The 576716-nt window shown below is 38.1% G+C and overlaps 4 protein-coding genes across 10 annotated transcripts; 2 read left to right on the top strand and 2 right to left on the bottom strand.

Moving 5' to 3' along the window:
- Nucleotides 1-59413: 59413 nt before the first annotated feature.
- Nucleotides 59414-62485, top strand: LOC135327741 (T-cell activation Rho GTPase-activating protein-like). The gene is made up of 5 exons (XM_064508095.1): nucleotides 59414-59625; nucleotides 60559-60982; nucleotides 61185-61346; nucleotides 61842-61951; nucleotides 62250-62485. The coding sequence occupies exons 1-5, from the start codon at nucleotides 59414-59416 to the stop codon at nucleotides 62452-62454; spliced, it is 1113 nt and encodes a 370-aa protein (XP_064364165.1). The 3' UTR covers nucleotides 62455-62485.
- A 204399-nt stretch (nucleotides 62486-266884) lies between these two features.
- Nucleotides 266885-330757, top strand: IMPG1 (interphotoreceptor matrix proteoglycan 1). The gene is made up of 17 exons (XM_026102290.1): nucleotides 266885-266951; nucleotides 279969-280202; nucleotides 284905-285071; nucleotides 285284-285312; nucleotides 287956-288023; nucleotides 289095-289186; nucleotides 291825-291971; nucleotides 295847-295905; nucleotides 297700-297720; nucleotides 299108-299361; nucleotides 300893-300969; nucleotides 301473-302007; nucleotides 316925-317499; nucleotides 318461-318680; nucleotides 322682-322892; nucleotides 325671-325754; nucleotides 328930-330757. Exons 1-16 carry the CDS (start codon nucleotides 266885-266887, stop codon nucleotides 325708-325710), a joined length of 2796 nt encoding a protein of 931 aa, XP_025958075.1. The 3' UTR covers nucleotides 325711-325754; nucleotides 328930-330757.
- A 658-nt stretch (nucleotides 330758-331415) lies between these two features.
- On the bottom strand, nucleotides 331416-447936 carry MYO6 (myosin VI). 6 transcript variants are annotated; one of them, XM_064508685.1, is made up of 35 exons: nucleotides 447851-447936; nucleotides 416564-416702; nucleotides 409204-409273; nucleotides 403931-404004; nucleotides 401674-401803; nucleotides 400542-400647; nucleotides 398576-398631; nucleotides 396249-396346; nucleotides 394325-394489; nucleotides 388549-388629; nucleotides 385707-385887; nucleotides 382646-382790; nucleotides 376721-376878; nucleotides 375525-375616; nucleotides 374918-374990; nucleotides 372824-372951; nucleotides 371654-371749; nucleotides 369330-369503; nucleotides 365574-365612; nucleotides 363877-363970; nucleotides 361671-361801; nucleotides 361469-361546; nucleotides 360379-360508; nucleotides 359521-359611; nucleotides 358494-358644; nucleotides 356868-357076; nucleotides 356388-356466; nucleotides 350650-350810; nucleotides 346834-346863; nucleotides 346315-346353; nucleotides 342762-342865; nucleotides 341151-341282; nucleotides 338585-338611; nucleotides 336284-336502; nucleotides 331416-334859 (listed from the first exon to the last, which is right to left on the bottom strand). In XM_064508685.1, exons 2-35 carry the CDS (start codon nucleotides 416678-416680, stop codon nucleotides 334660-334662), a joined length of 3858 nt encoding a protein of 1285 aa, XP_064364755.1. In that variant the 5' UTR covers nucleotides 416681-416702; nucleotides 447851-447936; the 3' UTR covers nucleotides 331416-334659. The 6 variants fall into 6 exon arrangements, with proteins under 6 accessions (XP_064364755.1, XP_064364758.1, XP_064364756.1 ...); XM_064508688.1 differs by lacking the exon at nucleotides 447851-447936 and adding an exon at nucleotides 447319-447476; XM_064508686.1 differs by lacking the exons at nucleotides 338585-338611; nucleotides 447851-447936 and adding an exon at nucleotides 447319-447451.
- Nucleotides 447937-461349: 13413 nt separating this feature from the next.
- On the bottom strand, nucleotides 461350-543210 carry SENP6 (SUMO specific peptidase 6). Of its 2 annotated transcripts, XM_026102273.2 has the most exons (24): nucleotides 542551-543210; nucleotides 525350-525443; nucleotides 520586-520649; nucleotides 519178-519320; nucleotides 513407-513508; nucleotides 508241-508261; nucleotides 502070-502140; nucleotides 500267-500412; nucleotides 495545-495947; nucleotides 494374-494606; nucleotides 491669-491839; nucleotides 490685-490727; nucleotides 486423-486602; nucleotides 482960-483186; nucleotides 482253-482359; nucleotides 482050-482166; nucleotides 481073-481195; nucleotides 480731-480823; nucleotides 475382-475815; nucleotides 472179-472282; nucleotides 469926-470014; nucleotides 465853-465921; nucleotides 465621-465771; nucleotides 461350-462534 (listed from the first exon to the last, which is right to left on the bottom strand). In XM_026102273.2, the coding sequence occupies exons 1-24, from the start codon at nucleotides 542600-542602 to the stop codon at nucleotides 462325-462327; spliced, it is 3447 nt and encodes a 1148-aa protein (XP_025958058.1). In that variant the 5' UTR covers nucleotides 542603-543210; the 3' UTR covers nucleotides 461350-462324. The 2 variants fall into 2 exon arrangements, with proteins under 2 accessions (XP_025958058.1, XP_025958059.1); XM_026102274.2 differs by lacking the exon at nucleotides 508241-508261.
- Between the last annotated feature and the right edge of the window lie 33506 nt (nucleotides 543211-576716).

Here is a 576716-nt window from a genome sequence, read left to right as displayed (position 1 = left end):
CTAAGTGTTCGGTCATTATTCAATTAACATTCACATTGGCTTTGTTAATCAGAAAATAAATAAGAAACATAATTGAGGATTATCTTAACCTCAGAAGATCTTATATACAAAAAATATCTAAAGGAATAAACCTATCACATCAAGGCAACTGATTAACTTGATCCTATTATTTTGGAGCAGATTGCTGACTGACAGTTTATTGAGATGTGACTGATGTATATCTATGAGTTGGGAGATAAATAACTGTGTAACTATGAAATGTTCTATTATTAAATGGTCAATCACTATAACTGTTGCTGTTAAAATAATAATCTCCCTTGAAGAGATTTGTTTTTTATAATAAGACAAATTCACAAGTATATAATATGCACAAATCTCCATCTCTTCCCTTCTCCCCAGAATATAACAAGCCAAAAATCACATTGAAACAACATGTGAACAAAACTTCTAGGAGGGTTTTGAAGAAGCTTCAGAAGTCCATTAAAGGCTTTTAGTCTGGAATCATTAATAATAAACCCTATCCTAAATATAAAGGGTATTACAAAAAGATGAAGGCAAAAACTAAAATGTGAAGAAAAGGCTATTACTGCAGTATAAAGAAACAGGAGGAGATGCATAGTGGTTGGTTATGCAAAGGGTGTTCTGAATGCAGACAAGAAAAACCTGCATTTTATTCAAGGTGAGAAAGACACACTGGCAAGGCACAGAGAACTGTAACTGGAACAGTGGGAGAAGAGGAATAACTGCTGTGAGATAAACCAAAAGCTCAAATTGTGTGGAGGTGTCACTTTTGTCAGTGTGATCAAGCTACATGATCATTTTCATGACCTGTATCAATGCACATTGTACTGTTTCCCCCCTATCTCCCCTCAAAATCCTATCACTAGCCATATTAATTAGTATTTATGTGGTAATTTTAGGCTGCTCTTTTCTCCAAGCTCCATTCACATAATGTTCTTTCTCTCTAATAACAAATAATTTGAATCAGAAATTAATGGAACATGCTATGGATTTGCTTTACCTCAGAAAACTTTTGCATAGTCCTTTAGAGTTATCAGCAAATCAACCGTCAACAGATCAAGTCATAGTCATATAGAACCAGCCCAATGGCTCGTGTGAAACGGGCAGTAGTTTCTCCTTTCACTGTAGCTTTTGACATAAATAAGTAGCTTAAACAGGCATAATAAAAACCCATTAAAGCTTACAAAGGAGTCTCCTTTCACTAATGTAAGTGTCTCAGAGAAGCCTAGGAATGTCTAGACAAGGATACCCTCAACTGCCTTCCATGGGAAGATTTAGAGATATTGTTCAGAGAAGTTCTGATCATGTTGAGGTCCAAGAGCAAATGACTATGAAAACCAGATTTTTTTTGAAAATCCAAGACTTGCCCAAGTCACCACAATGACAAATATTTAGAGCATTACCTTTTAAATCACAAAATCACAGAATAATCAGGTCATAAAGGACCACTGGAGGTCACCTGGTCTACCACCCCACTCAAAGCAGGACTATCCTAAAATTAGATCCAACCTTGAAGTTAGATCCAGTTGCTCAGGGCTAGAATCTGGTCTGCACAAACACTTTTTAAGAGAAAGAAATTTATGACAAGAAGAAATTCCACGTTGTTGGCAAATGCCTTCTCTCATAAATGCCTTTAGCTGCTAGGAGAACATGCTGTAAGTTTGAAACAGTCAAAAACAGGTGCGCTCCATGTTTCTGAAGTGTAAGATGCACTAGGGATGGTGGTGATGTGACACTTCTGCATATTACTATGCTTTAAACAAATGCATCTAGAATCTCAGTGACATGTCCAGAAAGTCCATCCTCCAGCTACCAAAGAGGAACTCCCTATTTCCTCTTAATTGTTTTTTTATGTGACATTTTTACAAGTTTCATATGCACAATTGGAGATACAACTTCTCCCATTACACAAGGGTAGACTGCACTCATGAACACAGATGTGAGTCCTTGCAGTATGCACAGTGTACAAGTTTTGTGTTGACTTAGCCCAGATCTAGGAGGTACCTTTGAGTGAAAAGAAAAAAGATTCTTAGCGAGCAGTAGAAACTAAAGTGGACATGAATGTGTCCACAATTCTCTCCCTTCTAACCTAGATTCACTGCCTGGATGCCACTTTGCTTCTGAGACATATCCTTTTAAACACAGTATCAGTATAAAAAAAGGATAGATATCCTCTAAGCACGAAATATTTTATGATGAAAAAATAACATCTGCAAATTGCTATAAACCTCTTGTGATACAATAGAAAAGCTTGATTTGAGATCCTTTCGAGTTCCCCTTATCGCTTTTTTGTCAGCTGTATAATTACCAGATTCTTAATGCATGCAATCAGTTTGTGTTGCTTTCAGTAAATTATGCCTCACATCTTTGTACTGATCATGTTATTGCTGCCTCTGTTTTGTTCATGTTGACCAGGCTTCACAGGAAAACAGCATTATTTCAGAAAGTGGCCCAACCTGTTGCTGATTTAAGTGGAGGGAGGGAAGTCGAAGTTTAGATATTGTTATTCATTTTCAGTGACAAGTTGTCTGATGCATAACTTTAATAAAGGGCAGTCAATATACAATTCAATATAGCAGACAACAGTTTCCATACAATAGACATTTTATATTTTCACAGATGAGGCACATACCAAAAATCATCTGTTTTGCCTTCTAAATCAAAGGTCTGCATCCCCAGCTACTATTAATGCACATAATTTCATTGAGTTTTAAAGGATAATCAAATTAAAATAAATCCAGTTCGGAACTGAACTGCTGAAACAATTTACATGAGAATGACACACTTAAATATTACTGAAATGTTCCAAAGATATTTCAGCAGCATGTTACAAACTTCAAATGAATTTAAGTTTCAGCATGTCAAAAGGCTGAACTCAGAAGACAAAAGACTTTTTCCTTACACTGGTTTAATAACTCTTTAACAGTTTAATTAAGCACCAGGGAAACTCCAAGAAGCAACCAGGACTTCCAAATCCTATATTCTCTCCTATGAGGGCAGCCAAAGAATTACAGAGCATGCAAGGATGAAGTTCTTGACACTATGGCATGTCAAGCAGTAGAATAGCTTGATGCACAGCAAGCCAAATACATATAGGATTTCATCCTGGTTACTTAAAAAGCAAATGCAGCATAATTCTCTTTTCTTTCTGTCAGCTGGTGTTTGCATACCTTTTTAACTGTATGTTTTGGATTTTCATCTACCTTAACCAGGCATGAGTTATGGATGCTTTAAAGATGAGTGGCTAATCTCAAAGTATTCCACACCCAAAGCTGTGGTGGTCTTGAATATTGAAGCATTTAGGCCACTCTGGAAGAGATCTACAGCAATAATATATTGAACTTGGTTACTAAGAGACTATCTTAATTCAAGGGCTGGTTTGGAAGCTGCTAAGTGTTTTCCACTGGCCAGTTTAGCTGTGTGAACAGAATTAATATTATATTAATATTATATTAATATATTCCACAGAATTACATAAAATAGCTATAATAGGTCTGACAAAATGTCAGCCTAGCCCAGTATCCTGACTCCTAAAGTAATCAGTATCTGATGTGGAGAAAAGACTGTAAGACTAATGCAAGCATATAAAGAGTCCTTCCTTGTACACTTCAAGTCAGAAAGCAGTTCCTCTTGGCTTCTTCTTCCATAACCTTGTCTAATCAGTTTTTGAATCCATGCAAACTCTTTGCATTTGCAATATGCTGAAGCAACAAGTCCCATGGTTTAACAGTGTATGGTATAAAGCAGTACCTCCCTTTGTTCATTAAAACCTTTCATCTGCTAATTCATTCATACCTCCTACTAATAATGAATAGTCTTTCCCAGTTTAGCTTCCCTAATTTACTGGCAAGCTTCAAGCTGGATTAGCCAGAAAGTCAGAGGGGACCTACATTTAGAAAGACTGAAGATCTGAGCCAGTGGCTGGATAAGGGGCCCAAGGTCAGGCATGGATATTAGGTGGACTTAGGGCCCATGCTGATATTTGAGGGATCCGTGAGAGTGGGGTGCTTGTGAGATGACAGTGTGTGAGTGCGTGCACCTATTTCAATAGCGCACATCAAGCTGGTCTACTAGCAAGTAGGAGACCTGCACACCTGGTAAGGGGGCCCAGGGTCCAAGCATGGGTATTAGACAGACTGAGGCATCAGACAGACAGGCCATGCTGATGTCAGAAGAATCCATGAATGTGGGTGTGCCTGTGAATCAAAGAGGGAGGGTGTGCGTGTTGTCACTAGCGAACTTCAGTCCTGATTAGCTGGAGAAGAGGAACAGGACCGGGCTATCTGTACTTCTGCTTATGTGAGCACTGGTATGTTATGTGTGGGTGCCGCTAAAGGCACTGCTCTGCATGGGGCAGCCTGTGTGGTTGGGTGTATTAATTTCCTGTGTGTGTGTGTGTGTGTGTGTGTGTGTGTGTGTGTGTGTGTGTGCGCGCCCCTCAGGGATCCACAGTCAGTCTCACTACTGGCCAGACCTGCACATGGGAACAGCAGCAGCTGCATCCATGGGACTGGGATGGAGAGATCTCCTGTGTCTGAGGGGGCACCTGGCTGGGCTTCAGCAGCTGGGAAGGAGAAGTCCCCAGGTCCTGAGTGGGCTGGATTTGGCAGCTACCTTAACATCCTTAATAAGAACAGTCTATCATAGTTCCAAGGTATCTTTCCTGAATGGTAACAGATAGAGAAGATCTCACCATTACATATGTAAAAGGTAGATTTTTTTTCTCCATATCTTGCATTTATCTATGCTGAATTCCACCAGCCATTTTATTTCTGTCAATCAGTACTGCAAGGCTCTTGTGCAATTCTTTGCAATACACTTTCATTTTTCATATCCCAGGTAACTTTGGGCACCTGTACATTTTGGTCCACTGTGAAAGCTGACCATCAATTCTAGTCCTCAATTTTCTGTCTTTTAAGGAGTTACTTATCCATGTAATGATCCTCCCTATCATCCTGTAGCATTCTAGCTTCGTTAAGAAACCTTTTTGAGACATTATTCAGAGAAGCAGATATTAACCAGATTCTGCTTGTTCACATTCCAGACATTGCTCCAAAGAACTGACATATTTGTGAGATGCTTTGTAAGAGCCATACTGACTCTTCCCTTACATATTTATCTATGTTTCCTTATTACAGTCTTCATAATTCCTCCTTTCCTCCCTCCCTTTTTGTTTTCTTTTGCTTTCTTCCTTCCTTCCTTCCTTTCTCTCCCCTCCGTCCTCTCTGCTCTCTCCACTCTCTGATTATTTCTAATATCTTACTTTATTCATCAGGAGCCGTCTTCTACAATCATTTCCTTTGCCTGAGGATTCCTAGTAGTGTAAGAATATTCAAGTTGAGGAAATGTCAGACCTTTCCCACATTCAAATTCTGAGCCTCTGTAGATTTTTCTCAAATTTTGCCTTTTAAAGAAATTTGGACAGACCTACTCCAATTTGTCTTTCCACTGAAATAAAACAATCCAATTGTGCTCAGTTGATCCAAATTTATTTTCCTATAATTAGAGTATTATAGATAAATTAGTTATCTACAGCAAGTCTAAGAATGTCACCTGTTCTGAGTTCATGGCTCAGTTCATGAAAAACTGAATATTCTTGTTACATCCAAAAGAATTACATGGTAATATTAGCAGTAAGGTGTAGTCTACAACTGGTGCTTTGGAAGTTAACTTTTCTCATAAGGAAAAAACTTCTAATAGCTTTTCTCTCTGCAGAAATATTAGCTTGTTATCTATAGCCAGATTTGGCGGCAGTGTTCTACAGCAGGCTCTCACTGCTACCACAAGAGAATCTTTCTTTTTTCTTTCCCCAGCTATTCTCGTTCAAGTAGATTTCATTTTAACCATGTAAACTTTTCTCACTTTGTACAGCCAGTTAAAGACAGCAAAAGATAATACTTAACCCACCATTTCATTCTTTCATGAGCAATATCTATCTTTCTATAATTCATTTTCAGTCATTATTATTCAGTCATATTTCTGTTAGCCTGCCCTGTTTTGAGTTTTATCTCATGTATCTCTCCTTTTAGTTCTTCCATTTTGTTGATTGCAATCTTGCCGTTAGTTTGAAAAATACTTTATTCACTGGTTGGTTTAACTGACCACTGGCTGTCCTGTCTTTGATTAGGCCCTAATTGCATTGCATTGATAACAGTTATTGCTCTTATCAACATTAGCTCTTTCTCATTGGTATTTCATTTTCCGCTTGATAATATTACTTCATCCACAGTCACATTTAAATTACTCTTTGTTTTGGTGGAAGTTTTATGTCCCTTTTAAACTAAACTCCATGATCAGCCACTGTACAGTCTGGCTCTACCACGCTTCATTCTCCCCTAGTACTCCTATGGCTGTAATCAGGGGCAGCTGATGGAAAGAAGTTTAATATAGATTTTAATGAACTAAGAAACTGGAATGAGATACTATTGAGATCCAGATATTGACTAAGCTAAACACACTGCAAAAAGATGACAAAGTGGCTTATAAAAGCAAAGAGCCAATTTTAGCAATTATTTAAAATCGTGATGTTGTTTGGCTGTTCTCAGGTTAAAAAGAGACTACTCCAGAAGCAGAATCCTAAGGTTTTGTTGACTTGTTCTTTATTGCACAGGATGGGAAAGCTGCGTAATGAGGATTAACATGGGACATACTGTTCCATGATAGCGACGCCAATGACATTCTGCAATTAGGAGGTACTTGAGTTAGGCCTAGGCCAATCACCAACCAAGTTAATAGAAATGGTTACACTGATTTTAAAAAATATTTAAATTGGTCTCTAGTAGCCAGACTGTAGAGTTTGATGCTGCTTTCATTAAAGTTAATGAGGTTATGAATACTGATTAAGGGGAATAGAAGTCAGCTTAAAACACACCTCAGCTCATTTTGTGCACAGCTTAGTGTTCTATTGTCTCATATGCGTGTCTGAATAGAGTAATGCACAATAAGGAAGGATAATTGTCTTTCTCGTTATAGTTTCTTTAAAAAATGTGGTCCTCAACAGGTTTTGGCAATTCAGAAATTTATGACTTCAACAGTAGAGGTTCAAATCTGAATTCTCCATTTGAATGTTTTTCTTGATCTCTGGAAAAAAACAGTCTAAAAGAGTTTTCTGCTTTTCTGAGGGATCAGACTGAAGAGAAATCTTTGATATGAATTACGAGAGTCCTAGAGAGAAAGAGGAAAGAAAAATACTTGAGAAATTATCTCTCTTTAGAGATACCCAAAGAATACTACTCTGAAGTTATGAGATTTGTTCTCCAAGCTTATTCAGCAATTCTGCCAGAAGTCCAGTTTTCAGTTCTCATACTTGCCTTTTTTCTTTCTTATGCATACCACATGATGCTGTGAAGTGTCCTTCTCTCATAGAAAGTGACTCACTTAGTAAAGAAACTTTTTTCATGTTTAAAGTTTTTAGTCATATTTCAGTATGAGTTGAACGCATGAGAGAGAACGGAAAATTTGCTTTGAATTGCAAGTAAAATAAGGTCATTGTAAGTTTCTGTCAGAAACTCAGGAGATACCTATTAATAACCTAACATAACTTTTTGGGCTAACCCTTTACTGAAAGCCTTTAATAAGAAGCTGTGAGAATTACAACCAGTAAAAGGCATAGTTAATTATTTTAAACATATTTTAACCTACTGAGTTATAATCTTCATTAATTAGTTCTGAAAGGTTATTTTCCTTTCACATGTTTTAGCTATGAAGGGAAATTATGGCCTGTAAAATAAGCCTGACAGAACATAAAAGATATTTTTAAAAAGGTAAAAAATAAGAGAGCAAGAAACTTGATTTTTGGCTTTGATAAATTATATTTTGGCCCTAAAAGATAGTTTCTGAAGATGACAGCACAAGGCAAATGATATTTTTGTACCATAAAATAGCATTAAAGCTGGGAAAGCTGTTTTAAAAAGAAAAGGCATTTCAATGATGTTGCATGCCAAGTGGACACTGAAACTTTATCTTATGCCTTTAAGCTATACATATAAATTCTGATGCTCCTTTCAGAACACAAAGCTGCAGAATATAATGAAAAGACTGCTTATCGTGATCATGATAATTATATTGCAGAGAGGGTTGCTATATTTAGGGCTTGAATCCTGACTGTTGACAGGAATAACTTATTCTCACAGTATGAGCCAGAAACTAAACTAAAGAAAAAGGGTTTCCTCCAAGAAATGTCCTATGACCCTGTAATCCCTTCCTACCTATCCCAGTTCAGGTAACTCCATCATTTACCCTTGTGATTCCTGCCTCTTGGCAGTAGCCATGTCCTAACCACTCTTTCTCTTCATTGTCCTTTAAATTGCTTGCACAGCTCCTAATTACCAGATCATGAAGAGGGACATAATGTGCCTGGTTCTGAACTTCTCATAGACTGACCGACACGATGGCACTGGCACATCAAATAAAACATGTACAGCAGCTATTCCTCCACTGCATGAGGGAAGGGGAGAGAGGAACAAGCTGAGCAGAGGCATCTCTCCTCCCTCTGTCTTCTATATGAAACTAGAAGAACATCAAAGTTTTGTGATCTCTACAGTACTCTCAAATATGGTTGGAATTGTTCAGTACCTTCACAAGTTCTTTGGGAAGTGAGGGGAGAAAGAGAGGAGAGCCACAGACAAACAGTATGATTTAATAAATCTCATTTTCACAGGAAACAAGGTTAAAAAGTCAATATTTGTGTTTTCTACGATGATGCTGCTAACTAAATGCCAAGTAGTACAGCCAGCTAATGTTTTTAGCAGACTTTGCAGTATCTGGATAGTAAAACAAGCATCCAAAAATAAATGCCTAACTGTTCTCAATTATGACATCTTTTGAGGCTTACTTTATTATTGCAGCACAGATATTACCCTAAAGGTGCACATTTAATGCAGAACTGAGAGAAATCTTGGACACCAGTGGGCTCTTTTGTCTAGTAGAGAAAGGTGTAACAAGAACTGATGGCTGGAGTTTACAGTTAGACATATTCAAATTGGTAATGAGTCAAATTTTTTAATTGCAGTGGGGACTAACTACCAGAACCATCAAGGAAAGTGATGATATTTCTCTCATTCCTGAAATTCTCAAATCAAGACTGATGGCCTTTCTGGAACGTGAACTTGAGCCCATTAGAAGTTATTAGGCTTACTACAGAGCATAACTAGGTGAAATTGTACTACTGGTGTGTTACATTTAGCTCAGACTAAGTGATCTAATGATCCCTGTTGGCCTTCAAATGTATGAACTGATGAAACGAAGCTGACATGAAAAGTTGGAATTTGAAAACAGCCATGGCTGAGGGAATAGAGTATGTTTCAGGTTGGCGGTAGAACTGCTGAGAGAGGAATAGCTTGCACTTAATTTAAAACTAGCTTTGTGCAGAACTGGGGGGGGTGCTATAGCAGGATGGGAAAGAAAGAATAGATTAATCCAAAAAGATTTCATCAGGAACCTTTTATTTTAAGATTTCTTATTTTCTTTTAATTTTCTTTTAAGATTTTTTTTCATTGTGGACAACTGTGAACTGGAAAGAATAAAATTTTGTTTAAAGTCATTAAAATGAAATATTTTGTGTTAAAAAATTCCCCACAACAAAAATTATCTTATGAATTTCCTCCAGAATTGCAAATAATTTCAGATTTCCATTTCTTGATAAATTTATAGTTTTTCAGAGAAAATGAATTTACACAGTCAAGCAAGCAATGCAAAGTATGTTGCTAAGGAAGTTCCAAAGCAAAGCAAATACACACTCTAATAGCATGCCCTGGTTAAGAAAGCAAAGGGTGAATTGTCAGTTAGAGACTATTTTAGGGAAAGCTATAAAAATGATTGATATGACTGCTAAGAAAAGCTGCCTACAGCAGCTGAAAACTGAAGTTAGTTTTAAATATAATCTAGAAAATATTCCCTCAGATTTTCCATGCATACAAAATTAAAGAAGACAGAGGTGCAGGTTGGAGTAATTGAGACTTGTGTCAGACAAGGGTTACAGTTAATTCATATTAACATATTTATACAAATGAATCCAAGGCAGCGCTTGGATAAGTGGCTAATCATTATTTATACAACTGATTAAAATAATACTCATAAGATGCTTAATGAGCATTCATGTGGCTCTAATCTATAACATGCTACTAATTTATGTTCAATAACTCTACACAAGAGTGGGCAGATTTCCCTGGCAATGAAAAAGGTTTTTTTGACACTACCATGGCAAGTGGCTTTCTTTAACTGCCCCTCTTCCAGTGCCTCATCTGTGGCTATGCTACAATACAAAGAGCAAAGAGCTTTATTTCTTAAGAATATCAAAGACTACAAGGATATACACAAAATTTCCCATTTAGATACTCCACATATGAAAGTCACTCAAGAAATTAGCCATGAGCTAGCAAATGTGCAGATGTGCCAGCTCACACAGCTACCTTGAACCTTTTACACTGTGCTGGTTCAGAAATATCCTTCCCTGGTAACTGTACTTCCAAAAGTATCTTCAGTTCTACCCAAAACCAGCAAGAATTGGTCTCATTTTTTTATTCACAAGTCAATTCTACACAAAAAACACTCCACATCAGAACACAGATTTGAATGCTATGATGATAGGAGGAATATGGTTATATCAGTCATAGGTTTTGTTTTTGATGGTCTGCTTGTTATACAAAGTGAGTAACACTTTAAATTCCTAATAGCTTCCAGGTCATCAGTGAAAGCAATTGTACATTAAAACATGGTAAAATGACAAGTAGAAGAATTATAGAGCAGAAATGACAGAGGAGGTATATAAGGCAAAACAGAACACGAGAACACCAAAACAAAAGATGTTCTTAGCAGTGTAGAATATTCATCCCATAAATATCCTTTTCATCCCATAAATATCAAGGATGTGATGATGTAATTTAAATTATACCTAATGCTTAGGCTGAGAGGTTGCACTCTAGATTGCTATCATCTTTTCTCAGATTTTTCTAATGAGCTATGCATGTACAGACATACATACACAGACACACAGAAACACACACACACACACACAAAGTGAGCAGTAGGATTTTGTCTTCCCTTAAAATAGATCTGTTCTGTAAATTTGTATTTACAAGGGATAAACAATGCTATTCTTTTTTTCACAGAAACAACAAAGAAAAAAAAAAGGAGGACTAAAAATACCTACAATTATAGCATTTGTTGTCTTCCAGGGGTTACCCTCAAATCTTCACAAACAGAACAGTCCTGAAAACTTAAGATCAGTTTAACTTGGCTTGGACAAGATTTCACCTTTAAGCTTTACCTTTCTGGTTCCAGGTAAACACTGATACTAACTTTCTTCTGACTATTTACCTGAGAAGCTGTTATCGCAGGTCCTTTGAGATTATCCTTTCACTCTTCAGGTCATCTTCATAAGCAATTTCATGCTAAAAAAAATACATTTATATCTTTTCTCCAGTCCACAGAAAAAAAATCAGGCAATCGTGACCTTGCAATAAACGTAACCTTGAGTAGAAGTTCTCTTGTAAACACTCAGAGAAAGCTTTCATTTATTATTGGAGCCAACTGTTGATAACATTTTTTGTCATAGATCTACCAAACCACACTTGAAATTTTGTCTAAAGGGGTGCACTTAAGAGACTACAGCGCTGAGACTTTTGAGAAGAAAAATGCAGTCTTCTGTGAAAGTATTCAAGAAGAGACTGCACTGGGAAAATCTTCAGATAATTCTCACCAGTTGGTTTAATCTAATGCATTGCAGAAATGAATCAAATTATTCTTCAGAAGATTGGAACCTAATAAATAAAGATTTGAGATGCATGCAAATATTCTGCTTTTGGAAGACAGTATTTACTATTGCAGAGGCACAGTTCTGCCCATAATGAACCACAGCTTCAAAGGTACTGTGAGTCTAAGCAGAGGCCAATCTTAAGCCACTTTTTAAAAACAGGCTTACCTTAGAAAATGCACCACCAAACCTAAAAAGCAGGTGATCTGATTAAGAGAAGAACACCATTTCTGCTTTCTCTAATGCAAAGCATAAGCATAAACTCAAGTTTATACTTATTTAAAAACAATGTCATCTGCAGCAGGACTGACTTGTTTTGGACCACTTACTGTGGGAGATACTGAAAGTACACTTTTGACTGAGCTTTCTCCAGCGTACATCCTGATGTCAGCAGCTCTGCGTTGCTGAGCACACATGCACAGTGAGGAAGCCATAGCTTTCTTCTGTTTTTTCCTTCATATCTCCTAAATAAGTATATTGCCTATTTTATTGAATGGTGATGGATGCAAAACAGGGACAGAATCTCTACTCTTATCTTCTTTCATCCTCTTGAGCACTATAAAGATCACCCAGCAATACTTGGAAAAGGCTAGTCTGCATGTGCATATTCACTCTTCCTCCATAGCCCCATGTAGATCTATTTCATTCTCAGCCAGCACAAATGCAACTTTGCACAGCTCCAAACTGAAGACAAACTGGCATTTATATGCTTACGCCCCTTTCAGTCTTTGCAGAATAAAATATGGTGCCAGGCCATGCTGCCCTCATGCACCTTGGCTTTCTCTCTAGACCAGGAAGAGAGGAACCACCCTCCATTCTATGGCCAAGAAACAGAGCAAACTATTTAGCATCTCTCCACTTTGCAGGATCCCCCCCTTCACACATCGAGGGGAGCAAAGCCAAGGAGACTTGCTGAGCACTTCCCATCCAGGAGCTCTGTTTGTGAAGGTCAGGCAGGAAGCAGCGCTGCTGCTGAAAGATCAGCAGCTGGACTGGAAGGAGGGCTCCACCGCTGCCCTCCCCACAGGCTGCTCCTGTGGTGTTGGCTGTCTGCATACAAACCCTTAGGGCTTTTCCTCAGGGCAGCACCTCAGCTGTTTTTTGACAGAGTATAATCGTTCCACATACTCTGCTATGTCTACATGACCCAGAGCAGTCACTGGGACAGGCTAGAATCAAACTGCAAGAGAAAAATTCCTTGTGTCATAACTTTGTGGCAGACACAGTCTTTGCAGGGTGCTCTGCATGTCAGCAAACATATGCATCTGTTAAAAAGTGGATAAAAAGTGTGTTTGGTGGGAAACCTCAAAAAAGCAGTTAGGCCAAAAGTCTCTCTACAGACTGATTCTGTCAATGATAGCTCTAAGCTTCTCTGGAGGCTGGAGTGTGGTTTGGTACAAAGAACGTATCGGGAGCTGGACATACCTCTGACTCATATGCCCTCTTTTGATAAAACACGCATGGCTTGCACTCAGGCTGCACAACGCCTACCATGCTATGCTCCATCCTTCTCCTTCGCTTGTGTGTGCATATGTTTATTTAGTAATTTTTGTAACCACTTGCAAAAGTCAAAAGATTCTTGCAAAAGTCATCTTTATGTGATTCCTCTGGGCAATGTACAGACTCAATAGGAAATACTGTTTCTACCCAATCTGATGGTATCATCAATGTGACAACCTCACCAGAACGTGGATTAATAAGTAATTTCACTCAGTTGGGGAAAAAAATCAGAATTTAGGTATCTAATTTAAAATCAGACCATCAAAACCACAACTGAACTTGCTTCATGGTCACTTTATTTGGGTGGTCAGTCTCATTAAGAAATATGTTTCATGTGGACTTCTAGCACAAATATATTTGATGGCTCTTTAGTGCCTCATTTCAACTGCTGAACTGTCCTTCTCATAAGGTCAAAATAATTACATGCTGCTTGAAATGTGGGTCCATTTGTGCACTGTAAACCACACGAATTACTGTTTAAATTTCGTACTTCATCTTGAATTTGTATAATACCAAATGTATCTGATTACTTGACCAGGGTATGGTTTTAAACTGTTTTCCACAGCCATTCTCAGCTTTCCTAGTCTGTCATTCAGAGTTTATTTATGCAACATGCAGTTTAAATGATAATACCACTCTGGAAGCTTTTTTGCATTATTTTTAAATTTGAATTTCCTTTTATCTGATTATGGTTCATTTTATTTTTCTTGTCTCTAAGCTTAGAAGAAATGATATTACATACTATAAGTACTGAATATAAGTTCAGCAACTGAATTCTGTTCTTCAAGATCTTATTCCCACTCTGCCACCCTCAGTGAGCCTCAGCCTATATGTGTCAGTATTGTTTATTTTACTATTTTAATAACAGAGTAGCCTGTAATCAATATAGATGATACTTTTATGACAGTCATGGATCATTTTTCACAAACATGCAGCTCCTTAGCTTTCTGAAAACACTCTCTTATGAATACTTGATGCATGGTAACAAATGGAATGAAGTAATTCAACATACCTCAAAATACTGTAAAACTGGAAGATGGGCAGTAGCAATATTTAAGGGTGGAAGAGTAGAAGGAGCACAATTTTTGCAAAAGGGAGACTACAGCCATTTTTGCTAGACAATATTTTTTCACTAGCAGATTCAGGAGCTGTTTGAACAGGCAAATGCAATATAGATATGTCTGCATACAAAAGCAACAGGATGTCTTTTAATGAAGGTAAATAGTGATGGCATACTTTCCCCTAAGTACCTGGGGTTTTCCAATTTACAGATGCATGATTGCAGACACCAAACACAACATTTCTGTTGAGTGAAAACACATTTCTTTGAAAGGTTCTTGTCCTCCACTTACAATAGTTATTTTACCTGCATTCGCAAAAAGAATAAACAGGAAGAGAGGAAAAGTATTGATTAAGGAGGAAAGTCGGAGAGAAGGTCAACACGAAAGCTTCAAAATGTGCTGTAACAACCGTTACTCTGAAGACCCATACATCCAGTCACCTGCTTCTGAGTGTGGCCAGTAGCAGACAGACAGAGAGAAATATAAGAAGTAGAGCTGTCCTCCCCACGGTAAGTGCTTCCAGTAGCTTAGGGATTTCCTGAACCAGAGGGTGTGTTCAGATACTCCTTTTTAATAGACGCCAGTGACTGTATTATCAGAAATTTGCTTAACACTTTTTAAATCAGAATTCCTTCATATTTTTGCTATCTGCAGCATCCTGTGATAATGCAATTACCTGTGTGTCAAAATACTTTATTTTGTTAGTTTATAAACCTGTTGCCAGAGTTTCATTAGGCACATTCTTACTCTTATACTGGGAGAAATGCGGTAGTTTCCTCTTTTCTGTGACATCCATGTCAGAAAGACCTCATTTATCTTCTCTAAAGTGAACTTAAAACACAGAAGCCAGGGCAAAAGCACACATTCTGGAAAGACAAACTAAAGAGCAAGTTACAAGAGATTTGGATAGGTTGGGATTCCCTTCTTCTCCATTTTCAACACAAAATCTCTGTATTCCAGCTGACAAGATTTTGAACACTCGGGATTAGCATTACTGCATTTTCCAAGAGTAGGCACAGTAGACAATACTCTCAAAATAAACAGCCGTTTTGAAGAGGTTCTGAGATAGATAACAACAGAAGAGAATGTACCTATCAGAAAAACAAACAGGTGTCCTCCATCCTACTTGCATGGGAAAGAAGAGGATTGAATAATTCACAGGAGCTATACAGACACCTTGTATGTTAAGCATAAGACTACAGTGTATTAAGTATAGTAAGCTTACAGGAACATTGTGTACTAACAAGTGCTATTACCATTGTCAATGCAAGGATGCTGCATGAGAACAACAATGATGAAAGAAGATGATATGTTATTATTTTGGAAAAAAATATTAAAGTGGTTTGGTTTGATTTCTCCTCCTTTGCTAAATCCTTTCAGTGGAGAACTAGTGACTGAATAAAATCCTTGCCTAGAGCAGTGACAGGAAAAAATAAAGCATGAATTGTCTTGGAGAAAGAGAGAAAGAGTCTATGATCAGAAGAGATAAAATTAGCAAATGTTATAGACATTTTAAAAAAGTAAGCAATACCATCAGGAAGAATGTGAATGAGGAAAAGCAATATCTGAGCAAATGATAAAACAAAGTAAAAAAAAGAGGTGACAAGAATTTAACATATTACAGGTAAGAAAAACCTGCATATACCCCAAAACAGCTCCACACACAGTGCTAAGAGAAATTAATGAGGGAGAATTGGGGGATGGGAAGAGAAGAGGAGAGGGAAATTACAAATCTTAATAATAGAACCTGTCTAGAGAGGGATGAAAATCAAGGTACAATACTTCTGACTTCATGCTCACTGGAAGGGCTTGCATGTAATTCATCACCTTCCTCCTAAACTTGGCTAGATGCTTGTCAAGAAGCCACAAGAAATCCTGTAGTAAACTGCTGCTTGATTTTTTTCCCTGTGCTCCATAAATTTAGTGGCTATTTTATTCTCTGAACATGAATTTATAGTCCTGAGCCATTCTCACTGATTTAACTTGAAGATCAAACATCACATTCCTAATAAAAAATAATAATAATCTTAGTCCAGTCTAATGGGAGTATGGATGTTCTCTCTGTCCACATAAATGCCTCATCATTTTTGATACCTAGTAAATTCTTGGCATCAGTGGTATTTTGTGACAGAGAGTTTCATGGATTAAAAAGTCCTGAAAGGAAACTGTTTTTGAAAACACATAATTTAGCTTGAAGCTGTATTTACTGAATGGTAGTTGTCAAGCAAATACTTTGCCTCGTCAGTCAGTATGATTAGTTGTCCAATGCTGTAGTGCATCTCCAATAAGCTATTACTTAGCAAAAAAAAAAAAAAAAAAAAAAAAAAAAAAAAAAAGCCTTCAATGCTTGGGAAAAAATCATTAGCTAGTTTGTTCTAAACCTTTGACAACATGTAATCTGGATCTGCTGAGTTTTGGATGTTCACTTTCTGAAGCCTTTTGTCAATAGCTATTTTGACAAGGATTTATTATTTTCAAAATATTCACATCTTCTTTTCAAATCCAAATCAATAATGAACATTGAAGAAGTGAGAGAAAAACAGCATTACACAATCTACCCTGCATTTCCCTTTAGAACAGAAACACATTTTATATTGGATGGTGTCAATTAGGAGGATCTTATAACAAACACCTGCTTTCAGATTTATTGGCAACCTCTTCATTGCCAAGTACTCTGGATGGGTGACTAGTAAGAGATGTCTGTTTTTGTTCAGAACGTGGCTAGTCTGGGAACAGTCTGCAGCATGACACAGATGGCTTGAGGACTACGGCCTTAAAAAAAAAACCCTTAAAATGAATGCACTTCTGATCTCTCAAGAAGCAAATTATCTGTTTAGTAAGTAACTAATAGAAAATATATTTTACCACTGGTGTGTTTTTAAGTTGCTGTAACAACACAATGGAAAAATACTTGTTATTTTCCTGCTTGCAGGGTTTGTTTTTTCCCTTTTCTGTACAAGCACTCAGTGTTGGTAAGAATGCATGTTGTATTTTCCTATACTGATACTGAACATAAGTCTCAGACTGCCACATAACACAACTAGTAACTTTTCTTTTTTTTTAACCTATATAAATCTTATAGACCAGGTCCTCACGCTTTGTGATGGATGGCATGTGCTTGGTTCATTTGTTCATCATTTGCTATTCCTATACTCTTCTTTCGCAAGGGAGCAGCTGGACAGCAGGAGGAAGCTTTGTCTTGGCAGCTGTGCTTTGAATCAAGTTGATCCTTCTGGACAGAGTGCAAGAGTTTGCCTATCTTGAAAACAACAGAGCATGCCAAGAGCAAGCAGCTTCCCAGGGACAGAGACAGGCATGCTGAAGAGAGAAAGATGCCAAGCAAACAGGGAGCCCTAGGCTGCTGGCAGGGCAGGGAGAAAACCCACAGCCAGTCTTCCAGACGGGATGGAAAGAAAGACTCATCCCAGGGACCCGCAGGGAACTGTGCAGGGTTCAGTGCACATGGGAAGTCACTGGAAGTTGTTAAGAGCAATTCTCAAGAGAAAGAATCCATCCCAAAGAACTGATTTACAAACTCTTATCTTTGCTTTACTCATCACTCTGAGCTCTCTATTTCAATCAGTTCTTCATTGGTCTAGTTTGTATTCTAATAAAACCTAGCTTCTAAGATTCAAAGTCGGTTTTCTACTTTTGTGTTATTTCTTCCAGGTAAAAACATAGAAAAACTTACTTGGCTCAACAAAACGTCCCTAGATTCCTTAACTATTTTCAATTGACTCATTAGCCATTTTCCAAAAACAGTTTTAGCAATAAGAGAATGTGTATAGTAATTAGACACACAATCAACTTTCCTAGCTACTGTCTGAGGCAAAGCAGATTTATCATACAGATAAAACAGCTTGATTTCATCAATTTAGAGCACTCAAAATGTAGAAAATAAAAAAAGAAATCCCAGGAGGGCAAATAATTACTTTTAATATAGCATTCCTATGAGAACTACAGAGCAGTAGAGTATCAATTATGTTGCTCTAGTCACGACACTTTTAGGATAGAATTGTATTTAAAAAATATTGTGGATCTTTGAAATACATCCATTTTTTTGATTTAGGTGCCCTCTAGTCTCATGAAAGCAGAATGCTAGATTTGCAACTTGCGCTTCATTTTTTCCTTCAGCAGCCATCTCCAGTCTTGTGAGCCACTTCTAAAGACAAGCTAAGCAGCTGGCAAAGCAAGTTTTGCTGAGACAACACAACAGCTTGGAACAATCTTCCAGATATGCCGTAGACAGGTTTTTAATTGCACTTTACAGGTGTGTTGGACTGACTTATAACCCGTCTCAAGCTGTCTTGAAAAATAAGCATTCTGTGGCTTTCCCCTTCCCTTTTAGGTGGGACATCACACTGGAGTTCTGGGTGCCACAAGCCCGTGATGAGATCTCTGCAAGGGCAGATGACATACACTCAATGGGTGGGAACATCTTGTTTCATCCCATCACCACACTCAGCTGGCAAACGAGACTACATGTGTTGGGAGGAGAGGGTAAGCACTCACAGCATGTGAAGAGCCATAGAAATCTGTTTCAGATAGCTGACTGATGATCCATATCTAGCCCTGAAACCTTAAAGCAGGCTTCCCACCTGCAATAGCTGGCCTGTCAGTGTTGCCACAGGAAGTGTGGAGGAAACACAAGATTCGGCCTCAGTAGACACTGGGAACTGATGAAGACAGAGTTGATGGAAGCAGAAAGAAGCAATAAGAGCAGACAGGCCTAAAGTATCAAACATATGGCAAAGGTCTACTGCCCAGCACCTTTGAAAGTTATATATAATGAGTTCCACAGAATTAGACTTCCACTTCTAAATTTTCATGATACTGTGAGTTTACAAAAATGATTTAATAAGACATACATCATATGTAGGCAGAAAGAGAGACTATCCTAGCGGAATGGGAAAAAAAATCTTTTAGTACCTGATCATATAGCTGAGAAAGTCCCCCTTCTTGCTATTACCTCCCTAAGCAGGGGACTCAGATAATAAATACCCTGAAAAAAAAGAAAAAGAAGAAAAGGCTGTACCCTCCCACTTTCTGAACCTTCAAGGAACAGTTGTCACTCCCAAAAATTCTAAAGGGTACAGCCAAATGAAAATTCATTTTAATGCCCTAAATGTCTAAGAAGCCCAGACTCTCCTGTCATTTCATGAGCTGCGTGGGAAATACTAGATTTGCCGTGTAGAAAAAGGGAAGTTTTGAATCTCAGCAGAGCATTAGAGTCTTTTTTTGTTGTTTTCAAGAGTACAAAGTGAATCAGAGAAATTACAGTCCCCTTTTCAAGAGAAAACCAGAGAGATGCTCTAAATTCCAGGAGGAATTTGTGTATATTTCCTTTTTTTCAGCAATTTTCCCACTGTGAGTCCACAGGAATTGCAGAATCCTTGCTAGAGTCAACAGTGGTTTGCAAGTGACAATGTAAGTAACACTAATAAATAAGCATGAGTTTTGGATGATATCTCTCTTAAGGTGAGAAACTGTAAAGTTGAAGTTATCCCACTGCATATTTCAGCTAAGTAGACAATGATCTCATTAAGGTCTTTACTTTAAACGATCTCCTGTGACTACAACCCTTTATCAAAACAATATACAAAAAACAAATTGTCCTTATATGTCTTAGTCGGGCAATAGCTTTTGAACTAGAACTGCCTGATGACGAGTACTGCCAGCGGGCATGTGCCGCAAGCATCACTCTGCTGAAACTGATGACCTTGTAGCTGGTGTCAAACTTGTAATGAATTCTGCCAGGAAATGCAAGTCAGCTATCACAGTGAGATGTTAATATGCAACCATTTTCTGCTAAAATGCCATAAATGCCTTACAGAAAGAGGTTGGAAAGATGGCAAGATGATCAAAATACTGAAGGACTAACCCTTGCTGGAAAACACCCAAAATAGAAAGTAATCAAGAAAATACTCCTCTTTAAGGACTGCAAGATCTTGGACTAATCTGGCAAAGTTCCTTCAAGAGAGGTGAGTTGTCTGAGAAAGGGAATTATAGACCCCACAAGGAACAGGACAAGGCATCTCCTACAGAGCAGCAGTCCCCACTTCTCTCACGCTTGAGATCACACTTAACATCTGTGACTCCCCACTTCCCACTCTCAGCTCAGGAATCACTGCAATAAAGGGCCTCCAGAAAGCTGTCTTTTCAGGAGGATTTTCCCTATCCAAATGGAAATCTACAGAAGCGTTCCATCCTTTGAAATTCAGAAGGATGTGTCTTCCAGTTCACTTTTCAGCAATATAAGAAATCTGGCAAAGGAATCAGAATTAATCTTCAGGTGCATCAACTGACCACTGTAAACTGAGGAGAGCTATGGAGAGCATAAAATTTCAGGAAGGAATTAATGTCTATAATATGATGTAGGGAGGGGATATAGTTTCACTGAACCTGTGCTGCACCTTTTTATATCTAGTGTAGAGAATTTAGCTCTCAATAGAGTCTTTTATTAATTCAGAGCTAGTTCCTTCACATGGCTTCTTCCTAGTGAAAAAAAAAAAGTTCAATAAGGAAAAGTAAGGAACGGAATTAAAGTTTGGTAGCTGAAGGCACTCAAGACTCAAGGTTTCATGGCCATGGATGGCAGAGAAGCCCTCCCAGCAGCTGAAAGGAAATGTCAAGAACTGATTCACTGATAATTTTTGGTGGTCTTACCGTGAGATTTGATCTCTGCTTGTTTTAAGAGACTAGGATAGGGCTTGCCAAGGCAAACAGTAGTGCAGAGATTCACACTCAAGTGGAGTTGGCAGCATCTGTCCCTAGAAACAAACATTCTAATGAACACTTCAAAACCATTCCTATGCTTGAAGCTCTGTAAAAGGCACAGTTAGCTGTGTGTCGCAAGTCTGACAATAAAATGCAGCCAAATGAAAACAGAGTCAACTATCAGTTCTGTAAACAGTGAAACAAATAGACTATTTTTAGTTCTTTTTCTGAACCACAGAACAGGGTGGAGATTCAGTTGATAAAAAGCACTAATTAGCCTGACTCAGGGAATCCAAGGATACCTCAGGAAATGCACGTGATGAAAAAGGCAGTCTGCCCATATGCATTCTGGCACAGTCTCATGGTTTTGGCTGACTTGACAGAAGGAATCAACATAATTATAACTCTTGGATGAAGTTAGGTAATGTCAGGGATAATGTCTCATTCTTCAAACAGATAAAGAACTAGATTGCACAGTAAAGATAAAACAGCAAGCACATGAGGATGCTGAGAAATAAGATTGCAGGGCAACCTGAAATTATTTAAACTCCAGGAAGCAAACTCTGAGATTTCTGCTATCTTGGATTCAAAAAGGATTTATAAATAAAACAGAAAAGCTTGCCTGCTGCAGGCTCCTGGGATATCAGAATGCGAGAACTCTGCCACTCTCGCAGAGAGAGGACATAACCATTCTATAGAGGCACAATACCTTTGATTCCTTTCAGACACATTTAGCTATTATCCATACTGAAGTTCCAACCTTTCTCACCTTTCTGCTTCCTTGCGAAGCATGGCAGGAGGCTAGCAAAACGAATGTCTTTAATGATACCAGAGCTCTGCTGCAAAACTCAAAGACTTTAGCGATTACAGCAGTCATAACTAGTTCCACACAATGTGTCCCAAAGGAGTGCGGAAAGTGGGGACAATAAAGGAGGAATGCAACACAAACAGCATGCAGGAAATATTACAATAAAAAGATGGGAGGTCGAAGAGAGAAAAATTTTCCTTCAGAGCAAGAGATGACCTGATTACCTTCAGCACCTTCTTCAGAGTGCAGTATGTAGCCATAGTTCATGTCAGCCCCCCCAAAAATAACCACAATGAATCACTTTGAGCTTTATATCAATACCTGAGGTCAGATTATCTATTAGCTCTGTTTTACATCCCGACCATCTGCCAAATATAACATCCCAGAAACAATACTGCCCACTTCACAGGATATAGAGACTATGAAGTCCTTCACACTTACACCATACAGTAGCAACCCACTAACTGCAACTGCCATGATAGATCCAAGTCAAACCCAGGCCATTGTCCTTTCTCTGAAAACAATTAGTATCATTCTCTGAAACACCTGTTATAATGGACTCTGGAGGAGACTGTTATAGAGTAAGCTACTCACAGCGGCATGTTCTTCCTAATTCATCAATAACAGGATTGGCTATGCCCCAAAGAAGGCAGCATGCTGCATTTTGCAACTGGAGTTCACAGGGAAAGGTTCACATCTGCAAGGCACAGCTCTCCCTAAATCAGAAAATGCCCCCCTCAGATGGCAACAGAAAGATTATCTCACAAAGCTCCTTTCTGAAGTATTTAAGATTATTGCCCTGTAATACCTGAGTCATGTCCATGCTTTTTTACTGTAACCGTTAAAAGGTGCTATTCGTCACAAAACGATACTCGCTGAAGTGTAAAATCACCTAGCAGAAAACAAAAAAGTGTGCAAACTATCCACCTCATGTTTCTAAAAAATTGCAGCCTCTGGTTTTGGTTCCTTCTCTCTGTCAGAGGTCATTCGCACTCAGACTGTTTCACAATACAAGCCATAACTTTCTACAGATGCTGTGTGAGTCGACCTTATGCTTCTAATCACCATTCTAAGCAGTGGACTATTTTTGATTGTTATACATCTGCAGCACTTACCATGCTAACCCTCACTGCTGGCATTTTCTGAAGACATTCAATGCCAAATGTCTTTGTCTTCCTAATAGTACACACAGTGTTACACTGCCTGATATTCAAAAGTCAAGCACTTGACACCAAGCTCCTTCGGCGCTGCTGGGTGTGGAATGTCATACTAATTCCAGAGACAGCCAAGGGAGGCAGATTTTTTTTTCTCCATCATCCTTTCAGTCTGATCTAAATGAACCAAAGGTGAGGGGGAAGAGGGGGCATAACAATATGGTACTGGGGAGTTTGTGGTTCCAGTTACAGTACTGTGATGCTTCATTACACTTTCTGATAATTTCCAGAGGCAAATTCTGGAAACACACAGACACATACACACACAGTTGCACGCACAGAGGAAAACCTTACAAGTTTAAAGGTATTTTTTAAAGGAACTTGTTGTTCACTATGAGGTTTATTCACAGGGTCTTATGTGCTTTTCTGAAGACACTGTTCTGAAAAGTAGAGTTGTCACAAAGGAATCATTAACTCCTACATGCCCATGGTGATCCCCTAGTTCTTGAGAAGGAACAAGTCTGCACTCCTCGCACCTTCTTGTCCTTGGCCCACCCCACTACATCTCCTATGTGTAGTGCGCCTCTCTGTCATCCATACCCACTCTTAGATCCTCTCCCTTCCGCCAAAAGCCAAATACCAGGCCGCATAAAAAGGCAGAACGACCAGTTACTGGTGGGTCTGACTGTCACTACCTCTGCTTCCTCCACATCCAGCCTTCTCTGTTGAACAGTCCCTAACAAGGACACACATACCTGTATTAAGCCTTTTTTCAAAACAGTATAACTTATTCTTATCCTGCCTACAGATAAACCACAAACCATTTTCTCTCAGTGTTAATGTACTCACAGCTGAATGGCTGTACCGCTTCAGTGCAGCACAACTTTGGGACATAGCACAGGCATGTTATTAAGCAAGTTCTCTATGAAGATGCCATAAGTCTACTGCGGACCAAGCACAGGATTACATCTACAGAGATGTAATCTGCAGCCTGCTTCTGCACAGTCTTATGGGCTTCGTTTCTGTAGCTGTTGTCTGCAGCAGTCCTGGGGCTGCTCCTTGCCTTCCTCGCTAGCCCCAGAGTCAGGAGTCTCACTCAACTGAGTCCGAATGCTGCAGTGTCTTGTCTTTCTCTGAACATGGGCACCTCCACACTTCCCTCCACAGGTTTCTCACTTCCCCTGTTATACTGAAAGAAATATCAGCTACCCAGTGGTCCTGCCTCCAAAATCTGCTACTGAATTTTGGGCTTGAGTGGGAAGATCACACAACTGACTGTTCCCCATCCCTACTTTCCTTTGATGCCCACACCCCCAGATTTGCATTTCCAATGCCTACCAGAGCCTTTCTCCCCAACACCTGTTAGAAATAGAGCCCTTAAGACCAGAAAAAACAACTAGCTGTCCAATCAGCAAATACTTATCTTTACCCCAACACACACGTTTTCCTTCTCAGTTCAAACAAAAAAACCTCAAGAAGCTATTTTGGACACAAAAAGAATTTATAAATAAAATAGACAGCTTGCCTGTTGCAGGCTTCTGGTAGATCAGAATGCGAGACACAGGTAAACTTCTCAGGACTGGATTAAGCCACCTCTCAAACTGAAGTCAGCCCTTGGGTTATCACTCGACCACCTCAGGTATCTCTTTTACATGAGTCTCTGATGGATGGGGTTTCAGTTCTCTCAATGCTCCTTTCTTCCTAGTTTAAACCCAGAGAAGGTCAAGAACCAAGCTCTGAATTTGCCATAAAAATTGTACTACTTAATGTTTGCTTTGCAGTCATGCTTGCAATTCCCAGCTGATATCTGTGTCTTACTGTAACAGATGATGCACAAAAACACAGTAGAACACCAGCCTTACCACTAATATCTGAAGATCTGAATAAATGATAGGAAAAAATGCCAAAAATCAAAAAAGCGTGTACTACTTACTTACACTACAGCTGGATAATTAAGACAACAAGACAGGCAGTGAAGTGAAGGTGGCTACAGAAGATGACTGTGGCATAAAACTTTAGACTAGCCCATCTACTGTCAACCCTGCATCCACATGCCATGTCAGCAGCTACTGAGAATCAGAAAGAAAGTCTAAGGCTGCAGTTCTCCAGCCAACTGTTTTTAGATCAAGTTCTCGTGTATTTGTTAAAGTACTAGCCACAGTTCTCAAAATTCAGTGTTCAACATCAGCTATCCAATCCAGGTCCCTTGTGACTTTCAACAGAAATCTAGATCAAGTTCAGAGTCTTGCAATTCTGAAGATCTGCTGGACCATTTATTTAAGACCTTAAACATTGACTTAGAGTTGAGCAAATGCTGAGTTCATGAGTAAAGCAATGACAGCTGCTAAAATGCAGGCTTTTATTACAACTTGTCATACAGAATGTAATATGGTAATATGGCTGTTCCCTCTAACACTGCTTCTTCTGATACTACTAAAAATGTATTCATACTAATCAAAGGAACTGACCCTATGATGGTCAGAGTGTGGGGTTTAACACAAATAACTATAAATTTCAGTCTTGGATTAAAAAATGTGACTTCACTTGTGATTAATGTAACTGGGTTAAAATTATTTTGAAAGGAGCATGAAGGAATATCAGATCTTGCATTTTTCTCAAAATTCTGAATGTGTCCAACCAACGTTTTTTTCCACACACCCACACAGGCTTCTTTAAATGCAAAAAAAAATAAAATAAAATAAAATAAAAAAGGAAGAAACTGTTGTTTGTTTTAATGAAAGCCCCACAAGTGGAGTTAAAAACCCTGAGCTCTCCAGAGAAAACTATGGCTGGCTATAACGCGATTTATAGTAGAAGCAACATTGCTTCATCCCATATTCCTGCTGCCTCAGGGTTTTTCATCCATGGCCGTGAAATGTATGGTGCTTTCCAGGGACTGCATCATTCATTAGTATTTCTGCAGCTGTTGTAAGACAATGACTCTTATAACTGAGTTGTACAAAATAAGAAAAACTGCTACAAACCTGCTGCTGAAATACCACTGTAATATCACACAACAACGGTCATTCAGTTTAAAAGGAGACACTCCTTAAAGCTGTCTAAAAAGCTGTGCCTTTGTTTCAGCTTAAAAAAAATGTATTTTGTGCCAAGCACAACAAATTTAGTCTATTCATATATTTTTATATATATATACACACACACACACAAATATTTAAAGGTTGAATAAAAAGCTATTTCTTCCTTTTTTTTTAACTTTCAAATGCTGTTTCATCACTAAATTTGGCTAAAATTAATCTTAATAACCCCTGCTGAAAAGGACAAAATCTACCGTCCATTTCAGGTAAAATTCTGATAATTTTCTTAAGAAAATGGAAGCCAAAACAAAAATTCATTCCCCCCAACTCCTAAAGCTCAAGAAAAGCCTTGTTTCACTGTGCTAAACATTCAGCCTTTCTTAGGATGCACTTACATAATCCATCCAACTCAGGTGGTCAGTTGTAATTTAATAAGCCACAGTGACTTGATTGCTTGCAAGCAACCATATTTACCGTATCTTATTTGTAAAATAGTATGTTCAGTGATATGGTCAGTCTAGAAGCTCTTTTTAGAATCTGTCTTAAGTTGAGTCATCTTCCTTCAATATGGTACTGCAAAATTGCACAAGTTTTCCAAATGGAGTCCTACGTAGTGCTGTGATAGAAAGCAAAGTAGATTAGCTCACCTGTTTTGATATATACAATTCTGATAACTCTGGTAAACTCTTATCTCTTTAATCTGGACAGTACACACCTTCAAACTGAATTTGCCCTCAGCTACCCAATGAATTTCATCACTGCTCATACATCTTGATATTTGCTTTTTCATGCCCACATTACATCAGTGGCTTGTCATCATCATCCTCTGACTTGTACATCCAGAGCTTCTCCTTTGTCATTTTCACTTAACAAAAATGTGTGCTATAAAATAAAGGTTCACTATTCATAATTGGGTAAGCTTACAATTAATGCTATTACATTTCAGCCCACTGCCCTTGCTTCATTCTTCAAAGTCATTTGATTCTACTTGCATAAAATCCCAGGCTCCTCAGAACAGACAGTATTTCCCAACTGTGCATCATTGGCACATGTTTTTAGCACATGTAATTAGCACAGTTTTCTGTGTAGAGGTCATGAATGAAAGCAGTAAATATGACTTGAAGCAAGTCACCAACTACTTCTCCCTAATATGACATGACATTCTATCTTTATGTCTCATTTTGCTATTTTCTTGTCTACAACTAGTCCCCATTTTCACCAGTTTAAATATAAATTTCAAGGATAACACCACAAGAGCATGAGATTCACTTCCTGGCACATCCAGTATCCCCCACTGTAAGTACTGTGCAATGGCACAAATGAGTTCTTGAAGTCAGTTGATTTATAATAGCCATTCCATCTTTCAAAACAGATTAAGAAAAAAATAGAGAAAGAAAAACCCTAGAAAACTTGAAGTGCATTATTATTTGCAGATTTTTTTTCTTCTGTACTGGAGTGCTTGGGATAGGATGAGGGTGATAGGATGAGGAATAAAAAGATCTTTTGGCACATTAGTAATATGTTGCTTATATTTCTCATTAAAACAAAAAAGCTCATGCTAATTGTGGTAGGGTGTTCCAAGCTCACAGCAGATGCTGATAGAAAGTGGTAACAAACACATTGCAGAATAATTCATCTATCATATTTTATCTCTATCCAAAAATAATCACAACTGTAAAACAAAGAGCCACTGCCAATCACAACAAACAGCTTGTGTGTTTGTTAAAAAGAAAAATCATGGCTCCCAGAAAAAAAGAAAAAAAGCTAAGGAAACTGAAAAAATGTTTTTTTCACGGGGCAAAAATAGAAATTAAAAGAGAGAGCAAAGAGGAAATGGGGGTGTTCTTCTACAGGTACAAATGCAATTGAAACTAATTTTTCAGTAGAAATATTGAGTATAAGCACGCCAAAATATTTTATGTCAACTGCTGAATTTCAGTATAAGAAGTCAGTTTTAAGTATTTAATTTGCTGAAGGGCACTTTCTCAGCCAAGAGAAAGGTCACAATTTACAGCTTCTCTGGAAATCAGCAAGAGAGTCATGTAGCCTTCCATCCATACTAAACTATACTCAGGGCACTGGCATATACTTCTTTGCAATCAGCAACGGTTACAAACAAAATATACTAAATGGTAGATATAAACATTAAAATGTCAATAAATGCTGATTTAACATGGCAAGTATTTTACACTTCCCCACTTTGCAATTAGTCATTCACACTTTTGCTTAAAAAGAAACATCTCTACATATTTTCAGTTGTGAAAAATTTACAGAAATAGAGAAATAATTATCAGAAGCCAATTTTTAGACAAGTGCCAGAGATTTTTCTTGCTGTACTGAATAGTGGGGTTTTGGTCATAAAAGACAGACTATATCGATTTTCATATATATCATTCTTGTTCTGGCAGACTGTATTTATGCTGAAAGATTAAAAAAAAAATTGGGTCAGTCACATATGCTCATTAGCTAATATATCAAGCCTGAGATGATCCAAAATAAAGTTTTCATTTCAAAGCATTCAAAATGCTTCTGAAAGGGATGCTTCAGAACCTTCACCTCCATAGAAGAGCCCAAACTCCTCCTTGAGGTAAGTTTTGTTCTAGAAATACAAAAAATTCTAGAGAGAGAAATCTGTTTTTACCCATTCATGGATGAAAAAGTAGTAACAGCCAAGGGGCCATATTTAGCTCTGGAATAAGACAGAGAATTTCACTGCATCTATTTATAGTTGCCACTGTCTCCATCAGGAGTGAGAACACTTCTGTAGATTTATGCCTTTCCTACCTATTTCTTACAGTACTGATTATAATGCACAATTATGTTCTCAAAGTTCTTTTATACAGCTGAAGCTTGAAGCACCATTCGCCAGGCTTTTTTCCTCTCCAGGTAGCTAGCTAAGGGTTTATAAACCTTGGTGTGCCTCTCTGCTTTTATAACCTGTGGATTAGACTACTGGAACAGATGCAACCTGACACTCCCCAGAGCCTCGGAGCAGCCCCAGCAACTGTTCGGCAGTGCACTTGATGAGGTGGCTTTTGTCATGTGCAACTGTGTGTGACACAGCAAAACTTTAATCTGCTTCTAAATGAAGTTTGAAGTACACTGGCCCTATTTTAGAAAATCTCGTGGCTGGGATCTAGCTACCTCAGAAACTTGCTCTCTGTGGCCACTAACATGACAGCAGAGATCAACCAAGGCATTTCCATGGATTGTCTGTGGTCACCAGGGATGACCAAGACTAATTCCCATTGAAATCAAAGTGAGTTAGGAGCTTAAAAGTAAGCATGTCTTAGAGACTGAAGGTCTCCGTTTCAGAGGAGCATATTATACATGCCCCTTTATGGCATCCAAGAATCTGAGCTTGCTGGCTCATACCGGACGGGGCAGAAACCAACATGTGCTGAAGTTCCTGTGCTCAACTAATCACAGTACTCATCACTTACTGCGTGCAGTAAGAGAAAGTATTTAACTGATAAGCGCACAGTGATGGGGTTGCTCTGACAAAAGCTAAAAAGGATGTTAGGCTCAAACTGTCAACACTGTTCACTATGAATACACACAAATTATCTCTATACTAGAAGCACTAGAAAGCAGTCTCCAAAATTTCCCCAAGACCAGAACAACTCTGTTTACCCTTAAAATAAAGGCAGACACAATTTTGGAAACATAGGCTGCTGTCTATTATGTGCTGATGATGTCTACGGCATGTGGGTAAAATATGCATGCATGTCTAAGTCAGGTGGGTACAGGTCAGCTTGGGATAAGCAAGGCATATTAGGTTAAATTAAATTAGCTTAAACTCAATACCCGGTGAACGTGATTATTCTGCTTCCAGACCTGTCTTGTAAAGTTAAATCCAAGCTAAAAAGACAGCACCACCTGGGTATTTTCCTTTAGCTGGAATATTCCAGCTTCTCATTTTCCTAGGTGACAGAAAGTTAAGAGTACAAAACTTCATAATTTCTACTAAAGAGTGCAAAGGGATCTTCCCATAAGCACTTCACTCTTGTCCACAGTAGAGCCACACAAACGCTTAGAAATTATTTTTTTAAATGGTACAACACAGGCTAAGGCCTTACAAATTCTTTTACAAAGCAGTAGTGCATAAAACCATGCAGGAGTTGACAGTGGGTAAGGAAAAAGCTATCATCAGGTCATGGTCATAGTACCCTTCCTTTCTTTACAGTTCTTTTTACTATCTAAGCAACCTGCAACAATGGACAAAATGAAAAAACAGTGCATGAGAAATGCAGTTTTTCACCAGCTGCTCTTTCTTAGCTCAGACAACTGCTTAAATGTTAACAATTGCTGCTCAGCCAGCATAAGCTATCAGCCTCACGTTATTGTTTCATTGGTGCTATAAGTTATAGGTTTTGTGGTTTAGTATCCACCTTTCAGAATAATTTTTGATTTACTGCAATTTATCCAGCATGACATACTTTTTAAATGGGTAGCTGATCAGAAGCCATTTAATGAAATAATTAATTAGACGATTTATTCAACATTCAGAATCAGATTTAGACTTAAGTGGTTTGGGGAAAAATTTCTTTAATTACGGCATACAACAGGCAGAATACAATTCAAGTACTCTTTAAATGCCCATCTTGTTATCTAGCTCTGGATACATTTTTAATTTGAAAGTACTAAAAATCAGAATTGTTTTTCCCCCACAACTAGCAATTTTTATGTTCTATTATGGTCATACACATCCTCCCCTTTGTCAGTACCAGTGGAGTTACTAAGAATTAAGTGCTGACAGGAACAACTTCTCAATAAATATCAGGATTAGTTCTGCAAGCTTCCGTGAATCTACTGACAGCGAGCAATATAGTCAATATAAGAAGTTCTAAGATGAGGCCCTAAGATTCACTCAAATTTTATTCCTTGAGTTGACAAGTCTGCTTGTGAGTGGCTTAAGATTAGCAAAACTGCTGAGTGATACTTAATTTCAAGGCCACAAAATTTTAGTAGTCCCTAATGTAACTCTGGTAACTCTAATGCATGATGAGAAGTTTAGCATGTCTTCCAGAAGTAAAACACAGTAGTGAAGATCCTTTTGTTTTATGTCTCTGGACTGTCAGGTGAAGCTTGTATATCTCAGAGTGGTTATCAAGGGGCAGGCTTCTGCAAAATAAAGCTGAAAATCAATTAAGTGAGTTTTAAAATTAAATGAGTGAGATTCCAGAGTCACTGTCAATATACTGATTAAAATCAAAACAACTGTAAGTTGTTTTGTTAATATGAGAATTCCCATATCAGGGCTGGGAGTGTCAGTAGATCATAACGAGTAACAATTTTTTGCTAATTAAAGGATGAAGAGCTCGTCTCTCTATCTGGTAAGATCTTATACTACATGTAACCTGGAATTTTCCCTAGCACAGGGTCACCAGAGCCAGCTGAGTAGTTTGGCAAGAACCTTGATTTAAATCTGTGCTTCTGCACCAAAGTGAATTTTTCCCATATTAAACTGATCATGAGTGTCTAGATTCCACTCCCACTAATATCCCAGTCTAAACATAAGGAAGGATGAGGAACGTTGTATTTATAAACTCACAAGTACATATTTTGTAATCTTTAACAACGGCATTGGTACACATGTATGTAAGGTAGAGTGGCATCACTTGTGACACCTCCAGCTGAGGTTCTCTGGCACTTGCCTGTCAAACCTTGTTTTCTATTATTTCTTATCTTTTTACAAACTTGAAACAACTGAGTTTAAATTTTCTGCAGGTGTCTGCTCCAAGCAGGTTTCAATCAAGAAGGTTAAAAAGACTTCTCGAGGATCAGGGGAGAAAACATCATCCACTTCATAAAAAGAAGGATTGGTTTTGAATTGAGAAATAATAGTGTACTCTTCTACAAAAAGGCCACTCAGTGTTTGAAGACTAAAGCATTACTCACAGCATGGTTTTTGTGTATTCTTCTCTAACATAAGCCCAGTGCTTCACAGACCTTAATGATTTGAATTTGACAGCATCCTCAATTACCTGGTGTTATCTTCGCTTTACCCTCTAGGAACTAAAGCCCAAAGAGGTGAAAGCCAAAATTGTCAAAAGCATTCACTAATTTGAGGCACCTAATTTAAGAGCACTAGGCCTTCATCTTCCTGAACACTTAGCATTTCATAGGACATTATATGTTCAAAGCACAATTTCAAGTGATTTCAGCTGCAGCTCTATGCTCAAGGCTTCTACAGATCTTCTCCTGGATATCTCATGCTGAGCACACAGAGAGACAAAACTAATTCATAGTTAGTGCTCAGCTGTGAAAGAGCTGGGGGTTTGCTTCTGGTTCTGTTTGAACTTGCTTTTAAAAAGTACTAGACCGGAGCATCTTGCACAATACAAACCTCATTTATTTCTAAAGCACTGTTAATCCTGTCAGCTAACTATTAGCATGAGCCCAAGGGAAAAAATAATTTACAATTATGTAGTTAAATAGAGTCACCTGTAGTCAGTCCAGAGATTTTCATAAATGTCATTAAGGTAGGTCCTTATTGCCTAAGAACAAGAGCAAAATCTGTCCTCTTCCATGACACTTGTCACAGGAGTGGCAGAGAGCAGGAGAGAGTGGAAGAAAGGACTGGTGGAGATCAGTGGAAGTTAGATGGTATAAAGCAATTTCAGGGTATGAAAGGGAAGCCAAGGAGGATTACTGAAGTTCAGATTTGTTTGTCTGTTTGTTCTGGAGGGAGAAAGCACTTTATGCAAAAGCAAAGGGCTGGAAGCTGGCAGTTGAATTTGAGCAGTGAGGTGAAAGAAAAAGTATGAAAATGAGTGTGAGGAAAGTTTGGGTGGTCTGTGAATGAGGGAATTTGTTTCTCTCTTTAATGCCTCTCACTGAACTTCAGTCTCCCATTCCAGCTGATCTAGTCTTTGATGGTCCTCTGTCCCCACAGATGGACTTACCTCACTGCACGCCCTAGGCTACTCCTGCAGCGGAAATGAATGCCTCAAAGCATTGGCCCCACGGCAGGGAGCCAGGACAGACACTCTCAGAGAAGGTGAAACGTCATGGCAGGAGGACATGGGATGGCAATTGCCACTGATGGAACAATCTCCCCTCTCCCAGAAATACACAGCACTGCTTCACAGCCTGGTCCCGTGTAAGGCTATGCTGGCAAGACGCAGAGACTAGACGCTCAGCAAGCAAGTACTGCTCTGGCAACTGCTCCCAGCTTTATTTCAGAAGAGACAGAAACTACATTGGCAACAAAGCTAAAGACCCTTCATGGAGTCCCAATATAGCCCTTCCTAGGTCTATTTTATTGCAGTTTTGCACTGCAGGCAACCATGTACTTTGCCTGTGCCCAATGCTGGCCTTGTCTCCAAATGCACTTGGACAGGGGAGTGGAAAAGATTTAGGTTGCACAGAAAACATTCATTCAGGTACATCCTCATTCCCAGCTCCTTGATTCTGCAGCTAAATACAGTTTTTTAAGATAAGTTGTTTTGGACACCAAACACATCTAGCAAATGTTTGCAATTTCAAAAAGCCTTGAAAAATGCCATATCCCAAAGCCTACAAAAAAGTTCAACTGTCAGTCAATCTGCTTGGCAGGATCTTTCCATCCATCTCTGTCTAAAAATCACCAGTATCTAAAATGTCCTTCACTCTGGATTCAAACTTGTAACACTTGCATACTAAAGACTCTCATTAAAGTTAACAGATGCTTTGAACACACAAAGTGCACAAGAAATGAGCTTCACAGAGAAAGGATTTTTGTGCCTTTCTTGTGTACTTTGTAGTGAAGGTAACACAATGCGTCACAAATGCTCAATAATCCTGATGGGTCATGCCCTCTGCCTGCAAAGAAACATGCAAGAAGACATTTTTATAAGCCTTGGATTTATTTACAAACATTGATTCAGTTATGTTTTCACATTGATGCTTTGAGAAAAGCAGGATTGTCCAGAAGGGGAACAGACCGTTCAGGAAATGGTACTTCATGAGTCCAGTTCTGAATTTCTTAGTTAGGATTTTGCAGTGTCTGTACAGCTGTTTTTCTTATGTCTCCCTTTAAAGTTATCTACCGTGTTGTGTTTTGTTATTTTCATATGCGGAAGAGATCGGTCACATTGTTGTTACTGTGCACCGTCAGAAGACATTTGGGTCTAGAAGACACTATGAAGCTTAAAGCTGCTAAACTGCCTGTGACACAAATGAGAGTTGCTTGCAAAGATGACACGCAGAGGATGACCTCGATGAATACAAAATAAAACAGCTTTAAAAGATGGTTTGCCTGTGAGAAAGTACATCATTAACTGGCTGTGTTTCACTTGAAATTGTCTACGGGGACATATATATGTATATATGGGAAGAGAAGGATGTTTAACTCATCCTAGCCTTGAAATGTCAGCAAAATTTCTTTACTCACTTTTTAAGTAAGCAAATTAAAGAGGAAATGCTTGAACTATAATTTTTTATTTATTCCCTTTGAGGAAATTCTAGATATTTTTCAATAGAGCAGAAACATTATGTATTATAAAAACAAGCCTCCCTGCACACACCATCTACTCGTGACAAATTGCAATAACAAGTTTATGGGGAATATGTTCTCAGTTCAACAAACGACCTTCTTTTCTCCATTCCACTTTCACTGCATGCTCTTATAGACCGATTTACATGTGTTTGTATTGTCTGTGTTTTCTCTTTATATGTGTTAGCTCACCCCTCCTCTCTTCTGAATAATCAAGAGTTGGTTGCCTAAATGTATAGGATATGATCACATACCTCTTCATAAAGGCTGAATAAAATGCTAGTTTTAGTTGCACAGTTCTACCAATTAGGAACAATTGTTCATTTTCTCCCATCGGGCTATTTAATCCAATATGTCTTTGATTTACAGATTGAACAGAGAACATTTTATAGAGCATTGCAGTCACTTCATATCTCTCAATTCTTATTCTTACTCTCTCTCTAATTATCTGTATTTTGCTAGTGATTATAAGCCCTTGAATCACAGCCCCTTCCTGCTTAATATTGTATACTTAATAGATTGCTTTTTCTGACAAACTTTAGAAAATAATGTAGCAGGATTTCATAGCAGTGGTATTCAGTTTGCCCCTTACTTCCAAGACCATATTTTCATCTGCTTAAAATCTAGACAAGCATAACTGGGATGAAATTTCACCTGCCATTTCTAGGCAGTTTAGGATGATTTTTAATGCCTCAGTAGATTGCCCAAGTTATAAATTCACAGTTCACTTCTCCCATTTCCCTCTCATCTGTGCCAGCTGTCAGTGAAGGTTCTAGGTGAATTGGGCATATGGCAAACTACGGCTCCTTGAGACCTTTTCTATAATTGCAGCTCTGGGCTACCACAGGCTTTGCTGGAACAGAAGTCCAGGCACATGAATGTTTGAAGAAAGGTCACTTGTTTCCCAGTATCTCAAGCCTAGTCTGAACCTACCGCACCTTCTTTCTTAAGCTTCTTTAGAAGATGCTGCCACCTAATTGGAAAACCAAGAGGGAGAAAAAGTGAAAGGAGGAGGAAAGGAAATTTGTACAGCAAGCTTAGGAAGACAAAGTAAGACTGAAAATTGAGATGGTAGCGGAACCAGGAAGGAAAAGGCATTTGCACTGCATGCAGGGAGGAGGTAATGAAAGCTGACCTGGTGAGGTGAGAGAGCAAGAACTCTTAGTAAGAAATGAGACTGAATGAAACAGAGAAATCAGCAGAGATGAGAGACCGTATCATAGAAGAACAAATGAGATGAGGCAAGTGGGAATCCAGGAATGACTAGGTGAAGAAACTGGGATTGGAAGCCTGGAGAAATAAGAACAGAAATTGCTTAGCAAAAACACTGGGAAAGGGATGAGATGCTGTTGAATATGAGAGAGAAAAACAGGATGAGGAAAGGGGATGAGCTCTGGGAATGCATGCCCATTAGAAAACAATGCCTGAAGACCTTGGGATACAATACAAGAGTTCACACAGTTACCAGTCCTCTGGCATTGGAAGCAGTCCAGGGATACGGTATCCCATCCCCCTCGAGCACAGGTCTGCACAGTGATGATAGTTTGTCACATCCTATTTGCTATTTTGTTAATTCAAGTGGGAAAGGTCTCTGCAGTGCACTAGAAAGTTTTTGGCCCTGATGGTGACAGCAGTAGGTATAGGTATAATACCATATGTTCTCATTAGTTGAGTGTTCATCTTTTAAGAGCCCTACATAGCTTATACAAGAATAAACTAAGTCTTTTTTAAAGACCACAGAAGTAAGTACTTGCAGATTAGAATCTCATCAACCATTGGTACAGCCAATGTCTTCATTCAACCTCCTCCAGCACTGGAGCCATACATTTATTTTTTTTGTAGGGTCCTGCCTCACTCACTGTCCTGGAGGACTAATATTCTGGGAACAGGTGACATTTATGTCCTAAAGAAGACCTGTATATGAACACCTGCCTCATTTGTAGAATGGTAAAAAAGCAGTAGGAACATTTAAAGCCCTTCTCCTACGAAACTGTCCCTGCCACAGAGTAGATGTCCCACACTGCCTATCATATACCATTATGTTACAGAATGACAACATAATATCTTCTGATATCTTTTGGTCAATGTCTATCAAAAGAAAGTCATACTATGCTCAGTATTTTGTTGGTTCAAAATTACTGGTGTACATATGAAAAAAAACCTGTTAGAAAACCTATAGAGTAGTCAGGAAGCAAAGACTGTAAATTAATACATTAACTAATACTAGAAGTTTTCAAAAATGACTCAGTTTAATTAGGATTCACCTTTTCCAGTGATATAAAATCAAAGCAACCCAGTTTTATTTTGACTTTATAGCCTAACATTTTATATAGATACATTTAAAGCACCTCATAGGGCACCTGCAAGCCTTTCTCTAAGTTCAAAATAATATACATGGGAGTGAATACATAATTTGGGCACAAATCCAGATTTTATATTAACTGTAACATTTTTAGAGACCTCTGCATTATTACAGTCAATGGAAAGAGGATCTCTGCTCAGTGTGCAGCAAACAATGAGCAGCTGACATCAAAAGAATACAAATGCTTTCTGTTAAGGCACAGGCTAAACCTACATACACACATCTTTCATAAATTTAATTTATTTATATAGAAAATCTATAGATTTTCTTCTTTTTGGTCCACTTTGTGGAAATGCTATATCTCAAGTGTTTCAGTCTTCCTTCTTTGATTAAAGACCTCACAGAGTCTCAGTGTCAAAGGCAAGATGTATGGAAGATATCTTCTCTAACCTAATGCCGCAGTTTGGAAGTCATTTAACAAATACCTATGTATTCCAGTCTCAATATTAAAGTTCATTTTCTAAGAGCTATGTTCTACTGCAATTTGACTGCTTTGTTACTTTCCCTCATTCTCTTTTAATTGGAAACCTAAAGGTCTGACCCAGGCCAGAGCTACCTTCATAGAAGAATGTCCAATGTCCTATTTCATCCCCCAGGTCTATCTAACAAAATGGGCCAAAGGAATCTAATCTTTAGTTTCTGCTTAGTCCTACTTTGTTCATCTTAATGCCATTTCAGCTTGTAGAAATTGAGGTCAGCTTTAGACAGTCCACTGAGGCAAGCTGAAAATAAATTGCCAATATAAGTATTTCTGTCATGGCACCAAGAATTCTTTAAAATATCTCCCAAAAGTACTGGGCCAGACCTAGTTCTGCCTTGCAGGTTTGTGCAGAACAGTGCAGTAGTGATGTTTTCACCACTGATTATTAATAACATTTAGGAACGCTTTTTGTGATTAAACAAACAGTTCTAAGCTCCAAAACCACATTGTGATTGATCAGGCAGTTCTGCAAAGTTAAGTTTCTATCAGAGAAGCCAGATGGAATTTCATCTGCAAATAAAGCAATTAAAGAGGGCTGCAGTGAACAGTGCTACTAAAGCACATGTTTTCAGCTGGTTTAGCACAAGCATTTCTCTGGTAGGAATATGTTGCACAGAGGATGATGAGACATGCTTACATGCATAAATATTTACTTATGGGGTTCATATTTGATGGTCTACATCGACTGCAATGGAATGAGTTACTTTCAGGAAAAAAGCAAAAAACAAACAAACAAACAAAGAGGACAGAGAGAAAAAGAAAGAAAATGAGCAAAGAAGACTGCTCAGTGGGCAGCTAGGAAGAGAAGCAATGGGAGTCTCCACAGAGTAGCATCTTCTTCTGAGTATATTCTCTAGTACAACAGGTGTTCCCCTCACAAACGTTTTCAAAAGTAACCATATAGTTTCATCAAGAAATACTCAATCTCTCTATTGGTTGCTCTTATGCATTATGCTAACAGTGGTTATTGGAGCATACTTAGACCAAGAGATGTAGCCTACTTGGCTCTTGATCTTTGTGTTGTATGCATTATCAGAAAATGCTTATTGGCTACCTGAAAGGATACTGTCTACTAATGTTATTTACTAAGCTCTATTTATTCCCTAGTATGAGCTTAGAAACTAAAATTATAAAGTTAAGGTGGAAAAGCAGGGAGAGAAAAGACAGACAATTTACACAACAGTGGCAGTCATTTCCTGCAAAACCCAACACAACAGACATAACGTTTTCAGAGCCTGCAGCACAAGGCTATGAGCACTTTAGCACACCTACCTCAGGGTATGTAGCTGGAAGGCTACAAAATGAAAGGCAGACTGCAGGGATGCAACTGAAAGGCTGCAGAGCTGCAAACGGAAGGCCCTTAGCACAGACTGAGGCACTGTGTAACAATTAGGTATATCATTTTGCATTTCATTAGAGTCTTGCCATTTTCCTCCCTCTCAACACTGCAAACGTCTATCACTAATGTTCTTTCAGAGAATATTAACTGCAGATTGTACCATAAATCCCTCTCAAATCTGCTTCAAGAGGTCTTCCCCAATACCAAAAACAGCAAATACAGTCTGAAAGTCATCTTTGTACTTAGTCAAGTATAGTCTGGTCTGAAAAATTTTACAACTAAAGCAATGTTAGCTTCTGAATGGAAGAAGCATTGAAATCCCTTAAGCCAAGATAAGAAAGCAGATTTCTCTTACAAAGCTACATGCAAGAAAAGCCTCAAATAACCATTGTTAGTGCATCTAGGAAATATTAAAGATGCTGGGCAACTGCCATTTGTTGCAAGAAGTGGTGGAAGAAGCATAGCACTAGTGCCAATAAAAAGTTTAACCACTTATTTTTACAAGCATCATTTTCTTCCTTTTAAAGTCACATTTTAAATGGTCTCTTTGTGGCAGCTTGAACACTAGTATTTTGTTTTTTTATTTCACCGAGTCATCTTTCAGGGAAAACATCATAAGGTCGCACAACTAATATCCTAACTACTTACGCAGAAAGCACAGCCTTAGTAGGTGGTCTGGATAGCAGCAAATGAAGAAAGAGAACAACCCACATTTTGTATGTGAACTGCAGTGGGAAATAAATGGTTTTATGTTTCACAGTGTAAACCTGAGGTATCTCTTTCACCCTGCCACTCTGATAAAGCGTGCAAATAGAACAGCAATGCATAAGTTATTAAATTCCAAGCATATGTGATAGCACTTAGCATATAAGAAGAGGCCCTCCATCTCACATAGACTTCCTTTCTCCCTCTGTCTGTCTTCCTTCCCCTTCATCATACAATAGCACAGGGAGAACAGAGGACAAGGGCCTGTCAGCAAGTTTTGGGAGTTAGCTGCAGAATGGTAATGGGCTGGCCTTTCTTCATATATTCCTGGGGGAAAAGAAGGAGGAGGGGGTAATGAGTTCTTACATATAATGTCATAGAAAAAAAGAAGAGAGAAACAACAAACTGTGCAGATCTGTGGACAAGTGTCACACACATGTCCACAGAGTTCCCCATCCGAAGAGAAAGCCCTAGGCTGTTTCCTAAAAAGGTGGGAAAAAGCCCACAGAATGAGGGACTGTCAACACAGCCCAAGCAAGTACCTGTTGATATCCTGGTAAAATGAGAGATTTCTAGGAGCAGAGATCTACAGACTGTATCTCTTCAGGGCTAAATGTGTAGAGACTTAGAGAAGAAATATTAGAATTGGTATAGGTGAAGTCTGAAAGGAAATGGTTGTACAAAAACACCATATTAAAAGAACAGCTAGTACTGATAACAAGGGGCATGACTGATTGCAATAAAAGAGTTTCACACTGAGTAGTGTGTTGCTTACATCTTGTGCTCTGATAACAAGAGAATGACAGCAGGGTTACAGCACACCATGAGTGCTATTTCTCCTCCTGTTATCTGGCATGAAGACAGGCTGTATCCATATAGACAACCAAAACAACAACAACAAAGACTGTGGGCAGCAGCCTTGCTGAGTAAAAGATCACCCCATTACACAGAATTGCTGAGGGTGGAAGGGACCTCAGTATTGTCTAGTCCACCCTTTTCCTTAACACAGAATCAACTAGAGCAGGTTGCACAGGGCTGTGTCCAGTCAGGTGCTGAGTATCTCCAAGGATGGAGACTCCACAACCTCTCAGGGCAACCTGCTCCAGAGCTCAGTCACCCTCAGAGTGAAGAAAAGCTTTCTTATATTCAGATTCTGTGTTTCACTTTGTGTCCTTTGCCTCTTGCTGCCACTGGGCACTGCTGAGAAGAGTCTGGCCTTGTCCTCTTTACACCCTCCCTTCAGGTGTTTATACACATTAATCAGATGTCCACCCCCCTGCCCCAAGCCTTCTCCTTGCCAGGCTAAACAATCCCAGCTCTCCTGGCCTCTCCTCATATGACAGATGCTTCAAACCTTTATCACCTTTGTGGCCCTTCGCTGGACTCTCTCCAGTATGTCCAAGTCTCCTCTATACTGGGAAGCCCAGCACTGCACCCTGCACTCTGATGTGGCTTTGTCAGTGCAGAGTAGAGGGGAAGGATCACCTCCCACGACCTGCTGGCAACTCTTTGCCCAGTGCAGCTCAGGATGCTGTTGGCTTGCTTTGCCACAAGGGCACATTGCTGACTCAGGTTCAACTTGTCGTCCACCAGAACCCAAAGGGCTCTCTCTGCCAAGCTGCCTTCCAGCCTGGAACTGTCCAGGTGCATGGGGTTATTTCTCCTCAGGTGCAGGATTTTGCACTTTCCTTTGCTGAACTTCAGGAGGTTCCTTTTTGCCCTCTTCTCCAGCTTGTCGAGGCCCTCTGATTGGCAGCGTAACCCTCTGGTGTATCAGCTACTTCTCCTAGTTTTGCATTTTCTACACGCTTGTTGAGGGTGCTCTGTGTCCTATCAATCAGGTCATTAAGGAAGATATTCATTATCTAACCCTATTGTCCTCAGTATTGACCCCTGGGGTAAACATGACCAGCCTCCAGCTCGATTTCATGCTGCTGATCACAACTCTGAGCACTGTAACTGCTGACTTTTAACGGGTACAAAAGACTTGCCCCAAAACAGTTTCTTGTCATCAGCTGAGAGGTACACTAAGGACTGGCTAGCCATCATCCCTTGTCTTGGGTCTTACAAGCAGTCATGGACGAACTGCTTGGACGCACATGTCCTGCTGTCTGTGAGCACATGGGTGTAAGAGACAGAGCGAAACCCATGAGAGAATGAGCATGAATGACAGAAATCAGTTTTATTTAAATTTTACTTCCACTTTCATAAGGTTTTATACTGAGCTTTGCTACATTATTTCCTCTGTGTTCCTCTAAATAACTTTTAGAAACTTCTTTAGTCAAAGAAATTTGAGTAGAGAAGAATATGACAGAAGTGTACCAAACACTGAACAGCATAAAGAGAAAACATACATGAACAATGTGATGTATTTAAGTAAAATCACAATTGATTAGTCATTGCTAAAGTGGAAAATGGATAGAGGTGTTAAAGTACTGATATATAACTTCTGGTATTTGTGTAGGCAGCTACAGACAGACACAAATAACTTCAGGTATACACATTCTTTTCAAAGCTTTTTATTATTATTTTTTATTTTGGCTTTCATATTCAAAAAATACAAAGGACTAATGCTTTAAAGTAGGATAGAAGCTGCTGCAAGAAATCCAGACTTGTGGTTATATTCAAAGGGATAATTTGTGCATTTCAGCAAAAATGTACATTTTAGACTTCACTATATACCTATACCATTCTTTCCTTTCCATGTGAGCCAAGGGCTACTGTATACTACCACCTTGCTACAGCAAGGATTTACTACTATGTACATAAGTGACATTTAGAGTCTAAAATAGATTTACACAGATAGGAAATTATAACTCAAAGTAAACATATCACTATTGAATCTAAAAGCAGTTCATTTCTGTAATTAGCTATCCACAAAAGAGAGGGAAAAATTCTGTAGGTTTTTTTCCGTACATCCCATTACAACAAGTAGTCCTGAATTAAAGCAAGAATAAGAGAGTTAGGGCAGTACAGTTTAGAGAGTCCATTTTCAAGTGGTATAACAAAAAGGTCAAATAATCTAATGTACTGTCACCTGTGCCTCATTTTGGGGGGATGCTCCCAGCTTCCCCCCCCCCCCACCCCCGCATCTGGTGCCAGTTACAAGCAGCCTGCATTCCTATACCTCAGACTCCAACAGGGAGGATGTCAAGACTAAGATAAGGCCTGTGCAGGGTGTCAGCAGGATGTCAAAACTTTGAATAAGGCCTGTGCAGGGCACCAGGCCCCCGAGAAACAAAGCCTCCTCTCACTGCTGGGGCAGTGTTAATTATGGTGGTCTCTAGACTATCTCCTCCTCATCAGGACCTTAAGAGATAACACCTGCTTTCACTGCTGGGGCAGCCTTAATCATTGTGGACTGGAATTAACTCCTTCTTACCCTGGCTATGGGATCTCTCCTTGGGGTGACCACTGCAAGAGTAAAGCAGTCATTCGCAGTCACTCAAACTCCTTTCATCAGTGCTGAAGAGCACTCAAGGCAGCTAGCCTGCTGTTGGGGGTGTTCGGCCACTGCCACCCCACCCCATGACTGTGGGTGCAATCATCATAACAACGATGGAGGAGAGTTGAACCCTGCAGCAGCCAAGAGCTAGGGACTGCAACTGCACGAAGAGCACTGCAACTGGCCTAGCAACTCCACCTCCACCTTGCCCTGCCGGGTATAAATAGGCTGGCCCTGGTGGCTGTCTTTGGCTCTTTGTGGGTGACAGTGTCTGCCAACTTGTGGATCCCCTTGGAATGGGGATATCCTCCTGCAGTTACTGCCCTGGGATTGAGTGTACGTTGGCTGCTCAGGCAGCACGTGCGTAAGATCAATTAGAACTGGAAAAAAAGTATTCTAGTTGAACTAAGTTTCTGTTGATAAGAATTGTTGCTTTGTACCATTGTAACTTGTGTAGTAAATTTAGGTCTTTAAAATAAGTTGTGGAGTCATGCAGTAAATCTCCTTCTCCCCTCCCTTGCGCCACACAAATCTCCCACGATCTGGGACTGTAAAGATAGTTGGTCGTCCTGTGACACTCACATTATCTGAGGCATAATCATGTGATTATCTAGACAGTTATGCAGCTGACTGGGTCACTATGACCTTCTAATACCATTGAAGTCATTTACAGTATAGTACATGTACTTTTTTCAAACACAGCCCAATGTAGCATTATTGAAGCTACAACCTTAAACTGAAACAAATGGGAAACTAAGATTTTGGCATCAGGTTACCTGATGTATAATACCATAGTTAAACAAAAGCATGACATATAAAGATACTACATACATGCGGTAAAGCTGAATTAGTGTTATTACTACCATCTTCCTTTTTCAAATTGCTGATTTTGATGATTCACCCTGTAAAACCTTGAAGCCATGTGAAAACAAGGTTTTGCATGTAATTACCTACCGATATTTCTTTTGGAAAAAAATATTAACAGCATCAAATGCTTAAATAGTTTCAAACAATGAAAAGATAATAAATGTTCTTACACAGTCTTACCCAAATTACTGGTTAGTAAAAACTCAGCAGGCTTTGCAGTGGGTCATGGTCTCAAGGCCTGAGTCTTCATGCCATCATAAATAACCCATGCACATCAAATCTTAACCTTTTAAAGAAAGTGAAATACTTCCAAATATGGTACTTGTGACATGGTCAGCCTTCTAGCGTCACGAGGTCTTACTCTGAGATACATGAAGGAATTGTAGCCATTTTAGGTCATCTCATAAGGCCAGATGATACATGTTCATTAGTATACATTATAAATAAACTGTACACATACAGCATATACAATGGTTCATTTCTATCTATTCACTTTGTTTTGAAAAAAAATTAGTTTCTAAAATTTTATTCACTTAGATTGCCATTACTGAAACATATATATATATGTCCACATACTGCCTTTGTCATGGATTAACTTCAGCTCTTAAAATTGTTTTATTGAAAAAAAATCTAGAAATTAAAAATTATACGGCAGTGCCACTCCTAGTGGAGAATATTCTACCTTCCTTCTTCAGAATTTACATAAGCCTAAAATATTGTTTAATAGTGGCTTTTGAGTTCCTTGACCAAATGGAGATTCTGCCTCAGAAGTGATTTTTGGCATTTCTCTTCAGCTAATGAAGTAACTGTTATGGAAAGGGGAGGGGCACAAAGGCCTAAATTATAAAAATACATCATTTCTCCAGTTCTACCCACAACCTCTTACTAGCTGCACTACTTTGTATCATCTAATAACAAATTGTCCTACCCTGTCAAGTGCTTGTTTGCTCATATCTCTCAGAAACATCCTGAGAGACTCAGAATGCTAGACCTGAGGGATTAATGCTAGGAGCAGAAACTAAAGCAAGGAAACGCGGCAAGCCAACAACGAGACACAAACAGAAGGCAGGGGGACTGATTTGCACTTCTGATCCCATCCCCACATAGAAGCAAAATTGAGGCTCCTGAATAATCAGAACAGGGTCCTACAGAAAAGAAATACTGTGAAAGTATAGGCAGGAAAGCACTGGACCAACTTCTTCATGCCTTTCATCAGTCCCCTCCCCACTAGAAACCATAGGAGTGGAGAACATCCAGACACCTGCAGAAGAGCCAGAGCCACAGTAAAGACTAAACTCCTTCCCATCTACCCTTACTATCTTAGTAACTACCTGCTAGATCTAACACAAGTGGACAAGAGAGGAGAGAGTCTCTGAGGAAAGCAATTTCTTTACTTTAGCCCAGAAGCCTTCCTCCTGGAACTAAGTGACCTCTTTGTAACTGTGGGACCTTTTGCTTTCCTGTGAAAGCACCTGAGAAGGGCAGACACTGAAGGAAAAGAACTTACTGCAGAAAGACCCTCTGTCTTCACACCGCAAGAGCCTGGAGCAAGAGGCAACTCATGTCAAGAACTGCAAGGCATTGCTCCCTGGGTCAGCAAGAGCCCAGCTAAGAATGCTGTGTAGTGCTGAAACCTCACCAGTTTAAGAGCCTATGTCAACAGGAAAGCTACAATAGCGCACGTAACAACAGAAAAATTGCAGAAGTCTTTAGTTCAGAGAACTTAATCAATAGAAAGACCAATCCTTTTATTATATTCTCTTGGGTATATTCTAGGGTTTATTGATTTCCTTACTCTGTGGTGTCATTAAAGAGAACTAGAGTACTGCAAGTGACATCATCTCTCTTCTCATATGGCTCCAAAACTCAAGTGATATGACCAAGTGGTTCAAATACTTGAAATCCAATTACCACACTATGGACTGAGTCCAATTCTGTGGTCACTTCTATTAATTCATCTTCTTGTCTGGGTGCAAATCATGTGTAACACAAAGGATGAGGCAAATTTTGCAAGTCTCTAAATTGGAATTGCATGCAAAGAGTGGGATTAATCTAAAACACAGAGCAAGCTAAACTAGTTGATTATGTTTTCTATAGAATATGTTGAAAGACAGGTACTCTGAAAAGGCAGTTCAAAACATCTGAAAATAGATACCAGTTTGGGATAGGATGAACTCTTTTCTGGGCTTGTTTCTCCCCTATTCATCCTTGATAACTACACCTTTGGTCGTCATTGGTCAAGTTAAATTTAGATAAGGTAAGTCTGGTTACTAAGTGTATCCAAAATGCAGTTTCAAAAGACAGACAGACAAATAGAATCATGTAAACTAAGTGTTCCTTTATTCTCATACCGTCACTTCATTTTATTTCTTCCATTTCAAGGTATAGTGTAGATTTAAAAAAAAAAGAAAAGAAAAGAAAGAAAGAAAAAGAAAGAAAAAAGCACAAAGCCAAACAATTCTTCCAGTGAAAGTCTGTGCTGAAGGATCTTTGTCTTTTTCCACCATGTAATGAGGGACCAAAAAAAAATCTGCATAATTTAATAATTTTACTACATCAGAGTTGTTCCCACTACAAATGTTTTAGCTCCCTACCTTCCCTCTGGTGTGATAATGCAGTCAGGGACTACATGCAAAATCGCATCCAGTCTTCCAATTTAAATACAGCCATAAGAATAATTGTGAAATTTGCTTAGGATTGATTAGTTACCATTAATCCCAAGTAACTTTTTTTTCCCTATCCTTCTATTAGTGAGACCAGAGAGAAATATATTTGGCTTTCAGATCACTGTGAATGGAGGATAAAGAGGAAATAAAGGATTAAAATGGCAAACTTAGGGGAGATTCTGGTAAAAATCATTGGTTACCACATCCACCCTACCTATTGTAGAAAAAAATTATCATGACTCAAGGAGAGCCCTAAGTCTATTGGAGTAATAAAGCAGTAAGTGTATCTCAACCTTACTGTTGGCAATGTTTTTCTTACTGTAAAACATTTTCACATTTAAGTTGCATTCCAGTTAAATTTTTAACCCAAACCACTGTGTCCTAACCAGAAGCCTGTGTGAACACTCTAAGCCTCCATAAAATACTGAATTGTTTTATATTTTACTACACTTATGTACACATACATTTTATATTGTAAGGAGACTGAGGAGAACTGTTTCAATTGGAAAGATTAAAGCAGACCCACCTAAGAATAAGGCTCATCTACGCCCTTTGCAAGTCTGAGGTAGAGAAGATGCAGGTTTAGACAGCAGAGGGACTTGAAGGTGACCTCTCTATATCTCATGTAACTGCCTTTTCTCCAAGTGTCTCTGAGAAAAGGAAAAGACAACACCATCACCAACATTTAGTAAAACCAGCCTGACACAGGCTTTCAATTTCCTACACAATTTATGAAATTCCACTGAAGAATTGTTTTTCTATCATTAAAGTATCAAAAGGAGAATAAGAGAGGGGAAAAAAAGGAAGACAAGCACTTACCACCCAGCAAGTGTTTTGTGCCTTTGTAGGCAGACTCCATTATTGCCCTAGTCATCACATCAAGTGATTAACCTTTCAGTATACTTCCTAAACAGTAGTGATCTAGTGGTTCTGATGACCTAGGGACAACTCTTTTTTGTCCATAGTAAGCAAAACTACTTGTTTCAACAAACAAAAATTAAAAGTCCGTTCTAGGGAACGGACTTTCCTGGGTGAGACTGGACTTTTAAAGCTTACCATGTGCTTTCTGAGAAGAACCTGGAAGACTCATGGCTGTGGAAACGCATTGTCAAAGCCTCAGACACTTAACCTTTATAAAAGGATATCGAAAAGATATATATATATGTGTGTATAAAAAATACGTATTTTTTACTGAAATTCAGTGCTATGTTATTTCTGCTGGGTAGAAATTTAATTCAGAGTCAAACTTGTCTCCTTTAAGGTTCCATTCACCTGGCTACTATCAATGGAGAAATGCAAGGGGAAAGAAAATGAATACAGAATTCAAGCAATTTATTTCCTGGAAAGGGTAATGTCTTTTGGCCTACATTTTTAAGGAAATGGGATTTTTGGGCTGCAGCAGAGCTGACAGCACAGTGGTGGCCGCACCGGCCCCAAAGGTCATTTACCAACTGCAGTAACTCTAAAATGTCACCTTACTAATGATGGATGTAAGTGTCCCATTTAACTTTGGTATCATGATTCTGAACTCCATAAATTGCAACCTGGTTATAAAAATCGAGGAAATTCTACATCACAAAGGGCATAAAGGGACTTACTGAAAAAATACAAATACCAGATTTTGCCTGAGTTAACTGCTGATGTGGGTTAACAAACTGCTACAAGCTAAAATCAAGTGCCTTTTGTTTCTTAACATAGGAAAGCCTGGAGTGAAAGGGAGACATTGTTCCAGCTTGATTTAGAAAACAAAAATATCTGTAAGAATGGACCAGAACATTTGTATACATCCTGCGAGTTGTCTCTGCATGGGGGAAGAAGGATGTGTTTAGAGGGTCCGTACTAAAAGCTACCTGTTTTCAGCTAGCTGTTATCTGATAAATAAAGTCAGGCACAAGTTTAAAAACAGGTTTTGTAATGCATATATTCAGACACATGGAAAATTCCCATAGATAAACAAATCAAAAATCAAATACTCTTTCCTTTCAGTAAAGAGTCCTATAGAACAGAGTGGCAATTAAATAAGTGGAGTTCTATAGAAGGGATATGGGTTGCTGAACACATCACAGGCAAATCTACAGCATTTAGAGAACAATTCAAGGCATTTGGAATCCTTACATTTATACAGGAGCTCTCAGTTCATTGGGCTTTTAAAGAAAAGTCTCTTGCTGCTTTTAGTTTTAGTTACTGTATCTTAATGTGAAACAACCCATGCTCAACACCAATAAATTAGTTTTTTTCTCAGGTTACAGTTATTATAAATCCATTCTACTGTGTAGACAAGGAAAAAGTACAATTAGCTGAGTCCCAGGGGGGTCTAAGAACTAGCATATAAATCTCTGCACGTTCTTAAACTGACAGTATTTTGGCAATCACTACTCAGAGAGCTCTAAGGAAAGCCAGAGTCTACAAATCACTGTGCTGTAGGAGCACTGAAAGGAAGCTGAGCCTGTTTGCTCTGCCTGAATTGCGCTGCCCATGAACTATGCACAGAAATATAGCCTGCATCCGTTGTTATAATCTGGTTTCATAAGGAAGTTGATTTGAAGAAGTGTTGTTTTGTTAAGGAAAAAGAAGTGTGGAAGACACTGAAAACCTAACTTGTATTTCTCTAGAACATTTTTCTGCAAGTACTTTGCCATAAATGTCCTCATATGCAGTGAAATATTACTTTTCAACTAGGCTTCACCATCAGGATCCTGCCCATTTCATTGCTTTAGATAGAGCACTCCATCCTGTGCCTTGGAAACAACTGTCAGGCAAAAACTTCTGAAAGAAGTTCAGGAAAAGAAATTGAGACTCATAGTTGTAACCTGAGCCAAAAAAGAAAAAAGACACAATATTATGTCTTTTCACAGTAGGATATTATGCTGTCAATCTCTGACGGTGTCCTTATACTAGGAAAGCATGTCCTCTCAATCAGTTTTCACATTCTTTGAGACAGTGCAATTAAGCAGTTCCATTAATCTGAGTGAAAACATAGGACTATCAATTAGATTCACAGCTACTGCAACTTCTTTTTCCCTGATTTCTAGTTGTTCAGTATTAGTTTGAGAGTCTGATCTAGATTCAAAGCCATAGAAAATCAAGGGGCAAACAGGCTAAACCATCCCATGGCTGAGGTTTCCTCCTCTTCTACATCTTTCACATGTTTATTATAATATGGAGGGTTTAAGATTCCAATTTATTGATACCAAGGGTAATAAAGGACCAGACCATGAGATAAATGCAGAAAGTCAACCTAAACGGTTTAAAGAAAAAGAAAAAACTAGCAACAGCAATAGAAAATGGAGCTGGAACTATATCTCTGCATACATCTTCAGAAATGGAGGCAGTGAAACTTAAACAGAAGTCTGAGACTGCCTTATGCATCGTCCAAGTTACCCCAAATAGAAAGCCTTTGTACAGAGCAGCCATTTACATTATCAGATCCTTGATTAGATGATAGGCTTTCCACGTTTCATAACTGGTAAAAGATTTACGATTCAATCTTTTTATTCAATTGGCCCATAATTTCAATTGCATTTATTTTATCTCCTTTGCCTCTTATGGAAAGCGTTCCGTCCTGTTCATCCCCTACAACTCACTAATCTCATTTTTCGTAATATCCTGCTTCTTTCTAACTTTCCTTTATCTCCCTTTCCCCCTTCTCAGCTTCCTTCTTTCCTTTCCTTATCCACTCTTCTTTCCTACATTTCAGCTCTACTAGAACACGCACAACTCTATTTAAAAGTAGAATTAATTTAAGATCAGCTCTTATGCCATAACTCATTAATGAATCTGCAGTTATGCCAGAAGGTGGGTTTTTATCTCTGTCTTAGTTCTTTTGGGAATTTTATCTCAGGATTATTCCAGGCTGCAATAATTATTATGACTTGTATTTTGAAGTCCCAGCTGCAGACATTTACTCACATGAGCATCTTCTGCCTCTAAGTAAACCTCCCAAATTCTGTAGGACTACTAAGAAGCATCAAGTTAAATCCTGAATAAATGTTTGCAGGCTCAAGGTCTAAAACATCTCTATCTGCAGTAATTCAACTCACATTCGTAACACAAACTTTTTTCATATTTCATTCGCACTAGCAGAGACGCCTTGAAAGTATTCAACCATCCAACAAGCCAACTGCCCTAAATATCACTAAGCCATATTCCAAATGGGACAGAAAAACAGATTATTTTAGTATCCATATTTTCCTCTTAAGGTTCCCCTCCTCCCCAAATAACCTGTATAATTTACCTGGTAATACTATAATACTTGCAATATCTGCTCCCATGTCATCATCTTAACCTTCTAGTGAAAAATCACCCAAATTTGTAACAAAACACAGTAAGGGTTGCCTATTGAATGACCTGAATCACCAACCTGAAAGTCCCTTGCATAAAAGGATGTTCTTCACAATCATACCTAATATTTAGGCTTCAGAAACAGAGCTCATAAGCCTAGATGAAAACCTCAAGCTACCTGCACTGCAAATGGGGAAAATTAGGGTTTTTTTGGACTTACTTAACCTAAAACTATTCTGTATTTCAAGAGTGTACCTGTAGCTCTATGCTTATCATACTACTTGTGTGGATACTACTTGCCATTATTGTTGAGGCTGAACACCACATAAGCAGGAATGCAAAATTTAGAGGGACAGGAAAGCAACTAAACTATAGAGTTTTTGACTCCATCAGACATGACAGTCCTGGATTCTGGTCTTTTCTCCTGCTGTTTAGCATTTTGATTAGATAATATCGAAAAAAACTTCATAAAACAGTACTGGAAGCAGTGGTTGGAGCTACACTCACTTCAGTTTCCTGTATGACAGGACCATATTACTTCTTATTGATTTCCCCTCCTGCCCTTCAAATCCCATATTTCTTTTCTTAAAATAGGGCCAGTATGCCAAAATAAATAAAAGGCATCCACCCAGACGAGGTCCTTATAAAATTTTGTTACAGGTAAGTCTGTCTGTCAGTCTTACCTGCAACACTTAACATTTTAACAACGCAGACAATTTCAGTGTACACACCTATTTCTGAAAAGCACAGCATGTGGCCATAGCACCCTGAATTGAAAATAGCACAGTTTTAGCAGTATAGGATTTCCTACATGATTCAGCAGCACATTTTATTTCTGACCTGTAAGTTCCTGCATTGAAAGAAGTTGCCCAGAAAAGCTGTGCAGGTTATGTGTGAAAACCTCCATCCTTGGAGGTTTTCAAGATCTGACTGGATAAAGCCCTGAGCAACCTGATCTGATCCCATAGTTGCCCCTGCTTTGAGAAGGAGGTTGGACTAGAGACCACCTGAGATCCCTTCCAACCTGAATTTTCCATGCATGAAATTTCTATGAATTTTCTATGATTCCATGCAACATTGCCCATTTTATCTGACTTTTGCAGCAATTTTTGCTGGTGCTTTTGCAAAAGCCATAAATAGATGGTAAAATTTGACTGTGTTCTAATAGATGTCTTCAGCAAGACATCTGATTGTTAGTATCATATTTTTCTCATAATACATCTCTGCTAATATTGTCCCTTACTTATGTTTCCAATTGATTGTTTTTTGACCAGCTTAGGTGGAATAAATTCAAGGAAAATTTTGCAATGGATATTTTGTCTAAGCAAACATACACAAACAGTGTCATATGAGCATTCAGTAGCTGCTTCAAACCATCATTTGCATTTTGAGTTGTGCAAATGATCATCTGGATTGCATGGAACTGCTTCTGGTTCCCTCATTAGAGAGCAGAGACCTGAAAAAGAAAGGCTGATACTTTTGCATAAGGACCTGGAGCAATAAACAGGGAATTACAACATAAACAAAATTCCCTTATCTGCCTTTCTGTTTGGCTGCGTATATTAACCTGACTGAAATATGCTATAGAGTGGAGCTCTTCCAATGCAGAACATGGAGCCTCTGTCATGTGTCATCTTAGATCCATTTCGAAAGCCCTTCTCATGTCTTGCAAGAACAAGCCATCTGTTGGGACTGCTACTGAGAAGGAAATTATTCTAATAAAAATTATATCTTTAAAGCACAGTTCAACATAAAACCCTAACCTGCAACCATGCTGATGATATGCCCCTTGCTAGAGTATTATGATCTTCTTCTGATACTAAGTATCCAGGATGGAGAGGAGGGACAATCACCTTCCAGGCGAGAAAGCAGTGAGGATGCATGGAGCTCGGCGTTGGGATAGCTGATGATTGATTTGTAGCCTTGATAATCTAAGACATATCAAGACATGCTGTGCAGACAGAAGCAAGAACTCTTATTACATCACACTACCCAACACATTAAAAGAATGTAGGACATGCCTAAATCAAACTAGGAGAGGAAAAGAAAAAGAAGAAAAAAAAGAAGAAACAGAAATGCCAATAATGAGACTACCTTAGCAAACTGTTTTTTCCAGTTTAATAAAAGATTATTTCTAAAAGTTTCCCTGTTACCCTTACCATCTTTTTAACTCTTTTATCAGCATTAGTCATTAGACCTGTCAGCCATTTTAATCACACAGTAAATACAATATCACCAATCTCATTGTGGGTGGGCACAGATCTTGATATAAAAGAGATGGCTGAAGATTAAGTTTTGTTATTCCCATTTTACAGCTAGGGAACAAAGAAAGAGATCCTAGTTACTACTAATTTTAAAGTGCTATGTTTAAAATACCGAGGTACTTCGCTATGAAAAATATTTTTGTAATGTAATTTGCATATTCAAAGTACATTTCCAAGCAAATCTGTCTGCATCTTTGATTACTCAGCAGTTCTTAAAAAGAGGCATCAGGTATCACAAGTTGGGTCCCTAGATAACATGCTTTCTACTCCCAGTTCTGAACATTTTTGCCGAAGTAATTTGCTTTACCTCATATACCAACTCTGTGACAGAAGCAGGGACAGAATCCAATTTCCCAAGCTTACATTTATCTTCCTTAACCTGAAGAGTCCTCTCTCTCTCTGCCATCTCCCTTATTCTCTTCATAACATTCAACTTCCTTACCAAATGAGGCAAGGGCCTGGGAGCCTCTGCTACATAACTTTAATTCATCCCTGCACACTGGACAGATGTGCCCTGTGCAGTAAAAGACACATGCTGTCTTTTGGAAAAAGAAATGTGACTATCGAATAAAAAGATCATCAAGAAGTGTACAATCAGAGAGCTAAATTATACTTCTGCTAACAGCCTTGCTTAGACATTCCTTCTAGCACTGTGCATATGTACACAGAGATCGTTAGCACCTTTTAAAACCCAGCTTGAAAAGGAAGAATAATATAGTAACAGAGTTCAGCTTCCCTTAAATCAGCAAGGTCCTCATTTCAGGTGCTCTAATTCTGCCTTTCAATCTAACAATACAGCTGTAGCTGTAACAGACTCTTCTAATATGGAGATGGGGAAGAGCTGCATGTTTTGCTACCAGATTTCAGTTCTTTGTTGACAGCGGAGAAATGGCAAGGCACAGCCTCCCGGGCAGCATTGCAGTGGTTGCTATAGACTGTTCTTCTCATGGCCTCAGCCCTGCTTATATTTTTATGTTCTTCTCCTCTCCTCATTCATTCTTTTGGTTAGTGTTCTTAGGCCTGAGTGAATTTTTAGTGCAGTTTAATCTTTGCTGTTGGGATCTTTAAAACTATCTTGATTTCAATTAAGTTCCATGGAAATTTTGACATGGAGTTTAGTTTGGTCAGAATTTTACCCAAATACTTAACAATATATTTATTTCTTTTTCCCTATTCATACTGATCACATTACGTATGTTTACACTAGCACTCCTCTCAAACTGGCCAAAAAGGAGGGATTTTTTTTTCTAGGATATCAGCTAAGTACTCAATAGTGAAAGGGTAAAAGACAGACAGACAGACAGACAGACACACACACACACACACACACACACACACACACACACACACACACACACACAGTGGGGGCTATGCTAACTCCCATGATGTCTCTCTGTAAGTTCAGCTTACCCTGCAAGAAGGATTGCAAGCATACCAGAACAACAAACCCACTTGAGAAGAGGTCCCCAACAGTCAAATTCCATATATATTTCTAGGAACAGTTTATGATAGATTCCCCAAGGGTTTTTTTTTTTGGGGGGGGGGGAGGGGGAGAAGCAGAGGGCGGAACATGGAAAAAAGGACTCTATGCAAACAGAATGTAAGCAAAAAGAACTGCAATACTCAGTCGTTCAGTTCTCCTTGCTGTACAGGAGCAGAATTCATTTTAACACCAGTTGACTTTCCAGACTGAAAATATCATTATTGTTGCATGAGTGGCTCAGCCACTATTTACGGTTTCCATTAAGAAGTGTTCCTTTGACTTCACCAGTGAATTATCTATTTTTAACAATGTTGTCAAAATCTTCACTCTAGTTATCAACCAATATCAAAAAAAAAAGTTTTTCTCATTAAATTTTATTGCCAGCATTTGCCTGTTCTTTCAATGACTTTGTGGGCCAGAATCACATCTGTGTTATGAAGCTCTATATTAATTTATTTAGTTTTTAAATAAAATGACTCAGAGCCATTTATAAAGATTGTAGAAGGTTGGTGGGCACAAGTTTCTGACAGAGTTGAACTTGTACAAATCAAGCAAGTCCTTGCTAACAAGACTAGTAGCAATTGAAAAGGACTGTTTTGAGAGCACCGAAGCAGAGTTCCTAATTGCTGTCAGCAGGAATAAAACTTGAATAGGTTTCTGCTGATAAGGAAGAATAGGAACCTTCAATAACCAAATAATTTTAGGTAGAAGCAGAAAAAACACTCGATAATATTTACGCCCAAGCTCTGTGTTACAATTTACATTTTAAAGTGTGGTAAATGGTCTCCTATTGCTACTTTTGAGCTCACTCCCAGTGACATCTGGGAATACATTCCAGTTTCTTTGCAGTAAGAGCATGTTCCAACCAGCCATAATGTAACTCCAGCTTGAACTAATTGCTAGTAAAGAACACACCATCAGCCAAAAATCTCACTGTCACCTAACCAATCTTGAGCATTTTTATTCTTTTGCAGAGGTCATTCTCCTTCACTCACTTTTGCTTCAAGGCCCTCATTTTTCTCTGCTGAAGACCTTTCATAAGGGAAAAACAAAAAAGCCACAGAACCTTTGGGATTTTTCAGGAATCAGTGTAGCTTTTCCTTCAGGATCCAGAAGTTTTAGGTCTGCTGCTAGAAAGTAGCCGCTCTATCGAAGCTGTAAGGACACAATACGGCCTGGCTTCCAAATTCTGTGTTGAGGAATAAAAGAACAATATTTCTACCTCCTACACCTTCTACAATTCAGAAAAACATTTGTGGCTTCCCTCCTTAGTCCTTATTTTGATTCATTTAATTCATCAGTCTTCCATGAAGTATGGCTAAGCAGATGGAATATGGTGAGTTTCTCAAAAGTGTCAATTTCTTGGTTTTCCATAATAATAAAAAAAAAAGTGTTGTGCGTATGAGATAGCAAGGGTGATCCTAAATGCCAGGAAAGAAAAGTTTCACACAAAAACCTCTACCAGGCAAATATTTCATGAAATCACAGGCACATCACTCTCTTGGGCTAGTTATGAGCATGTAACTGGAATAAAAGCTACCACAAATGCGGTGATATAATATTGGTAGCCATCCTCACATACTAAAGTACTTACGCTAAATATACAGTTAGATCTTCCCTTTAAAATACACTCAGTTGTATGTGGAGAAGATATAGAGGAGAGTAACTGATTATTGTTCAGGTAAAGATTATTCAAGAGTTTTTAAATGACTCAGAAGTCACAACTCTCACTGAAAATACATAAGGGCTTTTGAAATTGTCCACCTACTGCTTCTTTCTTTATACATCTTCCCTATTAGAAATAGAGGCATTTCTGTTGTTGGCTGTATAGGTCCAAGATTATTAATGAGCGGTTCAATGTTTTGTGGAGATGAAGGACTCATTTGTTGAAACATAAAGAAAGTGAAGTTATCCCAAGCCAATGTAAACAAAAATTATTTCATTTCAGAAAATGGGTAAAATTTTCCTACTGAATAAGCTCTAATTTTGCCTAGACAATTGAGTATATTCAATACTATTGAGAAAAAACAGCTGAAATGAATAGTTCACTGTTCTTTCAACTGTATGAAATAAAACAAATTATTCAGAGTTGTCTGTAAAAATAAAACAAATATTATCTTTAGTACTCCTGTTAATTTGCAGCTCTTATACTAACATTCATCCCACATAACTAGCCACAATTGCCACCTAGAAGTCCATATCTCAAGTTTGAATGCATCACCTGACTAGTCAAAATAAATTTCAAGAATATAAAAAGTTACTTATGTTATTATTTTGTCTTATAAATGTTTATAACTTCACCACAGAGAGAAGCAGCAACAGTAGCTCTTGAGTGACCATTTCAAGCATGTTTGTGTCACACAGTAGTTTTTTCAAGCAATTATTTATAAGTAGTAATATTCTTTCAGTGTTCCTTGTTTGACACCTTAGAACAAATCGATCACCTAAATTCCATGGATTATAAAAAATAATTATATAGGACCTGTAAGAGAAAAAAGGTTTCACTTTTGCCTCTGGTAACAAAAGTTGCGTCGTCACGTTCTGCGCTGGAACCCCCCATCACTGCAATCCTCATGGAAGACACATAAAACAGGACTTCTGGAATGAATATTTGAGAGCAGCAGACATATCAGCACTGTGGGACCGCTTATATTTCATAGCAATAGGGATACATTTATCAATTACTTCTAATCCTAAAAGTTGAAATAGGTGGTGGAAAGTATTGACACAAATATTTTTACGGGAAAATGTTATTTCTTTCTGTTATACAAGATGGAAAGAGAATAACCCATCTATTTAAACAATATTAATTTTGAATAATTTTTCAGTTTTGTTTAGGCAGGATTTTTTGTTGTTTTTTTAAGTTTTATGTTAATTGTGCTATTTGTAGTCTGAATCCCATTTGGTCATATTTAACTTCATGCAAATCTCAGTAAATCCAGTTTCATATCTTAGTTCCTATGATTTATTTTTCTTCAAACTATCAATTAAGCTATATTAGTCAAGTGTATCAGTTACTTCTGGGATTGATTTTAGAGGATCTGATGTTTATACTAAATCTCCATCTGCATAAAAGGGGATCCGTCTTTAGTCTTAATTCCCATTTCCACATATTTATTCTTCCCTTACCTCCCTCTTTCTTTCCATTTTCTCTAATACTTGTGGTTACTAGCTTCATTTCAATGGAAAAACAAGGAAAGAAAAAAGGAAAGAAAAAAGGAAACAAAAAAAGGAAAGAAAAAAGGAAAGAAAGAAAGGAAAGAAAGGAGGAGAGCAAAATGGAAAAGGGAGGAAGGGCAAAAAAGGAAGGAAAAAGGTAAGAAAAACAAGGAGAAAAAACAAGGAAGGAGAGAAAAAGCCTGTGGCAGCACCCTTATCACCTTGTCACAATGGCAAAACCTGCAAGGGAACACTGTGGAGTCCCGTTTGAAAGAGCTACAGCTGCTGCTCCTGGATTAAAAAGGGGAAAGAAAAGAAAGGAATGAAAAAAAGAGAGGAATGAAAAAAAAAAGAAAAAAAGGAGCAAAGGAAAGGAAGGAGAAAAGGAAAGGAGCAGAGAGGAAGAGTACGGAGTAAAACAAGAAAAGGAAAGGAAAACACAAGGGAAGGAAAACCCCAGGAAAGAAAGACGAGGGAGAAAAAGGGGAAAGCAAGCAAGCAAAGAAATGAAGAAAACAAGTGAAGCAAAAAGGAAACAAACGGAGACATAAGAAGGAAAGGAGAAAGGAGAGAAAATAGAAAGAAAGAGGAAAGACAAGTAAGGAAAGAAAAGGGCCAGAAGGTGAGGGAGAGAAAAACAGGACAAAGAAGAAGTGGGCTACCATGGCTTTGGTCCATGGGAATCAGGGCAGCTTGCTTGCTTTACACTCCAGGGTCTGATTCAGAAGCCCTGGCACCTTGGGCGAGTGCAGAGGAAGCATGAAAGTTGGGCATCTGGGGCACCATCGGGACCCTGGTTCTCCAGTGGGCACAGGCCGCCTCCAAAGCTGCAGTGCTGCTGTCCCAGCAACCGCAGGGCACGTTGCAGCCGTGGCAGGAAGGCTGCCCCGCGCGCCCGCAGCCCCCGGCCCCCACCCCTGGAGCAGCGCTGCGCTGTGGCCCAGACAGCGCATCACAGTGTGCGGCGGTGGCAGCCGGGTGGCCACGGCCACCAACGCCCGCCCGTGCCCCAGTGCGGCGCTGTGCCAGCGCGGGGCAGCGGGGAGACGCAGGCTCCCAGCCCAGCAGCACTGCCAGCACAGGGACACCGCTCCCAGCCTCGCTCGGGCCCGGCCGGCGCCCGGCGCTGCTCGGCCTGGGGCACGGCCACACCGCAGCCGCCTGCCCGGCCGCAGCGCCATGGGACAGGCCAACTGCTGCGGTGCCCGGGGCGCCGTCAGCCCCGCTGATGGCTCACAGGCACGGCCCGGGGCCCCCGGCCGCGTGGCTCCTGGCGCCGGCCTCGGGCTCGTGGCCAGGGGAGCCTCCCGGCGCCCAGCACCCCTCGGCGCCTCCGTGTCGCGCAGGAGCCCCCGGCTCCTGCTCAGTGACCGTGCACAGGTGACGCGGCACCAGCGCACGCGGGACAGGCACCTCCTGCTTTTTCCCAACGCCGTCGCTATCGCCAGCTTCAAGTGAGCAGAACCACCGCAGCCGTCCGGCTGCGAGGAGGGACACGCTTGCCCTTGAATGCAGGGCGCTCTAAGAGGAAAGGGGCCGCCTCCTGCTCTTGCCGTCCTCATCCACAGCCCCTGAGCACACTTCTGCTGCCCGAGGCTCAGGCTGGCTGCCCCAGGGCTCTGCCCCTGGGCAATGGCTCTGCCCTGCAGCACTGCTGGGGCTGCCCCCACCGCACAGCCTCCAAGGCGCTCCCTGCTCTTCCTCCCGGCAGGTGCGGCTCCACCTTCCTGCTGAAGCACCGGGTGCCTCTCAGCGAGCTGTGGGTGCTGTGCAGCAAGGATGAGGCAGCGCGCGGGCGGGAAGACCAGGAGGAGGAGGAGGTTTTTGGCCTGAAATGCGCCAACAGCCTCATCCTCGTGTGGCCCAGCGACCTCTGCGTGGTCACTTTCCGGTGAGTCCGGGGGCCTGCGCCTCTGCACAGCAGGAGCAGGAGCAGGAGCAGGAGCAGGAGCAGGAGCAGGAGGAGGAGTGGGCTCGGAGGCTTGTTGCTCCTCTTGGCTGCAGGTCGCAGGAGGTGAAGGAGCTGTGGCTCAGCGCCATGCTCAGGTGAGCCCTGCCGCGCAACTCAGGCCGCCGGCGGTGGGCGTCCAGGCTGCAGGGGGTGGAGCGCTGCCAGGGCAGCTGCCGCCAGCAGTGCAGCAGTGGAGGGGGGGGAGCAGGACACCCCCTGCGCAGGGCAGCTCCGGGCAGAGCTGTCTCCTCCCACTCCCGACCAGCTGCCGCGGGCAAATCGCCCCAGGGGCGCTGCTGAGCGGTGCTGCCCATGAGCGCACGCGCGCGGCGGGAAGGTCTGCTGTGCCAGGGTGGCGTGGGGGCGCGGGCTGGGGCAGGGGAGCGAGCAGCGAGGGCTGGCTGTGACCCAGCTCTGCCTTTGTGCCTGCCCCGTGCCCAGGCAGAGCCCAGGAGCCTGGAGACCCGCGTCACCCGCCTGGCTCCCTCCGGCTCCTGGTGAAGGCCGTTGGCTTCTCCGGCCCCGTAAGTGTCCCTGGGCTTGCCGCACCGCCCCCAGCGCCGGGGGCTTTGGGGAAGAGTCCCTGCGACCGGCCGCTCATGGTGGCTCTTTGCTCTCTTGCCTAGTCGGCGTCGCCGAGTGCCCAGATGGTGGAGGCGTTGATTTCGGCAGAGGTGAGCGGGGGCTCCTGCTGCCCCGGCCCTTGCCGGGTGCTGGTGGCAGGTACCTGAGGTTCAGGAGGGCGGGTGGCCGGGGCCGACGGCCTCGAGACATCGGCCGCTGCCCGCCGTGGCGCTCTGGGAGGAGCTGCCCGGAGCCGGGGGCAGCGCGGGAGGGCAGCCTGTGCCCTGGGGCCACATTTGGGCGCCCTGTGCGGGGCTGCCCAACCTGCTTGGCTTCCACCAGCCCCCCAAAACTGCCAGGGGGCTGTGGCCTGCAGTGCCGGGTCGGCGTGGCCGGCTGCAGCCACTCACTGGCAGCCCTTGCTGCTGCGGGGCGCCTCTGCAACCTGAACCCGTTTCTTGCAGGCTGGCACCACACAAGGCCCTGGCTTGGTGCCCTCAGCTCCTGAGGAGGGACTTTGCCACTCGCCTGGTGAGCTGCAAAGAGCAGCTGAGCAGCCGCCTTCTCACCCAGCGCTCGAGAGCCGCTCAAAAGCAGCAGCCCCTGCTGCCTCCCCGGGCAGCACCTTGGCCATGCCAAAAGCCAACTCGGCCGTTTTGCAGCCAGCTCACCTCCTGCTCTTGGAAGCTGACTTTTGCTTTCCTCTTGCTTGCAGCTCACGGGCCTACGAAAAGGAAGCGCTTGATCCCGTGGCCGTTTGCTCGCAGGCGCACCTCGGTCAACGGGGACCGCCCAGGGCAGCCGGAGCCTGTCCTCAAGAGCCCTCTCTTTGGGCAGCCTCTGGCAAGGCTTTGCGGCAAAGACGAGAGCCTGCTCCAGCCAGTCCAGGTCAGCCAGTCTGGCCATGCGCATACCCAGCTTCTCACGCCAGGCAGCCATGCCCAGCGCTTGGGCTGTGGCTCTCAGGAGACAGGCCCCTGGCGGCTTGGCCTCCACACGCACTGCTCCCTGGCAAGGCCGGAAGGCCGGGTCCCACCACCAACAGGCCTTTCTGCACCCGAACAACTCTTCTCTTTGCTTTTCCCTGCAGGATCTCCTGGCCATATTGTACAGGGAAGGACCTGCCACCGAGGGCATCTTCCGCAAAGCTGCCAGCGAGAAAGCTCGCAGGGAGCTGAAGGAGGCCCTCAACACAGGAGGCACCGTGGAGCTGGAAAGCCAGCCAGTGCACCTCTTGGCTGTCATCCTGAAGGTGAAGTCTTCTGCCTTGCAGCTGTGAGAGGACATTGCGGTCCTGCAGGGGCCCACTCGAGTGCCTAGCTGAGCCCAGGGGCACGCAGAGCTGAAAGCCTTGGGAAAGCAGACGTGTTTTCAGGCTGGGGAAAGCTGGGCACCTGTCTTTTCCATCTGCTTGTCAGTTCCCCTTGTTGTGCCACCAATTTCCTGCCTGCCCATGGGAAACTCACTTCTTTCTGCTCCACCTCCTCCTCCTCCTTGTCCTCAGCAACCTCCTCAAGAAGGAAGGCTGAGATTTTGGGGTGGACTCTAGGCTGACAGGCACTAGGGCCAAGCGTGTGCCAGCACGGCAGGGAGTTGCGCAGCCCACTGCTCGGCCAGTGGCCATGAGCACCTTGGAAAGCAGGTAGCTCAAAGCAAGCTGCCTCCTGGGGAGCCCAAGTGCCGCAGATGTTCGCTCTGGGCTCAGGGCTGATGTGCAAAGCCTCAGGTCCATGTGCTGGCCTTGCAGGACTTCCTGCGCAACATCCCCTCCACGCTCCTGTCGTCAGCCCTGTATGAGAAGCGGATGCTGGCTCTGGAGAAGCCAAGCAAGGAGCAACAGACTGAAGAACAGAAAGAGTGTTGTAGGCAGTGCCAGCGTGCTGGAGTGTCTGGGAGAGGCCGGGGCCTCCTCTGGCAGTGGGGAGGCGCCTGCAAAGACCTGTGCTTTCTGTCAGCTTCCTAGTGCTTAAGCAGCTGCTCAGCTGCTGTTGGGGGTTTCTGGGGAGGACTTGTGTAAAGCAGGGACAGAAAGCAGGGGCCTTGCTCTCTGTGGAGGAGGCACCACTGGTGGGAGTTTACTGGAGACTTGCTTGCAGCAAGAAGCAGCGGCCGCTGCCGCCTGAAGTCATGGCGCGTTCTGTTTGTGTTCCCCTAGGGTGGCCGACCAGCTGCCGCGGGCAAATCGCCTCTTGCTCCAGGCCGTCCTTGCTGTGCTCCACCGCATCAGCCAGAACGCGGAGACCAGCAGGATGGGCTTCCGCAACCTGGCCATCTGCGTTGGGCCCAACATGCTGAGCCCAGGCAACGTCAGCACGCTGCTGCTGCAAGTGCTGAAGGAGGTGAACAACACAGTTTGCTGAACTCGCCAGCTAGCTGCCTGCTCAGGGCACAGCCGAGCCATGCCCACACATCCCATGGCCAATGCAAAAGCTAACTGCAGCAGCAGCAACTGGGAGCATGGGGGGTGCCCCTCAGCTGGGCTCTCTGCAACCTGACAGGCAAATCTCTTCCTGCAGCTGCAGCCCCAGAGCTACAGCTTTTGGGGCAGAAACGGCAGTCGGGAGCAGCAAAGACCATTGATCCCATTTTCAACCATGGGCATCAGGGCAAGGGGCTTTGTGTGTGCAGGTGACGGTGCTGGTGGAACTCCTTACCGACAACTGCACAGCAATGTTTGGAGAGGACATGGCCTTTACTGGCAGCTCCTCTGCCCAGGACTCCTCCGAGCACACCAGCAGGTAGGAGGCTGCCCGGAGGCTTGGCACTGCCCAGGGCTGCTGCTTCCAGGTCTGGAGCCGGCTATGGGCAGGTGTCTTCCCACATGCAGAGAGGTGCAGAGGGGTCCATAGCTCATGGGGGTGCCTTTGTGCTGCAGCACTTGCCACAAGTTGCAAATGACAATGCTCCCTGCACACAAGGCGGCCCAGGGGTTAAACCTCTGTTGAGCTCTCTTCACAGCATTGCTCACTATGGACTAGAGCTGCACTCTCCCTGTGCAGGATATTGCCCCCGGGGGTCCTTGTGTCTCCTGAACTGCTCCTCACCTCCAGAGGGGCGAGGCTTGCAGCTTGCCGTCTGCCAGGGCTGCGTGGTCCCGCGGGGAAAGCCCCTTTTCCCTGCAAAGGGCCACTCAGAAGGTGCTAACAGGCTCTTTCCGCCCACAGGACACCCAGCTGCTGCACTGGAAGATGCTGCTGAGCACCGCAGCCCACAGCCTGAAGCTGCAGGCCACCCCCCAACCTCTCAGACGCAGCAGCCGTCCAGCGGCAGAAGCCCCAGCGGCAGCAGGGCATATGCAACATGCGCCTCTGCCCCTCCGCTGCTGCCTCCTGGGAGAAACAATCACAGCACAATGGACAGGAGCTGCTCAGAGCCAGCCCTGTCCTTGCAGGACTGCTCGGAAGGCAGCAGAAGGCGCCAGAAGCAGAGCAGAAGCATGGACAATGTTGCTGTTGGGCAGCAAGAGCTGCGCTTGGAGCACGAGGCCCTGCAGAAGCAGCCTGCCGTGTTGCCTGCCCAATTCTCCCGGGGTGCTCCAGCCCAAACGTCCTCCAGGCACTCCCTGGACAGCGCCTTGCCTGCTTCCCATGGCCCCTCCAGCACGCGCCTGGCACCTGCTGCCATTGCCTCTCGCTGCTGGTGGGCCACGAGAACCATCTGAGCAGTCACCAGCACTTCTCTTGCGTGCCGGCCCCGGCTTGGGAGCCACCAGAGCCCGCCAAGGGCGCCGTGGGCATGGATGCAGCAAGCTGTGGCTGTTGGGAGGTGCTTTTAGTCTGCACAGCTGGGCAGGCGGAGGTGAAAGGAGGAGCAGCTTCAGGCATGCTCCTGCAGGAGCCAAGACAACACCACACGGGCAAGCTTGTGGCTTGCTGTTGGAAAGAGCTCAGTGTGGGCCTCCTTTGGGCCACACCAGAAAGAAGCAGGAATGAAGCAAAAAGGAGAGGAAAGAGGACAGGAAAGAGGAGAGCAAAGAAACAAAGCAGAGGGAAATGTGAAGAAGAAGAAGAAGAAGGAGAGAAGAAGAAGGGAAGGAGGAAGGGAAATCAACCAGGAGAGTAAAAAAAAGAGAGACAAGCCCAGCAAGAGAGAAAGAAAGGAGAGAAAAGGAGGAAGAAAAAAGAGAATCAAGAAGAAGCTAGGCAAGAAAATGAAGGGAAGGAAATGCAAAGAAAACCAGAAAAACAAGAAAGAAACAAGAAAGGAAATAAAAAAAGGGGGGGGGGAGCAAGAAGCAATGAAAAAAGGGAAGAAAGGTGGGGAAAAAGGGTAAGGAGAAAAAATTAAAGGAAAAGGAAACAGTAAAGAAAATTTTGTACAGCAAAAAGGAGAATGACAAATGAAAGAAAAAAGGAAAGAAGGAGAGACAAAGAAGGAAGACCCAAAAGGTGACAGGAAGAAGGAAAACCAAAAGAGGCAAGAAAAAGCAGGAAGGAAAGAAAAACCCCTTGGCAGCATCCTGATCACCTTGTCACAGTGGGCAAAGCTGCAAGGAACCCTGGTGGGTCCCTGTCTGAAAGAGCTACACCTGCCACTCCTTTGGGACAGAAGGCCAAAGAAGAGAAAGGCGTGAAAGAAGAGAGGAAACAAAGAAAAAAGGAGGGAACAGAGGGGAAAGAAAAGGAAAGCCAAAAGGAAAGGAAATGAGGGAGAGAAAACAGAGTAAGACAAAGAAAAGGAAAGGAAAGCAGAAGTCAAGCAAGACCAGGGAGAAAAAGGACAAAGAGCCAGAGAAATGAAAAGGAAGTGAAAGAAAGGAAGCAAATGAATGAAAAAGGGCAAGAGAAAAAAGGGAAGAGAAGAAAGGAAAGCCAAAGGGGAAAGCAAAAAAGGGAAAGCAAAAGAGGAGAGCAAGAAGGGAAAGAAAAAGAAGGGAAGGAAAACAAGGAGAAAGAAAGGAACAAAAGAGAGCAAGGTAGAAAAGAAGAAAGACATCAGGAGAGAAAAAAGGGAAGAAAGAAGCAAAGAAGAAAGGAAAGAAAAGGAAAAAGAAAAAAAGAAGAAAAAGAGAAAGGAAAAAGAAACAAAAAAGAAGAAAGAAAAAGAAGAAACTTGGTGAAGGGAAAAAAGATGAACGAAGACCGAAAAAAGGAAAGAAAAGGGAAGGGAAAAGGATGAAGAAAGGGAAGAGGAAAGGAAAGAAAAAAGGAAAGAAAAGACAAGAAAGAAGGAGAGCAAAATGGAAAAGGGAGGAAGGGCAAAAAAGGAAGGAAAAGAAGTAAGAAAAACAAGGAGAAAAAACAAGGAAGGAGAGAAAAAGCCTGTGGCAGCATCCTTATCACCTTGTCACAATGGCAAAACCTGCAAGGGAACACTGTGGAGTCCCATTTGAAAGAGCTACAGCTGCTGCTCCTGGGTTAAGACAGACACCAGGAAAGAAAGACAGACACCAGGAAAGAAAGACAGACACCAGGAAAGAAAGACAGACACCAGGAAAGAAAGATGAGGGAGAAAAAGGGGAAAGCAAGCAAGCAAAGAAATGAATAAAACAAGCAAAGCAAAAAGGAAAGAAATGGAGACAAAAGAAGGAAAGGAGAAAGGAGAGAAAAATAGAAAGAAAGAGGAAAGACAAGTAAGGAAAGAAAAGAGCCAGAAGGTGAGGGAGAGAAAAACAGGACAAGGAAGAAGGCAAGACTAAGGGAAAGTGAAAAGGAAAGAAAAGCAGGGGAAGCTAAAAGGAAAGAAAGCGAAAGGAAACCCAGAAAGCAAAAGAAGAGAGAAAGAAAGGCCAGGTAAAAGGGAAGAGGGAAAGAAAAAGGAAGGGAAGAAAGAGAGAGCAAGGAAAGAAAAGGAAAACCAGAAAGAAAGGGAAGAAAGAGGAAGGAAAGGGAAGAAAAAAGGAAAGGAAAAAGAAAAAAATCAGGAAAGCAAAGCAAGCCAAGAGAACAGCAGGAGAACAAGGAAGAAGCAGAAGAAAGAAAAAAGGACAAACGCAAACAGGGGAAGGACAAAAATGGAAGGAAAAAGGCCAGAAGAAGGGGAAAGGGCAATAGGAATGGCACAAAGACTACCAAGGGAAGAAAAGCAAGGGGAGAGAAAGCAAGGACACAGAGACAACAAGGCAAGGAAGCAAACAGCCTTGGCAGCAGCCTCCTCACCTTGTCACAGCGGGGACCCTGCCGGGCCGGGACGGGACGGGCAGTGTGTTTTGACCCGCCGGCAGCTGTCTTTGGTCAGCGCCCAGCTCCCCGTTTGGGGCTCGGGGGAGCCTTGGAGCAGGAGCAGGGGCACTTGGCCTGGGCTGCCCTGTAACTTGATGACAATAAAGCACTTTTCTGCAGCCCTATTTGACGGCTCCTTGTCTCCCTTTCCAAGCCGCCGGCACTGCACGTCTCACAGCTCCTTCTCTACCCTTGGGCAGGGACGGCGGCTCTGCCTGAACGCCCTGGCAGAGCTACGGAGCCGGAAGGGAAGGCACTGGGCAGCAGCATCGCTGCTCTTGCTGCTGCCAGAAAGGACAAGCGAGATTTGGGGCAGAAATGCCTCTGTGTTGGGGAATGCGGGGCCGCCCCCAGACAGCGGCAGGTAGCAGTCAGGTGGGAGAGGAGCTGCCAAGAAGTGCTGCTGCTGCTGCAGCAGCAGAAGCAGCTTACAGGAAAAGGAGCCCCCAGGCACGCAGCTGGCTCAGTGCACAGACTCGGGGGCCACAGAACCTATCACAAGGGCTTCACACTGTCTTGAAGCAAAACCCCACGGAGTCCTTTGGTGGCTGACGCGCGGTCGATGGCTGGGACAAGACGAGGCATCCCAGGAAGAGGAGCTGCCTGCTTCCTGGCCTGCAAGCACACCGCAAAAGCCAGGCAGAACGAGCCCAGAGACTTCACGAGAGCGCCAAGGGATGTCTCTTCGGCCCAAGCAGGGCTCTGTCCTAGGGCAGGCATGCTCAGCCACCTTAGTTGGCCTGCAAATACTGGGCACATATGGGAAAAAAGGGGGAGGAGAAAGAAAGGAAGGAAAGGGAGAAAGAAAAAATTAAAGGAAAAAGGAAACAGGAAAGAAAATTTTGTACAGCAAAAGGAAAATGACAAACGAAAGAAAAAAGGAAAGAAGGAGAGGCAAAGAAGGTTCAATATTTTACGAGACTGTGCTGGTCAGCAGTCAAACGGTCCCACAGATGAAATTGCACAGCCTTAAAAAAGCCCAGGGTGCGCTCACTGCTGGGCCAGAGTAACCCAGAGCAGTGGGCACCAGCTCACAGGACCCCTCTGACACCCTCAGGAGCAAGTCCGATTCCCAAGAGGTGGAGAACCCCCCAGCTGCAGGGCTCTGGGCTGGCCCTGCCACCGCCCCCAGTCCAGCCCTGCCACCGAGGCCCCTCAGTCACCCTCAGCCCCCCAACAGCCTCTCTCATACACTGCCTTACCTCAGAGAGCTCACCTCATTACTGAAGTAAAGACACCATCACCTCACCTTGTGGCGGACCGATGAATGAATCTTTGCCTTAAACATTTCTTGGTGCATGGGGTGCAGGCAGGCCATAACCCCGAACAAGCCATCTGTCCCTGGCAGAAACAGGACTGGGCTGCTGCGACCCCCCGAGATGGTCTCCCTGCGACCACCCGGGACACACCGAGCCTGCACTGAACGAGACCACAATCGGGCAGAGACTTTGGGATCTGGACTGCAAATTATTGTCCGTTTTTAGCGCAACTTCTATAGAACTTGCTTGGCATGAGTGGCTAAATTTGCTGAAGCCTTAAGCCGCACTCCCTAGTTCGGTGAGAAAAGGGCCCCAGAGCTGGTGCAGGCGGGAACGATAAGGGAGTTACCAGCAATTTGCATCTGAAACAGTGCTAATTGCTGGAGTTACCACCTCTTTGTCAGGACCTGGAGAGACAATAGCAGAACCCGAGGAATGGGGACACACCCGTGGAAGAAACTGCAGTAGAAAACAGCCTATCTAGGAACGACGATGAGATCCAATAAGGAGCAGGAGACCCCAGACCCAGAAAATTACTATTGGTCCAAACTACCGCATGAGGGGTGGGGAGCTTAGACTGGAAGGTATAATTGTCCAGGGATTTCTTTGTTCGGGGTCCCTCTTCGGAGGTACCCAACTCGAGCCATGTGAAGAGGACCCACCTACCACCAGACGGGAGCCCCCCCCTCCACCGCTGAGACTCCCAAAGGAAGAGGACCAACGGGACAACGCTGGATCCACGGGTGGTGATATCTTTTCTCTCTCTCTCTCTCTCTCTCTCTCTCTCCCCCCTCCCTTTTCCCCTCTCCTTTGTTGAATCTGTTTGAAACGTGTGGCACGGGACTTGTCTAGCTAGCTGATTCTATTTGACCACATGCCTTATCTTTGTGTTAATAAATCTTAAAACTGGTTGGCTGGTGTCATTTCACCTTAATTCAAGTCCAAGGGCATCACGAACTTGGTCGTTTGGTCCCAAGGGGAGGGAGGTCGTCCTGAACGCCTCCCTTCGGGCCACAACACACCTTGCCCCAAAATCTGGGGGAATCCTTGCAGCTACTATTTGTGGTTTTCACCCCGCCCCCAAATGTCATTTCTTTTGATAAAAATTTAACTGAAAATGGCAACTGTTTGATATTTCCAGGAAAAGGCAGCAGAGTTTGAGGTAATTGGAAAAATGACCCAAGCTACAGTATTTTCGTGCATCATTCACCAGTGAACAGTTAAACACTGATACATCACAGAGTAGCTGGCACCTCACAAAGCCAGAACTAAAACTCCCTTCCCTCTCAACTGCATCCAATTTCCCTTTAAACTGCTTGCAACAGCACAGAGGTCTATGAACCATCGTTACCCATGATCTACGCCATCCCCAAAGGTAGCAACAGACCCAAAGAGTCTATCACATCTGCTAAAAATAGCACATGGATCCCAAGAGCCAGAAGTGGTAAGACTTCTGCTATGTTAAATGCATTACAGTAACCGTAAGAAAATAAAAATGTCAATGAAGAATTTACTCTTCTGCTCAAAATACACAACAGAAATATTTTCTTCCAATGCCACAAGTACTGTTTTTGAGTTTAACAGTAATTACTACACATCCATTAAGACAGTGTATTAAAGTTCACGATAGACTCTGTGACTGCTTTAGCGGAAAGACATACTGAGCCAAGAACTGGACGGCATGAGAGGTCATGCAGGAGCAACGACGAGAATAAGTTTGGGAGCTGCTGTAGGGAAATCTTTCTTCTGTGTCCTCTACGCTTGCTCAGAAGTAGAAATTTCAGAAGCTTTCTATCCTGAAATCCAATCTACATTCACAGAGAACAACAGATACGCCATCAGCAGTTTAAGTGATTATACAGTAGCTGCCATGAAGAGGTTTTATAAAAGAAACTTAAAAACATATCTAAGTTTCCTTGCATGGAATGAACAAATCCAGAAGTCTATGGAAGTGCAGGACATATCATATAATGATACCTGAAAAATCCCACCTCCCTAAAACTCTAGGCACTTTAATGTAAACAGAACCTTAAATGCTACCAGTCGTCACAACCACCACCAAGACAGTGCTGGGGAAAAGAGGAGACAGCAAGGGAAGCAGGGGTAATCACCACATAAGCCTGCTCAAAATAAGCCTAATGAGACATTAAAAGATTCTTGTAGCTCTGTAGAAAGGATGTCAGAGAATTTGAGTGGGACCCGGGTGCTGCAGGTAGCTTTTCAGAGAGCAGAGTGGCAGAGGGAGATTGGTGCTTGCTTGGATCTGGGAGCAGAATGGCTGCTTTAGTGATACTCCAGCCAAACTACTGCACGTTGCATCTCTGCAGAGCTGCTTTGCCCAGGGAGAGTGCCGTACTGGTGCTTCCATTTCCCCGTGTATCCCTGAGTAAGCTATCTTGGATCCCTTTCACCACTCTGAATTTTGTGTTATCACATCCTCAGTTTCACAGTAACTCAAAAGCAGAACCAGCAGTAGCAAGGCTGCCTGGCGTTCCATGTTCTGGCTGTTCACAGGGAGATGTCAGACATTTAAAATTCTGCATTTATTTCTGAACATCTTACTTAAATAGTATAAAAGAGAGTCATGATCAGATGTGGTATGAAGAGGTGAGACAGAGGAATATATGGAAAAACTATGAAGTATGTAATTGTGTGGGCAAAAACAGAATGTTATACAGAATCTGACCTTTGCATTTCTGGTTAAGATCCACACCAGTTTTACACTCAGTCAATTCTAAAAAAATCTTGCCATCTACCTGACTTGTGTGCTAAGCATTTTAAGGAAATTTACTCACAGTTGTATCTGAAGCACTCTCAATATGCCTCGACGCTTCAAACAAAACCACTAGAGAAATCACAGTTGTATGTGGAATGAGTAAGTTATTTTATTTCCAATGTAAGAGGACAATTAAAAAAAAAGTCCTCTCTTCTGTAAGCTTTCGCTACCAGATCTTCCATGAGTCATTTCTAAGTAATAGTCTTCAAAACCTGGTGGAGTGTCAAACCTGAAAAGACAGTCACCTTCTTGCTCTAACAGATCGAGATCTTTCTGGTGACTCCCTTACCACTGCTCAGTCAACCTTTGTTTGTTGTTCTTTGGGCCTTGCATTCCCCCGCAGCCCCCCCCCCCCCTCCCCCCCAAGATAATGTATTTTCTTAAAAAGCAAAAATATGGCCAATAACTGGCAGTCACAGAATCCACACTGCAACACAATGTTGGTGTGTAGTTTGTGCAGACGAGCTCAAATAGCATTAAAATGACTTGGGGTTTTTTTGCCCATAACAGAATAGCTTTGGAGTTCAGGGCAAGCTGAATTTCAGCTAAGATTGTACACAGAGGCAGTTTTATAGGGCAGTCATCCAGTGTGCAAGGGTAAGGTCCCAGTACCTTAAATTCTCTCTCCCGAGCCTAATGTTGTCTCTGAGCCCACGTAAATATTCAGGTGGCTGGATCTAGGATGCCACAGGTACACCTCTATCAGCACCAGCCATAGCTGGTTCAAAGTCAGTCCGCATACACATACAGCTTTAGATGTCAACTAAATCAGCAGAATACTCCTGGATTAATGTTGAATTTCAAGTAGAAACCTTCTTTTTGTACCAATGAACTATTACCATGTTCTATGCATTCAAAATGAGGAAAATTAACACAGAAGGAAAAAAAAAAAAAAAAAAAAAAAAAGAGGTATTTGCTGCCATACATGGATGGTCGCTGTGAACTACAGCAAACTGCCTGAATTAGTATAATTACTGAAAGGGCTTTCTGCTTTACCTTTCATCCCACACATCTAAATCCTTTTTCCTACAGTTCTTGTGTTACTACTAGCACAAGAGAGAACACACTGAGAAGCAACTGTTTTTATATAAAAATTAGTCTAAAGAAAATGGAAAACAATGTAAGTGGACCGAAAATTACAGAAATCAAAATACTTGCATATATACATACTCTAACTGGCGATTTGGAAGACACAAATGCAGTACAAATGACTTCAAAACATCCAAGTTTTATGCTTGTTGTACAGACTCGGTACTCTACAGAGAAGCAGTAGAAAAGGAGCAGGTAGCACAAAAGCATCCAGTGAACATACACGCTCACCCCAGCACAGCCTAACGACAAATATAAAGTCAATAGTAAAGCTCAACAGCAACAACCATGAGGACAGCACAAAAGATGAAGGCATTGGCAGTGCCCTGCATGCCTGCAATAGTTGGGAGTTTGACAGATACCATTTCCATGGGCTCTTAGAAAACAGACCATACTCTAATCTAGTGTAGACAATTACAACAACAAAACAAACACCCTCCCACCCCCACAAGGCGTCTCTGCTAATCTTACCAAGAAAAAATTTCTTCTTGAGTTGAATCCAGTCATCAGTTTAACTCTGGAACATCTGTGAAAGACATACCAAGCCAGCTGCCAGCAGCATTAATGCCTCTGGATTCCCAAGGTATCCAACCAACAGCTCATCTCCAGCTGAAGCCTTTCTTTAACATCTGTACTTTCCATCGCTCCAGAAACAAAACCAGTGACGTTAGTTAAACCTATCAGTGGATCAAAGGACAAGTAGTCACATAAGTGGATACTGCTTCATCTATATGCCCTGTATAACAGACATCAGATGCATCTGAGCAGAGCGCTCTGCTTCTCTACAGGATTGCAGTATTGTTCAGTACCGGGTGGTGCCACACAGACTCTCTGAAGTAAAGAGGAAAGCAGAGGCCTTCCAGCACGGCTAGCCTCCAGGAGCATTTGCTCTGGAATTGTGCTGCTAACCACTGTAGCTGTATTGCCCGCACATAGTTCTTTCACACTAATGAAATAAGCTCGTTAAAACCAGTACTAGCTCTTTCCACACATTTGTGCAACACTCAAAGCCTGTTCACACAACCTAAAACCTGAAATTCATACTTGTCTCCTTGTGATCCTCATGATCAATGAGGAGCGCTAATCCATGCTAGAAGTACCACGGCCTGGATTTAAGACCTTCACCAGGTCAGCAAATGCTGAAACCGGGCACAGACCTGCTATCCAAATTGTTGAGCAAACTGCATTGAAGAAATGCCACCTGCACGAACTTTAAAGCAAGGACTTTCTTGCTGCATCATAGCAAGAAACTACTAGTACTACCAAAAGTTTGGAATTAGCTTCTGTATTAAAATTCTAAGGATAAACAGCTGTGCTTTCAAACAGCAACCCTCTGCTGGTGTTCGCAGTCAACGCAGCGATGCTGGCCTGTCACTGCTCATTTCCACAAGGGGAAAGGGAAACATGGCTTTGAAATAAACAGCTGAAACCTGCCTCAGACTATGTTGTGGTCTTACCCCAGACTTTCTCCATAAAACATAATAAAACACATACCTAGAATACCATTTATTGAATGACGTACCGTGCACAAGTGGGGTTGTTTCCTTTGGCCAGGTCTCACTGACCTAACACCCCAAAAACCTAACTTCTCATGCTCTCTTCCTCCCAAGATTACTAGCTCTTAAAAAAAATAAATAAATAATTCCTCCTGTCATCCGAATTCCTTTTAGACCCACTGCAGCTCATACCAACTTAAATAGTAAAATACCCTATGGCTTGTGTAAAATCTGTAAAGTGGGTTATTATTTCTCTATAACTCACAACAGCAGTACAAAGATTTCTCAGCCTTAACAGTGCTTCAGAGAGAGAGGAGAGTGCTAAGTTTTATTAGTATTGGCTTAATTTCTACTCCCTTTCTTCACACAAATATATACCACAGAGCCCATGGGAACCATTAAAAACAACAGGCTTATTTCTTGTGCCTAATACCGGCTTTAATTAAATACTGCTTTTTCCTTACTTAGCTAGGTGGCATGGGATGCAGGAATTATTTAAAAGGACTTGGGAGTGGACTCAAAGGATGGTGCAGTGGGATGAATCATTTCCCTGCAAAGGGAAGGATTAATTTGCTGCCAGCTCATTTTTAACTAGCCTCTTTGCCTTGCTCCTGCAATGTGGCACCCAGGATCCCAGTCAGGTAAAAACAGCATAACTGCACAACTGCTCAAAAGCTCACTCAAGGCCCCTCTGCAGCACACACACACTTTGCAAAAACACTTATGCTAATCTCACAATGCTTTTTCACATGGAAGGAAAAGGCGCTTCAGAGATTTGAGATGCTCAATGCTTCTGTCAAGCAGAAATACTGAGACCCTTCACTTTTTACCTTTATTAAGCTATTGCTGTTCCAGGAATACTAGTCTGAAATTGGTCATCCCAAGAAAAAGGGTAAATACAGTTAGCTTGCTGCTGCAAGAACGGACTTGCATTAACACTTGCTTCCCTTCTTACATTTCAGTCCACGTAACTAAAGTAACTTCAACTATGGAAAACAAAATTCATAAGTTTTTTTTTTTTTAATCTTTTTAAACCTAATAACTGAGCAAATCCCTAACTGTATGTTTTTGGGAGTTTGCCTGTAAAGAATCAAAGCTAATGGCTAGGCACATAGGGTTGCTTTTTATTTAGCAAAACCTATTGGGAAGGAGCAATATATAAAAGTGAAAAACCTCGCTTCCTGAAGCAATGTGGAACAAAGATGATAATAATCCATTTCCATTTAAAAAACCCCAAAACTTAAAAATAAAATTCCTTTCAGAATAAACGCCATAGGCTCTGGGTGCCTGAAATTCCGATGATTTATAACAGCGCTTTAATCCAAAGATTGTGTTTATAAAGCACAATGAGGGCAATGCCTATACATTCCAGCGATAGTCCGGGTGTGGGGTTTTGTTTCCCCCCCCCCTTCCCTCCTTATTTTATACTCCCAGTCTTTATACTAATCCTGTAAACAGGAATGGATGTAAAAAAGACATTCAGACTTCAGACAACAACATTGGGTGAGCTGGATGCCAGAAGACTGGTTTAGGCTTAGTAAACAATTGAAAAACAAGCCCCAGCAGTTTGGCCAGCAGTTTCTGTGATTCACAGTGGTGTATGGACATGTCATTATTGGAAAAATACATCTAATAATTTATTCTCTAATTCCTGGCATGATATCCAATGTTTGGCCTCTGCTAATTTTAATGATTGGCTTCCAGCAGCTACCACAACCTGTTGTTGCTTTTACCACCATCTCTGCCCAATTCTGTGTTGCTACTTTCTTCACTGAAATATATTCCTTTTGCAAGTGCACTTGACATGGGTTTTCTCTTCTTGCAAGTTATTTTATGGTACAAATACTGTCATGACTGTAGCTGTGACAAAGGTTGTTTTTGGTATTGGAGGGCTGGCAATGCCACATGGACCATCAGGCATTTGCCACAGGGTTGGGCAGTTTGGACTAAGCTGTGCGTTTGCAGGATACCGGTGAATTCCTAGGGCGACTGGGTCGCAGAACTACAGTGTTAGAAAGCATCTCCAGAAGTTATCTCTATCAGTCTAAAAGCTGCTTTACCAACTTGTTCTTGAAGCCCTCCAGCAACAGAGATTCTATAAATGCCTGAATAATATTTCCAAATGCTTTGCCGACCTTGGAGGCAATTTTTCCCTCCCCCCTCAATCTCCACCCGTGTCTTTTTTCTTTACTGCAGCTCAAACTCCTTTTTATCTTTTCCACCGTGGAAAGGGAAAGATCATTCATCCTTTGCAGTAGCTCTTAGCACAACTGAAAATTTACCTTCCTTCTTAAAATTCCTTTCTTGAGGCTAAACAATCCCAATTCATTTGGTACTTATCCACAACCCGAGTTTTCTACGCCTCAGAGAATTCTCATTGCTCTCACCAGGTTTCGGTTCAGGTGAATCCCTGATATTTAAATCAGAGAAGACTTACCCCTCTTGAAGCACAGTTCCTTCAACTGACCTCATGAACGGAGGAGGCCTTACCAATGTTACGAAGTAATCCCTCTGCCATGCTTGTGTCCTGCAAGCTATATTCCTCTCCAAGAACTACTGGCCTCCAGTTTGGTCTCTTACTACAATTCTGTCTTTCCTCTGCAATGGCTAATTTGCATTAATGCAAATTAGTTATTGTTTCTTTAAGAAATTGTTATTTTTCTGTTCTTTTTTTCTTAAACCAGTGTCCCAGGGAGTTTTATTTACTTGTTTTGAGATGACTGAGTCCACTTTCCTGAAATCAAAAATTTTTGTTCATGTTAAATTCTGCAGCAGAATTATTATTTTTATTCTGGTGCTGTTGCTCCTGAAGATCATGATCTCACCGATTTCACCATCACTTTCTCTCACCCAAGTCATCTTTCACCCCAACATGCTCAATGAACTTTAGACTGAATCTAATCTCCGAGAGCTTCCTCTAACTTCTGTATCAAAAACCATCCCAAACATATTCCAGAATTTGCTGACTAAATGCTACCAAAAAATTATAGTTCAGTAAAATATACTGTTTATTATTCAGTAATATGAATTGTTTAGTAGTAAAATAACAAAATTGTACTAAAACAATAGAAATTCTGTATCAGCAGTTACATTTTGAATCAATAACCAAAAGTTTTGCCTACAAAAAGTGACAGGAGGTGATGATGCAGCAGAAATGCTTCAGAAGCACTATAACAGGAGATATAATCCATGGCATTATGACTTCATTTGCACGTTAAAGTCCAACAAAGAAAAAAAAAACAGCTGTCTACAGTCCACATTAGTAACAATATAGACAACATTTGCCTTCTTTTAAATGTTATTTGTAAATTCAAAGCTTTTCCATTTTCTTCTTTCATTTTGTTACAAAAACTATAAATTGTGGTCAAAAGGTTAGCACAGTACAAAATACAAGTTGATATAACTTTATAAAGCTCAGTTCATCCCTCAATTTCTTTTTCTCTCATCCAGTGACATAAGATACCATCAGTAGGTGTGTTCCCTTATACTCTCCCACTTTATACCCAGAATCTTCTGTGTTTTTGCAAACTGTAAACTGAACACTAACAACTTTGCAAATGGAATAACTCTACAGGATTATGGGTTTCTGCCACCAACTGAACTTACTGACAAATCATCTCCCCCCAATAACACCTTTGCCAGAAGAAGGAAACACCAGCTAGTCATTACTTTGTTGTACAGAAAGAAAATTAGCATGAAAAACCTCCTTGAAGGACCTTCCCCATCCATTTATCCACTTTTGTTTCAAAGCATAAGAAGTCTAAACTTTCCAAAGCTTAGAATTACATACAAACTTCATGCCTTCTGCTAACAGAACCTACAAGCTAATACGCATTGCCACTGACAGAACAGATTATTGCATGTTTAGATGCCCATTTGTTTATTCCAGTGTTCCCAAATATAAACTGTTGAAATTGAGAGCAGGGATAAGTGAAATGCCTCTTGAGTAGTGGAACTGTAAATACAGATATACAAGGCTTCTGGGGACACCTCAGACCACCCGTGTTCCCTCTTGCTCATTAATATCTGTAAAGTATCAAGCTATAGAGCCTGCACTGGTCAATCAGAAAATTTATAACCCACATATGAAACCCTATATAGTCTAAAATCAGGGGGGAAAGTCTTCTGGAATCAGCATGGTCACAATGATAACATTCCAGTTAAATCAGAACCAGAGTTTTCACATTTCCAGGTAAGATCCTTCCATGCAGGAAATTTTTACCTGCTGCCATATACTGGAGGTTTTTTCTGCCAGGTGTTTTTGCAGTTTTATTCTGCAAATCCATTGCTAAATAATTTGCTATAAATAATGCCTTTATATCAGCTCCAAGTATTATGAGTACTTACTGTTTCTATGGGCCAAAGCATATCTTACCTTGACAATATTTGGTTTCCACTGAAATTTCCATTCACATAAATGTCTGCAGGCCAATTTGTGAATAATTAAATAAAGAGCAAGGGTTTTGCAGGATTTTTAAAAATTCAAACCATATTCAGAAGCCATAGATAAAACTGTCTCATTGTTAAAGGTCACTACAATGTATATGATCTGAATATATGAATTAGAGACCCCAACAATGAAATTATCAGAGTAAAATTACCTTTACTCTCTTCAAAATGCAGGAGTTAATAAATACACAAAAAATTAACTAATCAAGTCTATCATATTTCTTTGTTCACTTTGTGATTTGTTATCTTCATCCTGAGGAAAAGTACAAGCCATATTTTGCCGTGTAGCTTCTGAATGCAAATGGTAAAAGGAAAACTAGCTACAGAATAACATGATATAACATAAAATAACAGGATGTCTAAAATTTACCACTGAGCAAGGTACATAACTATCTTTTTTGTTGGGTTTTTCCTTTTGCTTTATTAAAAACAAATGAAAAAGTCTGATTGGTGCACACACATAAATCAAAGCTGTCATATAAACTGCAGTAGATATTTTACTTGTCTCATTAGTTTCTTCTTCAAGCATTTCTTAGGATTGTCTCTTAAATCTGGAGAAATTAATTAAATGCAATTTGATTGAGGCAGTTTAAGGACCTGTCAATACAGACTGGAGAGCATGTCAGAAAGCCAGGGACATCTGCTGCAGCTTTGGTCAGTAGTAAAAGACAGCTCTGAACATTTGTGCTTCCCAGAACATTCTTTTGATAATTAGAAAGAATGGATGCGTTTCCTTAATAAGAAACATTGTTCTTCAATAACCAAGAATAGTTCGTACTTTGAAAGCATCAGTGTCGTTTATTACTGCATGATATACGCTCAGTCCCATCAGAGTTCATTGCGAAAGTCAAGGCATACATTTCTACCCAAAGTTCTGTTCACAATGAAGTATTTTTAATTCCCTTGAAAAATATCAAATTGAAAAAAAATGCTTTGTTATTTCTTTTGTAGAAGCAAAGCTGGTGATACTGAATATTTGTCCAGAAAGGGCTACATGGGAGACTGGCCATACTGTAAGCAGATGTAATTTACTTGTTTAGTCACTGCCTGTACAAGAAATAGAAATATATATATATATTCTATATATAGAAATGTATATCGAAATACCAGTCCCCATTGGGGAAGGGTATTTCTCTACCGTTCTATATCTCAAGAAAAGAGAGAGAGAGAGAGAGAGAGAGAGAGAGAGAGAGAGAGAGAGAGAGAGAGAGAGAGAGAGAGAGAGAGAGAGAAATGCAACAGTTAGAAGAAAAAATAGATTCTCTAAGTGACAACAAGATTTGCTAATGCCTGTGATATAATGCTCAGAAGTTTTTCAGTTATTTATTTTTCTCTGTGAAATTAGGAAAGTACCTAGTGAACAGCAGAACAGATGGAGGAGGTACACCCTGAAGGTATAGTTATATCTTACAGGTGATGTTTTGGAGGAAGTGTTTTGGGAAAAAAGAAACTGTACCCCAAAGAGATACTGTCCTGCTTGGATCTCCAACTATGACTTGACGCATCTTTGGAAGGACACGCCATACCTGAATGCGTGCTCAGATGGCAATAGGACCTAGTACCATGTAAAATTGTAAAGCTCTTCCCTCCTTCCATGTTAGGTTTTTAATGTTCAGAAATCAGTGGTTCAGCACTGTTTGGTGACACACCCATTAGTTCCTGGAGATAATCAACTGCAGGGCATCGTGTTATGAAATAACAGTTATGCTGAATTTCAGCCGAGAACCTACGTAGCAATTTCTAAATCGGTGGATTGTACAGCCAATTTTATTCTGTACATGAAAAGATTACAATAATAACAAATATTCTGAGCTATATAGGCATACAAGTTTGACATCTCTCAGTGGCAGTATAGAAGCCAATATACTAGAATATTTTGCCATACTAAGAAATCTGTGACTTCTCTGAAATATAATTTTACTTGCATGCTGTTTCAGAGACAAGGGAATGCTTTGCCACTTAAATAATAAAGTAGGACCTTATGTGAAAGAGTATAGCAAATAGGACAACTAAAGCAATACAAATAAATAAATACTCTAGACAGCTCTTTAGATCGGTCCAATTAAGCTCCTTTACCAATATTAACATAAGCAGTTCCAGTGTCATCATTATGTAACATTTTGTATTTGAGCTCATTCTACTCACTACGCTTTACTCACTATAGTTTCCAAATTACATACAAGAGAGGTTAGTCACATCAAAGTGCATATCCAGTGCAAGCTGTTACATGCCAGAGAGAGAGAGGAGAAGAAAAATAAATAAATAAATAAATAAAGACCAGCTCTGGGAAAAGTGTGTTTTAGATTTAAGAGTTTCCTGTGTTAGTCATTTTTCTGATCTAGAATTTTAGTAAGCTTAATTAATATGGGCTTCAGTTAGGGATGGCACAAAGGCATTTCTTGCAAAGGGAGGGATGGAAAGGATTGTGATTTCATAGGTCTGTGTTTCCTGCACACTCTTGTGTCCCCAACCTGTTAAATTGTATAGTCCTCCTGCTGAAGGATAGGAAATACTACATGAAAGGCCCTTAAGGAAGATGCTTCTTATATGGACAAATACAAGACCAAAGAATGAATTCTGGATGTATTTAACATCTCCTCATTTATCTTACTGTAGGCGATAAAAGCAAAAGCCCAGCTATATGGAGTATGCTAGTCATAGATGTTAAAGTAAGCAACCTTATTTCTAAACATGGCAAGAATTAAGCAAGTGATGGTGGAATGACATTAGGGATAACACATACATTAACACCTAAAAACCACTAAACTTTCAAGAAGATGTTAGTAACACAGTATCTTCCTCAAGAACTATGCAACCTGTCTCCTCCCTCTTGGGAACAGGAATACCAGAATAGCACAGAGGAGTTACATATACTAGAACTTCGGATGCTTGCACAAGATATTTTACATCACTTGACTTAAATGAATTTTAAAACTGCTGAACTACACAAGTTGCTGCAAGCTATTCCTGTAGATAGCTGTAAAAGACAAGCTCACTCAGCAATATGAGCACAACAGACTTCAGCAAGATTCTTCCAAGTTTTCTCATGTTACTGCCCAGTATCATCTGTGCTCAAGACCAGTATTCAGTCAAGACACCTACACTGACTTTAAGTCCACTGATATTCCCACTAAACACGTCTGGATATTGGTAGCTAGAAATGAAAAGACAGAAAAAGTTTTTGCTCTGGTTCCAAACTTGGCTGCAACTTTTCTATAAAATGGCTGAAAGGTATCTATCCAGCTGTTTCTTAGTCAGAAGTCTGCCTGGAAGAAGGTTAGCTAACAATGAAACTTGTTCAAATGACTCATTTTAGAAGAATTTTGCTTAAATTCCTACAACTTTCACTCAGGGTTCAGTGCTTCATTGACTATGAGTTCTTGAGTCCTCCAGTCAATAGTAGATTTCCTCCAAAGGGAACAAAGATTTTTTTTTTTTCTTCAGAAAGATATACGCTAACTGAAGAGACTGTCAGCAACTATCTTGTACTTTTTACAAATTATATTACTAAGGGTCACCCTTCAGATCTTTTTTAATAGCAATAACTTTTCTGGTTTTTTAAATTGATATATATATGTAAAGTAGTAGAACATGTATACTTCATAATCATCACGATTACTTCATATAAGCTATGCAAAGAGAATATTAGTATTTTGACTATGCTTAAAAACTTTGTCACATTGTAGCAAATCATACCTACAATTAACAGGAAAACCTGCATCTGTACAGAGATATTTTAGCTAATCTGATCATTCAATATAGATCACTTAAATATCATACTTGTAGTTTAACATCCTCAAGAATATGGCATTCTTAAAATACTAAGATATGACATGTACCAGCAGGACTTTATAAGCAGACAGACAGACACAATTGCTAAGCGGATAGAAAATTGAAATGTATGCTCAAACAAATGCTTAGGATTTGCTTGTCCTTCATTCTGGCCTACAGTGAGACCCAGCATATGCCAAGACAACCCAGAATCTATGTTTGATCCCAAATTTGTATTATTTTTCAACAATAAAAGCTCCCTGTCTTTACTGTCACCGAAAGCACATCAAATACTGTATTGTTTTTTCATATATTTTTGTTACAGAAAAATGAAGTGCATTTCCAAGGATCTGGATATCCATTTGTTTTCCATTTTGCCCCAATTACTCAAGCATTGTTTCCGAGATCTCATCACAAAATATGTAAAAGGAAAAACATGCATCTATAAGGCAAAATTTATTTTTCTAAGTCATGGAACTTTTCTGTTTTATCTTTTAAAGCTAAAGCCATTTGAAGCCATTATAAATGTGTGAAACTAAAACTGTAGTGAGAAAACCATTCACTTTGGTGCTGAAAAAAGGTGGATTTATGCTCATTTAAAAAGTGTTTAAAGCAGAGGAGAAGCAGGCCCTGTGAAACTCCGCAGCATGTTGCATTAGTCCTGCTAATGGCTCATACAACATATTCTTGTAATCCCACCTTTTAGAACAGTATAGAGACTTCTGTGTTATTTTCAGCTTCTGACCAATAAGTGAGGCCGAAAACACAACAGAATAATCTACAGAACTGAGTCAAAGAGAAAAGAAAGGCATAAATATAGACTCTGGTCTTCTGTCAGCTGCAGAACAGTTTGAAATACGCATGCCTACTGTATAGTATTATATGTTGAAAACCCCATGCATAAAAAAATAACCTTTGGTTTTATATACTCTGAGGACATTTATATTTTATCAGAATTTTTTATGCTGCTTGCTGCTGTAATATCTGATAAAGGAAGAAGGAAATGCAGAAAAGAGGAACATCAATACCACTGCAGGCTATCAGATCTAATGGATCTTTCTTCTATTTTACCTACGGCAAGGCCGCAGATAAACTGCATATCATGCAAATTCCTTTAGAGATGTGCTAACACATATATAATGTAGTACCTCATATATATTGTAACAGTTATTTTACATTTCATTCCTCAGCTAGACTTGAGTACAGAATTTTGGTAATAGGGCAACAGGAAAAATCCTCACTATAACTAGGAAGATTAATCAATCTAATCACCTCCTGTCTCAGAGTGTATGACAGCTAGATAGAAAGTATTAAACACTCAGTCCTCAAGATGTGCTCAGTCCTGGAATCTGCCAAAGTAGTTTGATTTCTGGCCAATAAAAATACTTTGAAACAACCTTTGCATTTGTTGTACAACTGAAAACTCTTGCCTTGGGGTACTAAAGAAGGAAGCCAGTATAAAAACTTATCACCGCAACACAACAAGGCTGGGGTGATGGATTTGTTCACTCTACTTGAGTACCATCTGCCAATCAACAGTAAGCGCAACATGGTGACTTGAATTGGGTTGAACACATTTTGTTTTCTAGAAACATTTGTCTGTCTCCTCTCCCCTTTTTTTGGCTTATTAGTACTTTGAGCTCATGTTTTCAGGTTGCTAATTCAAGGGTAGTCAAAAGATCTATATAAGATATAAGGATGTAGTACAGGACAAAAGACAGCATGTAGTTATTTACAAAGTCCCTGCAGCTAAATAGGTTCATTAACAAAGAAATTATTTTGACCAGTACTTTGGGTATCCACAAAAATTTAATGTACATCATTGCCTTACAGCGTTAGGTTTTGTAAGGGGAAGAAAGCAAAGCCACACAGAAAGCCACGTGCAAACAGAAGCCACACATAAAGACACAGTTCCAGCACTGAAAGCTCACATTTACTTGATACCATAGATTTAACAGCAACAAGGAAGGCAGACAGAGGATAAATAAGATGACTACTGATTCAAGCTCGAGATGGGGTCACAGGAGATCTGAGTTCAATAACTAGCTTCCAATCTTGATGCTGAGCAAATCATTTGAAATCTCTGGCCTTTCAGTTCCCCAAGGGTTATTTAACCTTTTCCCTGGATTATTTAAATCTCATCTGTTTCAATTTTAAGTGGTTCAGATAAGTAACGATACAGTGCCCACTGAAAGAGTGCTCTGATCTTAGTGCTCTGTACAATAAAGAAACCCAAACTCTAATTATGATGACTGCACATTAGCACAGACTGGTTATTTTATGGTTGGATGCTTTCAAACTACCCAAAAGATAAAACACCTTGATCAACTTCTTTGGGTATCATGAAGAAACATGAACTGAAGAAGATAAAACTAAAGAGAGTAACTTTCTGCTTCAGTGCAGACATCTAACTGGATACTGAGAAGGCCAGAAAGAGCTTTTTCAGTATCCAGTTAGATGGAGGAGCATTAGAAAGAGCTCTCTTTGTCAACATATGTAGAAAACAAAGTGTATTTGCCTTAGACATTCTTGAATCGTTTAGACTAGCTTCCTGACTTCTTTCATCATTTCTTTAAGTGCATTGTTTGCTTTGCAGAAATATATAGATAAGTCTATCCACTGTTCTCTTTGTAAAAATAACATCTGCAATGGCTTTTGCTCATCACATTCTCTTACATGAAATGCCAACAGCATCCTTAACTCTCCCCAGTAACCACAGCTGCTAGAATCCTTTATTGCTCTTCTGGCTCAAAGTATCATTTTTACTGGTAAAAACAGAAACAATATTCCCATTGATCAGATGACAAGTAGCGTACGAGATCAAACAAAAAAAAATATACCTGGCTTTGAGGGAAATGCTACAGCTGAAGGAGAGGCACTCATTGGATGTGAACTATTTTTCAATGGTCACTTGCAGTGTTGATTGATAATGAAGACAGATTCCCAGCTTTAGTGTTTCCCTCTGAAGTTAAATGCAACTGTAGCACCTTGTAGTGTGATTTGGTTGGTTTGTTTTATATGAACCACCACCAACCAAACAATTTTCTAGTTTAAAATATTTTGTCAATAGTTCAGCTGTTGTTTTTAAATTTTGTCAGAGTTCCTAACTATATATAACTTCTTGCTCACTACAGTCCAGTTACAGAACCTCTTAACTTACATGCTTGCCTCTGCTCAGTGATCTAGTTTCCCACTACTTCCTGTGAGACTCTTCAGGTGAGTAAAGGTGCATATATATGCACGTACAGTCAGCATCAAAGCTTCATCTACCACTTTGCCCCAGCATCGCCTCTTCTGATATCGCACTCTTCAAGAATATCTCTTTACTGCACCTGAAGTGTCTCATTTTATTTAAAAAAAAAAAAAAGAAAGAAAGAAAAAGCCTCATAAAAAGTACTAACAATTCTTTTCATCTCAACTCTTAAGGGATTCTTTGTTTCATTTACTTTTTGTAATGTTAGTTCCCGTCTTTTATTGAATGATTTCCTTACCTCCACCAAAGTTGTTTACTATAGTTTAATAGCTCCACAGAAGAGCAAAATTAAGGCAATTTGCCTGAGGTATTTGCTTCTACAGCTCAAATCTTCAAAGGAGCTGTGGAAGATAACAGAGACACTCAAGTGAAATTGAAAGAAATCAGTAGTACAATACTGTAGTTCACTGATCCTCAGCATTTAAATGTCATACACCCTCCTGTTTTCTTTACAAAATGGTTATGTCTGGAAAGGATACCAAGAATTACAATTTCCAACTCGTGCCTCTCAGCATCTTCTAATGAAATAAATCTGGAAGACTTTAATGATATACTGGTAGTGAAATGTATATTTAAGTATAGTGGATATGCTACTTCTTGTTAAAGTATCTTGCCTTCCTATAGCAACATTTGCTGTGAAGAATCATTCGTTTTCCAGACGATATCAATGAAAAGGAGGGATTCTTTCCTTCACCTTTTTACCATGACTATAAATAGAATTTATTTTTGAATCTGCTGTTTTATATATCTTTCATAAATAATTACTCTCCAATTACCCAAATTTAGGAAAAAAACATGTTTTTCCAAATTTTTTCCTTCCCCAAACATACATAGGCCTTGGTAAGATGTCTTATCCCTAAAAGCAAACTAAGTACTACTCAGGAGGTCTTCAATCTCCAGAACACTTCATCTGTGGGCTTTTTTTCTAAGAAAGACCTACTCTGAGTATGCCAGAAATAACAAGAATAACAGTGAAGAAAACCAGCAAATCTTACCAAGGTTCCAAGCACCAGCAAGAAAGAGAGGACAGTGAAAGCCTCTGCTTCAGGCACGTCTAAATCTTCATCAGTATAGAGGATGCAGTATGAAAGTGCATGCCTATTTCATGGATGCTGATGAGGCCAAGGCAAACACACTGCTCTGCTAGAGCAGCATCAGAGGAAGAGGCAACAAGAATCACTGTTCTTTTCTTCCCAAGAGGGGTTAAGAGAGGGGACACATAGCTGTGCATATAAAGGGCTGATGGAGGACTAACCTCTTCACCTCAAGAAGAAACCAGGACCAAAGCAGCAGTAATACGTCAGATGCAGACCAAATTATCAAGATTAGCGACAGCTGAGTATAATTGTTTCCTCAGCCCCTTTATCCTCTCATCAATTGTACAGGGAAAACGGGAGACCTTTCAGAAATGTGGAGAAGGATTATCCCATAGCTGCTCAGAACATGGTAAAGAAAATGCAAAGTAAACTTTGTGTAACCTTTCCATAACTCTTCCTCCCCTCCTTCCTTTCACCTGAACTGCCCTGTTCACCCTCAGCTGCAGCTGAGGATCAATCCTGCAGAATACACATGCACTTATGTACTTCATGGTTTACTAGAAATTGTATTGAACTGATAGGAACATATATCTTCCTCCCCTCTGCTAATGTCTTTGCTGCCTTCTCAAAGGACTCTGTTTTAAAATGCTACAAACATTTGTAATAAAAATTACAAGATAGTCGTTTTTCTGCTTTGAAAATTATTTCAGCATTAACATTCACTCCTCAGAAACATAAGGCAACCTAATTTGAATTATTTTTTCCCAGATAGAAGACAGTGTTCCAGCTCTAGCAGTCTAGCTTCTCCATGTAATTTCATGAGAGAGCAGAATACCTTTTTAGATATTAAAACATTTAGAAACCTGGCAGCAGAAATACATCCTGAAAGCATCAGCTTCTTTACACAGTCCTACAAGCAGTTTGTGACAACCTAGCTACAAACTTGTCCTTTTTCTCTTGAAGCTTTAAATAAAATGAAATACAGATGAAGGTCACTGTTTATTATATTGTCCCTTCATTGTGAGTGGGTTTATTTCTTTCTGCTTTTACTGCTAAGAAACTGCCAGTCTCAGCAGCAGAGATAGTAAAACATTTGTACTTTCCCCACTATACTGTAAGATCTTTAACAGATGGGAAGAATGGCATGAGAGCTCTTGATTAATACCTAGGATAGGCATAGGAAGTGATAGCAAAACATGACCCTCACTTATCCACTGATGTATCCTTGAGGATGCACACCAAGGGGAAGCAACCAAGAACTGAGAGACAAGAGTGGTTACAAAGAAGAAATGTTCACTCCCTGGGGAAAGGGGCCTTCTAGCTGATTTTGCTTCAGTACCATCCACACTTCCCTAGCAAGCTGTGACTGCAAATCAGTTGTACCCGCATGTTCTTTTAGCAAGAATAAAAGCAACCAGAAATACTTCCAGCACTTCTGCCTTCCAGCACAGTAAGTGGTGGATGTTTAGCATAGTTGTTTGTTATTTGGGGAGGTGTTTCTCCAGTGAAGTTTTACTTCCTCTTTCATGTGTTCCTGGAGGGCTATTCTCCATGCACATGTACAGGAATGCCAAGAAGCTATTCTCTGTATTCACGTCTCTGAAGGGTAAGCTAGAATCTATTAAAGATCCATTTTTTTAATCCTACTTTGTTTTTGTTCTTGGTGGCATCATGTGAAAATTTCTTTCTTGAAAACACATTAAATAACATGAAAATAAAAAGAAGAAGAAGAAGAAAACTCTTTCAGCATTCTGGATGATTAAATCACAGTTTTCTTCTACTAAGTACAGAAGAGAATTGGAAAAGATCAATATTTATAGCTAAAGCTGTAACAAGGAGAAGGCCTACCTGTGAGCACAGTCAAATAGGGACAAAAACGGCTGCCTTCCTCTCTGAAGTACAGTCCTGAAGTGGTAGCAGCCACATAGAGTAGTAAAGGGCTAAAAAAGGCATTCTGCATATATTTGTATGCACATGCTTCCAGAGCCCCAAATGACAGTTGTTACAGGAGTTGTTAAACTGCATCTACATTTTATTATGCATAATATAAGAGTTATTATAAATATTTAAAATAACAATTGATTGAATTCCTTTTCAACCTTTGAACTGCTTAATACATTAGAATGAATATCACTAGGATGACTGCCAGAGATCTCTCCAATGAGGAAAATTACTCTGATTTTATACATCTGTCCTTTAGAAAGCCAGCTAAAATGTATGGAATGGATAGCGAGTACATGGAGCAGCACAGAGAGCTCCTGTTGTGGGTCTGTTAATGATTTCTGATGCTGAAGAGTGCAGCAACGCTCTGAGATAAAGAGAACCTGGAAGAGTTAGTTTTAACAAAAAGTGACTGCAAATATCTAATAAGTATGCTTTCCATTTCCATAGCAACTTTCATCAGAGGAACGGAAAGCACTTTAAAACATCAATCAATTTACCCTCAACACTAGTGTGTGGCAGGCAAAATACATATTAGAAGAAATAAAGTTGCTTCCTGGTGATTGCTGGGCTCTATTTTAAGAGTCCTTTTTGCTACCTCTGCACTAACTTTCTCATTAACATTCCATCTTCCAATTCTCTTTCATATTCTCTCACATGGACTGTGGCATGAGAAGAGCGATCAGAGAAATGTGAATAAAGCATGAAGATCTTAGGAAATAATGAATTTAGCTATTACTGAACACCAAATCAAGGTATTACAGTTTGGGCAGTGTTTCTAACCTACTGTAAGTCACTTTTGCTGCAAAAACTCTTTACAGGGGGAAAAGATGTCAAAACACCAGTGGCTTTCAAGAATGGTTTCCTTCATTAAGCATTTTGCCAGCGAATATATGTGAAAGACCATATTTTGGCCACCTATACTAGGCAGGTGCAACATGCATGTTGCAATGCCTAATGAATAGGCACCCCGACCAAGTTAGGTGATTTGTGTCTAAAAATTATGAGTGTAGGTTCCTAACATTCAATGGCCAAAGCTAATTGTCTGGGAATGGCGGCGAATAACTCAAACGGCTAAATAATACACTTTCTGCCCTCCACTGAGTGTATAGGCAGTGCTAGTTGCATAGCATTTCAATGCTCCTCAGTGCTAACTATGTGCATAATACAAAGCACAGAGAGGTATCTAAACAATCACGTAACCTCAGAGCTGCATAGCAAGTTCCTTTTACTCCTGAGATATTCTGAATGCTGAAGTCTTTAGAGACTACGCCCAGTGCTCAACATGCTACCCTCCTGCTTACACACTGTGGAAATCGGTTTTAAAATCTCTAGATGGAAAGTAAGTTCTAAGGGGTCTAGTCATAAACAATGGACTGATCTTCAAACATATGCAAGTCTTTTACAGTCTGCAGTTACTGCTGCCATTCACTGAAAAAAGTGCTTTCACCACCCTATGATGGAAGAGTCTGAGGCACTCACCATCCCATATTAGAAGGGTATAGAAAAAAAGATTCATGCAGCCAGCAAATGAAATCAAGAAAGAAGGGTCTGATTCTCCCCTATTCCCTGTGGAAAAGAGAAGGCCTCTGAGGGTTTTGGAGTCTGTTCCTGGTTCTGCTTATACTTTCTAAAAGACAAATGCATAGGCATGTCCTGGAGCAGGGTCCAGAACATATTCCTTCAAGGAAATCTCCATCTTGCCTGAATACGAACACAGGCTAGAGTTAAAATTAGCAGAGGTCAGAGAGAAAGGATAAATGCTAAGTTGAGAAATGTGCAGATGTGATGAGCAAATGCAATTCCAGGACTTGCATAGCTCTGCACTTGCCTGAGGTTCTGAGACAAGGATGTGGGAAGGGACTGGACTGGGAGAAGGTGATAAGCTGGGTAACAGTGCTGATGAGTTCTCTGGAAAAAGTTTCCATACATAGTTGAGAATTACTGAGCGTACAGTCAATGCTGACATTTTGGAGCAGGTGGGAGGAGTCACTGGCCTACTGTTACCTAGGAATAGGGCTGGAGTTAAGGTCAGGAAGAAAACTTAGTGGAAGGAGTTCCAAAACCACCACCAGACTTAAAGATGGCTGGTACAGGTTTGGGTCCTTAAGTGATAGTGCCACCACGTTTTGGCAGCAAGTGACCATGTTTTGGTCAAGTCCAAATTGGACTGCTCTATAATTAAGGCTAGAAATGGTATCAGCTGGTAACTGAGACAGTGACTATTATTACGATTAGGGATAAGATTTCAGAACCATGTGAGAGAAATGGCTATTTTAGCATAGAAACTAATTTGAGGGCTGGCATCAATATGAGCTCCAAGCTCTGTTTACATCTGGACATGTCTGAAGACAGTGGACTACAGCAAAACCTAAAATTAAGAGTGAAGTTACCTTAGAAGTCACACTGGGAGACTCAGCTCAAATAAAAAAAGAAATGCAGGCATAGATGATCGCTCATTACAGTTTGAATAAACTAATTTCTTTGAGGCCTCTGTCTTTTCTAGTGGGGTCCAGGTCATGGGCCCCTTACAGGATGAGCCTGTGAGTACTGAGGGAGCTGGCCAATATCACTGAGAGGACACTTCCAATTATCTCTGAAAGGTCATGGCAATCTGGAGGGGTTCCTGAGGACTGGAAGAGAGCAAATGTCTCTCCTGTCTTCAAGAAGGGCAAAGGAGGAGAATCCAGGAAACTACAGGCCAGTCGGCCTCACCTTGATCCCTGGGAAGGTGACAGAGCAACTAATCCTGGATACTATTTCCAGAAACGTGAAGGACAGGAAGGTGATTGTGAGTAGTCAGCACGGATTTAGGAAGATGAAATCATACTTAACCAACCTGATAGCCTTCTATGATGAGATGACTGGCTTGATGGAGGTGGGAGAGCAGGGGACATGTATAAACGAGTATAAATACCTGATAGGAAGGTATAAAGAGGATGGGGCCAGACTCTTCTCGGGGTGCCCAGTGACAGGACAAGAGGCAACAGGCACAAACTGAAACACCAGAAGTTCTGTCTGAATCTAAGGAAAACCTTTTTTACTGTGAGGGTGGTTGAACACCAGAATAGGTTGCCCAGAGAGGCTGTGGAGTCTCCTTCCTTGGAGATATTCAAAAGCTGTCTGGACAGGGTCCTGGCCACCAGGCAATGACTAGGCTAGGAGTTAGGATCAGGCTTCAGAACAGCAGAAGTCTGTTCTGAAGAGAGTATATGCTGCAGGCTAAAGGGAGTCCCCAGCCTACAATGAGGGATGTGGCAGATGGGCACCCTGGGCCATACCAGCATTGTGTTTGTGACCTTTGGGCCAGGTGGCACAGACCTGCCTGTCCCCCTGCTGCCTCAGCTCTCAAGCACTCTCACCACCAATTCTCAATGCAAGATGTGGCACAAAATGCACTCAATGCTCTTTGCAGCTGCTAACTCATTCATCTCCCTAATACAAATTTCTCACCATACTTGACGTATCTGTGCTCCATACAAGATGTATGGGGAGATGTACAGGATGTACCTATGAACTGAGTGACAGTCACCTGTGCAGGACCAGTACTGGGGAGCCTCACCCCAGAGAGGCAGGCATCTGGCCTTTGGGGAGTACAGTAAAGAGGGGCTGCAAACAGGACCTTGACCATTGACCAAGCAAGGCACAAACCAGTATTTGGCTCACTACCTGGGCTGCTGCTCACTGTTGGTGCTGGCAGTTTGTACAGGCATTTCTGGCTCTGCTTCCAGAGCTTCTGGGAGCTTCTTCTGGCATCTTTGGATGTAGGCTGCTGCTGAGTAAGGCTGACTATGGGTGGGGGGACGATGATGACCAGGTTCACAGAGCAGAACAAACAGGAACATAGCAGGTTTTCCACAGCAGTTAGTACAGCAAAGGGGCTCAGCTCTGCTCCAGACTGTGCCACCATGGTCTCAACCCACTGCAGGACACACTCTTTGGCAGCAACTGGGGCTAAAGCCTTTGGCACACTGGAGACCTTGACCCAAACAGAGCTCAGCAGGAGGATGGTGCTTGCCAGATCTTGGGCTGCACAGAGTGCCTGGTGATACTGCCTAGGACTGGGGGCTGTGGGGGCCTCTGCTCTGGGACGTGTGCTCTGGTCAAGGCTTTGAGTCACCAGGTGAAGGAGCTGCAGGATAAGGTGAGCAGTTGTGCTCCCTTTAGGAAAATGAAGAGGAGACAGACAGGGTCTTTATGGAAAATCAGCAGAGACTAGAGTGAACAGAACGTAAAAATAGCACATATAGTCTCATAAAGGGAGAAGCTAACCTGAACAAGATCCTTAATGAAGTGTGGTCTACACTATAGAAGATTTGAGAACTCTGCCCTAGAGGAGTACATGTGAACACAGTAAAAGATGAAATCAATTATATTCAAGTTATTTAATTTGACCTGATTGGTCAGTGTTTAATCAACTGAATACAGAGGCTTAGATCCAGACCCCTGAGTGATCTTCACTGAAGATAACATTTTAGTTGGGCCTGGCAAAGAGAAGGCTTGGTGGGGGATCTTATCAACATGTATAAGTATCTGATAGAAAGGTATATGGGGCCAGACTCTTCTTGGGGTGCCAGGACGAGGACAGCGACAGGACAAGAGGCAATAGGCACAAACTGAAACACCAGAAGTTCTGTCTGAATCTAAGGAGAAACTTTTTTACTGTGAGGGTGGTTGAACACTGGAACGGGTTGCCCAGACTTTGCCAGACCTCCAAGTTGCTCTAAAGAAGTTCAGTTATAAGCAATCTAGCAACCTTTCTAAATGATGATTCAGAATGACCACATTTTTTCTTTTTTTTTTTTAACAAGAAAATCTGTGTCACTAGCAGAGAGGACACAGCCTGTTTAGAAACAAGCAGGACAATGTGCTACACAAGAGAAATACACAGACATAATTAAATATTAAAAAAAGGATATCAGGAAAAGACGTTTTGGAGAAGAAGAGTCAGCAGAGCTTATTTCCTAATCTTAGTGATTGGAATTGAGTCAGGGACATGCTAGGGCGAAAGAACAAGCTTCTGTCAAAATTACAGCTTTTGTTTCAAAAATAAAGTAAACCAAGAACGAAAAGCCTGCATAGTTCTCACCAGACTCAATCACATTTCTACAGTCTTCAGATGACTGATTTCTGCATTCTCTAAACAAACTGTTGTATTTTTGGAAGTGCACCACAGATAATAATGAAGATCTGTGCTGTGCTTGTAAGTGAAATGAGTGTGCACAAAGCATGCTATGCTTTTATCTTCGTAATTCATCACATCAAAGCTAATTGTGACAGGTTTAATTATGTAAGAACCATAAATAAATAAATAAATAGCTCTCAGACTTTTCTTGGTTCTCCAGCTGAACTAAGCATCAATATATCTGTGAGCTGGGGTTCAGCATGAAATCCTTCTTTCAGCCAGCAGAAGACATTGAGAAAAAAGTGCCAGTTAGGAAAGCTGCTAAGATTCTCTTACCAAAGAAAGAATGAAAGAGAGGAATGTACATAACATTACAGAGTCAGCAGTTCCTCCGTGCGTAATCATTTTTGACAGAATAAGCTGTACTTCAGTAGTATATTCCAAAATCAATTTTGTTCTTGGCAATTTGAGTCAACTCCATTCCAGCTGCAAACACTGCGACACTAGAAAGTTATTTTCCAAACTGAGGCTAACTATTCCTTGTTACAGCAACAAATGGAGCAAAGTCTTCCAAACATCTCATTTAAATCCATGTCTATTTAGTACTGGTTTATGTACTTTATTTACACTGTGGACAAAATTAAACAGCATACCTTTGTAGAACTGTTGAAAGACCTAGAATAGCAGCTGCTCTGAGGAAAGTATGGAAAGGTCTGTGGTCCGATTCCTGCTGCTGGAGTAAGCACCTTCTCATGCAGAAGAAAGAGGGCAAGGGCAATGTTTCTGGAAGGGATTCCTTTGAAAGGAGGAGGAATATAGAATGTTTTCCCTAAAAAAGACAAGGAGCACTGTAGGGGATTTGTTGGTGCTTTCCACCAGAGCTGGGCTTTCCTCTTGTCATATTGAAAAGAGATTTTGCCAGAAGGGCTGTGGCATTTGATACTTCGTAGGCTCGTCTCAAGTACTGCAAGCCAGAAACAAACCAGTAAATGATAACTGATGACACACCACAGTTCACATTATACTTACACAACTGGAAATAAGTTGGAATTCTTCATGTAGCCATCCTCAGGCAAAGTTCAGTCTATGATTAAACTGGTTTTACATTGACGATAATACTCTCTCACTTTTTTTCTTCTGCTGTTAGTCAACCATGATACCTACGGTCTGACAGGATTAATTAGGGTGTAAGTGAATATCATGTTAGATTATAGAGCCAATTAAGAACTGTGGTTTGATTATAGAGCCAATTAAGAACTGTGGTTTGATTCCCCATTATAAAGGACACACACAAAGGCTGACTTAAGCCAGGGAATGTAAGGAGCTAGACTCCTCTTTAGTCAATGGAGAGAAAGGCAACACCTACAGCAGGTTTCTGCTTTGAACTGCCTTCCTTGTGGAATTGCACCGTCAGCACTTACACATGCAAAAGGCAGACGACACACTGCCTCCCTTGGCACTCTGTTGCTCTAGTGTATTTGCCTCCAGTGGAAAGGAAACAATATCCCCTAAGTGTTGACTCAGGTTCACAACTTAAATTTTTTTTGGTGAAGGAGAATGATTGCAGTATCCACCTAAGATGGAAAATGATACATTTAAAATTAAATTTCTTTTTCTTTTGGTTTAATGGAGCTATGGGTTTTTTTAAAAAAAAGACCAAAAAAAAAAAAAAACCTACCGGGGTGTTTCAAAAGGAAGACACTGGAGAGCCTGAATGTTTTTTTCTTTTAAATTGCCTTTCTGTAACCATGAAGTACTTCCTTAGGGCATGTGCAACAGAATGCACAAGATTCTCTGCAAGCAGGGATTCTGTAAACAGAGATATTTCATTGCTCATTCAAATTGTACTGTATACAGAGAACAAGCTCCTGTTTCCCATCTGCTGGCTTTGCTAGAGCTCACTGAACTTGCAAAGATACAAAAAGTGAGCAAGCTGAAACATGAAGTTATACGCTGTAAATTGTCTATAGGAATAGAAGAGAGATTCATGGTACATCTATTGATCACAGTCTTCCTAAAGTAAAAAAGATACATGAGTTTAGGGAGCTACTCTAGCAGCAGGGTTACTGAGCAAGAATGTTCCATCGTATATCGGATAAAACCAACAGCGTCTTGTCAGGTCTGCATCAGAACTTCTTGAACATATGCATGTAAAATCATTTTAAACACTGCTGTCATCACAATAAAAGTCACAAGAAGAGAACACCTGTCCTCTGACTCCTTTTATAAGAGTTCAGGAGTGGGGTCTAATTCCTGAAATAGGTTATGTTTTGCGATCCAAGGTTAGCTGCATGCAAAAGGTCAATGTTTTGTTACTTTCTCATCCTTGTGAGACTCCCTGCCCCTAAGTAAAATGTTACAGGAAGAAATTGTATTATCTAAAGAAAGTCTAGAAGATATAATATCTCTGAAAATACAGCACTTACTGTATTTTGAAGGTAATATTTAAAGTGTCAATATTTAGTTTTAACACGAGGACATTCATATTTAAAGATCCAAGGGCCTGAAACATGTAAATAGAACAGAAAGAGCTTTAGGATCTTTGAATAACCATACACACAGACAGATAATTTTCCTAACGTATAAGCTTCTGCAGATTCTTGGCATAAAGATAGAAATTCTATGGCAATAGTCATTATTGACCCTAGAGGCTGATCATAACTATAAAATGAACATACATCCCAAAATCACAGTTACAGAACTCTATATGATACCAAAACACCCTTTAACTGATCTCCCCAAACTTCACAAAAAATATTAAGAAAACCATCTAAAATACTAAATATCCCTAGGCAGGGATTTTCAAAGTTCAAGACTCTTTTAGGTTTCTCACATGTAGCCATTATCACCTACCACTGCAACTAGGAAATTAGTATTTTTAATAGAAAAAAGATTCAAAATAATTTTTCAGTCAGATATGTGGATAGGAATACTTTAGCTACTGTCCTTTCAACATGCTTGTTACATTTCCTGTCATTGATACTACCTACAAATCTATTTTGGTTTTTCATTGTGGAATATGTATTATTATGGTTCTTCTGCGGGGAAAAGATCAAAATCAAATCCAAGCTTTCATAAGTCTTAAAGAAACCCAAGTATCCTCTTGCATCTCTCTTTGTCACAGCCAGCATTAATTACCATGAAACCTGAAGTTGGGTTGTGGTTTTCTAATGAATGACTAATACGTGCTAGATAACTAGCTATTTTATAAGAACAGCAGATTTCACATGGAGGTATAGATAATTGGAAAGTGTTCTAAATTCAAACTTTGATAACTCAATTGCTTGATTTGAATGTTAAGTTCATAAAGGTAGTGCTGATTCCTTGCTTTTGAACTTAACATTTCATTTCATACTGCTGATCATGATTGTGAACATTGCACATTGGGGACCCGTTTAAAGTTGTGCCTGAATACCTGTAGAAGAAGGAATGTAGGAGATAGACGCATGACTTATGCTAATTACACAATTTTAGCATTGATCCATGGTATGTAAATTGCAGCATTAGCTATTCATCTGCACTAACCATTATGTCTGAGGTTCTCTGAACTGAAATCAATCTGCAGTATGTTGTGACATAGCAGTGTTTTTTGTCAGCTTATTTCAGAAGAAAACTATCAAGACACACGTCTAACTGAATTAAGTAACCAAATAGTTCTGTCTATGTTGTAATCCTCATTTTTCTTGTTTTCACTCATCTCTACTGGTACTATTACATTACTAACTAATTACTGTTGCATTGCTGAATGATGACTAAACTAGGACAATAAAGGCTAGATTTTTATGAATTTTCTGGTGCAGTATATATTCATAGGTAAGATCCCAAGCCCTTTGTGGCAGAAAGATACCTTGCTTGTCTTTAGTGATGCTCACAGCATATTTTTTAGATTTTTATTTGATTTGATGACTGTATATAATTGTCCTTATGACTACCTTGCTTATGTTCATTTTCAGAGATGTTCATACTGGAGTTTCTAGTCTCACTAGGCTCACATTTATAAATATTGACATAAAAGATTTGTCCCTAAGTTTACAAAAACACATTTGCTACTTATCTGGTCATCATTAAAGGCCCTGGACCAAACTTTCAAAATATGGCCTATTCGTGCATGATTAACTTTCTATAGGAACTGCTGCATAGTAAAATATCCTCTATATAAATTAATCCCTAATATAGATTAGTATGTCAGGCAACCATTTATGCTTACAAATCGTCCATAAAGAACTTCTTTGAGCACTAGAATCATTTAAGAAGAAAAATAATAACCATATGAGATTGCATTTCTCTCTTTGGGTTCTTCAAATAAATTCCATGAAAGACGCTTACGTTTGCCACTGTTTGCTTTAGCCAGTTATTAATATTGAATATTCTACAGCCCTTGGTTTGCATCAGATGTCTGATGGAAAACTGTAAGGCTGAACACCACGCCAGTGATTTCATGATCTAAGCAGACAGCAGCACGATATCAGACAAAGGAGGAAGAAATTCATCTTTAAATAGAAACAATGTCAACAAAAACTCTGAGATAATACACCTCAAGGCCATGTTAATACCTACTATTTGATGGCTCTGCAATATTCTTTATGATGCCACAACCCATTTATTTTTTATTTACTAGTACCCACACAGGAGATTCTGTTCATTCACAGCTCCGTCCTCACCTGCTGAGGCCAAGATAAGATTCAGAAAGTAGTAAATGTATGCCCCTGCCGTGCTTATTGTTTCTCTGAGGTCTACTTAGGGAGAGAGAAGGCTTTTTAAGCAGGACTCCTGGCCGCTCCCTGAAAAGTGAGGGAAATCTTGGAAGAGTCCCAGCTGGTCCATAATTCATGCAATTTGGCATGCTTGCTCTCTGCCCCAGTTGCTACTGCTCCACATTTCACCTAAGGCAACTTCTCAAGGAGCACCAAAGCTCCTGACCCCTGCTTCCTTCCTGGCAGGGGAAGAGGCTCCCTGTGGACCTGGCTGCCTTTATTCTAACGCTTGCTCTTTAAACTGAAATACAGGGAGAGATTGTCTTCAGAATGCTCTACTCTTTGTTCTTTCTGCCCTTGTCCTCTCAGTTGTATGTTACTGATGATGATTAACACACTGAAATGTGTTAAACATGAAACATTCCCATAGAGCGGTGTTAAATCAAAACCTCAAACATGTCTGCTACGGTACATACAACCAGCTCAGAAAAAAATGAGCGTACACAGACTTGTATAAAATTGCCACAAGATAAGAATAATCACAATTATGCTTAGGTTCCTTCACTGTTTAAAAAGTATGCTGAATGGAATGAATTACTCAGGACATCACAAATTTTAAGATGCAAGTGCTTAGCATCCTGTCACACACTGCTCTGATTGGCCAACAGAAAGAGCATGAACTGTCTGGGAGCAGTGCCATAAAGAAAGCTCAGAAATATGATTCCTGGAAAATTTGGGCCAGACCTTCAGACTCCCCAGAGGATCTCCCCTAGAGTCTCTCCAGGCTCTGTCTTCTACGCATGGCATCAGTGGGCTGCCACTGGCATTTGCCCAGTGTCTATGTCCATGACTCAGATGGCAAAGTACATAAGCCTAATTAATGCTACTTAAGGGAATAATAACTAATCAGATTTAGGGGAGAGATGATATTGCTTTTTATAACTGAACACATGCTTCCCCCTGCTCCCTAATCGGATCCTCCTTTTTTTTGATGAACACAGGAACACTTCACTAGAAACTGAATGGAGCTCAAAATAAAATGGAATGAGAGCTGGATTTAAAACTCCTGTATCATCAGGCTGTGTGAATGAGATGAAGGGTCTGTTCAGTCTCCTCCCCTCACCTTGCCCAGTGGGTACTGACACACAAGCAGAATTTATCTCATGGTTGCTACACCACAATTGCCATTTGTAGTTGTCCTTTTTTAAGTTATAACATCAAGAAATAGTATTTCAGGGACAGATATGCTATGTAATCACTCTTCTCCATTCAGTCTTCTGAAAGTCGACCTTAGGAAGACAGGTTGATAAGTAAAGAATTAACATAAGACCCTGACATAGATTTTGAGGGAACTGATGTTTTATTACCTGTCCTTCTCTGCTGTTATTTTCTCATCATTTGATGCTTCAGAAAGCATAAGTTCAGGAAAATTTGATTTAAGAGCATTCATGCTACTGACTAACATTCTGAACTTGTTTTATGAAATCCATCTCAGAAGCTAATCTACAGCAACCCTTTCAATATATACAGCAAGAGGAAGCTGTGCAGTATTTGACTTTGGTGGTCAACCAGAGAGGACAGTCCATCCTAGAGTCACTATATATTGAGAGCTGTCTGAAGTTCTGGAAAGTGAGAATGTGACTTACCACTGCTCACTGGCCCATTTCAAATACAGTTTCATTTGTTTTAAGTGTTGGAAGGATAGGATGAGTAGGTGTGCATAATGCTCAGCTGTTTGAAATTACATTAAACACTAGCCAGAGCTTAGTCTGCCTGTTACACGATGATTTTTTTTTCATATATGAAACCTCACGATTCTGTTATCCTTTATGAAGGAGGAATTATTTCTTCCGTTCTTTGCAGTAGAGCTTTTTTAAATAAACTAAAGAAGCTGTTGTCAAGTGAATCGAAGACATTAATTGCTATTCCACATGCTCCTAAATCCCCTCCTTGTGAACACTCCTTACACCAAAAAACACACTGCTATCAAAGATTTCCTAATTTTTGTGATTTCAGCTCATGACAGAAAGAATTAAGGAAGTCTGGATGATTTTTGACACTTCAAAAAGAAAAGGAAGGAAACATTCAATTTTTTAAAAAAAACAAAGAAAGGAAAAAAAAGGTATCTTTTCTTGAACACTACATAGAGAAAAAAAACTATTCTGTGAGCTGCTCTGTGAAGTATTATAATGGGACAAAACATCCAGTATACTTCCATAGGAGAAAAATGGGGTGTTTTCTTCTTATCTTCTTGTCAGGTAGGCTTTTCAATCACCTAAAGATGATCTGAGACAATATAAGCTTCTGAGAGTTAAGGACTTGATAAACAACCCAGAGCATGCAGTGGCATCAGCACTGTTCTTACTGCACAGTCACTGCAGCAAGGAGGTATCATGTTGAAGGTTAGTCTGACATTTGTGTAAACACAGTAGGCAAGTGGAAGCGAAAGATGCTGCACCAAGAGAAGCATATGAAGGATTCCATAAAGAAAACACCAGAAAAAAAACCCCAACTTTCTCATTAGTAATATCACAACAAAGGAGCAAACTTAACAAAAAGGTCCATGGTTGCCATAGTGTAGGGCTCTGATTCAGAAAAATCTACTCCGATTCAGTTCAGAAATTTCTGATCCAAATTGAGTTAGCTCCTGAAGCACGGCAGAGAGATCCGCCCTCTCCCAAAACAGACTGGGGAGTCCTGATCCTTTTGCTCTTACTCTTTATCTTGAGTTGCTGAGTCCCGGAATGAGGGAAGGGGACAAAGGATTTCGTTGACTGCAACTGCACAATTCTGTTTTCAGGCTAGATGAAGAGGTCAGGTCATTGCTTTAAAAGACAGAACTTTTTTTTTTTTTTTCTCTGATGCATTATATCATTTCTAGGACCTGATCACCATGCTACATCATGAAATATGTCTGAGCAGAGGACAAAGACCAGAAACTCGAGTATATATTAAGAATATGTGATTCCAGCAGCATCAAAGCCATGCGAACCCATAGCACCTCACTCTTGAGAATGCCATTTCCGTTTAGGAACCATCACTCATAACTCACTCCTGCCACTTCTCCTCAGCTCTTTCTGAAAAGGATAATAACAAATGTATTGCTGTCATTGTGAGCTCTCTCTGAATAAAGATTAAGATCATGCTTTCATTCCCTCTTCATTAATGACTTTTTCAGCAGAATAAAACAAATATATGCTACTACAGAACAATGCACATAAAGCAATAAACCCCACCTTGGTTACTAAAGGAGCAGAGATAGTTAAACATGTGTTTAGGAGAAAGCCATAGGCAGAAACTGAAGGCAGGCAGCCCAAGCGAGCACAGGAGCCTGCTGCCACACTCCGGAAGGACGAGGAGTGGGAGAGCATCTTAAGCATGCAGTGTTGCAGTGTCCACCTGAAGCAGCATATGGCAAGAAAAAATCCTTGGTCATATTCCAGAGCAAGTCTTTGAAATTCCTGAAAAGAAATTAAACAAAAACGTAGAAGAGAAAAATGGAGCTGAATGGCAGAACAATGCAGGAGGAAAAGAAGTGGGTGAACAAGAAGAAAAAATGGAGCAGAGGCCAAAAAAACCCTCAAAACACGCAAATCCTCCTCCACTAATTCTATCCACTCAGAACTCAAATACAGATTTTTGTTGCTTATTTCAGTGAAGTCAGAATTTCACCCCTCTGCTTGAACAGACATTAAAAGATTGATAAATTAGAGATCATGATTTTTCAGCACATAAATGATGATAGTTATCATATGATTTTAATCTCCATAAATGAAGTGAGTGGACATGATATTAAGGCTAAACATTAATACAAAGATTTCAGCTTTTAAAATTACATGGAAAAATATCCAGGTGTATGTGTGAACACAATTACTGTGCTTGTAAAAATTCTTTTGTTCAACCAAACCTAAAGGCCCACCCTCTTTTTTATGTGAGAAGTTAACTGTGAAAAAATAGCAATGAACAGCATATTAATTCACTGATGCTTTTATTTGGAGTTTATATCACTGCTTTCTAGCATTTGCCTAGTATCCTCAGACTGCAGATAGAAGACATGGATAGCAAAATAGAAACTAATGACAATTTTCTCTTCATGTCTAAGTATTTTACAAGAAGAGAGGCAAAAGGAAATTAGGCAATGTCTGGACAAGTGTTCCCTGCCACTGTATTATGTAAAGACTGTCACACATTATGGGTTAAAAAAAAAAATGAGAGAGAGTTTCATCTTTGGTCTGTGAAATGCATATTAGAAATTCACAGTCCTCTGTGACACGGCCATCATATTGACTGATACTTCATCTAATGAAGAAAATTTCAAGATGCAAATGGCATTTATTGCTCTTAAGCTCAGAAGTTTGAAGTGGCAGGGCTGTGATGAGCAGAGACACCATTACATGGAAAGCAGTTGCAGAGGCTTGGTCAGGACACCGCGAGATGCAGCCTGCCACTAGCTCCGCAGTGCAAAACCGAAACAAGGAACAGCAGGATGGGGAGTACAAGCAGCGCTGACTGTGCTCGTCCAGCCAGCCAGACCCAATGCTGCATATGCTTATTGCCCAAAGTGCTTCTTCAAATGAAGTGATATGCTGCCACGGCCAAAATCTGAAAAGCTGCAGAAGCAGTTGACATCTATCAGGCCCCCCTGCATAATCCCCAGGCATTGACGGGCCGTCACCATCTTCTCACGCAAAATCCCCAGAGAGGGATCTTGGGACTGCGCCTGCACCATCTCCCACTGCTCTGCTTGTCGGTTTACTTCCTCCTCCAGGTAAAAATAGTAAGCAAGGAAAAACAGCTATTGCTTTTCAAGCCCAGAAACACTTGTGCTGTATCCAGCTCCTGAAATAAAAAAAACAAATCTTCTACCCAACAAAGGCATAAAGTATGAAAGGATACTGCTAAAGACATTAATATCAAAGCATCTTTTTCCATATCACTTCCCTGTAGAGGCTGGCCTGTGGACAGTCACACCAATACCAAATATTCTAAAGGCTTGCCTAGATTAAACATTTGTCCTTTTTCCAGAGGCAGTGAATATTTAATGTTCCTCTGCTGCTGCTATCTTGGATGTAGACTTACAGAGCTGTTACATGCACCTATAATGTGAATCCTTGTCTAAAAAGGCAATGTAAGCCTCTCCAGTGTTAACAGTAATTTTACCTATCTATGCTTGGGATCAAACAAAGCCTATAAGCAGGGAAAGGTCTGCTTAGGAGCACCAGACCAGAAGAGACCTCCTCAAGCCTCAGATTTGTTATGAGCTATTGTGGGTAATATATCAACTGCTTTCATAAACAAATCAGGTTTCATCTTTAAGCTAGTTAGATTTTTCTGTATGAAACCCTATTTTGTACTAGTGAATACTTTGCCATTTGAATTCCTTCACTTCTCAAGGTCATCCATTTATTCCTGAATGCTATCCCAATTTTCTCTTGAAGTGACAACACTTCTGAAGTTTGTGGTATCAATAATTGGCATGAGCTGATCCAATATTCTGTGTGAAATCCTGAGTCTGCAATTATTCCACTAATTGCCACCTTCTCTTTCTTTTCTAATAATTTTCCTTGTAGCAATCAGAGCAAGTGTTTTATTGAGGCTGAAGCAAATCAAATTTGACTCATTTTCTTTTCCAAAAAAAATCAAATTTTCTCTAATGTCTTAACTACTGACCAAAACAAGTCTAAAGGAGCATCACTTCTTGTTGGATCAAGGTCTGTTTTGCTCAGTAGATCTGTCACCTGTCACATCAAGGCAAAACTAGGTCTTATCTTTATTTTAATTTGTTCTCAAGTATGTACCTGCAAGGTTAAAGTGTCTCGTAACGACACAATTGCCAATAGTATTTCTCTTCCTTTAATAATATTCCATCACTCTCACTCAAGTATATCAGCTATTTGATGATTTATCTGGGGTTTTTAAAGTTATGTTAATGAAGTTCATCCCGTGTTCTTCATACTCTAAATAAATAAATAAATATTTCTCCTCCACTCCACTGCAAACTTCAGTGATTCACTGATTGAAAATGGGGGGCTCACCAGCTGCAAAGCAGCTTGGCAGAAAAGAACCTAGGAGCCCTGGTGGACAAGTCAGCCAGCAGCCAGCAATGAGCCCTTGTGGCAAAGAAGGCCAACAGTATCCCAGGCTGCGTTGGGAAGAGTTTTGCCAGCAGGTCGAGGGAGGTGATCCTTCCCCTCTACTCATCTCCGGTGTGACCACATCTGTAGCCTTCTGTCCAGTTCAGGGCTCCCCAGTACAAGAGAGACATGGGCATGCTGGAGCAAGTTCAGCAAAGAGCCACAAAGATTATCAAGGGACTGGAGTACCTGATAAATGAGGAGAGACGGAGAGAGCCAGGACTACTTAGTCTAGACAAAAGAAAACTCAGGAGGGATCTGATCAATGTGCATAAATATCTGATGGGAGGCTGTAAGGAAGATGGAGCTAAACTCTTTTTATTGGTGCCCAAGGAAAGGACTAGAGGCAATGGTCACAAATCGAAATACAGGAAATCCCATTTAAACATAAGAAGTAACCTTTTTACTGCGAGGGTGGTTGAACGGTGGAACAGGTTGCCGAGAGAGGTTGTGGAGTCTCCATCCTCGGAGATATTCAAAACCCGACTGAACCCAGCACTGAGCAACCTGCTCTGTGTGACCCTGCTTTGAGGTGGCAAGTGGGACTAAACTATATCTAGAGATAGTCTAGGATAGACCAGATAGATAGGAGAGCCTTTGAACTTCAGCCATTCTGCAATTCTGTGTTTCTATGAATGTTAAGATCTTCCAGTTATTTCCTATTTCAGTTAGTTCGGTTATTTGCATGTAAGTGCATCTCCACTCATATCTGTCTACATCTTTGAGCTACCTATGACTTCTGTACTGTAATCACAGTTCTGTCAAGTTTGCAGAGTAATTCTTTTCACAGCATTCTTCAACATATCAAAGAACACAAACTGCTATTTTCTTCAACCATGTTAAGGACATACTACTTTGTCACCAAGAACTCACTCTTCTGTGTCACTGCATCCTTGTATCACATAATTTTGCCCAATAAGAAAGTCATTGGATTATTGGAAAGAGTTGGAGTGTAAGCACAGTTGTAATGGGATCAGAAATGAACATCTAGTGAAGATGCATCTTCATTTCCTTAGTTTCTGCAGTGCTGTCATTACAAAATGTCCTTGAATTATCCATAAATTTGTTAAAGACACCAGACAATCTGCTGCCATGTTTATTGCTGCAAAAGAATGGTCCCTCAAGCCACCAACCAGTATCCCTTATCCTCTTTCTTTCCAAACCTAATTCTTCAAATTATAAGATGCACATAGATAAACATAAACATAGATAAACATCTCACACCCACTAGTTTAATGAAGAAGTCTTAAAGACACATTAGCTCAATCTTCATCTGTCCCTTTTGCTCTTCTCAGCACTCATTCAAATTCCTGGAAGGGATGCTGGTTTTTTTGGTTCTATCCATTCTTTGAGATCCAAGGAGATCTAGAATTACTATGGAAATATGAAGCATATGGGAAATTTTTCATTTTGTGTAAATATCAGCTGTTCCTATGTCCCTCTGATCACTATCACTCATCTGCTAGCATAAAAACATTCTTCTTTTGAGAGGAGATAGAGATGTTTACAATGGCATCAAGGCTCACAATAGCTATAGATAGATCAAAAATACAAAATGTTCCCATTTCGTCCCAGTTTGGACCACAGCCCACTGATCTGGTAATGACTCTGATCTGTTGTAAGAAGCATGGAGAGTCAGAGAAAGAGAGTGTTAACCACACAAGGCAGGAAGCTTAAAGATGTGAAGATGTGATGTTGAATGAAAAACTCTGGGTGAGGTTCTTTTTGACATCAGGACACCTGAAATTAGCTCTCTATACGTGCACTAGGTGTCTAAGCATCTATTACAGTGAATGGAGAGCTACTCAGTGCAGTCAATGGAGACCGGAAAGTGTTTAGCACACTCCAAAGTAGATGTTTGTTACACAAACGTGAATCATTGGAGTCATTTGAATCTCATCCTCTCTCTTGCAAATAAGGACAGACTAGGACCAAATGGCAAGCCTGTATGGGTGTATAACAAGTGCAGAGAACTCCAAAGTGCATGAGGGCACTAACTCCCACAAGTCCCTCAGGTAAGAACAGCTGAAGAAATGACTTTGTGTAAAAGGCTAATTATTTTCCATGGTTTTATACAGTATCAAAGTTAGAAACCTGTAAAGACTGTTAGTTCTGTTAGGCAGCAGATGCAGCCAGGCACAGGCAGCCTAAAAGTGCAGCCTCACAAGAAAAAAGGGAGGTCCTACTCAGCCACGTCTTAGGCTGTAGGAGAGGGGAGCAAAGAGACTGGCGTCCAGAAAAAAGAGCTGCTTGTCCACGGCAGAGGCAGTGGCTGGAAGGAGTACCTAGGGAGCCATGGCAGAGGACACTGTGAGCTGCAAGGCTGCAAGAGGTAAATATATCTAGGATGCCGAAGTGTGACATTGTTTCCTGGTACCAGCCGAATACTGTATTGCTTCTTCTTTACTTCTTTTTCAATAGCAAAAGCTTATCATGTGAGTGTTTGGAAAAGAAAGGTCAATGCGGCCAAAGGCTGTGGGATTAAATACACTTGATATTTAAACTGTAGTATTTCTGGCACAATGAGCAAGTACGGGGAAAGTGGAAGGAGGGAAAGAAGACAAGTCAGACTGTCATGTTCAACATGATTGCCCTTAGTCAGTACTTAAGTCTTTAAGGACCAAAGCACATAATGTAGACATGAAGAGATGTCTTCTGTAGCCTTCTGTAGCAATTTCAGGTTAGATTTCTGCTTGATTTGTAAGGCTATTTTTGTTCCTGGGCTTCTGACAGAGCACTGAGTGTGGAGTGATTTTAGTTGTTGTTGGCAGCTCCTCTTGGTTACTTGCAAGTTAGATACTGAGTGAATTTGTCTCGACATTGACTGATAGAGCTTGGATTTTCAATAATCTGTATTCATTTTGAGCTATAGTTAGCTTGAAAAATTTACCTGAAATATTTTTCCACTGTGAAACATAATTGTATCAAAATGATGAAATCACATGAACTGTGCTGAAATTTAATTTTGGAGAGAAAAGAGGGAAATGTTTAGATACTGTCAAAATATTTTGTCTTTTTCTAATTTGTTTTATTTTGTATGGAAGACTATAACATAAACTTTTAAATTGTCCAAAATCAAAGCATTTTTGTCAAAACAAACTATTCCAGTCAACTCCGGATGATTTTTTTGAAGTTTTGAAATCTGCAGAATTGTTTCAAACTGTGTTTTCAATCCGAAGATGTGCCAGACTGCATGGTCAGCCTATGTTCAGCAGTGCTGAACACATGCTTCTCCTCATAGGACATGAAGGTCAAGGAAGCAGCAAGCAGCGACAGTTTGAAGATGCATGTGACTCCTAATATGTGAACCTGCCATCAGTTATAGTTGTGAGGAGTTGCACCTGACTGCATACAAGCCTTCTGAGATAACAATCTGTCAAATGATGCCAGAGCAACAAGGAGTGCAAAGATTAACAGAGAGGCTGATACAGGTAAAAAGTAATGCAAAAGTAATTATTCATATAGAGAGATTTATTTTGACACTGTGATACATCTGTGGGAATTTATGCCACTCTAATTCATGCCAGAAGAGGTATGTAGCTTCCAGAACAGAACAATTAAAGCAAGATAAGACTTCGGGGGGAGGGGGGGAGGAAGGGGGAAGGTGGAGGAGTGTAGGAAAACACCCAGAACAAAACAAAAAAAAAGTGTAGTGATAGAAGGAAGATTATGCCAAAAAAAATGATTATATCCATTTGAAAATTAATGCCAAAGAAAGACAGAGCTTTGTATTTATCCAGCTATATATCATTTCTCTAAAGCTCTAGCTGAAACATGCTGTGCTACGCTTAGATGCAGCAGTATGACATTGTAATATAACTACCCTGAGAAGAGGAAATAGAGATACACAAATGCTCATTAATTTTATATAGAATAGAAGTAAGGATTCTGCATCTGCAATCAGCAAATACAGCCCTTGAAGAATGCATGCAGAAATGTTACTGGCATCATGATTATTTATCAGCTTAAAGACACATACACACATATCTGTCAGATGTTTTTAGAGGCATTTTTAAATTACAGTTGTCTGTCTTACTGGCATGAGCAGCCTTGCCTGCTAGCATTTCCCTACTGAACAGTAATAAGGATATCCTGCACCCATCACTGAGGCCCACAGGCTACTGCCAGAAGACAGATGGCCACGTTCTCAGCAATCCTTCAAGATTAAGCTTCATTCATTACAGTATACTTCATTTTAGTAAGACAAAAATAATTTTATAGTGATTTTCCTAAAAATTAAATGAAATATAAAATACACATTTTATGTAGTAAGTCAAATAAGTAGTTTGGGCCAGGATTCATCCCACCTAACTTCTGGCATTTGAATGGGGTGTCTAAGCTAGGCACCCAGTCGCTCTGTGCTCCCTTTGTACTTGGAGGACTGGAAAATGCAGGAATAGAAAATAGCAGGCCCTCTCTCTCTCTGCACTGACTGTAATGCAAACCTAGAGCATGAATGCAGGCCTCAGTGGCAGTTCTTGCACTCTGATAGCAAGCTGAATTTCTCCGAAATCTTTAAGCTGTTTTAGCTGACTTCAACCAACCACCACCTCCACTAACGCTCGTTGACTACTGAAAGTTAAGCACAAACCTGGCTGCTTTGGATAAGGAGCAGGCTGCTCCATAAATAGCCCGACTAGGCTACTGGTGATCACAACCGCTGGTTGTTTGGTTCTGTCCATTGCTACCTGCCCCATTCATCATGCTAGAGTGTCAGTTTAATTATTCATTACTGCAGAACTCTCAGTCTCTCCTGATAACTCTCCTAATGACATTGCAAACATTTTGCTTCTGTTTTTCTTCTAGAGTACTTCCAAGCAAGTTGAGGGACAGCAACAAAGCCCCTACCCTGTGTAAAAGCCAGGATACACAGAGCAGTTTAGCTCCCCAACCCATGGATCCTTACACTGAGCCCCTTCTAATGCTCTTCAGATTTCGCCTTGGCAGCACAATGCTTGGGCTGCTTTCTAGAGAGCCACTAAATCTGAAAAGGGAGGCTCATTAGTATGTGACATCTTTCACGTCTCCTTTCTCAGGCACAGATTCTAAATTGCTTTCTCTTTCAGTAACAAAAATGGAGAATAATAATTTCAAAAGATTCAGAACGCTACATATAAATTTTCTATGTGCTAATGGGTAGAAAATAAAAAGGTCTTTCAAGAGGTAATGAATATTTAATGTTATTTAATCAAAGGCAATGTATTTTCTTAACCAACATAGTTATGTAGATTTTTAAAGCCAAAAATAAGTGTAAAACAAGGAGAAAATGAAATGTGAATTCCAAAATGCTTGTAATTGTTTTGTAAACAGAAACACAAAAGAGCTTGACAAGAACACAGCAGTATATTGCACGCATTGAATCAAAACTATTTCCACTGATTCGGTGGTCCACAGTAGACATCACCTTAAAAATACCCTAGAGTGGAATAAATATTTTGAATGTTCACCAAAATCTGTTATGCCCAAAAGTAACTCTTTTCTGCCCTTGTGTGGATTTTTAAAACAAGGAGTACACACCTCCTGTAGCATTTTTTACTGGATTTTCACCAGACTCAGTAGATATGCATCACTGTATTGCTGCTTATGTTTGTTTCAAATTTCAACAAAAGGGAAAAATCTTCTCTATGCCATGTCTGAATGTTTTCTGTCTTGCAACAACTGAGTTATAGGGAGTTCTGTATGTTTCTGTCATACACTACCTTAACTCCCTGGAATCAGAGGTTTTTGCCTCAGTTTCCAACTGATGCCAGATAATAAAGTATTAATAAAGCATTTTTCTTTTTCAGCTGACCTGTATAGATATATAAAGCCATATAGAATTACCTTGAAAATTCTGAATATTCAGAGCGTGCTGCAGTTTTTCTACTGGTACAGTGGAGAAAAATAGGAAGCCATCATCCATCTCTGCATGCGTCTGGCCTGAATCCTCAGTACAAAAACTCCCTCTGTTACTTTATTGTTATGAAAGATGTAACATTAATGTTCCAGGAAAAGAGCTTCTGATGCAAAACCAGTGACCTAACACAATTCTTAATAAAAAGTCCACTTTAATGATTCAAGAGCAACGAGTATCCTTCACAAGTAATTTAAAAGGAAGCCTATAATGTTGTTAAAACCCAAATGAGATTTTCAGTCATGAGACCTTCATTCTGAGGGGGATTGAGAAGAGATACTGTCCTCAAAAACATACTAAACATCTAGGTTGGATGAAATTTGTTGCCTGCTGTAATATGACACAAGACAAAATACCCACTAGATTTCTGAATGGCTTGAGTTTCCAGATGTAGTAGTTTCCATAAATTAATATAGATGTTGGATACCTATTTGGGTATGAACAGTGACACCCCAAAGTTCTAGGGGTTTGGGGTTTTTCAATTTCTTTTTTCTCAGTTAAAAATACCTGTATTCTCTCTTCTACCTTTTCATACCCTCATTTCTAAAGAAACCATTGAAAAGAGTACTGAGCACTAAAATCTGAGAGAGCATTGTATCAAAGGTGATACAGAAAGACTGAGGACAATTACAGTAAAGAAGAAATGGCAAGACTTAGCTAGAAGGTCACTGCAGAATTTAGAAAAAGACTGTTTCAAGTAAATGAATTGTGTGAAATCCAAGCTGAAAAGAACGAGCTGCTAGAGATTAATTTGAGGGCTGAAAAATAAACTTTTGCCTTCAGTTTAGTAAGCAAGAAGAGGGGAGAGATGAGGGCTGAGGAAATTTTCCACAGTAGCATGGTAGAGATATATGTGGAAGTGGTTACGTCTATTCTGTAAGCTTAACCTAGGCCTGATCTTGGGTCTCTGCCTTATCTGATCCCTGTTAACACAGCTAACATTAAGACACCTGCACTCTCAGCAAGTTCGCAATCAATATTGAATTTAGTGAAGTGGTCAATAAGTAGGAGGCTAGGGCTGCTACTCAAGGGGAACTCCACAGGTCGGAAAAATGGTCTGACAAGAAGTTCATGAAAGTCAAAAAAGGCAAATGCAAGGTCCTGCACCTGGGATGGAATAAGTGCATGTGGCAGTGCAGGCTGGGGGCTGATTGATTAAAAAGCAGTTTTTCAGAAAAAGACTCGGGTGTCCTGGTGGACAACAAGTTGAACATGAGCCATCAATGTGCCCTTGCAACAAAGGTCAACCATGTCCTAGGCTGCATTAGCAAGAGTGTAGCCTGCAGGGCAAGGGAGGTGATTCTTTCCTCTATTCAGTGCTTGTGTGACCCCATGTGGAATACTGTGTCCAGTTTTGGGCTTCCCAGTACAAGAAAGACAGGGACCCACTGGAGCTACTCAAATGGCTGGAGATTGGAGCACAGGACGTGTGAGGAGAGGCTGAGAGAGCTGGGTTTGTTCAGCCTTATGAAAGGAAGGTTCAGGGAGATCTTACTGATGTCTACAGCTACCTAATAGGGAAGGACAGAGCCAAAGTCTTCTCAGAAGTGGAAGGACGAGAGGGAACAGACAGAAGTAGGAACACAGGAAATTTCCAGCTCAATATACAGAAACAAAATTTCACCATGAAGACACTCAAATACTGGTTCCAGTTGCTCAGAGAGGTTGTGGAGTCTCCATACCGGGAGGTGTTCACAGCTCACCTTGACATGGCCCTGAGCACCTGATCTAACTAGACTTGCTTTTGACAGTGGTTTGGACAAGATGACCCACAATGGTCCCTTCCAAACTATATGATTCTAAAGCCCTTAAGTCTGGGTTACAGTGTCCCTACCCGTTTCTCTAAATCCCTGTGGCCCTTCAGGTAAGGGTAAGACTAGTGTGGGAGGTCAAGATGGACATTAGATGAGATCAAGCACCACATACGACAGTGTCTGTCACCTTAGAGAGACCAGTGCCTTTCTCCAAAAGCACTTTCTTCTATTCCAGCTGAAAGTCAGTCAGGTTCATTTAAAGCCTTTATACATTCTAATTTTAAACTGGAACAAAGAGGAAGAGACATTTTATAAAAGACTGATATCAGCTAGGATGCTGGAAAGAGAAAATTTTAGGATTCCATATTGGTCTGTACTCCTCACCCAGATAACACATATTCTTCTATTTACTTTGAACCCTAATTTCCTATAGGAAACTAGGAATCAGTGATTCTGGAGCTGAGTATTTTCTAATGAGATAAAAGTACTTTATATTTGTTTGCAGCAGGAACCCCTTAAAAATGGTGACACTTGGAAGAACTGCCAGTTTCAAAGATATCTTTCTCTTAAAGATATGAAAAGTGTCTAACATAGAAAGAAACTTCTAGATTATCCAACCTACAATATGTAGGTTAAGTGACATACTTCTCTAAATCTATTATCAGTGTTATATTTATCATTTAGACAAATATCCATCCCAAAGATAATGCTAAAAGTAATCTGAATCAAAGATAACCATGCTTTCTTCTGCACTCTAAATTAAAGCTATTAATTTCGTTCCTAGTTCTGACAACAGCTACCTACACATGGTGATTGCAGCAATCTAGCTGAAGAAAATACTGCAAATACCTATTATAGACAGTATTCTGAAGAGCTATTTAGCCTTGAAGTGTGGTCATCATACACTCGTGGTAATGACACTACTTGAAATATCTGATTCTGATCGAATGATTTTCATTGCATCTCTATGCATATTCACACAATTGGAACACAACAGATGTTTATAGGTTTGGAAACAGAAGGAAAAAAGTAAAGTAATCTTTATCTTATTTAGTTGGCCAATTACATAGAAGTGGGGGTTTAACAGTGCTAGACACATTCTAACTCGGTCCAGGCTGATCTACCCAACATTTCTAATCACCGCAACAAATGTCCCTCAGGCTGTGTCAGTAACACTCCCACATCATCTTACCAAACTCAGCTCTTGCGTGTGCAACTGCTAGCTTTGTCAGCTTAATATGAATTAGGTGTTTGTGATGAAACTAACTTCCATGATATGTGGCAGCACAGATCTGAACCTACTTTTGCACCTATTACTGTAAGCACTATGTTATTTATCAGACCTTCCAGAACAGGTTTTGGAAGCTTGCAGCCATATACCTCCACAAACATGAGACCCTTTGCTAAATGTGCCCAGTGTAGATTTGTATCCTTTACTAATTTTGGTTATATATTTGAAGGCATGCTTTGTTCCCTCAGTAGTGTTTCCCACGGCCAAAGGAAGATTGTCCATGTAGCCTACTGGATGAGGGCACATCACAGTGCAGAGAAGGAATGTACTTTCAGGAGGAAAAATCTTCCTTGGAGATATTCAGAAGCTGTCTGGACACAATCCTGAGCAATGTGCTATAGGTGACCCTGCTTGAGCTGGGGGGTTGGACTAGATGATCTCTAGAGGTCCCTCCCAACCTCCACCATTCTGTGATTCTGTAAGGAACATCTCTCCACTTCAGTGAGACTGTTCTCAAGCTTTTCAGTGGGAAGAGCATGACCTTTTATAGTTCTCTGTAGGAAATCAAGATGACTTAATTGCTTATCTGTCTTGCAGAGAATAGTGACCTTAAGAGAACAATAACTTAATAAAACTAAATGCTTCTATCGTACATTAATTGTCTGTTTGGACTGATTTATGGATTTGTTATGATTTTTATTGCAATTCTTCTCTATGGGACACATGAGAAAATATAATAGCCTATATCCTAAGAAAAATTATTTTTAATCCTCAGAATATTCACATATACATCACATATAGATAAGCCGATACAATCATAGATAATTCATGCATCAATTGTTTGTTAAAAGCATATATTATATTTACAGTATGAAAATTCTTTGCAAACCTAGAGTTAAATATATTGATAATAGATATGTGAACTATAACGTCATGCAACTACAGAATGCCAATCTGCCAAGGAAAGGAATAGTTTACCATCTTGTATCTTATTTCCTGAATGTAATTTGGGTTGTGATTTGTATTATTGCATTATTAATCAAATGCATATCCAGCATGTGATTTTCAGAAGGTGAAGGTTGCTGTAAATATTCCTGATTTTGTAATTTCATGAGGTAAACATTTCTATTTCTAGCACAAAATCTTGAATTATAAGAAGGAGCATTTCAAAGAGTTTCTAAAGAGTATTCTTGTCCCATTTATTTTTTCATTTCATAACAAAAATATGATTAAGCTGTAGAAGATGATCTCTAAAAATAAAAAATCACTAATAATTCAGAATGGTTTATTTAGAGAGATAAAATCTCTATGACACCAAGAATGCAGAAGAGAATTACACAGATCTGACCGTATTTTAGTCAAATAATAATTACTGTTCTCCTATTGCCATAAGAATAATGATTAAATAGATATTAAATTGTAGGCATCAGCCTTGGAAGCCTAATGAAAGTCTGTTGCATCAATATTAAAATCGTTATGTAGGTTGAGAATATAGCCTTCCTTACTTTTCATTTGAAGACCAAGAATTGTCAAATAACATAAAAAGATATTGGTGTTTAATTAGCCTAAGAAAACTAAATATTATGCAGAAAACTAACTAGAAAAAACATGGATTAAGTAGAAGCAATCAGACTTACAATATTAGGTTTCAAGATCTCTTTACAAAAATATTCAATATAATACTACATTCCACCTTTTATTATACATTTATTATTACATATACTGTTATTTTTATTCATCTCTTTCTAATGAAGCTGTGTCACTGTGCCAAAAGGAGCTCTGGATGCAGAGGAGCAGTGGGACAGCAAGACAGCATGTGATTCTCTACCTAGCAATCAGGGCACTCCCTGGAGCACAAGGAAGTCTTAGGTTCTTGGCTTTCTTCAGATGCATTTTATGTTCAACAATAAAAGAATAAAATACAGGGGAATTAAAAATGAAAGCCCAAGACTATGCAAGATGTTAAGGAAAACACTGAAAACATTGGATAAGCATGTACCATGATCAGCCCTTGAAGAATGCCAAGTAATAAGTTCTTTCCTATCCAATAACTTCCTTGTTCAATAAGACATGTTGTTGCTGTTCTCATTTCCAATATAGAAAAATTCCTTAACAGCTTAACAATCTTTACCTATTTCAGATAAAAAATTTCTGTGTTCCTTCACTGAGGTCCCAAGAAATTAGACCTACTGCATTTTCTTTGCCTAGAAATTAGCTTTTCAAAGGATGTTTAAAAAATGCATAGTGAAGGCAGAATTTTACTGGCAGGTAAATAAGCCAGAAGAAGACACAAGATACAACCTTCTACAGCAAATTGCTCTAGCAGCTGCTCCTGACTGCAGCAACAGCACAGTGGGGACATAAAGGCTGACATGGTTTTATATGGTTCAGCACTATCAAAACTGACCTCTTTTTAGCTTTTAGCTTGAAGGAAGTCTTCATGTATTGCTGCATGGATCTACTAGAATTCAGCTGTAAAGAGGACTCCTTGCTATCAGAACAATTATACCACACAGAACAGAATTTCACCTTATACCCCATTAAATGAAATATTTCGAAATAAAAAGATGAAGAAAAGGAAAAAGGACAAAAATATCTTAGTAAGCCACAGCTGCTTCTTCAAATGGCTTATTTCTGTTTCTGTGCAAATTGTAATAATACTTCATAGCAATTTAGATTGAGAAGGGGAGTCCATCTTCATTATAATCATTGTCATCTTTATTACAATCATGTTAAATCATAAAAAGACTTGTTTGGAAGCTATCCAGGTTGATCTCAAAAGTTTTTTTGGTCATCGAGGAAGGTAATAATACATAGCACGCCAGCACTTTTCATAAGTATATCTCAAAGCACTTTGCAAAGCAGATCAGAAGCTCATTGCCATTTTATGGTTTGGGAAATGTGGGCGCAGAGCAGACATGACTTAGCATATGCCAGCAGCAGCGCCAGAGTAAAGACTGAAAGACAAGGCTGCAAGTCTTTCCTCCCTCCACTCCCTTCAAATCTACCCACACACAGACACATAACAGTATTTTCACTTTCAGTTAACCACTGTGGGCATTCATTCACTGCATTTAAAAGCCTCCTAGTCTGAATCATGTGACTTACTGGATATTAGAAATCCAATTTTAGCTGAAAGCTATAGGAGTCTGGTTGTAGAACTCACAGAAAGGCAGTAACAAGCTTCTCCCTTTTTAGTAACAGAAATGGTTAAAACTGACAGTTACTAGAACTGAAAGCTGGGTGCACTTATGACTGTTTTCTTTACTACTTTCACCTCAGTTGGTTGAAGGTCTCAGCAAGGAGATCAGGAATTGAATTTTCTTGGATGTCACTACATAAGTTAATATTCAGCACTTTTACAAGACAGCCCTTTCAGCTGCATATTACTATAACCATCATCACTGTCACCACAAAGCTCATTTTGGAGGCAACTAAATGTCCAACAATGAAACTGGGGGTTCAGGCCATTTTGAGTTCAGTGGTCTACATTAAGGTTAGGTGCCAAAGAGCAATCTCCAGCACTGACAGTGACACTGTACAATGATCCCTGGAGCAATGTAATTCACTGGTGTAGATGTAGCTTGCCACTGCTCCCCCCACATTTGGCTGCTCCTCAGCTTTCCAAACCATAGGCACAGAAGCCAGGACTTTGGCTGTGAAGACCAAAGTAGAAAAGGCTGTGAATACTTCAACCATATCATCCATCATTATGTTGCCTCCCCCATTCAACAGACCCACATTTTCTCTGAAACTCATTTTGCTACTAGGAAACTTGAAGAATTCTTTCTTGATACCCCTTACACCTACATATAGCTAGTTCTGGTTGCAGCTGGGCTTCAGCCTTCCTCCCTTATCCCTAAGTGCTCAGATGTTTTTATACTCTTCCTTTGTTGTCTGTCCTTTTTTTCACTTCTTTTGTGTCCTCCTTCTGCATTTTAGTCCTTGTCTGGTATGATCTGTTTGATATTGATGCAAGATAGTATTTTTATTTGATTGTATACTGAACGCATCAATGGAAGTGACCAGAAGAATGTCGATCTATTTAAATAGGCAATAAAAAATGTCATACTTGGCCAAAACTCATTTTAATCAGACTAATGTTCATCTGATTATTTCTATCAACTCTTTAAACATTAGAATAAACCAAAATGCCAAAGTGATAAATGTCTACCTCAGTCATTGTCTGTTAAACATGAGATGAGGGTTGGAATTAAAATGAGTCAGTACACCTGAAGACGTTTATTTGATGCATTTTGAAATTACAGCAAAAAGTACATCAATTCAGCTGAATCTACCTACAGAATTTTTCTTCAACAAAGACTGAAACAGAACCAAAAAAACCCCGATGCCTGCACATTCATTTCCAAACATTCAGATAGTTACAGTGTCTAATGCAGCATCCAACTACATTTGTAAGTTCAATCATAAGGTTCAAAATTGTAGTAGCCATAGAATTCAGCAGTATTCACCGTCATGACTGAAAACAGTCTTTCAAATTTTTGTTTTTAGTGTTGCATTCAGGTAACAAGTTAAGAGTGTATCAACAATGTCCAAGTCACATCCTGATAATTCAGGTAATGTTTCATTAGCTTGCTCCCATTCTGAGTAGAAAAAATGTATTTAGTGGGGCGTATATGCTCCTGATTAGGTGAAAAACAATGAAAATTCCCAGAAGTCAAGTCTTGATCTTCTGTGCTAGAATGGTCTAAAGAGGATATTCACAGCAAGTGATGTCCACAAAAGTCACAGTTACAATAGACTGCTTCTGAATATGTCAGTTCAATGATACAAATATTAGCTCTGTTGTAGAAAATGGCCACTGGCAAATAGCATCTGGTGGAAAAGTTTTTGAAAATTCCCAGTGTGACAGTCTTTTTTGAAGAGAATATTGAATAATGTTAGGGCATTAGAGTATTCAGAGAGAGCTGAAAGTACCATCTTCGCACAAAAAAAAGAGAACTGAAACTTTGACCTGAATAGATGCCACCGTACCTTTGATAAAGATGAGGAAGTGTTATACTCCAAAAGAAATTCAAATTTATGTAATTTTAATTTGCCTGAATTATGCCTTTGATCAAGCTGAAAACTACATTTCCCTTTTTTTATGGGCAGGGACAGGCAGGGCTGGGAGGGCCCTTGGGGCTGAACAGTCAAAGTGCTGCTTGCATGCCAGACCCCTAGATCCAGAAACAAATTTACGTACCATGACCTCACATAACTTGTAGCTCAGGTGCTTAAGCCCCCGTGGGCTCCTGAGCGAGATGCCTGTTTTCGTGTCATGCAGGGAGCACACTGGAAGCGACTCTGAACCAGCCAGCGGACAGAGCAGGGAGCCAGCTCCACTACCCAGGGCATGAAAAGCTCCTGGGTCCAGAATATGTTACAAATTTGCAGTGTCCATCCATAGCCTGGATCCCTTGGATCTGAGTTTACAAGTCAGCTATAGAATACTGTGAATTTATGTTCACTGAACTAGATAAGGGGTCCACCATGAGGGGAAGAAAAAAGGCTGTATTGCTAGCAATCTTTCTGTTGCTTCCATGCGCATGTCAGTTGATTGTTCACTTTTATATCTTTCAGACTTGCTTTGTATTCCCTTTCCTCCCATTCCCCTACCTGTACCACTGGCATGACATTAAGACAGGCCAGCTACAGAGGACAGCTGTTCTCCGCACCTGCCTAGAGCACTGGGTCTTTGGATGAGATGGGTGGAGGAAAAACCTATTATCTTTATACAGGCATTACATTTGCAGCTTGGTGGAACAGGCCGAATGCAAGCACAGAAGCACCATTCAGGTGCACACAAGCTCTAATTTATACATCTAATTCTTTTCCTGGGTTGGCCAGAGTTCCGATGGGTCCTTTTGGATGCAAAAAAATATAAGTTGTTTTTCTTAATATAGTATCTACCATGTAGGGTGCAAACTTCACATACCAGCAGCTTCGCAAAAGCAGCAGCAAATTCTTCATTTCGAGAGTCCTATACGCCACAAGGTGAGACATTTGACGTGTCTTTAACTCTTCTTTAAACAACTTTTTTATTTTTAAACATAAAATTTAGTTTAATTTTAGTTTTAAAGGAATCTGACCTTTCATGAAAGGCATCTATAAAAGCTTAGATATTAGTTCTAAAACCACACATAGAACTGTAACACACCCACAGTCCTTGCCAATGTCAACTGGTGTCATGCTGAGCAATTGTAATATGTGCAATTACTTACAACTTTGAATATAGATCAGAATTGACATTAACCTTATGTGTAAGAGTCACATAATGATGACTGAACAATGTGTCTTCAAATGTTTTTAACTAGGATCTTTCATGTGACTCAGCAGGCCTTCCAAAATGCAAAAAAAAGGGGTAGCAGGTGGATGTGAGTGAAGAGGATAGCACGTCAAACCTTTGGAGACTGAGCAGGTTGTCAGTCAGCTTTCACTCCAGGCTACAGCAGCAGTGTCTACTTAATCACACTCAGGTTGTGGCTTCCTTTTAGAAAACTAAGCACAAATTTCATTGATGGCGGTACTGGGCATCTGCACAGTAGTATGAAAAGGGCAAAAATAGCAACCTGAAGTGATTTCAGCTCATGCTGGCACAGCGTATTAAATATTTGGGAAAACTAGTCTGGACATCAGACAAGTAACTAAGACAGAAACGCCGTATCAACATGCCTAGAAGCTGATGTTCACAGCACCTGCAGTATGGTTCCTGCAGTGTGGTTCCTGCCCATTATTTTTGGTGTTGATTATCATCACGTCATTGCCATTGTTCCAAGACTTTAGTGAAGCCCCTTTACTTCTACACTTCTACTTGAGTAGACTATAGTCTACTCAAATGGTACAATATATGTTGATTTTAAAAGAACATGAGAAAAACTCCAGGTGTTATTGAAGGGACAGTGACAGTTCATCTTATTACCCTGCTAATTGCCTGCATAAATCCATTCATCACCCACCCCTCTACTCTTCAGTATGAAATAAAGGTGTTCTTTTGTTACCTTTGTTGTACTACATCAATCAACAACCCATCAGAATACAATCAGAAGTCCTCACCACCCCAAGGAACAACCAGGCATCACTTAATGAACTGGCCTCATCTTGGGCTACACATTTGTTAGAAGTGTTTACCAATCATTTTGATTAAAAAAACTACAAGATATGAGCCCTTCAATAGCTGTAGCTGAAGTAATTAGGGAAAAGACAATAGCAAAGGGGATAAATCTAAGTCAGCTTTTTGTCTACCTTCTATCACAACTTCTGCTGTTGGGGAGGAAGTCAAGCATGCTTTATGCTTCGTATCATTTATTTGCTCCCTTTGAGCCATATCAGCTTTGTCCCTAAAAACCTTCAAATGGGAAGAAACCTCTGTTAGCATCTGCCAGTTCTCTCTGCTTGATGAAATGCACTCTCCTCTCAGCAACACTGAACTAGAAAGGGTAGGATTTTGGTCTTAAAGGGTACCTATATCCTAGATCACTCTTCATTCAAAAATCAATGTCACCAGATGAGGTCAAATCATGTAAACTATATAATCTTTTACTAAAAAAAGATCAGTCCCTGGTAGCAGCAAACATTTTACCTTAAGGGTTTTCCCCCCACACCAGTTCCACTACCCTTAGCTGATGACTTCCTCCACTCATTTCAGTTCCACACAAATGATTTTCTGGCAGCTCCTTGGCTGGACAGAAACATGCAGCTTGCTGTAGCTTTCCCTGTAGTGCAAGCCCTTGACTGCCTCTCCACAGTTCTGATGCAGTGCTGCAGAACTGCTAAAGTCTGTGTCTGCTCTTTCTCTAATTGAAGGGTACTCTTCATAGTAGAATGTGTTATATGGCCATCCCAGAGCTCTTTCATGCGGTCAGTGTAGAATTTTTGACATTTGACTGCTATAGTATCTTTGCATCACTCACTTTTGATTTTCAAAACAGGCAGCTACCCAAAAGAAAGCTTCGCCATCCCAGTTGTTAACAGGATCTAGGTCCTTTCTGATAAGGTCCAGCTTTTCTTTCCGGATATCCAAGACATGGTGACAAGCAATTTCACTCGAAAGTCTGCTTAGGCAGACTTCTTTTCTAGACAAAGACTTGCTCCCTTTCCGGTCAATCACCAACCAAGCTGGATTCCCTCTTCTTTTGAAGACCCACCTTTTAGACCTGACATGACTTCCGTGGGTAGGATTGCATGAATGTGAACTAGATTTCCATGCTTTCTGGGATATGTATTTTCATAGTAGTCTCAGAGGGGCTTCTCCCAGCACTACTATTTATGTAGGTCAGTACAATCTTTGCAAAAGATTCTCTTACTTATTTTACAGAGTCATAGTTCTGTTACATTTTTATGGAGTTTATTAGTTTATTAGAAATGAATCACAATGAATACCCTACAGTTTTAAAGAACACATGGCCTAGAGGAGTATGAAAGCAAAACAATTCTGAGGCCAGGGAAATGCTTAGTAGTTTTATTTGAAATCCTATTTTTATCAAACTTGCAAAACAACAGAGGATGATATTAAAAAGGAGAAAGAAAAAAAAAAAGAAAAAAACAAGAGTTGGCTAGGCTTAAGCTGAAACATTTCCCTACTGCAGCCAAGCAGAGAATATGTAGGCAAGGTCAATTAGTCTTATTAAAAAAAGTTATGAGAACTAATCAGAAAATTCTCCTGGAGAAGAGACTAGGAATTGTATTCATACAGAGACTGGAGACTAGGAATTGTATTCATAAAAAAAGCCAGAAGATCAAAAAGCATACTCACTTCTTAGTGAATTCAATCAAAATGAGCATCAGTGAGGAAGCAAAGTCATATCCCCAAAATGTTCCTAACAAGGATCTTGTGAAGTCACAAGGGAAAGGTGATGTTAGCTTACTATTTTTAAGCTGTTTTTCCTAGATCCCTTTACAAACAGAGGCTGAGATCATGCTACAGAGGATCATATTTATCAGTATAGAAGACATTACAGTTGCCCAGTGTTGAGGTGTATTCATCAGTCATATCTAGTTTAGTTCCATCATTTCCACAAAATTCCCCCTTTTTCCTTTTTCCTTATTATATTGGCTCTAAATTAGATTCTAAAATTCTTGAAGAAAGGATTTTAATTATGTGTATTAATCTCTTAAGACAGCATATGAGAGAATGAACCTCCTCTCATTGGCTTCACTAACTTTTGCCTCATTCATTACAAAAAGAATATCAAGGCAAGATAAACAAGAACAGCAAAAAGCCCTCCTGAGGAAGCACAGCAATTCTAACTTCCATTATCAAGCCCCTTTTATCTTTTCTGGAATCATTTTCTAGTCTGGAATCATCTGTCCTCTCTTCCTCTTCCTTCATTTTTTCACAAATGCATATATACTTCCTCATTCCCCAGTCCTTTCGAAATCCTGAGTCTTATCCTTCAGCTTCACATGAGTATAATATCCATATCGTCTATTTTATATTCCTTCTTTCCCCTATAATCCTGTATTTCAGACTCCAACAAATCCTGCATATTTATGACCTTCTCGTGTTTCTAGTGAATAGGAAACATTAGCTAAGGGAATTATGTAAGATTTAGGCAACATGAGTATGGTTCTTTGAGTCAACATGAGAGGAACAGAAGGTGTCATATATGGATGTTCCCCGCACTGAGGAAAAAAACAAAGTGCTGTTAAGGTCTGTCCATTCCGTCTTTCCCTTTTCTGTCAGTTTTATTCAGTTTGCCTGATGATACCTGATGATGAAAAGCACAATCTTTTTCTGTCTCTATTATTCAGAGGCTTCTCCGAAATAAACACTTTTGGAAATGTTTGCACATTGAATCTCTTTATTCATATCTTGTAAAAAGATTTAGATATGCAGTGATAAGGTCTATATGTACACTTATTTTTAAATGTGCACTTATATTCCCTTTGAAACAACTCATTTATTACAATATCTATTTATATAAATCACAGTTCAATGATATATAAAGCTATTCATCTGTTTGTTAGGTTTTTTCCTTGCCTGACCTATTTTTGTACTGATTAATAGCTCTGGTGTATTAGTAAAAATGGAGGGAGGGAACTAAAACAAAACCAACTATGTGTTGCCAACTCCACAGAAGCACTAAGCCCTTGGAAATATTTACTATTCTGAAAGACCTTGACAGGTGCCCCACAGAAGAGGCTAATAGGAAGGTTAAGTAGTTTTGAGGTAAAAGGCAAAGTATTTCATCAGTCAGTGACTAGTCAGGATTGGTAATGAAAGCAGAGGATTCAACAGCCAAACTGCATCATTAAAACTTTATGATGATGTATCATTATCTTCTCTACCAAGTTCAGTATTCTTTAATATATGTGTAAATGATCTAGAAGTGTGGCAATAGGGAATACTGAGGCAGCTGACATAAAATAGTTCAGTGACCATCGGAAAACAATGTGAAAAGATTTCAAAAGACCCAAACAAGTAGAGTGAGTCATAATGAAGAATGAATGTCTGTGCCAATGAAAGAAAATGAAAATATGTTAGAGGAGGACAGTAGAATATTTTAATCACCTTTAGGTTTTAACATTGCAGATTAGAAAGCAGACGTGAACCTCATTGCACACTAGTCAATGAATACTTCTACCTATCATGCAGCAGTAATTAGATGTAAAATGAAATATTTAAGAAGAATACTGAAGAAAGGGAAGGGAAATAATAACAAAACTGTTATAATACAATAATAGCAAACAATGGCTTACCCTCATTGGATTACCATCACCTAGTCAAAGTAAATAGAGCAGAAGAAAGTTGTTCAGAAATGCACAATGCAAACGATACGAGACACATGGCTGAATATTTAAATAAAAACTGTAACTCTTTTTGTTAACAAGAGCTGAAGAGATTATGATAAAATATGCACAATTATGAATTCTACAGAGAAGGCAGATCTGAAATTTCTATTTGTCCTGTTTTACAGTGCAAGAGCTATGGATAGTCATAGAAATGGAAAGGTGGTTAGCAAACATAAAATCGATATGAAAATCATTTTCCATGCAATGTACAATCACACTGTGAAATTCACTGTCAGCTGATATTACAGAAAACATAAATTTAGAACGACTAAAAGTATTGGAAAGACATATGAATAACACCAAAATCAGATGTGTAGCAGTAAATCTATTTTTTAAGAATTTTAGAGGAAGTATAAGCTATATATCTTCATGATCTAAGGCATGAAAAATTGTTTCCTACTAGGAAACATTAACTGGTGGTGGGTTCTCTCAGAACCCCTTATTTATCCTGAAAAAGTTCTTGAAAACAGGGCACTGGACTAGAAAGAGCTATGCTCTAAGCAATTTGTACGTACACTTATCCCTAGTATACTTCACAGGCACTCCTGAAGCTAGGTGCACATTTATGGTCATATCATCTAATTCTTTCTCTTTTTCTGGCAAATAAACAAACTCTATAAAGTGAATTTTATCATACTTAGCCCTTCTAGGTGTTTACTTCTGGTAGACTGAAAATGGCAAACAGCCTGTACAGTGAGTTAGGCTAGTCTCCTGCAATGGCAGGACATCTGCATTTGAGGGGCCTGTCCTGCCCAGTAGCAGAGTGAGGATAAAAAGATAACCAGCACCTCCCATACTTCCTCTTCTACATGGGGTCAGTGATCTATCTAGTATTCTTGAGGGAGCACATGCATCCGAAGAACCTCAGAATCCAGGAGCCTTGGGTTTGTGAAGCAGGGGTATTAGCCCTTGCACTGTTTTCTGTTGCCTACTACCATCTTGTGTCATCCTGCTGCCTCATGATGCAAAAGCATAATCAGGGTCACTTCTATTTGCAAACCTCCCATGGTGCTACAAACTGCAGTTCTTGATGGGGGGGGAAATCACCAATCTTAGAGCAAACATGCTTCTACTGTAAATCTCAAATTATGACTTTCACCAATCTAGCAAACTAAAGAACAACTAAAAATAAGCTTAGCCACCTCACCAATTTTATTTTATGCATTGCACAATGAGCAAGGGCAACTCATGGCAAATCGTTGAGTTTTGAGAATCCAGTTCTTGTGGGCTGTCCTGGAGGTGAGATAAAGTGTCTGGTAAGACTCTCTGACCATCAGGACTGCTCAAAAACCCACTCTGGAGTGCCACCAAGGCAGATACATTCCCTCATCTGTACTTTCTGGCAGAAGAAACACTTTGTTAGAAAAAGTTGAGAGAAGCTAGCATCTAGAGTTAATACATAATGATTGATATTTAGAAAGTGAAGAGGCATACGTGCAAGTCAACATTATAGCTTTGTGGTTTTTTAAGGTCTTATAAGAGGTGCTATTCTGCCAAAATTAGTATTTCTATTGAAGGGAAACTTCCTTGTTGACTAAAAAGTGTCAGAGAACACATAATTTCAGTGCCTTTAAATTTAAGCACATGCCATTTCTAAATACTGTATGTGTGCCTATGTGTTTTTTAAACTACAAAATATGATGTAGTTACTTTAGAAAGTAATGTTTGTCCTATAAAATTAATTTCTCTCTGATCTATTTTATATTTTCATATGCATGTTTATCTTCCCCCTTACCCAACGGATAGCCTTTGAGATCCTGTGCTGTTGCTTCTGCCATTAATCGTTTCTTTCTTTTCCCCATCTACAGCTGCAACTTTCTTGTTCTTGTTCCATTGTAAATAATATACAGCTCAAAGTTCCAGCTCAGGAGGAGTAACAAGCTATCTTCTTGTTAGTTGTCATGTAGGATTCACAGATCTAGAAGAAAAATACGCTTTACTGTCAGTCTGCCATTCCTTGCTTGCTTCATGAGGAAAAAAGTGCAACAAGTTTTTGTTTGTTTCAAACACAGACTAAATTCTAAATATGATTTCCTTGTATCCTTGCATTCCCTGGCAAACAAGATGCTACAAAGAAAATAATCCAGGAAAGCAAATAAGAATAAAAATAGTACTGTCAACTCCTGTGGTTTTAGTTCTGTAGTACATACTTTCTTTCTTTATGCTTAGCTGATGAAACAAGCCATTTCAGGAAAAACTCAGCTTTTAATTTTTTTTTTTAAGTACCTCTCTCTCCCTTTGGGCTGTAGAGAGATATTTGAAATGTTCGAAATGCAAGGTAAGCCTGGAAGACTAAATAAATCAAAAAGTACATAAACAAATACACTCCTCAAATGGACTACTACTTTTAAAAATCACATCCTGAAAGCTAATCTACTATTTTTTCAACCAATTCCATGGTTTTTGCATGCTCAAGGGAGGCACACTTTGAAAAAGTTGGTAGTTCTTACTTTCAAAGGACAAGTACATAGTTCAGAGGAACAAAAGTCTCATCTTTCCACACATTTCATGGAACAAAAAAATAGTAGCTTTAACTTCTGGAATACGAGCTTTTCCTTTCCTGCTGCTCTCCACTGCACCAGCACCATAGTTTCATATCACTCCCTTACTCCTACTTTCAGAGAGCAATGCTGAATTGCAGATACTACTTGGCTTTCTCTCTAAAGTTATTATAAAGCCATGGCCTATGCCTAAGATGCAAATCTCAAATGCCCAGTCTGCAAATCTCCATGGCAAGACTTTAAAATGAAAAGCAAAACAAGAGCTTGCAAGAATGAACAGGTTATCTCAGGGTATGGCACTGCTGCAAGAAGTGCCATCTGCTGTCCTGAGGATACATACTCTCTGATTACTGCTCCTTGATTCCCTACAGCAGTCAGTGCAGCACTTAGAGCTCTATCCTACTACAGCACACACACCATGGATACTCTCAGCATCAACAGCACAGTTGTTTTCCAAGGTAATATTGATAATGCTTAGTCAAAAGAGCTTCTAATGCCCAATCACCTCTGCAAGAAAAGCTAATTAAATACCTGTCAGGCTTTTATTTAAACTTAGAAGTTTGTGAGCAACTCATCTGAGTGAACTGAATTCTGTAAACTGGCTAAACATTAATCTTCTCTCAAGCTGATCAAGTCAGATAGAAGTTTATGCTTCACACAGTAAAGAATGCAATCATACAGATAAAATTGAGCATGACTGTAAAAGACCTTATACGTGGGAGCAAAATCTTTAAATCCATTATGTCTTTATAGTAATGCAATAGAGTTAGTTTGTCAGTGAAATAATCTGAGCAGGAAACCTCATAAAGAAAAGCAAGCAGTTTTGTACTTGTAATGAATGTAGGCAAGCAGCAAGAATTTAAGCTTATGTGTATCAGTTTGCCCTGCCTATCCACCACATAAACTCAGGAATGTGGAGGCTTCCTGAAGAATAATTCAGTAACAGGTTCATGCTATGCTCTGTTGTTCTGAATATGTAATGTATCTCTTTTGATCAAATAACTCCATCAAACTCATCAAACAACATGAAAGTAAGGCAAGAACTAATAGCTGTCTTCATTAATTGCCATATTGTACTACCGCAAATAAAAAGGAAGAGAAACTATTAAAGGGGTAATAATTTATTCAACATTGCATTATGTTCAAAATATGGTTCCTGTACATAAAAGTTCTCAGATTTTTTCCATGGTGCATTATACATGCAGTTTGTAGACATATCCTTTCCTACTCCTAACGGAATAGATGACTTCCTGGCCTCACTTTAAATCATAGAGAGACTGTGGCCTCTTTGTCACAGCCACTGCGGTTACTTACACTATTAGGGTAGCATTTTACAGCATCTTCAGATGCAATTTAGCTGGCAGAAACAGAGAAGGGCTGCTTGTTTTACATAAGCATTTTGCAAGGATCACCAGCTCCACAGCATGATCAGTGCAGACCACTGGCCACTACAGCACTGCTTGAAAACTGCAGAACAGTCAAATTTAATTACTTATGACTATTAAATGCTTTAGGACAATTCTTAGAAAAAGAAACTTGTTTTCTAATATGAGGATATATTCACCCAGAAGCGTTACACAGATAAACTAACTCCGTAATTCAGTTCTCAGCACTCTCCTAGAATTACTTTTCCTAAATATATTAATTCCTAGCTATACTTTTAGAAATCAACACTTTAGGTTTTGTTTCTCAGTAAGCTGATAATTGTCACTTGAAGGGCTAAACTTCACCATCTACCACAGATCTGTATTTTTGCATCTTAATTAGTTGTAACCTTCCACAAGGTCAATAAAACTTCCCATGAATAAAGATAGTAGAATTAGAATTGGACTAAAAACTAAGTTTAGCAAATTCCTACATGAAGTTTACATCTGGTTGCTTTAGTTTGCCATAAACACTAAAATCCTGAAGAATTCATGCCAAATTAGAATATCTAATGGATGATTGGTGCTATTAAAGGAAACAAAAGTATTGCCATTGGTTCAGAATTTGAACAAGTCATACAAGTTACTAGAAAATAGGAAGTTGTCTGCATTGGCCTCTGTACATTTATAACAATATTTTTTTAGGTAACTGAGATTAATATCAGCTGACCTTTTCACACTAATCTATTTGCTTTAGCAGTTACCGCATATTTAGAGAGAGAGAATACAATCTGAAATACCCACACCAAAAAAACAACAATAAAAACATTGTATTAGCTTAAGTACTTTGATTCTAGGAAATTACTATTATTAAAATTATATTGATTCTGTTCTTTACTTTCCACTCAGCTGTTTTCTAAGGAAATTTTTCAGAAGCATATATGTGCACAATAACAGCAGTAACTAAGACTGTGGAGAAAAATTTCTCAACAGACTTTTCACAAAAAACTCTGTTGAATAATGTCCAGCTAGCTTATCTCTTATTCTATGTAATTTGACATTTCCAAAAACAGCTCTTTAAAAAGAAAGGCATAGCTGATTCCTAGAAAAATTACACAGCAAAAAACAAGTTGCACACATAATATGCATAATGTTCTCAATATTCCTAATATACACAATGTTGCTTTTCATTCCATGATATTCAGAACTCACTGCGGTGATAGGCTGTCATATTTTTAAAAGGTTGTCCTAAAAAAATCCCTGACTTCTGACATCCATCTGCAACATTCCTTTTATGCCATCCTTTCTCCCACAGAACTACATTGGTTTGCTCTGACTAGGTCGCAAATGGTGTCAGGGCAGCCAGCCCACACAGCGCCACAACAAATAGATCCCACACGCAAGTGATCTGGAAAGTTGGCTAGATGCACACACATCCTTTCATTTGTTGAGGTGCACCTCTCTCAACTAGTTGCTGAGAGTTTTTCCCCAGCAGACAGATGGTGGCAGGATGACTGGATGTGATACTGCTGAGGGAGTCATACTGGCACTGACGGACATGAATTGCAGGTACCAAGGCAGAGCTGTAGGGGCATATGCTTAATCTGACTGGCTGGATGAGCTGGTTTTGACAAATGGCAGATGCTACACTCATTGCAGGGAGTGGGAGAAAAGGGTGGGTCAGAGTTGCAAGGCTCAGAGCAACAAAAGGGTGATAATCGCAAAGTCTAACCTCAGCCTAGGGAAGTTACACACTGAAGCTAGACTTCTCTAAAGTGGACTCAGAGTCAGGCTTTGTTTTGAATCTCTCACTCCGCTCTGCTCTGGGAGACAATTCCCCACAGGCTCCAGTGGTCTTTGTGACTATTCTCCCAAGGGTTAGTATGCAGCCTTGGCAAGTTCTTCTTTTCTTTTTTAATCAAACTCCACTAAATCATACTCTGTCTATGTTATTTGCAAGGAACAGGAAACTTTGATTGTATGCCTATAAACCCTTTTCTTTCTTTTAAAAACTGAGCTACTTTTCTGTGTTCTCTCTTAAGTTTTACCTCAGAATGGAGTCTAATGGTGGCAGGCGGCAAAATGGAAAATAGACCCTGACTACTGAAAATTATTTCAGTGCAAGTAATGTGGTTTTTTTCCCTAAAATATTCTTTAGTGTATTTTGTGCTATTCCAGACAAAGAATTGTGGTGGATGGTAAACTTTAAACATAATACAATGTCAGCAGGTCTGGGACCCTTGAGAGTCAGAGGCCTCAGTGATATGTATCACTGCACTCCACAGAGGATTGGTTCTGAGGCCCATTCCTGCAACTGAGAATGATTTTTCTTATGAGTCATTTCATTGTCTTCTATGGCAATCAGATCACCCTAGCAACTTTGATAGGAATCTGGAAATGACAGGAATCTGGAAACCGGGTAAGCTTAATTTCTCATGTCAGCAGCTGGATTTTGAGAACTTGCATTACAACACAAGTATAGGCTATGATGATGGTATATCTCACCGTATTTACACTCTACATCCCTTCAGTAGTATCAGCCTATTGTAGCAATGAGATTTTCAGACCAGGTATAGGTGGGACCTCTTAACATTGCTGACACTGCAGTTCTTATGATACAACTGTTTATGTTATGACAACTTCAGAAATGTGATAGAGTGCAAGAGTAAAGTGATAAATTATTTGTTGTCCTCTATTGGATGTAATCATTTCTGAAAGTTACTGTCTATGACTGCTATTTGATTTAAAAATTCTCCCACGAAGAAGGAACCAAAGCCAAATGATTTCCAAACATATTTCGAATGATCATTCTCTGAATTTTATCCTAATTTAAATCATCATATAAATGGGCTCTAAAACATCATAACCCATTCTTCAACAAAGCAGACACAGGTCTTCAAAACACCACAGCACAGTCTCATGTGGCTACATATAATCTGTCAAATAAGACCAATCACAAGGAATGACACTTCATATTCATCTTTGGGGATATATCCTGAGTTTTGCAACAAAACTCATTTCAGGGAGAACCAAGAACACCTGGAACAACCACCCCCTTTAAAATTCTTTATGACAGCTTAAAGGCACGAGAATAACCCATCTTGAGACACCTAGGGTATCTAAACACGGAAGCACCATGCAGCCCAGGATGCTGTTGGCCGCCTTTGCCTCAAAGACACATTGCTGGCTCAGGTCCAACTTGTTGTCCACCAGAACTCCCAAAGCTCCTTCTCTGCAAAGCTGCTCTCCAGCTGATCAGTCCCCAGGGTGTACTGGTGCATAGGATTATTCCTCTCCTGTGGCAGGACTCTGCACTTCTCTTTGTTCAGCTTCATGAGATTCCTTTGTGCCCTCTTCTCCAGCCTGTTGAGGTCCCTCTGAATGGCAGCACAACCATCTGGTGTATCAGCCACTACTCCTCTCAGTTTTGTATCATCTGTGAAATTGCTGAAGGTGCACTCTGTCCCATCATCCAGGTTATTAATGAAGATATTAAACAGGATTTGTCCCAGTCTTGACCTTTGGGGAATCCCACTAGTGACTGGCCTGCAGCTGGATTCTGTGACACAAACGTTTGCTCCTGGCTGTTCAGCCCATTTTCGATCCATCTCAATACCCATTATCTAGTCCTTATTTCATATTTCCACATCTTTCTTTTACAGAGGGGCCTGGGACTTGAGACAGCCGTCTGGATGTACTACCTGAACACTTTTGCTTCCTACAATAGTTTGTTTCTCTAACTTTTGGTTTCTACTTACTAAAAACACTCAATTCTTTTATTCTACGTACCCATCTACAGTTACTGAGAGCTTTTTCTCTGCATTATAATAGTGTCTTGTCTACATAAATTACTCTAACATTAGTAAGTTAAATATACCTTTTTTCCAGGAAACAAATAATCAGAGCTTTATGTTGTCATTTCAGTCAGTGTTGGAGTGAATGTTTTTATTTTCTGTTAAAATCTATGCTTCTATGACTGTCACTCCCAGATGTGTAAATGCTAAAAGGGAAGCTACTTGCCCAAGATTTTTATTATTTTCTTTGCTAGTGTCCAAATTTTTTTTCTCATCACTATCCCATCTTATTTTTCAGCTATCACAATGGATTTTCTGTCATCTACTCAAAGCATTTATAACTTCGAGGATCCTCTTTAATACCAAGTACTAATTTTCTTCTCACTTGCTCTACTAACACATGAACATAACTTCATCCATTTGAATGAATAAATTCATGGACTGTGCTGTTGTAAGAGAACAACTGATTCCTTTTAAATGGATTCAGACCTAATGCCCAATACTTAATTTACTCTATATTTACTGCTTATTAGAGACAACATGTTAAATGACCTCTGTTCAGACTATGTCTCATAAATATTCATTAGAATATTACCAATCATGTGCATTTTCAGAAACTTATTTTAAATAATAGCCTTCATTCTGGAGAGCTGGGTTTTAAATTCAAAGAGGTTTATGAATTATTGACTGCATGATGGAACCTGAATTTTCCAATATAGATTCTGTACTAGCAATGTTTAAGGCAGTGCTCTATATGCTGCATGGGGAACACCTGTTACAAAAAGTATAAAAAAATTCTACTACAGGCACAGATTATTAACAGATTTTTTTTCCTGAAAAAAACTGTTGAGAAAACCTAATACTGTGAGTTTTCACAAAAATATTTCAATGTCTTTAGGCACAAATAGAATTTCCTCTTTCAGAGTTATCAAAGTGGTCTTGAACTAACTTTTTTTCTCTCAGTCACAAAGAATGCAAGTTTCCATCCCATTGCCAAGCTGTGGTGGTTTTCTGGATAATATCCAGGCTCTAAAAGCAGTTATATTACAGTGGAAGTATACACTACAGCAGGAATATACACTGCTGAACTCTAAATTACATAATCTCTTCATGAGATTCTCTATGAGAGTTTCACTGCCAGAACACAGCATGAAATATATAAAGGAAAAAATGTATAAATATATAAGCCAAGCGTTTTCATTACGCTTAGGTGGCCACAGCCTCTAGGACTTCTTTCAAATAAAGATCAACTTTTTTTTCTTTTCCCTTAAAAATTGCCACAGTCCTGAAAACCTTCTTTTTCATGTTTTATGCTTCAGCATAGAACTAAATTGTGTCATTGTTACACACCAAACAATTTTTACACTAAACAACACTTTAAATAAAACACTTGAAAGAAGTCACCAGAAATCAGCTCTGTTTCTGTAAATGCTTTTTCTCTGGAGAATGTCACAGAGATGGGGAGATGTATGTGACAGAGAGGAGAGGGAACAAGGTGTGGGTGTGCGTAACAGGGAGTTTCATAGGGTTTCTTCTGTTTTTTCAACAGTGGCTTTCAGTTCATGCTTCACAGTACCTGTTGCAGGTAAACTTGCTTATCCCTGCAATGAGGCAAAGATGACACGGTTTTCGTCTTCCACTTCAGTGGGTCTCAAGCTTCAGGAGAGGTGGGCAGGAGAGAGTAGGGTCACAGGTCTACAGCTAAGCAGTCAAGCTGCACTTTTTTCTATCACTTAGCAACACCTTTCCAGATTTTAGCCCAGCCCACTTCTTGTAAGTGCAGCTTGCAAATTTGTCATATGGAAGAATTTTTTTCCACTTAGGTTGGCTGGGATAGCCAACTTCTGATTCATCTTTGTAACAAGACAGATTTTCTTTTTCCTGATCTTCTGTGTTAGCCTCTTAAAAAATCTCCTTTGCACAGATTCAGAGAATCCTGCACACTGGCTTGGAATGCCATGATTTCTTTTAGATGTCTCCATAATATCAACATTTCTGGTGGTTTGGCACAAAGCAAAAAAAACAAACAAAAGCAAATGAAAGGGATTTTATTAGAATCATGCTGCCTCAACAATATTCTAAATCAAGTATTTTTGTTTTCTGAACATTATAAAACAAAAGATAGAAAAACACATTACAAACTTCCTTTATGTGATGAGTTGTTTCTTTGCTAATTTTTCTTTACATCCCTAACATGCTCAGGTTCACAAATAAGAAAGGGCAGAATACTGCAAACAGTGCTCTGTCATGTATAAGAAGTGTGGGAGAAACACACTTTAAAAACAAGTAAGATCTTGAAGAACAGACTCTATGCCCTAATACTTGAGTACACAGACAATGCTGCAGGGAGGAAGAAGAAAACAAGTCACAGACAATACCATCGCCAATATAAGACGACAGAGAGTACCAAGCAAGCAGTACTGAAAACTAATGAAGCACCGTGTTCAGAATGACTCTGAACTCCCAAAGTTCACAGAAGAACTCTAATCTCTGGACACATCTCCTGTGCTGTACGCAGTACAAGCACAAATACACATGATGTTAACAATGCGATTATTTCTGCGGGTCTTTAATTAGGCACAAGAAACTCAGCTGGGTCTGTCTTCCATCCCCTGCAGCATACTGCTATAGCCTGCAGACCCTAAGGAACTGATTGTGCCCATAGCTCAGAGAATCTTAGACAGACAAACAATCCCTGCACAGTTCTTCCCTGTGCAGATGAAAGGAAAGATGGGGTAAGAATAAAAGCAAGAAGAGTTTTCTCAGGCAGCTGGTGCCTCTACCACTAAAGCTGCCCGAACTTCAATTTTACTTTGTATTACGCTTTGTATTGCACCTTATTTGATAGAATAAAAGCCCCTTTCTTTCTTATTCACAATCAGCAGAACTAATAGCGGTGTTCTGAAATTTTTTGTACATATTTGTAAGCATAAAAAGCCCTGCATTTGTGTTTCAGTGCTTGCTGTGGTCCATTCAATTGTGAGAAATGTGAAGCTGTAGCAATGCCGAAGTGTTTTATCAAGTAGCTAAGCAATCTACACCAACCAATTAAAAGGCTCACCTCAGGTCCTCAAACTAGCAAACACAGAGACTTACATTTAAATTGATATTTTATTTGGCAAAGAAATGAGCCTTTATCCAATGCAGTCCATAAAATTAGTCAAGCTCAGTATGTACTGGCTAGCAGTCCCCTCAACTCAGTACAACAAACGCATTAAGTCTCAATGAGTAAGTGCAACATGTCCCCTGTGAAGTATTTCATTATCCATAGAATAGCACTGTTATATGGACTTATCGCATTGATCTACTTTTTGCTCCAGAAGCTCTTTTTGTGTGTGAGATAAAGCCACAACTACCACATTGCACCCTTTGCCTACATCCATTGCACCCAGTACCTGAGTGGATATGGATCTTTAATCTTTAATGACTGGAGCACCTTCTGGCAGCTCTCAGAACAGCTGCAAACATCGTAAATAGTAGGGTTACATTAAAGAGGCACTCTTCCAAAAAAAAAAAAAAAAAGAAAGAAAAATCACAATTTTACTTGAGGGTTGTGCAATAATGCAAAGGCAGAGCTGCAGGAGACAATGGCAGCTGCTGGAACCATAAGGAGAAGATCAGTCACCTAACAGTGCCTGGACTGGAATCCCTCTGCACCACCTAGAAAACCCATGCAAATGCTAGTTCAACATATGAATAACCAGTATGTCCAGAGTAAATGAAATAGGCACAGCCTGGCACACATTAAGTAATAGTGTATGTAATATGATAAACAGGAAGTGGTGCATTCAGACTGAAGTAATGGTTTTGGCGTATAGGTTCCTCACAGCAAAATCATAGCCTTAGTCTCCCTGCTCTGAATTCATCTTACCAGTTCATGCTGTTGAGCTGCTGGGTGGCTGTTCTAAACTAAGCATTTAGGATAAGATTCAATTCAATATTAAGATGCCTACATTTAAACATCCACATGAGGATGTCTACACATGCACTAGGTGTTTAAGCCTACCTCGTGTAGACTTGTGTTTCTACCTTGCGTTTGATTCAGTTACTTCAAACCTGACATTTAAACTGAAGTCCAATACCCTGGCTGGCCTCTAACTGCCACTCCAGAAGGGTGTGATTCCCCATAGGACCTGCGCTATGTTTGCCAGCCTCATGTGCATGTCCCAAGTAACCTAGTTAACCCTTTTCCTACCTGTCTCTTCAGCTGCTTGTGACCTGAGGTTTACTTTTAATACAGCACCACTGCATAACCTGAGCTCCAACTTCTGAGAATATTGCTAAATTATGAGGAAGACCTGTGAGAAAGTCTGTAGACTAGATAAGGTAAAAGTTGCAGACAGATCTGGGATTGCTGAGACAGCGATAGGTAGCAGATCAAGAATTGAAAAGAAAAAAAACACCAACCTGAAAACATATTCAAGCCTTAGAGAAAAACAAGGAGTCTGAACATGGCAACTCAGAAACTAGGATCAGCCCATTCAGGGAGCAGCTGAGGGCTGCCCTTTCCTTCCTGGCTGATGACTGCTGGTCAGCAAAGGCTCATCTGCTGGCTAACTGAAGGTGGAGAGCATACTAACGCTTAGCCTAGGAACCATTAGTCCCAGCTATCTATTGTGCATATTAGCCAACAAATAACTGCTTCACACTTTTAAGAGGTGTATACCCTGTTTGCAGTCTCTTTGCACGTATTGAAACTTATTTGAACTAACTAACCCACAGGAGGGTTGCACAGAGCATCCAAAGCAACCCTAAACATCCCATGTTCAGGCTATTGCATACCACAGTCCATACAGTGAAATCTCAGTATAGCCATTGAGGCCTAGCCAGGTATTCTGCTGAATGACGACTGGATCTGCCTTGACTATAGGAGGAGTTTAGACCCTTAGTACCCATGTAGTTGCTTAATTTAGGTGTCTTGATCTCACTTGGCTGTGATGCCATAGGCAGATTTACAGCGGCAGGGAGAGATGGGGCTTTTGCGTGCCACTCTTCTTTCAACCCCAGCGTCAACTCTCTAGTTACAATCCTGGCACCTGTGGGGTGAAGCAATGGCAGTGCAAGTGTGGCAAGACAAAGAAGGAGATGAGTCCTAATGAAGGGGCTAAAGTTACAGCCTGTAGCTACAGTAAGGTGGGGCAGCTCCACTGTCCTCAGATCTACTGGTCCACGCTGGGAGGCCATCCAACCCTGCTGTATGGCTTCAACCTGCTGTAGCCATGGTTAGCATGTCTTCTTTAGGCCTGGGCTTGACCTCATCCTGAGATCTATCCAGAAGACGACCTGTCTTCTCATATGTATCATCATTATATCTGCTTTCAGATTTAGCAAGGAAAAATATGATAAAACCACTAAACATTTGGCTATTTGACAGAAATTAGAGACAAAGAATCATATTTAGCCTCATGGATGACAGTAACACATTTGGGCTTTTTCTCTATGCAGTAGGATTTTAAATAAGTCTTTATGCAAGGTCTTTCTTATCTGTTATCTGGCCAGTATTTAATTCTTATGTCAGAAAATCTGATAATTTTCCTAAAAGACCATTTTATTCCCTGCAGACAATAAAAATAGTGACTTTTAAAAAAGTGTTTTCTATATGTTATTGTCATTTTCTTAGAGAAAAATTTTCTCTTATCTGCTACCTCATCCGAACACACTGGCAATTATCTTACTTTATTACTACTTTCTATAATTTAATTTTCAATTTCATTTTTGGACCAAAGCCATTCTTAATATCTGAGAAATTCATTTTTTATATGATCAGTGCTACTGATCTCTTTAACAGCCTCTATCTGCAAACCATTTTCTGGTCAACTAAAGCACATGCTGAGAAAGAAAAGCAAATATCCAAATAATCAACCTCTTTTTCTCTGCATTAACTTTTCTCTAAACTTTCTCCACTGTGTCTGTCAGAAATTTTCCATTTTCTTCAGAGGTCTAATATCATAGCTTTGTTTTTCTTTTCCCTCTTCTCTCCCTCCCACTGGTAGCCTGTAATTTGATCTGTGATAGCTTCACAAAAAAAAAAAAAAAAAAAAAAAATCTGATTTTAGTAGCTTTCTGTCATCAAGGGTTTCATTAAGTAGCTCAGCAGAGCTGAGATCCAAATACTCCCAAAACTTGGGAAAAATCAGATTCAAATTCAAATATTTCTGCATTTTGCCATAGAGAAATCCTCCAGAAATCCACTGGAATACACAGTACAAATTCAACACACTTTCATAAAGAACTCCCTTCTTTCCAAAGGGGAAAAACATTTAGTTAGCTACTAATAGCAGCTAAGAAGGGGGAACGTAGAAGAAGAATTAGTATGTTCCTGGGCAGAGAAATACCTATCAGAAACAAAGCCAGCTGTCATACTCAGTTAAATCTACAGCTGAGGCCAATATTTGTATCTCGTTTGCAAACAGCATCAGTGCTGGCTATCAGAACCAAGTCACCTCATCAGTGCCAGCTGTGTATCCAGCCTACGATGCTACCTTGGCGTGGCATAGAAAACTTCTCTCTGAAGGTGTTTTCACCTTTTGTAAATGAGATGACCCCAGCCTTTGTGTGCAGTCTGTTTTGGTCTGTGCTACCTTCTTCCTCGGTATCATTTCCTGATACTTGAGTTGTTAGCTGCTACTTCTTTGCTAGTTCTCCAATGACACTTTTGTTTTTAAAGCTGTCTTGGCACAGTACATCCCCTGGCAAGGATCAGATCAGACTTACTGAGATTGTATTGGTGAACCCATGAATGTTCAGAGTTACAGGCAGCTCATCATTTGCCAAAAACAAGGAAGCTAATATATTTGTTTCAAGACTTAGACCATGAGGAGAGCAGGTGACCTATAATGTACTGGATGCAGCCCTCCTCAGGTCAAAACAGACTGCAGCTCAGACTACCAGTGAGCAGAATAAGGCCACAGCAAGGCAGTCAGCATTAAAAATTAGATGGTACTGAGTTTCCCCCAAAATCACTTCGTAGCATAGAATTGACAGCAGAACTGTACAATTTTTGTTAAAGTTCAAATAATGTAATAAAGTAAACAAGTATCAATAGGAAAGCTAGTCTCTGAACAGAAATATAGTAAATATCAAGAGCTCCTGGGTTCCGTTTTCCTGTGCCAGGCACTGAGATGGAGCTGAAGGATGATGTGAAAAGACTGTCTTTGTGCTGTGCAATGAGAGAAGCCTGAGGGCATGAACTGTACAAGACACATTGCTGTTGTAAAGGACATACATCCATGGGCTCCATGCCAACACATACTCAAAGAACTTCTATATGTCTCTTCCATACATGAATTCCAAACTCTTCAAAAACAGAGCACTCAGCAACCATAGCCTTCACAATCCATCATATGGCTTTTTATCTGACACGTCATTTACATGCTCTTTGCCAAGAAGTCAATTTGTTGGGAACCTGTTCTGTGCTCTTATCAACTGCTATTCCTACTTGACACCATGCAGAGACTGATTTTTTAAATGCAATTATTACATATGTAAGAGAATTGTAACTGCACTTTCCGTTACACTACACACTCAGGTTAATTCAGTCGTCAGATGTATAAGAACAACCGTATGGAGATACAGAACAACTCCCCATGAAAAAGCTTTCACATTTCTTGTGTAGCATCCCTGATTTGGCTAAGAAAACTGTATTAAAGTAAATAAGCCTTGAAGTTTCCATATAGTTAGAAGCTGAAGGGAGAAAAGAACAAGGAAAGAACCTATTTTGATAGTTTTTCTCCAGTGTTAATACTTGAGTCTTGCCCTTATTTCCTATCTCCCTTTTCCCCTTCAAATTTTAAATGACTTCTTTTTGCCTCCCCAAGCCAAAATACTGTGATCCTTTAATTCTCTGAATTATTTTTCTGTGTTCCTTGTTTCTCTGCCAATCTTTAATCTACCTGGTTGTGAATAGACTTTTAAAAAATTAATATTTTGCTCAGCATGGCAATGATGTATTATTATATGTTTAGCTTTCACATCCAAGAGGCTGAAGACTTTCTGATTCATTACATGTGCCGACGAGTAAGTTTTTCTAATGCTTCACAAAAAGAGTAATCTTTATGTGTCTGTTGTCATTGTTTCCCTTTTGACTAATCAGGTTCTCTCGGGTAACACTGTCAAACTGACTTCTGTCAGAGCTAATTAATTCCTTTGTGACTGTATCTTTAAACAGAAACACCAACTTTCACGAATCTCTGTCTCTGCTCCTTAAACTTGAGTCGTTGGGAATGCCGTACGTCCCGGATACTCCCTGGCAGGGTTGTGCAGCTCTGCAAGAGCTATTTAACTCAGTCTTCTGTCACAGTCAGCAATTCCACCTCTTTACTTCTATTGCTTCTCTAGCGCTTCTTTCTAACACCTTTCTTCTGAGGCTCTCACTGACCTACAGTTCCTTTCTTTCTCAATACGGACATTCCCGAATCTCCACACTCCTCTCTAACTCCTTTCTCAAACGCTGGTTCTGTTCCAGCTGCTCCCCCATTATCTCTAAAATCACGTAATTCATCGTCTATTGCAAGTGCACCAGTTTCCTCTTGTGCAGCTGGCTAGCTTCCAGCCTGGCTTCCAACATTTCTGCTCTACTGAAACTACTCTCATTACAGTCTCTAGGTCCCTTCTTAAGGCCAGACCTGAGGACCTCTGCTTTGTTATTATCCTCTTTACCTCCTCTTTTGTTTTAGATGGGATCCAACATTTTTTCCTTTACCCCAATATTTTATTCCTATGCACATCATGAAATGAAGTCCTCCCCTTCGTCTCGCCATGTCTCCTTCAGCAGTCCCCAAGGATTTGATAATACAATATAATATAATTTGATGATACAATATAAATGATTAGATATAGAGAATCTGGGAATACAGTAAGGAAATTGCTGTATTTTTTCCCAACTTGCTATTAAAGAAATAATTTCAGAAATGATCCTACAGACACAATAGTAGATTATCTAATAAAAGCTGTTCATTAAAAATGGTTTTCTACAGCCAAGTGCCTCTCTAACCTCTCTGTATGTGAATGTTTGTGCAGTCATGGCTCTGCCCTTCCTGTACAGATAATAAGAGACATCTTGATGGGGAAAGGAAGGTGGAAGTTTCTAGTTGAACAGTAGGTATTATTTTAAATTACTGTTTCAATATTTATGATGTGGCCTGAAATAAGAACAAGGGATGCTGGGTCACTATCCCCTTTAATTCAAAAAAAAGAATGCCTGCCAAAAAGACACATAGTCTTTCAAGGTATTTATCAAAACCTGAACAGCTCGAAATTTTCTTTTTCAATAGTCCTTTTTTTCTGATAGTGCTAATTACAAAAGTGTACTTACACAGAAAAATCCTGAGCCAGATACCAGCATCTGGTAGTGAACTGTAAATCTGAAGTAATCTGATTGTTCTTGAGAATATAACTCCAGATTCACACTGATATACCTAGCATTAATCTGATCTCAAGCTTTAATAACTAGTGACACCCTTCTGGCAATTTCTTTCCCCACTGCTATTATATTCTGGTGTACGAAATTCGAAAATATGAACGTTATTTTGATGTTCCAGATGATGACTTTGTTACTGAGTCCATCAAAAAAAGACACTTATCATACAAAGAAAACCAAAACTTCTCTTAAGTCAAAGATTGTTACACTTGTCATTTCTGCAAAATGAAGTCTCCAAGAAGAACAGAAGAAGAGCTAGTAAAAAACTCAGGGTATTTTTTCTTAAGGTTAACATTTATCACCTTCTTTTACAAAGAGGATTTTGTTTGCTTGGTATTTTAAACCAAAACATTGATTCCAAAATGACTGTCTGAATACTGGAAATTCTATACACCAGTGAGGTAGGAATCTGATTGTGAGCTCTGTTCCTTCACAGGTGCATCCTGAATGTGCAGTCAGCACCTGAATGTGCAGTCAGCATCTAGCTTGTTGTGCCTGCCACCAGAATACAAATAACAAATAAACATGGCAGAAAGTGCATAGGGAGCGATTCTTTAACATACTAAGTGATTCCTTTACAACTCATTATTTTAATATCAAACACAGCCCATCCATGACAGCCACAAGACTGAATTTTTATGCAAATAAATTCATCAATTTTGGAACCATTCTAGCCCTAAAAATCAAATTAACAATATCCATCAGGATACATAATACATGTGCACACACTAAAAAGGAAGGAGGTGCTTTTTCTTTAGTATTTGAGAAGGTTAAAAATATAGTTTATGGTTGACAGTGTCCCTCCATGAGCAAGAACAATACCATAGCAACAGTTGCTATTGTTTGGGTATAATGTTCTAGTTTGAGTACAAAAAGTACTGGGTGAATGTGGAAAACAATACATTGAATAATTTAAGAAATAGCAATATTATACATAAACATGCTGTTCATCATCGATTAAGTTCTAAAAACATGCGGACAGAGACACTGAGACATTAATGTTCCTAAAGATACAACGGCTGGAAAAATGATGATTCCTAATAGAAGCATCGTAGTGAATCATTAATTACACAAAGTTATAAAGTAATTTGGACTCTTTTATAGGTTTCACTGCAGGACCTACCTGTTATCATGAGAAAGTCTGAATGACTCCACCACAGTGAATAGGGATGTGAAAAACAAACTTGCTATTCGGCAGCTCATCCCAGCGGCTTACAGTGTGTATTTTCACATTTTTAGTAAGAGATACTCAGGCAGAACAGTGCCATTTTAACAAATATAATCTGAAATGTATCTAGGAAAGGATAGTAAGGTCTACACTGTTAGTCTGACCTGAGCTTTATACATACTTAGTTGCCATAGAAAAAAGGGGATGTGCTACCTTCTTTGGAGACCTTCACAGAAGGATTTACCAAGGAAATACGTAATTATGCCACTGCCTCTCATTCCCTCGCTATGCAATTCTACCAGCATCAACTCTGACGTGCCCATTCTTGGCATCCATTTGTTTCTCAACAAAAAGGGTGGGTTTTTTTCTCTCTTCCCTTCCTGTTTCATGATGGGCTGAAGCCTGTCCAAGATGCCTTTGGCATCTGCCAAAAGGCTTCAGGAATTATGCAGCCATGAAGTGGGTCAGACCGGCAACCCAGCCCAGAGAAAAAAATGTTGATTTTCTGTCAGACCAGTGGGTCAATCACATTCAAACTACTTCTGCAGGATCTTTGGTGTCAGAGGAAGAGACAGGGTGGGAACAACATGGCAGGGCTGGAGCAGAATGGGACTGCTCCTTCAGCCTCAGTGTAGCCTTATGTCAGCTTAGACTGACCATGGAGCCTCATGAAGTGTCTCATCCTTACAGACCCTTTAGGAAAAATGAGCTCAACTGCTATTTCCAAGTATTACAAAAATCATCTTTCAGTGGTTAATCTAATACCTCACAAACTGACATTTTCCTTTAGGAGTCACAACAGCCATCCCACTGCTTCATTCTTGTCCTTCAGATGGATTAAGGCAAAACTTGCCTTCCTTTGCAGTGGCAAGATAATGCACATTGCATTTTTCTGTGAGATCCAAGCAGCCCCTTTGGTTACAGAGCTTCAATTTTACTTAGCAGATTATTTATCTGCCAAAAAACCCACCCCCAAATAAATAATTTTTAGAATAATTGAACTAATTGCAAATTTCAGTTGAACTTCCTAGTAGACGTATTGGATATGTCCAGACAATTCATTTTAAAATTTTCCGAGTCAGTTGTTTCACTATTTTCCAGATGTTTTATTTGTTTTTTACTTTTTAAAAAAGCTCTACGGAAACAAAGCATAAAACCACTCAAATTATAGGAGACAGGTGCAAATTTTCTGAGAGGAACTGAAGCCATGTCTCCTCAAAAATGACCTAGCTACACCACTGCAAGGTATTCTAGAGAGGTTTGTGCACAGTCTCTCCTACTGATGCTGTTCCATTTTGCATGGACTACTTAAATATTCATCAAGCCAGTGAAAAGGAAAACGACTGAGTATTAAGGCACTTTCCTGGAAGGTGACAGATCTTGGCTCAAATCCACGTTGTTTTGATTCACAGCAGAAATTTGAATCAAGGTCTCTCTTTTCTCAGAAGTGTATCCTAACCAACAAGTTGTATTCACTCTTCTTTGTTGTTGTTATTATTGTCTTAGTGAACATTCAGCCTGTACAAAGTGGAAGGGAATCTGCAAAAGAACTTGCACACAAAATAAATGACAACAGGGTAGTTAAGTCATCCTGGGAGGTGCAGATTCAGATCTCCCCAGGGAAGGGCTGCTGTTGAACATGAGTCTTCCATAGGTGAAATGGACAAATTTATCAGCTAGAGGGCATACAACTCACAGTAAAACTGGTGTTTCATCTACCACATTCACAGTTTTGCAATTATACATCCATATGCAGGTTTGATATTTATTTTAGAGTTCAGCCCTAAAGCAGAAAACATAAAGTATTCTTCTGATGGAAGGCAGGAAAAGATAATTACTTAATCTCTCAGAAAGGATGAATTGCTACTCCATAGCTTGATTCTCTAGTGCCACAAGATATCTTACACTTAAATTTTATCTCACAGTATTAGGATTCCTGAAGAAATGCCCAGCTGAGTGCTAGAAGCAGTCTGCAGAAAGAAGAGGAAAGGCCACCTTTTACTTCAAGCCTGTTAAGTGGTAAAAATCTTAATGCTAATACACTAGCACTGTTAAAAACTGATTATGCCCGCCATCAACAACTGTGATGGCAGAACCAAGACACCACTTTGAGACACATATGTTAGTGTGAGGCTGTTGAAAGATTAAAGAGAGATTACTTACCATGGCTACAGCATCCCTGAAAACTATAGGAACACTTCAGAAAAAAACATACCAGTATTTCAGCTCACATAGGAAATAAGATCTTCTGTTCTTTTTCCTTAAGTACATAGGGGAAAGATAAAACGAAAAGTGTATCTTGAACAGCAACACATTATTTTGGACTTGTATATTCTGAAACATTATTTCATTAATTTGAGATGTAATTTGTACTGTTAGGTGAATACTGTAAATGTCTCAGATAATCCGAACTGAAAATTAATTCAAGATGCCTTAGAAACTTTTTTAAAAAGCCCTAGTCTTAGAAAGAGTATCTGTTTATCCGGAGGAACAGTAAGTCACACTCACGGCATTCCACCTCAGTCACCAAGTTAGAGCAGAAAGCACGAAGCCTCAGCACACAAACTTTCAAGAAGTTGCCAAAAGGCAAACTGCAGGCCCGGGCTGTCTGCAGAGAACAAGGCAAGTGAGGTCAGTCGTACAGGAAACAGCAAACACAACTGGATCTGCGCCATCCCAAGGGGACTTTGACCATGTGAAGTCGCTACCCAAACTAGACGAGGCAGCAATCATCAGCTAACTCAGAGGCACTCTGCACAGCCAGGTAGCACAATATCCTCCACAACATGCCATTCCCAGTGGTATCTCAACCTCCGTCCTCTAGCAATGGCACAGTTTCTGACCCCTTAAAAATCTAGTAGGAGATCCTTCACCTCTGCTTCAGGCTTCTGCTTAAAATTATGTACTGATTGTTCCAGGGTCTTTATAATGAGAAAAACAGTAGGAAGGAAGGCTGCATAGCAGTTAAAATGACTTCTGAATCTGTGTATAGATAAAAGGAAATCTTTGCCTCTCATTAGTGTAGAGAGCTTTCCTTTCCTTGCTAAATTTTTTATGCTTACTCTTTGTAACCCAGAGGTAGTTGTAAGACTTTTTGGTTGTCTTTTCAAGAAAACCAAAGGAAGGATTCTTGTTTCATACATTTTAACATCTTTTTTGCTATGTTCAAGAATAACAAGTCTGTAATGTGAGACCTGAGTTCTTCCTCTCACATATTTCCTTTGAAGAAAAAATGTATGCTCAGACCTGTCTGTAAACTAACACTGTATTTACCATATTAAAGACACATGATGAAAAGATCTATTATGAAAAAAAACTGCTCATTGCCAACACGAGGGAGTTCACAAACAGAAGATCTGATGCAATCTGCCTTCTATCTATTGCACGTGAGCAATTACAAATGCACTTGCACAGATTAATTCTATATTGCCTGTGCAATGAGTCCAAAACCCCCAGACTTGCACAACAGAGGTGCTATTCCTACACGCAGTGTAAAAGGTATGCCTTAAATGGCTGTGCTTGCCCTCATGGGTCGCTTTTATTCTTTTTCTAAGTTTAAAAAAATCATTTGGCCATCAGCAGACACAGCCTACAGAAGAAGAGTATTACAGCTGTTTTGGACTCTGGCTTTCTAGTACTGACATGAATTCTCAATTGAAACCTTCTGAACTCTATTAATGAGTTGGAAAGGGATGCATTGTGCTTCTACTGCTCTAATGTAATGTCACTTTCCTGCTGAGGGTTCAATAGACTCTAGCTGCCAGCTGGAACCCTACTAAATGCACATCACCAGAGCAAACTTACACAAAAGTTGCCCAGACTATGAGCATGTTGCAGCGAGCTCCAAACGTAAGTTAAATTCAAAGCAATTTTAAATGATTTATTTAAATAACATAAATTTTTAGAAACCCTCATGTTCTTTAAGAAAAAAGATTCAGGAGAAAACTAAACATGAATTTAAAATTTCACCAGCAGGAATCGATATCAATGAATTACACTCCGAGTATCCTTCTGTCACTAAACAGCACAAGCTTTAACTTTAGGCATTGTGTGCATAAACTAGGTTGAATCTTCACGGATTAATCTAGGCGGAATATTAGCTTAGGCAAAACCTGATTCTGAAATAATACCTACATAACAGAGAAGAGCCCTGACAACCACACATGTAGTGACAAGTCACATACATAGTGACAAGCTGTGAAAATCTATCTATTCTAATCTATCTATCTAATCTATCTATATCAGACTATCATTTCTGAATGATATCGAAGTCACTCCAGAAGTTAGTCTCCAGACACAGAGGTCACTAAAAATATTAATTTTGGCAAACAGCAGTGAAACATAAGCTTATTTTAATCTCTTGTCTATGCAGTTAATAGTTCTAAAGATCTACATTAGCTACAGTTTTTTGAAGATCTAGTCCATTATCTACACAAAATAGTCTATTTTAACTATTTTGACACTTTTCTCACCATTTTTAAGTCCAAATGTAAAACATAATAGCACAGACTAATCTGGGTGTATCCATACAATTCAAAGTAAAGATCTGCAATTTAGTTTTGACAAAACCAGTAATTCACTAGATAACGAAGTGGCATGGGGATAGGCAGAGTGAATGGGATGGGCTCATTTCTGTTTTCATTTCTATTTTTATGCCTTCAGAATATCATTGTTTCTGATAAATATGTTAATAGATGCCACCAGTAGGGGAGAAAGTTAACACACAGTGTTCAGGTAGTACTTTGATACTTTTCTTCTGCCCTCCATCTGTGCTTTTTTTTTTTGGTAGCAACTGAAGCATGCAACCATTTTTTTAAAAAATCTCTCAAGAATTGACCTCTCCAAATTACTTTCTGTTGGGGTAGCACAGAGAAAAGAGGTGGTCTTGGCCAGCTGCGTAAGTCAGTGAGGGCACCACAGTTTGTTCTCTGGCTAGTCTTATGAGCCCAGGAAGAAGAAGTAGCCAGAACAGCACCAGTTTCAAAATGTGGTGGCCATGGAGCACAAGCACAGCTAGGGCAGTTCTGAATTGGGTGCTTGGGATGGAGATGGAGATGGTTTGGGTAGTATCTGAAGATAAGGCAGGAGCTGATAAAGAGGGGGATCTGCTAACAGATTCTTGGTTTATCCTTCAAAAATCAAAAGCACTGTCAATAAAACAATGAAAGCTCCAAGGACCAACAGAACGGCTTCTGTCTCGATGTTTATTTCATATTAATCACTAATGTACTTAATATATAAACACTTCTCCACCACATTTGGAGCCTAATCTTTTTTACTACCAGTAAAACTGAGATAGTCAACCTTAGCTTACCTGGCAGCTACCTGGCAGCAGTAGTGATGGTAGCAGCGCACTTCAATTTAGGAAGTGAGACCAGGTCACAGTTAAGATACCAAGTGGAACAGTGTGAAAATGCTTGAATTATTAACGCTTAGGACTCATCTGCTCTATGAAGAGAAAAAATGTGTATCAGACTTCATTTTCAAATAATCAAAACCAAACAACAGATATTGAACTGAGTCTAAAGCCTAAACTTGTTTCTGAAATGGCAATTCCATGGTTGCATTTTTTTTTATATCTAGCTACTAATACCTATATCATTAAATAGCTTCTGATACTGCAAAAATGAAAGGCATGTCAGAAAATCAAATCCACTTTTACCCTGGCTTCAGCTTCATAAAAAGTTATAGTCTTCAAATTTTAAGTCTACACATACAGGCTTAGAACATGAGCTGGCATTATACTGGAGCATATGAAATAAATATAGTGTGCAAAACACTTGAAATAATCCTCTCTCTCTATCATTAATAAGGATTCGGCTGTCTCCAGTTCAGGCACTGTGCTTCAAGAAAGCTGTGAAGCAGCTGAGCAAAATCCTCAGGAGAGCAATGGAAATGATTAGAAGTCGGGAAGTTGTGACCTATTAAAAAAAGGTTGAAGGAGCAGGGTCATTTAAATCAAAGCATACTGAAGAGGCATGTAACAGTGCAACTTCATAAAAGGCTGCTGAAAGGAGAAATTAAAAAATTGACTATGTCTGTGGTGGATAGGACAAAAAGTAATTGGTTTGAATTAGAATGAAGATTTAGATGGATACTAGAAAATTTTTTCTGATGATAAGTGTAGTGAAGCACTGCAATAGCTCACCCAGGGAGGCTGTTGAGGTCTGGCACTGGGACTCCTCAGGAATCGCTTAGACATTTGCCAAGAGTGATCAGGGTACAGCCACCCTCGCCACGGAGCAGAAGAACTGACTGAGGCTGTCTTGAGGTCCTTTCTGGTCTCGTGCTCTGATGCCCACAAAGATTAGTGTTTTTCTCTGCACAACAAGTTTGGGAGGAACGCAGTTAATCTCAGCTGTCACATTTAAATTCAGTTGTGATTATTATATGTAATTTATGGGTTACTGCCTCTGCTCAAAGACATGGCTTGAAAACAAATGTGCATCCTTTCTGAATTGATCAAATCCTATGCTCATGATCAACAGGAAAGGAACGTTATATTTCACTTGCTAATCTATTTTATATTTTAGAGTTGGGATTCACGTCACCTCACTTCTGACATCCAAAAGTTAAATGTCTGGACTAAGGCTGTACAAGGCATCTCTTCAGGGCTGTTCACCCCACTCTTACTGCCAAAATTTAATAACATGGTTGGTTTACTATGTGTCCCTCTCTTTCTAGGCAACACAGGAAGCCTACTCAACTGGGCAACTGTTTTTGTGGATTGACAAAATAAACCTTAAAGTAACTGAAATGATTTTGGAAAAAACAAATAGAAATCCTAGTGTGGAAATGTCAATCTGTATTTCAATTCATATTTCACTATTGATTAAATAGCATCAGTGTAAATGGGCAGATCTATTCTAGGGGTCTCACTGAGGGTACACTGCTTGTTTTATATGCGCAGGTATATTCAATACTTTCTATCACAATTTGATAGTGATTGTTTGCAGTACGTTATGACTGAACTATTTAAAGTGCAGCCAGCTGCAGTACACAACGAGAAGTTTCCAGAAGACAGACATGCAAATTAATTTCTCCCTAAGCTGGATGTATGATTGCTTCTTCAGCTTTGGGGTTGGATTCAAAAGGCCCATCCCTCCTGCCATGCCATTCCACTGTGCTCCATGGGATGTGATATTTTGGTCTGTGCCTTCTGTTAAAGGAAAAGTCAGCATAGGATCTTAACAAGGTTTTCAAAGCCCTTTTAAACTGCTGTCAAGATTTCCCAATAAAATTAAACTAATGTGTATTTTTATCTATGATCTGTTTACACAAAAGAATAACTCCACATGGTAGCACTGATGAATTATCTGGGACAACCTGGAACTGATGCCACTAAGTAGGTTTCTAATTAATGAATAAGAAAGGCCTGTCCTTGTATTTGTTTATTTTATTACAGTTCTGTAAAATTAGTAACCTTACTTTGAAGCAGTAAGCATAATTTAAAAAAATAAGTTGGTCACAAGTTATGGTTTGTGGTAGGTTTATTACATAAATCAATTTTCATTGTGTGCGTGCATGTGTACACAAATCATTTTTTCTCAAGTTGTAACTGATATTTTATACAATATGCAATTAGCATAATTACTTTCTCTGTTGAATGGATAAATAAGATATATTTCTTAATTTTCCATACAGCTCTAGAAAGTAATCATAAATGCTGTTAAATAAAACTTAGTTTTGATTTGGATGCTCAAACATCTTTCATGATGTGAACTCCAAATGAGTTCTGAAAACAAAACAGAACGCAGCAGGGAGCTGCAGCTGATGGGCAAAGATTGCTTTGTGCCTGATAAATTAATTAACAGCATTTTAAATGCAACCCTGTTGGATACAATGTTAAATGAAGGTCCTGCCCAACATAAAATTAGTTTGGAAGGCAACAGCTAATACCTCTGTGTCAAAAGGGGCAATGGGAACAATTCTCATTGTTTTTAACTCAGATGGCATTCCAGCAATTTATATATCCTTCAAGAAAATGTTTCTTTTCTGCGTGAAGACTGAAACTTCTCCAGCCCATCAAGTTATATACTTTCAGAAAGAAACAGACAGGTGGATGAAGAAAATACAGACAATAGCTGCAGTGCGTGAACCTCTCCTTTTCCTGGAAAGTTCTCTTTCCTTTGAAACAAGTTCATTTTTTTGTTGGAAATTCAGCAGTATCAAGCTGAAATCCCATCTTTGCAGATAGACTAGTAGTCCCAGATGAGAAAAAATTATGAAAAAAAACCCCAAAGGATTAGAGACAATGCTGCATACTTATACTAAACAGAATACACGTATCTCAGCAAAATGAGTGTAGGATTCTCTTTCAACTTTATTATGTGAAAATCTGACATCTATTATAAGCTAGGCATTCAAAACTCCCCTGTGAAACATGCTGGATTAAGGCATCTTTAGAGGGCAGTATCTTTACCAATTTGAAAAGGAACTTAGTCTGGAAATGTAATTTTTAGATGGCAAAGGTTATGCTAAAGGAACCTTATTAAAAATAGGAGAGACATATTCAGAGAACAGTAATATTAAGTTAATGCTAGGAGAGTGATGTTAATTGGAAAGAAGTTGGTCAAACATATCTTACAATATGTTTTTAAGTATATAAATCACAACATAGACTTATCACCTGTCTTTATAATAATTTAGATGTGAGTAGTCCTAGATTAACAGGTATTTTTGAGATCAGGTCAGGTCCCTGCTTTGAGAAATGCATAGTGATACTTCCTCAAAGCAATATTTCTACAGTGTTGAATACATATGTTCACCATTGTGTTTGCATGCCTCTGTTTCTATTCAGGTTTGTTTAAGGAACAGTATAGCCTATATGCTCTCAGGCAGGGTGGAGCAGAGCAGGCAGATGAGCCTGTCCTAGTCAATGGGAAGACTTTGGAGCACCTCAGCAGAATTTCCTTTGAGAGGATCTCCCCAGCACATGCCACTGGGGCAGCTTATAACATTTCTCAAGACACAGCACAGTGTATCCTTCCTTCTGCGTTCAGTCAGCTCTTCTGAACAAACCCAGACAGCCCTGTAAAATGCATCATACTTCCTATCTCTTCATTCTCTCTTCTAGCTTATCTTTAAAATGAACACAGCTTTTCTCCCTGTCCTTGTCATTCTTTTCAACTGGCATGTCCTTCCACTGTTGTTAGCCTGCAGAATATTACCCTCGAGTCAGAAATAAATCTATTAAACTTGAAGACCTTCTCTGAGGAGAGACAGCAACTCTACAAGGTCTGAATCACTGTCCAGAACTGTGGGAAATGGGGAAGAATGTATGTGCATTTGGATGTGATGGTTCAACAAATTAGGATCATGTTAGCAAATAGAAAGTAAGTAGAAATATTAAACATGTGCAAGCTCTCTCCATCATTTCTGTGTGTTATTGGTGGTAAGTGTATCTGGCACAAAAGGCTCATATGCCATGCCTACGGAGAAGAGTATTGATAGAGAGGTGTATAACACTCATGTCCATGGTGCACAGAAACCCTGGACAAGCACAAAAGACTCTGAATCAGCCTCCAGTTTTAAAGATTACAAGATTTCAGAGCCTTCATAAGGGCTACCTTTCTCCTAAATAAGGCCTGAGATGTTAGGCTAAAGAGAAGTTTTAAGCATACCAGTCAGAGGCAGTTATTTGGATCTCCAGTGACTAGCTCTTTTTTCCTTGATTGTTCCACTGATTTTAATGAGACTACTCAAGGATAGTTCTATGTATCAAGAGTAAAACTTGATTCTGCTACACCACAGTGACTAGCAATTATAGAACACAACACAATCATGGACAAACAACTGAACAGCAAAATAAAGTTTTATCTGGATGAAAAAATACAACATTCAGGTAACTCCCCAGGGAGGTCTTTAGATCATAGCTAAAATGGGAACAGTCAGCTTAACCATTTGTTTCCTAATGCTCTGCAGTAGCAGAGCAGCAGGAACTGAAATCAAAGACTTCAATTCCCGTTAGAAACCAATCCTAAACACAGTTATTTTGCTGGCATCAAGCAGCTACTGGGCTTCAAAATGTCAGCTGCAACAGCTGGGCAGGAATTGAAGCAAAAGAAGATAAAGGCTTGATGGTGATGCAGGGCAGTTTGCTACCATCCGCCACTGTAAGAGATACAACCTTTTTTTTGAGTGAAGTCATCAAAACTGACTGAACAGTATCTCCCTAAGACCCAAAGCCTTTTGTGCAGCCAAAGAATCTAGCTGCATGCCCAGTTGGGCACCTAATACACTATAAGTGAATTTCATGCACAATAAGTTTTGATTAGGATTTCAGCGAATGTGCACCATGTAGTACCATTCAGAATGCATGCAGTAAAGGAGAAAAAGGAACAAGGATCGCTTAGAAAGGACAAAGCAGGCATTGATTTTTCTCCTGGGTCTTCTATGCAGCTTTGTGCACACCTTCACTTAAATAGGGCTTCGCTCAGGGAGGCTGTGAACTCACAGTATTTCCACAACAATGGATTCTTTCAACAGTGGGAGAGAAAGTAGGGAAGGAGGGACACACTCAAACCAGAATTGTACTGCGGATTCCTTCATTCACAATGGCACAGTGAAAATTGTTGCAGGGACATAATGATGAGGACAGAAAATTGGAAGTCATTCAGTGTAGGATTTCCGAGCTCATGAATCCCCTACTTCAGTTCTACTTCATTGCTAAAGTGAAATGAATAACCACGGCAAAAACAGAATTAAACCTTATGAGAGTATTCCCCTGCCATACACAGTGCATCAACATGTATTACATAGACTTATGACGCTCCTTCCCTTGACAGGCAATGGGTGCATAGTACTGACTGGCTCACAGAATGAGGCAGTTTGCCACTGCCAGCAAATTCACCACTAACACTGCAGCACAAGTTGGCTCACCAAAGGTTTGATCTATTCCTCATCGCTGCATGAAAACGTATTTAACTATTCATGCCACTAAAAACTTCCACTCATTACTTCTAGCTCAGAATTTCCATTTTCTCAGAAATGACCATGACCTCATTTGGAGTGAAATCTTTATTTTAATTTCTTACCAAATGAGAGTACAAAACCAGTGCAATTTGGAAAATGTTTTCAAGTGGAAAATGTCATTAAAACAAACATGTTGGTGAAAAACCCTTATTTTGGCAAATAAAACTGCTCAAAATAAAACATTCCAGATAGTTCTCATTCTAATTTTACTGCTTTTCCAAAGGTCTGTATATTTTCCTGTCCTGGGATGTTGTTCTGAACTCTCCCATGATTGCTGGACTGCACAGTATTGACATCTAGAGTTTCTAGTAGAACAGCCTTTTTAAAAATTAATGTACATAATGTTTTTGCAAATAAGCAAAACAAATACAGTAACGAGCTCCAGTTCTAGGTTATATGCTCAAAATACAACAAGTCCCACACACAAATTTTCCATCCTGTATTTTCTTTATATAAACATTCAACTTACGTGCACAGAATTCACAATTACCTAATTGCCCATAACAAAATTTAAGTGTATATATTGCAATTAGTCCTATGCAGTAAGAATGTAATTAAGGAAATGGTTGTTAATGATTTGAAGCTTTGAGTCGGGGAAAATTTGATGGCATAGTGTTCATATTGCAATTTAATTTCATTTTAGAATGAAACACTATGAAGTGTTATTTCTAAGTAATAGGGGACATATTTAAGATACCATTGAGTATAAGTTTTATGCGTTTACCATTGGCCACTGCTCTTTGTAAAACTTCTGTGTTTTAAGAATGGTTATTTTGATTTTTTTCTCAAGTAACAAAATTGGTAGTGTTCTGTACCATCTTGTGGCGGACAGATGAGTGAACTTTTGCCTTAAACATTTCTTGGTACATAAGGTGCAAGCAAACCAAAACCCCGAACAAGCCATCTGTTCCCAGCGGAAACAGGACTGAGCTGCTGCGACCCCTGAAATGGTCTCCCTGCGACCACCCAGGACACACCGAGCCTGCGCTGAACCGGACCACGATCGGACAGAGACTTTGGGACCTGGACTGCAAATTACTGCCACTTAACACAACTTTTATAAAACTTGCTTAGCCGCACTCCCTAGTTCAGTGAGAAAGGGCCCCAGAGCTGGTGCAGACTGGAAAGATAAGGGAGTTACAAGCAGTTTGCATTCCTATGCGTCACACTTCAGGAGGGAGGATGTCAAGGCTTTGAAGTGAGGCCTGCTTGGGTGCCAGGACCCTGGGAAACAAAGCCTCCCCTCACTGCTGAAACAGTGTTAATTAGGGGGGGGTCTGGATTATATCCTGCTCGTCAGGACCTTGGAAGATAACACCTACTGTCACTGCTGGGGCAGTGCTAATTGCTGGAACAACACCTGTTTGTCAGGGCCCTGAGAAAGAAGGGCAGAACCCGAGGAATCAACACATCTGTCAGCAGAAACCGCAACAGTAAAGATAAGGGAGAAAAGCAGCCTGCCTGGGAACAACGATGAGACCCAATAGGGAGCAGGAGACCCCAGACCCCAAAATTACTACTGGTCTGAACTACCGCGTGAGGGGTGGGAAACTTAATTTGAAAAAGCTATAATTGCCCAGGGATTTCTTTGTTCAGGGTCCCTCTTTGGAGGCACCCAACTCGAGCTGTAACTACTGCACGCGTGTCATTCCAAACTTTTCAGCGGGAACCTAGGGTCGGACCCTGCTCGAGTTGTAATTACTGCACGCGCATCGCTAAAATTTACACCCAGGGTGAAGAGGACCAACGGGACACCGCTGGATCCACGGGTGGTGATATCTCTTTCTCTCTCCCCCTTTTCTCTCTCTCTCTTTCTCTCTCTCCTCCCCTTCACCTTTCCCCACCTTTTCTCCCCACTCCGTGGAAAATAAAGTTAAAAGGTTGTACGATATTTGACCGGTTTTAGCGTCTTAATCTCGTCCTTGGGATCGTAACGAACCCCCCCCCCCCCCCCCCCGATATTGGATCGGGACACATCTCGAGTTAAATACTTTAACAGCCTTACTTTTTAAATTAATAAAGTCTTATAAATAGAATGTCATTCACTCTCCATTGGCATAAACTGCCTGTGTATTCCGTTTTGGTCACTGATTATTCATCAGCGTTGCCAAAATACCTAAGAATTTAAGGGATTTGGAGTGTTTAGTGGTTTAGTGACTAGACACTTTCTAAATAGACTTGATTTTTAACAATTCTGAAACTCACTCATCTAAAGCATGCTCCAAGTTAGGAATACAAAGTCCCAAGTCACTTAGCAAAGACCCAATTTAGTGAACATACAGATTAGAAAGAGGGAGTTTTGGAATACAAAGGATTAGACTTCCAGGTTATGACAAAAAGTTTAGGTGTGTCAGTAGGATTTCAGCTTGGTGTCCCTCAGGAATTTTGTGTTTTACCCTATGCATGGAACAACAGTTTGGCTTCAGATGGGAAGGACTGTCACCATAATTCAAGTTTTGAGTCAGAATGAAGCCCAAGTCTCAAAAGTGAATCTCAGAACAGGCAGGTTTCACCTGCTTTAGCACAGGAATCCTTAGTGGCCTTCTGGTTTGCATGCTTCTCATGCAAAATCCGCATTGTCTGCTTTTTCCAAGTGGAGATCAGCCTATATGGGAATGGTTACAAAACTCTTGCTAACTCCATGAAAACTAAGCCTCAAGCTTTAGGTTTGAGACTGAAATGCAATACAAGACCAAAGCCATTTCATATGGTTTTGAGCCTAATTGCAAATGCTATCTGATATCAGACAAAATTGCTGGTATTAAAATTATCTTGCACCCAGGCTGGGGGGAGACAGGGAGAAGGCACAGGTCTTTCATAACATTTGTAACTCAGAGCCAAAATTAAAAGCATGGCAGGATGAGCAACTTTACTGGGTACGGCACAATTTGATCAAATTAAGTTTAATTTTGATTCTCCTGTGCTCATAACCCTAATATTCTTTTCAAAGAATTTTTAGGTAGCTGAGCTTTACTATTATGAATATTTCTCAGAAAATAATGCAATAATATTTCATTCACAGTTATAAGGATAGACATACTAGTCTGTTAGTTATGAAAAGAGAAACAATTCTACCTTTTTTTTGTAAAATACAAATTTCAAAGTAGTCTTAACAACATAAAAACATCACATTGCAAGTGAGAAAAGGATACCTAACAAGCTGGTAAGTACTTTTGAGCAGTAAATATTTTTAGTGTTAAAATCTATTCAAAATCTATTTGCAAGTATTAATCAGCAAAACACAAATATGTTTTTCAATAGAAGTTCTTTCCTAGTCCTCTCAGTAAACATATTAACACACAAAAAGCAATCATACTTTTAATATCATTCTTTCTCATAAAGTATGCAGTTAATATTAGTTCTATCCTGCCGAGCATCATAAGCAGGAGGTCATAACACTCTTTTCACGTATTCTGTGAATGGAACCTTACCTGTTTTTCTTAACTGGGATGATGCCTAAACATTTTGACAAAAAGGAAACGATTCCGCCTCTCCTGCTTTTCCAAATAATACCTTCCTTTCAATGCGATCCTAGGAACATCAGTGGGACTATTCACAAATTAAGGCAATGTTCAACATGGTTAAAGACACTACAACCTACTCCCAAATTCAAACTATATTAAAAAAATTATAGGGCAAGTTATGTTTTAACAGGTTCTCTTGAGTTAATTTTAATTACAGTGATGAAGGGGATTTAGACATGCACCTACATTCAATATTATCCAGTAATAAGAAGATAATAGTGACACTGGGGAATGTGTTAAATACATCACTAAGGAATTTGGAGATGTAGTTTGGATGAATGCTGAAAAAGTGGGGTTTCATTCAAACACATTTCACCCTCTTAGTCAAAACACGAGTTTGGATATCTCACAAGAACAATATTTTCTTTTTGTGTGATTTTTGCTTTTTGTTTTGACTGCCCCACCACAGCAAAGAAATAACCAAAAAAGGTAAAAGTTACTAAACTTAAAACCTGAAAATTACTTAATTTTATTAAACATGAAGAGGAAATCATATTTAGCTAAGGATTTGGAAAGTTCACTGGTTATACCTCACCAGAACAAGCTTTCCTCTCATCCGAAAAATTTCTAAAATACCTACAATTAACATATGCACACTGAGTGCTCATCTGGTCTTTAATTAATGTTAATATCTGCAGTGTTCATATCAGAAAAATACCGGAAAGATTCTGAGATGTTACATTTAATGAAAGAAAGGTTAGAAATCTTTTTCTTCTGTTTTTAGATTTAAGTTTCTCAATATACAAATAAAACCAAATTATTTTACTGATAGTTGTTAGATTTTATGTATGTCAGGAAATGTTCATTAAACACCTTTAAAATGCTGTGAAACACATTTGGGTAGAGGGTTGGGTAAATAATTACGCGCTTTGAACACAAACTGTGAACACAATGGTAATTACCCGCCTTCATAGGCTTTCCAGTGAGTGATGGTGAGAGTATACATTTACCTGATAATGGTATGTTATCTGGAGTTTTCATTTGCTAATACAAGGCATGAATTCACTAGGTACTTTGCTGAGAGGTTTTTTGGCCCCACCTCTTACTCAAAGGTTCTTAATAAAAATCCTGTGGCACCTCTTTCAAAAAGATGCATGCGCTTTTTATTGTGTGTGGTTTCTCTGCTACAGCAGAGGTTTTCAGTGACAAAGGGTTCTCTCTCTCCGGCATTTATGCTAAAAATGAGATTCATAGTTTCTTCTAATTATACAGTTTATCAGAAGCTCTAGTTCCAGTTGTTAAAACCTGGCCCCATTTTCACACTGTCCCTCATCTCTGTTGCTGAATACAGCTTTCTTCCTTCATAAATGTGAATTCCAAATTAGGGTGTACTTTCTTATCTGCACATGGGAAATTAGCACTCAATGCAGTTTTCCACTTTTTTGGAAGCTAGCAAGGTCCTTACTGAGTTGTGTGGGCTAAAGCAGTATATTTAGCCAATCAAAGGGAAATATAAAAGGCTGAACACACCAACGCACTCTGATTCTTTCTGGCACAAGCGATTAATACTATATGCAAGACTTATTTGTGAATGCCCAAAGCCTAATGAGAAGAAAAACATTTTTTTCCTCGTGTATTTTAAAAACTGAGTTGACTTCTATGTCATTAAAAGCATACCAAGACTGAATTTGTCCAATGAGTTTTCTGAGAACACAGCAGGTTCATGCATGGTGGCGGGGGTGAAGGGACATGGTTTAGCTATATCATCTAGTGACATTTTATTTAGGATATCAGTAGGCTTTCAAGACATCCAAGAAAGCAGATACAACTGAAAGACTTCGGGATATGTGCGCCTGCTGGAACACCAGCTACAAAAGTCCATGGACAGCTACAGTCAGGCAGTGGATTACAGCTCAAGGTGTCCCAGGAGCTTAAAATACGGTGTATGTAGAGATCGGTTCCGAAGCAAAGAGCAGACAGACCTTCATGGAACAAAAGCCATGTTAAATATCCTAGACCACTTATTTATTGTAATACTAGCCTGGGTCCAAGTTCACAATGTCCTGGTTCTCATTCAGGATTGCCACTGGCTCAAACCAACAGATTCCTCAGGAATCTGCCTTTCCTCCCAGCGTTTTGGAGACGTCCCATTTGTTCATGCTTCAAGTTGTTGTTCATTCCAAGATGATCCTCCTTGGGAGTATGGGCTACAACTAGTAAATTGGATGTTTCCTAAAACCAGGTGGCCCAGAATGGCCTGTGACCATACGATTAAATCCTATCACCCTCCAAAAGTGTGACTGGATGCAAACTACCAAATGGCAATGACCCTTGACCCATGCTAACTCCCAGACTATGCCAGGAATTATTTGGGAGAGTCCCTAGATGGCAAGGCAAAAACCATGCCAGGGACTGTTTTACCATTTTGGAGCCTGTGCAATCACATTGCAGTGCCCAGGAAATTCTGGCCCACATTCTGTTTGATTTACTGGTACACATGGAGCCACAGTTCCTGAAGGAGTGAGATCAGATTTATAATCCAGCTACAAAATGGCAGTTCTGCTGGATCTGGCCAAGCATACTAGGCATTTCTTGACTGTAGGAATGAATTAAATGGGCAGCTTTTTCGTTCTGGTCTCTTCTTCCCAATATATCAGAGGGAGAATACTGTCTCCAAATCCTACCTTGCAAAACCTCAGCTAGCAGACAACTAGCAATAGAGGACATTTGCCTAGTTTTACTTGGGCAGGGAAAACTTTTACTACAAGATGAAGGTCCTGGCAAAATGAGGATATGGTAAGCATGTAGAAGTCAGACAGCTGAGCAAAGCAGCACTAGACTTGCTGGTGCTACACTTTCCAAGGAAAAGGAACTGGGAAACCCAAGCCTTTGAGTCAAACATACTAGCAGAACTCTTTGGGAGTCTGCCCCTACTCCCAGATGCCTGAACACTTCCCTCTACCTTCTGTTCAGAAGGCCTCAGAAAAACATGTTCTGATGTGCATACAGGAAAGTGGGACACAGGGAGCGACATAGTCTTTGCACAAGTCAAAGGCTGAAGTTTGTAGTCAGAGGTTGCTGTTTAGGTCTAAAAGATTTGCACCCACAGCTGGCTATTGCGTGCCTGTAGGACACACTGCTGATGTCTTTTCCCCAGAACTGTGACTGATTTGAAAAGACAAGAGTTGAAAGGGTTGCAAGGACACAGAAAGTAAGTATAGCTGGGCCACAGCCATGACCCCATCTATCATGGTTTAAGAAGAAATGCAGCCAATTTCAGGGCTGAAATGAGAGCTGTTATCCACTAGTGCCAGAATAGCACTGAAGCCAAAAAACTGTTTTCCTCCCTCTTCCATGTTGCATGGGCTTCCACAGAAATGAAAGATGGCCCCAGACCTGCCCTCCCACTTCTGGCCACAATCCCCCTGCATCCTGCAGTAGCAGGCAGCTCTGGGTTAAGCGTGGGAGCTGAGGCATGAGAGCACCTGCTGGCAAGTCATACGGTACCAGCTGCACAGGTAAGCTGGGAGCAGTGCGGATGGCTGGATAGCTGGTGAGCCTGAGTTTACTCCAGAAAAAGTCCTGCGTGGATGTAATTAACTCAAGCCTCAGGCATATATAAAAAGTAGTATACAGATGCAGCCGTGAGATCACAGCGAAAGTGACAACTTTTAGCTCCAGTGACATATTGATTTATGACTGAAGCTAGTATGACAGTAGGGCCAAGGAGAGTTAATTATCAATATAGCAAAAGGCTATGATTTCCAAAGCAGCTAGATTTGGTAAGAACTGATTAGTAGCTTGAAAAAAGTGGCTATGTGACATACCAGAAAAACAACTGAACTGAGACTCCAGAAGTGCAGAAGTGCTGGTATGGCTGAAAAGGTGTAGAATAGCTCAGAAGAGTTAAAAGTGTTTTAAAAAAGTAAGACAGACTGAAAAAATCCAGACATCAGGCAGCACGCCAGCAGCAACTTAACAGCTGAGATCTTATGTCAGGGAGTTATTAGAAGTACTGTCTTCACCAGGCACACGTTAAAAGTAGATATGACCAGCCCAGAAAAGCTACTGTGTATGCACCGCTCTGCAAGTGCCCCTCCCACTGTACCCCACCACTAGTTATTCTGTAGTTTGGCAAATAAGATGACCAAGTAAAGACTTTAATGGCATGATTTAAGAGCAGTTAAATCACTTGTATACCTTTAGATTAATAAAGTAGTATGAGTTTATAAGCAATTTAGTTCAAGAGGTTAGTATGAAGGAGGCACACTATCCACACAGATTAGGACTATTATGTGAAACAGGAAAAGAAGCACCTTTTGGATGCTTGAATAACAGGGTCTAAAACAAGATACAGATTGATCTTGGATAGAATATTCAAAATTGAATCTCAGCTTTCCCTGAGTAAGTTTTTGGAGATGTGATTAAAAGTTGATTTAAAACACTGATATTTAGTTAGCAGATGGGGTTTTTGCATTCTCAGATTAATTTGCAGCACTAAATACTTTTAGAGGAAAAACTTCCAGCACTCCACGTTTTGGTTTTTCTTTTCTTTTCCCAGTCAGGTCAAAGTCACAGTACTATATCACATTGAAGAGATTTAACAGTAATTGATTAAAATTTCAGTTTTCACTGCAAAGAATATTTACGAAAGAAAAAAAAAGGAAAAAAAAAAGCAGGCCAGAAAGACTCTTTTTAAATGTTTATATACAGTTTGCAAAAATGTCTCTCTTAAATAATAAAATGTTTCATAATCTAAGCTTCATTGCCTATATAATTAAGACTTATGAAATCTTCCTATAAACATGAGATTTACACCTCTGTGGGTAGAGGAGTACTAAAAGACAAGTTAAAAACAGTTAAGGTAAATTATATTATTCTCGGATTAAAAGCTGAATGATATTCTTGACTCTTAAATCATGTATTAAACCTGGAAGCATTGGGGTGCCTACTCAAGAGTTGTGTTCCAATTTCTTTACGAAACATTTTTAGTCAATTTTAGATAAACAACTCAATATACATGTTAAAAGAGTAACATCAGCATCTTCACACAGGTTTACAGAAAAATAAGATAGGACAATAGAGATGAGAAAATCATAAGAACAGAAAGTATTTAATGGAACCAATTGCTGACTGAATTCACAAGTCCAGATTCACTGACATGATTAAGTCCAGTATTTCTTAATAAGCAGGTCAGACGAAAAGAAATCCTGATGATTTCAGAACCCACCACTACAATATTTTTAAATAAATATTCAACCACAATGGCCCCATCTGAAATGTAGAATAGAAAATGGAATAGAATAGAAAAGTAACATTCTCTACGAAAAGAGGCACTGAAACCGGAAAAATCACAAAAAAGCAGAATGTTCCAAATAAAAGAGGAAATATTCTGTGACAACCTTTCAGAATTGGCACTACATAAGCATTACCTGCCTTAAGGTAACCACAAGCTGCAATGTTTCTATCTGTATGCTTTGTTCCCCAGCTTTAATACAGCTAAACATAGAAGGGGTTCCTACTACAGCTCCAATGCAGCCTTGATACACAGACCAATCTTTCATAAAAATAGGTGTATCAAGGTACAATAGGAACTTTTAGAGCTTGTACAATACTTCGGGGTAAGAACTGTTTTTTTTCCCCCTGAAGACAGTTCCGTAGTACAGAGAAGTGCTGGAACTGAGATTACACTAAATTGAATAGATGGGGAAAGAGCTTGATCCTATTCCCAGTTCACTGTTAAGGCAGAGAAGTTGAATTTAATAACCACATTCAATTTTTTCTACTGTCCTTGAACTGGGAAAAGTATGTGTTCTCCTCATATGACAACTGGACTCCCACTGACGAAATAAAAGGGAAAATATCAATTTAGAAGTCAAGAACTTTTTAAGCAATTTTTAAAATTATTGTGTGCTATTTATTCAGCAGCTTCCAGTGCTATTTGGTAGGGAAAATGTCGTGCTGCTTTAGAATGTGCTGTTGGCTTAGAAATGTGATGTTGCTTCCTTTGTTACTTTCCCCATCTCTTCCCTGGTGTCCTTCTCTTTCTATTCTGTATCTGTAAATCTTGCCTTACCTGTGCCCTTCTACCTAACATCATCACAGTCTTCATTTCATGCTCCATCAAATGACCTGATATTAACATGGTTAATGTTTGCACCAGTGGCAGCTCTAATGCTTTTAACCCATAGAGTTCTCAGCAGAAAATTTCTTAATAGGCTTGTGTGTGTATTTCTGTGTACCTACACCTCTAACACAACAGAGGTTTAACAGAACTGTATTGAATAAAAGAACATATTCATAATCAAGGTAATATTAACAAGACAAGAGGATTAAGTTACACAGCGAAAACAGAAAAATTGGCCATTACCATATAAAGAACCTTGCAACTTTCTTCTACGTGCCTCTTTTTGGGCTCAGCCCAAGTTGACACATGCCAGACTCTGTAAGCTTGGGATAATCAGCAAAATCCCAACTGAGGGTTACTGGGCAAGTACAAAAATGTACAAGAATTATGTAGCACGTTTAAGTGCTACTAAAAATATATACATCTGTATATTCTAGGTTATAGTCTAGGTTACATATAGCCTAGGTTATAGACTCAAGAAGACAATGTTGTATCAGTTACACTTAAGTCACATTTGGAAAATTTCTTTCTAATCCTAAACAGGACCATTTATTATTGCACAATCTGAGGACGGCATGTGGAACACCTAAAAACCTCAAGCAGGAGATGTACCTGATCCCATTTAGTAGAGGGTTTTAAAGCAAATTTAAGCTTTCAGTCAAACAGATTTCTCGGAAGCTGATCTCTTCACAGGACTGCTAACAGAATGAAGAACCTCTTTTCTCCAGCTAATCACCTCATAACAGAGATGGGGACCCATTAAACTTCCCTACTTAAGAAGAGTCATCCGCCCTATTGAAATGAGTTGGCAGCTACTATGCAATTCATAATGCCCAAGTTAGGAATATCCTCAGTGTGGTCATTGGATCATTCACTCCTTTACTGAAGGACAGTTTTGCAGAGACATATTCCATCTTCATCATCTCTGTAAATAACAGAGGATCGTGCATTGGAAGCTTGCATTGGCACTATTTACGTGACTCCTTTTTTGTGGCTTTCCATTCCCTGAGTGATTAGCCATTCACTGAACTGGTAAAAGCAAGTGTTTCTTATGCTTAAGCGATCCTACTGCAGTTCCTTGGGCTAGCCTAGCAAGCTGACAGGTCTGTTTCAGCCAGAAAGACTAGCTGAATTTGGTGGCGCTGTGAGAAGTAGCTAATGTATGGTAGTGAAACATAACGGAGTAAGGTGGTTATGCAGACAGGCAAGTGCCCTACAGAAAATTCCATTGCAGGGAAGAAAAATTCTGAATGAGTTAAGTCTTCAGACAGAGAACTGCTTTATAAACTTTCTGCACAGTTTTTCAGGCTCTTTGTACTTGAATGGAGCCTGGCTGTTTAGCCAAAATCAAGCTGCCTGCTATGTGGACAAAAATCAAACCCTTTCTCATGTTTGAGTTGGAGTCTCCCATATTGTCTTTTTAGCCTGTTCTCTGTCTACCTTCAGTAACTTCTGAGCCTATTTGGCCAATTTCAGGTGAATCTGAGACACAGAGCTCTTCATGATATTACATTCCCACAGTTTTAGTGAAAACAGATAGCCATATAGAGAAGAGAAACTGCAAACTGCTTGCATTGTAGGACATGCAGCAACATGAGAACACTTCTTATTAGAGATATAATATTCATACAGTAGAGAGATGGTACAAACTCCTCAACTGCAGTAAACTCAGAGCTACATCTTATTAAATAGCCTTGTCTCAATGTCTTGTCATATCCCTAGTGGACAAGGAGAACAGCACATTCCCTTTCTCTCTACAGCATTTTTTTTTACCTACTGGAAGTTTTATAACACCTCCTCAGATTTCTCTTCTCTAAACACAACTTCTCTTAAGCATTATGTAGCCAAAGACAATAAATAGCTTCAATTTTACACTGAAAATTCATCTGCAAGTCAACAGATTCATAATTAGTTTCTTATTATGGAGGCAGATAAGAGAAAGAAAAGTTGAATATAAGGCATACCTATGTCCATGGCTTCTTCCATTTTAAAACAGGTGTTCTTTTCTATCAGACAGATGCATGATGACCAGGCACAGGACTCTCCTCTCCCTTACCTACTGATTTTAAGTAATGGTAAAAACTGAATAATAAGTGATCCTGGCTGAAGTTTTAATAACAAATTCCAGCATGTGGTAGAAGAATGCTGTTGGCAACTATAGCCATGCTTCTCTCTATGGCATTTTCATGTGGTGAAGGACTGCTAAGTCAAACCAGGCCAGAGAAATCTTAGAGATGGATATCTGGTGACTGAAGCTGATCTATTTCCAAATACCCAGTGGAAGTAATGCTTGAGAGGTATATAGCATAAAGTACAGATGTTTGCAACTGCACATCACTCAGAGAATTCACTCAGAAGTGAAAGAAGGGAGTTCATAAATAGCACAGTGCTTGGGCTTATGCCCAAGTAATGAAACAAAAACCATTATAAAAAACAGAACCAGGAACAGGCAATGACGCACAACAATAAATGACATATTTGTTTTAGAAATTAGAGAATGAAGAGGGAAGAAAAAGGATAAACACAAGCTGGACAGCTATTGGAAACAGCCACACCTAAACAAATACAGATGCTAAAGGTCATGCTGAGTATGGTATTTGCTAAACTAAAAACAAAGAGCTAGTTGCGTAGCAGTAGTTGTCATGGAATTTTTCATCTATAAAAAGCATTTCAAATGTTCTTTCTACTATGTAAGCAGGTATTTGTGTCAGCTTTGATCTTTCTAATAAATCAGTAATGTTTTGAAGCCAGTTGTTATTTTACAGACAGCATCAAGGTCCTACAAAGACCTTTTCTACAGCTGAGTTTGCATATGAACAGATGTGGTAGATGTGTCATGTCTGAGATGCCTTCAAATGAAGGCTAGTATCCTATTGCAAATATTTTCTTTGAAAAACCTTGGAGTTTTGAAGGACAAATAGTTACTGATCCAAGATTTATTTGGAAGCCAAGTAGGTAAGTCAGTCCAATATGAGGAGGAGTTTAATTATCCCTTTTGTCTGTCCAGACACTGTCCAGGCTCGTCCATTTCATGCTAATCATAGAAAACAGCAAAGCTGGTTGGAAAGCTCTGGCATAGCTGGGTGCTATAAGCATAAAGAAATAGTTGTTGTGGTCTAGTGCCATTCAAGATGCCTCAGGCATACCTGGATGCCATCAAAAATGGAACAGATCTCCCATAGGGTTAGTAGCATCTGTCAGTTTAACACAGATTTCTCAAACACCCTACATCCTCTAAAATGGCATTAGACACCTATTTTTAGGGACCGACATTCCATGCTCACACCTAGATTTTTTCACTGGATTCTTCGCTCTCTTCATTTCAAAGCAATAAAACTTTTGTTTTAATAAGTAAGGGCTTCCATCACACTGTAGAACAGAAGACACACAAAGTCACATAGGATGAAAATTATCATGATCCCATAAACTGGCCTCTCACTGATAATTTTCAAACAATACTCAGCTTACCCTGTATGACCCTGGTCTGAAGAAACGCACAGAGCAGTTGTAAAATGCACAGAAGGGATAGAATGCATAAAATGGGATAGAAGGGAAAAAGAAATGAAACAGAAATTGTTTATTTACTTTTATCAGTGACTCAGAACAGCTATGAAAATCAATTGATGCCTTCTGTGACAAGGCCAAGCCACAGTGCGGACAGGTAACAATCTCATGTATTCAAGATCTGAAAATTCAAGGTCCCCGTTAATTAAGCCCTTAAGCATCTATTTAATTAAAGTCCCATTGATTTCAAGCTCCTTTATGTTAAGCAGGCGAGCTAGTGCTTTGCTGATTTAATAGATGATAAAGTAGTTTCAGTCAATACAAATCTTTTAGGGGAGCAATTGCACCTGTTTAGGTAGACAGGAGCAACAGAAAAAAGGTAACTAGAAGTAATGGATATAAAATAAAGCAAGAAACATTGAAATAGGAAAAAAGCCACACGTTTTTAAAATTGAGGGTCATTATGCACTGCCAGATCAAGAAGATCTGAATTCTCCATTTTTAAAGTCAGAATAAGATCAAATTCTATTTAATTTCACCTCATCTGTAATGCCAGTCACAGTGTTATAGTTCCTCCTAGTATTAAAACCTATACACTACATACTTTGACAATGAATTAAGTTCATGGCTTAGTTCTGAGATTTTCTGAATAATAAATCCTCTTTTTTAAATATCACATTTAATTAAAATTTACAATAAATACAGTATATATCTTTTAAAATTATATTGTATTAACTATTCAATTTAGTAATTTACACTCATGAAGATAGAGTAGTATGAACTATTCAAAGGGTATATGGGATCAACAGAACACTGTGCGTTTGCAAACACCAACCATACAGATCTGACTGTAAATGGTAAAATGATGAACTTGTAGGTCAGATACATTACTTACCTCTTTAGTCTGGAACAAACCATAGTATTTTGCAGAAGAATCTTGGTTTTAAGATTATTTGTGTTTCAGAATTTATCATTTTCTAACAATGTTGTAGTTATGGCTTCAAGCAATGCCAATATTAGTTTTTCACTTATATAATACCTCCATCTGGAATTCTCTTAAGATCAGTGGAAGTAACCTCTTGGAAAACTTATATAGAATTTTATATTTCACATGCATTTGTGTCAATGGAAGTCCTCATTCTGCTTTCCTTGAATTATCAACAATGACTTTAGAGTTTAACTTAAGAAGGTTATTTTGTCCCCTTCCCTCCCATCATAACTTTCAACTTTTCAACTGTTCAACTTTTTTTAAAAAAACTGCTCCAACATCACCCCACAGGTATCTTTTCCCTTAGCGCTGTCCCCATATCTCAATTTGGTGTAACAAACAGAAGCTCATAGTTGGAAAGGAAGGTGGAGCAGTAGCACCACCTTTTACCAAAAGCTACTCCCATAGTGTGCACATAGAAAAAAAATATAGTTTTAGTCAGAGATTAATTCCATTTCTTTTAATCTTGGTCTAATTTTATTGCATTGTACCTACCTTGTTAGGTATTGTATTTACTGATAATAAAATATGCAAACAAAATTCCTTAATGCCTCTACACACAGATGTAAGTTCAAATGATAAAATGATGTGATGATGTAAGAGGCTGCAAGTCTTTTCATCAGTGTTTGTTATGCAGAATGGTAAAATATGCTCAACTTTACAAAAACAGATAATGCCTCTAAAACAACAGCCTGCCTGAACACAACACCACAACAACAAAAAAAGATGGAGCAGTGGTAAAAGGGAAGAACTGTTTGAAGAGGGGAAGCAAACACAAATAACCAAGTAAATCAGCAAAAAGGAAAAAAAGGAAAAAAAGGAAAAGAAATATAAAATGCTATGGTGTAATTCAAAACTTTTTAAGTTAAATGTGTAACTAAACCAAGAGATATAAAAGCTAAGGTTCATCACAACGGTAGTCATACTTTGTTTCTGAAGATATATTAGATGGTATAATATTAACTACAGAGTCTTAGAGGAGTATTTTAATGATCGCTGTCATACTTTCAGTATCTCAAGACAAATGGATTTGATAAAGGATGACAAGCTTAATAATTGCTCTGGGTCTAAGGTGCTTGAAAGATTTCTTTAATTAGTGATGTACTTTCAACAGTCTGATTAGTAGAAGGTGTATTCTGCAGTGCCCTTTCCCAAGAGTTCCTACGTCTGGGAAACTGAGCAACTTGAGAGTGCAGTGACTAAAATCTCTCAGTGCTGCTATTTTCATCTGTAGATTAATTCTTATTCTTTAATTGTTGATGTCTCCCTAAGCAAGGAAAAGAAAAAAAATTCAAGTAATATCTAAAACTCAAATATTAATAATACAAAGAACAGTCCTTCCTATGGTATCAACATTTTTTCCTGCTTGCTAATATTGAGCAGAGATATTTATTCAAATGAGAAATTCTTGTTCATGCAGATCAGGCCAGCCCAGTGACTGGACAGGAAATCAATAAGGGGAAAAGAGCAAAAATTCTGCAGAGAGGAGAAAGAGACTGCTAAGTATCTCAGCTGTCACTTGTCTTGCTTGCCACTTTCCTACATCCAGGATGAAACCTGAGAGTGAAATTCTAGGCAGCAGCTCCCACCTTTTTTTCTTACAAAAGGTTTAACATGTTTACCGTCTAGAAAAAAAAATAGCAAATGAAAGAAAGAAACTTCCCTCCCCTTTCTTTGAAAGAAATATTTTGAGGGTAAGGAAATCAGGAAAAATACTATGGAAAATGTTGAACAGCTCTTGCTTCATATTTCACAGAAATACAACATATACATGAACCAATATTGGAAAAGTGCAGTTAGCATAACCGATAACTATAAATACAACCCTTAAAATAGTCAGCTGGAGTTTTTTTTCCCCTCAAAATAAAATATGTCTAAACAAAACATGTAACAAAGTTTCTTCTTATGTATTTTTGCTTCATCTGCACATCCTCACTGCACCACTCCAAATGTTTCTTTTCCAAATAAACTTTTAAAGCTGTCATAAGGACAGAGTCTGCCCCAAACAGACACAAAGTAGGTGGCTGCCTCTAGTAGCAGGCTGCTTGGAAAAAATCATTTACCTCATTACCTGGGCACTGGCTCTGCTCTGCCTCACCCACTGGCCCCTCCAAGCTTCCCCAACTTTCAATCAACACAAAGTTTAATTTTGCTGCCACTGGTGATGAGGATAAAAAACCCTTTCTTTGTCTTCCTTGAAGTGACAAAATTCAGTTTTCCTTATATTTCTGAGAAGCTTTGGCAGAGCTTTTGCTCTGCCTTATGGTGCCTGCTTACATACGGGAGCGAATAAGTTCTCAACACACATTTGAACTGTTGCAAATACTCCTTGTGGATTCACTCTGACTCCAGCAGTCCAGTGTGAAGTCCAAATACTAGAGGATACAGGAGCTTTTTCACATAGTTTTCTCCACAGAGAGCTAGACTGTGCCAAATAACAGCATAGAGTAATTTTCAATAGAACAGATTACATCCTTTATTTTCATGCCAGCCAACTTTTCAAGAGGAAAATGAGGACTAACATCTCTAGAGATTCAGATTCATATCAAAATCTCTGAGTACTTACTATAAACATCAAGTGTTATTATTTAAGATTCTATTTTTCACTAGATGTTTGCAGTTCACATTTGCATACAAATATCCTTAATTTGATGTTATTAAATGGTATTTCCCCTACATTATAGAAGCAGAGTTCCTTCAGATTACTACTGCTATATTCATGCTTTTAAAAGTATTTTATTTTATAACCTCATTTTTTGCCAGATTTTATAACATTCAGATTATTCAGGATTCATATAATTGTAACTCTTTTCAAGAGATTTACTACTTCTGCTTCTTGAACAACTGGCAATAAAAGGACTAAAAGCAAACAAGATTTGGTAGTTAGACTCCTCAGAGATTAGCAATCAAATAGGAGTGAAATCCAATAAATGAAAATCTCAAAGACTGCCAGCACTTTGAAATTAAACCAATCTTTTAAAGTTAGTTTTAGTACCTGAAACTACTTTTTTTCTGAACTCCTCTACCAGCTTTTGGGATTTTCACAATAACAATTATGTCTTTTAAATTCTATCTTTGTTGCAACAGGAAAGATCTACAAAAACAACAAATGAAAAAAAATGATTATTATCCATTTATGTAAAGAACAAGAGTAGACTGACTAGAATTATAGTAATTCCAATTATAATTTAAAGCATCAAGAAAATAAAACTTTTCATTTAAATAATTACTTTTAAACTTTTTTATTTTTCCCTGCAAATATACTAATTATGTAATTTCTAAGCACAAATTTATTTAAATTCTTAGCTTTTGTACAGGTTTATGTTTAAAAATGATGAACAACAACTTAATTATTAGACACCTGTTCAATCTGTGATTTATTTCACATTCCATTTTAGGTTGAAACTGCAATTACCTTCTTCCCCCCAAAAAAGTATTTTTTCATTGATCAGAGCAGATTTAGGACCAAAAGCTGTTTTGCTAACTAGGGAAGTATTTCCTGTAATTAAGAAATGCAACTGATTCTTTCTGGTTCATTTGTACTTCAGGATTTTAAAACTGACTGCTCCCACCTCTTCTACCTCAATTCATTTATACACTAGGAAATTTCTGCTTTTTCAGGTCTTTTAACCCTTCATTGGTTGTCACAATAACTAGTCCAGCTGTCTTGATTTGCTTTAAAACTTCAGCAGTAGAGAAGCAGCAGTTAATTCTACTTAATTCTGATATTTAGTTTAGGTGTTAATATGGGTTGTGTTTAAAATTGTATCTATTTTTTCTTCTTAATTTTAGGAGACAAGCAACCACAGCTATTAGGACACTGAATGTAAAAATCCAAGGTTAAAACACATTTATATTCACAGACAATTCTGAACTGTGAAAGTCTGCACTGCTTTCATACTTATACTCAACTTTGCCAACTTACATGGCTCAAACTAGTTGTGATCTTGATGTTCACATTTAATTTGAAGCAGGCTCTTTGCTTGCTCTGTGCCCTTTTCTACCTGAAAATGAAGTTAGCTGGATCAAGACTTGAAAAAGAGCAATACCCAACATGTGAACAGTGTAGATGACCAGAGAGCTTGGGTTTGAGCCTGAAGGTAACATACAGTGTAGAAGTAGTCATTCGCTGTCATGTTTGGGTATATCCACTACTTTAAGCAAATATACATTTTATTGAACTATACCTGGGCTTCAGTGTCTTGTGACAGCAGCTGTCAAAACTTTCACCTTTTAAAATCACCAAAACAGGATTTTAAATTCAAAGGAACTCCTGAAACTTCACACAGCAACTCCAAACTCCAGTACTTAACCTTTACAAGTAGCTGAGGAAAGATCCAATCCAGAAATCAAATTCTCTTTTTAGCTGTGTTACTGGCTTGCCCAAGATGACACAAGAATTTATATAACAGTGATGTTTCAATTTTCCATCTGTGTAGAATTATGACAGCAAACTATTAGATGCTGCAAGGCTCCCTTTGCCACAAACATTAAAAAATAGCTGAGGCATGCAATCACCTAATTATCATGGACAGTTCATCTGGAGCACAGATTAATTCAGCCACGAACACCGTGACACATGGCTCCCGCTCAGCACTGAAAACAGCTATCTCCTGTCTGCTGCCAGCTGGAGTTGAAAAGCAGTATTGCCATTTGCCCAGAGTGGAGTCCACGCTACTAAACCTCAAAGAGAATGCTGGCTCTGCGTTGTGGCATGGGATAGGAGTTGTCCTCATGCTGTTCCCAGAGCTAGAAACACTGAAGATAACTTTATGCAGACAGGTCTGTAAGCGCCTCTACAGAGAGCCAGCTCCCACCCTGCACTGCTGGCCCTGAGCTGGAGCTAACACACCCTGCTGCAGCCAAACTACTCTGGGCAGCCACTTGGCTGTGCCTGTACTGCACTCCTGCAGTGCTCCAGCTTCCAGCGGGACTTGTTTGCTCAAGTGCAACACCAAGCTTATGATGGCTCCTTGCATTTGCCTGGAGCACGCTACAGAGACACCTGAGTGACTTTGCAGGGCCAGCTTGCAGGGCAACAGAGTATGGCAACCCAAGTGCCAGCTCCGCAGTGCAATCCACTATCTGTGTCTTCCCATTACCCAGGGAATCCTAGCTCCCATAAAAGTGCAGAGTTGACTACTGCAGAGGCAACAAAAGCATTTTACACTTTAACTATCTAACTTCTACCTGTTCTTTTTATCATAAAATCACGTTAGCTGGAAGGCACCTCTGGAGATTACCTGGTCCAACTCCCTGCTAAAAGCAGGGCTGAACCCCAGATTGAAGCCTGGCAAGCTCATCCAACTTTGAAGTTGGATCTCCTTCCCAGTCACTCAATGCACTTCCATTAAATATGTGGAAATAGACTGTTTTTGTACTTCAGGATTCAGTTGCATTCGTGATTCAAAACCATCCCACCCTGTAGAAGTCTAAACAGAAAGTTCTTATCATAAGCTCACTGACTCACCATCATACAGCCTCAGGGATTTTGTAGAATACTTTATGTGAAATTTATTTACAGAGCAATTTGTACTCCCTGTACAGAGCTTAAAACAAGGCTTATAGCCACACAGGTGCTGAGGTCTCCATATGCAAGCAGACACTTGCTTACATAAATTCACGTGCACTGCTGTACACAAGAGTTAATGCAAAATGTACAACCAGCAGTGTCCACGAGATATTTTTAAGGAGAAGGAGGGAAGAAATCTGGTACTGTCTGCTGAAACACAACACATGAAGCAGTTAATCTGCTCAAAAAGAACAACACAAAACAAAGCATTAACTTAACCCAAAGGTTAAGTTTCAATAAGCAGTGGTCTAGTGTTTGTTAAAAGTATCATTTTCTACTTAATATCAGAACAGTTAAATGCAAGAGCTTTTATAATGCATACATTCCCACTTTTCTGAACAACACATGCACATATAGGAACAAAACAGGTTTTATGAACTCTGTCTTGCATAACTATATTCTTTTAGTTACTCATACTAACCCCAACATTTTTAAGAAGTCTTGATAAGGTTTTAGAAGAACCATTCTATCCACAAATTCAGGAGGCCAAAAATCTTTTGAGTCAACTTTAGAAGACTGCAGCTTTCTGTATACATTTATCAATACAAGCAATACATTGTTCAACATACAGGGAAATGACGCTATCTCATCCTCCAGAAATTAAATCTTTGTGAGCTAGCAAAGAATGCCACTACATTCTCTCAGATTTATCTGTAAGACGGTTGTGATTTTGGTTCATTTGTTCACTTCCTCAGTTAAAACGGCTGCCACTGCTTCTGAACCTCACACGGTGCCAACCTACACCAAGAGAGGGGAAAACTCTCCAACAATCTCCTTGAACTTGTCCCATCAGTAGAATACAGAGCAGTTTCACTTCTAAATGAAACCAAAGAAATCAAGAATCATTTTCTCAGATGTCCTGTGTATTTGAAGCATTATTCTCTTCCCACAGTAGATGTACTTTCATGAAGTGAAAGTATTGCTGGGGCCTCACTTTGCTTTAGGAAGTTGCTTCCATAAATGAACTGTTTTCAGGGAATGGAGAGGGAATATCACCTATTCTAGACTGTCTTCTAGTTACTCTCAAGAACAGGTTCACAAACTATTTAATAGCTACCTGTAGAAGCAATGCTTCTGCTATGGCCAGAGCCTGCCCTCTGGCACACAAGGGGTGTTACACTCAGCAGACTAGTGGCTGCATTAGGCAGTTTTGTAAGCAGGCCGCAGGCACTTCTGCATTTCTCTTGAGACCACCTTTTAAGAACAGTGTAGGTATACCCAGAGAGTCATTTGAAAATTTTATATGTTAATCTCCCGCCCTCATAATGTGCTTGTAAGATAGGGTTTTTTACTCCTCTTTCTCATTCCTTTTTTCTGAATAGTCAACACACAGAATAGCAGCTTAATCTAACTACCATCTGGCATGGTTGCTTGTTTAGCTTAAGTAACAAAGCTTCATGTGTGGGCTTGAAGGTGCCTGAGTTCAGACTCTGAAATGTTTTTAGTAGAGGATTTTGTAGTTTTGTTTTAGCTTCGGTCTACTGAAGCACAAAGTGAAGACATTATTTTCAACAGGCTGTGAATCATACCTAAGCCTAAAGTACAAGAATTTTTAGCGACAATCAAGTTCTGTTACTTGAGCACCCCATCAAAAGACAATGAGATTAAAGCACTACCCTAGTGTCCTACTTGGACTAGCTACAAAGGGAAGATGCAACACTTACTCGACTGGTGCATGTCGTGGCCCTCATTTAAATGGGAGATGGAGCTGTGCAGTGCAATTATATAGTTGATGCTTTCATATTTCATAGCGTTAGACTATAACTGAGAAAGGGCGATGGGGAGAAGCAAAAACACACTTAGCACTCCCTTCATAGCTATTCACCCCACCACTAAATCAGCAGCTGACTTTACCAGTAGATGACTCGAGTACATGAATACTACATCAATGTTCAAAAGAGTACGCTGAAGAGAACATACTGAGTTGCTACAGGGGCTCTGTAGAATTAATAGGAGATAATACAGAATTAAGCCAACAGGAAAGAAAAGATGAACATTCTATGCATTAATTTAGCTAAAAGTTGTGTCAGGGGCTTGTTTACCATTTAATAAGTAAACAAGCTTTCCAACTCGACCCCTTTTTAGTAGGTCATTAATGTTAAAGACTTTTAATCCTGCAGTTATGTTCCCTACAATAGCTGAAACATGACAGAGTTGATTCTTACCTGCTTTAAAAAGTATTATGTTCATGTCTTGCTGAATGAATTCAAACCTCTGGGAAAGAAAATTCATTCTTATTCTGTTCTTGGTCTAGTGATATATTAAATTATGTTTTCCCAGTGGAGCCAAACCCCAACTATATCTCACTCTTCACTCTCTTCAAGATAGGAATTCATACACACCAGTCCATCTAAGATTTATATTCAGGTAGAAAGACACAAGATAGATCTAGTTGCTTTTGTGTTTTCTCCTGCTGGCACCTTTCTCACATATACTCCTTGAGACTTGTGCTTCCTCCCTCATCTCTCTTAGCAGTATCTCTTTCTTTTCTTACATTAATGCTACCCTAGGATGCAGTCCAGCCAAATGACTTGTACATCTTACTTGTAGGTGCATTTGTACCTTGTATATCTTTACTTTGCACATATACCTGGAAAAGATCCTAGTGAAGCAGTTCGCTTACTGAAACAGCTTAGTTCTCTTACTATCCTTAGGTAGGTTATCAAAAAAAAAAAAGCTTAAACCTAAACAGACGTCCAGGAGGATCCTCTCCACCTCACTTCAGTGTCTAAACTTAATTTCCTGAAATGTTCACGAACAAAAACCTGAGAAATGGAGATTCGGCTGACCAAGATACTTCACTTTGTTACTGCTTTGTTCTGTATAAAATAATTTAGATTTGAGAATAAAAAACAATCTCAAATCAGAAAAAATGAATTCTTCACTTTTTAATTATCACAACAGGAGACATCAACAATTTGCAAGCAAAAACTGATTCAAAAGTAAGAGACTGTCACTGAGCAGTTCATCTCAACCAAGCCCTTCCAATGAAAAGGTTATAGTTTTGATTAATTGACATTTTTTAACAAAGAGACTTCACCAAAAATTGTCTCACGGGCTGTTCTCTGCATCTTTCTGTAAGTATTCCCGGTTTTGATGTTTCTAAATAAGACACCTCCAAACTACTGGTCAATAATGACGTTTGAAAAGAAAAAGTCATATAAATTCTGTGTTGATGTTCATCATAGGCTATTAGTATGTATGTTTGTATGCTGTAACTTTAGTTTTAAGCATATTAAAAATGTCAGTGAATTGACATTTACCCATATATGACATTTCAGTAAGGGTTGTCTTATATGATTCAGGAAGCTAGGGCATGCACATACTCAGTGAACATAATGGAAGTAACAAGCTCTAAATTCACCACCTACACTATTAAATGGTAACCTGTTTAGCTATGCCTTAAGATTACATTTCTTAAGGGTATTTAAAATTCCAGTCACACTCTTAGGTAGCTGAGCCAGTCTCTTAAATCAAATTTCTATTCTTAAATCATCAAAACCATTACATAAATACCTTTAGACAACCAAAAATCTTCATTTTCTTGGTAACTGACATTTGATATCAGCACTAAGTGCACTGCGAACTAGGACAAGCTCTGCACATGTTTTCGTTTTTGTCAGAGTGGCTCTAGCAACAGGTGGGCACTGAGCAATTATGCAAGCACACTTCACACACAAAGATCTTACAGTAGCAGTGCCAGAGCAGACAGCATGCAGGTACTTTGGGGCAAAAGTCATATTCCACTGGCTGCAGTTACGCAATTATATCTAAACCCAGTTGCTGGGCATAGGTCATAAATTACTTCTTTATTGCAAGAGTGTCTAGAGGCCCTGACCCTGAATACACTTCTAGTGTGCTGCACTACAATGCTATACTCACAAAGATATACTACAAGACAATCCATGCCGTAAAAGAAACTTGTCATCTAAAGAAGAGACTGAGGGGGAGAAGGGGAGGAAAAATAGAGGTAGTATTGCTTATGTGGGCAAGGAACTAATGCATGAAGAGATTAAGGCCATTGTTTAGCAAAACCCTTAAGCACATGTGTGAGTAATCCCACTCCTGTTCAGGATGGCATTACTGCCAAAATGAAAGTCTATAGCCCTTTGTGTTAAATCAGGGCCCTGGTAACTTGTCCAAGGTCACCCAGTAAATCTGAGATAATACTAGGATTTGAACTCAAGCCTCCTGCTTTCTACTTGTACGTCTTAAACAGAAATCCAGTCTCCACTTTTTTGTTTAGGTTTATCACTGTTTTGTTTTATTTCCTTTTTTTACAGACTCTAAATAGGTACTCAGGATCTCAGACAAGTAATTACAAATTTGAGTCTCCATTCCAGGGTGTCTGAAATCTAACTGACAACAAAGAGAGGGCAAAAGTAACAGGAAAATAACATAAACATGGACACAACAACAGAATTTTGCTGAAATGCAAGTATGCACACAGCCTTACAGTTCATACAGGAACAAAAAAATTCATGTTTCTTAAAGGAAAATTGCCATGATTCACTTTTTGTGAGCATCACCATATAAATAATTCTTCGCTACAATGTAAAAGCAGTGAAATAAGGTTTTGCTGAACCAATCTGGGGAGCTTCTTTCAGGGAAAAGGAATGTCAGAATAATGTATCTTACAAATACAGGCCTCATAAGAGAATCACTGGGTACAACAGGTCTGTTTTGCAGAAAACAAAAATATCTTAGCAACTCAAATTCAGGCCTGTTATTATGAAATGGGCTTTATTACTAAGAAGTGACAATATAAGGGTTACATTGACTATAAAAAACAGCAGAATTTAAACTGGGTTTAATTAACTGAAGTTATCCTAGCCTAAATCAGCTGTTTTCCAATGAAGATGCATTATATTGCCTTCAGCTTGATATTATCAGGTCATGTTTCACTAAAGAGCCAACACAGAGTTAGGAGAAGAACTTTAACTGTATGCAGTATTTCTGAACAGCTTTTAAGCCAGGAGTGTTTTAAAAAAAAAAAAATCATTACCCCAAGCAATGGGGTCCCAAGCACTACAAGACCATTTAATCAAAACAAGTACATTGCCAGTAACATATCATTTCTTTGAAGTCATGTAAGAGGCTTCTCTTTTGTTCATTCCCTTCCCTTTTTTCTTTCAAACACAAGAAGCTGTTCAGGAAGCTAAGTTACTCATCCTTTGTCACAATTGTTGAATCAAAGTTCAGACTGAATAGAACTAATAAAATAGCTAATTCTGATTCCTTTCTAGCTAGAGATTTGGTTACAAAGTGGAACAAATTCAACTTCACTACCAGGGTGGCTGTGAAAAAGAAAAAAGTGTGACAGAGTTGGAGAAATCAGAACGAGTGACACTGGCGGCACAAACAAAAGGAAACTGAAGAACCACATGCAGAAAAGATTGCAGTAAGTTGCAGTAGCATTGCTTAGTATGTTTTCAGGTCTTCAACGGAAGCAACACTAGCAGAAAAATGCCCTTTAGGATATGAAGCTTGTCATCTTCTTAACAGTAGTGGATGAAGAGTTTGTGGAGCCGTGCTAGCACAGTGCCCTCAGCAGCCTGCACAAAAGCCCGTCACCAACAGATGTCACTCGTAGTGGTAAAAGCTCTCTGACCAATTCAGAGCACAAGGTTTCCCATTACGCTTATTCGAGTGCCTACAAACCAGGTGATTAGACCATTTGAGAGTCTGCCAATGAGTTTCATTTATATACACGTACATTATAGAATTGTTCTTGAACCTTAAGCAGATCAGGTAGCACCATCCATTAACAATGTTGCTGGACACTTCCCCTTGTAACATCTTGTTTACTGTTCTTTTTATCTTTGCCAGCTAATGGGGCAGAAATTTTCCAGGTCAGATGTTAGCTAAAAGAAAATACATTTTTGTTCAAATATTAATAGCATCTGTCTTTTCTTATGGAAGTTCTAGTGGCCACTGGCTCTGCAAAAGAACATGAAATTTGGCAAGGGCTGGCTTTTTCATCAGGAATGTGCCTTTTGCCACCCTTGTGAAAATCGCCCCACAAGGCTTCGGTCAAAGCCTTCGGAAAGCCAGGGTTTGCATGGGTCCAGCAGAAGCTTGCCAAACTTTCTGAGTTTAAAAACCAAAGTTTCTGAAAAATGGTCTTTACTGAGAGTGCTTCAAACTCTTGATGCTGCCGCTGCTTTAGTGCACATGTAGTCTCATCCCTTTCCTGTGTGTTCGTAAGAGAAATGGTAGAAAGTTTAGACAAGCTATGAGAAAAGGCTTCCCAGAAATAAAGCAAGCAAAGGAAAGAGCAAAAGGGAGAAGAAGGAACAGAGAGCTTGGCCTGGGGACTAGCTGTCTGAAAGATCCTTGGAGGTATAAACAAGGTAGATCCTCTGTGTTTAGGGAAAGGAACCTTTACTTTCTTCGTAAATAAACAAAACCACATCAAAAGTTGACCCTTTTCATCAGTTCTTCCTCCTAACAGAAATAATCTTGAATTTTAGCTAAACAGGAGTAAAAAAGGTAATGACTTTTATTTCAGCACTAGTTCCCTGTTTCCTAGGAGTCTGACTTTCTGCAGGATACTTTAAATTTTTTAATTTAGTTGGAAGGACATGGATTGCTATTGATCAGCAGCTTAATGAATTCATACCATCTGAACATCAGAGTTTGCAATACTGTCAGAATTTTATGAAATTTCATGTAATTAATAATACAGTTATTTAGAAAATATTCAGATTACAGAGAAAACTGTCAGTGCCTGTTGTTTTTCTTCTTGACAACCTGGTTTTGCTTGTCTACATGAAACTACTCTAGCATATCATAAATAACCATATTTAAATCCTACAGTCATCTGAGTAGCAGCTTGTCCTAGAAAGGCACAGGCTGTGGGATTCAAGTGCATATCCAATTTACTTCCGTCTCCAGTGGTCACTGCTCATAAAACTGAACATAATTTGTCACAATCGGCAACTTCTGCCGAAAAGAAACTTGCATGTTTCCCAGTAGAATAAAGTATAGAGCTTGCTGTCAAGCTCTGCTAACTTACTTTCAACTGCAGGGATGGGGGATGAAAAGAACAATACAGTACTCTAATATAGTCTTCCAATTCCTTTTCTGGTATTTAGGCATACATGTATTATCCTTACTAATGCTTACTCTGAAACACGGAGAATAGGAAAACCACAATAGTTTCAATACTATCTGACACAACAGTGTTCAGGGTTTGCTAGAGGACTGCAGAAACTCTAACATAAACACCTGATTGATATATTACTGAATAAATTAAGATGGTTGTCTGCATCTGAAAAAGAATTGGATAGAATGATTGGAAACATACATCCACTGGTAAGAGACAAAAATGAGAACGGAGAAATTTTTTAAAATAACTGCCCAAATCAGTCTTATTCCAAAGATGACTGTCAACCTAACTCTGCTAACAGTGAGGCTACAACTGTGCACAAAATCAATATGCATACCAGTGAATGAAGTAGGCCTGTGACCATTCTTTTGGGCTGAGTCCAGCTGGCATGGCACAGCCTGTACCCTGCAACTAAACCTTCACCCATCCTGAAACATGCTGATTTCATCCACACAAACTATTACAAGCAGCCTCTGGTCTGCACTGCCCCTTCAACAATGCCTGGGCATTGTTTGGGAAAGTATAAGTTGACACAAGACAAAACCATGCCAAGGAGCATATAAACAATTTAACTGTATGGACGGTTATGGAACAGTGCTCAAACGGGTACCCTGTCTGCTTAGTTTATTAGTATAAATGCAGCCAAAGATCCCCAATTACTTTTTGGGTTGCTGAATAGTTAATATTGTTAATATTGTGAGCTCTTTACTGATGCAGGGACAGCCTCCCTCTATCAGACACAAGCAGAGGTCAAGGCCTCACTACTCACACTCCAAGGAGACATGCACTTTAAATGAGAAGTGTGCCCTGGGTTATAATCACTGGTCTTGATGCTCCAAGACACAGCACATAGTCTACTACTGCTTTTGGACAGCCTTATTGTCAGGAAGCTTTTCCAAGTATTTTACTTCCAAAGGAGTTCTTAGGAATAATTTCCAAATAGAGGAATAAACCACGAAGCAAATTCTCTGCTCTCTGCGGTAGCGCCTTCCCAAGGGCCTCAACATAATAAAACTAGATATATCAGTCCATGTCGTTGCAATTTATTAGCTCGGGTGTGGCACCGTCTAACATGGCCTGTCACACAGGCTTGAATCCACATGATATTTGCATGACAGAAGCTCTCTGCTAGGTTGGGGGGTCTTTGTACCACACTCCATTTTGTGGTGTAGATCTCCCTTGGAGGTAGCAGCATTGGTAACTACTGTTTTCTCAAGGAAACTGGCTGGCAGGGGGCAGGGAAAGATTTTCTCATAAATCATTGAGGTGTACAGTGTTTTTCTACCAATGCAGAAGGCAACTGCAGCAATTGCTGATTGACTTTCAGGCAATTGCAGCAAGTAGATTTGACCACTGAAATCAGGAGTACAAAGACAGTAGAGTAAGCAGAAGCACTGCAGAGAAAGTGAAACTAGACTTTGTATGAAAAATAACAGAGTCCCTGCTGGGTAAGCTTCTTTATTATCTTATCTAAGCTCAGCTGCGATGTAATTGAAAGCAGGTCTGTTTGCTGCAAAGCTCCAGCAATGCACAGACCTGCCTCTCGTGTGGTATGTCCTGTATCTGTGAGACTGCTTGGCCCTTCAGAATTATCCAAACCTACCCACAGGCCATAGATCCCAGTTTTGAAAATCTTTTCTGTAGCCTTGATCTCCATGAAAAATAACTAAGAGGTATTTTTTCATTCATTTGTTTTAATGAATGGCATAGGTACATTAGTTATACATTGTTTTTTTGATGAAAGCTTTTATACATATGAGCAAGCAACCTCCACTCTTGCATTTGGACATTCAAGCTACACAGAGAAGAGTGCATGTTGACTGTTAACTGTGTGCTAACATAAACTGCACTATGTAACACAATGATACCATCTTTTTCACAGATTCTGTCCTGCCAACTTGGAAAGAAAACACAAAAATGGACTAAATAATTTACAGTTTCCTTATCTGCCTCTAACTTTCCTCCAACCATTGACACGGTTGTTGGCAAGAAATTTTACCTTTGAAAACTGTCACAGCTATCAGCTTAAATGGCTTTGGTCTGTTTTTCCATTACTTTTCTTCAACAAGCTATTCATGGAATTAAATGAAATTTTAGTCCCAGTTAAATCTCTGGGCAGAATTTGTACCAGATCTTCCCCATGTTTTTTCCCCTCTATTGTATTTGTCATGTTATTCCAATCTCTTTTTTCACCTGTTGCTTTATAACTTTTGCAGTCTCTTGGCACAAATTGAACTTGATATTTTTTTTCCTTTTTTCCCTATTTTGCTTTCACTGGAATTAAAACCTGCCATGACACAGTCTTAACTTTTCATCACTTAAAGCCCTTACACAACCAGGTGCAAATCACCTTTTGTTTCCCTTCAGTGCTAGACTTGATTTTTACTTCATGGGTTGCCAGAAATTCTATGAGGAAATATTCTTCTGCTTTAAGTGCATCAAAAACACGATGCCTTCTGACTTAATGCACTTATTGCTGACATATTCAAAAGCTACTGTGATCAGTGATCCAGTGTTAATCACCTTCTTATCACAAATAATTTTGGAAGTGCTTTTCTTTATTTTTTGAAGTCTATAATGAACATCATGATCTTTTCTAATCATTTATTTCTCTCTAGCCAGTCAGAAAAGGGATGCAATGTAAAGGAGACAAAAATTACACCCTTTTAATAAATACTGATGTGTCATAGACAACACTGGGATGCATTTCAGATATTTACCTTTTTATCTATTTAATTCTTTATCATTCTCCCCATTTACCCCCAGTGTTTCTGGGAATCATATACAAAACATTGCTTTGCATTTTGCCAAACTAATTCACATGTATTTCATCTCCGTAGAAGTTTGCTTAGAAAACATATTATCCTCAGGACACAGAACAATGAGAAAATTTCAAGTCTAGTTTATATGAAAATTCCGAATTGGAAGTCCAGCAAGAGAACATGATAAAACATTAATCAAGTGCTGCTAAGAAATCAAATATATGTGGAATTCATTCCAAAAATTGAGCAAATAAAGATGCTAAGACTTCACAAATCTGAATACATATCACTTGAGCACTATACTATTAGACATTCCCAGGAAGAAAAAAGGACTGTTTTAGAGCTCTTCTACAACTCCTTCTCCCCTCAGAGCCAAAAAGTTTCCTCCTCAGAACTTTTTAGTAAATCAAAAGAACAAGCCCATTCTCGCAGTGAGCAACACACTTGTGATTTATCTAAAGGTGCCTGACGATGAGGTATTTACACTTTAATTAGGATATGAATTTGGACAAGTTTATCTCCAGAAAATGATAATAATATAAGCATTCCAATTTATATATAGTCTACAGTATCTTAATCGCCAAGGTAAAGTCAGTACTTCTGTGATTAAAGCCATGTATCCCCACGTGTGTTTAGGAGGCCACAGCCTAAACTGTAATCCACGGTGTTATTACTTTTTTATACAACTCATGAGCAGCTGGAACATAGATGAAGGTAAAAAGTGGTACTAGCATTCCAGAAGGAATGAAGAGGAACCTAGCAAACATCATAAAATAAGCCTATCTATCTTCTCTTCCTAATGAAACAGTGGAGAAACTATTGATATAAATGATCAGTAAGCAAACAAAACCAACCGAACCATGCTACTGAAACTGTACAAAGTAATGGTGAATAAATCTTGGCAGGCAAATATGCTTAGTTCTTTTCATAGATTTAAAAGATCGCTTACTACTACCTAAAGCATTTGTCTACTGACTTCAAAGTAAGGGTCACAGTATTAGTGAACAAACGTTAACACAATTATAAAAGATTTGATTGTAAGTAAAGTGATCAAAGTACTTATTCACAAAAGCAATTCATCTTACTTGAAAATTGTATTTGGTTTAATAAAAATAAACTTCAAACAGGAAAAAGGCAAAGGATTATTGGAAATTAACGGTGGATTGGAGTGGTCAAAATGCTCACATAAATGTTGCTATAAGCAGTGTTAGACATTGTCTTATTGCAGATTTTTAATAATAATATGAGGGCTGATGAATTCATGCCTATTGCTTATGAAAGTAAATGTAGAGTAACTTACCAGGACACACAAATGGTGTATGGAGGAGAAATTACATTAGTAGAAAATGCCAACAAAAAAGATTGAGCAATTAGTGCCATTCACTTTTTTATGTTTAAATCCTTTCCCCAAACAATCTGGGTAACTCTTTTCTACTCTGTGAAATTTGATTTTAAAGTTTCAAGCATGCAAAAATCTTGCCTTTAGAAATTGTCATTTATAATTTTTTACACATTCTGGAAAATTCATGATACCAGCAATATAAGCCCTCCTAAATGTGTCACTCAGACTAAATTCCTACCTAATAATGGATGTTTTTTTCCTACTGATGATATTCAAATGATTGAACAATCTGTTTTCCAGTGTGAATTGCTGATATCTGCAGCAGGCATCAGGTAGTACAATCGTCTGTGCTTTATCTATTAAAACACTGATCCATGTACTTTTGATATTATTTGCTTTAGAGTTATCCGTGATTCTGGAACAGACAATGCTGTTTTGACATTCAGTGCCACTACCCTTTTCTTCTTTGTCTATTAAGTTCTTGCCAGAAAAGGTTTATAAACTTTGATTAATATTCCAGTGATGTACAACAATTTAGTGATGTCCATTACAATCAAGCTTATGCTAACCAAAGACGAATTCCCACTTTGTTTATCCCACTAGTATGTAACATTTACAAGCAGGCAAATGAAAAATTGCTTCCCTTCAAAACCCTGACTTCCTTTCAATGACTTGATTTTATTTTCCTTCTCTCATAGAAAGTATTCCACTGTTCCATAAAACCCTGTACTTTCTACCATGTACCATGAACATATTCACTTGAGATTCTTTTCTTCCACCTACCTGTCCCTAAAGTAATGTATGTAAATATTAAAGCAAAGCTGTTTACTTCTGGGCTAATAACTGTTTTTAACCGCTTATCTATAGGCCTAATTCTCCTTTTTACAAACTAGGTACATTCCAGTGTACCATGGACCAGTGTCAAACTGCAAAGAGTGAAAACATTTATTTAACCCTATGGACAAAGGGCTTTGTGCATATTCTAGATGTAGACAGAAGCACAGTTAAATTTGGTAGAGGAAAATTGGTTTCCATTTGGGTCTACCATGGGTTGAGTCTAAGCAGATTGTATTTTCAAAACAAGAGTATAATGAGAAGAATCTCAGAGTTCATATTCCTCCTCTACAACAGCGTCACTCTTATTGGAGTCCAGAAGCACCATGAAGTTATGGTCTGCAAGATGAACCATGATGCAGCTGCAGAATTACCTTACAGACAGCATAGAATGTGGCAGCATTAATCACTGGTGTGTTAAATGGACTATTACTCTGCAGTAATAGCAAGGGGAGCTCAGTAGTTCAAACCAAAGTGAAAGGATGGTACACAGAGGAAGAAAGACATTTAAAATGGGTCCTCTAAATGTACAATGGTTATGGCCATCTGACAACACAAATAAAGATGGATACTTGCAACCGTGTCTTCAACAAAGCTCACTGTGCATCTATTGTAAAAATAGGAGTAAGTACTATGTATAGCACATTACCTTAAGAGCACCAGTTTAAAGTCGTCTTCCTTCCAAGTGCACAATATAGCACTCCACCAAAGCATATGAATCTCCAGCTTTACCTAGTAAGGCACTCCTAGTTGTGCAGATAACAAGCCAGTAAAGTAGCTTTAACAGAAGCTAAGACCAGCAAAAGAGATGTGAGCAGTTTTATGAGTTTTTACAGAACACAGTAGTGATGATAAAAGACCAGGAGTGCTTCAGTTTGCTTTGCAATGCAGAGTTCAGCTCAGTAAAGACAACCTGTCAAAAAAAACCCTCACAACCCTGCAACAAAAACTAGTATTTTAGCCAGTCCATCTACAACTTCTCAAGGTTGCTTTTCACTACCGCATTGTTTTGTCTTATCAATTTACCTAATGAGTATACATCTTTGCACTTAAAAGTTAACATACACACCTAAATGTGTCTGGAAGAGTCAAGTTAAGTCAGCTGGGAAGACAGAGCATCATGCGTGGTACAGAGAGGGAAGACTTTGATGATTAGGCTTCCAAACTAGGCACTATCCAATAGGGCAATGAACAGACCATAACCCTCCAGTCCATAAGATGTTGGGCAGCTAGATGAAATTCCAGTCAGACACTAGAAAAACACTTCTATATTACGTCACGGAGCAGACTAAGAAGTTTCCAGACTGGTTGGGAGCGGCACACCTGCAAGACTTAAGCAGTCCCATGAGGCAAGATAAATACCTGTACCAAACAAGAGAAAGTATGGGAAAAAAAGTTATCAAGTGTCTTTGGTAAAAGAATTTAGGAGGAGCTTTTTGCTCCCTTAAGTTTCCCTTTGGGAAAACAGAGATCTTGTCTGCAGTGACTGAAGTGGAGCAGAAATAAAAGGGGCACTGGAAGTCCTTCCTGAGCAAGCTCTTCTCCAGGCTAAACTGTCCCACATTTCTCAGCCCTTCCATGTATGTTAGCTGTTCCAGTCCCTTCATCATTTTCACTGGCCCTTTCACTGGACTCCCTCCAGTACATCCATGTCTCTCTTGTACCACGGAGCTCAGAACCAGACACAACACCCCAGATGTGGCCTCACCAGTGCGGAGTAGAGGAGGATGTTCCTTGACCTGTGGGCAATGCTCTTCCTCATGCAGCCCAGGATACCATTGGTCGTCTTCTCTGCAAGGGTGCTGGCCCACGCTGAGCTTGTTGTCAACCAGGACTCCAAGATCCTTCTCCGCAAAGCTGCCTTCTAGCTGATCAGTCTCCAGCCTGTACTGGTGCATGGGGTTATTCCTCTCCTGTGGCAGGACTTGGTATTTCCCTTTGTTCAGCTTCATGAGATCCCTTTGGGCCCATTTCTCCAGCCTCTGAAGGGCAGCACATCCATATCAGGCACTCCTCCCAGTTTTGTATGTTCCACAGGCTTACTGAGGGAGCACTCTGCCCTATCATCCATGTTGTTAATGAAGATGTTAAACAGCACTGGCCCCACTGTCAATCCCTGGGAAACACCACTAGTGACTGGCCTCCAGCTGGACTTCATGCCACTGATCACAACCTTAAGAGTAGTTCAGCCAGTTTTTAGTCCACCTCACAGCAGCAGGTAAGTGAAGTTAATAAAACTTGAGGCTGATAGAACTTGAACAAAGAAATGTACAAAGACCCAGAACGCGTGTCCTGGTAATAATTTAAACCACTTCACTAGAGTGTTAATGGGAATGATTCACACTCTAAGACCTATATCCACCAGCAGAAGCTTCACATCTACTAAGCACTTACAATTCTGGAGTTCCTGCTACTCATCACCCAAATTAGAACGGACTCTCACTGAACTGATAAATGGAAATCTTCTGCTATATACTGATTGATTTCAATTTATTTCAAAAAAAATTGTTACAAGTAACTAAAATTTGTAACAAGACTATGAATAAAATCAGCCTCTTTATTTCCTTTACTGCACTGTCCCAACATTTGAAAATCCAAGAGTACATAACAGATTATAAATTCTACAGAAAATGAAACGGTACTACTACTACTGACATTAGATTAACTTATTGATGTCCAGTGACACTGTGTAACTCCTTAGCTAGTAGCTCAGTACAGCCCCAGTGAAAAACTTTGCTTTTTAATAACCTAAAATTTTTGAAAACTGGCTTGCCATGCCATAGTGCTTTGGTCAGCAAAACAGAAACTAGTGAATGGTGCTAAATACTGAACTGCAGAGGAGAAAAAATCTGTAATTACAGCAGCATAGTTCCTAAAACTGTATTTCATAATAAATCAGAACTAACAGTGCTTGTACTAAGGACTTTAAACCATGACTAAGGAAATGTTCCCCGACACAGAGTCCCTCTTGTTCTCAGCAATGCATGTTAATATCTTTCCTGACACTGAACAACCAGTGTAGGCTGGAGCTGATAATGGTTCTTCTTCACCACAGGACTTACTCTTCTGCAAGACATAACTACCATCTACCTTCAGTTTTTACCAAGAAGTCCAAAGATCAAGGGTCCATTATTGAAGCTATGTACAAACACACAGGAACAATTTCCAGACTGAGATGCTTATAATGTAAACCTCCTGAAAGGGCTGTCTTTCCCCTGCTTTTGTCTGCAGTGCCCAAATGCAAGCTCACATTCAGCGCCCTCTGTGGCTTGAATCCTTCTATCAGCAGGGCGAGGCTGGAGCTCAAGTCATTATTGCTCCTGTGACCACTCCCCCTCTTCCTTCTCATGCCTAGCACGGGTTTCTCTATCAATAGGCCATGTGGCTTGCTCTAGATTTGAATCAGTCTATAAATCAACATGCAGGTGTCCCGATCCAATATCGGGAGGGTTTCATTACGATCCCAAGGACAAGATTAAGACCCTAAAACCGGTCAAATACGGTACAACCTTTTAACTTTATTTTCAAGGGAGTGGGGAGAAAAGGTGGGGAAAGGCGAAGGGGAGGTGAAGGAGAGAGGGGGAAAAGGGTAAGGGGAAAAGATAGAGAAAGTTGGAAAAGGAGAAAAGAAACTAGCTACCGCCACTCCGAGTCCGATGATGTTCCGCTCGCTCCCCTCGAGATCTCCAGTCGTCACAAACAAGCCCCCCCCAGTCACCCAGTTTGCAGTTTTTATAGGTTCCTGCCCCGCTTCTGGGAGGTGCTTCCTCACGTCCCATGCAGATTAGCTGTCGTGCGCAGTCCGCCCTCTCAGAACCTTCCAGAAATGGGCTGGGGGCATCTGAGGGTCTTCTGCTCATGCGCAGATCACAAATGTGTACGTGCGGTTCGTGGCAGATGTGCTGTTCCCCTAGAAGCCGCCTTCTGCCCTTTTCGCACCTTTTTTCCCTGCACAGGCGCATGAGGTTGTTTACCTCGTGGACGGCTCCCGGGGCGCCGGTGCTGGCCCCAGGCCCAGCGCGGCATGGCCCGGCGCGCCTCAGCGGCAGCTCTGCAGCAGCAGCAGCAATGTCGAGACAAAACCGCATTTAGTACCGGTTCTCTACAGCAGGTAGGAAGGTGACCAGAGAGCCTGGGTTTATACGTGACCTTAAGCTGCAAACTAAATGACAATACAAAGACATCCAAATGGCAAACAGCTGTCCGAACTGTCATGTATTTTATGCACTACTGGAGTGCACATGGTGTTGGGAGAGGAAAAAGGCCCTGCTGATGAATGCCCCTCAAAGCCAGGGACAACTGTTACAACAGAAGTCTATTCCAGCTTATGCAAGGTACCCTCCAAAGCAGGGCTGAGATGCAGCCACCCTCCCTGCACCACCGAGTACAGCCCGTTGCACCAGAAAGACTAGCTCAATCAGTGCACCTCTGGGTTTTCAGGAGAGATGATATTTTATGGCTTAACTGTACATTTCTATAAACAGGGAAGTCATTAATAAGGTTAGCAACCTTCTTTAAACTGTAGCACCCAGGGGAAGAAAGGACATTAAGACATGATAAAAAGAGAGAGGTAACAGTAAGAGAATTTTCCCAGGAACATAAAGTAGCGGCATTGAAAATAAAAGGCATCTATCAGTTTTTTTCCTTTTCTCTTTTTTTTTTTTTTTTGAGTCTGAATGAGTTTAATCATAGTAACAAAATAATAGACTACTGTCACGCATTGAAAAAATAAGATAGGCAGTTTTTTAAGAGCATCTAGAAGCTGAAGGACAAAATGAGCAAAAAAAATGATGATGACAGTTAAATTTGCTTCCTTGACTAAGGATTTCTGTCAGAAAAAAAGACTAATCAGATTCTTTCATTTCATTCATCACAATTTTCAAATTTCAAACCTTTTTCTCCTTTCTCTGGTGATTTTTGCTGCTCCGGAATACTTCCATACATATTCTTGCCTCTCAGACATATTTTATGCTCTCAGTGACAGCCAGGTATTCTTGACTGTCTTCAGTGTTTTTCAGATTCATTTAACTTTCCCTCTGTGTTCATATAGTTGCCTGGATCTTGACAGATCTTCCTCCTGTCCCAACACAGCCCTTTTTTCCCACAGTATTAACAAATATTTAATATTTTGATACTGATTTTGATTGGTATGATAAAGAACATTTTGGAAAGAACAGTAATAAAGAGAAATTACAGTTTCTACTGTGCCAGTTCATGCTTTCATTTATTGATGCATCTGTTTGCTAGATGTAAGCAGAGAAAAACAAAGAAATTGAAACGGAAGACTATTGTAGCATCTGGGATTACCTGCTAATCAGTTTGTCTCTTAGTACTCTATTAGTCGATCAGAATGTTGGCACTCACTCTGCCCATGCTGTGTGTGTATGTGTTTTGGTTTGGTTTTTAATTAAAACTTTTAGTATACAGGGAGAAGACCAAAAATATATGTCTTTAAAAAGATATTGGTATCTTTCTAGAAAGACTGGGTTTGAATTATATGCTTCAAGGCCAAAACTACAGTAGAAAGAATCATCCATATCTTTAGGATAGAAAATTGTTAAATTCAGAAGATAGATGATAAACTAGCATTTAGTTAGTAAAATGTCTTCCACATTTTTAACTGAGCCACGATATATCCTTTTTAAAAAACTTACACACAAACTTACAATAAGCAAGGAAGGCAGAACTCGAAAATTTTGTATGTGTGTATGTGAAAAGTACCCAAACTCATAATGAAAAAAGTACAGACTTTTTTATTTGTACTTCTTTGATTTTGCAATCTGAACAGTGCATTGCTTTTGATTTTGCAATCAAAGTGGTAATACAGAAATTTATTTATTAGGTTTGATGAACAACTGCAGTAACTCTGCATGAAGTAGCTGTAGCACGCATCTAGCATATTATATGACAAATCCCACAGCAGTATGTGCAATTGTAATAAATTAAAACAGTTTTTTTCTCCAGCTAAATTTAATTTTTGAGTGCAGAAGTATCTGAAAACATGGCTTAGTCATTCTAAGAGAAAAGTAAAACTGTATGTCAGTTTTAAAGGGTAATGATATTAGCCAAGCTATTGGTTAATCGTTTAAGAGATACTGGAAACGGAAAACACCTGCTATATCTTCTAGTCCATCCCAGCAGTGTAGCTGATTAGTTCCAAGAACTCCTGAAATTAGACTGCTCCTGCGCCCTTTTCGTTGTTTTCTACTGATACGGCAAGATACCATGGTCCAGCATGTGAAACATCCTTTATTTATGACTAGACAAAACAGTCAGCCAAAAGATAAACAGCTAAGCTTACCTCAGTAACTTTACTGCCATTTGGAATGCAGAACTGCTGTGTATAATTGCTAGCAATTATTTCAGATAATTCGATCTGTGAAATAAATCTCATTTTCTCTCTGGCTTTGATATTTGTTCTCACTGTGTCTCTTTCTTATAAGACTATTCCTTTTCTATATCTCAGTGACTACACAAACTGTTGTCCCAAACATAGTTTTAATTACTTTAATGACATAAGAACAAGATCAATACAGCACAGCAGGCAAAAACACTATCTAACCTTTGTGTTCTTCTTGACAACAGTTAATATCAGCATGCAGCAGGAGAAGGACCAAGTTCTGATGCTTTTGTTTATACTTATAAAACAGGGAGAGAGTCTTAATGAGGATGAATGATGTCGGGTTTCTAACACACTGGGCTGAGTGCACTCCATACTTCAAATTCATAAACAAACAGTGGATGGCTTGCCATATATTGGTGATATTTCCTAGAAATACTGCATGCTGAGACACAAGTCAAAGAATCACAGTCACCAGCAAGAGCAAGGCACCAGACCACAAGACACCAGTTTGTTGAAAAGGTTATGTTTGGTGCCTATGGCGAGATCTACTTTTTTGAATCCAAAAGTCACTTCCAAGCCCTCCAGTTCAGGTGCACGTCACACATATGTCCAGCTGAGACCTGGAGGTGATTCAGGCCCTGCCTGGGAAGAAAATCCAAGTGAGCAGGCTTGAAGGGAGCCACGGACTATGGCACACTCCTTTCTCCATGGCTGGAATATTAGGGTATCACAATCCAAAACCACCAAGCAGTTTACATGCATCCACTATTACAGCTAAGCTGAGAGTTGGGAAGGAGGGAAAGGATACATAAATGGGCAGAACTTCAATGACAAAGGATTAGCCATCTCAACTGAGAAAAGAGGCTAAAAAAAAGATGGTGCAACTCTTTCTCCTTGAAACAAGGGAATGCAAGATTTAATAAAGATTTGACTGAAAACAGAATTCTTACCTGATTTTATCCATTACCCCAACTTCTAGGGGAGCACCCAACTCCCACATTCATTTTCAATGTTTAGTATAAAACTGGTGCAATAAAACTTGTAAAAGGACATTTGCTTAATTATTAAATGCCAAAAAATACTCAGAATCAAAGCAACTGTGTAAAACCTGACGAGACTTACTTTATCCCTTTAACAAAACTAAAATAACTTGCAGATCTTATTGCTTCACATACCTATCTGTAGTTATTTCATCATTGCTCAAGTAATTGCCCAAGTCAAAACCAGGTCATGCATCATTACAACTGTTTACACGAGTAAACACGTCAACATACTTCTGCAAAGTTCAAATTTATAACACAAAACAAATCAGCATAGTATCTAAAAGTTTTTGCAAAGCAAAAGGACTCACACTGAATCATTGCAACTATGTTCAATATTCCTGAAACTCAAATAAATTATTGGTACAGATCTTACTTTGTTAAAAATAATGACTAAAATATTTACAGCAGAGAAGGAAATATTTGTACACTTTCTACCTCAAAGCCAGAGGATTTTGATCAGTTTCAAGGATTTCTTGAGCTCAGAGAAGATCCTTGCCAACTTGCCAGCCATCATGTTGAAGCCCTGGAGGTGTGCTAATGTGCTGCTATGCACATTTTCAATCACCTCCCAGATGAGAAGAAGTCATTTATTTTCTTGTGGACATTCAGAAGAAGAACATGCTCCTATCATTAGTTAGCATATATTTGAATCACAGAAGTGGCAAAAAGGACTTTTATTTCCTTAATAGTTTCTTTTTATCATTTGTTTTTCAGCTCATGACACTTGTAAGCAAAGACAGAGCATGACTGCATTTGCAGGAGGAAAGAAAAGAAAAAAGTCCTTTTAGGGCCGTTTTGTAAAGAACAAAATGTGGTCTGACTAATTCTGACAGCATGCAGTGAAATGAAGGTGTGCCACTGTGCTCTGATGATTCAAGCAGACTCATAAAACTTAAAAATTACCCTGACTGAAGACGTTTGCCTACTAGAGCCAACAGTCCCTGGGATAGATCCAGGAACCCTCTAATAGGTGATTGAGCAGGTATAGCTCTAAGTATGCTGCGTTTAAGGGGGCAATGTGCTCCTTTTGAGTAGCAATAGCAGCCTGGCTTTTTATTGTACCTAGTTTTGCCCAGTAATCAAACGTTTCCTTCAACCAGGGAAGCCATATTCCAAACACTGACAGGAATGTATCTGTTTTAATACACAGGAAGATGGCATGAAAGTAAACAGGAACATATGAAAGTGCAAGGGAATACCAGGAAGCAGGAGCATGACCAAAAGGAGAAATGACCAGTACTAATGAAAGCAGGAGACAGGTGCTAATACAACTATCCACTTGGCACCATGCTGTGATTTTATGGATACATTTAAAGCAGTTTTGAGGTCCATGTCAAGGGCTATACTCTTGCATGTAAGTCACCTAATTGTCACAGCATGCTTAGAGGAAAAATACTGTGACGCAGTACATCCCAAATGTAACATCACCTCAAAAAGCTTAATTATCTAGTTCTGACCAAGAGCTAGGAGTGAGTTACATGCATTCGGACCATTTAGATGTTTTTATCAAGTGTGCTTGATACGACATACAAATTGATAAAGAATATGGCATTCAGTGAGGAACCAGTTCAAGTGGAAACATGCTTGTAGGCTTTGTGTGTGCTTTACCCCTGCACATGCAAGGAGTAAATAGTCAGTTGATCAGGCAGAGGAAAGGATACCTGATCTAACAAAGAGACAATTGCATGTCCATGCTGGTGAGACAGTGTTTATTGTAAGTCAGCAATGGCTACACCGTCTTCTAGATAAGACAAAGTAGAAATCAAGTCTGTTCCAGGGAGAAAGGTAATTTTTTTCCATTTCTCCTGAACGGTTTTAAAAGGAAGATTAGTTATTAAGATTAAGAAATTATACCAAGAAAAAGTTATTGCTAGTGGATGCAACATGAGGAATAAGATATAAAAGAAGAGGAAAACTTTGATGACTATCTTGTGAAGAAAGTCTGCAACAAGTCAGATGGATAAGAGAAATAAACATATCTTCACGATTTAATCTGAGTGCAAGTAACCTTAGGGTAAATAAGATAGCCATATCTTTTAGATACATTTATAACTATTATGGCTTTTGGGTGCTTTAAACAAATATTTTTATTTGCATTGTATCTGAACTTGCCTTAAGACAGTTTTCAAAGTAACTGGAAAATAACAAGGCATCTCTTATACAGAGATGTTTCAAATCTATATGCTCAGGCACTGGGACACTTTGATAAGTGCTCTAACACCCTACCACACTGTCCAGGATAAATAAGGGAGACCATATTGTAAAAGTAGATAATAGATGTAATGGACAGTTTAATGCTGCTAAGGTGATGTTATTCATCACCTTATAGCTTACAGGTACCTTAAGCTTTTATATACTTTCTTATTCATGAAATTTACCACATCACCTTTAGCAGAGTTTAACAGTTTGCTTCTGCTGTCTGATACTTAAAATTCTTCTGTGGCAGTACAGGAAGCTGTGCTGTGTTAGGCTCTTGTTTTAGCACGGTCATTTCAGGATTCACTTCAGACAGAATTTGTTCACTACATACTCCCAATGAACACAGCTTTTATAATATGTTTTACTGGCATCACGCCTGTAGTATTTTGAATAAGTCACATATGACTTTTGTAATGCAGAAATATTTCTTTATTTTTACTCTTGCCCAATGCATGTCTAAAATCTTATACAATTAACAGTCAGGACAAATAACTGGCTACAGATTTCTCAAAATCTTTCCTGGTTAGGGAGAAAACATGTCCTGCAGTCACGTAGGCCTCCATGTCCTAATAGTCTCCCCTCATAAAAATTATCTGCCTGATTATCTATCAATTCCAGCATCTCAGCATCTGGTTATAAAGAGGATAAAATACGCTACTGAGAGAGAACTAAGTACCCTTAATTACTTATTTGACTTGACTTAGTTCAGCTCAAAAGGGACTCAGAAGAGACTTGATGCTTTATTTCAATAATACAAAATCCATTCCAAGATGCATTTAGGTTTACTACCCAGACTTAAACAACCATTTACATTTTTTGTTAGACCAGAGTCTAACCGGTGCAGAATTTGGCACCTTCATCCCCACTGACAATCATAGCGTCCAGCTGTACAAAGCCTAGGTTAATCATTAAAATATCCAACGTACATGCAATGAAGGATATGCCCACTGGCTTCATGGTAGCAACTAGGGCAGACATAAGCTACTTGAAACACACCCACTGGAATGAAAGCTATTTGTCTTATGCTTTTTGTCAACTCTTTTCCTTTCAAGCAATTTTTTTAAAAATACTGTAAGCTCAAGTGACCTATTGAAAAGTTCTAAATTGCCTTGAGTGGGAAGAGTTATCAGGCTCATGACTGACAGATGGTAACAAGTTTCAAAGGATTTATTGAGCATGAAAGCCTTTGGTCCCACAGAGCTCGTTATATTATGTCTAACATGTCATGGCCACAGACTGCAAAGCAGAAAAATCTTTGGAGATTTTAATTAAAAAAGAGGTTCTGAAATGGAGCACTGAATGAGACTGGACAACAATGCAAAATAATGGTGAAAGAAGGACACAGTCCACAAAAAAGACTTCTGTACATTATACAAAGTTCATGGTTGCAGTGTCCAACTTCCAGGCATTTCACCTTTGCAGAAAAACCTGCAGATCTGCTTTAGGTGATAAAGAGCACTCTAAAACTCAACACAGGAGGGGAGCCACAGTGACTACCTAACTTTAACCACAATAGAAGAGGGGATGTGTCTTTAATCTTGGCTCTCTCCAGGCATTAGGCACCTGAAGATTCCCAGACCTGAATTCGCTTCTGAAATAGGCTACCTAAGTCCTTTCTTCAAAAACTGGACAGGATCAGGTCTTTTATTCAAAATGTGTCCCTCTTTACCCACTGCTTTTACTTAACCAGGCTGTGTGAGAAAGCAGACTTGATCAAGCATCTCCAGCATCCCAGTAGTGTGCAACAACTGTCAGAATATGGGGAATACCTGTTTGTTGACTTACAGAAACTATTCCCTATCTCAGGGCAAGGAAAGGATTGAATGTTGCTCCCCCACAATTTGTGCAGAAAGCTCTGATCATTAGGCTAATGAATAAAAGGGAATGTAAGTGGTTTCTGGGAGAAATCCAGTACATTCTGGGTGGACATTTTACCTAACTGACTTCAATGTTGTAAAAGTTATATTGCTATTTGAAAAGACTATTAATGTCACTGTACAATTTATCACCAATACAGTGTTCTTCAAACCTCACTAAATCCTACAGTCATGAATTGCTGATCCTTCTGGTGCCTAAGACTTGAACTGAAATCAGCTAACATGCACATGCACATGGCATTTCATGGCTAAGAGCTTTTTTTGTTCTTTACCATCATTGGTGTAATACTTCCCTTGAGAAAGCAAACATCACAAAATTCTTTTCTTTGGAGTTTTGTCAGAAATTGGTAATGCCAGACAGTGGACATGAACATGTGAATCATGCTTTTCTCTCTATTCCTTCACAGTATCAAAGACACATCTGTATGATTTTGATGCACTGTTATACTGCAATTTTCTAAAGGCCACAAATGGGAAGTGGGACGTAGTCATCGTCTGTGCACAGCCAATAAATCCACAGCAAGTATCGCAGTATGCAGTATCCCAAAATGCAACAGCTTTCAGCAAGGAGTAAATTCATAGCTGCCTAGGGAAATCCTAAGGGTGATAAGTACTATCTGTACACATTTTCAGGGAGCAACTATATTCTGAAAATTTAAGAGCAAAAATTGCAATCATCGTTTGAACCCAAATAAAAATTTTAAATACTTTATTCTAATGATGTCCCAAAAGCACGTTCACTTGCCGCCAAGATCAAATAAAAATGTGACTTTCATTCCTATAGCTTATCATGTCATACTGCCACCACTTACAGTTTAATTCAGCTTACAGTAGGTAAACAAAATATTATGGAACTGGCATACCAGTAGCAAGCATTCCACTGTTTGCCTTCTTTTTCCTAGCTCTCACCAGCCAAGTTGCATAGAAACTGTCTATCCAAGACTGATGAAAATACGTAAACTGAAAACACAACAATGTTTTTTAAATGAAAGAGACAAAATTCCTGCAGATATTAATTTCTTATCTGTGTGCTGTATCAGAGCATAAACATACAGGCAGAAAATCTTAATTATGTATGACTGTTTCAATTCTTTTAAAGTTTTTGTTGCTTCTAAGGTAATGATTTCTGTTAAAAAGCCAATGATTGAACCAAAAGCCACAGGCAATGTAAATTGCTTATCTATTGACCAGTCAATAGAAAGTGCACAGTTGCAAAGAGTGAACTGGTTTTGCATGGAGAAACCTTGGCTTTAACAGTAACTCTCAAGTGTAATTTGGGACTAAAAACAAAGAAGTGAGTGGCTGCCTCTAGATACAACCTGACTGCTCAAATATGTTTGTCAAACTTCAGAGAGCCTAATAATAACCTATACAGGCTAATGTGACATTATCTGGCACAGATACTTGCTGGAAATGGCTCTCTTTCTTTCTACACAAAAATCTTTTCAGTCTCTCACCAATAGTTACCAGGAAATAATGCAGCAAACCTCTGTTTTCTTGTTTTCTGCATTTTTTTAATGTATAAAATTCTATTACATGCATGATATGATGACTCTTATTTTCCAGTTGAAGCATCCAGAATATCATACTACTTCTTACTGTACAGATATTTATGCTGTCAAATTACAGCAGTCAACATAAAAGTAAAGGCACCAATGTGTATTTGTGTCAGATCATCTTCTTTCTAAAACAAACGTTCACCTATCTTATGCAATAAATATTTCTTATTTCATGGCTGATCAAAATAATGATGCTGTTTATTGATTTCATGCTGTCTCTGCTCTTTACCTCCTGCCACATAGTGTCACCTCTTGGGCCTTCCTGTCACCTCTGTCAAAATATATAAATGCTGCCTTTTATTGACAAGTATCATACACTGTATCCCTGCACTGCCTCTGTTCCACTAATCAAGTAGAGTTGTACAATGTGTCTTACCCTCTCTTGGAAAGCTAAGACGAAACACAGCTAATATGTTTCTAGCTTTGGGGATGGCAATGGTTTTGGCAGCTACAAGACTGAGAAATACCATATATAACTCAATATAATAGATAGACTTCCATGTTTTGATAGGTCACTGTGTACAGTTCTGCTAAAAAAACACTCGAAATATGAATGAGCATCTTTTGTTTAACATCAGGCAAATTTCAAACATACATGCCTTGATTTCCTGCAAAAGAAAATCACTGCTTAGGCAGTTTTTTGGTTGAAAATTATAGCTGTTGTGCGATTGCACTAATTCAGGTTTCCAATGTTTGCGATAAAAGCTTGGGTTGTGGAAGACATTATACAAATATAAAGTATCATTATTGATGTAGCCTAGAAATCTTCATGCTGCTATTTTATGCACTAGTTTATAAGTCTGAATTTCAGTTCTCTCTAGCCAGGATGCATCTCCTCTTCCATTATGAACTGAGGGATAATAAATTAAAAATTCCTATTCATCAGCCTGTTATGAAACAAGACAACTCTTGCTTCAAGAGCAGAGACTGCTGCCACTAGGTATTTTCAGGTCCCATGCAGTTCTTCACTTCCCTTTCTCTCCTACTGGATGCTGCTGACATTGGCCACTCTCTTACTGCAAGGATTGACAGCCTCTCCTGATGGAGATGATAACACTAGTATCATCTGGTGACACTCATTCCCCCACTCAGTTGGTGACCTGGTCAGATGTATACTACAGCTGGAGACCCTTTTCACCCTGTTTGGGCACAACTATAGTAATGAACACTAACTAATAGGCACCAAAAAAATATGTTTCAAAGAAGGAAGCTTTGGGCTGTGAGAAAAAGTACAGGATTAGGAGAAAGAAAACCAATGTGAGGGGGCTATTGTGGGCCAGAGGCAAATGGAATGACTTTAAGTTCTCTAAAATCTGCTACCAAAGCAGTTAACAAATAGCAGCAGCATCTGTAGGATTCCTACTGCATTGCTTTGTAGCCACTAGGTTGACTGAGAGAACTTGGAACGTCATTCTACTCCATAGACAGCCCTATATAATTCCAGTTATGGAGCCAGGCCCCTTTCTCATCTTGCACTCAGAGACCTCTAATTGCAGCATCTGTGAACTTGGTTTGCAAGACATTAAGCACCCCTAATCCAGCAGAAGTCACTAAGAGTTTTGACAGCTATTCCACCACTCCTCAGATTGGCCTTGTTAGTATAGACTGGCAAAGTAAAAATTTACCTTAAGATCCACAACAAGTGTGCTACTGAGTAGGATTCATAGTTCAGCTGCTATGACTCCTCATCTCACTCCCTCCTTACACAGTCTTGCTCTCTCACCTCCAATCCTGAGGTAGAAGACAGAATTCACCAGCAGGAGCAGAAGAAAATGAACTCCACAGAAGAGTCAAGCAAATAGATTTGTGCAGGCTTAAATCACCAGCTACCAGCAACCAAGTGATATATTTATGCTTTAAGAAGCAATATGGATTAAGCTCAAGTAGAAATGCAGTACAGTAGCAAGGAAAGGTATAAAAAAAGAAATTTTCAAGGCTGTTATTGATCACCAGCATCATTCTTTCTTGTTTTTGTTTTAATCCAAATGAATTCTAGTCATTTCAAGTGTACTGACTTGATTTCTCTCTGGGTTTTGTTTTCTCTCACTGCATTCAGATGGGTTTAGTATGTGATAATTCCACAATGAGTGTTCGGCAGGAAATAATGATTCACTTAATTATTTGTTTGCTTTTGATATAAAAGTGTTCTAGAATTTGTTTTGGAAAACCAGAGTTCTTAAGAGTTTTAGTAGTTATTTTAAGATTGTGACCCAGTGTGCACTCAGATGGGTTGGACTAGTAGACCTGAATAAAAGCTTGGTAATAATGAATAATCATTTCCATTGAATACATTTAAAACAAAACAGGCACCTGTTTCTGTCCCTTTCTCTCTGCCAAAAAAAAAAAAGAAAAATAATATTATTTATCTAAATAAAAACTAAAAAGAATCATAAATACCTTTGTCAGTACAGTGATTTTGACCCTTAAAATGAGGAATTAACAGGTTTTTCATGATGTCTGCTAGTGACTTCAGTGTTACAATTGATTTTCTGTAGGAACTTATAATTGTATTCTTCCAGAAGTAGCAGCGAAGGAACACTGTGTCATTTCTGCGGAATCCAAAACAGCAGCTTCCAACATTCACATAATTATCCTAACAGAAAGATGATACAGCCCATGGTGTTTAAGTCATGATTGAAATGAAAAGTAGGGTCCTGCTTTTTAGAGCTTCCAGCAGGAAACAGACAACCCCTTAAAATTCACAGTGATGGCACTGCTTTTCACAGAGCCACTGCTGCCTTTACACAGGACACTGCATGCCCTAACAGGCTCAGCAATGTCCCTCTCATTGCTGGGGCTTAGCTGGCTGCACCCACGGGTAGCTCCGAGCCATGGGGGAGCTGTGGGGATGAACTCTGGCTCAGCCTGAGAGCCAGGTCCCATGGCGCTCAGCTCAGGGGAAGCTGGGGGCAGGCCCTGCACAGCCACCAGGCCAGGCCCCACAGTGTTCGCCACAGGAGTCAAGAAGGCCTCATCCCACTGCTAGGGCACCACTGGGGCCAGCCAACCTGTGCGGGCTGGGGGCTGAGGGTGACAATGGGCAGTGGGACCTCGCTGGCAAGGCCCAGCACCATGGCCCCAAGCAAGGGCAGCAAGGCCAGGCCGAGGGTGGTAATGGGGCCAACACAGAGCCCTGTAGTCACTTGGCCGGTTTGTAGCAACAGGGCCAAGCCAGGGCCAAGCCAGGACACCCCATCCCTCTCGCAGCCCTGTCTCGGGGATCAGGTCTTTTCCCAGCAGCCGGCCCCACGGTTGCGCCATGTTGGAGCTGCCTCAGCAAGGGCAGACCGAGGCGGGGGGAGAGGCTGTGGGGCCTGGGTACACAGGGCCCTGAAGTAGGAATCAAGCCTGAAGAAAAACCTGTATGCAAACAGCAGAAGAAACAGCAGAAGGTGGGTTAAGAGCAAGATCTGTACTGATAACCAAGGACACAGCTGACAGTAGGAAAAGGCAGAGGAATATGTTGTTACATGAGGACCAGAGGGCTGGCACTGCAGTGAGACCCCAGTACAGGTGACCTGCCAGTGGAAAACCCTGCACTGATAACAGGAGCATGGTGACTAGGTGACAGTAACCATGTCTGTCCACTGTTCCTCTCTGTTAGTCCAACAAGGCAGACTGTAGTGCTAACGTGCCAAAAACGAGGAAATGCAAACAGGCAGCAGACTTACCTAGAATTTATGGAGGCTGAATTAAGCAAAATTGTAAGGCTAAAGCATAAATCCATAACCGGTGACTCCTACAGGGTATAAAAGATGGATCCAAAAAGCAGTCTGTCATCATCAAGAGAAAACCAAGAAATGCAAGAGCTCAGTACCTGACTTCCTTTGCCCTCCACATTACAGACAAGCAAGCTTGGTTAGACCACCTGGGCACACATAGCTCATTGTTTGTGAGTTATGTGGATGCAGGGGCATAAGTGAGTGAAACATATGGAAGACTAAGTGTGAGTTAAACCATTCTTGTTTGAAGTAAGTATCACCTTCCCTTTCCAAAAAATCTCCTGTTGAATTTCTTTGCATCACTTTCCTGCAGCAGAAGAGTGCCTCTCTTAAAATACCCTTTTTAAACTGTTTCACTTCGTACACAGTTCTTAACATTTTCTTTGGTCTGGAAGAGTGTGAGTGGCCTTAAAGCTTGTCTATCAGTGTTAGAAGATCCTTTCTCTCTTTGCAGAAGAGGAAGAGGAGACTATGGTCATATACAAAATGCATTATTCAAAATCTCATTGATAAGAAATATTTGTGTGTGTTTTTAGAGCCAAAGAAAACAGCTTTTTATCTTATGTAGTAGCATAGAAGATGGAAACTGTAACAATTTAAAAGTGAGTACAAAACCCAATGGACTTGCAAAATGTGGTTTGTGGGACAATATATGTGCTGAAAAAAGAGGTAGTGTAAATGGTAATTTTGCTTGGCAAAATCTGGATGTACGTTTTTGGTCAGAGGCTAAAGTAGTACATTTTAGAGATATAAGTAAGTCTGAAATAACTTAAAATATAGCTACTTACTTTTGATTAAGTCAGAACTATATTCATTACATTTTCTTCAGTACAAGCGATCATTGTTTTAAAAAGACGGCAATTGCTTTTCATTATGCAGAGATTAATCTTCAGTAAGTGGAAGAGCTCTTGTGTACCATTTTTAAAAGTCACATCAGAAAATGTTTCATACAAGAACTATATAATTGGTGTATAAAAGTAATAAAATAAATTTTACAAGAGGGTGAAATCATCGTGCTCTCATCTAAGGAGAAATAAAGATGTGTATGGGAGAAACACATGCAGTATCATTGCGGGTGATCTACCATATGAGTCCAGGAGTCTATTCTTACAAGATCTTGCTGTCCACAGGTTAGTGTTTTTGAGAACATCCTAATTTTGCTATTCCTGCTTAAAAATCAGTGTTGACATTTACTGTTTAAAGGGCACTTTTTAAAGTATTGGAAACAGAAGACCATATCCTTCTTTAAATTTGACAGTTTAATTTCTGGCTTCAATAGGAGCAGACACCTCCACAATCATTTTCTCTTTTCTGCATTTAGCATTATCCCTTTTCTATACAAATGTATATTGCCACCTGACATTTTGGGAAGAATCTTCTTGTATCTATGATGGTCTAGAGAGATAAGAAAGCAAGGTTTGGAGGTGGAGGTAATGTCTTTTATAACACCAACTGATATATTTGTAAAAAATAAAAATCTTTCAGGCACACAAGTCCTCCTTAAGGTCTTCACCACAACAAAATTGAGTTTTGAGTATGTATTTACCAATAATAATAAAATGATATAGGCCTTTTACAATTAAAGTTTACTAATAAAAAATAAAATACAAATGTTCAAAAAGCAGTATTATCATTATGTTGTTTTTTTAAAAATAACTTGTGCAAAAGGATCATCCATTAAAATGATTTTTTAAAAAAACAGCCTACATTTAAAACTTCATTGTCCTTCTTCAGCAGGGATGAACTGATCGTGATATGAACTCTGTTGGACCTCCTCCACAACACTGGACTCTCACAAAATAACACCAAAATGAAGACTGAAGTAGCTGATTCTCTTTGCATGATGACATATCTATTTAAGGAAAGGGTATCACTCTGATTTTTTAAATCTTTTTTAAAAATTTAGATTCTAAAATTTTTATCTGATTTTTTAAAAAAATCCTACAAATAAGTCTTTCAAGAAAAATAGTTTTAATTAAAGATTTTCTCCAGAAAAAAAACACCAACAGTTTCACTCAAACTTAAGCATTTTTAGCAAGAAAAAGTCTATTTAATTATAGCTTTTTTAACCAATGATAAAGTACTTTCACGATGAAACAAATTACAGATTCCTGTCTGGGCTGTCTGGGCATTCTGGTTCCATTTAAATCAGTGTCAGTTAGGGGTAACCTCACTGGGCACTACAGCTCACACAAAGACAATAATGGAGTGCTAAATGAGACCTTTAGTCTCCATATGACTAAAGCAGATATTGTTGAAGACAAACTGCTACTGGTTTGCCTAAAGCTATTTAAATAAGTCTTTTAGAACTCTTTTTAATATTAATAGCCCCATCTCCAGATATGATTAAGGTCTACACAGCAGACCTGCAGGGAAGGCAAAAGTCCTTGTCCAGTCGCAGGCCAGACTTCACACAGACTGGAAAAATAAGTAACACACACATGTGTCAGGGAAATTCTCCCCACAGAACTGCACCAAACACTCCAATCTACAAAACTCTGTTTTGTGATGTTACCTATATCAGAGTTATCTTCTTTAGGCCTAATTATTAATTTGTAGTCTAGTTCTGAGCAGCAGCTCTGCAAAATACATGCCAATTCCACCCTGAATCTAAAAAACGCACTCTAAATACATGCTTGTGCATCCCTATTTTAGGAAGGTGTTTTAGCATACATTTAGCTTTAAATATGTGCTCAAGATATACATACAGAGAGAACTGAAGATTTCAGTAGTTTTTATAAAACAGAAAAGACTTAGAGCTCAAGTCAACAAGACCTAATTTTATGAAGTCAGAAGCTCTTCTAGTGACAACAGGGCAGAATGGTAAGAGAATGATTTAACTTTGACATTGAAGATAATACATTTTTATTCATTAGACAAAAGAGTAATGAACCTGTCATGTGTCATCTCTTAGGACTGAAATGTGTTTTTACTAAGCAGAATAAAGTAAGCTAACATTAGGAGTTTTTTTATGCAAATATAAGTGGCTCTGTACTTAAATCAACAGACTATGATGTCTGCATTATTATGGGGTCATAAAGGCCACGTGTTATAATTTAACAAATACATAGGTTTGCTAGTTTGAAAATAAAGAGGTTAAAGAATGATTCTTTGGAGCTGTTTCCCAAAATGATGACTTAATGAACACAGTTCATCTTTTTTCTGTCATACCAAATTTTGAATATGAATACATTTACTATTAGAACTGAATTCAGTTTAGCAACAAGAGTGATACCTTTCATTTAGTTTTGAGGTTTTTTGAGCAAACACAGCTCCCTACAAAAGCTTTGTGTAGGACTGTTTAGAGGGAATAAAGCCAACAGACTTGGCAAAACTTCAACAAAAATAATAAAACTTAACTAAACTCTTACAAATTGATTTCTGTGGATTATATGGCTGAGATATTGCCTCTGGGCAGCCCAAGATTATTCACATTCTGGGGTACAATAGAAAAATAAATTTACAAAGTTCCTTATTGGCTAATATGAACAGAAGCCAGTGTAAGTAAAGAAAAATTGTGCAAAATAGGTCAGAAGAAAGTCCTTAAAGGAGCCCTCACTCTCACTATGATAGAGAAAATGTAGCCTATTTGCATGTCACTAGGGAGAGGAAGTGGCATCTAACATACAGCAAAGTCTATAATAATTCTTCAGAGGAGATAAGTAGCTGAGATGTGCGGCACAAATGAATCAAACTCAGTCAAATGATGAGTATAAGGAGTCATAAAAAGCCTGTAAAAAAGACACAAATAATGGTATTTTTGCACCATCCACTGCCTTCAAAAGAACTCTTGTTATTGTTCCTGTAACTCTGATTCAAAGACAAATTTGCAATTAATTATAGTGAGGCTTTCTTATGCTCACTGTTCTCAGAAAAATGTTTAAATTATATTGTTATCCTTATGACTTCTAACGGCAGGGTAACAAGATGGACAACCCAGTTAGAGAATCTTCTGCTAGTCATTAAAGATCCACTGATAAAAAAGATAAAAAAAAGAAACCTTGTTACAGTAGAATCAATCACTTGTTTTCTTTTTATAAGTAGCTTTCTATTCTTTCTTGATAATGATAAGAGGATTCAGATTTCTTATTCATGATTTTCCAAGTAGAGGATGATTTTATCTGCCTGGCATGCAAGCAGGGAAGTAATACATACTATGTGGCACATAAGCAGAAAGAAGAAGTAGGACAGAATGCAAGGGAACTCCTTTAGATAAGGAAACTAAAGGAATCTAAAACTTAGGGAAAATCATTTTTGAGTATTTAGATTTCTTTTTCCAAAATGTTAATTCTATTCAAGGGTGTACCTCTTTTACAAGTAACTTCCCTCTTCTTATTTGAAAAGGTGAATTGTGTTTCATTCAAAGAGTGAAAGAGTTTTACTGAATTTTCTTTTCAGCATGATATGAAGATTAAAACAGCTATATGGCCACAGAAAAAAAATCTGGTCATTTTCTCCAAAGGACAACCCAAATCCATAAGATCAAAATCCAGGAAAAATTTTAAAAAATTACAAGGAATTTTCTGGGTTCAGAGCTGAATTTGAATATCAAAGGACAAAATGACTATTGTGTGCAAGGGAGAGTAGAAAAGAGTTATGAATTAATATAACGTTTTCTATAAGGCCTTAAAGTTAATAAACTTCATGTTCCTTAGTCTTTTTTAAAGGATCAAGACTAGCAAAAATATTACTGCAACTGTTGTCATCACAGAAATACACATTCTCAATGCAATAATGTAGTGACATGATAGTTCTCTGAGGCAGTTCAGTAGAAAGCACTGATTACATGCATGTGGAAACTATTGTCTGGGTGGACCATCACAAGCATTTGCTTGTGAAGCAGCTCAGAGCTACTTCTCTAGAATGCCTCTATTAGTCAATGGAGAGAGATTCCTGTCACACTCAAACTGAGGCGTAAAAGTGATGGGGCAAACTTTTCTGTCCATTACCTATCTTTCTTCATTGACAAAGGAAGGCATCTTGTCAAGCAGGGTCAACAAGATACTTACCTTTTAGATGGTTAAGCTAGGTGAAATTAATTTTTTTCTAAACAATGTAGAACACATACTTCCTATTTCCAAGTTTAGCCTTTAAACTACAAGGAGTCACCGTAACCAATCAAATCTAAGCGATAATTCATCACAAACTGCAATTATGTAGCAGTGGGGGAGTAAGTATACAAAAGCCTTTAAAACGCTAATTAACCTTAGGAAATAAAAAATGAAAAGTGACTGAATGTGCATCCTAATAAATGCAGGATAAATTATCCTGCAGTGACAGCTCAGACAAAAGACTTTTCTCAGTTAAAAAAAAAAGAAAAAAGAGGTGATTTCACATTTAGACTGAACTCTCACTTTTTGAATACTAAGTTTGTAAAGGGAAATTAATATAGGATATCTAAGCTGGCAGTGAAATGTCCAGAGCTTATATATACTTTTCTCACATACAACATCTTCAGAATATTGTGACTCTTCAGTCTGTGGTCTGACAAAAGTTTGCTCACCTCTCCTCATCATGAGGGGAATGATTCTTTAGAGAATGTTTCAAAGTTTTCAGCTGCAGGAGAAGAGCTCAGCCTCATTCTTATCTTCCCTTCTATCTTTCCTCATCCCCATTTCCCCTCCAAAACAGGCACCTCCAGTTTCATCTGAATCTACTTTTATATTCCTTACTTCCCAAGTAAAATAAAAGAGAGGGATCTGAGCTCCATCTGCTCCACCTTCCAAAAACTTCCCTTTACAATAGCCTTCTCATCATCTGCTGCTTTCCTACCTACTTTCTCTAGGGGAAAGAAGTTGGTTAGAGAGGTATAGCTTCCTTCCCACAGTACTTCTGCTTCACTCAGTGTACCAATAGGTATTATTCAGGGAAGGAAGCAAGACAATATATTGCATTTTGGAACTGTTTCCAAGCTAAATTGACCATCAGCCCCAATTTTTCAAAATTCTTATCACTCATGGCAGCACCTGAATTCAGTGTGAAGAAATTTAATATAAGCTAAGACATCAAAATTCAGATCCTAGGAAGCTCAAATCAGGAGATAAATTTAATGAAATGCAATTTTCTGCACTAAGTCAGCTGCCTATAAAATAAGTATATTCACCTTCTGCAGTGTTGTGAATATGAACTCTTTGTAAAGCACTCAGATTTTACACGATGAACTGTAAAGCTACTAAGAAAATTATATTTATTTCAGAGAACAGTTTAATTAATGTGCAGTAAGTGATATAATATATATGTGTGGGCATTATCAAAAAGCAAAATCAAACATATGGAAATGTGTTTCCAACCTTAATTCAGGATGATTTACATATATGTTATGATATACCCATACCTGTAATCTCAAGGTGAAAGAAAATCATTTGGTTTGATTAAAGATCTCATCACTATAATTTTGTGAGTGGTGTATTACCTACATAGGAATTATGCAGACAGTCCCAGAAAGCATTAAAAATCCTTATAATATACAATTTTGGATTTTGAATACGGCATGCTTTGGGAAAAAAAAATCAGTTCTAAAATGTGGGAACATTTTAGGGAGAAAACGGCTTATGAAAATTATTAGGCTTTTCTAACTGGAAAAAGCTTTGAGAAAAAAAATATAGAAACATTTAAGATGTTTCTTTAAAAAACTTACGCTTTCCTGTTACAAACAAACAACCCATGAGCTTACTTTCAGATCCTTGCAGAACCAGAAGCTAAAAGTTACATGGCCCTGCTGAGCATCTGGGACCTTCTACTCTGAAGCTACATGAAGTCCACATTTTTTACTCTGGAAGGGTAATAGATACAAGACTTTCAGCAGTGATTTGTGTGTGACTGAATATTACCCTCCTGTACTCAGACCAGCCTGTTCTAGAGATAAAATCCTTTAGCTGAGGGAGAATAAAGTTTGATTTTTAAAAGACAGGGCAGCCATTTAAAGCTGCTAAGAGAATAAGCACATTAAAGATACTCCTAGCTGAACAGGTTTGTGGCAGGAAGAGTGGTAAGTAGATAAAATATCAGAGGCATAACAATTGCAGTTAATGATCTGATCCTGCTATTTATGATATATTTATTACTCCTATAACAGTCAATGTCTCTGTAATAAAAATAAGTAGTTGAACAGGCTAAAATCATAAGAAGCCATTAATCTGCATCCAGATATTATTTTTAATGGACAGAGAGTTGTAAGATATGGACAAAGAAGTGGATGAATTGCAATGTAAGAAAGGTATTTCTGACAAGACTAAAAAGAGAACAGATCAGACAACCTTTCTAGCACGGGAAGGGCCAGTCTGAACACCCTATCTTTCTATTCATACCTGGAATGTCCAGAACCTGGATTTCAAGGAGATACACCAAGTCTCATTTCTCCCACTGAAACAAAGACAAGGAAAACTCCATAATCTTAGTAAATGGCATAATTGTTATATGCTGATCAAATGTTTCGGACTTCAAAAACATCCCAGGATACTAGAAAGCTAAAAGCATTGAGTTAATCTGAGTTTAAGTGAGTTGATTTAAGTTTGAGCAATGTGGATGCTACAAGCCAAGAAATTCGGAGGTGGTTTGGTATCAGCAAGTTGCAGGCAAGTCATTAGTCACCTTCTCCCAGCAAATCAGTGTATTCGGTCTGTTCTGTCAATTCAGGAGCCAAAGGAGGGATAAGGTGCAGCACCCTCTCTGATAAATTCAGATGACCTACTGGAGAATGTGTTCTGTCTTATATCTACACTCTCTTATTAAATATAATTACTACTACACATACTCTAGTGCCTCGAAGCCTTCATCCTAGACCAAGAGCTGTACTAGAATCTGCATTATACATAAGAATAATACACTTTTATTACAGCAGTGCTTAAAGGTGCAAATCAGATTGGTGGCCTTCACTGAGGTCCATGTGGTACAAAGAGAATAAAGGCAACACTGTCACTGATGGCAAGAATGTCTCCCTAGAAAGCACAGTGATTAGCACTGTCTCCACAGAAGAATGCAAAAAAGATCTTGAAAAGTTCTTGAAACAGTGGGAACACTACAATGATACCTCCTCTTGGTACAGAGTCATGAGATACAAAGAAGACAGGATGGAATCAGGAAACACACAACACCTAGTTGACAGGCTTTCCAAAACTGCCTTTAAACCATTCTTAATCTTGTTCTATACTATTCATTTAAAATACTTTTAAATAATTTTATACCTATAATTCAACTTGAAGTCTCTTCCCATCCATCTGTGGCCATTTTTGCCTCATAACAGGTTGGTAAAGATGAAAAACACAGTCTTGGTGAAAGATGCAGCTTGGACAGCAAGAAGCAAAAAGATGCCACAGACTATACTGGCAAAGAGCTGCTAGGACTCTAAGAAATGAAGTAATGAAGAGAGTGAACAGGAATCAGTCAGGGGAACAGAAAGCCCTGCTACAACATGTAAGAGCAGAAAATACGTAGGTACATATTCAGAGCAGCTACAATCTACATATAATGAAAATTAGCACTGTTTGCAAGAAGTGAACCTAGAATTCCCTTAAAACTCCATTTTTCCTATCAGAGCCATGCTGTAGGACCTCAGGAACTCTATAGAAAAGTCAACGTCTTTTGACAGGTGGCATAATTCATAATGAATTATGGCATAATTCAAGCGTAAGTCTGTTGAGAGGATTTTGATTCTTATACTCTGCTGTGTGTCCACATGCAGTTCCTGCCAATGCAGAATATCGATGGATACTTGCTATGCAGATCTGTGAGCAGATTTACATTTAACACTTTTGATTTAAAGGAAGAAGAAACATACCAATATTTCAAATAATACAACATACCATAATCTATTTCTTGCAGGCACCCTTATGTTCTTCAAGAAGAATTACAAATCATCACCATCATTATTATTATTGTTATGGGATATTGATTTAAAATGAATTAGATGTGAAATAAAATAAATATCCACTTACAAAAGGCTTAGTAGCGTTTCTTAATCTATGATCTAAGTATTTGTTCTAATTTTAATACATGCATGATACTTTCCCTAAGGCAGCGATGACTGATACAGTCTACAGACTGTCAGAACTGTGGCAGTTTACACTAACACAATTCACTTGAAATATGCTTCAGCTACAGAAAGGACACATTCTTTATTAACCAACATCTTTTGCATATGATGTATTTCTGCACATGACAGCCATCACTGTAACTCATGCTACACAAGAGCGCTTGAGTCTTCAGCCTAAAACATTAGCTTGCTTCTGTCCTGACAGCAAAAGACGCGTCTGTCACGCCATTTTCAAAGATATTCACCTGACTGAGCAGCATTCTCCACCTTTCTATAAATGCCATCTTAAAGCTAAGTATTATCATAAGAACCACAACATTTAAGAGAAAAATAGATGATGAAACAATATGCAGTCTCTATTCATTTTTAAATTCCTTAAACTTTACCAGCTCCTGTAATACTTACTGCCATTACGGACTGCATCTGTCTCTGTAAAGATGCACAACAATCTTTACATTTCCTTTCTCTATAGAGAGTTTTTAGCTATTTAGATTTCCTAACCTACAAACTCACTTCAGGTTAGAATTCTGAAGTAAGGTGTCGCCATTTATTTGAATTGTCAAATAATGTTATTTCTCTTCTTTTTCCAGCATGCTCTTATTAGGACAGACTAACACATTTCATAAAGGAAAATGTAATAACTAGGTTCAGTAATTTTACTGCATATCACATGCTACACAAATTATTCATAAAACCAATACACACCAGTATTATATAACGTCTCCAACCTTCAGTTCCTACTTCTCTGCTTTTTCAAAGTATAGCCAACTCTCATATGTAAGGAGAATGGCTGATTAAATGATATTCCTAAGCCTTATACCTTTCATATTACACAAATTATATTTTTCACCATCCTTCTTTTTTGAGCTCTCCAAACTACAGTGCTACTGAACACAGGGTACTACAAGACAAACATACTTGCCAGAGGACAAACCCTTGGCTCTACTGTTTCCACTCCTGAGCCACTGAAGAGAAGCTTTTATTTGTGCATGCAACCATCAGCATGAAAATATCTGACAAACAGAACTGCAGACAGGAGAATAAAGTTCTAAATAATAAAGCAGAATATAAATTTATCATTGAAAACTCAAGTGTGTTAGTGAAGGAAGTGTATTGTTTTCACTTTAGTCCAAGATAGGTCATTTAGCAGATTGGACTTTTAGAAGCCATTTCTTCCTTTGGGAAGCCTGTGTATGTATCAGTATTCTACCCGATCCTTTTTAATATTCAGGGAGAAGACACATACCAGGGGGTGAGGGAAGCAGATTATACAGCAGGTAACAACTTGGTGAAGACAGATTTTGCATGACAGTTGATGTAACATATTTGTCAGAGGTATTACCCAAAGAAGTCCTTACACAGCCAGAATGTCTCATAAAAACAAAAAAACAAAGACTTTTGTCTAGCTTCTTTTTAGCATCTTATTTTATTAATAATGCATAATAGCCCCCAAAATAATACATTTTTAAAAGCTTTAACATTATCCTTACATTCCTGAACATGTATACTAGATCTTGAATACTATTTCCTTATATCTAAAACATAAGATATATCTTCATATTATCTCTATATCTCATCTTTACCTACATATCTTTCTCAGAGATACATCCTTATATCTAAGTCCTTATATCAAGTTCTGACACACTGTCTCAATAATTCAGGGAAGTTAGAATTTCCAAGGAGGCCAGATCCTATAAAAAGAAGATACATATAGCACCTGGCTAAAATAACTTAATTTAACTCCTATCTATCTCCAAGTAACATTTGTTATTTATGATGAAAAGATTCAGACCTGGAAACCTGAAAGTTCTGATGCAGACTTGCTGTGTATCCACAGCCAGATAGTTCTTCAACATGTAAAACAGCATTAACATATTTCCTTGCCTTTGTCTCTTTCGTCTGCTTAGATTGTAAAGTCTTTGGGGGACTATCTCCATGCTTTGCATAGTAGGTCCCAGAATTTTGCTGACTGTCTCATAACACCTGTACAAGTAACTGTGATGATGGCAGCAATCAGACTACACTGAATTACACTGAATTGCTCTCAGGTTTGGGGAATTTGGGTTTAGACTAAGAGGATGACTTAATCCTACAAGACAATATGAAACCTGCCTCCCAGCTGGAATAGCTGCTCTTCAGGGTAACACATCATGCATAGAGGATAATTTGAGTAGCAGCAATAATGTAGTCCTATGAAAGCAATTTTGTGCTTAAGCTAATTAGTTCCATCTCTCAGCAGGGATAACTAGCCAAAATACAAGCACTGCATTGGCACAGCCAGACTACTCATTTGGTGTTACCCTGAAGCAGGCCTCTTTAGCAATGCAGTCATATCCATTGTCAAACCTTGTGTGGTTCTTGGCACACTTTTTGAGGCACTGTGCACCTTCAGTCAGATGGCAATACAAACAGGACCATAGCATCACACAGAATCAGATGTAGTTGATTAGCTATAGTCAACATTCAGCTCTCTTTCTAATAATAACCACAATTTCTTTTTCATAAATAACTTAAATAATTTTTTCAATTTTTTTTAACTGAGGGCCAAATGTGCTTGAAAAAACACCTTATTAATTACAAAAGCTAAAATGAAAATGTCAGCCTGCTCCAGTATACCAAGAATCCCCAGATAAGATAGTGATAATTTAGTTAGCAATACAAAGAAAAATATTTTCAATGTAAACTTAGATTTTATGCAAACAGCTGCAAACCAGGTACCACATCAGTGTTACTTCAGATGGAGGTTGTTCTAAAAAGAACCTTTTAAAATGGTTTGCATTTTACATAATATCCAGTAACTGATAATAATGCTAGTTATTATTTGATCATTGCTGTTAAGATATGTCACAAAATGATAATGGAAGTTTCTATATGAATAATTACTTATGTCAAAAGCATGCAGCATATGCCACTTTTTAATGTGTGAATGTAATGAATTCATTGAGTATATCCAGTTTTATATAGTACATTCATTCTAAACTGAATCTAATACATCTATATATATTTGCAACCAATTATTATCACTGCAGTTGGCCAGCAAGGTTCTAACTGAACTTTTATCTAGCTGTACCTTTCCAAAATATTATCTATGAGTTGAAAACCTCAATTTTTCTTTTTAACATTCATTTGATATTCCAAATGCCTGGTGCACAGAGGATCCGAAAGTACACGCAGTCCACAGGTCACGTGAACTGTGTGAAGCTTTGGTATGCAGAAAAATGCAGAGACACAGCTTTCCTGGCCATCCTACTGACGTGATGCTTTTCTTATGCACCACCACCTCACATCCTGGCAGTAGAACAGCCTCTAATGAACAAAACCATGAAGCCCACTTCATTAGCACTTAAATGACCTAGCAATTTTGACCAGCGAAATCATATTTTTGCACCTGCCAGATAATGCATTATTTCTCAGGCATGCACCCTCTTTGCTTCAAATGAAATGGAAAAAAAATCTTTCCTTATGCAAGCAGAGAACATTCAAAGCCAGGTGCATTTCCAGTAACACGTTATCTACAGAGCACAAACCTAACCCCATGCCCTTATCACATATTTTATCACTGTAAATCAGCTATCTCCTCACTGAAATAGTCCCCATCCTGCATCACAGTGCAATGACAAGATTCAAACCAAAAGTACTTTAAATTGCAATTATTCTCCCGCAAACCTTCTGGGTGGAAGGAGCACGTTTAGCAAATGATGTACCTTGAATTACTGTTCCTAAAACACTACAGCTACGTTTTGCGTGGATTTGTGAATGTCAGTGGATTCAACCCAGTGGCTAAAGATGCTCCTGCCACAAGATACCCACCCATGCCTGTTCCTTGATTGCTATTGCTAGACAGGAGCATGGAATAGGTCCAGACCCACTGCAGTTTACAGCCCAACAGAGTCATGCAAACTGACACTCATTTTCTCTACTTCTCTGCATTCTAAGTTACCTTAGAATGCTTGGCTGTAAATGCCTCAGCTCAGGAACTAGCTCACCTATGCTTCAATTAGTGCTCCCATGTGTAACAGCAAGATCTGCTACAAGGCAAACAACTGGAAACATCAACTACCTCAGACAAAAAACTTTTATCCATCTGTTTTCATCTGCATTTCATTAATGCTTCACTAATGGATATAAATTCTCCCTTACCGCTGTTTACTGCAATAAACATATGTGATATATGAACAAATCCTGCATTCTGTACATATGCAATTTGAAAATAGCATGAAAATCGGCAGAGCGGCAAATTGTGGTGTATAGAGCTGCTATGCACAGTAATCTGATCATTTTGAAAGATGTTTTTTTTTTTGAAGACCATGCAATTTGCACAGACAAAAACAGTATCTAAGAGAAAAATGGGAGACCACAACCTGTAACACGTTTACACTGGAAAAGATTCAGAGGTCATAGTAGACATCTAATTAAACATGAGCATTCAGCACAGTGCTATAGATAAGAAGATGACTACGATTCCTGGATGCTTAACCCAGAGAATACCAAGATTACTGAAGAGCTGGTATTATCTCTGTAAAGCGTATTAGTGAGACCATTAGTGGAATATTATGTCAGGCTGTGCAGTTCACACTTTAAAAATTACTTGCTAAAAAATTAGGAAAGATTCATAAAAGGTCTTCAAGAATGACCTGTGATCTGGAAAAATGCATCAAACTGTGGAAGAGTCATAAAGTTCTAATCAGTTTAGTAATTTAGAAAGCTAAGATAGGACTTGATCAGAGTCTTCAATTATCTATAAGGAAACAGCTCCTGGTTTACAGCTCCTTACACTAACACTGAAAAAAAGCATAATGAGATCCAATAGTTGGAAAACAATGAAAGATAAAGTTCAGGCTAAAATTCACATTTTAACTGTGAAGTTAAATAATCAGTGGAACCATATCAGAAGGGAGGTAGATTCTCATGCGTTGCTGTCTTTTTTAAATCGTACTAATTTTTTCAACATATATTATAGCTTATGCAAAAATTACAGGCTTAAAGTGTGTTGTGCAGCCTAGTGACTGCTACTAAATGAACATAATGGTCCCCTCCACTCTTAAAATTCACAAAGCTATGAATATTCCTCAAAGTGCATGGTAAAAATAAATTTTAAAAGAGCAAGGGAGCTCAGTGGGAAAGATACGTTTATCTTCTTGTTTTTTAAGTGAATGTCATCTAGAAAAGAATCTAATCATCTTTCAAAGTCCATCACAGCCTATTCAGAAACTATTTATCACATTCAGTATCAAAGATTAGTTTGTAAGGACTTTTCAAGAGGTGCATAAACGGAGCATCAGTAATCACCAAAGACAATCATAGACAAACAGCAGAGACCTAGAGCATATTGCCTACAGACACTCAGAGGCAGTCTGAGTTCCAACAAACTTTATAATTAAAGTCTTGTTTATTATATATTTCTTAAGAAATCCAAACCAAACTTTTGCTTTGACCAGACTAGAATAAAATCTTCCACTGCTATCCATGGTTTGATTTTCAAATTCTAGTGCCTGTTCTTATGAAGTTTGCCCTTATAGGGGAGAAGCTGTCAACAGCTGAACAGCCACCTTGCTGTCTTCTTTTGAATCATGCCTGCACATCTGTAATGTCTACAAAAAGCTTGAGAACACTTAGGCTGCTAATACACTACAGAAATCTTCCTTTCTAGGTGACCAGTTTTGTCTTAATGCTTTACTGTACCCCAGATTTTCTGCATCTATCAGTCTTCTACCATCTTAGGGTTAAATCATATCTGTTTTGGCACAAGGACTGTCCTTTTGCCTCAGCTCTATACAGGCCTAGGACAGCAGAGTCCTAGGCCACGTCTAGGACCAGCTGGCAATGAGTAAGCATTAAATATAGTTAACTGACAAAAGCCCTGCAATTTACAATATTTTGATATCCACAGTGAAATGTCAATAGAAAGGGTAATGCACTAGTATTATATGTTTATATGTTTACCATTGTTGCTGTCCCCAGCTAGACAGTTTCCTTTCACTCACAGTATAGATATGACTGTTTCAGGATTGGATGATCCCAATTCAGTTCTTGAAAGTGAGTTCAGTTAAGGGCACCTATAAAATAAGCTGTTTCAGGAATGTTAACACTGTTAACTGTCTGCATGAAGTTAAGGAGTCTTTTTCTACAAGGAATAATATTCACCGAATATCACATTTAACAATTCAAAACAAACTTACCTAATCCCCACTACCAATCCACACTTCCTTCCTTACCTAGCTATTTATACACTGCTTTTTTCTAGGTTTCTCCTATTTCCATTTTCACTTCTCTACAGTTTTGTTAAGTTCACTGAGCGCAACCACTAATGTATTTGCTTCACAGTCATGCCTTTCACAAGTACCTTTTCTGACCTGGCATCACCTTCTGTATTTGCTTCATATTAATTTCCTTGATTTTCAAAACTCCATATAACTATGTTACTGCTTATATATTATCTTGAGTCACCTGCTACCATCCTTTCCAAATCTCTTGTTCTCCTATGCCAATGCCCATCCATGCTCATCCTGTTGACTTCTCTCAAAATATCTTTCACTGCTTTTTGTCATCTGCTCCCTGTATGCAGCAATGCTTTTGCAAATATGTGTCCACGAAAAACTTCCACTACCCCCTACCATGTCTCTGCATTACCCAGCATTTTTCTGCAGTTTACCCCAAAATTGTTTCCTGATTTCCTATCAACTGAAGAGTGCTGCCCTTGTTCTTCCCTGATTCACGACCCATAGCCTGAGAAATCTTGGTGTAATCATTCATTTCCTTCGATGAGGCCAGAGAAATCTTGGTGTAATCATTTATTTCCTTCAGTGAGGCCTTGTCTTGTTCACTATCTTTTTAAAGTTAATCCATCAAGATGTATACATACCAATGTAAATAACTATGTGATATTGTTTCCATAACCTTTGATTCTTACCTTGTATCTCATATTATTTGTTATTCTCACTTGTAGGATGTCAAAATTACACAGTCTATGTAGGTATCTCTATTCACTCTTTAAAATGCTGTGAAAACTTTTGGCTGCTGCATAAATAATATTAGCAATGGAAATTTTGTATGAATAGTATGAGAAGAATTTTGCTAATACAAGGAACACTTTTGGCAAAGTATTAATCTCAGAGGAAAAAAGAGAATTTGAATAGTTCACTGCAACAGGAAAGCACAATGAAGTAGTGACAAAGGGACAGGTGGTTAATACCAAAAGCCTATTAACCACTGGTGATGCAAAATATTATTCTGGTAATGTACTCATGTGTTCCTCCTCATTTTGCAAGAGTGATCTAGCACAGAGATACACAGCTGCACTGTCAGCAAAAGGCAGCTACTATGCTTAACATTCAGGCCAAGCTGAAGTGGAATCTGACCCAAAATACGAAAATATAATCAAACTGAAGTTGCATTAAAAACTGCAGTTGGCCCTACATGCTGAAATACAACAGACATTATTTTGTTCAGTTTTATATGTTTAAAAAAGCACTGCCAAAATTAATGAAAAGGTTTATGAGACAGAGCATCATAAGTTATTCGCTATGTATGCAGACACATTTTGGTATCCATACTTTACTGCTTATCATTTCAAAAAATGAAATGGTTCCTTATCCATATTCATGCTTCTGCACATAATTACACTTGAGATGCTAACGAGGGAAGTAGTAAGTTTACACGTATCTAGTGGGCCCTGCTGATCAGACATTTGCCTTTTATCCCTTGCACTCGATTTGTTTTTCATAAAGTGTATTATCAATGGCATTCATCCTTGGTAATCATGAGCTTTTGGAGGTCTGTTTCAAGCTACGCAGTGCTGTAACTTTGACAGATAATAATCAGCGTGAGCTCCTCACACCTCCCTCTCTTTCTTCTATCTCTTGGCCATCCTCCTACTCACACTAAGATCTTAGTTACAAATGATAAAACAAGCACTAACACACCTCTGCTTCTCTGTTTCAACGTCTGTTTTAACTAGATTTGATCTCACTAAGCACACTTTTAAAACTACAAGCTGCACAGGAGAGGTGCATTAATCAAGCACAGTAAAAAAGTGGTCCAGTATCAGTCCTATTATGCAAAAATAGGGGGCTCTTTAGGCTCCCTGTTTATTTGCCATATGGAGCATTCAGCAAGATCGGGCTGATTATCTGAAAAGAGTCTTCTTTCATTTAACCTGAAAGAGAGTAGAAGCTTGCAATGGAAAACAACTCTCTACTCTTCACTTTGCAACAAATAACTTTGTGTAAATCTAGCTGGAGTATCTTCATAGTGTTATGAAAGTACAGCACAAAAAATAAACGAGGAACTTATTTATTCATGGCCATCTAAGAAGAGCGAGTGAAAAGAAATCCACGTTCAGTTAAAGTAAACAAGGACAAAATTGCTCATATAATAGTGTGACATTAATACTAAATTTATAAATAACTTTATGTCTCCTTAGGTCTTCATCTTAAAAATTCATTTCTGGTAAGATTTACTGTCAAATTTTGAGAACAGACACCATCCGGACCTTAAGTTTATGCCCAGATGGAAGTTTGAAGACTGATTTTGCTTTTAGTCACTGTAACTGAGGAAACGGAGGTCTGGCATCAAATGTGTCTATATCTATCTTATTTGACAAATTAAAACTCAAAATCTCATTATTTGTACCCATGTATCCACATCAATTATGTTCATCAATTGAAGGTAGCACAAAGGTAAAAACTGGTTTTAAAATTTGTGATAAGACTATATCACATTAACTGTTCTGTGAAAAGAAAGAAATGGGGGGGGGCAAACAAAAACAAAGCACAGTTCTGCTATTAAGCATAGTCAAGATAAAATTACTTTTATATATAATTCATTAAAGCTCTTTGGTTCCAGTACTACACAGGTTTAAGCATATTTCCCATGTAAGCTATATAATGGGTTTCAGTGCTGTAAATCCTCCAGAATGGTAGTTAAAAATGGAATAATCTTGCATTATTTATAACTATGGTGGAGATAGGTATTTTGGTTAATGCAGTTACAAAGTAGATTTCCCAAGCTGCAAACGTACTTTATTAAATTACCAATTCATACCATAGATGGACTTGCTGGGAAACACTTGTCTTTCTTACACAGTCCATCCTGGGGACCATACAAATCAGAATGAATAAAGTAACATGGTCCTTCAAGCTGCATCTCTATCTCTCTGCATCTCTCTCTCCCTGAGTTCATACTGAGAGAGAGTTCTGCAATTTGTCTTGCTTATTCTGAGATTGAGAATATTTGTGACTATCTGCTGTACTATATACTCTTCCTAATGAGAAATTCATTTCACGTATGTGCTTGTAAATCTATTATTCCATCTCTATAAACAAATGATTTTTCATTTTAATGACTGAATTAAAAAATCAGGTGGAAAAATGATTAATTGGGATGAGAAATGTAAATTTTTGGTTTTTTGGTTTGGATAAAGTATTTCTCTTGTTCTGTAACAAAATACATTGTATTTTTTCCATCTTTTTTTAAAAAAACTAAATCTTAATATATAGTAGGATAGACTTGGAAGCCATTCACAAAATTAAGGGGGGAGATGTGGCACCTTCTTTTTCTCCAAGAGCCCAAAAGCAGGGCCATTCAACCAGATGTGCAAGACTCATGTTCAAATACATACTTGGGGTGGGTTACAAGATTTGAACCTTTTCATCCCAGGAGAGTACCTTTACCACTGGGTTTCAGTACATTTCTTGGTAAATCAAGAAAGGTACTGAATCATTCTTCTTGACACCACTAAATTTTGTAGAAAATAGCATTGTATCTATTGCATTAGAAAGGAAGTAAGAATTATTTTATAGCTGCCGGATAGGTTGGTTACAACACCTAGTTTTTAGTCAGTGTCTCAACAACTGACATCTATTTTGTGCAAGTGGAATAGCACAGAGGAGAGACCATTAGAGGCAGCAAGATTAGAATTTTCTTGTGGAAAATTTGGACAAAAAGCTACAGGAGGAACATTGTGAAAAAACTGCTGGAAAGTACTGTGTGCTCATCATTTTCTGAAATATTTCTTCCTCTAAACAACTAGAATAATGCAATTAAAAATCACAAACAGTTTTGCATTAATCTAAGTGTTTTTTCCAGCAAAAAATACCTTACATAAATAAAACCACCTTAAATTATCTATACCACAGATGCAGTGGCCAACTGAGATATTTTGATTGTAGCAGCAAAACACTCAAAACCTGGATTTGAAAACAACACATCTATTTCACTGTCCTCAAATGGCAAGTTGGCTCGAAATTGACACAGGTATCTGAAAATATTTTTCTTGTTAGTTAAAGTTTGTACTTGAAAGAATCTGTGTTTGCAGAGGTCTGTCTTATGTTCAACTAATATTTCTCTACCTGCTTGTTTTTCCTTGTAGGGCCCTATTAAATCAAAACAAAACAAACAAGAAACATTCCCACAGCCTGATCAATAGACCATACTGACAAATGATTGCAGCGCAGCTCTGAATCAATTCTATGATCCACAGAGGCTACAGAAAGGTAATCACTTCTATTTTTCTGTTGAGGCGTAGAAGGAACTGATATATTGGCCAACATGAATTAGTAGATGATATTTTAACTACTGAACTGAACCCCAGTTAAGTCACAGGATAAACTACACATGATAAAATATTTGAGACTGTCAAAAGGGGCCTGTGTATGCAGAATAATGCAAGGTAGTGCAATCCCTGAACTAGTTTGAAGCTTCCTGGTATGGCAAAATGGCCCAGGAGGAGACGGTGAAACGATTTTAGCTATTGGTCCCAAAACAGCACAGGAGTATTCCAGTGCCACTGTGATTAAACAAATAAACTGCACTTAGCCACTGCTGTGAGATGGCTACGTTGCTTCCAATTCCAGTTTAGTGAGAAGGAGTCAGGATGCTATGTACTAGCTCAGGGTTGCCTCTGCGAGGCTCCGCTGTGTGACATGGACATGCTCTAAGCAACACAACTCTCAGCATCTTTCAGTGGAGTCACCAGAGGCCTCTCTTGTTTGCTATATGGGTGTAACCTAAAAGTCAATGCTTTGCATTGATGACATGTTAGGTGGAGTATATGTGAGGGTTTATATATATACATTTTAACAAAGAATGCCTCACAAAGAGCTGATGCCAGTTTTAAAAAAGAAAAATAGCAAACAGTACCTGTTGAAATTTGTTAGGGGACCACACAATAGTGTCCAAAAAGCAATGTGAGTCACAAAGTCCCTAGCAACACAGCTGGCAGACAGTCACAGAATCACAGGATAGTTGGGGTTGGAAGGAACCTCTGGAGATATCTGCTCCAACTCCCCCACTCCGCCAGGGTTAGCTACAGCAGGTTGCCTAGGGCTATTTTCTTTGAATAACTCCAACAACTTTGAATATCACCAAGAACAGAGAATCCTCAACCGCTCTGGGCAATCTGTTCCAGTGTTCAACCAACCTCACAGTAAAAATGTTTCTTCTTATGTTCAAGTGGAATTTCCTGTATTTCAACTTGTGCCCATTGCCTCTCATCGTGTCACTGGCCACCACTGAGAAGAGTCTGGCTCTGCCTTCATTGTGCCCTTCCATTAGGTACTTACACACTTTGAAAAGATCCCCCCAAGCAAGCTCCTCTCCAGGCTAAACTGTCCCACCTTTCTCAGCCTCTCCTCATATGCCAGGCAACCCAGTCCCTTGGTCATCGTTATGGCCCTTTGCTGGACTAGCTCCAGTAAATATATGTCTCTCTTGTACTGAGGAGCCCACAGCTGGACACAGAAATCCAAATCTGGCCTCACCAGTGCGGAGCAGAGGGGAAGGATCACCTCCCTCGACCTGCGGGCAACTCTCTGCCCCATGCAACCCAGGATGCTGTTGGCCTTTCTTGCCTCAAAGGCACATTGCTGGCTCATGGTCAATTTGCTCACCAGGACACCAAAGCTGCTTTCCAGCTGATCAGTCTCCAGCCTGTACTGGTGGATGGGGTTATTCCTTTTCTGTGGCAGGACTCTGCACTTCTCTTCGTTCAGCTTCATGAGATTCCTTTGTGCCCTTTTCTCCATCCTACTGAGATCCCTCTGAATGGCAGCACAACCATATCAGCCACTGCTCCCAGTTTTGTATGTTCCACAGGCTTACTGAGGGAGCACTCTGCCCCATCATCCATGTTGTTAATGAAGATGTTAAACAGCACTGGCCCCACTGTCAGCCCCCGGGAAACACTATCACCAACCGGCCTCCAGCCGAACTTTGTACCACTAATCACAACCCTCTGAACTTGGCGGTTTAGCCAGTTTTCAATGCACCTCACCGTTCACTTAAGTAGTCCATACTTCATCATCTTGTCTAGGTGATGGTGAGGATGTTATGGGAGTATGGGGCGGCAGGGTCAAGACAAGTCCGCAGTATTTCCAGCTCAGCAGCCAGAACAGACTATAGAGCAGATGATGTGGCTAATATCTTTTCCAGATATTCGCATGTAACTCCACTGCTATCTAAAACAGACTTTTTGTTCACAAAAATAGTTTATGCAATAGGAAACTAGTGTGAAGAAGAAATGTAGCGATAAAATTGTGTATTTGACATACTTTAAGAGTGCACAGGCATCTGAAACATGAATGGCTGCCAATCCCAGTTTATCAAATACTTCTGAAAGGATGCAGTATACAAATAAACTTGAACCTTCAAACATACCATTTCTTGCACAGAAGGGCCTTGCACACTATTCCCACATACAGCTCTGCTTAAGTGTTTTCAGGTATGGGATATGGGAGCACACCTGTGCAGATCAGATTATAAATTCAAAAACAAACACTGACAGGATCAGCTCTCAGAGGCCCCAGGGCTTGAAACTTCATTATGAGACAGCTTGGAAGTGGGTGCTTTAAGGCACTAAGTCAGAAATCCCATGATAAAAGCAGCTCCTACGCCATCTCCCAAGCCACAATTTAAACTACTGCTTTCTGTGGCAAGGCCACTGCCACTGCTGAAGGCAAGGGCATGAATGAAAGGTGAGAACTCATGATCTGAGTATATTGTTCTAAAATGAAGTCCCTAAACTCAGCATTGGCTCCTGGCCACTGGCTTGCATGATTTTTTACAAGGGAAAAATGGATGAGAGGTGAGACCATGACCGCTCAACACACACATTTTCTCTCCATGGCATATCTGCACTGTAAATGATATACAGTGGACTATTCTATGTTTACCAGCCACTGATGTTTGCAGTAATTTAAGCATTTCTGTGGTCCATTGGGCTTTCTAAGCTTCTAGGAGGAGTACAGAGGAAAAGAAAACAGAAATACTGTAAAACACTAATCCTGTTTGTCAAGGCTATCAAATCCGAATGGCCACATGAGTCCTGTGATGCTGATTCCATTTAAAAGGCTACGATTGGGTACCAAGTAAGGAAGTTTGCTAAAATCATGATGTCTTCAAAAAAATCACTACATGAGAGTTTGACAGGAACATTAGACAAGAACACCTCTTTTCCAAAGCTTTCATTAAAAATCCCAGCCTTCATTGGCTAGGAACAAATTGAAGGTGTTTCTCAAAGTTTTTTTAAAGACAATTCAGCAGATGCACACTTAACCTCACAAGTACTTGAATGTGCAGCATACGGCAGGGTACAAGACTCTTCAGTACCATGATACAAAGAGAATGAAGAGTAAAAAGAACAACTTTATGTAACCAAAACTAAAAATGATCAGAATTTCCTTGAGTAGCAGCTGTCCATGACAATACTAGTTTAATCAGGTCTTCGGCAAGCTCCCTCATGGGCCACTACAAAGACACTTCCCTTCTAAAATTCATCATTCCTGTACACCGGTCCTCCCCCCCTCCAGTGCAGCATGCAATGTGTAAATCGTACCAACTACTGTTTATGATGTAAACAAATATTACTGGATGTTCAAGCCCTTATCTTTGTAGACTGGAGACTGCATCCTGCTTAAATTGGATCCCAGGTGACTTTAGTGGTCTGAATTTAATCCACAATTAAATCACAGAGCCACCTTATCCCAGGATCTTATTTCTTCTATTGTACCTAACAGAATTTCTTCCATGGCTCAATCCAAAATTTTCATATCCAGAGTTGTTACTCTGAAGTGGAAGTTCTCAAAATGTCTTTCTTTGGAGAGGACAGCATTCTGGACTGGCTCAAACTGTTTGCTTATCACTTTTTCACATTTTTAATGAGATTTTGACATTTTCTGCCTTCAGAATCTCCAGGTCTAGAGAAGAATTTGAAAATGCAATTCTAACTTGTGAGTTTAACACGATTTTTTTTGAGGGTCAAGTGTAACCTGATCTCCTTCCTTATTCCCTTCCTGTGCCCAGTGAACTCCTGCTTGAGGAAACAGCAAGTTATACAAAGAATCACAAAGGAGTCTGAGGTATGCTTACTTGGATTGCCTGTAAGCCTTTGGTGTATTTTTGCAGAGAGGAATATGCTATTTTTGCTATCTGTATTGTCAGCACCTGCTCTGAAAAGGAAGGCGGGGGGGGAAGTTGTGACAGGGCTGCTTCTCATGTCACATACCTCTAGAAAGACAGCAAGGTATGAGAACCAGTGGGGAGAGAGAGACAAAGAGCTGGGGCAAATTACGCTCCTTACTTAATGAAGAAGACAAGAGACACCAGATTAATCACAAGCAGGTTCCCATCTTCTTGAAGCAAACTAAACAAATACATTGTCTCAGACTACAGCTAGATTGCAAAATTAAAAAATTAACGATACACAAAAGAGTCTATGTTAAAAGAACATTATTAAAGTTTCCATTCAAATGCCAGAATTCAGACTGTGGCAATGACAGAACTGTCTGTACAGGTATCATTCACCTCTGATTCACTCCAGGAACATATAATCTAAAACAATGCTTTGTTGCATAATCATGCTGAGTGCAGACCTACCAAATCTCACAGACCAAGAGTTAGACTCACACAACAGGCTTGCATCCCATTCTACCCCACAGCAAGCCCTGTACCTCTTGCTTTCATAGCACAACATGGGACTTTCCTTTTGTCCTGAGACTTCACATCAGACTTCCCCAACTGCATGGTGTGAGCCAGTCTGTGTGCGGCCTATGGATGAATCAGTGATAGAGGAGTTGTGCCTAGTGGGAAACATGCCACCTAGTGCTTTAAGAAACTGGAAAGCTTGCTCCGGAAACCCACCACTGTGATCCTCTTCCCATCATAATGGCCAAATGTACAGGAAGTAGCATACGGGGAGGGAAGAAATCGAGGCACGCATCTTTCTTTTAGCACAAAACCACAGTCTTATTCCATGTGCAAGATGGTCTGTGCTCAGCTAATGGGTGGCCATTTTCTTCATTTTCAAAGTTTTTCCTTAGAGTCTATTTCCTGCACATTCTTCAAGCCTTGTTACATAGGCAGAATAACTAATTTACTTATGTTATTTCCTGCAGTGATCCTCACTGAAATATCAGAAGACTTCACAGGCACTCAACCATCCTCCCAAAATACATCTGTGAAAGGGGTTTAACCTTATTTGACAGAAACTGAAGCTGATGACAAATAAGTTAAGAGTAGAAGTTTTCATCAATTTTGATTGGCCAATTTGAAATGCCTAGGATCTAATTTTCCAGATTACTTTCCATTATACACAACTTTGTATAGAGAGCTCTGCCTGAGATCATCAGCAATTGCTTAGCTGTGAATCAGCCCCAACTTCATAGCTACCATCCAACAAATAAATTCAACTCTTCAAATTCCTTCTCCCTAAGTTCTCTTTTCATGAAGGCTCAGTTCCCTTCTACCCATCTATATTCAATTGTCCTCTCCTCCCCTGCCCTGGTTTTCATTCCCAATCACTCTCCGGGCTCATCTAGTCACAGTTTTCCTCACATTATTCCCAGGCTCTCAATCTAGCTGGTTTGCTTAGCCTGCCTCACTAAAAAGATCCCTAGATCCCTAATAGGTCTGTTTTGCTTCTCAGTTACGCTGTTCTACAAATTGATTCCTGGTATATTTGGTCATGCCAGCTCTTCTCCAACTCTTCCCCTCTATTTGTTGCTTGTTCTCATCACATTGCTTTCAAACAGCTGTTTGAAAGTTCCCCATTTCTCCCCCCTTCCTCACTCCTAATTGCAGAATCTCCTTTGTAATTCCTCACCCAACTATCACACCAAAATCCAGTGTCCTATCTCCTTGCCCTAATTCATTACCACTTCCTTTCTCCAGTTCCTTTCTCCAGTTTCTTCTCCCATTTTCTTTCCTTACCCTTCTCCAGTCTCTGTCTCACCACACATTGAATTTATTCCATTTCCTCCTTCTGAGCTTAGCCTATTCCTCACAGTAAGAGCAGATTATTTGCTCTCCTTCAGTGGGCCAGGCTCTCCAGAAATCAATTAAGGAGAAAGGATTCTGAAACTCCTGTAGCCCTGACCTGGAGAATGCTCAGTTATTTTGTAGACATATTGGTTATTTAGTGTGGTCATATCTGAGGTAGGAGGAAATGGATCATGTTTAGTTATTCTATAGGAATGATATGGATGCAGTCTGAGCAGCCTTTGGGGCTCTGTCTGAGGAGAATCAGTGTGAGCACAACAGCAAGATAGAATGTTTTGGCCATTTTAACTACTGAAATTCTGCACTGAGCATTTGCCAATCTGTTTTCAGAGATGGCTAAAAGCTTCCCACTCACAAAAAGGCAATCTTTTCTCCAAATGACCAGGAAAGCTAGAGAATTTTAAAGAGATAACCTTATAACATTACAGTGCATGCAAAACAAAATATCTTTTCTCTGATATTACGTGTGTGCGTGAGGAGGGAAGGAGAGTGATTAAAGAAAGTGGCTGAAGAAATGGCTGTATCATTTTGGCTGAAATTTTCTCCAAAAAATTCAAACATGTAAAAATTCAGTCCAGATGAGAGTTACAAAGCTATATACCCTTTCAGCTGTCCTGCTCAGAACAGTTTCTGCAATTGCCAAATGCTGTAAGGATATGCTGTAAAAGGTTTTATACAACTAAGCTTATGTATCTTTTAACTCCTGTGCTTCTGTGGAAATTAAATTATTTATTAGTTCAGATTTTTAACATTTTTCATACTATGTTTATATCTTAGATTATAAAACTAGAAACTCTGTTTTCCCAGGTTCAACAAATATTGGTCAAGAACGATTCGTATGTAGCCATTCTTGCCTTGGAACAGAGAAATGGATTCATGCTCTCATAATGTTTCTTTCAGACCTATTTTCTCTGATTAATGTAATCTTTTTTCAAGTCTTACACCTACACACCCTAAAGACTACAAATTCAGACATTCACATCATCAGTAGACTAAAACAAGTCCTTTTGCATCAGCAACATATATAGAGAGGCAGTAACTGCTCACGATAACTGCAGCTAAAAAAGGTACCCAATTAAGGGCTACTTATCAAACTCTGAGTGTTTTGCCTCTAGCCATTTTAGTTGTGGCAACAAGTCATGAAAAGATACCACGGAAATTAAAAGATCTGAAACACTGTTGAGGCTACATTTCCATTAATAAGAGGTGGAGAGGTGAAGCAGATTTATAGTAGGACAATTAGTACTGAGGACCCAATGCTGACACATTTTGGGGGCTTTACTTTGGACTACTCCTACTCTGGTCCTATGGACTAGATGTTAGAGTACAGTAGGTGAGCTCCTGGAATGCATCTTCTACTTTAATTTCATCAGAAAGGATCTAGTTCCAGTCCAGTTCCAATTGACAGACTTCAAAATTGCACTCCTGACCCAAACCAGGACCCTAATGTAGGCACGCTCTGACATCAAGGTTTCTGAAACCACAGTGTAAATCAGGATGGACCCTATTGAAGTTAGTGGTATGAAGTCAAGCACACAAGATGAAAATCAGGACCTTGTAACAACATTACTGAGCTTTAAAACTAAATTACCAATGCTTGTGTAAGGGTTTATATTTGCCCGCAAGGGAAAGGAAGGAAAACAGATAGTTTGAAGTCTGAGCAGGTAAATTAGAGATGATGTCCATCAACATTTTAAAGAATTGCCATTCTTAGCTGGATGAGCTAGACAGCCTGTAAATTCGTTACTATCTTAACTGAACTTTCCAGATATGCTGCCCAAGGAAGAGAGAACCTGCTTCACTTTTTGCTGGGGTCATGTTGGGTTAGACACAGAGAATCTGGGTGGGCTATATAACATGACTCTTACAGTGTTGCCAGAAGCTACTAATTTCAAGAGTCCCAAAAGTCTCTATTATAGCTAAATTTTAACAATTTAAGAGGACATTGCAATTCAAATGTATGTATTGTTATAAAGCCTGAAACCCTGGCATTATAACCCAGGCAACTGCTACTCAAATGAAACATATAAATTAATTATTTCGTTGAGCAAGGGAGATTCCCTACTTATTTATCCAGTGTGGGTGAAGGCAGTTCTTGTGCAGAAGGGTTTGCGCGTTTGTGTGTTTGTTGCATTTAATGAGTATAATTTGTGTACTGAATTTTCAAGCATGCATGAAATTTCACGCAGACAATTATGTCCATGCAGAGCCTTACGGAAGTATATCCTTACAGACCCTAATAAAGAAAAGCACGCTATATGGTTTGAGATATTCCTTCCCCCCCTGCTTTTCCATAGAATGAACTAGGAAAGTTCTGCAATAAAACCTGTAAGTTTAAAAAACAGTATTTAGCAAATATGAAAAAATATGAGGAAAATTCAGACTCTTTCTCCATGACCAACTTTCTCTACCCTCCCCATTTAGCAAGCCAGGCAATAAAAAGAAATCAATGTTTGATCCACACCCCAAGCCAGATATAATTTCTTGGATCCTCTTCTGTCTCTGCCACAAAGTGCAGCTTCCGTCTTACCAGAGCCTCAATGCGAAGAGAGACTCAGAGACTCAAATGCAAAAAACCCTGCTCGAACAGTTAATTATCCTTCATGATAAAAAGAAAAGAAAATTGCACCCTATTCATATTTTGAATTCTAGTAATAATAAACAGCAGAGCTTATGATGTTCTCTGTCTGTCAGGTTAAAAAGTTCCTTCCTCCCCAATACCTGCCCCTTTTTCCTCATAGAGTATAGTCAAATAATTTCTTAAACTTTCATTAAGATAGAAATAGATATATTTCCTTAAATCTTATCACTGTAATCCAAGTTTTCCAGATGCCAAATCATTCTTCTGGTTCTTTCCTGAGCATTTCCCAGTTTTTCAGTTTGTTTGTAAGCATGATGTCCAAAGCCAGACTTTAAATCCTAAGTTTAAAACACAGGTTTCACAAATGCTGAGTATAGACAAAATGCCTATCATCTTCTAAGTTGTCAAACTAGAAAATAAAATCTGTCACCACTGAAGTGAATGTGTTTATTAAAGCCAGCAAAAGGCCAAGGGAACCAGCACAGTATAAATTGTATGATTCAAAAGAACTGGGGCAAATGGTTCTCAGAACACCTGTTAATATCCTAGGTCAGTATGATACTGATCTGAAGGATTCTAAAAGCAAAAGGGAATGTTCAGAATTGAAGTCATTTACAGATATCTTGCTTGTAAATTTTTAGTGGTTTGAGGCTGCTTATTCCTTTTTAAAAATTGGTTAACAGGTATTCCTGAGTGGAAACACAGGAAATAACTGGAACTGTTACTGCAAGCTTTACCATCATGCCTGCCATACCCATCAAATCCTGAAACCTGTTCAGCCCACTTCATGCTTTTATAGACCTGGCCTTTAAAAGGCAGCCAGACTAGACCAGGTCAGACTGAGGAACTTAGACCTGTGACTAAGTTATGAATGGTGTCCTACTCTTGGGGCTCTATTCTGAACATCTACCTACCTACATTTTTCTACCACTTTTCTAAACCTTTCTTATCTTTGTCTTTCTTCATTCTCCTTAATAATATCTTGGCTTAGCAGACCAGGAACATATCTCTTCAAATATCTTTTACAATCATGATTAGTGGAACAACTAAAAATAATAACCAATAAAACGTGTGACTAGCACATATTTCTTCAGCTTTGGAGTGTGCTATTGTGGCAGTTTTCCAGCAATGAAGTAAGAGCCATTACCATCCTCAAAAATACCCAAATCATGTCAGCCAAGTGGGCTTGCCTACTAATAATACTCACTAGCTGAAGAAATAAAGGATGTTGTTTAATCAAGAGCCTTATTTCACAGTTACTGTTGAAGATGATGTACACTTCAAGTGCTTTAACATCCATCCTAGCTTTGTAATCATTAGCACGTGAGGCTGGTCATCTGCTATAAACCTCAAAACAAAGTTACTGTTTTTAAAGAGAATCTCCCAACCCTTTATGTGCATTTACCACTTTATTGGCAGTGACTAGTCACCTTCTCAAAAGGGAGAGGGGAAATTGGCTTCATATCCCAAGGAAAAGATGAGTGAAGAGTTTGCAAACATTCTACAGAAGGGGAACATCCAGGAGAGAGGTGAGGTAAGTTTAACTACAGGTGATTCCCTTGTCAGATTGGAAGAGCCAGATACAACTGCTCTGGATCTCTCACAGGGCCTAGTACAGAAGCCACTGTGTCTCTTTTTAGGATTACACATATATAAATAAAGGAATTTTATTTTAATTTACAATGCTAACTGATACATGTTACTACAAACAACACATTTCCACATAAACCAGGAGAAATAAATAAAAATGATAGGTGAATACCATCAGCAGTATGTTGAGGGGATTTTGATAATTATCTATAAAAGTTTCCAATTTCTCTTCCACTTTTTTCTCTCTCTTAACAAGAGAAGTGCCTGAGAGGTGGCTAAAAGCCAAGACCATAACAATGAGGCAGAAATATTCTTTAACTTTCTTCTTTCTTTTCTCAATTTCCTCATTTTACTTAAAAGCACTTTCTTCTATTTTTGAAACAACCTTTCAGTCAAAAAGCTACAGAAAACCAATAGAATGTTTCTTTGTAGGGCATCATTTCTTGGTTCACATCTAAACCTTAATAGCTTTACAGCAACTCATCCTTCCCGCAGAAGCAGAACCTGTCGACAGCTTAAATCTACTACATGAACCCTGTGCTGTATGAACTAGACAATAAAACTGTTATACAACATAATGCAGTAGAGACCTGAATTATACAAATTTCATTTAAGTGAAATTCTGCTAGGTTACTTGATTTTTACTCTTCTGCCAGATATACAGAAAATCAGGGAGACCTTCCTCACCTACCAGAGGAAAGAGAAGATGAATGGAGAACACCACTGTAGAGCCAGAGGCTTCTACAAAAGAACCTATGCAATAAGCACAAATGTGTTAATAATTCTCATTAAATCAGCCTGTAGGCTCTCTATCCCTATGTGAGATGCCGTGGGTCCACTTTTCATTCTGTTTTGCTGAGACCCCCATAACTCCCATCTCATTTCAAAATTCATCTTCTCCTAACCTCCTTTGCTGACCCATAGCCCACATACACTCCCCTCTCCACTCCACAGTCTCACTTGTTCGTGGTCAGCCACACACTTTCAGGTAGGGGCCTACTGTGACTGCACAACCATTAGCGCCCTTAAATTGCTTATTTCTTCTGTTCCTTCTGCAGAAGAGGTCACCCAGATGCTACCAGCCCGCAGCCCCTTGGCAGGAAACTGAACCAACTATTTCTAGTCAGCAGAGAGCGCTGCTGCAGTTTTTAAGGGTCATCCTGGCAAATCTACCTCTGTTGTTTAGAAAAATCTTGCCTCAGCAAGAAGAAGGAATCTTGTTGCCTGTGATCAGCAAACTCTAACCATAGCCTTGCAGCAGCTTGTGAACCCATGGCTTGAAAACACAGCTCTGAGGGGTCAGACAATCAGATATTGAACTACAGAACAGGTACCTCCCAGAGATTAGATACCAGAGCAGCACAAAGGAAAGGCAGGTAAATTGTCCTGAACCAGGAGATTCTTGCAGACCCCCAACCTCACAGAACTGAGTCTAAATGAAGGAATTATTTTTATTAACTAAAATTGCCAGGTTCACAGAGGTATAAGCCCGTAAGAGTGTAAAACTCATAATTTCAGGTTCTTGACCTTAAAGGCTGTTTCAACAACTGGTTTTCTTCTGCAGTGAAGACCACAGGCAAGGCACGAGGCTCTCCTCACTCTCCCTCAGCCCTTCTGTTTTCATTGCCTGCCCATAACCACCTCAGCTGTGTCAGCATGAGTGCTTATGGCCTTCATTGTATGGTATGAAGAGGAAAGAAAACACCTCTTTTTTAAAAGATTTCTTTAACATAGACCATTACAGCACAGCCGCACTGCCAAATCAATGGGGGTTGAGAGTTATGGCACAAGAGTAGTATTGCACAAGGACAACAGGCATGACCAAAGCTTCCTAAGCTAGTTTAGCTGCCAGAAACTAATTGAATTACACTCTTAATCTGCCCAGTATTGTCCTGCACAGTGGGGCAGCCGTATCAGAGAAGAAGAAATTCCCACCTTGGTGCTTACCTTCACACATGTGCAGGAGTCTCCAAACTCTTCCTCCTCCTACACATAGCTGTGCCAGCTCAGCTTTGTTATGGGCCATTCACAGTGAAGTTGTTTGGCTTTTAGAGCAGTCATTCCCCTTTTATTCCAAGGAAAAGGTCTTGCAGGGATATAACCATTCTGAACAGTTTGGAAAAGCCCAACCTGGGACATGTAGAGGCCTGCCAGGCAGTTTCTGATATTCTGTAATCGTCCTTTTTTACATAACCAAAAAAAAAATCCTGTCAGAAAGAGTAGTTCTAACAGAAGTTCTTCTGTGAGGAAGAACATGGAAGTATCATTTTAAGCTCTCTTCCATCTTTTGTCTTTGCCTAGGGTATTCTGACATGAAATTAATCTCATCTCAAAGTTTAAAGGACTTAATTCCACATTCTTTTGTGACTGTTAAAAGGAAGAAGCAGGAGGCAAATTTAACTACAATGTGAGGTTCAATTACTTCAATTACCACCTCCTGCCTAAATGAAGTCTCTATTCCTTCAAAGACGTCTGCAATTTTACACTCATTTGCTCTTAAAATAGCGTTAATTATAATAGTTTCACTGGAAATGATAAAAGAATACATGTACAAATTAAATAGTTACATACATACATTAAAAAGTTACGTACATATTTAATGTATAAATTAGTTACCTACCTTATATTATTAATCATGCAACCAAGTCTAAACAAATATCTCATGAATATAACATGCAATTGTGTTCCTACTAAAATATGCTTTTTACACATAAGGATTATAAAAGCCATATGGGAGTCCATCCTGGAGGCTATTGCACAAAACAAAATAGGAAGATCTTAAGTAATTGACACTCACAAAAGCTGCAGTAAAGGCACATAATTTGCAAGTATCATGTTATCACTTTGGTGCTTTTTCTGGGACAAGGATAATTGATGCTGGTGGGGATTTTTCCTTCGGTTTCTTTGTGTGGGATTTTGTTAGTGTGTGAATCAATGAAATAAAAGAACGAATGAAAAGAAAAGCTTTGGAAGACAGAAAAACAAAATAGAGGAGGAGAGAAGAGAATGTAAGAATGGAGCATAGACAGTAAAGGAGTGAAGCTACTGTGAAGATGGCAATGGTGCTCCATCCAGGGTCCCAGGAAATACACTGCAAAAGGACTGTTAGGAAAAGCCTGGATAAAGGCCATTTAGGAAAAAAAGGCAAGTCTTTGTGACATTCTCTGTAGAAAAACAGTGTTAGTCAGTCTCCATGTAAAGATTTTATTTAAGTTACACAAAATGGTAGTCAAAAAAAGCTTCTAAGTCCTTATAGTGGAGAAAATATTTCAGTGTAGCAGGCATACAGGCAGTGACTTTTAATTAAAGACAAGTCTCTCATATAGTTGTTGTCAAATTAGTCAGAAGATGAACTGACACACAGTGGCACAATTCTGAAAGATCCATTTTAAATGATAATCCTGTTTCCTGTGAAATCCTAGGAAATTGATTCTGCACCCAAAAAAGGCAAATGCTACAGCATTTTGTAATTTTGAGGTGAATAAGCAAGAAAGTAGTTGAATTTCTGCTTAGAGTGTCAGACTCCATTCAGCCTTACCTATGGAAATCATACTCTATGTATCCAGAAAGAAATGGAAAGACAGACACATAATCCCAGCATGAACAATCTGCATATCAAAAATCTCATTCCCAAACTTCAGCCTAAACTACAGTGGGCATTACCAATAAAGCAGTGTGAGGAGCTTTCCTTTCTCAGCTTTTTACTATGTTCCACCCTCCAACAGCATAGATTAATGCTGCTGCTCTGCTAGGATCATATGTCAAAGGAATCCCTACTTATCTGTATTCCAACACACTTACTGGGTTTCCGAGACCCTATGTACATACTGATCCTGCACTATCAATATGTAGGACTGAGTCAGGAAGACACAAAGGATACACTTAATTTATTGCAAACCCACATTATCTGTCCTACTTAGACCTAAGGATGGAGTTAGTCATCAGTCTGCAATGTGCTTGGGTGACCAGATTTAGTGGGAGGAATGTTACTGGAACCAGACACTGAAATCCTCTGCACAGCACTGAAGAACCTCCTGTGTTTTACACCATACTAAAAACAATGGCATCACTCAGCAAATAATAAATTAATTGCATGTGTATAGCGAGGTTGGAAAGTTAGTCCAACTTCTCGTGGGCAGTGGTTCGCATTACAGCAATACCATCAGAGTTACAGCTGTGAACCAAAATCTAAGAAAACATGTTGGAAATTTAAGAGTGGAACACACCTTTTTAATTCTGTACTCATGATCAAATCCAAGTTACTTTTGTCTGTCTGTGCCTCCCCACCAAAGCCATAGGTCTAATGAAGCTTGACTGTTTCAGAATGCCTACCGAAATTTAATTGTTTTCAAACTCATTTTATTCCAGAGTTGTGCAAAACTTATCGGACCCTAGATGACTGCTTATCTCTGAATCAAAAATGGATACACTGATTTAATGCCTCATGTGTGGAAAAAATTTCAAGAACTTCATTCTGGAACCACAATCTATATGTCCAGTTACAATTCAGTGAATCACAAATCTCTGTATGAGATAGGGAAGCAGGGATCAGATTTTTAAGAGCAACCCCTGAGCATTGTCAGTGGCATCACAGGCAATGAAACTGTATCCAAACTGACTTAAAACTGCTCTTGCTTATGAGTTAACTGGTGAAGAGGGCAGAAAATCTGAGCCTTGGGAAGTCACTAAAGGCATATTTGCTTACTAGAATCTTGTTGAAGCAGGACATTTAGTGCAATGGGGTCAGGAGATTACTCTTTCTGATAGAGTAGTGACTAATGAGTGATATAAAGAGTGGGCGGAAGCACTGTTGAAATTTGCGCTCCTCATAGCTGTTCCATCTGAATCGTAAGATTGCTAGATATCAAGAGGTGCTGGTTCCTTATTCCTCTCCATCTCAAATAATTCTAAAAGGAAACCTTAAATACAACCACTCCCCCTGTCTGACCTCTAATTTTTCAATCCTTCTCTTTCTCTCTGCATCGTATTTTTTGCCCTTCCTCTGTGCTTCTCCTTATGTGTACACATAGCAGTTGCTAAAATTCTGCAAGTATGGAATGTTAAAAACACCTAGACAAATAGCTAGAGTATATGTTTAAACCTTAAACATTATTGTATTAAAAAACATAATTATTTCATTCACTGGAAATTATTTCTCTTTGCTTTCTGGTTACTTAATCAGGCATTGACAGAAATAGACAATGATTCCCAAAAATGTGAAAAGAACACTTCGAGCAAAAACTTTTCAGACCTTTTCCTTGGGTTTTTGTTTTTGTTTTTGTTTTTTACACTGATAAGGTAAAATTGTGGGGAAGAAAAACCCTTCAATGCTTATCCCAAATCATGTTGGTTCATTCTCCATAGTGAGACAATCACTTCTGTGTATGACCTCAGAGTCAAAAGTTTTAATATTTAAGAGAAATTTTCACACATGGAAAAAACTTACAGAAACCAGTAGTAGTTTTCTTTTCCTGATTTTCTTTTGCTTTAAAGTTATAAAAGATATGACATATTACTTTTTTTTATTGTTTGACAGACTTTAAAATTTCCATTAAGATCTCTGCCCATAAGATCTAAGAAGCCATCATGTAGAATGGTCCCATTTCCTATATTGTCCTCATGAACACTTCTAGAATTACTTCTAGATCCATGATAAATTACAGCTCTGAAGTGAGCTGATCCTGGACTGAAATACTGCAGTCCCCAATTCTGCTGACACCTTGCAAGAATTTATCAGTTCTCCTCTCACTGGAAATACTCATCTGGAATATGCTGGCCAGTGAGGGTGAGCAGGAGCTTGCCTGCCTCCCTCCACTATGGCATCATCATCTAAATGATGGTACAAGGAGTCCAAGAACAAAGATCTGAATGTCTGCCTTGGAAAATGGCCTGATTGCCTCCTTAAGAGGACAGAGCAAATGGGGTCTGGGGACTGAGAAACGCAGGAGCTAGATAAGCTGTCTAAAGATCACAGCATTCATGGATATCTCCCCTTTGTAATTTTTGACCCATGATCCAGTGCTGAATTCCCTGATGTGATAATTTCAAAGGGACAAGGGATCCTCTTGGTTACCTACGTGAACAGCAGCATCACAACTACCTTCACAGAGAATACTGAACTCCAAGGGTACTCAAAGCATTTTGCCCCGCTCCAGAACGACATATTGAGGTGGTAAAGCATAAGAATGGTGACAAAACTTGGCCAACTGTTAACATGGTACTTCAACAGAACATTTCTCCAGGGGCAGGCCAGGTGGCCTCCAGCATGCATCAGCAGATTTGGAGCAGAAAAAGACATTCTCAGTAGACTCCTGGAGAGCACCACCAGCAAGCAGAATGGCAGATAAACTGTCCAGTCCTCCCTGAGAAGATTTCACAGTGTTTGAGGCTATGCCAGAGACTGAGCTGAGGGGACTGAATACCCATTCAGCATGTGCACAGAATCTGGTACACTTTAAGGAGCAGACAAGAGCTGGAAACACAGGGTGTGGCCAGGGAGGGACGAAGAGCTCTCAACCTGCTAAAGGCAGAGGAGCAGCTGGGACACCAGAGGTGCATTTCTGTAAGGTGCCTACAGACTATATAAGAAGAAACTTGACTCAGGACCAGGGCAGGGCTCATGGCAGAGGCAGGCTGAGACAGCACAAGCAATGATTTCTGTCCACATAAAGACCACTCCTGTCAGTCAGAGGTTTTGCTGCCCTAAATGCGCTTTCAGGAAGAATTCAAAAATGGTGCTGTTGGTGGCTGGAAGAGAAATGCAAGACTAAACAGACAGTGGTCTATGTCATGTGTTGTTCATGACATAGTTCACTATGTCATGGTCATGTGTTGTAGCTGTAGACCACAATAATTTCAGGAATATGCAGGTACTGGCCAGAAAGATACGGTGTGACTGACTAGGGTCGCCTTTCTCTCAGACATGGCTGGTCACTAAGCTTATTTGGTTCATCCAGCAACGCCAAGCTCAACCCTAGTCTGGCAGTGTTGGAGCAGGAACCTCCAGGAAACAAAGCCAGAGAACTTGGAGAACTGACACAGTAACTGCACTGCTCTACCAAGGCAGCTCTCCATCAGAGGGAACTGGGAATGTGAGTAGGAATATGAAGTGTAAGTTCCACTTCACAGAGGCAGCTCATTGAAGCCATGACATTTGCTTTCCTCTCCACTGTGTCAACTGGGGTGCTTCATGATGTCCTTGGTCCTTTTTATATAACCACTCAGTTTCATTTGTTTCTTCTAATGTCTTTTTGCCATTGCTATTGCAAGTTTTCAGCATCTCCTCCAAGGCAAAGGAATACTAAACTAAACCATAATTAAAGAATAATGCTGAACTACTGTAGGTGGAGCAGATTAGAAAGAGTATGTCAAAAATATTCTGCAGGTATTTTCTGTTTCCACATGAAATTTCTCAGCTAAAGGTAATTGTATATACACTTCTGCAGAGAATTAAAAACAGTATTACTTGTCAAATATATATTCTCTTTCAATATTTCACTTCAGCCTTCCTGTGTAATTACAGAGAAGTGTGTGAAAGAAGGTGCTGTATGGACAAGCATATGCTAAAGAGATCTTGTTATCAGCTAACAAAGCAACAGGCGTTGATGGTTAGGTAAAAGATCCATGTATTTGAACACAAAACTGAGTAAAAGCCTGTTTAGCACAACAGACTGTCTGTCCAGAAGACAGTGAACATACTTAACAAAAGAATACAAGAAACGAAGTGACTGAAGATTGATCCTTTCCCTACTACCTTCTCTCACCTTCCTGAAAAAAAGCAGGTGAGGGGCTTCTTCTTGCAGAAGTTGTATCCAGACTATCATGTTTAATAGCTGCTTCATGAATTAAACTAACTCCTACTAAAACCTGTACAGGCCTGTATAATATCCAAGGCAATAAATACCACAGTTTAATTATGTTTGATCAAAAGCCCTTTTTTTTTTTTTTTTAAACATGATTCCTGACAATTTCACTGGATAGCCTTTCCTGCTTGAGTGATGTAAATAGAAAATAGTGCATTCCCAGGTATTTCGTTCACAAGCTGTGAGCTCATAATGTTGTGTCTTCTTGTACGGAAATGATTCTGTACTTCTGATCATCTTTGTCATGCTTCATCGTTCCTCTTCTTCTATGCTTGGCATGAGCAGAGCTTCATTCAACACAGCGTATACCCTGTCATAGCACATGCAAGATGGCAAAACTTTAGTTTCAGTCACTCCACTAAGCAGCAGTTTTCAGACTTCTAGCCTTTACCACAACTGAGCTGACCTATGTATTTTACATACAATGTCCTTAAGTCACCTCCCTACCTCTAAGTTACACAATCATACTACTTATGATTTTTTTATGGTCCTTGCTTTAATCATTATTTTTTGAACAAGGCTTTTGTGTTTGCTTATTTTTAAGCAAACATCTTTTTCTAATTAATCCTACAATGCTCCCAGTTATTCCAACAATACTGCATTTGAGAAATTACAGACTTTGTCAAAACACTGGACTGTGATGTCATAAACAGAAGACTATGTCTTTCAAACAAGAGCAATCAAAAGGAGAAGTTGTGTTAAGTTGTGTCTAGGAAGAAGAAATTTCTCACTCAAGTATACATTTCTTCAATAATCACAAGTGGTACACAACACAAAGTGAACTGCTTTTTCTGTCAGTTCTTTTTTCTTCTACTGAAAGTCCTTCTTCTAATAGATAAAATTTACAAAAAATGGTTTCTAATCCTAAATAGCATGTTAAACACTTGACCTTCAACACAGATATGTAAATTAGCGGTCAATGGCTGCACTACATATGCTAAATAATTGCTTCACTGAAGAAGAACTTTAACAAAGCTTTAATAACAAGCCACTTACATAAACAAAGTAGATGATGCTTGATATTATAGGAGATGAGAGTGTTATGTGCTTTCTATGCATTTTCTGGACAAAGTTAAACATCTTCAGGAGATTGCTCTCAAAAAGTATTCTATTAAATGCCATGTGGAATGCGTATTCCTTTCAGGCAGGTTTATTTAAGTTCAGAATGCATTCATATCTAGCAGATAACAACTTTACGCTTTAGCAGGTAACAGCTTTACATTGCCAGCACACTGACAAAGAGCAGTTTACACAGGAAAGCAAAAAGCACTCCAGCTGATTTTTTTTTTTAAAAGGCCTTTCACTAGAGGGTGACTTGGCTGTAGCCTTCTGTTTGTGCAAGCCTGATACAATATAAGAGGAAAGAGAAAAATAATTATTACATTTAAGAGTATTTTCCAAAACATCTTGGGGTTAATGTAGTTATTGACACAGGCTGAATGATGATTAAATATTTCACCTTGATAGGGTGAACAATGTGAAGTGTAGGATCTGTTTATCTCTAAGCATATTTACCTACCTGCATATGCAAACTCCTTTTGTCACTAGATGCAGCAAAAGTTCTTTTGCATTCAGGACTTGTGTGACAACAAACAGAGCACTGTGTCCAGTTCTGGGCTCCCAGCATACAAGAACATTGACACACTGAAGTAAGAAAGACTGTGAGAAATGGGCGTTTTTGCCTTCAGAGAAGGCTCAGGGGAGATCTTATTGCTGTCTTCAGCTACATAATGAGGGGGTATAGAGAGGAGAGAGAGCCAAACCCTTCTCAGAGTTTAACAGTTCTTATTGCGCTGTACTACTTTGTTAATGTAGACATAGTTTGGTAAAGGCTGAAAAACATTCCTTGGAAACGGTAAATTTTCCCACAGCATGCTCTGTCCTTACATTGTTATCTATGGCTGCATTAGCAAGGCAATGTGGGTCTGTATGCAGTATACCATAGTCACATGGCAGCGACCCTTGAGATGAAATGACACTTTAATACAAAATCATTTATCAGATATTATAAGTGGAGAGGGAAATAAAATGCAATTTTGAGTCATTATGCAGGGTTTCCCTGCATATTATTAGTACCAACATAGAGCAACCTCATTGCTCTACTTTAGGGTTAAAGGATACCCTGTAATCCAGGTGCAAAACTGTTTGATCCTTTGGTTGCAGCTTATGTCAGTTTACCAAATCTTTATTGATTCAGTGGGAGAGCTTAAACTGTTATTCCAGTGTAATCAATAGAGTATGCATATCAGAGGAGATTCTGAATGCTGGTGATATATTTGGCCCCCCTGAGCAATACAAAAGCTTTGCCATATCAGTCAAGGGAATCTGCTTTTAAAATATCTACATGTTCCTTCTCTCATAAGAAAAACATTAATTGGCTTCGTAGTATGAATGACATCAATGTAAAACGTCAGCAGACATGCCTACAAAAACTGTTGTAGCTTGGTGCTGTCATTTCAGTTTAGCTTAATGCAAACAGTCATTAACATTTCAAGAAACTCCAGTCTCTTTCTGGTATTTCAATTTGTGGCAGAAGCCAATGCAACTGAAATTCTGCAGCCCTTGTGGGATCCTTCAGTTTGTGTCATGGAGCTCTCCAGCTGATGATTTGATGCAGTAAACTATTCCCCCAGCTTAGTCTACCACCCTGGTTCATGTTCACCACCTACTAGTAAGTGTAAAGGAAGTTTTCTAACACCAAAGAGGTTACATGCTTTGTCTTCAGACATGCCTATCAGTAAAAAAAATACAACATTCAATAACTCCCCAGCACCTCCTTCAATATTAGCAGAGCTATGCTAGGCTTCAAAGAATAAGAAAGCTGTCTCCTGACAGCTTCACATAGCATATATCCTAAACTCCCCATTAATCACAGTGCTGCTTATCTGATTTAACAGATCTTTAAGAAGACATTGGATGTTTCCTCACAGCAAATGAGGAATATATTTAAAAAAACGTACTTCGAAAATCTTCCTGCAGGTACTTTGGTAAATACAGATATTTTAATAACCATTCGGCTCTGTCATGCTGTACTAAATTTTTTATTTTCATACAGAATGATGCAATAGATCAGGCAAGGTTCTCTGAAGTTCAGTCACTTCCCTGATTTCACAGGTATTTTAAAGTGTACAGATCATCTTAATGCATTTAAAAATATATACTATTAGATCTGACTTTATGTATCTGCATCTAAACCAAGGTAAAAGCGCTCTTTGCATACTTAAATTCTACAATATTTAAATAAAGTATTGAATTAATACCATGCATTACAGACTACTCATCATCTCTCCCCTCTGAAAATACCGCAACAATGTCTACTGTACATTCTTCAAAGTAGTTTGCACTTTGTATGTTGGAGAACATCATTAAATTTGTATTTCACATTCAGAAAGATGAAAAACCTTTAACTTCTGAAAGGCATAAGAATGAATTTAGCATTTATCTAAATGCTATTTGAGCTCTGTAGACATAACAAAGCACTTCTCCCCTCCTGTCATTTGAGAATATGATCTAGTTCCACAGTTCAACTGCTGGAGCTTTTAATACAAATTAATCATGAAATAAATGTATAACTCTCTTCGGCAGCCTTTAAGGCAAATAATGATCCTGACTGTGCTCTCACTTGCATCAGCACTAATAGGCATCTCTATAGCTACCAACTTTATTGAAGTTTAAGAATTTATTTAACTAACATAGCTAAGAACACATAAGGTCTGATGCAAGGAGTCACATATTATGTATCTATAATCTGCAGTGATGCAAAAAAATTTGCCTAATATAAATCCTTAGAAAACAAAGCAGAATTACTACATGGGTTCTCCAGGCATTCTTCAGAGTTTAATATTCAAACCTCATAACAGAATAACTTGGGATGGATGATTTAGTGCCATAAGAAGTCTCCCAAAACTCACGCTCAAACTAAAAAACATTTTGGTGCAAGAATATTCAAATTAGAAATCCAGTGAATTTTTTTTTCCTCTTACGGAAAAATGCTCCATGATTTGACCCTTAGGCTGTATATTATGTTTCTTATACTGCCTGTGAGTCACAACTGCATGCTTCTGCAAGATTAAGTAAACTGTCAGGACTCAATAATTAACATTAATGGTAGAAAAAACTTATTAAAACAGTAACTCAAATAATCTATAAATTAAAGCCAGTGAAAAAGGCCAGGGTGGGCAAGATAACTAGCATTTTTAAATGCTGGGTCAAGTTGAATATTTCTTTGCAATGTTTGCACGATTTCCCACATATTTCAGTATTGCAAAGTGACAAAGGCCTTATGAAAAATAAAACATCAACACTTGATGAACAAGTAAAAAACAAAAAAAAGAAACCTATCTCAGTCTTAATAACTAGCTAGGAATAAGAATGCAGCAAAGCTGGCCTGATGTTGGCATTTAATGAAGTTTCAGCAAGCCAATCACCCACTGTTATGTATTCAGCTGACCCCTGCCTATTACATTATTGCTTGCAAAATCTTCTGAGAAAAGGTTATTCTTCACAGTTTTAAAACTTAGGCTGAAGAGTAGCAAGTTATTTAAAGTAAATTTTAAGAGGTCATGTTCATGTAGTCATGTTATCCAGAAAACAGACCCCATATATCTGAAAAGATACTGGGCAATAGATTTCAGTTCCACAGCCCTTCATTTATTTTCTCAATCTATCTATTAAGCACCATCATAACTTTGGAAAAAAGCTCTATTTTAAGCAACCTGCTACAGGAGTGTCTCTATGTGTTTGAAAATAATTTGTACTCCATAATAACTACAAACCCAAATTCAAATTAGTCTATGCAGCAAAAAAGAAGCAATAAAGTTAAATCATTTTTTCTTGTGAGACAACTGCATAATGCTAAAAGTCCGTCACATTTAGATGTGTCCTTTTCATCTGTCTCATAAACTGAGTTCAGGAAAGAGACAGTAGCTTTCAAATCATCACCTAAAATAATATGAAATCTCATAGAGATAGTCCCTGCCATGTCCCAGAGAAATGCCTGGCCAACTCAATCTTTCACAGCAGAACAATGTAAGAAGTGCTAAAGAAGGGAGATATCTGAGTGTTCGGTTATGTAGGTCAGAGTTTAAAAGTGTTGTCCCTGAACAGACAACAAGAAAGAGGAAAACAAGGACACAAAAAAACCATGAACTTCATTTGACAAATTTCTTCCATGACATCGAGATCTCACATAGGCCCTCAACATAACATTATCTTTCGTATTAAAAGGTATGATTCCAATCATGCCTTTTTTTTTTTTTTTTTTTTAACCCTTAGAGAGGGTTAGATTTTACTTCCTTGGTTAAACAAACTGATTTCATTAACCAAAACTCCACTTTCTGTAAACAATTGCATGAAGAAACTTTACTTACAGACATCTGCTGAAAAATGATCAAAAAACTTTTTGTAAAATGCAATTTTGAATCCACAAAATGTGGATAAGTACTCCATCAAACTCCCAGTTTTCCCATACATGGAGATGTCTTCACTTATCTTTAATCACTCAGAAATATATAACGCAAGAAAATAAACAGCCTGAAGCCAAGATTTCTGCAAGGGCTGGAAACAATCTCAAGAAGTTATTAAAATCACATCCACTTATACTAGAATATAAAAATTTGCATAGCAAATTTTCTATCTGTAACATTAAAATAGTGGCTAATAGATGTATAATTTGCTTATACACTATTGAGAAACTCTAATTATAAGAAAAATATGCTGATTTTTTTAAAGAGCTAACAGATGAGAGGTTTACCCCAACATACTGAGATAAATTACTTCCAAGTCAAATTATTGCTTAAACATGCCAGCAGTTCCAGCAAGTCTAAATCTTTCCCTAGCAGGTAACAAGCATCCCAGCTGAGATCAGTCTCTAAGCACTTCTTCAAAGCCTTAGTGTTTCCTAAAATTACTTCCCTGTTGCAGTAGACTGTAAAACCAATAATTTCTTAAAGAGATAGACATGATCCAGATGAAATACAGCTCCAGTGGGTTACAGCCCTGTGAGACACTTAAGTGAAGGCACACTGCACAGTAGAGACTTAGCTTCTCTCAGGATGTGACCTATGAGCAAACAAATTTAATTAAACCAACACTTATCCCCACAAAAACATACAGTGCTGTGGTGTTTATTTCCCATAAAGGAAACAAAGGGGAGGTTATCAACCCAAAAGATGAACAGCAGAATGGAAACAGTGCTGTGTTACCAACTGCCTGCAATAAGGCAATGAATCAGACCTTGGATAAGACTACGAAGATCTCCAGACCAATTAGACTCAAGGATATTCATTTTAAAACAACAACAGTAGCATCAACAAAATCCAATGAACATATTTTACTGCAAAAAAAGTTTCATACAATTGCTTGTACCCATTAATTCAACAGAGAAGAGAAGGCTCAAGGGGATCTTGCCACTGTCTACAACTACCTAAGAGGAGGGTATAGAGAGGACAGAGTAAGAATCTTCTCAGAAGTTAACAGTGAAGGATGAGTGGCAACAAATAGAAGTTGCAGAAAGGGAATGTCTGATAAGATATCAGGAAAACTATTTCATCATGAAGGTGTTTAAGTGCTAGAAGAGGTTGCCCAGAGAGATTGTGGAATCTCTGTCTTTGCAGATATCCAAAGCCTGACTGGACCAGGCCCAACACAACCTGTTCTGACTGGATGTGCTTTGATGGGGACTAGACCAGATTACCTCCAAAAGTCCCTTACAATCTACATCATTATATGAATCTATTCAAACATGTATCAGAGTTACAGTAATAAAGAGTTTCTAATATCACATTAGAGAATGGAAAGAATCTTAAAGGTGGTATACCTCATATGATCCATCACTGCCTGTACTGCATGCTAAATTTGTAAAAATACAATTTATAATTTGTTTTGCTCATTCATTAAACCTTTAAATATGTTGGGGGGGGGGGGGAAGACTTTACCTAAGCATTGTCTTAAGTAATACAGTATTTTTATGAAGATGAGATTCTAATCTATTCCTGAAGTGCTATGAGCATCTGAAACAGCTTTAAATTTTTTATGATAAGTGACTTACAAAGAAAAATATTTGAATAGAGCTCAAGTGATGTCTTGCAACTCCTTCATTACAGCCATATCTAATTTGATTAACTAGGGAGGTTAATATGGTTTGGACAGTGATAAAGAGCTTAAAATGATAACGATGTTTGCTACTGATTCCACTTCTTTTACTGAAAATGAACAGGTTTTCTAGCAGTATATTTAATAAGTGTTTGCAGAAACTGGCTAGCAGAAGCAGAAGCTATCATACACTAAATTTCTTAACTTTCAATCTTACAAAATTTCATATATTTCAAAACAATAAACTAAAACATCAGTGAAGCAAGAGGTCACTTACGAAGTCACATTAGCACTAAAATTTCCTCTAGTGAACTTGGAACGTATTTCTAACAAAGGAGGTAGCAACACTTCCCAACAGTAACAAAGCAGTATACAAGAGTTCTCAAATGTACAGTAGTTCAAGGAATTCTTAGGAAGTATCTCTCAATCTGGATGGTAGCAGGAGAAGCAAATAGGCTAGCAATATTTGGAGTAAGATAGCAGTATTTAGACAGGAGAGCTTTCTTCTTACTTTTACTGGTGCAGACTTTCCTGCCCCCAAGCTATTGGCCATAAATGGAAGCATGACACAAAGAAAGAAATGAAATTAAGCAGTATTCCCCAAATTTATTCATAACTGTATACAGAGATACCTCTAGGCATAAATCCTGTCTAGTGAACAGTAATGTTGTACCCTGCACAGGAATACTGAGGTTCCTAGATCTAATATCAGCTCTTGCTGGACACATAGTAGGGAGCATGATTCATACACACCTAGAGGTGGCCACCTTCTTTTCCAAAGCTTCTTTTCCCAAAAAAAAGAGCATGGCTGGATCTGTAGCACAGGAGTCAAGACAGAACGACCCTGTACGTGGCAAGCATCGGTTACACAGTAATGCTATGTCGCCCTGTACAGTGTGTGCCCCTTCCACATGGGCATGTTGCCCTTTAGACTATTCATGCTTCAACCTCATAACTGAAGTAGAAGTGGCTATTGCTATTCTTGAGGAATGAACAGCAAAGTTATCAATATTCAGACCCGTAACCTCATTTCATCACTGCTGCAAACTGAAACCTGTTTAGCAGTCCCCAGTTCCATGTATGAACAGGTAGCTACTGCCTGACTCCAAATTCCTGAATACCCCTATCCAAACATACTGCAGAAGAACCCAAGCATTCCCTAGAGTATATGCTACATACTTGTTCTCAGACGTGTATCCCAACATACCACAGCAGGAAATCCAGAAAGCTATACCAAAAATTGGACTCCATCCAACTCATCAAATATGGTGGTAGCAGCTGGGCTCTTGGTGCTGAAGTGATTTATGTTAAAAACATAATAAACCCATACATAGTTGACTGAGACACCACCACCACCACCCCTCAAGTTTTTGTAACAAACGCTACCAACATTCTTTTCAATGCTGACCAGGACCAGTGCTGAATAAGTAGTGTTAGGCATCAAGATGGCTCTTTGCCAGCCTCTGAACAGATACATGAAGGTTATTCCTAAACTTTCATCTGAAACTCAACTGAGCACTTAACAGAGTCTACAGAGTACTTCTGCCACCTCATGGTTTGAAGTCTTAGGCCAGAAACGACCCAGGATTACTTATCTGGCCTCCAAGTGCTGATCCAAGTGGACACAGGTCTAGCAGAGGCAGTATCAGATATGTCAGCCCTGTACAGATGTTTTGGATACGTTTGGGCACCTCAGATAACACAAGACACATATGGGAGCCATGCAGTCAAGCCCGACGGAGTTTCTTAAGCATCAGCTGAATTTTTATGATCCTATTGACTACACCTACAGTGACAATAGCTTAGATACCTAACTCCTGTGCAGATTCCTACATTCAGAAACCTAAAATAAGGTGTCTTATTCTCAATATGGATCTTTTGCTGAAGTATGAGAGTGGCCTTGGCTATTTGTTTAAAAAAAAAAAAGGTGGAAGACCATGAACATAAATGATGAGAGGATCAGAAATTTCTCTGGAGAATTATTACTATTATTAATTATTATTATTATTACTATTACACCACTTTTCCTTAGATATTTCCCACTGACTACAGCAGTGAGAGGTAAGCAAATCAGGACAAATATTTGGCCTGATCCAGTATGGCCATATTTATCTTTCTTAAGTTTTTCTAAGAATAAAATCTTTAAAATGGAAGAAAATGTATTTAAATACCAAATCTTCTACCTTGAATATGGTAGCTTTAAAATATAATCAAATGTCTGCTTTTAAACCCGAATCTCGGATGTAAATTTTCTTTAGAAATTTGACTTAAAGTACTGAGCTGTCCTTCTTTAAGAAAAAGTTAACAGAAACACCAAAGACTAAGCAGTTTCTTCCATTTATGCAATGCAGTCTCCATTATATAACATATAAATAATCAGTAGAAATAGATGCTATTTGCAAGTGGTACTAAAATAATTAGCTGTATGAAAAAAAAAAAAACAGGAAAAAGAGGGCTGAAACTCTCAAAGTAATTCTCAGCAAGTTTGTCTAGGAAAGACAATAATGTCAGACTTCTTCCTAAACTTTCATAACCATGGTCTTCAATGTTCTACTGGCTCATAGAAATGGAAGAGGCTAATCAGGCACATAAAAATAGGATTAAAAATGAATTTGCATGCACAGACAAATATACTTCCTTGAATTTATGTTCAGCAGGTGCCTCATCAGAGATGCTAGGTTTTTATGAATGATTTTCTCATTTAGGAGGTGCAACAGGTATAGGATGAACAGAAAAGGGGTTTTATAGGAGTATTTGGACTGTGGATAACATTTTGAATCAATATTCATGGTGTCTGAGCAGTAAAAATCTTTGCCATCTTAAATGCTAATATGATGCAATAATAGTATCTGCACTATTATATTATCTTTCATTGAGAGGACTCAAGATAGTTATCAAGCATCCTTAAATAAAGCCTCAGAAAATCATTGTTGCATAAGTATCATATCTATTCTGCGGGAAGGAGAACAGGCAAAGAATAGTTCCATGTCTTGTTGGAGGTAATGGAAGAAATGTTGAAGGGGAAAGATGATAGAACCAAAAACAATTTCCAGGTGAGTACATCCCACTGACTTACATGAAAATTTTACAGTAAATTCAGGATCATTTCACTTCTATTTTGGACACTCCCTAACCATGTCTTATTTTCCACTGAGGTGTCAACAGTGATGGTTAGATCTTTGTATCTGAGTAGTTCTGTATTCAGATCTCAGTGATAGATATGAGTAGTTCCAATTATTTCTTCTACCACTGACTATGTTGCATACATCAGCCATGAATTCTGTTTGCCATCAAGCTGCTCAAAGTTCCCTCTGGAGTTCCTCTAAAGGTTATTTATTGAACCAGTAAAAATGTAATAGATCTGACTAATCATACTGCTTTCCAACAGCCAATATATCTGCATGTATTTTTACATAAATACATTGGGACAAATTCTTTTGCGATGTAAGATGAACAGATTTGCAACTCTGTAGAACTAACCTTTTAAAATTTTAATCAGGGGAAGAGTACACCATGGCTGCCATCAATTCATGCCTTCTCAGCAGGCAAGAATCATTACTAATATATTGGATATCTTCCTTTTGTTTTTTCTACGTTCATTCTTGTCTTTTTAAACTTACAGACAAACTGATAGATAGCTTTGAGACAGAGCACAAAATCATTTTCATAACATTTCCTGTGCCTACAGCTCTGTGTTTGCAAAGGTTCCATTATTTTTATATCTTTTGGCAAATGAATGAGATGATTGATATAGAGAGGTGTCTAAAAAGGTGCACAAATTAGATCAGCACAAGTAAATTCAAACAGTCTCTCTGAACCCAAAAGTTGCTATTCTAGTCTTATGTAAACAAGCTTAAAACAATCGTTATCTTTTCTACAAATAATCTATCACTCATACTTTAAGAACTGCTGAGAAGATGATACCTGAAAATCCATCTTATAAGAGAGAAACACAAACTGAGAAAGAATGTTCAAAGGCAGGATTTTGGTTTAATTCCTCGGGAGAGAAATTTTCAAATAGATTTTTATAAGGGAAGAGAAACTGTATGGAGAAACATTATATCAATGATTTAAAAGCAATGGGGAGGCCTACAAGATATAAGAAGATGTCCCCAGAGTCCACTGACATTTCCAACACAGAGAAAATCTGTCGGGGATCTTTTTTTTTGGTGGCCAATGGGAGTTAAATAAATTCCATGAAGATATTAAAGCTAAGCAGGCAATGACAGGCAGTCTATCTTTTTTGTCTTTATAATATCAGAGTTCAATGATTTTTTTTATAACAATTCCCACTGACTGAAGAGTCATCTCTAGATGAAAACAGAATTGACCAGCTAAAAGTTTCTTTGCTATTGCTCTTACTCAGATCATCAACCTATTGTCTTGTCTAGTATCTTGAAAACTTCAAGAAAACATTTTCTACTATGCAAGAAAGGAAAGCTATATTATTATGATTTAAACTGTCAGGCATAACTAAAAACTTCATTAAAAAAATGCCTTTTACAGTACCTGCAGTTAATGATTATATTTCAAACACAGGAATACAGGAATAACATAGATGCATAACAGAATTATTAGAGTAACATGAACCCAAGAATGAGGGCAAAGCACATACAAATTAATCATCCAGTCTGCACACACAGACCTTTTTATAATACCACAAACAAGATATCCATACAAGCAAATAACTACCTGTGAATCAACAATCTGAGCAAATAATTGGCATGCACCTTTTGAAGGTACAGGAAAGGTCAGCAACTGCACACAAGTCAGTGCTGCTGATTTCCAAATGTCTGTGGTACTCCCCTCACTATCATAAAATTACCCTTTTTTTAATCATGTTCAACCTCCCAATATTATCTTGAGGTAGAAAAGTATTATGGAAATGAGTTAGACTGACAGATATAGCCCCAGATCATCAAAGGCGATTAAGCCCCTAACTCCCACAGACTGCAGCCTTGGGGATCTGACCGAAGGGCTGTTCTGAAGGTCACACAGGATGTCTGTAGAAGAACAGAGAATTCAATCCATCTCCCTACATTCCCAGAACATTATCCTAATTACACTTCCTTGAATCCCTATGCCCTAAGGAGACTGCTGAGATAGCTTTTCTATACTAGTAGTACTTAGTGTGTGTGTGTGTGTGGGGGGGGGGGGGTTGTTAATGTAGATAGATACTGTCATTTTAAAGCTATACATCGTTCAATGGCAAAATATCTGTGGAGCTGTTGGTTTTAAGTTGTTGTAATTAGCTTTAATTTTGCGTAGCTCAGGATTACCTCAGTTACTTATTCACCTGACAATCTCATTCTAGGTCATAATACTCAATCTCATTTGTATTATGTTAGGCAATATTTGCATATATGTGAGGTAGTTCTCTGAATACCTGCTCTGCCTGCACTCCACCCCAGCCACTCCTGTGAAAACTTCTCTCTTACGTGCTGAGTTAGCCAGAGGAACATGTTTAGTTGCAGTCTCTGATTCAGTCATTAGATGTCTCTGTGCACTACGAAGGATTCTGTGCAAGGCGTAGTCCCTGGTAAACAACATAGAGCTGAACTAGACCGGTTCTGAGAAGTCTCCTTGTTGTATTTATGCTTGTTACTCTTCTGTCAAGTAAGTGCCTCCTCTTTAAGAAGGCTTATTGTACATCATTGTGCAAAATTCAAGTGATTACATATCCAGAAATATGAATCAGTTATTCCTAGTTAAATAGCATTGTTCCTTTTATTCAGTAGGACAAGATGCTGTCAACTGCCAAGTCGGCCCCTGTAGTTTGTCCAGCATTAGATTAAAGCTAAATAATGAGAACTAAAGGTCATTGACTTGCAGTGGTCACTTGCCATGGGCGTCTTTCCTTCTTCACTTGAGCCTGTGCCTTTCCTCAACTCCCTGGCTTTTGCACTCTACCCACTCTTCTTGTTCAAGTTGCCTGAATAATGGGGTAGATTCCGTGGGGATGACAACCTGCTGATTCTCCCATAAGCTTGCAGTTTTTCATGAGACTGAATTTTGGACTCAGCAATATAATAACCATTTCCAACAAATTAGTTACAAAGCCTAAAAAAAGTGAACAATGAATCATAACATTCAAGCATAATTTAAAATACTTCACACTAATTCCCTTGAGACCATAAACAATTTCAACAGGAATATTGACTGCACAATTAAAGCAGAACAAGCCAGTTTGTATTATATCAAAAGAATGATTACCTGCTGTATCAACTGGATGAAGGTTTTTTAACATTGCACTCCACGAATGCCAGAATTTCCAGCACTGACCATCAGTACCAAAGTACTCATTCTGCATTCATGGACATGAAATAAGCCTCGCAAAAGCAAAGGGGAGAAAAAGTGCTTTCCTGTCCTATCACTCAGCAAGCCAAACTAATGCCACACAATATCTTCATATCCCCTAATCCTTCAATAGCTGTCATATGAATTTCACAAAGCCCTTTTATATTATGAAGTGGAAAATATATTCAGAAGTATCAGACCCTGATATTAAATGTTTTCTCTCTGTAATGAAGTCTCTGTAAATGTAACAAATGCAACTACTGTAGCAACAATTCTAATTACTTTCCTGTCACATTGAAAGAAAGGATGATATTTTAATGGAAATTTAATCTCTGCAATTTAACAAAGATGCATATTCCTATTATTTCCCCTATAATGGTTCATGTATTAAGTCAGACTGTGTAGGTTTCCCTGCCCTAAACAAACATCTCAGTAAGAATATTTTTAGGGAACGTTTTACTTACTGTTCTCTTCTGTATTTTTATATTCTGTATAAAATGCCACAAATGAACTATGTTTTTAAAGAGGCTCTGACAAAATGTGTGTCATGAAACACTCCCATCCCACATCTGTACCAATCTTTGTAAAGGCCAGATTCATTTAATTTCTTGTGTAACAGATTTTAAGATCTCTGTGAAACAACAGCCTTCTTTCAGAATTCAGTCACTACAAAACAAATAGCTAATTTGGCTCGTTGTCTTATTTATAAAATGTTTTAGCTGCTTATTTACCTCTTTAAGATTTTCCTCTCTGTAAACTGTAGCTGACAATCTGGGAACGTGACTAATGCATTTGTCAATGCTGAATTAGAAAATTGTTAACAAAGCTTAATAAAAGTTGGCATCCAGGGCTACAATCATACCAACACATGCATGTGTGCTACACTTTGCTTACATGAGTGGCATTAGTAGTTTTGATGAAACTCTTTATGTACTCTAAAATTAATTATGTACCTTTCTGCAGAACTCAAGCCAAAAAGATGATGGAATAAAGTCCTTTATTAAAAGCACACTTGGGACATTTATTTACAGGACCCTTCAGATTATAGCTCTCCATCTGTTGTGTGTTAATGGGAATCAGAATAAAGCTAATTTACGTGCTGAAAGGCAATGCACTTTCACTAAAAACGCACAAATCCAGTCTTCTAAGAGGGTTACAAGAAGAAACGGTAATGCAAATATAAGATACTTATCTGATGTTGCTGGCTCTGTGTAATTTTCTGGAAGAAGCAGCTATCTTCCTATTCAGCAGAAGCCCTAGCTTCAGTCTCTGCAAGTTTTCAGTAGAACAGTCTGCATTCACATCTGAATTCTATAGAAAAAAATGATTAAGTCCCATGTGGGACTTTTTATTACTCTTACAAAACACTTAAACTGACAACTATTCTGCAGCACACAATTCTCTGCAGAAAGTAATATAATTTAACCAGTGCAATAAAAGTAAGCGTGTAGCATAATATATGACAATTTAAATTTATGTGGCCTTAACTGCTTTTCTGCAGTAAAGCAAAATATAATTTGAAAACATTTCTCCTCTATTGTCAATAAAGACCCAATTTTGAAATAATTATGATGTATTGCAGAAACCCTTCTATACCTTTATGGTAGGCTTTGTAATACCGAATGAACAGCTACGTATCTTTGTTTTATGACTCTCAGCCATCCTAATGGTGGTAGCTGATAGTTTGCTTTACAGGCAAGTGTTAGTTCTGCCAGGTAAATCACTTACACCTCTAGATCAGGTATATTCAATCAGCGCTCATCCTCATAGTGAATTCCATTTTTTATCTATTCTGTTCCCATGAGACATGCAACACACATAGGTTCAATACAGCTTCTACAAATCGAATAGTAAGATGTTTTTATTCACCAGTTGTGCTTATTTAGTTAGCTTTGCTGTAGAATTTGCTGGGTAAGCAGTGTTTCTGAGGCACACCAGGAAATCAATGTCAAAAGTGTTGCTGGGGGAATTCTAATGTATCTGAAAACATTTTACCATATTATTTAATCTATGTTACATTTGTTAGTAGGAATCTTTGTGTCAAAGATGTAATAAGACTTTTTGTTACTGCGTTAGCAAAAATGAATACTGATAAGAGACTATTACAAATGATGAAAATTTGATCAGACTGTCATATTGTAGCAGAACAGAATGCAATTTCTATATTCAAAAAATTGCTTTAAGATAGAACATGGAGCACACTGCACCTCATTTTCATAGCTGATACAGGAATATTGAGAGTGGTGCTACTCACACATTTGTAAGATATTAGGATAAGATCTCAGTCCATCTCTCCCTTCTTCTTGCCTGGCTTAGGAAAGTTCTGGGAGATTTGGGCAAAAACAATCTGCATTTTCCTGAGTGTTTAATAAATATAGCTAGCACATTATTCCACTGCTTTCCATCATTCTTATTCCTTACATTGTTCTCATTAAGTGCTTGCTATTATTTGGTCTCATGTTTCTCCTCTCTTTCTTCATTATGACCCATTATATTTCATTACAACATCCTCATTCCAGTCTCTTTTTACTGAGTAGATCTGTCTGTGGTTTTACACTCACTTCCACATTATGCTTCTGGATAAAACCCTGGTCACCATGAGGGATTTTTGCTAATCACTTCCACAACACCAAGAATTTACCCTTTTAATCTACCTAAATTAAGTTCTCTTTTCTACTCTGTGTATGTCACATTGCCTAAATTATTTGTCATTTTTTGACGATGAAAGTAAGTTACATTTTATAGTACAGAGTTTAAAAATACATGTGGTATTTCTCAAAAGTGGCTACTAAGCTCTCCATATTGTAACACAAAATTGTCTGGCCCTAAATCCAAACAGCACTAACCTCCAGTCTTGAAGATATCACTGTGGAAAGCTGCCCCAGCTGACAGCCAGAAAACTTGAGTTTTAACAGTCCCTCCCCCACATACCCAACCTGAAATACAGATCGACCGCAGACATCCAACAAGCTTACTCACAAAAGCCCTTAGCATAAAGAAAAGTTGCTTATTACTAAGTACTGTCCTCTGTTTTAAAATCAGGTATCCACATTATGTTACTACTGACAAGGCATAGCAATACTAGTTCAAGAGTTTCAGCTTAGTGAGGCATTCCCTTGCATTGTTCTCAAAAAGGTGTTAGATTTCCTAAAAGAGTTAATCTTTTCCAACTGAAAAACAGTTTCAACTCAAGCACGGAGACACCTCTGCCCTGGATAAAAATGAGACCCAGGGAAAAATACATTAAAAGAAAAAAGATAAATGCAAATTTGACATTGTCTTCAACATGAAAGTAGGACAGAATGTTGCTTTCAACTCATCCTTGTGGTCTGCTGTTGACAATGATATGTTTATCACTTTCCTAGGATAAATCAGATTCCCTGCAGACAGAATTCCCATAAAGCAGGGCTATCTGAATGATAAACACTCCAAAGGTATATGAGCAAATGGCCCCTAAGGAAGGCCCACCAACTATTTTCAGAGAAAACACAGACCCCCAAAAGCAGGAGCTTCCTTCCATATGGTCGGCACATCCACCCATCTGGAGTATGCAGGATAAAACAAGATACGTGTTAAATCCCTGCATGAGCTTCCCATGAGAGGTGCTACCACAGACCCTAACCCAGGATCCCACATGCCCATGTTATGTGCTTCAAATAAGGATGGCCGTGCTTGTTTTAAACTAAGTTCTAAACTGCTATAAAAGTAACATGGAGCTTTGCACTGTGTAACTGCTTACACACTTTTCTTCTTGACTTTCATAGGCAATGCTGAGCCATGTGCTGCTGCGTCTCCATCACTAGCTGCACCTAAGACACGGATGGACTTCGAGTATCACTACACAAGTTGCACAATGTCTCAACAATGCACATTCAAACTGAAAACAGAGGCCTCTGTGGTAAACAGGAGAAATACAGAGCAGCGGCATCCTTCCAGAGACAGTGATCCCTTTCCTTCACCTCATGTTATTCAAGCTGCATGAGTTAGGAGGATGGGACTTTCGCTCAGTGCCACAAGTTCCCACATCCTCACATATGAAGGGTCAACAAGATCTGTTTGTGTTGGGTATAATACTATAAAATGCTCATGGAATATCTTCATGGAACCTGGCACCTAGCATCCATTCCCCAAAAAACTTCCAGCATGACTAGATGGTACTAGTGAAGGTGGGTTAGTTTCACAGGCTGGATCTGTTTGTAGAAGCAGGATCCCAAACAGATCTCAGACAGACAGCAGTAAAACAGCTGCCACTAGCACCCTCAAGACAGGGCAAGAGTGGCTGCTGATCACCTTCAACTGAAGCCATTTATTGTATTTGTTACCACAGTGCTTCAGAAAGTAGGGCTGGCACAATACAAGCATTGCATCTCTGGCCTACAACAGCTTACTATCTAAATAGGCAAGCAGATAAAAGCTAGCGAAAAGGATCAAATGTGTAAACAGTGCAAGGAGAATAACAGCCTGCAAGTTTCATGTCAGTTCAGCTACTTTTGTTTATTTGTCCTTTGGGCAGAGTTTATATTAGCAGAGGATTAGCTGACAGAAAGACAAGGGACAGGAGATGTTAAAGAGAGTCACAAAAGAGACAGAGCAATGGCCAGAGCAAAAGACAGAAGGAGGAGAGGAGCATGAAAAGCAGCTAGAGTGAGGCTTGGCTGAAAGAGGCTGTGAGAAAGGAATCTTAAGCTGTTGCAGAAGGTGGCTGTATGGCAGAAGGGAGAGGTATTCATAAAAAAGTTGTAAAAAGCAGCCCAATGTCTGTGATGTTAATTGTAAAAGGACAAAGCCACTAACCTGTGTTTACTAAGGGGTTTATACCAAAGAGGCAGCCCTGAATGAGAAATACAGTGTGTCTTGTCATACTTACAGGGATATAGCTGGTACACAGAATGCTATTTGCTTTAATTTCTTTAGTGCCAAAAATCAGCCTATGGCTGGCTCCTCCATGTAAAGCTTCTGCATGACTGAGCAGAGTTGTAATGTGGTGAAAAAAAAATCTGACAGATCCCAGCAGGTACCTTTCGTTTGCTATTCCAGACCAGAGAGCTATGGAGCCCCAGCAAACACAAGTTCTTTTGCTGCCCAGTCACCTCAGGTGAGGTGGCAGCAATCCACACAAAACATCCTCTTTCAGCTGCATTGAGCAAAGCACCAAGTCCAGTTGAAAACAGTTTCTGGATTTTGCTTGAGGGGGGAAAAGACCCTCATTGTAGTGTGTCATGGGGAAGCTGGAGACCACTGTGGGGAAAAAACAGCAATTAAGGAAGAAGAGTCAGAATGAAAAAGATGTCAGACAAAAAAGGAGCTAAAAAACCTCACATGCTGACACAGTGCAATGCAGGGGGTCGGAAGAAAGGCACAGTGCTGTAGTTTCTTCTTCCTAATAAAAAGATATTCAGTCTTTCCAGGTTGTTACCTCTCTTGTTAATTTTGACAACAGGAGTTTGCTACACATTGCAATAGGCTTCAGTAAAACGTAGAGGGAAGGAAGGAGGAACTGCCAGAGGAGGGTGGCATTGCATGAAATAAAATAAAAATGAGCTTTTCCCTTCTTATCTCAGATTCACCAGTGAGGGGTAGCTAATAAACCCCACCACCATCTTCCACTCCATTATTAGCTTTCAAAACAACATGTAGTAGCAGGCTGGAAAGCACCTTAAGGCCAAGGACATGGAGAAGATGAAAAAACTGCAGAAGGAAACAGAATGAAACTGGGAGGTGGACTGAAATGGGAAAGTCAGAAAGGAGGGAAAGCAGAAATGGGGATGATGCAAACCTGGGGAAAGAAGACCGGATGGGAGGTTAGATGGTAACTAGGGCAGAAGATCATCAGATGGTGGTTGGGTAAATAATAACTTGGTGGGGAAGGTGATAAGAAAAAAATGGAAAAATAGACCAGGGAAGGATTGAAAGTTTAGGATTAATTCGAGAGTGACGAAGAAGGAACAAAAGGATTTGTGTACGACAGATTTCCTGATCCAGCTTTTCCTTTCCTGCCATCCATATGCACCGTCAATGCTATGCAGAGGGTAACTGCACCCAAACTGAAAGATGCAGGTTACAAACTGGAAGTTACTTCACCATAATTGATCTTGCTTACACTGTGAAACATTTCTGAACTCCTGTCCTTTAACTTTGATCAATTCTGTATGTTCTTTTTTGGGAATGGATGATCTTTAACTGAGCATTAGTACAGTGTGCCCTAAACAGCTGAAGCCTGCTTTAGAAATTACTGTAAGAATTATGATTAACAGATAAAAGCCTGAATACTATACTAACACCATTTCTAACAATGCATGCAACAGAACTTCTATCGCACCCTGGAATTTTGTTCCAGGCGTGAACAAATTCCAGAAGTTTTTCTTTTCAGTCTAAAATTTCCTTTAAAATATAATTTCAGCTTTCTACACGTGATAACCGCATGTTAAATAATTTCTCGCTTTCTGTATGGGTTATGTTTTTAAATGTTTATATATGAATATATTGGCTACATCAAAGAATCACATTGAAAATACTGTTTAGAGCTAAATGTGGCTTACAGAGGCCCTATGGTAGGCTTAGGTAGTGCACAAATGAATCTGAGAAATAGCCTCTTTGTGGGGAGTTGCTTCTGTTCACTCACCATAAGAGTACCACATAACAGCTGAGGTAGGAAGGGATGTCTGCAGATCATCTAGCCCACTCCCTCTGCTCAAGGCAGGATCACCTACAGCAGGCTGCTCAGGGCCACGTTCAGTCAGGTGTTGAATATCTCCAAGAACAGAGACTCCACAACCTCTCCAGACAACCTGTAACACAGTTTAATCGTCCTTACAGTGAAGAAGTGTTTTATGTTTGAATGGAATTTACTTTATTTCAATTTGTGCCCATTGCCTCCTGTCTAATATCACTAAGAGTCTGACTCCATCCTCCTTACTCCACCCCCATCAGATATTTGTACATATTGATAAGATCCCCCTGGAGCCTGCTCTTCTCAAAGCTAAACAAACCAAACTCTACTCAGCATTCAGAGTAATGCACGTAGAACACATTTGGCCCTGTAGAACGGTACATTGAAACTGCAAATGCTTTCAGAAATACAGATCTGTAGACAAGAAAAATTAATGGAAGAAATGGAAGTGTGAAGCAATCTTCATCTTTACAGGAAAGCATAGATCATAGCCCTGCTAAGTAATGTATGACAACTTTCCAGGTTGCTTAATGAAAGTTAAAAATAAATTCTTAAACGTGAGAATGACTTCAAATTATAACTTTTGGAAACAAGAAAAATATACATGTCTTCATAGAAAATAGCCAAAATTCATTCAGAAAGTTTTCTGTTAGGAATAGACACTGAATAAGAATTTATCTACTTCATATTGCTCATAAAGGTTATCAGTAACAAAATATCAAAATGAGAGAGGGCAACTGAGCAATACAATGAATAGCTATAACATGATTTGAAAAAATTTGCATAAATATCTCCATGTCATTAGGCTGCATCAGCTCCTTTTCCAAAAAAGTAGATATGAGAGGCAGAATTAGGGCTAACTAGTATAGAGCCCTTTGGAGACAACATAAAAGTAAAATAATAATAATAAATTTGATTTAATAATCTAAGATAAAGTGACTAATTATACCAGGAACAGAGCATGATCTGTATCACGGCAATGTTATACTGAATAAGCCACAGAGGAGTTTATTGGTGGTAACTAAAATAAGAAAGTTAACTGTGAGATTCCACGGAGGGATCCAGCAGCAGAAGGTAAAAAAGCAACTTCTGCACATACATAGACTCCTTTATCTAAACAATGATAAGCATGACAGTGTAGGCTGGGTAGAAAAGAGATGAGAATCAATCAAAAGCATAAAACAAACTATACAGACGAGAGGACAATATTTGTAAAGTTAGTATATAAACTGCCTTTCAAATATCTCTGACAGAAGAGTTTTTCACAGAATTTCTCCGAGTTCACATACCATAAGTTTATTACTAAAAGTAACTGAAGCAGAAAGATCACTAATACTGATAACAGCAAAGCTTAAATTGTATAAATACTTCTCCAAGCATTGCCAGGCATAGTTAAATGCAACCTCAAACTATCCCTTTCAACTTTCCTGCAGTTTGTTAAGAAAATCGGGGAGTTAAGTTTGGACATTTACTCTTGTTAGTACTAAGCGTTACTGAATGACAGTTACCATGACACTTACAGTAAGGGAAGATCAAGAAATCCCAGGGTATGGTCAGGCCCAAGACAGTCCTGCTGACTGTCAATGTAAGTACAAGGTTCACCTGTCCCTGGCCAGAATAAAAAGGCACCTGCACCCCGATGAAAAAAGGACAGTAAGAACCTTCAAGCAAAGCAGTATCAAAAAATCAAAGCTGCAACCTTAAGGAAAGTAATTTTCTGTTTTCAAGTGGCTTTCAACTCTAGAACAGAAAACAAGCTGAAGAGCAAAGGTTAGTGGAAAAAGTAACTGCTTGCCAGTGATGTGCACTTATAACTACATCTTGTGCAGATTTTTATTTTTCTGGGTAGATTTTTATGAGATAGATTTCTCTCCTCTCAACAGCTTCAGTGCCTCATAATATCAATGCACATCCTGGATTTTTGCAAGAACGCTTCTTGGGCCAAACACTCTTGCCCGTGCACAGGAAACACGGTCATGTCTCACTCTCATTTGGCAAATCCAGAAAATAAAACACTGATGATAATAAAACACTGTCACTGTTCATGATGAGGAATAACCGAAAAACTGTGAAGGGAAAAAATGAACAGTGCTAGACTTTGCAATAAAGGGTAGCTACTATATCATGCCAAATCCTTTACAGAGGGAAAACTAAGCTAGTATAAAGATACCTAACACTTCAGATGTTTCCCTTGTTCGCTTCTCACTCACTATTAAACATCTTCATCTGCTGCTATAAAAAGAAACTGAGCTACCAGCTACTTCTGTATTTTCTGCTTCTGATTAGACAATACATATTATAAAAGACCTTCACATTACTTCACTTGTTTCATATACAGGCACACATTTGGTAGCTTTAATAACTGATAACTACATTGTTCAACATAATTTGCTACACTACCCAGGACTCTTTTGTGAACAGTAATATCAGCTAATTCTATCAGCTAAATCTAGAAAAATCCTTTCTGAGAAGCATGAAGAAAACAACTTGCCAAGCAGGTGAAGAAACATGTTTCAGCTCGATACAGCTCCCCACGATATAAGCTTAAGCAGCTCTGGGAATAACAGAAAGTTGTGCATGGGTGTACAAGATAATCTGTTTGGCCAGATGTACTGTAGACTTTATCTCCACTGACTGGAAGCTAATGGTCAGCTTGCTGTATCACTGCCCACTAGAAAAAAATCATTTTAATCCCATTTAGACTGTCAATATTAACACTGTCAAGATTAGTATACTTTGTTAACCAGTGATCATCCTGAAATAGCAGTCAGGCTGAGGTATCTTCCCCACAATTATGCTGAATTACTCAGTTAATACCATGCTTTTTTCATACTCTTAACTTTCTATCACACCAAACAGCACCCAAATTCATTAATCCTTTTAACAGTGTATAGCATAAAAAGTTCCACAAGAAAACACAGATGGCAGGTCATGCAGTCATTGTCAGAGACACATCTGGAATCCTCATGTAAATGTACACACATGACAGTATTTTCTTGAGAGGTGCTAGTATTACATAACTGCGTTAGTAACTGCAAAACAGCAAAGCTTTCCAGCCAGAGCTGCCAGAGAATCTTGGAGATTATTTTGCTTACGAAAGACTAGAATTGCACAGCATTTGCTGCAACTGCAGAACAGAACTTCAGGCTCCTTGTCTTGGAGGAGAGAGGTATCACAGAAAGCAGACCAGTTTGTTGCAGCACTCAGTATTAGCTGGAGTTGTCATACTGCTTGGGTCAGCTTGAGTTAGGGTCTACAGCTCAGTGCCTCACAGTAGCCATGTTGACCAAAGGTCCTGTTAATCTATTATTTTATCTACATTAATGGCCCCTGGCAGATGCGTAGGAGAAGAATACAAAGAACAGACAAGAATAAAGTGATAAAGTTCCTATCTTTCCCTCACAAAATTTGACAATCATGAGTTAAAGGACATTGAAGAGGTTGAAGCTGGAACTTTATCACATTCCTCGATGGACTTAACCTTCATTAATTTGTCTAATTGCTTCTTACTCTTATACAGAGGAAGCACTTTTTCATAAAATGTATAATTATATTGGAGAATGTATTGCCCCAGCCAGTTATGGAGATCAGAAATATAAAATGCTCAGGAAGAAAGCAGACAATGTATTTACTGTCTGAAAATTAAACTGTGTATTTTTCTGTCCTCATATAATGAGAAAAAGTAAATAATCATTTCCTTTTGCCATTTTTTTGTAATTTTACATATTAAGGTTCGACCTATCTGATCATCTCTCTTCAGGCCAAGGACTCCTAGCCTGTGTAATGTTTCCTTACATGGAAGCCATTCTACTCCTTTGATCATCTTCACCACCCTCTCATTAACCTCTTTAGTTTTACTATGTGTAATTGCTATTGCAGGACCAGAGCATCATTAAATATTCCTGATATAGATATAACAAAAGTTTTATAAAGTTTTTTGTTGTCATACCTTTCCCAGTAAAGCATCAATATTTTATTTGTCCTTTTAATCATGACTAAACATTGAGCTGCCATTATCAAAGAATTATTATTTCAAACTCTGCTTTCCAAGTGGTTATACCTAATTTACATCCAATAATTATCTATTCATTGCTAGGATTTTTTTTTCCTTTGGATATATTTCATCCACAGCTTTATTATCCATGCTCAGTGAGGACACAGATCTGTATCTTTTCACTGTTATTTAAATCTTAGCTTTTTGAACAAGTCTGTGCCATCAGCAAATTTTGTCACCTTATTATTTGCCTTCTCTTCCAGCATAAATCCCAGGAGTAACATTTTGCCATTGAAATCCTTTTTCTTTCTCTGATTTCTCATCTTTTAACAAGTTATTAATACAAAAGAAAGTTTTTCCTTTTATTCCTTGACAGCTTCTCATCAAAACCTGTTGGATAACCATGGACACTGTATCAGCCAGATCCTTCTTGTTACCATGCTCATTTCTTTTGTTATAGTTTCTATCAATTTGCCTAGTGCAGAAGTCAGACTTGCCAAACTGCAGTTCTCCAGATTCCTAATGAAACCTTTCTGAAAACCCAGTCCTTTAGTACAGGGGCTGATTTACACGGTTAGTTGCGTGGTCAGCAACTCAGAACTTTATTCTCTGAGTTTCTTTTGAACTCCTACGTCACTGATATCTGCTTTTGGCTATTTACCACTATTAAAAGTTACTGCTTTTTTCTAAAGAAAATTATTACTCTACTTTAGACAGTTACTCAGACTAACACTCCATCTCATTTTCATAGTAGCTGTTGCATTATTATTATTTTACTGACACCCCAATAGAAATGTAGGCGGGACTTTAAGTCCAGAATCCCAGCACTATCACTGTCTATGGCCATCAGCAAAGTTATGTTGCACTCTTGCAGGATAAACTGGCCAAGTTTAGCACTGAGGGGAAGATTTAAGGATTTTCAGAAGAAATATGTTTTAATGAACAATTGGTCTGAAAAATAACTTGGCATTTTGCACGCGAAGTGTCCGGACATGGATCAATTCTTTCATGGAGAAAATAGTTTTGCTTATTCCCAAAGTGGCTTTCCCTGATGTGACTTATTTGCTCCCTGCTACTAAGGACAGATGTCAGAAAGAGGAGTTGTCTATGAAATACAAACAAAGACAGTAAATACAACATACGTATTATTAAACTGCTTTGAGGGAGAGCTTGTACGCTTCTTTATTTGATTTTCTCACTAAATGTGTCTTGCATTACTTCAGTAAGAAACTTAAATAACTGGGCAACAGTAGAGGTCAAAATACAAACACTGCCTAGCTGGAAGAGCTTAAAAGAGAGAAAAAAATTGGGGTCTTCACAACAAACTCATTAAATCTAGTACCGGACTAGTGCTGAATGCCTAACTTTGATATGCAAAACAGATCATCTAAAAATAAAATAATAATTCAACTCACAGTTTTTTTAATTTCAAGTAGTATTTTTTTTGTGAAATATTTCATTATCATTTTAATTTCAAGGAGGGAAAAAAAAAATCAGCCATTCCTGCTTATACCTATTCTCCCGTTCGCTCTTATAAAGACTTTTCTAGTTCTCCATGGTCATCCCTTCCATTTGCAGATAGGAAGACTGAGAGACAGGGCTTGGTTTGGCCAGACTCAACAGCAAAGAAGGGAGCAAAGAAAAAACAGGTTTCCTCAGTTTTAATCAGAAACCTAAGGCTGTGCCTGGCATGTGCTCGCTGCCAGGTACCAACCTGGCTCTTATGTAAGTAATGAACACTGGAGAAAGACTTGGGGTTATTGCTAAGCAGTATTTCCTGATCATAGAGCTCCCCCTGCTCAGGGTAGGACAAGTCTCTGAAGTAAATGTAGCATGGAAAACAGCTGGCTAAACTGCTAGGAGAAGTGACTTGGGTCACCTAAAGCCATAATTCTACATTGTATGGATTGCTCTTTGGAAGAGAAAATCAGTTTCTCCTCATGGGGAACTTGAGTTGGCTGGCATCCCAACTTACATACGTAAAGTACCTAAAATTCAGCAGTATACATACCTAGTTGCAGATCATCTTTATGCTGCCAAGTGCCTTGAACCCCAAACCTGACAACCATTTATATAAAAAGCTTTCTAAACTGAGTCCTTGATGGCCCCAACTGTCATCTTTCTGCACACAAAGGAAACAGCTTTTGTTGTCTCTAAACAGCACTGCAGTGTATTATTTCAGATATGTGCAGTGACTCGTTGAGGTGACCATTAACAAGTATGATTTATCCATTTATGCGCACTTATCTTGGATGAATAGATATTTTAGTATACAGTACTGCCCTTCCCATGCCTTGGTAGTATATTTGTAGTGCACTATTGAATTTCAGTAGATTTTTTTTAATTGCCTCTTTAAGAATATATAATTATTGTTGACAGCAAACCAGCTAGAAGAAGCACTTCTAGATTAATTAACAGTGACCTATAATTAAACACAACAGTACTTAGAGATGGAGTGGTCCCTAGATAATATTGCTTTAGCTTTAATGAGTGTTCATCATTCTTGTTTGCTTCCACTGTGGCAGTTATTGAGGTTAGTTACCAAATTTCTTAATTAAATGGAAATACGTAGAAGGCACTGCCTTAACAGAAAACAGCTTGAAATATTCATGATTTAAACACCATCTCAAAGTATGCAGACTCCCTCCCTACAATTTCTTAGTCACGTTTTACCTGTGAAGCCTTGTATTTTCCACAGGTCATGCCTTGACACTAAAGAACGCTGTTGTCTTCTAGGATTGTGTATGTGCATGTTCATTTTAAGTTCTCTGAAAGACAAGAATAGAGTATGTTTTATTAAATGTGCATTATTCTCCAACATGTGAAGGGCTCACTCAGCAATGATTTTAGAGAAAGCTTTGCTACAGGGATTTTTTATTCTTGGTCCAGGCTTCATTAAAAACTCTTTCCAAAATAATGAAGCAAATCCCTATTGCACATGTTCAAAGCATTCTCCGATGCTTAAATTAGATCTCTAATCGAATTAAAAGATCAAATTCCTACTGAATTCTATAGGGAGTTTTGTACCCAGAGTGCTCTGAGGAACTAGCCTATGACTTTTTGAAACACCAGCCCTGCACTTTCACATGATGTCAACATAAACAGTGGATTCCACCAACCTCAGAAAAATTCCCCAGGTTTCCAAAATGTGCAGATCCAGAGCTGAAGCAACTGAAAACATGACGAAATTTTGGGGGGAACTTCATTTTTCAACTATAATGTGCTTCTAAATGCTTGCTAAAGCTTACTTGGATCATGAGATAGTCCTTATATATTATATAACATATAATTATGGTATATAACTTCATATAATTATGGTACATAACTTAAAGACAAATATTGGTACTACTAAAGAACGGTCCTTACATACTACTCAAATTTTCTCCAGTTGAAACTCTCATCAACTCCACTCTTGCCTTGCATTGCGTTGCTAGCAAGGTCTTAATTTGTTTTGTTGGAACAGCTTTCTAAAAACTATGTACGTAAAACAGTATATATAACACATTACAATGAGCACTGAAAAGAAGAAAAAGACTGGGAAAATTGAAAGACAGATAATGTCTGGTCTTAGCTCAGTCTCTGTACTGTTTGCTCTGAGTAGTTACAATTAGGCAATCTCAGGAAGGGAGCAAGGTTGCCATTGTTTAAATCCTAGATAAAAATAGAATACTGATTGGGTTCAAATGAAGGTTGTTCTTAAAGCAACTTGTACTTACAGTGAGAGAAAAAAGATTCTTGCTGTTAGTGTAGATAGCTCCTATGCTAAAGCACAGTTGTACAGAAATCTCTAAGTAGGACAGATCATTACAAATACCAGCTACCAGCTGGTAGCTTTTCATGTGCAGTAAAACTCTACAAAACATTCTTAAAAATAAAAAATAAGTGTGGGGCAACTACATGTGCCAAATATATAACAGGAAGAGTTATTCAGGAAGTCGCAAAAGATCTGTTCAAAAAGTGTATTCTCTCATTGGCCTGCTTATAGTTATTCACTGGAAATGGCATTTCCCTCTTTCTGTTTCTTATTCTCTCTCCATATAGCATCCTCCCCACCTCCCCCTTTCCCAGTTTGGAATTACAGTGTGCCAGCCCTGAACACTGCTGCGTCACGTCGTTTCACCACTGTCACAGAAAATCATCATCACTGCTCTGATAGGAGTATCACAACAGCAACCTTTTGGTATGAGGACAGAGACAGGCTTCCCAGTCAAATGCAGTGGAAAAGTCAAATATAGTATGTTCTTGCAGAAAAATGCAGTCTTCCTCTTCAAAGAAAGTTACCTACTTTTTATGATAACAAGTTTAGAAATAGCACAATCAGCTCTCCCCATGATTTCACCTCTGCTCACACGCCATACCTCTGGAATGCCCAAATGACCAACGTTTGAAGGCAACGAGCACTAGAAGAGACTTCTGTTGTTTATCATGGTGGTACTGAAGGCTTCTGGGGCTGACAGATGCTACTCCAGAAGGTTAATAAGATGAAGACAGCTCTTCCAGCTGGACCATAAGATGGATTATGTCTGAGCAGCAGATAAACAGATTATTCCAGAAACAGACACTGCTTTTTTTTTTTTTAAAAAAAAAAAAAAACAAACTTCGTCACTCTTGTCTTAACACTCCAGTCACCAAGGCTAGGAGTGTGTGCATTTGAGGGGTTTGTCCAGTTCTTGTGTTCTGGCGCCTGTTGCACTCTTTGCCTAGCTGCAACTCAAAACAGTCCAAGGCCTTGGGGCACCTGAAGAAAACAAAAAAAGAAGGAACAGGAAGAAGTATGGGGATTTTAGTTCTTTAAGAAAATTTTTTTTTCTACTTGACCTAAATATTCATATTTCCTGCATGATCGTTCTTGAAAATTGTGAATGATTAATAGCCAGCATGCATTTGAAAACTGGATTAATATTTTTGGGCATTTGCCTTGCTCTCCAAGTTCATGGAAGCAAAGGTAAGTTCATATATAACAAGATTATATTAATTTACATTGCATATGTTGAAAAAAATTGGAAAGATCAGGTTGGGTTGTCAATTACAGAATTTGTTTGGAATTTGGTGGTGTTATGGTATAGTAACAATGTTACCATTGAAAGGCTAGGTAAATGAAATGCTGACCAGATTTATCGCATCTATTTTTACATTTTACATTCTTTCCAATGTAAATCTCTAAAGAAGCTTTAAGAGTCTTTGCAAGAGATGCCATTTAGTTTTGATATACCTGCATGTGTTTCAGGATGAAAAAAGATTTAATTTTAAAACAATTGTATGAAAGGGGCAAAATAGCTGAAACAAATATCTGAGAAAGCGCTATTGTTGTTAAAGATGTTTGCTATCATCGAAATGAAGACAAAGTGTATTTTTATATTTACTAGCTATTCTTAGAAACAACTTCAAAGACTTTCAAACATACAAATTCTGGAGGCATAAACCATATTGCCAAATAAACAAAAAATGGCAATACTGGTAAGGACTATGTGCAGAACAGAACAAGCAGAAAAATATACACATTACAATAGGAAAATCAAAAAGGATGCATCTGCCAACATAAGTACTTATTTGGGAAAGTAAAAACAAAGACAGAAAGAAAACAGCCTATAATCATAATAATTGGATAGAATATATACCTTTTGTAACATGTAATATAATTTTCAAATCCACTATGATGAATAGTGCTCCTTTTAAACACACTAAAAAGTTTACAGCAATTTCAAAGCTTCAACAACAACAAAAAAGATTGTGATGTGATTTTTCCCTGCTCATTTCCATATCCAATAGAGTTAGAGGTTTGTGGGAGGTCTTTAATTTTGGGGTAGGCTGCTTACTAACATTTCTGCTTATGCTTTGACATTTACGTAACTGAATAAAAAGCCCACATCACAACTGCTTTATGCTTGGCCCAAATTATTCATGAATGACCACCTATTTCCTGTCAATCTTAGGCATGTTAATTAAATGCAAAAAAATAAAAGTGATAAAAGAGATGGTCTCTTCAATGGTATTTAAATATTTGTTAAAGAGACAGCACAAAATAACAAAACACTGCCGCCAACACTACTTGGAAAGCTTTGTTTATACATGACATTTACTATTTTTTCAGTCTTGCTGTTCTCTGCACTGATTTTCTTCAAAAAATGAAGCACACAAAACTCTTATTTCCTACTGGAATTATGTAAATCTTCTCTAGTGGACAACTGCAGCAGTGAAAAACTCCTTGATATGATATCATCAGCTAACAGTAGATGTATATGCTGGTGCTCTATGATTTTACCTTATTTCATGTAAATAGCCTCATTTAATCAATAATATCCTGCAAATGTGATCAAAAAGAATGAGTGACAGATAGCTCATCTCTGACAAGAAAAAAGAGGTTTATCAGCATGTACTGCATTTAAGTTATATATTCTATGATGGAAAGATATTAATGAATTTCAGGTTATTAGTGCATGGCTGATGGTATCATCTATGTTCACAGCTGTAATTATGAAATGAGAAAGCAATACTGTGAAAAGTGGGGTCAAATATTTTCACCCATTGTAAATTGTGCTTGTATGTTACAATACATTTCCTATAACAGACTTTGGTCTATGAGAGTCTTTTGTACACTATGAGAGTATCTTGACAGAGAGGAAAACAGAACCGCATATTATTTCTCAAAGAGATGTGGTAGAAGACTCAGTGTTTAGGTCAGTAATGTCTTTTGGCCCTTCTTTTCCCACCTTATTTTACTAAGAGAGTCGTCCTCTCAGCCATTTAGAGGCCGTTCAGAAGCACCTTCAGTTCCCAAGCAAACAAACAGAAATCTGTGGGGAGTAATGCAAAGATCCTTCAGAGATGAACTGTTTATCTTTGGCCATGAATAGTGCCAGAATTCAGGAAATAATCTCAGGTCTTGAACTCAGATATTTGCCCTTATCCTGACAAAAACTGTCTCTAAGAATGAGAGGAGAAGGTGACAGGGATAAGATCTTCATGATGCCAAAAAATATACATGCAAAATATGATGTTAAAGTAAATTTTAACTGTTGAATTGTAAAGCACTGAAAATTCAGGCTAACTAGTGAAATATAGAGAAGCTTTGAATTCTCAACACTGTATGTCGATGCTGGGTAGATCCTAGTGGTTGATAGTCATTGAGAATGCAAGGGAGCCAGAGAGCACTGAAGGCTGCTTAGTGTTAGTTTTTACTCAGCAAGCAAATATCCTCTATTTACTCAGTCACTCTTTAGGACACAAAGGCTTTCTGTGTGCTCTGTGAAATCATTCTAATTCATTCTGACTTACCCCTTCCCGTTCAGCTGTCCCAATTCAACAGTAACTGTTGCAAATCTTCATTACTATAATTGCCCTTGAAAAAGGGGTTAAACAAATCTGTGCCAAAGGGAGAGTGAAGGAACACAAAACTTCAAAGAAAGAAAAGATATTAGCTTTTTGCACTAAGCTTATTCTCTACTTTAAGTTGATAAATCTTATTTCATGGGTTATAGCTACCTGTCCTGGTTGAAACTGTATTATTTTTAGATAGACTAGATTAGAATACATTTTTAATATTAGTTATTTCCTGTCTAAGAGCTAAAATTGAATAAACATTCTAAAATATTAAATTTTAATTCCAGATGTCCTTACACCCATACCAGAGTGATTAGTGCACTATATGTAACTGAACAGTTAGATGTGTGGCTTTTTTGTCTGAAAACAGCTGTAGAGAACAAGGTTATTATTAAAAATAAAAGATTTTCTCCTTTGATAGGACATTATTTAATAGGCTACAATAAAATAACTTTACCTGGAGATAGTCTTCACCTGCTAGAAATCCAGATTACCATTTATGCTATTCTACACTGCTCAGCTAACTGTGGTTTCCTTGTAGCTTCAGCAGCACACTAAGTGACATGGCCAAAATTCATCATGTGTAGCAATCACACTATCCTCTTCCAAGAAGGAAAACTGTATATGCATTCTGTTGCATCTTGATGGTTTCAAATCTTTCAAATACATGTTTTGTCCTCTACTTGGGTACCTCTTCCCCATTCTGAGTCCCTCTGGGATTAAAGTAAGAGTCATCTCCTGCTTCTCTGCCACACAATTCGTCCATCATCAGGAATTAGGTGCATTACCCTGCAAGCCCAGCTGGATTTCCAACAAAGAATTTCTTCCCTTTAGGAATGTGTGGTATTGAACAACACATCTCTCAGAAATATCTCCCAATATCTCTACCTATATACAGAGATAGCTATAAAATATAAAAATAGATCTATTTGATCAATAAATTGCCTCCTCTGTAAATGGAGTTAAATTGGTCAAGTGTTTTTCCCTTCTAAGTACAGACCATTGCTGCATTTTCCTGCAAGTCCAAACCCTGTGTGGTCCTTATTCAAACTGTTCCTCATATAAGCAAATGACAGACATGCAAGGTGCTCATTCTAGCACTGCCTTTTAACAAGTAGCTATTAGATTCTTATTTAACAAGGTTATTATTAAAAAGGGCCTACTTTACAGATGTGAAGAGGGGCCTTCATACTCTACTGGCACTTAGTCACTATCAATTGCTATTTACTGGGCAGTTACTTCAGAATAGTAGCATATCTAGAAAATATAGGATTGACAACCACCTGAGAGTTTCCTGCTATCTTCCACAGAGTGGGTATGTTTATATTCCCTTACCTAATTGGCAGTCATTAGCAGAGTATACAAGTGGACCACCAGTTTTAACTTTATGATATACCTGTCAGACAGAGCAACACCATCATCCTCATATCACAAAAGGGGACCAGAGGTGCAACATAGGAACTGAAGCCCTAACCTGAAAGAGACATTAGGGTCATAAAGCAGGACAACTGTAGAGTTTAGCAAGTTGATTTTCAAAGCAAATATCTAATCACATAGATGTCTGCAAGTTAGTAGGGCCTAGATTCAATTTAAAAATCAAAGGAAAATTAGGAGCCTGCATACCCAATCATATTTAGGTCAGTGTACCTGCCTTTTCAGTAATAAGGTTTTACTGGATCTTAAATTTCTACTTCACTGCAGAGCCAAAATTAGTTCCCTGTTGACCATTCTGAACCTTTCAATACCTCTCTCAGACATTATCCAACCATGTATTAATAACCTTGGTATCCATGAACCTAAGTGGCCTGAAAATGCCAGTTTTAGTAGGTATGCTCCAGGTATACCTTTCATACATAGAAGTATTCATGTCGACATGGATCATGAAAGCCTTAGCAATTTCAGGTAGGAGGTAGTGATGTACTCACCTTTACTTTGCTGTCACAGCACTAATGGAGACAGTTCTTCTAATTGAGTTATTTTCCTTCTCCTCCCTCAAATCTAGATCAATCTGATCTAGCTTAGTTGTTGTCCCAGCTTAGAGTAAGGAACAAGACTACATGACCTCCAGATACGCCTTCCAACTTAACTTTTCCTAAGCAGCTTCACACTTAAACTTCGCAGCAATCTAACTTGGGAGATACCAGTTAAGCACAGTTAAGACCAAGTCACCCTCTGTCAGAATGAGATGGAATCAATTAACCAGAGACCATAGATTATATTGCAGGATAACTGCTCCTAAATTGAGAAAAATTGACCGGTTCCGACTACACACATTCAAGCACCAGGATAGCACAGTAGCTTCTAGTTCCTGGAAACCTTCATCATATACCAACCGATCTAATCTTGACTATATTTAAATTCAGCTACTTCCATAAGCCCATTCTGTACTAATGTTACTCTTTGGTCTGCATACCACGATTGCTGCAAGGTTGACATAGAGGGCAAATATTGCTAGAACTTGAACCTATGCTGTCTCACTGACTTTCTTCAAGGATGACCGTACATCTCGAGCAAGGCCGGTTAACAAATGAATAGCAGAGGTGCTGAAATGAGTGTTTCAACAGATTTGGATGAGTCTTTCCAAGAACGACTCAAACAGAACATTCTCTTGCATACTTTTATGCAATCCTTATCAGATAATAGAACAGCATTTCAAACCAAATGCTTCTAATATGGCCAAGGAAATAGAAATAGATATACGAGCTTCATATGTCAACATTAAAAAAAAAAAACAACCATCCTTCAGTGTTGTTTCTAGTCTGGTTCCTGGGCTTTAACCAGACTGTGACAGGATTCAGATGTTGGTAATGAACTCATTAACAGCCTTTGATATTTTTTCCATGATCTTCAGCAGCAGTGGTTAGTAGAGCTGATGAAGATCAATGAGACTTCTTCACCAGAATTGTACATGTCTGCGTGAAAGAGAAAGAATATATTTCTACCCTAAATGAGATACGTGATGTCAAGAAAAGCATGAGTTTCTTGCAATGCTTTCAGCTAGGAAGGACATGGGTCAGAATCACGTGTGTCAAGTCATAAGTTTTCAGCATGTTCGATATTTGTGGTTGGTACAACTGCACTCATTGTGAATGGGGATTTGTTATTGGTCAGTACAGGACAACTGTATTCACAAAAGCAAGAGAATATTACCAGTGGCATATTATCTTTCCAGTATAATAGGTAGATAATTCACCACAGTTCTTTTGTCATGAACTGTATAGTCAGCATAACTCAAAGATTTTTACCAAATTATCTTTTTAGAGAGTGAGAAGAAATTTTGTTGGTCTGTAATATGGCCTAAGCTTGAAAAAAAATTATGTTTCAAGGGATCTTATTCTGAGCTTACTTTCTGATGTTGATTCATTTAACAACTGTGTTTCTCCACTTAGCACTGAAAAACCCACAGACCTGTGCAAGTGGTTGGGAGGAGGGGAACAGCTGAGAGATTATTGTATCTGGTTTAGTTTCCTTCAGAAATGAATTTCTTCACACTTAATGAAATTCCAAAGCACCTTAGTCAAATGATGGTGGTGATCTTTGCCAATCGAAGTTAATGAAAGGCTTATGCCTAAAAAGAATAAGCTACTGTTACTTAATTTCATATCCTAGCTTTGGATGTATCACCATTAAAAACAAGAAGAAAATTTTAAAAAATTAAAATGACATTGCTGTCATTGCTAAAAGCCATATAGTTTAGAATAAATGATCATATATGGGAATATAATCTGGAGAAAAATGTGATGTGAGGTACAGACTGTTTCCCTATAATGAGACAGTTGGTATTTTTCACAAAAGGGAAACAATAGGAATAGATCATATAAGGACTCATGGACACCCTTCCCTTCTCTCATTCAAGTACTATGCTACCATGAAAAAAATCTGTTCATCTTCCAGAAATGCATGAAGGAGCATTGTCATCTGTTCCTGTCAAGTAGCGGAATTTATGAAAACCCATCACTTTCCTAAATTCCGAAGAGTGAAAATCCGTTTATATAGAGCTATCTCAAAACAAGAATTTAAAAATGCTTTAAAGCTTCAGCTTTAAAATGCTGAATGTTACAGAACCTACCTTTTAAGCAACTTAATATCACAGCTCCATGCTAGGAGCCCAGAGCTTCTCTCCTGTGTCTCAGAGGGCTTGAGCACAGCTTGTGAATATGTGCAGGTGACTTTTTTGTCACAGTAAATCCAAGCATGAGATACAGGGACTGGATTTACTGTGCTTTCAGTACAGAGTCCGTTGCACACATGCACAGGAAGGGCTCAGTGATTCCCTGACACACAAGATGACATTGAATACAGCATAAGACTAGATAAAAACAGATAACTGAAAGGTTCTGTGCTGCTGGGGATGCAGACATCAGCTATGTGACATTTACTAGTAGACAGTCAATTCAACACAGAGCCTTTCAAGCTAGAGGCCTGGGCTGGGACCCCACAGGTCCTTGCCACAATTAGACACCCAGGCTTCATTCCACAGCTAACATTACTATTCAGTGACACTTCAGAATGGCATTCACGCAAGCCAACAGGCCAACTAGCAATTGCAGACCTCATTACAGCCAATATTAATTTTGAGGAGAAGTATTTGCCTTAGCCCTCTTCCCCTCTTTCAGGAACACAAGCATTCTTCTCTGGCCAGTGTTCAACTTCCTCTGGAGCTACACATCTACATGCATCGTTTATCCCTCACCAAAACGTACCTGCAGTAGTGGGGACTACCCTCTTATTGAGCAGTTCACTGGCTGAGTGAACTTAAACCTAGAGGAGTGAGATCTAAATTGAATTCCCTCCTGTTCTTCAGCTACCCCAGTTAGCTCACACTAAGACGCACTGCCCACCAGGATGCAAGAAAGCTGGGCAGAGTCCTGTCAGCAATTCCTCTCAAAGCTTTTTCACTGTATGCATTAGAAATAGTTAAAGGATATACTGGACCCAAAGATAAGCACAAACAAGACAAGTAATCTTGTGTTTAAGGGCACTCTGCTAGCAGAGACAAGACTTGAACAGATGAACTCTTAGTATTAAATTTTCTAACATGGGATTCCATTCTGCCAAGTTTTTAGAGTTGTCAGCTCTCACACTCGTGAAAACAAGCTTGGAGACACTACCCAAATACAGTCAGAGCCGTAGTATCTGACAAAGCACTGACAGCAAGCAGCCCCAACAGCAACAAGAGGTATAAAGCGCACTACACATCTCGGCTGGGTGCCAATGCCTGAAACCCCTGCTCTGAAAAAAATCTGTAAAAAGCACATCAGCAGACTTGTTGCAATTTTGTAGAAGTAGTACAGTATGACAGGTATCATCCATCAACCATAGTGTGCAAATCTTGACTGCCAGATTAAGCGGGGGAGGGGGAGGGTTCCTGTTATTCTTGCTTCTCTGCAAAGGCAAGGGCCTCTGCTTTGATGTCTGCATGGGAAGATGGAGGTTCTTGCTTTGATGTCTGCATGGGAAGATGGAGGTTCTTGTCTGCTTCTCTGGGAGAGTAAGTCTTGCTCCTAGTATTCATTTACAGGACCTAGGCTGCATTTGACTGATAAAGCCATGTCTTATTTTAATCTGCCCCTGCTCATCTCAGCCCCTTTTAGCTGGTCAGATCGTTCCCACACAACTGGGATAGAGACCACATGGTATAAAAAGGATATAGAAAAGAATATAAGGAGAGAATACATCATGGATACCATATCTGTCACTGGCAAGTGCCATTAGAATTTAGGGTCCTCACTATTCCAGTGTAAGGAGGAGACTGACTCCAAGTGAAGGGTCCAGGATCTTACCTTTATTTGTACTTTCTACGCTCCATCTGGTGTTTACACCAGCCAGCTCTTTCAGAGATCTCAAGATCTACTTTCCATCATTAGTCATCCTTGTTTTTTGTTACCAACATGGTTGCTGGCCCTGCTGTACACTTACTTGCATCACAAACACATTTACAGGGTCTTTGCTGAAATCACCCTCTTTGCTAAGTTTTCTTCTTCATCTATTTCAGCAGATCTCCTTAAGTAAAACTTGTTTTTTTAATTAGTAATTGTTTTTCTATGAAGGCAATGTCTCATTTATCAATCAAGCATTCCTATCTATCCTAGAAGAACATCCACTTATTTTTCAGACTAATTTGCTTTTTCATACATGTCAAACCTTGTGATGATTTTAAGCAATTCTTTTCTTTTTCTCCTGAATTATTCAGACTTTAACAGTTTTGTCCTGATGTCACCCTGTATTTTTCTGCTGAAACCTTTAGTTACCATAATTTAAATTATTCTCTTTGTGCATAATCACATCTTAATTTTCTAAGGTCTAGTCAAACTAAACTGAATTGGTGCCACAGCCAAATGTTCTTACAGAGAGGCAGCTTACACTGCCGGAAAAAAAAAATTAAGACTTCGCAAAACCGGTATTATTAACAGCTAGAAATTAATAAAGCTGTACAGAAAAGCATCCACTGCAGCCAAAACAAGTATGAATGCAAGCTTTTTGCTCCAGTGTTTATAAAAATGAATAAAAGAAAATCCCGCTGACCTATTATATGAATGGCCTTCAACTCTTTTTTTCTAGAATCCAGTTAAATAAACATGTACTCTTCCTTTTTCATCATGCGGATTATTAAAAAAACATGCTTGCACCTTTGAAATCAGTCTATTTCTCCTGCCTTGCTTATTTAGTGAGGCTATAAATTTGACAGTGCAATTCTCAAGAGAGATGGGGGGAGGTCTGGTCTAATTCAGAGGATTTCAGATTCTTAATTTGAGCAGGCCTTATGCTAATAAAGATTATTTTGAGTGCCAGTTCTTCTTTACTAATCACAGAGCATTCCTGTGGTAACTATAGCAATTGCTTATAGGGAAAAGAAACAGCAAAAGCATTTAATGTATTTTTAATTATCTTTTAATACTGTTTATCTGCCTGAAAACAAAAATGAAGAACCAGTGCTATGGGCTTGAGAGACCTGCACTGACATCAATGCGCTTTTGATTAGACCCCGTATAACTAACAGTGCTTCCTCATATTTTGAAAATCTTTGTTACATTTGTCTGAATTCAGGACTTGAAGTCAGGAACTCCATATTTTAATAATGACCTATACTAACTCTGTAGATCACTTTGGTAAAACTTCCTTGACTCTTCCTCAAATGCACCACCTGGAAAACAGGGGCAATGATACAGACTCTCCATGTGAGAATAAAGGTGAGTTACAGTTTTGTGTAAAAGCTAAAATATAGTAAATAGTTACCAGATTTCAGCATTAGCTGCTCACCTGGTCCCAAAACCATCAAAGAAAACTAAAAATCGCAGAAATGCCTTTTGAAGGTAAAACTGGGACAGTCACCCTTATGAATTAACAGGACTAAATAAAAAATGTCAAATTGTGCAAGGTGAACACTAAATATATTAACTATGCATGTTTGCTGAAGAAAAGAGAATGAGAATGCAAAACATTACAAAAACAGCTTAGTATTATAGAGATTTTTTTTAAGCACTCAAACAACGCACCCTATAAAATTTTTACCACTCCAGTTTACTCAATTACCACATTGCACAGGAGGAAGAAAAGGGCTTAGCTAATATATGTGGATATAATTTGATAATAGCATAGACCTTTTTATATTTTCTTTTTAATCCAGGACACTGAAAGAAAAGCATCTAAGAAGTTGCAGACTTTGACAGTACATATTTTAGTAAAATACATGCTTGAACCATTTGGGGGTCTTAGGGGAAAAATTCTCATTTCAGAATTTCCATAGACATAGGGGGAAGGCACAGGTCTGAAGAATCATGAACAAATAATGTTTGTACCAGAAAATAGATTTTCTTTCATTCACATTTGGTTAATACTAGTAAATAAGTATTGTAAAATCATGTGGAGAGAGGAGGGGTGATGCTTTCTCCAAATTCAAATTTTCCTGAAGTTAGAAAAAAGTGATTTCAATAACTGATGATAATATAATTTACTCTAGCAAAGGAAGTTAACTATCTGCAAGATACACATAGAGCAAAACCCATTTCAGTAAGCATGCCCAGGCAATAGTTCCTTCCCACAAAAGATGGAAATCAGAGGGAAAGAGAAAAAAAGTTTACACCTACTCTTAACAGGCAAGCAGAACAGGGATAACTTGAAGCAGATAATGTATGGACACTTTCTCAGATTGAGAAGCCCAACTACTGAGAACACAGAGAATTTACAAGTCATTACAACAATCACTTCAGATGAATCTTCTTTGCCAGTCTTACGAATAGCATAAATCTTAATTCAAGTTAATGACTTAGAGGCAAATCCTGGGGAAGAAGCAAATCCTTCAGGAAAGGCCTCTGCTCCATATGAAAGTTATCAAAGAGCTTAGTGTCAAAACCCTCTGCTGCAGTTGGTCAGACTGCCTGAGCTGGGCTACAGCAGTTAATATAGCTTGTAAATGTTAATAGACTGACAACCAGCTTCTTTCCCTCCATGTAGAGTTTTGGTATTTTCTTCTGGAGGATTTCAGAGGCCTGTTTTGAGATTTCAAATGCACTGGATTTTCTCCTCAGTGGTAAATACAGTGCTGCTCTCCCCATGTATCATTGAAATCATTCAGCATCTCAAATGATCCAGTGTTTGGCCCCTTGTGGTTTCTGATGGACCTGGACCCACGTTTTCACAGGGCAAGTTCCTTTTCTGCAGTTATACTGTTATGGTTCAAGATCTGACATTACAGTGGAAAAATGTTTACTTCCACTGGATTTTATGACAAACTCCATTTATATCATTTTCACTTACCTTGCAACTATTAGACAATTCCATTTACCAGGTCTACAGGTTGCTGCTGAGCTACCTCTAGCATGATTTACAAAACAGTAGCAGTCACCTGTTGCCTTCATTTTATAAATTCCTAACTTCCATACAAAACATCACAATCAAGCAGTCAACTTTTTTCCCTGTCAGAGTACCACCTATTTCATAACAGATTTGTTATTATCATCATTTCTACTCAGTAAAGATCAGATGTTCACTCTGAACTTAAATAAAAACAAGACAATACAGACACACACAGGACAGCTTCTCCCAACCTTCACTTGGAGTAGCTTTCTTTTTGCAACATTACGCTTTTCTATTATTTTTCTCTTATCTTTTATCTACCCATTTTTCTTTAAATGTTTAATTAACACAGTTCCGAATTGTCAAGATTTTTTTTAATCTTTTTAAATTTTTCTAATATTGTTACTCTCTCTAAACTTGATCCTTTGGAATCATACTACTTCCTTTCAATTCTCCTTTTAGAAGTTTTTAAACCATTCTCCATAACAATTTTTTTTTCACTCAATTCATCAGGATTGAGGCTACACCTATGCTGTCTTTCTCACATTTTCTACCTTAGAAAGTCTTCCAAGTACATCCAGATTTTACCCCTTTCTTTCAGAGCAGTTCCTCCAACAAGCCAGTTATTAATTATATGAAAATGCAGCAGAAAGACCCTTACAAATTAACTTTCGCATCATTATTACAACGGATGCAAAAATTTGAAAGATAATCTAATTGCTTCATTCAAATGATCCTGCAAAATGCTGTATTTCAGCTCATGCAAATATATACCTTACATTTTATTTTTATCGTTAACATTTTTACAGGAAATTAAATTATGTCATATATTATTGCATCACAAATACTTAGGAAGTAGGACCAAACAAGTCCTGAATTTTCGTGTGCTTTTTAAGATAGGGGGTTTGCGTTCTTGAGGCTATTTTGACACCGTAGAAGCATTTCCATTTTTTTAACTGAGTAACTGCATAAACAAAACTTAGCCTAGATCCCCAACTCACACTCACTGATTTCACTCTTTTCTACTGAGGCTGTTCCACTTTGCAAGGAATAGTTAAAGATCTGTTAAGATATAAAGAACCAGAGTGTTCTTGACGCTATCATCCAGTGGTGAAGAAACTGAGAAAGAGAAGACCTATGTTCCAGTCGCTCTAATTAATGCTTTAGGCTAGGTGAGAGATGGATAGAGGAGTGCACCGCAGAGTAAAAGAGGACAACAGAAAACAGCTCTTTCTTTCCCCAAAGATGATCAAAATCCTGTTCAGCTTTTGAAAGAGTTTCAGTGTTTAGTTTCTGGGGTGGGTTGAAGACTATGAACCCTACGTGAAGGGAGATGCACCATGAAGCCCCAGAGCAAAGATCAAAACACCTTAAAAAGGTGCCAATTTAAAGTACAGCTATCCTTTATATAACCTATTGACTAGCATAGGCACCATTTGACACTGTCAGCTGATACAGATATCCTTCACTTTCCCCAAGCTCCAGATAGGTACCTACCACAGTGCTGTTAATTTCAAGCACCTAAGTGTCCTTTGTGGATATAACCCAAAGTCCAATCTTGAAAACAGGATTTAGGCTTTTAAAACTTATACTCTGTATGACCTGGAGGTCATGTGATGAGCTAGAAGAAAATTAGTTACCAGGTTTCTTGAGTCTCAGCTCTCCAGGGCAATCACAAAATGGTTCTCCTCAGCACATTAATTCAGTCAGAATGTTGACAACACCAACACAGTGCAACATAAAGAGCTCTCCGGTTCCTGCCCATTTTCAGACGTGATCTTGCAGTGCATATCTACTGCCTACACAATGTATGTTTATGTACATGTTTACATTTTCTCTTTTCCAGAAATCCCTAATAAAATAAACCGTGGTGAAGTCAAACATCTTGCAGACACCTCAGGGTCAGACAAAACAGAAAGAACAACAAAGAGGTCCAGAGTGTCAACCATAAGGCGGATATTTGACATGGCAAAGCACCGAACAAAGAGGTCACCTTTCTTCCCAACTGGTGTGAAAGTTTGCCCACAAGAATCAGTGAAGCAGATTTTAGCCAGTCACCAAGCTTACTACAGATTACGAGGTAAGACGATGATTGTACCATGTGCTTCCTTCCTGAAGGTGTTTCCTTTCATTAAGAAAAAGCGAGAATTTTTCAGAAGCTGTTTTTTTAACTCTCGGCAGTGTATGTGGTATTTGAACTGTTTTTTGTTTTTATTAAATATTGTTTTTATTAAATGTTACAAGCACATCAGCATGCTTCAAGACACATGCGATTATCAGAACAGAATAAAACAATGTACTCAAAAGGCTAATGGGTTCAGTGAAATGGTATGTGTTCTACCATGGCAGAATGTGAAGACCAAATTTTGTTTGCACTACTGTGTAAAGATGCACCACCTTTCCCGAAAGTGTAGCATGTACCATGTTTGGTACTCAGTTAATTCCACCAGTTTAAGTCAGGTAATGCAACTATTCATCTGTCACTGTACAAATACTTCGGCGTATCTGCAGTTTTATTTGGTCTGAGTAGCGGCAGCGCTGGTACTCTCCAAACATTGAGATAATTGTAGTAGCTCCTGCAAAGAGCTGTACAGAGCCCACAGAGGTGCCACTGCAATTTTAGACCCCTAGAGAGAACAGTGCAAATAACCATCTATGTTTATTATTTCCTCTCTCCCTCTTTGACTCTCCCTTTCTCCCAGGCTTCATGCTGCAGCAGTTCCAATTTGTATTAAAAACCTGCATATTTTTGGGCTGCAGCTAGGGAGTCCAATGCTAACTCTAAAACCTACTCAGGACTTCTGGGATGCAAGTAGTCTACACCTACTCTCAAATAATGTAGTTTGTCTACCTGTTCCTCTGTATGAGTCTCCAACAATTCACATACACGTATGTTATTTTGCTGTTCCTGAGCTCTTTCATAGAACCACATAGTTCGCTCCAAAATGAAACCGGGGTGTAAAACCAGGAAAATTTTGCTGTAGCAGCCAGTTTCTATAGGCAGACTACACCAATGTCTGTAGCTACTCCTGTCGATCCAAACATATTCAGATTCTAGTTAGGGTCTAAGTTCCAACTAAGTTGGGCATTAGAATTCAGAAACTTGTGTCAAAGAAGCTGATTGAAAAAGCCTTTCCTAAACATTAATTAGACTCCTAAAACAAGCTCTCCTAGGATGGTACCGTTTAACCTGAAATCAAAATACTGCAACTATGACATTTTCATTTAAAACTCATACTGATGCTACTACTACCTTTTTTGGAAAACAACACACTGGTTCAGAGTGGGAGAGTGCGGTCTCTAAGCCTTCTAGTGTGAGCAGGTTTAACCTTACAGCCCCTCTTTCCCAGCAGTGTCCTACATGTACAGACTTTTCTGTATAGCTGTCATCCAGTTCTCCAGCTGAAGCTCAGCTACTTCCCAAAGAGGAAGCAAGAGAACAGATGACTGCACCTGAATAATTTGGATATTCATCCAGAAACAGGTGTTTCTGCTTCCTTGAATAGCTGCACATTTCCCCTTACAATGTCCTTGGAAAAAACTCAAAAAAAAAAAAATCTTTCCTTCAAGAAAAGATGAGAACTCAAGACCTATGTCCTCCCAGCTTAGCACACTAAGCTACTTGACAGAGGAAAAAAAAAAAGAAAAAAAAAGGTGAAAATTTGGTGACACAAGCATTATCCTTGAAGCTGGGCCTAGTAATCACAAGACAAACCTTTGTGAAAAGGTAATGTGGTAGTCACACTGGATGGAATCTTATGGCCTACACTAGATAGCATATCTGTGGCACAATCATCTTCTCTCTCTTTTTTTTTTTTTTTTTTTTTTTTGTGGACATAACTTCAGATCCATTCCCTCTTCCTTATCTAAAGGCTAGGAGACCACTTCCACCCCTCCAAGTCCCATGAGACATTTAAAACTGTAATGGCACCATGGATCACTTTTGTCCTCTATAGAATTTTACTGTTTCCTAAGGGAAGTTACACAAAAATTCTGATATTCTACCACCTTTAATTTACCTTAAAATGCTTTCAGGAATGAGTACACAACACAAAGCAGCTGAGATATGAGCCTGGCTAGTTACTGTTGGATGACCTGAGCCTACTGTGACCCTACACCAACTCCGAAATTATATACCATAGCGTAATTCAGCATAAAGACAGTCTCTCAAGTGGGGCAACCTGAGACACATACGGAGTCAGCTACAACACGTCCTCAGCTGGCCATGTGTCACGTTTATCTAAACCATAATAATTGGATTGCTTTTCATCAGATATTGTACCTTTGTTCAGCAGGTACTGCTCAGAAAAACAAGAGACTAAGTAATAAATGAGAGAACGACGACAGAAAGTAGCCCTAACTGCTAGGTCATTATGAACAAGTTCTCCCAAAAGACAGCCTGTTCCTTTTTAATAATAAGGCCACCGATGCTCTACAAACAGCTGCTCTAATGGGAGGGCAGGTGGTTCCCAAGCTATTATTGAGGTGCCCTGACACAGTTGTGTGAGTATATCCCTACAGCAAGTTCGGAGAATACCCATTCCTAACACCGATTGCATTAATTTCAAACAGTGATATTTTAGATAATGTAGATAATTATATTACCCTAAATGAGAGCAGATATCCAGTACTGAAAACAAACATCCCATCTTGCAGTAACTAACTATGCAAAGTGCTAAATGCAACAGCGTTTAAATTGCTCGAAATTTTTTTGCTAAAATTATTTTTCTATTATGTTTGAAAATCTCCTTCTCTAAAAGCATTTTAACTTGAAAGAACATTTTGAAGTCTTTTCTTTCATTTTGAGTGAGTGAGCATCATTCTTTAACAAAGCCAAAGTTCCAGCTAGCTTTCTTGACACTAAAAATACCAAACAGAAGAATCAACAAGTAATGACAGAAGCTTTCATCCATTAATGGGGAACTAGAGACTTCAGTAAGGAAAAACAACATTGTCAAACTGTTGGGCTCAGAAATCCGAGAACTAGTTTGTATTACAAGCAACATTAGAGCTGATAGAGAAGCCTTTAAAATTTAATCACCACAGCCATCATTAGCAAAGACAAATTCTTTCACACCAGGCTTGAAGATAAACGGAACTGATTCTGTCCAAAACAGATGTGTTCTAACAGCCACGGAGCCATGTTTGTTATCCTACAACAGCCAAATTTACAGGTCCTGCAGCTAAGTGTATATTTCTGCACATAAGCAGGAAAGTCCACACAGAACGGCATTTCCTGGCTAGAGTCTATGCTAGCCTGAGGATCTCTGCAGCACTCAGTGATTTCAGACACAACCCAAGTACAGCCAGGATTCATTGTATATTTAGTTCAAGGCTGTGCAAAGTAAATTAGGTGAAACTCAAACATTTTCGGTGCAGGGAAGGGCTGGTATCTGGACAGGCATCCAAAGACATATCAGTAGAATTAATCAGATAAACTGATCTAGGGATCTCCAGCCAGCTACTCCCTATCTTCCAGAATCTTTTAGAATTAGAAATGGTTTCAGTTTACAAAAAAGAGGAGACTTCAGCAAGGTGTTTGTAAAAGTGCACTCGGAAGCGGAGCCCCACCTGCCCTGTTCCACATCGCCTTCTGTGACTTGCAAAAACTCCCTACTGCAGAGACACCTAGAAGCTGTGTTCTCAGAAAAATTAAAGGAAAATAGACCTTATAAAGTACCTCTGAGCAGCTGTTTTATGTAAACATGTTTGTAACACACTACAGCTAAACTTTACAGCTTTCTTGCATAAGGAGTGAGGCAGTGGGATATGTATGAATACTAGTAACCATTACTAGATATTTATGTATGTTTTACATCATCTCACATAATTAACATCTGGAGCCAGTTTGCATCCACTAAATTAAAATCCCTTAGAGCTTTTCCAAATCTCTTCCACTGTCATACTCTATCTGTGTTCATTTTCATTTCCTTAAATGATTTAGAATACTGCTGTTCTCTCCATAGCTACAGTACCTGTTAATCTTGCCTGATGTAGCTTGGCATTCAACAGGGTGATTCATCACTGTGGAGAACATATTTAATATTGAATAAATGAGTGTGTACACTTGTAGGGGAGAAAGGAAACTGTGTTCTTTCCAAAGGAGCTTTACCTATACTAAGGCATTCAATTTTCCCAGAGATGCTTAAAGAAACAGGAAAAAATATATAGTTTTATATGTCAAATTGCTGCTGCAAAAAATCTTTAAGGCTTTTAAAAGACTAAATACACTTAAAATTCAGAATGTTAGCAAAGCACTTTGGCCTGCTGCATTTTAAAAAAATGTCTTCCATTAAAAGTATTTTATTATATGAGTGGGAAATACCAAAATCATAAGCATGTTCTGTTTAGCTTGTTCTATGCCTGGTAAATCATTTCTAATGTATAAAATCTTAGTATACAGTTAAAATTATGATTGAGTATTAAAATGGTTAGATGATTTTCTTTACCTCCCTGTTTGCTCTCATTACAAGAACATTCAGTGTATGGGCCTTTGAAATGAAGGAAGCGATTTATGTTGGCTCCTTATTAATAATGCTGATGATGGGCCAAATTAATCTCTCCTTTAAGGCTTGCTGACTTCCCTCATCTTAACTCAGAGAAAACTAAACCTTTGACATAAAGGCAAATGACTGTCAACTCAAAAAATACCTAAAAGACTTAAAGAAGTTGGGTTTACGAGCTACAATAAAATGTGTAACTCTCAAGTCCTTTTAAAATGGCCTTAAAGTTTTATTTTTTGGTACAAAGCATCCATCCCTAGCTCACTTCTTCTTGCTCAGTCTGCCAGGAAGCTGTATGGGAAGCCTTTCGTATTTTTCTGGATCGGATCCCTGATACTTCTGAATATCAGAACTGGGTTACTGCCTGCCAGAGGGAAACCTTCTGCATATTCGACATAGGCAAAAATTTCAGCAATTCCCAAGAGCATCTGGAAATAATCCAACGGGTAAGAATTACTGACATTTGTTTAGAAACTAGGGAAGATTTCCAAGTGCCTCCCCACCTGTACATATGAAGGCAAAGTATTGTTCAGGAAGAGAAGGGGACATGTGTTAGGAGGAGAACATAAAAGTACTATAAACAAAGGGCTAACAGACTTCTGTTATATTGTTGGCTACACCCACTAGTAAAATGCTCTTTTTCTTAATCTTTTTGCAGCGAGTAAAACATAGAACCTTCCAGGAAAGGTAAGTAAAGCAGAAGTAGAAATCTTGCTGCTTGATGCTACCTATTTTTGAAAAAGTTACGTGTAGATGTGTGTGGATGTCAGTATATGCACAGATAGCACTGTAGTGTATTTGGTGTGTCCTGTGAGAGATGTGTATACTGTACAAACTGTAGTACAAAGTAACTGAATCACAAATAATGAAAGTTGCCCAAATGTTTGAGTTGCCTGTCTACTTTGAGACAGAATGTCCTCTTAGACTAACACAGGCGTGTGATTAAAGCTTACCCATTGACTGTAATTCTCCTCAAAAGGAAAGTCAGAGAGATGAAAAAAAAGTTTATCTTGGAGGTTGCATTGAGCAATAATATGACAACTCTATGTCTTCATTTCAGCTTTTCCCTGTATTTTTACAGGTTAGACTAGTGTTAATTAATGTGCTGCTTTATTCTGTAAATACTCTCTTGGGGGGGGGGGGGGGGGGAAACCACACACTATGCTTCTCCCAATCCTCACAAGTCTGAGAATGGCAGGATTAAAGTTGTAAAACCAAACGCTGTCTCTCTGCATGTAAATATCACACTACAGCCGCAGTTGTCCACTGTTTCTCAAATTAATGTATTATTTTTCCTTCAAATTTTCATAGATTTTCAGATGTAGCAAACAATTCCTTCCATTCTTATATTCTACTGTCTCAGGATCACAGAGGTCTTATGTATCTTTATTGATTAAAATATTGGAGCTTTGAGTGTTCTTCTTTCCAAGAAATGTATTTTTAATAATGTAGGGCCTAATTAAACTCCCCTTGAAGTCCAAAGGGAGTTTTTTTCACTCAGTCTAGTGCAAACAGCAGCAGCGAGGCAGTAAGTGACTGATTTCAGAGTTTTTATGCTCTTTGTGAACAGTATAGCTTTCCCTAGGCACAATTCAGAGGATGAAGTAAATCATATTCATAGTTTAGCTGGAGATGTAGGCAGCCATGTTATGCATTGTTGGAATTTGTCATCACTACTGTGTAGTTTGGGTAAACAGGTTGTGCTGTATCTTCCGTAGATGTCACGTGAAGAGGTCAGTCTCACAATTAAAAATGCTACCTACGCACAACTGCCCAACAAATTTGGAAACATTACAAATGGTAATTTAGTTCTAAGGTAATTTAGTTCTAACCACACAAAATACCTAGAGTAGGAGGTAAGTCAGGCATTGCCCATATTCTTTAGATATGTTACCAAAAAGCAAGGTTGGTTCTGTACACAAATGCAGCCCAACCCTCTTTTTCTGTGTACATTGTATGAGCTCCATAGTGATAAATGAGGCCACCACACCATGCATTTGCAGTACCCTGAATTCTTTCACTTAGATCAGTCTTCACAAAGACTCCTAGTCTCATGCATTGCCTTAATAATAGATATTTCTATAGAAATTTTAAGAAATTCTATCCTCATTTATTTCAATGATAGCACTTTTTTATTTTTATGCTGTAATGTTTTTTTTCTACTTAGAATCCAAATCATCTGAAATTCTTCTTCTCAACTTTCAGGAAAGGAAAATCTCAAAATATAACTTTCAAAATCCTTATCTAAGAATCTGAATGTTTCCAAAAGCTACAAATGAATAAAAACTACGTTTTACAGCAGAAATTATTCTATAGTCTTATGGAAATCTTTAACCCATTTATTATAAAATGTGCATGCATACATACATACACCACCTCTGCTCATCAGGCAAGTTAATGCTCTCACTTCCAAAATTTATTCATCAGCACATATCTGTAAAACTTGCAACCAAAATAATTAATAACAGTACAAAAACTAATGCTGTGAAGCAAGGCAGACAACCTGTGTATCACACACACCATATTCTTGAGTTCTCAAGTACCTGCCATAGGGCCCATGGTAGGCTTTAGTCCATGAATATTATAACCATATCCAAATCTAAAAATTCCTACAATTCATAATGATCTTGATCCAGAAATCTAATTTGAAACTATCCTTAGTTGGAAGCGGCCCAATGATATTCTAATGCAGACTGACAACCAAACAGTAACTCCTTCCATTCTCTCCTCACAGCAAACCATGAAATGCCCTGGAAGAATCCAGAGGCTCCAAAATTGAAAGATAAGAAGCCCAAAGCCCTCACTGAACTATCCTGATAGCATGAGGTACAGCAAAAGAGGGAATACTTAATTTAGATAAGTTACAAGTAAGCTTGCTCCCATTTTAGTCAGTGGTCAACTACTGGTTAACTTCAAAGATAGAAAAAGCAAGCCCTGCTGTATAGTCTGTGCATTGACAATACTATTACATTTCCCTCTGTATGACCCCATCTGTCTGCTCAAAGAAAAATCACACGTGAAACCTCATGAACTGACAGGAGGGACAGTCAGACAGCTCCTCGGTGGAGGAGAACAAGCGTCGTGCTGAAGGGAAAGAAGCAAGTATTTTATAAACTGTAGAATATAAAACAGGATCTACTGTTCCACTGGCATATTTGACCAGGTTATCAAAATATTTCATTAGAAATAAGTAATTATAAGAATAATTTTAAATTTCATTTAAAAATGCACTTAATATAGGAGTGATTTCTACATTTTGTTACATCTTTGCCATTGCCAGTAAAGCATTGGTGTTGATCATTAAATCACTCATTTCTATTTGATTGATAGGAAAGATGAAATATCCACAGAGAAAACAGGTGGCAAAAAGCTGGAAGACATTCCTTCCATTTCTACAGGTAAAATGAAAACTGCTTGCTCTGAGTTTGCCCCTTAAATAGACTTGCGAAAGCCAGCGACTTTAGATCTTAGAGGGCTGTAATTTAATGAATGCAATAGAAGCATGACAAGTTCAGTGAAGTGCAATAAAAATTGCTTTGACAAGATGATGTACAAAAAGCACTTTTCGACTTTTCTATAGTATGTCCGCTATGCAAATGTAGCATTTCAGGACTGTGAAACAAACCTGAAATGCATTTTATGAACTATGTTTTGTTTCAAGTGCAGTGAGTAAAGCTAATTTTGCTTCAGTTATGAAATAACATCTAGACTGTCAGCTGCTGCATTTCGTTAGCCAAAATAAGAAAACAGATGAAAATAATGAACTATAGCCACAAAGCCACATTGATGCCATGACATTAATTTAAGATCAGTAGTTTATCCAGTCTAGATATATCAATGCTGTTGTATACCATAGTTCTTTAGAATAGTGCTAGAAAATCATGCAGTCATAAGAATCTGTAAATATGACCAGCTTGGTTCAATGAGAAAACATCCTGCAAACATATTTTTGAGGGCTGTATATCACAGAACCTTACTGGCAGTGACTTCCAGCATGGTATATTTGCCTGCAGCTGGAAAATTCAGAGTCTTCCTCAAAGCCTCATTACTTTGAATTGAAGCCCTAAAGAAGGGTGTCCATCATAGAGACAAACATCTCAGCTACCAAAATCAAGCAGACACATTCAGTTAAATATACTTCAATGTAACAGGAAATGCTCATGTATAGTATTTAATTCACATAACTTCACTCACACACAGACAGTTCTATTTTGCTTTCAGTCACAAACATGCAACTCTACTCATGTTTTGACCACGAAAGAAAGGCCATCTGTTACATAAAAAGTAGCAGCTTTACTCACAACCTGAGTCATGACCACCTTTAAGTAGCACAGACTTACACCCAAACACACCCTCCTTTAGGAAAGCTTTTCCTGCAAGCTGGCAGCTGAGCGACAGAAAAAGGAGATTTTTGCCTGTCTTTGATGCGCATCCCTGTTCTTGCTTGATTTTATTTTAAACTTTCCCAGGTTCGCCCAGCGCACCCCTCTCTCCATACGCACCAGTGCCTAACGGTACGCTGCTCAACGAAATCGTCAATGACACAAAGACTCCTGTGAAGGTGAGGACAGCCTATGTTCCCATCCCACTTATTTGTTCACCTCTGTTTTTTGGAGCTCAGCTAGCAAAAAAGAGGAGGGTGGGGGAAACCTTGTAAGCTCTGCAGCTCACAGCCATTAGAACTCCACTGTTACTGCTGCTAGGATTGAAGGGTTTTAATTAGCATCCATTCTACACTGCAGTCACGAATAACGTTTCTTGTAACCTTGCTTTTCACAGTAAAACGCGATAAAACACAATAAAAATGCATACTTTTTGAGCTTTCCGCAACATAGTGGATAGGACCAGACCTTCTCGCCTCCTTCCTGTCTAGTCAGCCAGCCCCGCGGCGGATCTCCTCCACCAGCGTGTCCTGAGGCAGCAGGGCGGTGCTGGGGGCCACCCCTTCCCCGTGCAGGTTCACAACCGCCCTCACGCGCCACAGGTCACGTCCGCTGGCGCTCGCAGAAGGGCCGTGACTTGCCTGGCCCGGGCTGCTGCGCCGAGGCAGCCCCCTCACGCCTGCCCCGTCGCGAGCGGCTGCGCAGCCTCCACGGAACCTTCTGGAAAAGCCCTGAGGGCGGCAGCAGCTGCAGGGCATCAGAGGCTTTTGCAGCGGCGCCTCTACCTTCCTCCACTGGGAGGAAAGCTGAAGGGCTGAGACACAGCTGCTTCTCAGCTCTGGCATAGGACTGACATGACCAATTCCAGATAAATATTATTTTTACTGTCCTAAATAAATACATCCTCAGGATCTAAAGAAACAGAATCATCTAATGACCTTGCCTGTGTGTTCCTTACCTGTATCATGGCTGTGGGAGGGGAACAGCAGATACAAGTATGAGGAAGAAAAAAAATGGGTTTAAGATCTGTTATTTGTGATAAGTTTGAGATGGACCAAGAAACTGGCATTAATTAGTTCCCCCTTTCTTCCTCTCCATATTCTTTATTGTCTCGGTCCCTGGTAGCCAGCTCCCTAAAGGGATTTCAAAAGTCTTACAGCAGCTCTATGTGTAGTATGTATACCTTGATCATGTGTTTTTATAGTAGAACAGCACAGCATGCTCTTTCTCTGACTGGTGAGCCACTCAAAGTTATTTTTATGTATGCCACAAGACGTACTTGTCTAAAATGGAGGCATCCTGAGTAACAATTTAGCACAGCTGAGTCATGCAGAATGGATGGGTGCAAAAAGTATTCATTCCCGTTTTGCTTATTTTTTATTACATTGAGATTCTCTCTCTTAGCCCCTGGCTCATAATAGGGTCCATTTCTTGTTCTGCTTTTTCTTGGAAGTAGCAAAACCTAAATGTTAGGTAAGGGGCAGATAGCTCCAGCGGCACAGTGCCAACCCACCTGACAGCAGAAATGGAAACCCCACCTGTGCTGGATTCAAAGGTGATGAGCTTGCTCCTCTCTTGGGCCAATTTCTTCTTTAACATTGACTTGCTCTTGTTGATGGGTTTCTTTGGTTTGTTAAAAAGCCTGGCTGAGAGTAAAATTGCCCTTGAGCAAATAAAAATGTCAAAAAAAAGTATCGAAAGAACACAGAATATTTAAGTATTAAGTATGCAATATTTATGGGATAAATGCAGTAAAGAAAAACTTGTTCTAGGTCCTTTGTATTTTTGACAGGCAAACATAGTAGAACCCTGAAAGGTTTTATTCAGAAAAAAATGAAAGATTTTGTAATAAAGTGGGTTGGCAATGGAAGGAAGGCATGATATGTGTTCACATTAGTAACGAGTTATAAAGGACTGAGAGACTGACAAAAAGTAGGAGTTTCCTATATGGCCCATCTGTATCACCTTTTCGGGTACTTGCATTCCAAGACTTAAAATCTGAAGCTCAGTTTTGCTTGTGGATAAGGAGTAGGAGAGTTCTCCTGATCTTAAAATTAACAAAAGTGTAATATTTTATCTGGGATGAGTTAGGAAACATTTGTGAATGCACCCAAAGTGGCTTTCCTTCTTGTGAGAAGCACATAGTAGCCTGTAAATGACGTCTTGTGCAGATTAACATTATTAAAGGAAAAAATTAGAAAGTGTAGGCCAAAATTGCAAATAATGTTAGGAAGCAGTAAACAAAGAGTGCTTTTAATAACAGTAAATTCAACTGCACAGGGAAGGTGTAACACAAGTAGCACCAATTCTACTTTTTCACCAGAAAAAAGCAAAACAAAACAAAAAAAAACTGCAAATGTCTAAACATGGAGCAGCATCAGACAATCTGGCAATCTCCTCTGATGGACTAAAGGTGTTGTGAGGGTAGCATACCAACCAGCTTTTAGCATTTGCTTGTCCCTCTCCTTGATGCCACAAACCTTCCTCCAAAGTGGCAATTAAAGCTGTATCACTTTAGTCATGGTGGAAACGAGAACTTTTTGCAATACTCACTCTGCAACAAATGGCTAATTTCTCTTTATCACCCTCGTTTATGCGTATCAAAGGCAACTGTCAAGTCACAGTAATAAAAACTTGTTTATAAAGGCAGAAGAATTAAGCCAACAGATGTGGTTAGGAGTCCTTACTCTTTGCAGGATGGAGTTCAGAAAGTCATTTTGGGGAAGGGCTTAAAAAGGAGCCTATTAAATATTGAAGTTTGGGAAAAAATCACTTAGTACTATTTCTCCTCTTTTTTTCTTTTGCCTTTCTTCCCAGGAGTTGGGAACAAATGCAGTTCCAGAGCTGCCAGTGGAGCAAATGGTAGAATTCAGTGTCACTCTCACTGATCAGGAGTATACAGCTGAGCTTAATGATCCCAACTCCCCACAGTACCGTCAACTTGCTGCCAAATTTCAGCTACAGGTAAGGAGGCTGACTAAATTCTTTGTACACTTTGACAGACTCATAATAAGAAACTATAGCAATGTGCTCACAACAGTGAAATGAAGGTGCTTTGGCAACTATCCCTAACTAGGTATCACACTGCAGCGTGTTGGCCTATTAAAATGCCGGTTTGCAGGCTTCTAGTGAATTGGTCACTGCTGGTCACCGAGGAACAGTAACAGAAGCTAGTAGCCTAACTAGCCAACTCTGACATTGCCAGCTGTCTGCACTAATTCAAGATGTCATTAGAACTTCAGGAAAGTACAATGTGAGTATCACAAGAATGATTATAGACAAGATGGCAGTAGAAAGTATAAGCCATTGCACTACACAAGGAAAGATTAGGAGTATTATTTATATCATAGCAGCACAGGGCAGAGGGGCACTGGTGAAATGATGTAACTTCATAAACTCACAGTGGAGTGTATCTTTGGATGTTCATAAATCATCATTGTTCCACAGGAATAACAACTATTACAGTGTGTACTAAAGCCTTGCATTTTTTGTTCAAAAGCACAAAGTTGGGTCACTCTTTCGTACTTCATGTTTGCGTAGTGCCTGCCATCACTGGGACTTCCACCATGAAATAGAACTAGAATCTAGATTACTGTCCTCATTTAAATCAGATAATTCGTATTGTCTTCAGCTTTCCTTCAGGTGTAGCCATCTTTTCCTCCTGTGTAGGACATCTGTTCAGCTACCAAGCTAACAAGCCAACATCTTTTTCAACAGTAAAGCCTCAGATAACTGGTGAACAGAGTATTAGTCCTCCTGTAGCTTTAGAAACATCGTTTGGGCCTAATGAGGAAGGAATGGACAGTACTTTGATGTATATTAATTTCTACAATAAACCTAATGAGAAATGTAATACAAATGAAAGAAATGAGCTATTGTTGTCTGAACTATCCTTCAAAGGCAGCAGCCAACAGATTTGAAAACAGAGAACAATTTCCAGGTCATTTTGTTGTGCATTACCATAGTTACTTCAAGACCTGTAACATCTGTGGTGTTTCTATGTAATTAATAATGTTAACTGAATGTTCCAATTACCAGTTTAATAGATAACAATTAATAAGCTAAGATTCCCAAAAGGTTTGCTCAGTAAAATTAACTAAAGCTCCTCATCAGTTTCACAGGTACTTCTTAGTACAAGCTATTTTACTATTCTGGTTCAGTTTCAGCTATGCATAGAGAAATGATGGAAGTGTTGGCAGAGCTGACAAAAAATGGGTCCTCTGCAGGTTTCCAGGATTATTCTCACGCAGAGCACAGAACTGCCTGCAGGCTTTGTTTGCTACACGTAGAATTTTGTAATTCAGCAATCTGACTTTTGAGTTATTTCACTACTCTGTTTTAACAAGTTCCTATAGTATATATGAGGAATATAAGAGGCAAAAAATTGGAAGTTTCTTGACTGTTAAACTATTTTTCATTTTCATGAAATTTTATCCGTCCGCTTTAAAGTGTCCAAAGCTGTTCTTGACATGCAAATTTGAATATAAAATGAATTGTAACCCAAGACCATGAAATACAGCCGGTGTGCTTTCTTCCAAAGTACACTGAAGGGGTGGAGGTGAGGAGGTTAGAATCAGAATGTAGAACTCATCCAACTATATGAACTCCTGCACAAACTCCAAAAAAACCCTTTATGAGGGTTGGGACTGTGGGGTTCCAAGCTCCTATCAGCTTCTAATTCATTCTAGGACATGGCAAAAGAGAGGAGTTACAGCAGACATTTGCAGTGTAAATGTACTGAAGGACACATATATTACAGAATTTATTTAAAATCACGTGAAAAATGGAATACACATTCAGTTGCTTATGCTACTCAGTGAATTGAGTTTCATTTGGCAAAAGTAGGAAATGTTAAGCTGCATGTGTGCATACTGTTAAAAGAAAGCATTGTTTAATATGGTATAAAGTGAACCAGGAAGAAACTGGCAGAATATATCTAAAAACAGATTCAGTGTCGTCACCATCCACATCTGTTGCCATTTTAGGTGCTTGAGGGATCCAACTATCTGCACAGGGCTTTCGAATACAAGAGCAGCAGCTGAGCAGAAAACCTTGGGGAATCTAAAACAATACTACTGGCCTATGTTTAAGAAAATGAATTTTATCCTACTGACACAGATTTTACTGATATTTAGGCCCTTAACCTCTGTTTTCTTCAGTATTATTGCCCTGAATACTATGAAAAATCTTCCTGCAGTCTAATTATTAATTCTGCCCCACTTTTACTAACTCAAACCAAGCCCAAAAATGAAGCAGTCACCTCAGTTCCTGTCTTACTTTCCTCTTGTGAGAGATGGTAAAAGGGAGTTTAGATGATACTCCATTTTCTGCCCTAGACATTAGCTTCTCTGCTGCTTGCTATGAAGAAAAAGACACCTAGGCAGATACTGTGTAGCTGATATCTGGAACTGTGATAATACACTGATCCTGTGGTACTTCACTTAGGTAATATTAGAGACACAAAGAAAGTTGTGGAAGTTACCTAGCAATCATTCTGACACCTAACAAAGAACATCTGTGTTCATAGGGATATGTAATACCCAAACTCTAAGATGCCATTTTAACACAGGGAGAACAAATCTGAAACTCTCTCAACCATTGGTGGAACCCAGAAGAGAACAGGCATTAAGCAACAACCAATAAAACATAGCACCTTGGTTCTTTCGAAGACTCAAGAAAGGAGGAGTGGAAAAAGTGAAAATCTCTGCACACTAGAGGGCTTTATAGATATTCCTTTCTCACCTTCCTTGGAGTTACCAACCATTTCCAATACTACTGAAACAGCTAACCTGGTTCTGACTGCCTACCAGTTCGGACAAACTCTTATGAATGGATGAATTTTAAATTTATGCTGTTTGTACAGATTCATACAACTGAGAAGGAGGAAAGACCTCTGCATTTGTTCATACTTTTTAAGTGATATATAGAATTAAAAGGACCTGATTCTTCAAAAGGCTTTTTCACTTCTTTTCAAGTGCTGACTTCCCTCTACTCCACAGACTTTACTAGCAGATGAGAGGCCTGGGGGATGTGCTGCCTGGTACTTAGCAGGACCAGGAAGTTAATTAGAGAGGAACTGTGCGTTTTTAAAAAAAACACCTTTCCTCTGACATACTAGAAGTACATGAAATATTTCATTTGACTTAGCTGTATAAATGTTACTACAGTTCAAAGAGATCAATTTGTGTCTATCAGTCTGCTGGATCTCCATATGTTGTTAGTGCTGGAGGTGCTAATAAAAATACTTACCCGCTGAAGTCTGAAAAATGCATACAAAATTCACATTTTCTGTTCATTATTTGTGCTTCATATCAGCTTTTCTATTTAAAAAGTTCTAACTGTGCAATTACTTGCATTAGAATTAAAAATATATGAAGTGACTGTTTGTACAAGACAGTTAAAATGTTTAATTCATAAATAACTTCACAAGTAATCTAAATCCATCTGCATTTGGTTAATATTTTTAAATAATAATTTACAGTTAAGGTGAATTACAAAGTAATTCATGAACCAAAACTTGTGAAAATGAGAAAAACATTTGATTCAATTAATACAATTTGACTTGCTCTATTATGAACTAAAGCTGTAGTTTGTATTTCATTTTGCCTATTAACCGGTAATACAGATAGCATATGCAAAATGAAATAGTGTAAGTTGAGCAATGATAATACCACAAAAAGGGCAGTTGACACAGTTTCCTAAAGCTTTTACTGAAATATGAAAAATGTGGTCTAGGTAACTAACTGTCCTTTTGCTCTTTGGCAGCAGATATTTGCATTTAAATAAATCACTTAGCAGCAGAACTTGCATTGAATTAATGAGCTTTTATTTTTTTGTAGATGCAAAAAATATTTGAGAAACTTCCAGGATTCAAAGAAATCCATGTATTAGGATTTAAGTAAGTAAGAAAATGGGACTCATTTTTCTATTGGCTTCTAGGATTCTCATCTCCCTTCTCTCCTCCAATATCAAGAGATCTATTAATAGTGGAGCATGTATTGCTATAAATAGAAATTAGTTCTCTTGGAACAATACAGAGAAAATATGAAGAGAAGTGCAAACACATCTCAAGTGAGGGTATAAGCCTTTGAATTATTAAGCAGGAGAAGTAGTTCTGGTTCCCCAAGAAAATTAGAAATACTGTTTCAGGTGACTTATTAATGTTTTCAAATCATTTGTTTGCTAGCAGCATTGAAATAAGAAATTTCTTAAATGACTTAACGCAAAGAGGGTTAAGAGCATGAATGATTTGGGTGGGTACTTCTGTGTGTGTGGATCCTGTGCACTTTGTAGAGCACAGTGAAGGTGCTTTGGCAAGAGTACGTTACAGGAGGATATGAGACATTCACACATGCAAAATTTTTGCAACAGGCTTCTTCCAGGTACTTCAAACCATTCAGATTCTTTACTTTTGAATAAATTCCTCTTCTGTCTTGCCCTTCTTATATTTTTAACTTCCTTATATGTTTACTGCTAATAAAAGCTATTATGTATTGTTTTAAGAGAGAATCTACAGTTTTTTCAAAAAATGCATATTTCATATGGTTGATTCCATAGATAAGAGCATGTGATATGTGAAGAGTCTAGGGAAAACAAAATTACAAATAGTAATAACAAACAAAAACTGAAAGGGGAGAAAGAGCAAGAAGAGAAATAAATTCATGTGGGCTTTTGTCACAGCATGATGGCGATTCAGTTCTATTAATATTTAGTACATGTTGAAGAATAATATCACAGTGTAATTTTAGACGAGAGCTTACTTTTCACAACTTTTCTCTCTGCAAAATTACTGGGGAAAGGGAGAGATAAGAACAAAACAGAGTGAAAGTGAGTTGTTTAACATTTTGATAGACGGTGAAAGGAAGAAAAGCAAAAGCTGACTACTACAGAAGAAGCAGAGAAAATCCGTAGCGACGTCTTGCAGTCACAGCTTACACTAAGTAACCTCCTTCAGTTGTGACTCCAAGAGATCTGGGATCAATTTTTGTTTAGTATCTTGGTCTTAAGTCTCAGACACTGATGAGAAAGTACATTCATCAATGTAGAAGACAAGGATTGCTTCCCAACAGCAAAAACAGGCTTAGATATGTTTCTGTTTATTCTCCTTTGCCTGTTTTGGTACATTTGTTAGCAGAATTTGCCATGAGGCAATACAGAAGGACAATATTAGAGATGTGCCAGAGAATTCATCAGGGAAATAAAGATAACAGGGCATTATGCAGCATTGTATTACAGAAGGTCACTACAGGCATGTCATCCAGAGGCAGTTAATAGGTCAAGTTACCCTGTGACTAGGATCTGAGTAGGCACCAAGTACGGTAACAGTAATAGTTGCCACTGTCATCATAGGTGTTCATTACCACTGTAAAAATATAGAATAGTGATGACAGTACCTCCAATTGCATCATTTGTATTGGAAGTATGAAAGCAAATCTTTCAAGCTATCAAGGTAAAATAAAATTTGTGTTTTCCCACTCATGAAGATTTCCATTGTTTGGAAGAGGAACAGTGTAATGATGGGGAGTAGGCTGTAATTTTCACACTGAGATAAAGACTACAGAGAACAGGTAGAAGATAAAATGTCATGGCATTTTTGATGTACGACTGCATGGTTTGCCAGTATACATGAATCTCTGTTTTTTCTTTCTTTTGCAATCCATTATCACACCCTTTCTTCTGTGATGGAATGAAGACAGAAGAAGGAAAAAGATGGGTAATTTGTCTGTAATTAATAAGATTAATCTTTTTATAAACTAATAAATGTACATAGGTACATCCATAAATGTTTTTTATCTTGATGTGGCAAAGAAGTTGATTTGTGTTCTGCCCAGGTACAGGATCTGATATAAAGTGGTAGGGACAGCTTTTGCCTTAATCTGAAAGGTTCACATAATCAAATTTTGTCAGGATCTCTCTGAAAAGAAGGGAATTGTCTGATCAAAATTCACATTCAGATGACTGGAGATCTCTGCTAGCCATAAACTTAAAGTAAAAAAAATAGGGAAACTTCATATTTACATTTTCATTTTTGATCAGCTGTTTCCTAGAAGTGTTCCATATATACATTCTCCTCAATAAGTATGTAGGACTTGATTTGCTACCTCAATTACCAGAACGGATAGAACAGCAAAGACACCAGTTGCTAGTCTGATAAAATGCAGGGAGCTTTTGACTGATAATACATACAACTGCAGAATCTTTTGTTACTGCTTGAAAGTACTCCCGGACAATAATTTCTCTAGCAACTCTCAGAATTTCTCTTTTACCTGTATTTTAAAAGGAATAGTTGCCTAGTGCCTTTCCTATATTTTTGTAATGTCATGTGAATACATAGCACGTACTAGATAAGATGAAATCTCTTTCTCCAGTTATGTAATATTGTAGAAAACAACATAGTGCAGTACAAATGTTTCACAATGTATTTGTTATTTTTTCACTTTAGTTAAGTGCATTTAGCATTTATGAAAAGTGATGTATTAATAACTGAAAAAATTCAAGTGTTCTCTTAAACTAGTACATCTAAGCAGGATCTATACACTCTCAGTTGGACTTGGACAAGCTAACTCCTATTGTGGAAAGTGATTTGCTTCCAACATTAGTTAATTTTCTTGGCTGTTCTCCAAAAGAGTGAGAATCATATGAAACACGATGGAATTTTTGGTTATGTGTAGTTCCATGAACTGAAGACTGTCTACTCACTTTTCATAGGTTCCTGCATAGTCAATAGGTGTTTATGGCTTCTGGTAACTTCCAGCGTGCATTTATGACTGTGTGAACCAATAACCAATAACTTCACACTGTATTATCAGTCCTACAAGTCTCTGAGTAGTCAGCTTTAACTGGATTATGTTAGGACGTTTTTATAACGTTCTTCAAAATCAGAATTTTTATTAAAAAATTATGCATAGAAGAAAAACGGCTTAGGTATAGCAAAAGTAATTTGGAGGTGACCATGTGACTAGAAAGAAGTACATCTGCCTTATTTTTACAGATGATGATATATTTGGGCTGCACAGATTTTTTTTTTTTTTTTCTAAATTCAGTCCTCAACCAGTAACTGATTTTGTTGCACTGGCCATTATTGTATCCTCGCTTTGCAGATCAAGCAGCACTATAGCACGATATGTGGTAAACTTTGAGAGAGATGGCTCAGAAATCAAAAGCCCAGCAGATGACATCTCAACTATTGGCTCTAATAAGGTTGAAAACGAAAAAACTCCACTTTCTCCAAAGGAAGAGAAGGAGGTAGCAGCAACTAAACTCACAGTAACAGATCTTCAGCAGCTGGTTGCCACAGCACTCCATGAGGACAAATCCCTGCCGATGGACCTTGGAACACTTCAGTTTACTGATGGTCAGTAGGCAGGCTGGTACAGATCTAAACCTTGCGTGGCACATATATGCAGTTTGAGTAAGGTCGTTCCCTCCCTCACAGATCATTTTCATTTGATATAGCCCATTCTGCTATAATTTGCATAGCATCCAAAGGATGCTTAGATCTAAGTTAAATTTAATAACAAAATGGCCCTTTATAATTTTAGAGCCTAACTTCTAATCACATTGGAGGATCTATTTTTATAGGTCATTTGTTTAGAAAAGCTGAATATTTTGTAGATGCAGTCAAATAAGAAGAGAAGAAGCAAGAAATATAGTATGAAAATTCACAAAATCAGTTTGATTTCCCAGTATGAACAGTCTTCTATTTTTAATAAGAAAGAAGTGAGGATTTCCTCTAACCTAGATTTAGCTATCTAAAAACTAAGTCTCCAATGTAGGCAAGCTATCTAACCCTCCAGTGGAGTCAGAGGAGAAAGGCAAGCACTCTAAAGAGCATTTGATCTCAAGCTAAAATTGGTAGTGTGAATCTTGCATTGTGAGGGGGCATTTCTTTCTCTGAAGCGCAGATGGAGTGTAGATGACAAGCTTAGAGTAGAGAGCTAAAGCTGGGTGAGGAAAATCCCCAGCAGAAGGTTCAGAGGCTCTATTATGTCCAGTAATCCATCGTAAATATCCCCTTATAGTCCATCAGTTATTTTTTCAAAGCTAGCATAGCCCTAGTTTTGGAGACTTAGGTTAAAAATTGGGAAAACAATTTAGAAATTTTTTTCATATCTATCTATCTATGTATCTATCTATATCTCAAAATAATGTTAAAACACTCAGCAAATTTTAGCCATAATATTTCATTTACAATTAGCAGCATTTTCTTCTGCCAGAAAATGTTTAGATGAACTAATATTTTTGGCATGATTAAAATGTTTTATTTAATAAAGATAAGTGCCAAGAAAAAAAATTAATGGGTGTAAAACATTTTAACAATATCTATTTTTAAATAACTTTTTTCCCACTAGCTATTTTTAATTACTAGTTTTAAGAAATCAACTTGCATGCATGTATGTTTTATAGAGCTCCTAAGAGAGGGTTAAGGGAGCAACTGGGTGTCAAAGCCAAAACTACTGAGAGTAACAATGATGTGGGCTCTGTGTTGTTCATTAAGCTATAATTCTTTTCAGTTTTACCCAATGTAGTGAGTCATCATAGACCATGTGGATTTCACGGAGTGGTTTGTATTCAACTGGTTTTAATCATTCATCCAGCTATGCATGGTTCAGCCCTCTGCAGGCCTACCCCATTTATATAAGGAGTACAAAGAATAGTGCATATAAAATTCCTACTTTCACCACAATTGTCAGTTTAAATTGAAGTTTATGCCTCTTTCTTCTTAACATTGATTTTTAAAACTCATCTTTTTGATGGAGAACAATTGTTTTAAATACTGTTTTTTACTGAGTTTATAAGTTTTGATCAGTTGTCAGTGTGACCATCTTTGAACTATTCCGTTCTCTGTGTGTATATATATATAAATATATGATTATTTTTTGCAGAATCTATTAAACCACCTAGTGATTCCGATAATGATATCCAGTCCATGGTCACTATTCCTCTAGCAATCCCCGAGTTGGTAAGTTAATGCAGGGTGAGATTTTTATTCATTTCTCCATAAGAAATGAATGTAAACAGTCTAAGATATATTCAAATATAAAGAAAAATACTCTAGTACTAAAATACATATCTGCCTTTTTATAAATACTGCAAAGATAAATCTTGTAGTGTTCCACAGCAAAAGCAGAGACATTGTTTAAAGTATTTACACGTGAATACTACTGCTTGATTACCTTTGCTGTTTTTAATTACAAGGTAAACCATGGCTCACCAGTAAAGTAATACATGTCAATGAGGGAAGAAGAGCAAATGATAGGCGTAGTAAAAGTCATCTTTGACTGATTTTAAAATAACAGGCAATATGATCACATGCATATGTCAAACATTTTATATATCCTGTGACTTCATGAGGAGTTAGTCATTCACAAGATCCTATGACTAAAGATTACTAGCCTTTCTAGCAGTGAAAGTTAATGCAGATGACTTTGCATTAATCTTTTTCCCTCTGAATCTCTTTTTCAGGAGGACTCCGTGAGTGTTGAACTCCCACTAGCTTATCCCAGCCCAGCACCAGTGGATCAAACAGGAGACATCTTGGTCAGTGAATTTGCAACTGAAATCCCTGTGCTAAGTGGAGAGATCAGTGCCCCTGAAGACTTTAATAATTTTGTTTCATCTGAAAGTGCTTTCCCTACCAAACCTTCCAGAGAACTTTCTCGAGAGAGATTTCCTCCAGACACAGAAGATACCACTACTGACCAACAAAGTTTCACAGTGTCTTTCAACGCTCTGGGTAGCACTCACAGTCCTCCAAAACCAGAGGACTCCTATTTGCTTCCTCCAGAAGATGAGTATACCAGCAATGAATTAATCACCAATGACTTTGAGTCTCCAACAGAGCAGGCTATCACGCTGGCAGTTTATACCACAGGTAGCTTTACCCCACTTAGTTTCCTGCAAGCCAGTGATGAGAAGAGTGAAGCAGAGAGGAAGAAAGAGCTGACTGGTATAACAGAACCTTTCAAGGAAGCTGACCAAGATGGTCTGACTGGACAAGGTAAGATGCAAAACACGTTTCCATTAGGAAGAGTAGGAGAGATCCAGTTGTTACGACGCATACACAGTCACATATGAGTACTGTAAACTTTCCTTTAAGTTTTCACTTTCAGTTGTCACAGAATGTTTCCAGACTATCAAGGGTAGAACACACACTTTGCGTTTTTGATGCCCACTTCAAGAAAATCCTATTCTAATTGACTTAGAAGTTGGCAGAGCAAAAAATAACACATACCTAAGGGTAAGACAGAATTTCTATAGGGTATTTTGGTAAAATTTCACAAACCTAAATCAAAAAGATATGCCAGAAAGAAATAAAATAAAGGAAATCCCAGGCTAGCACAAATAAGGATAATTCCAGTACTTAAAACATGGGAGATAAATTACTTTGAGTACTACAGACAGGTCTGGATCATGTCCACAAGAGTATCATACAATAATTTATTCGAAGCAAGGAGTAGCATGGCTCAGAAAAATTTACAGGTCTGATGAATGTGAAAACTTTAAAAAAATTACCCTTTTGCATGTTTATTTATTCAGTTTTATCCATACTGTAGTTCTTTGCTTTATGTCATGCAGTTGCATAAGAAAAACACATTATAAGTCAAAAAAACAAATACCTAAGTCTGGGTAGAGAAAAGTTTGTATAATCTAAAATGAAAAAATAGCCATGTTTTCCATGGCTAGCAGACAAGTGTTGACCCTGCAGATGAAAAAAGTCAGCAGGAAGATGATAGGGTGAGCTTTAGGGCACAGACAAATCATGGTTTTCCATAGAGCAGCAAAATATTGGTAAGGCTGCTGCCTCCATCACCTTCACCAGCAGCCTGGAAAGCCAGGCTGGACACTGCAGAGAATTACGGTGTGAGGGTAACTGGCATGTATGGGGCAGCAGTCTCTGCTGGCAGAACAGCCGTTGAGCAATAGTTCCTGTCATCACCCTCCATCTATCCCAAAATTCCAGCCATCATAGAGGAAGCAATATTTCTGGGGGTGCCATTCCAGAAATGTAGGAGGAAATAAAGCCTTTTGCTCCTCTGTTGTACTCGTACATCTCAGTCTCACCAGCCTGGATCATCCTCAAGCTCTCAAGAAACACTTTAAGGAGGGAAGATTCTGCAGAGTGTATCACAGCGTTTTTCCTGTGAGAAAAACACTGGCGAGGAGTGGATGGTAGTCGCATCCCTGTATGCATGACTGGCAAGAGCCTCACTCATGAACTGTATTTTCCTAATTGCTCCCATACTGACACAGCCTTGCTTTGAGTGGAGCCCTTCCTCCTGCCTGACAGTTAATTCAGTTGCACAGTCCTCCTCACTCACTGTTATTTCCTAGCAATCTCTGGAAAAGCTGAATTTTCTGGATGTTTAGCAGGTTCTTTCTGCTTCTGGTTCATCTCCAGCTGCCTGAGGGCCATGTGTGTTTAGCATAGCTTTCTTTTTGGCATAACCAGCATTGTCATGGAAAAGAAAAGCCCATCACTTCTTGCAAGAACTACTCCAGATGTTCCCAGGACTGGAATTCATCCATTCTTTGTGCCAGCCGTGCCAGCCATTTCTTTTTTTTTTTTTTTTTTTTTTGCATCACTGGTTATACAGGGTAAGAACTCCTCTGTTTTCATTGCCTGTTTTTCTGGTTTCCTTATGTTCCCTTTGTCCATAAACTGACAAGGTTCTCTGAACATTCTCCCCCATCAGATTCTCTCTGCACCCTTTCACTCTCCCTGATTGTCACTGGCTGCTTCAGATGTGCTAAGAATGCTTTTCGTGAAGGTGCTGCTTTAGTCTGATGCTCGGAAGAGTGAAAAGGTAGGTCTAGTTGCATAATTTCCTCAAGCATGGTATACAAGATTGATTAGCCTAAAAATTATCCTTAAACTGAAGAGGTTTAAAGGTTGAATGCAAAAGTTTCCGCACATGTGTTAAAACGCATCAGGCTTAAGAAAAAGTTCATAGTATGCTCACTGTTGTGCTCAAGTTTGAATTCAATACTCAGAGTCCTACATGTATCCTGAAGAGTCCTAAAAATACTAGAGTATGTGAATAGCATATAGCAAATGTAGATAGCCTGCTGCTCAACTATCTCCATCCTGGACACAACAGAAAACCTAAACAGAATAAAAGTTGCATCACATCCTCAAAACATACTAAAAAATGCTAAATGGAAGTGAATAATCTCAGCAGAAAAGTATGAGAGAAACAGAGTACTATCTGTTTTCCAGTTGAACACATCACTTGCTTAAATTGTCCAGTTTCTCCCGTTCAGTTTTATTTTAATTTAAGGTTAAGTTTTCCTTCCTTCAGATATGATTTCTTGTTCGTGCCCCCCAAATATGCAGTACGAATGCACTTTAACAAAAGCCAGTGGGATTCTGTGCATTTTTATACACCTGGTAATTCCATTGACTAAGTGACATTACTATGTAAAGTCCAGAAACAATTTATATTTCTGTTGAGAAAATTTGCCTATCCAGAGGCAAAACTCCTAAGCCACTTGTACAGTGAAAAAGTGTAACACTTGATTCTCCACCTATATGCAGGGAGATGTACCTCAATGCTCTGCCATGTATTCACTTTCACTTTTTCATCTAACTTTCTTCCACAGACATAGGCACACATTGCTGTCTCATAGTTTCCACATGTGCACACCGGGACCACGTTGTTCATCTCCCACAGTCATACCTGGAGTCTCTCTCACACTGTCATCATTTTGCATCACTTAGTCAACCCCACTACTCAGCTCCTGCAGCTAATTCTCATGCACCTCACGTGTCCTTTTGGTCTCTCAAAACTAACCTTTCCTCGGTACTGCTGTTTCCCAAATGCTATCATTTCTCCTGTAATCAGCATTACCCTCCTGTTTGTTCCCTTCCATGTTAGAGCTATTTTACTCCAAAGCAATCATCTCCCTCCCTCCAAATTCATCATAATATTGCTTCCTTAAAGTGATCCTACTAGCCAAAACTTAAGCTTTTCACTGATTGCAGGTAACCCTCTACTATTAGTGAGATGTAATGTATGTAATAGAGACTTGGCACATTACAGTCTCAGATCTTGTCTTGTGTTAAAACCAATATACAATAACCTTTCTGTCTGTATCCAGGCATGAGATATGAAGCAGAAAAAAATGATAGGGTTCTCCCACCTGCTCTGTAGGCTGACAGCAACAGCCACAAAGGCTACAGAGAGTCAGAGGAGAGGAGGGAGGGAGTACCTGCTGTGTGATAGTATTTAAAATCTGACAAACCTACAACCCACCTATACTACTTTACTTTCTTTGTTAAAGTGTGCATAGAAGCTCTCCCTCTAGAAGGGGTATGTTGCTGCAGCTGCTGCTATGACTCAGCTTGTGGTAGCTGAATCTTTGATTGCATTTTGTTCCAGTTAATGAATTTTTTTTGAAACGAAAGGGATAAAAACTTATTTGAGGAAGTTTACATTCTTCAGGCACTGATTGCAGTAATTCTAATCCTCTAATAAAAAAGGAATATAAAAAAGGCAGAAATAAGTTCAGAAGTTTAAAGGCCAGTATCACAAATAACTTCAGTATATTAACATTCTGAAAAACTTATTTAGAAACTTGCCACCAATGCAGTAATAAAATAAGAAAAATGTTTTTAAGTAAATGATACAGACTTTTAGGCTGAAGCCATAAGATTACCCTTTACCAGGTTATAAATATGTGAAGCTACTGAAGTTTACACATCATATAGTCCTATACTAACAAATATCAGCCAAAGCTGCACTGCTGAGACTAACATGCCGTGAATAATACATTTTCCCTCACTTAGTAAAAATCTTTGATTTTGCTAGAAATGATGGCTTCGAGAAATAATGTATTACGATGAAACAGTACTAAAATTTTGATGTTCTAAAATTACTACAGCTGTTTCTTTGGAGGATTCAGTATCCTTTTGTTGTAGGAAGGTACATTATAAGATTAGGCTGGCATTTTAGTAGTGAATTCCTTGTTAGGGGGTCACTCATGCCGTCTGTACTAGACTATTTTAGGTATGCAACTTGGGTGCTCTGAATCACATCTCTGGATCTACAAGCTATGTAGAGAGCTTCAGCTTCCAATTTTGGTTCTCTCAGCCATACCTGAGAAGCCTAACATAGATGGCACTGATGCTTATAACAACCTAAGCTGCATATTCTTCAATCTGAAAGATGTCATAACATTAAAACAAAAGGACTTTAAAAAATCCTAAATGAAGCCAATTTAGAAAATATTTATACTATATTTCTTGAGTATTTGGTCTGTGAAAATCTAGAATATGCTAAAGTCCTAGGTTTTTTTTGTATTTGCACATCATCGAAATTTTTGTATGTGTATTTTTTTTAAGGTTGGTTCTGACTTCTGCTTGAAGATACTGGGCATTTTTTCCATTAAGTTCTTAACACTGCTTTCTCCAACTCTATAGAAAGGTATATAGTGCAAAAGATTAAACAGTATTTCAAGTAAGAATATCCACTGTCTAAATGGAAAGAGGGATTTCACTTTCTAATGGTTTGGTCCTTCACTCTGTGTGCTGAGGTTTCAGAGGTTTTTTTCCCCTACCAGGTAGAAGTTTCACTTTCATTCTGAAGAGTGATTAGATCAGTAAGTGTGTCAGTAAGAACTTAATTAAACCAAGCCTGAATGCAAAAGAATTAGTTTCTTGTTCATTTTATTACATTCACATTTGGGTTTCTTTTTAGTTCTTCCCCCATTATTGGAATTTTTTTAAAACTAAAACAATATTGTTATTGTACAATAGTCTTGCAAATAGCAGATGATAACCAACTTTACTATCAAAAATTTTACTTTTTATATATGGCATTCCTTTAGTAACCATATTTTTTGCCATGCAGTTTGCACTGACAGCAGATTTCAAGCAGCGCTGGAGAAGAGTATTGTGGACATAACCTGCCAGCAAAGGAGATAACTGAGAAAACAAGTAGTATTAGTCGCCTCATTAGTGACCTTCCCAACAAAAACACACAGTATCTTCAAACAGAAGCTGGAACTAATTTTTTAAAAATAGGCATACAAAAATTCCAGTGTGCAAATCAGTTTCTCTTTGTACACTCACATCTATTGCAATTCAGTTGTTCCCCTTTTACTGACAAGTTCTTCTTAAAGTATTGTAAAGTTAGTATTAATTACACCTAAAATTTCTTTCATGTGGATGGAGAGTGGAGTTTAGAAACAGCTAGCTGGTTATTTTTTCTTTGCTTTGGATTCCCATTATATAATAGTAAGTTCTGTGACCAGTCACTCTTGTTCTTACAGTAACAGCTGTAATAATGGTTCTTCTTTGCATCATCACCTCTGTCAAACAACAATTAAGAAAAGTTAAATGAAATCCATGTAATTTAATCCAAAGGTTTTAGGTGAGAAAGGTCACAAATAGTTTTTTTAAATGTCATTTTTTGAGAGAAACTAGCAAATGTCTTATGACTTCCACACCCCAGTGTTATATGAAAGTCTCAGGGAATTTAAAAACAAAAAACTAAAGGCTGTATGGATCCATTTTACTGAACCATGTAGTTATTATTGTTTTTAGTATTTAAACTGCCAACTCTCAGGTAACATTGCTCTATTGTGAGCTGCTCAGATTCAGAATCTGACCACAATGATACTGTAACAAGCCAAGTCAGCACTAAGGCATCTGGTCCAAAATCATTATCAATTACATTGAAATGCGTACTTACAATACAACATACTGTAAAACTGACAGGACCAGCATGGTTAAGTGTTTCCTTCCATCTCTCTCCGTCACACAGACACATATATAGTCACTGATTTCCTTTCAAAGCTACAAAAAAATCAGATTACCTGCATCATTTCCAAGGCATTGTTTAGGAAAATAAAATACTCTTCATTCTCTGACTTTCATTTATTAATCCAGTATTATTCAAGCAAAAGTGATCATACAGTATGAAAAATTTCTGTGTATTTAGTGTTACCATTTTTCTTTGCAAGTCTAGAAGTGCTCATATGATAACAAGATTTGATGATAATCACAAGTTTTAACTTTCTAATTTCATGTTTGTCTTTTCATTTTTAGGTCCTTGGATCAACAATACTACTTGAATTTATATAGTGTGTGACTTCTATTTTGTTTTTATCATTCCACAAACTAATAAACTCCAATATCACAAAACTGTCTGATGATCCCATCATCTACAAAAATTTGCTCTTATTTTTCCTATTATATGGTAGAGAAAAATAGAGAAAGTGTCCAGGGATTTGGAGTGTGCACTCAATTCTGAAGGACAGGTACTGTACTTGTAACTTGTCAGAATTTCTTTCTAATCATTCCAAAATAAAATATCTGTTGTACCTTTTTGCCTTCAGTTGCTATAAAAGAAGCCTCAGGTGATCAGTTCAGACTTGGATAACTAACTATAGCCATCCAAAATTAGAATGAGGACAGCATTGAGGGGCAGAATTCAAACTTCAATACCAAAACTACTCATAAAACAATGAGGGACTGCTGCATTGCTGCTCACCCATGGAGAACCACCAACTTCTGTCCCCCATGAAGCAGAGGTACTTATGGAAAAATAAATAGTTATATAATCAAAGATTCTTTCATAAAGAACATACACAAGAGTAGCAATCTGTGGTTGTTCAGTACTCTGAATTCTGCAGTTTTAGCATTTCAGAGCTTGATTTTGCAAATTTAATGCTGTACTCCTAGTTTTCTGAGTGTAAGGTAGAAGTGAAATGTTCTTAGAATAATGAGAGATGATTATCATTACTAAGTATTATTTTCTTGGGATACAAAGTACTCCTCTTGTGACATCATAAATCAGAATGACATTTAGTTGCATCTTTGGTGGTGAGGACATGATGACAAAGCATAGCTGTGGGGTATGAAGGCTTTCAGGATAAACTGAAGGCTTTTAAAGTAACTTACATAGAGCACTGCATGGTATCTGTGGCAGTCTGATTCACGGACTCCAATGTGCTGGATCAGAATCAACTTTATTCAAGCAAGCAAGCCCTTTATATAAGCTGTAGCCTGGATCGGTACTTTCCCGAAGGCCAAGTTCCCATCATCACTCCTTCTCATCCTGTGCAGCTACTACCTTATCTACATACCACTATTTATTCCTCCCAAGGCTTTTGGCTCCTTAACTCTATCTTGTCCAATCCCTCGCTGTCTGCCCCTACATCTCCCCCTTTTTTATTTTCTAAACTAAATATTGCCAGTGCAGTGTGTATTTGTACAGCAAGTACTTGATGCAAAGCCCTTCGAGTCATTCTCTGCATAAGGCTTATTAAGCAGGGGAGACAGATAGCAAGGGCTAGAAATCTTAGCAAGATTACCAATCCACACGCCAGTACCTTCTTAACCCACAACCCCAAACCTAACGTCCAGTCCTATCCCTCAAAAGGGTTCCACTCTGATTCTATCTACAACTTATTAGTTAGGTCATGTAGTCGCTGTAAGCTTTTATGAATAGATATTGACCTTGCATGAGGCAGGCAGGTATTGCCAGAAAATGTCCCGACATGGGCTCATCGTAACTGGCTCTCAGTCCCTGTTTGGTGTTTCGAGGGATGCGTCAACAGGTCGAATCAGCCGTGCAGGCATCCAACGAGGCCCATTACCTGTAGAGAGACAAGCATAACCTTTCCCCCACATTATTAAGTCTACTGGTTCACTCCATTGACCTGTTTCCAGGTTCTTGTAGTGAACCCAAGGCTGTTCTCGCCACGTAGGGCATGAGAAATGCTTATTAACTGCACTTTGGTCTGTATAACAGTTTAAGAGGTTGAGAACATATAAGGCTTTCCATAGCTGCTCTTGTGGGGAGGCACTTGGGCTATTCCCCCCCCTTTTTTGTTTTTCAAGCATGTTCTTTAGAGTACAATGGGTGCATTTCACCTCCATTGTGGAGAAACAAGCAAGCAAGCCAGTGACGACATACATTACATCACGGCTTTTTTTTTTTCCCCCAGCATAGGCAGTAGTGACAGTGTAATGGGAAAAGGTATCTACAGAAACATGGACATATTTCAGTTTTCCAAATGAGGGCTAATGGGTAACATCTGTCTGCCAGACATTGCAGGGTTGCAGGCCTCGAGGGTTGGTCCCTAAGTAGGGTGGTAACGGGGATACATTTTGGCAATGGGGGAAACTTCGAATAATGTCTTGGGCCTGGTCTCTTGTAATAAGTTTTTTGTAGTGCTTTTGCATTTTGGTGAAAAAAAAAAAGAAATCGTGTGACAATTTAGCCTGCTGATCAAAAGTCCCTTGCTGGGTTCCGCTGGGTTTTCCTCCTTTGTCAGGAATGGGCAATCCTCCTGACATAGTTGGACCAACTTTTTTTTTTTTTTTTCTTTTTTTTTTAATCATCACACACTCTCTCTCACTCTCTGGGAACTGCACTCACACCACCTGAGTCTTTAACTGCTAGGACTGCTGTCCTTTCGCAGCAGGTGGCTTCATCAGCTGACACGCGCCCCGGCCAGTTCCCAGGCTATACGCACTCTCACACACAGTACTGTTCACACTCACACCAGTCACAGTGACTGTAGACTTCTGTCTTACTTCTATGTCATAAGGCGTATCATTTTCCCTTGGTAGCTCAAACACACACCTAAGTTCCGAATGCATGAGTTCTGGTTTTGCCTCTTTCCATACTGCTTCCATATCTGAAGTATCAGCTGGAGCAAACATAGACTGTGGTTTTTTTTTGTTCTTTTTTCTTTTCTTAACCATAAACTTGTGTTTACTTTTCTCATTAGGATCATAGTCAAAAGCCTGTAGCATCACAGAAACATTAATTGATGTTCCTGCATCAATAATTGCACTGTTAGGTCTTACACAGTATCTACGTGGTGCTGTGGTCTTCTTAACTTTGAAGCACACATTTCTGTCTGTAGGATTGCTGAGCTTCAGGTTTGTGGTGGCGACATCTGTGAAAGGCTCTTTGAATTTGAGCTTGTGCTGCGGTTCCAGGCTGAGGCCTGCTCCGCTTTCACCATGTTCCTCCTCCTGCTGCTCGGCGATGGCGGCACCAGGTGGAGGCGGCACCAGGCGGAGAGAGGAAGGGCCAGGCGGGAGGGGAAGGAAGGAAGGAAGGAAAGGAGGGAGGGAAGAAGGAAGGCGGTAGGCGTGCCTGGCGGGTGTAGTCACGCCCCACCAAGCGGCCCTGGGGCCATGGATCCTTCACAGAAGGCTGGGTCACTGGAGGGGGGGTTGTGGGCAGTCCACACTCGCGGGCGGTCCCGTCTTTTGAGGCGGCGGGTGGTGCCGAAGGGGCCATAAGATGGACACAGCAAGGCGTATTAAGAGGCGGATAGAGGTCCGGCTCCTGTTCCGGATCAATCGGCCCTGGGTCAAATGGATTGTCTGGGTCGTTTCCTGGGGAGTCCCATCCACCCACTGCCCCCACCACCATGTCGCTTGACGGAGGTGCTGTGGGGGCTGCAGGTGCCTCCGGCCCCTATGTTTTCTTCTTGCTATGCTCTTTCAGGGTCTCAAGCATGGTACGCTATGGGGCTAAAAGTCCTGCCGCTGTCTTATCGTTTCTTGTTGCCACATCCCAGAGCTTAACTCTGATTGAGTCCCACCTACTGAGGCTATAAATTGTGCTAGAATTCATCTTGGGACAGTTCGAGCATGCCCACATCTATAACATTTGGAGATCTTGGGGGGGAGGGGGGGTAATATCTCTGCCGTGCTGTTTCAAAGTCTTTTGCATTACGTTTAGCACAGACCTATCTTGGGGGGAGATTCCGTTTCCCATGGCTCCCACGCATTCCCAGCCGCTTACCTCCGTCCAGCGGTAGGTAACCTGTTGCATGCAATGCCGCTTCCTTTCAGTGGCTCCCCTGCTGCTTCCTTTCAGCAGCTCTTTGTTCAGCCGGCCTCCGCCACCGGTTCAGCTAACCGCTGCCTCTACAGCCCTGGACGAAGTCAGTCTTCAGTCCCTGTTCGGGTGCCATTTGTGGCAGTCTGATTCACGGACTCCAATGTGCTGGATCAGAATCAACTTTATTCAAGCAAGCAAGCCCTTTATATAAGCTGTAGCCCAGATTGGTACTTTCCCAAAGGCCAAGTTCCCATCATCACTCCTTCTCATCCTGTGCAGCTACTACCTTACCTACATACCGCTATTTATTCCTCCCAAGGCTTTCGACTCCTTAACTCTGTCTTGTCCAATCCCTTGCTGTCTGCCCCTACAGTATGGGAGCACTGCATGGTATCGGAGCTAGAGCTGCAGCTGTCAGGCTGTTCTGTGAAAAATAAGAGTATGGAAAAGGCTTCAGCCAGGATTCTAAAGAAGAACAGCAAGGGAGGCAACCTTTTTAAGGCCTGAAGATGAAGAAGTGATAGGGTTTGCTTCCAGTAAGCAGAGGTTCACTGAAGTCAGTAGAGAAGGAGTTCTACTGGTTTCACTGGACACTAAACCCAGCTTCTGGAGAGTTCATATACAGCCATCAGTAAGGCTCTTCTGGTTTGTTCTTACAGTTAAAAAGGCAAACTTAATCAGTAATTATGTGTGGTGAGACATTTGCTGTAACGTTAGATTAGTGATCCTCTTCCCTGTAGTTCTCTTACTTCTCATCTTACTTATACCCTAGTTAAAAATGAAAGACCTCAAACACAAATTCACCACTTCATCTATTTGCTTGTATATAACATTCCTGCATGCAGCATTTACATGCCATTTCAGGCCCCACCAAAATACATAAATTTGATTTCAGCTACTTGCTGTACCATTCCTTCTGGGATTTGTGTCAGCAGAATTGTTCATAAGGAGTTTCTTAATGCTTCTTTCTGGACCAGTCTTTTAAGTGCGTATTTATTCCTTGGATAGTTATTTTCTTCGGTCATCATTATATACAAACACATGCATATAGAGCATAATACTGCAGTCTTCATATAGAGAACAATGTGTGTCAGTGGAACTGGAAAATTTGTCCATTGCCTATAGGAAATGTCAGTGCTTATTAAGCTCATGAATGAAATGAAATGCCAGGCTCTCTTACATATAACCTCCTGGGCCTGCTTATAAATGCAAAGCCACTAGAAAAACTTACTTATTCCATGGCAATTTGACCTTTCACAAATAATAATTCCTTATTCACAGTGAATTAGAAGGGTTTTCCTCACTTAAAAAATATATAAGAGGACAAACTAATTAGCTACCTAAAATAAAGCTGTTAAAATTGCAGTCAGTTTTTTTTCTGATAAATCAGACCTACGTATTCTACTCTCTCAGCTGGGAATGAATGCCTGCATGCAGCACTTCTATTACAGAGATTTAATATAGCAGCGTGCACAGGAAATTGCCTCTTAATTTAGAGTTTACACATATTTGCAAACAGCAGTTTAGTTTTAGATATAAAACTCTCCTCAGTACAAGCTTGTCCTGCCTTATCCATATAATACAAAAATATCTGGAGATTTCAGTGAACATCTTTGTGGGAGGGTAAGAGGTGGCTAGGAGTTAGAGTTGAGGTTTTTTTTATTGTTGACAACAGTTTTTAATCCTGTGCCATTGTTCAACCTTTGATTACACTGGGGGCATATTTGAGTTCAGCTTCCTATTTCCTACTCTCTGCAGGTTCACTACACCTAAATCATGGTGTTGTAGATGAAACTGCATGCTGAAATGAAATACACTGAGACTAAGAATGTCTAAATCATCAGTGTTTATGCATTTAAAGGTTTCATAAAATAATTGCCTGTGTTTTTTTTTTTTAATCCTTCTGCTGTAAAAAGCCTATCATCTACAAGGCAAACCATGGAAAAGTGTTGCAAATAGTTGCTTTATGAGGAATAGTTTAAGTATAGTTTGTGTTCCAAGTTATTTCAAAGTAATATAAAACTAACATTTGAAATGCAAATGTGAAGGGGTGTTTTGGATTCCAAACGTCTAGGTCTTCTTTACATTTCACCCATAGTTTTTAATTCAAAAGGATTCATTTGATTACATAGCCTCATGTAGACAGTGGAAAAACTTGGCATAAACTGGTCACAAATCATTTTACTGCTGATTTTAAAGGGTGGCTTGTGTAGGCATGTTCTGCAGCAGTAATAAGACGGACAGACAGACACACACACACGCGTGCGCGCGCGCCAAAGTGCGACCAAGAGTACAGTAACCCGATGTTTGCGAATGGTGCTGTGTTGTAGTAAACACTCAGCAGTCTTCTGGTGAGCCCATTTTCTTTCACTTTGCAGGTGACAAACACCACATCTGTGGTCAGTGACTGTCTCAGCTAGAGGGGCAGTGACTGATATATAAGGATTGGTATCTTATTAAAACAGGGCCTTCTAAGTTACTTTACTTGTGTATAAGAGAATGCTAGAAGACATTTATATTCTATATATAGCCTAGAGGCTATATATATATATGTGTAGGGTATATATAGCTATATTCCAAATCTATGGTGAATGTATGATTAGTCTGCTTCATATTTGCTGCAATTTCAAAGCCATTTTGGTACTTCTTTCTCCTGTAGTTGCCTATTTGTAAAATGTAAACTGCCTAACAAATATCGTCATAATCATACATCCACCAGACCTCGAAACATTCAGGCGTGTATTGTCATGCTGAAAGAAGGTTGCTTCAGGGAGCTGCAGCTTCAGTCCATCAGTGGCTGATCCTGCATTAAAGTCTCAGGTACAAACTCTAAGAAATCTTTTCTGAATTCCCTTAAATGGTGTATTGCACTCTTTATCAGCGTAGCAAATAACAGCAAGAGTTTTCTTAAAAAGAGAATATCGCTTGTGCTGTTTTAATTTGCTTTCCTAATCTGTCCATATCTTTGATAATACAACAATGAGGATGTGACGAGAGAAAAGCACCTCAGGTTCTTGATGTAGTGTTAGGGCACCAAGCTGTGGTGCAGCCTTTGGTGTTACATGCTGCATGCACAACCCCTGTTCCATGCAATACTCTGCTATTCTCTTTGGCTCCATCCTCTCAGACTACAGGACTAGGGCTGTAGCTCTTATATTATATTGGCATCAGTGCAAATTACACATCGCAACAAATAGGAGGAGACTGCACAACTGTACTAGCTTAAATGGGAATTTACTGCACCCACTTCATGGCCCTTTTGTGTTTCCAGATCAACACGGACAGTTTGGGCTTACAGTGAGGATGCAACACTTGGTCTTCTCCTGCATTCCATTCCATTCCATAGTGCGTCTCACAGTCTTTTCCTGAATCACCAATGCTGTGACATCATTTGAAGCAGAACCGAAACGTAGAACTCCCACATCCTACTCCAACAGTTTAATCACTAACCAGTCTACTAAGTGTTTTAGCTAAACATACTACTGTCACTAAATCACCATATTAATGTATATAAGAGAACAAATGACTAAAGGGGAAAAAAATACAGCAGATGTTAGCAAAGCTTTTTGCAAAGTGGTAACTGGATGGGAGAAAATTTTTTCCAAGGAGCTAAATGTAGTAAAACTACATACGGTGTTTCAGAGCAATTTTGGAAGAAAATATCTGTTTTGAGAGGTGTGGGCAACTTAACTAAATGGGGATATGGCTATGTATTCCTACTAAAGCACAGTAGCTTTAGCCTATGTATGACAGTATATGATACATCAGTAAGGAGAAGAACAGAAGCATGAAAATAGTGCTTTAATAATGGCTATATAGAGAAAAAGTCCACGTTAGATTAATCCTTTGAACAAGGCACTATACATACAGAGAGGAAGTCAGGAACTAGTACATTTTATTAAATTACTAGTGTCAAGAAAGTAAACGGCTGTTTTATATTAAGCTTTTCTTTGTTGGAAATGTATGTTCGTTCCTAAAAGCAACAGCATGATAAAGAGAAGTTTGGACCACATTCCTTTAGAAGCAAGGAAGCAGAAAGGGAAACAAAGAACATCTATGGATAATTCCTATTAAATGGATATAATAATTGCCATCACTTGCAGTCTGGGTTATTCCAGAGGCAAAAAAAAAAAAAAAAAAAAAAAAAAAAAAAAAGTTCTTAGTACTTTTATTGCCACTAAGCAAAGATTAGTGTTTAGAGATGGAGAAAAGTCCATCAATTGGACAAAAACTTACTTCCTTTCTTACCATCTGAGATCAGTGATTTTGCCTAGAATGTACTGCTAAAAGTCCCACAGGAGAAGCCCACATAAGTGTATCACTGGAAAAGTACGAAGTTGTCAGTTTGGGCAGATGTCTGTCACTTAAAGGCCATCATTTTCTGTGAAGCTATTGTAGTTAGTTGGCTGCCAGCCAAATTCAAACAGTCATCACACTCTAGACTGGAATTTCAGCTACATTTATCATAGTTCCTAGACCCATGCCAAGCTCCAAGATCCAGTGGGGATCTCATAGAAGTTTGGCATCTGGGTCAAATGTCTGCTTTAAGTGCAGCAGATGATTTCTTATGGTTTGGGGTATGTTTTCACTGATGCTGTTGTTGTCTTTTAGGTAAATTGACACAGTTTGCATCCAAAGATGCTGTACCATTTTGCATAACCATATTTTATGATTACTGACAAATAGCAGCTTTAATCTCTCAAAGAGGAGGAGGGAACCAAAATGACTCAGGCATTGCACTGATCCAAGCAGACAACTCGAAGCTGCAGTCTACTCTTTCAGTCAATATAAACTGACAGTGCGATTATGTACCTTCAAAACTAGAGTGCACTTAGGAATAGCTCAGGAAATACTTACCAAGTGTAATTATTGTTTAAACACAGCACCCACAGAAATCTCCTCAATCACACATATGGATTGGGTGTTTTTTTCCCAGTATGACTTCCTAGGTGATGGCAATAACGTTTTCATGTTTAGATAATGTTAGTGCTTGTTTTTAAAAAAGCTTCAGTGGGAATTCAGTGTACCTCTAGGTCCCCTGCTTGATGTCTGATAGATCTGCTTTTTGAAATAGCTATTTGCTTTTCCCCTGTTTTTCTGCAGCAGTTAAGATCATGGATCAACCAGAATCATCAGGCGATGACATTTTGGTTACAGCCAGCACTTACCTTCAGACAAAAACATTGCCTTTCTTTATTGGTGATCTCTCTGCCACACAGCCTGAAGATGCTATTGCAGATGTGCTACCATCAGACCAAGTAGCAGTGCTGCCTCCAGCGACTAGCCCATCCCACAGTCTGTCTGTTATCATCAACCAGTCCCTTGAAGTAACAGATTCCTCAGTGCCAGCAGCTGACAGCATTGCTCCTGTGGGCGCTGCGACCGGAGTGCAGGATATTGCTGCCGAGTTAGATGGCGTCAGTGAGATGAGCACAGCAGCACTGGATGAAGTGGAGCACGGCAGTGGATATATCTCAGTGCTGAGAACTCAGCCTGCAGAAACCACCCCAGCTCCTACACTGAAGTATGTAACTACCAGCTCCATGACAACTGCAGCCAGAGGCAAAGAGCTAGTGGTTTTCTTCAGCCTGAGGGTAACCAACATGCACTTTTCCGATGACCTCTTCAATAGGAGTTCTCCAGAATACAAAGCGCTAGAACAGCAGTTCATGCAATTGGTGGGTGAAGATCAACTTGAACATCTTACATAGCAGTTAGGCACGATTTAACAAAATACATTTTCCCCACCACTAACTTACATGAATTTTTGCTCCATAAGTTAGGGGAAGCAACAGTAAGCTTGTACCTTGAGGTTTTGGCTGGAAAATAATGGTCCATTCCAGTTGGCTCAGGCAGCTAACTAGACACTGAAAAGCACAATATGTTAACAGGATCAGACCCTACTACCATTCAATCTGATAAGCTGTGTTTTTAGTGGTTTCTTGGGGAGTGGGAGGACACACACAAGCCTGGGATGCTGTCCGAGTATGAAGAAGCAGTTTATGAAGTTGTTTTCACGTGTCAAGAGACACATGAAAGTGTTTACCTGTTCAGGAGGCTTCAAATACATGCCTGGCATATAATTTTATTTGGCTTTTTTCTTATATTCATGTCAACAGCATGGTAATGCTGATTACATCTAAAGCTCATGTCTTTATGCTAGATTTAAAATTAAGCCTTTAAAAATATATCATAGCTTAGCAAAGGGAATGTGATTAGATACGGATTTCCTCCATGGGTACAGTAGGGCAACAGGTTGCTTCAGTAACCCGCCTGCTATGCTGTGCTCTAACCCACCTGGATTGAACATTTGAAAATAATTAAAGTTGGCTTTTGGGAGAAGTGATTTTTTTTTTAATTCCAGATGAATAAACTCCCCAACTGCTGTGCACTTCATTATTGGGGAAATTGCTGCACATCCATCTCAATACATCATTCGGAAAGACGCAAAGGTCCAGAGGAATATAGCAATAAACAGAAAAGTGAATTTGGTGGTGGAGTTTAATGCTTGTATTAAAGTCAGAGAAATAAGTGTGCAATAGATATATGTACTTGATAATGAAAAGTGACTATGAGAGAAATTGATAGCAGCTAGACATCAACAGTAATTTAAAATAAAAGCAACTTTCTGTTTTGCAGCTACTTCCATACCTTCAGTCCAACCTTACAGGTTTTAAACAACTTGAAATACTTAACTTCAGGAATGGAAGTGTGATTGTCAATAGTAAAATGAAATTTGCCAGAACAGTGCCATACAATATCACAGAAGCGGTACACTGTGTTTTGGAAGATTTCTGTGATGCTGCAGCCCAACGCCTCAATTTGGAGATTGACAGCTATTCCTTGGATATTGAGCCAGGTAAGACTGTGTTACTAATGTACATGCAAAACCAAAACCAGATAGGTAACCTTCTCCATATACCTACAACTTCAAAAAGATTACTGTCTGTTTTGGAAAGACTGGTATTAGCAATGGTCTCCCAGCAATAAGTAGAAATATGAAAAACTGAGATCTTGCAGATTCAACTACCAGCAGACATTTTTGCATACTGTAATATCTCATGAACAAATTACATTGTTTTGTTAATAGGCAGCAAAGCCAAAGGCAGAATAGACATGATGTGAATTATTGTTCTTTTAGATCAGTAACCCCTCAGTCAGTCATTCTGGCACCATGGTAGAAGGACAGTCCACTTAGGACATTCATGGTAAGAGTAAGGATCTCCAGGAAGCATGCGGAAATCACTGAGTAGAAAAATCACATTAACAAAATATGCACATGCAATGATGTCTTGGACTATACAAGCAACTCTTCTGAGGAAAATGGGACTCAGAAGGAGATCACAAGAGTTATCAATCACTCTGATTTTTTTGTGGTTTAAAGCTCCCTTTTCCACTTCTGCATCTAAGTTTTTCCTGCTATCTTCAGGAAATAAGAATATGAAATTAAAAGAAATACAACAACTTTGGGGGAAAAACAATGAAAACTACGTCAAGACGATGAGATCCATATAAGGAAATGCTTGTGGTATTGGTCTCTTCCTTGCATATACAACAAGGGCTTTTGAGAACAAGAGCTAAATACAGGAAATTAAAAACTTCCTAGTATAAGTGCTGGGCGAAGACAGGGTGAATACTGCTTATGCAATTTACCTGAGTGACCGATCCAAATCTTGCATTTGAGTGTGTAAAACATTGGTTTTGATTATTTTTGCAATGCTGTAAGTGAACCTTAGGTCATAGCATCATTAAAGCACTATAGAGTTAGTTCAAGACAGGAGGGTAATTTCTAGGAATTATAATATTCTACAGAAATTCACTGACCAGCAACATTACTGCCTATTGCACTCCGTAGGTTTCTAATTTCAGAACCCCTGCTGATTTAATACCTTTCAAATACCGTATGTCTGCAGTCCTTGTTAAACTGTATGAAGTCAGTAACAATACATCAGGGCACTACTTTAATGTAGGAAGCTTAGAATTTTCAGTCTGAGTCATGACTTTTCCTTATACTGTTTGTAAAACCGAAGCCTGGATCTGTTTTTGGTTTTTAGTTTTTACTGTTTCAGTTGTGAACTTAATTTAATTGAAATGGAGAGGAAAAATACCATTACTTTAGCATGCAGATACCTTAATCAGTTTTGGTTAAGCTGTTGTTTTATGTAAAGATCTTGGGCAACTCCAGAACAAAACAGCCATATACAATTCATACAACAGTTTCTAATCCATCTTCATTTTACATATCTCCTCATGGCCACCAAAAGAATTGGAATTATTTGTAAAGAAAATTAAAAAACTGCAGGATTTTAACTTTTAAATACTGCCATGATAAATTGATATTTTGATGAATAAAGTAATAAATGAGTCTGAGAAAGAATGAACTTCAGGCTACCACACATTCTCTGCTTTGGCAGTAAACTTCATTAAATAAAAATTAAATCCAAAAAGTTGATAAAATGCAAATACAGAAAAGTACAAAAATCTTTCATTGCCTCCATATCTACTGCTTTCAGGGCTCACGAGCAATAGCAGAATGCCAAAAAAAAAAAAATTTTAGAACCTCACCATATTTCCATATAGGTGTTTCAAAGCCCCACTGTCTTTTTACTTCAAAAAAAAAAAAAAAAAACCAAAAAAAAACCTGTTAAATAAATTAAGGTAATTCAAACAAATCCCTATTTACTGTGAAAATAAGAGCCATCTAGTGGTAACAAAATTATACCACAGTAAAACACTCAAGGGAACTGACAAGTCCAAACTTTAGTACTATAAGACCCAGCCAAACTGCAGAGCTGTAGTACACAACCATGGCTACTACAAAGATAGAGCCTGTTTTTCTCTGGTAGCAGCATCAAGCTTTATTTCCACTAGTATGAAGTTAAACTGTGATCATGAAAACTGGGGGGACGCTTACAGCAGACATGCAGTTGATGCAGCTGTTAATATTTTAATCAATTACTCCATTGTACAAACTCTTCTGTTAATCATTTTTCTTTCATGAGTGTTCTGGAATTGCTGGGAATGCAGTTCTCTGTGGGATAAGCAATGAATGTGTAGAAACTAACTTCCTCTTTTGATTTACCACCTATTTCTGTTCCATTAGAAATTACATTTTGTAGTTCCCCATCAGTAATTTCAGTGGCCAAAATGAAGTACTTGGAATAATTATCTTTTTTACATATAAGCAAGAGTTTGCCTGATAGTAAAGTTATCTTCTAATTTATTGTAATTCAGCGATGCTCGGTTATTGTTTTAAGGTTTATTTTTAAATCCATTTATAATCCAGGAGCAAAGTAGATCTCAAATTAAAATGCACAGGGCATAGAGCGAAGAGAGAGCAAGCATGTTAAAACTGCTTCCGCTGGTCTTAAATTCAAAAAAGCTACTAGCTCTAGAATTATAAAGGAGTTCAAAATGAACAGCTCAGCTGGATTAATTTCCAGCAGTTTAGCGCATCCTAGCGCATGGCTGAGATTTCCAGCACTGCTATAAAGAATGTGATTCTCATTTCTCACTGAAATTAATATAACTGAGCATCTAGGTCCCTGAAATGGCTCTGGAAAAAATTTCTCAGCCACAGATATATGGGTGCTACCTGCAGTACCCAGTATGAATCTTAAAGAGAAATGTTAACCCTGCGTAACTACAAAAGGTTTTTTTTGTATGCACTGATATTTTAAGTGATTTCAATAATTAATTCCTATACACCAGACCCAACCCCAAGTTTCTCTGCTCAGCTAAGACTGCATGTGCAAAATTCCCTTGAACAGTTCAGGTCACTCAGGACTTGATGTGAACCTGTGAATCTGTGAACCTGTGCTCATTTCCTTCTCTGTGCTCTAGCTTTCTCGCCTTTGTACGCTCTTTTTTTTTTTTCTTCCTTTCTGGATTCACACATCTGATTGAAACTGTTTGCTGCTCATTTACTGATAGGAGTAGAATTTGTTGAATTTGTACCCCCTGATCTGGTTCTTAGCTTTTGCCTTCTATCTGTGGGCTTTACCCCGTGATGTGCAAGAAACTGCCTCCACAAGACAAGATTGGTGGATGCAGCCCTCCTCATTACCTTATTCTGCCTTTTCAGCATGCAGCTGGGCTGGGAACTGTGTTAAGATGACTCCTGTTGGGTCTTCCTTTCATTTCTAGTAAGAAGCAGGGGATTGGAAAGGAGAAGTAGACTAGTCTGACAGGGGAAGATAGGACTTTAGGCTGTCTCTGACTTTAGCCTTACTCTGAACATCAGCAGATTCATAGATTATGAATCAAAAAAGAGTAAGTCTTACAGCAGTAAGTCCCTTACTAATCAAAAAAAATAAAATAAAATAAATCAGCAAGTTTTCCCAGTGCTACCAGATCACTTCCAAAAAAGCCCTGGAAATATGTATTTTCTGTAGGCGGTGCCAGTATTTCTAGGTTGCAGTCATCATAGTATTGTGCAATACTCAATAATCTAATTTCCTCTCCTGGTCATGTTCTAAATTAGACTAAGACGATTGCAGCAGGAGCTGTATTTCTTACACATATGTAATACAGTAGCGTAGCACCAATGAGTATAAAGCTAGCACTTTAGAGTAAAAAAGGATCAAAATATCCAGAAATGAAAGCCCTTGTCAATGAGACAGAAATAAAATCACAGCTTAAAAGTAATGGGAGAAAGTACTGTACAAGAAAATATTAGCTTTCATGCTTCCTGTGTCATCCAGAAAAACGTCCTTTTTTGCTGGACTACATGCTGCTATCAATCTGCACAAGTAGCAGGCTAGTAAATTTGTATTGCTCTCTCCAGCTGCCAGAAAGCCTGCCAAATACTTTGGGGTAATGCATCAACGCATCAATTAATGATTTATCCATCCTTTACAGCTGATCAGGCAGACCCATGCAAATTCATGGCCTGTGACGAGTTTTCAGAATGCATAATGAACGAGTGGACAAAAGAGGCTGACTGCCTTTGTAAACCTGGTTATGCAAGCCAGGACGGACTACCCTGTCGGAGCCTGTGCGAGATGGAACCGCATCTTTGCATCAATGGTGGGAAATGTGAGTTAGTTCCAGGAAAAGGAGCTGTCTGCAGGTAAATAACTGACATTTAACACGAATTCTGTTAACGGATCCCCTGAAATGTCTGTTGCGTGAAGAAGCAGTGCTGAGCGTATACTTTTAAACAGCACAAACTATCTGCTAACAAGCCAAGAAGTCTATAATCTAATCAGACACTTTAGACTACATTGCTATACCCTGCCTCAGCACAAACAGCTTCACTACAAATCAACTTTGGCCTATTAATATGCATAGACCATCGTGATCTTGTTATTTATTAAAGATTCATTAGAGATGTATTAGAAATTCAGTGTCATTGGCAGAGATGGCATGGCAGTCATGCATTCCTTTTAGATTACCAGATACATTTTGGAAAAATAAAATTATAACACCTTCACATTTTTGCTAGTGATTAAATAGTACAGTTTTAAGAAATTAAGTTTTTCTGAGTTTAACTAAAAAGGAAATCTGTATTCTTTTAAGCACAGCTATGAACATGTATGACTCCAGGCCAGCCAGTAAAGCACATAAAGGCTGAGACTGCTTGCAGGTTTCAGAGCTTTCTAGGAAAGAATTGAGGACTAGGAGCTGCTGCTAACTGCAAACAGACTCCATAAGGATTTTTACATGGAGTGACATTAAGCCAATATTAAGTACTGCCATAGTACCTGAATACATTAATTCTTCTGTAAAAACATCAAGAGTCATTTCATTTTAAGACTAGACTGCCCAGAGCCCATGTAGAACTGTGTATGCCAGACTGGCACACGGTAGTTGACTGCCCAAGTGTGTAAGCAAGCGACAATTATATAATCCTTATACTTGCTCATTCTCAGCTCTTTCTCTCTTAATACAAACTTTAGTAGATTAATGATATATCTTTTAAAGTATTTAGGATTAATATCAAACAACAAGACTACTGAACAAGTTCTGCATATGATAATTTCACTATAACAACATAACTGCCATAATTTATTTTTTGCAGCAGGCATCATAGAAAAGATACTGGAAAATCATATTGAATTCACCAAAGTTACTGTTGAATTCCTGATTTTCACAGTCACAGTAGTGCAGCGTCAGTACTTAGTACCAGTAATTAGTCTGTGATCTAAAGGGGGCCTGTTAAAAACTTCAAAGGGTACCTGTTCATATTTCATACCTTCAAAGGGGACTACTGTTCCAAGATGAGGACACTAAGGACAAATAACACCTTCCCATTTCAGAGATGCCTGGCTTAGACAATGTACGGTAATTACCGAACCATCATTTGGGAGGTCCTGAATGCCATCTCTAGAATGGTTTATCTTACAGGCAGGCCATGGACATAGCAGGGATAAAAGTGTTTAAAGTAGTAAGTGAAACTTTGTGAATTATATCAAATTACAATAATTTAGCATCAGTCTCAGCCTGACAACTTACACAAACTTGTGCGGTCTGCATAAAGTAAATTATAACCTACAGTGGAAGCATTTGCTTTAGTCAAGCACTTGTTTTGTTTGTGAATTTAGTCAGAACCACACTATTATTCACTCTCACTAATTTGAAACCCTGTGTTCTCATACATAATATGCAGTCTTCTCCCTTGCCTTAAGGGGAGCTATTCTTAGTAGAACTCATATTTTAGATCTTGCTTCTCAGGTTAAACAGAACAGGTGTCAAAGACATTGCATTTACAGATTAGTCCAAAACACCTCTGAATTTCTAGGGCGCTAGAACACAAACATTATTTCAACTTTGTTGTGGGGCTAGGAATTAGTCAGAATTGTTCCAGATGCCTAATTTACTTAAAATTTGGAGGTGGGGAAAGAATATATTAGGGTCTTGCTGTTTTATAGTAACACTCATGAATCTAAGAATACTTTCTTTCTTGTATTATCAATCATATCATTTCATACAGTCATATGACATTTAATTATATTGGGAATACTGTGCTTATATTTAATTACAGATTTTCCTTTATTTTCAGTTGAGGTACTGTGTATTTTCTGCCCTGAAGTTCTGTATATTTCTCTCTTCCTCTCCATATTTTAGATGCCCTGTACGCAGACACAAGTTTTACCAAGGAGAGCGCTGTGCAAAATTTGCTCCAGAACCCATACAACCCTTCATTTTTAAACCTGTTATTCTTGGCTTACTAAGCCTTGTTTTTCTTTTCATCATTTTAATTTTTAAGTTAAGAAGAAAATGCAAAAGAAACTCTAATTTGGAGTAAGCTGCTCATGATCTTTTTCTTCACATTTTGAAATGTTCCTTTTTTTCCTTTGTAATTTAAAGTCTTACATAAACAAAAATGTTCTGCGTTGTAGAAGTCCTACTTCCAACAGCTGCAATTCAGAAAATGCTGTAAGAGTTAATCCTGCTTTTGAACATGATGAACCCATAACTAGCTTTTGTCACACGGCTTGTAGCGTAAGTGCTTGTGTCAGTTCTTCAGAGATCATTGATCAAGGAGCATTACACACATTTGAAAATACAATGCAGCGTGGAGGTAAAATGCATGTAAATCCTTTCCTTGTCCCTCAACAAACAGCCCCATCTCAAATAACAGGTCCATTTTCATGTATTAACTCTACAACTAAATCAAGTTTGTCTCTAACCTCTTGCTTTGCAATTTCAGAACGAAAAATACTAATTCATATATTTACTTTTTACATTTGCTGCTGTGTAGGTTTCCTAACAGAATTGTAGAACTGCCTCTGTTACAGCTCTTTTGCATGGCTTTGGCGGTCCAAACTATCAGAGTGTTTTTGGTGATATAGTGAAATAACTAATCTTGTGCATCTTTTTTTTCTTTTTCTTCGAACTCTTGTAGGTTACCAGACGAGTTTACAAAGCCAAGACTAACAAGTTAGTCTCTGAAATTCTGCAATTCGAGCATCAGCCAGACAAAAGCAAGGTTTGTGACTATTTTCAAGAGCTTTCAAGTTCTATTGAGTTTCCTATGTTGTAGATATTACCACAAAGCCTCTCTTTGTACTAGTTCCATACTCCATTTACAGCTGAATTCGTTTTCTTTCTTCTGTTGAAGATCTTTTGTTTCGATGCTTGCTATGACAATGATAATGCATTCTGAAATGCTTTTATGCAAAGTTCTATTTCATCATAGTCATATTTGTATAATAAATATTCACCCTATTCATATCTAAAATAATGAAAATGAAACTTAAAAAGCAAACCAAAGGGAAAGTTCTAATAGGAATAACATCATTTAAAAACGAGAAGCTGTCTGCTTAAACTACATAGTATTTGAACAAGTAGGAATTCCAATTTGAACAGAATATTGTATAATGCTCATATCTTAAACATGTTGTTTCAAGTATGGGATACGTCTTGTACTTTGGGGGGGGTGGAAAAAAAAAGGCCAGGGAGGGGGAGAAAAGCTGAATCAAGAATTTCTCTAAAATTGCCAGACTGTCTCTATGTTCTGATGTACTTGAGCGTGCTCCCTCAAAAGATGGACAAAAAGCTGTTATCTTGCCATTTGCATTGTTCTGAATCATAGCCTGGTTAGGAACAAAAAGGGTTTACTATAGCTGTTAGTACCGTATCCCTACAGGACTGCCCTACCTCTAGGTATATACTATTGGAGACAGGATACTGTGCAACAAAATCTTTGGCTTGAGCCAGTACAGCCATGCTTAGGTAAATAAGGAAACAGGTAATATTATACCATAGAGAACAATTTATTTTCACTGATCTTGACACAGAAGATTCTTACCCAGATCTGGTCTCTTTGGGTACTTTAGGGGAAAGTTTAGGCTGAACTGACAAGAAGGGGGCCTGGAACACAATGAAAAGATCTACAAGTCAACAAGGACGAGCTGTTCAGGAGAGCTTGAGAACGAATTGGCTTCTCTCCTAATAAAAGCACTAACATCTGCAATTGTTTTTAAGTCCTAGAACGCAGCATTTTGTTACAGCCATCTTAGAAGAAGTGTGTGGGCTCTATTTAACTGCCAAAAGTGTACTGACAAAGCTCTTAACAAGATATAGTTAAGGAAATGCTGAAATTAAGAGCAACATTTCCATTTCATAATCTGGAAAACTTCTTTTGGGCCAGGATTTTTATGGCACTTGAATTTTCAGGAGGAGTTGGATATCTGGAAATCCTAAGCCGATTTGAAAATTCCAGCCCAGATATTTAAAATGATTTTGATTTTTTCCAATGCATAACAACACCTTACTCTTTAGGACACCTTAACTACAGTAAGTATAACTCTGATTTTATAAAAGTATATATGAAAATAAACATAAAATTCCCATAGAAACTAAAAGAACTTCTAATCCTTTCCTAAGCATGAAAAATGTTTCCATTTTCAGTTATAGGGTCACTACATGGATTCCAAGTAGTACCTCAGAAAAAAAAATGTACCCAGTGAGTCATCCCAGAATTAACAGAAAGCATGTTTCAGGTCCATGGGAAGAACTTGCTCTTCCTCCTTTCTAAGCTCAGTTGAAAGCACGCATTGTTGTGAACAGCTGAAAACCACAGCTACTGCTCTACAGGATTAGGTCTCTGGAAATGTTTTGTATCTTGCTCAGCAAGTAGTATAATAGAGGAATAAAACAATCATGCAAGTCTCTTTCTTTGAGCCAAAGCAGTACATGACAATGAGCTAGAATTCACACGTTCAGGCAGATTTAGACTGAGACATAAGGCAAACAAGCCCACATCTAGATGGCTTACTACAGTCGAAAGTCATGCAAGTTAAAGTTCTCTGCAAATGATCCTGTTGCTCTGATTCTCTGCTGAAGTCATCTACACATGTGCTTTCTGCTCTTTCGAGATGCCGAGTTGAAGACAGCTCATTCAAAATGCAATATTTGTCAGGTAGTAACAGGAGAGAAAGGAAATCTTTTTTTTTTTTTTTTTTTTTTTTTTTTTTTAACTATTTTACCAACACTGTCCCTTCAGTGACTGCTGTACATCCCCTATTCAAGGAAAGGGGTGCTGAAAAAGAAAACACACTACTTTCAGGTGCAAGGATCTTAATGACAAGTTGTCTGAAAAATCTGTTTTTTTCAGTTCATCTACTGGATGCTATTCTATGTGTCATCTATTTGTGCTTGCAAATGACATTTACGATGAACAGTCTTCTTTATCAAGACCTTATCTGTCAAGGTTCAGTTATGAATTTTACCCTTGAAGAGAGAAAGGATCTCACCTAAAGGGTCTTCACAAACTTTTCTAACCTTGCAGAAGACACCTGTGCTGTGAAAGATACCAGAGAGATGTTGTAACAAACTTAGATGCAACCTCATAGGACCCAGAAGTATTTGACCTAAAACATCCTGAAAGTAATGTAAATGAAGCACTGGACAAGAAAATGGTAGAATAATCTGTTTCATGATGCTGGTGCTTCATTTGATGTAGTTCAGCTGAAGCCTGAAAGTCTTTATAGGTTCCCCATCATAAATGTATGAAATGTCATTCTCTGCTCATCAAGACCAGTAACTGCCAAGTAACATCATCTGAAAAAGTGACTCTCAGCCACCAGGAAAGATGACTGGAATTAAATTTGAGAAGAAAAAGAAGAGACTACAGTTTCTTTCATATTCATGCCAGGCACTGGGCATCAAGCAAACCCTATTTTGGACTAAAGAGATAGGGCAACAAATACAAGTTAGCCTATTTGAGCTCCCCACCAATATCAGAGATTTAGCCTACAGTCACAGGGGAAAGATGACCTAAAAGAGCATTCAGAGGTGGAAGTGCTGTCTTCTCAGTTCAGCTTTACAAATGTGTGTGTTAGAGTGGCACACTGCATTCTAATTATTTTATAGTCAAAAATAGGCCCTTCAAATTATGATGAAATAGGTGATACTTGTTATTTTGTATAGAAACACAGCATTGTTACACCAGTGAGGAAAAATAATTCTACTGTAAACTCAATGACTTGTGTAAAAGTAGGTATGTAAAATAGCTTCAAAAGTAGAATTAACTCAAGTTTTCCTTAGAATGAACTGGAAATTAGCCCAACAGTGAGATCTTGCCTATTAACAGCAGATTAGTAACACATTTTCAAATGCAAAAATGCTTTTTAAATGTCTTATGAGAGTTTCTCTTGCAGGTGTTCAAAAAAAGGATGCCTGCATTATTCAAGACTGGACCTTCAGGTTACATTATGCCTGAGAAAATTCAAGGATTACTACAGATTCACCATTTTAGAGATAAAATCAGTGTATATGAAACACATTGTTTCATTAAAGAAAAACGAACACCTATTTGACCATGTCTCAAATTTTCCTGTTAAGAAGTTACCAGTGTTAAGATGCACGCATTAAGCATATAGTGCTTACATATTTTAATTGTATTTTTATTTAAGAGCCTAGTGCTAGAAACGGATCTTGCTGAAAAGTGACATTGTTTGCAATCTTGTATGTCACAAACAATCTGGTAAACATGTAGAATAAACTTTAAAGCAGTTCTACATCATTTTATTAACATTTCTACACTCACTAAAGCAGTGTAAGTGGCAAACATTAAAACAAGAGCTGTCATTAGCAAGGATCTTTTTTATGACCAAAGGCCACATTAAAAAGCGTTTGGGAACTTTTTCATTCTCACCTTACAAAACTCACATTACAAACCACAAATCGGTTGGGGTTTTTGTGAGTGAGTCAGTGAGTGAGTGTTTTTAAATGGCTTCTCTGAATATCACTCTTAATTTCCTGTTAACACTGTGTTTGCATGCATGCGTGTATATATACACCCCCCCCACACACACACACACACTTCACTGCTTAATTTCTGGTGATAAACTCTCTTATCCAAAGACTTCACACTTTTCGCAGAGGCAAAATGTCTGCAATTTTCATTTGTCTAAGGATATGAGATTTATATTCACAACCACCCTCCCAGCAGCAAGTCAATTACATATTCACACAGAGGCAGGCACACTTAAAACTCAGCATACATGCAAATAATTTCAAGAAGCTATGATTATTTTTTGTAGAAGAGATCTCAGCAGACAATCAGCAGCCATTAAGTATTTTATAGGCTTAGCAATTTGTGCTCAGTGGATCCACAATCCAGATTCAAGCATGAGCATGACTTTTCCTTGAACATCTTTTTCATGAGCATATATATGTTGCACCAGTGCTGTGTAACCTTCAGGTACTGCTTGCTGCTTGGTGCGTACCAGAGGTTGTACTTACAGTTCAAAGTGAGGTTCTGTGAAGTTCATGACTATACTGGTTGACACCTCCTCATGCAGATCTGAACCTTGTGTGTATTCGGGATAGTAGCTGATCTCAGTGACAAGTCTCTTTTGTTTTTAACAGCTAGCCCCACACAATTAGCACAGCAAAGACTGAACTTTAGTCTACCTTATCATCTACCCTCTAGAGAACTGTTACTGAATTCCAGACAGTTAATTGCACAAACAGGTTTGCCTGCAGAACCAACAGAACTGGCAAATGTGTACAAATGAAATTCACCAAGAAACCAAGGTTGAGTTTCCACAGCTGAAATATTTTTGATATATTTAACTTGAAAATATAAAAATAAAATATAAATATGAAAAAAAACCAGAAACTGAAGGTGCAGTCTTACGTAATAACACTTCAGAGTAGAACCTCACTTTAAAAACACTCCTTGCAGAGCACTGAAAGTCATCCCTGCCAACAAATGACAGCTTTTTACAATTGCTCATGTAAGTTAAGAGTGCTGCAAGCATTCCATCATTTCCCTTACAACTGTTTATTTTGTATGTGTTTAGCATATTTTAATTAATAGCAGTTTGCATTAGATAAAAAAGATAATTTTTAAATGTGTATTTTAATAATGATTATTCATGACTATTTATCATGCCCAACTATTAATTACCAAATATATTTGCTGGATGTAAGCCTTTTGTATTTCAATAAAATATAATAAAACCATTTACTTGAAAATTTCACAGATTATTGAATTGGTATTTAATCTCACACTAAAAAGCCCACTGTCTTAAAGTTGGTGTTAAACCACAGTTTAACATAGGAAATAAAGATCATAAAGAAAATGACACAGAACTACAGCTACTAGATATCTAAGTCCGAATTTCTTCAATCATCTTAAATTTGAAAAAAATACCACTCTGATTTGGCCCTTAAAACAGCAAAGGTTCATGACTAACACATTTTTCAAAGAAAAAAAAAATTCTTGCAGCTTATAAATGCCAAGCATCGTAAGCAGTTTCACTAGTCAGATTGTCATAATCCAAAATGAAAGAAACAGTAAACAGCACAGCAGATGATAAATATGCTGGATAGCAAAAAAGTCTCATGGTGAAGTGATACTAAAAAAGTAATAAAAGTAAAAACAATTTTTTTAAAATAAATCCTGAGATATGAGACTAAGCTAGAATTTCTTAATATCAGAATGTTATTTCAGAGGGACATTTACCTTAGAAACTACAGATAAAATCTTCCCTAGAGTAGCCTTAAGCACCATAAACATCTGACAGAAAGGCAGCAGACAGTTCTAGCATAAACATTTCCCTACCCTTCCCATAACTTAATAAACTCTTATGACACTTTAAATCCTTAAAGACAAAATGCTAAGAGATATGCAACAGAGATTTCAACATGGAATGTATTTATTTATTGCTTTTTTAATTTTCAGTACATTATTAGGAGGTCATTTAAATACTTTAAAAATATTTTGGAAAAAACCCCCCAAAGGATTCAACTAGAAAAGAAAAACAATCTCATCAGTGGATGAAAGACATGTATTTAATGACCTTACGGTCATTAAATCTAGAATCTAGATTTATCTAGGAATCTAGAATATTTATATTCTTAGGTCACCTACTCAGGAACGTAGCCTAGCACGGCAATTCTCTTCCTCTCTTTTCTGGAGTGTTTTATGCAGAAGATCTCAACTACACTGGACAGCTTCACTGAGAAGCAGGAAGAAATGTTGTTTTTAAAATCAAACACACAGAACCAAACCAAGACATCTACCTCATCATTTCACTTTAAAAAACAAAATTATATTTCTCTCTATAACTATAGCTCAGTAGGGCATTAGCTAACACTACAATCCTACAGGCTCAGGCCAATTTTTTTTTTTTTTTTTTTTTTTTTTTTTTTAACTCAACCAACAGCATCACACTATCTGATGCAGCAGATGGGACAGTGGAGACTCTGTAAGCAGCTGAATATTGCCTCACATAAAAAAATAATTCTGAAATGAACTGAAAACTATATTGCACGAAAAGATCAGCCATCAGCAACGCTAAAAGAAGAGGCTGCTTTTAATGGATAGGAAAAATGCATACTACCGCACAAACTAGAACACCCCGATTTTTGGAAAGAATCTTCTGCTTGCCTCAGGCATACTGCTACAGCAATGCAGAGAGGTGGGAAATATCTCATGTGCGAACGTCCAGCCAGCAGTAATGCAGAGAGGTGGGAAATATCTCATGTGCGAACGTCCAGCCACCAGTTCCTCTTTCACTATTTCAATGTCAAAATTATTTTCCTGATTACACATATTTGTCAGTCATTCAGTTAACAAATAAACTCTATATGCACCATTCTGTAAAACAAAGGAAAGTTTCCTCTCGATGCCTATCTGTTGATAACTTACTATCAAGAAAGAGCCTGCATCAAGGAAATACTGGCATAATAAAAGGAACAGACTGGATTTTTTTTGTAGGTTCTCCACAAGTGTACATAACAGATCTTATGTGACTGAACACAGTAAGCCAAGAACAGGTAAGAGAGAAACATGGGGTGAGGCTCCTCAGCCCTATCAATTCAGTGATTTTCTTCCTCATGTCCAACGTATATGGCCATAGTTTCTTGCAGTGCTAATATTTAAAAATTTATAGAGTCTGGAAGTTCCAAGACTTTGGTTCCAATTCAGTGACACAAGAAACCAGTAATTAAGCTGCAGAAGTAGTACCTTTAAACCCATGCAACATTGTACAAGTTTGTACGCGACTTGCTAGCCAGCAGCCTGACACACTCATCTTTCATCTTACAGCCAAAGATTATTGCTTCAGTGAAGAATTTGTGTGGGTTACAATGAAAATGCAGGCTGCAATCACATGATCAAAAAAGCAGGCTGTCTATGCAGTGATACTGACTTTGAAAATAAAAAGTTCAGGAAAGCTGCAATTCCCTGATGTAGCAAATTTATACAGAGTTAGTGCATTACTCAAATATCTTCATATATATTACAGCAGGGAGTGCATTTATAACAACAGGCAGACTGTGGCATGCAGGCACAATCTAAGGTCAGCAACAACATATGCATCAACAGCTTTTACAGAACTGTACCTCCTGAAAACTAATAATAAAGCATATGTATGTATTCAAAAACTGAAGTTTCCAAAAGGTTTCAAACTTAGTAAACTGAGAGGAAATGAGTTAGTGTGAGCAAACTTTGTAACTCTGTAGAGCCAAACTTTGTTTTATAATCAGGTTGAATAATTAATTGGACATCAAGCTACTTATTTTATATTTCAATCCTATTGGAGAGATAATAACTATCACATTTAATTTGTTGAAATATGGCCAGCATTGTGAAACACCCAAGTAAGTGAATAAAATGTGTCTTAAAAACTGTATGAAATCAGTAATTCCTATCCACAAAAACTCTTATTGCTAAATAAGGGAACTGTTACAAGCTATGAAACTTGACAGAGGATATCAGATAAAGATCAACATCTGAATCACTGTGATATTGCAGTATACTAAAAACTGTAGCTACTTCAATCAGCATAAAGCATTTAGACGGTGCATTATGTTATTGGCCAGATTTTTATACAGTCTAACAGAAGTTACAGACCTTGCGCATCTCATTAGAATTAAAATAAAAAGGATGGTTGAGGCTCAGACCTCAACATTCAGTTGTTATGCTATCACCAAAAAACTAAACATATTTCCCTTATGCTATCCTTAATCTTATATGCCTCCAGATACAAACCTTGGACAATTCTGCATAATACATTTAAATTACACTACCTGGATAAATGAACCATCCAAGAATTCCTCATGGAAATTTGGTCAAAAACAAAAGAATAGTCTAATGGAAATCTGTACTTCAAAAAAAAAAAAAAATCCCTAAGAGAAAAGTGGTATAAGCCCTAATGAGCAGTACATTCTTTGAGTACCTCCAATATTACATGTATTGACATATATGAATGCTCTTCCCAGAATGTACAGAAAACCATTTATCTTTAACCAAGACAGAGGATGCATTTAGGTAGGAATTCATGAATCTCTAACAGGATTTCCCATCAGTTTCTGAAAAAGTCAATAAATACAGACATTAAGCAGTTTTCAAATCAGGACATAATATGTCTCAGATTATACAAAAGTATACTCCAACTTCTCAGGAACAGAAGTCAAAGCTAAGGCCTCACAATTTCAGTTATGAGATACAATGTATCCTCTTTACTAGGCCACCACTTAAAGTCAGCTATACAGTGTGTTAAAGAGGGATTTTTTAAAAAGGTGGTTGCAATGCAGTTCTTTGTACTATGTACCCAAAGTACAGCGAGGTTACTTACAAGCGGTAGAGTTATAACAGGAACTTTTAAAGACAATGCAACTTATAAACAGAATACGACAAACTGCACTGACTGAAATTTCTTCAAGATCCACGTAACTAGTAAGCTCACTACACAAATTAAACATCATGAAGTACAAATTAACAAGCCACATGATTAATAAAATCTGTTCACTTTATATTAAACATCTCTAATACGATTATAGAACGTTTACATCCTCTGTTGCACAGAGAAACTCTTCCCTTTGTATCACAGGCAAGGAAGGGTTCACATCGCTAAAGCTGCTGCAGAAAATGACTATTTCAATAGATTCTGCAGCATGGCCGTAGCATAGGTAGGACGAGCTTGTCTGCTTTCAATTGCATTCTGAAGATACTGGATACCTCCACAGCGCTCCCAAATCTCTTCAAACTGTCTCGGCAAAATTTCAGCACCTCGCTTTCGAGTTAAGCCAGTCTCTTCAAGATTAAGCTCACACATCTCTATATCATCCTTACCTAAAATGGTTAGGGGGGAAAAAAAAAAGAAATCTATATAAGGCTTTTACATTATTTAAAGGTGCCATTAACAAAGATTACCTCTTTGCTTTGTTTCCTCTCTCAAGCTGTAGTTCGTTAGATTTCAGAGCTTATGAGGAAAACAGGCTTCAGACAGAGATTTTTACACGCAGAGCAAAGACATAACAGATGTTTTCAGAATAAACTAATATCAGATGCTGCAACTGACAAAACTGTGCTTAAAAAGCAAGCAAAAGGGAACGAAAGGGAGATACCAAACAGATCACTGGCTTGAGATATTAGCCTGAAATCTACTACAGGATGACCACTGAATTTCTTTCACATATGCCACTGAACTGTTATTATTGAATTTAAGTGCAGCAAAATGACGAGGTAATTAGACTTTTGATCCTTTTGCCAATATTCTGAATCTGTCAGCCTCCCACACCAAACACATATAATGTTCACCAAATGGTACTGCCCACATGGAGTCTGATGAAATGATGAGTGCACTGTTATTTTAATCTTATTTTTAATAGGTGAACCATTGAATGTGGCATTAATGATAGCAATGCCGCCCTAATTTTAGTTATGGCCTTTGACACTAAACAGACAGAAGATGGTATAAGTACTTCTATTAAAAATAATTAAAAGAAAGACAAGGAACTTTGGCTGTTGTTACAGCATTGTTCTGTGAAGCTAACCAATTATGGCCTTTTCCTCTTTTCAAGTTAAACACAAAAACTCAAAATACAACTGTAAACAGAGCATTTTTCTAGTTTTTCTTCCTCCTTCAATTATCCTCCAGACAGTGAAGATATATTTCATTACCAGATCTTTCAGTATCCATTGCCACATTTAGCTTTTATTTTAAATATTTAAGATTAAGAAGCCATTCTCCCATACTAGGCAGCATAAATAGCATAAAAGCATCAGTCTGTTTTTAGCACCATCTTACAGAAAGATAAAATTTCTAATGCACAAGATGTTTTGATACATACTGCTGTAATGTTTCAAAGCTATCTCAAATCCAATACAGCAGGGAGTAGGAGTTTCCCAGGTAAGTTTATGACCACTTTTTATTTTCATGCTATCTCCAATTCAGTGCATAATCTGAGGATGGTTAATAATCAAACTATTTATACCCAACTTCCACACTTCTTTCCATGATTTCCTAAATTAAAGTACATGCACAAGTCAATACACATGACCAGTTACGCCTCCAAATGGTCTTGCGTGACATTTGGCCACCATCAACACCAGTCCCAAACTCTCAAATTCTGACCAGACAAGAAAGAAAAAAGCTGAAAAACACTGATGAAAAAACAAGAGATGACTTGGGGAACTTCTATCATTGTCCTCCTTTTCAAAACTATGTTAACAGTGAATCTTTTCCGCATCTGAATTCTGCTTTCAATACCAACCAGCTACAAGGAGAATGGGTGCCTTGTCAGGATGAAGTTCCATTTGCCGAGCAATCCATGGCCCATCAAAATGCGCGTACCACCAGCCCTTCTTCTTGTTCTGGGGATCTTTGTATTGGTCCATGGGACGGATGAAAGGAATACGGAAGTAACGCTGTTGTCTGTTTATTTCAATCTCCTGCTGTCTGGCTTGTAGCTGGGTTGTTGGGTTCTGTTGAGCTATTATACAAAAGAAGAAAGAAAAAAAAAGAAAAAAACCCAAAGAACAAAAAAATTACAATTTGCTTAATTAATCAGCAAAGAAAACAAAGAGAGACTCTCCCAGAATATAAAGTCATCCAAAAGTCTCAAAGCAATCCAATCTCACATACTGGGCATTCTCCTAATCACTACAACAACAATGCTGGTGAAAAAAGGCTGATGTTGAACTACTGTTCCTGCCTGTAATACCAGACTGCTCACTGGCCTCAAGCACATTTAGACAAAGCAAGGTGATTGAAATATCACATTCTGTTTTAAACCAATATTGAAGGTATAAGTTTCTACATAAAATTCCTTATCAACCAGAAATATTAATCAATCAATAGTCTAGTTCAGTCCATTTCTTTGTAAAACAAGGTCACTGTGCAAAGAACCAGTTTTAGATACAAAAATACAAAGCACCCCCTTTAAAGAAAGATTTTTATTTTGACAGTCAACACAGAAGGGTAGTTTTGTTACTGGCTAATTTGTTAATAGAAATGTTAACATATCCTGCTTACTACAAAACAGCCATCAACAATAACCTTCTCTCTTGATTTCTGTGTACTATATTCCAGTGTTAGAATTACTTTCTGGCTGCTTTCTTTTTTTTTTTTAAGAAGGTGTTCACTTCAGACCATTAAGATCCACTGACCAAACTTTTACAGGAGGCCACTTAGAGCTTCATACATATTTTTGGTAAACATTTTCCATATGCATTTTTGGACTCTCATGGAGTTCCGCAGATTTATTTCAAAATTTGCAGAAAAAAGAGAAACTTCCTGTTGAAGAGAAGCAAATACTCCCTGTGTTAACCCATCAACTGATCAACCTTCTTACAGTTAGAAACACAGCATCATAATCAATCTTGAATAAGATATGCTTTTGAACGAGATCCTTTAAGACCTTCCCCCTGCAAAAGCTTTTTGAAGTGATCTTGTTTTAGTGGTTTACAATACTCTCTTTGAGAAATTCTGAATATGAATCTATGTCATGTATATAGAAGTACATTAGTATTAACAGTTCAGTGTCTTAGAATAGAATAAAAGGAATAAAATTAATTCCTTTTTGCCAGTTGTCTATTAAGTAGCAAAACTAACTTTGGAGCTAAAATTTAATAAAACGAAAAGTGACAATCACTTTTAATAATGTGTTTTCACAGTTATGAACAAGACTAATAGACTAGCAAGTGTCTCCTGAAATTGCTTTTATTCACATTAAAGAAAAAACAAATTTCTAAAGTTGAAAAGCGGTATCTTAAAAATACATATATCACCCCCTCAAACTTTTTTTCATGTCCACATAAAAAAAAGAAGAAAAATAAAATAGATTTTAATATCTGAATGCTACTTGTATTCAGCAGCTCTGACAAAACATGTTTTATATGGAGACATAGACTATAACTGCAGAAAATTAATTCTATTTCTGCAAATTGTCTGAACATCTATCACAGCAGATCAGTGCTTTAATACTATCGAAAGCTTTCCGCATGGCAATGGCAATTGCTAAGACTTATTTCTACTCCTGTGCATATCTACATACAAGAGGAAATCTAGAAGCTGGGAATGCCAAGCAGCCAATATCACCGCTACTTCTCAGTGCTAAGGAAGTGTATTTCTTTATTCAAAAAGAAACCATCACCTGAATGTTAGTTTGTGTGCTAGGAAAATAGCTGTTACATTAAGTTGAATCCAGAGTTTTGCTACAACAAATAAGCTTGTACAGACAGTAAAAAATAGTAGTTAGAATTAGCACAGCATTTATTTGGAGGGTGGGGGTGTTTTTTCCCTTCAAATAACCTGTATTCGAACACTATTTAATTCTCCCTTCCCATGACTGCTCAGATGGGTAGGATCTCATGAAAATACACAGTAAAATACACCAGAGTAACATACAATTACCATCAGCTGAATATAACTAAAAATTGTAATATAACATTCTATTTTAACAATTTAATTCTACGTACATGTGTAGCAAAACGCTGGATAAATGAAGTTAGTATAGAGCTTTCAAGTGTTCCTGTTCTTTAAAGTTAGCTTAAAAAACCATTTCCCCACTTACTTGAGTTGTTCAAAAATGGTGCAAAATCTGTAAACAAATATTACATGTTGAACAAAACATAAAAGCACTGATCTTGTTTAAGTTATACTTTCATTACCTCAATGATTTTCACCAATGATGATAGAGAAATAGAAATTCTGGTTAGAAAAGAAATGGAGGTGTTGAGCTAATTGTTTGTACTCATTTTCTACTCACTGACATGAATTAAATGTCTCCTCAAGTTTCACAGATTTCAATTGCTTCTAGTTCCAACAGGATTTAATTTTGAAATTGATTATTCAATGATTTGCAATGCCTGTTACAAAAAATTCAGCTGTAAGCTAAGCACAGATTGCTGTAACAAATCTGCTAGTTATTTAACAGAGTACTTTTAATTTTTGGTATTTCTGTCAGGAAATAAAAGTCTTTAATTTCCAGACCTCTATTCATATCAAATCTACCCATTCTAATAATCATCCAGAAGCCAGTGCTTAGCTCTTATATTGAACAAATGACTTTAATCAATGGACAACTGTAAAAATATATGACATTAGTGCTAAAAGATGGAAAGAAGAAGCTACATCATTTGAAGCATATATTCACTGATCTCCGCTCAAAGGAATTGTACCTTGTACATCTAAGAAATCAGGATTTTTTTTTCACTACTTTCTAGGATAATTATAATACACAGATAACGCTCACGTAGTATAAATACTCACAACAGAAAGAATTACCTCTGACATTAATGGTAGGCTATAAAGGTCAGTATCAGTACGTTACTATATTTTTCTTATCATCTGCAGTGTTCTAACTTTCCTGCAGAAATATGGAGCTGTATTTCAAGAAAAGTGAAAAAGTGTAACAAAAAATGTTGAGAAGAATGCTGTAAATTTGCCTTTTTAAACTAAGTATGATGAAAACATGGATATTGCAACCTTTATTTGTACAATTCCAAGGATTTTATGTTCTTTAATATTTCCCATTAGCAATAAAGTGCTTTATAGTTCATGAATACTTTAACCACTTAGCTCCAGATGGAATGTAAGAACTCAAATTCAAAACAACTTACTACTTTGCAGAAGCACTTGGAAAGCCTTTTCCCACTGTTTCGGTCATCAGCTTTCTTAAGCTTTCTTACCAGGCATGGCTGCAAGGAACCCATTTTTTGCTAACATCTTTTCCACGCTCTGGCTGTACAGTGGTCTAAACCTTCCTACTGCATATACGCACCAGAGTCCCCTGAGAAGCTCAAATTCTCAGACAATGCTCAGGCAACGCCTAACTCAGTAAACACATCAAGGGGAAGGAGAGACTTTTGTGTAATGACTGTATATGTTTTGTATAATAACTGACAGCGAGAACAAGCGGGGTACCTGGGATCCACAGCCCTTGTTGTCTCAGGACAGTGGCCTAAACCCAGCCTTATGGGACTATGGGAAGGGCATCCTCCCCCATTAACTCTGCAGTCAGGAACACAAGAGTTGTGGGTCCAGAAGACAGCAGGAAAGACTGGATTGTATGATTACATCTGTTCACTGCAATTCTGTTCATTTCTTAGATTCCTTTATAGCACTAGGAAAAAGAAAAAAGGTAACAACCCACCCTGCAAGATTACTCCAGAAACAGGGCATCTAATTTTCAAGTCTAGCAGTGTTAAACTCCTACATCTTCTTGCCGAATTTGAAAGGCAGTCAGCTATTCTCATTAGCGCACTATTTTGAAAGCTCACAATAAAGACCCATCTGTGAAATCAGCAGAATGACAGCCTAATAGGAAAGCAGGGACTACACAAAACTTGCCATCGCATAATCAGAAGTTGCAATATCAATGTTTATAGAATTAAAAAAGGAAAAGGTCACCTGAAACATACAAGGCTTAGAGCAATCTAATAAGAATATGATTAGCTGCTTAGAAAAATAAAATTGCATCTTAGAAAAGGATAAAGCATTCTGTCTGTCTGGACCCCAAATGTACCAGGAAGGAATCATGCTCTATTTACTAATTTACTATCTCCTTTCTCCTAGCACCAAAAAAACACACACAGTTCTGTGAAGAAGTGTTTGTGGAAACTGTTTAGAATCTCTATTCTATCTTAAATGATAGTTTGTCACAGAGAATTACACCTAGGTGTACTCTCAGAGAGAAGTATCTGTTAACTACACAGGTCAGAAATAGTCTGAACCACCTTAAAAACATTACATATGTAATAAGATATACTAGCAAGGTCTTCAAATGCAAGCCACAGTTTCATAAATGAAAAACAATCTTCCTCAATCTTACAAAAAAACAGCACCTAAAACACTAAATCAACAACTATTTTAATTATTAACAAACGGAGCTGGTACAAGTTTTTAGGGAGAGCTATTTAGTAAGCGTATATTGGATCTTCTGAAAATATTCTACTTACTGCAAAGCATTTTCCAGTTCTAATCTTTTCAAAATATTTACCTTAATTCAATATAAAAATAGTTTAAGCAAACAAGAATTTCCTTCAACATAACAAGAAAAAAAAATGCTCATTCAAGAAATGTTTTATCTGGAATATTGTACCCAAAGTTATTATAAACATAAAACTCTCTCTCCTCACCATAGTCTGTGACTGATTTGGGTGCACGCTGTTCCATTTCTGCATTGCGTTTCTTATTCTTGGACTTCCAAGCGTGATACACCTTTAGCCGTCTATGAAACTCTTCTCTGCAAGCTGCCAATAGTTCAATATCTGTCTCAAAGAAAAGAAAGGAAGGTAGGAGTCAGAAAAATCAGAAAATAGATTTATTAAATGCTTTTCATTAATAGTTACATATTTTTAGATCAAGTTGTAACACTACTGTGTTATAATACAAGGAAATTAAAATTTTGTGAGCTGTAACTTTTAAATACAGGTTGCTAAAAGCTCAGTCTATTTCCACAGCCAAGAGTAGCTTCTTAAACAACTTTCTAACATAGATTCTTATTAATAGCTATTAATGTTATATTAAACATAAAGACATGATTCTTTGCAATATCAGGGCCTGAATTTTATAGCTTAGAAACTCCCTTGGAGTGCTATGCCCTTTCCATTTTTGAGGAACAACAGTCCCCAAAGTAGCTGTTCTACTACGGTCAGATTTGGAGCAGTGAATTGCTACAATTACAAACTTCTCTTCACTTAATTTGCCTGCTGACTTCATCACAAGCCAAGCAGAAGATAAAAAACCCTCACCCTTTATTTCTGCAACCGGGGGAAAAAAATCTGGCAACTTGACCACTCAGATTTGAGTTCCTTTTCCACTTTATTAGAGATCTTTTATTTTTGCTGAATTTCATGATACCAAGAAACAGAATGATTCCAAGACATTTCACTAGTCACCTAAGAAGTTCTGAACTGGGTTCCTTAGGGGTGAACAGCTATGTGCATTAGCACTACCTATTACCACAGTATCTAGTCTGTTGAAAATATTGTCCCAGTCTTATCTGTTTAAAAGTGGTAAAAAGACAGCTAGCATTTGGAGCTAACTTAGGGGGTTAAAAACAGATACAGAGATTTGTTTCCAATTACTAAATCCAGGAAGGAATTTGGAGTTATCTTACCCAAGAAATTAATCAACTGCTTGCAGTTAGAAGCAGGATAAAAACAGTAATATATAATAAAGGAATAGTTCATATTAGTTTCTACCTTCATAATATTGGGGGAAAAGTAATTAACATAACTGTTAGCTTTCCAAATGGAGTTACACACTTGGAAAATTACTCAAAGAATAATCTGAATATCCAAGACAGAAAATATTTTATACTATGCTTTACATGCCAAATATTCTTTCTTGTGATTTGGTGACAGCAAGATATGACAGCAAGAAGTTTCTCAGAACCTTCAAGCTTTAGGTAAAGCATTATAAATACAATTCCGTTTGTAGAAACACATAAAATTGAAACAATATCATTAAGAAATTACAGAATACATTTTATGGCTCTAGCATTTTAATATTATAAATATATAATCTGTAAAAGAGGTAAAAAAGCAACACCTGTTTCCTGAATAAGAAAATAGCTGAATTCGCTGTTCTCTTTGGGGAACTATAACATTTTAAAATTAATTGGACATTCGAACATGAATGAAGTCATGACTTGAGTTTTTAAGTTTGTCCTAAGGAAAAAGTAACAGCTTTTATATTACTAAAACTTGATTTCTCTCTCTCCTCCAAACCGGAAGAAAACTTACCACAGGATGTATTGATTGTATCACGAAGCTCTGCATATTTCCACTTACTGAGATCATGCTTCTTAGTACCAGCAGCAGCTTTTGTGGCTTGAACTAAAGGACCCCTACAATTATTAAAAAAAAAGAAAAGAAAAAAAAAGTATCTTTTTGCAAGGTACAGATAGGTATGAAGTAAGAAATGCTACAATAGGAGGAATATATTCCATGATCGACACCGTAGCATGCTTACAACAACAAAAACTAGCAGCAGAAGGACTGAATTCAAAGGCAAAAAAACAAATTACTTTCAAGATTTCCAAAGGATTTAGGAAAAGTGAAAGCATCTTTCAGTACCAAAATTATTCTCTATGAATAATCTGATCAGTTGCCAAGAGATTAAAAGGAATTGTCATTAATAGTGAATGCAAGATGACGCATCTTCTGCGTTTACCCTAACCCATGGTGATGTACATTATTCTTGGTAGGAGTCAAGATGCAGAATACTGGTAACAAAGAGTGGCCACATACATGTCCAGATCCATTAGAAAAACAGAATAGGGGGAAAAGTATTTCTGAAGTAGACAAGGAGGGAGAAAAGGTGTTTCCTCTGCTGTTTAACAACTGGATTAGAACAAAATCCTTGTTCCAACACTAGAGAAAATATTCCATGCCTCTCAAAAAAGTCTCATTTGGGAGAAGAAATCAAATTAATGCTAATTAATGTTACAGTAGCTGTATGAAAACAGCAATAGCCATTCTGGGGAGGAAAAAAAATCATTAAGAGAGAGACCAAAAGACAAAGACCATTCTCAGAAGAAAGGTTGACTAATATAAAAGAGTCCCACCCAAGAAGAGCATTTCTCAAAGGCAAAAGGCATTAATTACGTAAGTAATGTGCAACACAGTCAACTGCAAATTCAAGTAAGAAATTACTACTAAAATATCCATCTTAGAGCTCTAAAAGTATGTACAAGGTTGTCCACTTAACAAATATACACTAAAGGTACGTGTGTAAAGATAATTCTGACAAAAAAACATTCGTTATTCTTAAAAATGGTGTCAATAAGAAGTTAAAGGACTCTCCCTCTGGAACTGGGATTTTCTTATGGATTATCAGGACAGAACTCAGGGTCAAAATGCTACAACTGTCAGTGAAGATCTGAACACTTTAAAACACCAAGAAACTCAGCACAGAGGCATGACTTGGCCAACCTCTGCTAATGCCCATGACTAAGATAGGAGGCAGACTAAATTATCTTTCAGTCTCTGAGAGGATTTGTTCCACAGGCCAGACAGAAGATCCTTAACAGGGGAGCAAAATACTTGATGCAACAGGCCACATTAAAAATTCAGAAGAACAAGAGACAGAAGAAAACAGCTCTTTTCAGTTAAGTGCTGTTTTTGCAGTAATATCTTAGTGGGACTATTACATTATTAGTGTTCAAAATGATATTCAATGGATTATAAAGTTAATTTTTCTGTAAAATCTAAAGGTCTCTCAAAAGAGACTATGAATTGTTGACGTTACTTATTTTCCCTTTTTAGTTAACAGGATATAAATACATTTTCTATTACAGACTGTCTCTATGTAGATATAACAGTCCTGAAAGCAGAGATAACATAGCAAATGCATACCATTTTCAAGTTTCATGGAATAAATCTGTTTAACAATCTGTTTAACTAAATGCTCTTCTTAACAGCAACTGAAGCATCTCCTCAAATGTAATTAACACTACAGAATCTTACTGTTTATTGCAGCATCAGTTTGATTAGGTGTACTCGTACTACTAATAGGAACCAAAACGCAGATTCCAGTTATGTGCTGTACATGAGAAGTTTGACAAAAAAATTCTCTTTGCCTTTCAATCAATACATAGCTCAGTGACAGTAAGTTTTCTCTACCCATAGTACTACACGTGATAGATGTAAAACAAATCATTAAAGAGAGAATATCTTCAAAATATATTTTTTAATATTGTGTTATAAACAGCATGCCTGTAGGACATTAAAGGATTGTTGTGAAAGGTAATTTCCGCTACCTGGTGTCTAACCTTCTTGATTCTTAATTTGACAAATCCTGAGGATTTTCCATATTTAGCAGCACTACCAACTGTTCTAAGAGTTTGCTACATAATTTAGAGGAGCAGAACTAGGCCGTATGATCTTTGGTTAAACTAGTAATCTTTAAGAATGTTAATCCAATTGAATGGCTTAGCCTTTCCATTACAGTACTACTCTGCACTTAAGATCACTATTTTGTTTTCTTCATGACTTTAAGCATAATACTCTGGCAGTCAGTCTTCGCTGCTCAATCTGATAGTAACAGTCATGCATCAAAAACAGGACAGTTTCAAACTTAAAAATTCAGTCTCAAGTCAAAAGTTTCCAGTCTCCAGAAAGCGAAAATTTTTAGTCAAATAAGCATGCACTACAAAGTACTGTATTTTCAATTCTACTGAAAGACAGAGCTTCTCATTTTGGTCAAAGTTTTGTGACTTTTTTTGCATATTAAAACTTGACCAGTGTCATTGGAACCATGTCAAAATATGTGATACAATCTGGCCATCTATATTGTTCCAAACTAATTAAATACAACATTCTTCATTCCCGTTTTTAAAATATTGCTACGATGAACAAATTTAGTTAACAGCTGTGTTCACAATTATCAGTATTATAAGTAGAAAACACATGAACCATGTGAGATTGATAATCTTGAGACTACATACACAGCATAGTGGCTTGTTTTACAGAGCATTTAACTTTTAAAAACTCAAAACAATTTGAGTTCCCAAGTAAATTTCGGACAATGAATGTCAAATGGCTGCTTTTGTCCTCAGGTTACAGAGAACATCTTCTAATTACTCACTGAAGTGGAGGACAGCACAACAATTCCTTTCGACAGAGAATCAGTATTCTAACACAAACTAGTATGAGACTGTTACAGGAGAATTGTATCCAGACTTAAACATGCATTTTCTCTTACTCCTGCACTGTGCATCAAGTTCTCCATTACCATCCGAAAAAATCTCAGAGGGGTTTTTGTTTAGTGTTTTAGAGTGCTTTTTATACACTCAACAAGGTAACTTTCAAAATTGTTTTTATATGAATGGAAATACAACTGAAGTTAGTATCTCATTAAAAGCTCCTAAAATTCACATTAACATTAGATAATTTTATTAATTAACATTGTATTGAATTTGCAAAAATTGTTCTTGAAAAGATGTAGAGCCTAGTTTTGTAACATCCTCATAAGAAGGGTGAAGAGAGAAGGAAGCTTGAGGAACATTATCTATCAAAATTATACAAAACACCAGCATAGTTATCCACTGAGTCACTCTTATTCTTTCTTTACATAATCAATTAAAATAACAGAAAAATAATTACTGAAAAAATCAGGTAATGATTGTTAACACAAAAGGTGTTGGTATAGGAAATTCATTTGAAAAATCTGTTTATCAGCTTAGCATTTTAAAATTAATTTCATTATTTTTCATTCAATTATATTTCAACCCATTTCATGTGTAATATCTTTTTGTAAAATGATTGATTCATTCAGTGTTGTCTTTTCACCTACCGAGACAATATTTCTGACATTTCTGTGGCCATTTGTTCCCTATAAAAAAATTGATAAATAAGCATAAACCAAATACATTAAATAAAAACAGCCTTTAAAACTGTAGTAGTCTCTTGACAACCAAACTGAAGCTAAACCGAGTGCAGAAAATAAACAGCTCCTAATTTTAAGTAATGACCATTCTCCTATGTATTTCGTCCTGATTTGTTGTTAAGAAGAAATAAATCATATAGGACAGTAAAAAATGGCTGGTATGTGGAAAAATTTACACTGATTATAATCATCTTTAAATGAACATTATTAGATTTATTAGTTTACTATTAACTTGTATATTAGATATAAGCAAAGTAGGGGGTATAAAGTATTACAAATTGCTTTGTATTTTACAGATGAGTCTAATGAAGATTATGATAGGGGTATTAGCAAATGATAAAAGGACAATATCAATTTCCTTTGAATTAATTACTGTTACAGTCTTTTCTATTAGAATAGTCAAGTTGAAAAAAAAAAACACCATACGCAGTCATTTGCAGCTCTGTTCCATTGGCTCTGCAAACAGAAGATATTTACGTTAGTCTAGCTATTTCCTAATTAGCCTTCTAATAATCTGAAGGAAAAAAAGGTTGGTCACTGTATTATTTCCCCCCTCACATATCCTCTGATTTATCGTATGATTTTTTTTTGATTAAGGATTGTATATACTTTTTTTCTACATCTTTCTCATTCTGTCATAAGGGCAATATGCTAGAAAAAGTAAAATTAAGATAGTTTGGAAAAATTTTTAATTTACAGGCAGAAACTTTCCCTTTTTTACTGTGCTTATGTTTTATATTTTAACATTAAATTCAGATTTATTTACTTATTTGTAAGTCAGTTGATTTCATCTTTCCGAATCAAAGATTTGGAGACATGCTATTTATGGATTTCATGCATTGATAAGCATATGAAAAGAAATAACAACAATCCTCGTTCAGCTGCTCCAGGAATGGGGCAGAGAGCTTCTTCACACAATCTGTTAAAAGACACTTAGAATTCAGTCTGACTGCCATAATGAAGACCCACATGTACATACATACAGTAGAGTGCCAGAATCAAATATGCTACAAATAAGAACATATTTGGATTGGTCCAATGCAACACACAGAACAGATAAATTATCTTCACTGAGGTTAGCTTATTTTAGTGCTACATACTATAGTATTTAATACATTGAAATAAGCCACAAAAAAATGTTGCACAAATGAAAATAGATACCTTCATTATTTATTTGTAACTTATACTCAGCTGTTAAACACTTCTGCTAATTTAGACTTGCATGCAGGAAATCTCTTATTACATGTGCTTCTCAATTTTGGATGAATAATAAAATTCCATGAATCCAGGAGAAATCCAACATATTCAGCACAGAATAACACAAGTAAAAAAGCTGAAGCCACTGCCAGAACAACATACAAGGCTTTTTTTCTTTGACAAACATCAATGAGTATATTTCTAAAAGAAACTACACCTAATTATGCTCCTGTAAATATTTATAAAAACTAAAGGAAATGAAGCAAGGTATTGAGGAGAAAAAGAAATTAAACAGAGGCTCCCTATTTTCAAATATGCCAGTGCATAGCATCACAAGTTCCGTAAAAGTGGGCAAAATACAAGAGTTCCTTTGCAGTGGCACATAACTGCCTAATCAGCTACAAAGTTGCAGAGCTTATTACTTTCATTCTGCAAGTAGTGCAGCACAATGGAAAATATCCCTTTGTCCATGCCAAAGCCCAAACATAAAACACTTATTTGCAAATATGTGATAGAGAACCAGTGGCATTGTGTGAATCCAGCATGCAGTGATACAAACTGCATCTTACTATGCCAAGATTTAATGGAAAGGGGAAATACACATAAAAGTCACAGTGATTTTAAGGTGTGATAAGATAATATGGAGATCTTAAATCCAGAAGATGGCAGAATACAACTTCATTAGACTCTAGTAAAGTGTTAATTGATATCAGTTAAACCTAAGTCTTGAGGACTTGTTTTAATTTATTAACTTAGACTTTTTGTTCAAACCAATGAAGAGATTTAACTATAGAGAAGAATTTCTACACATCTTCTGGCTTCAAACCCATTCCTGCAGTTATGTGGAAGTTTTACCCTTTAATTTCAGTAGAAGATACTTGGTTTGGGGAAGGTTTTGGGTTGTTTTTAAACATATCATAACGAAATCAAACCAAAGCTCAAATTAACAGAATTCTCTTTTTTGGACATGTTTAGAACTCCAGAAAGCTGAGGATATCTTTAAAAACAGTCAGGAAGAAATTTTTTGCTAATGACCTAAAAAGAAGTCTCATATAAGCAGAAAAATCTCTCTACTATTTTTCCTAAGTTTGTACCTCATCCTGCTCAAGAAAGGATTTACATTGCTGTGTTAACTTGTTCAGACCATTCACTCCTTTCTAATCATTCGGAGCAGAGTCTTCGTTCTCCTACCACTTCACAGCAGAGGGAAACTGGCAGTCACAGCCATCAGGCTGGTTAGTCTAAGCATCTATCCCTGGACTTCACATGGAAGACTAATACCAGGATTGCCCTTGAGCAGTAGGACGCACTGTGGAGATTACGGCTTTATTGACCCAGGAATGTTATTCAGTTCTCTGAGTCCTCCTCCTCTAAACTCTCTCTCCGTTTATATTTGAGAGAAGTTTGCTACACTTCACACTATTTGCACACTACAGTGACTTTGGGTTCATCTTCCAAGTACTGTATTGCACCAAAATCCAAATAGGGAAAACATGAAAATCTTCAGAATGCTGCCTGTAAAGCGTTCAACTTGGACATCCAACTGAACATCTTAAAGTCATATCTGAGATAATATGATAGGTATTGTATGACAATTAACAGCAAAAACACTGATAATTTTAGCAGCAGCGTCTACAAATTAATATAGTACATGACAAAAAAAATTACCTAGGTATGTCACACAGTGATGCAGTTATTAAAAAAGTATGCATATAAATAAAATTCTGAGTAGCAAACAGAGAATATCTGAGAGCTTGAATTCTGTGGAAACACTCATTCATGAAGGGTTTTATGCATCATCTAACAAGCCAACGGCATAATCACATTGGTTAGCCCCTAAATACAATCTGATCAGTAAATATTACTTTTTTACACATTCACGCCAAATTCTCAACTAAGCTTTTCACAATGTTCCTGCAGTGTTCTTGATGCAGAAAGTCAAAAGCCCCGATTCGCTTTTCATCGAACCCCAATTAATGTATAGAGCCTTTAGAAACTGCCCAGGCGGAACAGTGAAGCTTCATTAAATCACATGTATATTTACGTGTGTGTGTTTGTGAACATGTGTGCGTGTGTATAATACATAAATATACATGTATTATATAAATCTTGATCACTTGAACTAAGTAATCTGAAATCGGAACTACTCACATAAAAAAACCCCTCTTTTTTGTGAGCTTTTAACTGCCAAGAAACATAAATATGTTAGCACGTAAGGAGAACTGCATAAGAAACACTTCCTAAAAATACTTTCTAGGGAGAAACAAAGGCACAGCACCACACAGTTAGAATATGCATCAATTACACGTATATTTGCTGGCCATAGAGCTTCTGTGGATTCACCTTTTATACAAAAAGAAGTCTTGCTTTGCAGGCAGTATGGATCTGCACACCAAAAGTCAAGCATGGACTCATCAGAAAGTACAAACAAAAAAAACAACAAGAAAAAATATTTAAGACGACGTTTAATTTTCAAACCTAACCATGTTAAACATATCCTTTCCGTGTTATCAAAACTTACCAGCCAGGATATAGAAATAAATATTATTTCTGCCTTAAAAGAGGGTATCTTAGTTAAAAATAAATACATAAATTGGTAATATACAACTGGAATCATCAGGTATTAGAAAGGCTACATTTTATTCCTGCTAACTACTGAAGAAATTCCAGTCTCTACTTTAAATGGGTCATAAAATCGTAATTCAAATCAGCTGCCATGCTCACCAGGATTCAAGAAGAGAAAGAGAAATGGGCAGAGGTTTTGGTTTTTTCAACATGATGTTTTCCCACAGAACTGGAGTCATATTCACATACATCTAAATTACTGATGTAGCAAGATGCACAACGGAGAAACTATTTCTCAGCAAAAACAAACAGTTTTTAACGAATTTGACAAGTTAATTTGAAAAACATATTTTAATATGTTGACTTGAAAGGTCTATTTAGTTAATACATAAACACACAAAGCAAACAAGAGCTTAGTATTCTTACAGAAATCAGCTAGGGAAAAGAAAAAAGCAGAGATTTAAGCATTAAGCCCCATACCTCCTCAATCCTAAATCAGGCTGTGCCTCATCACTGATGAGTTCTGCCTCACTCTGGGCAATTCTCATTGCAAGTTCACGATCACGACGTTCCTGTTCAAGAACTGCCTGGTGCTGGGTTTCTTCTTCACGTTCTCTAGCTAGCTGAGCCTCAATTTCAGCCTGTTTTATAAAAACAAAACTTTAAACTTATCCAGTCAAAAACAAAATGTTACCTAAGCAAATGGTTAGAAAGATGTGCAAAAAAGTACAGTTATAGCTTACATGCCAAATTTACAGATTTAAAAAAGCAACAGGAATAGCTTTTAAATTGATTCAAGAAAAATACAAGAGCTACAGATTGCATCTTGCTTCTCATATAGTTTATCAGATCATTACAGCTCATCACTTGAATTACTTATTCAAATTAAAATGTCAATCACTCCTATATAAAAAACACATCAAGTCTTTCCTCAACTACTTTACTAATCATGAAAAGTAGATTTGAGAAATTTTTAGAATTAATAAAAAACTCAGATGACACACAGCAGTATAGCTAGTCCTCCATAGCATTAACACAGTATTTCCTTTCTGTTCTGCATTTGGCATTTATAAGACGTAGCAATAAGCACTATTTTGTATACAAGTCTGTGATTCACTTTGAAAGGGGATTAGGATGAACACTTTAGACCTGATCTGTCCCCACATTTAAGTAAATGGCCAAATTCTGACTTACTGTAGTGAGGAAACAATCCAGATATATTGCCTCTGCAGAGCAAACCTGTAATTCCGCCTTACCATCATTATTTAACAAAGAAGGGTCTTGCACACACACAACAAGAAAAATTTGAGCATTCAATGCAAACTTCCAAAAGTCATACATGTCAACTTTTAGCAATGCCTTTCTTGGTGCCCAAAAGTCAACAAAACAAAGCCACTCCCACTGGTCATTGTGAATTTGCATCAGCAAAGCAATGCACTAACATCAGAGACTTTCTCTGTGAATCCTAGATTAGCTAATAGTATCAACTGCCAAAAGGAGAGATAATTAATAATTAACTCTATGAAGAAGAAAGAAATTCTGAACTACTACTGAACTATGTATCTGCTTTATATCCAGAATGCAGTAAGTGTTTCTAAGTAAAAGTGTAATTATGTTCTGCATTGCAGATACGCACATCTCAGAAACAAAGAAATATAAATAAAGACTAGCCTTAAAAAAGCCTATAGGACTGGCAGACCAAGTTTTTAAAACTTCTGGTGGTAGTCCATCTGGTTTCCTCAGCGGACACAGTTTAACTGTTCCTGAATGAAAACTTCTATGAATTTCTCCTAAAATACTAGGAACTTCTGGAATAGTCTCCAAACAATGATTTGAAGACTAGCAGCTAACATTTTATATGTAATTTCTGTAAACTGGTGTTGCTTACTATTGTGACACAGGTGATAGACACAGTAACACAAGAAAGATCCATTTTTGGTCATTATAACCTCTAAGTTAGTTCCAGCCACTTGTTTAATTCGTAACAAGGGTGAGGTAATAGTAGAAAAGAGAATGTAGAAGCAAGAAAGGAACAATGTTGAGCTAACTCCAAGGATAACTGGATGCAGAAGGGAGATATGTTCTTCTGATTAATCATATACAGGGCTTAAAGTAGTCTGTAATCAGTGACCACTGCCCTGTCAGTTGCTACAATGGCCCCCGAAAAAGAGCTTTTCCTCTCTGCTGAGGTTGCACAGGGAACCTCCGAAAATGAAACTAAGGGGATTAGAGTCCTACCGTGCCTCAGAGTGAGAGTTTATGTGACCAGCGGGAAGTGTCAGGAATGAAGGCAAACAGAGCAGAGGCTGAACTGCATGTATTCTACACAAATGCACCTAACAGGTTACTAAAGGCAGTCCTATATCCTCTCGTTATTACAAACATCTCAAAACTGTTAACTGTTAAACTGGCATCTAATATAGGCTGAATTCAGCTTTGACTTCTGTATATTTGTTCTGAATAGTACCTTACTGAACAATAACCTACTGTTTAAGTACAATTAAATACTACCAAATTGTATCTGGAATATTCTTCACTACTCAATCAAAATTTAGTCATAAAATAGTGTAGGAATGTAACATAGTAAAAAATACCTATTAGAAAAGGACTGTTTCTATTTATGAGATTAGTACAGTAAAACTTGATATTCAAAAAGCTTATGAGATTCAGCACTTGCAAAATTAAATCTACAACTGAATACTTTCCGCTTGTTTACAGTAGTTGCCAATTTTGGTATGTGAAATCTGACAGCCTGCAATTGGTTTCCCAGTCACTAACAACTGGCAAATGCCAACAAGAGTTCATCTATAAGCATGAGCATTGCTGCAACATATGCATTAACGAACAGACTTACAATATTTGATTTTATTTAGCACAATTCCCTATCCAGTGTCTAACTTTTTGTGCGTCTTTCTTTAGACTTAGGAACATTCCACAAAACAGCACTTAAAATATGAAAAGCTGAAAAGTAACATGGAATCTTCAAAAGCAAGTAAATTTTCTTTTGCACTTTATTGTATTTTCATGTGTATTGAGAAAAAGTAAAAGGATACCAGATACATATTTTCACTCCCAGGCTAAACTGAGATTGATAAAACATATGAGGATGTTGCAATCATACAAAAACCAACCTGGAAGCTCAAGAAATAAAATCTTTAGGACTTGATTAAATCATGGTACAGGGAGGGCATCATTTAGGGCTTGCAAGCAACCCTCACTGATTTTTACAGATACTATGCCTAACCACATAATTACAACCAAAATACTTTATTATTTGTAGATTCAGAATACACAGAACTCATTTTACATACACAACAAATGCTCCTCTCTCTTCCTCTTACTTTCCTTTCACCCCAAGCCCACTGCAGCCTAGGTTAAAGGTTAGTTCTCTACACTAAACAGGTACTTTCTCATCTTGAAATGTTTGCACTGGAAACTGAGCAAAATTGAGTAACTTAAAAGGTATTCCAATTAAAATAATTTCCATATTCTTCATAGATGTATCATGATTAGTCACATTGTGAATAAGAGAAATATAGCATATGAAGTATTACCAAAAGCTTAATTCATGTGACTCTGTGCAATACCACTCTGAACAGAAAACTGCAAAATATGTGCAGTTTTAGCAATACCTCCCCAAATCAAAACACTGAATAGAGACCTAAATGATAAAGGTTTCTTTTTCACTGAAAATATTTACTTAACACATCCTGTTCCTAAAAATTATTATTTGTCAATCCAACTTACTACAATAGCCTAATTTCCGTCACAAATCTAGTATGTTCCCATCCTACAAATGTTCTTGATGCATGTAGTGCAGTTGTGCTCACAACAATTCCATCACACTCAATGCCCAGCTTGAATATAAGTTATCAGAAGGAATAAGAAATGGCTCTGAACGATCATCTCCAGATGGGATTGTACATCCATTTCTTTTTCATCTCAGTTCTATTACAGCCTTCCATATGACTTTTTTTTTACATTGTGGCAGCTCTTCAACTCTACCAATTGCCTTTAAAGCTAGGATTGAGCTCTTAATCACAGAATCACACATAGCTGAGGCTGGAAAGGATCTCTGGAGATCATCTAGCACAATCCCTACTCAAAGCAGCATCAGCTAGAGAGCACTGAACAACATCATGTCCAGCCAGGTTTTGAGTATCTCCAAGGATGGAGACTCCACAACCTCTCTGGGCAACCCATTCCAGAGTTCAACCATCCTCATAATAAAAATGTTTCTTCTTACATTTAAATGTGATTTCCAGCATTTTGCTTTGTGCCCATTCCCTCTCATCCTGTCACTGAGCATGCCTGAGAAAAAAGTCTGGCTTCACCTTCTTTACGTTCCTCCCATTGGGTATTTATACACATCACTGAGATACCCCCTGAGCAAGCTCTTCTCCAGGCTAAGCAGTCCCAAGTTCTACCAGTGTCCCCTTCTATCTCAGATGTTCCAGTTCCTTAACCATCTTCATCGTCCTTTGCAGGATTTGCTCCAGTACATCCATGTCTCTCTAGTGCTGGGGAGCCCTGAACTGGACACTGCACTCCAGATATAGCCTCACTAGTCATGATTACAGGGGAAGAATGACCTCTGTCAACTTGCTGGCAACTTTCTTCCTTATGCAGCCCAGGAGACCATTGGCCTTCTTGGCCTCAAAGGCACATTGCTGGCTCATGCACCAGGACTCAAGGACCTTTTCTGCAAAGCTGCTCTCCAGCTGGTCAGCCTCCAGCCTGTACTGGTGAATGGGGTTATTCTACCCAGGGGCAGGAATTTGCACTTCCCTTTGCTGAACTTCAGGGGATCCCTGTCAGCCCGTTTCTCCAGTCCGTCAACATCCCTTTGAATGACAACTCAACCATCTAGTGTATCAGCCACTCCTCCCAGTTTTGTATCATCTGCAAGCTTGCTGAGGGGGCACACTGTCCCATCATCTTTGCCACTACCAAAGATGTGAGTACTGGATCTAGCATCAAGCCCTCAGGTACACCACTAGTGACTGGCTTCTAGCTGGACTTTGTGTTGCTCATCACAACCCTTTGGGCCCAGCAGTCCCACCAGTTTTCAGTCTGCCTCACTGCCCACTTATCTAGCCCATACTTCCATCAGTTTGTCTATGAGGATGTTATGGGTCAAAAGGTCAAAAGCCTTGCTAAAGTCAAGATAAACAACATCCACTGCTTTCCCCTCATCCACCAAGCCAGTTATCTCATCATAGAAGACTACCAGATTTGTCAGGCATGATCTCCCCTTCATAAATCCATGCTGACTATTCCCAATCGCTTTCTTGACTTTCCTATGTTTGGAAGTGGTTTCCAGGGAGATTCACTCCATCACCTCCCCAGGGATTGAGGTGCGGCTGACTGGCCTGCAGTTCCCTGGATCCTCCTCCTTGCCCTTCAGGAAGGGTCTTCCAGTCCTCAGGAACCTCTCCCAAACACCATGACCTTTCAAAGATAATGAGGGTTGCCTTGTAATAACACCAGGCAGCTCCCTCAGCACTCATGGGTGCACCCCACCAGGTCTTGTGGACTTGCGTATGTCCAGTGCATTTACATGCTCTCTCATCTGATCCTCCTCCACTGAAGGTAACACTTCCTTGCTTCAGACTTTCCCACAGGTCTCAGGGACCTGAGATTCCTGCAGACTGGTCTTACCAGTAAAGACTGAGGCAAAGAATCTTTTTTTCTTTTTCTAAACTTTATTTGTCCCTTTATTATCTTTACCTTTAACACCATAGGATGCCAAACAGTGACTTCTGAAATGTCTGATTTTGCTGTTTATTCCTTTTCAGTCATGTCAACAAATACTGCCAAAAGAATTTTCAGGAATGTTAATACTCTCTTAAATTGCCCAAACCTTTTGGCCCCGCCTCTCTTGTGTCTCAGACAAAATATACATCCTTGATACAAATAACTCTCCAGCTCCTGTCAACAGCAGAAGCTTCTTTAGGCCTCTCATTCACACGTACATCCTTTCTTACCTGACAACAGAATTTACTTAATATAGTTTTTCTACTTTTGTAGTTACAATTTAATAAAAATTAAGTAGTACTATTTCTAGACAGTTAGATTATATTAAACATGCCGAATACAACACTGCTGTATGATTTTAAGACTCGTTTATAAAATGAAACTATTAGACTCAGTAGTTTCAGGTGGAGAACATTAAGTTGTGGAAAAGATTTTTTTGGAAAGCACAGTTAAAACATTACCTGAATACGCTTTTCTTCCGCTTCCCTCTTCTTCCTCTCTTCCTCTTCCTGTTTTCTCTTTGCCTCAATCTCAGATTTCCTATTACAAAAGCAGGGGGGGAAGGGGGAAGATGAAAAAACTTTTGATAATTATCTTATTATGATGCAAGTAAACAAGAAATATGAAAGCTTCTTCCATAAAATTAAATAGTAATTCAGAAGTCAGTACAGTCCTGATGACAAGACACTATAATGTAAAGTCAAGAAACTTTCCAAGTCTGAGCGTATTCCCAGTTGCTTCATATCATTTCTTTCACACTCTCTTCTGACTATACTTTCAATGTAAACCCTTTGGAAAAAATGGTTTTTACACAGTGCACAGCACACTGGGAGTACAATCTCTGTTACTCTCTTTAGGCACAGGAATATTAAACACAAGCTGATTAAGTGCCTTTCCTATTTGCTTCTCATTCCAAAAGCAGCAACGTATTCAACACTCACAAACGTCTTTCCTCTTCTTCCTTCCTTCGGCGCTGCTCCTCCTCTTCACGTCTCTTTCTCTCTTTTTCCATTTCCTCCTGGATGCGTCGCAGCCTCTCTGCTTCTTCCTCTTGCTGTTTCTTTTTCTGCAGTGCACTCAGAAGCTGCTCAGAGCTTCTAACTAGAGCATCATATTCTTTCTGTATCTGTTCTCTTGTCATTATAGTGGTCTGCAAAATGAAATAGTAAGGAGGGATAATATTCCTTTGAGTTTGTACTTAATCTTTAAAAATTATATGAAGTGTTCTGAAAGTAGTGAGCACCATAACTGAAGTATATATATAAGGGAGTGGGGGAGAAGGAACCTGAAGCAAGTCCTTCACTTCCTTTCTAAAATCCTGTGGATACATTACTTTCCTCTTTCATTTAAAACCACAGAAAGCAGTCTCCGTTTTTATTACTAACACCAGACAGGACTTCTCTTTAAAACCTGCCTTCACTTTTGAAACCTGCCATTTTTAAGCAACAGAAATTAATCCTTACCATCCTGAGAACTAGGAGCTTCCTGTGTGCATTGTGTCATGTCCTTTACTTCTGCAGTGGTTACTTAACAGTTCCACCTCATATATAGAAGCACAGAATAGTTTTAGATCTCTTATTATGCTAGCACCCATGGTAAAAAAAATTGGGACACAGTAGAAAATATTTAAAAATATTTAAAAATGAGATGAGTAACAAATAACATGATGAAAATATTTAATAAAGCAATAATCTTTGTTACATATATTTCCAAATCTCACTGACAACTACAGCTTAATTTCATTTTCTCTATGTTCCTTTACTCTTCATGTTGAGGCATACAAAGGACAAAAAAAAAGACAATAAGCAAGCATGACATGGGGTGTTTGCTGACCTTTTCTGAGGCTTTCTCATACTAATAGTCAACTTGCCTTATTTCTGTTAGAGAAGGGAACTACAAATTTTGACTGCTTTAAAATCCAGTACATTATCTTATTATTATTAATTTTATCATCTTTTCAACAAGAGATTTTTAAATAGCAAAATCTGAATACAGTACACTAGAGAAGGTTATAAGATGGCCTGAAACATAAAACTCAAGACATTAAAATTCTTCTAACATTAAAAAATTTCAGTATGCTTTCATTTTGCTTCTGTGCTCTTGTGATAAGGGATCAAGAACTATGGATCTCAAAGCAAATTGAGCAAGCTGAACTCTCTTTACTACCAGCTCTGAAAAAAAAGACATAACCAGAATATGAATCTCATCACTATGTTTGTTGTTTATGTTTGTAAGTTTCAGCCCTGATTAATTTAAAATACTGCTAATACAGAACAAGCAAATTAGTAGCACCAGCCTCACACTGTCACCACACATTGAAACACAGATGAGGATGTATGCACCCAATTTCAGGATTCATTTCAGCTACATTCACAAATATCTTTAAATAGTTAGAAGTACCCAGTGCCTCTGAAAAATGAGACCTCTGACATAAATGTCTATAACAAGACATGTAAACATAAAATCTTTGTCCAGAGTACTTCCTGTCAAAAAAAGGAAATAACGTTGGGCTTCTATTTGAGATTAAGTTTTAAAATAAGAAACCATTTCTCTGGTTAATATCATACCTTAATTTTGGTCATTGAAGCATCAATAGAATACTCCAGCTCCTTGACCTGCTTGCTTGTCTCTGCCTTCCCCTCCTTCAGAGCACTTACTACTTCATTAAACTTACCAAGTCTCTTTTTCAGTGTACGCACTTTTACCAGACCATCAATGCTGTGAATGGAAGACAGTTTATAGTATCTTCAGATTATTTTACAATTATGATTTTACAAAGGGGTCATCAGACCCCACAGAAAATAATAATAATAAAAAAAGTCTGGGAAAAGAGTCCAGAAAACCTTGCAGCTTCTTAAAGAAACAGTACTGAAGGCCAAATTATAACTCTACAGAGACAGTCTAGAAAGAAACAAATCACTGCACAGGAATTCAGGCAAAATAACATACAAAAGGTAGAAACTAATTCAAATCATTAAAAGATGAGCACAGAAGAACAGCATAAACATTTAGGGAAATGATCAGAAACACGAAGGTACAAAATGAAACAACTATCAAAAGATGAAAACATTTTATAAGAACCCCAGTAATGAAGAACAAAAAGTGTGTTGGGTTTCTATCAAAGAACAATAACGTCAGGAGCGCTTAATGGCCAAAGTCTTTTCCATCAGTACTCCATACCATCAGATTTAAGCTAATGGAGTTACTTAACTTCAAGAGGAAAAGAGAGAGAGATAATACACTATTATTGCTCACATGTGGAAGAAAGGAGGCCTATAGAAGAAAGTGAGAATGAGTAAAGGACAAAAAGTCCTGAATTACATATGGAAAGACTTAGCTCTGTTATTAGGAATCCTTAGCTATCACTGCAGGATTCTACAAACAAGTTAAACATCTCTTCGGAAAGGTTCAGATTCAGTTGATTCATCCTTGGGAAAGAGAGGGGGAAGGCAGCACCCCTCAAAGCCCCTTTTACTCTTATATCATTTTATTACTTCGGATACATTTAGTTAAGCATAGTAAATCTCTTATTTACATTCAGAAGAAACTGTTTTAAAAATAGACATTTGCTTCAACCAAGGAATAATCTCTTACCGTGGTTTGTGCTTTCTCTTGCAAAGCCACATTCGAATAGTCTTCTGTATTTTAATGCAGGCACTGGCTCGATATTTTATCTTGTTTTTCACTGTAACACACAAAAGACTGACTGAGTCTCAATGGTTTAAACAATTTAACGGAACTTCTATATTTTCTCTATTACTCACACACTTGATAGCTCAAACCTGTATGTAGATGATTTGTGCTTGAGAGCTAGGTCCATTAAACTGCAGCAGACAACAGAATTCATAATTCTGAGTTAGGCATACAGGCATCTTTAATGAACCACCTCACCAGTACCAAACTATTCCACACTGCCTTGCTCCTACTCTGCACAGTGAGAAGAGCAGGCTGAGCACTTAGAAAGTGCCTATCAATAGTGACCGGCACTCACTTGCCCATCAGCAGTAACTCCTGGAATGGAGACATTTGCCCCATGATTCACGTCAGTCCTCCTGAATGCGCTGCTCAACTAAATGACTCTATATTGTCAACTCAGAGTTGAAACTGCTGCTCTTTCCTGCCAATGTCGAGGTGCCTCCCTAAGACCTTTAATTGCTAGCTATTTCTGTGCAAGTGTTTACCAGGGATTCAGGAAGCCTCTAAGCAGCCTGGGCACAGGAGGTTGGAAGACACGGCCCACCACATCACCACTTTTACAAACCTCTGCTTTAAGCCCCCCTATATTTACCCACCACAAACTATGAGAAATCTCACCAATCTTGAAAGGAACTACTCAGACTTTACCGCATCAGCATCTGTTATATATGACCGTGACCACATTTCAGGATGATGATAACTGCTTTGCTATATTGCTAGCAAATATTTTGATATACTAAAATACAAAATACATACATTTAATCACTGAAAGAGAACACCACTGAACTTTTTTCCAGCGACTGCAGATAAGCCAGTGATTGACTCGTTTAACTAGCTCTGCTAAATGATCCGGATCTGACTTCATTATCTGATCAAACTCTGCAAACTAAATACAAAATTAGTTTTACAAATGAGGAGAAGAGAAAGTGTTTGACATTATTTAAGAGCAAGTTGAGTACAACACTTTTAATGTAAACAGAACACTGAATATTACCATTATATCCACTCAATTAATTCAAACACAAAGGTATGTCTGGCATAACTTCAGTTACAACTTTGACAATAACAGAAATGACTGTTTTATTTTTTTAATTGATGTGAAATGCTCACGATTTTGAATAATGCAACCATTTATTGATCATTAAAAATAAAAACTTATTGATGATATTTTAAGGAATGATTTTGTACTCCACTTCCTGAATAACTGCTCTGAAGTTCCATAATTTTAAGATACCTCAAGTTCTGCATTTGGTGAAAAATGAAAGCCCTGAAAACATTGCTCAATTTTTTAAATCTTCATGTAAGAATCCAACTAAAGGCAAACTTTTCTAAAAATCTTGCATTTCTACTTATGGATAATTATGACAGTAAAGACACTGTCCGGTGCCTATGATGAAGTTCCCTTTCCAGTCACAACAGCTCCCTACTTCTTCTTCTTTCTCTGTCTTAGCAACAGCAGTGCTCATGATCACAGGAAGAGATTTCAGCTATAAATACATTTTAGTGGAAAGTGTTTCTTTCTTTCCTCTGACTTGCTCTTTTTAGCAGTCCTAAATATATTTCTAAGTGACTTGTAGAACGTGGGGGAATCTCGTGAAATACAAAGCAACAAATGTTGCTTTAGAAATACAGCACTACTAGCAACAAAACTATGCAGACATTTATGATTTTTTTTTCCATAGAAAGTGATCAGTATTTACAAAAGGCTCTGAGCAACCTTATTTAAAAGTTGGCCCTACTTTAAGCAAAGTGTTGACCAAGTGATCTTCAGAGGTCCCTTCCAATATCAATTATTCTTTGATTCACATTCATGAACTCCAAATGGAAAAAGAAAGAAACACATTACCTTGCCAGGTCTAAAAAACACCTTGGTTAACCCAAATTTGTAATCATTTTCATTCAATCCTAAGGCTTTAAACAGTGCCTGAAACAAAGAAAAAAAAAGTCTGGTTTATCTTTCTCTTCCAAAAATCATAAAAGACAAAAAATATACACAAATATATTTTCTGCCCTTGACGATATGGCAGAGGAATTAATTTCCAACTTACCTTGCAAAAGAGCCTAGGATCCAGTCGAGCCAATTTTGCAGGCAAGTATTTCTTGTACATATTATATAGTTCATGAAATGAAGCTCGTGAAGGGAAACCACCTTGCATTAAGTCCAAAACCGACACCATTCCTATACTCATAGGAACACATACACAAAAGTTAGTACTAGAAAAACACAAAAAAGCAATGATTTTTATGATAACCAGTAGTTCATGACATAAGCCTCACAAACATTGTTCAGAATCCAATCCATACAGTTCATCACAGACTAGACCAAGCCTCTAGCATTTCTTGATCATGTGATCACTCACAAAAAGTTAGGAACGAGTGAGAGAGGTCCATATGAGTTTCTCCCTATTTAGACAGATAAGTAACACCCAATCATGAAGAGCTTTTTTTTTCCAGTCATTCTGCTACATATTTGTTTTCTTTTTAGCAAACTTGAGATTTTGCAATTCTTTTTGAAGAAAGGAAAAACGATGCCCAGTATGGCTCTCCTTTTTATCACATCAACACTTGTGAGATGCGGTACTGATGCAGTGCCTAATAGAAGTGCACTTTTAGGACATTTTGTGTATTGTAGTACTAGGTATCAGTTGGCAAGATGTAGCTTTAATTCCCCAAACACTGTTTCTACATTTGAGCTATAACTAGGGCATCAGTAGAGCACAAAGTCAGGAAATGGTTCAAATTACTTCAAGAAGCACAGACCATGCTAGATTCTGCCCATTCCTCTACATAGCTCCAACAACAGATTTTATATATCAGTTTCTAAGTTTACTGTTAACTTATGGTTGCTGTCTCTAACCTTCACAATCTGCAAACTTGTTTTTAATGATTTGTTTCCACTAAGTCCTTCTTAAAATATATATAATGCACATACACACATATATAGTATTAATTCTTACTTTTTTAACATTATATATTGATTTTTTTCACTAGATTGAACTTCTTTTACTGTTGCTAAAGTAGCACACACAGAAAAGTAAACTTGTAAGATTATTATAAAACATTACAATTATTACGATGGAAAATAAAAAAAGTTCATTTCTTACTTCCTCCTCTGACATGCCAAATGCTAGTAACCTGAAGAAACCTACTGCTAATAATGTTAACAGAATCCTAATAGCCAAAAAGTTGTTAAGCATTTGTGATTATAATGTGACACAATAAATACATGGTGGCTTGCCAAAACACCAGCTGCAAAACCTGGAAATGTCTCCTGACTTCCAAAAGTGAAAAAGTTAAACACAAATTACTGAAAGGACAAAAATACTAAAAGGGAAAAATATAGGAAGGAAGAAAAATAAATATCCAAGTACCTTGGTGAATAAGCACCCTATGAAGAATGACATGACACGATACCAACAAGCATTCCAACAGCCTAGCAAGCCATTCAGGCTGCTGCTCAGTGGGGCAAAAAAAGACTGCTAATATTTGTCCTTTAAAATAAAGCTATAAAATTTGAAAGCATTTCAAGAATAATGAAAATGTAGCATCACATCACCACTGTAGTACATAAAACAACAGAAGTGCCACTGCTGGAAGCTTAGTTCCAAACCAAATTAATAATGGTATAAAGTAATTTTGAGAGACTAAAACAGGGCTTATTTGATTTTGTTATAGAATGGAATGGAAGGAAACAGATTTGTTTCAGTGATTAGATACCCAGTTAATACTGACTGTTTCTAAACGCAGAGGTGAGTTTCTAACACTTAATTGCCAGAGGAATCCAAAGGAATACTGTTGTTCTGGACTAAGTTGCTGCCATAGCAATGCTGTGGGCAAAACATGGGATTCATGGGAACATGTGACATGGGATTCAGCTCCAGATTAAGAAATCTGAATTTAAGTACCAATACGTGGCTCCTTATTGTGTACCAGGTATCTATACTCTCATTAAAATCAATTGAGAAACAGCTGATGGAGACTAAAGCAACTCTGCTTGCAAATAAGAGGTCTTATGGCTGTTCATATGAATCACTTCTTAGGCTGCGTTAACTAAACCTCTTTTGACTAAAATGGGAGCCTCAGTTACTGAGAACTGAAATTAGTAAGTGTTTGAAAGACATAAATAACTTACCTTCTAGAAAGCAACAGTTCAAGTTAGGAAACATACTGTTTCCATTTCACGTATTTCAAACTCACGTCAATCTACAATGCTCAAAACAATGGGGGGGAGGGGATATCAGATGCATACATTACCTGAACACTGAAGCTGAGAGAGGATCTGCCCCCCTTCGAAATGGTGACTTGTCATCTTTAAATTAGGTTTGATACAGCGAATAAAGCTAGACCCCTATTATCAAAAGAGCAAGTTAGCAGAATCTATACATTTTAAACCTACTGAAATAACAGTCATTTAAGAACTGCTGAAGTAAAGAAAAAAGTAAAATAACAGACTTCTAAAAAGAGAAAATTTGACATTTTTCTTGTTATAGCCAATTTGCACTCTAACTTTGTCTTGATATAACTGATCTCAATGCTCAAGCTACTAATTGGAACCTCAACTTTTGAGTTTTCACTCAACTCCTCTTACCATTAAAACAATCTAATTATGATGAACCGCTCTAGTTTCTACCATACTCATTATCTTCACAGCCATATCAGCTAAATGTCTCAGTCCTCCAGAGTTCACATCATACAGGATATCCTTCCAACCTCCTGACATTGGAATCATGCCAGTTAAACTTGACCTTTATTCTAACTCTGACTTTTTCCAGTTTCCTTTACCTCATGGTTTCATTTTCCCTTCCTCCATTTGTTGTTCCAACCTGGTCTTCTCTTCTCACCATATATATGTATATACTTTCTTTACAATTTTGACCACTGCTTTCTCTGACTATTCCACATTCCCTCTTTAAGGGCTCTTTTTTAATCATCATCTAGTTACTCAGCTTTTCTTATAACAGGCAGCTAATGAAATTCTATCCTATATACAAAAACAAAATTGAGACTAAGAAATCATAATTCTACTCCTGGTTTGAATATTTTGAGAGTGCTTTGTACCTATGTCTCCCCTTGGAGTCAGAAAGGGCCTGCCAAAGGCAGCTCTACATTAATAATACATCTCTAACCACTGGTTAGCTAAACTTAGAGCGGCCACACTCCTTTTCCTTGGACTGACTCTCAGTTTCACTGTGTACTGAGGTGAAGGCCATTATCTGCCTTTCTGACCAGCCTCACAAGCACAGCGAGGTCTTAACGCTGGCTACATTCCAGCACTTGTCCTATTCACTTGACAATTTTTTTTTTTTTTTTTTGCCAGAGCATAACCTCTGAGAGAAACAAGAAGAATGTATTCTCACAGACATCTTCCTATATATATATGATTAGCTGAATTACAGGGAGAATTCCACGAGCTATCAAATCATTATCAGCTAAATGAGTAAATACTCATTAGGTAGAATCATGTTCTTTGACCTTCTGTGCATCTGCAGCCTATCACAAAAAGAAGTTAAAACATCTTAGTTTAAACTACATTATGGAATATGAAAACACAAGTTATTAATATATTGCCTATCCTGCTTTTAAATACAATTCTAAATCTCCTGCAGTTAGTCATCAATGATAAGCAGTGAAAGGAAGAACGTGAAACTAACTGGAAAGGAGACTGCAGCCTAGATAGATTTAAGTAGAATATCATATTGTTTGCTGAAACCATGTAATTTTTGTTTAACAACAAAATTTTCAGGCGCCCTCATGCCCCCCCCCAATTAACTCAATATTCATTAGCTGCACAGCAAGACACTTCAAAAGTGTCACATAACTGCAAACTCTGAAGTTATTTTTTTATCACTAGACATCTACTTTAAGCAAAATTGTTGAGATAATTGATTACAATTAATGCGAGAAGCACCGGAAAGAGAAAACGATGAACTTGCATCTGTATTTATACTTACAGTACTGTGAAGCTTCTCAAGAAGCAAATTTAACTGAGTCTGCAAAAGAAAACCAGTATTTCAAAAGACTGCCAAGGAACATCTTACCATGATAACTACAAAAGCAGACACACAGTACAGTGATACAGCATTACCGCATGCATATTTATTGTTAGTAGATCAGACAGAATTGATAAATCAAACATTCACAAATCTTTAACAGACAAAATCATGCAAGAGTGCATGAATGATCCTGAGGAAACAGCTTGTGTTGGATTTAACAACAATACCATGTGTATGACTGAAATCTGGCTATCAAAAAAAGTGCAAACCCATTTGGGAAAATAAAGGAAATAATGTCCATGTAAAAAAGTTATAAAGGAAATGAGACTGACCAGCAATGATACAAAAAATACATTAAAATTTTGAAAACCTAAATTTAACCTATAACAAATATATACCTGTATGTTAAATAATTCACACAGATAACAGATTATGCTCCGCTTCCTTTAAAGATCACTTCAATCTTTCAATTTGTTGTTGTTGTTGTTGTTGAAGCTGTGCTGCACTGTTGGCTTCAAAGTCTGAGTCAAAATTCTAGTAGATGAATCTGTATTATCAATTTTTCTTTTAATTCCAAACTCTTCTTTGATAAGAAATTCAACAGACTATAGTCTTAATTTTAAACTACATTTACTCAGGCTGGATTTAAACAAATTGTGATGACAGAAGACCTTATGACTGTTTGGGAAAAGGGTGTAAGACCACTAGAGACTTAAGGCTATGAGGGGAAGAGAGTTAGTTGCTCTTGAATGTATATTGGGAGGGACTTAAATATTCCAGAACCATATCAAAAGTAAGAGTTATACTTTTACTTTACAGATGCACCTGTTGTATCACATAGCCTACTGTCACGACAGTCTTTCTAGATTACTCACAAAATCACAAATGTAGATTGATATAAGACAGAATTCTAAACATCTTAATATACTCCTCATTTTCTGTATTCGAACCAAATCCAAAGGATCTGGATAACCAGATCTTTCAATTACCTCGAATCCCAGAAGCTGGATTTGTACCAGCAGATATGCTTCACCTAGAGCTGGCAGTCTTCCTTCCAGTGGATAAAAATGTGTTTTTTACTTTTCATGCATATGGTTAGAAAGAAGGAGGGAGTGCCACAAGAGGTATGACAAACACTGATAACCTCCTGCTAAGTTCTCACTGACAAATACTTTTATATCTACTTTGCATATAATCTTCACGTTGTCCTTAAATTTGTGATGCTTCGTTTTGGAAGAGACAGCCTAATTTCCATCATCAAAATATAGTTCTAGCTAGAGCAAAAATACCCCTTCTTATATCCCCTGGATGCTCCCAATTTGACAAGAAAAAGCCAGAGTCACTAAATAGTTTCAATAATGAAATGATCATATAAATAAGGCATATTGCTAAAACTACTGCTGCTCTGAATTATCGCAGTTTAATCCATCATTACCATATTAAGGCAAAATTATCCCCAAAATTATTGAGTAGATGTGATAAATTAGTTCATCATTTCCTCAACCGGTTTATGTGAATTGATTTTAATTAGTTATAAGGAAAGGATGTTGTTAAGGATTTTGTAAAGAGAAGTATCTGCAACACCATCTAATAACTGATGTAATTAGAGGAATTCAAAACTGACTTCTATACTGATACATTAAGAATTTTTATTCTTAAAGAGATAAAACTTCTATGCAGATAAGAGAACATATTTTAATGCCATCTGAAGTGAAATTTTCAAGGCTATTAGTGTTCATCAGTAGTATGTGCTTTGTTTGGAAAGCTAACACTAAATGAATTATTGGAAGTAACACATACATTCAAAATGCCATGAAAGTTGAAAACATTAAGAGAATTACAGATTGGTGGGCCAGATCCAAAAAGGATTTTAGTCATGTTCTAGGTGCAGAGGTGAACCCTGAAGTCCAAAATGCAATTCAGAAAGTCTCCCACCCAGTTGCTGCTCAACTGAAACACTCTCCTTTTTACTTCAACCCCCTGTGGACAACAGTATCCATTACCTCTCCATAGCAACTGGATGTGGGGTGCTAAATCCAAAAGGAATTGAGAACCCAGATGGAAAAAAGTAGAAGTCATCTCACAGGTCCTGCAGTTACTTGCATTTTGAAAATGCAGTTACAAAAAAAAAAAAAACCCCCCAAAAAAAAGGACAATATCCCACCTTCCCTTACAACAGACATATCAGGGTTGCAGGTCTTGTTCAGGAGATAGGATATCTGTATGCAATTCTATTTTCAGTCTGCCTTCTGCTCAGGCATTTTATATTAAACCAATGGCTATAAGATAATTCTATAACCACTGAATAATAAGGAGGAGGAGGAAATAATCCTGAGAGCAAATCTCAGAGGAAAGATTACCCAATTCCCAGTAAAGACCAAAACTAATACATTACAACTCTCTTATACTCTTTCTGGCCCCATCAAAATTTTATTTTTTGCTACCTAACAGCTCAGCTCCAGAAGGGAATGAGGGAGATCACCTCTGACAGATTAGCCAATAGCTTATTGCTAAGGAAAATATACCAGAGATAAAACACTGAACAGGGTATAGAACTGAAGCAGAACACAGCTGCTATATATAAAGCAAGTGCTGGTACCATACCCTTCCTTTTCTTCTGGCCTCTGCATTTTTAGAGAACCATTCTGAACACTAAGCCACTGGATACGATTCTGAAAGAAGAAATCTCTCTCGCAGTCCTGATTCAGGCATGTAACCTTGAGATGGAGCAGGAATGGAGAAACAGTCTGTTGCTATTAGCCACTCTGCCTATGGTTTTCTGGATTGCCCTGCTTTCCCCATGGCCTGTGAAAGTTGTCTAGGAACGTGATTTGGGGTTTTAGGTGCCTTAGCTAAGGTAGCAAACCAAAAATGTTGCAGCACCTGATTTGAAGGCATCTAAATCCTTCATTGGATCTGGCCCAGATGCATTGAGAAGAACTCTTGCTGAAATTGCAGCAACTCTATCAATAGTAAGTCCATGAGATTGAAAAATTTACCTGCAGCCCATGGTTGTGCCTGCTTTTCCTCTCACAATTCCCCTATAGTTCTCTTTTCTAGCCATCCTGAGCTGGAATACTCCAGCTAAAAATAAACTGCTGAATGAGAAAAGGATGCAGAAAACATTTGGAGAAGACAAGGTTTGAAGGTCAGCTTTACAACAAGCAGAAGAAAGGAGAAAATGAGGAGAAGCATGAGATTCAGGTATTGAGAAAGGAACTGTTCAGTTCAGCACAATGAATATACTTCTGTGAAATCAATTACTATCTTAATATTTTAGAAGACGAAGTACAGTGGTTAGGTTAGCTGTTGAATTTTGAGAATAGCAAACTGTAGCCCCATTGATGCATCTGCTACAACACGCAACTAAGACAGGATGGAAGAACACCTTTTGTCACATACAGAAACCCTCAGAGGCCACAGAAGCCAGATTTAGATCAAGAGTTTAGTTCCTTGCAAAATTACGACTTCTGAATTCTTGCATAATCTCTACAAGGACTATTTTCAAATGTCTTTTTGACAGAAATGGGTAGCATTTAGCTTGAATACACTGATTTCTTACACTTCAATAGGAAAAATGTCTATTTAACAGAATTTTCTTTGTATGAATCTCAAGTTACCACTAGTTCTCCCATCCTTAGGTTGTACTTATTTCAGATAACTTAGGAGTGGCCTATTTTAGAAGACAACAGATTCTCTGCTGTACTGTGTTACCTTGAATTTGTTTCCCACACTGATGAAACTAAGTTTCCCTGCTTTTTGTTTGGGATCCTTGTTGTTATTAGTGTTAGATTCAAACAGCTGTCGAACAAACTTGTCCTTGGACTCGCATATAAGAGATTCAAGGGACATGTGCAAAGCATCGTTATTTTTCTCCACAAACTGCGTCTGAAAAGACAACCAAAGAAATAATTGCACATTTGTTTCACAACCCTGAGTAGTTACGTCTTAAAGAAAATTGAAAGAAAAACAAAATTATATGCTTTATTCAAAATCAGCTAGAATTGTGGAATAAATATTAGTACATTATTTCAAATGACTTTTCAACAGGACATGCAAAACACGACAACAGAGAGAAAAGATATTCTTAAATTTGAAGGATGTTGATGGAATCACGAGACCCAAGGTAAGGTCTAGTGCCTTTTAAGAAATTAGTTGTGCTTTTGCCAATGATTATATCCCTGTCTCCACTTCCAGCTCTCAACACCTCATCACTTGGGAGTTCTGGAAAGCTTAATCCTTCATCACTTGTAAAATCATTTAAGATTTGCTGTGAAACAAGAACTAGCCTGCACACTTTAACTGGTACATCTACCGTTTTGACAAATGAAATGAAAAATGAATGGTTATTTTAGTAGTAGTTATAGTATGACTGTTTAAGGACAGCTGGTATAATAAAAGATATTATTCCCTTCCTTACAAACCTTACCTCTCTGGTTTATTTAAATCAGCTAACTTTTAAAAAGTCAGTAGCAAAGCATTAAACTGAACTTCAGAGATCAAGAAACCTACATCCAATTTCACACCATAAAATTCTTAATAGTTTTTGGTGCAACGTTAATAGTGATTTGAACATCTATGAACATTTATGAAATTAATTTGAACAAGAAAAAAACAAATTTGCCAAGACATCCCATAAAAAGTTTCAGTGCTGATGGGAATGAAAGAACAAAGAAAGGCCTCCAAAATTCGCTTGGACTGTGAGAACAGAAGACTGGAATACGAATGCAGCCACGTGAATGTCATCACCACAAAGCAGATCATGAGAACTGTCACGACAACAAATGCAGTGACAGAGAAGGAGAAAGAAGAAACTGATAAGGTACAAGGCAGCTGTGGTCCAGAAGTTGTTTAGCCTAAGCTAAATAAATCCCACTGAGGGGCAAGATAAATTAACTGAAGCATATTAGTATAGCTTCTGGATCAAAGCTGCCTCAGCTCTGAGAGCAGAGCTTGTGTGTGCATATCTGACTCTTCGGTTTGTGAAGATATTCTAAGGTATTACTGACGTATCATGATGAGGTACACAGTTTAACACAGAGCACTTAAACAATTCTTCTAACGCTTCTTCTAATTGTAAGTCTTCCCATTGTATTTGTTATTTTGATATTGGCTCGTGTTACCTCAGAAAAATCACTTAGGCAATACACAGACCTCAATTTTCTTATCTGTAGAATGATGTATACAGTGTACCTACTTCAAAACATCATAGCAAGCATTATCATTCTTAGAGTATTTTGAAGAAAGTAAGAAGGTACTGTGAAAGTCCCCATTTTCAAATGATAAAAAACAGCTTTGGAAATAGCTTGCCTTTTAAACACTGGAGTTAGAAACAACAATAACGAAGCATTAGGGACCTTTTCCCGCCTTTACACCCCCCAAAAAATCTGATTTTCAGGTATTTGTATTTAGTGCATAATTTTTAAAAAATTGTTTTAGTTACTGGTTTAGGACATTTCAATGTTTTCATATGATGAACAGTCATATAAAAGCGCAAGAATCCAGAACGTGTATCAGCATGACAATTTCAGATATTTCATATCCTTATATGAATAATTCTACTGTGAGCACCAATGGAAAATATTTTTTTAAAAAGTGATTTTTTAACATAAAAATAAACAGTCGTGAAGAAGAATGCTTCTGAAAAGTTACTGTTAAGTCTAACAATATATTTATATCATATGGTGCACTCTTCTCCTACAGATGCAAACTTCTGTTGACATAAAATTTTGCAGCAGACCATGAAATCAATGTATTTAATGCTGACACCATTACCTAAATATAGATTTGTAACAAGCACTTGTATAAAATATGTCTCAACAGAATAGTCTGCAATTTGAGAAGTTAAAAGAAACTAAAATGTCAGTTCTGTCACGAATCACAGAATTTAGATTCAAAGCTAAAACACAAATCATCTTTTGAATTGCTCTTCTGATCAAAAAATACTTTACTTGTAGCCTCTATACTCAAAAAATAAGACTACTATAAAGAATAATAAAATTAGCTGACTTGATTTTGTTGTTGTTAAGTAAAATTACCGTCTCATAGCATACTGCTCCCGCAAAATGCCGGATAATAAAGCCTTCATCATCTCTGATATTTCTGTGAACAGCCAATTTAGACTTTCTCGGAATCTGTAAGCAAAAAGTAAAATTACAAAGAGAAATTACTGCTACGACAACACCATGTTTCTGCTAGGAGTACTACATGTTAAAAATGACACTTCCTGCTCTATAACTGTGATGACTACCACCATTTCTGTTCAAAAAAAGATATTAAAAAAAAAAAGCATGCTATTTTCCATTCCCATTCAAAGCCTTAGGTATTTAAATCTGAATGAGCCTCAAATTCAAAATAAAACTCACCAAGACTGCAGAGACTGCAGAAACCAGTTAGTTGAATCTCCCCCCACTTAATCAATAATTTCTATTCTATTCATTCCTTAGCTGACTACAGGCTGATGCCCAACACTGTCATAGGATTTGGGAACAGAAGTTTAAAATATGGGCTTGGACAGTATCTTTACTATCTTTATCTTTAAAAGGCAACCACCTAGCTGATCATACACATACTGAGAAGAATGTTTCATTGCGCAGGAATCTAGTTAAGTCGTTTAGCTGGAAATTTACGAAAGGTAAAAGTGAATAAAAACTTATTTTAGCTCCCTTTGTTTGCATTTTTTCAGCAGGGAATTAACATTCATATATTTTTGCAATTCAGCAGAAATCATGTACATAAATAGCCATGATATGCATCAGTCTTCCACAGAGTGCTGTATGTTAAAGAACTAACAATAAAAAAGTTCTCCTGGTGTGTTCCTCAATTTCATCTAAAGTGCTAGCTAGACACTTCATGCCAGTTAGATATTCTCCAAAGCAAGCAATACTGGAGAGGAACAACAAAATAGTTCATTTGATACCAAATAATCTAAATTGTGTTTTTATTTTCTTTATGCATCACATGCTAATAAATATCAAGTAGAAATGAAGACAGATGACATCCGTTTCAGCAGGATATTAGAATGTCTACAAGACTTAATGAGCCTTTAGTAAACTTTTCAACAAACCTTATGTCTAAACTTGTCCTTGACAAAAGAATATGAACTGTGGAAACTGATGTGGTTTGGGATATCTTAGAAAAGTGTTACGATCAAATGCTCCGAGAACTCATTTTTATTAAAACAACACAGAGAGCATAAATAAACTTACAGAGAGTCTGAAATGGTCCTTGTGTTTTTGGTGCACAACTGAAGTAAAATGCTGGTCACTTGGTTGGGGAAGACGATTTTCTTCATCCAAAATATCCAGTACACCTATTAATTTTGCTTCAATCAAATCTATTTGTAAAAACAAAACAAAATGTTTACAAAAATTCAATTAATAATTATATATGAGACCATGAACACAGCAAGTTTAAAATGCCACTGAACTGGTTCTGTGTAATTGTATCCAGGTGAAGCTGTTAGCATAAAAAACAAAGTCACTGTAAACTAATTTTACCTATTGAAATTGTTGATTAAATCAATATTCACGTTATCAAAAGTTCCAACTTTAACACAAGGAACACAAATACTGAACCTTTTGGGTCCTTTCATGGCCACTTCATCATCTAACTCCCAAAAGGTGCCTAAATGTTTTTGCGGTATGGGCATAGGTCTTTATGGGATAATTGTGTATACTGATTATTTTTTTTAAAGCTTTTCATCCATGTTTTGTCACATGTTAAATCTAAAATTACAAAAAGGCTCATACTTTCTTTCACAGCAGGACCCAAGGGAAAAAAAAGGCATTTTATTTTAAGAAAGACGGATCAGACCTGAGCATACTGTGGTAATTTCACAATTTTTTACAAGTGTATTCTTTTGACTTTTCACGTACAAACACAAAAGCACTTGAAAGCTGACACAAAAATTTTAGCTCTCGAAATTATCAGACACACAAGCATTTTGCAGCTTTTAAAGATTCTGCCATATTACCTAAGAAGCTGTTCTTCTAAGAGGAATTTTTACTACACTTTTTTTATGCTGAAAGGAAAAAATGACTAATATTTGTACTGCAGTAGCGTCTATGAGCTCATATGATAGATCTTATAGTATGAGGCTATAAAAAACAAGAGAACACTGATCCAAAGAATTTATGCTTATAAAATCAAAATAATTCATTTTATTGATATATTTTATGCATATATATATAGTGTATACTAAATGACATGATGATGAATAAAATAAATATAAAATGAATTTAGCTTCAGAGGTGATTTCTATTTCATCAAAACATGTTAATTACTATCTTTAAAATTTTTCCATAGCATTAAAAAGTCATTCATGTCAACATAATACACCTCTCTTTTGTGACGGTTAACACTTTTAGTTGTTCACTGCTGTTGCTGCTCTGGCCCAACACCTTATATAAAAGATGCAGAAAACAACATTTTCATTTCTCACTCACTTTGAGAGGCAGTAGAAAATCCTTTTTTCCCAACTATGCAGAAAGAGAATTAAGGCAGAAATAGTGTGGTGAAGTTAAGCAAGAATTTTATTAATTTATCTCAGAATAAGTCATACTATGTGGAAATATGTAAAATCTGTAGTGCAATGTCACATGTTGGCTGGAATAGCAGAAGGGGTCATGACTGGGTGACAGAGCATCTTTGCCACCACTATTCTTAGGTCAACTGCCCAAACCACTTCTGTGGCTAGTGGATAACTCTGTGGCAACAATTTCAACAACCTGAAAGAGAGGGCAAAAAATGAACCATGACCCATTTTCCCCCTAAGAGGTAGAAAGACCTGTTTTTCCAAAAAGGCATCAGGGAAAATGGTTCTGATTCTCAGATACATTTCAAAACAAAAATGCATGAAGGAAAAAAGGGTTTTTTTTCTGTTATTCATTTTATTTTTTAAATGGGAACATGACACTTGTTTTGGGTGTTTTGATTAGTTTTCTTGAAAAATCCAGAAGAAATTCACAAGTCCCAACTGCATTTATTACACATGGTAGGACAACATGGCTCCATTATCAACTGAAGCTGTCATGTTACGAATTTACACACACACACACACACACACACACAAAGCTGTAATATTCAGAACTTTGCTTTGGGATGTAACAAGATCCCAATCTTGCGACTGCAAGTAAAAACAGCCTCAAACAAACATATATACAATAATAAGGCCTAAGGAAGAATTCACAAGGCTACAACGGTCATTAGAAGCATAAAATTGCTAGCACTACCTGTATTTTGCCTACTCTAAGTTTTGCACTCCCTGACATTAATAGTTTGACATTTCAAGAAGTACATACCTATACAGTCCTGATTATCTACATAGTGTACTTCATTAACCCCCAGGCCTTCTTTTTGGTAAAGTTCTTGTTCCTGAACAAAAAAGAATAATAATTTTGAAACAGAAAACACCACTCTCCATAAATTTTTTCATCCACCAAAAAGTTTTTTTTTAAATAAATATGAACACATTATTATTATATACAGCATGAATAAATATGCATTTTAAAATTCTCTGGCACAGCTTATTCTATTCCAGCTTCACCTCCTTAATTATATGCTCAATAAAAACATACATGTTCCTATCAGTTTTTTGATGCCCAATGTTAGTGAAACATATCTGAAGTAGGACTTCTTGTTTGAATATGATTACAAAAAAAAGAGAGAGAGAGAGAGAGTGTGTGTGCATGCACATGTGTGTACGTGCACACGACAGAGTGCGTTCTGGTTGTCAAAAAGTTATACTCTTTTCTAGCATAACTTAATCTCACACAGCAAAAAGACAAATTTGTCAACTGAAATTTTTAACCTGAGCAGAAAGAGCAATCTTACAGAAAATGCTATTTTACTAATAAACAAACAAGAAAAACCCCAAAACACCTTCAGATATAACAAAATATAACATACCTCTTTCAGAATCCTTTCATTAAAAAACTGCTGCAGTTTTTCATTGCAGTAGTTAATACAGAATTGTTCAAAACTGTTGTGTTCAAAGTATTCTGAAAAACAGAAGTTAAAACTTCTGTGATAAACTAGTGTTCCAAGAGTTTATATTACACAGTAAGTGAGAAAAGCTTCAGAGTGTAAATATTTAAAGATCTGTTCAGATTCATGTGTTTCATTCAACAAATAAAAGCTTTTACAAATTTTCAGGTTGCATGTAAGACAGAGGTAAAAATGTTGAGGTAGATCATATTTCTAACACAATTAACAGTCAGCTACATCTGTTAGCAAACCTAACCAAGATGCTAACATAAAATGACGCTGCGTCAATACAGTCATGCATCCACGTTATGACAGGCTGGCACTTGACATCATAGCCTTAAGGACCCAAAAACCTAAGGTTCCCTTTTTACTGTTCTTGGACTATCTTTCTTAGCAGAGTTTCAGCACACCAGAAAACATGCCTAATGAGCCTAAGAGTTCACAGGCCTTACAGGAACCATCAATGCCCACCACTTCCAGGAAGAAACCAGGAACTCGCAGTCCAGCTCCCTTATAGAAACATCCCCCAGGAAACAGTCTCTTAGTTCAAAGACTACTTTTGCCTATCAATTCGTATGCAGAGATCTCAGGACTGAATGAAAACACAGTGTGCACATTCAATGCCTTTCCTAATTTTACTAGGTGGCCACAGTAAGATTCTATGCAAAGAAAGTAGGCGTAAGCACTTTAGCCCTGCTTTTTATCAACACAGCATTGAGAAACAGATTCCTCAGAGTACTGAGTAACAGCTGCTACAGTTAAAACCAGTAGCAAACTTCTAGTGCTTCAAAACAGTATAGGAATGACCACAGGAGAAAAAGTAGTGTCTGTCCAGACACTGAAGGAATCAGAAACCTTTTTATGTCTAGTTTCATACTAACACTTGTGACCGTTAGGTCAGCAGCAGAAGCTCCAGATCTCCTCTGCATTCTCATATCTCAGGAAAACGAGGCATTGTCTGCTCTCTGGATACCCTCTTCTCTTCAGTATATATATCTCACTCCATGCACCACCACCAAAAAGAAAACCCTACCACATTCTGTTTTAAAATTCATCATTGAATCTTTGGTGGAAATAATAGCCAACTAGAAAAAAAGAATTTTTTGAAGTATACTTACCAAAACCAGCTATATCTAAAACTCCAATGAAGGAAGTAGAAGTCTCAAATGGAAAACACTGGTTTACTCTGTTTACTACATGGTCAAAGAGATGACTATACACCGTTTTAGCCAAGGCATCCCGAGCATTGTTTGCTTGTTCCACTTTCAAGGGTACCCTATAGAACAAAAATACAGATGTTAAGTTTCAGAATTCCTCACTCTAAAATACCTGAGATCAGGCCCTAAACTTAAAAAGAGCCTTTCCCATTCTTGTGAATCAGGACACAAAAACTTGAGCTCTGGACCCATGTAGAAAACAATCTTGCCACATTAACTAACTATCTATAAAAAGTATGAATAATGTTCATTATTCTTAGCAGTGAGATGCAGGTGATTTCATTCATGTTTATTAATCAGAGCTATGCTGATGATAGACAAAGACATCTGAAATACACACAGTCCCATCTACAAAAATATTTCAACAAGTTAGTTATGATCAGCCTAATTGCAATAAAAGCTTAAAAAATACAATGCAAGTTTAGTTTTGCTCTGACAACCTTGACCTTATGTTTTCGTAAGGGCTATAACTGAAACTATAGCACTGCAAATTAACTGGTAACAGAAATAAGAAAGTGAAGATAAGGAGTATGTATTCTTATGGTGAAAGCTAGATGCAACCTTAAAATAAGGATTCTTTTAATTCACTAGAAAAAGAGGCCTTTTAAGAGCTGAGAGTTTATCCTTTGTTTTTTTTCCCCCTCTTGGCTTATAAACCTTTACTCTGCACTGGGCCTATTTATTATAAGCTTATATCCCAGTTTAGCATTTATCTCTGTCAGCTGTTTTTAAAACTGAGTCAAAATGTCAAAGGTTATGAAATGCATGACAAAACTGTTGGAATACCAGGCAAATATAAACACATATTTTAGCTATATAAATTATAATATAAATTTAGCTATTTCATGGAGTCAGTATGGAAGGAACATGTTTAGAATGCATATATTTAAAAGCACATCTAACTATCCCATTTCCTGGATAAATATGTTCTGCAAGACCTTCCTCCTCCCCCATTTTTTTAATGGGGTTGAGTTTTACAGAAAGACTACCAACACCAAAAAAAGTTATACTATATACAGCTCAGGAAGTACCTTTAAAAGTCCGCAGAAGACAACTCACTCATGGATAAAGTTTTAAGGAACTAGTTGAAAAATAGCATGAGAGAAGTATGAGAAATGAGACTCCCAACAAAAATGAACTTTGAGCTTTATAAAACATACAAATTGCACTTAGAGCTTTATCAAATTGCCAAAGAATTCAAAAGCAAAATCCCCAGCAACCTCCACAGAACAGAATCTCATCAAGGATCAAAACTCTGCAAAGGATTTTTAGATGTCAATGAAAAACATAAAAACAAAGAGAGAAAAAATTAAACAGAAACACTGACAGCCCCTTGGCCAGACATTATCAAAACTTTATGCACAGGAAGAAGGTCTATAATTTAAGTTTCTTAGCAGAACAACCATGGGTACACAAAGGCTTTGCACAACACTGCATCACAACACTCAGATACATCCAATGCTGAAGTAAATCAAAAAAAGTAAATTTAAAGAGACAGCCTTTACTAAACAAACTAATACAATTTGCAGGAAGGGACAGGGGGAATGTCAAGATTTTTAATCACACCAGTCCTCTTATGTCATGAAGAATATTGGATGATGGTTTCAGCTGCATGCTGAAAGTTCTCCTGTTTTTTCTAAATACATCAATCAGTTGGCTTAATAAAATAAATCACTTCTCCCCATATAGCACCCTGTATTATTTCTCCCTATGTAACATGCCTCTCATATCCTTCAACCACCACAGCTACAATAACAACTAGTATTCAATCAAAGGACAGACTGCTCCAGTAAGGTGGTGGATAATCAAGTATGGAACCTTTCTAATATGCACCAATCTACCTTTAAAAAGTCACTCTTACCTAAACTGTCTGGTAACCCCTACCTAAGAGGTTTAAGATGTCACAGCTGCGGAACTGCTCTGTCGCCCCCTCCAGGTTGTTTTCTTTACACCAGAGTAGTAAGAACTGGCAGGTCAGAGAAGGAAAACCAACACAACACAGTTTACCCATACTGCATCGTTTCCTCGACTTCCCAGGATTCACAAGCACTAAACTCACTCATACTTGCTATTTCTCTCATTTTCGAAGATGATACTTCTGAAGCAGAAATCTGAGACTGTTGGAGGTGACCTCCTATTGTGACTGATAAATCAGGAAACCAGAGACTCCATTCACTAAGGACACCTGCAGCTACATTACATTAAATAGTAATTAGCTTTAACACAATCTCATCTTCCACTAAGTATCTGCTGATTTATCTTAGGGTAACAAGTACTGACAGAAATCTTTTAAATAGAAGGACGGTACCTTTACGTTCTATTCTGATACGTTTAAGAGATCAGAATGCTAATTCCCACACGTCAGCGGCAGACCTATTACACAATACAATATAACAAAATCATTTATGCTTTCTATTGTTTTTAAGTTCATTAAACAACATGGGAAAGTTATACTTCTAGAGCATATAGTTACAAAACAGCCCTATTCTACAAAAAAAATAAACTGTATCAGTATTTCGTAGAGTTCCAGAGAAGTCACAAAACCCTATTATTAATACGAATTATCACGGTATTCAACAGAAATCCACGGAAAGAAAGAAAACCTAACCCTGCAATGTGTTTTGCACAACTGAAAAAGTACATAACCACAAAATAATGCTGAAATTGCACTGAACTAGCAGAATATAGAAGAACATTATTAAAGAATTCTCTCTTCCTGAACAGCAAGAGATACATTTTCCTTCCTCTCTTTCACTTTTTCCCATCTCCTCCATCATATGCTTGCAAAAAACAAGGAAGAAATTCTTCACCATTTTCTAGCTATTTGGGTAAGGCAGCAACACAAAAAACAGATTTGATTTTCATACTGATTTCTTCAGGAAGGTTTCTAGTGATCTACAGTCTGAGGCCTAGGTGAAGCTCTCTCATAGGCTGGATTTATCCTGTGGACAATTCTACCCAATCCCCAAACACTTCCAATCATTTAACATTATTCAGGTCATTCATCCAGACCAAGTAAATCTGTCCATGGTTCTCAACAAATAGGGGAGAGAGAGCAGGTGAAGTGATGCCCATCAACCACTGTCAACCAACCAGATTGCTACCTCACAAATAAAACAGCCTGGATGAAATAACCCTACCTAATGAAAGGGCTATGTAATTCAAGAATACAAGCAGTGTGTTTTCAACTTGAGAAAAAAAAAAGTTCTAAAAACTGCAAAAGAAATACATCCAGAAATTTAGAAAGTGACTAGCCTTCCAATGTGTTTTCAACACAGACCTCAGTACTATCACAAAAGTGCATTGGTCAGCCATTTGGTAGGAAATGTGCTGCTCTAAAATAACCCACCTTGTGATGATGGAGTTCTGTCTGAAAATCTTCATGAAACGGGTGAAGCTGAATAACAGAGTAGTTACAGTGCATTTACAGTTTAAGAGGTATACTGGATTTTGAATAACACCACATTATTTCTCTCCATAAATGAAGTGCATATGGACAGCAAATACATCAGCCAAAAAGGTGATTATTATGCTCTTTTTGGAGGACTAACAAGGACAGACAAATTCAGTGCAGCTGTCAAGTCTTCTTGGCAGACCAGTGTATATTAGTATTTAATAAATCCAGGGAGACAGTATTTAGCACCACCCTCCTACTGCTCCTCGTTGGCTCTATTGTGCAGAGCAGTACAAAGCTTTTGTTATACTCTTGAGCATAGCAATTTCAGCTGAGCTATTTATTCACTGTGACCTACTAGCAATCACATGATCTACTTTTACACAAAAAGTCCCTAAGAAAGAAAGAAAGAAAAGAAAAGAATAGTTCTTGGGGCTGCTGGAACAAAATAAAACAATGTACTTGATTACTATCAGAATCACACAGAGGTTTAACAAATCATTTCTAAACCGGGCTACAGTAGCACATTTATTTAATAATTATCTAAAGCTGTCCCAACCACCTTCCTTGCACATACAGTAAGCCACATGGGAAGAACATATTATTTATGTATGTATGTATCAGCATATGTTTGCTTTTAGCTGCACAAGTTTAGAAAATGCTAGAGAAAGAGGTTTAATGCAGTAATCCTTTGAGATGGTGGAAGAAGTACCCTGAAATCTTTTTTACCATCCACAAAATAAACACTGGGGGAAAAAATCTGCTGGCACAAAAACGTAACTGCTTGTGTACACAGACTTTTGAAACAGTACACTGCTAATGTGTGTAATGTCCTTGGACTTACTAGCATGAATATGCTAAACAGATGAGATCTTTACATTCAATGTAAATTCAAAGCTGTAACAAAAGTTATACGTATGTATATATACCACAGCAAATCAGAGCTATCCATAAATACCTCAGGTGCAATGAGATAGTAAAAACAGCCAAGCATCAGAGATGACTTGTTCTTAAGAAACCTTCCTTGACAGGGTCACTTGACAAGCGCTGAGTGGGAGGCAATATATGTGATATATCTTTGTGCAGTGAGGCTTTTGATACTTCCCTCCCAACATTCTCAGTAGGAAACTACACAGACAAGCTTTGTTTATATGTTACATGCACAAAAGATGCATGAATATGGGAAGATGGACAAAGAGGGCTGCAACTATCATCTCTCTACTACCCTTCAATTAGCGCATCCCAGCCGTTAATGCCATCTGACAGCAGTCAATGCTACACTGCACAGCCTCTGCAACAAGAGATGCATAAAAGTATCCTCAGAATTTCTTGAGGCATGCTGTAGTTACCAGCATCAGCATCCCTCCAGAGTACTTGTTAATCTATTAACATATCTAATTTGCTGTGTAGCTTAGCAATTTAACAGGTTTACAGCTGTATTTTCTTTGTCCTCACAATGCATTCACTGGTGTATAAGAGGCTTTGTAAAAGGCAAGGGTGACATATTCAAAGCTGCTCTTTTTCACAAAAAAAGACCATCTTTGTCAGACACTGTACAAACAAACATTCTTCTAAATAAAAGTTAAAAAATCCCAATGACCAAACAACAACAAAACAAGCAAGTCTGAGTATAAAGTTTCTACAAATGCACATTAGCTAGCTAAAGATATAAATAGATCTGTGTATCTCAAACTTCTGTTAATAATTGTCAGTTCAAAATCACCATCGCTTACATAGTAGAGAAACACATCTAGTTGTTTCTATTTTGAAAGGCCTGACAATACTAATCTTCTACACTCTCATGTTTTCACACTCTACACACCATTAACTAGTCATCTTAACCGCCCTTCGCTAATTGTGACGCAGCTCATACTTGCAAATGGTCAAGCAGGAGTTTCTGATCATTCTCCACTTTTTCATGTGGATAAGGGACCAATTTTGTAAGAAGGTGGCTCCCAAAGCACAGCCCAAAGCATTTGGCACCAGGCTGGACACCCAAATCCCAACGGTAACCTCAAATAAGCTCTTGCCTTGTGGGATGGGAGGGGGGAAGGGGAGGGGCCATCTGCTTAGGGGGTCCCAGCTCAAAGCATAGGGCAGTCCTGGGGTAAAGAGTTTGTTTCAGCAGTGCTCTGATAAACTCCCTAGCACTTTTTTTTTTTTTTTTTAATCCTTGAAGCTGCTGTGACTTCCCCACTTTGATTATCCCGAGTCAAATGTGAAAACTGCTGTCACAGCTGGGTTCTTTACTGTTCCCCGCAGCAAGGATGAGGGACAGCTTCCGAAACAAAGCGGCACAGAAGCAGGAGTCTACTTCTACAGAAGCAGAGAAGAACAGCGACGCTGGGACAGACTGCAGAGGCAGAGGAAGAGAAGGCGGGCGGCGGGGGCGGGGCTAACGCCCGCCGCGGCCGTTGGCGCGCGGCACTCACTTGATGACCGTTCCTTTGGCGCCCCCTGCCGTGGTGAGCATGACGCGCGTGGTGAGGCTGCCGCGCAGGTCGTCCTCGTCGAGCCCCAGCAGAGCGGCGCAGCACTCCAGCGCCTGCCCGCTGCGGTTCTTCAGCGTGCAGCCCCCTGCGGAGGCAGGGCGCAAAGCGTTAGCTGACGCCCGAGTTACGGAGGCAGCAGAGCCAAGCTCTCCATCAACAACGCAGATGTTAACCGAACTATACGACTTGACTTTCAGCTTTCGCGAGGCTGCTTTTCAACACAGGGCACATTTCTGACAGCCAGAGTTGGTCGGGCTTAGCAGAAGAACAGCAACAACAAAGAAAGTCTGTGTGTGAAATAGCACACTACGTTTTACACACAGAGATACTTTAAAAAACAATGCAAAAGCTGTAAGGAAGCGCAATTCACTTAATTCAGTGCACCGTTTAGGCAAATACATAGCTTCTGTCTCTGTTAAATTAGCACATGTAATAATAAAATAATGTATGATTTGCTCAGGTAAAATGTACATACTGGAATATCTTATTTAATATTTCTTTTTGACTACAGAAGGTTAAAATGCGCTGCATTGCAAGGCAAGATTTTGCCATTCCACAGTGTATTTCTATCACTTTTAAATCCTATTTGATTTTTCAAATAAATCTCAAAAGAGAATGAAGTCCCCTAACTTGGTATCACTCAAAGGTTTCCATCCATATTTCTGCAAAGAATGCTCGAGCTTGACCTAATAGATAGGTTTTGCCTGCCAATGGCCCAAGAGCATATAAATAAACCACAATCTCTTCAGAGTATACTTTCTTATGTTAATTAAACAGCTGCAAATTTGGCATTTTTATAGAAAATTCTAGGAAATGAGGAACTGGCAGCAATATTGCCATGAGAACTAGAAATAATAGCAACTTGAATGAATGCAAGTCCACATCTGGAAATGAATTCATAGGTTACAGACATGAAGAGTCATTTCTCAAAAAGAAAGGCATCAAATTTTGTAGTTCTAGAACATTGTTCTAAACATGTACTGTTCAAAAGCTAACAGAAATTCTGCTTTTAAAAGAAAGAACTATCCCAAAAATACAGAAGTTGAGAAAAGTGTTAATACTTGGTAACTTACTATAGTGATTTAACCTTTCTGGATTTAGATATTCCTGTAATCCTCCAGGCTTCCTTGCTATACATAGACCAATAACAGCATCAGGCATGGCAGACTCCTTCCACATCCTTTTTCAGATACTGATATGTACATTTTTCTAGATGAACAGTTCAAAGGTGTGCTTTGTTCCACTCTGCTCTATAATCTTACCACTAGAGCTTATGCCACTACTACGGGTTCACAAATCCTTAACTAAAACACTTAAATATTTTGGCAAAATGTAACTCTTAAACAAAAGGACACATGCCAGGATCACAACATCTATTTCCTGATATTCTCAGGAAAATTATTGCTACAGGTAAAGTGAAGAGACCAGAAGCGATAAAGAACTAGTCATTCGTTACTTTAAGGAATTGACTGCAGAATGACGTTTATTGAAACAGGGATGAAGGAGTCCTTATAAAATTAAAGCTTTTGTGAAAAACTCATGTATTGTCTTAGGAAGTAATCTGTACAGCACTGAAACATCACCATCAGACTTGCAGAAAAAAGCTTTTGCTTGGCATTTCCCAGGTTTCTGAAGCAGCAACAAAACTTTTAAGGGCTTCAGGTACAGATGTACTTCCACAAAACATACAAGCTACCTTCCTAGAGCAATTCAAAAGACCACCTGTGTCTATCCATAAAAGGTGGGAATTAGAAAAAAGCTTGTATTTTCGATGAACATTTTAAGAGCTTAAAAATGTACTCCATAAAATATGAATGTTGACAATTAAAGCCAACAGAGAAAACTTTGCTAGGTCTTCCTTTCATTCTCTAAATTTAGACCTTCTACACGTGCTCTGGTTCCCCTTCTCATTTCTTGGCCTCTTGGAGCACCCTCTCCACTCATACTCACATCTTTTTTACTCCATCATGCCTTATACCTTTATCCAATCGCAAATCCTGTCTCAGAAGGCCCATACGCCAAACTGCCAACTTGTTGCCTAGCCCTGTCAGTCTACTACCCTCCTTCCCCACTTTCACATCTTCCCGGATTCATTCATGTTAATATGCTATATTCAGTCATCTTCACTGAGATGGGAAGATCGTAAATTGAACCTAAAGGCTAAAAATAATTTAATTCCTCATTCAAAATGTTCTTTAAGATGTTCTTTTTTATGTCTTTTCTAACAACTTTACACAAGCTTGGCAGTATCTATTCATACATGAAACAGGACTAAAATGAACTAGGTACATTGCATCTTGCAACTCAAGATAAAGATCTACACAGTCTTATTCAGAGTACGCCCAGACTGGGAGTTTCTTCAGTTCCTTCAAGAACACGTGCATAATAGTTCTCAACTTACAAAGGCTGATTTCAATAGTAAGGTAAATATTCCCAAAATACCCATTGCCCTTCCTCAGCCTTCCTGTGCATTCTACTACACAGCCCCAGCTACTCTCATACCAGTTTGTTTTGTGAGTAATATCTTCAAATTAGGAAGATTACACTGACCTCCATTTTTACTGTAACTTTTCCTCACCTCTCAAAATACTAAAAAGAAGACATTTCTGGAAGTCAAAGGACATAAAGCCTTTCCATACAGACAGGGTTTCTAATTTCAAGATGCTTTTGTGACATTATCAAGAAATTCAATTTTAACAATAATAGAAAATATCCAAGTACAGTTTGAAGAAACAAAATGTCTCTTTTCTTCACACAAACTTTGCACAGAACACTTTCTTGAGCAATTTCAGTGAGAGCCTACTTGCTTCTGGAGCATGCAAAGTACAACTTAAAAAAAAAAAAAAAGTAAGTAAACGATCTCAAAATGGGGTGAATTAAGGCTGAATTACCCTTGAACACACAGCAGTATTCCAAAGCCATAATTCACATGGGAAGGAATTATCTGTATCGAGAGACATTTTCATTACTTTTGCAGAAAATATTTTATGTTTCATCTTACCTGAAGTGCTCCCAGCTTCCTCAAAATCAATATTTCCAAGGTGAAGGACACCAGCCACTACTCTAAAAAGATCAAGTTTTTCTGCATCATCCAGTCCAATCTTTCTCATTGCTGTGCACATTCTGTTGAAGTCTCCATGATCATCTAAGAGTGGATCCTTCAAGGAACCTGCTTTAAGGTACTATAAAACAACAAGACAAGCCAACAATTCAGTAAGTGATTTTCAAGAAAATGTAAACAATTATTTCCAGTCAAAACTAAAGCATGACAAAAAGCATACAAAGGCATGCAAAACTCAAGCTAAATAGAAAGAGATTACAGTTTGTCATACAATACAAACTTTGCAGGTAGTCTAATTTGTTTTAATTTCTTGATACTTTGAAGCAGAGTTGGAGAGTTTGACAGGTAAGGACAGAGGAATACAGGACAGTAAGCAGTGGAAAGGAAGAGCTAAGGGAGCTGGAGAAGCACTTATACTGAGGAGTGCTTCCTCTAGTAGTTGAAAGAAAGACTACAGTGCTTGTAATAAGATGGTAGAGTGGGTTTGACAAGCCATGGGAAAAGAGTACAAAAAGGCAAATCAGAAATGGAAAAGAATGAGTATCCAAACAAACTTATTTACAGAAATATACTTGTTAATTTTTGCTGGGGATTAAGAAACAGTAAAGTTGTTTCCAATGTTCTAAGGGTTAAAAGAATACCACCTAGGTTTTAAAATATTCATTTAACATATTGCTGATTGTCCTAATTTAAATGCATCAAAAGACACTTTAATTGTGATCTGTTTCAAAGAGTAGATAGTAAAGTATCTGCATGCAATCAAAAGACTAACTGAACATGCACAGGCTAATTTAAGTTTTACAATGACATTAAAATGCTTTCAACTAAACAGATTTCATAATTAACTTTAAATAGAAGCCTAGTTAATGTCAAAAAGCTAATGTGATTTTTATCAAAACAAAACACATGCATCTGAAAAATTCACTTCACACAGCATTTAGACACATCAATAAAATTAAACTACATTTCTTAATTATGTAAAATGATCACCTCATCTTCCTGATAAGAAAAACACAAAAATAATTTAAGTATTAATTGACTATTCCAGTTACTTTCTTAAATAAAAGATATTAATATTTTTCATAAAATCACAGCAAGTATTAATTTCTGACTAAAATACCTAGACAATGCAACAGACTTCCTATTTAAGTAGCTAGGCTAAGTTTTAATGTCATTGAAGTGTGATGCTATTACTTCTTCAAATTGCCATGGCCGTAACATACAGTTATTACAGCATCATTTGTTCCACTATTTAATGTCCAATATGTATTTTTGGATTCATTCTTTCAGTATGTTTTAGTTTGGACGGACACTTACTTCAAATCAAATCCATTAGAGGACTCATTTTATGACAGAACATCAGATCGTAAATCAAGTAAATGACAGAAGATTGCATAGGTCCATCTTCCAGTAGCAAAAATAAATGAGTTTTGATACTTTATGCCTGAAGAGCGCCTAGACTGCCTTCACTACAGAGACCATAATAAATATGTATTTGAGGCAAATTAGGTAAACTGAGGCAAAAACTCCCAACAATGTCTTAGCCTATACATTTGACAGCATTAGGTATTTACCAACTTTCTGCCTCACAGTAATATCAAATTAGTGTTTCTGCATCTCACTCTCCACCATCCCTGATGATACAAAATATCCTACATTCAGACAAAAGAAATTGGCATTATGTGCTCAGTATTACAACATATGAACACTAGAAAGCCAGGAGTGTATTTCACAATGCTAAGCTGAGCAAAGGAAATATCTATACTGTCTTCCTGTGTGCAAGCTCTGAACAAGCTCAAGCCCAAGTTCTCAAAGGTAAAAAAGATGGTAGGGTCACGGGGGAGAGAAGGTCTTGAGTAAACTTATCTTTGTATTACCCTACACATGGATGTAGCTTGCCCTGCTACTGAATCACAACTATGGAAATGTTTAAACAAAGAGATAATTTTCCAGCTTTGCAAATGAAAATTTGATACTTTATATATGAAAAGATGAAAATTGTACTGGACAGCAGAGTAGAAGTATAATGAAGATTTTAAAAAATTTCTAATTCATATATACTATTAATTCAGATTAACTTCTTCAGTGTCCTCATGCAAACAAGCTCAAAGGCTTAGTGATTTAAATTCTGGTTATTCTAGTTCTAAAAGGTGTAAGTGTAATAGGAGATGGAGCGGGGTGGGGGAGAATGGTGTGAAGTTTCACACTTTCCTCCAAGAAATGCCATGTTCTATCATAAGAAACAGTTCATAAAAAGAAAATATCTCCCAAAAAAAAAAAAAAAAAAAAAAAAGATACTGGGGATTTACTCATCCTGGAAATGAAGCTGTATAAATGTTTTAAAAAACAGTTTGGGATATCATTCCAAATATCCAGACAGTAAAAACTTTGGAAAAGTGGCTATGGAAAAAACTACTGCTTCTAATCTATTCCTAACAATACTAAGATTTTTAAAGAAAACAACAAAAAGTCTTGGACTGATTTTTGCTTTCTACAGAGACATGCTGCATCATTACATGTTATACTGTTATAAGAATGAAAAGGAAACAATTTTATATAGTGTTCCATTCTGGATTTTAGCATGCACATTAAAATGAATTTCTAGGATTGAACTCCAAAACCAGAGCTCTAAATATGCCAGCTTTGACGGCACAGCTTTAAACCTGTGAAGATGTGTAAAATGAACATTTCATTCCACACTGTAAGACTGTAATCATCATTTTTTACTCTATCTGCATCAGTAAGTAATATAAAGTAACTGAAGATAGGAAACACACCATACCTCAGGGCTCTTCCGATTTTGCAAAATCTGCTTATCTGTTTCTTTGGTAGCAAAGTATCTGGTACAGCCGCGATTTAAATACTACAACAATAAAAAAAAAGAAGAAAAGCATACCTGATTACAGACAGCAGTAAAAAAAATACGCTATTAATTAAGGTTTGCTTTACGTAGCTTTATTTCATTGTAAGATAGCAACAACATGCTAGGTGTTCAGAATTCATTCCTTGAAAATGTATTTATTTACATCTGTGGAGTTACAGAAATACAACAGAAGCAAACTTCCACTGAAAGCTTTCCAATTTTGACAGCTAAAGTACTGTTTGCTACAGTGCAATATTCATTGTGTTAGGACCCACTATCTTATCTTTGCTTGACTCCACTAAACCTACTAATGGAGACTGGGATTATGTAAAAAGGCAATTAAAATTAGGAACCACAAAAGTACATTTTCTAGCCCATTCATAATACTGAACTTTAACTCCACCAAGCTGTACAACAGTCTTTAAGTCATATATAAGCTTTGTATAATGCATCTGTGGGGAAGGGGGTAGAAAGTCAAGGGAGTTGGTGATACTATCTCTAATACTAAAAATTAGAGTTATCACATTTTATACAGTTTTATGGTCATTTTTTCTCACCAGTGATATAATTCTAGGGGTAATAAGAAACATAATTCAATAAAAAGTTTGAAGAGTATTACAAACTTTTAATGTGGTGCAAGCAGAAGCCTATTCAGAATCTGGCTTCTAGTATCAATCCCGCTGTATAATAAAGGGAATAGTTCAAGCATTCAGAAAACGACTGACACTTCCAGGAAAATGGTATCACCAGCTTTTTCATTCTGATTTGTTCAGCTGAAACTAGGAACTCTGTCCAAAAACTATGTAAGAGCCCTTTGTCTGAATGATGTGAACTATGATTCTCTGCTCCAGTTCACCAACAAAGATGTTTTCAACTAGGTGAACATAGGTAATTCTGTACTTCGAATAAAATTATATACAAAGTTCTAAAAAATAAAATATTCTCCAAAGGACTTCTAACAGCAGAAGGAAACTAGGTCACAAATTTAATTTAATATTAAAACACAACGACAAGAAACATTGTTTGAGATTAAGTTTGGTGTTTAATGATTTTGAAAGCTTTACTGTATCAGCAAATAAGAATGCAAAGCAGAGTAGATTTTAAATACAACATTATATGCCTGTATTGCAGTACTTAGTCACATGATCCCAGGAACTGGGGGAGGAGGGGTGTCATACTTATCAACAAGAGAGTGGAAACTTATCTGACAGACTGAGAAAGTGAACCAGCACAGTATTCAATAATTACCTATGTAGGAGACAACGGATCACAAGACAATACCTTTCATATGAAAACTAACAACTCAAGTAAACATACATACTAAATTTAGGAGAAATTGTATTTTTAAAGCACACAAGAACGATGCAACTTGCAATAGTCAGGTATAACCTTTAAATATCACTGTGCTTTGAAAAAACAAAAACAAAAAACTGAAGGACAGTGCCCCATTATAACTTTACTGATCCAAACATATGGCAACTCAATTTCTTCTCTAGAAATTAAGATCTGAAAACATTCAGCTTGTCCTGTCCATCAAGTATACTCCAGGTGCAGACTCTTTCAAAGCCACCTGGTACAGTCAAAGCCACCTGGACCTACTCAGTGGCTGGGTTCAGCACGGGATTATCTAATGGCTTTGAATCTCTGAAAACTTCTGCAGGGAATGCAAAACATGGGTAACCAGGACTGTGTGTGTGTTGGCAGGAAGGGTAGGTAAAGATAAGAAAAGAAACTTATAACTCTTCATAGTCCTTTGCATAGCATATTCATTCTTCCCTGGCAGAACTGCAGGGGAAGGAAGGACTAACAGAGAGGTAGTCTCCTGCCAAATTCCAGCAAATAGCTTAGGCAGGTGTGGCTGGTGCAGTCATCTTGGTTCATGTGCCCATAGCAAGTATGCACCTATGCCTAGACAGCCAAATGCATGAAGAGAAGATCTTGGGGGATCATTTGAGACAAGGGGAGGCAGGGCTACTGGAGGAAGAAAAAAGCATCAAGTTACACAAGTATCTAAAAAAACTCTTCTTTTTTTAATAATGTTTCGGTTCCATGAAAAATGAGAAATGCCTTAGGTTTGAGATGGTCCTGTTTTGAAGTTAATACAGTGAAGAGAAACCAGGCATTGAGCAAAACACATCTGAGTCTTTGGACCTAAGCTGACTCTAATTTGGACTTTGAGTTGATAAGCTAAAAACTGTAAGACAAATGGCACAATTGTAAAGACAAATGGCCCTGAAAATTGCATCTTTAGGGGCTGATTTTTCTAAAAAATAATAATTTAAGATCAATTTTGCCATAGACTTCTCTTGTCATTCCTCAAAAAAAATTAGCATTAATATCGAAATACTGATCGAACATCAAATACTGTTAACTACTAATATCACCATCTATTATTAGAAACTTGAAAGATGATATTTCTGTGATAATTTCAACAAGACACACATGCAATCAATAAAAAATGTGGTAATAAAAAGTGACAATAACATGATTCATTAGAGTCATTTTATCATAAAACCTGAAGAAGGAATTGAGAAAGAAGAACAAGATGGAAAAAAATAATCCTGACAAAAGTAATACAAATTCAAGAAAAAAAAATTAAACTTTTACAATTTAAAAAAAAAATCTCCTACAGATTGATATTTCATGAAAATATAGTGTAATATGACTAAACTTTAAGTATATTAATATTAATTTACATATAAACAAAGATGTATTCTCTGAGATAACAGTAAAACGTATTCTCTGAGTAAGTTTCATTTTATTAAAGGAAAGATCACCTACTTTACCTTCAGAACGGAAAAAAAAGTTTAAATGTTAAAAATCATTTTTAAATGAACATTTACAGTGAATCTTTCACAGACAGCAAAGAACTCAGAATTCAATAATATATACATTAAAATATACAAAAGAATGTGGCATATAACAACTGCATAATAAAGAAGAAAGTTTTGAAAAGCAGTTCCACATCATACAAGCATTGCTTGTCAGGTATGTTTAAAAGGAAGACTCTCTTAGCGAGCAGACGCAGTTTTTTTTTAATAAGCATCAGACTGAGCGTGCACTGGACAACTGAGCAAAAATAGATGGACTATAAAAATATTTTAACTTTACAAAATAAAGAAATAATCATAAGATGTACTGTCATCCCTAGCCCCTAAGAAGGCCTCTGAGGAAGAAAGGTAATTTGTCCTAAAACACTACCATGGCTTTCAGGGAGCAGGATCATCAAGATACAAGAATACAAGTGTGTGATGGGTACTATATGGCATTGTCACTCTGTGCCTGCTTCCTGACTCATCAGTATGCACTGAGGTGGCCAGCCAGAGAGGCAGCAGCAACCTATTACGTGATCAATCCACAGGCTGCCTTTCACACAATGAGGGCACCAATTTAGGTCTCGCCTATGCAAGCACTGTTTTGTACAAAAGTATAGTAGAAACTTCCTATCTTTAAGGCTTCTAGTCCTTTGCTGAATTTTGATAAAATTGAATACAAAAAGCTTTGGGGAAAGTAACAGATAAGCACAGTCTGACAAGTTTTATTACTTTAGAAAACCAAGTAGGAAAAAACACCAACAGAAAACCCAATGAACATATTACCATATACTGTGTTAGCAGTAGATCTTATTCTGTTTAAGATATAGGAAGCTTAACAAAGATGACAGTCAATTAATACATGTTCTCAGAACTCCACACGCTCTCCACGTTTGTGTTAGAAAAGCTCTTACAAGCCTCAGGCAGGGACTTGTTCGGCATGCTCTAGGAATACACAGATTTCTGCTTCAGTCAGACTCCAAGCCAAGCGCAAGACAAGAGACAATGGACAGATGCAGACAAGTGACAGAACAAAAGCAAACACCTGACTACCATTTATCAGCAGGATGCACAGTCACCTCAGCACACTGATTTACCGATCTTTGTCTCCTTTTAAATAGAAACCAACGAAGCAGGTATTTGTGGATGTTTACAGTTCAAGTATCATTGTCAAAAGGAAAAAAAATCATCAATATGATTATATATGAATAATTAAATATCACGTAATGGAAGTACAGGGTGATTGAAGGCAAGAGTCTTCACCTTACTAGTAAATTGAAGATAAAAGTATAGGATGAAAATCAGCTTAGGATGTTGAAAGTGAAGATGGAAGCTTCCTTTGAAGGGAAACAGAAGGGACAGTCAGGAAAACAATGAAAAACAGCCATATCAGTGAAGTTGCTCTGGTTGGATATGAGTACAACAATATTAGTTTCTGAAGGAAAAAAAAAGATGACTGCAATAATCATGGTGTAAAACACTGAGAAATTAAATGAGAATTTAAAAATAAAGGAAATGGGAATGGGGTCACTCAGGCAAAGAGAAAAGCTAAAAAGGTAGAGAGGAAGAGAAATTTTTGACCAACAAGAAGGAAAAGGAAAACAGAAAGAAAAGTCTCCCACGCAGAAGTGAGAGAATCGCTTGTCTTTTCTGAAAACAATTCAGTGAGATCTGAACAGCTACAGAAGTGGAAGAGAAAGGAGGAAAGCTGGGAGTAAAAAAGTTAAATTGAAGAAGTAAAACACAACCTACATTTCATCCAAGAATTCTACTATTCCTCCCTAAGTCTGGATGACAAAACTGTGCAAACTATTACAAATGTGGATCTATGTAGCAGCATAACACACTATTTCATTCTCAATTCCTTTCCTAATGATTCCTAAAGTTCTATTCTGCTTTTTCTCTGCCACTGAACAGTAAGCTGATAGTTTTAAAAAAAGCATACACAACAATTCGAGTGCTATTTCCTCCATTTTTTTTTTAAATCTATGATCATTTAGGTATAGTTACGTGTACTACATTCAGCATTGATTTCATTCACATTTTGCTGGCCTTTCCATGACTGGAGTGACTGGAACAGTGACAGGTTGTAGAAAGAAAATTCAGAGATAAGTCATCCTCAGGAAAGAATGACATGGAAGAAAAATAAGAGGGAAAATCATGCTTAATGAAAAGAAGTAATCTTGGCAGTAAGAGCTGAGCATGGGCTTCAGGTCAAATGGAGAAGAAAAGGAAAGCTTTCAGCCTAAAGGGATTGATGGGTCTTATCATGTTAACTGGAGTGACCAAGAATGACAGAGGAGTATGATGAGAGCAACGGCAGAGATTCTGAACTGGAGAAAATGGCAAATACTGAGATAAGAACAGACTACATCAAACAGAACAGGAAAGAAAAAATAAGTGATGTGAAAGTGTAACAGAGACGCATAATCATGTTTGCCACCATGGTGGTGATCCTAGGTGGGAAATGTAAGGAAAGAATAATTCAAAAGATAGAAACAGAGGATGCAATTCCTCTAGTCTTCCTAAATGCATGGTAAGAGGAGGAAGGAATAAATACTTTTTTTTTTCCCCTCATAATTTAAAGATGGGTTACCCACAGAACAGTTGGATCACGGAGGGACACACAACACTTTACACCTCAAGAAGAGCCCATAACAAAGTTACTAGCAACTGAGTATGCAACAGTACATTTTTAGAAAAAGCAAAGATTCCTCAATTTTGAAAGGAAAGAAAAAAGTACCAAAAATCTTCCAATATGGAAAAAGTGGCAGGCAGGCAGCCTTTTATCAGGATCAAATAAGATAATAAACTAACATCTACATTAAAAATCCATGCATGGCAATATGAGCAATTTTAGAGTCACTGACTCCAATACTCACCCTAAAGTTGTCAGGAGAGCTTAAATACAGCTTTTGCCTAATGTCTTCTGGAGCACCAGCACAAAGCCTGTAAAAGATATGATAATTCCTCTCTTCTTTGCCTTGTACACAGATCCTCGATTTCTCCAGAAGGTAATGGGATACAAATCCACCAACCACTGAATTCTAGGAGGAAGAAATATTTTTTGATTATTTCCAAGTTAGGAGTTTTCAATTTATATTTGTCTGATCATAGTTCTTTCAATGGACACTGCTCAGAGAAGATCAAAATATATCTATACCTAACCTGTATTAAGCTTAAAAAAGAAACTGTTATCTTTACTATAACTTTTTTTCCCTCCCTTTATTTATTGCACGTGCATACATTCCTCTAATAAGAAGGGTCTGCTTCATACCCACAAGCAGAAATTCTTGGTAGTTCCTGAAGACAGCTCTGTTATAACCACCCTTACACTTTCAGCTGACATCAGAAACTGCCATTATAGTGCTGTTACAACTTGCTACATTTCACTGAGATTCTTGCAAAAAAGAAAAAAGGGGGCAAATTACAGAATACACATTTGGACAACATCTTAGAAGAATATGAGTAAACACTTCTGTTTCAAGCATTTGCACTTATTTTCTGAGATAGAAGTTGAACGCAGTTCTGGATGTAAACTTGGTATGTGCCTAAACATATCTTAACATTAAGGAAATCCTACTCTTATGGCCATTACGGCAACTAAGACAACCGCACTGACTGTTAAGTTTGACCATGCCTAGGTAGTCATTCATTCATTCAGGATGCCTCCGTGTTGTACTTGTATTGGACTACATATGGCCTAATACGGCCACCAGGACCCTTATGAAGTCTTGTAAAAAGGGGGCTCAAATAAACAGATTAGTCTTACACTGGAAAGCTGAAATAAGCTGAGTAGTTCCTGAAGATATTCTGAGTGCTATTTGCTTCACTTGAAGCAATTAATGCTTCATGCTAAAACACGATGGTTAGTTGATAGGACAGGGATGCATCATGCCAAATGGAAATTTGGGGCCCTTTCCATGGTTTTGTTAATATGAACTGAACCAACAGATAAAGTCCCTCTCCCCTTGAAGGAGTTTGGTTATTTACGATCCAAACAGTTAAGCAAAGATCTAAAGTTTAGTTACAGAACCGAGCAATGAAAACTTAGGATAAGACCACAAGCTAAAGACCAGATGGTGAGCTCCAACTCCGCATGAAGGAACTGAAACAAATTGCTTCTTTACATCCTCAACCAACACGACAAAGATGAGGAAGCACATACATAATCTCTACAGGGTTGGTCAACAAGTCTTCAGCTTGAATGTACTGGACAGACACAGTGACCCTTAACTGTGGAATGTGTGTATACATAAACTTTCCAAACAAAACTATGCACAAAGAAAGAATTCTTCCTAGGCTACACAGTGAATAGTACTTTTGACACAAACCAATTCCACAACTTCTGTCATATACATAATATGATGTAAGGTCCTAAAATGTCAAACAAATGCATGAAAACATGAATATTTAATTTAAAAAGGCAACACGTTTATATCTGTTTGTATATAATAAGTAACCCATGCTTATTTATGAATTAACGGAATGTTTAAATGCTTAAGAGCAATAAAGTTATTCTTTACATATGCTTTCCCCCCTGCCCTTGCAATGAAAGGGACTATTTTTGTTCTTTTGTGGAGAAAGTAATTTTTCCACTGGCTTGACCCACAGTTTTCCACTAGTCACAAAGTACTCTGCGGCTTCAGTTTTCCTTTCAAGCTGACAGAACACAACCTGAGGCTGGAAAGCAGGATAGTTGCTACATGGTGCAAGATAACCAAGTCAAGTATATTCAGCCCACTTCCAGTCTAGCATTTCCATTTTAGGGCAAAACCATCACTATCTGTATCAAAATACCAGTACCTTCTCATTGAAGTGAATTTCTACAAATTTCCCAAAACGACTACTATTGTTGTTGCGAACAGTCTTTGCATTTCCAAAGGCTTCTAATAGGGGATTTGCTGTTAAAAAAAAAAAAAGAGGAAAAAAAAGTTAAAATTTGATCAATAAACTATTGAAAAGAGAGAACAAATGCATGCTAATTATTCAAGGTTCTTACTGGGAATAAGGTCTGACTGTTAAAAAATACATAAATTACCTATTAGGAATAATCAATTTTGTAAATTGTACTAGATGTACCATGGTGGAATTTACAATAAAGTAAATGAAGTGCTTAAATATCACACAAACACTGCAAGGTTTTTGAATCGATACTCTTAAGAAATTCAGAGACTATCACTGAAAATGATTCAGTGATATTCTCTTACAGGAAGTATGTAAATAATTGATATATAAACTACATGAGATAACAGACAATTTGAGACTTCCCAAAGAATTGTCATTCATAAATCTAAATTACCCACTTATCCCACGAACAAACATGCTAGCTGAACATCATGCATACAACGTGTTAGATCAATTAGGAATAAAAAAAAGTATTAAAAGTGTGTGTTCATTTCAAAAACAACTTAAAAATGCTTTCTTAAACATTAGCTCAATTGAGTGATGTTATTTTTCACTGGCTGTAGATTTCAAGTGGCCTCAAAGAAGAGCCCTTACAGGAAGTGTGACAACACTAATGCATATATATTAAACATGCACAATTTAAGCAGATTGAAAATGCTTATTAGTTATGCAACACAATGCTTCTGAAAGACTGTATTTTACTAGCTCTGAAAATCAGCTCAAGATCTAAGAAAATTACTTTTCTGATATGCGCTAACAATAAGCCGCAGAAAATATCAGCAAGATATTTTAAGGTTTTTAGTTTCCAGCATGTGTTTTTAGCAATCTGAGCAGAAACTCAGATTTAAACCTCCATTGATAACTGTATACAAATCTGCTCCCACAAAAATTAAAGTTTGAAGGAATAACTACAATGGTTGGATAAATTAAGGGTGATAATGCATCATTTATTAGCACAATCTGCATTAACATTTTTGTTTTGGCTAGGTTTGGGGTTTTTTTTTTTAAATAGAAGTGTATGAAAATGAAAATCTGATTTTCAAAATTGCCATATTAAGATATCTTTGATAACTATTCAGACATCCAAAAATCTTACATAATATTAAAATTTTTGAAGTATGGTTTATGAATAAAAAAGATGGCAGAAGGTCTTTCAGATAGACTAAAGGTTCCTCTAGTAAAACAGATGCTGTGAGCATGCTCATTCAGATTGTGCTCCAAAACTTTAAAATTCATGCATCAGATGCTGTTTTAGATTAAAAATACTTTTCTAAAAATACCTACAAGTACCAATTAACTTTACGGCATATTGGGACAGGCATTATCCAACTCTTGGCCACTTTCTGAGTTCCTTTAGCACACAAGGGATTTCATGAACAAATTGGTTTAAGCAATCCTACAGCAACAAAAGATTAAAGTCTGCAGTACTTCTTTTGAATAATCCAGTGGCTCGAATTTGAAAACAGAAACATTCAAAGTAAACAAAAGCAATTTTTTATTTAAGAAACACTGTGAGGGCAATTAAATTCTGAAATAAGTCTACAATAAGCTACAGAAAACTAACATTGAGAGCTGAGGCATTTTGGGGAGTGGTTGGGGGTTGGCTGGTTGTTTTTGAGACATTTATGTTTATTCAAAAAGTTATTTCCTGTGGAAGTAGCAAGTGCCTGTAACATTAAAAAGACAGAGCAGATGTTCAAAATTTTTGGCTTTTTGGGGGAATCTATTATAAGGATAGACACAATAAAGAAGAGATGACAGTGTTAATTCAAATTAATTGCTTTATGACAAATAGATGTAACAGATGACCCAGAAGACTGGGCAAGAGTTTAAAAGAACTTCATTGCTGTACCCATCTTTGAGAACTTTATGGTGGGGAGGAGGAATTACACCTTTCTGGTACCAACAGTACTAATGAGAACATAATCTTGTCCTTGCAGACTTCATACAGTGTACAATCCAGTCCTGGATACATATATGTGTAAACTTTCACACTTGAACATTTTCTAGATCAAGGACTGTATGACATTACACTAAGTAAAAATAAAGCAAATCACAAATAAGAAATAACTTTCCAGAAATTATTATCAAGGTAAACTACTGGTAAATTATGCCCTAGGAAGTCTGATAACATTATCAGCCTTGCTTTTATTTATTGTTGTTTAACATTTCAAATTAAAAAAAAATAAACATGTTGGAACCTTTAGTTTAATAAAATACAATACCTTCTACAATTCTATCATCAATATCTTGGCCAGTACCATAGGATTCTGTCAAATACCTGTAGAGTAAGATAGAAATGATTGATACCTTCCACTTTTCAGTTTACTTAAACTCAACAGGGTTTAGCATGTTTGTGCAACATGCATTTGCTAAAGGGAAAATAAATTAATTAGAAGTTTCAAGTACCTAAATGCTTTTAAAATAAACATAATCTGGCTCTTCTTTTGTTAGAAGAAAGATACATTCTTGAAGACCTCAGATTTTTTTCATTAATTCCAGACACATTTAGAAATTACTTTCAGATATTCATATGGACATTACTTTTTGTATAAATATACTGACTATATTACCATGCTATCTGTATTTTATTATTAATCTCCATAAGCTCATGAATGTTCTCATATATTTCCTGAAGTTAAGATTATTTCCATGCATACAGCTTCTGTGTTCCTCGCTATCAATATTAATGAAAATCCCACATTTAGACTGTGAGATAGGAAATTGCAGGTGCATAATTAAGGTGAGCCTCAATTTAGCAATTGAAGATGGAACTTGAAAATAGGAAAATAAACCCACAACATACTTGCTCCCAAGTCACAGCTTTTCTTTCTGAGTACAGGGCATACTTTCTAGAAATTTACAGGTAAATCTGGGACATGTTAAAAATAGTTCTCAAAATGGGGCCTTCCAAAAAAGTTTAGCAACATTAACAAATCTGTATTTTTCTCATTACACAAGGGAAAAAAAAAACTTCCTACTTTCAAAACTCAGTGACATTTTGTTCACAGACTATACTGCAGTGGGTGGTAGAGCAAAATAGCTGCAGTGATATTTGCCTGCCTTGTAATCAGAACCTCTTTGCTGAGGAGCAGAAGAATACTTCCTTTGAGAACATTCCTCAGGGGATGTTCTCCTAGCACCTGCTGTCTTCTTCTGTTCCTAGCAGGGTCAACTTTGTGAGTAGTCCTCAGCTAAGATACCCTCTATGAAAATTACTACCATCGCCTTGCAGTAACTCTTAACAGCTATCCATTAAAGGTTAGACAGGGTAGAGAAGAACCATATAAAGAACAAATGACCAACTAGGACAATTCTTTCTGGGATGCAGAAGATAAGACCATTACCCCACACAGATACTGGAGAATACATGATGTAAAGGAAAAGAAAATTAAAGATTTATACAGGGAAACAAGGACAGGGGGAGCAGAACATATATATGCTGCCTGCACTGTGCTTCCCTGGAGAATCATGCCACCTGTAAGTCAATTTAACTGGGCGGTGTGCTCCAGTTTTGGTGTTCCAGAGAGATCTAAAGCAGTTCAAGTATAATGCAAATACAGTCAAAAACATTAAGATAATATAAAAATGAAGGAAGGATATATATCGGCAACATGACCTCCCTGTATTTTAAGGTTCTTGATTTAGTACCTGTCATACATGAACATCAATTAAATTAACAAATCCCTTTATTCAATACTTATTCAGTAAATTAGGGTAGAATTATATTCCAGAATCCCTGCAGTCATCCCAAATTCAAGAGTTAAAAATCTTGGATATTCAAACAAGCTAAAGAAACAAAGACAAGGAAAGCAGAGAAATGCACGTGTATGGCAAAAACAACACTGTCATGCAAGACACTTAAAATGTCTAATTTTGTTTCCATCTCTTCTAGGAGGAGTTTCCATCTCTCCTCCATCTCTATCAAAATGACTGAATCATAAACTGACAAGCAACAACCAGGTACATTTCTTGAAAATATAGTCTTTTCCATATGTTATATCAGCATACAAGTTTAACCCTATGAATTTGTTGTATTAATGCATATGTGGAAGTATATATTTATCTTCCTGAATTGTCTTAAACCTACTTTACTGTCATTGACTACCTTACAATTAGCTCTGTCTACATGTCAAACAAATGCATCAACATAAGAAATTCACTGAATAATTTTGGTCCAAAAGCACAAACCTCAAAACAAATTTAGTGTTTTCTGTCTTTCCAGCTCCTGATTCTCCAGAAACTATGATGGACTGGCTCATCTTGAGTACTTTCATATCACGAAATGCTTTATCAGCTTAAACAAAAAAAAAATTAAATATAACAAAAATTATGCTTGCAATTCTCCTGAATATTAAAATAAAAGTTAATCTATAATACAAAAATGAAAAATTAACATTTTAAAGAATAAAAAGCAAAGTTTTACAATCAAAAGCATTACAACCTATTAAAGTCTGGTTCCCTTTAAATTATATTACAACTGCCCACCCTCCAACACTGACGTATAAGAGCATTAAGTCTTTAAATACAAAGACCTACTGAGCTATATCCAGGACAAAACATAATAAAACACAAACAGCTACCTAGGACTAAATCTCCAGAATTAAATATATTTATAAAATAGCTTAAGACTGATTTTGTTTTGATTATTATATATTTTAAAGGAAATTTTCAGTTGCACTTTCTAACATGACGTTTGAGACAAGGAGACTTTGAAAAACACTTTGGGAAATTTTCTTATTATGCAACAGGTAAAAAAAACCAAGCTATTCACACTTCAAAAGGTGTTTGATTACAAATCAAAATTCACATATATAGCTTTAATACGCTGTGACAAAGGTAGCAACAAATCAACTGTTGATTTGTAGTTTGCACTTTTTTTTCCTTGAATACTATTACTTGCAAAGTGTCTAAAATCAGGTTTGTGCCATTAAACCAAACCTATAAAAAGAAACAGCACATGTGCTCTGGCAATATGCCAAAAGATAAAGGCGCTCACTATACTGAAAGACAGTGCCAGTTATGTTATTCTTCACTTCTAAAATTTGCATTTGTTATTTTTATGATCGTAAACTATATTTATTGAAACTGCTGACATATAAAACACTGGAGCTATGGAGTAATTGCCTTTAGTTGCAAGGATTGCTGACTTCCAAATTCTTCAAATTGCACAACAAATACTAGATTTGTAATTTTAATAATTCGTGCTTTTAGCTCATAATAGTTGAAAGTAAAAGAGTTAGGTTACAGATGGTGATTGACACACAACAGCAAAGCATTTAATACTTGCTTTATAAAAGACAAATACAGACTCAATACATACCAATTGCAAAAACATGTGGTGGTAATGTCCCAAGTGATCTACCTTGGTATTTTTTAATGGTTTCTGAAGAATAAAACTTAGGTATATCAAAATATGGATTCACTGCAATGAGAATATTGGCTACATACGTCTGTGAAGAAAAGGATTAATAGCAAATCATTAGCTAGTATCCAACCAACTGGTTAACAGCAATTTTCAATTACTATTGAAGTCTACAGCCTTTTCCTCAAGTTCCAAAAAATAGGATGAAGGTAGGAGACAAAACTATTGGTAAGTAAATCTGTAAGTATAACAATTACATTTACAATTCTTTCTTGCTGATGCAGATACAAGTAAGGGACATTTTTTCAGAGTTGCTCTAATTGCCTTAGAGCCTTCTCCATGAAAAAGCACTTCTCAGGAGAATTTCCTAACCACCTAGCTGTGGAATATGTTCTGAATTCGACCTTTCTCCTTCTCCTTTTAATTTATTTCCCATTATATGATCAGCGACAAGACATCATTACCTCCTCCTCAAGAGCGGATAAACTTGCTAGCATCACGCAATCTCATCCAATGAGGGAAACAAATTTTCAATATCAAATGCAACTAACTCAGCAGGAAGGACAGACAGAATCAAGGCAGGAGCCTGGGAACATGCTCAAGCCAGGCAATAAAAGCATTCAGCTGAGAGAAATTAGCTATGGCTGGTTCCACAGTGAGAAACACAATACAGATGTTCTCTAATAGAGGAGGAGTTCAAAAAAAATCTCAAACCAAGATTGCTTTTTTCCTTTCTGCAGAATAAGGACAACAACAGATAAGTTTTTTAAGGCTTCTGAAAAACTTTCATGGTTTGATTATAATGGCCAGATTACACACCAGGACAGACAGATGTCTGAAGCATTTAAAAAAAAAAAAAAAAAAAAAAAAAAAAAAAAAAAAAAAGCAGATTTGCAGGAAAAGGCCCTAAGAAATCACATAAACCAGCTTCCATAACTTATTTGGTTTGTTGTTGCTGAGATCATCATATCCCAAGATGACTGAAATTTGGACACTAGCATGACATGTTGATAGAAGGCTGGACCACACACCATAAACAAGTTTCCTTAAGTACTTCTATTCCCACTATTTATTTCAGTGAAGGAAAACACATACACAGAGCTCTTCAAAAGCTGCAAGTACTAATATTAGTTTCCCCTCGATAACAAGACAAATATTATTAACTAGCACTAAAAAAGGCAAAATACTGTTGATTCAAATGGTATCTTAAAGTTAAAAGGGAAAGATAGTTAAGATACAAACTGAGCTAATTTTTTAATTATTTTTTTAGAAAATACCCTCAACTCAGGGCAACTTAAGTTACATTTATGTAAAATGAAGGAAGGCCCTATGAAGCTAAATACCATTCTACTGAGTGATTAGTTCAGTTTTAGGATTTTATTTTATTTCATTGGGTTTTTTGGTTTTGTTGTTGTTCTTTCGTTTTTCCAGAACAACACTCAAATGGCCATTTTTATTTATTTACTTTAAAGATGATGCTTGGTCTTGATCCCATAAAGAATTTATAGCTGTGTAAAGCTAACCACAACATGGCAAAACAAATATTTTTTTTTATATACACACACACAGGTTTAACTCTAAATCATTACATTACAGAACATTGTGGTGACACAAGAGTAGATTAGCTTAACACTGCCACTTAGAAAATGTGAAGAAACATAATTTATTATCAGTAGCCAGCTTTCTATTTACCAAAGAAAAAAAACCCTTATCTTTCTTCTATTTCACAGCTGTCAGTGTCAGGGCAGATGGCAAGGACAAAATGTAATTTAGTCAGAATTCATTAAGTACAATTAGGCAATTTGATAGCAATATAAAAGATTAAGATGGACATCTGAGCTAGGAGGTGTCAAAGGAGGCACCTGTTTGCTTCGTTCAAAAATAATGAAGAAAGGGAACCATCTTCGGCAACAGCCTCTCTACTGGCAAAGCAAGCTAGCTGTAGGAACATACTGTTCTGATACAATGCTACACTCTAGTCACAACTAAATAGTCATGTACCCTGCCTGGTAAAAATTAGCCAGCAATAACTTGATCCAGATCTCAAACACGGTACAATGTACCAAAAATGCCTAAAACCTCCCAAGTCCCAGAGTTATCATTTCTGCTTACTCTCTGTGATAGAAGAAAAAGGAGCAAAACCATGTTTTTTGTTGAGCCTTTTTTTGAAAGGATTTTTACCATTAGACTGTTTGACGTGACATGCAATACTTACATAAATTCTGTCTTTACTGTACCGAACTTTGATATTGTGGAGGAGAGTGGCTTCGTTTAAGTACATAAGGGAACCTGCAATTAAAAGACAACTATATACCGTTAAGAACTCAGGACTACCTTAGTGTACAGCCAGGCAACTAAAATTCAGCCTTAAGGAGAGTTTTGCTTCCCCTCTCTTTGGTTATAGTTTAATCCTATCATTTCTTCATACTCTCTTAAAGCAGAACTGCTGACTTAAAAAATATTTTAAAAATTTTACACTGTACATTGTACAACAGTAGTTAAAGTTGCTGAACACAGAATTAGACTATGGGGTCTCAACACAGACCCTGTGAAAGAGGTAGTTCTACAGCTCCCTTTTAACAGCCTTTCAGATAAGCACAGTGCATTTCCCTCTATGCCTATCAAAACCTGTAATACTGTTTTCTTCATTCCAACCCTGCAGTCTCTGCAGTGATGTACACAGAGTAATACCACCTAACTGCCTCTCTTGGTGATTTTTAGATGTTTGTGTCACTGATTCAAGCAGCAAGCATTTTCTAGAGGCAGCAACAGGTATCATTCTGACACCAGGTACCAATGCAACCTTTCAAGTCTCATTTCTGAACTTTGTTCCTCTTCAAAGAAACTATTAGGAAAAAGAAGAAAGGTTAACGCAAGAAAACCTAGCTATTTTTAAGCTTGTTAATGTGAAATAACTGAACTAAAATTGCTGAAATGTTAGAAGAAGGCAACTCAAGGCAGGGCAAGCATACACAGAAAGCTTCACATCTTGCAGATTAACATTCTGGCAAAGCTAGTCCACGTTTTCAACTATAAAAGACTGGAAAGTGTAAAGCAGCCTTAATTACAGAGGTCATTAGCAGTTCCCACTGTAACAATATTAAAAACATTATTCCTACAGCTACTGAGGGCACTACTTATTCCACAGCCTCAGTTTTCAAATATGCTTAATCCTCTTTCTATCCACTTGAAATTCAAATGCACAACACCCCTTTTTTGTCTTGTTGCAATGACCTGACCAACATACTGATAAACCCTGAAGTACTAGCAGCACTTAAAAAAAAAAAAAATCTATACATCTGACTTTTTTTTTTTTTTTTTTAAACACAACTAGCACTGTGCTTTTAATGGTAACTCCTCCTTCCTACCTCACACAAGGGTCACATATGCACCTCCAACCTACAATAACCAAAGTGTAGAAAGCTATTGCTGTTTCTGAATTCAGGACAAGAGGATCAAAGTCCTTTCGGGGGCTACAACAGAGAAAATTGTATGCTAACTTACTTACATATAAGTGCAAGAAAGACTGTGAATTCTTGTTTCCCAAAGTCAGTCTTCTCAGGCATCTCATCCAACAAAGAAGCCTGAAGCTGAGTAAGCAGCTCCTAACTTCTCCCTTATGCTCCTTCCACTGAACCAAAAGATCTTGGTAAGGGATAATGGGAGCTTTTCAAGAGCATGCATGTTTTCTCTTTCAATGTTACACATGTCCTTCTGCAGTGGAACGAGGAGCAACTCCGCCTCCTACCAGGTGTACCAGACTAGCCTGAAGCAAAAGCAGGTTCAGCAACTATGTGCGGCCTCCCTCTGGCTTGCAAAGCACCACTGAATAATAGCACTTCCCTCCTTTATGTACCTAAATATAGCTTTACTTCAAATGGCTGGAGTCAGACATGTTTCTCAGAGGACCCTGTAACTTCCAGGTTGTTTGGAAGAAACCACCTTCCTCCATAAAATCCCTTGCACATACGTACCTGCGCCGTCTGAGGCTGAGGCATGCAAAGGCACGCTTTTGCTTTACACTAAGCGGAATCGCCCTTTGGACCACAACACCCTTAAAATCAGGCCTGTGTCCGATTCCTTCGTGCAATGGCAGGCCAGCACCGATCACCACAGCCCCTGCGCTGCCGTCTGACCAGTCCCACTGCACACGAACAGCGTAGTTGCTCCAGGCACTTTGGCCTTAGGGTACACGCACCACACAAGCGCTCACGCACAGGTACTGCTCACCTGCCATTCTCCTCCTCGCCTCCCCAGGCATTAAAGACCTGCCTATGCATTAAAATCCGCAAGCCTGAGAAAACAGCTCAAAGACCACAAACTGCAGGTCTCCTTTGACAGACCTGCTTTTTCCTTCACGTCTTTTAATGAGGTCCTCCCAAGAGAAAAAAAACATTAAAAGGAAACAAGCCAAGATCAGAAACTTCTGCTTGCGCTAAAGAAAGTTAAATCTCCTTCTCTCCTTATGTGCATCTTTGTGGGGGGCCTAATTTTTGACATTTGCTAATTTCTAAAGTTCTAAAAAAATTTTGTTCTCAGCATTAAGGAATTAGTTTATAGTAGTAGTTTTGCATGCACTTATAATTCAAAGGGAACAAACTTCTCCCTTGACTGGATCTTCATAAGAACTCAGAGTTTGCAGTATATTTCAACAGAAGTAGCGATCAGTTAAGCATCCTAATAAAAACTTAATAACTATCCAAACAAATGACCCCAGATTTCAATGTGTCCCCAATATTCTCTTGGCAAAACAATTCTAGTCCTTGTTAAAGGAATTATACCCGCAGACTCAGCGTATAATTCGAGCTTATTCCCAGGGGGAGTGTTGCCTCCTTCGCTCAAGACATGCAAACTACAGCTTATGCCATCAAAATGCATCCGCTCTCAGATAAATCCTTTAAAAATGGCATCAACATCCAGATGCAAAGGAAGTCACCAGAGAGAGAGTTCTGAATATTCATATGGCTCATTCCTAAATATAACCAAACTCTGTGTGTGTGTTTTATAGTCCATATATTTACTTACACACATATACTAAGTTCACAGAGGTGAGGTCAGGTGCTTGAAGTCAGGAAATATCAGTGTCAGATACACTCACACTGGCTTTCTTGTGTACACAATGAAGCAAGGTTGTACAGAAAATATTTTTTTTATCATGTATACAAGGCTTAGCATCTGTACAACTCATTTTTAAGATACTCATCTGATACCCTCTCTCCCTCATTCTTTGCACTTGTTTTACCTCAAAATGAAAATGTTTTTTCTTGACCATAAAAAATAAAATTTCGACATTTGTCCCTAACCTAACTATAATATGTATACAAAACCAAGACAAACTGAAGGCTAATTCTGCAGGATTACCTATCCTTAAATTTGCAGAAACAAGCCCTTAAAAATCTTACTGAGCAGAAGGGATTCGGGTAGCAGTAGCAAGCTGTTACGCTTTATATACATGACCATCAAATTGTTGCCAGAGTTTTCATAGCAAGTTGTTCACAGTACAAGAGCATATCCCTGATTTCATTCTGGTAGCTAATACAGTAACAGACCTCAACAACTTAGAAGAGTGAATCACAAAAAAGTTAAATGCTTTGCCCCAGTACTGTTTGCAATATTTACTGAAAATTCACTTTTGAGGAAGGGCTAGACTCTCAAAAAGGCATCTCTTGCAGCTAGTGCTACAGGCATGAGGGATAACGGAAGACTAAGGATGAAAAAAAACTATACTTCAGCAAATTACTCCCTAAAAGGGAGCTAATCACTAAGCATGGGCCGGAATGGTAAATATATTAACTAGTTTTTCAGTATTTTTCAGAACAGTACTATAAGGAGAGACTGAAAGCACACAGTATTTTATAGAATTTCCTAGTGATTTATATTACTCTGATCCCCTTAAAGATCAATGATGCCAACATAAATCCTCCCTGACAGAGAAGGAAAGTGAAGTTGGGTTTTACACATCCTGGAGATATACCTCAACTACTGACCAAAAGGTGGGAAGATATGAAAAGCCCAAAAGTAATATTTGATACAGAAAGGATGACAGGTCAAAGCATTTCTAATTTTATATTTTAGACAGGAAGCCAAAGAAGAAATTTTCTGATAGAAAGACTATTTTAGCTTAACTGAATACTACTTTCCTGAAATAGCAAATTATTCCCATAATCTCATGTCAAATTTCAATTCTCTGTCAAGACAGTGAGGTGCTAGGACATCACGGTGAAATCATTACGACATACACAAATTCAATGCACTTCCCTAACAATTGTCGTGTACAGATAAATAGATATCAACTTTGAAAAGTTTCAACCTACATACTGTCTGCAAAAATATAAGTAACTGGAAAAAGACCACCAGCTAGAAAACACCCCCCGTCTTTGGTTCTCACCCATCTAAGTCAGATCATAAGCTACAGGTCTCATTTTCCTGTTCGTTGCAGAGCAGCTATAGCAGCTGCACTTCCTGCCAGGGGACATAATTACCATACCCTATTCCACAATAGGAATTGTGGTTCTTCAATCATCTAAACAACTTTGAAAGTCCTATGCTCTATTTATTTTAAATGAAGAACAATAGAAGCTACTTTTGCCCAGCATTTAAAAGGTAATCAATATTTTGGCCAATCAGTAAATCCCACAGGAAGCAAATGGGAAAGATAATTTCCTTCATAAGGCCTTCAAGATACGATAATCTCTGTAAACAGATTTGTTCACACAGAGCAACAATAGCAAAATATTTGTTTAACAGTTGCCCAGAAACTGCTGCTAGTTTATTCCTCTTTTGTGGTTCTCTCTCCTCAGGTTTGAATACTGTATTTGTTTTCACAAATCTAATCCATAAAATATTTAACAAAATAAAAACGCCACGAGTCAACAGCAATGCAGGTATATATAAATTCATCTCAAAACTCCTTCTTCAGGAGCACTCCTGTATTGACTATATCCTATTTCCTCTTCCAGTGGCCCTGATGGATCCATATCCTTGTCTCCAGTTTTGGGCAGGTTATCTTACAATTTCTTTGCAATTACCCACACTTCCAAAGGAATGCTACCCAAAAAGTGGGTAACACGCAGGAAAACACAGTATAGTACAGTTGCTGATAGAGCAGCTAATTATTTTGCTGCACTACAAAAGACTTAGTCCCAAAATGCTGCATGCAGTTGATCACGTTGCAGCTAGTAACATCTGATGTAGATCTGAAGTCAGTCAAATAGCAGTTGTACGTGGGAATAACGCAACTGCAAGTTCCCTTTAAGTGTTCGTTTGAAAATGAAAGAGGCCACAATGAATTATATGGGCAAGTTCTTGAAAATAGGCTTACTTAAAGAGGTTTTAATGGACTAGTAAAGGTCATACACAAATTCAAGCAAAGGAAAAAAATGAAAAGACTGCAAGGAAGAAATACAGAGCTAATAAGGAAGCCATATATTCTCTCCTGAACATACTTCATTCTCAAGTAAGTATTTAGTTTTTAAATACATAACTCACAGTTATCTTCCACATCCTTTTTACTGTCCTCTTCTGCAGGAAACACTTGACTGACAGCAGCCTGGAAAGTCTGTTAGATGAAATATAGCAACATTTTCAGAATTCCATAGTAATAGGAATATAGTTCAAAGACGTCTTGTAACATGTTGTAAGTAAACACACTGTGATTATGCATGGTTGAAATAAAGTTGCCAGCTATATAATTCATCATTGCAAATTTTACTGAGTTACTAGATGCATACAGGGAGCTGCTGCAATCACCATAATATATATTTTAATAACAATAATACTTAACACTTATTTCCAAAACTGCACGATTATTGACACACAACAGCAAAAAACAGTATCAAAAATAAGGATTATAAAAATGGAACTGTGAAAAAACCAAAAGAGAACAAAACAAAAAAACCTTTCTTGGTTTAGCAAAGCAGCTCAACAAGTAAAAAACGATCTACTAGCTCAGTACAAGGACTGCGCTGTCATTATATACTGTTTTAAAACATAGACATTTAAGCCACAAACATTTAATACATAATACAATCCTCTGTATCCCCAAATACTGTAGCTTTGGGTTGTTGCTTGCTTCCCCCTTCTCCCCTCCCCCCCAAAAAATCAGTACTAATGCAGAACAAGAACTTCCGTCAACTGCTGTACTCCAGTTGCACAAAAAAGCCATTTATCAAGTATTCAAGTACAACTGGACAAATTAATAACAAAAGCAACTTTGCCTCTCTTTTGTTCTCCAGAAAACGTAATTCATACCATTTTAAAAAGGAAGGAAAAACATACGCGAACACCTGTGTTACAGCATCTGCACAAAAATACATATTGGGAGGTGGATTTTTAATTACACATTTTTGTTTACAGTAGCAATACTTTGTTTGAACTACCTATGAATGAACAAAAGCCCTGTTGCACCAAATAAATATTACAGCCGCCCAGCTGCTGCAGGCACAGTCATCTTTTCTACATGGAAACGAAGACTGTAAGTCTAAACTACTCCCTCTAATTTTTCAAAAGACAAACAACCAGATTTAAGAAAACGACCTTAAGAAATGAATAAGTTTGTTTATTGAAAACTGTACTCAGCAAGGCAGTCCCAGGAAAAACGTCTCATACAAAAGTTTAGGAGAAATACAGAAACTTGCTCAATCTTTGCTTCAATACAATAAAAACAACATATGTGGTCTTATAACTACCACCATCATGAAGAGCCACAAATTCCAACTCACTTCAAAGTGGCAAGGTTTAAAAATTAAAATTAAAATCTAATTGCTGACAGTTGGAAAGCAGTAAGTCTACTATATCTCTCCCTGCAAGGCCATCCATGGTTTAGGTAATTTATAGCCCTAATAAATTCAATGAAGAAGTTAACTCCTGTTTATCACAGCTGCACTACTGCATTATGTTTAAGATTATTAGTTAACGTGAGTTATTGTTATGTGCAGAGGTCTGAATATTACCGATTCGTATTAAAATCTAGTACATAGGAAAATGCGCAAGCTATCACAGGTCTATAATTAAAAAAAAATCCCCAAAAATTCTTTACCACATGATCCTTTAAAAAAATAAAAGAAGAAGAAAAAGAAAAACACTTTTTTTTTTTTAAGGATAAAGTTTCTCCAGAGAAAACACTTCAGACATTTAGTCAAAGACTTTTGCATTAAGACATTTGCTTAAGGACAAACTCGTTCTAAAACAATGGAGAGGATATTCATCTTATGAAACACTGAAGTAATCTCAGCAGGCAAAACAGAGGGGTTTTGTTGGTTTTGCTGCAGTTTTTTTCCCACAAGTGAAGCAACCCTTGAAATCCAGTGACAATCTTCACTATTCTCCCAGAAACTACATGAGTGAAAAAAGATACCTTTCCATTCAAGCAGGATCTTCTTTCTACCATGTAATCCAATACATGTAGCCATGCCTTCCTTTATACCTTCCAGCATACCAACACAGAGACATCTCTACTCTCAGCTATATTTCACAAGACAACCTAAAGCAATACCAAGAGTTTGCAAGATGGACGAGAACACGTCTCATTTGCCCCAGTAAGCTGTGCTCACTGCTAAAATAACATCTTAGCTTGAAACACTGAACTTTGAACATTCCAATCCCTATTTGCCCAATACATGTATTCATTTATACTTAACTCTGGAAAATACCTTTGTAGTTGTTCACAGCATGCTAAAACAGATGCCCCATGAAGCCTTCTAGGACACTTTGGTGTTTGCTCAGAGCTGTAAGATGTCTCTCAGTTCGCTGCAGGAGGAGAGTTCACTGGTGCCTGCAGCAACACGTGCCTTCCCAACATCGCTAGAAATTCATTATTTAAGCTCTAGGAAACACCTGCCCCCTGTTCCTCATACCATAAAGGTCCCTGAAAGGCATTTGTCCCCAGTCACTTCTTTTTTTAAAAAAAAAAGATTTGGTATCTCTAAGAAAACAGTAAATGCTTAGTTTGACAATTTCACTCTAATCTGCCTTCTGCCTCTTACAGCACCAAGCACAAAACGAGATATATTCAACAGGACTTGAGGTCAGGATTTCCACTAAGTTTAGAAAAGTATATCCCAAGTAAAAGAAGCATAAATGCAATAGTAATTGAGCTTCTTTTGAATTAAGTAACTGGCTGCCTGTTGACCTGCCATCTTTCTTTTTTACATCAGAGCACCAACACGCTGTGCCGCAGGCCCAGGACTCCTGGCCATGTTTCTCTCTGCTCCAGCTCACTCAACCTTGCCCTTCCTCAGGGCAGCACTTCAGCCCTAGGTGGGACCACACTGATTAGCAAGCCACCCTCCAGTTTCACCCTCCAGACAGAAAACAGTTCTATTTTCTTTCCAGTTGTGGCATTTATCACCTTTGAAAGCCAATAATCTAGCTCTCATGGAGTAATTCCCATCATGTGTAACACACGTATCCTCTGTTCAGATAACAAAGTTATTGCAACTTGGATTACCCTTTCTTGTACAATGCAGTCTCAGTGACTCAGATTCTCCCCCCCCCCCCCTTTAGACATCCAGCTTTGGCACAGAAATGAAAGCACTGTTGTTAACCCTGCACGGGCTGCAGTACCCAAAGCTGCTACCGCTGCTTTATGAGTAAATCAGTACGTTGGCTAACTACCTTCACCAAGTCTGGACTGATGAACTTGGTTTCATAATACAAAGTAGTCTGTGGCCACACTGCCTTCAGATACTCCTTCCTCCTTCACTGCTTGTTGCCAACCTTCAAACTTTCCACCTGTACCTTTTTAAGGCAGATCCATCCCCTGACCCAGTTTGCTGTGTTACAAATAACTCTGCTGGCAGAGCTGAGAGGGTGCTACGCTGCAATGACAGAACTAGCTACGGGTGAGGAAGGAAGATTTTAAGACATCATCTAACTACTGTCTTGCAGCATTTATTGCAGTTATTAACAACACATATTACGTGGTATAAAAGCCAAGAGTAAGACACACACATACGCATTTACTTTCCAGTTTATGATCTCTGGTAAGTTACCATCTTCTGCAGAGACTACACATGACACAATCGCAACCCAAATTAAAAAACAGTAATAAGTTTTGCTGCCTGGATATGTTTACAAGATCAGGTTACTCAACTCCTCCCTGTAATTATCATGGGCAACCCCAGAGCTGCTGGATCACTCCTTCTTCCCAAAGGGCACTTTTGAACTAGCATTTTGAGTAAACAAAGCTGGTAACGTGCATTAATGCTTACTACAAATTAATGCTCTAAATACGCAAAAAGAACTGGGTCTTCTTAAAACAACAAAAAGCAATAAGAAACATTTCATTATAAAAGGAAATAAACACCTTGAAAAGACTGAGAACGTACTTAATCAAACTTCCTGATAATAAAAGAAGTAAAATATTTTCTTATTACAAACATGGGTCCATAATCTCTACAGAATTTAAATATCTGTTAACTCCCTTAGGTGGATGAACGCTACACACTTCATCAATTTGCTTAATTCAAGAAAACAGTCAATATCAGAATAACCATCTTTCTAAACAACAGAGATCGTTCATTGTGAACCACAAAGCAAAATATTCCTGTTGCTTCTTGATAACTCTTATTAAAAGGAAATACATTTCAAATCCTCAACAAGCTTGAGTATTAGAAATAAAGAGCATTTCTTACATAGGCAATAGTTTTGGTATTCTCAGAAATACTAGCGGCCTAAAAGCAGAATTCCTATTATATGAGGAACCATGGAAGCGAGCCTTTCACAAGAGCTCAAAAAATTTAATATTTACTGGCATGGAGATAAAGCTTTTTCTTGCCATACCTTCAGTTTTGAAAATTAAAAGCGTAATCAAGATTCAAAGGATACATGACAGCCCTACCACAGAGAACCCAAACTATGATACATATATAAGCAGTACTGCATGATGTTTAAGATGATTCTAAATGGCCCACTTTCCATGGGGAACCCCTAACCAGAGACCATCCCAGGTCTTTGGCAGGCGGTCAAACTTTATTTGGGACAAATGCACCGTCTCGACAGCTGGATGGCCCTCTGCAGAGTAAGCCAACGACATTCCTATCACATTGAAGTCAGTCAGTGAAGAGGGCTGGCAGTTTATCTTCTGCACGCCTGCACAGCCTGTCGCGGAGCTCAGAATTGCTAACTCTACATCCGTTGGTTGCTCCTGAATAAGCTACTTTTGAAAACACCTGCCCTACTACATAGGTACTTCTAGTGAAGCTAGAACCTTCCTCTCTAACACTGTTCCAGTACTGGGAATAGCAAAGCACACAGAAACACATCAAAAATGCATCCTACTGGCTGAGACATAAAAGTTTGCACAATGCTGCTAGAAGCAAATGAGAAAATCCAGGGTCATGAATCATTATAATGAGCTGAAAAAAATTCAGGAATGTTGACACTTTTCTCCCATATTTCCTTTGAGTTGTATTAGTCACTACAGCATCTGGCAGGACTGCACACAGACTTTTTTCATGAGTGGAAACTATCTACTTTTCAGTTTCCCACCATAGGGAAACTGTGATCCCAACGTTCCCAGAATCCAAAGCAGGTAAGTAGCGCAAATCTGAATCCCAGTTTCCCTGTTTACAGAAGGGCGCACTTAGACCACACAATTTTTAAATTAAAAGGGGTCATTTTACAACTGTCCATTCATGGGAAAATCAGAGCATGCATACATAACACCAGATGATGTTATATGTTCCATTGTTTTGAAGATTGTACACCGTAACGAAAAAAGCAGAAACTTCTTCAGTGGCAAGGTTATATTTTTGACAGCTGCAACTAAGGATCATTTTTGGTTTTATAAAAAGAGAGGCCAAGGAAGCAGATATTAGAAATCCTCAGTGTCTCAGGAGTCTCCTTATTGCCTGTTTGTTCTTCAATATGTGCACTTCTGCTCTTTATCACTTCAGAGCCATTTAGGGATATAAACAGAAATGGGGGTGGTTGATGAAAATCAGTAACTCCAGGTTTAGTGTATACTAGTCACTGCAGTATATATGGTAAAAAATAAATAAATAAGTAAGAGACCAATATAGCAGTAACTGCCCTGATATACCTTTCCAGAGTGCCAAAGGAGGATACAAAGTTTAGGTCACTAAAGTCAGTTGAAGCCTACTTAAGCATAGCCTTTTGACATTTAACACACTCTTGCCTGAATGATTTTGTTCTTTCCCAAACTAAAGAATGCGTAATAGTGCTAAATCTACAGACGTTATCACCAAAAAAAAAAAAAAAAAAAAAAAAAAAGTATCAGACGTTATGCTTACTTTGTATTTCTAAGGAAAAAAAATTAACTTCCTTTTCAAGGTTAAAATAATAAAAAAAGCCTATAAATAGTCCCCCAAAAGGAAGAACTGCTTCATAACCTTCTGATGTGTGACAAGGCTTTCTCCATTAATATCAACATGAAAAAGAAGTTACCACAGAGATTTGCCCATTTCATAACTGAAGTTGTATGAAGGACAAAATTACCAGAAACAGCACGTATTTTAAATAATATTTGCAAACACCAAAACCAACAGCTTTTTAAACACAGCATTTAATCTTATTCCCGGTAGTAAAAACCAGGGCACTTACCATCCAAATTAGGATAATTGATAGGTACAGGGCACTTCCTGTAGCAAACTGACATTTAAGTAAGACATACTAAATATGAAAGATGCCATGATAAATGAGGCAGTTTGAACACACTAATTAGGATGGATTAGGACTCCATTTTAAATGTTGCATTGACTTAGTCTTTAATTTGATGTAGCAATTCCATAGGACCTTTGTTTGAGACTCTGCTACTTTTCAAGGCACTTGAGAGCAGAGGATTCATCTCAAACTTTAGCAGTCTAAAAGGCAGGTATCTAATAGCTAGAGTCTAGGACTTTCTTGTAGTCACTGGAGAGCAAGACAGGCACTTCAAGAAGGTGGTTCATCCCATGATGAACCCCCCCCTCCCCATGTGAGATGGGTAGAACAGATGGTCTTTTGGCAATTTCCTTCACTGTCTCTAGGCACCTATCTTCAACAAGACACCTCATATTCAGCCTGCTTAGGTGGAGCTGAGGCTAACACTGACTGCTGAGATTAACACTGCATATTAGCTACATGGAACTATGGTTAGTAAACACCTCTGAAATTCTGTTTCTTCACATATACTTTTTTTCTTTAATTATTGTTTCTCTCGCAGCATATCTACAATAGCTTCTTCTTTTCAGACTTTAAAAGATCCTTCAGAGAATTAGAATGCTTAAGCTGAATTAGGTAAAACTCTTGTCTATTTTAAAAAGCTAACAATTCAGAAACATAGCCTAAGATTTAGCTCAAATTCAGTATTAGTTTCCCTCTTAGTTATCTGTCACATGGAATATTAATCAGAAATTTAGAAAACATCACTAACAAATAGTTACAAAATTAATTCTACTGAAGTATCATCCGACCTTCATCAGTACAAACAAAATTCCTATTTGTAATTCATCAGTAACTTCTGACCATTAGAACAGTATCCATGCAGCTAAGGGAAAAGAAAGTGGCTACTCTCAGTGATAGATTCTTAACCAACCTCAAATTTAGAAAGGTAAGGTATACAACACAGAATCAAATGATTATAAAGACTCAATCATTCACAAGCTGATATGCACAGGTAACTCACAGATAACTCACAGAAAGCATGCACTTCTTCCCAGAGGGATATATCACTTGTAAAATAAGCAAAAGCTAAACAAAGTTCTTTAGCCAAATACAATTTAGAACAGAAACCAGACTTGTTTCCTGTACTTTCAGCCTGTACGCAATGGTAGATACCAGTAAAGATCCGGCTTACAGGTAAAATATATTTTTGTAAGGCTTTTCTCCATTCTTGCAAGACACTTACCTTGCCTTTTTGATTCAAAGGTTCAATAGTTAAGTTGTCAGTGCCAATGTCCACAATCATTCCCATCTGAAACCCATCAGTTGGGTGCGGAGCCCAAACGGGCTTCCCGTCGTCCATTGTAGGAGCTATCCAATATTTCCTGTAAGAAAAAAGAAAAAAAAAAGTGTTGTTTACAAATCCGTTACGTTATCAGAACCTTCTATACAGCCTTTGGTTTATTGTGTTTATTCTTGTTACTCAGTGTGGAAGTAGTGAGCCTGCAGACTGGAGCCAGCCTATCAGGACAAAATTCTTCCAGTCTTTTTCCAACCTGTAACACTTTCCTTGCTAAGGACCCCGCAGACATGGGTAGGGAGAAGACTCAAGAACAGATCAATATTCCTGGGGAGTCCACCCAGTACTCCCTGCATTACTTTCCCCAACTTAAGACCCAAGGGGGGGGGGGGGTGTTCAATCACATGATTAAAATAAAAGTACAGAACCAATTCAAAACTGGGACTATACTAACAAAATATATATGTATATTATTATTATTTCATTGGATCACATGACTGGATGATTTTCTGTAACTGATTTGCTGTGCATCTATATAACAGAGAAATACCCAAATTTCTCTAACGGGCACATGTCCAGGCATGACAGCAGAAATGCAGTCTCTTGCCATTTGAACATGCACACTCATTTCACATGGCTTGGTGCCTGGGCATATAGTTCTACAGTTCTTAAATAACTCAGGAATATATTTGTTCACAATTGATTAAGTACACTATAAGCTTGTGAGACACTGACTTCCAATACTGTCACATTCCAACTCTCCTTCTAAGGGACAGTGACCTTACTTTCCATCTAAATAAGATGTGCAAATAGTCTTGGATTTTACGGAATCTGTGGTCTTCAAGGGAAAGAGATACTAAAGCCAAGACACTCAAAACTTAGGCTCCTTAAAGTTATGCAGCTTAATAAGTTCCTAACTGAAAGGAGTATTTGACTGCATGCAATGCTCATTGAACTAACCAGGAATGTTGCCAGGATTGGCACATTTTGAAAGGCTAAAGTAATGGTGCCATTTTAAACGTGCTGAATTAGTCCTCTCCTCCCGCCATTTTTCCCCCTATTTTACAGTCCCTACCCTAGTGAGGAAAAGGGAATGCACATGGCTTGGAAGGCTCACTTCTGCTGACAGTCTCTTACTGCTTTCTAACGCTTATTCACATACTAAAGTGACATGCTTTAGTGATTCAAAATTTTTAAGTACCTCCTCATATCTCTAAGGTGTAATTTGTCTGTCTTAGCACAAGCCCAAATAAGCCTGCCAAGCAGGAAAGAAAATACCGGCAGCAAACCCCAAGAGCCTGTAAGTTGGAAACAAGTCCCACATTTTTCTTTTGCTACATCTTAAGGAAAAAGGAGCTCCAAAGCTTCTCAGAGTAAGTGATTGCTGTAGATCCCTCTGTCACAAACAGTAGCAAGGAAAAAGAGTCATTGTCCCACCAGAAAGCTGTACAACCACAAGCAGAGAAGGACACTCTTATCTGATGGAGAATTTGTTAGGACATGGCTCACACAGCCTGTTCTTGGCTGCCTCCAAGAATTTAGGAAGGCATGAAGAGAAGGAAAGGGCTTCTGTGACTGCTTTGAAAACAGGTCTTAACACCTGGGTACCAAAGGATAAAACATTTTACTGTTACCTTCTATGTTAAGATAAAAACTAATTCTAAAGCAAAGACATTATAATGCAATGCTGAGTATTTTTTAAATGAACGAACAATCTGAAGAGACTTCGAGAAAACAGTTATACTTTATTTTGCATTGTTCTCTGGTTTTGTTTAAATGTACTCAGTTAACAAATCAGGTGTCATTCCCCCCCCCACCCCCGTGGTTTGGGATCTATGAAGATAATAACGAAGATTTCACAAGTGTTTCTAGTGTATTCTATTCATGCAATTCATGCTATTTATAGCAAATTTATATTTAGTATTGAAAAACTTGCAATTTCCGTTTCCCCCCCAACTAGAGTATATTAACTTCTTTTAACCAGCCACAGCAAGTTTACGTTGCAGAGCCTCGAGTGTCACGTTCACTTACATCTGCTCCCACCTTCCAGGACATTCCATGAAGCCGACAAAACCCGATTATCTCGGTCATGTGTTGTCAGCAACATGCAATAAATCCTTTAGAACAACATTTGCATTCACTCACGCTTGGCTGTTGGCCAGTCTTTCTTTCCTTTACGATTCTGTACATCAGATTGAATACATACCACGGTTTTGTAATTTTTTTCAGACAGATCTGACCTCTAAGTACAACTGCCATAGTGGCTGTAGTTGCTAAACATCTGAGTATATTTCTGGATATAACCAAACCTTCACTTTTCACAAGCCTATCATTTTCTTTTAAAATGCTTCTTCCAATTGGTACTTAAGTGATATGTCACACAACCACTAAAAACAAGTGTCTCCTTTACATTATGAGAAACATGGCCAGTACTCCGGAGGTAACCATGTCACACAAGAAAAATGTCCTGAAATTACTGCCAAAATTTCTCAATTGAAAAGTTCACTCTCTGCTGAACTGTTCCTGCTTCAGCTTGGAATCCAGTCCCTCAAATTAGTATCTTATGCCTTTTCCTTCATTTCCTTACATGAACTTTTGTATCCTTACATATTCCTAAGTCTACTTCATGCCTTATTAGCAAATTATGATAGGGAAATGTTGTGAGCGAAAAAATCGTGTTGAAGGACACAGCAATGAGTCAATTCAGCCTCCAACAAAAATAGCGTGTTCAGAAAAAAACACCTGAGACATTGTAAACATCTAAGAATCCATTGAGTGAAAGCATCTAAATAGAAGTGTAGTAGTCATTCAGGGGATAATTATTTTTAATAAACACGAAGCAGCATAAAACTAGTTGCTCTAAGAGTTTACTTCAGCACCACTAATACCTCCATCTCTCTTAGTTAGGACTCTAACAGACTTCCATCAGCAGAATAAAATTGGATGCTGAAACCCATCAGGCAATATCTGCTACCATCCTCTTATCTGCCCTTCCATCTGATATATATAGAGATAGATAGATATAGATACATATATACACAGATAGATATGTCACTGCCCTTGAGGAAGACACGTAAGGTCTATTCCTGAACTAGCTCTTGAACACCCTGTTTCCAGCCCAGCATTTTAAAGATGAACTGAAACAGAAAAGTGCAAGTTCACAGTTCAATTTCCTGATACAAGTCCTTTAAATAGGAAACTATGCTTTACTGACTAAAAAATATAAAAGAACACAATTGGGAAAAATGTTACAGACCATTCACAGCTATCAATGGGAATATAAACTTTTCTTTTTCCTATCTGCATATTTGAATCCAGTCCACATACAACCAATTTCATTAGACTGTTGATAACAAATACTCTTTCCAAATACAAAGAAAGTGAAGACATTCATATGCAGGCTACAAACACTAAGGCAACAACTTCTGACAGCAACACCACCAAATAGGATGGCTTGAAAATTCACCTTTGTTTGGAAGCATAATTCAGGAGGCCAAAATTCACCATGTGTATATATATATATATACAGTCAACATACGTTAAACAGATAGTTGATGAGAAGTTCAATTAGATCACTGATTTAGCTCATTTTGGTCTCCAAAATTAAGACTTATTCCAGCATAAAGTAGAGTATTCACAGAGGTTAAACTTATAACCAGGAAGTCAGTCTCCCTACGCTCTTTCTGCAGTCAGTGGAGAGAGACCAGTCACCCTTTATAGGAGTTTGTCTTCTTCCACTGACCAGGAGAGGGGCAGTAATGAAACAAGCCTTCATCTGAAGTTGGTAATCCTAATAGCCATTCTTTCAAATGTCAGATTTTATATTTCCATAATTGACAAGGAGTAAAATCACTTCTGCAAATTACAGCCTTCCAAAAACCATGTCTGACACTTTGGGAACACAGACCTGATTTCTTCCATTTGATTAACTACTGCATATAGTCTCACTACAAGCAAATGTCTTCACATTTCTGAGCCATTATAGATGTGTTATGCAGAGGAGGCTATATTTTATATGCATATGCTTTACAAAAATAAACCCTGTTTTTTCATCTCATTTTCCTTTAATTGCAGAAAAGATGACAACTGTAAGCCACAGGAAAAAGGCTTTGCCTTAATTATTAGTAATAGCATTCAACACTAATTATGGCTAAACACTAGTAGCTGGCAGCACAAAAAACTCATTTGCAAGACAAAACTCATTCCTATTCCAGGGAGTACTGGAATATACTACTACACATAATAGCAAGAAAAACAACTGCCAGCTCTTCTTGAACTTTTCCTCCGTTTTAACTCCCTCTCTTAGGCACTGTTTAATGATATTGATTCTCAAAAGGGATCTATATAACACACCGGATTTATGAAGTGACTAAGAATTTCTCAGTTGAAAGTTAGAATATTATCATCCCACTTTTATGTACTTAAATATTACCGATTTAAAAAGAATGTAATGCAATTACATTTTAAGTTTGGTAGGGTATTTAGAAGGGAACCAGCTCTATCATCCGGCGAAAGAATTCCAGAATGGCAAAATACAGTATTGCAATTACTAAATTTGTTACCAGCACTCAGAGGTACACATTTGTGTGATGTGATTTATGAACTAACAGTTTACTACATCGAGCCATCGTACTGATTGCTAAATTAACCAATTACACCAAACAAAAAATAAAACTGCATTAAACAACAGATGGTATCTCATCAGGTTGTCTACATCCAAGGAAAATAAACTAGTAAGAACGTGGATAAAATAAACTAGTAAAAAAAATTTATATGCAAATTATCACAGTAAAAGTAGAATTATATAGGTTCTTTTCTACTTAAAAATCCTACTCTGGGTGTTTAAAAGTTGCTCAAAATTCTGCAGCCTGCATCAGGATTAACAAATAAGAATGCTTTGGGAAAGATCCTATGAACACACAGGACAGGCCAAATAGAAGAAAAAACAGATCTACAGATGAAACTTTAGTCAAGTTCTTTTTTTGACCCTAGTTCAGTATTTAACTGAAATGTCTACAAATCAAAGTTTATGCAGCATTCAGCACTCCACTGCAGACAAGATATTTTAAAGGAACTGCAGATCTAGTACAGAGTTTCTTCTTGAGCCAATGCAATACAATCATAACTGCATTATTTAAGTGAATATTAAGCCCATTCAATTTGTATTTTTTGTATAGTCTTTCAGTTCACTCTAAAACGTCTCTGCATTAAAAACCCTTACTATCCTGCTGAAGTCGTACAAAGTAGGAATGGAAAAAACTGTAGTTTGGTATGGCTAAACTGTCAAAAGGAGACTTCTGCCAACCCAGAGCAGAAGAAAATGGGCTAGAATACAGCACAGCACAAAGGTATCTTACAAAACAACAGCCCTTGAAATTGTTAATGCTGATATATTAATTGCCAATACATTTCATAGATGCAACTGAACCACATGGCAATAGTTCATGCATCTGAGAATTACCGGAAAAAGACTTTTTTTCTTAAAAGCGATATACTCTAACTCCCAGAGACAGTCTGAATGCAATAGCTTAAGAAATCTCTCTAATGGAAAGCTCATTTTCCTGTATATTACAATGATCAACATGTTTTGAATACTATATAGTTAGAACCTGCTTTCTGTAGTACTTCCATACAAATCACTCTTTTGTATTTGTATTCACTTTGTATTTAGCATTCACCTAGGAAATGTCTAGTGTGCCCTTGTGTTTACTACTCATAACATATTTTAAAAAGACATGCCAATCCTCATGTTTAAAGCAGAAGAGAAATGTAGTTTTATTTTTTCACATTAAATGTGGCAATTCACAATTACAAAATATATTCTGGATCTCAGTACAGAAAGCATCACTCTCTGAACCATTTCTCCAACAGTCTACCCTTGTACATCCATACTCTCTTTCCACTTTCCTCAGTATGAGGAACGTTTATAAAAACATTCTGAAATTAGAAGGAAAAAGGCAAGTGGCCCTGGAAATATATCCTGAAAGAAGAGATTAAGCAGAGCAGAACAAGGCACATGATAGGGCAGGAATGGTGAAGGAAAGACTTGTAACAGTCTGCCCTAAACCATCTCATTTCCCCCTCATCTTAACTTCTCCTCTGGTCAGTTCATCCCAGCTATATTCCTTGCTTTGCTCCTTGCTCCTGCCTCTTCCCTTCCTGCCCACTTTGAGAAATACTCATCTGTGTCAGGAGACGGTCTGAATAGGAACCAATACTTTGGAAAAAACTCATATCCACTCTGCAAATATTTAAATGGATACTGCATGAAAACAAATTCTTAAAACCAACAAGATTTGTTAAGTCCAATAACAGTAAGACATTCCCTTCACAGGAAATCAATTTGTTCTGAATTTATTCGCTGCTCTGAAAGTGAAATGTTCTCAAATTTATTTAATACTTTTTTAATTTTTCGCATTTAATAATTTCCTTTTTTTATTAATACACACTTTTCACAGAACAAAAAAGCAACCCATTACAAAAGGATGAGATTAAAAAGAAAAGCACATATTGCAAGAAGCATATAAAACAATTTTTACTTTAGCTGAACAGACTTCTAAAAGACTCAATGCCTTTGAATTATTGTTTACCAAGTGCCAAGAGCCTCAGTACTGCAGAAGGAAAAAAAAAAGTAAGTACCGTGCATACCAGACAATCTGCAATTTAAAGTTATAACAAAGCTCCGAAAAAAAAACAAAGAAAGGAGGGTTTGGGTAATTAAAGCAAACACATTCATTTTGTAGATACTATGAAGAAACAGGTCCGCAACAAGGTCCGGAGAGAGCGAACGATCATTAGCTGCCAACTGGCAGAGGAAAGGCGGCAAGGGCACGCAAGGCAGCAGCTCACAGAACCACCAGCCTGGGAGAAGGGCAAACAAGCCAGCTGCGAAGGGCAGCACGCCTGGCAGAGCACGAAAACGGGGAAACCATACAAATCACCGCCTCAAAATGTAGGCCACAGCAGAGGGGTTGCAGCCATGAAGGATGGCGCTATTCTCAAAGACGTACATTCATCCATTTAAGACAGCTACCTTTCAGAAAACACTCCAAATTCACTCTCACAAACTGCGTTGTTAGAAAAGGATTAACAGAGGAAGATGGCAGCATTCTATAGTCTAAATTCTGTATTTCCTTGCAAACTGATACTTATATTAAATTTGGAAGTAATAATGACACTGTTCACACTTGACATAATGTACTTCCATGAAAAAGGACCAAGACATATATGAAGGGGGAAAATCATTTCTGTAAACCTAAAATAGTAAACTGAAGGGAACAAAAAGTTTTCATCCGTCATCCATGACGATAAATTTAGTTCTTAGCAAGCTGCAGTCTGCAAGCATTTCTTTAGATCTTTAAAAGAAAAAGCAGCCTTACGTGAAGTTTTGTTTGGAGACACTATAAAAATGTAAGAGTAGCTGTACCATCAAGAGTTTCAAATCCACCATAAAAAGCAACAACTAAAACCACTAACCATGAAAAATTTGGTAAAAACTTTTCGTATATCCCAGCAAAGGGGTTACATGAATTAATCACTTACGGGACAAAACTTTACGATGGACTCATCCCACCAAGTCTTATTATTTTTTTGAACTCCATTCATCAACAGGCAATACGAGCACCGACTAAGATCTTTCCGGCAACTTATACAACGCTGTCCCCACGCATACTGTGCCCGTCTCGTTGGGGACACTGCCTATCGCAAGGATTGACTAGGTTTGTCAGGCTATGGCTGAGGTAGTATTATCCTACTACAGTAACAGTTTAAAACAACAAAACAAAACAAAAACAAAACACCCTCAATATTGTGAAAGCCGGGCTGAAACAGTAAAATTCTTATTTGCAACAATTTTAGTTTATTTCTTAATAAAAACCCAGCTAGTTTTAAAATTTTATCAGACTTCAGTTTCAGTTCTCTTTAGCCAGTATCAGTCAACTGCTATTGTACAAGCCAGAGAATTAATTTTGTACAACTCGAAGCTTATAAAACTTTAACCACAGAGTTTAACCACAGACTATGATACAGGGAAATTGAACTTAATCCACATTAGGATCAACAACATTTGATGGCTTCCTCTATGATTCTTACTCTTCTGTCAGCTTTTTCGGCTACAGTTCTGTCAAGAACATTTTTCCTAATTTAGTTCCTACTAACAACATACGTAAATTTCAGTCCTAGTTCTTGTCAATTAAAATAATCGTAGTTGAAATGGCTGATGGACCCACAAAGAAATATACAAAGTGGATCTGCATTTTCACAAGCATTTTCACAATATCTAAGCCAATAATAGCAACAAGCAGAAAGTGGAAAAGCAGCAAAACCAAAACCATGATTTCAATTTTCAGCAAGACAACAGAGAGAGTCAAAAAAAAAAAAAAAAAAAAAAAGCTGAAGTTAAAGAAAGAATTCCTCGGTTATGGTCTATGGTCTGGACACTACTTCAGAAGCATTACTAAACAGAAAAGAGAACCAGAATAGCAAAAGTAAGCCAACATGGCTAAGAAACCTATTGTTCAAAACAAAGTCTTCCAGACTGGTAAAGTCTGTCTCAGTAAAACAAACAAAAAGTGCACAGGGCAGGCAGTAAGAAGGAAATAAGGATGTACAAGATAGAACTCAACAGAGATGAATATATCAAAACAAGAAATCAATGGCATCTTAAGCCATCTCATGACAAATACATAAGAACGCAGGAGCGTGTAAGAACATTCTCTCGCAGATCCAGCTGGAGTAATGCAAGTTAATGATATGAACTCCGAAATGTAACTATCCTCACAGCTGAGACACCACACCATGTCACCAATGGTAGCATAGTGCAGTGCTGAAACACACTAGCTTAAATCATACTCAACAAACAGCTAAGGGCAAGCAACTTTTGAAGCCACTTTAGCTAGCATTTTAACAGTTTATTTGTTTACACCCTCATGTAACACATTTTTACACATGTAAACACAGGAAAGCACAAATATTTCTTAAAGAATGAAGCTGTTGCTCTAGGCTAACGAGGTTTAAATTCTCTTCCAGTTATGTCATTTTCTAGCCTTCGCCACCCATCCATCTTCTAAATTCAATACCCTCCTATTGTTAAGCTGGAATGTCTAATTTCCCCACCCAACACATCCTAGTGCTAAGCTATTGCTCATCTTCAGGTGACCTAAAAAAAGAATTTATTTATTCTCCTTTATGTATCCATCAATTTCTCCTTGAGCTCTGTATGAAAGATAAAACAGAAGTTATCAATCAGCACTCAAGTCTGCCAAACACAAGAGACCTTAGCTCTGCACAGAAAGTGCAAAATCAGATCACCCAAGGGAAAAAAAATAATAAAGTAAGAAAATCCACCCCTTGAATCCCAAATACATAAATGAAAAGCTATTACCTACCACGAATGTTGGTTTGGAAGGTAGATATCTGATCATTATCTCCCATAACCTGAATTGCAGAAGCTGTGCATTATGAGAAGTAATTGAGACCCAGAACTTTCATCCTCTGTAGACCATTGCAAATGTCTGCTGAAAAGCATGTTTTGGTGTAACCAGCACTTCAGTGCAATTAGCAGGGGTCGATACCAGTTAAAGTGAACACATACTGCATTCTACACCAGCTTTTGCTGAACAGGTCTAGAAAAAGGCCAAGGTAGACTGACTCCCAGTAATTTATTCCAAAGTCATACACATAAATAAACACAGAAAAGTTCAGCCCCTCACAAGAGGGTCAGAGGCATATTGCCAGCCACAGATGAAAACAGTGCTTCTGAATTTTTGGTAATTCACCAGTAATTCAAGTCACTAGCTTTTCAGAAGAAATTATTGAAGAAGAAAATCTACACTAACTAGTGACAACATATGTTTTACCCTTTCGGATAAGTCATCCTCAGTCATTTCAGTTCAGGCAACTCCACAGTTTCACCAGAGAAAGTCGACTTCTGAATAGTAACCCTAAGCCTACTAAGAACTTCGTTCTCCTCAGCTGCAATTGGGAATGCTTTAGGCACACTCCATGGACTGTGGGGGTTGACTAATCACATACCACAAAACACAACTCTAGCTACTTCCCTGAACCCATCTGTCTTGTCAAGTTTTGAAGTTTAAATACATAACCCTCAGTTATCTCCCCCTCTCTGTAGCGCAATGAAGCAAAACAAGTAAATAGATAGGTAAGTAAGCAAACTGCACTGAGTTTTGTCAGGCAGATAACACCTACCAGATGCATATCAAGATCTTTCTCAACCACCTCACGTACATAAGTAAAAGAACAGAAACATATTTGCATAAATATTTTTTTTTAAGTTCATCAGTAACAAAACACTGCCAAACACCACTTCTTGGTATACAGCAGAGTGAAAATGGAACCTATATTTTCGAAAAATAAGATTATATTCTCTGCCAGGATCCAAAGTCAGATCAAATGAACTAAACATTGTGGGCAGCAGCATCAAAGGCTGCTAGAGGATCAACATGAAACCTCATATACTTGACCTCACCCCACTGTACTGAGACCACACTGGAAAAAGGACTACTGCACTTCTGTCTCATAACCAAAATAAAAACCAGACTAACAAACAGTGAGTGAATCAGAGGTTTCCAAAAAGTACCAACTTTGATTTGGCCACTTTATTAAAAGAATGTTACAAATTAATGACTATCAGCAGATAGCAGATTAGCAGGCACAATCCAGTAACTTTATTACCATCCCCCTCTGTCACGGAACCTTAACTCTTTCAGATACAGAATTAGCTCCTAAAAATGCTTATACCAGTTTCAACCTCCCTTTCCATCTCTCCATATCAGCTTGTACTTCCCACAAAAAAAAAGTACGAGCCTGATTCACAGGTGAAAGACTAAAACACCCACAGTCCTCTACAGATCACAGTGAACTCAGAAGAACCTCTCCACCCCAGAACAGATAACTAAAAAAGCAATATTCTTGTCCAAACCTACTCTATATTGTCCATAAAAAACAGACAGAAAAATCTACCACAAGTTCACTAATGTCATTCATAAAATAATTCTGAGGGATGGGACTGAAAGTTTTTCTCCTAATACAAAAGAGCATGAGAGACATTTAATATATTTCACAGAAGTCAAAGTGCTGTAAAGACTAGGCATCTGCATGGCAACAAATCAAACAAAATCTGCTCTTAGTACCGACAGGATCTTGGCAGCAGGGCAAACTGCAGACCACGACAATTTCCACATCAGCCACATCCTGACCACAGCTGAACTCCTCCTCCAGTCTACTCCTTCTCCTCCCTTGCACACAACACAGCTCTTTGATTTTGGGTAGGACACAGGTTTTCTGAAAGGCTTCAGAACATCCAGGGCTTCCCTAAGCTTTGGAACAGGGCCACGCAAATTACAGGCTCCAGACCACAACAAAGCTTTGCTCAGATTTTGGCAGTCTTAAGACAAATATACCCCCGACACATGATTTTTCTTCCCACTCTCTCGGTATTTCAGGGAGTTGCAGCAGGTGACTGATCTAGTTCCCAAGGCTCTGCACTTTTACAGACCACTGGTTATGAGGGTCCCAGCTAAGGAACGTTACGCTCACTTCGTGTTCAGAAAATGGTTAGAAGCTCAAAGATAGAAGATTGAGATCAAAGTCCAATTGTATTTTACTGACTGATTTTAAAACCTCAGATACGTCATCTGAACAGTTTTTCCCCCATTTATTAAGTTATATATTAATTTCACAGGAACGCTGCAAGAAAGAGCATCTTTGTTCAAAATATTCTGTTAAAGTCAATGACTAAAAATTACAATCCTGCATTATCACAAAAATGATAATTTATTTTCTGTTCTAGTGTTACAAAGCCTCTGCAAGAGACAGGGCTTGGTCAAACTCATCTTTCAAAAGAAACCATGGTAATTCAAGGCTTTCGAAAGCAAGTCCCATGGCTGCAGGCTGTACTATGAAAGCACTGTCTCTTCACATGCATGAGTATTCTACTGAAGCGCAGTGATCAAAGACACATGTGATCCCAATAAATCTGGTGTGAAAGCAAGCTGAAAATAACATATACAAAATTATGACTATTAAGAGCAACTCTTAAATGTAATAATAAATTCTGTAAGAAAGCTTAGGCTGAGGGCAAACCACTAAGGTCACATATTAAGAACAGCCTATTTATTTTGGCAAGAAAGCTGTGGGTAGACTCAAGGTAAACTTTTAGTCAGGTTGTAAATTCAGCAACAAAATACGGTTTAAGTGTTTTTACGATCAAAACCTGCTGAGTAATTGAGCGAACAATCACAGTAATGGTGCCTCTCCCAATTTGACTTTACAGCACAAAGATTAGAGCACTTAACTACGACATGTGAGCCTTTGTACAAAATACTTGCATAGTCTGAAACAAAGAGCACACCTCCAGAGGCTAGGAAACTCTTTTAAGAAATGTGACACCAAGGTAAAAGTCCTGCCTCCATGCAGTCTTAATTTGGACATCAAGTAGAATAGCGCCAACCGGTATGTCTGAGACGCATACATCCTACGATAACCTGGTGGTTAGACACTCTCAAAAGCGGCGGTGTGGGGCTGTGAATCGAAGTTCAGAAAACGGAATCAAACTGTATTTCTATTAAATGAAAAGATACTGCAGTCACCATCAACACTTTTTCCTTTTCCCTCCTTCGATTACGTGAATATTTTGTCTCTGCTTCATTTGCTTTCCTTTAACAAATACCCCAGAACTGAACCTTTCCTTTTTTTATTTTTCTTTTTTCTTAGAGAGATGGCAGGAAAAGGCAATGGGAGTAGGATCTTTTTTACCTCAGGAAAAAAAAATTCATTTTCAACTACAAGTGACACCTTTCTTCCATTTTGTTGCTTTACAGCCCTTCCTAAAATATTTTGAATTAAACTGCATGTATTTTAGGGCAGAATAAATAATTATGCTTTAAAGATCAAAGTCTCACAGAAGCACTGTACAGTTGATTTTAGATATTTTTTACAAATTGTTTATTTTTTAGTAATATCCACAACTTCAATAAAAGGACAAATTTCAGAAATGCAGGACATATTATATACAGACTTTTTTCAAGTCATCATCTCTCCTGACATATTTAACTGCAAAAGGTAAGTTTTAACCTTCAATGGATGTCTATGTTAGCAAATAGCCCAGTACAACAGGAGCAAATTTGCAGAGCGAGAGAGCAGTGCTGATGGTAAAGTACCCATAGTACATGCATTTTGAAGGTTTTACTAATTCTAGTCAGTACCAAGCAGTTTTAGGAGGTATAGTCCGGTCCCACAGACTGAGTAAGAATTCAGAGTTGGAAAGTATTAGATGTGCTTCTAAACAGCATCTTCCAGTTTAGTTTCATCCAAAAGGAAATGAGTTTGTGTGCTGGGAACCAAAGTACAGTAAGTGCAGACAAGTAGGTGCAGAGGTTCACCTCAAGACCAAGCTCCTCAGCTGAACTACAACACTAATGCAGAAACACCCATAATCATTCTTATCCAGCTGCTAATGGCTCCTGGCATTGGAAAAGACAAAAACTGTAGATTGCTGCTCTAATATAGTCACAGGCCAGGTTAAGCATTTCTTCCCCTTTATTCATCTGGATTTTATTTTCAACTTTATCTTAATGTTAATCTAAGTTTTATTTTTGAATACTATACTAGAAGATTATATAGCACTACCTCAGCAGCAAGAAAGGCCTTAAAATAATGGAAAGACAACTTCTCAAAACTTTTTTTTTTTTAACTGTAAGTCTAAGCCATTCTTACTTGTTCCCTAACTGTGGACAAACCATCTCTACTCTAACAGAAGCATTTTGCCTCAGACCTCCAAAATTCAGTACTTTAAATGCATGCTTCTTCTAAAAAACAGAATTCAAACACTAGCCAAACTGAGTTTTCCCCTTCGGACCTTATGTAAGTGTTGTGATCCTGTTCTCCTGCTCTTTAAAAACAAAGTGTGATTAAAATTATCTTTAGTGCTCTCTAAATTACCCCAAGACTATCCAGCAGTTCATATCCTGCTGGGTTTTACAGTGAGAGCAGACATCGGGCAGATGTAAGCCTATCACATGGGAAATCACTGCTCCTGCCAGCCTGGTGACCAGCCATTACCACCACCGCGGAAGTAAAGCCCTGCAGTGGAACTCTGCCCTGCAATCCAGCAGACAGTACTGTCTCATGAGACAGCAGATTTTAAAGCAAAATATCACTTATATGCTCAGCTGGAAGCTTACAGTTAGCTCTCCATTAGATGATGTGAACTGGCAACCTGGCAGTAGCAGCAACAGGAATGCAAGTAAGTTCTGTTCTTTCTGTTCTAACTTAACTCTCTGTTTAGCTTAGTTTTTCTGAACAAAAGCTTGTGCTTGTTCAGCTTACAAATAGCTTTAATCATCATGTTTTGTCTAAAACAGGGTACAGATTTCTCTCCCCTGAAGAGATTAATCTTTCCACTACTGGTTGAACCCAGGGAGACTGGAAAGAGTGCATTAAGTGCAGAAGCATAGTTAACATTTGCAGTTTAACAGTTATAAACATGTCTCAAGATTTCCACTCATACTCTTCAATCTCATTATAAGAACTAAATTTTTATGTCATTTATGGATAATAAGTAATAAAACATAAATCCAGACTATTTTAAACACACACTGGAAGACATCAGACCTATATACTTTACTAAAAACAACCACCCTGAGGAGAAAGCCAGTGAAGTTTACACATGCAAATCTGAAAGTCCCAAATACAAGATCAGTACGTTGTTACACTTCCCCACAAAATACAGATACTGCCATAAAAAACAGATAAAACTCTTCCCGCTCCCCCCTAGCACAACTCAACCCCCTTACTCACTAAGTTATGCTCTATCTCACAATCAGCTAAGAAAATATCAAGACATACCCTGGATATTTTGTGACTTAGGGAAGAGTTTAAAAAAAAAAAAAAAAAACAGGTAAAGTAACTTAATAGCTCACTGCCCCAAGGACAAAAGTCATTCTTCCTGTTTCTTGGTCCCCTCCTCTCCCCTTACCCAGTATCAGCTCCAGAGTCTGCCAGACAGTCTGCCGGAGTCTCTGGTAAGCCAATTCAATGCACTAAAAATGGCAGAGAAGCACCTCCCCTGAAGTGGAAGGTTTAACTCATTTTAATGATTCCTCCCAGCTCAAAAAAGCTGGATGAGCTCTGTGGACAGCACAAGATAAGAAGTAGTAAGTATATCCAGGAAAAGGAGAGGATGAGAGCAGAAACTCCTCCTTTGGGCAGCAGCAAGTTGGTACATTGATTCACCATGCCTTGTACAATCATACTGTAAGCGAAGGGTGTGAAGGACACAGTTGAAGAGAATGAATATAGACCGAGTAACTGTTTTGTATGTGAAAGTTCAAGCAGACTTGCTCTATTAATTTTTAACATATATTTTCATTTATTTAATAGAAATGAAAGTTTCCTTTAACACCAAAATTTTTGATACAGAAACATGAAGAATATCTGACACGATAATTAAAGTTATATTAAGATTCGGGTTAAAAACTCAAACCTTTCTAAACCTAACGGCTTTCCAACAGCTTTGAGAGATTTTGTTCAGTATTTCTGAAAAGTCAGTAATTTTCCATATCTCCCTCTGTTGATGTCATCTGTAACACTTTGCAAAATATGTACAAGAATGGTCTGAATTATCTGGGTCCAGCTTCAGTTCACATGTTCACAGCCAATCCAGAAAACCATAAATTTTATCTTCAGAGAATGAAGATGCATTTTTAAACTTTTCAAAGAGAAGAATGTGCACATAGTGTTTACAAAGCAACTACACATTTTGTTCTTGTGTTTTTCAAAACAAAGGAAAAAAGGGAAAAATATAAGAAACTCTATTGGCAGATATTTTGGAACTGGTCACTAGCATTTCTTTGAGCTATCTGGGGTCAAGGATGGTTGAAATTAAACTTCTCAAATGTAGAACTCAGATGCTTTATGTGGATCACAGAGATTTGGCTAATATACCTTTAGGATTGAAATAACATTCTTCTAGAATAGTTATTTTTAACTGTTGGTTTGGCAGTCCACAAAAGGGGATTAAGAAAATCAATACTCCAAACAACCCATGCATGTGTGATTTCTAACAGATTCCAGCTCCCCAGTAGAAACTTCAGGAGGTCCAGAAATCCAAAAGACTGAATCATTGTTATATAGTAATGAAAAAAGCTTATTTCATGGGTTCACACCATGTATCAGCTACATGTCTGCACATGATCAAGTGGATAAAATGGACATTCAGACTATCAAGAAAGCCAATGAAACGAAATTTCCTAAATGGGCTGGGTGGACTAGGTGTAAGTGGAACAGTAATGCACTGAACTGCCATTTCCACTTAGTCCTTTCCCCTCCCCCCTCCAATTAACTTTTGTGAGGAAATTCCTAATTTTCTCAACACCATCCCCAGGAAACTGGCACAACCCAATTTAATTCAACCTGCTATACATCATTAGGATTCACCCAGGTGACACAAGAAGAAAAAAACAAACTTAATTAGATCAATTTAGATCAGTTGCTATAAAACCCATGGGTTTTGTTATTTGGTACATTTAAACCTATTATCCAGTTAATCAATTAGAGAAGAGGATAACGTGAAATAATTCGTAAGCATGCTTTGAAGAAACTTAAATCTTCTTATACTTTTTTTCCTTTAATTCAAACACCTTCTGTAATCAAGAATAGCACCTTTAAAGCCTTCCTCCAATTTCAGCGCAATGTACTAACTGAATAGTTTCAGAACCCTTCCAGCTTAAAAACACATTATTAATTTCTAAGCTTGAAGACACTTCCCCTTGTTCCTCCAAGGCCAAAGCGATGCTTTTTCTTCTTGCACAACTTCACATTTTTCCTATATGTTCAGCACCAGCTAAATAGAAAATTCCATACAGTTCTAAACACTTTGTATAAGAGAAAAGATAAGGACCACTTGATCACAGTTTAAATATATATAGTATTTACATAGAAAACAGGCTACAGAATTATTCATTCTAGCAGACAAAGCTATAATACAATCACTGTAAACTGAGGCCACAAAAACAGGCTAGAAATAAGACAGTTTTTAAAGACCAAAGGTAATGAATCATTGGGAAATATTTTGTAGAATTACTTCAAAGTAGCACTAGATTTTTTTTCTTCCTAGCTCAATATCTTTCTATCTCTAGTTCACAAGACATCACACCCAGTCTGCAAAGCAGCTGTCTTTTTATTTATTTTAAGCACATATACAGACCCACTGAACAGATATGTGCTAATGCCTTTTGCCAGAAACACACGAGAGTCAATTCCTGACTAATGTCAGCGTTTGCAGACATTGCAACTACCCAGAAACTTCAACAGTCAAACAAAAGTTCTAAAAGTTCAAGAAGTCACACAAAAAAATTCTGATGGTAGCAGCATTCAATACATTTGTGATTACAAGCAAGACCTCACTGCTGGCTGCCAAACAAGAGAAGAACGTGAAAGAGTCCATGATTTTTTTTTCCTCCCCTCACAAAGCCAATATCCTCCTAGTTTTTAAAGAATGAAAAATATCATTCTAACCCAAACTCAAAGAATCAAAAGAGCCTGTAGTTTATGGAGGGGATGCCTTTGCAATCTTTTGGGGCTTATCATCAATGAACCTTCAAGAAAACAATCTGATGATTTCTTTGCACAGGCTACTACAAGTAACCTCTTTGGTTTTACGGGCTTCCCTTCTACAGTATTCCAACTTAAGCTGACTCAAACACTCTGTGTGGGACTCCAATATGTAGGTCTTGACCATTCCCATATTCCAGCAAATATCTCATGTATTACACATGCACACATGCATATATTTTCCTTGTAGTCTCATCCAAAATTTGAGCTCCACAAGAGTTCAAATTACAGTAATCAGGAAATTCTGCACAAATACAACCAACTCGGCTCCTTTCTGTGAACAGAAATATTTCAAATCTCTTTTTGTGATGGATGCTTCTTCACACTGCTGTAGTATCTGAGCATGTTCTTGGGGTTCTTTTAATACCAAATTCCTCATAGATCTCCAGAGCCACTTCTTCTCTGGAGTAAAAAACTCTCCTCAGAGTAGTTTTCATTTTTGAATTATGCATGGGAACTAGAAAACTAAAAGCTTATAGGTATAATTGTCTTACAGCATTTTATCACTAGAGATCTTCTGAGATCACCATAGGAAAGACTCACAACACATAACGTGAAAGAAAAAACAATATGCATAGAATAGAAATTAATATAACAGTACTATGAAGGACTCAGACAGTTAATTCTAACCAGACACTTCCTCAGGAACTCGGAAAAGATGAGTTCCTTTGTTTGGCGCTCAGACAGACAATACAATAGATACGCACAGTTCATTCAGGTTCAGGAGACCCATACAAAACTTTAGTATGTCTTGAGGCAGGAACTGAAGAACAATTAAGTTTGAAAAGAGCAAGATGACAGAACAAAATAGTCCAATAACAAATACAACTCTCAATCCACTGAATTAGAAAATAATAATTAGAAAAAAGACACACCAGACTCATTTTGCAAAATACATCAACAGATGAATGAAGTATTCTCACCACACCATGCTACTGGTGACTCCACCTCTCTTTACTAAAACTCATGTTCCACCCTCCACAATAGCATACATACTTTCAATTACAGGAAGGTACATGTTTCCCTTTACTGGTTAAAGGACACACAGGCCTAAAGAATTATCTTATTATTTGTATTAAAAAAAAGAGGATACTTAAAAGGAGCACTAGATTATAGTTCAAAAGACTGTATTTAACTTCCACAGCATCCCCAAAAAACAAAAGCAGCTAGTATCTTTTTCCCACTACACAGAATGAAAATTAGTAACAATTAACCTGACATAGCATTCCAATATTAATACTCTGTTAAAAGTAAATTCACATCTTCCAGATTTTCTGCTTTATTTGGATAACTAATAAAAAGAGCTCACTAGCTATAATGGTTTACCATGACAAATTAAATATATATATTATATATATATGCTTCTTGATTAACTTGAAGAATTTGGCAACATGGAAAAACAGAAAATAATCAGCACCCTTCTCAAATGCCTGCACGATCAGCGATAGTCTTTTCCTATAATCCTCTCCCAGACAAGGGGGAAATCGGGGGAGTCATGCTGGACAAACTCTCACTGTTACGACCTGTGAAGCATACACATTCTCTTCTGCTTAAGGAAAAGTACCATTGCATCTGATCTGTTGAAAGATAGTAAATATTTTTCAGTTAAAAGTGAAGAAAAGATGAGTTAGTAAAGTTAGCAAAATTTGCTGAAGTTCAAATTTAAGCATACAACAGAGAAGTAAAAGTGTAACTCTAAGGCTCTTCAAAAATAAATTGCTTTTTCAGCTTCTACTCTATGAAATTCATTAAACTCTTACTAGACGCTGAAATTTAATTTATTTCTTCATACATCCAGCAACCTGTGCTGTGTGATGATCCTCTTCTGATACAGCAGCATTTAGCATTTCAACATCATTCTGGAAACATATATAGACTGTGCCCTGTAATAACACCACAGTAAATCATAACAAGAGAGGGGTGTGCTTCAGGCAGGAACACGGAACCACCCAGGAAGTGCTCTAATAACTGTGACAGCCTACCTGTAACTTATTGCTATGACTCTTTTGAATTAATTCTTCTACTGAAAAACATAAGGGAAGAAGGGATGAATGGGACAGAGGACTGATTCTCCATCTGAGCTGTTCTTCTACCATAAGAGTACAATAAAAGAGAGGCCTTTATTATTTTGAATGATTTTAATCTTCTTTGGCTTTCATCTTCCCCCTTCCTCTAAGCATTCCGTAGTTTCTCTCTTCTCCTAGCTACAGGTTGTTTTTTTTTTTTTTTTTAACTCTAAAGAGCAACTCAGATTTACAGTTAAAACCAGGGAGTTAGTCAAAAAAAAAAAAAAAAAAAAAAAAAGGAAAGAAATGGCAGGATCACTAAAGGTATTTGAGAGAAAATATGACAGCAGAATGGGCCACATTCTAGAAAACTATGAAGACTGACACTATTCCAGGTAAGAAAAACTCCTTGAAATGCTCTTGACTGCTTTTGGTTTAGGGGAAGCACACCATGCCAGTAGCTCCGCATTTTGTGCTGGTCATGTGTTCTGCATGATCTCACCTGGCAAGCTGGGTTCTGCTTGGTAGATAAATCACACCTTCCCACCTTGCTTCGTTCAGCATGCCCACAACTCTGCACAGCCACTGTACCAAACTGTGCTTTCCTTACCTTGACCACATGGCTGCTTCTGCCCACATCACCCCTGGTCAACACCAGCACTGGTAACTTTTTACCTCTGGCACTTATTTCCCTTCTATTCTCAGACCCATTTAAGCTAAACTGCTTCCCTCTTATATATTAACCTTTGGCTAAAATTATCTTGTAGAATAGATCTTCAGTTCAATACAACAAATCACTATTCCCCATCCCATGTTTCCCAAAACAAGACAACAGGTTGCTGCTTCAATCTAGGATTTTAGTGAATTCACATGCATTTTGGGCAACAAAAGGCATGGGGTTGCTTTGCTAGGATACTCTTAGCTTGGTGAAGAGATGCTTCTATTGACAAGACCACTGCTATATCATCCAGTGCAAGGATTGCTGTAATCAGCCAGAGGAGTCACCAACAGAGCAGCAACCCACAACATCCGGTAACAACCAAAGGTACTCCTTATTGTTGATTCAGATGGGGAGCAAGCACTTTCTACTGAAGGGCTTCCTGGGCCATGCTGGGCCCATGTGAACAAAGCCTTCTGTGATAAGACTGTTCCACATAGTAAATGTCACCTGCATGTCACCCTCCCAACCTCAGGCTGACAAGCAGGGGGAATTGTAGATTGACAGCTTCCAAGTAATTACAGCCATTCCCAATTCAGCACATGCTGGTATTTTCACACGGGTAATCCTCCTCAGCAAGAGAAGGCAGAGTAGAAAAAATGTAGATTTTGATGAAAGTCCTCTTTTAACTCTTAAATTCTCTCTCTGCCAGATATCCTACCATGTGTCTCTCCAATACCAGTAACTACCATCCTGACTAGACACCAAGCCTAGTTATCAAGTGAAACAAAAGCTAGTATCTCTCTCATCATCAGAAAAATACATAGCGATGCAGCCAGTTTTACTTGCTGCATTTGTACAAACTCCATTTGCAATCTATCTTGCTATACACAGTTCATGATGAGCAGGGAGATTGCAAGGCTGCATCCTCATTTGTAGGACTGACACCACACAAATCTTGCTAGTTTCCAGGAAGCGGTGAAACACAAAACGCAGGATATCCTGGAATTAGCAGGGGAAGAGAAAAGAAAAGAGAAAAGAAAAGAGAAAAGAAAAGAGAAAAGAAAAGAGAAAAGAAAAGAGAAAAGAAAAGAGAAAAGAAAAGAGAAAAGAAAAGAGAAAAGAAAAGAGAAAAGAAAAGAGAAAAGAAAAGAGAAAAGAAAAGAGAAAAGAAAAGAGAAAAGAAAAGAGAAAAAACAGGTGTCCTGGGAATAGCATCTGTGTTAGGCTTCTTTAAGGGCAGTAGCTGATCCTGAAAACAGAAGTCTGATTCATAGGGAGCCACCCACAAATATCTCCACCTGAGTTACTGAAGCTCAGACCATACTTCCACTGCAGCCTGAATCTCAGAGTGATCCAGGCAGATGAATGATGGGTAAGACATTATGCAACCTGAGATGTAAATGTAGGTGACATACTAACAGCATATACTGGAGTACTTACGATAGTGTATGCTCTGATGAACTCCAAGTAAATGTCATCAATGCATATCTGGGTCAGAATCTGACTGCCACTGCATCCCACAACACAAAGATTATCACAGAACCAAGGCCTGCATCCTATATATGACTCACCATAGTCTGAAGCACCAGAGCTTCACACTGAGCCATTCCCATTCCAGTTGGGCAGGGGCCCTTTAAGGAGAGATTTAGTACATGAAAAAGAGGAAATCCTCCCTCAGCTAGAGTAAGATCTTTTAAAAAAACAAAAACACCCTCTTCATTATTCTGCTACCCTTTCTTCTTGTTAGTCTGGAACAATACGTGAAGACCTTAACAGAAGTGCAATGACACAGAAAGCTCTGTAGCTTTTCTAGGTTCCCAGTATTTTAGTACAAGCTTTTAGCTTACACTGGAAGTTAAACATAGTCCACAAACATACAGGAGACATTTAAAGGAAGTGTGCATGTGGCAGAAAAGAAAATAAATCTTTTTTGAAAGTAGTAGCTTGAAGAGTGCTAAGATCTGAGATACAAAAATGAACGGCCTTTGTCCCCCATACCAACCAAAGTTCATTTAAACGCTGATTATCATCACAAGGCTAACTTCTCACAACACAGAACTCTTTTTCCTGCAAGCATGCCTACTATTTAACTTGGGTCTTCTGCATACTCAGGTAGGTTATACTTACCCAAGTTTTCCTTAAACGAAGGCCTGAAAACAGTTAAATTAAATCTAGTTAAGGGTGGGAGTGAGGACTGGGGGCTCTGCTGTTTTTAAGTAGTTATATCATAGATGTCCTTACCTCACTGTCAGATCAGGGAATACCAGTTATGGCTTTGTTTGCATATGAAAAGTTTTTCATGACGAAGGTAGATTATGAATTTAAAATGGAACAACTGATCAAAACCAAACAAAATCAAACCACACAGCCCTCATGCACAGATAATCTTGTCAGTTTAAATTTCTCTGTAAAATATGTACAGTAGACAAAATGACAAATCTTTTTAGAAGGCTCCTGTCTTACCTGGGTTCTCTCAAAATTATTTGACAATCATCAGTTAAAAAGAAGACTGATGAAAATAAGAGAGACTGCTATAGAGAACACATTAAGTCCCAGGAAAACACGAGACAATTAACTTACATTAATTACAACTAACTACAGCTTAGTACACTTTCAGATGTCACTCCAAAATCTTTACCTGTCTTGAGGTGAAATGCTCAGACCAAATTGTTATGCCTCTTGGTCTTTCAACCATTGTTAGACTGCAGATAGAACTGATGTCAGGTCCCTCCAGTTCTTCCCCTCAGCAGTCAGTGACTAGGGATATATCATGGATAGGGATATATCATTAGGACAGCAGTCCTAATAATGCATTTTCAATCGTGGAGGAAAACATGATTTTAAAGCCCAATCTGTGCATGGTAAGAAGGACAACCTTGATGCTAACCTCTCATCTTCAAACAGACAAAATAGCATTTGTGTCTCAGCACCATTCTTCAAGTGTTCCCTTTTAAATCTGTCAGGGTGCTTTTCATCCTCTCAGCTCCCAGGCCTCTTCCTGCCTTGGCATCATCTCTCAACTTTCAAATGTTTGTCAAGAAGTAGCTTATCTCAAACTATTTCTTCTCTTCCTGCTAGTTTCCCTCTCCCTTCCTTCTACCTTCTTATTAAAACTAAATCAGCATGGTCACTCAGTAAATATGCCAATAACATAAAGTAGCCTTTGTTTACCCTTTTCCCTCCCACAGGGATTCATAAAGGAATCAAGACTAATAGAGGGAAAAAAATGAAAGATACGCAGCTTTGACTGAAATTACACAAATTTCCACTTCTACCTGATGCAAACAGTCAATGGACTGTGCTATTTTATACATTTTAAAAAGTCATTCAGGAATATATTTTAGAGATTCTAAGCACAAGTGTCTGTTCTGAGAAAGTAGCTAGGAATCTCAAGGAAGGGATAGTGTAAGCAAAGTGGGTACTCATTACTCATACGAATTCTGTATTTTTTAGTTGAAAACCAAAAAAACCCACAGAAATTCAGGAAACAATAGAACTACATTCTTTGAACGGAGGAATAAATTATCCTTCTACAGAGCTCAGTAACTGACCCAGGACCATAACAGAAGAGTTTGTGATGTAAGCTGCAAAAAGCAATTTCAATAAAAGTTTATGAATCCCCTAATATCTTAAAACCACTGATAGGCTGATGACTACATGAACAAAACTACAGCTCCCCATTAACAGAAATGTAAAAGCCCCTTCACTTCCAACACTTGTAAAAATCTATTTTCAATGTTCCTATTAAAAAAAATCTGATACAAGATTTTAAAAATAAATATATGCAAGAAAAAATGGAAAAGCCAGTAAGGATTTAAACTGAAACAGTATAGTCAGTAACAGTGTATATTCAAAATATGATCTGTCACTACTGCTTTAGTGTTGAACATGTATACATTTAATTTAGCATATAACATATTACAAATATCCTTAGTATCGGATGCCATATCACTGGAAGACTGTATTTTCATTTACAATAGGAAAGATCGTTCTAGCCCTCAGAAAAGCAGCTATTTAGTCTACTGCAGTGCAAAAAACATGTTCTGTGGGTGTTGACCTTTTGAGCAAGACATGACTTGTACAGCATGATAACAGACTAGGAAACTTCATGTTTAAGATTCCTCTCCCTAAGTTAGTAGGGAGAAATAATCCTTTTCTTTAAAAAGATGTAGAACTCTAAAGCAAAACAGAAACAGCATATAAAAAAAATTCTGTTTTAGATTACCATCAGGATATGATACAAAACGTATTTAAAAAGCACATTCCCACTAAACAAAGCTTAAAATTTTCTTCTTGGATAAATGAACTAGAAAACACAAAGGAAGATGTGACACTACTTTCAAAAGTCCATAATGCATCTCCAAACAGCTGAAAAAAAATCTAAATTTAATTTATAGTATTCTTGAAGTAAACCAAACACTATCTCAAGGTCCATATAACTTGAACCGTGAGGTCTGACAACAACTTATTTCAGATGCCTCAGAAGACGCAAGAATCCTGTAATGGGATCACAATTAAAGATGAAGATCATCACACCACCTGTAAACCTTCTATTTCTTCTGCACACTTGTAACTAAATGCTTTAGTCCTGCCAACAATTCTGATTCAATACAACTTTGATGAACAAGTCCAGTTCTTTTCTGTTTCCTAAGAGCTTAGAAACTTGATACAAGTGCTCTAACCATTGCCACAAGAAGATCAGTTACTGAAATCAACAAAAACCTGAAGTCTCTGAGAAATAGCTTGATCCCAGCAAAAAATAAACAAGGTCAATAAAGTGACGATGCAACATGCACATGCAGTCCCACTAAGTGAATACACAGCTTGCAGGTCTATTTTTAGAAAAAATTAAAAGAGGAGGAGAAAACGGGCCTGGCAGAACATGCATCAAAAGGCAATCCAACAAATAAGAGAAAGAAACTGCATCATCCTTGTAGGATCCACCTAAATATTCTTTGGACTACAACAGAAATGTACACTATGCTGCAGAAGGTCATATACGTATCTAAATGCCTGCCAAAAAGGCTAACTGCACGAACACATAAAAAGCTTTAAAGTGACTAGCAAACACCACAAAAATTATAACTTATTAGCATTCCATAAAACTATAAAGATTTTTTTAATATTTTCCCTATCTTTGTGAAGAGTTCTAGGAAAGAAAAAAAGAAAAAGAAAAGAAGAAACCACCCTCCAAACCACCAAATCTACTAAAAACAAGTGTTCTTATCTTCACATAATATCAAAAGTCAAGGTTATTTTAGGTCCTTCTAAAATCCATGATCTTTTTAAATCCTTTCCAGCCTTACTGTATGGCTCTGAAATTCACTGTTTATGATGTCTATTCCTCCCTGCAACAGGGCTGCTGAAGGCATTTATGTTCCTTTATGGGAGAGGCAAAAAAGGATTACACAGGTCTAAAAGACCACAAAAACGCCTTAGTTTCATGAGATGTGGTAAGCTGAACTAATAGCTTACAACCACTGAGAGGTATAAACTTCTCATCTTTCTCCCCTTGTTTCGGCTTCTGGCTGAATATTTCTCCTGCCTTCTTTGTATGAGCTCTGAAACTCATTACATCCCTCTGTAGCAGGGAGACAGAGAAGAGAGAGAAGACTGTTTTCCTTATTTTCTGCAGGGTCAGCAGAATGACTGAATGACATGTGAATTGACATGTGGAAGAGCCCAATGAACATCAGGGCTGCTGGGAGGGGAGGGAACAGCAGTGGGAAGATTTCCTCCTTTGGGGGCCGCAAGCAATTACAACAGCCCAGCCATTCACGAAATTACAACCCTAGAGAATCTTTAAAACTGAAGTTATTAAAATATTTGTTAGTATTTTCATTCCTTAATGCTTTGACCCTTGTCCTGGAAAGGCGGCAGCACACAAGCAGAGCTTGTCTACACTGCAGGAGGTTAACACGTACCATTAAAGCTTGAACTAACTGAGCAGCTACAGAACATTCCCCTCTTAGACACTTCAGTGCCTCTTCTAAATCCAGCAGAGCTGCTGCTGTAGGTAGTCTGGCATGCCTATGCACTGCAATCACCCAGTTAAGAAGGAAGACACAACAAAGTAGCCCATCTTTGCAACAAAGAATTGCTAAAAAGATTTCTATTGCTATCATCTCTGCCACTACAGAGTGGGTGTGATGTGTTGCACTTGAATAAATAGGGAATCAGTGAAGTTTGGATGCAAACTTGAACAGAGCCCTCACCCTGCCTCAGTCACTGCCCTAGCCCTTGGACCTCTGAGCAGTCCCTGCCACCTCTCCATTGTCTCTCCTAGGAGGTGACAAGCTTTTCAGTGCAGCATTGCCCGATGCTAGTTTCATGAGTGGATCACATCAGAGAACCTGATGACACTCTACCCTCCAACACACAATTTCTTGTGAAAAACTGTTACTACAGTATCACATTTTAGTGATACTACAGGTTTCTTTAGCTCCTGGGGATTAAGAATGAATGCGAGATCACCAAAACCATCTCAAGTGTCGTGGTAACACAGAAAATTAAGAGAATATGACAAATAAGAGAGAATGAATTCAGGACTATAAAAAAAAATGCAAGTTGGACTTGCTCAAAATATTAAACATAACAACACTGACACAACTTTAGATAGGCCTGGGGAATCCATAAAATAGTTTAGATTTAATTCAAGAAGCTGTTGTTACCAATACAGCCACAAACCTACCTGGTATAACAGAGATTTTTGCAAACCACTGACTTTATTACATTACCTGCTTCTCATTTTTTCCCATATTTTAAGTCAGTCTGCTAAACATTGTTAATTGCAAAGAAAACAAATTCAAGGATCACTCAGACTTCCAATCAAAAACTTCGGGGTGTTTTTTTGTTTTTGTTTTGAGATGACTGGAAAACATGCATGTATAGACATATCCATTCTAGCTCATGATAGTTCAGATCAGTAGTTCCCAGTTTGGAAACTGCCCCCATTCTGGCTCCTCTACCTCTACCAGTCAGAGGCCAGGTTAAAACAACAACAGCAGCACTGCTTTGGGTAGTACACATGAAAATAAGGTTTAACTCCAGTACCCTCATCCTTCTCTCATTCCATGGAGCAAGGAGAAGCTACCCTGTATCCACCCATTTGCAGAACTAAGGGAAGCATTTAGCTGATGGGAAAAAAAAAATTTTGACAGAAATGGTTTACATGTCACATAAACCCTCGGTACTGCCTGCAGGGTAGTCATGGCAGCGTAGATACCAAACCACACTAACCAAGAATGTGTTCCTGCCATGCTACCAACAGTAGCTGCAAATCAGCTTGCATAACTTAAGTATGCCCACAGGAGCTGCAGTCAACACTGTGACTGAAGGGGACGCACGGCCTCACTGCAACTCATTCCCTTTTTACTCAGTGGGAAAAATTTAGTGCACTGCAAGGGCTCCCAAATCATCTTCTGGAAGGCCATGTTAACCGCCCCACTGATGGCAACAGGCTTTGCCTTCCAACTCTGACACGTACCACAGCTATGGAACAGAACTGAGCCTGCTCTTCCCAGCCCCATCACGGACTGGTTCAGGTCTCCGTGCTGTTCAACAAAACAAAATCAAAATTCACTTTGACTAGGTTGATCTTTTTTTAATTGGTATTCTAAGATAGTCATTTATTGAAAGGCAGAATTAGTACATTTTCAATAAAATATATATTATTAAATATTAATAGATATGATCATTTCCTATATAAATAATTCAACCAGAGATTAAAAATGCCCAAGGTTATATGTGTCTTTTTCTTGCCATCAAAACCTTAGAGGAAATTGTCAAGACTTCTCATTTAGCTTTGCATAACTAATTTTATTGGAGGGGGGCAGGGTGTTAAGAAATCACTTCATTTACCAACATCAATTCAAGGACTGTGTTTTCCCCATGTGTTCATTATACTATCATAGTGCCTATCAGAAATCAGAAACATGTATTTTAGACTCAAACACCAGTATTTACAACAAGAAATACAAGCTTAATACGGTCATTCCAAGTAACAGCAGAACAAAAATCTAAATAGATGTTATGCTATGTGAAAATGTTAAGTCACAGAGCAATTTTTATTTGTCCATGCATATTTTAAATAGCAGATTGTAATTGTTTCAAAATGATGACACCTAAACAAATGTACTCTGCTTACAAACATCAGATGCATTGCAGACTGACAGTTCTTTAAAAAAAGTATCAAAACAGAAGACATTATAACATTTGGACACAGATTATGAAGTCAGGTACAGTATATACACTATGGTAGATGACAAATACTTCAGTTTCTATCCTTGACAGGGGATAGATGATACAAGATTACGGTCCACATTCCTGAAACACAGCATTTTGTTGCTGAATGCATGTTTAAATAGCTTGCCTCCATACTATTTTTAGGTCCAAAAGTTGTAACATCAGGTCACTAAACAGAGAATAATTTATACATATTTAAAAATTACTAAAAATAGTTGAGCTAAATTTTAATTTCTATTTTATTAAAAACAATGCAAAGGTTTCTACCTTCTGCTATGCCACTTAGTTTTCATATTTACTCTCCCATCTCTAACAATGAGCTTACTCTTTTCTTTGCATTTTTTTATAAAATATACACTTCACAATTATCTTCTGCATTTAGCACTGTTTTACAAACACATTTAAGCAAATATTGCAAGAAGACATTTGTTTATACTTTCAGACTTCCACTAGGATAATTTTAATCATTAAATCATTTTTACTGTTATCAGATAATTTTATTCATTAAATCATTTTTACTGTCATTTTCCTAGCATTCTTCTCTCTTGAAAAAATAAACTGCGGATTGCATTTAACTTCAGAGCTTGTTTCTCTCTACCTTCTGTTAATTTGTCACATTTGTTACAGAAGAAAAACTTACTCCGCTGTCAACCTTTGTACTCTGATGACTGCTAAACAAGTTCATAGGCCGTTTTACAGCATAATAACGCCAACTGAACTGTGAGAAATTAGATCACTTCAAAGAAAGTTCTTTTCCTTCCAATAGCAAGACAAGCCACAAATTTTGGTGTCATGACATACTACTTCCCTCCATCTTTGTTAAAAAAAGAGGGGGTGGGGCTGACACAGTCAGCAATATTTAAGCGAAATAACAGGTAATAACCATCCATTCATGCAATCTGTAATCTATTAATTTAGCTATTTTAATTTTATGGGTCTCTGAAGGCACTGGGATTTATTAGTTAGGAATCTGACTACCAAGTATCACAGAAGCATCGACAATAAATATGATACATTATAAATTGTATTCAAGTGATGGTAGATTAAGGAGAAGAATATTTTTATTTAAGTGTTCCTATTCAGTAATAAACATAATTTACAGAAATTGAAAAACAGCTTTTGATAGTGCATCATGCTTATGCCTACTGATTTCCAAATATGAAGTCTGCAAAAGTAATTCAACAGGAATTTGCTTCAACAGAAGATGTGTTTTAATTGTAGTCCAAGTCATACTCTGGAGTATGTCAATGCTGTAAGGAATTTCATTTCCCTTACAAGGTCACAGCAATGTTTTTGAACTGAGAGGAATTAAAATGAAACCCAGTATAACTTAGCAAGTATAGCATTTTACAGCAGATTATGCAAAGGGAACAAGAAAGAAAGTCCAATGACATTTCGTGAGGTAAAGGAATGGCACTTTAATCTGTGATTATATCTAATAAGGAAGGTCTGGCTATGCTAAAAAACATCCTGATAAGAACTTAAAGGGAGCACTCACGAATGCACCTAGGAAGACTTTTCCTGATTCCACATATAGATTTAAAAGCTTTTACTTGAAGCTACTGGCTCTAGGCAAGCTTTCAGACCTCAGGGCAGGCATCTGACTGCTTGGGACGCATCCTGCGCCCTTGTGTTTCTTCTCTCACGTTAATGGCAATATGTTTAATTAAATAAAGAGATGCGTAAGGTGAGACCTACTGAATGCAACTGAAGCTTCTGCTCTCAACGTTTAATGTTTCCAACTCTAATCCTCTCCCCTGAAGTATTCACCTTCCGTTTCGAGCTTGCTAAACTTTTAGAGAACCAGCTACCGCGTATTACCACAACGCCAACGTTTAATACCAGAGGGCACCTATGCACGCAGCGCCGCTCCGGACAGTCCCCGCGCCCTTCCACCCCTTTGGGAAGCACGTTGCAAACGCAGAGCTACCAAACCCGCCCGGCCACCCCCGGCCCAGCGCTTGCTGCCTCGCCGCGCCGCAGCAGCCGGGCAGCGGCTCCCGGCGCCCGCACCTGCCAGGCCGGCCAGGAGTCGCCGGCGGACCGGGGGGGGGACGAAGGGGAAGGGCGAGCGGCAACAACCCGCCGCCGCGGGGGCCCAGCCGGGGGAGCCGCGCCCGGGCCCCACGCCGGAGCAGCGCGGCCCGGCGCCGAGTTACCTGCTGTGGCGGCGGCGCTGCGCGCTCCGCGCCCGGCTGGCCCCGCTGCCGCGCTGCTCTGCGCCGCCCCCCGCCGCCTGGGCCGCCGAGCAGCCCGGGACGTCAGCGCCACGGGGGCCGGCCGGGGGCGGAGGCTGCGCGGCCGCCGCGGGAGGGGGGAAGGGGCGGCGGCAAAACGCGGCTAGGGCCTGCCGGCCTCCCTGCGGCACCGGCGCTGCCCCGCCGGGAAACCCTGGCCGCCCTCCCGTCGGCGCTGCCCGCCCGCCCCGGGCCTCTCCGCAGCCGCCGAGGCCGGTGCGTGCAGGGCAGCGCTCGGCCCCAGCCCCGTGCAGAGCCGGGTGGCAGCGGGCGAGGCCCGCGGCGCGGCGCTCCGGGGGCAGCGCGTCCCCCCTCGCCCTCTCCCCTCCCTCGGGTCGGGCGGGGGGCGAGGCGAGGTCCCCCCCCGCGAAGCCGCCACTGGGCCGAGCCGCGGCCCTAAGCCACGGCAAACGCCCCGCGTCCGTGGCCTGCGAGGGGGCGGTACCTGCCTTACCGGGCCGAGGGCGAGACTTCCCCCCACACACGATAGCAACAGGCCGCCCTCCCGGGGCCCGGCGGCGCCTCCGAGGCGGCCGCTGCTCCCCTCACGTGGGGGCGCGGGACCCTCCCGCCCCGCAGGGCGCCGGGCGGCGACCGTTGGCCCCGCCCCAGGCGGGGGCCATGGCGGCGGGGTGCCCCCTGCAGCGGGCGGCAGGCCCAGGGCACTTCCCCCTGGGGAGCAGGGAGCTGCTAGGTCTCATCTGGCTCTTGCTTGTTTGTACCAGAAACTGGTGCGATTTTTTTTTTTTTTGGGGGGGGGGGGGGGGATGCAGCTGGGGGTTTTTTTTGGTCCAATGCCATTACATAAAGAGCCAGTTTTTGGTTTCTCACATGTTTTTCTTACACAGAAATAAGCTAGGCATGTTACAGCATTTTTATACTGCAATAACTGCATCCACAGTTTGGGAGTTGTATCTCCAAGTGTGTATTGATAAGAGTTAAATTAATACGATTTTCCTGAGTTACTCTTGTGCAGTGTCTTAACACCTTTTAGCTCTGATCTCAGCCAGGCTGTCTCAATGCACTCTCTTACAAGCAGTATTTTTTTGCTGCTACTTAAGCCTTTTGCTCTCTGTTTGCATTTCAAGTGCTACAGTTGATCAGCGACTTCAGTGCCAACGTAAACGCTTCAGCTTCATATGAGTTTGTCAGAATCTCAGAGCAAAAGCGAATTGAAATAAAGTGAAATTTCCCTGGTGCTCTTATGTTTGTTTTAATTGATCGTGACACTATAAAGAGGGATATGAAGCAGATGGCAGCTCTGCTGCTGTGGAAATCCTGAAAATCAGAGATTCCTTGAAAAACATCCTCTCTCACAAGCTCCCCTCTTGTTTAGGCGCTATTGTTTTCACTACCATGACAGCCCTTTTTCTGGGAACCCACAGGTAAGAACTTTACACAAAATGGAGAGGCTATCACACTGGCTGCTCAGCGACAGGATGGTGTCTCCCTGCCTTTGGCCCTGTGCAGCCTGGGCCTGGTGCACCTGCAAGGCAGCACGCTTGCCAACCCGCATACCAGCAATTCCCCTGGCTTCCCACGCTGCTGTGGAGGTTTCCCATTGCACCCAAGCACAACCAGCTATTTATCCCAGTGGCCGCCACCAGGGCGTTGGTGTGACTCAAGAGAGCAGCCCAACCGGACAGCATTGCATCATACTTAAACTTTGTGTTACACCACCAAAGACGCATATAACCACCTCTCCTTAAGTACCTATACTTTAGTTTCGTATCATCTCCCCCTCCCTTGGTTTTATTAGCATTCCTAACATTATCCATTTGTTTGTCAATTTTCCCATAGAAACTTTGCTTCTCTTCATGCAATTCTTCATGAATGGCATAATTATCCTGCCTGTATGTGCAAAGCCTCTTTGCTGTCCAACTCAAGACCATAAATTCTTGTGCGTTTTGCTGACAGAGTGAATCTAGCTAGTTCATACTTCAGAATCTCCCATGTTTTCCTTATGTGCCTGGCTGCTTTTCTTTAGACATGGTATGTTTAGGTGCATCCTTTCTGAACGTCTGGAAAACTTCATCTCGGCCCCTTTAGGGAAAAACAGAAATCCCAGGGATTTTTCCAGGGAAAGGGTTCTGTCAAGGAATAGCGTGGAAGTACATGTGGAATTTAAAATGGGAGTACACAAAAGGTGTGAGTAAGCCTGCACCTGGGGCAGAGCATGGGTGGAGTTAAATCCTGTGTCCTGATTAACACTCCTACAATTCATAAAACATGCTACAAGCTTATTTTGTTTTATAAAGCAATACACATGCCTGCAACGCGACAGTTTAATTTGGCAGTTGCATATTCATTTGATACAATTTAAGAATAGTTAGCAGGTTTGATGAATCAAAATTTTTTTAACTTCTAGAGAATGGGAGTGGCACTTTCCACTTAAACCACTACCTTTTGGGGCAGTGTTTTGTATGTTCAGTCTTCTTTTTATTTACGAAAGAGAGATAAGGATAATAATTATCTGGAAAAAATATATGATTAGAAAATGAAATGAAAATGTAAGTTCAATGACTGATAACAAAAAAAAAAAACCTGTTAGCAAAACAGGATAACATGTCAGGAAATGGTCAACAAAATATTTTCAGTGTAAACAAGCCAATCAGTTCCACTTTGCCTTGGAACCGATGCAGCGCTGAAGAGTATCTCACGATCTACTGTGCCACTTCCTGGTAAGGAGCACGTCTGTCTATTCTCTCACTTTTTTCTCCCTGGGAATTCTAAATATAACCTAAGACACAGCAGTGTTTGTTCTGTAGATCTTCTGGGAAAACAGAAGAAAATTCCCGCGGAAGTAAAATATGAGCGCAGGAACTTCAACCTAAACAAAGGGAAGATAAGATGACATGAGAAAATGGGGAAAAATGTGTTTTACTGTACCCATTTTTCGGTATACAAGGGAGAAGCATTTCAGATTTTGTTCATAGGAAAGTTTGACCAACCTCTGTTATTTCAGTCTAACTGAGATTTTTCAGAATACCAGGGAACACTATGGCTAGGGTGGAGACTCAAACCAATTTTGATCGCTATTTTAGGCCACTGATATTTTTGAGATAGAGTCAATTTAATGGCTGTGAGGGAGAACAGAGTGCCTTTACCATGACTCAATTCTTCCTGTACCCCTATTATGTCACATGGGAGAAACCATAATGGAGAAATATCCATTCAAAAGTAATATTGCACAGATGAGATTTGTAGGAATAGCTTTCATTCAGTGACACACAGTACCTATCAGGTTACAAGAGTGTGGTAATGAACAAAACATTAGTACCATACATTAGTATCATCTTATATGTGCAATCGATACAGACTAGACAGCCTACCAGGAATCCCATGAGCATACCAAAGGTAGCTAGATTGCTGAGACAAGGCAATGCTACGGTTTAACAAGACTATCAATACGCACACATACTGCTTTGCTGCACACTGCCAGGCAGAGCTGACAATATTCCAGATGTCCAAGGTGTCTTAATTCCCCCAGATACTAAAAATTAATATTTAAATTTGTTACAGATGGGAGAAAACACTTTCTGTCCTCAAAATTGCCACATTTTTTTTAAATATATGTGGTGTAGGCCATCATATTTTGTCAGAGCTGATGAACTGTGGTGTGTTTGGAAGGAAAAGTAGGTAAAGGATTCCAGGTGACTTCCCAGAAAACTTTGCAAGAATATTATGTATATTTTCATGTCAAACAATATTTAAAATGGTGTCTTGGGTATTTGAACTTCTAAGAAAGTGAAATCTCATGTATAATTCTATTGGTCAAGCTCTAGACCTTCCAATGTAAATACGAAATGGATGGCTTTCACGTTTCTGTGGCTAGAAATTTCACTATTCAAATACTATTTTGAGTGTTAAGTTTCTCTCCCCAGACTTTGTTATGAGAAATAAAATGTAAAAATCAGGTTTGATATTCACTACAAGCCTTTGCTATATATGTCTTTTCAGATAGAAAGGTTGTGTTTAAATCATGTTACAATTAGCTGGGTTTCTTCATGTATTGCATGTTCCAAACATTGCTTGTAATGGGTAAAGCTCTGCCTGTAGAACCATCCACGGGCACCTAACCAATGACTTAAAAGGCCAGAAGTTCATTTACTTTAAAGTGCTTTGTTGGCATGCCCTTATATAAATGTAATGTAATTACGCTGTATCTGTGTAATCGGGTCATGTTAAAATACCTCACAACTTGTCAACAAGAAGCACTGAAGCTTCCTGACTGTCGAGTATTTCAGTTTAATGGCTTGATATTCCATAAAATCATTTAGAATTTTGCAGTTAATTTCTGAAAAAGTAAAAAAATCCAAGTCCTATCCTCATTGGTTTTAAAAATGGATTTACCTATGCAGGGTTTCCAAATGTAGCTGTTGTAGCTGCCCACTTAGGCTTGCCAGTACAATTTATCTATTATTTATCTGGACAAAGCACAGCTTGATTATATGTTTGCAAGAGAACATTTCTAACTGGCTCAAGGTTTAGCAGCTTATGGTCAGAGACAGAGTTCAAGAAAGAAAAAATAATGCCGGGATTTTAGCAGTAGTACACTTACCAATTCCAAGATGACAATCCTTTCAGAATCAATCTTTGGCTTCTTTCCGGGGAGGCTTACTCAGGATAAGAGCCATTCATTTCCTTAACATGAAAATTGTTTACTGGAAATTGGTATGTAAGTCTTATCTGCTCCCTTTCACCTAGTATTGCATGCATATACATAATGCTATGATTGTGACAGCTGTGAAAAGATCAGATTTCTTTTTTCCTTCTTCCCAGTAGACTTTAAGTGAACACCTATTTTGACTACAGCTAATTTTTTTTAATACCTTGACTTTTCCACAGGACTTCTATATTCCAACTGGTACACTCAAGTTACAAATAAATTAGACATTATGGCTTAAGGCAACAGCTCCTATTTGAAGTCTTGCTATTTCATTTCAATTCATAAGTAATTTCTTCTTTCTTGTTATCAGACTGCACATTAGCTAAGAGAGGTTGACTGTTCTGAATTTCCACCTTTAGCCATGGTATGACTAGTTTCTGAAGGTCTGACTGGAAGCAAGTCTCCTGGATTGGCCCCATTTTTCAATCACCTCTGCTTAAAGAATGTATTTTATATATATATAAAATCTTAAAACTAAGCAAATAGATTATTTTGAATTGTGGGTAGTTCAAAAGGAAAAAAAGGAATGCAAAATAGGCTTGGTTAAATAATAGCATAAGAAAAGGTAAGAGGTAACCCTGACTCATCAATTTGCAACCTTTCTCAAGTCCATTGCTTTTTATTTTACTTGTGTGAGCAGAGTATTTCTATGAACTCAAATGCTGAAAACTGGAAAATGAGATTACAGGTGCCCAGAGCAGCTAGAAGGTATCCCTGGAACCATCGCAGTATTTCAGGATGCATGGAGTCCGTTTCTGAGGCACACATGCCCCATGTATCCTGCAAAAGGATTTGCATTTGTTTTTGCTAAAGCATCTCTTTTGTAAAGATATCCATGGACCTACTCTCACACACATAAAAATATAAAAGGCAGCATGGGCCCCACCATTTCAGATATTTCATCTGGAGGACTAGGAGGATCCGTAGTTTGGGAATTAGAACCCAGTAAAAGCCTCATGGATAATATGCAGAATAGTAATTACCAATTATGTATCACTGGTGTGCATGTGTGCGTGCACGTGTGCATGTGTGTTTAAGTGTGTGTGTGTGGGGGTTACTACAGAGGCAGCTTAACTTACATTGCTGACTGGACAAATCCACCATCAAAGATGTAGATGCTGTCCTTGATACCCCCCTGGACAAATCATTTAAAGAACTCCTTGCCTTGTGCAGTGTTTGCTGGGGACCAGTGCTGCATGAAGGAGGAAATAATACCTTGCCAGAAAAGTAGACTGCTGATGCAGCACAGTTTTTCAGCATCTCCCTGGATTCCTTTAAAATGCAGCTAGCTGTGCGCTTGAATGCTATCACAAGCATGGGCATGCTAGACTTGCCTTCCCACACATGTACTAACTAGATTACCCTAAATCCCACCCTGAGGGCTTTCCTGCCCCTGAACAGCCAGTGAATTTGGTTTTACAGCCATACTTAAAATCCACCAGTTGCATGTCAACCCCAGGTGGTAGGACTTCCAGCACAAGATAACTCTGTCCTTACAGAGAAGTTAAATCACCCCTGCATGTTCTCTCCTGGCATCCTTGTTTGGCTTAGGGAAAGCCAAATTGTCCATTTCTGACTCAGTTTCTAGACCTGGTAATAATCTGAATCTGTTCACAGACAGTTCTTGCTAATGGGAACCAGATGGGATAGACTAAAGATAGTTAGCCTCTTAGTTCAATTAATTCCTCATAAATCCACACATCTAAAACAGATGCAGAATGACATCTCAAGCGTGGATATTCAATACAAGTACTACATGTATTTTTAAGATGCTGATTAGTCAGTGTTGGGTTTTTTTTCTTCTTTTTTTTTGCCACAAATAGGAAAACCTCATGGATTCAGAATGCTAGCAAGCTCTTCTTGGTATGGCCAGCTTCTCAGACAAATGAGAATGACCTTCATGGCTAAAAATAAGGCTGAAATCAGAAGATACCTCCTCCACTTGCCTGAGTTCAGGGGATTGCTTAACTACATAAACAGGCGGATGATCACAGTAATCTGTCACCACAATGGCTGCAGAATGGGATGCCTATATGAACAGGGTTTGGTATAGCAGATTATGTGGGACACAGACTGAAGCAGACACGAACAAAAAGCAGCAGTAATTCATAAATCAGAACAGTTAATATATTTGACAGGTTCTACTTAAAAACACATCAGCTTGTGTATTTTCCCGTATAGCTACAGCCAAGTCATGCTTCTATTCTAAAGGTAAAACCACCAACTCTTGACACCAGTACTGTTAAGAGTCTTTCTAACCCATTTTATAAATATTTGACAGGCACTAAAGTTGCCTATTTAATTACTTTTAAAACTACTATTTAGAGGCCTCTCTGCCAAACAGAAAGAATACCTAAATTGTTCTCGATTAATAGCAGATATAAAAATTTACTGAACTTAGCTTTCAGTTGCTTATAACAACTTCAGTAACCTTCAGCTGCCAAGGCTGAAATTTTCCTTATCTGCTTCAAGTGTTTCTGCTCAAAATGATGTTAAAGACAAGACATTAAACACTGATTAAGCTATGTTAGAAAGCTTCTTACAGACTCGTAGCAGAGACTTAAATCTGCCCAGTAACTTGTCTGTAGGTCAGGGTTATGCCTTTTGCCATCAGTTTTTACAATGCAACCAGATTTAGCCAAGCTATGAACTTGTGATGTTACCCATGGGATGGACTCGGTCCCTGCAGCTACAGTGATAGGACACTTCATTTATAGCCACAGCATTCCCCTCAGTGTCTCCCAGGATCTCCTTTGTAATCAGTTCTTGCATCTGCCAGGTTTCCATCATACCAAGTGCAGGAACTGAGAGCAAGTGAGATTCTCCTCTGCCCTATTGGCAGCACAGAAATGTTGTCGTTCTCCTAGAGCCTAGATAGAAGTAGTGATCATTGAGACACGATGAAAGAGTAACAGATGTAGAGCCAAGAGAAAATGGGAGAACTGCCAGCGCAGGAAGGGACTCACACTGGGATTTGACAGGAACAGCAAGGGAAAAGAGGGGCTGGAACAAAGTCAGAAGGTCTGTAACCATCAGAACAAAGTTTCCCTAGAACAGAAGCAAGGTTTCTGCACATCAGTGTTCCTCTGCTGTCAGCAAACAACTGGAAAAGTCACTGCAATCTGTGCACCTTGTCTCCATCTAGGCGAGCAAGAGATGACAACGTACCACAACTGCTTATGCAGTAGCAAAAATTGGTGTTGTGGAATTAGTCCTACTGGTGACCAATACATATTGATGATGGAACCCAGAAGAAAAACTCACATGCAATACAGATATTGAGAGAGAGCTACAAACTCAAGCACTCAAAAGGCAGGGAGCATCAAAAATTAAATTGTCCAAGGAACCACAGTTTAATCCACTTGCGGGTATAAATTTTTATTTATGTGATCATAGATAACTGTTTCTCCAGATCATATGTAACTTCTTTTTCTAGATACCACTTCTCTCAACAAATGAGAAGTTTAGTGTTTAGGGAACTTAAAATTTCCCAGTAACGGCAACTGAGCTGCATATTTCTTGCTGGTGCATGAGAAGGTATGATATGAAAAGGAAAAAAACCCCTCATAATTAAAGCAATTAAATACTGTATTGCAGACCTGGACACATGACCCATCTCCACAGGAAAATGCTTACCTAGTATTTGGCAAGTTACTTAAAACTATTTTCCAGTGGTCATTAGCTATGTTCCTATTTTTAGGTGCCCAGCTCGAGATGCTTAGGGTCAGATTTGCAGGGGTATTTGCAAAAATAAGCAAACAACAGCTGAACAAAAGTACTGTAGAAAGCACTCACCTGTCTTAAGATTAGAGCACAAATTGGAAAACAGAGCTAAATGCTCGCTTCAGCTCTAGGTACTGATAATTTCAGGTCAAGAAAATCTCAATCTAGGCAAACAGTTCTCCTAGCCATGAAATTACTTTATTTCTTCAAGTAGCTAAACAAATGGTAAACTTATTTTTAAGTTTACTTTTCAAAATCCCCAAGTGAAAGCATCTGCACAGTGAATTTTGGCTGTTTAGTTAAACTAGGTTAGCTTAACCTAAAATGCTTTTGACCTTTTCCCCTGAAATTTAGCTCTCAATTTGTGAAATGGAAATAATGACATCTAGCAACTCTGACCACGTGACCATAGCCGAGATAAGGAATGAAGCCAAGTTCACCTAGTCTAGCTCCTAAATTTCATGAAAAATTTAGTGCCTAAATATAAGCATTTGAATTAGACAATCCCTTTATGAAAAAGGTACCTCCTTCTTTAAGAGAACTTATTTACTTGCTTTAGAGAGATGTATGAGACACTGAGATACTGAAATCAGGCTGACTATACTGCATCCAAGCTCATTAATTGTGTATGAAGGATCTGGAATAATTGGGAGAATCTTGAAAAGCTAAAAGACTGTACAGTAAGGTATAGATCAAGTTTAAAAAAGCAAATAGCAACTAATTTATTCTTTCAAGAAACACTGCCTTTGCAGAACCAGAAAGGCCTGGTTCCCCTGAAGAAAACGGCAGTATCACTTTCTAATTAAACAGAGTATCGTAACCTACCCAAAGGTTACACATGCAAAATATTGAGGCAGGCATTTGTTAAAAATGAATGTGCTCTTGATTCTGGAACCTAAACATTCATTTGCAGTGGAAGGAGTCAATGCTAATTTTATTTGAAGTCTAGAAATTTCAGTGGTCTTGCAGGATGGTATGAAGCTGTACAACTTCTCACAACCTTTCATTGCCCTTTTGTAACACAGACAGATATTATTACAATATTGTTTACAAGGCAGTTTACTTTCAGAACTAAGTAATAATAAGTAAGAAACATATTCTATTTGTTTACATTCCAGCACATCTTATGTCTTATTTAGTTTCATATTCTTCCAGAAGTATGTCATGTTTTAATAGTATTCCTTCTGCAGTAGCCTACCTAGTCTTCTTGTATTACAGTACCCACACATTAGCTGGTGTATTATTGTTGTATAGTACACAATAAATTTCTAGTCCTGAAGCTACAGAATATGAAATTCTCAAGAGCTAAAATAATTACTCTGTTCTTCTTCAGCCTATTGCTGGAGCTATAATGAACTCATCCTAGAGCTTTAAATGCCAAACCAACTATTTCCTGAGAGGTCCTACAATTAGTACTGTGGTTTTGGTCCAATATACACAAACGTCCCTATCCAGGCTACCACTTCACTAGTTCCTATATACATGTAAAAGATATGGGAAGCATAACGTTAGTTTTCTGAGAATACGAGTTAGGAAGGATAAAGCTAATGTTAACAGATATTGTCATAGAACTTGATTTAAAAGCTGTTATATTTGGAGGATACTGGACATAGAGGTTTGCATAAGTTTGAAAACTACTGCTGTATTTGCGTTTTGGTGACGTACAAAAGTAAACTAAGTTCCTAATAAAAGAGATATGGTATGGTAGAAATATTTAATAAATTTCACTATGTTAAACCACTGAAGAAATCTATCATGTTTTAACTTATGGGTTAAAGAATAGGTTCTAAACATAGAATCATTCTAAATGGTTTCTAAACACAGCACAAAAGAATCAAGCTGGCCTAAGCAGTTTACCTGTTCTTTAAGCTGACTTCACAGACTACATGGGAATAGATACTCAGCTGAAACCATTCTGGTTGCCATGAACCTTAAAGGTTTTCAGTCACCTTACAATAAAGGAGGATCTGGTGAAGAAATACGTTGGAATTTGCAAACATCATCTAAATCTATGATATGGCACAAACAGATACATATGCATTGATTTGACAGTTGCATTAAAATAAACCCATCTACTTGTAAAAGCACATACAGCTTTTTTTTTCCTGGAATACAAAAATCTTTTATTTAAAAAGATAAAAGCCTCCTTTTCCTCCTCCCCCCATCTCGCCCAGCTGAACTATTTAATATAATATACTGACAATGCTATCTCTTGATTTGGATAAAGTAATTCCCCAAAGAATTCAGGAGAAAATCTAATCACAAAACCCATCAAAATAAGGTGGTATGGAGGAGGAGAAAAAAAAAAAAAAAAAGCAAACAAGGTCAATCTCCTTCTTACTAGAATTTGGATACTTTTTGATCCATAGAATCTTCTGTGAAAATTAATTAATTACTTACAATTATTTTTTCAGGAATAAGGTGACTAAGTTCTTTATAAAGTTCATATATGTTTTTCAGCATCAAGCATCACAAATAGCGCTGGTTATTTTCTTTCGAAAACAGCAACTATGAGCCTCACAGGAGGAAAAAAACAGCAAAGACACAGTTTGCTATTTAAATCTAGGTTGTGGCTAGCAATTACTCGCACAACTGAATAAAGAATCCCTGAGGTATGGTGTACATTACCAAGTTTCCTTTTGTAACCACAGGTTTGCATGGGTCCACATGCAAATCTGTTAAAAGTAAGCAAAACCTAGCCTGTCAGAAAACTACGACAAACCACAACAGAAAGAGAGAACAGTCATCTTCCAGATTACATCTTCACTAACCAAACTGGATCCTATGAGACAGACATCTTTCACCACCTCTTTGAGGCATAATTGAGTAAGCAGCAAGGATTTGGTTTATATACAGTGGTGAACAATATATGAATATTGCTGTTACCTCACTGCTGCTTTTATGAAGTTACAAATGGTAACAGCAGCTCCTGTTTGATTTCCAGAAGTAGACTGCAAGAGTCGAGGCTGAGGGAGATTAAGTACCTTTGTGAAGCCACGTGCACTGCACAGCAGCTCTTTAGGGGTACTTGGTATGCAGAATTTAAGAAAGACTTTCATAAAGAGTGACATACCAAAAAGAAATAAAATCTTTTATTAGGACCTCAGCACCTCTCACAATCAGGACCTTAGAGAACAGGCACTTTTATATGTGCCTATTCTTTTCCCTTTTCAGTTGTTAAAACACTAGGTATCATGGTATCAAATAAGGACATTGTAAAGCTTTAGCCAGTGACTTAAAATATGTTCTGTTCTCAAAATATGAGAAAAAATATGGTAAATTGGTAAGCTGAGGAAGCTGTTATAGTTTGCTCATAAGAAAAATCTAGTAGTTTACTCAGATTTCCAGAGGAAGTATACTGGGGGAACTAAAAAAATCATTATCGCAGATGCAAAAGCCTCTTGTTCTGCTTTACTGATTTGCTACTCAGTATATAAATTAAATTATCAACAGTGTGGTTTTCTCATTATGGTTAAATTTATTTGATTTTTTCACTCCTTTACTGGATGTTTTTGAGGTTAAATTCTTCCCAAATGAGAGTGTAGTCATTTTTCCTCCCACCTCAAAGATCAACAAGGAAGTTTTTCTATTAGTCTCTGTTCTTTGAAGAGTGTGCTTGGTTTCTCAAACAAGAAAAACAGGAATGTCACAAGGGACTACTTAGATGTCTCTTCTGCTTTTGCAGCTATCCTGCAAATGTGCACCACAAGAACATGCATTTTTTATGCTAAGTAATATAAAACTTTTATAAGAATTCTTAACTGTTATTCTATCCAACATGAAAAACAATACAAACAGATACATCTAATTAGGTAGCCACCTGATCCCTTACACTGCAAAACTGAGTCATGCTACTTTTAAAGTATTTGTAACCTCGAATCTTATAAAGGAATACACAACTTATGCTTTCTTCAGAACATTTTTTTTGTACTATAATTATTAACTAAAAATATACAGTCCCCAGCCCATTAACTTCCACTAAATTAAAACTGATTCAGAGTATTCACTGGTAAAACTCCTTTTTAGATAGCAAAGCCCATTACTGTACTCACCATTATGTTAAAAACAAATCTTATACCTATTTAGCTCATTTAATAGTGAACTTTGTACACCAAGTTAAAAAAGTTTTAAATAACTCATTCTTAATTCTGTTTTTTTCTATTAACATCACATTTTATTAAAAAAATAAGTTTCCTATATTCCACATGTATATTAGCTTGCTCTATATGACTGAAGATCTCAAGACCTTTAACATTAAATGATAATAAATCAAACACTTTTTCTTCACAGCTTTGAAAAAGGGGAGGGAGGAAGAAGGGGAGGACAGGAAAGAAGAAGGAAGAGGAGGAAGCACCAGGCCATTCCTAGCAAGAGAACCAAATAGTTCTACACCATCAAATTATGAACCTGCATCACAAATGTTAGAAAAAGGAAATGTGTTGATCAAATGTGGGTATAGTCCATATAATCAGAACACATCATTGGGGAAAGACTAGACTGCGAAGGAATACATTCTGTTTGCAATTGTCTTGCGTTCCCAAGAAATATATTTCCTTCCTTCTCTGTGAGCCACCGTTGATTTACTTGCATTTGTATAAATACTACTATTCCAGAATGTCAGTTGCACTAAAACCAGATACAAGACACTGCAGGGAAACAATCTGAACCTATTTTATCACAAAATTTCCCCAACAATGGCAAGAATGATGGATAAATTTGATGGAGAAAACAACTCAGAGGTATGTGCATTACATACTTAATTTGTAATCCAAAAGATTGCCCAAACAGATTTTCAACAAGAAACCTCTGTGTAGGAGCCTTCCCTAACATGTATGCGTGGTGCTTACTTTTTCTCCATGGGGCCCAGGGTTTATGCAAGAAGAGAGAGAGATGAGGGAATGAACAACTCCCCTAAATCCCATGGGTTATCTGTGCAAAAGATTAGCAGCCCACAGTGTATTGCTCTATGTGCAATCACTCTGCCTTGGTGAACCCACTTTTAAACAGAGGGTTTCACAGAGAGAGTCACCTGTGCAGGAATGCCCTGGCAGTAATGTCATTAGCAGCCACATTTTCAGGGTTTAGTGGGAATGAAAACCTCATGGAGAACCCGAAGTACTGGGTTAGACTTGATCTTGTGTGTAGACTGATCTTGGAAGGACAGAGTTCAGCTAATGAATTCTCTGCTTCTTCTCTTTGGGAGAAGGAAATGACAAATTATATTCCCAGTAAAACAATCAGGAGAGAAAATAGTGTCTGTAAGGAGGGACAGAAGGTCCCTCTCTTCCCCTGACAGATTTGTTTCTGGGAAGAGACAGTCTCCAGCTCCCTTCAAAGATATCTATATTAGTGTAAGACTGGATATATATACCCTTGCAAGAACCACTTCTTATTTTCCTTGTTTGAATACCAAAGCCTTTTTAACAAGGATAAAAAGCTTTGCACTATAAACAACAATGGAATTTTAGATTGTTTTAAAATCAAAATACACTGGAAACATCCAAACAAATCCCAAACATTAGTCTGATGCTACCTAAAGCCAAGAACAAACAAGCAAGCAATGAACACTGATATTTTGGTTTTTTGCGTGGATATTACAAAAAATAGTAATCATACACTTTTTTTTTTAAATGTTCATTACTTAGATAAAGCACATATGAATGTAACATTCAGAATTGTAACATAGAAAATGTAATGTGGGCAATCTGCTATTCCAAGTACACTTACCAAAATACAATTTTATAATGAAGAAAGTCTCAAAATACACCTGTACAACAATTGGGATCCACAAAATATGATTTAATAGTATCACTCAAGATCACTTCATTGAAACCACTTTTATAATACTGCTTGAATAGTAATCTCTGGTCAAAGAGCATTCTCCCCCTTTCCCTAGCCCATCCCACTAAAGCAAGTGTGGAATTTTAATTGCAATGCATATCTTTTAAAACCCCAAATCTGAAGCAGTCCTATTAACTATTACACTGCCTACACTTAGATACTGTGAGGATGAGAATCACCCTCTCTGAGGCCTTGGTACACGGAGACACCTACCCATATTATTGTTTGTAGCGCAAGCAGAATAATCTTGTAAAGGGTAACTAAATAGGGTCAAAATATGAATTATCTTACTACCAAATCATTCCCTATGTGTTACTTAAGCCTGTAACATTACAACTTTACTGAAAAAGAAAAAGTTAACCATTTTATCCTATAAATATTTTCTTTATTTGCTTTATGTTTAGAAGTTGCTATTTTAGTTCTATTAACAGAAATACATAACAAAAGCTCCCTAACAAGTGGAAAAAAAAAGTAATTACAAATGCTGAAAAAGGTGGCCTCATTAACATATGTACAGACTTACTTACTTAATACACATCTTTGTCAGAATTAATTCATTTTATGACACACATTTATACAGGCATTAAACATTCCCAAGTAACTCTGAGCAGAGAATATGCCAATTCTTTAGTCTGGGCAGACAAAATGTGTATTTCAATTTTGATTGTGGAGCTAACATGCAACAGATACAACATTCAGTCTGAGCTGCTGTTGATAAGTTGTTCTGTTCCTTCTTGCAAAGATCTTTCTGTTGAATTTGGATCCTTCAGTCCCTTCTTTTCTTTGTTCTGCTGTTCCTGCAGTTTCAGGATTATTTTTCGGATTTCTTCTCTTTTAGTTTTCATTCTTGGGCGTGGAAACCAGTCTGTTAAATTCATTGGTAGCTCAAAACTCAGAATGGGATTCTGAAAAGAAAGTTCATTTGGAGAGTACAGTAAGAAACTGTAACTTGAACGACTGGAGAGAACTTCTGTAGCAGGAAAAAGCATACTCCTCCCCCTCATTTAGTCAGCCTCAAATGAAATTTCTACAGCTTCCACTCGTACAATTAAGGTCAAATAAATCAAGCCACAGTATGTTATATAATACCTTTCATCCAGGTCACAGTTCTGGTTACAAGAGTGCCCAAATAACCTACTCAGTTTGCTACATCTTTCGGATAAAGCATTTGGCTGCATAAATATGTGATAGAAATTATTTTAAAAAGAAGAAAGAAAATTGTTGTAATGGTATAGCAACATTTCTTGAAGGTGACTACCATCAAAATCCAGAGCTGATTGAGAATCCGTGGTTACATATTCTTACTCTCATAAATACCTTTAGGACCATAACCACCTATGAAATTTAGTTTTACTTTTCACCCAAAAAACAGAGCCAAAGAAAAGTCTCTGGACATTGCCAGCCCTTTTTATATTTGCATTCTGTTTTCTTGACAGAACTTATTCATCCAAAAAAATAACAGAATGATTACTACAAAACATATGTATGGCACTTCAAGTTTCTGTAACATCGTATAGCAGTTTCACCTGAACTGAATAACCAGTGTGTGAAATAGTGTTTTCTCTCAAATAAATCCTATGCGTATTCCAGTTTACATCACAAAGAGTGAATGACATGCATTTACTAGCAACACTACTTGATAAAAAACTAGTTACCTTCTTTTCAGGAACATGCCAGTGCCTACTCATTGCACTAGCAACAATGTAACTCCACATCCAAACAGAACATTAAATAGAAAAGAGGGCAATAAAAAACTATGTTGAACAGACTTTGCTAATGAAACTACTTAATACTAGCTGTAGTAGACTTCAGAAAAATGACCATAAAGATGCAGATAACTGTGGACAGATCAGGGTCTCTATACCTTCAGTTCTGAAATAGGCCACACAAAGGAATAAGCACGTCAATAAAAACTCATTAGTGTAGTTACTGAAAATAGAAATTTCAAATGAAATTTGGACACATCCTTAACTAGGGCTTTTTTGTTTTTTGGTTCAGTTTGGGGGGGAAAGTGAAGAAATAGGTCAGAAGCCTAGCACACATATTATGCTGCCTCCTGTCCTCACCCGCCGTCGCAGTACCTGGGTCTGCACCCCATTACACACACGTGCAACACGTGGGTCACAGGAAGGACGAGCTTCCCCCTTTGCATACTCTTTCATCCCGAACTGACATTATCCATTCGACTGCCAAAACCCCAATTTCCGTGACCTTTTTACGGTCTTTTATGACGGCCAGTCAGGGGTTTCGATCGCTAAGCCAACATTTGGGGGGTGCCCCCCCCCGCCCAGCGCCGACTCCTCCCGCGGCGCCGCGGCGCCCTCTGCCGGCCCCCGCCGCCGCCCGCAGCCTGGCCCCACGGAGCACCGCTGACTCCAGCCCCCCGCCCCGCCCCGCGGTCTTTTTACTTCATTTTCCAGAAAGCTGAAGGGAAAACTAGGGATGACACATTGGGCAGGCCGCCGAGTTGTCCCTGACGGGCTGAATGTGGCAATGCTGAACAGCCACTGTGCTGAGGAAGGAGTGGAAAATTACTCGCTGTGATAGCAGGCACTTGTGTTCCTAAATACCCTACATACCCATGTCAAATGAGTCCTGGTTCTAAGAAAATACACATGTCAGGATTTTAATGCTTATTATTAAAAAACAGGATATTTGAAATAAATCCTTGGAACAAAGGAAAAGATGTGCATGAATTACCCACAAACATCAAATTCAACACAACTGCCGCGCGCTCCCCAATTCCATTTCTACAGCTGCTGAAAATTAGTTAGTGAGATTTGTGTAACTTTTCAAATATATTTGCAACTGAAATTATAGCTCAATAAGTGCAAGATATTGAAGCACTGTGCAGCTAGCACACCTTTTACTTTTCCACTAATGTCACTTTGGAGAACACCCTGTGATTTGAGAGTCATCCCTGTTCCCTGGCTGACAAAGCTTCTACATCCTGCAAGACCAGAGAGGACAAGAGATTCAGCCTGTCATAATTCAGCAATTAATTCGCAAGAAGGAAGGGGCTAAAAACTATCAAAATTTGGTTGCCCAATACATACCCCCATTTACAAAACCAAAAGCACTGAAAGACAGTTTAAGCTCTCACAGTGGGACTCAGCGCAGAGGCAGAAGGATATTCACAGGTCTGAGCTTTGTTCTGCCGTAGTACACTCTGCTACAACCCTGCTGCTATCATATGAAGTACATGTAAACAAGGCGGGTGGAAGGCAGAAGAAATCAGCAATGAGTAAGTTACAAAAGAGTTTAGGATCAGTGCCATAGAATGGTATGGACCATAAATAAAGTTAATGTCCCATACAGGCAACCTCTCACTTCATCTCTTCTCCCAACCCAGACTTGAGGGTTCCTCCACTTGTGAAAAAGAACATCAGCTTTAACTTGAAGGCCAAGACTGTATTAAGAGTTTTACCACTTTCTTCAGTGGAATCAGGATGTAGCCTTTAGCTGTAATGGTTCAGTTACTGCATTAGTGGACGATTCATCTTACACATTTTAATGCAACTGAAAAAGTCTAAAACAGCTGTGTCATACTACTGATTTTATTCAAAGTCACATTTCCTAAACAGAGAAAAAAGGGGAAAAAGAGCAAGCTTTTTGTACCACATCTTTGGTTTTGATTTTTAATAAACACAAATTTGAACTCTGTTTTTAACTGGATAATTTTTAAAGGCTATACACTGTAAGACAGCAAAGGAAGACTTTAAGTATTTTTTCCTCAACATTTTATCAGAAAAATTCCATGACTTCCAATTTCTGTGCTGTGGTATAGATGTGCAACTAAAAATGATCATTAGTCTTTTTTTCCCCCCAGAAAGTATTCATTATTATGTATGTTAATGCATAAATTAAATTAAAAATATATAGATAGCAGTGACACCTACAGTAAAGAGGTTTTTACCATTGTAATGATTTTATTAGCTCACATTTCATTGCTGCAGGATACAAAACAAATAATGACACAAAAAATACGTACCTCAAAAAAACTCTCCACATACTGCAATATGTACACTCCACAATCACTAAAGTTATTTTGTTGTGGCACTTTGGGATTGGAACCTTTCATGACATCTTTGGAAAAGCTTCTTTTATTGCCTTTCCTGACTTCCCATTCCACCTCTAAGTACCTATGATGAAAGACCATGAAAATTAAAACTGTTTTTTTTTTCCTTGCATAATTTTGAAAAAGTTAGAGATATAAAACTTACTCCCTTAGTGTTTTCACAACATTTGACCGGGAAGGGCCTCTCAGTGAGTCCATTAGCAAAATGCAAGGCCTATGAGAGAACACAGTTTTTAGGTACACTGTATTTTACAGCAGTTTGGAAAATGAAGTTACACAGCTAGCTATTAAATCAGCTGTGGTGTGATCTTGACAAAAATTAGATCAATACTACATAGTTTTGCCAACACTACTATAATCCCCTAACTAGGGTATCTAAATGCAAAATAAGTTATCTTTAGACTTAGCCATTCACTAGGTACAGAAAATTTGAAGACATTTTATTGTCAGATTGAAAGCATTTGTTACAGGTGAGATCTAGTTGCCTAATAAGCCGTCAGGCATCTAGTGCTATTTTAGAGGCACAAGGTATCTGGGTCACCTCCATGAGACTGGAAAGATACAGAACCTACAAACACCCTTCTGGAGGAGGCCAGATGGGACATTCTACAGCACCTAAAAAGACGCTCAGTGTGTATGTTTACAGAAGTGACCCCTCCTGAAAGCTGTATCTGAAAGCTGTCTACTTTATAGTTACCCATAAAACCCGCCTGAACACTGTTTGAAAGACTTTAGAAAAATAATGTATCCATAACCATTTCTTAGAAAACCAAGTCTACTTGAACACTCACCCGTACACTGTAGATTCTTACATCCTATCACTCAAATCTCTAAACATAATCTCCAATGATATCAGCTGTCTTATACACCACAGTTGGATTTATGTATCAGTGCCAATTCATACCAGAGTTCAGAATCTCAGTGTCATATGCAAGAATAATTTTGGGGGATAGATAGGATGCAGTTTACTTCTCATAGAGCTCTGCTTTCTATTTTCTAACAGTAATACACACGTACATCCAGGCAAGGATGTTCTTTATAAAAAGTATTTTGTAGTTCAGTCATGAGCTAGTCCCCTTCTAGAATAACTGAGATAAAGTGGTTAAAGTTACTACCCTGAACTCCAACTACTGTTACAGTTCACCTTTCTCATGTCCAAGTTTGATGGCTCTCCAATTTGGGAAGTACCATTCTCTGTGGGGTAGAGGAAGCAGCCCTACAGCCTCCAGTAAAAGAGAGATTACCACCTGTCAGAGGCAGCCTGCATTAAAGCATGGGAGGATCATAGAACAGTAGAGAGCAATGATAAAGTTAATCAAGTTAAAGTTAACCAGGGGGTCTCTGGCTTTGATGCTAAAACCAAAGCACACTAAACAGAAGTAGCATGACCTCTTAAAGGAAGGTAAGTAATAGTACAGAAGAGGCAGGAGGTAAAACATAAGGAGATAAACTGTAGTTTGCAGAGGCACTTTCAGGAACGTTGACAGAAAGTGGATGGCTTAGTTGAGGAATCACTGTTACACGACGGGCCTCTGATGTCACCAGTACACTAAGGATGCCTAAGCTGAGAACACAGGTGCTGCTCTGGGGCTCTGACGCTTGACCCAGATACAACGATACCCAGTGATTTCTTCTGTGGTATAAATGAGTAGATATCTAGAGAATACTGAATCGTCTTACAGTTTTCCACAGGCAATGGACCTTGGAGGTCCTCGGGTAAAAAGGACAGCATCATGAAGATGGAGACCTTTGCCTGAAGATCTATGTTCTTCATGAAACCTGAAAGATTTTTGAAGGTCTTTGAATCTGTACCTACTGCACCTTGTGCTACCTGCAAAAGTCCACAAAGTTGGCTAGTGTTGAAATGGACTCAGAATCCACTCAATCACATGTTTTGTTCCATTCAAAAAAGCCAGTATTATTTGGGATCTCATACTCAGAGGTAGATATCCACAGCTTGCTGTGCAGAACTCAAAGGACAAACCTCCAGGACAAAGCTTTTGTACCCAAACTATCTACTGGACATCAGTCTCTGAAATGAACTTGATTGCTTTTCTCTAAGTCAACCTGATGACTAGGTACGATGTTAATAGTGCAAATGCTCCAGCTCTCCTAGCCATCTGTTACTTTTGGTAAGTTTCTGAACATAGTGGGACAGGAAAGAGGAATTCTCGAACAGATAGATTTCTCTGTTAGTGCTTCTAAAGCTTCGAGTGGACCCTGGAGCAAAGCCATTAAATGTCTCTAATACTCTGAGATCCCAGCCACTGAGCAGGGTGCACACAACCCACAGAACCATGCAGAATTCCAGCCACAACTACGTAATTGCTGAAACCAGCTGACATGAGCTTAAGAAATCTATTAGTATCAGGAGAGTAACTGAGATAGACTTTACTCTCAGCAGCTCTGACACTGATGGCTCTAGGTGAACCAGAGCTTCAGCTGAAGAACCAGAATCTGTAAGCTGAGATCCATAATAACAGCTGCAGGGGCAAAAAGTCTCAAAGTGGTCAGAAGAACAAAGAGTAGGGAACCAGAAATGATTACCCCTGCTCTTTTGATTCATTTCCACAGCTTGGTTTAGAAATTTAACAGAGTGACCAGTGTGTCACCTCACTACATCAGAGTTGAGTGTGGAAAATTTTTTTATATAGGGTTTGAAGAGGGCCCAGAGGTAAAAACATCGATCTACTTGATTTAAAAGACTGGCAACGTACTTTATTCCATCAGATTGCTGAAAATAAATGAAATGAATCATGCTCTACCTTACAGAACCACATTCGGTGTGGGAAGAAGGGCTGAGCAAAATCATGCCCTCTGCAGATACCATGAAAACTAAAAGTTCTCTGCTCTCAAATGACAGAGCAAGTGTATAGTGACTATCACAATACATATAGCCCATCTGTGATATGGTATTTGCTTCAGGTATTTTCTCCAGGGTGTTACTTTATATTTGGAAGAATACATGTTACTTTTTATTTGTGTATGAAGTAAATTACATTGCTTTTCCTAGGTGAAACCCTACCTATGGATGAAGAAAAATACTTTCCTATGCCAAAATTAAATTGCATCAAATAAACTATGTGTAATCCCATTGAAAATAATATGAATGTTTCATTCTAATATTTAAACACGGGATTCATTTTCATCAGTTTGTCTTTTTTGTGGGGTTTTCACCATTTATAAAGGGAAAGAATACACTTAAAGACAAAACATGATTGTCAAATCACTAAACTGACAGGGAAATTAAAGGGCAGGCTTTTCAGAAATAAACAAAGCAGTTTCAGCTAATCAGCTAAGTTTCAAGTTAATTCTGTCCCTTTAAGAAAACAGTATTTTCAAAACTTCATTATTTTATGACTGCAAACTGGTAAATAAAGACATTAAATATTTGTATGTATCAATCCACAGGTTTGTTTGTACTTCCAAATTAGTCTACACGTGCAATTTTTGAGGTCTAGGCATACAATCACATTAATATTTTTAGGTTTTACTTGTACTTATTTTAACTTCTGATAAAAGAAAGTTATTTATACAAGCAATTCAGGAAAGTATTATGTATAGATAATCCATCAGCAGCATGGGACAACTGTACTGAATTACGAAGTTCATAGCACCACAAAATATTCTTAAAATTCGTAACACAGATGGGGTTTTGCCCCTGTATGCAAATATATTATGGATAATAAATACACTTTTCACAGTACATATATCATTCTATCCTACACTATAATAATATATTGTAAATGCCCTTAGCCTTCTAGTAAGCAATATATTCACAAAGAAGGAAATATTAGAATGGATAAACACATTACAGTGTAAGAAAATGTATTATTAAAGTACATTTTTAATTTAAATACTCTGCTTTTTAATATATAGGGATACATTTAAACATTCTTGTGCACTTTCCTGATGTAGAAATCTAACAGCAAGAGGTCAAAGAACAGCTCTATTTGAAGAAGCTATCTTCACAACTTGAAGCAGCACACAGGCTTAACAGAAACCAAACAGCTATCATTTTGCTCACAGCTTTATTCACTAAATTCTCTGTTCACTGAAGTTGATTATACTACAAAGTATAGAAGTCTCCCTCAAATGCCAATAACATGCTGGTTAAAATGTATTTAGAATGAAGTATGACCACTTCCCATAATTACTGCCTTTTACATTTCATTAGCTTCTAAGTTTGAAGTCTATTTCAATTCTTTTAATACTTACTGCTTGCAGATAGTAGGCTTCAGGTGCCATTGTCCCATTTCTGAATTACAGTTATCATCTGCAAGTCCACCATCATCGCTGCTGTCTTCCTATAACAGCAACATGTTTACAGGTATTTAGAAGCTAATACTGGTTTTCAAATGGATGCAAAAGAAATAACTGTTATACTTACCATTTTTACTCAAGACAAATAACATCAAATTTAAGAAAGCAGTGCTAGCTTTCACCTAAATCCATTCACTGTTTCTAAAATTTGCACTACCAACTTTCAGTCTCACATTGTTTCTCAAATCCATGCTAGAAAGACACAAAGTGAACTCTACTATTAACCACCGAAAATAGAAAAAACCCTACAATCAACATGTTCAAAGCACTGCTGTCTCAAATAGGTGCATCTCCAATGCAGGTTTTCATCCAAATTTCAAGTATTTTTCCTTGTTAATGATTACTAGAAACTTGTTTGGCAATTTCATGTATGTTGATCTTCTAGATGAATGGGGAGAAAAATCTGCAATGAACTCAGAAGTACTTGACCCTTGCTCCAGAATCACACCAAAAGTTGTCCCAACTTCGTTCTTAGAGCAAGGGAAATCAAAAAGCAACCTGACACGATGCTACACAAACTGACACGCCGCAAGCCTGGAAATATTCTTTAACCTTTTGATTTCAATATTGATTGCTATGAAGGATATGTAAGTTTCATAAGCATGAAGTTCTTATATTTAAAAGCACTCCAAAGATCCATACACTTTCTTACCTCTAAAAGAGTACTACTGAGTTCACTACTAATACCACAAACCATTGTGTTGCAGGGAAAGAGATGCTTTCCAAAAACAACAGTAACCCCCACATCAACATGATTTGGAAAATTTTTGGTGATAATTATGTACACTTCACTAACACGCAGGGTCCTGTGACTGAAATTCTCATGTTATGCCATCAAAATTTTATTGTATTAGAAACGACTGCCTTGTTCCTAATACTCCTGTTTCTATTGCAGCCTCAACTCAATTTTTGGCAGATGAGAAAGTGTATTCAGCCTGTCATGGTCTACCATTTCTGTACTCGAGTTGTGCATTGTAGAAGATATCAGTGACAGCTTCAAATTGAGCTGAATTTTAAGCTGCACTGCAACCGAGGAAGTCAGCATCTTTTCCTCCTCTCAAGGAACATGTGCTGACCATGTGCTTTCTTCACTGCCTTCATGCCATATACTCCAGCTTGGAAACACCCTACTCATCATCCTCCATCTCCAGGGAACTCTAGGAACTGCTATAAAATAGGGAAGAATCAAAGAACGTTGTCATGTAACATGATGGGAGAGGTTGGTTGAGTCTGTTTGAAAGCACAGTTAGGTTTCAACATAAACTGAAGGTTTTGTGTGCATGCACACACATACATATAATTTGGAAGGCATTATTAATAGCTGCAGGCTTTGGAAAACAAATGTTTGTTCTGGACTCGAAGGTGAAAAAGAGGCAATTCCTAGACTGTATATCTGACAGCCTCCAATTCTTTATTTTGGACAACTTGGAGTCGTACACCTGGAACAGGAACAGGAAGGCCCATTAAGAAGAGTAACTGCTGAACTTCTAACTTGCTCTCATTGAACTTGCATTGCAGAGACAACAGAACAAGGGAATAATGCCCTCATACCCAAGTAGGGAGTCAATAAAGGACACTTTAATGATCTGAGACCTTTCACAACTCAAAAATCTAAACTTTGTCCAATCTCCAACTTGAATAAGAACTTGATTATAAATCCATGTTGTTTAAATTTGTTTAGAAAAACATCAACAAACCAAAACAGTAAAGTAGCACCTACTTATAAATGTGTCTGTTTATATCAAAAAATTGGAGCTGAAAGAAGAGCAACCTGTTCTTGGGTCTGTTGGGTAGACATGGGGCAGCTGGGGGAGAGGAGAGACAGATAATTGTTGTTTTGATTTGTTTTTTTTAGGTGTTTCACTAAAATCGTTGTATAGTGTTGTCACTATGCCAAAGACTCAAAGTTAAATGCAAGATCAGTACAGCAGTTTCCTACTAAACAGTTCAATAAAAGAATGCACAATCCTCTGTTTTCAGGTAAATTGCAAAGTTTTGTAAGTAACCAGTGCTCTGGATCTTAAACTGCTAAAGGTAAACTAGCTTTATGCAATGCATACTTGCAATCTATACACAGCTTTTAAACTGTCTATTCTGAACACAAAGTAACAGTTTCCATTTCCCAAATAAAATCTGTAATTTTTTTACCTGGTTATCTTGGTCTTCAGAAAAATCTATAAGCTCATCTTCATTTAGTTTACTGCCATCAGCTGAGTCTTCACTATAGTTCAGTCTGATTTTGTGCAAGCCATCTGTATCAACCACAGACAGTAGTATATTTAAACATCAAATACTACACCATCATTGAAGACCAAACTAATTTTAAATACCTCAAGTTTGCTAACGGTTGTTCACAAGAACTGTGATACAGCTGACAAGCATTATTTGATTCATGCATACAAGCCTAAAGTGAAAAGTTTCTAAGTAACACAGCACAAATTGTACTTTACTCTGAGAAAAGCTTAAAATAAATAAATAAATAAATGAAAACTATATAAAAATAGACTAAAACCCATCATGAAGTTACCACTGTAGTTCCATAAGAACTTTACAACAGTACTAACTGGTACTGCTACCAGAAGAGGTAGTCCCATCCTGTCCCCAATTCAACTGCTTATTCCCATCCCTAAGCGGTTTCTTCCCTGTGCCATCAAATGCATCCACACACAGTGAACCAGACTGAGGAAGTCAGCCAAAAGCTTATTGTTTTTATCTTGAACGAGTTCTTTGACCAGATTTGCTCTGAAGTTACATGAAGACTTACGCTGGTAAAAAACGAAAGGGAACATGCTGCTAGGGAGGGTAGAAAGCAGGATAAGCTCTTTTGGGAGCAGTAGCTTAGAAATGTTTGTGAAACTACAGCGTCTGCTACATAAAAAAAGAGTATGTGTAAGTTTATGTCACTAGCAGAATTCTGCTTTGTAAATTCATTCCTTACCCCTTTACATATTTAGTCACATGGGAAACAGCATCAAATGAAAAAAGAACAATGTTACAGCTATACCTGTGAAGGAAGCAGATACAGACAGCTACAGGCTCACTGCTCTTACTATACCACTATATCAGACTTCAAAACACATTCTGAAAGAAAAAGTACTGAACCATGTGGAAATAAATGAAAACTGGATAACTCATGCCAGCAAAACCTGGTATTTTTATAAGACAACTTATCCTAGAAAAGGGAGGTATCTCAAACATCACAAAAATAGAGGAGAAGGAACTATTAGGTATTAAAGAAAATGAAGATTTCAACAAGAACAGTAAATGGGGCAATGAACTAGCTAAAGTCAAAAACAGAAGAGCTGCATTCAAAATTGAAGGAATAGTTTGGAAAGAGGTTATTAGTGGAGTTCCATAGGGACAAACTTGAGAATTAATATTACTCAGTATTTTTAAAAAGACCTCAGCACAAGAAGTAGGCCATATACTAACGCGGCTTATTGATGACACAGTCCTAGCAGATAAAAATTGGGACTGAGAAGAATCATAGTATCACACAAGAACTGAATGACTTTTCAGCATTGAGCAGTAAAAATGTGATTTGTAAGTAATAAAAAAGTACTTTGGATGATTTCTTCAATGTTATTTAGGTATTAACTGGTACTGAGTTACAAGTGAGACACCTGGATCAAAACATCTGTGTTTAGGTTCCCACGTGCAGATGTCTAGGGTCTCACAATATTAAGTGGAAACCATAGGCAGAGGAGAGAGCTACTCAACAAACAGCTACTATTTAACAACTACTTTAGGGTGAGCAGAGGAGCTCTCTAGGCTTTACTGACTATACTGCTGAAGAGTGGTACTTTTGACATATCCTAAGATATCCAGCACATACGCACCGGTTTGGCAGAGTTAAGAGTTAGGATTCATGCCCTTCTGGAGAAAGAACTGGCAAGACAGTCAAGTGCTATATCCCCATCATCCATCTGATAGGAATGGGAGTTTAGGCACCTAGCATACCTAAGTTTGGATGTCTAAATATATTTTGAGTGTCAATCTCAAATTGAGTCTCATTCTTACAGGCCTGTGAAATGGGACTGTGACCAATAAGAATAGCTGCATTAACCAAAGAGCACCTGCAACGGCTGAGCAACAGTCCAAGTGTTTTAGTGACAGAATGACCATCAGCCACCAACAAAATGCAGCCATAAAAAAACTAAAATGTAATTCTAGCAAAAATGTATTTCATAAAGAACATTCCCTCCAACTACAGAGAAGTAACAGCAGCAGCATTCAAGACAGTGATGAGACTTTACTATATAGCAGCAATACCATAAACAGTTACAATCACATCTAGGTTGAAAAATCAATTCAGACAAGAATAAATTAAAAGGAAAAAAAAAAAACCCTGGAGAACAGACAATGCTGTCAGAAAAACAAGCTCAGTATATATTACCCATGGAAAAATTTAGGCTAGAAAATAGGAAGTGGTTTACAGCCTCTAAGATGTTAGAGTTAAAATCATAATGGCCCACAGTATACAGATTAAACCATGACTGATAGTCTTTTCAGACTTTTTACTATGAAACTATGCAATTACTTACAATGCATAAAGCAAATTAAGTCAGTAGGAATGCTCAGTGCCTGAAGTAAGAGTTCTTGCATCACCAGATGTTTTAGTCTCTATGACTCAAGTGGATCCAAACCTTGCAGTGAGCAGAAAGAATACAAGTGTCTTTTCCTTCACTTGCCTTTAAATAGTGTCAGCTGCTTTGCTCACTTTTGTACATATGCTGTTCCAGATCACTGCAACTACTGATATCAACCTCTACAGAAGAGATGGCTACTACTGCATGGAGAAAACTTCTCTAAATGTAACACAGTGGTCATATGAGAGATTAAAAAAAATTTTTTTCTTCTCAGTCTTTTCATAAACCTTCCATCAGCACCCTAAAGAAGTTAATGGTACTGAAATAAAACCTCAAATGCTAGAAGCCACTGGAATTAAGGTTGTTCACACAATCTGAATTCATCTCCCCCATGAGTGCACACATTATGAACATCCATGGTCAAAAGATCATCAGCTGCTGTTCTTTCCTTAACCTTTCCAGTCTCAACTGGTACAAGGTAACTGATATTTACAAAACAACTCAGCATGACAAAAGGTTGTGTGACAGGGGAATTTATCTGATTTGGGAAAACAATGGTTTATCTCTAGCTTTATGTCATGACAGTCACGTCAACAGTTAAAAACATTTTTATATGTAATGGTACATTAGTCACATTGTGAGCACTTGAGCCACATGCTATTCAGTTTTCAAAGTATGGAATTTATGCAATTGCAAAGTAAGTCAGAGCTGTGAAATCTTCAAATTTTTCATTAATGTATGTATATTTTTACAACTACATACCAATAGATTGGCCAGCAGCTGTGAATTCACCCTGTATACCATTTTCATCTGGAGACCTATGGTCAAGTTTATGGCATGCTGACTGCACAGTGTTAGGTTCTTCCACATCACTGTCTATTTGATTTAGTTTTTTGAAAACACTTTTTCCCCTACAGGGACTTCTTCTACAACATGAAGACTCACTGTCCTCTGTTTCAGTGTTTGGGTCAATTAAAGCTGTGTTATACTTTTTGGTCAATGTCTTCTTTGTCGTGGACTTGGAAGGCGAGTTTTGTACATCTAACTCATTTGGCAAAGGAGATGGAGTGTTGCTCTCTCCATCTGAAGAGGAAGATTTTATCTGTGTTGCAGCATTTTCATGATAGTGAGGATTTGGTTCATATTTAGGTTTTTCTAAACCAGGAAAACAGATGACAGCCAAAAACCAATGGGCACTGCAAAGGAAAAATACATTAGTAAGTAACTAGCAATTGTTAAAACAAAAAACACCAAAACACGGACACACAAAACCAAACCCTCTCCCCCATAGTTATCAAGGATAGATAGCAGTAGCTGTTTGCACTAACATGATGCAGTTAATTGAAAACAGATGTTGTCTAAATAGTTATTTCAATTTGCTCATACATGAATGCTTTGAATTAAGCATTCTTTTGGAAAATATTCTTTATTACTGCACGAATTGGATTGTAGCTTTCATGTTTTATGGCTGGTATAAAGTTTTCTAGAAGTTCATATCTAGCAACACAAGCAGTTGGATCCAACAATACAGCTGAATTGCCCATATTTTTTAGCCTACTAGATATTCCAACTGTGTATGATGCTTCAAATTTTTAAAGCACTTTAGTTACCAGTGAAGAAAAAAAAAAGGGAGAGGAGGGCGAAGAGTGCTATCACCTGCTATGATAAGTAATACATGATAGGTAATGCTATCACCACCACTCTGTTGCCATGCTTACCCTTAAAAACTACTAGAAAACAGAACGGACATTCTAACCCTCTCAAGGTAAAAAATAGCAATATCCCCTAACCCAAAAAAGGATAAGAAAGAAATTTTGCCCCAATTTTTTCCCATTTTCTTGCCACTACAGACTTCACTGAGTCTCCAATCAATCAGAAATGGAGCAGCAGCAAATTCAGCCACTGAGACACTGCACATGGATATAGGACTGACCTGATTTAGAGATTATCTGAAGGTTCTGTGATTTACTGCAGCGACTAGCAAAACAAAGTCCAGATTTGTACTGTGCAAATGAAGCCATGTTTTAATGTTTTAGGAAAAAAAAGCAGTAGCTAAAAACATGAGGAGTCTAATTGACATTTAAAAAAATTAAATAGATGATTAAGAAGCCTGAAGTCCATCAAAAGTCAATGGCTGTTAAGATAAACCCTGGAATTTGGGTTATGGGGTATCCTATGAACATATGCTTTATTACCAGTTATATAAATAGACTAGCAAAGTAACTGGTATCCAAAAGGAAAATAGTTTGCTCTTTTAAATGTTACAAGCTATCTCCATTTGAGATTTGAACAAAAAGAACTATACTCCCACAGGACACTGCCGCAGTCATGGTCAAATCAACTGTTTCGTTTTAAAGTTAATTCTCCCTTAGATTAGTCCTCCCCCTCCCCCCCCCCCTTCAGTTACTGCAGTTTTACAACTTCCTAGCTGTTTAGCCCACATTCCCTAAACTAGTGGTTATGGGAGAGTAGATATTAAAGTCCAGCAACTCCAAAACAATAATTTCTAGAATGAAGTCTTAAAACAGATTCCAGAATAAATAGCTGGCCCCTAAAAGAAAGAAAACATCATTCCAGACAGCACAGGAGAAGTGTTACCAACTATACTGAAAACATAAAAGGAAAATCATTAGCAGCATTTCTATAATATAAGAAAAGCTCCCAATTTTTTCAGATCCTGGAATAATTTGTTTCATAAACTACTTAATTCAAGATGGAAAGAAGCAAAAGAAATACTGGGATTGGTTCTCAACTGCAGACTAATTTGCCAGTTGTCTGAGACTTTTTATAAATAGTAACAGATGCATATCTTCCACTGGAAGCACAGAAACTCTTGGTTCTCAAAAACACAGACTGGCACGTATTTTGCCCTCTACACACTGCAGGCATTAATTGGCTCTCCATCTCCACCACTGATTCTTTGCTCCTAACATATTCACTACTTCCTTGAAGTTACAAAGCAATACCCCAATTACAAAAAACCTAGACAGCTAAGCACAAAATACATGGAAGTTATTTTCTACTGAACACTTCATACAGAATCTCCAGTCTTGCCAGTATAAAGTGTTATAATCCTCATTTTGCAAGTGAGGAACAGAAGCACTGGGAAATTACATGACACAAAAGAAGTCACACAGGGGAGTTCTGAAAAAGCTGCAGCTGAGCACAGGGGTAAAGTCCCAGCACACAGCCCTCATCGTAAGACCTGCATATCTCAAAGACTCACTGCAGGTTAAGGAGCCAATTAATGTACATTTGCAGCGAAGTCAACAACACAAATACATTAAAAATGTTGTATATGGCACAAAACCAAAGTTTCACAGACTTACTGACAAAGTCCATGAGCCACACATTTCATAACACATTATATACACAGTTACAGAATGCTATGTGAGGCTGTAACATACACAAATACGGTCTATAATGTATTTGCTAACCAGATCAGAAATTATGCAGGTTAAATCTGGAAGAAACAAAAATCATCACTGATGTTTACTGCCTCTTTTGTCAACAGTATTTCTGTCTCAAAAACAAAACTAAAAACTTCCAGTTCCATAGCAGAGAAGTGGTACTGTAGTCAAGCTAAGTAAGTGAAAATAAAAGAGGATTTATAGGTAAAGACGACACAAAGACGACACAAAGACTGGAGTTACATAAAAAATTAAGAGATACTTGCAATAAAGTATGTTTACAAACAAAAAGCAAAACCTGCTTTTAGACTACAAAAAAAAAAAGGTAAGTTAGGAAGACTCTAGTTCTCTGTTCTTGACCAGATTTGAAGAAAATTCCACAAGGTATTTCCAGAAGAAAACATGGAAAGAAAAAAAGAAACAGTATATAGTAAGCTAGTAAAACCTACTATTCCATGCCATGGCAGTGTAAGAAGGGAGTAAATACGTAGCAAGTGAAGAGCTCTGTTACTAGGACAGAAGCCTAGAAGCCTTCGTACTTGCAGTTTTTGGTGTCTTCTCCCATCCCCACAAATAGCGCCCCAACTACCTCTCTTGTCCTGCTCCATCCATTACCCTACCATAATGGATGTATTTCATTGCTGAGTCATTGATTCGTTCCTAAATCAGTTAATGTCTTTTTGTTTCTCAAAACTGAGTGCTGGGTTTTGAGGAATGGGGTAGGGAAGTGTTTGCAGGGAGGCAGAATACTAAGCTGCTTCCAAGAAAAACAGTAGTTGCCAATAACAACAGCAATCATTTTAAAAAGAAGAATATGGAAGATTTAAGCTCTCACTTAAACTTACTTTGCAAAGAGGCTGGTCCAAAAAACCTCTTAATCACATCTCTGGACACTTGGGTTTTTTTACTCTGTGATGCTCTTACGGTACATTTGTATTAGCACTTCATTTTGGATTGGGAGAGCACTTTTGAAGCAAATCTGATTGTCATCACTTACTAAGCTGCAGTTCACAGTGCAGGACAGCTCCAAAAAGTGAGAATGAGATCACTTCCAGGTGAAACTAAATCAAAAGATGCACCCAAGTGCACACCTATTGTGCTCCAACTACTACTGGATGGAGGTAGTGGTTACACCTATATATGTGACTATATAGTCTTATACCATAAGACCAAGCTAATCCAAAGTAAAATCCCCAACACACACCTAGTGTGACATCATGCCTTCAGTACAAACTGTTTTGTTCTACAGATTGACTTCTACTGAGCTGCACCCTGCTTCTTAAGCTAAACACAGCTTTAGTTCCTTAACAGTAGCTTTCATCTTCTTGTTCAGTTACTAAGTTACTAGCAACATAACTAACTCTTGTAAAATCACAGAACTATTTCTTTTCACTTTCAAATGACTTCTGCTAAGTCACACTGTCTGGGATTTGCAGCATGATCAGTGTCATTTGTCTTGTGCATAATGGAAATCACTAGGAAAGAGGGACTGATGCAGATGTGCGAATGACGCAGGAGAAGAAGGTGGGAAGGAAACTGTAATAAGCTCAAATGTAACTGAAAACTAAATGACAGACACCTTGGGGTTTTTGTACTTAAAGCTTTGTGGGAAGGAATGGCAAGGATTAAATCTACAGTGGACAGGAGAAATATCATATACTTGAGGCATTTTCATCATCTAAGGATTATGAGTCTTCCCATGGCTGTACAGAGGGCATGCTATCTCAAAATTTAGTGTTTGTGAACAGCTGAAGAGATTTACTTAAGACTTTATAACAAAGGTAGATCTACAGCCAGTCACCTAGACTGTAATTGTCTCTCTACAGCCAGCCTCAGAATTCAGCTTGCGGGGAGGCGGGGGCAAAAGACAACTCAAATTTTCCTTCCATTGCACAATATCTAGATAAGTATCTTTCATGAACTTTCAATAATAGTAATAAAAATCATTCTTTAAATTTTCAAAAGATCAGTCAGTTATACTTACGATAAATCAGTTACCATTTTCATATCTGTCTGTCCTTAGCTTTTTTTATATTTCCATCACATATGTTTAAATGCAGTGGTTTCAATTACTGAAAAATATTGACTGAAGGACTGCTAAGATTCATTTAATGAAAGAAAGCAGAAGCGTATTACTGATAATTTGCTCTGACCTTAAGGAAAGCAAATACCATTAACAACCCTGAATGACTATTAAGATGCAAATTGCCTGCTTTCTAACCCAGAAAAATCTCGAGATACAAAGCTACAAAGCAAAAGAATAAAACTCCAACATATGGCAGTAGAGTCCGTAAAAGATTTTCAATTGTATTTTCCTTTTGACATACGCTTATTGTAACTAAAGAACAATCTTGTATATTCCAAAAAGATCCTTAGAAGAAAAAATAAGGACTAAAAATGTTAAATCCAAAAGTCATCAAAGACAATCAGATTAGAAGAAGGAACTCGAAAAAAGAACCAAGCAAAATCTAGAAAACATACTCAGAAGAATTTATTTTTGTTCAGTCTTCATATTGCCTAACATTTCTTGAAGTATAACACCACACTTAAAAGCAAAATAGAAATGTGTGAACTTTATCAGCGAGAAAGAGATGTTGATTTTTTCCATTTTAACTTAAAGTCATACCGTAACGGAACTTTCAATTCTAGAACTATGAACCCTAAGCCATATAAAATCTGATAAAAGGGTACATTTACTTACGCTTCATTAAGGGGAACAAAAATGAAATCTTTCTCAAAAATGTCAACATGACGTGTCCATGTTTTCACTCGCCCGTGTCGTTTTTGTTGTATTCTGCAAGAAGAAACCCAAACGTGATTTGCGGGATGGCTTATTTTCACTTAAAACACTTCCATATGTTTTCACATTAGCAATTCTGAAGGTTCCCTGAGCATATACTATGCATGTTGTAGGCTTGAATGTTTCCTAGAGTTCTGTTAGCATCACTACATTGTCCATAAGGATTTTATCTCTGTGAGCATCTGCTCTTGTAGGTTTCATTATGCTTTGCTCTTGATAATACAGTCTTATCAACAGACTTACGAGAGGTTTGAAGTTTCATGAACATTTCTTCTTTCTCTCTGATTAAGGCGTTTATAGAAGAATGAACTGAATACATGTATCCTATCAGCATCTTCTTTTTTCAGTTTTTCAAGTACCAAATACCTAATCAGTAAAAACAGCTTATTAAAAAAATTCATAGAAGTGTTAACTCAAAGCATTTATTGCCCAATTGAGTAAAAAAAAGACCCCCACAGTGCTCTCGCCCCATCACATTGTTTTGATAGGCTTTTATTAAACTGAAATAGCTACAACAATTATCAGGGCTAAGCAACCACAGATATTTCGCTAATAAGTATTAATGCAATATCTGTGCCGGCACTTAAAGATATTAAATATTCTGCTCAAGCAACAAGCTGTTCTGCTACTGTTGTACTTATTTTCGTGTCATGTCATGAAAACATCTTTTCAATGAGTTGGTCACATGCAACTTATCTAGAAAAGACTCATTTTTTGTAACTGAGTCCCTAAGCCACTAAAAACTCCCAGACTAATGAACTAATTCTTTTTTCCATCTTTAACACTCATTTTAATATACTGAAAATTACATACATACAAACACACATACACACACACAAGCAGCTATGTAATAGTTTAATATGCTTCTAAAATCTGTAGAATCAGAGGCACCAAAAGTTTAATGTATAGATTATGCTAATCAAACAAATGAAGCTGCAGGGAACACAAAGATTCTGGACAAATCAACTGCACTTAAAGAAAAAAGCTATTTTTCTTCTACAGTTAAAAGTGCTCTTCAGATGTGAAGAAATTTTAAGAACCATTTTCCCCCAAGTAAGAACCATGTCACTATCAAGCAGGATAGAGCATGCACCAAAGTTTCTTGCAAAAATGCACAGTTGGAGACCAAGTGTTATCAACTGATCTATAAAGTTTTAATGCAATAAATTTGCAAGATCCACAGGAAAGAACAATAAAGACTACCTTGAAATAACACTTACTTTAAATAAAAATCAATAATAACATCATTTAAAAATTCTCCTTCATTCAGGCAATGGAGGTCTTCATTGGTCACAGAAATACCACCTTTAGCAGGAGGTGGTGGATAAACTATCAACCTGAAAAGAAAAATACATTCAATAATAAATATGAAATGCCAACTCCCCCAACCTAGATTGTTATGGGGCAAAGAAAAACATCGTACTTTTCTATGGGACCAATAAATACTGTATGTGGTTCTCCAATTTCTTCATCATCATCAAAATATGGTAACTGTTTATTTCGCTGCTGCATTTTGGACTCAGAAGCAACCTTAAAAACATAAACTCAGTATTAATTTGCATACTGTGTTCAAATTTATAAAAACAAAGTAGTAAAGTTCTGAGAAGTCCAGAGGTGTAAGATCCAAAGATTTTGAGAAATGCTTCAAGTTTTCTCTTTCTTCGTTTATCACACTCATGTCTGTACTTACTTCTAGCAGAACCTCAAAACTTTCAAGTTCTTTAACAAATAGTTTTGTTTAAAGAAAGCATTAACTGCATTTAACTACAACAGCAACTTAATTTCTCTTTTGAAATATTACAATTTTACCAGTAGATGAAATTTGGAATGAATTATATTCTCTAATTATATTATAAATTTCTCATTCCATTATCCTTTTTAACATTACTTGTTGACGATTTTTAACCCTCACATTAAATTAAACACACTACGAAGGTACTGTGAATCCAGAGATTACTACCCAGAGCCCTGTTACCTGCCATGCGCCTGTCTGGGAACCTTATATAAAAGCCAGTAGAGGTGTGAGGTTTTTGTTTTGTTTTGTTTTGTAAGTGCACAGCACACTATCTGTAGTCATATTTGTAATCCAAATAAAATAATGACTTTGTTCTAAAACAAAAACATAATTACATTTTTTATTTTGTTTTCTCTATGAGAAGGGCTTCCTTTGGAATTGTCTTCCAAGCACTTCGTAAATGCAACCAGTCTGCCATTGGCTTCTTCAAAGGAAATTTTCACAAAGAAGTCAGAAATATTATTTCTAATACCAATGTCGGTAATAATTTTTTCAAATATTGAGTTTGCATGAGGATCAAGGCCAGTTTCAAAAATCAAAATGATGTACTGCTCTTCTTGACCTAAGTAAAAACAGAGAGAAAATTATCCATTTAGAAACAAACTAAAATATGCCTCAACAATGAAACTACAGATTTCAAAGAACCTTTGGCCAACACACATACACACACTACTGACAATGCATAGAGCACTAATACACACTTATACAGATAGGTTGAAGGATTAACTACCAAACCCTTCTACATAGAGTTGCAAAAAAAAGTGCAGTCAACTTTTGCCTGAATTTAGAAACACGAAATATTATATCTAATAATTATAAAAAGACACACTCAAAACATATTTCAAAATAACAGCTTCTCTGCATATTGAGAGTTAGTCAGATTCTGCAGTCAGCACCTTTTCTTTCCCTTATTACAGTTCCTACATTCTTGTTTTAATACACTTGCAGAAACCATGCATTCAGCATAATTTCCTCTCAACACAAGGAAATACCATGCCCTAACTTCTCCTCACAGGTCAACACTGGAGCAGTTTCATGGAAAAAATCAGTGAAGACACATTCATCTGTGTAAATATATCAGAAAGCGAGAACTGCATTAAGCATGCAGACAAATTTCAGTGATCTCAATGTTTATTAGAAAAATGGCTAGCAAAACAATAGATAGAGGTTAAACAAGAAGCATACAAGTAACAATGAACTGAAATGTAGCACATTCCTGGTTTCATAGTCAACTGATTTTTTTTTATTATTATTAAATATCTTGCAACCTATTTAGCCCTCCCCAACATCAATGTTATATATATATTTTTAAAAAGATGTCCAGGCTAGTATTCTGCTACTTTCAAACAGATATGACTGCAAACAAAGCGGGATGAAGAAAAGGAAGGGGGGGGGGGGGGGGAAGAGGAAGGGAGGGAGAGAGGGATCCAAGAATCAAGACAACATACACACTGAGTTAAATATGAAACACCTTGTGAGACCCCATGATTCAGCCACATTCATGGTCTGTCCTCTTCCTGGAAGGTCAGACTACAGAAAATTATTGCTTTTTGGAAACTGTACAAATTAAAGTCAATACAACATATAAACCTAGAGGCCCTCAGCCTTTTGGCTAACCCAGGCCACCAGAATCCCTTCGACAAGGCTATGCAGCCCTGACATCAACATGCCAACTCTTTCAGACAACCGTAGAGATTCTCAAAATCAGTGAGAGACTGAGAAAACCCCACCAGTTAAACTTGTGGGAGCTAGCAGGTAGGATACAAAACCTAAACTGCTGCTTAGAAACTAAACTGAAAAGGACACTGGGGAAGAAAAAAAAAGATACACTTTTGAGATGGCTCTTTCCAGATTTAAGTAGTAAAATAAGTAAGGTTTGTTTTTACAGAGTGGATACAGAACTATAACCGCACATTTGAAGCCCAAAGCTCTAACAAAACTATTCTTACTGATTCTAGATACATGTTGTTGAGTAAATAACAATTACAAAAAATCTGCAATGGCAATTCCACAAAAGAAACACTTATTTTTCTCCAATCAGATTTCTGTTGCCATGAAATCCTAAGACATTTCTGTTTCTTTGTTCACTGGCAACCCATTTTTCTTTCTAAAGTAGTACTGAACTGCACAAGGAAAGGAATTTAAAATGTCCACTAATCAAAACCTTCACCTCCTTTTACGGGTGAAGGGATTTCACCACCTAGAAGAGAGAAGCCCTGATTCCTGGCCCTGGCTTTCTGATTGTAACATGGTCAGCCCAGCACCTCTCCCCATAAGGTAAGCATGCGGGGAACAAAATACTGTCACCCTCGCTCCCATGCTTACTCTTGCTACCCCTAAGAAATCTTGTATTTCTTTCGGTACAGTGGCTTAGATCCAACAGCTTAGCCTACACCTTTACCAGACGTTGGAGAATGTGAACTTACTGATCAGCTATCACACAAATACACATCATCTTAAAAACGGAGAAAGCCCCATCTATACTGAGAGGGATTATTTAGACACTGAGAAACAGGATTCAGCCTGCAAATCCCAGTGTCACATAGCTGGCTAACTCAGAGCTGCAAAGAGCTGGAGAAGAAGCGTTTCAGACACACACACAACCATTTCTCTTTGGCAGGCTAACCGTTCTGAACCATCCCCACTAACTGCATACAAAATTTAGGCATCTAACTGGGTTTTGCGAACTCCATTTTGGGAGCTAGGCACCCATAAGCTACTGCTTACACAGCTATGGATTCAGACCTTCTTCTGCTTAGAAAACAAATGGCAAATGTGTTATCACAAAGTACTCATAAATATCAAACAGAATAAAGCAGTCAGGCAAAAAGCTAGCTCAGAAACATAATTTCAGGGGTCAAAGGGGGAGGGAGGGAATGTGGAGCAGGAAGGATTTCTTCTCCAGACAAGTTAGGAATCTTTTCCTTTGTTCACCTGTGAAAGAGGAGTCCTGGGGTCTAATCCCCTAAGCCCTGCTCCCTCCAGGGTTGTTTCTAGTCCCCCCACCCCTTACTTTTGCAATTGTAATAATCCTTACAGCTCAGTACTTTTATGGGGTGGTGCAGGGGGTTATTATCACATTATTTTGCTTTGAAATTGCACAATTTTGCGATTGTCGAAAGCATTCTACCTCCCTTTAATGCCAGTACAAAGCTTTATGTGAGTATTAAGCTGAGTACAAGCATAAATAACCACAAAATTTAACCTGAAGAAAAGTCTATTTAAGGGAAAAGGATTATGCTAATTAAAAAATACAGTGCATTTTAACATACTAGGCTCAAGAGGAAAACTATATCATATTAAACTTAAGGTATATGAATATATGTATCTTTTAATGCATAAGACATTTATTTTCCAGTAGGTTTTTGTCTGTATCACATCACTGCATGCATATGAAAAAAACCACTGAGTTTCTACTCAAACTAAAGCCTGTAAGTAGAACAGCCTAGAAAGCAGAGGTAAGTATACCAAAAGCTGTCATGAAAATTAAGGCCCATATACAAAAGCAAAACAAACAAATTAACTTTGCTTTCTTTCAGTATAGTAACTAGTGAAAAAATGATACTAAACTGATTAAATACTAAAATTAACATAGATTTGGACAAATAGAAAACTACAGTTTGCCAAGCTGTTCTGAAATATACTGCCAGTCTGCCTAGGAAGGTAATACCGCCTGGAAAAACACCACACTCGCTCTAGCCAGTGAGGCCAGCTTTATTCTTTAGTATGCTCAGTCATGGTGCAAACATTAAAAACGCCATTTAAGGTAAAATAATAGACTAAAACTGATTTACTTACTGTCTCCTTTACACTCATACCAGACATTATCTTTGCTCATCTTCAGCTGGTCTCTCAGGCTACTACAGGTTGACGGTACCGTTTGTAGAAAGACTACTGGTAATTTTCGGACACTGCACCATTCACATTTGGTAAGTTCTGAAGTTTTCAGGTTAATCTCTCGGATATCACTTTCTGATTCTTAAAAAAAAAAAAAACATGAAGCTGTATTAAAACCTAGTCAAAACATGTAGAACTCCTTTACAATTTCCCTGTGATTTTAACAAGAAAGACGTATTTGCTCATTAACTTTTAAAGAGAGTTTTAAAAAGTTTGAAATTAACACATATCCAAGAAATGATGTCTGTTAATATGCTGAAAGAAAAATTAAGCTCTGCTGTCATCTGTCAGGAAAGCAATCAGACCCAAACTTCTCAGTAACTTTAATCTAGTCTTTCTGTCACAGAATAAACAGCGTTTCCAGAGACCAGGTAAATTTAAATTTGCAACTATTGCTATGACATATTTTTAAATAACCTTGTAAAACATTCTCTGTAGGTTTATCTTTGTCCAAGCTCCTTTAAAAAATTAGTTTAAAATGAAGATGGGAACAAAGACATGCAGAGAAACAATCTGACTGCCCAAGCAAAACAAAGTACTACTCTTAACTTAGTACCAAACTGAAACACTAAAGTGAAGTGCAAAGTGAAATAGTAAATTTTTAACACCACATTTAACTAAAATTTGGGAGAACGCTGCAGACACCAACGCCAATTATTTTATGGGTTTTAGTGAACTATAAAAATGGAAGGAAAAATAAGGGTAGTCAAAGTCCCTTCAATTTGTTGAAAAGACCTTAAAGTTCAAAGCCTGCAATTACTTCTCGATCAAAGAAATGTTTAATGATAGTCACTCAACGCTTTAGCTGACGGCAGCCTCCACCATTCTGCAAACTAACTATATCCCCTTACATGGGGGACAGAAAATATAGACAGGATGAAAGCAGAAATGGAGCTAACAAAGTCCTTCTAATAAATAAAAATCAAAGCAACAAAGCTTCTCCCCACCCCCAAAGGGGAGGAGACACTGCAGGGAACTCCTGAACACATTAAGACCAGTTGCATGGAGAGATGAGAAGGCAGGAAAGGGAGGATTTCAAGGAGCCCCAGTGTTGTAAAGAAATCCACTCCCACACAACTTAGCTAGTTACTGTGCCAAGCAGACTTCATATCATTTCAGTGTGTCCCAGTAAATTCTATCTTTCATTCCTCCCCCCCCCCGTAACCACAAAATGCACAAAATGTATGTAACCTAAGAGTACCATCATTTGATGAAATAAAAACATCTTTTAGAGTGCTGCTGAAGGAAAGTTTTCCTTGCATCTTGACTTTTTTTTTTTTAAACAAATCTATCCCAGACCAGCTACTTAGTTTTAGAGTTCTTCCTAATCAGCAGATACAGAGACAGCGTTCAGAGATGTAACGATATATTCTTGTCACCTCTTAGCTGTCAGCTTGGAAAACCATACTATTTCTTAAGTTAAATTTTAGTAAATATTTCCTGACTAGACAGAAGGTGACCAAAAATTAGTAAAACCGTTATTGCGAAAAAGCTTAATTTGCATCACCCTGAACCTCATTTGCATAAAAACTAATTTTAAAAATATATATACCCCATTATTTTCTATTTTCTTATTACTAGTTATTATTGGTGGAGGCTTTTAAAAACAAACAAGCAACCCCCCCCCAACAGCACACACCCACACGCTGTTTTCCCTATCCTTATCTTGGTGCTCAGCAGCCCATGTCCAGCAGCAGCCCTCCATCCCCTCCCTTCCCAGGATCACAGGAGGGGTGGGGCCACAAGGGACCTCTGGAGATCATCCAGTCCAACCCCCCTGCTCAACCCTTCTGGCTGGCAGCTGCTGAATTCAGTGCGGTGCCTGCCAGGAAAGCAGTCTGCTGCTCAGTACAGACAGGGCAAACACCTGTCCTAGAGCAAAGCCTCTGCGGGCTGCAGACTGCAAGCGGTAGCCACCAGAGCCAAAGCAGTTCTCATTTCCTTCTACATCTCCAACACCCCCGTCCCACTAGCAGACAGCGCCTTCACTCTGAGTCAGGCTGCAGCAATGACATGTCTCATTCAAGCTGACTGCGCAACGTTTACTGCTCAGAACAGCAGTTTTTCACCTCATCAGGATCAAGAGCAGCAGAAATAGGCTACATCAATCTAATTAGTCCATTTCCCCGCACTGATCTTCCCTCATCTCCCTAGGGACATACATAGGAGAAAACAAAGCTAGTAACTAAATGAAGAATAATAATAAACAGCTTTCCAAGGCTGGGCCTGTATTACCTCAATCCTTCTAGTAAAATGTTGCTTTTCTCTTTTCAAAACGGACGCCTTTTTCTTAATTCTTTTCACCTAACTTCTTGTTTTCAGAGGCAGCCCACTGTAACTACAACCCTGACCTAAAACTGGGTTCAATCCATTTAACTAAGGCATACGGGTCCTAACCGCGGCTAGGCAGAAGGCCCTTGCCAAAATGCTGCTTGTCTAAAGCAAGTGACTAGTCGGTCTTGGGAGAAAATTCTGAATCCTTGTAACTGTGTTTGCATTGAGATTATGATGCTGAATGAGAACCCTTTTGCTTCCATCTAAAAGGAAGACTATGTCTGCTCTTCAGATGAAGACTTAAATTATATCCATCTTCTTCCGCCTTAAGACAGGCATTTTATAATACATGTCACCAGAGACACCTCAATCTGCAAACTCTATTTTCTAAAACATTGACCTAAGACAGACGATAGAACTTCTCCATTGAAGGCAAAGTGAATAGCTCATTATTCTTTAGGAACAGAAAATTTTTTCCTTCCAACACAAGTTGAAAGCTGGAGAAAACTGATGAGGGACGTGGAGAGAATTGAGAATTTGATTTTTAATATATGTATGTGTGTGTACACATGTGTGTACACACAAAAAGAAGCTCGAGCCAACACAATGTTTCTGGCTTTTACAGCTGTTCGAAGCATTTGCCTTTCCCTGAAAAAGCATGATCATGATCGACCTATAGAAAAAACCCATTTATTGGATGTCATTTTTATTTCAATACTCTCACCTGTATTAGAACAAATCATGTTATGATTACAATGTTAATAAAAGTGGAGCTAAATGGGTATATGCACATTTTCCTACTGATGTAAAACTCAAAACATTGACATGGAAAACTATTATATATTTCTACAAACGAGTCTCCATTTTTATGTGATTGTGGAATGAACTCATGGAAACAATTTCACCAAGTAACTGATTTTGACTAAAAATTAATAGACACTTTCTACAATTTTAATAAGCTTTCTAGAGAATTCTTCAATGCACTTTATGCATGAAAACTGTTAGTTTCTCTGTATTATGTTTTATATGCAACAGCATCTTAAATGCTTGACCCAGCAAACGCTATGCTTAGCCTCACAGCTTGCAATAGAGACCTTTTGGCATATACCAATAACAAAAAGCAATAGTTATCTTTTACAAATAACATAGTATAAAAGGCAAAATTAAATAGGACCACGTTTTCAGGGAAACTTGACTTAAGATTGATAAAAGAAGGCAAACCTCCTCTTTAGGCCCAAAGTAAAACCCCACAGAAGAAAATAAAGGAAATACAGGAATAGTTGCAAGCTCACTATTTCCTAAACTACGCCGTTGTATTTTTGCTGGTGACATGAAATATACAACCTATAGTGAGAAGAGTGTTTAATTTTGAAGGGAGATACAGGGAAGATACCAGACGCTTGTGTGACTTTACTCTCTTTTGCATTTGAAATAAGAGAACTGATAGACTGTTTAAAATGTACCATGTTTTAAAGTAGGTTACTCTTGCCTGTTGTTTTCGTCAATCATTTTATTTAAGAGCTCTGCTAAGAATTAGCAGAAAAAACACAGTTCCTCAACCAGGATGAGGGGAAAAATTAGTGACCCTTGAGAGCAAGCATGATTACCAATTTGCCAATTCCTGCTACCTGTGAATTTTCTTTCTGCTAATAGAAACAAAAGATTATGCCAAAAAAATTTGTTTTTTTTTAAATCTGCAGGCAGTTCATGTAAAATTTACACTCTTAATTTCTTTTAAATCTGGCTACAGGCAGCTGGTGCAATTTATTACACAAGAAACAAAACCAGGATCAACATTTCATTATGATACACATGTAATACTTTTGACAAAGTTAATTTATACAAGAAATGTTTACTGACAACTAACAAAAAAGGAAAGTAGTACTGACCTTCTTGATTTTCTAGCCGTATTTTGATATAATCCAGGCAAAACTGTGAAAGACAACACAATAATAAGGTTTCAAAGTCAAAATTAAATTTGACTTAATGACTTTTGGCAGTTAGTAATTAATAAGGACTTATATAATGACAATTTTAAAATATAAAAAGCAAAATTTAAAACCAACCAAGGTGTATATATATAAAGTATATACTTCACTATTCAGTGTCTCTTTCAGTCACACTAACTGTTGAAACATCAGATTTCCTCTTACAGGTACTTTTACTTTCAAAATGTGTAAAATATTCTGGAAAAAGAACCCCAGCAATTGTAGGAAGAAAAAAAACCCTCCAAACTTCAAAAGAGAAAATTACACACAGCCTCTGAAAAGCTATCAGTATGATTATTTAAGCAAATCAAATAATAGTGTTTTCCAGAGGGCAGAAAGAACAAGTAACAACTTTCTTTTTATTCAAGTGGCTGCTTCAGGAAGAAGCATGCATGTCATCTGGCTTACTGCATACCACTAGCATTCAAAGACTCCTTGAGAGTCTCCTGATAATTTAGAAAGTATTGTAAATAAATAAATAAAATCTCATACTACAGAACTGAAATTTTTCACCTGCAGAAAAAGACATGGTTCTTCCTCCCACCTATCAGTATGCATTTGTTTGGTAACTTGCCTTCGGCTTTCCTAACAGATGTACACTAATCCACAGGACACTTCCTCCCACCTCCACCCCAAACCTCCAATAAAATGAAGACGATAGGGTTTTGCAGGTGTGATATTTCTATTAAACCCCCAAGCTACATAGTTTGTGTTAGTACATAATAGCACAAATCCAATTTCTTTGAAAATTGTAACCTAATTGAAATGTGAGACAAATTTGCTGTCCCACAGAAAACAGCAAGGTATTAAGTTGCTCAAGTATGAAAATAACAACCTCTACACCAAAAATTGAAAGGAGATTTGTCATATAACAAGTTTACTTACAATCACAGGCTCCACTACCATTCTTCGTAGGGTTCCTATTCGTATACTTCGACAGTTCAGAATGACGCTTTCACAGGAATTTTGATAATTTAGAGGTACAGCTTCAGTTACGATTTCTTGAGAAATAATTTTACGACGTTTTATTGGAGTGTTAGACACAATGTTGCCAAACTGAAAAGCAATTTTCAAGGTGTCAGAATGTCTCACTAAATTTATTGTTAAAACAGACTGTTAAGAAGTAGTAACTAATTTTTGGCTACTTTTCTTTTGCTCTACAGGATTATGCACTATAACATCCACCCCAAACATAGACAAATGGTTTAAATTTCTTAAAAAATTTGTTGCAACATCTGAAGATGTTTATATTGCCAGATTCAAGAAAAAAAAACACTACTTGACACCTGTAGACATTCTGCTAACATCTCCAAGTCACAAATAATAGCCCTAAAATCGTCAACACCAATTTAATTTTCTTCACATTGAAACACTATGCAGCCTGGCATAACAAGGTCATTTTTATGAATAATGCTATAAAGGCGCCCTAAGAGGATATTTTTTTTTGTTTTGCTTTGTATTAGGCCAAGCTTTTGATGACTGAAAACACTGATTTATTATTGAAGTATAGCGCACATTAGCAGATGTACAACCTTCAGGAAAAAAAAAAAACACATCAAAAATCCTTACAAGAACTCTACAGAGCTATTAGGATGCTTTTCAGATGGATTCCAGGATCAGAAAGCTAAATACTGAATAAAGACACATGGAGGCTGCTGCAGCTCAAGAAAATCTTTGGATACTAACTGAAGCTGCAATCTCAATAAAGTCTTCTCTTTACCAACAGAACAATTTTACAAAAAATTATCAGAAAGAAAGAGAGCTGGCTGATAGCCATCATATGAATAAATTTGTTTGTTGTATAACTTATTCTATATGTATATTTTTATATAACTGTTGCTGAAGAATTTTCTGTATGCTAGTATTTCTTTAGTACTTATATTCTCTTTATAAAAAGACAACCATTAGCAAACATTCTTTTAGGTTTCAAAATACAATTAAACTCCCACAAAAAAACATTTTAAGAAACTCAGTATTTCTATTAAGACTAAATCCGGAGAATTATTACGAAGCCACTAATGACTAGCTTCTCTTGCCATAATTCATACGATACTTTCAGATACTCCATATTAAATGCTATGGAGAAGAGAGAGGACAGAGGATATGGATCCTTGTAATTAAAATACTTTCCTAGGACTCTCGTCGAAGACAGCTTTTCATTTGGTTTGCTGCACTAGGTAAACATAATTAGAAGTTCAAAACTCAGAAATCACAGAAAAAGCAGTAACACAGAGAACACTCATAAAGCAGTGCCATACTAAAGTAACTGCTTCAGCGAGGACTTAGCGTGTATCTAGAACAAACGAACAAAGCTTGTGTAAGCCTTTTCTTGTAATTTCTGACAAAAATGCACGGTGATGCCTGCAATTCTTGATAGTTTCCTTGAACCTGGGCAAAGTTTATGTTAAGTTTTACAAATAATACCGTATTCCCATTTTCAAAAAACAATCTTTTCTACTTTTTGCTAAAATAGGCAGTAAAATTCCAGTGTAACAATTGGTTCTTTAAGGCTAGTGAACAGCAATACAAGGATCTGAAAAGGAAATCAATCAGATTTTCAGAAGTCTTAGACACCAGTGCCCTCGCAACGCAATGTTTTAAATTAATTCAGCATATAACTCCTGAAGAACTGAAATTCAGAAGCTACTTGTTGTCCAGGCTTTCAGCCCCATAGTTTTACATTGTGGGGTGAAGGTTCACAGCTTTCTATTGATACTGGTGCCTAGTTATACACCACATTCTAAACATATATAATTCCATCAGGTTTACAGCACTAGAATGTTGCTTTTTGAATCTTGATCTAGCATGAAGGTTTTCTAAGTCAGAACACTAAACCAGTCATGTGAAAGCACAAAGGATTTGAGACTGCGGGTAGAAATTTGATCAGATACATTTGTTGGATCAAATCCACAATCCTCAAACTGCATGAGAGACCAAAACAAAGTTTTAGGCAGCACTATTAATTCAACACCAATTGTCACAGGGAATTTATCCTTCTTAACGGCTCTCTATCAACGTTGTTAAGTCTTTAACATACCGTGAGAGCTGTCCCCTTTGACAGCACTTAAGGAGTCTGCTCATGGTGCATTTTTTGCCTTTGTTTATCCAATTCTTGCAGTGGTGCTCAACTAAAAAACAAAAGCCCCACCATGAAATCCTTAAATTAAGTGCTATTAATTGGGACAGTTGTCAAAGTATTTTAATTTTAAAAGGCCACTATTGTTTTCAGTGTCTCTTCATGTTTAACTTATGTCCAAAGTCTTACCATTACATAGTTGGTACTGACAGTCTGCAAACTAAGAAGGCCCTTGAATTACATACAGATATCCTGCCCAGTCTCAAAGAGCACGCATTCAACACAGAAGTATCTATGTCAAAAGCATAATTCAAATCACCATGAATGCTCATAGAGAAATTTATTGAACAAATTTTCTTATGTTTCTAGCATTTATGTAAGCAGAAATACTTTTTGATGAACTGCTAAATAAGTAATAAATTATAGTCAACTTCTGACAATGCAAGACAAGCCTTTACATTTCCCATTTATGATTTGACTTTTGTTTTCTTTAAACAAAGCGTTAAATCAGTACCTGATCTTTCATTCTTGCTTTTCTTGGTAGTGTGACTGCAATTTCTGTATCTGTTGTAATACTACCTATTCTCTGTTCTATTCCACAACTGTTTTCCTTTAATGCTGCTTCCACCTTTCCTGTAGAAGGAGCTGGGGAGGAGCGGGCTGAATCTGCAGGACGAGGTGAAATGCTTTCCATTCTCCTAGTGCTGCCACTATCCTCCTCCTCATCATCATCACTAGACAAAACAACTAAACAGAAAATATTAAATTCTCAACCACTACATTTTTCTGTCACAGAAATTTCTTTTTAAGCAATGGCTTAAAAGTAATTTATGCAATTGTCCTGCAGTACCAAATGCAGTCCACATTTATCATTATATTATGTTTTTACTAATATTTATTTGGAATATGCTCACAAGTTCTCTTTCCCTCACTTTTTATTTCCCATAACTAACAATGCAAGAAGTAAGTATCACCATTCCCCGCCTAGACACAGAAGTGGGGTCACCCATTTCTGGGTTCAGTAAAGAACTGACAGTGAATCGTAAAACAAAAGTCTAATTTAAGCCTCTTCTGCTGGAAAGATTAGTTTTTTAAAGGTTGTGTAATACAAACAACGTGAAGAAAAACCGACTAGAGAAATTATGATTTAAGCTATTCAAATCAGAAAGACCACATGGTCTAGCAAACTAAGCATGGAACTAGAACCAGAATTCTGCAAATCCCATTCCCTATCTGCTTATTAATTAGTGTGTGTTTACACAGATAAAGCATAAAGATTAACATTTTGAACATTATGAAATTTAAAGATGATGCTGGGATACATTATTGGTATATTGTTGGGATGCACAGCTCAACAGGAAAAGAAAAAAAAAATCAAAGATTGCCTTTCCCTTTGTGAGATGGAATGAAGGAGTCTTGCTAAGAATGCTATTTGAAAGTTAAAAAGTTTTTTTTTTTTTTAAGATTAAAGAAGTAACATTTTGTTTTCCCCAACATTGTTTTTTTTCAGAGTACCTCACTACAGAAAAAGAACATATTAAAAAAAAAAAAAGTATGTCTCTTTTCCCCCAAAACTCAAAAAAAATCCAAGTCAAGTCAGTAATGTAAACTATTGGGGATGGTTCTTTCATGGTAGCATATGTTGAGTTTTCAGTTAATGGCTATATTCATGAAAAGGTACTTACTTGGATCATTTAGTTCAGATGGTCTTGTACTCCTTTGTCTTAGGTTTCCTGTAATTTTAGGACTTTTTGTCCCAGTTATAAGACCAACTTTTCCATTCTGTCGCATCATAGAATGTCCTACAACATCATTACTCAGTAGAATATCCGCTGGGCCTTTCCCAACAGCAGAGCTGTAAAACTTCTTTGTGTTGAACCCTGTACCTGAAGATTTTTGCCCTGTTGAATTCTGATGTATTGAAGAACGTGATAAAGGTCCCACAGATTCACTTAATGCCACAGTTTGTCTGGAGACTCTTTGCAAATCCTTAAGAGAAACATTTTCACAATGTCGGCATTTGGTCTGATTTTCGTTTGCCCGCCCACAATTTGGGCAATCAGTTGAATAATCAATTTGTTCCAAAAGCTAGAGAGGAAGAAGAAAAAGGAAAAAATGCAACAATCAGTAACTGCATGAGGTCTAAGTACATCAGAGTTAATCGTTTGCTCAAAATGAAGATTAACAATGCTATATTAGTAATTCCAGTAAGCACATACAGTTAAAGTAAGTATTAAAATATAGTTTGATTTTTTTCACTTAAGAAGGGATAAGAGCGACAAATATCAACTGCCGTAATTTTAACACTGGTTAATGTTTGACAGTCCAGATTTCCTTCCTGTTCTTTTTCTTTCCATATGTAAAAGGTTGCACACTGTTCAAATACATTATACATCAGCAAGATGGTCCAGTTGCATCCGGTTGCATTTCTGCAAAAATAGTTTCACTGGACAAAATTTAAAAAGTAAACTGAAGATCATCAGAGCAATGTTAAAAAGGACAAGGAGCAACCCCCTAGGTCACTAAGTAACAACCTGACTGTAGAAAATCACTCCTCAAAACAAAACAAACAAAAACAGTGAGAAGGAAATACACTGCCTAGCGGCTGGAGAAAAAAGGACTTGGGGAAAAGGCATTGCTTAGACTTTCAAGAGAAAGGCAGGGGCTACAAAGGAAAATAAATTCTACCATTGTAAAAACAGAGATGTTTTTGTTTCTCACACACAGAGCCTTCTTAATTAAAAAAGTACTTGGCATATTACAAAAGTGGAATTTGGACTTCTAAGTCTAAGGAAATCTGGACCTAACTAACATGTGAGTTATTGAGTGCCTACTGAGTTGAATATGGGACACCGCTAGAACTGTGATTTAACGTATGGTGTTGGTGGCTGGATCACTGAGCGCATGTGATATAGCCCCTTATTAAAAACTACAAGATAATAAACATCTAAATCCCACAAAAATTCTTTGGAATCAGTATTCAAAACATGTCCATCACCACTGGCACCCCTAGCCATGAACAGCTTTCCAATACAAAAGATTTCCTCCCGTGTGGGATTTTCAATCATTTTTAAAAACAAATGTAAAAACAAAGTAATAAGAGGAATATATATTACCTTTCATAAAAACTCTAGCAATTTAGTAAAGCCATACAGGCAGTAGCAAAACACACACAAGAGCCAAGGTATAAAATACATTGGGCCTTTAAAACCTTGTTAGCATCTTCAACAAACGTGTAACTGGATGTGCTACCTTTGTGGTGTGATAGGATAGCAAGTGACATGAAACACATACAGTATTATGCCTAAGGGCTCAATTACAAAATGTACTTTTTTTAAAGATCCTGCTAATCATATTGAGGAACTGCAATCAGACAAGACATGGTATGAAAACATTCAGTAGAAGTTACCAATAGTACCTAAAGGATCTTAAGTATAAAATAACTCTCTCCCCCCCCCCCCCCAAATACAAACCCAAAACCTGTAACGACTTCCCTTCTGTGGCTGGAAAGCCTGGATCCTGAGGGGAGGCACAGCAGTGCTTAATTAAGAGTGGTATACTCTCTTTTAATTACACTCTAGTTAGAGTAAAGTGAGCGAGTTTTACCTAAATGTATCTGCCTTATAACCTGCAGAGCACAACATTTTTTTAAACTTTGCAAATCTGCAAAATACAAAAAAATACTAGTTCTCTCCATCCTATGTCTAAAAATTCTAGCATTCAAAGCTCTTGCTATTTTTCCGGGGGGGGGAAGCAGGTTGTAAGCACATATGAAGAACATCCCCCCCTTTAAAAATGATGTGTATTTTTAACATTTATAAAGGGCAACCTATTATACTCTACTAAGATTAAAATGATTTAATCTTCATTTGACAATGAGCTGGTTACGTCTGTAATTCCTCTGGCGTGATACCACAACAAACACTATCAAATTGTTCAAAGCCTCCATAAACATTCAGGTGGATGACCTGCATAGGTTGACAGCTCTGTCATGACAAACACATGAAACATTTTCTGAAATCTCTTTACTGGAAAAATAGTACAAAACTCTTAACCCACGAAAAAAGGAAAAAAAGGACTTGTGCTACTGAATTCAGTTGCAGCAAGATTTCATCTTTTGTCTTTTTATATTCAGCTATGAATTCTTAAGTTACGGGAACACAATCCTCCCCTTACCATACTCATAAAAATACTTCCTCCCTCCCCTCCCAATCTCTTAAGCATCTGAAAAGTATTACTTCAAGTCTAATGCAAGGCTCAAACGAGTTTGAAGTACAGTATAAACAAAGTGCATCCACAAACTGTACAGTCTTAGAGGATCATAACTATCCTATAAGACTGGAGTAAAGGTTCATCTAGCCCTGTGCTGTACCTTCAACACTGGCCAGTGGTAGATGGGAGCACAGGGAATACAGCAAAGACTGATCCTCCTAACTTTATGTAATATAATCAGCAGTTTTGGCACTTCCTGAGTCAGAGGTTGAATTTAAATCACCCTGTTCAATGATGTATCCTCACAAATTTTGTCAGTGTCTTTTTGAAATCACTTTAGTTCTTGCCTCAGAAAACACTGCTGCTCATATTACATTGTGTGAAAAATATGGGGTTTTCACCTCTCAAACTTGTTTTACTGCAAGCCCTCAGCAATTACATCTCAGAAAAAGTAACTTTTCCATTTGTGACCTCCAGCATCAACCCTACAGATCTCTGAGAACATCTGACATGCATAGGAAAGAGTAGCAGATGTAATCATTAAATAATGTTTGTAAGTGCAATCTGTCTGGTGGCTTTGGAAATGAAATCAAGACCCGGGAACAACCTAATCCAGCCTGCTGCTTTTCCACTGGAGCGACGGAGTATGGCTGTTTTAGCAATGCGATCAGCCACACGCAGCCTGGCTCAACGACACCGAAGCTGCTGATACTTCTAAATGTTGCTCCAGCCCTCTCATCCCTCATGTACGTTGCCCAGCAAGTAGTTCTGGAAGTCAGTACCATGGTTTTGTAATAGGAAAGCTGAAGTCATACCTCACTTCTACATGTACGTGGTCTTCCAGTTAGAGCTAGGAGCTGTTGCAAAGACAGCGTACAAAGGTCACGTCTGACCACAAGCAATGAGGCTCCTTCCTCTCTGTTGATTTACATTATTTGTAAGGAGAAAACCTCTATTTATTAAGAGATGACATTTGTCAGATCTTCAGAACAAAATCTTACTACATTGTCATATCAAGACAGTGACAAGATTCCATTTATTTTTAAATTGTTTTCATTAATGACTATTTTAACCTAGAAAACCATTTTCTGCTTTTGCCCCTTACCTGACAGTACATAGCATAGGCTGCCTCTCTAAACAAACATAGCCAAAATCATCAATATAATAATTAAAACAAACAAACACACGGAACTGTGAATGTTTTCTGATCTGTTTTTAACTGCTTTGTTACCTCATGATTTAGCTTTTATACAGCACTTTGCTAAATATTGTACAGTTTAATGCATAAGTAGATCAAAACCTCAGCAATTAATACTTCCATTTAACATTATGTTAATGTTTTATTAAGTAAATATATAATGGAAATGTGTAAGAGTAGAATGAAGTACTCCATCCTAAAGAAGCACAGTCTGACTTACTTTCTAACATACAGGAGCAAACAAAAAGTGATTGCATATAAGAATCACAGACACACTTAATTTTTACCAGGATCCTCTCTGCAGGAAGTTCTGCTATGACAGTCACACAGCATGACCTGCAAGTAGGCATTACGATTCTTCCACACTAATCCAGGAAGACAATAAGAAATACGGACAGCCATACAAGAATGCCCAAGACATGTTATATCTGGTATTCAGGAAAATTTCAGACAAAACATCCTGTTTGGCTGCATGTAGGCCACAGTCTGCCATGTGGATACCCTTGCTACAGATTAATTCCAGTGAAAAACACAGCAACTTAACAGGAAGCAACTGCATATTTGCAATACTTTTGTCTCTACCGTTATAATGAGTACTGAAAAACTACAACACTTTTCTACTACAACAGTAAACTACTGCTCCTCTATTTCACACATAGCAAACTAAAATTAGCGGTTTCTAGTTTATCAAAATAATCATGGAGTAGATCAGCCAATCAATTTAAACACTTCAGGCTCTTCTGCTTTTCCAGTGCAGCACCTGTCTAGTCAAATAGGAAAATAAATATTTCATAGTTAGCAACAATATTAACACCTAAGTTAAAAAAAAAAAAAAGTTATAATGGTACAGATATTTAAATATCCAAACCTTTCTTCCAACTCTAAGGACTTTTAGCATGCCAGTCTATTTTACAACTCAAATGCCTTTTTAAAAAAATACGCATAAACTTTTTGAGTTAAACAGGATTCAGATTTTTTTTTTTTAAATTTAACCCACCTTTAATTGGGTTAAGCATTTTTTTGTAGCAGAAGATAGAGACAAGTCAGATTGATATGAATTGCAGTGACGTTTCTGTTGTACCTTCCTCTTAATTTCAGATTCTGATTCCGATTCTGACTCCTCTGTGTTTTCCATTATACTGTCTAGGAGGAAAAAAACCCAAAAGCTGTTAGCAAGAAATATCTGCTCACACGTGGTTAAGCAGTACAATCAACATGTTTCTCCACATACACTAACTTGAGTTAAACATAAAGAACATTTTAAACAACCAACAATCTACACTCAGTTTCATCCATGTAAAGAAATGTCTCATGATCTGTTGTATAAATAAGAAAAAATTGCCCCCAAAGAATGTTGAAAATTGTTTCATTAGTACTATTTCAGTATTTCTCAGTGGCAATTTTTAACCTAATATCTTCAGAGGAGGCTTTGACCTTGAAAACCTACACGAACTTCACTACAACTGGAACCGAACCTTTGCTAACGAAAGGAGGAGAGGATCAGCTAGAAGATGACAATGGTGATTTTCACAAAAAGACTACCGTGAATGCATTTAGAATAACTGGAAATAATCTGCCTAATTTAGGATTTACTCCTTCAGCATAAGACTCAGCAATATAGTGAACTATACTGCCATATCCTGCTTTATATTGGCGCACTCCTTTTAATATTGGAAGAATGTAGGAAAAGGGATGGGATCAGTTGGTCTCCATTAACACAGAAAAATATATAATCTTCTTAAATCAACAATGTGTACAGAGGGAGAATTTCCTATAAAAGCTGCTTTGCAAAATGTTATAAAACACTGGCTTATTTCAGTTTAAATTCAAACTGCTATTTAGTCCAACTACATTTAATTACAGTCTCCATATTAGAACTTTCTTTTAAGGGAGCATTTTTTGAAAGAGATATGAACACTTTTTCAATACATATACTGATAGTCTTACAAATAACCTACTATTAGAAGACATCTCAAACCTAAAGAATGACCTGTTTTCAAAAAAGGAACAATAACAGCATTTTTTAATGATCTTACTTCTGTGTAGATTAATTGGTTATATAGTTCTATTTAATACTAATTTATAACAGCACAGTAAAATAAGTGGCCAGTGCAGATGGTTAAACAGCTGACCATAGCAGGTTCACAGACCACATATATCTGTAGTGAGAAAGCTCAATACTTCAAACACAGTGATTTTTTTTCCTGTTTCACGATTTCTACTCCTCAAGCCAAATTGCATTTTCTCCCTTGCATCAGATTATCCCCAAGAATGGTCCCTAATCAGTGAGATAGCAGCATATTTCAGGTGAGCTACAGGGCAGTGCTGATAGTGGCAGTTCTACTCACTGTCTCAGTGCATGAATATACTTCTTATCAAGTGGTGTTTATCATGCTACATTTTGCACATACTAATGATGCTACAGAAATTCCTCACCAATAACTCAAGAACAAGCTGAGGATTTGGGGTTGGACTAGACAATCTCCAGAGCCATGCCGAACTCCATGATTCTATGATTCTAAGTTTTTTCCCAATTTCATTCATTTTTAAATAACTGAGGTCAAATTTAAGATTTATTATAATGTGACTGAACGGGTTGCAGAAATCTGCCCAAATGGACAAAATTCTGCTTTCATGCAAAAACCTGTATAAAACTAGAACAACATCACAGGAGGATATAAATAGATATACTAAAAATGTACAGAGGTTACACAAAGGTTGACATATACTTGCCCAAAGCAGTTTTTCAAAAAAAAAAAAATTCTGTTTAAAATAAATGAGAACTCTGAAGATAACCTACCCACTCCTTGAGACCGTGGTAACCTAATGTGGTCTGCTTCTACTTTCTGAAGCTGAGGGGGATATTCTTTTCTGGAAAATAAATTTGATATGCAGTTGTTCTTTTGATAAACACCATTATATTTTACCAGAATCGTACACTTACAAAATAAATCTGAAATCTGTTTGAAAGTTATGAATAAACACTTTTTCCTATTACATGCTATTTGAAAACTTAAAAATATTATCAGAATGCTAGAAACAACTACAGTAAAGGTCTTAGAAGTGTTTCTGATCTGAATCCCCTTTGACAGTTATCAATAGTTTAGGAGTCTCTCACTTTCAGAACAAAGTCTTCAAGGAGTGATGCCTGTATGAAGCTCTCCTCCTCCTTCTCATTCATAGGTATTTTTAAAATCCAAAAATAGCAACAACTATTATTTAAATATTAAAGTAGATTCCACAACTTAAGTTCCACAACTTAAAAAATGGAAAGGGAAAAGGCAAAACAGAGAAGAAAGAGACCTGATGCCAAAAAATGCTGTTGCCAAAAAATAAAAAGACAACTGCAGCAGACGAAATAGCTCTGACATCTTTGTTTAAAAATGTAATTTAGACAAATTAGTTGATAAGAAAACTTTAGTTGGCATAATTTGTATCACGCATTTTGTGTGTACACTAATACACACACACCAATGTAATAAGATTTTTTCACTCTCCTGAAAGGTATCTTCAATTTATACATAAATGTGCCAAATTGAGCTACTACCAAATTAAGATTCTTGGTGCTTATTGCATCTTAGTTACTGTTTGTGGCAGTTCTCTTTCTCAGCTGTCCGACCCTGCGCTGCAGCTGCAGGTTACTGCTCCTGCTAGAACAGAAGATGGCATGCACCTGAAACACGGAGGCCTTGTCCACAGCTTCAGCAGAAACCATCTCTGTTGGCAGGTTCAGCCAGTGCACTGGGCTGCAAAGGGGTCAGCTCAGTCACACACGTGTCATTATGCTACCTCTGATTACAAGGAAAATAATCAACAGCAAAGGGGCAAAGAAAACCGCTGTAGGCAGTAAAAATTTAAAGTAACTGAGCTAAATACCTCAGACCCACCTGCCAAAAATTTGGTTACTGCTGAAACTGACTGCAGCATCTAGCATAAATCCGTATTTCTCTGTTTATAATTTCCTAATGCATCAAATTGTTAGGACCTTTGAATTTTTTATATTTCTAACTCACATCTTGCAGGGTCTCCCATATTTTGTTATTAACTGACCTATTTGGAACAATGTTAATCTATAATGCCTTCTGTGAGACTTCTCACCAAATCTGGCCCTCCAAATGGATTAACCCACTACTACACAAAAACATGTTTTTACTGTGTTGGGCTCCTGCACTGTGAAGAAAACCTCACATAGAAAAAAAAGTTGAGAAAAATGATGGTGGCTGCACTGCAACATGGAGCATAGAGGAGCCACAGTACTCTGCTTTACTGTGCCCAAAAGGACATGCGCTAGCCCCAGGTTACGTAGTTTCTTTGTAACTCTGGTTCTGTCCAACCTGTTTCTGTAACAGCCCTGCTCCCCTCCAAAGGTGTGTGTGGGGGGGCTGTTTCTTTTTAAATACCTGCATACACATAAACTGAACCAGACTGAGAAACTCTACACTAATATTTGTTTGTAAACTAAGTCTATGAGGTTTTTTTAACCATTTTCTTTAAAAGTTCAAATCGGAAAAGGATTACTCTAACAGCGGATTTGGTAGAAATATAATCCTATAAGACATAGTTCAAATTATGCATTACATAATGAGAAGCTGTTACTACCAGAACAAGTGATAATGACATTGGAAAGTAGAAAGAACTATTACATCATTATTGGAGATCTGAAAAAATATGAAAACTTTGCTGTAAGGATGCTCGCAATTTTGTCTGACATCTATTATAATTAGCTTTCCATAGTATTCCATTGGAATAAATCTGTTGTTTAGAATATAACTTGTATTAGAATAATTCCTTCCTTTACAATATAAATTTACCTTAAATATAAAATATTTGATTTAATTTCAAAGAAGCAATAGCAAAATTATTTGTCAAAATTTAACTGAAGACAATGAAAGTAATACTGGAAATTTAGAAATTTGGAAATTAAAATCCAGTTTGACAATTCAAGGTCTCTCAACATTTAAGTTATGATTTTTTCCTAAAAGTCTTACATGTTTTTATTGCATTAATATGCAACATATCTTTACCTTTTTATGAAGACAGATTCATCACTTAACCATATTTTGCTAAATAATTTTTTGACAATAAATCAGGAGTACAGTAGCATTATTTCTCCTTGTTGAAATTTGGGGGCATCGGCATAGGCTTATACCGATATTTGTTAAACAGCCAAACACTAACAAAAAACACAAGAGCTGGTATAAAATGAGTATCTTGTTTCTCCCAGAGTAAAAGCCTATTACTCATCTGTTCATAATGGGCCAGTAACACACAAACGTAGGCCACCAAAATCCTCTTAATCATCCAAAATTAGTCACCTGAGACTACTCTCACCCTTTCCAACTGAACTACAAGTGCACCAAGGGTGCACCAGAGACAAGGGTGAAAGACAATTTAGTAGTTAACATTGCAATAAATAGTTAATTCACTTCTTTAATGATGCTAGTAGCATATTAAGTGACTATCCTAAATCTCTAATCTCATTCAAGACAGAGATACAGGTTTTTATTTCTACTGTATATTTAGCCAACATTGGATCAGAATTTGACACCACATACTTTATCCATAAACAAAATTAAAAGACCGTATCTTAAATTCCTGCAAAGCCCGTATCATACTGCCACTTTCAGCTTTCTCCATAGTGGAGCTCAGTCTCAAGCAAGGTCTTAGTTCATGTTTATATCATTTTGTTGTACTTGCTCAATTCCTACGACTCAGACACTTGCTAACACCACATATCACTCTTAGTTAATCTTCTTAGCAAGAATCAGCTGGAGCGTTAGGAGTTTTTATGTCTGATGATTAAAACACAGCAAGTCCCTCAAAAAATACAACCAACACCGTGTCTTCCCACATTAAAGACAGTATGTAAATTTTGCCTTCAACATAATCAGTCTGTCGTTCTCATTCTAGAAATTGAAAAGCAACTGTAGATCTCCAGAATCTAATCTGATGATTTAGACTGCTATTTTTCCAATATTTTCTAATTATTCATTAACCTTTTCAGTTTGCTAATCTGACTCGCCATGACGCAAGAAAGTCTTACAACTTATGAGTAAAGATTTGATAAATTCATTATGTAATGCTCAGTTCAGGCTTGATTTGCCATCTCTCTTCAAGGGCACCCTTATACAACAAAAGGCATGGCAGTCCCAGCTCTGGTGACTTAGCACAGATTAAAATAGAAGCGATGGTGAAACAGGACCATGAGCTGAAGTTAGCAGCTCCAGGTCAACTGCTGCCCAACACAGTTTAACTTGGATTAGCAGTTCAAGATGAGATTTAAGTTCCTTTGCGTTACAAACAACAGTAAAGACAATTTTAAACACTATTGAGTTGCAGATACGATCTCAGAAATATGCTTTCTTGGGCAGAGTAAGTCCTCCCACAAGAGCACAGCAACCTAAAGCTCCTCCTATGAAATGTGTTTCACTGAACCCCACCTGCCTCCCTCCCGCCAACAAAAAACACAGAGGACACCACCATAAAGCGTTTATGGATGACTAAAAAGCTCCCCCTCCACCATGGAGTTTGTTGCTCATTTGAACACTTGCATATCCATTCATGGCTTTTACAGTTATGTATTTAATACACTGCACAGTTTCAGTGTGTACGAGTGCAGAAATTAAATGGAAACTAATGCTTTAAAAACTGAACATAGTATCTATCTTCAGAAGGACTATTCAGAAAAGAATTTCCATGGTTTGGCAAAGAAAAATTCCTTATTAAAAAAAAAACAAAAAATGTAAAGCACTTCAAAACAAACACCTTCTCGCTGTTCAGTCCTATTAATAAAACTTAAACTAAGTCTTCCATTTTAATATTGAGAGATAAAACAGCTAAACAAATGAAGATGCAAGACTATCTATGTGTTGTGCCTAATAATAAAAAGGAAATACAACACTGAATACTGTTTCTGCCATCCTAGCAAGTGAGATATTGCAAATATTTTTTTAAAAAAACATGCAATTTTTTTGCCTCTTAGGTTTCCTAACAATAGCTCTCCTTGATTTAGATTTTGCTTGAATAACAAGGCTCCATGCTCTGAGATTAAACACTTTAGGCTTCTCATTTATCTCACCCATTATAAACAGTTTTGGCTTCAATACCTTTACGTATAAGGGAGATAGATCAGCTTTTGATGAAAGCAACCTCAAGAAGTAAAGCACCAAACAGCAAAACAATACAAGACTAAAAGACCAGGCCCTTCCCGCAACAGCCATAAAAAAAACAGCGAGGTAGTCTGTGCAGTGGAGAACCTTGAACTTCAGACACGTCTTAGTATCTACATGGCACAGCACTCTCAAGTAACATGTTTTGCCCAGACAGAATATTACTGATTTAGTGTTTTCAGTACACAAGATTTTGAATTCTGCCCAATTACAGATTACTGCTATACTATCTTCACCCTACACTGGGACATTGACCCCTGTGGCACCTTCCAGCCAAAGTGAAATTTTGATACTAAAATTTATTCTCTACAAAAAAGAAAATAAAAAAACCCCTGGGAATATTTTTTGGCTAGACCAGAAAGGAAGCATCCTAATGCAACATCCCATTTAAGTATACATATGGATGTGGGAATTTAGGATACAAACACTGCTGTCTTAATTCAGAGCTTTTAAAACTGGGCATGATCTCGCCTGAGCCGTGCCACCTCCTAACACTGCCCACATGAGCTGTGTTTAATGTACAGCTTGGCTCTCCTTAGAGGATGCCCAACTATACTACTGCTTGGAAGCAGACCACAGCACGAAGCCTGTTGGTTTCAAAATCGTTACATAAAAACAGAGTAAGGCATGGTAAGACAGGAAGCACTTAGCTGTTAAGGTGAGATTTACTTTCAATGTGTCTTATAGAAAAACAGGTACCGAGTCAAGGGTGGAAGAGAGAGCAAGCACAGGCAGTTGGGTTTTCAGTATGCAAGTTAGAAGGCCCGTTTGGCTGAGAAAGCTGAGAACAGCAGCTGCTCTTACCACGATGGTAACGATAAAACTAATCTATGAACTCAAAGCTAAGGCAGAGGGAAGATGACCGAATCCCATATTAGAGGGCCAAAATTAACCTGTCAGTATCCCTTTGGTATTTCTTTTAGGAAATAACAAAGGGCAGTAAAGTTGAAAAGTTCAGATGATTTCACTATTAAATTCAAGATAAATCCACAACATCCTGAATTCACAAAGAACAAATCTACATTTGATAGCTGCATTATTTATTTTGCGATCTGCTAAATGTTAAATATACAGTGTAAACAAGTCAACCTGATACCAAGCTTATACTGTCAAAAACCACGTATACAGACCGGATATTTACAAAAACTAAATAACATTGCTATCATACAAAATATTTACATAAATCTGTAAATTTGAGCTATATAAAAAGCAAACTAAAAGCACGGTATTTCATATTATTAACAAAATATTGAACTTAATAAAACAGATGCAAAATGAGAGACGATCAGCCTTAGAGCGTGTTTGGTTTTGCTGCACATTTTCCGTTAATTGCTTTAACATTTACACTTCAGGAACAGAATGTACACAATAAACATGATCAGAAAACTTTAATGTTATTTAAACCAAGCTGAAATGATAGATAGAAAACTGTTAAATACCCCAACAAAATATGCTTCAAAACCATTCTACTGCATTAAGTTTACTGCACTATCAAAAGAGTTAGCAGTGAATTCTTAACTTCCAGAGAGAACTGAAAATCACCTAAACACATAGTGATTTCCAGTAGGAATGTACCCAAAGTTCACATTAACATGGCACTTTATGGAGATGGACATAAAGGTCCTTTTTGTGGTCCACTTACTCCCTTTTACCAAAAAAAAGAACAAAAAACAAACAAAAAATCCCCAACACATGAGCAGATATGATCACTGCATTGATTATTCTTTAACTAGCACTGATAAAGCACTCATTTGGTTAATTTTCTTAATGCTCATTGCCATGCTCATCAACAATAAGCTTACCTTTCCTTTCGATCCAGATTGCTTAAAATATGAAAAAAGAAAAAAAAGCATAAATGCAAAGCCTCACATGGTGCTGTACATTGCTAAATTAATAAGTTATCAAACAAACTTCTATTGCTTCTTGCACTCACACTGCACTAGTTTTCAAATAAACACTTAATATTGACAACATTTTTGTAACAGTAATTATAAATGCATAAACAAATGTTACTTCACAGCCAGCAAAGGTCAGTGGGCTATGTGTTATATTCTTGCGCCATTTTCAGTGTGTAAAGTTTGATTAATTCTGAACTGGGACTGGCTCTTACTTAACTCACTCCAGGGTAGAACCTGACATGACAGAGTACCATTGTGTGAATTAAGACCAAGCCTGCTTTCCAATCCCTGATCACCATGCGAGAGCAGACCAAACGAGTTTACCTTGCATTCTCAATACCACACAGTAATTTGTTTCCAACTATTTCAAAAATGTAAGAGTTTAAATTGCAGGGGGGGGAGGGATCAGAAGGCACTACTTAAATATTTAGGAGACCACATACAATCAGCTACTGGATAGAGACGGATAAACAGAAGCAACTCTCCTCATCCTGAAGTTTTGGTTAAAAAAAAAGCCTTCAAAAATATTAAAGTTATGTCCATTAGTTTCAGGTGTGTCTCATCCAGAATCAACAAACGTAGCAGGTGCTCACAGCTCTGGTCCTTTGTATACCAAGACTGACATACAAAATAGGTCCAACTAAGCACAGCATAAATACAACACCTTAAAAACATTATCTGTACCACTCCTGACTTTGGGGCCCTTGCAATATGGAATGCTTTTCACCTGTGTGATACTCCAAACTCTTAACTTCTGTCATATATGTATTACCCTAAAACTATTTTAGAACAGGCCAAATTCAAACCACGTTTCCTACTTTATTTCAGTCAAATTAAATGGAGTAATAATATTAGATAAGAGTAGCATAAATTCATCCTCCATTCCTTTTCAGAAACAGAAGACTCATGAGAAGACAGCAAACTGTTACGTAGAGGAATGGCAGGACTGAAATTAAAACAGGTAAGAAAGTAATCCTGATAATGCTACAGAGCGTAGTATGAAAATGCATTTAATCTGCACAATGCTCTGGATTCTGGGAAGAGAGTAAAAGGAATTCAAAACTGAATCCAAACAGTACCAACTTCACCTTGGGGGGCTTATCAGTCAATGCTGCTGGGAAGTGGCAAAAAATTGTTCCAGCTGGAGTTGGCCTTTACAAACAATAAAGGCCACTTTTGTGCAGGTCACATCTAAGTTTACAAATCCAGACAGATCCAAAGCAGTTCTGTATGGAGCAACCACCAGTATCTTTGTATCCCTTGGCACAGTTAATCCATAACTTGCATTAACTGTTTACAGGTACTGTAAAGTAAGAGTCACATAGGTATGAATTGTAAGTTTTAATGCTGCAGAAACTTACTGGTCGGAAAAAAAAAAAATCCAGAATGACTGATACTGTACACTGTCATTGCACTAAACATTTCATTTGCTTGTTTTCTCACTTTTACAACTCAGAAAAATTAAGAGATGAGACTCCTGTGCCAGGAATCATAACAAGCAGTGCCCCAAAGAACTGCTTCATGCAGCTCATGCAGTAAGATTTGTTAGACATGCTGTACATACATGCTATTCCAATGCCAGGTCTTAGAACAGTCTGTCAACAACATTAAGAATGAACTATGCATTCATTAAATGAAGCAAAATTAGTTTGAACCAACTACAATAGTAGTTTTAGCTATATCTGAAAATCTCTTGCATCAGACATGAACAAATTTTAATGTGACCCCCAGATTCTACTGAATAAACTTGAACGAGATTTGTCAAAATATTATTTTGACGTGCCTGATTTCGTTGTAATGGTGTCCTATATTTTAAAGTCCAACAGATATTCAGCCAGAATTTAAATGCATCATCCATGTGCAAAGTCAGAAAAAAGGGATGAGAAACATAACACATGGCACACACCACAAGTTCCAAATTAATCTGACATAGATTAAAATGGAGTTTCGTAATTAGCTAGCCCCTATGTGTCACCATTCCCACGCAAAGAACCCTATATAAAAAAAAAAGAATAGGTAACATCTGAGCCAGAGACTCAGCCTACACAGAACTAACTTAATCGTGTTCGTACTTTTATTCATCCTTTCAATAATCCACTGTAGATTTAAGAGCAATACGTTAGGCTTGTTAAAATTATTTCCGCCATGTCGTAACTGATCAGCATACTATAAAAGATTTTATACAAATGTAAACAATACCAAAGAAGAAATACAACTTTGTGTTGCCTGTAAATTAGTATTAGGAAAAACCCCAGCACATTAGAACTCAGCTTCCGGTGTTACCAGCTTTTCTTCACCGCAGTAGACCTAATATGTTTATTCTTGGTTTGCCACACTTTCTGCACATACTCCTTTATGAACAGATACCATGAGAGTTTACTTTTAAACTCAACTATTAGCTATTGTCAGTAAGAACTAGCAAAAAAGATGGCAAAAATTCTCAAACAACTTAAAATACATAAACAAGGAAAGACCCACTTAATACACACTGGAACTCCGTATTTTGAAGGGGTTTACATAATCCTATTTTAGTTCTTTTTTTCTAACATCTATTGTCTTCTGATCCATAAATCTACATTTTCCAGATTTCTCCCATGAGAGCCCCACTGCCCAATAAAAGTAATAACAGTAATAATAAAAAAGTACGGTAGACAACAGGTCATGTTCTGTTAATTTCCAAACAACTAGCTCTAAAAACAGATTTAGGAACTTTTAAAAAGTAACCAATTGAGTCAACTTGCAAAAGATACTGGAACTAAATGTCCAGTGTAAGGCTCCTCTGTAAAACTCATTGTTAAATACTGAAGATAAATCAGTCCATTAGACTATGCTGGTTCTGATATCCTCCAGTAGGAAAACATTACTCAAGATTTTTATGACTATTTCCTGCCTCTGAGACTCCAAAAACATTCTCAGCAAAAGAGTTAATTGTCTGTTGTTAATAAAAGTGAAGTACAATAACAACCTTGAAAAAGAAAACAGATAAAAACAGAACAGTTAGAAACATCCAGAGTCACTATCATGTGACTACTGCATGCAATATTCAAATTGCTTGTATTTCGCATTAGTTTTCCTTCTGCGTGTTACACAAAAAGTCACTACCATTTTGGACTTTACATTACAGGCTTATAAAGAGGCAAGTCTCATAGATGAGAAAGGCAAGCAAGAAAGTCTAACATCCCCTCAGGATTCAGATAAAGGCATTATGGCCAGATCCAACCCTCTTAAATTTAGGCAATGTCACCAGTCATTTAACCAGTCATCTACCAACTTTCTATAGCAGTGGAAGAGAAAAAGGCAATACCCATAATCTCTGGAGATGACTCTCCTGCATGCTGAAAAAGCCTATGGGACTTAAGTAGATGAATCTATGTCTGTACGCTATTTCAAAGGACTGTCTCACAATAAAACTTACTGAAGTACACAAATATTACTCAGACCAACATCCAAGAAAGAACAGGCTCACATGATTTTGCCTACTTTAAATCACTCTAAGTGGCACTGCAGATTAAGTTCTTATCCCTTAGAATGAACCCCTCCCACTCCCACCCCCAACCCCCCAAAAAAAGTAAAGAGGAGGGGCACAAGTGCTCTGAGATGCACTATGCTTTCCTCAATGAGTATTAAACAAAACTATCCCAAACAGGACTGCATGCAAGAAGAACACAGCTGGTCTGGTCTAACCCACACTGATAACATAAACCTCATCTTTTAGTATAAATCCCTGGAAAAGCTCTGCCCATCCTCTTCAGTCACCCAGTGCCTCACAGTGCTGTGAAGAAGTATAAGGAAAAGAGATCCTTACTGCTGCATCTCCTTGTACTAAGGGGAAGGAAAAGTCCATGCTACTCCATTTACAGATGACACTGGAGTTTGAAAATGGAGAGAGGCAACATGGTCCTCAGGGTCAGGAGAGTAAAACTCATTTTTCAGTTTATGCCGTATTACCCCAATACACATTTGGATCACAACCTTCACTCACCTTAGTGCAATAGCTTTGCTATTCTGAAGATAGCAATGAACATGAGGAAAATGGGATAAAGAAGAGGATGATGCCTACATGTGACTCCATCCCCCCCCAAAAATCTACACAAAATCCAGAGGAATAAAAAGGGAAAGAGGAGAGCAACTATGCAATGCTGACAGGATGAAGCACATACATGGGCCAGTGGAAATACATAAATGAACAGATAAAGAGAGCTCTGAATGAACAAACCTTCAAAGAAAACATCTTAAAGCAACAGTTAACTCGTATGTTTCTGTGACATATGCTGGATGCAAAAAGCCTGTAAAAAAGCCTTTCAAAAAGGGCTTTGAAAATCTGATGTGTTTCTTAGAAAAAACAGATTATGGAAATATGCATCAAGACAGTCCATCTTTTGGTCAACAGACTTCTCATTGTATATTTACTAGGAATTTACATAAGTCTGATCTAGTTCTAAAAACAAAAAGTATTTGACAAAGTTTAATTCAGCACTGCTAATATTCTCCACTCTCGCATCATCCACTGCAACAAGTATTTATATAAATGCAAAACCTTACTCCTGTGAGATGTCTCAACGAAGATGTGTATTAAAGCTGTCTTTACAGTTTGTATGCTTTACACCACATTTAAAGACTACGTAAGAATACGTTAAAAGACGTATTTAAAGACTACATATGATCGACATAGCTATGACTTAACCCTTTGATGGGTCTAATGCAAGCTGGAATTCCTGTGAACTAGTATTTGAGCACTATGTCGTCACTTATGCTGCATGCTACATTTGTCCATTTGAAATATTTTCTAAATATGTTCACATTGGTAAGTGCTTTCCTTTTGAATGTATGCCATACTGTGCTTTAAAATTAGCAATTTCTAAGGTTATATGACAGTAAGCCTTAAATGATAAGCTTTATGAAACTTCAGTAATTATGATAAAAGTTCACACAGAAGATCAAGAATGCATCACCTAATGCACTTCTGTTTCTTCCAAACACTTTAAAAGCATAAGGAAAATGGCTATATAGAATGCTAGAAAGGACTTTTGAAAACTGGCCATCTGGAGGAACAAATTTATTTAGTCTTACCTTTGGGCTGCTGTTTTTACTACTGCTGTCTGTGCATGCGCGTGGTGAAAACGTCTACCATGTACCACAGTTACAGGACAAGACATATTCTGAGCATTTTCACTGCAAAAGTACAGAAAAATGGTTTAAGAAAAGGCTCTGGTATGTGATGTTTCAGAAATACTTTTTCAAAAAAAGTGAAACTAATTAGCATGAAATATTTTTTCAGTTACACTTGAATTACATAAATTGATAATGCACCAGTACAGCCAGATGAAGAGGGCCTCAGCTATTCTCCACTTATAGTTCCACAAAAATCTAGTACATTTTCAAGCCATAATTCAGTGGCATTGTTCTCTATATATTTATTGCAATTTACAATTTTTGCAATAACAAGGCTCTTAATTAAACATTTTCTCACTGCATGAGAGATCAATATAGCATATTATATAGGAACCTAGAAATGAATACTTTAGCCGTGTCCAAGTCTTGTCAATACTTCTAAAAGCATAATTACTACACAAGACAGATCACTGGCCATTCAGCCAGTATCTGGTCTCAGGACAGTCAATGCCAGACTTCCAATTAATTGTTTTGTAAAATTCTTCCATTATTTTGCTGCTTCTTCAAACAATCTTTCCATCACTTGGAAGTCAGCATTTAATAACTTGCTAATCTCCCTATCGTATTTAATATATGAAAAAATTTATTATCAGAAGCCAGAAAAGCACTCATCATCTGGATGACAATGACAACATGTATTTTTGTGTTGTCCAAATTAAAAATTGTGTTTTTTTGCTTTTATAATAATTGCCATACAAAATCAGAAATCACCTAAATATTTCAGAATCCATAACATAATTTGTTACGTTCCTTTGACAGGCATAAAAGAATTCAGTCCTTGAATATAATAGACGAATAAGAATATAATTTTTTTTTCCCTGAAAGAAAGACTCTGTAGTTCCTGCTAAAAGAGTAATAAAAACAATTCACATCATATTGCCTTTGCATTTTATTTTGAAATATTTGTAAACCGGGCTACTGAGTTACCAAGTGTTCTTATGAGAATGTGACTAAAGTCAGGATGATTGTTCCAAGACACTTGCAGAGTTTTTCTTTAGCAATAGTTTTACTCCTGCATTAGTATAATACAAGTGATCAATAAAATAAGAGTATATGATGAAGTTACAAATGAACTACACTTATAAAGTACACCATTTATTTCCAAACTGTATCATTTACATAGGTAATACATTCAGAAGAAACCCATTTTCTTTGAGAGGCCTGCTGATGTAAGCAGAAGAATGAAAGTATAATTTCCTTGACAATAAGCAATAAAACCTATTAAAGCTTAACTTTTTGTACACTTCCTAAACAACATTAATTACTTGCATGAAAATTAAAGAATGGGTAAGTAACTAGTCCATTTTATCAAATCATCCACAGTATATTATCAATTTTTCTGAACCCCACCATTTCATTTACAATTACCATCACATTCAACATTGATTAAATTTAAAACTCATATCTGTATACAGGCTAAGTATTTACTCCAGTGTATCTAGTTTTCCACTAGACAACACTGAACTCCACCTAATAGCCACTGAGAGCTTCTCCAGCTTTTTTATCTCATCATGCCCTAATTTAGTGTTTCCCGCAATTCAAAAACAAAAGAAAAAACCTGTCATAACTCACTCTGTTTTCGTTATTACAATACCATATCTATCTTTGCCAGGCTAAGTATCACCCATTTCTTCCTATCTCTTAGCTAAAAGGGTTTCCCAATTTTATTGAATTTTATCAACACCCAAAAAGCTGTGAATCAGCTCTCCTTTATTCAACTTCTCCACTTCAATGTCCTCAAACTCCAAGACGACAATGCTTCCCCCCCACAAAGAACTATGTTTGTTTATAATTAATCTTATATTTCCATCTACGCATTTTATTAAGACACAATATTAACTGCTTTAAAAAGATTTAAAGGGAGTAACATGTGGAAAGACTGAACTGCACATTTGCAGATCTTCCTCACTTTATTATTGCTTAGGGAAAACATATGCAGAAAGTTTATGGTGGTGAGATGGCTCATGCCTGCAATACAGCTCACCTCAGAAAGAGGGAGGGAGAGGGCTAGTCAGGTGCCCAAATATCCATGTGGAGAGCTACTATATTCACCAATGTTTTTCAGCATTTCTCTGGTTTCTTCATTTATTGCCTTTTTGCTTCCATCTGATTATTGCATGAAATACATAATTCTGCAGGGAAGATTACTCCCCAATATCCTCAGCAGCAAAAGCTGATTAAAAGGTACGCTTTTCTAGCCAACAGATCAGTATTTTGGTACTCCTTCAAAAACCACCAGACCCCAACAATTACCCTGTATGCTTCTTGCTGTAGCAGAGACACAAATACTGTATTAAAATGTCCAAGAAACATGTTGATTTCAACAGAGAGCATGTTGATAATGCCAGTCGCTTTTAAATTCTGGAAATACAATGTTGAGATTTTGATTTTAAAACTGCTTGGAAATTTTAACTGCACTACATTACAAAAAAGTTTGTGAAAAAATTCTGATTCAATACATTTTCCAGAAATACTAGTCAACGGAAGTTTCACTTCCTCCATTCTGCCTTTTCTGAACAATGAAAAAATCCGAAGTCTCAGAATTCCCCAAGAAGCTGAGAACCCATTCCTCATCCCTCCTTCCTCAATAAATTCCTTTGTTAATGGTTCCTTATTAAGAAGGAGGAGATATTTATATTTCGCATTTAAATTCAGCATGTAGCTCAACACTAGACCAAAGGTGGACTGCTGCTTTTAAATTAGAAGATGTGACCTTACAGTGAGATAACACACATGCAACTGATTTAACTTTTTGTAGCCGTTTTATAAATGATTTAAGGTTTTAGGTTTATAACGCAGTATTTGTCAAGGGAAGGTAGGTCCAATCCAAGCAAGAAAATGTCTGAACTAAATGCTCCGACTGTCTGAAAAAAACTCTCAGAAATTATTTACCTTCAAAACAAAACAAAATCTACACACCTTTCCGGAACTTTAGAAAAACACACACATTCGCAGTCAAGTATGACTGCTTGAAGAGAAAAGGGAGAAAAATTATGTAGCAAGGCTAGATTACATTACAAATCCTGCAGCCAGACAGAAGAAGATTCTAGTTTCAGAGCATTAACAGGAAACATATTTCAAAGGGTTAGGAGTATTCAAAACACAATATAAAGCACATGCCCAGGCTTTTTCACCATTAAAACAGAGCAAAGAAGTCACGACAGCTTTGCAACAGCATTTTATCTTTGTAAGTTAACATTTGAGACGACAGCTCTAAGGAATAGAAGTAACATGGACAATTCCATAAAACTAGCCAATATGAAGGTGGGAGGAACTCAGGAACCTGGATATAATCTTATGGATTTGTTGTGTGTACTAAAAAATAAATTAAAGAATGAAACAGAAAAATGTATTTATATAGCATAAATCAAGGACAAACAATGAAGTACAGGGCTGATTTCTTAACTGACATATAAAGAATAAAAATGGAATGGAAAAACACATCTGTGTTCTGAGCTAGCAACATCTGCCAAGCTACCGATTTATTTATTTCCTTATTCAAGCGCTTATGTGTGCTTAAAAATAACAGACACTTGTGCAGAGACAAAACTTTTAACTTCTAACAAAAATCTTGCCATTATTAAATGCATTTATATGTATATAAAAGATTAAGTTCCCAATAACATTCTATTAGTCTATATCAAAAAACAAAACATTGTCCAGTTTCCTACAAAAGGAATGGGGTGAAAAAATATATGTGCACTCTTACCAAAAAGCTCAGTGAAATTGTTTTTTTAAGATGGCCATTCTCCACAGACACGTGTGGAGACAATGCAACGGGTAGTTTGTGTCTCACACTGGACACTGGGCAGGCAGTGATTTTGGCTTAGGTTTATGTGAACAAACCCTGTACGACAGTACTCTAAGGGCGAAAGTGAATTTTTAAACAGTGAAGGGACAGGAGTGATTAAATTTACATGCCTTGCTTTTCTTCAATTAGAGCATCTAGCTAGAAAAGAAATCATGACTCTCCAGACTTCAGAAGACTTAATTACTGAAAACAGAATAAAATGTAAATGTAGTAAAACGTTAATGACAGATAAGTTAATGTGGTAAAACTTATTCAAGACACCTAGTGTACAATTCTTCATATCCTACAATTACAAGATTCCAACATCCATTACACATACCCAAACAATTCCCTATACTAGAGCACGCTGGTTATAATACCAATAACTTGAGCTATTACAAGTGCAGAATTTTACGGATCACTTGAAGTTCCACTGTTATTTGCCAAAATTAAGCCACACACACACACACACACACACACACACACACACACACACACACAAAAAGCCACATAAGAATATCCTTCGTTCACCTAATAAGCTAACCTATTGTTTGCATGGTCCTTACAACAGCAGAATTCAAACACCTCCCCAGTGAGAAAAAACTCAAAAGACTGACCTTCTTTTATTAGTTACAGAAAAAAATTCAGGAGCTGTGGGAGTTAGTTTCCCCCCCCCCCCCAAGAAAATACATGAATTCAAGACCATACACATGCTACAGAAAATGAAATCAGAGCAGTATGTACCACGTTTGTTTAAAATAGTGTGTAAAGTGTCATCTAGGTTTTGAAATTTCAGAAGATAGATTGACATCTGTGAACAGACTACGATTAAAACATAAAGACAGGAAAAGTTCTATTTTTTGCTAAGTATGGAGTACAACTGTTGTATTCACTCCTCTGTATCAAGTTGAAGGATCGGTCCAGACCAAATTCTGGATTTATTCTCTGTACATCACGTTCAGAGATCAGGAGCGCAGGAGAGGACATGCATCACACTTCTGGGGTTTATTTTCGGAAGGGACTCTGATGATACAGTCCCACTAACCAACAGTGCTTTACTGATCAGCACAAATAAGAGGACAAAGACTTCCCTGGCTCAGCTATGTATTTGATAGACTGATCCAGGTATCGCCAGCTACCTTATGATCTTTTCCTTCCTGAAAAAAGGAATCAAATTCATGGCATTTTAGCAATATAGAAACCTTCCCAGAAAAAAGTTACATAAACGTATAGCTTTTTGTCACAAACTAAATTAAGAAATCAGTCCGTTACAATCTAGGAGCAGTAATAACTAGCAGGTGCAGCACTGGATATTAAACACTGTTCCTGTAAGCTTCAAATGCAAGTGACAATCTTGAACTATGATCTAAGGATCTAGAAGCATGGAGATTTGCTGCAGCCAAAGCCTCTAGAGCATATAGTAGTAGTAGTCAGTGACTCCTAAATCATATGATATCTTGCAGTAAGAAAAAGAGAAAAAGCATCCCAACTTAGCCTTGGCAATCCACAGTCATGGAGAGGTGGAAATCTTGACAGGAAAAACAGAATTATTTCTCTACTAAACAGCAATCTAGAGAGGAAAGACAGTGACACATGCAGACCTTGGTAGGGTACTGGTATGAAAGTGAATGCTCCAACTCAATTCATTCTAATAACCTTTTGGCATTTCATTAGTAAGTGTTATTTAACATTTTGGAAGAGGACAGTCTTAACAATCTTGACCTATATCTTTGCTCAGAAGTACAGAAGAGTACAGGCTTCCTTAAATACCCAGCAGATAACGCAGGGTATAAGATACTGTACATCGTATACATTTATTATAGCATTGTTTTATACCAATGATCAAGTAAATAAGTAAATGTAAGACTAAATTCTGTACCTCAGTTTCTTGCTATTTCCCATCATGTTGAGGCCAATTGAGTTCCCTTTAAAAAGTCTCAAGCTGCCAGCTTTGCCTCGCCTTGCGTATGTTTTTATGGAATCACCACTGGTGCCCACAGCTCCAGGCCGACAACGAAGTGACTGTAATGACACAATTCACATATATTAAAAAACTTGGTCAAAAGTTAAAAAGAAAAAGAAAAGAGTTGGAAAATATTTACATAAATATTATATTGGCCTTATTTTCAGACTGCTTTTGTACTAAATTTTATATAAAATCTACTCAAAAGCCAATTTCAACAGAAGTCCTAACAACTTCCTAGCAACTTTTCTAAAGCTCATTCTTCAAACTAAAATTATATCTGTTTAAGAATAATTTTAAGTGTTCTCCTATATACTACGATTTTCTTTCCTGGAGAGCAGACTTCCATAATGTATTAGGATCCCTCCCATTCCTTCTGTCTAAGCTGACCATTTATGCTGGAAAATAACGTCACATCCAAAAAAGCTTTACGCCGCCTCTCAGAAAAACATGGATGCTAAAAAAATAACAAAGCTAATCTGCTTCATACCATGGCATACTGTAACACCATAGTTGCATCCAGTCACCTTTTAGAGACAGAGTAATGGGAATGGCATCTTTAGGGCAAATGGAAAATGAGAAGAGCAGAGGAAACAATATAACTTTTCAAAAGGGCTGCTACTACAAGGCACTTTGCCTCAAAATCCCACATGCAGCGAGGGAGACAAAAAGTGTGTGGGCAGGGGACACCTTGCAAACATGGAAGTATCCCCTATAATAATCCTCAAATTTGCATCTGTCCCACAGAATCAAGAAGCATAAAATAACTCTGGTCTAATTTCTCAAATTGTTTCCTCCCTTTTAATCTGGTATAAATACCCTTCCTTGCTAGGATATCTCACAACACAAAATAATCATATTTTCAGAATATTACGAAGCATTGCTGAAGTAATAAGATACCTCAGTACTCATCAAAAAACACAAAAAGCACAGTTCTTGCCTGGGTATCCACTCTTATAAGTAAATAAATACATGCCCACAAAACTATGAATCTCATAGTAAGCAATCATGAGAGAAATATTTTTTTTAATAAAACATGTTATTTTTCTTCTAAATGTGTATACTTTTGCTATAAATGTGTGAGTGCTAACTGTCTAAATTTAAAACTAGTCATTCATGCTGATATTTTCAGAATACAACACAAACAAGACCTCTGGAAGTCAGAGCAGCAAACACAGTAGAGGTATGCATATAGCTTGAACATATGTTGCAAACACCACAAACTTTCATTTTTAGTATGGCACAGATGATTATGCAACATTGTTTAAGAACTAAACAAGCTTTAAAGATACATTTCTCCACCAGATATAAATAGAGCACTTACCTTTCTTTCTTCATTTGGACTGAAGGGCCCATCACTGTCATCGATGCTGAGCAGATTTGCCTCACTAGACAGTTAAGTGTGGGAGAGAAAAGCAGATATGCAGTAATGCAACAGAGCACCAGCAAAACATTTTTAACTTATACAGAGTAGGGCTCTTTTTGCTTCCCTCTTTAATTTAAAGTGTATCACATATACATCACATACATGCACCCAAAACAACAGAAACATTAAAGTGGGCAACATAGTGATCAAGATAAACCATGTTAACTCAAATTTGAGGCATACAAATCACTTCAGAAAAAGCAAAATTAAGAAAATATGATTAATTCAAAATAGAAAATACTGTTTAACCTCCAGCACTGCTATGAAACATTCTATAAAACCTTATGCATAAATGGAATCAAAAATTAAACCCACAAAACATAGTATTATTTTGTTCATAAACAGAAGTATGTAATTTAAAATTGTCAAATTTCACAATGCTTCAGGGGGAGAATTTGTATATCAAATATTATCACATATCACTTACTGCCAAAGTATACCTTCATAAAATAGCATATTTAATTTGGTTCAACTGCTCATTAAAATGCATTTCTTTAGTACCTGTATATCTGTAATCCTCAAATATTATAATCTCAAAGAAGGCACCCAAAAATACTCGTAATATGAATGGGTATCCTGTTCAGTAATTGGCAGTTATCCTGAAATAATCTTAAATATTAAAAATAAGACCATAATCATACACGTTAACCTAATCTAGATGCTATCAGAATAACACATTCTTGCTTCCAGTCTACTCTCTTCACCTGCTCAGCAGCCTCCCTGATAAGGTTACTCTTCACTTGGCTACAAAATGATACAACTTCTGGCCAACTCCTAATTGTAAGGTTTGGGGTTTTTTTAATTAAGATCATTCAGGCAAAAAATTAAATAGCAATACATGGAGTTATGCCAGCAGGTCTAAGGAAGCAGCTGGAGCTTCTGGGGGGGGGGGGGGGGGCGGGGGGGAGACAATGATGGAGGTGAAGGTGGAAACATTTTTAGCTGCAGGTATAACATTTGGCTGCAACATACATAGTGACTTAAGCTCTTGATATACAGTGCAGTCACTCAGAGCAAAACTGATGTCCTAAAAATGTCCATGCTCAAGATTTCTCTTCATGTTACAGTTTATTCTTACATGATGCAGATATCCATGCATCAAATAAAAGAAAAAAGTTCTTGGGTCAGAGAGTAAGAACTGCACTCTGAAACTTCCCTAGATCAGAACGTGCACGCAGTTGGTGTTGATATGGGAAGAGTAATGGAAGATTCTTGTTAATAGCAATTAGCCGCTGGCACTGTTGTATTTTATTTATAGACCTGAAGAGTTCTAGGTGCTTAATGGTAAAAAGAACAATGGTCTGGATTATTATCCTCACTAATTTCCAGTTATAAAGTGTCACAAACACAGGAGCATAGAGGAGACACGTACTTCTTTACAAACTATCCATGGATGTTAAAATTTGCAGCTCTGGCATTCAGTACTGTATTAATCTAGACAAATCACTTCACCTCTTAATACTCTTTTTCCTTCTATAGCTCCAGTTCCAGATTGTACAGAAATCGGGATCAGTTTCAATACGCCCCTGTGCAGTGCCTGTTCTTTTAGGGCTTCAAGATACTACAACACCGCAACCATTATAACAAATGGTGCTTGAGGGGTTGGGAGGGAAGAGAAGGTAATGCACAGTAAAGGAGCAAAACACTTAAAAAAAAAAAAACAAAAAAAAAAAACAAAAAACCCACTAAATCATATTGAACGAGAACAACTCTTATGATGCAAGTAAGATGACATGACTAGAAAAATATTTGGGTATTGGATGTTTTTAAAGAACCAGTATTTTTAGATTTTATGGAACATGAAATACATGCATCAGTACCAAAAGTTTGTTTTTTCAGACAGCAAAATACATAGCAACTGCGTAATGTTTATATTGCATGATTACACTTGCCTGCCTAAAGGATATAATTTATATAGACATAGGAAAAACGATTCCACTATACCACACATGCACAAACAGACAATAACATATTAAATTACTGAAATGTGCTCAGTGGTCCTGCTGTGGGCAGGATAAGCCTCCATGATTTTTCACTTTTTAACTAAACAGAGAGTCCTTTCCAAGGAGGAATGATGCATTTAAATTTAGGCACTGAACAGAAAACTATTCTATTTATTTATCTCTATTCACTTATTTGTTTACAGTTTAAAAACATAAGAACTCTGCAGTAGCTAATTAGAAAGCTCTGTGGAACAAAGCATGTTTTTACCATTAACCACAAACAACTCAAAGCTTAAATTTATGTCGATGATTGACATCATACTCCAATGAGCTGCAAGCAAATTTCTATCAAGTACCAACTGACCAAGTCATTAATGGAGCCCTCATAGGTTTAACGTAAAAATACAGCCAATCCTTTAAGTGGCAAAATGTTATTTTGGGGCCTCACTGCATGTTAATTAATAGAGCAAAAGGCTATGCTAAGATCAGACACTATGATGCTGCAACGCGTGACCCGCATCTGGTCACTTGCTGCAGATTTGTAGCTTTTTTCCCTGTACGGAAGTGCAGTAAGTTACAGGCATTGCTAATAAATATCAGCACAGCACAGCAAATAAAAACAACACTAAAAAAAATCCCCCTCAAATGTACTGATTGCACCACAAACTCAAAATATTTGGGAGGGCGGGGAGCGTCAAAGTTTTTTTGGAACAATTATATGAACTGAAGTTGAGACTCTTAGCAAAAAAGATTAAATGAAATTTGGACAGAAAGGAAGGACAATTCATTATCAAACTGATTATTTTCAAAAGATTCCCATCTGTCAACATTTTTCAATATTTATACAAAGTAAAAATATATCAGAAAAACAAAATATGCAAATTATTTAAAAGATGTGCTCAAAATGAAGCTTGAAATGCCATTAAGACAAAAAAAAAGCAAGTGTTACTAAAAATAAATACTTGGGCAGCTTAAAATAGATAGTTGTTTGGTAGGGTGCAGGGTGGGGGGGGGGAGATGGACGGACAGGGACTGTCTGAAATGGTATCAGAAAATGGATAAGGAAAAAAGGTAGGGTTGCGTTAAACTGAAGATCCCAAGAATTTTCAACTGTTGTTTTATCTATAAGCTGCATAAGAGTCTACGTAATTCACAGGTATAAAATAAGAATTACTGATGTAAGTAGGTAATAAAATTGCAATACATTACTATAGGAAAATTGTAATAGTATTGAATGGAATGAGCAACCACTCAGAAATACTCTCCTAAAAATCAGATACCATTATATAAAACATATGTCCTATAATCATTTTTTCAAGGATTTTTTTTTTATTAGCATCACCACTCTATACTTATTCTGTGTTCTTAAATCATCTGCAGACAGTTGGAAAACAGCAGTAAATTTTTAGAAGCAGCAAATCACTACGCTTACAAATGCGTATTATTTTCATTTTTCAGGGCAAGTAAAATGCAATCCTAACCTGCCATTACACTTGAAATATATTACTATATGCCAGAAATGGATGTAAACTTGCCAACAAAAAAGGCATGTTTAATTTTATGAAACTAAAACATCTTTAATTTGAAAACTCTTTAAAAAGTGGTTCTAATTTCTGATAGAGTTCTGTCTTGAAAAAAGGTCTTAATGCTTACCTCATACTTCAATGAACTCTTTGCTTTAACGACTACTTTCCTATCTCCCTCCTACACACAGTGTTTGGCAGAATAATATCTACTAAAAACACGTTACTCTGTGATGGTCTCCTAAGATTATTAGAGAGGTCAAACTGCAGATCCATACAAGAATTATTTTTATACTTAACCACAGGATTCAGTTTCTACTTACTAAAGAACATTCTCTTTAAACTTACAGCTTTTACTCTCCAAATATCTGAGAACTGCAAATAAACCTAATATAAAATTAAAAATCCAAGTCCTACAATAGTTACCACTTCAGTGTCAAACATTTTAATGACACTGGATGTTCTCAAATACAGACTTTTCAAATACTTAGTTTTCTGTGCATTCTTCATACATGAAATCTGTATTTATTTCTAAAAAAATAAAAAAAATAATTTTTAAAGGAACAACATTAAGATTGAGAAAACATACCAGTAACAATAAAATGTTACAAGGACAGAGTATTTATGCTAACTACACACATCAGATTTAAACTTTGCTAGAGATCCAAACATATTAAGTAAAGAAATAAACCATCAGGAAACAAAGTCATCCTTAACTTTATCCTGTGAGATAAACACAAGGCAGAAAAACCTACAGTCTTTTCAGCTCAGTTTCCCTTGATGTAGGCCTACAGTTATTGAAATACCTTAGTCATAACTGTGAGGTAATGAATAGTATCATCACTAAAACGAAAAACTGAAATTGTTCCGGTACTCTGCCTTTCCATTTCCTTTCTTTGCAGGTTAACATACTTTTTGTGTTCCTTTGACTTGTACTGTAGCTCTGAAGATAATCACGACACTTAAATTTATTGCACCCTATGTTGTAAACCCCATGATCACAATGAAATTTACATTATAATGCAATTTTTATATGGAAATGCTAGTTAAAATAATCACTTCTTCCAAAATATTTTTTCTTAATCACTGAAGCTTTTACAGTATTATATATTGTTGCTTACTAATAAATTACTAAAAGGTATGTCTTTATACATTGCCACTTATACTTTCAAAAGCCTAGACAAAAGCATTCTTACTCTTTCTCTGTGTCTCCTTCGCTTTCTTCAGCATGATCAAAGCTCCAATTATTTTTAAAACCTCCATCTCTCTTGGATTGTGATCTATCCAAAGCTGAAATGAGAACAAGTTAAGTCTTGATTTCAAGCAAAGTTATTAATCAACGCAAACTAGAGGAGTAAACTATATGTATGTATTTTCCCTAGGTATTTACTCTGTCGATGTCAACATTTAACTATTATTGGACAATGTAAGTTCATCAATGCAGTAGTGACTCATTTTCCTAAATAAATACAAGTATCTGTCAACATCTTGATTACTAACATAACTGGTTATTATATTATTAAAAATTATGAAGTGAGGCAGCTTTACAAGGCTTTCGACCGTTTTATCGACATCTGTAAACTAAAGGTTTCCTTGGTGGTATGAACTATACACACAAGCAGAAAGACTCCTCACATTCAGTATTTAAAAGTCTAATACCCAAACACAGACTTAATTTTTCCATGCAAAAGAAATAGCTGATTTTAAAAGTCCCAAATGCAATTTTAACATAATATACCTTTTATAATCCAACATCTGATGCTAATCTGAATTAAAGTCTGATGCCAGCTGAAACTGATGCTAACCCTGCAATTAAGTAAAAACCTGGACACCCTGAGAATGGTCATACTACATCAAATCACAGATCCATCTCCTGCTATATCCAACAAAGTGGAGATTTTCTCATAATATGATGGTATTGTGGGTATTTTTAAGCGACAGAGATCCAGAACAGGGAAACAGCAATCATTAAGGCATGGCACTGTTCACCTAAGCCTTAATTATTGCAACTAAGAGCTGCCTCACAAAAATTCTGTATGACAGATTAAGCAGCAGCTTAAATTCTGGTGTAATTTGTGTCTTGTCTCATTATGCTTTTCTCTACATAATTGGAAATACATTTAGAAATCATGAATGCAACCCTATGCTTTGCTACAGAAAAAATATGGTGGCCAACAACAGTCATCTAGGGAACACTATAAAAACAGGACACACAGCAACATTTACCACACATGCAGCCTCAGCTTTCAGCTGCTTGCAGCTACCAAGGACTTCTAAGCCAAAGGTAATGTTTTTGCGTTTAACAGCCTTTGCTAGATTTGTTTGCTTCACAGTTGCTTTTTTAATCAGCATTACTTTATAGAATCAACAGCATCCTGCAACAAATAGTACCCTGACTTAATTATACATTATATGAATAAGTATCTCCTTTTGTTTGTCCTGATTCAACCTGGCATCTGCTGATCCTATTTGCTACTCCACTCCTCTGGTTCTTGTATTATGGGAAACGATAATAAGCAATCCCTCCCTATTCACTCGTGATTTTATAGATCGCCATTGTGCTCTTCAACAGTCATCTTTTTTTCCAAGCTGAAAAACCTTAGTTTAATTTTTTCCTCACACAAAAGCTATTTTATACCATTAAATCACTCTCAATACTCATCTCCAAACTACTTTCTGTAGTTGCACTGTATCCTTTCTGAGATGGAGAAGAGGGGAACCAACAGTACAGAATACTCAAAATGCAGATGGGCTATGAATTTTTACAGGAGCAGCATGACGTTTTCTCTTCTGTTCTCTATTTCTTTCCTAATAATTCCTAAGACTGGATCTGCTATTTTGACTGCTATGGAGAACTGCACTGACATTTTCATAAACCTATGTACTATAATCCCGTCTTCTCATTCATGATTGGTAAAAACCAGTAGAGTCAATCTTTCCATACACAAATTAGGACAGATCCTTCTCCCTCTTATTACTCTTTCACTCGCATTACTTTGCACTTACCTACACTGAATTTCATGTGCAATTTTAACCCACGTAACACAAATCCTGGATATTTCCTGCATTTTTTGCAGTAAGTACCCTTTAGATTAACCCAAGTAAAGTTTGTGATGTCAATAAACTTTGTCAGCTCATTGCTGAGCCCTTTTCCTTAAAACTGTACCAACCCTAACACAGATCTTTTTGGAATTCAACTGGCTACCTCTTCTATCAACCAAATTGACCATTTTCCCCCTCTATTTGTTGATGCTTACTCCTTATGGGGTTTTCCATTTTATCCAATGGCAGCTTAGCTTCTCTGAGCCTCTGGTAAAGGACTTCACAGAGGGAACTATTAAGTTAATTCTGGACTTTATTATCATTTCCACCAATTTGGTTTGTATGGTCATAAAGCTCACTGACGTGAAATATCCCAAATACCTCCACGGTCCTTTTAAAAATCTAGTATCTTACTAGCTATCTTCTCTACTTGTAGTAGAAAGATGGTATTAACCAACAAGTAACATGCTACAGTCAATAGCTCTCTTATCCCTGAGTTCTTCTTACAACTTACATTTTTAAGTTTAATCCACCAGCATTTTTATTCTTCCCTATTTTCCTCATTTGGACAAAATTTCAACTTTAAGAAGGATGACTTTTTACTTCAAGTATCTCCCCTTACACTACTCTTCGGCTATGTCAGCATTTTGGGGGCCTTCTGAAGTCTCTCTGAATAAGCAGCATGCATTTGCTCTAACCTTCCAATATGGGGTCTTTATATAACTCCCAAGCTGTCAGGACCAGAACAACATACCTCTTGTTATTTATCATTGTTCTGGGGGTGATGATAGATTATTAGCCTCATGAAGTACAACTTTTCAGATGAATCACTGGAATACCAGGAGAACCTCCCGCCTCCCCAAAATATAACAGTACAGGCTTCGAGGTTCCTATTTCAACACATCAAAGCTTTCACAAGTCCTCAGTCTGCTGACAGAGCATTTCTTTCTCTGTCTCCAAGAAAGGGCCATCCTAAACATACAATAAAACTGCTGATAAAAAGTTTGCAAGCATTTTTACAGGAGCTAATATTACAGGAATAAAGTGTCCTGAAGAGTCTAGAACAAAGAAAAGTATCAAACAACCATGCGTATACCTAGAGATATGTTACTATTAGACTAGCTGACGTAACTGCAAAAAAACCTAGTTACAAAACAATACAAAAAACAAAAGTAAACAAAACTCAGACCTAAGGACTTTTTCCAGGTAGATCTTTTTTCAGAACAATATAACCAGGGAAAGAGTAAATTATACAAGCTTTATCACACAAATGCTTAGACCATTACAACATCGACCACCTTATCACAGATACCATGGCATTCAGGAAAAAGGTAAATTAGTTTAAATACACTTACAATCATTCACTTTATCCATGCAAACTCACGTTAAATAAAAACAAATCTTACTATCTTTCTAATCTGTTGGTCAGATAGAGTAATCACATATTACTGGTAAGAGAATATGAGCGCTCAAAAATCTGACTCAGAAATAATTTGCTTTACATTCCCTATTGTTTTATTATTCTGTCAGGTAGGCTTCCAGGCTAAATAGCTTTTTATCTTCCAGTTTTGATAGGAGCAGTTCTAGCAGGTCAGCTGTTTAACCACAGTGAGGCTGCATTTTCACATTTTGAAGCAAAGCAGCATGAGCTGGCTTATGCACCCCTCACTTCCCACAAGCTGCTGCTCTTTCCTCCTGTCCTGCACCCTGCATATGTCAGCACAGCTGTTTCTTCACCTAAGAGCAATCCTGGGGAAGAAAATGGATTCAGCTGAAAATAACTTGGGGGGCAGGGGGGGCAAAAAGAAAAACCAAACAACATTAGAAGTTCTTTCAATCAGATCAGTTCCCCGCTCTGTTCAATCACACTACCACACTGCAACTGTGCCAGTGCAGCAGAGGTAAAGAGCATCCAGGAATAGAGATTGTTTTAGGCATTAATGATACCAAAGAAATCTGCATGGATCCCAAGCCTAACCTACATTTATAGGTAAAGATTTACAGATCTACTGGTTAAAAGATGCTTCAACTTTCCCCTCCCTAAATTTGCTGCAGAAAACCTGTCAAACTGATTTCCAATGATAGAAAGCAGGGAGCAATCATAAATTGATAGTGAGATACTACATGAAGCATACGGGCAAGTTCAGTGGTAAATTCTACAGTATCTGTTCATACAAAGTATGGACACTCCTTTACACATGAAGGCAATTTAATTTCTTAGATATCTGACACAAAGCACCCTTTCAAGAATGTTACGTCAACAGAAAGCCAATGACAAATACAGAGCACCTACTCCTGGGCAAACAGAATGTGCAAAGAAAAAGCATTTGTCTGTAGTTGGCAGCATTGGTCTGGAGTCCAAACACGAAAAGCATCTGCATTTTCAGAGGCAAGATATTTTTTCTCAAGGACTCTCATACTCATCGACAGTGTTGCATCTGCAGTACAGAACACGGCGCAAATGGCTGGACTCAAAAACACAGAGCTGCGTAAGTTTGATCATTTGCCAAAGTGTGCTTGACATTTTCTGTTTACTACTTTATCTGAGAAGTATTGAAAACCAGAACTAACAGAAGTAGATAAAAGGAGAATAGTTCCGAAGTGTAGTAAATATTTTCTTTACAATCTCCTTAAAGGTTTTTCTAGTAAGACAGCAGTGGTAACCATACAACTGACAACTAATGTTTTCTTGGCCCTTTCCACTGATTCTCCTAGCAGAGAAGTAGAGACATCCCCCAAGGATGCTGCTGATATGGTAACATCAGTAAGCAATGCAGAAATACTTCAAAACAGCTTCAAGTACCTCAGCAGCAAAAGGAACACTAAGGAAAATGTGGGCCCACTGCTCAGTGAGGCAGGGGATATAGTGACAAAGGATACGGAAAAGGCTGAGGCATTGAATGCTTTCTGCTTCAGATTTCACTGGTAAATTCTGCCCTTCAGTCTCCCAGTTCCCCTAATCTACTAGCAGAATCTGTGCAAATGCAGCATCACTGTTGAGAAAGATACCGTTAGGGAACACTTAAGCCAGCTGGACATGCCAAAATCCACCGGACAAGACAGGATGCACGTAATGGTGCTGAGGGACCTTGATAATGTCATTGCTAGACCACTCTCTAGCACCTCTGAAACATCATGGCAACTGGGAGAGGTTCCTGATGACTGGAAAAACATCACACTCACCTTCAAGAAGCAACATGGAAGATCTGGGGAACTACAGGCTAGTTTGTCCCCAAGAAGGTTATGGATCAAGTCCTCCGACAAGCTATTTCCAGCTACATGAGGACAAGAAGGTGAACAGCCAACATGGATTAACCAAGGGCAAATCATGCCTGACTAACCTGACTGCTTTCTACAGTGAGAGGTCTGGCTGGGTGGGTAAGGGCAGAGCAATGGGGGTTGCGTACCTTAACTTCAGCAAGGCCTTTGGCATGGTCTCCAATGGGGTCCTTACATCCAGCTTGGTGAGATATGGACTGGATAGATGGAAGACAAGGTGGGTGGAATATTAGTTGGACCATCAGGGTGAAAAGGTGGTGACCTTCAGTACAAATCCAACTGGCAGCATCCCTCAGGGATCAATACTGGGACCAATATAGCTCAATGTCTTGATTAATCATCTGGATGATGGGACCCAGTGCACCCAGCAACTTTGGACCCAATACCAAATTATGGAAAGCTGCTGGTACACTGGGCAGCTTTTTCAGAAACACATGGACAGGCTAGGGAAATGGGCCAACACTTCATGAAGTTTGAGAAAAGCAAATGCAAAGTCCTGTACCTGGGCTGGAATAACACCCTGCAGCAGTACACGCCAGGAACTGACTGGCTAGGAGGGTCCCAGTGGATAACTAGTTGAACATGGGGCAGCAGTGCACCCATACCGCAAAGAAGGCCAACGGCGTGCCATATCAGCAAAAACATAGCCGGCAGTCAGGGGAATGGACTCCTCCCCTACATTTGGCCTTTATGAGACCATACCTGAAGTACTGCATTCAGTTTTGGACTCCCCAGAATGTGAAAAATACTGACACGCAGGAGCAAGTCCAGTGAAAGGCTGTCAAGATGGTCAGGGGGTTGGAACACATGAACATACAAGGTAAGACCAAGAGAGCTGGGTTTGTTCAGCCTTAAGAAGGTAAGGCCGAGGGAGACCTTGTTGTTGACTCTGACTACCTAATGGGAGGGTGTAGAGAAGACAAAACTAGACTCTTCACAGAAGTGCAGTAGAAGGATGGGAGGCGACGGACACAAGTTGGAACACAGGAAATTTCAACTCAATATAAGAATTTATTTACTTTATACCATAAGGGTGGTCAAGCACTGGGGCAGGTTGACTTGAGAAGCTGTGGGGACTGAACAAGCTCCTAAGCAACCTGCTCTAATTGGGCTTGCTTTGGGCAGGAGGTTGGTTCCAACCCGCGTGATCCAACCGCCAATCATGTCGCTTCCAACCTACGTGATTCTAAGATAAAACTAAAAACCAGCGACTAGTTGTAGGTGCAGACCTTTAACAAAGGCAACTGCACCATCACCACAAACACTTCCAAAATCATGTACCTGAAAGAGTCATTTGCCTTATTTTCTTTCTCTCAGTAAGTCTGCCACCTACTCGGTCTTTCTGCACAAATGAAATAACTTAAATAATCTTAAAAGCAGGATCCAGGAACAGATGAGAAGGAAAAAAAGAGCAAAAAACAAACAAACAAGTGATGTTTTCATCTCTAGCAGTAAGACTTTATTTAATTCTCTATTTATGTAAGAGCTCTATTGCTAGACTGGAGATATGCTAAAAATTCAGAAAGGAAGAAAAAAGTTTTAGTTTTTTATAGGAAAATTTGGAGGACAGGTTAGGATAGACTAGGGACAATGTCTGCACTGCAAATTTACTCCCAAAATATGAAGAGGGTACAAAGCTAACAAGTCACTTCAAAGAAGATGCCATGTGGCTAAAAATTCTAGAATGTGATTTCTGTGGCAAATCAGTATGTGAGGGTAATCACACCTAATCTCAAATTCTGAACACTGGAAGAGTTTATAAGTTAAACAAAACGAAGCAAGAAACCTTACAGTTTATTATGCATCTGAATTGCACACTTCTGATTTTAGACCTATTTATGAACTGCAGGATCCATCTTCATAAAAAAAGCTAAACTTGTGCAACTAAATACACAGCAGCAATAACCAAAGAGCAATCTACTTTTAGAAAATGTTGAAACAGTTACATATAGAATAAGATTAAGAACCTGACCTAAGTAACTGAAAATTATGCAACCAATACTGAGAAGGTCTCCAGTTTTGGTGCAATAACTGGAACTTCACATTGAAATAAAGTACTACATCTATATAGTAAAAGGTGGGGGAAAAAATCAAGAATTTTTATTATTTAACACTTGTATATTTGTCCCACAAACTTTTCAAGAGGATTTAGGACAGATATTATCTCCTCCATGAAAACAAAAAAAATTGAAGTCCAGAAAGGTTCATGACTTCTGTAAGAAAATAACTGGCAATTGTAGAACAGAAGAGGAAACTCTGGAATGTAATTAAAGGAGAAAAAAGCAAGATATTTTGATGCTCTCAATTGTTCAGTATTTACCTGAAATAGACAGCAAAGAACACCCAGAAAAAAAGAAAGCAACGATAAAGAAAAAACTCAGTAATTTGGTCAAACAAAGAAGGCAAATCTCAGAAGAACTTGAGCAGGGAAAGGAAAGAGGATAAAAGAGTTATTTAAACTCTAACCTGAGAGAAAAATTTGCATTTGCCTTTCAGTAAAGGCCAAAGACCTGTTTTTTCCCTATTCTTTGTGACACTGGCTGGCTATCATGCTCCTGTAAGATGGCAGTCAGACAGATCAGACTGCTGATATGGCTGAAAAGTAATACAGATGAGCTCCGCTGAGATTTTTTTGGAGGATTAGTTTTCTGCCAGTTTAGCTGCTTGAGCCAGCTGACCATGCAGTCATGTAAGTGCCAACACTGAGTCAAGCAAAGCAGTCGAGAGTACTGTCTCAAGGAAGGGACGCAGGGCTGTCATTCAGAGCAGCACAGAGCAGTTAGATACTGTAAAACCCTTCCTACAGCTGTGCTGGTGCAATTACTTGCATGGCCGTACAGTACAGCGCCACACATGGGGACTGATCCAAGTTAAAAATGACCCTACAAGCACATATACAGTCACAAAGCAAATAGATTCTGTCTGTTAAGGGAAAACAAACAAGCAAACAAACAACCCCCCAGAGAAATGCAACACAAACACAGACGACAGCCTCCTGCTCACACTAGATACACTACATACCTCCACTCCCTTTGCAGTGGGAGACGGGCAATGCCATGAGTCCAAGGGCCAGCTGGGCAGACATCTGGTGGCTAATCACCAAATCAGCTCTCCAGGCTCCACCGACTAAACTAAAACCTTAGACACCTGTATTTAGGTATCTTAACTTTACTGAATCCCACCCCACAAAAGGTGCAAGTAACACTCGATGGAAAAATTAAGCGCAAAGCATAATGGAAATAACCCTCTCTATTATATCTACAAAAATAGTACATATGTACATTTGTACATATTATATGTACAAAAACTACAAAAAAGTTACTACAAAAAACTTCCATTAGTACAAAAACCCTCAACACAATGATATGTGTGCACTTTTCTCTATACAGTCACTACAGAAAGGGATTCTAGCTTGTTTGCACTACTTAGTCTTAAAGCATATACATTAATGGTTTCAATGGCGCAGTTTAAAGCAATAGAGTATTATAACTACATTATCATATTAAAAACACAGGAGTCTTTGCAATGGAAGTATCAAACTTCGCCAGGCATAACAACAATGAGCTTCAGGAACACTGACAACTGTAAACTGCAGTATACTAGAATTCAGTAAACAGCCTTTATTTTTAAAGAGTCAAAAGAGAACTTTAACATCTATGGAAAAGCAAGCGGTTTCTCAGTAATTATTTTTAAAGGCAGTGAAGATGAGGAAGTGCTACTGGTCACATGATATTTAAAACTGCAAAATAACATCTTAGCCTTGGAACTCCACCCGATCACAAGCCTTGTATTTGAGAAACATCACTCAAAAGACAGTTGAAGCAAAACATCCAGCTTTTGAGAGACTAGCCTACAGCTGGAGATGAGCTTCAGCCATTTTCAGCCCAACATGATACCACACTTACCCTGATCAAAAACCTAGCAAGACCCATGAAACTGTTCCAAGTTTCTACCAGTCCTTTCCATTACAGGCACAGAGCTTCTTCCAAATAAGGAGCAGTGCCTTCTCCATCTAACAATTTTGCTAGATGACAAAGCACGTTTTGATTATATGAGTGAGAGAGATTATTTTCTGGTATCCACCAGGTAAAGATTCAGCTATTACATATTTGCATTATGGCAATATACAATCATAATTAGCTGGATCACAGTAGTCCAGAAGTCCATTTTTGGAAGAAGTTTATTCTTAATTGTAAGTGATCCTGCACTTTTAGCGGTAAAGTCTGGTAGAAATAAAATTACAACAGTCTGTAGTAAGTGTTCCCAGAAGAAATGAGCTTAGAAATTACAAATGCAACTGTAGATATGAAACCTAACATCCACTGCATAGTTCAGATTCTCATCTGATGGGCTTTTGAATAACCTTTCTGTTAGACTGCTGTATTAAATTCTCTCATCAGCAGGATATTCATATGTTGCTAAATGAGCCATGAAAATTGGACATGCCAAACAAACACAGTATTATATCCTACAACATTAATAAAAATACATCAGCAGTATGAATTTTTGTATAGCAACTCTATGGCACTGAACAAAAACATTTTCACGATAATAACAAATATTCTTGCAGCTGTTTCTTGTAGACAAAGATTTCTACGTTTAATATTAATCATGTCATATAGCATTATGTTTTACTATGTCAGCAAAATATCACCAGTGTTTACTATTCCTAAAACATCTATGTGGCAAATATATACCACGGAGAATGCACTCTGGCTGTAGCCTATATGGTCAGAAAGTCGGAGAGGGCGACAGGAAGATTTTGCACTGAGTTTCTGAACCCTCATTGCTCTTTATGTAAACATTGAAGAATCACCCAAAATAAGTTATCCCAAATTCAATGTCTTCCACTCCAAGTTACTCTTTCAGGAGAATTACTGGGATAAGCATTCAAAGATGTTCCCTTGCCTCCTGCAGCACTTAGAGTACTTGCTCATTAACAAAAACTTTTTAAAAGCCTGCTGACCAACTCGAGAAGAATAACCACAGCCTGCTAATTTATTTCCTCCAATCTTCACTACGAAGTAGCTCCACGCAGAAGCTAACCTACTATTTAAAATACTTGAACTGCCCTGGGCAGAGTAAAGCTGCAGTTTCACAAGAATATTTATTCTGAAGTTTAAGTTACATACTACAACTTAAACTGACCTAACAGCTCACCAGAGAGATGAAGGGGAGATGTCCTACTCCCCTCAAACGCAGAGTCTGCCTGCCCTCCTCAGTCCAGTCCTGCTGTCCCAGCTCGTGCGCTTACCCTTCACTGAACGCAAAGTTTGGCAAAGTGCCAGTCTAGCAAGAACGTGCACAGTAAGTTCAATCTTTTTGGCAAAAGACTGGTAAGGCCTGGGATGGTGGATGATGTGGGACCCACCACGCAATCCGCCCCATGGGGCCCGACGCTGAGGCTAGGGAGTCCCTCAAGCAGGGCAGCTGCAGCACCTAACTCTCCCTTCCAGCAGCTAACAACGTTCTCCTAGTCCCTATGCCCAAACCAGCTAATAATTTGGGCTCCCTCTGCCTGCATGGCTTAAAAAATAATTGGCATGCAGCTTGACATTCAAAATGGAGTTTGCAGCATAAGATAAAAGCAGGGACTTTGCAATTTCATACAATTCACTGCTCTAAGAAATCTGTACACACAATTTATCATTACTCTGTACAAGACGAAAGTATCACATCAAAATAATTTTACTGTTCTCTGGACAGTTTATTTTGAAAGAATTATTTTCACCTTTGATATTTCTGAGCTGCAAATTACTTGGGTACATTAACTACAAGACATCAGTACTTATGTTTGTACTACAATCATTTTAACAACTAAATACCGCCATATATCATTAGAATACAATTCTTTCCTCAGATTATTTAGACAAAAGTTATTCAAGCAACAGCATTTCCTAAATGCTATTTCTTTAGCTCATAGCAGACATAACATCATAGATAAAAATAAAAACAACTTCTGAGAAGTTATTTGCTCTTAATCATTCCTGTTAGTTACAATACCCAAATAACCAATACCCATTCTGTATTCTGATTTATACTAGGCTGTAATTCAGAGACTGGATTCCCTTCAGCACAATCTCCTGTTTTATGCAGGGAAATTACACCATAAGAGAAAATTAAATAAACTTTCAGTACATTTACTATATTCTATTGGAAGTACTCAAAAGACATTTCAGGAATATATGTATGCAGTAATGAGCTACTAAGTTCTAGTTATATCATGTTAGTAGTTCTCATAAAAAGCTTCCATCCTATATGTTTGTGTCACAGGATTAGATGGTGATTTAATGAAAAAAAATTACACAGCTTTATTCCAACCAGTTATTTAAATAACTGATTATCTTTTCCACATGTCCTAAAGGAAAAGAAATTTCTTGGCCTCAGCAGGAGAATGAAAAACACTTTGTATCTTTTCTATCTTACATTTCAGAAGGGTCAGGGAAATGGATAACCAGCTAATTCCTTTTGTTTTATGATATCCAACAACACAGGCTGCTGAGCAGCTACTAAGAAAGTGCCATTTACTCCTCTGAACGTGCAAACTGACTTGGCCAATACAGGACACTAACTTTGAATCTACCACAGCACAAAACCGATGTTAATGCTCCTGAAGATTAACTTCACCTGGAAATATTTTATGTACTCTGCTGTTAAACACAAACAATAAGAGGAAATTTGTACAGAGCACAAAACAGATTAAAATCGGATTTTTTTTAGGTAGTAGTGTTCTTACATAGGTTAAACTAAATAGGTGCTAAACCAGTGGCAAAAGGTGGGGGAGGGGGCAAATCTGCTTCTTCCCCATGGAAGTGCCTTTCAGAACAAGAAAGAATCTACAGTTGTCCCTTCTCTCCCACCCCAAGTAATTTCTCCCCTATATCTCTACAGCCTCCCCACCACAACAGCTCCATTTTTTTTTATCTTGTTCTCCCAGCCTCCTACAATACCTGAAGCTATCCTGCATGATCTTCCACTCCCTTCTCCAGGACACACAGACACACACACACAGACACACACACACAGACACGCCTGCATACGCTCGCTCTCCTACCTTAGCAGCAAACTGAACAATGCTGAGGAAACATGGATGCCTTCGCTTCAGGGGCACTAATTTTGATTTCACTGCACCAGAAATGCAACCAAGTTTCACAATTTCTAGCTATTTATCTTCGCGATCTCTACTCCTCTAGAAAAACAAAGGGGTTCAAAAGCAACTGGTGGGCTGGGAGGAGACAAGACGACAACAAAAGATGACTCACAAAACCCTCACATGCTTACAGGACAATATTTAAAAGTGACTGGTAGTAGAGTTTGGTGATCAGTCTCACATTACAGGATCTGCCAGAAAACAAAACACCTTGACATCCCTCAGCTGTGTCTGTAAAAAACTCTGTACAGAACTCTGTACTAAAGGTGAAATGTAGTACGGTACTGAAATCCATGCAGCGTCTTCCAAAAACAAGTCATAAAAGCCAAAATTGTTGTTGAAACAATAACAATAAATAACCCATTATGTGTGTTATTCTTGCACATAAAACAGATGCAAAAGACCAAAAAATCCAAATAAGCTGATGATAAGAGTATCAGTGCAAGCAATACATTTGCAAATGTATCAAGGCATACATTAATGCCATTATTATTTATATCACTACTAGTATTTTTATATTTATATATCTATTTATAGAAAGAAGGGTATAAAGCTGTCATTAGGAACATTCCTAATTAACTTCTTTTTTTAAGCCATTAAAAGGCTAAAAAACCTACTGACAAAAAGTAGCATTTGCTACCAAATCCAAATGCCAGAAAACGATGAGTAAGGCCTTCCATGCAAGATAACAGAGTCATGAAAGAGTCACAAATTTCTCACTTTCAGGTAGAAAACTACTCTCAAAAAGACAGAAGAAAGTTGCAGAACATATCTGGACAATGAAGGGACTGACGGAGACTAGAGAGGAATCCAACAACATAAAGTAAAAGAGTCTGAATTATGATAAAGACATGGAAGAACATGAATGATACTTGAGACTTCCCTCCCACTTGGTCTCAACCTAACACATACCTCCAGTAGGAGATAAAAGAAGTGTCAGACACTGGTTCAAAAACAAATAATTACATTTCACTGTACAGAGAAAAATAATGAGTAGAGTCATAGCACGTGGAAAATTTTCAAGGGTTCTCTCTGAATACAAACTCCACTCTGCCTTCCTAATTTGTATTATTCATGCTGGAGTTTCTCAATAACGTGAAAAATAAAAAGCAGGAAAGACCGACCACCACGCTTAATGGTAACCTCTACAAACTAATATATACACACACTATGTATTTCTGTGCCACTCCAGAATCTAATCTTTCTTTAAAAAAATACAGAAATCAACCGCCTTCAGTTTTGTGAAGACAATTCTTTACACAGAATAGAAAAAACAGAGAAGTCTTCCAGAGTTGTCAGGCAGATAGTTCTAAAGTTTCTTCTTCTGCTGTGAATGAGTAGTCCAAATAGTTTTCACTATTATTATTAGGAAACCTGTAGCCAAGTAAACTGAATGAAAATTGAGCAAATTCCTGTAGTGATTGCATGGAAGTCTCCCAGCAGCTCTGAAGGTACGGACATTCCTTAGAGAGGAGGTCCTCAAAAAGAAACTTCAAAATTAGTTTTCTGAGTATCACTACTGCAACCAGCAGAAGACAGAAAAGAAAACAGGAAGAGATGATATGTTTCTTCGTTCTTCTGGAGGACACACACATTTAGGAATACTCCAAAGTTTGCCCGCTATCTATTGTGCAAACATCATGGAAGAGAAACTTTAAATCTAAGATTGAAAAAAGGTGACAATCTCCTTGCTGCTCAGTAATATCCGAAGAGCTAGAATATAACAAGAGTTCCCACCATTTTTCACAAGGATAATGATCAACAGCCCTACAGTAAATATCAAACATTTCCCCATCCTAAAAATAAAACACAAAGATAGACGTTTCTTTTTGGATTAGGTCTGGCTATCAATTAAAAAACACAGGAATTCCCGCACATGTAAAAATCTCTATTCGCTAGATCTGTGGTTCCGCAAATCAGGAAAGAATTCCCATGCAAGAGGGGTACTTTGTTAGCACGAATTTCTGCATACTCTGTCCACTACTTTGAAACGTTACTGGAGCAAAGTACATTCAGATTAGGTTTAATAACAAAAAATATGATATCTTTCATAAGTCTTCTGTATTTTGACAGTCCTGACATTTCAAGAAAAGTAAACATGCTAGTCAAAAGATCAATGTGTATGATACATAGCAACATGCTATAAGCTCCAGAAGGATAACAAATACAGCTTTAAAGGGTCAAACATTACAGCTCTAAGGCCCTTCCTCACATTCCCCATAAGACCTTCTACATAACACAGCATAAAAAAAATCACAACACATGATCTGTTATACAGATAGTATAGAACTGCTATAAACTGAATACTGGTACATATAGTTATGTTGAAGAACAGCATTACCAGAAAGGCAATAGACAAATCACTCAAGGAACACTTTTTTCCAGAAAGACCATTTTGTTTTTATTGGAGAATAAAATAAAAACATTAAAAGGAAGCACTTTAATGACAGCATGACAGCCATATTTCTGAACAGTAACTTCTGTTACACTAAAGGAGAGAAAAGCAGTATTTTAATGGACAGTTGAAATCAAATCCCAAAATCTGAAAAACTATCACACTCACAAGCAATTAATTTAACTGTATGTCTTAAGTCTGACTAATAAGCATGACATAAGCATGACAGCACCAAAAGTTTCTGTGTACATATATATATATATACACACACACACACACACACACACGTATATATTTTAAAATTACAGTTCCCATTACATTGAATTCAGTTATGATGATAGAACTAGTATCCCTTTGGTATATAACTTGTTTGTTTTGCAAATTAATGACAGGGATGGATGGCGAGAGTTCTTCCTCTCTCCTCTACCAGCCTTTAACATAATACTCTTAAAAATACCAAGTAAACAATTTGTTAGTTTTTGCTCACACACACTACAAGACAGTCTGTGAAATATACTAGTTATAGATATAACACCAGACTCACAGATTAATCCTCACCTTGCAGTACAAGTTGCCACATTTCCTACTCTGTACATTTTTATCCCCACTTTTGCCCAAGTTATACTTGTTTCACAAGTCTGACCCTCACAAGTTTGTCTCAAGTCAGACCTTTGGTAATGGCGGTTCTAACATCCCAGGCTGATCTAATATGCTCTTATACGTTTCCAGATTACAGATTGCTAAGAAAAACACATACACATCTTCTGAACCTCTACTTTCTCCTGTAAAGTTAACACCCCTTAAAAGAACCTTTTAAATAGCATTTGAAAGCCTTCTTTTTCCTTTGGTTCAAACCAGTATGAAGTTACTCTGCTCTTACTAGATCTGCTATATGAATACCATCCCACTTGGACTTGGTCCACCTCGAAAACTTTTTGCTACCACCGTCCACATCAGGTTTCTGTCACACAAGATTCCTAACACACACACACACGCGTGCCCACTCTCACACTCTTATGTTCTTACTGTTATTAGTCCTAAAATTGACAAGCCCCCAGACAACAGGAAAGCAAAAGACACTAACTGAAAACTCTGTCCACTGATTATCGTACACCAAAACTTCCAATGGGAATGCTACTGAGTGTCAAGTCGATATCACCTTTGGAAAGAGATCTCAAAAGTAAAAAGGGGGGGGGGGGGGTAATGCACGTATGCATGTACTGCACAGATATGAAACCTATCTTTTGTGAGCCACCTGCCCGAGCAGTGTGCAGGCAAGGGGCACACAAAAGACAGCAAACAGCCCTCACCCTGACACTTCTCATTCTTTTAGGAGGGCACACAAACCTCACTATTTCACTCCGAGAGAGTTCAGGAAAAAAACGAGGCGTTCACATGTTACCACTGCACACTTTAAAGACAGAAGGGAGGTAACATGACAGGAGTTAGTAACCAGAAGCAGTTTGTGAACATCAGAATTTCAGATTAACTGTTCAAAACAAGCAGTGTTTTGTTCACGCAATACTTCTAGCCCAGAGCCTCTAGTAATAAAGCAGAAAACCCAACATCCCACAGCGACAGAAACCTGCAAGCGGTATGTTCGGTATAACACAGGCGCTACAAAATCTTCAATACTAAACTCTGTTATCCCCAACTTGAAAAACTCCACTTGTGAAGAGTAATTTCATTATTGTATTTTTTCTTCATAATCATAATGGTAAGGATTTAGCATACTATTTGCCTATGTCAATAATCTATGTGCTTACAGGAATTTTGCAAGACTGCATTAGCAGATTTTTTTAAAAAATCAGTTAAACTGTAAAAGCTCAACAGTTAAGTATATTCGAATTTCAGTATAAGTTATAATTAAGAGCTTTATGGAGACAAAAAGGTGGCACGCCAAAACACAAAATCACTCAAGGTTTTATGAACGCCACGGGTCCCTCTCCGCTACAGCTGATAGCCTGACCATCATCATAGTAACACAAACGTAAGAGTGAAATCCCCGACACATTTTAATCCCGGTCGCCAGGCTCTCTTCATCCCGCCCTCCGCAGCGGCGTTTCGCAGACCCGGCGACCCTTCCCGCCGCCGGGAGCGGGCGCAGGCCCGGCCGGGGCCTGGGCGCCGCCGGCGCGGGGCGGGCCGCTCCCGCCGCCTCACCTAGCGCCAACCTTGCGCCGCCGCGGCCGCGGCCCCCGGCGCCCAGCCTGCGCCGCGCTCGGCCCCCACAAAGAAAACAGGGCGCTCGCGCAGCCCGGGGAGCGTTTTTAGGAGAAAGAAAGAAGAAAGAGGGAATCGGGCCACCCGCAGTAACCCCTCCCTCCAAAGCAGGTCTCCCTCCACCAAATGCAGCCCCCCCGGCAGCACCCGCCCTTCCCCCACCGCCGGGCACCGCTCATTGTCGCCGTGCCCGCGGGACCCGCTCCCCCCGAGGCGCCCGCCCCCGCTCCCCGCGCCGTGCCCCTCGCTGCTCGCCCAGAGGGAAAGGCAGCCCGCGGCCGCGTCCCCCCGCCCCGCCATGCACGCACCTTCCAGAAACAGGCTGTCTCTGCAGCCGCCGCCGCCGCCGCCGCCGGCCATCTTCCTGCCGCCGAGCCCGGCCGCCTCACTCCATCGCCCGGCGAGGCGGCGGGGCCTGGCCCTTCCCCCGGCCTGCGCGCTCCGCCGCCCACCCCCACTGCGGAAGGCTCTGCGACCCGCAGCGGCGGCGCCGCCGCCGAGGCCCGTCCCTCTGCTGCTCCCCAGTCCGCACGCACCGCGGCCCGGGCCGCGCTGCCTTCCGGCCCCGGGGCGGGAGGAAGCGCGGCAGCGCGCCCGCTCCTCCCTCACGCTGCCCGCCGCCGGCAGCCCCCCGCGCGGGCGCGAGGCGCGCCGGGCCCAGCCGCCGCCGCCGATGGCGCCCGCCGGGGCAGACGGGCCTGGCCGAGGCTCCGCCGGCGGCGCCTGCGAGCGCACGGGCAGGGCGAGGGGAGGCGGCGCGCCCCGCTGCCGCCCCTCTCGCCCATGAACGGCGCGCCACGGCCTCGCTAGCGCTGCCGGGCGGGGACCCCCGGCTCGGCCCTTCCCGCGGGGCGGCCCGCCCGCCGCCCGGGCGCGGCGCCGCTGGCTCCCCCCAGCCCCGAGACGATAAAATGGCCGCAGCGGGGCTGCGCGTGGTGGCGTCTCGGCGGCGCCGCCGCCGCCGCTCCCCCTTCACCGGATGGGGGGCAGCGGCCGCCTCTCGGGGGCGAGGAGGTGGCCCGGGCTGCGGTAAATGAATGAACTTCCCAGAGGTCGGGAGGCCTCTGCTCGGGGGGACGTGGCGGCCCCGCCGCCGCAGCCCCAGCCACGGGCAAGGCCGGGCAGGGCTTGCGGCAGCTTACAAAATTCCCCGTGGCCCGAGCAAGGTTGGTTTGTGTTTAAGCCCAAACTTGAGGTTCTGTAAACATGGAAGTGACGTGTCGGTCACCGTGCCTGTGCAGAAGGTGCAAGTCAAGGCCTTACATGGATTTGACTTTTAAAATGAAAAAAACCCCAATTTTCAGCATTTAGGCTTTTATAGTTTTGGAAGCTTTCTTTTGAAACCTAAAATACCTCAATACCTAAAACATACAACTGAAAGCTAAATTCTGGCAATCTAGCATTAGGGAAAGCGATAAAGTTTCTCTTCTTGGGCAGGTTCCTTCATCTGGGATTCCGCTAACTGCACTTCTACTACAGAGTTAGGGAATTTTTGTGTCTGATTTAAAGTTTTAAATTAGAGTAAAGTTTCTAGTTTTAAAATGCTTGTAATCCCTGAAAAGTGAGCTTACAAAACTCCAGTGAGGCTCAGGAGTGTGTAGACAAGTTCTAAATGGGGTAAGTTCAAGTACCCAGAGCCTAGGAAGGTTAAAAAGTAGGTAGGTGAAAACTCTCCTAATTTTCTAATTGTTTTCATTCCTGAATTTTCCCTATTGACACCAACCCTATTCATAAGCAAATGTGTTTAAAAATCTTTCCAGTGAGAGTGCTCGATTGCTACACAAACAGGTATAAATAAGAGAGACAGAATTCCAGGCCTGGAGGAAGATGCAAAGATGGTAAACTGCTCCCTAATCCTGTGTAACACCACTAGAACTAATGAACATTTATAAAGAATTCAAAAAGTTTGAACGGTGCATCTCCACAGCAAAAAGACTTTTGCTGAAAGAGCAATCGCAAAATATTCTCACTTCATTAGGAATAAAATGAACAGGATTCAACGAGGAAAGAATCAGTGCAAGTTGCTTATACTAAAACTGGATGTTAACAGAAACCAAACATCAGAAAACCAAAGAAACAAGAAGGAAATCTGAAGTCTCACCTTACAAAAATATTCCATTGTGTCTCAGAGGGGCATCATCTGGATGGAAGGGTTTATGGGAGGGTCACAATGTTAATCCGCAAAACCAAGTTTCTGTTGGCAGTTGAGGCCGAACTGCTTACAGCCTACCTAATTCTTCATAAACTTTTAAAAAATGGGGGGGAGGGAGTTTTCTGAATTAATGTTTGATACAGTGGTGTGTTTTTGTTTATTGAGCAAAGTTACCAAATGCAACTTCATAGTCTTGTTTTTAGTGAGCTGCAGCATGGTATATATTAAAATATCTTTTAAAGAATAGCTCACAAGTGAATAAATTATCAATATTCAACTGGGTGTATGGCTGATTTTGGACTTTTTTTGCATGATAACCTTACATTTATTATAAAGAAGAGCTGCCCCAAATTATATCTCACTGCAATGCTTTTTGCTTTATTTTAAAACTCTTGAAGGCTACAAAATAATAGTATGCAGTCTAATCTCTTGTTTATTTGACTTTTTTTCATTAAGCTTTTATGAGTAGTCCAGTCCCTCCTTTAGAGGTTTTCATTAGAGAAGTTTTCATCTTTTTATTTGAAACATATTTGTGAGGGAATGCAATACCAGTGGCACTCAAGTTTTACAAAACCTTTTCAGCATCCTCTTAGCTTTGCTCAAAACCAGACAACTTTTTCCATGTATAGGAAATAACTGAGTGATCAACGAGAAAGAGAAAACCAGCATTCCCCTTCCTGCCAGAGGAAGTAGTATAGAATTTGCTGGGTTTCCTTTTTCTTCTCAGTTGAAATGTTAATTGTATTCACAGAGTAAGAGCCCAGGAATGAAATACATTAGATTGTTACTTCCTGGCCTCTAGCAACTGCTAGAAGTTGACTAGTCCCACTATGGGTAGCTGAGAATCCCAGGACTCTGAAGATCTTGAATTTGCAAACACTTGCATGTGTATAGCGCTATTCACAGAGTCCTGCATAGATTGAAAAGCTGATGACTTCATTAGGCAATGACGTGTTCTCTAAGTATTATTATTTCACCCTGGAAATCTCATCTTTCTGTCCCTTCCCACAATTAAAAAATTGTTTTGTTATTAAGAAAAATGTGACTTAAATGATTCAGTACTGAAATGATGAATAAAAGTAAGTCTTTTTTCTTTGGATTTCTGATTCTTTCTGATTACTTCTTGTTTTGTCTCTGTCTGGTAAGGTTAGCCAACAAAAAGGGGGGCTACTCTGTGGACACTATTTCCTCAATTAGGTAATAAAATGGAATTGGGATTACAATTTTGCAGCTTTGGTAGTTGTGATAATATAGGTTACTTGATTTTCTTTGCTGTTACATAAGTCCTGTATAGAGGTTTAATGGAGTTAATTTATAGGCACCTTGGATAAAAAAAAAATGTTATTTGCAACCTATGAACCCATTCTACAGACTATAATTCAATGCTTTTTAACACTACTTCTTTTCAGAAAATGACGATTATGGACTATAATTATTTTTCACTACTTTCTACTGTTCTTGGAACTGTTCCTTAAAATATTACCAGTACGGAGTCTCTGTCCTTTATTAAAAAAAAAAATTCCTGCTTTCCTTGTGACCTGATGTCTGTTTTTCTCTGTGAATTTTTAAAGCAAAATCAAATCTATTTCTTGTTCTTACTGTGTCACAAGCAATTAAAACTATCTTTGCCTGATATTATTTCCAGAGAGCTCACATAGTGTAGTGAACTCTTCAGGAACATTCCTAAGAGGAAGAGTACCATTCTTCTTTGTGTTAGTTAGGATTTCTAACAACACATCAAGATGTGGAAAAGTTTTTTTGTTAAGTTTTAATATCAAAGATAGCTTGCACAGTAAATAGTAAATAATTATGGGTTGTATAAGGTCCTCAAGACCTTATTTTGGTCTAACATATTTTCTTAACTCTTTCCTTAAAGGAACCCTGGTTTTTAAAATCTGATCGGCCTACCTCAAAATAAAACACCATATAGTGCTGTTGGGGAATAACTATAATAAACAAATACCCATTAGCTTTTCTGTTATGTCATGAACATTTTGAGAATAAAAATCCTGTTATTTGTTGCTGTGGCTGTTGCTTAAATATCTGTTTCATCCTCTTAGCCACTGCTGTACTGTAACCATTTAAACAGAAACAATTATGATTTAAATCTGTGAATTCTCTTGTAGGACTGTGAGACCAAACAACTGCTGGGCTACAAAAACATTATGACTCACTAACCGTCAAAGTGAGATTTAAAGACATAAAAGACTGATTGAGAGATATGTACAATATCATCAGGAACAATGCAACATTGGGTATTGCTTTAGGAAGTAACCCTTTCTTTTTGCAGGATCTGTGCTACACCTGGAAGACCCATTTTATCTAGCGGGGAAAAACAATAAGATTTGGTGTACAGCCGAGAACCATTATATCACTGTTTGGTATATAGTACCACTCCCAAATATAAGGATTATAATTAAGATCATAGAAAAGGAAAAAATGTGTAGAAGAGGATCATTTAAAATGTATGCATGAAGTCTATGAAAGAAGAAATGATCATTTATAAATCAAATGTAAAATATCCCATCTAAAAAATTTGGCAAAATCTTGACAAAATTGGGAAAATCTATATTTTAATTATTCCTTAATAATGTATATCACATAATTATTTTGTTACATTTTTTAGGCAAAGATTGATTTTTAACTAAAGAAAAATGAAACTATAGATAATAGTTTGTAAATATTAAAGGGGGAACACGTAAAAGGCTCCAGAGAATACATCAGATTTGAAATGTTAAGATATAGTTTCTAGTGTATATTCAGAATTTTCTTTTAAAAAAATGTCAATATATTTCAACTCACTTTATCATTTTTGCTGTAAATTTCCTGAAACAACCCTGTTGGTAATCTGAAACAAACTTTTCTGTTTTGCTCATTTTTTTATTGTGATATTCTAATGGAAGTATGTTTTTGCCTACAAACTGATCAAATATATTTATTGATTGCAATCCAAACTTTAAGATTAGACAGCATTATAAATTTGTTCTAGTTTGTCCTTCAGCAAAGCACTTTGATCATCATACTTTAAGAGAAGAAATTTTAACTGATTTAAAGAGGCAGAAAATAAAATGTTGCATTTGTTAACATAAATAGTATGGCACAGTCACAATACTCTTAACAAATAATAAAAAGAATAAAAAATAAAAAGAATATAACATGCACCTAAAGGTTAAAATATTAAAATCAAAAACTTTGTAATCAGAAATTATGTATTGATTCATTCTAGGCATATTATGCCTAAATCAACTTCTAAGCTATTTTTAAACACATTTAATACATACTGAAACTTTCTTCATATTAAGCTATATAGACATCACTCTCACAATCGCACATTGAAAGAAATACATACTCTTAAATACCAGCTAACAAAACAGAACTTGCAGATGGTCTTTTTTCATAATGATCTCACACCAATCAGAAAATGAAACTCTGGTTTATGGCTGAAATCTTTGGAAGTTCTTTGTCAATAGCTTCATTTTAATTTGAGTAGAGATATCCAATTTAAACAAATATATATGATAAACAGAAAATACCTTATGGAAATTGTTTCAGCAGGGTCACGCATGTCCTACAGGAGGATCACCTTTCCCCTATCTGTGTTTTTAGATGTCTATCTATATAAAGTTTTAAAAATATTTAGGGTTCAGAGCAATTAAGGCAATCTTTTAGCAAAAGTTATTTCCGGTTCTATGTAGGTATCTTCTGTATGTATCTGAATCATGTTTATAAAAATAAACTACAACCAGGGCATGTAAAACATCGAGTGTTAATCCATACACATACCAGCAGAAATATATACTTAAGCAAAGAAAAAGGTCAGGTTTGTATATGAGGGATTTTAACCCTAACCATAGTGAAGGTAGAAGCTAAGCATCACCGCATCCTACCAATAGTCAGTGTGCATGACTTACTGCCTTTCTGTCTATGCTGCTGGCTAAGACACTGCATTTCTTACAAATCCCCCTTCTAATCGGAAGAACCTCTGAAGTCTCTTTCTCACTGTACAAAGGGGATTAGAGATCTGGGCTATGATGATGGATGTGCTTCTGTCTGTGTACTTTAGTAGTTAACTGCAGTACTGTACGCAGTCTCATCTGTAAAGTGGAGCCAATAAATGCATACATCATATGTAGAAATATCCATACCGCAAAGAATAGAATCCTCACAATATAGGATTTGAAAGATGTAAAGGGATCATTTAGTTTGTCCTCCTGCACAGAGTCAAGTTGTAAAGACTTACAATGTAATTGACATATGCTCTTAAAAATCTCAGTTTAAGATGCATCTCCCCAGAGATAGTGTATTAGAAAGTTATTTTTTTCCAATATTAACCTAAATTATCTATTCTACAAGTAAGTTGCTTCTTGTTCTACCTCAATCAGAGTTCACCCGGCTCTTTATAGCAACTTTTATATATTGAGAGATTGCTGTCATGTACCTCCCTCAGTCTTTTCTCTTCTACAGTTCCTTTCTTCATTTATTATTTTTAATCTCTCTGGAGTCTCTTCAACTTGTCGGCATTTCAAAGTGGGGCATTCAAAACAGGATGCAGTACTAATGTAGGTCTCTCCAAAGCTGAGCAAAGCAGAATGATTGCCTTCTGTTTCTGGCATACCACATTTCCCTTTAATGTATCCTAGAATATTTTTTCAACAAAATCACAGTTAGTTCATGGTCAATTTGTAATCCAATATAACTCCCAGATCCTTTTCTGTAGCATTGTCCCCTAGCCAGCTATATATCATTTTGGATTAGTTCATTTGATTTCTCCTGAAGTGTATGATTTTGTACTTGTCTTCACTGCATATCATCTTGTTGATTTTAGATCATTTCTCTTATATATCTAGATGATTTTGAACTCTGATCGTGTTCTGTTAGGTGCTTGCAACACTTGCGGTCTGGCAGTGAAAATAGCTAATAGAACTATGGCTAGGATAAACCTGTGTAGAATCAAGTACCTCTCTCTGACTGTCAGTGATTCACTGAGTGTTCTTTTTTTTGCAACCTATTTCTTAGTTCATTTTAAGAAGTCACACAGGACAGTGGCTGAAGTCTTAGCAGAGTTAGTATCACCTGCATTCTTTCCCTACTTATGCTGTGCGCCAACTATTCTACTGAAGATGAACAAAATCGCAGTTTGACTTCAGAGTTTTCTGATTATTCTCAGGAATAGCAGATAGGAACACCAAGTCTCAGAGAGATGCAACACCGTGATGTCTGTGTAAAAGTCCAAAGCTCTTGCTCTTCTCAGTCTTTCTCATCTCATCCCACAGAAGCAGGGATGTCATTCTGGCCATTATTTCTTCTGCCAAAAGGATACGGATGTCCACTGTTATTTTTGAAGATGTCATTTACATTCTCTAATAGAGGTATACTCTGACAACATAGGTCCATATAAAATATTCTATTATACATGTAGCAGTTGCCAAATGGTGGAATATGTGTTTGGAAGGCTCAAGGCAAGATGATGTTTTCTCCAGAACTGTATGGATAGCCAAGCTATCCCCTGTATAGTCACTATGAAATCAGAGGTAATTTTTTTTTTCATGGAGTAAAGCCTAGACACCGATGGAGTCTGTAGAGACCTTTGACTGGTGTAAGCAATATGGGCCCTGAGACAGGGAGGTTAAGGAAGTTAGGGTTGGCTCATGTGCTCACAGTTACGCTATACAAGGAAGTTTTAGTGGGAGGGCATGTGCTAACTCAGTGCTTTATGAGTTGTGCAGTAGTTGGTAACATGTCCCAGTTTATGAAATGGCTTATTGCAGGCATTTGTTTTAACTCTCAATATTTTCTAAGACTTCATACTCTTTAATAAATGTCTTAGCGTCAGTCATTTTCTATCCATCTTTGTGGAATCATTCTAGGCATGGCATCCTTATAGCATTAGCCACATCTATAAAAATTAGATGAATCTTGTTGTCATTGGTGTATTATTGCTAAGGGGTGCCAGTAGGTCACCTTCTTCTTCAAGCAGTTGCATGTAGCTGTTGAAAGTAGGAGACCAAGAAACTGGGAGACATTTGGATCAGGAAATAGCTGCTACTGCTGTCCGGGTCCTTTTAGAAAGCAATCATTGAAGCCCCTAAGATAACATATCCATGTCACGTAAGAATGTCTTTAATATCCCTGTTGCTTTTGTCGAAAGCTAAGATGATGTTAATGACTCTGAGCATAATTACTGTGTGATTTGCTTGCATATTTTGACAGGAATGGATTAGACTGGTTTGGTGTTTGACTCTTTTTTCTGTTAAAATGTCTTGAGAGGGGCTTTGATAGTTACTCGTCTTTTCTGGGAGAATTCTGATGTGAAGGTCCACAGCAACATGTAAACATATTGTGAGCATATGTAAGCATATCGATCAGTATGTTTAGTACTGAGTGAGAAGAAATATATTGTTGCTTTTAATATTATGAAGATATCCAACTGTCTTTCTCTTTCAGAAGAATCTTTAACATGATTAAATTTCCTTATTTTAACATACTGAATTCTGTAAATTTCTTATCAAAGGCACCTAGATCACAAGCACTGTTTTCCTTATTTCTAAACAAAATAAAGAAATGAAAACTAATCAGTTTTTCATCAGCGTGAAGATATATATACTATGACTGAGGATTTATGGTTGCTAAAACAACCATGAGCAGACTGTTTAAATTACAGTTACCATATGAGGACATTTACAGTGGAGCTGGCCTATGATTAATGGCTGTCCTGTTTGCTGCCTTGTAGTATAGAAGCTTAATATGTTGTTTTCCAGAACAGAAAAGTTTTAAAGTGCTGTATCAGTTTTCATCACAGAAATTCCAGACTCTGTACCACCCATAATGATGAATAAAGATTGTAGTCATTCTGTGGAAAATTCGTCAAATGAAACTTAATCTTCTTAGGAATAGGTAATATCATTTACAGAAAGGAAAATTAGATCATATTCATTACCCATAAGTAGCTTTCCAAGAAGAAAATCATCAAATGATAATTTTAGAAAAGTATTGGGAAGAAATTTGATGCTTCTTTCCTTATTACACAAAACTTTGTTACTTGTGTTCAGTAGAAGATTTGAAGAGGCCTTAGAATAATATATATATGCTATATATATAAAGTCTGTTAAGATGTTTTTATGGTTTCTAAATTGTAGGATCTGATTAATAATGTTTTCATAATTTTGGGATATTTTAAGTTCTATTACAGTCCTCGTCACTTTTTTTTAATAGTAACCCATCAGCTACCATCTCCCCTTCCCCAGATAGACTCACCTTCTTTTCAGAGTCTCTTTATCCATTTCTTTCTCACTACTCCCTCTGGCTCCTGTGCTAAATGCAATCTTTCAACTTCTTGTCTGTCACTGTTCAAGTTCTTCCCTTCTCTCAGTCTTCCCTAAAATCTTCTTCTGGTTTTTTCCTTTCATTCAGTTTTTGTCTTCAGATTCTTTCCACCTACTCTCCCAGTACCAAAATCCCTCCCCTGCTTCCAACAGATTTCTCCAATCCTTTTCTCCCACAACTGCTGCCCCATTCCTGCCTTTTGTTGTGGCTCCCTCCTACTGCCACTTCTTCGGTATTAGTCTGTTAGTATACAGTTATATTCAATAACAGAGGATACTGATAGCTGAAAATCAGCTGGATGAATAAAAAGAAAATCTTATCCCTATTTCTTAAGTATATTTTCTTTGGGGGCATAATTCAGTTTGGTAGTAAAATATGTTCTTCTTTTCTTGTATTAGTGAACACATGTAATTTTGTTTTAGAAAATGTTGCATACATACATGTAAGACTGAAACAGCAATTCAGCAAATTTTATATTCAGTACAAAGAACCTCAACAAAACATAATTAATGCAATGCAATGTTTGAGATTTTAAGCCAACAAAAGCCAGACCATTTAGAGCTAGGGTTCCCATAGCAACCTTACTCTATCTCCTCCTGTGTCTGTGTGATAGGGTCTTTTTTTACATGACCACATATTGCTAGAGAATGTGCTGTATTATTCCATAAATAGAACATCAGTTCAATAGGTAAGTTAACTACACAAGGACATAGCAAATTATATATATGTCCTCAAAGGAAATTAAATCAGTGTGTGGCTTGTAGAGGTACTGTATATATGTAAATATTAGCAGAAATTTTCATGTAAGCTGTAATGTGATGTTACAATATCATCATTAACATAAGCCCTACCTCTAAGTGAATTTTTGATATGTCTCCAATCATGCTCGTTATTTATTTCCCTGTATGTATAGAAAATATAAGGGCTAGTCAGTTATGGGAAGAAGTTTGCTGGTATTTCTTAAAAACTAATACCTTACTATACGAGCAGACTCATCAACTTTAAGTGATTGTTTTTTTGGGTAGGCATGTATAGGAAAGGATATAGGAACCCAAAAGAGACAGGCTGTAGTCAGTCTTTAGGGCCTGAAAGCATGCCATTTAATTTCAAGCACTTAAATGAAGGGGCCTAATTTATACACCTTGTAATTTGTCTACAGTTTAGGGAGAAAGAAAAACATCTTCAGAGGATGATTCAGTCCTCCTAAGATCTGATTTGCTTTCTGGCCATCTTTCCCTGCAGACTGTGGACTTGGTCTGGAGAAACTAGTCAAGATTCCTAGCCCAAGTTGCTGCCTAAAGTAAGATAAAGCCAAGCTGTATTTTCCATGAAAGTTTCTGACAGGTTAGATTCAGGAGTCTTCCTGTTCCACTTACACTGGTACTAATGTCTAAGGCCATGACTCCACATTCAGTTGACAATACAAATTTGTTCTGGATCAGATCTGAGAACACAGTCTATATCTTTTGTGTATATAGAGAAATCATAATTATTCTGTCTTCACATAGACTTCAGGAAGACAAAACGTGTCTCCTTTGACCTAATATTAAAGCGATGCAGACAACACCACCTAAGATATGTAAAGACTGTTAAACAAACTTAACCCCACCATTTTTTTCATATATTTGAACCGCAGAATGAGCTAATACAGATTTAGCAGTTTACCTTCTCAACTGTCACATTTTTGATCCAAGAGTGTCTCAGAGAATCTAGGAATATGTCTCTGCAGGCATTGTATACGGTACCTCAGCACCGATCTCTGAGTTTGGTTTTCTGCTTCCGGGTGCTGGGTTAGGCATTGCAGTTCAAAAGTTATAAAATTCTAAGTTTCTATTGGATCTAGATCAAGGTGATAAAATTGAGATCCCTGGTAATTCATCTAATACCCTTCAAATGCATTTTTGGAATTGGAAGTATTTTATATGACCTTGATACAAAATCCTGGCAAACCAGATGGCAATCGGTTAATTTGGAGAGGATTTTCAAAAAGAATAATATGATGAAGAAAAACAAGGAATAACATTGAGAGAAATACTCCCGATAGAAAAGAGAGAAATAACCATCCATTTTCTTAGCTGAGCTGTAGCATACATTTTCCATATTCAGTTTCTTTGTGAAAGGAATCTACAAAGAGGACCTGGGTAATGTTCTGACAGTTGTTAGCCACTGAGCAGGATACTGCTGGCATTCAACCACCTTGAGCTCTGAAGAAATCTGACACTCAGCAATTAGATGAGTGGCAAATCCCTGAAGTATCTGCTTTCTCATAATAATATATGGACAACAATGAGACAGTGTGTCCAAATAAAAGTGGGGAGCAGTCTGAAATATTGAATAATTCCCCTAAGAAATAATAACGAGGAACTATTCAACTAATATCCTCTTTCTGGCTCACAAGGATATTAGAAGGCAGTAATCATACTGTGCTAGGCTGGATTAAACTTTGTTGGAACTAGTTTATTTAACTGTAAACCTTCATTTAAAACAGTAGTGAGCAAAAGTTAAGCTTATTTTCACCCAAGCAAAAGGCAAATGCAAGAGATCTTAGGGATGTCAATACTCTGATTAAAGATCCCTCATCTAGGTATGGTTTTTAGGAAGGCACAGTGGGGAAATAGCTTGGAGGAAAATACAGAAGCAGTACATGGAAACATACTGGAAAAAGAGCTTGATAGTCTGAAGAGCACCGGTATGTGACCACAGGGGAAGTCCAGAGAGTGGGATTACATGTCACAGCACAGGCTAAAACAGTTTTTGGTGCTAAAAACAGCAAAACTCTTAAGGTATCTGAGTTCTCCTATATCCACGAAGGCAGAGCCTTGCAAATTTGCTTAAGGAAACAGAGTTGCTACAAGGATATTTGACTTCATTACCAATTTGTCCTCCTCGCTGAAACAGTTCAAAATATTTTCTAAATTGGGTCAACGTACCCTTAACTTACATTATAAAGTTCACAGATAACAGTCTATTATTTCCTTTTCTAAGACAGCAGTAACTGCAGCTTCTCACTCACTAAGAGCAGCACCCAGACATGGACACAGACCTGCGCGTGGAGAAAACGCTTGAGCTAACTGTAGGCTCAGACAAGGATCTCGCTAGCCCTACGGATCCACAAGCCAAAGCGTTGTTTCCTCATCAGTGTTTCAGGGGGTTGGGCTTTTTTTTAAAAAAAAACTTCACATATGGTACTTACGGGCTCGTGGCAACTGCCTGGTGAAAGGAGATTTCGAAACAGGGCAGCAAAACATCTTTCCTGCGTTGCCAAGGGAAAGGCCCATGTGTCCAGCGAGGAAGGAAAATCTTTGACGTTTGGGAAGAACTAAAAATGACGCTCCTGAAGCAGAAACGACGTTCACCCGCCAGAGAAACCTTTGGTGAGGTTCCCGGAGGCGATTCCTGCCCCGCTCCCTCTCTCAGTGCCTGCAGGAAAGCCCACGGCCGGCCAGCCGAGGAGAGCTGCTAGGGTGGGGTGCCGCCCGCCTCCCCCCCCGGCCCAATGGTCACCCCAACCGCTGCCGGCTCCGCGCCTGCCGGCCTCGCCGCCTGCCTCCGCGCCCGCACAAACCCTTCCGTGCAGGAACTTTTGGGTTGGGAGCAAGGAGTCGATGTGCTGGAAAAGGTGGAGCTGATAGAAGAAAGATACTCAGGCTGAGGGTACATAAGAGAGGACCAGGAGATGAAAGTCAAGCGTTCAGGTCCATCAGGAGGACCAATGTGTTTCAGAGAACTGGGCAATTTATTTAGGTAATTAAATATGAAGTTGGAAAATCAGCTTTGCCTTAGTTTGTGTTTTAGGAAACAGATGTGTAATATGGGTATAATACAATCTGTATAAAACAGGCTGATGTTTGTTAAACATGTGGGTGAAGTCAGATATTGTTAAGAACAAAACATATTATTATATATATAATTAATCACAATACGTACTCTGAGAGATCAGAGTTCTTTAATAATTTGTATTGTAAAAATAAAATTCCATTAGAGGTACCAGGCCAGGAGTCAGTATCTGAGCTCTTCACAACTTTTAATGCCCTAAAATTCTCCAGTGGCATTAAGAGATACAGTTCTCCTCCTCTGTAGGAACATAGCATGTACAGTGGGGTTCATCTTACTTGGCTTTAGATGCCTGCAGTACTGAAGTTGGCATCTGAGCTAGAGGTCTGGGCTTCTCTTATACTTAATGGAAATAAGCACTTGTAAGGTATGATTCATCTGAGATATTTTTACATGCCTACTTCAGAATGAGGTGAATTTCTCCCTCAAATCTCCTTTTTCTCTCCATGAACTGTAGAGTGGATCTAGATGTCTGTCTAGCTCAGATGTAGATTAGTGTAGGAGACTCTGTTTGGTGAGATGAATCCTATCCTGAGAGACTAACCAGAAAATTTAAACTGGCTTGCTGTCTTCCAGAGGAGCATTTGAATCACACAAACGTCCCTATTCTTAAACAGGGAAGTGCTGTATAATTTTATATCTCTATGCCTTGTCCTTTCCTCACTTATGTTTCTAGGCAAATTCTCTTATGTTTTTAGAGACTGGGCTACCATCAGAGTAACCTGTGCGGTGCGCTGTGAGTGGACACAGCCTTTCTGTGCCTGTGCTGAAATCTGATACAACCTCGAACTTCTGATATACTGGCCACGCAAGAGTGTGTTTGCTGAGCGCCCAGCCCAGTTTGCTACCGTGCCGTGTAGGAGCCTTGTTAGCTCTGGCATGGTGCTACGCTAACTGCACTCACATGTCTCGGTCAGCTCAAAAGATTGGCAGGGTGATCTGGGGCCTATCTAAAATACACCAAGTAGACAGAGCTGCAGAAAGTTTATAACCCTTTCATCTGCTTTTTTACAGCTGCACAGTCTGCTTGTCATCTGATTAGGATTATGATTGTGTGATGGCATAGATCATGGCATATAAATAAAATAGAAAATACCTAATGATGTCTTGGAATGGGTAAATCTATAGATTTTTTTCTTCTATGTGATCTACTTGAGTAAACAACTCTAAAGAAAAGAATGTCCAGTCTTCTAGATAGTGAGAGCCAAAATTTGATGTTACACCAGTGTGAGTTAACAAGTAACTCAACAACAGCTATTTTAAACTTGCAATCAGAGTCACTGAGATTAAAGGATGGCCTTTACTGAGCAAAAGATATGATGTACTACAGTCAGCAGGGTGTACTAATGCTGACATTCCCCAGTGGGATGCCCATTACAAGAATACTGAGTCAGTCCCTCCGGGAAATTCAAGTGAGAACTTCACCTCATAGAGTCTGTATCATATAGTGATCTGAATCTGTGATCATTGTATCCATAATATTCTTCCCTCTTTTTCTTAGCTTTATCACCTGCTGTGAAAACAGCTGTATGACATATTCTCTTAACTGCTGCATTATGTGCTGGGAACAGGGAACTCACAGCATTCTTATCCTCTGTCTCACACAGGCATCATTTTACTTGTGGAAGCAGCATCTTTAATCAGTTTTAGTTAGGGTTTATCTCTTCTGTCATCTCCAGAATGAAAATTTCTTCATAACTTTTTCATCTTGTGAAATGATGTAGTTATGGCAATACCACTTTATAGTGCTGACCTATGCATTTGATGAAGATAATTACAATGTTTTAAGCAAGCATAACAATTTATAGACTACTTGTCCATGCATCAGAGTGAAGTTGACCACTGTCCTTCTGCAAGTGATTTACAATGTAAATTAAAAGATTATATTTTTTTGATTTTTCATTCCCTTATAAAGCTGAAACTGAAGAAGGACTCTCAAGTTTTTGAGGGCACTTTCTAATTACTGAGCTGAAGAACAGCTCTTATAAATGGCCATAGATAGGCAGCCTTGGTTTTCTAAACTATGTACGTGCAGTAGTGAAAGAACAGGTGCCCTTGTAAATGACTTTGTTGCCTTGTCAAATTATTCTTTTAGAAACTATGTTTTCAAAGTCAAGTAAATTGCACCTGAAAATATTTCAGTTTTAGGAACCTAGGCTTGACCAGATTGTGCCACTAACATCTTTTTGTTTACAAAACAACCTAAAACTATCTTGAGAGTCTTAACCTTAAAAATAGGCTAAACTAACTATAGAAAGTATGCATTGACATTTCACTCTTCAGAACACTTTACAAATCTTATAAAGTGTTTTTCCACTTTCATATCATTGAACTCCATGATAGAAGAAGCAGCAATGTTAAGATGAAAATAGCCCAAGTTAATTTAAGACATCAGCAGGTATAGCACTATTGATGACAGAGCTCTTCTATGGCTGGCACTTAGTAGGTGCTTTTTAGTGGACTTTTAGCAGACTGCATTTAGTGAGGCTGCTTTCTCACAACAGCATCAAAAAGCTTAGGCCAACTTTCATTTCAGTTTCACTTCCTGAATTCTCAATCAATTTTTTTAATATAAGTACTCCAGGATTTTATTGATCTAACATTTTTTCTTAGTCTGTCACAAGGGGGCAGATTAGTACTGTTCAAGTTTATCAGTTTATTCTAATAGTCAGCAGTAGCCATCTACAAAAGAAGACATGTTCGGACTGATCATCTGAGAAATCTTGAAATGCCTTGTTGCATACGGTTTGATTTTCTTGTCGATATTGAATGATGAGGTTTTTATTTAAATATTTCAATCACAGAATGAATGCTTGCTCTGTGAGACTGGACTTGCCAAATATTTTTTGTAGCTTTTTAATTCAAGAATTAAAATTAAAAATATAGTACAATGGATTCTCCACTCCACTTCTCTCACTACTCATGTAGTGTTCAGTCAACACATTGCAAATGGTTAGATATTGTCACTTTTATAACTTTTATAATGTATAAATGCAAATGGAAAACATATGATTCATTAAAGCTTATTTCCAAAACTTCTAACTCTTTCACAGTTTCTGGTACTCATGTGATAATTGTGTGCAGTACCTCTTAAAAATAAAATTTATTTATGAAAGTAAATTAAAAAGGGAGTAATTTAGTTCCACAAATAAACCCCGTTCTTAAAATCAAATCTTTATTCTTTTACTTTTTACTTTACATACAGTAGATTCTTTGCTCAAACTGTATCCCTCTGTGTTTGTTTGCCAATGACATGACTCAATAGTGCACTCAATCTGAGGATGTAAACCAATTTAACTTGAATAGTGCCCATTTCCTGTGTGTCCTCTTTCCCTCTTCTGTCAATTCCAATCATTCTAAGCTTTTCATTCTCTGCTGAAACGTAACTTTCTAAGTTTCCTTTTTTGATATTCAGAATAGCAGTATACATTGTCATTTTTATTATGGTTGGGCCTCAGTATGTTTACATACATATCCACAGAGGAAGATAGCTCCAGCTCACAGATTTTTCAAGATAAGGCCCTGCTCGAGACGTTAAACACTTAGCATAGGCACTAGCCTGACTCAAATGAGCCATAAAAGGATACCCTGAATTTTGATCTAGAAAATGAAAAAAACAAGCTTTGTCTTGCGTGTTACAGAAAAACGGTAATAAAGCTATTGAATTTACTGTATGCTGTAAATAAAATCCAAATCTGCATTTCAGTTAAAATTTTCCCTATATTCTGTTGTAGCATGAGAAAATTTCTCATGCTGAGACATGCACTGTATGACTTTGTCTGAGCAAGTATTTTCAGAACATATGTACTAAAGAATGTCTCATTTTTAAATACCTATGACTGTGGTAAAATAAATACATAATAAATATTAATTTAAAAAGTTGGTAATAGGTAATAGGTAATAGGAGAAAAATAACAATATCTTCCTGTTCTGTCCACATATGATAGAAATGTCACCAGTGATTCCTGGCTAAAAGAACACAAAAGGAAGACAGATGAGGATATAAGGTAAGCCTAACTGAATTTCAGGGGTGGATTTCAGCAAAATGCTTTTTTTTCTATGTCCCAGCATGTAGGGTAATATATACAGGCAGAATCTTCAGAGAAATTATCTTCCAAACTCTAGCAAGCAGGCAAAGTTCTAAGTATATGCCTCTGAAGCACGTGCAAAATAAGACAGTTCAGAAGGTTACAAGTTGATCATGAATAGGTGTTTTACACTGTGAAAGCAACCCACCTTCGGAAGTATCAGGTCTCTTATGTAAAACAAGATAAAGAAAAATTTACCTTTGTGTTAGCAGGGTTGTAATAAATTTTTGCTAGAAGGTGGTTGAGAAATTTTTGCTGAAATGAAAAAACCTCAAACCAAATAAAAATAACCTGCACCTGAAACAAAAAATTTCAACTCAAATGTTTAGGGTTTGAGAAAATTATAGGAAATGAAAGACAGGATCTTAGAATGGGATTTGTCAAACAACCTTGGTTAGTAATGCCACATACTATATGGGTACATATGTATATATATAGTTTGCATATATGCGTGTGTGTGTGTGTATAGTGATAGAAGTTTTGTTAAAGGAATTGATGTTTGATTAAAATGATTGTCATATTAAATGCAGAGACTTTGGCCTAGTTGTGATGCCAAATTCAAATGTGAATTATTTAAATGGGCTTATATCTTCATATATATTCAGATGGCAGCATTTGATACAAATAGGCAAATACCTTAGATATCTGTTCTCAGTTTCAGGTCAGAGGTATGTGGGATGAAGTACAGAGTGGTGATTGTACTAAGGTCAAAAGAAAATTTAAAAGCCTTATTGTAGAAATTTATGCTCTATTTTTAAAAGAACAAGATGTCAACTTGCCTTTACCTTTTTCTGCATCAAAGCAGCATTATTTAAATTTGCATAATTATTATGTATATTTTTCCTGTTTTAAAGTACCCCATGGTAACAGCTAATGAAAAAAACAGAAATGAATTATGCCAAATATGTATTGCTTGCTGCTGTTACTCCTACTGATAAATCTAGTATGTATTGACCTTATTCATCGTATCCAGGGCATTATGTAAGGGGAAAATATGCATAATGTTGTGGGCAGAACATCCCACACTCACACAGAATGAAAGTACTCTAAGATACTTTCTAGAATCTAACCAATGATACAGACCAGATGGCAGACGTTCAGCACACTCTGTTTGCAGATTTCACTTGGGCACTCTACAAAATCTTTCTCGGTGTGAATGGAGTTTTTACTCTCTATGCACTTTAAAACATCATTCGGGATGTATGTCTGATCTTTTCTCTTTAACATTGATCAATAACAAAGGATAATGCCCAGAAACTTTTGGAATACTGTGACAAAGGCTATGGTAAGAGAGTTCTTTAGTTTTATGTTAGAGTACTCCTTGAATAAAAATGTTAGAAATTTAATTTTGAAGCTTAATTGAATGGATAAATTGATTCTATTACTTAATATCTTCTAAAATATTATCTGAACGCAATATGGAAGAAGACCTGATGTCATATATGCCATTGTTTATGGTTAAGTTGTTTTACTTGGATTTATTGGAGATAGATATGGAAATATACATTTGTAGTATATATGTAGATATATGATAGTGAGATACTTATTACACTTAGAAAAAATTAAATAATATAAATTCTATCTTATTTTTAGGAATGTATCCTTTATCACTGTCTTACTGATCTCATAGCAACAGATTATACTTTTCTACAAAAAGGAAGAGGGCACACAGCTGAATGAGAACTGTAGTCTTTAGAAAAAACATCAGCAAACTGAAAAGGGTAATACGCGTTTTATATTCTACACAGTCTTGCAGCGAAAGTGGCTAGCAGCTCACTGTCCTAAAATGAAAGGTTAGACTGAAAAGGCTGTTTGGGAAACATCATGTAGCAGAGCATCGAAACTGCTTCCTCCAGGATCTCTGTGGAGAACGCAGGGTGCGCTGGGAAAAGAGAAAAGAGTTTCTGAATTATTTTTATGAGAAGTGTGTATGGTTCATTTTATCCACCTTCTTTTACATGATGACCTAAGATCAAAAGTGTTGACAACTTGACAACTTCTTAAGAAAGGGTAATGAGAAATGGATGTAGGTCATGTGTTCAGGACTGTATCAGTATACATGAACTATGAAAAAATGTCCACTTGTAAGTAGTTTTGCCTTGGAAACATAATAGGAAATGCTCCATGTGCCTAAATTTCAATTCGGAGGAGTGAAGTCTCTAAAACAGGAACCCTGCTGCCCAGCGACACTGTGGTTGTGCTGTAGGCCTAAGAAAGTTAGTGTAATGCTGCTAGAATATTCATAAACCTTTATTTTCCATTCCAGTGTGAAATATGATGTATTGCATCAGAAATAGCTACCTATTTCTGAACAGGCTGTCCCATCTCTCAGAATATCAGATGGTTGTGTACCTACCAAGCTGGCAGGTGTCCAGTAGGGACTCAGCTTTATGGACTTAGCTGAAAGAACAGCTATGAAAAAAGAGAGAATACTTCTTTACTAGTAAATTAAACTGGTCCAGAATATGGGCCTGAGCACTGACACATGACTGGCTATACAGTTAATTAGGGCAGTTAATTAGAGCAGACCCTAGGGCAGTTTTGGCTTGTGCCAACTAACACTTTCCTAGATGATGCACAAGATCGGTTCAGGTGAGCACAGGCCAGGAATTACTCCCGGTAGGCAGTCTGGATGCAGCCATGCTGTTTTGGAAGGTAAAGGAGAGTCACATGGTCATATTTACCAGTATGGATGAAGCCAACAACAGTGAAGCTGGAAACCCATTTTCAATGTAATGATAGCTGGTAAAATGGAGGCATTTAGAGCCTGGTATGAAAGGGTGTATTTCCAAAAGAACTGTGTAATGTTTGGAGGTATAACACATCCAATAGAATTAAAGAGCCCCTGTGATTCATCTTGCTTTACAGTGACTAGAATGAGGGTCATTGTGGCCTTATTCTGCACTGACAGTGAGGTGTGACCTCCACAGGTGGAGCATGTTTGTTAAGTGTGAAGAGGCCCCTGTTAAGTTATAAACATATAAAACATATAATCATATTCTTTTTTTTTTTTTTTTTTGCTATGCACCTTATGCTTTCTTTCACTAATAGCCCAAATACATTTGCATATGTCATGAGAATGTGTACCGTGTATTTGTCCTTAGTCTAAATAATTAATTATTTATTGTGCCTGTTATAAATGGATAATAATAAGCTTTAAAATTTTTAAGCTTAGAGGATCAGTTTATTTTAAATACGCAGGTTGTAAGTATGATGGTTTTGGTCACAAGCCACATAATTAGTTAGACCTACTGAGTGACAAACTGCCTGTAATCAAAACTTATTTTTCACAGGAAAGGAAGCCTAAGCCACTAGATGGCATCATGTAGTCACTTACAAAGTATAGGAAGGCACAGAATTCTAACAACATATACAGAGAACGTGAAAACCTATAGGCATTACTGCACTACAGGAAATCTTGTTGTTTTCAAGAAGCAGTAAAAAAGGTTCATGCAACTTTTAATGGTCTCACTGCAAGATCAGGACACAAAATATGAAAATTGAGTATTGTTTTTGCAACAGCATGCTAGTAATCACTAGATTAACTCACGTTAGCAGTAAATACACATTTAAAATGATATCTGTGGAAAATGTAGTAATACTAGAAGTGGGGACAAATGACAAAGGCATTGTAAGCGCAATGCACTCACACAGTATATGGCTTCTTCTTCAGTTCCTCCATTTGTCTTCAGCCTTGACTTACAGCTATACATGGGCTTCAGTTAAAACTCTGGAGATGAATAACTCCAAATCCTGATGAAGTCTGACAGTCATTTCCAGTTAGGAATTTTGCAAATGTTTCCCATCTTTAGAACGGGACTAGCTCCTAGAACTGATTATTCATGAACTCGAGTGTGCTTGAAACCCAGTCTCAGATCCAAATTTTGCACTGTCAGTTTATTTCTACCAAGACTACTACAACCCCTGGGACTTTTTTAACACAGACTATTCAGTTTACTAGTTGCTATGATGGCTTAATGATGAGAGAAAATATCCATGAGAAACAAGTTTTCAAATGCCATGGTTCTGCAGACAATGCCTATAGCCCAAGGGCTTGTCCTATTAGTGATGACCTCAATTCTGACCAATTCTGAACAGGCATATAATTCTCATTTGTTCATCTTTATAAAGGAGGGCAAATTTAGTTTCTAAATTTCTGGAGAATTTTGATAAAAATGCTGATTTTAATTATTTATAAGTCTTGTTTCATAGATATTGTGCAAAAGTGCAGCTGGTTTCATGGGACAAGGCAGCCCACAGCACACAGTTTGCCCAGCTGTGACAGGCAAATGCTGATCCTTGAGTTGCAAGTACAGTAGTAGGAGAACAAGAAATGCCAGTCAAATGACTATCATGCTCTGTGTATGGTATCTGACAGGTCCGCCAACAGAAAAGGGATGTTGTTTTCCAGTAGCAGCTACATACTTTTTCTGAATTAAGGAGTCTTCAGGACAACTACAGTTGGGTGATACTTAGCTCATATGGTCTGTTGGTATTGGTACTATTAGGAAGTGGAGAGATACATCACGTGGAAATCTTAAATTGTAGTTTGTACATCTTTCAGATCCAGGAGGCTGTCAAAGTCTGCAAGCAGCCTTTTTAGTGAATGCCTCAGCAGGCAAAGTCTTCAGTGGATCAGTACAGGAAGAAGCTTTCCATCCTCTAAACTTTTAATATTTATCATTAGGATATGTGAGCAGAAGGTATAAAAAATATATATACTTAGATTTTTATTCTTTTTATGATTAACCCAATAAAGTCTCATTCAAATACTGGTATCATAAACAATCTGTTTTTTCTCCCCCTCACATTTATTCACTATACACAAGTCAGTACACTGGTATAACATCCATTATACAGTATACTGGGACTTATACACACAAATGTAGTGTAGCATGATAAGTCTGTCTGTTACTAGATGTAATTCTTTCTGAGACACCTTAACTTTTTTCCTGGCTTTTTTATATATACTGAATATGATACTGAATATGATGTAATGTTCTCTATAAAGATCTGATGTAAATAAGGCTTGGATCTGGCTCTTTAAACTTTCCTGAGATAACCAAGGTGCTTCCTAGAGGTTTTAGTGTATTGTGCTATGCCCTTACTTGTTTATACTGGCTTTAGCCAGGTAAGCATGACCACAGGTTTAAGTTACATGAAGCTCAAGCTCAAGCAGGAAAAGTTGGTTAAAACTTGGAGAATAATATTATTAGCTTAACTTGTTCCCAAAGTATGCCTCCTGTGTATGTTACCTTCAAAGAATATTTACAAGCAGTTATACGAATGATAAAGAAATGATCCCTTTGCTTTCTGTATTATTACTTCTATGCACCTAAAATTAATTTATTATTATTGTGAGAGATCGTGTTTCTCTCTTCTATTGCTACAAACACTTTTCCAAATTCACCAAATGAATTAATTGTCTGAAAAACAAAATAAGTAGTATATACATTCAGTAGCTTTGTTGAAATGGATTATAGGAAGTTCTAACTTATCAAGAACCTAAGGTTTTTCCAATCAAAAGCTTTCAAGATCTAGTTATCTCTAAGCTTTATGTTCTGAACAGATCTAAGCTGTGGCATAAGAAGGACACTTTAGTCAGTAGGTCTCAAAAGTCTTCACTATCTGTGGCATCATTTTCTGGCTAGGCAGAGGAGCTGAAGAAAAAAATGGAAAATGTAGGGCCACTAAATGTAATGAAAATGGTGAAGGCCCATGAACAGAAAATTAGCTGTTTAAAACAGCTGCTTGAATGAAAACTTCAAGATGTGAAGGAAATCAGTTTTTTTAGGGTTATAGAGAGAAACCTGGGCTCTCAAAGCAACAGATGCCAAAGATGGCAAGGGTGAGAATCATCTCATCTAATTTCAGACATCAGTAATAGAGATATCTGATTTAGCTCAGCACCTTATGATCAGTGGAAAGGAATAAACACATTTAGGGAGTAATTTGACTGGCTGTACTGGCAGGAGAGGAACTGCACCTTAGAAATGCCTGTTTGTTGAAAACACAAGGAGTCTGGACCTAGCTCAGAAGCATACATGTACACTATAGATTTCTATACCAGTCCAGTTGAATCCTAAGGTGGTCATAATGTATATCATCCACAATACGGATACAGTATACTCATAATGGCAATGGCAGTTGTCTCTAGCTGCTCAGAACAGAGTCTGGGGAAAAGAGCCTCCTGCCCCTGCTTGTCCCTCCTTCCTCTAGAAATTCCTTTGGTTTCAAATGCACACCTATGTTAAACCTATAGGCACCTGGTACCAAATGAATAAATTTGGAAACTTTTTTAGCTGCAATTCATTGACATCTTTCTACTTACACTATAATACATAGTTATCTCAAGGTCACTATGGTTGTTTTCCTTCCATTTAATGTGAAGTTCATTGGCTAAAGCCCAAAGTAGCAAAAACTCCTCTTAAGACTGGAATATCTAATCTAAGTGTCTTCTGTTCGTGTATCAGATTTCTCACAACTGCACTCCTTGTAAAAAGAGCAATTGCTGGATTTCTTATTCTGACCAGAAACAGAAAGGATGCATTTCCATGTGGCTACTGTTAGTAGTATTCTGAATTAATCTCAGACATGTGGGGTAGAAAGAGCAATATTTTCGTAACACACTGAAAAGCAGCAATGTACAGTTTGTTAAACTGATGGAGCTAGACAAGTAACACAGCTTAATTGGAGAAACTGCCATGCTGGGTTTTTAACAAGTTATACATTGCTATTTTACAGTGAGATATACTATAGATAGGATAGTAAGCTTTAGAAGTTCTGGGCAGTCCAGAGCAACATGCATTACTGTGATTTCAATTTTTGCAAAGGCCAGGTGAAAGCTGACTTACTTTTGTTGGTAGCTGAACAGAAGACAAACCTGTTTACATTCCAGAGGAATTCATTTCATCGTTGTGGTGAAGTCAAAGAAGAGGAATTTGGGAGGGTTTGTTCATTAGTGATCTTCCAGAACAGTATTTTGATGCTTCTCCTTTTTCTTTTATATGCTTTAACTCATCTATTTTCATTCTATTCAAACAGCACAGAAAACAACAATTTATTGCCCATCTTTGTTTCTGAAGTTGTTCTTACATTATAAATATGGTTAGTTATGGCTGTGCTTATTCTGTTCTAACAGGCAAGCAATTTCATAGTAAAATTCTCATTTGTGAAGATAATGATGTTGGAGAATTGTTGAAAATAGGAAAAGGGTGACTGAGTTGATTTACTCTGCTGCCTTCTCTTGTGCTTACTTATTCTTTGAAGAAGCCTGAGGCTAAATCTGAGATGTCCGAAGTATTTACATAAAAGAATAAGGCGATGTTCATATTCAGTTCTATAAGTGAGTATAAAACATATTTGACCCATATATGTTTGGACTGGATTTTATCCTTTGTAGAATCTCTCAAAAGTAGGGAGCCTAATATTTTTGGAGTAGCCTGTTCTTCTGTCCATTCTTGCAATGTGTCCAGGAAAGAAAACTGGGATAGAAAACTGGGCATGCAGTGGAATTAAATAAAAAAGCAGGGAATCGGTGGTAACAAATGAGAGTGACTAAATGATTGGAGGGTATTCACTAAATACCCTCCTGCTTCTGTCACAACCTGAAGACAGAAATGAAGGGACCTCCTCCCACTGTGCCTCTACAAAGGTTTTACGGGGTCTGGTGGAGAAGGAGCTCAAAGTAAGGAGGAACTGCTCTTCGCTGGGAAGTGAATCCCTTTCTCCTCAAGATGAAGTGTTTCCCTAGTTGTCACTGGTCCTGCCAGTCTCCTTTCCAGCACAGTGGAGGTGCTGCCTCTTTGTGCAGTTGAGTGCTATTTGTAATTCCAACCTTGACCATCTGTTGCTTTATGTGAGTCTGCTATACTCAACTACTGGTCAGCCCTTCATATTCAAGAGGGAAAATGTGTAGCAGGCAGCAGCTCAGGATCTCTCTCTTTTCCTACCATGATAATAAAACTTCTGATATGTAGCTCTCCTTCTACGCCCCCTTCTTGCATTCTGATAATTTGAGATCAGTAGTTCTGCTGCCCAGGAATGCCACATAGGTTACCACTGGGACACTACTCACAGATACGTTTGCCCAGGGTCACTTTATCTGTTCTAGGTCTTCACAGAGTGTGAAAGGCCTGTGGAGTGGTGCTCTGCTGCACAAGCCCCACTTTCAACTCCCCTGACTACCTCTGTACTTCTGCCTAGTGCACTATTTTATCCCCAGGCCCCACTCCGAACATGCTATTCAGCAAATGCAAAGGCCACAGTTATTTTCGTTATTTTTCTCTGTATATTTTTTCTATACTTCCTGAAGGATTGCAAGGAATATTTCTTTTGCAGTTTGAACACAATGATTAGGGTAACCGTATGAGTGCAAAATACTTGTATGTGCAGAAACAGACGGAAAGAAGGTAAGTTACCTCCCCAATGTCTTTACTATACACAAAGATACATTGCCCCTTCCTCTCTGCTGCTGCCTGCCAAAAAGAAAATGCTCTGAAGACACAACATTCATACAATATTTTGGCTTTTTAGAAATGACTGTTGCTCTCAGACTGGCTTCAACATTTGAGTTAATGTCTTTCTCTCAGGCCTGACTGAAGCTAGAGTGTTTCTATGTCCACAGAAAGCTACTTTCTACTTCAGTGTAGTAGTTAACTGGCATTGATTGTCAGTACAGAAAATTATTTAAAATCCCTTATTATTTCACTTTATTTTTTCTCATCATATTTCTCTTCTGATACTACAATAATCCATGAGCATGTCTTTTGCACTAATGATTCCTGAAGGTCATTTAGATGTTTGGAGACAGACTGGTGTATTAACTTTATGAATTTATATACCTTGCTATATATATGTAGCAGAAAAATCAAATCATCATGTTTGTAGCTAAAGGCCTACTTTGGTGGCTGTCTCTTGCTTTACACGAAGGCCTCTGTTTTTGTTAACGTATGGTAGAAATAAACCTCAGAACAAGTAAAGGCTTGAAACTCATACTCTTGTACTAAAGGGTGTTTATTGTTCTTGGACTTGGAGTGACTTACCTTTAACAATGGCTGTGAGCTGGCAGTGTGAGCCAAACTGGTTGCACAAAACAGCCATTTATTACAAAGGAACGTCTAGTTAGGTTCTTCAGCTGCTCTCATCATTGCAGCTTCTATGCTTCTACCACACAATATCGATTGCACTAGCTGTCCGCCCCATCTCTCATCGGGTATCTGCTCTTGCCTGCACTAAGACAGTTTTCCATTTTCTTCCCTCTCCTGGTTGGTTGGTTGGTTTGTCTGTTTCCCTTCCAAGCTTTTCTCTTGGATTTGTCAGCATGTGGCTTAACAGAAAAGGTACACCTGCTAATATTCTGGTGAGGGATATGGGGCTCTTCTTCATCAGATTTTTCCTCCTTCTTTGACTAGCAAGCAATTCTTCATGTTTCTCTCTTTTATAGAGCACTACAGTTATACAAAGCAACCACATCCTTCAGCAACTGTGGCATTAATCTTCCCATCCGTCTTCAGGTGCCCAAGTTCTTCTTCTGCACTTTATTACCCTCTGTTGAGAATTGTTTATTTTGGTCATTTTGAAATGTTATTCTGACTTGTCTTGTTTTTAACTTAAAAGGCTCATATTGTTCTATTTTGTTTGAGTTCATTCCCAGCTATGTGACTATGGTCTGGAGCATTTTAGCTCTTTTATCTATTGCTTGTTTTCTGAAGGGTAAGCTGTGCCCAAAAAAGTCTTAGTGATGGTGCCCCTGGAGATTTTGCTGGAAATTTTTTATATCTCGACCTATCACACATGCAACACTGAAAAGTAAGCAATGCAGAAGCACTTAGTGGATGAACTACAGGGCATCCTTTTGACAGATATACAGAAGAATAATTTGAGATTCACGAGTGTCTTCTTGGCTTTCTAGAAGGATTTACTTAGACCTGAGGGAAAAAGAAAACCTGCTTAGTACAAAACAGTTGTGGGAAAAACATGGCTAAACAAAGTAGGCTTAAATTTTAAAAGGTATATATGTGGGAGGGAAGCACAAAACACTTAAAAATCTTGGCCTCCTGCCTTCTGTAGAAGGAGGAATGTGAAGATAATATTTGCCAAAAAGAGGTCTGTTTCTCATTAAAGGAATCTTAGGATTAATATAGATTCTAGGGATAACACAAGAGAAATAACACAAAGCCCATCAGCTCTGAATATATAACTGAATCATATATTTCTTGGGTATCACTTATACGTGTAGTTCAAGAGATTCTTTATACTTTTCTTAAATAGTTAAACTCTGACTTTTAAAGGCAGTTGGAGATTGCATTATTCAGTATTGGAAGACTTGTACCACTTAAATGGTGAACAAAGCACTAACTAACAGTGTGAACAATCAGCAGTACAGCTTGCTGCCTGGCCCTGCTTTATTGAGCAATATGCTTTCTATGAAGATTTAGGTCTTGAAAATATGAAAAAAACCAAAATTCCAGGAGATTCTGGGGGAAAAAAAAGAAGTATCTGCTTTATTTACTTTCTTGTCAAAACTAAACTATTTGTTCTTAAAAAGGTGTTATATATAATAGCACATGAAAAATACTACTACATATTCTCATGAAATAAATAAAAATTATTTACTCTGGAACAGTGATAAACATAGGATATGGGGTTGTGCTGCAGGCTATATTCTTCTTACATTACTCAGCCCATCAAAAATGAATGTTTGATCATCTCTTCAAGATGAAGTGATTCACTTCCATTCATTATTAGAGGCAGCATAAACAACGAGCTCAGATTGTCTGTCTAACTTCATGGCTGAAATTAGGTGAGGTGAAATCTGCACTGAAGTATTCTGCATTTTGTGTGTTGACATCTTTCAAAAAAAAAATTAAAAGTAGAAAGTAGCAATATTTTTGATTTGTAAACAGAAAGCTAGCCTAATAAAATAAATCATATAATTTCATTATGAATTTCTTGGGCCTGTACTAGCTCTGGCTGCCCTGTTCAGCAGTCCGTATGCTGTTATACTTTTGGGCACTGAAAGAAGGGATACTCAAGTATTAGCTGAATGTGGGTCTATCTACTTAAATTAGCCAGGCACCAAATGAAAAAGAAGGAAACCTACATGGCTGATCAGTGGTGATTGTTGCTTGCATTCAATCTAGCATGTACCTCCTTCTGTTGAAGTTGCTTGTATGTTGAAAAGCCAATAGCTTTGTGGATATTGAATGTTTAAGGTACTTTGTTTTTCTCCCTTTCAGTTTCTAGGTAGAAATACCTTGCTAGGCATTTTGCAATGCTCTTGCTACCGCAGGTTCATGTTCCTCTGCATATTCCCACTCTCGATTTCTGTACTGTGCACTATCACATTTCCCTATTGCCTTGGAACTTCCAGTCTCACCTTCTGTCTTGCTATTTCAGTTTCTCTAAAGACCCACAGTCTTATTTACAAGGACTGAGAGGAATGTCTAGTAACTTCTCCTAAATTACAGGATTTTTCGTCTCAGTAATTTGAGTCAGTAGGCAGGTATTGGGCACTAGTCTGTAGCGAGATTATCAGAGATGCATTGTAGGTTTTGGTTTGGAAAGATTTTCTGAGTAATTGTATCATCAATATATATAGATGAAAAGGGGCTATATTCATCAGTTTGCTCTTCAGCACTATGAGTGTAGTTTCAGTCAGTCAGATACCAATGCAAGGATAATGATTCTGGTCTCCTCTCACTGCTTGGATGCTACATTCTCCCCTGGATGATGTTCTAGCGTGCTGCATTGTAGTCAAAGTGAAAGCAGCAGATTTAATATTCAGTCCAAACCTTTCATCATTTGAACTTTTTTTGTTATTCCAGCTTCTGACTGATTACTAATAACAGGAATAGCATTTGGGTTTTCTTTACAGAGAACGTTTGTATGTTTTAAAAATACATATCTTCCTGACGCTTACAAAATAAAGTAGTTGTATAGTTTTAGTGCCAAAACATACAGAAAGATTATATGCTAATATTGAAAGGTAAGGGCAAAGCCGACTCTAGAGCAATGAAAGCTATTTTGTCAAATTTCCTATTTTCATCCTCATTTGTTACTGCTAAAACAAAAGTCAATAAAAGGCAAAGCACTTCCCTCCCAAAGCTTCCCAGTAAACTGTGTGCTTAGAGAACATCACTGCTTAAAAAGAAAGCATTCTGAATGACCATTTCATTTCTGAGCATCACTGGCAAGCAAGCTATCTTCATGCAAATGAATGGAACAGCAATTTAACTGAGCCCTCTTCATTACTGTTCACCAAATTCTCAAAGAATAGGAAGTAGAAGGAAGTGCTTCAGCAGATTCCTCTTCCCCACAACTGTGAAAGTAAAACCACAAAGTATAAATTATGGCAAAGCTACAGAGATATCTGGAGAACAGGCCCTATTGTTTGCTGAAGAGTGTGAGAGAAGCAAGAGTTGTTTTACATATAGCCTTCTTTTCCTTGTATCTAAACCAGCATGCTTTTGATACTTCATGGAGATACTTCTTGGATTTCAAAACCTTGCTTCTGGCTTCTTGCAGAGATGTTCTTCAAGCATGAATTCCTGTCTGAACCTAAATATCTTATCCATTCCCTTTTGTGCTCCACCTCAACGCACACAAATCATTCTTGCAAAGGCTATGACTATCTTCCAGAAAGGTGCATGCATACAGTTTACTAGTGGTACTGGTGACAGTTCTTCATAAAGAAGTTATTTGGACTGTTGTTTACATCTGGAGTACATCCATGGCTCATCTCCAGGGAATCCTGTCCTGAGGTTTTCAGGAAAATGAAATTAGGAAAAGCTACTCCCGCAGCTTCATGCTTTCCTGGATACGTAACTCTAGTACCTATTTTGAAGCTATTTGGATGCTTAGACATGTTTTAGCCAATCCTTTCTCTTCAGAGATTGAAGTTCTACAGGTCCACAGATAATGTAATAATGAATTTAGGCTTCAGTCAATAAAATCTGTAGGAGTACTAACGATACAAGACTGTTATCTTACAATGTCTTAAGCAAAGTAAGGTATGACCAGTCAGCACATGAATTAAAACTTGTAAATGAAGTGAGCTGATGACAGAAAACAGTGTTTTGTGGGAAATGCACTGCAGCCTAGGGATGTGCAGTGGAAAGAGCCCCCCCCCCAGCCCCTGTGAAACCGAGCACAAGGCACAACAGATGGTGCTGACGTGAGGGCAAGGGTGACAGCTTCCCTCCCCCTCCAATCCTCTCCCACTGTCTTCCCCGAATTAACACTGACATGTAGATAGGTGGCACTGTGTTCTTGGAGATGTCAAAACCACAGCTGGACCTCCTGTGGACATCCAAGAGTTCAAGACACTGCGAGGATAGGGACAATCTTGGTGATCTAGCCCTTAGGAATCCCAGCTTTAATAACACATTCAGCTGATCTGTTTTGTTCAGAGAAAATATTGTATTACTCCTGTCCTGCATGTTTATTGTGTAATGTTCTTAGTTTACAAGGACTGCCATATTTCACCTCAGACACTGCTGCGTTTCCTTTGAGTATGGCTTATTCAAATTATAGGGGAGAGATCTGGTAAAGCGCAGATCTACAGCAGAGGGATCTTACCAAGTTCTGTTGATATTTGTACTGTTAAGTAATTACCGTAATGGAATTTCATCTATTTGATCATTCCAGTTTCCCTGTAAGCTGAAGGACTACTGAAGAGAAGACAGCACAAAGAATTGAAGCTATCTTAAAGATAAATGGTGAGACTCTCCACTGGTGTAAAACAGCTGTTGACCTATTGACTATAATTAAGCTACAGTTTTCTGGTCCACAGCTTGTTAGATTTTCAAAAACAGTATGTTGCTAAGTACGTTGAACAAAATTAAGCTGAACTACAAGGAGAAGAATGTTTTGCAAGGTCTTATTCCATTAAAAGTACAAGTGAAGTTCATGTTTGTTTCATTAAGAGAAAAAGTTTATAATATTCTTTGCATGTGCTGCTGATAATTACCTATGTGCAGTTGCTATCTCCATAGTCCTTTCCAAGTTCTTTTTCACTTAAAAAGATCTTTAGAAAAGTTCTTTTAGAAAAAGATCTTTTTAGAAAAGGCTTCATACTTATATTAAATAGAAGGTGATATTTACATTACATTACAAAATTCTGTAGCAATTTTGTGGAGTACCCTTCAGGGTTGAAGAGTGCACAAACAATCCTCAGAAAATACAGGACTACTGACATTCAGTGCAACGTATCATCATGGGATTATTCATAAAACACATTCCAGGTGTCCTTTCAAGGAAATATTTAAGTCTGGAAATAGTATTCTATTTTTGTCTATATTTATCCATATTTATCTGATAGATAATCTAATGTCACAGGCTTAAATAGGGTGCTTGCTTATTTGCTTGATTATTTTTAATGACTACAGGCAATTTGTGAGGTGCTTTCATAATATGCACATATGTTTTAATGAAGAGTAAGAAGTTCACTGTATTTAGTTCATAAAAGAGAAGGCTCAGAATTGACTTGATCGTGATTTATAATTACCTACATAGGGAAAAGTCATTCAGAATGGTTTTAACTCTATGGTCCAAGGACATCTGTGCACTATTTTAAAGAGGGGCAAAAAAAAGGAAAAACAAGACTTGTTTCTATAGGCCTAGTTTCTCTCTGTAGGGTTGTGTATCTCCACAGGAAAATTTTTAGAAGTCCACAAATTAAGAAAGCTTGAAGGCCACTAGGCTGAAGGCCACTGACTTGCAGTCCAATGGGCTGGGAGATAATGTCAGGCAATCTCAAACTGGAAATAAATTGTGAAGTTTGGTTTGCTTGAAATAGTGCATGTAATTTACTGTTGGATCACATTATACGTTGATGTGGCAGATTGTCCATATTTGATTTATATAATATATCTAAAAGACGTTCTTATAATTCACTACAAGTTACTGCTTTGCATGAGGAAAATTCCACAGGCTTTCTTGTGTAGGAGGCTATATTAGATTATCAGAATAGTTTATTCTGGCCTTAAAAGCAATTAATCTCTGTTCAGCTCATTTTTATCATAGTCTTTGAGCACGTTGCATACCACTCCTGGGGTGTGGCAGCAGAGCAAGTAAGACGATTTGCACCAGCTGCAGAGACCTGGGCTGGCACTTTCCTCCAGACTTGCGCTTCAGACTGCCTCCACTTGACTGAGCTGTGAGTGGCAGGTTTTCAGGCCCTGGACTCAAAGCGTCCAAACATGATACTAATGTTATCACTATTTTTTGTATCATTTGTCATAGACAGTGTCATGCCCCTCTAGATCTGATGGGCCATATGACTTTTGATGAGGCTACATATCCTGTCTCTACTCATCTTTGAATTGTTCCCCACTGCATTTGGAGAAGGCTTATGAAATGCCAGTATTTTTTTGGCACAATGCAGAAATATAAAATATAAAATAACAGAAATGGCCAAACTTTTTAACATGTTTCTTTCATTTAAATTACACAAAAAATCCAAAATATGCTTGTTGAAGGATAAAGATAGTGTATGGAGAATGGAAATTAAAGATACCTTCTTTTTATCTCACTGATAAAACATGCAAAACTATTACAGGAAAGACTATAAAATTCCATTAAGTGTTCCTGGAAGTTTGTGACCGTGGCAAGGATCTTAAGATTTTTTTGATTTAACAGACATGTTTTCTGCTAACATCTTAAGATTAATGGCATATATTTTGCAGATACCATGAAAAGGGAGGAAAAGGTGTAAGGAAAATATAAATAGCAGTGTTAATTATGCAATTCACTTTTTAATTCTATTTTTTATTTCTTTTAGGAAAAGAATTTACATATCTAGGAAAATATTTGGATTATGGAATGTCACAAAGTTTTATTAGTTTCATTAATTTGTCAAGATTATAAAATAGATAATTAAATCTATGAGCTGAATGACAGAAATATGTTTTATTTTTTGATATTAAGGAAGCAGGTGGTTAGGCTGAGTATATAGCAGATCTAATATCTAAAAAGCAACAGCAGCTTCTATGAAGTGACAGTGGTATCTGGAAAAGTGAAAAAAGATACCTAAGCCTCGCAAAAATATAGATTTGAGGGGATGGAGCCAAGATCAGAATAATCCAAACATGACTAACCTCCTTCCTGGCCATCTTACTATAAGGCAGCACAAGTTAGACCATAAAGCAAAAACAAAACTAAGCATAGTAGGAGAGTCTAAAATAATACAACATTTATAAAAGTGAGCAATAGGACTTACCAAAGCAGAGTGTCAGAAGACCATGGTGCACTAACCTTCAAGCGGAAGGAAAGTTAATTTTTAAAGTTGAAATACTGATAATTCTTATGCTTCAGTACATTTTAAGGACCACCTTAATGAAGAACTGACTGTGCTTGTTTGTACAAAATTATATACTTGGTAAAGCTGCTCAGGACATTAAGTTAATAAAATCTAAACCCATTTGGAGAAATTTGTCTCTAGTATATTGCTGCAATTAATTATGCTGTAAGATAATTAAAAAGGGAAAAAGTATAAAGGCTATATCCTTTGGATGCCACTATGGCTTAAAAAAAATGAGATACAGTCAGACACTACAGTGATGAATAGCTAAGATAAAATATTATATAATAATACTAGTGTATGTGTTCCAGAAAAAGCTTATTTCCATGCACACATTTTAAGGTCGAGAGGGACCAGTAAGGTCAGAGGAAAGATCTGTTTTCTTCTTGCCTATAAAAAAACCCATGGATTTTCAGCCAATAATTTCTGCCTCAAGCCCAGAATTTCTCTATAGCAGTATCATCCAGAGTTTTTAGATTGGCAGCTCAGGTCGTAAAAAGTTTTCTTCCATTTTCTACTAAAATAAGTAGGGAGAAATGTAATAGTGTGAACAACGACAATCCTGTAAAATGTGTAATATGTATGTACATGCTCTGTCTGAGAGGTTAACCTTGAACCTTAAAAATTTGCGTACTGGAAAGGGAGGAATGAGATTTCCTTTGCTCAAGGTTCTAACAAAATTTTCATTGTCTCATATCCCTCGATCGCCTGTCATGACCTCTCAGAGGTAACAACTCATCAGCTGAGAAGCACTGAATTATAGTAGATCTTAAA

The sequence above is a fragment of the Dromaius novaehollandiae genome, chromosome 3 (genome assembly GCF_036370855.1).
Source record: "Dromaius novaehollandiae isolate bDroNov1 chromosome 3, bDroNov1.hap1, whole genome shotgun sequence".
NCBI lineage: Eukaryota > Metazoa > Chordata > Aves > Casuariiformes > Dromaiidae > Dromaius > Dromaius novaehollandiae.
This window is presented reverse-complemented; position numbering and strand designations above follow the sequence as displayed.

Excerpts from the sequence above, each read along its gene's own strand:
- LOC135327741 (XM_064508095.1), top strand. The coding sequence starts at position 59,414 with ATGCGCCAACAGCCTCATCCTCGTGTGGCCCAGCGACCTCTGCGTGGT. Across the intron at positions 60,983-61,184 it reads GCCTGCTCCAGCCAGTCCAG|GATCTCCTGGCCATATTGTA; the intron begins GTCAGCCAGTCT and ends TTTTCCCTGCAG. Across the intron at positions 61,952-62,249 it reads CAGACTGAAGAACAGAAAGA|GGTGGCCGACCAGCTGCCGC; the intron begins GTGTTGTAGGCA and ends GTGTTCCCCTAG.
- IMPG1 (XM_026102290.1), top strand. The coding sequence starts at position 266,885 with ATGCATTTGAAAACTGGATTAATATTTTTGGGCATTTGCCTTGCTCTC. Across the intron at positions 285,313-287,955 it reads CATAGAACCTTCCAGGAAAG|GAAAGATGAAATATCCACAG; the intron begins GTAAGTAAAGCA and ends TTTGATTGATAG. Across the intron at positions 297,721-299,107 it reads CAGAAGAAGGAAAAAGATGG|ATCAAGCAGCACTATAGCAC; the intron begins GTAATTTGTCTG and ends CTCGCTTTGCAG.
- MYO6 (XM_064508685.1), bottom strand. The coding sequence starts at position 416,680 with ATGGACGACGGGAAGCCCGTTTGGGCTCCGCACCCAACTGATGGGTTT. Across the intron at positions 361,802-363,876 it reads CTCTCAGCTTCAGTGTTCAG|GAATGGTGTCGGTTTTGGAC; the intron begins GTAATGTATGCA and ends CTATGAGTATAG. Across the intron at positions 356,467-356,867 it reads GAAGAAGAGGAAAGACGTTT|GAAATCTGAGATTGAGGCAA; the intron begins GTGAGTGTTGAA and ends CTTTTGTAATAG.
- SENP6 (XM_026102273.2), bottom strand. The coding sequence starts at position 542,602 with ATGGCCGGCGGCGGCGGCGGCGGCGGCTGCAGAGACAGCCTGTTTCTG. Across the intron at positions 482,167-482,252 it reads TTTATTGGTCCCATAGAAAA|GTTGATAGTTTATCCACCAC; the intron begins GTACGATGTTTT and ends TTTTCTTTTCAG. Across the intron at positions 481,196-482,049 it reads ATTATTGATTTTTATTTAAA|GTATTTGGTACTTGAAAAAC; the intron begins GTAAGTGTTATT and ends TTTACTGATTAG.